The following is a 487,587-nucleotide window of genomic DNA, read 5'->3' on the forward strand; positions in this document are numbered from 1 at the left end:
TTTCTCTCTATATGGTTACTTAATGTCTGCAGGCTCTTCTTTGAGTCTACTCTTGCTTGCATCACCCCTTGCAGAAGTTCCTTCAAGTCTCTGAGACCTAACAGCTGCTTTCTCCTAATTTCTAGTGTAATTTCCCACTGCTTTGTAATTCCTTTTTAGTCATTTCAGTGATAAGTTGGAAGACGGGGATTCCTGGTACAAACAGAGGAGTCTAGATTAGAGAGGCATGAGCGGATATGAGTGATCACTCTTTAGAGATGGTGTTCATAGTCTCACCTCCCAAGTGTTTTCCATTCATTACATAAATATTTGTTTATTGGCAGGGGCTCAATTCACTCTCTTGAACCAAAGTTCCAAGTCTTCACATTGATCTGTCTGCAGCATTTGCCACCATTGACCGCTCTTTCCTATCTGGAACTTTCCGCACCCTTGGCTTCCACAGCACAGTCATCCAAGACTCTGCTTCTTCCTAGTTTGCCTTCTTCCTCTTTGACATTACCTCTAGGTTCTCTTCAAAGGTTCCCTTTCCTCTTCCAGCATGTTAAACAACACAATGTCCCACTGATCTGTCCTTGTCCATCTTCTCACCCCTAGTGACCTCACCCACTCATGTGGGCTCAGTTCTAAATGTTCTCAACTGCATGTGTCTAGTTAGACCAGCTTCCTCTGCTCTCGCAATATGCCTCTCAAACTCAACATGTGCAGAACAGAAGTCATTTTCTCTCCACTCTCACTGCTCTAGCTTTTTCTCTTTCACTCAGCACTTCCCTGCCCCTCATTCAACTTGTAAGCAAGTCCTATCAATTCTACATCCTTAGCATCTCTCTATGACCCTACCTCTCCATCCTGACTACCCTCGCTTCAGTTCCAGCCTGCATCATTTTTTGTCTACTAGTGCAATCTGTCTCCTTACCTCCAGGTCCCCACTCCTATTAGCTGCCTCCACACCTCCTCTAGAATAACCATCCCACAACACAGCACTGTCACATCACTCTCTGACTTTAACTTTTCAACACTTCAATACCTTGAATGCAGGATTAAGCCCCAAATCCTTGTCACCTAAGGCCCTTCATGGTCAGACCCCTGCCCACCTTTGCAGCCCTTGCATGCTATACTCCAACTCTGTAGAAGCATTTGCAGGTGCCCCATGTGCCAAGCTACAGCCTGCTGCTTCCTCTTTGCAGAATGCCTCTCCTTAGTCAGCCTGGAAAATGCCACCCACCTTTAACATCCAGTTCTTTGGGATGCCTCTTCAGGACCCTCTTCCTCCTCTGTGGCTCACTGTACCCCACCCTGTGTTTATCTCCACCACAGGCCCCATAACACTTTACTTCATTTATTTGATCACAAGTCTGTCTTCCCTGCCAGACTATAAATTTCACAACACATAGTAGGCTTTCAGTATATCTTCCATGAGTGAATGTTACACACGTGAACTCCATGAAAGGGGGGTTTTGTTGTTTTGTATTCTGCTATATCCTCAGAGTCTAAAACAGTGCCTGCTGTGTAACAGATATTCATCAAATATTTGTTGAACCCGTGAGTGAATACAAATAAAAATATACACACAAAATGTATACCATATACACATTTTCTAGAGATTGACTCTCCAAGAGTCTATGAATCTATGGAATTTTTCTTCAAAGCAACCCCAAGGAGACATCATTACTCCTTCCCCTCAATGGCCAGATACAAGCCAAGCAACCATCAGCTTCCTCCTGGGCCTTCCAGATGACTCACAGGAGAGCTTTCTTGGGGAGGCGTGGGAGGAGATGATGGTTGACAAAAATAACCACAGACACTTGACGCATCGTCAAGCCTCTGTCTGCGGAATGAACAACAGGGGCAAATCCAAAGCTTCCTCCCAGGTAGGGCAAGGCAGGTACCCATCCTCCCAGCACCAGTGGTTGGCAAACACTTACATGGTTAGAGTCAGACCAACTTAGGGCAAATGAGGTAGAATAGCCACTGCTCCTCAGCAGTCAGCTGCCAGTGTTATACGTGAACTTTCTTTGTCAATTGTGAGCGAAACACAACATGGGAGGACTGATTATTAAACACCATTAAGTTGATAATTCCCTATGAGTGCATTTTTATTTTTTACAAAGGGCTCTCCCATACATTATCTCATTTAATATCACATAAACCAGGAGAGAAGGACAATTTTACAGAGGAAGAAAAACACTCAAAGAGAATCAGTGGCTCACTTAGAGCATGACTCTCAAAGTGGTCCAAGGGCCAGTAACATCAGCATCACCTGCGAACTTGTCAGACCTGCAAACTCTGGGCCCCACTCAGATCTACTGAATCGGAAACTCTGGGTGAGGCCCAGCAGTGTGTTCCAACAAGCCCTCCAGGTGGTTCAAATGCATGCCCAAGTTTGAGAACCACTGACTTGGAGTCAGGCAGGTAGCAAGTGACAGATCCTTGGTGAGAACCAAGGATATCCTTAGGCACTATCCTTCATTGAGCTACTTGCAAGTTAATAGCTAACAGTTTCCTGCTCCTGTTTATTCCATGAAGCCCTGCACCGACGAGCTCCAGCTGTATCTGCAACCTCTCTCCAGTCCACTCTCCCTCCCCCCAGCCTCCTCTGTTCCTTAGACATGTCAAGCTCTTTTCTGCCTCCAAGATCTTTGCACATGTTTCCTGTGTCTGGGATGCTGTCCCTCCTGGCTTGATTCTTCTCACATTAAGTCTCAAGGCAAGCATCCTCTCTTCGGAAAGACCTTCTTAGGGCACCTCCATCACTCTGTCAGATCCCTCTATTTATTTCCGTGATGACATTTGACACCTTCTGAAGTTACCTTGTTTGTTTACTAGAAAGTAAACTGCCTGAGGGCAGCATCGTGTCTTGCTTATCTTCTATCACGTCTGTCTCCAGAGCTCACCACAGTGCTTAGCACATGGTAGACGCTCAACAAACATTTATTGAATAAATAAACCACAGACTAGAGGTAACTCAGAAGAAGGAAAAGGCAAGTTCCTCCATTCCTGGCTCCTGTAAAACAGCCACTCTAGGTATCCTTTGGGAGGTGGGGAGGGGGGTTAACAGTTTCTTTGAATATCAGGGGTACCTGATGAAAACTCACAGGACTTGGTTCCCAAGGATAAGTATATCAATGAATTAAGCTGCAGTTGCCACAGATGGGGAGGGGAGGGAAGGTGGTTCTAGATGGGAAGAGGGGAGCGGTGGGACAGAGGGACGTCTGTGCCTTCCCTAAGATCAGAAAGGGGAGCAGCTCCTTTTTATGTGTGTGTGCTAAAAAAAAAAAAAAAAAAAAAAAAAAAAAACCATATAACATGATAATTGCCCCCTTAACAAATTTTTAAGTGTGCGGTACAGGGTTGTTACTATATGCACATTGTTGTACCTCTAATACTCACTCAACAACAACTCGCCGCTTCCCTCGCCCCCAGCCCCTGGCAACCGCCCTCTACCTTCTGTTTCTATGAGTTTGACTATGTTAGGTACCTCATTTAAGTGGAGTCATATAGTATTTGTCTTTTTGTGACTGGCTTACTTCACTTATCATAACATCCTCAAGGTTCATTCGTGTTGTAGCATGTCTCAGGATTTCTTTCTTTTTTAAAGCTAAATAATATTCAAATGTATACCACACTTTTTTTAGCCATTCATCCACTGGTGGACATTTAGGTTATTTCTACCTCTTGGCTATTGTGAATAATGATACTATGAACATGGGAGTGCAAATCTTTCTTCGGGATCCTATTTTCAATTCTTTTGGATAAATACACTGAAGTGGGATTGCTGGATCATATGGTAGTTCTATTTTTAATTTTTTGAGGAATTTTCATACTGTTTTCCATAGTGGCTGCACCATTTTACATTCTTACCAACAGTGTACAAAGGTTTGGATCTCTCTGCATCCTCACCAACACTTGCTATTTTCTGGAGTTTTTTGATGATGGCCATCCTAACAGGTGTAAGGTAAAATCTCATGGTTTTGATTTGCATTCTCTGATGATTAGTGACACTGAGCATCTTTACATATACTTGTTGGTCATTTGTATTTCTTCTTTGGAAAAAATGTCTATTCAAGTGCTTTGAAAGGACAGCTCTTTTTTGGAGGTAAGTTTTGCAAGAGGTGGAGACCCGTTGGTGTCCCATTTACAGGGAATGCTCTACGTGGGGGAAAGACCCAATTGAGTAGCCTGGGAGCCCCAGACACAACCCTAGTGCTCAGTCTCGATGCAGAGTAAGAGTGGCCTCCTGCCTTCAGAGGAGCAGAGACCACGCAGGCCATGTTAGCTGAAGGAGCAGCTGAGACACCGTGGTGCTTACTCCCACATTCTGGTCCGCGTAAACCCCTGGGTTGCAGATCAGTCTTAAGGGAGGCACTGTCCCGAAGGTGGCTAAACTCCTGTGGCAGTGTATTTTTGTTTAAAATGAGGTAAAATTCACATAATATAAAATTTACCATCTTGGCCTTTTTTTTTTCTTTGAGGAAGATTAGCCCTGAACTAACTGCTGCCAATCCTCCTCTTTCTGCTGAGGAAGGCTGGCCCTGAGCGCACATCCATGCCCATCTTCCTCTACTTTATACCTGGGACACCTACCACAGCATGGCTTGCCAAGCGGTGCCATGTCCGCACCCTGGATCCAAACCGGCGAACCCCAGGCCGCCGAAGCGGAATGTGCGCACTTAGCCACTGCACCACCTGGCCGGCCCCCATCTTGGCCATTTTTAAGTGCACAGTTCAGTGGCATTAAGCACACTCACAATGTTGTGCAACCATCACCACCATCCATCTATACAACTTTTTCATCTTGCAAAACTGAAACTCTATGTCCATTAAACCCTAACTCCCCATTACCCTTTTTCCCTCAGGCCTTGGTAACCACCCTTCTACTTTCTGTCTCTGTGAATTTGACTACTCTAGGTACCTCAGATGAGTGGAATCATACAGTCTTTTTGTGTCTGGCTTATTTCACTTAGCATGTCCTCAAGGTTCATCCATGTTTTAACATGTATCAAAATTTCCTTCTTTTTTAAGGCTGAATAATATTTCATGGTATGTATATACCACATTGTGTTTATCCATTCATCTGTCAATGGACACCTGGGTTTTTTTGGACCTTTTATGAATATTCAGCTATTATGAATAATGCTACTATGAACGTGGGTGTACAAATATCTGTTCGAGTTCCTGCTTCCAGTTCTTTTGGGTGTATACCTAGAAATGGAATTTCTGGGTCATATGGTAATTCTATTTAATGTTTGAGGAACCACCATACTGTTTTCCATAGTGGCTACACCATTTTATTTTATTTTATTTTATTTTATTTTATTTTTTGATTTTTGTTTTTTCCTTTTTCTCCCCAAAGCCCCCCGCTACATAGTTGTATATTCTTCGTTGTGGGTCCTTCTAGTTGTGGCATGTGGGATGCTGCCTCAGCGTGCTTTGATGAGCAGTGCCATGTCCGCGCCCAGGATTCGAACCAACGAAACACTGGACCGCCTGCAGCGGAGCATGCAAACTTAACCACTCAGCCACAGGGCCAGCCCATGGCTACACCATTTTATATTCCCACCAACAATGCACAAGGGTTCCAGTTTCTCCACATCCTGACCAACACTTGTTATTTTCTGGTTTTGTTTTTGAAAGTAGGCATCCTAATGGGCGTGAGGTGGTATCGCATTTTCGTTTTCATTTGTATTTGAAGTGGTGTTCAGCATCTTTTCATTGGCCATTCATATATCTTCTTTGGAGAAATGTCTATTCAAGTCCTTTGCCCATTTTTTAATCTGGTCATTTGTCTTTGTGGCTATCTACTAAACTTTCTGTCTGGCTTTTGATTCTGCCATTTATGAAGTAGCACAGGTCAGGTATTGTGTAAAGCCAGTAACACACACAATCTCATTTTATCCTCACAACATTCTTGAAATGCAGGTACAATTAGTATTCACATTTCATAGAAGAGGCACCAAGGCCCAGAGAGGTTAAACTACTTGCCCGAGGACCAGGTCTGTGTGATTCCAAGCCTTGGCCTGTAACCCTGGAACTCTCACCACTTCTCACCTCTGTGGCAGGTTGATGGGGAGGCTGGGACAGGGCACTCTCATAAGTCACATGGGTCTCTCCCCTGAAGCCCAGCGTGCTGGGAAGAATCCCAGGCTGAGGGTTCAGAGCCTGGGATCTACTAGTCTCAGCCTTGCTCCAACTGGCCAGGAAGCTTCCAGCACAGTCACCCCATTGCACTTGGCCTGTGACAACGTTGAGAGTCAAGGGAGGTTATGGATGGGAAAGCACTCTGAAAAATCACACATATCAGAAAGAAGTGAAGCACTGCTAGGATTCACAAGACTGGTGCATGAATCATGCCTGTGTCTCCTAGCATCTCAGAAGCTGGGACTGTCTCCCGGCCAGTAGCCCACAGAGGGTCTGGGTGGCAGAGGTCTTGCCTTCTGGTGTATCTTTCCTCAAACCCCGCAGGCGCCCAGCAGAGAGGGTGGGGAGCAGTTACAGCCCGGTGCTGGTCTCCTTGTGGGCACTGGCCTCTAGCGCCAGTGGTGTTCAGAAGGCAGAGTTATCTTCTGTTATGTGGCTCTTCTTATATCAATCCATGAAAAAGGCAAGAGGCCAAGTGTGACAGGCAGAGCAGTGGTCTCCCAAAGATGTCCACGTCCTAATCCCCAACCACTGAATATGTTTCCTTACATGGCAAAAGGGACATTGCAGATGTGATTAAAATCTTGAGATGGGGCGATTAACCTGGAATACCTGGGAGGGCCCAATGTAATCACAAGGGTCCTTATAAGGAGGAGGGTCAGAGTGATGCAATTGCTGGAAGGGGGCCTGAGCCAATGGACGTAGACGGCCCCTAGAGGCTGGAAAAGGGAAGGAAAGCGATCCCCCATAGAGCCTCCGCAGGAATGCAGCTCTGCCAAAACCTTGATTTTCCCCGGGAAGACCCATTTCGGATCCATTTCAGAACTGTAAGTTAATAAAACTATGTTCTTTTAACCCACTAAGTTTGTGGTAATTGGTCACAGCAACAATAGGAAATGAATTCTCAACAGAAAATGAACAAAAGATGTGACCAGGCATTTAATGGAAAAGGAAATACATGGGCCGGTAAACAAAGACACAGTCAATGTGGGCAGTTGTCTTGGTCAGCTTCCGGCTGCCTTAACAACATGCCATAGGCTCAGCGGCTTAGAGCAGACATTCCCACTCAAAAAGGGGGAATAGGAAAGAAGGAAGGGCTGATGGGTCCCAAGCAAGTCCAAACCTAGTCTTTGTTACAGCAGCATAAGCTAAGACACCAGTTATTAAGGAAATGCAAATTAAGGCCCCAATAAGATTCTATTTTAATTGGCAAAGTAATTGGAAAAACTTAATAAGCCTATCAATAACAAGCATTGGAGAAGGGAAGAGGATATGGATGTGAGGGGAGGATCTCTCATACAATGCTGAGGGTGGGGCAGTAATTTGGTGGAAAACAACTCAACATTAATCCTAAAGCTAAACCATTCCACTCCTAGAGCCGTTCCAAATGTACAACTAGAATGTACAAGAATAAGAGGGGCTGGGCTGGCCCCGTGGCCGAGTGGTTAAGTTCGCGCGCTCCGCTGCAGGCGGCCCAGTGTTTCGTTAGTTCGAATCCTGGGCGCGGACATGGCACTGCTCATCAGACCACGCTGAGGCATCATCCCACATGCCACAACCAGAAGAACCCACAACAAAGAATACACAACTATGTACCGGGGGACTTTGGGGAGAAAAAGGAAAAAATAAAATCTTTAAAAAAAAAAAAAAAGAATAAGAGGGGCTGGCCCGGTAGCACAATGGTTAAGTTCACAGGCTCCGCCTCAGCAGCCCATGGTTTGCAGGTTCGGCTTCCAGGCACAAACCTACACACTGCTCATCAATCCATGCTGTGGCAGAGTCCCACATACCAAACAGAGGAAGACTGGCACAGATGTTAGTTCAGCAACAATCTTCGTCAAGCAAAAAGAGGAAGATTGGCAACAGATGTTAGCTCAGGGCCAAACTTCCTCACCAAAAAAAAAAAAAAAAAGGAATATTCATAAGAGCACTTTTCCCAGTAGCAAAAAGGCTAGAAACTACTTGAGTACCATCAGTGGGAGAGTGGAAGAAATAAAGTAAGGTCCACAGGACAATGGACTATTACACAGTCAAATGAATGACCTACAGTGACATGCAGCAACAAGGATCATTCCTACCAAGACAATATTAAGTGAAAAAAGTAGCTCCGAAAAAAATTCCACAGAGCAAGATACCCCTTTATAAAGTTAAAAACAACCAAAATAAAAAATAGATGCCCTTTAGGAACAGATATAAAGGCAACACAACTACGTAAAGAATGTGGAAACAGAGGAAATGGGTGGGGCTCGTCTAAAACAAGATTGGGCATGATTTTAAAAGTTAAAATCTGGACAATAGGGACATGCAGATTCACTACACTAATCTCTCCAGCTTTGTGTATGTGTGAAATTTTCCATTATAAAAGAAATTTTAAAATAATATAAAGAGGAAAGCAAGGAATGATGAACACAGGATCCAGGAGGCAGGATGACGAGCTGGTACCCTATGATGAAATGTCGGTTATCGCCAAGGGTCTGGCTCGGCTTTGTTTTGTGTTGGATGGTGAGTTCACTGGCACTTATTACATAACTAACTAAATAACTAAACTAAAGCAAGCCATGCCTGGAGCCATGAAGAAATAAGTGGAGAAGTAGAGGGGAGAAAAGCATGAAGTCAGCCTTGTACACAGTTTTCAGTGGCACTAGGTGGATGGATCCCAGGACACGTCCTCTTGGGGTTCTGTTTGCAAGGAGAGAGCTTGGAGACCTGGAGTTCTCCCCCTGGCTGGCCTCAGAGGCCACTTCTGTCATCTGTGTTCCCGACCATCTGGGAGTATCCTTTCTGGCAAAGGCCTGGGCAAGGGATCCGAGGGCCCTGAGAGTCCTGACTAAGAGCTGGTCTGATGTTTGGGATGCCACACGGGGGATCTACTCATCCTGGCAGACTTTTAGACTAAAATGTAGGGGTTTATATTCATTCCCGGCGTGTGTCATCATTCAGGGATCCTGATGCATTAACCTGGTAAGCAAAGAATGTACCAGGTATTGGAAGAGCTGCTTAAAGAGAAGTAGGCTAATGGGGCACCCTGGAAAGGAGGTGAGTCTTCTTTTGGGAAGAAAACGAACTAAGAGACGGGAACCCCTTTGTTGTTATGCATATGTGTGCACGTGTGTTTTCAGTGTTCCCTCAGGGTCGTTTCTTTCAGTGACACCCTAAATTCCACTGAGTCCAGAAATGGTTCTGTACCCTTCGCAACCTTAATGAAACATCAGGAGAGAAAAACTCATACTCGTTTCCTCCCCAGGCCCAGCTCATGTGGCTGTTTTCAAAGTGTGGTCCCCGGACAGATGGGACTGGCAGGTTCAGGATCCCTGGAAACTCATTAGAAACGCAAAAGCCCCTGATTTATGGAGTCAGAAACCCTGAGGGTAGTGACAGAGAGCTGTGTATCAACAAGCCCTCTAGGGGATGCTGATGTGTGCTCAAGTTTGAGAACCACTGGTTGAAGTACATTTTATCCCATGCCTGGACTCCTTCTGGCTTCACCTCCTTTCCTGACAATATTCCCCAGGTCATCGCTTCCAGGACTTTGTCACCTATTTGCTCTAAGGAAACCCAACACTGGTTAATCTAATCCCTCACTTCTTGGCTCTGATTCTTGAGCTGCTAGGAGCTGCTAAGAGCTGCTGGAGCAAACCTCATGGAAACAGGATGCTGCTCCAAACTCCTTGTCTCCCACCTCAGCAGAAAGCTCTCCACACCGCCCATCCTGCCTCCTCTCCCCTCCCTCTACACCAGCGGCTCCCTCTCCCACTCCCCTCTGCTGCCATCACATCACATCGTTACCTCTCTCCGCAAGCCTGTGCCCTGCCTTTTCCCCTGGCATTTTAGCAGGTAGCTTTCTATGTCATGGAAAAAAGCAAGACCATGAAGCAAGAACTCCTCCAATTTCTCTTCTATCTGCAAACTTATTTGCATCTTTCCTCCTCCTTTGCAAAATCAGTACCAGTGTCTACCTGAGGCTCAGCCCTCCAGCTACGTTCTGGGCCACCTGTCACCCACCCCAGCAGGGACCTCAGGTCACCTGGTCTTCCTCTCCTGCTCAAGTCCTCTCCCCATATTCAAAGACAAATAGCAACTAAAGGACAACATTTTCAAACAAAAGTGTTTAAAATCTATGTTGAGGGGCCGGCCCGGTGGTGCAGTGGTTAAGTTCGCAAGTTCCACTTCTGGGCAGCCCGGGGTTCACTGGTTTGGATCCCAGGTGCGGACATGGCACCGCTTGTCAAGCCATACTGTGATAGGCGTCCCACATATAAAGTAGAGGAAGATGGGCACGGATGTTAGCTCAGGGCCAGTCTTCCTCAGCAAAAAGAGAAGGACTGGCAGTAGTTAGCTCAGGGCTAGTGTTCCTCAAAAAAAAAAAAAAAACTATGTTGAGCATCTATATTCTCCAAAGCCGTGCAGACTTGATTTTGAATTCCACGTCTCCAATTACTATGAAGGAGGCCTTGGCCAAATTCTTTACTTTTTCTAAACATCAATTTTTCTTCTGTAAAAAGGGGTATTGTAACACTTTTTGCATAATTTTTAAGAAAAGGGTTAAATATCATCAATGTAAAACGTATTGTAGCAACAAGAGCTTGACATACTGGATAAAAATATTTACTGTTTGAGCCATATATTAGATGTTTTCATTTAAACATTTATGTAATCTGTACAATCTTTAAATTTCATTAGGGATCTTATACTTCAAATTCTTACCACATGAGCAGAAACGGAAGCGAACATTCAAAGAAAAATCATGGCGAGAATTCCTTAATTCCAGGTTCGATGGTGAGAAAAGCCCAGTGCTTCCCACGTTACAGAAATTACTTGCCTAGAAGAGAATGACAAAAAAAATAAATTCCACGATTCCCTCTTAATAAAACGATCTATCTCCCTTGTAAAAAACAAACAAACAACAACAAACGGCAGTCTTCTCTGCCCGTGCCCCTCGGCCTCTGTCCTATTCACAACCACATTTCTTGAAAGAACAAGCTACATTAGCTCTCGGCTCTCTTACCTGCCTCCCATTTGCTCCTTAACTCCCCGCAAACTGATTTCTGAGGCTCATCAGTAGCTTCCATGTCAACAAGTCCAACTCGCACTTGAGTGCTCTGCTCCGTTCAATCATTTCATTGAGCGCCTGCCGTGGACTGAGTTCCTGGCACGAAGCTGACACATTGGAGGTGGCTATGCGTTTTTTTGATTCAACAAGTATTTTTTGGGCTCCTCCAACGTGCCAGTCACTGTGATGTGTAGGCCCTGGTGGACAAGCTGCCCTTGAGGAGATTATAGGCCATTACAGCAGCATCTGGCACAGGCAGTGATAGACACCTAATGTTAGCAGGTGGGAGGCAAGGGAACCCCAGAAGCCATCCCTGAGGAAATGACACTTGAGTTTAGTCTAAAGGATGAGGAGGGATGCTCCGAGCAGAAGAACAGCATGTGCCAATGAACAGTAGAAACATAGTACAAGAATGCTGTCTTATTCACAGGGTATTATATAGTCACAGAGGAGGACACAAGAGACATTCAGGGAAGGCTTCCTGAGGGAGGTGACACCTAAACTGAGTCTTAAGGGATGACGAGGCATCTGTTAAGGAGGTGAAGGACATCCCAGGACGATAATGTAGTATGTGCAAAGGTACAAAGTATGGCATCTTGGGAGAGGTGTAAGTAACACAGGATGATGGCTGAAGTGTAGGCCAGGAGGACAGTGTAGCACCTGAGGGACATCAATGCCATGTTAAGTAGTTTGGACTGAAAGTGATAGGAATCACTGAAGAGGGGAGAGTTTGTGTGTGCGTGTGTCCCCTTTTAGAATGATCACTCCAATTGCTATATGGAAGATGCATTAGAAGGTGCAAGACTGGAGGTGGGGAGACAAGTTAGAAAGAAGGCTATTGTAACGTAATGATAGGGGTGAAAGATGACAGATTGTCAACAAGGCAGTGGCTGTAGGATGTAATATTTAAACAGTAGGATTGATAGTATAAAGTAATGCTAACAGGCTTTCAAGTCAGACAGACCTAAGTATGAATCCCAGCTCTGCCCCTTACTATCTGCGTGAACTTGGGCAAGTCATTTAACCTCTCTAAGATCCCACTTCCTCACCTGTGAATTCAGGACAATAATAAAACCAACCTCACAGCTGTCGAAAGGATGAAAGAGCATAATATATGCAAGGATACAGCCTGAGACCGAGCACATAGCGCACGTGCACAAATGAGAGCCCCCATCCTTAGCATCCTTAAGTGGACTCGGTTGACCAGATGCAAAAACTGAGGGAGACCAGAGTGCACAATGACTCCAGGGTGTCTGACCTGCTGTTACTAACCGAAAGCAGAGACAGAAGTAGGCATGTTGGGAAGGAGGCCTGGGAGAGGATGCACTCATTTGTTGGGTATGAGGTGCCCACTGTTGGAAGAGTAATCCTCCATGGGTCTTTTCACACGCATCTGTGTGTGCCAAGAATGCAAGACCCTGACCACTTTTTACCTGGGCCCTTCTCAGTGTTGTGTTTGTAGTAAGTAACCTTGAGGCATGAAGTACTGCTTCCCTCCAGCCTTGCTCATTGTTTCTGATATAAGCAGTAGATTCCCAAGGTCGGTGTTCCTCAGCTGTGGTGCAAACCTGCTGCATGTGGAGCATCCATCTGGGCCCATCCTGCTGCCCCTGTGGGACTCAGAGGCTAAGGGAACCAATGCAAATATGCTGATGCTCATGCTACATGCTGTGTGTGCCTGAGTAATAAAGTCCTACGTCTCTGACCCAGGAGTCTCATGTCTTCTGCCAGCATCCATGAATCAGTGACAGGTTAACTTAGTAGCTTATGAGCTGGAAAGACAGACTTGGAATCATTGGTGTGTGTGTGGCGGGTAAAGCCTAGGAAGAGGTCCAGGGCCACACCCTTGGTAACATCAACAAGTAAAGGATGGGGGTAAGGAAAGGAGCTCCCAGAGGACCTCACAAAAGAAACAGAGGAGAGCAGTTCCTTACAAACCAAGGGAGTAGAGCTCCAATCAAAATAGAGCAGGCAACAAGATTGGATGCTGCTTAAAAGTCGAATAAGATGCAGCCTGAAAGTGGCCACCGAATTTAGCAACCGGGTTACTAGCAAGAGACATTTCAATGACATGGTGTGGCCAGAGCCAAACTGGAGTGTGTGAGGAATGAATGGAAGTAAAGAAGGTGTAAAAATCAATATAAAGCATTTCCAAAAAGCTTAGCTGAAAAGAAAAGAGAGAGGTGGGGCATTGGTGACCAGAGGGGATGGGGCAAATGAAACTTTTCTTTCTAAATAGATGGAAGAAGTTTGAGCAGATTATATACTGAGGAGAGCAAGACCAAAAGAGGGGAAAGTAGAAAAAAAAGAGCACGGAGAAGAAGGATAGAATCAGATCTCTGAAGAAGAGGAAAGGGATGACCTTCTGATCCCAGGTGAAGGACTGGCCTGGGCCATCTTCCCCTGAGATGGCCTTTGCCCCAGCCACAGACCCTCAAGCCGGCCAACCTGCCAGCTTGGGCTGTGGTCTGCCACCAGGTGGGTGGAGCCCACTATCCCTAGGGAGGTGCCTGGTAGCCAGCTTGCCTGGTGGTCTTGCTGACCAGACATGAGAGGCACTGAAGTGTTTCCCAGCCTAGGTTCTCTGGAGAAGCCAACAAGTGTGTTCTACACAGAGAGGGTCCCTGTGAGTTTGGAAGGTGTTGCTCTAAGCCCTGAGCAGCCAGCTTGCAGGAAGACTAAGTGTTCTCTGCCGGCAGAGATGGGCATTTGGGAGCGGGGCATGCAAAGGGAAGAGAAGGCCTGCTGGGGAGAGCAGGGCCTCCTCCAGGTACTCTGGGTTGACGGAGAAAATCCCTAGGGGAAGACCTATGATCATTTGCAGAGTAGGAAAATGAGCTGTCCTTTGCGGAACACCTGCACCTGCTTGGAGTTTCTGTGTCCCCCTCATTTTACTCCCCCAGTTCTTGACATAGTGTTCTCATCCCAACATGACAAAGGAAGGAGCTGAGGACTGGCCAGAGGCTCAGCGCTCAGCACCTAGTAGGCTCCAGCTCTCTGTGATTTGGGATCAGGCTCTCCTCCCCTGCAGCCCACATTGTCTTTTCCCCCTAAAGGCACCCAGGGCCTGGGTCGCAGGCGAGCGCACACAAGTGCTGCCCCTCCTGCAGCACTGCAGCTGAGACCAGGGCAGGGACCCCAGCCCACCAGGGTGGTCTGTGCTCTGTGACAGGAAAGGTCCCCCAAGTGCCTTAGCCTTCCCTCTCGTGGGCCCTGGTTGGCTTTCCAAGCAGCATCGGACCCCAGGGGGTCTGGTCCCTTATGGTCAGGGAGGGAGGAGGACCGGTAGGAGTGTGCGTTCGGTCTATGGGCAGGCACACCTCTGCTTTTCTGTACCGAGATTACTCCTCCTGGAACCTTCTCCAGAGGGGTGAGAGTGAGAACTAGAGGAGACAGCAGTTCTCTACCTTGACGTGCAGACCCTTCGAGAGACTGATGGAAGCAATGGACAGACTCTCCATAAAAGGGCACACACACACACACACACACGCAACACACAATCTTGCACATAGTTCCCCGGTTCACGTACCAACCCCCACCACCAGCACCTGCCACCCGGCAGGCCAAGCGTCAAAGGACTGTAATCAGCAGAGAAGCTGGCTATAAATGCAGATTCCAGGCCCCACCGCGGATATTCTCGCTCAGTGGGCCAGGGGCGAGGTCCAGGAGTCTGCGTTTTTAACCAGCGCCTCAGGTGAGGGGCGGATGCTCTGGGGAGCCCACCTGGACAAACCCGACTCTGGGACTGAGAGACCCCCACCCCGCCATGCGGCAAACTTTCCCCATCTGGCCGGGGCATGGGCCGCCACCCTTCACCTCCCGCGGCCCTCACACTCGCGTGCGGTCGTGGAAGCATCTGGGGAACCTGGTGGGGACCGCCAGCGAGGGCCTCTGGGGCCTGCCCACGCCGGTCGCCACCTCGCCACGGCCCCGGGAGGCGCAGCGCGGCGGCCGGCAGGGGGCGCCCAGCAGCCCCGGCCCGGCGCGGGGGGCGGGAAGGAGGAGGGAGGGGACGGCCGCGGAGGAGAGGGAAGAAAGGAGCGAGCGCGCGGCGGCGGCGGCGCGGAGCCCGGGCGCGGGCGCAAGGGCGGGAGCGGGAGCCGAGCCGGGGGCGGGGCGGGGCCGCGGGCGGGCGGGCGGCGAGCGCCGGGGGAGCGCGCCCGGGGAGCGCGGAGGGAGGAGCAAGGGGAGCGCGGGCAGCCGCCCGCCCCCGCCCCCGCGCCGCCCGCCCGCCCGCCCGCGCGCAACAGTTCCCCCAAAGTTCAGCCCGGGAGGCCGGCGCGCGCGGGCGGCCGAGGGGCGGGCAGCCGGCCGGGGACGCGGCGTCGCGGCCCAGCGCGGACGGTGCCGGCGGGCGGCGGCGGCGGCATGGGCACCCGGCAGACCAAGGGCAGCCTGGCGGAGAGAGCCAGCCCCGGCGCGGCGCCCGGCCCCCGCCGCGAACGGCCCGACTTCTGGGCGTCGCTGCTGCTGCGCGCCGGGGACAAGGCGGGGCGCGCGGGCGCCGGCGCGGGGCTGCCCCCCTACCACCGGCGCGTCGGCATGGTCCAGGAGCTGCTGCGGATGGTGCGCCAGGGCCGGCGGGAGGAGGCGGGGACGCTGCTGCAGCACCTGCGCCAGGTGAGCGCGGGGAGGGGGCGCGGGGGGCGCGCCGGACCGGGAGCGCCCCGCCCCTTCTCTAGGAGGCCCGGGAGCGCCGAGGGGCACCGCCCAGGGCCCCCTTTCGCCCGGATGCAGCCAGGTCTGGCAGCAGGTGCCTTGGCGCTCTGGCTGAATTGGAGGGCCTCAGGGCAGGGCGGAGGACGGCTAGCCGGGTGAGGCCCGGGTGAGAGAGACCTGTTGGAATAACGTCCCTGCTCTCTCCCTGGCAGGCAGAGAAGGAGCCTGGTCCCAGGGGTGGTTGGTGGGAGGAGATGGAGGGAGGGATGCTTGGCCTGGGCCAGGGTTCTTTTCTTCCTCTCTACCCGCTGGTAGTCACCCCTGCCAAGGGTCCTCAAGGAATGCGCAGTTGTCAGCCGAACCCAGCTTCCCCAGGGGGAGTCCAAGGACGCAGCCCTAGGGCTAGTAAGATGCCAGTCCCTAGGTCTTTTGCCCCCCGGGAGGCATCCTGGATTGCGGTTCTGGTGGGAGGCAGTGCTTCATCTCCCCTGACTAACTTTGACAGGTGCTCAGCCATGAGCCCCTGGTGAACAGTGGAGAGAGGGAGAGGGGAGCTGGATGTGGTTTCCTGTGTGACTGCCCAGCTGGCAGGAACTTCAGGAGGCTGCCAGCACTCTGCCCTCGGCCTGTCCTGTCCCTGTCCCACTGGTTAGGGACTGACTTTGCAGATCTGGCTGGTCCCCTCTGCTTTAGGGCAGCGCTGGGGCTGGTGCTGTCATCCACCTCTCCGACTTGTTTTCCTTCCTCACTGTCTTTTAAGGGAGGGGGTGGCCTGTTCCGTGTATTTTGTTGACTGGGAGAGAGGCAGGAAGGCAAAAGCTGCCTTGCTGCATTACCACACAGGTTGTCTTGGTCCAGCTTTGGAGGTTGCCAAGGGCAGGCCCCATATTCTTGTTAGATTGACCTCATTAGTGATGGAGTCGCCTGTGGATGGGGGAGGGGGAATCTCAGGTGGCCTGTCTGAAGTTTTTGTATCACTGATGAAAGAGGCTGTGGGAGCACCTTCCTGGGAGGAACTTCCAAAATCTAATCCGACGCACATCCCTCCTGGATTCTGCAGCAACCCCTCCCCCCTTTATATCTGGTGTGCTATTACTCTGGAGCGTGTGTTCCCAAGGTGTGTGCTGCCCAGGGAGACGGAAGCAGACGCTTGAGGACTTGGGAAGCCGTGGGGCTTCTGCTTGCCTTGGCTTTTCCAAGCAACATCCAGAAGGATGCCTGAGATGCCACTGGATGCCCAGGTGGCTTCTCTGACTTGAATCTTCAAAGAAAGGTGACATTACGCACCACCCAACTTTAGCAGTATATATTTGTCTTTCAAAAGTTGGAATCCAGTGTATGGCCTCTGTGGAAACTCTTTTGCTTTCAAACAGAATAATGGATTTTCCAGATCATCATATCCCCTTTGCACACCAGACAGTAAGAAGGTTTCACTGCTGACGTGCTGTTCCCCCAGCACTGGGGTAGGTGCTTCGGGGGATGTGGAAGAATCGAGGGGGCTGGAAGGTGGGGGTCAAGACAAGCCCTCCTTGGAGGGTAAAAGAACAAAGTGAAGCCAGAATTCTTATGGGCCGGTTGGGTGGGGCCTGCAGGAGGAGCTAGACACTTTGGGCTCCTCAATCCCTCTGGGGACGAGTGTGATTCACATCCCAGGGAAGCTGAATTTCTCCCTGGTTTTTGGAGAGTTGATAAGCCCCTAAGGCCCCTGAGACAGGGAGCATTTCCTGAGAAATGTTGGTCTTGTTGCTGTCCTGACTCCCTTCTTAGTAGCAAGACTGGAAGGGCTGATGGGGGCAGGAGGGGTAATCAGACTTTCCCCTTCTCTGTGAAAGCAGCAGAATAGCTTGTCTTCCAGTTTCATGGCGTTTGTCAGGCTCCGTCGATCTCTGGCTGGTGGGTGAGGTCTGTGGGCCTCTCCAGAGCCAGCAATGGGCCTGCCCAAGGGGCTTAGAGAGCTGCCCTGTGTTGCCCGGAACGTGCAGATCAGGGCCCCTGCAGGAGATTGTCATGGGCCCTTGGGCAGTGTGGGAGGAGAGCACGGGGTATCCAAGTGTCCATGAGAAACAGGCAGTGTTCTAGGACCCTGAGGCTTCAGAGGACTGTTGAACTGGATCTGTGCTGTGCACTGAAGTGTCTCCTTCTCCCAAATTGTGTTTTCCTTTCTAGTTTCCTTCTCTAGTCTGGAGGTGGTGATGTTCAGAAAGGGAATGAGCAGTCACTGAGAGACAGGAAAACACCCAGGGCCTCACCAGGGGTCAGACAGGGAAAGCCTCTCCTTCAGAAACACAGTAGGCAAAGAAAGGGGTGTATGCAGAGCCCAGGTGCTAAGTCCTGCTGGGAGGTTATCCGGGACCCATGGTGTGGGCGTCGATGAACAGGAACAGACTGAGAGTAATAGCAGCTAGGAGAGTAACAGACACGCCCATTTGCATGTCAGTTTCTCCTGTGTTTGATAATGTTTGTTTGGCTGCCAGATTTGTATGTGTCCAGAGCCCTGGTTTGGAGGGGACTTGAGATACTCAGTCCCTGTGGTTCTTAACCTCTGTGAGTCCTTGAGCTTTTTATGGTCCTGAAAGAACCCTGGACACTATTCGCAGACAAATGCACCAACATACACAATCTTGCAAGAATTTCAGAGGGTTCACAGACCCCAAGATGAGAATATGCTCCAGTGTGGTGCCGTGCCTCCCCCCTGCTGTGTGACTTGCTACGGGCTCCGGGATATGGAAACAGGGACTCCGGGACCACGTATTTAATTCATGGTGGCTGCTGGTGCCACTTCTTCTGAATGCCGTTCTTTCTCATCTGAGATTTGGGGGGTGGTTTCCCTGATTGGAGCATCTCCAGCCTGTCTGTGCTTGTCACTTGCTAGGGAAGTATCAGGAGGCCTCCTGATGTGAATGATCCTGAGCTGCGGCCAGAGGGGCAGGCAGGATGCCAGGAAGCTGCCTTAAAGGAGCAGAGAGCAGTCCCCTTCCTTTTAGGAGTAGTGTGCAATCATGAGAAGAGCCTGGGCCAACAGTCAGCTCTGGCGGCCTGCCTTCTGGTCCTCAGTCTGCTTTGACCTTGGACCCAGCAGATAACCTCTCCAAGTTGTGTTTCCTCATTTCCCAAAGGGTATCTGGGGTACCGAGCAGAGCAAAGGCTACAAAGTGTGTGAAATTGCGGTTGACTCTGCAATCAAGACACTTTCTCATGGCGGTGATGATAAGAAACAGGAGAAGCTGCCCTACTTTGCGTCTGGCCAGGCTACGGGCAGGGGTACCAAGAGGTATCCTTTCCCAGGCTGGGCCCAGGATTTGGGGATTCTGTCTACCTGGCCAGGGTTCAGTCTGCATCAAAAGCTGACTACAAGTTCAGAAGCAGTCTGGGGCGGTGCTCATGGGAATATAAGAAGCCAGCTGTGGAGAGAAGAGGCCTCCTCTCCCTTTCCCTGGACCCCATTCCTGCAGGCCTCACCCTTGCCCAGATGTCTCTCCCTAAGTCCTGGGGTCAGGTTTGCCATCTTTAAGAAGCCCTGGGGAAGAAGTAACCTTTAGCCATGGAGAGAGAGCGAATGCTGGGCTGTATGGAAGGTGAGGTGTCATCTCCTCTGCCCGGCAGTTTCTCTGAGTCCCCCAAACCCCAGACTGGGTAGTTGGCCAGCTTCATGGAGCACTGGAATAAGGGGTCAGTTTTCCTGGGATATACCAGGCTGAAGCTGCCCGCCTCCCTGCTTTCCTATAAGGAAGGTCTGATCAGGTTGGTTTACTGCCACTCAGTATGGTGCAGCCCTGTTGGCCAGAGCTGTTCAGTGTTAGCCTGCCCAGCCCTACCCAGTGGTGTGGCTTGCGCATGGACTTCTGGTTCAGTCTGCTGCGGCCAGGGTGGCAGGGCTGGCTTTATTCTATACCTGGGAGCAGGAGCCACATCAGCTAATGCAAAAAAGAACCCTCCAGGACCTAGGACGACTTGCTTCCCAAGCGGGGCAAGATAATGGACAAGCACTTGGAGGGTCCCTGGGGACCTGGAGACTGGACAAGTCTTTCCTACCTGGAGACAGAAGGATGAGCAGAATGACCTTTGAAGGTCGCCTTTTTCCTCCAACAACCCGTCTAAGAAAATCTCTTCGGGCGAGCAGGTTGGAAGGCCACCAGACACTGAGCAAGAATTTCCGCCACCCTTGGCCCTGATCTCGTTCGCCCTCCACCTGGAGTGCATTTCCTTATTTCCACGGAATGCTCCTTACCTTTCCAAGGCCACCCTCCTGGCCACGTCAGCCCATGGCTCTGAGATCCAGCTGCCTGTTAGGGCCCGTACACTGGGCGATATTTAATCACCTGTACACAGTTTTTCCTGTGATGTCCATTTCCTTTGTCAGACCAAGTCACATGCTTCCTTAAGGTGGAGACCCCACCACTACTGTTGTCCCTGGCACGATGTTGAACACTCGCAGGCCTGCAACAATCCTTAGTAAGTCAGTGTGCTGTGAAGAGGTGCATCTGCCCCCGCGGCCACAGTGTGTCCTCAGAAGCACTTGAGTCCCCGGCTGCAGCTGTGCATCTGGGGGCTTATTTACCAGGCTTGCTAGGACGCTCGTGAGATCTGGTGAGTTTGCTTTCAGCGTGGTTGGATTCCTGGGAACGATTGTCCCTGGGGCTTGGCTGTTCCTGGCAGCCTGCCAGGTGGTGGTGTTCTTGGAGAGAGGAGTGGCATGGTGCCCGGCCTCTGTGGGCATCGGGGGATCCCATCCGGCAGGTGCAGTCTGGGGCCTCTGCTGAAGCAGCGGGAAGGGAGCGGAGCCTGACAGGAGAGCCTGGTCTCCACATTGCTGATCTGCTGCTTGTGCTGAATCATGTTTGTTCCAGCCACAAAGAGAAACCTTCCTTTTTAAAATCCACCGCTCTCTGACTGGGCTGCATGCAGGTGTTTCCAGTGATGAAGATGCAGAAGGAATCTCATGCCAGGGCCTGCTTCACTGGTTTCCAGGGCCAGGGACACGGCAGCATCTGTATGGCCAGGCGTTATGGCAGGGCATGGGGCTGGGCTGGCTATCCTGACTTCAGGTCTGTTGGGGTAGAGTCCTTCTTGTTGGGACAAATACCCACCTCCTCGGAGATGACCAGAAGCTGCTTTGCTCTCTATCTTCAGCTCCTACTATACCCTGGGCTCCACCAGTGGACCCCCACCTTGGTGTAACCCCCTTGGTGCACTGGTGCACCCCTCTCTCCACTTCCCCCAGTGTCATTTCAATTCCATGTGTGCTTTTCTTGGGCAGAGGCCCTAGATCCTATACTGGGCACAGTGGGTTTTCAAGAAATCCTTATGCTGAATTTTAAACCTCCCCTCGGGCACACTTCCTCCTGGCCACCGCCCCAGGTGTCTCTTTCAGAAGCCAGCAGAGTCTGGCTCTGCTTCTCAGTCCAGCAGAGGAGCAGGTCACCCTTCCAGTAACCCTCAGAGTCAGTACCATCACTTTCCCCATTCTCGGGGCTCTGGTGGCTGCTCTCTGCACCCCCAACACCTCCAGCAGGTGAGAGCCACCTTTGCAGAAGGGTTGTCCAGGTGATCAGGGTCTTTGTCTGCCTTCCCCAGTGTGATGCCCAGGGAGTGGCGTCAATATCTGAGAAGATCGCCTCCCCATAGTGGAGGTCTCAGCCAGCCATCTGCCCCCCTACCAAGAGCCGCACTGTGGGTGACCTATAAGAAAAATGACACTCCTCCTCTGTGCTCCATCTCCTGGCCCCTGCTGGCTGTATCATATCCTTTCTCATTAGGAGAAACTGGAGGGGTGGGAGAGGGGCCCAGTTGTCTAAAACGGCAGACTCAGTGGCTGTATCTTGGCCGTGCTGTCACTTAAAGAGTTGGTTGTTCTCATGATAACAGTGACCTTGACACTCGGAGCAGGGGTGGGGACCCAGCTCTCCTCCCCATCCCCACCCACCCCACCCACTGGCCCTGAGCAGTGCCCACGTGGCTCTCCGGGAGCATTTCCCAGCTTTTTTTTTTTTTTTTTAACTTTTATTAGCTCAAACTCCTGGCTGCTGCAGCCATATGGAGTTCTGCCGACGGCTGCTGCTCAAAGGGATGTGGCATTTTGATGTTTCTAACTTTATCTTAACCAGGATAGACGCAGGAGTCCCGCTGAGGGTGGAGAGTGTCAGAGTGCGTCTGCCTGCAGAGGTGCCTCACTTTGGGCCTGAGGCCCGTGCCCGCCTCCAGAGCTATCCCTACCCCGCTCTATCCTCTATGTCCTTGCCTGTCTTTCTGCCCCTCTGCCTTCTGCTTTCTGCAGCTTCTCTTTGTGTCTGTGTGTTTCTCTCTGTGTCTCTCCCTTCCCTGGGTGAGAAGCAGACTTGTTGTCTCTTGTTACTCTGCCCAACCTTGGTCAGCTTCCCTCTGTACCCCCACCCCACCCCAAGCCTTCACGGCAGGAAGAAGGGGCTCTGGGACCCATGGGAACTGGAAGCAGTTGGTGGTGGTGGAGAGGAGGTGCCGGCTGCTTTTAGCTGTCTGCTGGCGGCCCGGCACCCTGGGTGGGAGGGCCAGCATTGGAGACACCCCTTGCGTCTGTACATTGCTTTCTGCTCCATAAAGCATTTTCCATGTTTATTTTTCTCCTTAAATAGTCTTGTTAGGTCAGCAGGATGTTGCTTGAAGTAAAAAATGGCGGGGTTTTAAAAACATTTATAACAGCAGCGTATAATCATTATAGGAAAACGAGAAAATACAGAGGAGCCAAAATAAGACAGTAGGAATTAATTCATGTGTTTCACCATCTAGGGCCTGTTCTTCTAGGCACTGGGGAGGCACCAGGCAACCAAACAGGGAAAACAGTAGTAATAATTGTCCCCTACCACACAGAGGGATTGCAAGCATCCGAGAGGCCAGCGCCGTGTGAGCGCTCGGCGTGGCCCAGGGTAAGAGCTCTGCCGTGGCGGTGGCTGCCTTCGCTGTGAACCGGGAGGCCTCGGTCTGGTCCCAGCTCAGACCCCAACCTGCCCCCGTCCCTTCTCCGGCCTCAGTTTCCCCATCTGCAAAATTCAGGAATGTGTGGTTGAGATGAGCACTGAGGTTCTCTGTCACCACTCAGGTTCCACCAGGCTCCTCTGGCTTCAGAAAGACACATTCTTTCCTGCGGTGGTCACTTATTCCAGGCCCTGAGCTGGATTCACGTTCGTGCCCTGAAGTCACTCCTCTGTCCCCTGTCAGGGCACAGGGAGAGGGGCTTCCAGAGTGATGCAGACCCCAAGGCCCTGGGGTGGTCCACACTCAGCCTGCACACTGGCTCTCCAGGCTGCGGAGGCCAGTCTGCCGTGCTGACAGCGGTCCTAGCTGACCCCCCTGGTCGAACAGAGGAGGGTGGAAGGCCAAGGCGCACAGCTCTGGGGCAGAAGCCAGAGTGAGGAGCTTGCAGACTTTCTCGTCACTCCAGGCCACAGCACATGAGCAAGGCCAGTGCTGACAGACCCTGTGTTGTCTTGGGAGCCGTGGGCCCTTCACCCAGGGTGTCAGGGAGGAGAACAAGGCCTGTCTCCAGCCTCGGGCGGGCCCTCCTGGGTCCCACTGCCCGTCGGCCTCATCGCAGGCTCTCTCTCCTCCCCCTCGCCCTGTGGAGGCTGCCTGGCCCCTCTCACATCTGCCTCTCCCCACTCCCTCTCCCGAGGCCCACCCCACTTCGTGCCTCTCTCCTGCCCATGGAGACCCAGCCCTCCCAGCTCAGGCAGGGCTTCAGGGGTCTTTATCCTCAAGGCAAAGACCTGCCTTGTGCCTTCTGCTACCTGGCCATGCTAGTGCTTGGTTCTTTCATTCGCAGACACTGATGGGCACCCGCAGGTGGATGGCACGGGTTGGAAAAACTGGGAAAAGTAGAGCCTGCCACCATGTCCATCACTAGAAGGGGTCAGAGGGACAGCCGGTGCTGTAGATGGGTGGTGAGGGATTATAGAGCCAGACAGAGCCAGTCAGATTCTGGCTCTGCCATTGACTCTGGCCACGGATACAGAGTAGCCAGCCTGGGCAGAGAGCCAGAGGAGTGACAGTAGGAGACAACAGTGGGGGGCCATTCACAGGTGCAAGGCACACAGCACACATGCTGGCTGCTATGCAAACTGCTCCTCTCCCACGGGGCTCCCAGGTAGACACAGGTGCTGGGCCTGGGAGCTGCAGGGAGCCAACCCTTCCCACTTCCCAGCTGGGGTTTTGCCTCACTTGCCCTGAGTGGCCCCTACCAGCAGCCCAGGTGCCCAGGCCTGCCCCTCTGCTGTCCATACCAGTTGCCTGCCCTCAGCCCAGGGTTCCCCTGGAGCACACCAGTGCCCTGCAGGGAGTGTCAGCTCTCTCTGTGTCCCCTCCAGGCACTCTGCCCCCACCTCACAGCTGCTCTCCCCGTGGAGCTACCACCCACAGCTGCAGGCTGCGCAAGGAGGCTTGCGGGACACCCCTCTCCCACTGAGGGCCACCAGGCAAGGGGTAGGACCCCAAGGGGAGACCGGAAGCCCTGCCCACTCAAGCACACCACCCACCTGCAGGGAGCCCAGATTGTGGCCTGGGAAGGCAGCAGCCTACGACCCCCAGCCCCTGCTGCCCTTACTTCTGAGCATGCAGTCGCTGCCACCCGGTGCTCTGGCCTCAGCCCGACAAAGAGGGGCAGGATTCCCTCCCATGGTGCTGGGGCCATGAGAGCCTACCGCCCCAGACCTGGACCTGTCTGGCCCAGCACACCTGGCAGCCCCTTGCCACCACACACCCCTCTCCATTGCCTGGCCCTCCCCCTCAGCACCCGCGTCTGCATTGCCTGAGACCTGGCCCACAGAGCCACAGCTGCATATGGTGGAGAGAGCTGTGTGTAGACCATGGCCAGGGTTGGGGAGGAGGGGACAGGAGCTGCAGGTGCCGCTGAGGAGGCGGGGCTCTGGTCAGCTGGGGGGCTGTTCAGGCTCCTGTGGTCCCAGAGGAATCCCAATGGGAAACAAAACCTATCTTTCTGATTTTCACTCTTGGTAAGTGGTCAGACTAGAATTGCTCACCCCGCTGCCCGAGGGGCCTGTCCCCATGGCTCCAGTGCAGGACGGGGACAGGCATTTCTCCCTTCCACTGCTGAATGCCAGGCTGCTTCACCCAACCCGACCTGCCCTGACAAGGACAACACAACTGACAGTGCCTGACTCTGGCCCGCCTGCCCTCAGACACCTGCTTGGGCCAGCCATCCCTGGGGGTGTCCTCCTTTCTTGTACCTGCTGGGCCCGGGTACTGAGTAAGCTCTGGTCTCATGCAGTAAGCCCAGCACAACTGAGGTGTTTGCCAAGACTGGTGTATAATCTCTTAGTTAGGGCTCTCATGCCCTTCTTGTGGGAGGTCACTTCCTCACCAGGCATGTGAGCCAGCAAGAGAGAGCAAGGGCTACTGAGGAGGAAGCATAAGGGGGCGGGGGGGAACTCTGGGCCCACCTGTGCCAGCTGCTGGCCTAGGCTTCAGGCCTTTTTTTTTTTTTAAGGAAGATTAGCCCTGAGCTAACATCTGCTGCCAATCCCCCTCTCTTTGCTGAGGAAGACTGGCCCTGAGCTAACATCTGTGCCCATCTTCCTCTACTTTCTATGTGGGATGCCTACCACAGCATGGCGTGCCAAGTGGTGCCATGTCCACACCTGGGATCTGAACCAGCAAACTCCAGGCCGCCGAAGTAAAATGTGCGAACTTAACCGCTGTGCCCCTGGGCCAGCCCTTGCCTCAGGCTTTTTAATGGGCTGCCTGACCATATGGCATATTGTGGTCTCACTGGCCCACTCCTGGCAGTGGTCCTGGGTCCCAGTCACCAGAGGACAGGCAGGGCTGGGGGTTAAGTGTCCTTAGAGGCCCAAGGGGGCTGGAGCTGCCCCTTCTGCCTCCCAGAGGAGCTGGAGGGAGGGGAAGGGGTTCACATGCTTCCCTCTGGTGAGAAAGCCTGCATCAGAGCTGAGTTCCCCGGATGTGCAGAGGGGCCCAGGGAGGCGCCGTGGTGTGTACAGGTCACACAGGACTGGGACCAGGTCCCCGTCTCCTGAAGCCCTATCCTACCCAGTGATCCCCAGAGAAGCACTGGAAGTGAGGCCTCGATCCGTCCCAGTGAATAACTCGGTGTTTTCTCAGCTTCCTCAGGTTGGGGCAGGTGGCTCGGGTCCCATCCTTAGGGACATGATGGAGGGAGGGCTCTGGGAGTCCACACATGGCAGGGAACTCTGGCTGCCCCTTCCCTGTTGTATGAACTGGCAGGAGCGGGAGGTTGCACAGGCCAGACCTCAGGAGAGGGCAAGAGTGTGGAGCATTGTTCCCCTGAGCACGTTCTCTAAGTGGCACCTTCTCAACAGTTTGTATTTTAAAGTAGGATGTTGAGACAGCAGTAGCTAAGATGAACTAAGGTTGGAGGAAGCAGAGAGCAGGACCGTGACCTGAAGAGAAGGTGGCCCCAGTAAGGCGCTTGTTTCGTGAGCTCACTGACCTCACATCAGAGCCTGGCCGTGCCTCTGCTCCTGGCAGCCTGGGGAAGCCAAGGACTTTGGAGGTGGAGGCCATACAGTGAGTGAGTCCAGGTGACCCAAGGATGCCTTATCACCTCAGTTTCCTTCAGTGAGATGCAGGGTAGCTCCAACCCCATACAGTGCCTTTGTGAGAAGTAGAAGACAATGGCTGTCTGCTTGGCAGGGCCAGAGTCAAGGCTTGGTGAGTTCAGCCTTACCCAGACACCCTGGGCAGTGCACATCCTACACAGCTGTACTTGGCAGTCTTGGTGAAAGTGCACCAAAGATCAGAGTCTTTATAGCTGAGGCCAGTCAGGAGCTTCATGACTTCTCCCACCCATCTCCTTGGGAATGGCCTTCCAAGATCACCTAAGGCAGGGAACAGTGAAATGTCAGCCAGGACATGATTTCTGCCTCTGAGCCAGACGCTTGCCCTCTTCCTCCTGAATCAGGGAGCTAAAGCAATGGGGCATCTTCTTCTAGAAGGTTCTGTGTCAGTACTCCTGCCTCTCAAAGGGTGTCAGACAGAATTGAAGACGTCCTGAGTGAGTCTGGAGTCAAGCCCAGTCGGGAGCACCAGGGCACAGCAGGGGCATCATGGTGTCCTTCCTTGCTGGGATCCCATGGGCTCTGGACCCCCAGGGATCCAGGAATTCCCCTCCAGCTTCCTAGACTGTTTACATTCCTGCCTTTACCAGTTCTGGGGAAAATAAGGTCTAAATGCTTCCCACCCCCTGTAAATAACCTCCACGTCTCCAGACTAAATAATTCCATTCGATTTAATTTTCCTAGGATGTGCTGGTCTTCTGAACTTTTATTGTTATTCTCAAGTGCAGACCTGTGTTTTCACTTTTTTCTGGAGTTGTGGAATAGTGGGGTAAAGGCACTTTTAGGCATGATCTTGCCTGTGGGGTTTCCAGACGGCTCTCGCCCGGAGACCACCAGGAGCACGGAGGGGGCTGGTTCTTGCATATGGCAACTCCGACACAGTGGGTTCCAAGAATCCTCTCTCTCCAGAGATCGCCTGCTGGCTGAGAATCGGCCCAGTCAAGCAGGGCGAGAATAATAGAAATGTTTTTAGTATGATACGTCTCAGAGAGGCTGGTCCATGAGCCAAGACCCAGCAGAAGGCACTCTGAGAGAAATGGGGGCACGAGGGAGCTGGAGGGGTCAGGCCTGAAGAGGAGAGGGGGGTATTGGGATGGAATTAGCAGAACTGTTTTAGAAAACTGCCAAGGGCTGGTCAGGAAACCCAAAGGAGCAAGGGCAGCCGGTTGGGAATGTGAGAGCAGGTGTGGACAAAGCGCCCCCCGCGTGTTCCCTCTGGGATGTGCTCTTGAGTGAAGAGGCCCACGGAGGGAAATCCTGGAGGCAGAATCCAGAGATGCTGGGATGGAAAGCCCTGGACCTTCAGTGGGCCTTTGGCTGCACTTTCACCTCTCCCACCCCCACCTCCAACCTCTCCCTCCCAGGGTCCCCCAAAGCTGTGGACAAACTCAGTGACCTCCCAGAAACCAGGCAACGCCCGCCCCGTCCCCAAGGACCCTGGCCTCACCTCTTCCTTTGCAGCCTTTAAGTCTCACTGGTTCCTTCTTGTTCTGCTGGTTGTGACCCATTCCTTCCGTCTCCGGGGACAGTGAGGCCCTGAGGAGGAGCAGGGCCTTGAGATGGGGAAAATTCCACCTGGTTGGGGTGCCTGCTGGGAAGTCCTCGGAGAGGGCGTCTGTGGCTCCTTTCCTGCGCGAGCTCCTGCTCTCCGCACTGCCCGGAGGATGACATGCAGCTCCATAGTAACAGGCCGTCCGGCTCGCTGATTCTGATTTGAAAGGTCCTGGGGAAATCAGCTGAGCATGGAGGCGCAGGCAAGGCCTTGCCCACGACCGCAGATCCTGGGGGATCTCCTCCTCCTCCTCCCTCTGCACCGCTGCCTTCCTGGAGTTGGAAGTGGCTTGATTCAAGCTGGATTCCTTGTCCAGTGTGACTCATCTCTGCTCGCCCAGAGTCTTGGAGGCTCTCCTGGGCCTTGCCTCTGACCTAGAGATAGAAAGTGGTGAAGACCCTCTGTGTGGTGAGGCTTAATTTTGTGTGTCAACTTGGCTAGACCATAGTACCCAGTTTTTTGTCAACATGAGTCTAGATGTCACTGTAAGGTATTTTTTAGATGAGATTAACATTTAAATCAATGGACTTTGAGTAGAGCCAATGACCCTCCATAATGTGGGTGGGTCTCATCCAATCAGTTGAAGACCTTGAGAGAAAAAATTGGAAGGAGTTCTGCCAGCCTGCCCTACGGATTTCAGACTTGCCAGATCCCACAGTCCTGTGAGCCAATTCCTTAAATCTCTTTCTTCCCCTCCCACCCCCTGCCAAACCCTATCGGCTCTGTTTCTCTGGAGAACCCTGACTAATACACTTGTCCTCCAAGGGCTGGTGGCTGGGAGAGACAGTTAGAAACTTCTGGGGTCCTCCTGTTCCTGCCACTTGCTCACTGTGTGACACAACCCCCCAGTCGTCAGCTTCTCCATCTGAGAAATGGGCTGCTGCCGTGAAGTCTGTCCTCCTTGGAAAGTAGGTTCCTGGGGAGCTGGAAGGAACCTTTCAGTCGCGCCTCCAGCTTTGTAATACCTGCCGCTCCTTTGACAACAGACCAAACCTTCCATTTGAAATGGACAAAATTTACCACAAAGAGGGACAAAGAGGCTTAAATGCCTTCACCAGAAGGCGTAAACGACTGATTCAGATCATTTCCCAAGCAAAGATCAAGAGGGTGCTGGGATCGATGACAAAGTGCTGAGAATTTGTGGAATGTAGGAGCTGGTGGACCTCAGGGACCCTCTGACCCCAGATTTCTGTGGAATCCCAGTCCCACAAGATGCTATGGAAGGGGGTGTGGGGAGGAGCTTGGAAAATAAGTTTGGGAAATAGTGCAGATGCCACCACACTTTCAGAGATAAAGCACAGTAGCTAAAACGTCCAACAGGAGAAAGGAAATGGTTGTTGAATTCCTTGTGTTCCAAACCTCTGTGGTCTAAGGCCATCTTCTGCTGACCTCTTTTGCTTTCCGCCCACTCTTCAGGAAGAATGAACTGGTGCAATCCTCTTGTAGCCGGGGCGTTCAGGGGTGGCTTGCCCGGGCCACACAGTGACTCAGGGTCTAACCCAGCACTGGGACCTGGGGAGTCTCCTGGCCCCACCCTGAGCAGAGTCTGGATGGAGCTGTGACCACGGGGAGCAGACCAAACCCTCCTCAGGCCTGCTACGCCTCCCAGCTGACTTTATATTTTTTTAAAAAGAAAGCATCCTTCTGGCATTTATTTGTTGCTACTGCTGTTTCTTGGATTTTAATTAAATTTACACTTGGCAACGGCCAGGCATCTGTTTCCAGAGGCCTGTTTCATGCAGAGGGTGTCATTTTTAAAGACTTCAAAGTTAAAAGACAGACAACACGCAGCCATGAAGCCCCTTGTCGAGCAAAGCCACCAGCCAGCCTGCTGCATCCTGGAGGGGAAGGCAGGCCACTTGTCACGATTAAGGAGTGCCAGCCTGCTGGGATGCCTCACTTCAAAACCCTGCAGGGGCTGGGTGGCCTTGGAGGAGCAGGAGAGTCACAAGCCGCCCCTGTGGGGACAGCAGCCCTGAGGCCACTCCTTGCCTCTTGCTCCTTGCCCCGTAGCCAGGTGGCCGAGTTGGGCAGGGGGCAGTGGGTGGCCAGTGACTTCTATCAGCAGTTTCTTGACTCTGACCTCTGCAGAGTGGCCCTGACCAGTAGTATCAGGCTGGTGTCAAGTTAGCCCGGTACTCCTGGGCGTCCCCTGGGGTGCCAGCTCCAGGCCTGTGGGGGTGGCGGACGCCGAGCCAGCCTGCCCTCAAGAGGCAATGTCCAAGGCTGCAACCAGGGGCCGAGCAGTCACCCTGGACACCGGCAGGGGGTCTAGGAGGCCTCACTGTCACACAGGGCTCCAGTGCTGTGGGGTGTTTCTTTTAGGGAGAGGGCCATGTGGTGGTGACTTTTATGACTTGTGAGTTAGCTTTGCTGTTGGGTATTTTCCAGGTCTGAGCGGTGTGCCTCTGGCTCCTCACTTCAGTAGCCATCCTCCAGGGCGCCATGCCCCCATCACAGAGTAAGAGTTGCCCCTCCTGCACGTCATCTGCATAATTGTGTCCTTGGGAGGTTTTTGGTGTTCTTGGTGGCATGTCTGTACACACACACCACACATACACAGAGTACTTATGGCTACTTGGGTTTTCTCAGTTACTTTTCAATATATTCAAGTGGAAAATTTAAAGCCTAGTGTTTCCTAAGATTTTAAGTTTAACTTACAAATTTCATTATTCTGCTCATGAATCTAGTAGATTTAAACAATCACATTTAAGGATAGGGGTCTTACGACTTCATTAACTAAATTTCTTTAAATATCAATGATTTTACAAACTTAACATATCTAGTTTTCTTACATTTATAAATACCCATCCTAAAAAACAAGACTTTCCCAAGTTCCTAAACAGTTCTTAAAATTTAACAAATTAAGCTATGAATAGGGTGAATTTTAAGTTCTCTTAAAATTTCAAAAACCGTCACAAACTCAGCCAAAAATCATAAGCCAATTTCAAACTGGACTTCGAAGGCTAATCTGTTGGGTACTCTGATAGACCTCAAACGTTACAGATATGTGTGAAATACCAGACTGATACATTCTTAAGTTTATCTGAGGTCGATTTACTTCAGTAACTCCTGGGTTAATTCAGCCCTTTCTGGGTTAAGGACACTTTGTCTCGAGGACTTTGTCTCAAGGAAGCAGTGCCCTCTTCAGAGCAAATGAGCCCGGGGCATGGTAGCTGGGGCCCAGGCGCCTTCCCCCCCTCCAGTGGGTGGTCTCTCCCGCCCGTGGGCGAGTTACTCAAGTTACTCATTACTCACTCGAGTTACTTGTTCCCTCCCTCTCCAGTACTCAGTCTCCCCCACCCCCAAACTCCTCCTCCCCCGTCCAGGCGGCTTCATCGGCTTCATCGCTGGATTAGATTCTATTTATTGCTTGATTCCTTCAGAGTTCCCTCCCTGTTCTTCCTCTCCTCAGGGCCCCACCTCTTGCAGCTATTAGCGGCATCGTCTTAGATGGTGCACCCCCTCGACACCCTTGGCTCGGGGAGCTTGCATCCAAGGTCATGCTAATGATGAGAATCACAGGGAGCCAGAAGGAAGATTCCTTAGTGTCTACCTTCCTTCATGGTACAGAAATCCTGCCACGGCAGTGCGGAGTGATGAGTATCTCCCCGCTGCTTACATACTTCCAATGACTTTGAGCTCACCACTTGTTTTTTTTATTGTAGTAAAATATACATAACATAAAATTTACCATTTTTAGAGGTACAGTTCAGTGGCATTAAGCACACTCACATTGTTGTGCACCCGTCACCACCATCCATCTACAGAACTCTTCATTTTCCCCACCTGAAACTCTGTCCCCATTAAACTCCCCCTCCCTCCAGCCCCTGGCAGCCACCCTTCTACTTTCCATCTGCATGAACTTGACTCCTCTGGGTACCTCATACCAGTGGAATCATACAGTCTTTATCCTTTTGTATCTGGCTTATTGCACTCAGCATAATGTCCTCAAGGTTCATCCGCATTGTTGCAGGTGTCACAATTCCCTTCACTACTTGTAAAATGACCTTTCTCATGATGAGTTGAGAACCATCTTAGGGCTGGTGGTCCTACAGGAAGCATTTCTGATGAGGCCAGGCCCACCTCTGGAGCAGACAACAGAGTGTGCTGGGGATACCTGCACCCAGAGGGGACTCAGGGCTGGCAGAGACAGCAAGCAGATTTCTGACGATAATGGTCCGTCGTTGCCCACAGCTGTGGCCCTGGCTGGGGTCCCCACCAGCCCAAGGAGGGGAAGGGTCCCGGCCCACACACCCTGAGCTTTTCTCCCTGGTGTATCCTCTGGGGAAAATGCCACCTCTGTTTTTACCTGGTATGTTAGTTTCAAGGGCTGCCATAACAGATGACCACTGACTAGGAGGCTTGGATCCAGAGAAATTTCTTCTCTCTCGGGTCTAGAGGCCAGAAGTCTGAAATCAAGGTGCCGGCAGGGCCGTGCTCCCTCCAGAGGCTCTAGGGGGCATTGCATTCTTTGCCTCTTCCAGCTTCTGGTGGTTGTGGCTGCCTCATTGCTCCAGTCTCTGCCTCCATCTTCATGTCGCTGTCTTCTCTGTGTGTCTCTTATTAGGACACCTATCGTTGGATTTAGGGCCCACCTGGATAATCAGGATGATCTCATTTTGAGATCCTTAAATTAATCACATCTGCAAAGACCCTTTTTCTAAAGGAGGTAATATTTACAGGTCCCGGGGACTAGGATGTGGACGTGTCTTGGGGGCCACCGTTTAGACAGTGCACCCCACACCTGCTTCTCACATCCGGCATGTGTATCTACACCAGGTGTTCCCTCTGTTCCCCGTGGCACTTTTAAGACTCTACCCACCTTCCTCGTAGGCCGGTGTCTTCATTTAGCAAGCAGCTGCCTAGACTCTGCACCAGACCCCTTCACTCTAAGATGTTCTGGCTTCTCTCCCTGGTGGCTTCCTGGGGCTGCATTTCCCTCATAGCACCTGACAGTGCCCTTCCCTCCCCTGGGAATCCCCTGGACAGCAAGCCGGAATGTCACAGGGGCGAGAACAGGAGTCCAGCCCCCCAGCTGAGGCCGGGATTCCAGACTGTGTCCCCTCCCTCAGGAGGAGCTCGCCTGTGGCGTTCTAGAGCCAGAGGAGAAGCAGCAGCCTGTTCCGCTTGCTGCCTGCCCTCTGGACTATAATTAATTTCCTTCTGGTGGACTGTTTGATTGCAACCTCATTAAGTAGCTTTGCACATTCGGGCTCTGCTGGCTTCAATATTGAAGCTGTCTGCCTCTGCCGGTTAATACTCAGAGCTTGCCGCCTCCCTCCTTGCCTCGGCTCTGTTGCAGAAACTGTGGAGTCATGCCTGAAGGAGAGAGACAGGTACAAGCTAATTTCCCGCGGGGCCTTCCTTCTGGGAATGGGTTTAAAACCTCGAGTTTAAAAGAGAAGGGGGTGGCTGTGGTTTAAAATAGCGTGTGCCTGGCAGCCTCTTGTGGCTTCCCCCAGCTTTCCCCTAAAATACCTAAGAAGACACACCAAAACAAAGATGAAAAACACTGAAAACAAAGACAGGTGGACAGTCTAGGGGGAACCTTCTCTCGCCTAAGACAGATGGAGCTGGTCCCCTGCCTCTCAGGAATCCGAGACCTGCCAAAGGAAGGGAGGATGCCCCTTTCTCCCTCAGTCTGAGGACTTCCCCAATTGGAAAGTCAAGCAACTGCCTTTTTCCCACACGTGATCATTTTGGGGTGGAAAGAGCCCTGCTTCCACCCTCTGCCCGCTTCCTCCCACGTGCATTCATAGAAGGCAGCTCAGAAGCCACTGCCAGGAGTCCAGCAGGGCCGACGGCCTTCAACAGGGCCAGGAAGAGTCCTGGGATACAGACACTTTGTAGCTTTCCGTGGATTCCATTGTTGCGAGTATTGGAGACCCAGGCCATAGGGGTGGGTGAAGATGTCCCTTCCCAAGGTCAGAGTCTTGGCCCTGAGCCGGCCTTCAGCAAGCCAGAGCCCTAAGTGATGGACTCAGCTCTTACCCAGGGAGGCAGCCGTGGGACATGGTCAAGACTCCGGTCACCAATTCCAATGCGTGGGTGCCGTTTTCCACACCAACAAGCAATTGGCTGACACCAGCTGGGTATCCTACAGTTCAACTCAGTTCTGATGCTATCCACCTGAAGATGGCCTCAGATCTCACAGCTTAAGGGCTCAGTTCCACGAGACTGCCCCCTCCTCCTTCAGACTCTTATCCCAAGTCCAGGTTGTCACCTGTGCTTCTGATTGACCAGCTATAGGTTGGAGGTTCCCACGACCCCTTGGTATTTCCTAAGTGATGACAGCGACAACTGCGTCGAACCCTTGGGTTCGATTAATTTGCTAGAGTGGCTCACAGAACTCTGAGAAACATTTGCTTACTAGATTCCTGGTTTATTATAAAAGGACATAACTCAGGAACAGCCACACGGAAGAGAAGCAGAGGGCCAAGTGTGGGGAAGGGCTCAGAGCTCCATGCTCTCCGGGCGCAGCCATTCTCTCCACATCTCCACGTGTGCACCAACCTGGAACCTCTCTGAACCCGTACTCTTGGGGTTTTTATGGAGGCTTTGTTTCATAAGTGTGATTGATTAAATCCTGGGCCATTGGTGATTGAACTCAACCCCCAGCCCCCACCCCTCCCCGGAGGTCAGGGGGTGGGACTGAAAGTTGCAGCCCCCTAATAACATGGTTGATTCCCCTGGCAACCAGCTTGCATCCTTAGCTGACCCAGGGGCTTTCCAAAAGTCACCTCATTAACATAACAAAAGACACAGTTGTCGCTGTCATCACTTAGGAAATACCAAGGGCTTAGGAGCTTTTTCCCAGAAACAGGGACATAGACCAAATATATGCTTATTATTATAAATCATAATGTCACACTAGACAGATGATAGGTGTGGGTCTCACTAGATCACACCTCCTTCAAGGGTGAGCAAGTGGGGAAAAACCCTGGGCATAGGATAAGTACTACGGAAGCTGAACTCTGACCTCTGAAAATGATCTACTGCAGGTTCCGGAAGAAATGGACTTTGTGGAAAAAGAACAAAATGCCACAAAAAGAGGCCACACTGAGATGGGAAAAAAAACAACAGGGTGAGAAAGGGAGATTGATGAGGAAAGTAGGAATTGCAAGGATAGGAAGCGCTAGCTGGTTCGGAGTCCTTATTGGAAGCAGCGAATGTGGAGCTGACGCTGCAGAACGTGAGATCGGTGGCAGGAAGGTGGACTTGAGACCCTCTGCAAGGGGAGGAACGTGAAAAAGATAAATTCAGAGGACGCTGAGAGCCACATGGGTTTCCTGATGAAGAGACAGGCTGTATAAAGGTCCGTGTTTGTAGATGAAAAGACCCCAACACTGAAGGTAAATTCAAAGGAAACATCCACACCTGGACACACTGTGACAAAAACTTTTAATAACCACGTGTGACAGGCAGAAAAGAAAAATGGCCAGATGCACATGCCTCTTTCTTCTGACCGTCCTATCTCAGGAACCTGTCTGTGTTTGCCTGCCTGGGTCTCAGGACCTTTTTTTTTTAATTGTTGTAAATGCACATACCATAAAATTTACCATCTTAACTATAATTACAGTTCAGTATCGTTAAGTATATTCACATTGTTGTGTAACCAATCTCCAGAACTCTTTTCATCTTGCAAAATGGAAACCTTGTCCCCGTTAAACAACTCCCCAGGGCTCGGCCTGGTGGTGCAGCAGTTAAGTGCACACGTTCTGCTTTGGCGGCCCGGGGTTCGCCGGTTTGGATCCCGGCTGCGGACATGGCACTGCTTGACAAGCTATGCTGTGGTAGTCGTCCCACATGTAAAGTAGAGGAAGATGGGCACGGATGTGAACTCAGGGCCAGTCTTCCTCAGCAAAAAGAGGAGGATTGGCAGATGTTAGCTCAAAGCTAATCTTCCTAAAAAAAAAAAAACCAACAACTCCCCAGCCTTTCTCCTACCAGCCCCTGGAAACCATCTTTCTATTTTCTGTCTTTATGCATTTAACTACTCTAGGGACCTCAGGTAAGTGGAATCACCTTTTTATGACTGACTTAATTCACTTAGCATAATGTGCTCAAGGTTCATCCATGCTGTAGCGTATGTCAGATTTTATTCCTTTCCTTGGCTGAATCATACTTCGTTGTATGCATATACCACATTTTGTTTATCCGTGCATCCATAGAAGTCAGTGGACCCTGGGCTGTTTCCACGTTTTGGCCATTGTGAATAATGCTGCAATGACCATGGGTGTAGAGATATCTGTTTGGGTCCCTGCTTGCAGATCCTTTGGCTATATACCCAGGAGTGGAATTGCTGGGTCACATGGTAATTTTACTTTTAATTTTTTGAGGAATCACCGTACTGTTTTCCACAGTGACTGCACTGTTTCACATTCCCACCAACAGTGCCCGAGGGTTCCAGTCGCTCCACATCCTCTCCAACACTTGTTATTTTCTGGGCGAGGGATGTGGGGGGACATTGATCTAGGAACTGGATTAACCAGAGAAGTTAAATTAGTTTGTATTAGGAAAGGAAGGGCTGGGTGCTGAGAGGGTTTGCAGGGTGGAGATGAGAAGTTGAGAGACAGTTGGGGTCGTGGGAGAGACCCAGAGAAGGGATTTTAGGAGTGTTGGGGGGTGTCACGAAGGGATGCCCTTTTGATAACTTTGAGAGATTGTCGTAAAGATATTAACTGCTTTTTAGGCTGCTCTATATGTTGAACTAATGGTCCTAGGAAGGGGATAGTGTGCTGGGACTAGAAGAGGCAGCTAGAGGTTATGGCAAGGACAGTCCTATGGACGTCTGGGCAGAAAAGCAGCTGAAGACGAAAAAGCAGCCAGCCTCAGAGCCATCTGCAGCGCTGAATACCAAAGAGCAGCCCAGTGGCGAGTAAGGCGCTGGCGTCTGGAAGGCAGTTTCTCTCCAGCTAGGCTGTGTTCAGCTGCAGCTTCAGCATGAAGGATTTTTCAGATGGGGAGAGAGCTCAGAAAATAACCGCCATGTATGCCTTCCGAGGGAAAACTCGTTTTGGATAACGTTCTCCAGCAGTGCAAGAGCACGACATACAGGTGTGCATCCAGTCGTGAGGAAGGCCTGGGAAGTGGCAGCCAGCATGCCATCTCAGTCCCGGTGACTTGCAAATCTGTGTCCAAACCTGAATGCAGAAACAGTAAGAACAGTAACCTGGATCTAAAAGTCTCCAGTTATACCAACAAAGGCCAAGAAGGGGAGGAGCTGTCAGGCAGACAAGTGTCAAAATTCCCTGATGACCCTTCACCCCAGCCACTGTCTAGGTCCCTGGTTGTCCCCTCAGACTCTCCCTGGGTCCTGGGTCCACAACGCGCCAGCTCACTGGTGCGGGGCCAGCCCCTTGGATCAAAGGTTGCTCCTTCTCCCAGACACCACCCGTGGACACGGGGTGAGCCTCCCTCTCCTGGACTCCTGGGCACCACGACACAAAGGTGCATCTTCACAGGCGGGAAGCCACCCTGAGGGGTCGGGGTAATGAGAGGAGAGAGGCAGCCAGCTGTGTGTCCTGTAGAAGTTCTTCAGGACCCAAAGGGAAGGCCTCTGGCAGACAGCCCTTTCCAGGGGCTCCCCAGCTCTAACCGGGTTCCCTGCCCTCAGGTGCCCTTTCTCCCAGAGTACCCCATTCCTCTAACCCTGTGGTTCTCTCCAAACTTCTTTTGGTATCAGGATCTCTTTATACTCTTTTTTAATCTTTTTTCTTAATTGACACATAATTGCTATAAAACATGGTGTAAGTTTAAGGTGTACAATATATTGATCTGATACATCTGTATTACAGTGTGGCTGCTGACGCAGCATTACCCAGCCCGCCTCGTGCCACGTGACTGTCACGTCTTCTGGTGGTGGGACAATCGAGATCTAGCCTCTTAGCAAGTTTAATGTCGCTGATACAGTCTTGTTGTCCGTCACCACTGCACTGTGTAGTAGATCTCCAGGATTTATTTATCTTCTCTCCTGTTCCCGCACCCTCCAGGCCCTGGTAACCACCATTGCGGTCTGTTTTTTCAAGTTCGGTTCTTTTTAGATTCCACAAACAAGAGATATCATGCAGTATTTCCTTCTGTCTCTGACTTATCTCACGTAGCATAATGCCCTCAAGGTCCATCAATGTTGTTGCAAATGGCAGGATGTCCTTCTTTCTCGTGGCTGAATAGTACTCCTTTGTGTATATATGTACCACATCTTCTTTCTCCACTCATCCATTGACAGACACTTAGGTTGCTTCCATGTCTTGGCTATTCTGAATAATGCTGCAGTGAACGTAGGATTTCAGATTTCTCTTCAATATCCTGTTTTCATTTCCTTTGGATATATACCCAGAAGTGGGATTGCTGGAACGTATGGTAGTTTTATTTTTAACTTTTTGAGGAACGTTTATACTCTTTAAAATTATTGAGGACCTCAAAGAGGTTGTCTTTATGTGGGTTCGTTTTTTTTCTTTTTCTTTTCTTTTCTTTCTTTCCTTTCTTTTTTCTTTTTCTTTTTCTTTCTTCTTCTTTTTTTTTTTTTGGTGAGGAAGATTGGCCCTGAGCAAACATCTGTTGCCAATCTTCCCCTTTTTGCTTAAGGAAGACTGTTGCTGAGCTAACATCTATGCCAATCTTCCTCTGTTTTATGTGGGATGCCACCACAGTGTGGTTTGACAAGCGTAGGGGACTGGAATTGGCCACCCCAAGATATGTCTGTTTGGCATGAGGATTATTTTGGGCTGGTTACTTTTAAACACTACAGACAGGAAAGAAACTCTGAAAAGTAGAATTTACTTGCCCTTTCTTAAGAGACATTTACATTGTAAAGAAACTCTCCATCTGTAAAGATGTCTCCCTCTCTATACCAGGAAGGAGGGATGACCTTATCTCTAGAAACTCTTATCAATGTGGAAGGCAAGGACTCAAGTCTGCATAATAACCTGACTCTTTTTTACTGTACTTGTGTGATAATCTCCCATGATCAACTCTGCCTCCACCCCCAACATCCTCCTTTGCCTTTAGCTGAATATGATATTTAAGGTGGTGGCTTCAGCCATTTTGGCGAGTTGCTCAGGTTGCCTGAGCCTCTCCCTTGTATGCATGTTATAAAGTTTTGTTTAATTTTCTCCTGTTATTCTGTCTCATGTGAATTTAATTCATTCTCCAGCCAGAAGAACCCAGAGTGGGTAGAGGAAATGTCTTCCTCCCCTACACAAGCTAGGTCCACACCTGGAGTTCTGAAACTGTGAACCCTGGGCCACCAAAGTGGAGTGCACAAACATCACCACTATGCCACCAGACTGGCCCCTATGTGGGTTATTTCTAATGAGTGCTATTTACTGCATTAGAAATCAAAACTTTCTGATTTATGAATTCATTCATTTAAAATTAATAAGCTCACATGTGAAAGAAATTTTTATGAAAGTAACTGTATTTTCCAAATGAAAAAAAAATTAGTGAGAAGTGTGGCATTGTTTCACAGTTTTGTGAATCTCTTTCGTGTGTGGCTGGCAAACAGAAGACAGCTGATTCTCGCACCGCTGCCACTGCTGTGTTGGGTCTCTTGCGCTGGGTTATTCTGGTTGAGGTCTATGAAGAAAACGTAGCATCTTACTGATGTGTCACTGGAAAAGAGGGCCTCACAGAGTCCCTGAAAGGGGCATAAGGGCCCCCTTCACACTTTGAGAAATGCTGTTCTCACCTTCCTATGTAAATCTCTACTCACTTTTTTGAAAGCCATACCCCTCCCTCCAGGCCCATCGTCTTTCCTCCTATTGAACAAGTGCCCAAACCTCGTCCTTCAAATCAAGTAACATGGGGGCCCCATTTCTTCAAGATGACATGTGCTGGCCGTTGACCCCCTTTGTCCCCGGCCAGTGACACTAAGCCAAGCTGCCCACAGCGGTGACTCAGGCACACCTGCTGATGTTCCTAGGTGTTCTGATGAGGAACCGTCCACGTGCACACTTCCTAGAGGTGACACCATTTAGACCCATAATGAGGAAGCCATGATTTTCCTCACCGCGTGCTATTTGCAAGGCAGACCAGCCTCTGCAAGGCCAAAGCCGCGCCCGGGGCGGCCCAGGGGAGCCACATGTGGAAGTGGTTCTTCCTCTTCCCTGTGTGTGCAGCAGGCACTGCTCGTCCACCCCCGCTTCGTCTCTCCCTAGGAGCTGGGGCAGAGTGGAGTGTCGGAGGCCCCTGTTGGGCAGTGTCAGTAAGGCTGTCAGTGCAAAGTCGTGACACAGTCGTCCCCAGTAAAGTGGCTGGGAGGCGGGACCATGGCCGGGACACTAAGGAAGCCAGCAGTGGCCCAGTCCTCAGGACGTGTGAAGGTCCTAAAGCAGTACAAGCATTCCGTGGGCCTAGGTGGGGTCCACATAAAGAAAGAAAGCAATAAAATATGCAGCAGGCTTTGTCCGGCCGCCATCTGGTTTTCCTTGTTGCAGCTCCCTGTAGCCCGGAGCTCTGGCACCTTCCGGAGCCCCACCCCAGCTGGAATTCACAGGGAGGGCGGTGGCTGTGATTCAGAGCTACCAGAGCACAGCGAGCGGGCCACGTCTGCCTTCCTGGGAAGAACCTCCTCCCCACCCCCTTGCTTCCTTCCCACCCTCTGCCCCTTCCAAGCAACAGCTAAATGAATCCAGACAACAGCAGCCCGGAGAGATGGAGCCACTGTCCACACGCTGGGCAGGCAGAGTGAGGGTGAGGGCCAGGGGCCCTGGAGGGAGGGGGCCCCCTGGGGAAGGACATTTTGCATCTGCCCAGCCCTGCCCCAGCCTCCTGGGTTAGCAACCAGGGTTTTCTTGGTCCTCCCAGGATGGGATGGCCTCTACTGGCCTGGAAAGGAAAACAGGGCAGAGCTGGTAGGAACACAAGAAACAGAACAATCATCCAGTCCAGGGGCTTCAAGCTTTTCTGTGGCAGCAGAACTACTTTTTTTTCCCTGAAGGGTGGCCAGTAGTGCTGCTCTGCTAAGAGTGGGCCCACAGCCTTGCTGACTCTCTGGCCTCTTTCTTGTCACCATCAGCCCCCAGATCTTGGAACACAGTTTGGTGTCACTACTAGTGTGGTTCACCTGCCCGTTTCACAGATGGGGAAACAGATCCCAAGAGAGAAGTCTCTTGCCCACAGACTTACAGAGAGTTGGGGGTTGGGGAGAGCCTAGAATCCAGTGCCTTCTCCCGGGGGCATTCAGGGACAGGGAGCAGGGACGGCTGTGAGAGGAGACCACCAGGCCTGTGTTGTGGGGCAGGGGTCCACACCCAGGAGAGTGGTACACGGGGGCAAAGTGGAGGAGGGAGGAGCTGGCGTTAAGTCGACATCCCGCAGAGGAGCAGCCCAGCCTGCATGACAGACAAGAAAGGAAGTAAATCCATCTCTGTCCTCCTCCAGTGGCCACAAATCTGGCCTCTGACCTTGGGAGCAACCGCCCCTCCATTGCCACCCCTGAACTCTGCCCTCCGGCCCTTTGACACCTTCGCTTTCTGAGACCCTAGAAGTGAGCCCTTAGCTTCCCCCTTCCTGCATGCCCAGCCCACTCCTGTCCCAGGGAGGGCAGGGCCGTGTTTTTGCACATTACTGGGTGATAGTGTCCTGAGGTCACACCTGTCCCCGTGGCTCCCACACACCCAGCTGGCCATGAGGCCAGAGCAATTAAGCTCATTTCCACACCAAGCTCCCTGTCCTGCCCTGACTCCTGGGTTTTTCCAGAAAGGCTTTCATGGCTTTTGTCTCATTCTCAAATGGGTCTGTGGTCCAAAAAAGGTTAAGAAGCACTGGATAGGGCGGTGGGGATGGCTTCCTGGGGGAGGGGTGCAGAAGACGGGCACTGGGTGCGGGAGGAGCTGGTGACCCTCCTCCCTGCCAGAGGCTTTGCACCTGCTCGCCTACCTGTGATGTAGGGTCACTGCCCCCGTCTAACAGATGAGGAAACTGAGACTCGGGGACATTAGGTAGCTTGCCCAGAACGCAGCCCTGGCTGAGGGATTGAACAAGCCAGGGCAGGAACAGAGGCCCAAGGCAGGGTTGCGCTTGGTTCCACAGAGGCCCTCAGCTCCAGAACACAGCAGCCAGCACTTCAGAAGCTCCCCTCCACGTGCATCCACACCAGACCTTGAGCCCCCGGATCTAGGACCCCAGGAGATTTTTCCAGCAACCGGGCAGCCTGGCGCAGGGCATGGCCGCTTGCCTCTGATGTTCATTCCTGCCGAGTGGAAAACAAAGGCCCTGAGACTGGCCCCTTGGTGTCCTCGATGAAGCTTGAAACCCATCCCTTTCTAACGAGGAGGAGGGAGCAAAGTGCCCCTGACAGTCCCCGCTGGAGTGTGGGCTCAGCGAGGCTCCCCGCAGGGCAGAGGCACAGCGTCCTGGCCCCTCCGGACCCAGTGGGCAAAGACCCTTTCTCTTCTCTGCTTTTAGAAATGTCAGCCACCAAACCACAGGGCAGCATCTGTGCCCTCCAGCCTGCCTCCTCCCCAGCTCACCACCACTGGTAGATAAGGCAAACCAGGTCCCAGGCTGGGTCGTAGGCCCATACCCCCAATTCCTGAAATTCCTTTTTTTTTTTTAACATCTTTATTACATGTGATTTTTCTTCCTTGCAATGTTATTGAGATATAATTGGGATACTGTATAAGTTTAAGGTGTCCAGCACAATGACTTGACTTACACGTATTGCAAAATGATTACCACAATAAGTTTAGTTAACATCCATCGCCTCATGTAAAAAAAATATGTTTTTTCCTTGTGATGAGAACTTCTGGGATATACTCTCTTAGCAACTTTCAAATATACCATACAGCAGTGTTAACTATAGTGAGCAGCTGTACATTCCATTCCTAAAATTCTGACACACAAGTTTAGTTTCTTCATCCGTAAATTGGGAATAATGATGCCCAGCCTACTTGCCTTAGAGGGATTTCTAAGAACTACATGAGGAAGGCCTTTTAAAAAGTTCAGGATATCCCACCGAAATGACGGAGCAAACCCCTGCTTAGGCCTCACCAATCACCCACATGTTTCCTGTCCCCAGGTCACTGGGCCCTGGCAGCTCAGACTGGGAGCCTCCCTTCTCTGGGCTGCGCTGGGGCGGCTCCGCGTGCAGCTCGTGGGCCTGCAGGGCTTAGGGGGAGGGCAGCAAAACTGGGTGGTGCCTGCTCTATCTGCCCACCCTCAGTGGCCCCTTTAGTCCTCAGGGTTGGGTGGGGGCAGTTCCCTGGGATGGGAACATCATCATTGCCTAGTCTGTGCAAGGAATCACCCTAGCACAGCCCCAACCCAAGGCCTACAGAAATTGGGCAGAGGGGTTTGAGAAAAGACGGAAGGTACACCCATGTTCTCTCACAAATAGAGGGTGTGACGCTCAGTCCAGCATTCTAGGGTAGAAGACCAGGGTTCTTGACTTCTCTAAAGCAATTAAGCTCATTTCCAGCTCCCACTGTCTTCCCTGGTAGGACATTCAAGCTTAGCTGTGTTTGGGTGGCCTGCCCTTTTCCTGGGCTTGTGTGAGAATCCTGGGAGCTTACATGGAACGTTTGGAGCAAGGCCTTGGGTCTTAATCTACACTCGTCACTGCTCTTGGCCAAGCCCATGGGGTCCCTTGCTGGTGGGCAGGGGTCTCTGCAGAGGTTCCTGGCTGGGGCTCTCAGTGTGTGGTGCCCCCCAACCCCCTGCCCCTCCACAGGCTTGGGGAACGTCCACCCCAGTCCCGCTCAGAACCCCTTGCCCCCACACTCCCTCTCCTGCCGTTAGGAGGACCCCGCTGGATATCCTTTCTTGGGGAGCCCTGGTGGGATTTTCTTCAGGGTGCCTAGCAGCTTCTCCTTTCAACTCCACAGCTCAGAAACGCCCCCAAGGCAAAGGAACATCAAGGTTGGGTCATCTGCAGAAGGAGCAATAAGCATGTCCTCAGAAGCAGTAGGAAAACAAATAAATATCAATATGTGAGCACAAAATAGGGGAATTTTACTATATACGCTGTTTCCAAATTTTGCCCCAGATGGAGAAGCAGCCACTAGCGCAGCCACCCTTGGCTTCATGCTCAGGGGAACCAGAGAGGCGACAGTTGGAGGACTGTCTTGGGAGAGGTCCATAAACTGGGAAGACTGTCTCCACAGGGGCTTGTCCTGGCCCCCTGGGGGGTGTCCTGTAGATGCTTCCTTGCAGGTTGAGAAGCCTCTTTGAAGGGGGGTCTCCTCCCTTGCCCGGGCTCTGGGGGAGACTGAGCTGCCTCTAGGGGGCTGTTCAGGGCGTACCGGGCGGGACTCAAGCGTAGGGCAGGACCGCCCTGACCTCGGGCATCCTTCACTCTTGCAGGACCTAGGCATGGAGTCGACCTCGCTGGATGATGTTCTGTACCGCTACGCCAGCTTCCGGAACCTGGTGGACCCCATCACGCACGACCTCATCATCAGCCTGGCCCGCTACATCCACTGCCCCAAGCCGGTAGGGCAGCTGTGGTCTAAGCCAGCCAGGTGTTGGGGTGTGAGGTGGGCACCTTTCTGGGCAGAGCACCTCAGTGCCAAAGAAGGGCTGGTTGATGCTGCCCAGGCCCGAGAGGACAGCCCTGATGTGCCCCCCTGTCCTGAGGCCCAGCATCCATGGCAGAGGCTGCATATTGGCACCATCAGGAGAGGTTTTGTTTGGCCCACAGAGCAGATTAAATCTAGATTTACTGCCAATATTTACAAATCAGAACATTTCACACAATCCCTCTACTGAAAAATGGGAAGCTCCAGCAACATGAAGTTCTCATTTCTATAGGGCTGGAGCTGAGTAGCCTCCCCTATTATGTGGGGCTAGGGCCACCGTGTACAGTTGTGTAGGTTGTACCCTGTGTAAAGACATGCAAACACAGAGGTGGCAGGGGTTGGGGGGATGGGAGACAGTTCAAATCCAGCCATCTCTCTGCCCACCAAGCCATGGGCACTGTGCAAGACTGTGTCCACCTAGAGGTGGACTTTTTATCTGCACAAAGATGTCATATAAGTCTAGCAGTGATCCTGCATGGTGCTCTCCAATTTGCCTCAGTCTCCACCACTCCCAGTTGTATTCCTCTTGAGGCTGTGTCATTTTACAACCACTCATTTTACTCATGCCCCCTGCCTGCCTGGCTTTGGGAGCTGAGAAGGAAAAGCCCCTGGGCCCTCCAGGCTCCACAGGCGCTGCTCAGCCCCTTCTGGACAGGAGGATCTGCCCCTCTTCTTGCTGACTCCCGGGTCCAGGCTGGCCCATGGGCCTCGCTGGGCACTAGGCTGGCTTACCCAGAGCTGCCCATGGCGAGGAAGGAGAGGGGCAGGGTGGGGCAGCCCCATACTGCAGCTTTTCTCTCTGTTTTGGTGTCTTTTCTCCAATTCTTCTGTTTCCGGCAGCTTCCAAAGGAAGTAATTCCACTGTGGCAGGGGCAGGAAGCCAGAGTAGACAGAGGAGTGAGGGAAGCCTCTGCTCTCAGAGTAGCATCTAGGATAAGAGTGAGGAGGTGGTTCCCAAGCCCACCACCTGCCTGGCCTGGGTGCAGACTTGAACATGGTCGCCCAGGGGGCTGGCACTTTGCTCTGAGGTGAGCCTCCATCTGGGGCTTCTCTCTGGCTTCTGGGCTGTCTGGTGCCAAGGCTCCGAGGTGGGGGTTCGCTGTGGAGGTCTGGGAGCCAGTCGGGGCAGGTGGGTGGTGGGATGCGGCAGAAAGCAGGGATGCCGGACTCATGTGTGCGACGGTAAGAAGCCAGTGATGAGGGTCGGTGGACTGGGAACCTCAAGGCCTGGGGAAGAGGAGCTGGTGCCAGGAGCCACGGGAAACTGGCCCCACCCTCACCTCTCATTCGGATTCTACCTGGCTCAGGCTGGGCAAGCTGAGACCAGGCCTGTAGGAGGCCCCACAGGTGGCAGACCTCTGCCTCTCCTGGAGCGTGAATTTAGTGCCCACGGGTGAGAGGGGTGATAGAGCGTAGGGCGCTCAAAGCAGCTCAGAGAAGAGAGGTTTTTTATGCCCAATCTAGAGTGGAGGAAGACGAAGTTCGGGTAGTGACGCCATCTGAGAAGGGTTACACCCTGGGCGAGAAGCTCAGGTACGGTTTGGGCCCCGGTGCTGGGCAGGGTGCAGGCCGGTGCTCGGGTGCTGGCTCTGGGCTGTCTGTGCGAGGTGGGGCTCGCAGGGCTGCGGCGGGCTGCGGGAGGGGGACCTGCGTGGGAGCACCTTGAGGCCCGCCTCCTTCCACACAGGAAAGGCCTGCAGGTGGTTAACTGCCTCTGTCGGACCCCAGGAGACAGGACAGGGCCAAGAAGGAGAGGTGGGCCGAGGGGTCCTGCCCTGCCATCTGTCCTTCGCATCTGGGTGGGGACCAGAGGGCCACATGTGGGTTGTCTCGGCTCAGGCTGCTGTAACAGATTACCACGGACCGGGTGGCTTGTAAACAACAGCAGTTGATTTCTCACAGCTCTGGCGGCTCGAAGTCTGAGAGCAGGGTGCCCGCGTGGCTGGGTTCTGGAGAGGGCCCTCCTCCTGGTTTGCAGACAGCTGCCTTCTCGTTGCGGCCTCACGTGGCAGAAAGGAAGCAAGCTAGCTTCCTTCTGGCCACTTCTTACAACCCTCATCACCTCATCTACTCCTAATCACCTCCCAAAGGCCCCACTTCCTGACACCATCACATTGAGATTGGGGTTCAACATATGAATTGAGGGGGGACATTCAGTCCACTGCATGGTGTAACTTCTCTCAGGTCACTTAATTAGCTAAACTTCATTTTCCTCAACTCTAAAGTGGGCTTAACAATACTCTTTTTTGTAGAGCTGTTTTGAGTGTTCAGTGAGATGATTTGCAAGAAGCACTAGTGTGGGCCTGTCCCAGCTGAGTGCCCTGTGCACAGAGCCAAGGTGCAGCCCAGCAGTGAGCACGGGCCACATGCCAAGCAGGGTGCCCACACCTAGCAGGTCAGTCGTGGGACATGGAGGAAAGAAAGACACAGCCCCAGGCCCCAGCCCCTGTGGGCTCAGAGTTTTGGAAAATAATGGGCTAGCCTCTGACACATATTTCCAGAGCCAGCCAGAGTGGGGTCAGCCTGCTGGAGGCCCAGGGGCCTGGCCTGTCCTCTACCCATGCCCGAGGCCATGTGGCAGGAGATGGCCTTTTGAAGGACTCTCTCAGCTGTGGTTAGAGGCCGTGGTGGGAGGTCTTGGCTGTGGGGTCCCCAAGCTGGTGATAGGGGCAGCCCCCACGCCACCCCCACAGCTACCTGAGCTGGGTCAGACCTGGCCAGGACTTCCGCTCTTAGCTCTTTCATCTGAGAATTTGAGACCAGCCCAAGTGTGGGCGGTCATAGACAGAGGTGTCAAGACCATCAGCTATGAGGGGGGGGTCTCCCTCAGCTTAGATGGGATGAAGGAAATGAGCCTTCCTGGTCCACTCTCATGGTGAAGCATCCACAAGACAAATAACCCTTCCCACTGCTATGGGATGGTTATTGGATGACCACCCCAAATGACTCCCGTCTATTCTTTCAATCTACTAAAAACCCTTTCCTGTGTTCCAGCAGGGTGTGAGCTGAGGCCCTAGAAAGGGTGGGTCTGTGCCTGCCCCAAGAAGGAGGGACTGGCACAACCCCATCCTGCCCATGACAGTGTATTGATGAACCTCAAATCTGTATCTGTAGCCTGGCTGCAAGCTCTAAAGTCACCCACCTCTTGGACATTTCCATCCAGGTGTTCCTCAACTCATCACCCCTCCCTAATCCAAAACTCATTCCTCTATTAGCACTGATCACCTGCGCCCCGGCGCCCCCCAGCACATCTATTCCATCCTGTCTACACTCAGGTTCCCCACAAGCAGACGCTAAAACGAGGATGTGCATACAGTGATTGTTGAGGAGGCCTCCCAGGGGAAGCCAGGTGAGGTCAGACGTGGTCCTGCGGAGGTTGGTTGGTCTCCTCCTGGTCCCTTGGGGGACTCTGTATAAGTTTCTCCGCAGGGTTGTCTCCACCCGAGGCAGAGGGGTTGGGCTTGCCAACGACTGACTGGTCAAGATGAAGGAACCCTGCGGGGAGGGAACTCCCAGCACTTCTGCCTCCCTGAGCTTGCCTGAGGGTGGCCGCTGCAAAGCAGGACAGGTGCTGGTTGTCCAGGCAGAAGCACATCACAGAAGAGAGGTGCACAAAATCGGGGACAGGGGATCCAAGGAGATTTGGACGGGGCACCCACGGGACAGTCAGCAAGTCCTGACAATCCTAGCTGCCTGATGTGTCCAGGCCATCTCCATGGCCTCCTAGGTCCGGCCACATCCTCCTCTGCCAGGGCTACTCACTGGACCCCCTCCTGCCTCCCTGCCCTCTATGCTCCGGGAGCAGCCAGAGAGCAACCTGCAAAGGTAAACTGGATCATTTGTGTCCCTTGATGAAAAACCTTCCACGAGGTGTTGAGTTGTAGTTTAACTAAAATCCAAACTCTTCGGGCCGGCCCAGTGGCGCAGCGGTTAAGTACGCACGTTCCACTTTGGCGGCCTCGGGTTCACCAGTTTGGATCCCGTATGTGGACATGGCACCACTTGACAAGCCATGCTGTGGTAGGCATCCCACATATAAAGCAGAGGAAGATGGGCACGGATGTTAGCTCAGGGCCAGTCTTCCTCAGCAAAAAGAGGAGGATTGGCAGCAGATGTTAGCTCAGGGCTAATCTCCCTCAAAAAAAAAAAATCGAAACTCCTTATCTGGCCCTGCCTGAATCTCCCATCTCATCTCATCTCTCCCGCTCTCCACACTGCTCACTCCGCTGCAGCCACAGGGGCATCCTCTCTGTTCCTGGAGCATCCAGATCCTCCCCTACCTTGGGGACTTTGCTGCCACCTCTGACTGCACCTGGCTCCTGTCTGAGCTTCCCTCTCCTTTGAGACTCAGCCGAAGGTCGCCTTTCCGTGGCCTTCTTTGACCAGCCTGCCTCACCTGGGTCTCCCATAAGCCTCTGTCTTGTGCCCTGTTTATTTCTTCATTTCAAGTACTCATCTCTGAAATTATCTCGCTTATTTATTTGTTGGCTAACTTACAGTCTGCTTTCCCCACTAGAATGTAAACCCCAAAGGCACAAAGATGGCGTCTGTCTTGTTCACTGTCACATCCTGCCCCAGGCAGGGGAAGCAGGCGACGCTGTCCATTGTGACTTTTTAAGAGAGCTTAATAAGGGCCTATTTCCAGAGTCATGAGCAGAATTAAGGAAACGAACAGGGGACATTGAGACACCCAAACACTAGCTGCAGCAGGAAGTTGTTACTACAGCAGGGGCCGCGGGCGGAAGCTGTGTTGCTGGAGCCAGGAAGAGACTGCCTCTTCCGGAACTGAGTTGTGTTTTTTATTGCTGCATAACAAATTACCCCCAAATTTAGTGGCTTAAAACAACAGACGTTTATCGTTGTGCGGTCCCTGTAGGTCAGAAATTCTGGAGCAGCTTAGCTAAGTAGTTCCAGCTTAGGGTCTCTCAAGACATTGGCCAAGGCTGCAAGGATCTGAAGGCTTGACAGAGGTTGGCAGGCCCACTTCCAGGATGGCACATTCCATGGTTGTTGGCAGGAGGCCTCAGTTCCTTGCCACGCGGGACTCTCCAAAGGACTCGTATCACGGCAGCTGGCTCATCCCAGAGCAGGCAATCCAAGAGAGAGCAAGGCATAAGCCACAGTATCTTTTATGACCTAGCCTCAGAAGTCACATACCACTACTGCCATATCCTGTTGATCTCCCAGATTAGCCCTGATACAGTGTGGAAGGAGACTACACAAGGGCACAGGTACCAAGTGGCCAGGATCAGTGGGGCCATCTTGGAGGGTGGCTACCCCACAAGCTGAAGCAGGGAAGGAATGAGAATAAACCCCTCGACTTTTCTCTCCTCCTGCCCTCTGATCCCACTCCAGTTGCTCCCATTGGTTGAACCCATCTGGAAGCCAGTGGCAAGAGGGCTGGGTGATACTGTATGTAGAGGTCAGCCTTCCAAAGACAGAGAAGAGCAGAGAATGGACTAGAAGAGAGGGATTAAACAGAAAACCCAGCACAGTCTCAGTATCCAGGGCAGCACCCAGCTCGTAGTAAGCAGGGTAGTCAATACTTGATGAAGGAATGAACGAGGGAAGCCTGTGGGTGCAGAGCAGTGGAGGGCCGTGCTAACTTGGGTCCTGGGGGCAGCATACAAAGGTGTCTGGAGAAGTGAAGATGGCAGGTGGGCGTCGCCATCTGACAGTTGAGAGATGGGGTAGTGTTGTGGGCTGGGGGGCAGCGGTACTGAGACCCCTCCTGGAGGGGCCTGTAGGTCTGCCTCGAGCATCTTCCCTGACAGTGAGAGTCCGTCAGACAGATTCTTCTCCAGGGCCTCCAGTCAGCGGCACTGGGCAGGTCCAGAGAGGCTGCTGCTTGGACCCGCGCTCTGCTCTGCGGTGCCGAGTCACCCCTGACTTGCGCCATGCCTCCCTCCTTCCTTCCTTTTTCTTTTTCCACAGGTGGGAGGAAGAGCTGCAGAGAGTTGATTCCACAAACTGCCTTTGAGCCTCTGGTGTGGGTTAGGACTCTGATGCAGGTAACAGAAGCCCCCTCGGGCTGCCTCAAGCCAGGAAGAGAATTTATCTTCCGGTACTGAGGGGTCTTGTGGGGACCAAAGGCAGCTCAGCTTGAGGCGCTAGAACCACAGATGAAACAAGGTGCAGACATCTCTCCCTCTCTCCTCTCTCCTCCCCACTGCTTCACTCTCCATTCCGTTTTTCCCATGCCACAGGACAGGAAATGGGGCTGCCTGTGGCTCCCCAGTTTACTTGTCAGGGTTCATCCGGGGGAGGAGTGGGGATGTGTCTCCGTCTCAGGTCTGGATTCCCGGGAAAGGGCCAATTGGCTGCACTCTGGCAGTGCCCGTGGGGTCTGGCGCTCAACAGGACTGCTGGGCCACAGCGCTTTGAGAAGAAAGTCCCCAGAGGAGAGGGGCCAGCAGACCATGCAAGCGCTGGGTGCAGGGCACACGTAATGTCCAGTGCCTGTTGTCGAAGCTTCCAGCCAGGCTTGCACAAAGGGCACCTGGCTGCTGTGTGCCTGAGAGGCAGCTGTTTCTCGACGCTGAAACGGCACAGAAGCAACACTGCCTACTCCTTTGCCTCCTTTCCCCACCTTCTCTTCCTACTCCTCCCCTCTGGGCCAGTCCTGCTTAGTCCTGTTTTCCACAGGAGGAATATCTGCAGAGGGCTTCAAAAAGTGACGGAGTTGGGAAAAAATTAGATGGACTTGCTTACGGCTATTCTGGTTGCAAAGGACAGAAACACCTTGAACTAACCTAAGGGAAAGATCTGTCACCAGGAGGGCAGAGCAGAGCACAGGGCGGGATGGCAGGTTAGGAGTGCCAGCCTCGGAGCCCATGGCTGAGGTTTGGATTCTGATTCCTTCTTACGTAAGTTGTGTGGCTTGCTAGTCTATTCAACTTCTTTATGCCTCATTTCCCTCGTCTGTAAAGTGGGGATGACAGTAGGGTCTGTTTCGTAGGATCTTTGTGAGTTACAGGGTGAGTTAGTGCATGCAATGCACAGGCGCGATGCCTACGTACAGGAGATGCACAGTAAATGTGAGCTGTTGTTAACTTAGTCCAGACACGCAGAGGCAGCTCTCACTCCTGGGAGGACGTTAGCTCACGTTTAGTCTCAAGTCAGCTCTGATAGGTGACCATATCTGTTGTCACTGTTTGGCAGGCTCAATCCCACTCCACGGTGGGGAGCAGCAGTGCTGGGTCAGCCCTGCGCCTCTCCCTGCGCACGGCTGCCCCCTTGTGGCCAGCACACTGCTTTGCTGCCTCTTTTCCTCTTTGTTTCTTCCTTTAAGGCCCAGCCACCCAGGCCTGGAAGGTGGAGGGAGAGTCCCTGGCCCTGATTTTGGAAACCCTAGGAAGTGGCTGGAGGAGGAGCCGAAGCTGAGGAGCTCAGCTGTCAGCTTTGGAGCTGGTGCTGTGGGAGACTGGCATCGTTCTGCCCCGAGGGGCTCCCAGGAGTGATGGTGGGCAGACCACCGGATCCCACCCTCTGGTCCTTATCTTTAAGGAATGTCCACCTTGGCAGCACAGGGGAATCACCTGGGGGGGGAGGCTTTTAAAAATCCCTGTGCCCGAGCTTCCCACCCATTGCTGGGGGTGGCCCAGGCAGCAGTGTTTGTTGTTGTTTGGGTTTTTTTAAGATTTTATTTTTTTCCTTTTTCTCCCCAAAGCTCCCCAGTACATAGTTGTATATTCTTCGTTGTAGGTCCTTCTAGTTGTGGCATGTGGGACGCCGCCTCAGCGTGGCCTGACGAGCCGTGCCATATCCACGCCCAGGATTTGAACCAACGAAACACTGGGCCGCCTGCAGCAGAGTGGGCGAACTTAACCACTCGGCCATGGGGCCTGCCCCAGGCAGCAGTGTTTTTTAAAGCTCCCCGTGATTCCAGTGTGCAGGAGTCCCAGTTGGAGAGCGGCCACTCTCCATGGGCCAGTCTCCCTTTGGCCTCCAAAGTTGGCCTTCACCCCAGCCCCCACCGTGACTGCCTCTCGCTGCGCCTGTGCTGGCCAAGCCCTCCTCATTGGAGTCTCACTGACCCCCTTTCCCTTGGTGCCCATGGCTCCGCTCACTCCTGCTTCTCTGACTGTGCCTTCTCCATCCCTTCCTGTCTGGTATGTCCTCCCTCCGCCCCTGTGATGTTGCAGCTGTTCCCGTTGCCTTCCTCCTCAGCTCATTCCCCACTCAGACCAGGGGGTTGAATCAGATGCTGATGAATGTGTCCAGCTCGGACCTGTCTTAGACCCCAGCCCCATAAATCCAATTGCATCTCCCAGCTGGAGATCCCATAGGCCCCTCAAACTTCACATGGCCCCAAATGAGCTGGTCATTCCCCTGTCCTACCTTTTCATTGCCTTCTCCTCTGGAGCCCCTTGCCTTCTGCTCAAGGCAACCCCAAGGTCCCAAGCTCAAAGCCCAAAGCCCTCCTTCTCACCCCCTCCCTGCCCACACCTTCTCATTCTGTGCACTGTAGTCGAGTGTGGGGAGCTGCATCACTTTCAGCCCTTTCCATGGGCCTGACCCTGGGTCACTCTCTCTGCCTCCAGTCCCTCCTTTCTCCATCTCCTAGTCAGAGGGACAGTCCCCAAATGCAAATGTGATCCTGCTCTTCCCCCTCCAGCAACTCCCCTGCAGCCCCCATGATTGGGCCCCTGCCTGGTTCACCACCTGCTTCCCATCAGGTACCCCCACATGACTAGGCGAGCAAGAAACTAAGTCCAGGAATCAGAATATGTCGACTCCAGGTGTTGCAGATGCAATTGCCTGGACTGACAGGTGACATTCACTTCTCTCTAGACAGGCTTAGGCAATAGGAAGATGAGGTTCGTGGAGAACTAGAGACCAGAGGTTTCATCTAAACCGATTCTACTCAGTCCTGGGCCTTCCTGTGTCTCCTGGACCCCTGCTCAGATGCTTCACGTCTTCAGTCACTCACCTTCCCTCTTCCTACCTCCTCTCATCTCCCTCACTCAGTCTCCTACTCTTGCCTTTCCACCAACCCTAGCCCCTGGCCGTCTGAGCCTCAGTTTCCTGCTCTCTAAAGTCGGGGGAAGGAAAGCATTGCTTGCTCTAGGGGGCTGTGGGATTCCGTAAAGTCCTAGCATAATGTTTGCGTGCAGTGATCCAGGTGACAGATAATAGTGACTTGGACCAAAGTGGTAGCCGTGGAGGTGGTGAGAAGTGGTCAGGCCCCAGACTGTCATCTGCCCCCATGCCTGTAACACCCCCCGTACCCTAAGCCCTTGTACAGATTGTTTTCTCCTCACTCAGGGATGCCTCATGTTTCATTTCTCCATCCAAAAACTCACTAACTCATCAGCTCCTAAAAGCCCAGCTCCAGTCAGAGCCTGGGCGGAAGCAATCTTCCCTCTGCCCTGCCGGAGATCCGCCTGTTTGCGCTGCTCTTACAATACTGCACAGTATGTATTTAGTGAGCATGCCTTACTGCGTGCTGTGCTTCCCAAGAGTAACACTTAATCTTCACAACATGCCCTGTGGACCTTGGTACTGTTATCTCTGCACACACAAGGGCTGGAGGCAGAGGAGTCAAGTGACTTGCCCAAGGTCATATAGAAGGTGACATATCAAGGATTTAAATTCACACAGTTTGGTTCCAAGTTCATGCTCTTAACTGCTCAGCATGCTGCTTCTCCACTAGCAGAGTGGTGGTGACGATGAGGATAATAATCGAGCTGGCCTTTACTGAGTGCTCAGTGTGCCAGACACTGCTGAGTGCTGGATGTGGGTGATGGCTGAACCTCATCACGTCTGCGTTGCTATCTGCATGTGGCTTTGCATCTGAGCCCGGCACTTGCTGGCCCTTGGCCTTTGGCACTGGACCATCTGGCGGGAGCACACCCTCTTGGCCACTCACTCGCCCAGGGCTCATGACTGTTGAACTGACTCCCCTTGGGGTGGAGTTGGAGTCTCTCTAGTCACCCTCTGCTGCACCCTTTAGCCCAGTGTATTAGTTTGCTAGGGCTGCGCTAATGAAATCACCACTTAAACAACAGTTTAAGTTTCCTCACGGTTCTGGAGGCTGGGAGTCCAAGATCGAGTGTTGGTTTCTTCTGAAGCCTCTCCTTGGCTTGTAGTTGGCTGTCTTCTGTGTCCTCATGTGGTCTTTCCTGTACATGTCTGTGTCCTAATCTCTCCTCATGAGGACCCATATTGGATTAGGGCCCACCCCAAAGACCTCATTGTACCTGAATTACTCTTCAGAGGCCCTATCTCCAAATAGTCACATCCTGAGGTATTGGGGATTGGGACTTAAAAATTTTGGGGGGACACAATTCAAATGTATCCAGGGTCTCAAACTCAAATGCTGATGGGCCAGACAAGTAACATAGATGAATGAATTGGGCTGGGAAAGACTTTGGCCCCCTCATTCTTTTATTTTCCCACTTTTTTTTTTTTGAGTAAGATTAGCCCTGAGCTAACATCTATTCCCATCTTCCTCTACTTGGTATGTAAGACGCCTGCCACAGCATGGCTTGATGAGCAGTGTGTAGGTCTCTGCCTGGGATCTGAACCAGCGACCCCTGGGCCCCCAAAGCCGAATGCACAAACTCAACCACTGTGCCCCCTGGTTGGCCCCTATTTTCCCACTTTTGACATAGGAAAGAGACATGGTAAAAATATTTCACTGAAGGATAAGAGCAAGAACATCTGTTCATGGCTGAATCCGCAGCTCCTAGAACAAGCGCCTGGTGCCTCGTAGTGCTCAGCAGATACTCACTGAGTGAGGGCATGAGCAGAATGGCCCTGGACAGTGGGGAGTGGCAGGGAGCATGGTGAATTTTGGCTAAGTGGTCAGCTGGCATTCAGCTTCAGTCAATTGTTGTGAGATCGCCTGGAGTCAAATTTTCATATGAACTTCAATTTTTCAATGATAGCAGCTAATTCACAGAAACAAAAACCATGGTGCAGATCAGTTTGCAACCACTGCTGTCTGCTAAGCGTGCCCACCTTGAGCCAGCAAAGCAGGCCTCCCCCAGCTCTGCCTGGGGCACATGCTCTTCCCGCAGAGACAGGAAGCTGGAGGTGGGGGCCTGGGCTCCTCTGCGTGCTCCGGAGACTCAGGGACCTGATGCCTGTGGTTGCCTCTGCAGGAAGGCGACGCGCTGGGCGCCATGGAGAAGCTGTGCCGGCAGCTGACGTACCACCTCAGCCCCCACTCCCAGTGGAGGCGGCACCGGGGGCTGGTAAAGAGGAAGCCACAGGCCTGGTGAGTCGCAGTCTCCTGAGGTGGGTCTGCTCTGGCCTGCCAGCCTCCTTCTGCAAGGGCGGCCCAAAGAAAGTTTATTCCAGGCTGGGCGTGTGGTGCACAGCACCCCCACCCAGGGCAGGGGGTGAAGGAAAGAGCTGGAACCAGAGGGTTGTCTTGGAAGGCTGCCTGAAGGTGAGAAGGAAGGAGAATTCAAGGGCAGGGCAGGCAGCCAGGAGGGCATTCCAGGTGGGCATGAGCCATGGGAGGAGCCCGAGGCAGGGCTGTGGTCTGAGTTGAGAACTGGAGAGTGTGGGCCCATTCAGACAGGCCATGAAGAGTTTCTAATTCCTGGTGTGCTGAATGTGAGCACTCCCCTTGAACCCCCCAGTCCTCCTCTATGTCCCCTAGGGGGACCCACACCCCAGCTATGTCCCTGGCCCATGCTGCAGTGAGGACCCTCAGGGCTGCCTGAAGATTGGGGGGTTGGGGGCAGACGGGACACAGAACCTGTGGGCGGAGACAATACCCTAGGAAGCCAGTGGAGGGAGCCTGGAAGGAGGGCTCTCTGGAGGAGGATGGGCCCCGCCTTTCTTACAAATGCCCAAGGGGCCGAGTGGCTCGTTCTGAAAGGCTGGTGGGGTCTCGATGCTGCTGTGGCTCCTCCTTCCAGGTGCGGCAGGCTGGGGAGAGGAAGGACTGCCCTCCCTCCAGGTGTCAGGAGCAAGCTCTAGTTCCCCTTTCCATTCTGGACATGCTCCCCCCTTCCCCCCCCCCCACCCCGTCCCCCAGCCAGGGAGGAGATAGTCCCTGGGGAGGCTTTCCCAGGTGGAGGAAGACTGTGAGGCTCTCACAGGGCTAGCCAAAGAATGGGGCGCCACTGGGCTGAGGGCAGCAGCCATATATGGGGACAGAGCAGGACAGGCGGGCCGTGGAACCTGGAATTCCCGGAGACTGCATGAGCTAGTTCTTCAGGATTGAAAAGCTGAAGATCTGAGTTCTGCTGGACTCTAGGGCCTCCCTTTCTCTCTCCCCAACACACACACCGGCAGGCACACGCTCAGTCTACCCTTCACTCAGAAGCCTCACCCCCTCAGGTGGCTTCCCATTACACTTGAATGAAATCCAAACAGAGCCCTGTATGATGGGCCCTCAGCACCGCTGGTCTCTCCTCGCCCAGCCACACAGCCTTCCTGCTGGTTCAGACACACCAGCTCTTTCCAGCCTCATAGCCTTTGCACTTGCCCCCCGCTCTGCTGGAACTTTTGCCGTATTTTTCCGACAGCCTACTTTTTCTTCAAGTGTCAACTCAAATGTTATATCCTCAGAGCCGCCTTCCCTGAGCTGCCATGCCCCCACGTTCCTCCCTCACTTCACTCTCTCACTTGTTTGCTATCTCCTCTCTGGTAGAATGAAAACAGGGATCTTGTCCATTTTCGCCACTGTGCCCCCAGTGCTTGGAAGCGCCTGGCACATAGCAGAAGCTTAACAAACACTGTTGAAGGGCTGAATGAGGTAGGGGATATTACTGTTGCCATTTGACTGGCCATGATCACCTAGCTGGTTAAGTGGCGGGGTTGGATTCAAAGCCTAGGTTCAGGCTGTTACCTACCTCACTACCTATTTCCGAGGTATAACAGGTCCGCTTTATTAGTGACTTTGATAAGAATAACAGCCAACACTTAAATCACACTGAACAAGTGCCAGCCAGCGTTCCAGACACTTAGATGTCATGCCTTGAGAGCTTTACCTTCAAACTCCTTGGGCTTGGCCCCCAGCCAGAGGCGAGAGGTGCAAACTGTGGGCAGCCTTCCAGCTTCAGGAGATCCCAAGGATAGGGACTTATCTCGTTTTGCCAAGAGGAAGTCCAAGCTGTGCTCTTCGGGCTGCTGTTAATGTACGCTGCTGGAGCAGGCTGAGGCCCCTCTACTTTCCTCTCTCCTTCCCACGACTGGGGCCTTAAAGCTGGCCTGGGGTACCTGGAAATGGGGAGCTTTGGCCCCAGAGCAAGGAGCAGGGGAAGAAAGAAGAGCATGGGGTGGAGATGGCAGGGAGTGGAAGGGGGTGGACAGCACTCAGCCTCCAGGAGTCAGCAGCTCCCACCAGAATCAGAAGCCCTGCGCCTCCCCTGCCTGCTGTCCCGCGGGCTCTCCGTAGGGACCCCCAGCTGGTGGGGAAGATGGTCTTGAAAGAGGGGCCTCAGAGATTTTGTGCCACTCTTGGGGAAGCAAGAAGCTCAGCCCAAGTGACTGATAATGACAGCAGCAAATAATGATTCCTCACTCACCTATACAAGGCACTGTTCTAAATGCCTTAACTTTCACATAACCACCTTGTGGTACTCAATTAGCTCCATTTTTCAGATAAGTGAGCCACAGAAAGGTTAAGGACTAACTAAAGGTCACGTGAGTAGGAAGAGGAGGAGTTAAGATACAAACCCAGACATTGTGGCCCCATGTACCCTTAGTCACTGCAGAAACACTTGGGTCTTTCCCCTGTGGGTCCTCAGGCTCTGGCCAGCTGGGTCCAGCCAGGCTGAGATGAGGTAATGCCAGGGAACCAGAGGTCTCTGGTTTCTCCCATCCCTGGAGTCACAATGTCACCAGGCCAGGTACACCAGGCCCAAGAAAGTGGGCTCTTGGGCACTCGCAGGAAAGAATTCATGCGACAGCCACAGAATAAAGTACCAAACAGTTTTATTAAGCAAGACTTAGGTAAGGGAAAGGGCCAGGATAGAGAGAGCCTGGGCTGTCTCAAAAAGCAGAGCAGCCTCAAGCTGGGTCAAAGGGGATTCTTTAAGGGGCTCTGGATGAGGGAAGTGGTCACTGCGGCAGGGGATTGGACCTCGGGATGCGTGATCAGTTGGCTGACTGGCTCTGGAGCTGTATGTTCAGTTTGTGGTCCCTCTGCTGAGTGGTTTGCAGCAGGCATGGACGGGCTGGTGACCTGCTCCATGTCACAGGATGTATGGCCAACTATAGGCAGATACTTCCTGTGTATGCAGATTTGTTTAACCTAGGGCCCCCACCTAGCCCACCAAGATGCCTATCTCAGCAAGGCCGAGCAGAGGCCGGCTCTTGGGTGGTGGTCACTGCTGCCTGTGGGGAAAAGGCTTGCTCCACTTGCTTGAACCTTGCTTATCCCTTCTCCATTCAGCCTCAAGGCTATCCTGGCCGGGAGCCCTCCAGACAACACAGTGGACCTGTCAGGCATCCCACTGACCTCCCGAGACCTGGAGCGGGTGACCAGCTACCTGCAGCGCTGTGGGGAGCAGGTGGATAGCGTGGAACTGGGCTTCACAGGCCTAACGGACGACATGGTCTTGCAGCTGCTGCCAGCACTCAGCACACTGCCGCGCCTCACTACACTAGCGCTCAATGGCAACCGGTTGACCCGGGCCCTGCTGCGTGACCTCACTGACACCCTTAAGGACCCCAGCAAATTCCCCAGTGTCACGTGGATCGACCTGGGCAACAATGTGGACATCTTCTCATTGCCCCAGCCCTTCCTCCTCAGCCTGCGCAAGCGGTCCCCGAAGCAGGGCCACCTACCCACCATCCTAGAGCTGGGGGAGGGCCCAGGCTGTGGGGAGGAGGGCCGGGATGGCACAGAGGGCCAAGAGGACCCTGGAGGGGGCTCTCTGGCCCCTGCCAAAGACTATGAGGACAGGGAGACTGTAGGCGCAGCTCAGACATGATACATAAGTGGGGGACCTCACCTGAGAGCCCCTGTGGGGTAGGATGGGTGAAGCAGGCTAGGGGTTCCTACCATGGGGCTCAGGCTACCACTACCACCCAGAATTGGCCTGGGCAGCCCCACCCATGGGAAGCCAGACTGTAGCATCTGGGAAAGGAGGACTGTAGTATTTCTCTTTGGTCCTCTCCATCTCCCTTGTCAACCCCATTATCTGCCTTTTGGCTCCTGAGAGATCATCCCTGGCTCAAGAGGCCCTCAGCCTCCCCAGACTTGTGGGCAGTGTACAGTTTGGAGATGCTGGAAGCTTGAGGAAATGTGAATGCTAAGAGCTTTCCCCCAGAAAAGGTGTAGTTCAGGCCCTACAACCACCCCAGGATTTCCAAATTCTGCATTCCATTTCTTCTATTCAGAGCAGCAAACTTTAGCCAGATGCTAAATCTGCCCCTGCTCCAGGCAGGTTTTCCAACCTTAACCCTAACTCCTGGCTGAAGGTTGGAGTAGGGGACTGGCTGCCAGAGACCCCAGGAGCCTATTCCCCATCAGGACTGAAGGCTATCTACCTCCTCCTTGTGGAGCCCCAAGCCGTTTGCAACCCATTTCCCAGCCTCAGCTTTCATTTGAGGCCCAGCCCTCAACCTGATTCCAGGAGCCTGCCCAAGGGACCAGCCACCCATATACCCTTTAATATCTAGAGCATCCTAGGGTGCCTACACACAGGCACACGCGTAAAGTCCCACACCATCCCCCACAAACACTACCAGGCCTTCACGAGGGTTCCAGTATTGCTATAGTGCAGACCGGAGTGAAACTTGCTTCCCTTTTTAGGACCCTTTTCCCAGAAAAGTTCTTCTCATGGAGTCCCGTAAGTAATCCTTTGTATTCTGAGCACATTTCCAAAAACCTACTATGGTAGACATACAAACCCAGGACCATGGAGATGAAGAGAGCATTTCTCCCAACTCTTGGCAGACCTTGTGCCTCCAAGTGAGACTGCTGGGAGAAAGGGATGTAAACTGGGGGTTCCCAAAGGAGTAAGCAAGTTTTCACCCTTCCTTCCCCTTGCCCAAGGCCTACCAATTACAAAAAACAAAATCCCTTCCAGCCACAGTAAACCCTAGGCCCAAATATCCTAGACTCAAGTACAGACAGCAAGTCCAGGGAGACTGGAAACCAATCTTTCTTGAGGTAGAGAAAATTGGCCTGGGTGCCCAAAGCCAGTGTACCAGACCCCTCGGGCAAACAGCAGATGGCTAGAGAAGGGCACACAGTGTGACAGACCTCTAGTCTCATGCCAGGTAAGTGGGATCCCAACCCAACGAGGCAGCAAAGTGGGGATTAGGTGAAGAGCCACACTATGGGACCTTGGCTGCTACTGCCAGAGGGTTTGGCTGGGCAGGTGTGGCACTTCAGGAAGTAGAGAAAGGCCATGTGAAGGGACAGAGACTGGAATCAAGTATGTGGATGCCTTACATGCTTTGGAATGCCCTCAAAGTCTAAAGGTGTTACAGAGGGAGAACAGCTTAGACTGACCAGAGGGAAGCTGGCAAGTACTAATACTCGGACTGTTAGTATCTGACAGTAGTCAAATTTAACTTTTTCTTCAAATACACGTTTTTAAGAACCAATATCAAAGACCATCCTTTATTACAGTATTAGTTTATAGTAATTGCATGGAAATATTAATTTCAGGAAGAAGTTCCCAGCTTAAGAATTCAGACCCTCACCCAACATAATTTATACAGTATTCAAAAACATAGAAGCTCCTTCTGTGCAAGGGACAATACTAGAAAACTCATGAACTTAACACCAAAAGCGCCTATCGTAGAAAAAGGTTGCTGAATACATTTCTTGGCTCTCCTGTTGATAAGAATGGCCTGATACTCAACACAAGGTGAGCATGTTTCTACAACAAATGCTTTTAGCGTCCAAATGCACGGTGGCCACTGGTCCTTGGGACTTTCAATTCTGCCCCTGCCGCATCATGGCTGACCATCATCAGGGAAAACAGCCTGCAAAGAAACTGAATGTCAATCTCAGTTTCTACTCCCAACAGTCATTCACAGCATAAAAGATATCTTCAGAAAACCGTAGGTTCACCACCACACAATCTGCCGGTAATTCCAGCTATTTTGGGTGATTTCATCATTTGATATCCTTTTCTGTGAATCTATTTTTAACAAAACTAGCTGCTTATTCATGGGGTGGGGGGGATAGGGTCATTGTCCAGATCAAAGCTTACCTTTTTCTGGGGCTGAGCTGCTGCTGCCACTGGCTTTAAAACTCTGCACTGCTAATCACCACTCTTCAGCACTCAAAACCTGGGGGAATGAATTAAGGCACCCCAGACAGACAACAGATGCCAAAGGCGTAAGAGTCAGTTCTGATAACAGCCTCAACCACAAATTTACAAACTTAAGTCCATCCTAACAAGAGTCCTTAAAAACTTTTTGGAGGTGCTTTTTGGTAAACTAAGCCATAAGCGTTCAAGTCCTAACTGGCTTCTTTGGGTATTGTAACCTCCATTCAATCACATTATTTTAAGTATCACAAATCTACAGCTACAATTTTCAAGGACGAGGAAAACTCCCAGCTCAGCACATAGGCAATTTGCTCACGATTATACAGTCATGAGGTAAAAAGCAACTCCTGCATTCGCCTTGCACTCTGTTCCACTGCCACCATGAACCAAAAGCAGTGTCTCTGGCATATTGTCAATAAAGGTCAAGGACTACACTGATACAAGGTATTCGGTTAACCAGACCAAACTGCCAATGTCTAACCTAACAGTGGTTTCACATGATTCAACTCAACAGGTAGGCGTACTCCATCACTAACTTCTGCACAGACCAAAGCTTACCTCATAGCAGGCCATCGCGCCTCACTCCAATACACAGCTGTTGGTGATCAGTGTCAACCCTTCACTAATTTGCAACCTGGGTGAATACAAAAATTAAGGGTCAGTTCAGACCAACTTATTTTTGCGCACCAGCAACTGGTGAGGATTTGTTGACTGCAGTCAGCCAGGAATTGTTATCGTCAGTTATCGCTTCTGACGGCACTTCCTATTAGTGATTTCATCAGAGCAGTCAAGCACCTCACCACTCCCCAGCAGTACCGCTCCAGAGGCCTGGACATTTCTCGGAATTAAACTAAAATCGCCTTAAAAGCAGCCAGGAGACATTTTAACGAAGTTTGTTTCTGAATATAGCTGCGGCTTAAGTACAGTTCTAGGTTTGCAGCAGCCATCCCCAATCTCTATTTGAGATTCCACCCTGTGCAATGAGGTGGTGTATAATGATGTTAAATGCATAAAAACTGCAAGTTTAAATTAGGCAATTTCAGCGCACTTACGGCAACAAAATCGATACAATTAAATTACGTATTAAACCCTACCTAGACTAAGAACTTACCCCAGGGTGCAATGCTGCTCCCATTCATAGTCAGCAGTGGGTCTGCCATCTGAAACACGAAGGAATGATGCGTTTTAGGGCAGATTCTGGCAGTCACGTTCAAGTGAACAGTCGAGATCTCAACAGACTGCGGTCAGACAGGCATGAAAGTCGTCAGCTATCGCATCTGACGGCACTTCCTAATAGCAGTATCATCAGGACAGTCAAGCAAGTCTTCCTCGTGGGCCCAGTACAACCGCCCCCTCGCGCAGCGTCCTGGGTGCGTGCAGGCAGACCCCCACTCACCCAGTTCTCTCGGGGTTGCCCACTCCCCGCGGAAGGCCTGGGGAACAGAGGCCCGGCCTTTCCAGACCTCGGCTCCCGAGAGGGCAGCAGCCCCTCCGAAAACACACGTGGTCCATGAGGCCCGGCGCAGCGCGGCCCTGCGAGACGCTCGACCCCGGCCACGGCGCCGCGAGACGCGCCGTTACAGAGTCGCCCTCGCTCTCCAAGCGAGCTTCCCGAAAACATCTTTCTAGAAACTAGAAAGACTAACTCATTGGCCTCGCCACCAGCCACTAGCGCCCGACACAGACACGCTACCTCTAACACAACCGTAACAGAAAGGTCGCCTCAGCTGCGTCCCAGGCCCTTAAGGGCCTGGAACATTCCATTCCTCATAGAAGGGGGGTGGTTCTGGCAAAGACTCACGGGAACCTCCAGCACATTTAACGGACAGACTCCGCCTCACCACCCAAGGACACCCCCTCCTTTAGAGCCCATGGTCTCTTCCACAGCCCCGGGAATTCTGGGTCACGAGGCGCCTGGCGAGGTCCAGGGCGCCTGCGCGGGCCTTCGGCGTGGCTGCCGGGATGTTGTCCCGCCCCCGCTGCTCAGTCCTGTGGTCTTGAGCAAATTGGTTGGCGTTTGTGAGCTTCCGATTGCTCATCTGGTACGTGGGGATATCGGCACCACGGGAGGTTGTTGTGAGGATCCCATGATATAACACTTGAAACCGTGCAGAGCTTGCCGCGCAGTAAGCATTCATAAATAGCAGCTAGCCCTAATTCTAAGAAGCGTTGCCAGTCTATTCTCTCCCCACCACTATTTCAAGATATCCACGGAGCCTCTCACACCTCTGCCGCGCTTACAGTTCTCCTTCACTCCTCCAGAATGGCCGCTAAGGAGGGAGCAGACGTCTTATCTGGATCCACTTCCGTCCTCCCCTCCCCTTCTCTCCTGATTCCTCAGGACTCCTCCCTCCGTGCCCCTATCTCACCAGGCACGGAAACGTCTCCTCTGCGAATGTTTTCCTTTCAGCATATGAACATGCTCAGATCTTTCCCACTGAAAAAACATTCAATCCATGAGTACACATTTTATAAACGCACATTACACCCAGGGAGACCAATTCATTTTGGCTGGAGAAAACTGGAAAAGGTCTAGTGAGACAACTTTTGAGCTGGTCTTAGAATTTGAAGGATTTTAACGGGGGCGGAGATCTAGTAAGAGGCAAATCAAGGGGTCAGATACATATGAGGTCCATAAGTCTCCGTGAAGAATTTAATGAAAGTGAGAAGGAGAGCATGGAAGGCAGCAGGGGTGTTGGGGAAGAAGTGTCTGGAACGCTTGGGTAAAACCGTGGAGGGCTGGAGATGCCAGCTAGGGCATCCTGGAGGCACTAGGGGAACGTCTTAAGCCTTCAGTGCACAGGGGTAACATATTTCCTGTCTGTCTTAGGAAGGACCCTCTGGCTGCCCTGCAGAGAACAGCTTGGAGCGGTGGGACTGAGCGGGCAGCCCGGAAGGGAGAGAAAGCAACAATGCAGAGCCTGAACTAAGCCGAGGAGCTTTGAGAGACATCTTGGAGGTGGCTTTAAAGGGTGTCTGGAAGCTGTGGGAGAGGGAGGAGAGATGGCTGTGCTTGCTGGTGTCCACCACCATACTTCTGCCATGACAGCGAGCACAGCAACTCGGCCAGCTGCCTGTACCCAGGAAGAGGACAGCCTGAGGCTAGGGGCGGCAGATGAGGGTCTTCTTTGCCCAGATGAGGGCAGTAGGGGCCCAGCCCCAGACTCCGACCTGTGTTCACAGGGACATGCAGCCGGCCCAAGATGTCAACCGGCCCAAGGGCCCAGTATCTTTGCTCAACTATTGTTTCCAGGAGAATTAGTCATGAGAAAATATTTATTTATAGTTGCCACCGAAATTCCCCAGATTCAGCAGGTAGGGCTGGAAAAATTCCCTGGCTCTGTCCTGCCAGCCTGCTGGTGTGTTTGGGCCATCAGTGGGACTCCCGGAGCTGGAGGGGCAGCTGATCTCCCTCCGAGGCACTCTCCTCCCCTGGTTGGGAGGTCAGGGCTGGATTCTTCATGGTACCTGTAAACGGGATGAAGAGCACTGTGGCTTGGCCCTTGGGGTGTGTCTCCAGGAGGCAGGCGCCAGGGAAGCAGGAGGAGGCCACAGCCATGAAAGCACATCACACCTTGTGGACAGCAGGTGAACCTGGAGTCCCCCGCAGTCCCTCTCCCTGCCTCCCTCCCTCCACAGGCGTTTCCTGAACAGTTGCCATGTGCCAGTCAGGGGCCTCCTTCCAGGAGCTTAAAGTCACTGGAGGTGACAGGCTTTTGTGTTAGAAACCAGAACATCTGAGACTTGCTGAAGAGCCAGAGGGAAGTGAGAGTTAGGTGCTCAGGGAGCTCAGAGGAGAGAGGGACCCAGCCTCTAGAGGAGGTGGCGGATTTGGAGCAGGAAGGGCACTTCCAACAGAGACGAGCCAAGGAAAGCAAAGAACAGGAGCACTGTAGAGGGACCGGCTGTCACGTGGAGGGAGGTGTGGGAATGGGGTGGACAAGAGCTTTGGGCCTTGACCTCATGCTGAGGAGTGTGGCCTTCCAGGCATTGGGAGGCGTTGTATAGTGTGGGCCGTGTGTGATTTTTGTCTACCTTAGAGGGACTGGAGTGATAAGCGTGGAGCAGAAAGACTTGTCTGAAGGTCTGGGTACAGGCTGAGCCGCCATGCAGTGGTGCAGAAGTGGGAGAAACGAGGGGCAGGGCAGAGGGGTGAGTGGCTGCCTGGGAGGTCCCGAGGATACTCAGCACCAAGTTGGGGGTGTGGGCAGAGACCCTCAAGGCCTCCTGCCTGGGTGAGAAGGGCATGGGATTACACACATGTTATCTGGTAGGGCAGCCCCATGGCTGTTCCCATTGGGGATGTCCAGTTAGAGGCCCCAGCAGGCAGTGGGGTATGGGGTTGGGGTGTGGAATGCTTGGGGCAAGGTGACTTTCAGAGTCTTGGCATTGAAGTGATGGAGTGGAAGGACTCTGTTGAAGGGAGACACAAAGAGAGGGTAGGCAGGAAACCTATCGGTTTGTGAGGGCCAAGGTCAGAGCCCCGGCAGCATGGGAAACCAGCAGGCTTCAGAGCAGGCCAGAGGAGCCTCCCTACACAGGGGGTCCTAGGTGGTTGTTGTGGGGAGACGTCAGGGCCACAAGCAGAAGCAAGTGGAGTCTGTCGGAAGAGAATGAGAAAGGAGAGGAAGAGAGCGCCAGAGACTTGAGGTGAGACTCCTGAAGGTTCCAGAAAGGGCATGCTGTGGAGAGGGCTAATCCTTGGCACATGCTTCTGGGTGGGACAAGGGAGTCAGTCTTGGTGGGAGGCAGCAGGGTGGAGAGAGGAGGGGCTGTGGCCACACTAGAATGGAGACGATGCAGGCCGTGAGGTGCAGAAAGGCGTAGGAAGTGGCTTCTCCTCCGAGGTGTGGGGGCTGGGGGCTCATGTAGTACAGGGCAAAGGCTGGGCTGGAGGAGGCACTGACAGCCTGGGAAATTTTCTGGGTGACTGACTGCCCGAAAGCAGACCAGGGAAGAGGCAAGGGTGGAAGTAAAAGGAGAGGAGCACCATCTTAAAGGGGGGTGGTCCCTTTAAATGAGTGGAACTGAGGTGTGGCCATGGAGGAGATCCTGCCTGACTCCCCGCAGCTGTGTGGCCAAGCAGACGCACACGCATGTGCACACGCACACTCTCCAGGGCAGGGCTACTCACCAGCGCCGCTTGACCCTGATGGCTCTTCACACACTGTAGGCAGCGTCTGCTCCCATGCAGCCCAGTTCACTTCCTCCACCCTGAGGGCAACAGAGCAGCTCTGAGGCTCCAGGAAGCCAACGGTACAGCCTACTGTGCCCCAGAAGAGGGGCCCAGCCCCCTAGGGGGGTGGACACAGGGACAGCAAGGAGGATGGGGCTTCTCTGCCCTTCTCCACAGGACGCTAGGCCAGCCACCATCCCACCTGAGCCCTGTTCTTGCAGCTACCAGACTGTTGCCCCCTGGGCCAGGCGAATGCTGAGTTGCCCTGGACATCTAGAGAAGAGTTTAGATCAAGTGTGTCTTTGTGTTCCTGGGTTCTGGGGCCCTTTGGTGGCTGCCCCACATGCCTGAGTCTCTCCTCTCCTTGCTCAACTGCCATCTCAGGAAAGTGTGTTTCTGGCTGTGCTTTAGTCACCAGGTTCTCCTCCCATGGAAGAGTTTGTTCTCCGGGGAAGGGCTCTAGCCTCCATGGTCAGCTTGGGGGAGTTGGGAGGGCAGAGCAGACCAGCAAGGGCAAGGCTAGTTTGCTGTAACCTGAGGGTCTCTCGAGCTTCTTGGCCTCCTAACTGTACCCTATTTCAGACCAGACCTGGTAGTAGGGACCACCAGGTAGGGACCTTCACTTTAAGCCAGTGGGACAGGCAGATGGCCAGACAGCCAGAGTGACAGGCAGTGGTAGCCCCAGACCTATGAAGTCCAGCATCCCTGACCTCACCTGCCCAGGGCGGAGTCCCCGGGTGCTCCTAGGCCCTGCCTTTCCCACCAGACCTTGCTCCTGGTAGCCACCCCTGGCTTTCAGGAGAGGAAGGCTGGCCTGTACCAGGCAGACTCTAGGGATCCCTGGGTCAGCAAGGCCCCTAGGCTGCCCTCCCCTGCCTCCGTCACTCACCTGAAGCACCAGCGCTCGTCAGGGCTACCGTCCGGCCTGGTGCCAACGGTCAGCAACACACCTGCTCGCTGCTTCTTCCTCCTGCACCACCAGTAGCCTTTCTCCATCTCCAGGACAGAGATGGCTTTCTGGGGACAAAGGACACATCAGACAGAACAGCCAGGAAGATGCACCACAGCACCTTACAGTATAACCCAAAGTCTGCTAAGCACATAGACTTGAATCTGGCTCCAACATTTGATTAGTGGTACAATGCCTTCAACCCCTCTGACCTCAGTTTCCCGCTTATAGATGGATGGTTGCTGAGAAGTCAGCACGTCACGAGTGCTCAACAGTTACTTGCTATTGCATGGGTATGGGTTCCAGAGTTCCACACCCCGAGGTACAGAACTTCATTTGCTCTACCCCACACACATATGTGCCTGCCCACTGGCACACGAGCAAGTTAGGTGGGGCACAGAAATTTCCAGGGGAGGACATGGAGGCTCAGAGAAAGTAAGGGCCTTGCCCAAGGTCAGCAGTGACTTGGTGACACAGTCCAGCCTCCTGGGCAAGACTCTCCTTGCACCAACTGCCCAGACTCACACCCAGCCCTCCTCCAGTTGAGAAGCAGCTACTGCTTCTACCATAGGCACGTGTCACATCAGCCCCTCTGCTCTCCCAGCTCTCAGACTGGGCCAGCCCCAGGATCGCACATCCTGCCTGCCTCGCCACCAAACTGACCCCATTTAACATACACTCAACACAGAATGGGAGCTGCGTGAGGGCAAGGACTTTGTCTTGCTCTCTGTTATGTATTTAGCACCTACAGCTGAGCCTAGCCCCATAGTAGACACTCAGGAAATACTTACTGATAATGACAATGATGGTTACTAACACACTGAGCCCACTATGGGCTAGGCACTGTCCTAAGAGCTTTAGATCTATGAGCTCATTCGATCCTCACATCAACCCTATGGAGGAAGGAATGGCTGAGGGAGACCTCAGTAAGGGCTGGGACCTGCTTGGGAGGCCCAGCTCAGCCGGGACCTGCACGCTCCTCACTGGGCCCAGAACTTGGGGAAGGAGAGGGGAGCCTCCCTGTGACACCTGCAGCTTCCAGATGCTCCAGCTGTCGGTGGCCACGCTGTTGACGGTCTCGCTCATGAGGGCGATGAGCATGTTGAGCAGCAGGATGTAGGTGAGCAGCACGTAGGCCAGCAGGAGCAGCAGCACCACCCCACGGAAGCGCAGCTGGTCCTGGAAGGCCAGCTCGCCCATGCCAATGGTGAATTTGAAGAGCTCCAAGGAGGCGTCCAGGATGCCCCTGTATGGGGCCGTGCTGCCCTCCTCATCATGCTGTCCCGCCCCGGACTGCACTGCCTCTGTGACATTGGGGCCTGTGGGGACCTGGGGAACCCAGGCCTCCCGGCTGAGGCTCACCAGGGCTGTGGGAGGGAGGAAGGGGAGTCCTCAGCCTGAGGAGGCCTGCAGGTAGCTTTGAGGGTGTACAGGGTGGGCAAGGGGTGGGTGGGGCCAAAGGGGAGCCTTTACCTACAGCGAAGCCGAAAAGGAAGACTAAGTAGACCAGAAGGAAGCGGAGCAGGTCCCGCAGGATGACCTAGAACACACGTGACCAGGAGCCAGGTGGGTGGCTGGGCCACTGGGCATGATGCCAGACCCCTGCCTCGCCCTGAGCATGGTTCCCATGTACACACCCCCCCCACACACAAACATGTGCAGACACAGCCCCTGTGGAGCCACACTGAGCAGACGAGTCTTTAAAAAATCTACGTCAGATCACCTTATTTTCCTGCTTAAAACCCTCCAAGGTCAGAAATTAAACACAGAATTGCCATATGATCCAGCAACTCCATGTCTGGGTATATACCCAAAAGATTGAAAGCAGGGACTCAAAGGGATATTTGTACACCCATGTTCATAGCAGCATTATTCACAGTAGCCAGAAGGTGGAAAAAACCCAAGTGTCCATCAATGGATGAATGGATAAACAAAATGTGGTATATACATACAATGGAATATTATTCAGCCTTGAAAAGGAAGGGAATGCTGAGACATGCTACAACATGGATGAACCTTGAGGACATTATGCTGAGTGAAATGAGCTAGACATAAAGGGACAAACACTGTATGATTCACTTATGTGAGGTATCTAGAGGTGTCAGATTCACAGAGACAGAAAGTAGAACGGTGGGTGCCAGGGGCTAGGGGGAGGAGGATGGGAAGTTAGTGTTGAGTGGGGACAGAATTTCAGTTTGGGAAGATGAAAAAGTTCTGGAGATGGATGGTGGTGATGGTTGCACAACAATGTGAATACACGTGATGTCACTGAACTGTGCACTTAAAAATGGTTAAAATGGTAAATTTTGTTACATATATTTTACCACAAGTTAAAACAAAAAAGAAAGGAAAAATCCTTCAGGGGCCTCAAGACCCCTCCCCATTACCAACAAAGCCCCCGGCCCCTCCCTTCCCCCCAGCTTCCCCTCCCTCACCCTCGCCAGCCTTCTCACTCTGGCCCAAGCACTCCCGGCTTTTTCTGGCTCCTGGCCTTTGCTGTTCCCTTTGCCTCAAATGTTCCCTTTGCCTTCTTCCTTGAGTCTAGGTGGCTGAATCATTCTTTCAGGTGTCAAACGCCACCTCTCCAGAGAGGCCTCCCACACCATCCTATCTAAAGCACCCTCTGCCCCAGTCATTCTCCATCACACTCTCCTATGGATTTCCTCCACAGAATTTAGCAGTCTGTAAGGTTCTCAGTTGTTAGTGTTTTCATTTCCTCCACTTGAATGTCAGCTTCAGGAGAACGAAGACTTGTCTATTTTGTTAGTGAACAAATAGTGTATTCCCAACACTTAGAACAGGGCCTGGCCCATACATAGTGCACACTTCCTAAACATTTGTTGAATAAATAAATGAACGCAGACACATACATATGCCCAGATGTCCCAGGGCACAGGCATACGGATGAGCTTATGTGCATAGTTTCTGCTCCTCTGGTGTGCAAGGATGCACATGCTCCCATGGGGACACTTGCAAACATACACATGTGCATGTGTTTGCTTGCCTGTGCAGAGCACAGATCCCTGAGAGCAGGTGTCTACACACCCATACTCCTGCTTCCATTCAGCAACCATGGGTGCATGGTGCACAGGCAGACGTGCTCATGTTCTCCTCTACCCAGATTAGCTGTGGAGGAAGGCACCTGCCTGCTGAGGCCAAAAGGAGTCCCGCTGGAGTATGGTGTCCAGCCCTGCCCAGTCTGACTGCACGAGGGCCACCCTGTCTCTCACCTTCTGGATCATGACACTGTAGATGCCTGTGTGCTGCAAGCCGCGTGTATAGTAAAGCAGGTTCAGCCAGCCCAGCACCAGCGAGGACACAAGCAGGGGCAGGTACCACTCGACGGCCAGGAAACACAGCACCTGGGACAGCACTGTGAGCAGGGCCTGGACCAGGCTGTGGGGGGCAGGCCAGGGTCAGCTTATAGGCCACTTGGCAAGGCCCCCTAGCCTCCACTGGCCAGTGCTGACCACCACCACCTCTCCCACACAGTCTGATGGATGAGAAGTTCTCTGTTTATGTGGGGCTGGACCCAGTCAGGTCCTGACCTCCATCTTGGGCAGGGTATTTAACTCCTGTGGGCCTCAGTTCCCTTGCCTATAAAATGGGGTGACGGTAGTAACGCCTGACTCATAGAGCGATAATGAGGATTCACTGACACATGACATATAGAGTTCAGGCTCCATTGGTGCATAGCAAGGGCTCAGTAAATGTCACTCTCACCACCATGATCTACAAGGATGGGAGCATGGACAGCCAAGTCTGGACAGCCCCAGACTTCTGAGTCTGGCCTGCACTCTGGCCCTAGGCACCAGGAACTCCCTGGTCCCAGGCCCTCGCCTGCAAAGGCAGCCTGGTGCCCTCTGCCACACCTGCCTCTCCCAGGCTTGAGACGGAGAGGAAGAGAAAGGTCTCACGTACAAGAGAATTTCAAAGTAGCTGTCCATGAATGAGATCCAGATGAACAGACGGCGCCTCCAGAAGTACCACAGCTGCAGGGGAAGGAGGGGGACAGGGGTGGAAAACTTGCTCTCCAGGCAAAACTCGGCCCTGCTGCCTTCAAGAACTAGGCCCCGGCCCCCTGTCACACTCCCTGCCTGCTGGCCTGGCCATGTGGAAGCCTGGCCAGGACCACCTGGGGGACTCAGGCAGCAGCTCTGACTTTTGAGGGGAGCTCATGAATCCTGCTGATAGCTGAGAAAGCTTTGGACCTTGCTTCCAAAAAGTGCAGCCCCCTAGAGACACCCAGACAATGCCAGAGGCCTCCTGTGGATCCAAACGAAGAACTCATGCACTACATGTGGTGACCGGAGAGCTTTTTTCCCTCCCAGGGACCACCCTGTACTCCAGTCAACCTGGATTTGGTGCCCGAGTTCTGCCCACACTGAGAGTCTCAATGTCACAGTGCCCAGCCTAACACATTTTCAACTCAAGAGGCCCTGCTGCAGGGGTGGGACTGAGACCTACCTGCCCCCACCCGTCTGTGCTCCCCAAGTGAGGAATGCCCCAGCCAAGGGACCTGGGGCCGGGGCTTCCAGCTTGATTCCCAGGGAGCGGAGCTGGCACTGGCAAGGAGTCAAAGGAGCCATGTGCTACTCCATGGGTACCCCAGAAAGCACAGCAGGGAGGGTATCCAGCCCCAGAAGGCAAGGCCAGAGCCCACGGCCCTCAACTGCCCTGAGGCTGGAGGGGGTGGGACTGGGTATGGGATTCAGTTTCCCCATAAATGAAGAGATGATGGTTAACTCACTCTAAGGCTCCTTGTAGCAGAATTCTAGGTTTGCTTCTGGGTGGGGTGGGGGGATGAGAGGAGCCCTCACCTGGCCCACGAGGAGGTAGACCCCCCCAAGCAGGATCAGGATGTGGCCCAGGAGCAGCATGGAGTTTCCGGCTGTCACTTTCATGGGGGAGAAGGCCTGCTGAAGAGACACTCGGGTAGGACCTGGGTCGCCTCCCAACAGTTCCCCCTTAGAGACAGAGAGCCGAGGGCCCATTCTAAGCCTGAGCTGTGGAAAGGCCACTCCGAGCAGCAGAGGGAACACGAGCTCCAGGGCAGGATTCCAGTCTATTGAGAGGCATGCTGTGTAGTGGTTGTGAGCGTGGGGTCTGGTGCCTGGCTGCCTGGGTTCAGATCTCATCTCCACCACTTACAGCCTGTGCGACCCTGGATAAGATACTTAACGTCTGTGTGCCTCTCTTCCCTCAACTGTAAACTGGGGATCATAACAGTTCATCACCTCAGAGGGTTTTTGTGAGCATTAATTAAATAAATTAACACATCAATCACTTAGAATACTTTCTCACATATGGTGTGTTCTCAGTAAGTATTAACTATTATTGTTGTTATTACAGTGCTGGCTTCCACACTACCACCAGCTGTGTAAGAGTTGGGCATGTCCCTCAGGCAGTCAAAGTCTCCTGTTACCATTTGCAAGGCGGGGGTGGTAATCCCTGCCCCATCTTCCTCCAGGACGCCTCCCCCAGGATGCGCCCTCTCCCCGGGCTTACCTTCTCCAGGGCAGGCTGGTGGTAGGCAACAGCAGTGAAGATGAACATGTAGATCAAGTAACACAGGAAGTTGAAGAAGAACCTGGGGATAAGCAGGTCCCATTTCGCCTGCAGCAGTTTGTTCAGCGGCTCCAAAACCACCATTCGGTGTCGGTGCTGGGGTAGGATGTGAGAGCCAGGGGGACATTCAACAAGTAGTTATGGGGGTCCTTTCATGCCAGGCTCAATGCAAGTGCTGAAGGGAAAGGACGGGGAGCCCCCAACGGCCCCTCCCCACCCGCCTCCACCCCATGGCTATGGAGTGACCAGGGCCTCTCCCTCCAGTCCAGAGCGGGTGCTGGTCGACAGGCTCTCAGTGGTTGCCACCAGGACCCTGGCATTATCCTCTTGTCGGGTGGGACTGGTGTGTAGAATGAGTGTGGGCCCAGCGGCTGGGGCCACACACCCCCGGCACAGGAACAGGGCAGGTGTTGGCCAGCAGACAACCCAGAACTATGGGTCTTGCAGGGAGTTCTGCCAGGCCCCTATGCATATCCCCACCCTGGCAGGCTCACCGGGCTTCTGCAATGAAAGGCGATGATCTCCAGCACTGAGTTCTCCTCCCAGCTGTCCACAGAGGCCAGGTCATACAGAGACACCCGGACAGGCCCGTAGCACCACTCAGTGAACTTGCGGGAAAGGGGCTGGCATGGCCCCGAGAACTCCCGCTGCAGGATGTGTCTGAAAATCTGCAGGGCGGGCTACATGAGCTTGCTCTGCTTGGCCACCTCCCAGCACTGACTGGAAGGCTGGGACACACTCAGTACCCTGCAGAGCTGCCCAGTGTCTGCAGAGCTGTGGCAGACACGTGCACACGCCCCGTACATGTTGGCCCCTGCATGTATAAACTCTTACATACATCCACACACACTCAGGCACAGTGTAGACATTCCCTCTCATATATGCCCAGACCTGCCGGCCAGCTTGGCTCTCCCTTCCCCACTCATGCTCCGAGGCCTCTTGCCTGGATTCCTCACGTGGCAGAGAGACCCCCAGCCCAGGGGTCCTTAAGGCCCCTTGAGATCAGAGGTTACTAGCTACACATGCATGTGTACTTCAGTGGTCAGAGTCCAGAGCTTTCAAGAGACTAGAAAGGGTCCCTAACTTGAACAGATTAAGAAGCAATTTGGTTCCACAAATGAGGAATTGGGGGACGGCAGGGCCAGATTGGGGACTGGCTTGCATAGGCCACACAGCCATGCCTCTAGACAACAAAGGAGGTTCCCACAGCCCAGGAAACTTGGAGGGCAGGAATAAAATAGTAAGACTTCTATTTATGTTTATTTTTATCTTAACATTTTTAAATCCCTGTGTTCTAAGCATGGGAGCCTGTGTAAACTGCACAGGTTGCACACCCATGAGGCCCCTCTGATAATAAGGATCAAACCAAGTGGGAAGCCATTTGGAAAAAAGTAGAGCCGGATCATGCTTACTCTTTGTACCAAAATAACTTCCAGATAAACCAAACTTTTAGGCATTAAAAATGAAACTGCAGGGGCTGGCCCCGTGGCCGAGTGGTTAAGTTCGCCCACTGTGCTGCAGGCAGCCCAGTGTTTCATTGGTTTGAATCCTGGGCGCAGACATGGCACTGCTCATCAAACCACGCTGAGGCAGCGTCCCACATGCCACAACTAGAAGGACCTACAACGAAGAATATACAACTATGTACTGGGGGGCTTTGGGGAGAAAAAGGAAAAAAATAAAATCTTTAAAAAAAAATGAAACTGCAAAGGTCTGGAAGAAAATATAGATATGGAATATATGTGTGTGTGTATATACATACATACAAATATATAGTTATATATGTATATATATAAGTTTGTAGAAGAAATTATGCAATAGCAAAACCAAGGAACCCTAAAGGAAAAGATAATTACACTTGTATACATAAAAATGTAAAAATTCTATATGGCAAAAAATACCAAAAAAAATGTCTTTTAATGTTGAACTGGGAGAAAATTTTGCAACTGTTCTAGTACACAAAATGCTAATATGTTCATTATAAAGAGCACTTACCAATCAATATGAAGAAAATGTAAGAGCAAATCTAACAGCAAAATAGGCAAAGGATAGGAAAAGACTATCTCCTAATAAAGAAACCCCGTGACTTAAAAGAAACCCCTGTATTTTATAATGTAACATATTAGTTCAGCAGTTCATATATAATTTATCAATAAACACACATATATTAGAGGTGCATGCTGAAAATGTTCTTACCAATTGGAATGTTCAATTGAAAAGTGGGGAGACCACTAATGTAGACCACCACCCCAGGCTCTTTCTGCAGAAATCTCAGGGTGAGTCCTGCTGGTTCCTGGAAGGGGGGGGGGGGCACCTGCTCACCTCGATTTTGCCCTCCTTTGCGGCCAGCTTCAGGGGCGTGAGGCCCTGCAGGTTGGGGATGTCCTCGAGCTGCACAGCAGGGCAGAGGCGGGCCCCAGCGCGGAGGAGCCCGTCGTACATCCGGATCACCAGGGCGCTGTTCTCCTCCGAGTTGTCTGCGATCATCACCAAGGCATGCAGGGCCGTGTTGCCCAGCGAGTCGGCGGCCTGCAGGTTGGCGGGCTGGTGCGGGTTCTCCAGGAGGTAGGTCACGACATCCCACTGCTTGGTGCACGCGGCCAGAGACAGGGGCAGCTCACCTGGGGGCCGATGGGGCAGCTTGGGCCTCAAGCCTCCCAGCTTCCATGGGCCTACTCCTCGTGCCCCTTGGACAGAAGGCCAGGCCTCCTCGAAGCAGGTCAGGCACCCACAGGCGAGAGTGGAACACTTGCTCGGGGTCCCAGGCCCCACCTAGGGCAGCTATGCCTTCGCCTGTGAGCTCTGGTAAAGGCAGCCGTCTCTGGCTCTGACCCAAAGGAGAGGGGACCAAAGCTCCTTACTGTCTAAGGGAGCAGACAGGGGCCAGCTACCAGGGTCCATGTCTCCCCTGCCTCTTTCTCTTTTCTTCAACAGAACCCAGGCCCACTGCCACCTGACATAAACACCCCTTTTTCAGGCCTTGTCTGGTCTAGTCTTGTCACATGCCAGTGCTAGCAGCCATTCCCCAGCCCTGGTCTGGGCTTGGGTGGGTGGTGACCCTCCTTGGCTAGACCAAGGATAAAACACCTCTTAAGACAAACTGCTTTTGCAGGCAGCCTAGTGGTTAGAAGCACAGGCATCAGGGTCAGACAGACCTGGATTTAAGAGCCAGCTCTGCTGTCCCTTAACCATGTGACCTTGGTCAAGGTCTTACCCCCTCAATTCATCCAAGAGAGGCTCCTCACCGAAATAGAAGCAAGTCCCTTGGCTCTTTTTCTGGAAGAAGTGGCCACAGGCCCGGGCATGCACATCTGCCCCATTTTCCACCAGGAGCTTCACACACTGCAGGCTCCTCTTCTCGATGGCAATGTGCAGGGCACTGTGGCCTCGGTAGTACTCATCTGAGCACTGGGCGTTGACCAGGGGCCGGGGATTTCCAGAGTCCTTGTCAATCTGCAGCAGTGGCAGGATGCAGGCGTTGGCCCCGTCTCGAAGGTTCAGCACGGCCTTCATCAGGCACGTCTTCCCCGTAGAGCCCTCTGTGGGAGAAGGGGAGGGGAAAGGGTACTGGGGTGCTCAGGCCTGGAGTGGCTAGGCTGCCTGCCGGGCTATACAGTGAGCCCAGGCTCCAAAGTACCCCTTGGGAGGATAAAGAAAGATTGCCAAACACGACTGGTGGGAGCACAGCTATGCTGCAGGGTAGTAAGGCTCCAGCCAACCAGCATTGAAATACCAACAGGTATGACTACAATTTCTGCCCTAGACATTAAGTTTCCAAGACATAATTCATCATATGTGCAACACTGTCTATATGAGAGCATTTGGAGCAGTATTTGTTAATTCGCTCCATCATTTAATGGCTCTGTGTCCTCAGGCAAGTCACTCGGCCTCTCTTAACCTCAGTTTTCCTCACTGTAAAATGGGACTATTCCGGGGTTATTGTAGGGATCAAATGCTTGGTACAAAGAGGGCCTGGCACACTGTATGTTGAGGCCAAAAACTACAAACAATGTAAATGGCCAAAAGGAATGAGTTAACTAAATTTTGGTAAGTCCACACAATGGAAAACTCTGCAGTGGGTGAAGTGACTGAATTAGAGGTCTAATAGTGAAATGGAAAGTGTCACAAGATGTAGTAAGTGGGGAAAAAAAGCACATTACAAATTAGTACAAATGACATGACCTCATTTACATAAATATATACCTAATGTAAACAGTTTGAAAAGATGTATCCCAAATTATTAACAAGGGTCCAGGATAACAGACTGTTTTTACTGCCAGCTTTATATATTTCATTACTATTCGAATCTTCTAGAATGTACAAATGTTATTTTTCTAACTGGCCCAAACAATTAAGATCTAAATTTAGATTTTGGGCAAAGAGTGCTCTGAGATGAGTAAAGTATATGGTATGTGTATTACATCTCAACAATGCTGTTATTTTAAAAAAAAGAAAAAGAAGAAGAAGAATGCATTGAGGACGCGCACAAGCATCCATCTGGCCGCTGCACTGGGCTGGGGGTGGCAGAGGTGGGCCGGGATCTTGTGGGGTGGCTGGAAGCGGGAGGCATAGGCACTACCGAAAGGGGGCCGAAGGTCTGCTAAGAACACTCCACCCCTTGGCTCTTGGCCACAGTCAAGGCTGCTCAGTGGCCCAGTCTGAGCACAGGCAGCAGGATGCCGCGGCTCTGGCCCACAGGGCCGCCTACCTGTGTACTCTGAGTCCGTGAGGTACTTGCTGGTCCGGCGCAGATATTCTGGTAGCCCAGCCAGGTCCTCGGGGACACCCCGGGAGACCACGCTGAAGAGCCGGTCACGGTCAAAGCGGTTTGGGTCTGGCTGGCTGTAGGGGATGTGGTTAGTAACTGATGGCTGTAGAAGAGCCACAGGCCCCCTGGAAGCCCCCATCCCAGGAAGCCGTTTCAGGGAGTCGTGTGAGCGCCGTGCACCCCCAGGCTCGGGAGCCCTGTGAGAAACTTTCTGAGGGACTCTGCCTTCCCAGAACTGACTGAGGAGACTCCAAGTGCTCAGAGCCCCAGGAGGAGGAGGAGGAGCCTGTCCAGGGTACTAGTCCACAGCATCCCCACAACTCCTGGCATCGAAGATGTGTCTCAGCATCAGGTACTGATCATTGTTAAGTGCCTTGATGATCTCGCAACAGGCTCATGATCTCACAAGGTCTATTTCAGCGCAGGAACTAGCAATGGCTCTTGAGCTGGGGTCCAGGTCAGGATGGGGCTACAGGAGGTGCCCACAGACTGTTAGGGGCGGTATGCAACGCTGGCTTTGATGAAGGAATCAAGAAAAGCCCCTCATTCTCTCAGAAGCCATCTAATAATGGAATATCTGCACCTTCGACCCTCACTTCAGCCCTGGGGTCAAGAGTTACTATTTTCTCCATTAGACAAACAAGGAGATAAAGTAACTTGCTGAAAGTCACACACTGCAGAACTGGGGATCTCATAGGGGCTAACTCCAGACCCTGGCTCCTAACCCTCAAAGAGATTCTAGGCTGGGTAATCAGAGGTTTCTCAGAAACACACGGACCCAGCGCTGAAAGCTATCAGCTGCCGCCGCTCACCAGTTTTACTGAGAAGTCACACTTCCGGGAAAGGCACCAGAAGGGGTCTTGTAGCTCTTCAGAATCTAGCAGGGTGTGGTGATCGGGAAGAGGGGGGGTACGGGATAGCCGCTCCTGGGCATGTTGTTATTCACAAAGGCCAGCTCACCCCTGGGGCAGGGTCCTGGCACCATGACCAGCAGATATGAAGGGACAGACAAATGGGGTGCTATTTGACTCTGAGTACCCTCAGTTCCCAGCTTCACATCTGCCGTGAAACAGGCCAACCAAGTAAGGGTTGGTGACACTCTGATGAGAGGGGAGATTGTAGGGATCAGTCATGTTTGAAGCCGTATCCTCATGACTGCTGGGGCCAGGCACTACTTCCTCAATACCAGGAAGCTGCGTGTCTGCCTGGCCTGGCCAGAAGCACCATCATCCGCCCAGCAGACCACGTGGCCACAACCCAACCGAGAGCTCTGCGGCTGACTAGGGAGCCCTGTGGGCAGTCCAGCCAGGAGAAGTGGTCATTTGGACAAAGCACTTCCTGTTGCAGGGTGGCATCATGCTTCTGGCGTAGGAAAGCCCAACAGAGGCACAGATTGAAGCACTGAAGGGCATTGAGGGGCCCATTCTGCCAGTCAGGCAGGCTACCCAGCTCCCAGAAGCTTCACACACATCCTCTCCTGCCCTGGTCTGAATCTGCCAGCAGTCCTCCAGCACAAACAGTACAGGGGGCTCTGGGCTAGGAGGCCAAGGCTGGCAGCCGTCTCTCAGGTGTGAGGAGGGAGGAAGGGGCTTCCCTGGCAGAGTCCCGCCTGGCTCACAGAGATTCTTCAGCCTCATATGTCAGACCTCACGCTCGGGGATGCCAGGTGCACCCCTACACACACCTGCAGGACCGGATGTCAGACTCACGGTGACAGTGGGATCACAGAGACTGAACTGGTAGAGATCACAGGAAAATTAAAGAGAAGATGACTCCCAGCAGAAGTGCCCCATCCTCAGTCCCCTGAGTCCACATCCCTCGGGAAACAAATTCAGCCCTGGAACAGAAGCCAGGAGCACCCGGGACATTTCCAGATGTCCCTGACTCTCTCCTTGGACTAGATGTGGATCCTGCTACTATCTGCCGCAGAGACCTGTGACAGGGGTGTGGGCTGGGGCACAAACAAGGGGCTTGCAAGGGTCAGTTGAGTACTTGGAGCTGGACCATGTCCCTGTGAAGAAGAACATGAGCTCAGAAAGCAGAAGGCCAAGAATGGGAAGGTTCCAGAAGGAGCAACCCCAGAGAGCAGAGCAGAGTTCAGCCTATCGGGCCCAGGAGCCATCAGAGCCAGACTGAGGACCCCGTAGGCTATGGGGAAGGGGCACTAAGGCTGGGCTGGGCCACTGAGTCTGACCAGGAATGCTCCACTGGAGGCAAGAGGTCCCAGGGCACCACCACCATTTGCTGCCTCACCTGGCACCTGCTCCCTTTCGGTACTTGAGGTTCACTTTGATCTGAGGGGAGAAGTTCCGGTCCTCGCCCTGGAATGGTGACTCCATGGGGGGTGGCCCATCCCCATGGCCCAATTTTCCTTTGTCCACCTTAGCATCCTCTTCTTGGACTTCATCCGATGTCTCAAGCCTGAAATCCAGAGGGCTGGGGGGCGAGGTCATCCTAACGGGTGGAGGCTGCTCTGTTCAGCTCCAAACTCTGTGGAAGCAGAGATGTCAGAGTCTCCTCCTTCCTTCCAGACTCAGGCTGGGATGGGAGGTCTGACTGGGGCCTGCAAAAAGAGAGGTTTAGAAGCTGAGAACAAGTAGACCCACCCACCTTGCAGAGCTCAGCCCAGCAGGAGGGGGAGCGAGAGAAGGGAGCAAGGCAGTGGGTGAGGAGAGGGCAGAAGGCTCCTGGCATGAGGATGACGGCATGCCCTGGAACAGGGAGGAACAGGGATCCAACGAGTCTGCTCTCTGACATTGTCCCACAGGAAGGGCCATGATAGTCCCTGACTTTCCTTTTGGGACTTCCTGATATCTGAGAGGCCACAGCCCCTAGTCCAGGGTAACAAACATTTGTGTTAACAGCACAACCCTTTCTCTACACAGCATCTCGCCCAGCGGCCAATATTCACAACAGATAAAAGTGCAGTTGGGGGCGGGGCTCTCAATCTCTGACCACAGAGGAGTGCACTCTAGGGGAAACTGTTGGAAAACCCCTGGTCTATCAAACTCCTCATTTTGGTGCCAGGGCAACTAAAGCTCAGAAAGGGGAAGCGACTTTCCCAAGGTCACAAGCTACTGGAAGAGCCTGGTCTAAAACCACCACACCTGACCATGATGTTCCTCTTCAGTTCTCAAAATCTTTTGGGGTCCAGCTATATTTTCAGTCTGGCTCATCTCTCAAGGCATCAAATGCCACCTCTCTGTGCCTTAGGGTCTCTAGAGGCTTCAGAATGGGGAGGAAGACCCCTCACTGGCTGCCCAAGGTCCCTCTGACAGGCAGCCCCACCTCAGGCCCTAGGCTGGGCTCTGGGAGCTCAGCTGACAGCACCATCTCACCCTCACGGGAGAACTGAAACCACAGCCCCTGTCACAAGGCAAGGGGTGAGCCCCTGGTGTGTGTGTGTGGGGAAGCCCCTGTGTGCCCCAGTGGGTAGGAGCAGAAAGAAGGAAAAAGAGTCAGAGATGGGTGGGGAGACAGCAGAGTGAGAGAGGAGGGCAGAGAGCAGAGAGGAGCAAGCCAAGGATGGGCAGTGGAAAGGGTGGGATGGGGGAAGGGCCTGGGCCCATCCTGTCCCTTCAGGCTCCCATAGCCCTGGGGACCTGGGTGTGGCATTTTCACAAGAAGCAGGGAAGGCCAGGACCCGCCTCACTGCCTCAGCTTGCAGTTTTGACCCATCTTTCTGCCCACAATGGGGCGTCCTTCCAGGGCCACACACCATTTAGCCCAGCTTATGTCTCCAACCCCCTCCCCACTCATTCTGCCTCCCTAGCTTCCCCGCCAGCCCACCACCCCCAAACCTCAGCAGCAACAGCTGTCTGTCCAGCCCCTAGCCCCCTCCTGGAGCCCCCACCCCCCCTGGCGGGGGAGGAAGAGGTCTGGCAGCCCAGGTAGAGGGAGCCGGAGCCCCACGCAGAGCCGGTCTCAGGGCTGGAGACGCAAGGAGCCCACTCAGGCTTCCCCGCCCCAAGCATGCACTGTCAGGTTCAGGGCCCGGACCCTCAGACGTCCCCGAATTGCCCACCTCCTTACCCGCACAGCTGGAGCAAGGGCGTGACGGGCGCAGCTGCGGGCCGCTGGGTCCCCGGCCTCGGCGGGGCGGCGGGCCCTGCGGGAGGAAGTGAAGCCGGGAGGGCGGCGGACGCTGACAGCACGAGCCCGAGCCGCGGAACCTCCCAGGCTGCTCGGAGCCGCGGCCAGCAGGTCGCGCGCTCTCGGTGTTCCGCACCCTCAGCCCACCCGGCCAGCCGACATGGTGGGGAGCGAGGCTTGGCTCTCCCCTGTCAGGACAGGCTGGCCATCAGGGACTGACTGACCATCTGGACCACTGGCCACACCCTGCTCTCGGGGAGACACGCCCCGCCTCCCCACCCCCACTGTCTAGCCAGGGAGGCCCCAGATGGGAGTGGGGGCAACTCTTGGGTGCTGGGGCCTTGCCTCAAGTGAGAGCTGACGCGGGGTGGGGGATTCTTATCCCAATACACTGACTTCTATCCCACCCCGCAACCTTCCCCACCACAGCCTCCCAGCAGCCATGTGGCTCAGACTGGGAACTGACTGACCCATCACAGGGCAGAGAGCGCTGATATGGACGGCCCCCAGGGAGAGGAGAGGCTCAGTGCAGCACATGCCCCTGGGGATACACCTCGCCCACCCAACCAACAGTTTGAGGGGATTCCCCATCTCCTGGCGCCTCCCCCTCACCCCCTAGTCCCCTAGCTAGGGGCCCTGGCCCTACCAGACTCCCTCTAGTTAAAGACGCTTCCAGCACCAGCCGGTAGGGGGTGACATGGAGGCAGGCATGTACTGCGGATATCAGACGTCCCCGCTCTGCCCTGGTCAGGACTCAACCTGGGGCTGGGGGACACAGTCAGCATCCAAATAGCCCTAGGACTCCTCCCTCTGCCCCACTCCCTCAAATCCAATTCGTTAGCAAACCCTGCCCACTCCCCCTTTAACTTCCCAAACTTGTCTTTATCTCTGCCTGGTCCAAGCCGTTATCATCTCTCCCCTGGGAGATTGCAGCCACCTCCAGACTAGTCTCTCTCCTTCACTCTTGCCCCACCATCACCCTCATAATCTATTCTCCTTATAGCAACTAGAGTGATCTTTCAAAAATGAAAGCCAGATTGCCTCACTCCCTGGCTTAACACCCCCACTCCCAAACAATGGCTTCCCGTGGTGCTTAGAATAAAACGCAATCTCCGTACCAAACTCCTGTGCAGCCTGGGCGCCCTTCGCCATGCCTCCACCATCATCTCTCATTGCAACCCTGTCTTGCACATTAAACTCTAGACCTATGCTGTCCAATATGGTAGTTACTAGCTACGGTGGCTATTTAAATTTAAATCAATTATAATAGAATCAAACACTCAGTTCTACAGTCACATTAGCCACATTTCAAATGCTCAATAGTCACATGTGGTTAGTGGCTACCATATTGGACAGCACAGACGTAAAACTTTTCCATCAGCACACAGAAGTCCATTGGACGGCTCTACACTTTTTGAACACATTTCAGTGTCTTCAATATGCCATGCTCTCTTCTGTTGCCTCCAAGCCATTGCACAAGCTGTTCTATCTGCCAGGAACACCTCACACCCATACTCACCCACACCCGCCTCCACATACACAGCCCTTGCTCTAACCAACTCCTACCCAACCGTCACCTCTCCATTTAAACGTCACTTCCTCTTGGGTAGCCTTTACTAGACCCTGGACTGGGTTGGGGGTCTTCACTATATGTTCCCATGACACTTCATACTTCTCTGATCATAACTCATTATCCATTACTCTTTTTATTTAATTGTCTGGCTTCACTTTGTTTTTAAAAGATTTTATTTTTCCTTTTTCTTCCCAAAGCCCCCCGGTACACAGTTGTATATTTTTAGTTGTGGGTCCTTCTAGTTGTGGCATGTGGGATGCCACCTCAGCATGGCTTGATGAGCAGTGCCGTGTCAACGCCCAGGATCCGAACTGGCGAAATCCTGGGCTGCCCAAGCAGAGTGTGCGAACTTAACCACTCCACCATGGGGCTGGCCCCCCTGGCTTCACTTTTAACAATAAGAAATGCCTACTGAGCACTCACTGTGTGTTACATGCTTTACATGTAACTCTCAGAGCAACCCTATTTCACAGATGAGGAAAATGAGGCTGGGCAAGGTTAGGCACCATGTCCAAGGCCTCATGGCTGAGAGGTGACAAAGCAAGGATTCAAGTCCAGAGCCACACTCTGTCCCACTAAGCTCCCCAAGGAGTGAGATCTTGCTTTTCTTGCTGTATCCCCAGCACCTAGCACAGCACAGAACCCAGTTGGCGCTCAAGAATGCTTTGAATGACTGGGTGGCTAATCATAATCACAATGCAGAGGGCATGACTGTGATGTTGTGAAAAAGTTGAAGAGTTAGTGGAGACCCTTAAGTCCTTCAGAGGTGTCACCATGTCAAGTGACAAGGACAACTGGGCAGACAGCCCTAATTGCAAATGTAGCTTATAAAAAATCATCAGGGACCGGCCCGGTGGTGCAGCGGTTAAGTGCACACGTTCCGCTTTGGTGGCCTGGGGTTCGCCGGTTCAGATCCCAGGTGTGGACATGACACCACTTGGCATGTGGTAGGCATCCCACATATAAAGTAGAGGAAGATGGGCACGGATGTTAGCTCAGGGCCAATCTTCCTCAAAAAAGAAAAAAAAGCTCCTCAGATCTTTAGACATCAGGGAAATGCAAATCCAAAACGACAACGAGATATCACTTCATGTCCACTAAGATGGTGATAATCAAAAAGACAGATAATAATAAATATTGGTAAGGATGTGGAGAAACTGGAACCCTCATAAACTGCTGGTAGATTGTAAAATGGCGCAGCCACTTTGGAAAACAGCCTGGCTGTTCCTCAAAAGATTAAACAGAGAGTTCCTACATGACCCAGCAATTACTCCTTAGGTATGTCCTCAAAAGAAACGGAAACATACGTCTACACAAACACATGTACACAAATGTTTACAGGAGCATTACTCATAATAGCCAAATGGAAAAAACCCAAAGGTCCATCAGCTGATGAATGGATAAATGTCTCTCTAAACAATGGAATATTATTAATTTTTAATATTATTAAAAAGGAACAAAGAACTGCCACATGCTACAATATGGATGAACCTTGAAAAAACTAGGCTAAGTGTAAGAAGCCAGTCACAAAAGACCTCATGTTGCATGATTCCATTTATACGAAATGTCCAGAATAGGTAAATCCATGAAGATAGAAAGGAGGTTAGCGGTTGCCTAGGGCAAAGGGATCTGGGGTGAAACGTGGAACTAAAGGGACTGAGCTTCTTTTTGGGGTGATGAAAATGTTCTAAATTTGATTGTGATGATGGTTACACAACTCTGTAAATATACTAAAGACCATTGAACTATGAACTTTAAATTGGTGAATTATGTCTTAAAAAAAAAAGTCCTCTGTGCAGAGAAGAATGTCTGTGTTTTTAGCAGGACATGCATCAAGCAGAGAAGCAAGGCTTCCTCAATCTCAATGCCATTGGAACCATATTTCAAGAAGCTCCATCCAGTCCAGTCTCCATGGAAGGAAACTCCCCCAAGCAGCCTTTACGCCATTCTTTCCTATGTGTTTCATTTCACATTTAGTAACTTTTTGTAAAGGCATGTTTCTTTTATTTGAATTTATTTTCAGAATCAACTTTAATAAAAACAAGAGAGAGGTCACAACAACATGAAGGAGAGGTATCCTTTGGAGAGGAGAACTGAGGGTCAAGGACGTGAGTGTAACTTCCTCTTCAATGCATATCCTTTGTGCTATTTGAATTTTTTACCATTGGCTTTAAAAAAACAAATATGGCATCCCTTGTCGAGTTAAAAAAAAAATCCCACTCAAATGTGCAAGAATGTCTAAAGCCTGTGGATAACCAATATAAATTCTAAAGAGAGGTGGGAGAGGAGGGGTTCAGAGCCCGGAAGGCGGGAATTGCTCTGGCTTTACAAGGAAGGAAGGGTGGGACTTGGGGAGATCCAGGCGGACACCTAAGGGCCTTGGCCTAGAGCCTTTGCTGCTTCTTGTACCAACTCCAAAACTTCGTCCAGAGCCAGGGCTGGGCCGTGTTTACTGGCCACATAGAGCCTCCCTGAGCAGCCTCGCGTCTGAGCCAGACGAGAAACAGAAATAAGCCAGCTTAGTAGGTTGGATAGGCTGGCTTCCTGGAACAAGGAAGACAGAGGCCAGAGATGAGCAGGTTCATAATGGGGAGGAAAAAAATGCTAGCTGAGGTGGCCCTGGTCTTCAGAGAGGCCAAGGATGCCTCCTAGAGGAGAAGGGGACCAAAGTCCTGCTGGTGTGGTCACGGCTTGCCTGGCGGGAGAATTCCCAAGCTCCTGGACAGTGAGCCGCCCCTTCCCCGACTGCCGCAGAGGCCACTGTGCAGCCAGGCCCGGATGTGCGGCCTCTTTCTCCCAGGACTCAAAATAGCCACAGCCAGGCCCCAGGCCAAATCTGGGAGCCCATCAAAGGCCCGGAGCCTCTGGGGAATTTCCCCAACTTCAGGCTGGAGCAGGGCCCGTTTCCAACAGCCCCTGCTACAGACTAATGGATACCTGATTTTACTACCGAAGAGACTAGGAGAGAGGGATGTTCTGTCATCTAGGAGACCAAAAAAGAGAAGAAAGGTGGGGGAGGCTGACTCGGGATAAAGATGAGTCGGAGAGAAGGAAGCGCTGATCACAGACACACTATCAGGACAGAGAAGAGCGACAGAGACTGAGGCCAAGAGCGACAGAGACTGGGCAGGCCACAACCAGCGACGGGGACCAGGAGAAAGACCAGACGCGGGCAGGGTCGGTCTGGGCCAAGGATGCATCAGACAGCCTGGACCGAGACAGGATGATCCGGGCTGCGCAGGAAGTCGAGCCAAAGAACCCCCGGTGGAGCACCGAGGTGTGAATGCGGACCGGACCAAGACATCCAGCTGGGGCCGCGGAACACTGCCGCCACGCCACGCCACGCCCCTCCGCCCCTCCCCTCCGCCCCCTCCGGACTACCTCCACGCCCTGCCTCGGGGCTGCTCCCACTGTGCCTTTCCTCAGCCCCTGCACCTCTCCTTGGGTCTCCCCGCTACCCGGCTCAGCCGCACCCCCAGCTACCCCACGGCCCCCGCGGATGCGCCTCAGCCACGCCCCCACGCCCGGTTCCGGGGTCCTCGCCCCTTCGCACCGCCCCCGGCCCCCGGCGAGGCCCCGCCCCTTCCCCACGTGAGCGTTTGGCCCGTGGGCGCACACGCTGTGTAGGGGCTGTGAAGGCCAAAGAGCCGCTGTCGCCGCTGGGGCTCCCGGATCAGGGTAGGAGGGCAGTGGGGCCTTTCCTGGGACTTGGGTGCCTTGCTCCTCCTGTCCCACTCCCCTCCACGAGTCACTCAGCAAAACAGTGAGGCTGTCGGGGTCTGTGGCCTCTACCTCCCTTCCAAGGGATGCACCGAAGGCGTGGAAGCACGAGTAGCGCCTCCCTCCGGATGGAGGGCGCTGGGACAAACCTGCAAGCGCGCCCTTCTGCCGTGAGCCAGGCACTTTATGAGCATTTAAAAAAAAAATCTTTACCTCCACCCTGGGAGGTAGATCCTGTTATTTCCACTTCACAGAAGGGGAAACTGAGTCAAAGAGATGAAGTAACTTGCTTGCTCTAGACTACAGCACAGTTCGCAAGTGATGGCAGTGGGATTTGAACCCAGGTAGTTAGCTCTCCTTTTCGTTCCCATCTCTTTTTTTTTTAAGAAGTCAGGTTTATTGTGCTATAATCTACACTCTTTAACATTTTAACTTACTTTGTAATTTTAAAGAATTTACACCCTTTTTAGCCGACAGTTCAAAGAATTTTGACGACTGTATCTAATCGTGTGACCACCACAGCTATCAAGATATAGAGCATTTTCATCACCCCAAAATGTGCTCTGGTGCCCCTTTGCCCTCCTCGCCCCCACTGCCAGCCTCTGCTGACCACTGGTGTGATTTCTGTCCTTGTAGATTTGCCATTTCCAGAATGTCACGTGAGTGGAATCACAATATGTACCCTCCCTGTGTGCCTGGCTTCCTCTGAGGTCCCACATCATCTTGTTCTTGCTGCAGTTCCCCTTGGCAGTGTCTGACCCCTCTCCCAGATCTCTAGACTTTGAGGAAAGTTTGTTCCCACCGCCTGGAGGTAGCACAGGCCTGGAAAGGGAAGGATGGGCTGGGTTTGTGTTTGGAAGGTGTCTCAGTCCCTCCTGGCTGTTCTAATAAAATACCACAGACTGGGTAGCTTATAAACAACAGAAATTTATTTCTCATAGTTCTGGAGGCTGGGAAGTCCAAAATCAAGGCACCAGCCTGGTTGCCTACTGGTGAGTGCCTTCTTGCTCATCTAGTGGAAGGGGCAAGAGATCTCTCTGGAGACTCCTTTATGAGGGCACTAATGTCTTCATAAGGGGTCTACCCTCATGACGTAGGCGCATCACAAAGGCCCCATCTCCTAATACCATCACACCAGGCATTAGAATTTCAACATATGAATTTGGGGGAACACAAACATTCGGACCATAGCAGAGGGGTTGACAAGTTGCCCGAAGAACCAGGGGCAGGAATTCAGAACAAGACTTTAAGAAATTTCAGAAAAGCCACCCACATTTAGACTTTACCCTGAAAGTAATGGAGAATGATTTAGATTTGAGTGTTAGACATTCCCTCAGAGCCCTAGGGTCTCTGGGGCCTGCCTCATTGCCACAAAAGGCTGTCTTGGAAGAGAAAAGTTGTTGGCTGGGTCCCTTCCGGACAGGGGTACCCAAGCTGAACTCTGGCTGAAGGTAGCCCTCAAGTGAGAGAGAGAATGGGAAAACTCATGCATCCAGAGTTTTGTTTGTTTCTCTGCATTGTATCCTTTTGCCCCAGTTCCACTTTTTCTGTTTGTTTTTATGGGTCTCTGTCTTTTATGGTAGAAGCTTTCCTCAAATGTCTGGTACCAAAAACCAGATGCATGGATGGGGCTTCACTGAGCATCCCCCAAGGGCGATGTCATGGTTCCCAAAGTTTAGTATGCAGGTGTCCACGTCGTTCCCCCTGGTCAGCGTGGTCTCATTCGTCCATGGGTCCTCAGGGCACTAAGGTCTCAGCTTCTCCACCAAGTTATTGGCACAAACACTGCTGCCTGTGCCTCTGCTTGGTCCCCTCTCCCACTCTCTTTGTTCTTGTGGGTTTACACCGTTTTTATTCTTTTATGATCATTTTAGGGGGGTTTGTGGAGGAAGCCATTTTTAAACTAGAAGCTCAACCGTAACTGAAATGTTTTGTTTCTTTTTTTAAACAATCTGGAGCCAAAAAAAAAAAAAAAAATGAAGAAGTTGAAGTTGAGACAATGTGCAGACCACCCTTTGGAGGTGTTTCATTACATTAGGGGCATGAACTGGAAGGAGATGTGGGGTCAAGGCAGGGGGGATTGTTTCTTTAAAGATCAGAGACATGAAATAAAAGATTCTGTTTGAATGCTGCTGGAATGATCCAGTAGTAGAGAGAGACTGATAATGCAGGGAAGGAAGCTACCTGCAAGAACAAAGTCCTTGAGAAGGTGAAATGATGGCCCAAGAGGAGGAGTTCATCTCTGTTCATGTAAGAAGGAAGAAAAGAAGGCAAGGCAGGTCCAAGCGTGGACAGATTTCAGGCCAAGGGTGGGAAAATCTGATAGCCTCTGTTTTCTCAAAGAAGTGTGAGGTTAAGGTCACCAGCTGAGAGTAAGGGGGAGGGTGTGGGAAAGTTGAAGAAAGAAAATAGATCATATCACCTCTTAGACAAATGGAGTGGAATTGCCGGGCAGTGTTCAGAACCCCTTTGAGTATTGCCATCACCAATTTAAAGTGAAACCAGTTAACTCGGTTGTGTGATTTTTCCCCCTCAGCACTTGGGTACAGGTAGGGAGAAGGCACGTGTTAGACTCATCCAGGCTTGGGTTTTTGCTAGGCAGCTAAGAAAGAGGAAGAGGGGTGTTTCCAAGGGAGGGAGTATACTGAGAAATCAAACCATCTCTTCCCTCCTCCACGCTGAGGTGCCGTCCCAGAAGTTGGGGATGATCATCAGCTCCCAGGGCCCTGTACACTCCAGGTTAAAGGGGTTCCCAACCTCTCTTGTAAATAAGACAAGTGCCAGTGCACAACACTGCCTGAGCCTGAGAAACGCAGGGAAAGTCTCAGGAAAGGAAAAAGACAGACAGTACTTTCCAAAGGCTGAAGTGGGACATTTTAACCTTGAACTCAGAGAGCCCACCCTGCCAAACGAAGGGGCTCTGCTGCCAACAGATGGGTGGGTGGGGGTGGGCTGGGGCTCTGAATTCCTTTCTGTACCTCTAACCTACAGATGTGCAAAGATGTACAGAGTAGTCTATATCCACCTCTGAACCCACCTGGGTAAAAATTATTTTTAATTCTGACTTTAATTACTGGTTTTATGGATGTATTTCCTCTTTTTCTTTGGTCTTAGCTATTTTTAACACAATAATAAATTTTATAAGTTTTTTATTACCTTTATACATGATCACCTTTTCATCTGTCTCTTGCAGTATCTCCTGAATTTTCTCTTTTTGTTTTATATACTTTGTCCAAAACTTTTTCATGTGGGTCTTTTCGCAGCAAGCTTTCTGAGACCTTGTCTATCCGAGAATACTTTTATCATGCCCTCACATTTAAATGATAGTCTGGCTGCACGTAAAATTCTAAGTTCTAAGATCTTTTCCTTCATTATTTTGAAACACTGCTCCATTGACTTCTTGCATCTAGTATTCCTGTTGAAAAATCTAATATTGATAAGCTTCTTGGGGCCGGCCCAGGGGCGCAGCGGTTAACTGCATACATTCCGCTTTGGTGGCCTGGGATTCGCCAGTTCGGATCCCGGGTGCGGACATGGCACCACTTGGCAAGCCATGCTGTGGCAGGCGTCCCAGGTATAAAATAGAGGAAGATGGGCACAGATGTTAGCTCAGGGCCAGTCTTCCTCAAAAAAAAAAAAAAGAAAGAAAGAAAGAAAGAAAGAAAGAAGGAAAAGAAAAACACAGGCAGTTACTCCTCACCCCATGAAACAACTCCTCAAGTCATGTTTTCATGATTTGCTCTCTAGAGAGGAGCTTTAGGAGTACTCACTCCTAAAAATGTCACTCCTCAATCTGGCTGTTTGGAGGGGGTGATGAGAAGGCAACTGCTGGAAGTCAGTTAGGCCCCACCTGTTTTTCTCAGTGCCTCCCAAACACAAAAGGTCTGGGCGGCCCTGATTTGACTCCAAGGGCACACAGAGCAGAGATCTGAGTCACTGCAGAGGTGGAGGCGGCAGGTACTTTGTGTTCCAAGGCAGTCAAGAGGGAGAAACAAGAGCAGAACTCCACTCCTCCATTCTATTCCCAATTCAAAACAGCACACCCCTCCCCATCACCCCGAGATTTTACACACCTTTCCCTCTCCTGGGGAGGGGCCAGCACTTGTGTTTGATTCTGACCCATCAATGTATTTATCATCCCATACTACAAGTGTCTGTTTACTAGCCTGTTTCCGTTCAGTGACTGAGCTTGTTTGTCTGGGTAGCTTTAGGACTTTGCACAGGGTAAGAAAGACCAATTTATTTCCACAAATATGAGGATTAGAGTAAGGCTTAGAACAACATACTCATTTCCTCAGGAGATGTTTTGGGCCCAAATTCACACAAAGCTGTTTGGGCCCCCCCTTTCCAGAATGGAAGGGGTGCTATTTGCCTGTTTCTGGGCGTACCCCACAGAAAGTCTGTGTCTCTACCTTCTCCCCGTTATATTCCGTGGTTTGGAGTCAGCCAAGAGCCTGTGCAGATGATATATTTACTCTGTGGTACGTCTTTAGGCACAGCCCCCTTATTTCATTATAAATTTTCATGTTAGCAAAACCATTTGAGGCCCTGCTTGTCTGAGCCCACGGGGCAGAGCTTGGAGCCATGCTATGCTGCTCTGGCCTCAGGTCCAAACAGAGCCGAAAGTGAAAGTGAATTATTTTAGGTCGGTGAAGTCAGTCTGCAGGGGAGCAGCCACTTAGAGGAAATTATCAACACATTACTGGAAACCTTTAAGCAGCTTCAACCTGCATTTTTGTGGTTTTGCAGAAAAGAGGAGAAGAGACAGCAGAGATGGCAACAGCTCTGGGAAGGCCGAGGCCCAGACAAGAGAAGATGAAACACGAGCTTGCACACTCTACAAACTCTTCCAGCCCCACCTTGCACCCCTTCAACCTCTGTCTTCTTGTCTCTGGAGGTCTCTTTTTCTGAGCTCCTCTGGTCATGCCCTTGGGCAGCTCAGCGCCTTCTCCCTTCTTAAGGTTATGGCTGGTATTGGGGCGGCAGCCATGTTGTTCTAGTAAACCTTGGCGAGCTGCTTCCAGAAAAAGCTCAGGGGAGGAAGCAGAGGATAGGTTTATCTAAAAGGCCATCAGAGCTTCTGCCCTGAAGTATTGGCTGCAAAAACAGAGCAAGCCACTTCAACTTCTAAAGGAGATTATGCTCAGGCCTGATGCTCAGAAAAACAGCTTTCATGGGGGTTAGAGGCAATGGGAGTCTGCTTTGCAGGGAGCCAAGGGGAAACAGGAGGTGTTGGAGGCTGCCAGCTAATCTGTAAGGTGGGAGGTGGTAGCCTTGGTCTGTTGAAAAGTCTCTGGGCATGGTGGGGAGATGGTATTCTCCCTTGAAAGTGAGGCCTTCTTTGGATAAGCCTGAAAGGCCTTTTTCTCCCCCAAGTGCTGAAGCATCCCCTTGCTGGATACAGCAGTCAGTATTTTCCACTCTGACTCCAGGTGAGCAGAGTGGGAGCATTACCTCCCATTCCAAAATTGGGAGCATTACCTCCATTCCTCAAGGCCAGTGTTTGGGAGGCCTGGGCTACATACTGAAGGAGTCGAGGGGCCAGGCAGCTCTGCCTACTGTTCCCACCAGAGCCATGGTCCCAGAACTTACCCTACCCCCTCGAGCAGCAAGGTCACATCCATCCTCACAGCAGGCTCCAGAGCAAGGCAGATGGATGCCTGGCTCTGCTAAGCTTCACCTTTCTTCAGGCTTCTTTTGATGCCAGCTGTTGACCTGGAGTCTAGAGCCCTGCTCCAGTGCCAGGAGCAGGAGGGAAGAATGCAGCTCCAGGATGACTCAAGGAGCTGGTAAACAACACCTAAGCCTAAGCGTACAAACATACGCCCCACCCTTGTGGATGGAAAACCGTGTGAAAAGATGGGATTGTGTCTTTAGGATCATGGCAAACTGCCTTAAATACCTCATAATTGTGGGGAAATTCCTGAAATTCTAAAATTCAACCACTAAACAAAATTGCAATATCTACAGCCAAGAGTAAAGGTACTTAACAGATAATGAGCTCTAAAAAACCAATAAGACAACTAAACAAAATTTTTAAATTTTAAATAAAATTGAGGATACGAACAAAGAGGCTCAGAGAAGAAAAAAAAAGGTGCTAAACCTCATTCATCAAATAAATGTGAAATTTTAATTATTTATTTATTTGAATATATAATATCTGCCCACTGTGAAAATTCAAGCAGTTCAAAAGATATTATATAGTGAAAAGGATGTATCCTCTCCTACCTCCTTTCTCGGAACCAACCATTGTTAGCAATTTCTTATGTATTCTTCTAGAATTATCCTATGTGTATACAAAATCATTGAAGTATAAATATCCCTCTGTTCAAACAAGTGCTAACACATATACTCACTGCTTTTACATTTAGGTTATTTTGAGTGTATTGCTATTATTAACAATATAGCAGTGAAACCATCTGTTCATGCTTCTTTGTGCATTCACCTCTGTAGGAATATCTGAAAAAGTCCTGGAAGTGAAATTGCTGGGTCAAAGGGTAGGTGCATTTAAAATGTTCATAGCTACTTACCCAGTTGCCTGCCAAAGAGATTTTACCAGTTTGTGCTGACCAACAATGCATGAGGATGTATTTCTCCACTCCACTGGAAATACTGTATTAACAGTCTTGTTTTCATCTTCGTCAATCTGAAAGATTAAAAAAATGCTATTTCCTACATTTAATGGTCATTTTTTTCTTACTATAAGTAAAACTGCACATCTTTTCATGTGTTTAAGAACTATTTTTAAAAAATTGTCTGTGAATTGTCTGCTCCTATCCTTTGCCCATTTTTCTATTGGATTACTAATCTGTTTCTTATGTGATTGTAGAAACTTCTTTTGTATTAAAAAGATTAGCCCTTTATATGTGTTGTAAATATTTTTTCCTAGTTTGTTATTCACCTTTTGACAAAAATGTGAGGAGATGAATTTATAAAGGTGTTGGTCATGGATTTGTTTACCCAGTGTACCATTAATAATATGGATTAAATAAATTATATACAATAGAATGCTACGTAGCTACTTAAATGAAGATTTATATTTATTAACATAAAATAATATCTATGCTTAGTATGTAGAAAAAGCAGGATATAAAACAGAACATTATATGATCCCCCTTTTAAAAAAATCTGTTATCAATAGTTACCTCTAGTTGGTAGAAATTTGGGTAATTTATTCAGGTTACTTACTTTCTCCTTTTTGCCATTCTAGATTATCTGAATTTTTTTATGACGAACATACGTTGTGTTGTTCCTTTAACAAAATGAAAAATATGAATCAAGCCATTTCAATTTGAGAAAAAGAAAAGTAAAAACTCAAACCCAAAACATCAATAAGTACACGGCAAATTTACCAGTTTCATTAACAAAGGACTGAAATTTTCCCCTAAAATGTTGATATTAACTCCTACAGCATTATATTGGTCAGAGCACCCTCACATGTCCTCAATGTTTGTAATATCATAAGTATTTCAAAGTCACGCTATTTTTAAACATTTATTTAACTTATAAAGAAGCATAGGGCTATCATGTAAGTGATAGGAAACAATTATGACTGTGTTTGGTATGCTTCACAAAGTATAGTTATGTGATATAAAAGGAGTTTGTCAAAGTCACTATTGACACGGGAGTTAACATAGGCATTCTATTAATCTGGTTTGTTGATCCCTGGTGGGTAAAGAATAGCTATTATGATCTGGGAGTCATGGGGGTGGCAGTTTCCTCTTCCTGGAACATTCTACCCCCTGGATACATTTACCCTTTAAAACAAAAATGTATGTTATAAATAGCCATCAACAAGACTTACACCTTCATTTATGTCTTTGGCCCAAAAGTCGTAAAGAAAAAGACTGCCAGATTCTTTTTCAGATTCAATATTTCTTTACAAAAGACATCATAAACAAAAAGTAAAATAATAGTCTGACTCTATTGCCATAATTATAACAAATTATTACTTTTTAGAATATATAAAGAGGTCCTATAAATTAATAAATATGGGCAAGGATGTGGACAGGTAATTCACAGTACAAATTAATGTCAAAAGATATAATCTCACAAGTTTAATCAGAGAGATGTAAATTAAAATAAAGTATAATTTTTGCCTTCAAATTATTTAAAATTGAAATGATTGGTAATGTATATTAATGAGGGATTGGAGGAGGGCTAGGTACTCTTACGCAGTATGGGTGGGAATTTATATTGGTATATATTTTTAAAAATTACTGTGGTAAAATATACATAACATAAAATTTACCATTTTAACCATTTTTAAGTATACAGTTCAGTGGAATTAAGTATATTCACATTGTTATGCAACCATCACCACTATAATCACCAGAACTTTTTCACGTCTCAAACTAAAACTCTGTACACATTAAACACTAACTTCCCATCCTCACTCTCCACAGCCCTTGGCCATCACCATTCTACTCTCAGTCCCTATGAATTTGAGTACTCTAGGTACCTCCTATAAGGGGAATCACACAGTATTTGTCTTTTTGTGGCTGGCTTATTTCACTTAGCATGATATCTCCAAGGTTCATCCATGTTGTAGCATGTGTCAGAATTTCCTTCCTTTTTAACGTTGAATAAGATTCCATTGTGTGTGGTACAATTTTTTCAAAGAGCAATTTTGTAGTAATCACAAATTTTAAAATGTCATATTCTTTGATACAGCAATTCCACGTCTAGGTATATCACAAGATATGATGAGGTAAGTTCTTCATTTCCTCCAGATCCTTGCTGAAATGTCATCTTCTACCTGAGGTCTTCCCTAACCAACCTGTGTCCTTTATTCTGCTTTATTTTTTCACTATAGCACTTTTCATTATATAAAATATATACTTACCTATTTGTCTGTCTCCTCTCCACTTTAATATAAGTTCCACTAGGGCAGGGACTTGGTCAGTTTTGTTCATCACTGCATTTCCAATGCTGGAAACACAGAAGACATTTAATAAATATTTGTTGAATGAATAAACAGATGGAAAAATATTCTCATTCAGTGGTTTCCTTTGGGGGTGTGAGGCTAAGTGAGAGGGGATTTTTCACTCTTTACTGGATACTCCTATATATCATTAGATGTATTTTATCAAGAGCTTGTATCACATTTGTATTTTATAAAATCAATCAGATAATTTTTTAAAATCACATGTCCAAATTGACTATTATTTTGTCTGTTAACACCTGCTTGAAGACAAGCCATAGCAAGTACCAACTGATTAAGAACAACTTATGGAAGAAAAATTTAACCTGAAAAACGTTTCACCCACTTCCCTGTGAATTGGGAAAATATTTATGTTTATACTGTTCCATTTTATACTTGTGTTCTATTTCAGCAGTAGAATACCCGGGCCCAGTTTTTGGCCTACCTCCAGTCTATGGCAGCACGTTTCTGTCCTTAAAGAGGCCTGGAACCAAGTGCAATGAGCAGTGCTAGATAATGAGAGAGGGGAGAGGTCATAGCTTCAAGAGTGTTTCTCAAAGTTTGAGGGACGTTCACCGATCGAAAAAGAAAATGAAATAAAAAGTGAAATTGGAAATTAGAAAACACTGGGTTAAACAAAATTAAGCCAGTTCCTTTAAGGCTGAACTTCTCGGAGCCTTTAATATGCTATTGCACACAGCACAACTGCAGGAGGGAGACAGACAATTTTCTGAGCTCTTATGACCCACAGCATCTTTTTCACATTGGTTGTAATGTTTGGAGGACAAAGTTTGGGAAACAGTGATATCAGAAATTTCTGAAGGTAGATGTGTTCAGTAAGAGGAGTCCTGGTAGGTGTTGCGTGGTCAGAGGAGTGGGTGCTAGAATAAATCAGAGGGGTTGGCTGAGACCTACTAGCTGGAGAGTGAACTTCACCACTCAACTTCTGATGACCAAAAAAAAAAAAAAAAAAAAGATGGGAGGATAAGGCTGGTAATGAGGTCAAGAAAGTGTGAAAAAAGTGAAAATCCCAAAGCTCATTTCCCTGTTAATATTGTTTCACCAAGTGCAAGATCCTTTCCCAGAAATCAACATTTGTCTAAAACTTCCATTTAGAGTCAGCTGGGCCTGATCAAAAGGGAGCCATGGCTTGCCCCTTCAGACTATTTGAGGAATAAGCGGAGTATAACTACAATGAACTGCATTGAGGTTCAGAAAGTATCATGAGATGTAGTTTCTAGAGGCCCTGGGGGATCCACAGAGAATGAACCAGAGACTTATGCAAAATAAGTCTACCAAATTTGGGAGCACAGTCTGACTTCAGGGTAGAATTACATTGCTGGCTCTTGGACGGGGGACGCTTGTTGTGAACAATGCTGATGCTATGTCATCAAGAACTTCAGCCCTCCTGGAAGCCTAGGGGGCACAGATTTGAAACCATCTAGAAAGGAGTTGGAATACGTCTCCCTTCTCAACCACCCCTTTACTCTCCTGAAACAACCAATGTTAAACAAGGGCCCATCCTTCTTGGTGCTTACGCACACATACACATTTTTTCTGTAGCATTTTTCACTGTCTTATTAAATATTGTTCCATGCAAGTTCCTATCTCTTTCATTCTGTTTTAACTATTGTATTATCATAATTCAACCACTCTCCCTGGATGGGCAATTAGGTCATTTGCAATTTTATTACAATAAATAGTATTGTAAGCATGTTTTTGCCTTTTTTTTTAAGCACTTCACATGTAATCCTCATAACTACTCTGAGATAGGTATAATTAACCCCAATTTTATAGATGAGGAATCTGAGGTGCTGATAGGATAAATTAGTTGCCCCAGGTTACAAGCCAGTAAGTGGTGGAGCCAGATTTGAACTCAAGCAGTCTTGTCTCCAGAGCCACACTCTGAATCATATTAGACTGCAACATTTTCATACAGAAGGCATATAACCCTTTAAATTGAATAGACTTAATTTTATGTAAAATCCACTGTGTTCTCATTTTTTTCATTTCAGTAAAACTGGAGAAAACTTTATCTTGGAGTGGCATTAAGCTATAGACCAGCACCTGGGACTTACTGCTTTCAGTGTAACAAGCAAGTATTCTTTTAACACCTCTTTGCACACAAGTCCGAGCATTCTTTCAGGAAAGATCACAAATAGATTAACACAAACCCTTCTTTCATCAAATTCCTAAGTTGAAGGGAAACAATGAAGATTACAATTGGGGATGGTTAAGCGGCAGCTTGTTCCAAAAACTCTGGGATCTCAAGGCACACAATGATGTGTAATACAAGTAGTTCTGATAAACACATGGAATTTGCTTTTTGGAGATAGCACAGGTCCAAAATAAAACGAATTTAAAATAAATTTCTGGAAGATTGACCCATGTACACTTTGGACACCAGCCTATTAAGTCACAAAGGTCCCATAAGCAACCCTCTGTGTCATTGTTTCTGAGGTTTATAATGGGTGGGGAGGTCCAGGGAGACAGTTCCTTAAAGGAAGGGCAGGTGAGGTACTCGCACCACGGGCCATAAGAGTTTGTGCGTTTCTTCCTTCCTATGGGCTCTTCAGCACCTGGACCAACACTGCAGTTGACAACTATACTCCTAGCAGTTAGAGGAGAAGCTAACTGGACAATGAACATTAAGTGGAATAGTGGATAGGACTGAGATCTATCTCGGATTCAGATACATGAACAAATCTTTTCAACTCTTCCATCCCTTTCTAGGTCATCCCAAAGCAAAGGTCTACTCCTACTCACATTTCCCCATGGCATTGTTGACCCCTCACCAGCAGTCATGAGAAGTGAGCAGGAACCATAAAGGACTGTTTTACTCAGTGTAGAGTAAGGTTTAAAGGCAAGAGTGATAAACTCACTTCCAAAAATCAGTTGATAGCACAGGTTGTTGAAGACACATTTAGAGAGCATTTTGCTTGCTCGAATTTCAAGTTCTGTGCAGAGTGGAGATTCATGAATATCTTAGGGGATCCCTATAGAAGAGATTCCCAGGGAGAATTAGAGACAGCAATAGCTGCAACCTTTCCTTGCCAAGGGTTTCACCAGACTAGAGACTCGTGAGCCTGTTACGCCAGACAGTGGAGATTTGGGAGAAATGACAATTTTTCAAGTCCTACTGCCCAAACCACCGCTAGTCTTTACTTAGCTCTTCAGTGATGTGCCTTTTTTTTTTTTTTTTTAAAGATTGGCACCTGAGCTAGCAGCTGTTGTCAATCTTTTTCCTCTCTGCTTTTTCTCCCCAAATCCCTCCAGTGCATAGTTGTATATATTTTAGTTGTGGGTCCTTCTAGTTGTGGCATGTGGGACTCGACCTCAGCATGGCCTGATGAGCGGTGCCATGTCCGCGCCCAGGAAGCTGAGCTTGTGAACTTAGCCACAGGGCAGACCCCAAGTGATATGCTCTTATTCTCCAGGTTTATAAATCAAGACTTTTATTAAGTGTAAAGTACAGAAAAGAAGAATCTTCAAAACCCAGCTTTACTAGCAAGAAAATCTTTTTAATTATTTTACTTAATAATCAGCAAAAAGCCTGCTTCTACTTAAAAGCACTGGTTTGAGGACATCCTGAAGGGGAAGGAACATAGAACTTCATGGATTTTATAAGCTGTTCAAGTCAAAGTTGACAGAACACTTACAGTCCTTCTTTTGCCCCTAATGAGAACTAGGTCTTGAGCAAATCAACTCTAAAACGGTGCGACTGGAGAGGATGTCACCCTCCAATCTAACAGTGAAATGTGTTCCCTTAAGTCTAAGGATGGCTTGATTTTGCACTACCACCTCCAAGGGTTTAATATAAGTAGTTACCCTCTCTGGCCCATTTTATTACCACTCCAAGGAACTGAAGCATTAACTCACTAAACAATCCGAAAATTAAGTGCTATCTCCAGGGTCTAACTTACCAAGAAAACCAGAGTTAAGTACTCCAGTTTAATATTTTATGCTCAATTTTAATTGAGCGTATTTCTAGGACAGACACCTAAGAAACTGTTAAGGCAGAGCTCCTGAAATCATATACCACGCCATTCTCAAGCACACCCAGAGCATCAAAAGCTATTTCTAGACATGATGGTTTGCTTTCTACATTCTTAAAATGCACCTCTGGGTGATTAAGATGTTCTTACCCCTAAAGCCGCACTTGTGATCAGACCAGTTTTAGTATCAGAGAAGTTATCTCCCTTCTGTGTGTTTTGTTGTTGTTAATAACAGTTTTATTAAGATATAATTCACATACCATACAATTCACCCAAGGCGTGCAATGCGTTTTAGTACATTCACAGAGTTGTGCAACCATGACCACTATCTAATTCCAGAACATTTTCATCACCCCAAGCAGAAACCCTCTACCCATTAATAGTTAGTCCCCAATTCCACCCCCACCTCCCAGCCCGTGGCAACCACTAGGTTTGCTTTCTGTCTCTATGGATTTGCCTGTTCTGGACATTTCATACAAACAGAACACTACTCAGCAATAAAAAGCAATAAACTCTCATACACTCAACAACTTGAAGCTCTACAGAATTATGCTGAGTGGAAAAAGCCAATGGCAGGTTACGCACTCCGATGATTCCATTTATGTAAAATTCTTGAAAGGTCAGAATTATAAAAATGGAGAACCTATTTGTGATTTCCAAATGTTGAGGACAAGGGGAGGGGGGATGGGCAGTGGACGTGGCTAGAAAAGGGCAACATGAGGGACCGTTTGGTGATGGAAATGTTCTGTATCTTGAGGCATCAAAAGCAATGGTGATATTGTACTATAATTGACTAACATGTTACTACTTCCGCAGCATGCTTTTTGAGAAAACCAGGAGAGCTTTTAACTTCTCCCCCTTACATGCACTCCCCCACACACCATTCCTCTTAATCCCAAAGTGAGAACCACTAGTACTTACTCAAGTTACGCTGCAGGAAACAGAGTGGGGAAGAGAATGAGAATTCAACGCACTGTAAGAATAAATGGTACCTTGTGTCCCCATTCTTACTCAAATTTTTTCTTAGTGTTGGAAACACACTGTCTAGTGTTTACTGGTATGGCAGCATAAGAATTGCTTGGTTTATGTCAGGCTTGACCAAAAATTACAGCAAATTTCAAATTAGAGAATTTCATCCGCTGTGGCAATCTTAGCCTTTTCCTTAGATTAACGTAAAGCTGTTAGTCATTAAGAACCAACTGTTAGGAATCACCCTCATTTGCTGCCTAACACACAAGTCAGCAAAGGGCCTTATACCAGAACACCCTTTTAACTTCTTTCAGGCAATCCTTCTCCCCAGCCAGCCTTCTTTCAAACTTGACCTGGGCTCCACTTGATTCTTGGCTGAGTTCACACAGAGTAGACAATATTACGGGTTTATTTCACTACTTAACATTAAACATTCGCTAGAAAGGAAAGCACAACAGATAATCAACCAATGACTACAATACCTAAAAGTACTTAGAATTCAGCACTTAACCAAAATCTCATTTGGTTTACCCAACTATTTGAGGTGAAGGCAGGCCAGTTTGTTTTCTCTCCATATACTTCCCTATTGAATTAGTTGCTTACACTTCTGCAATGGCGTGCATTATACCAGAATCCTAACTTGTAAATGACCTTGAACAAAGGACAAAGTTTCTACAACTTGGCACATCAAATGTTTACCGAAGGCAAGTAACCTAATTTTGGTCACACTGACATCCTCCCAGTTAACTCCCCTCCTTAACTACCATTTTAACCCATTAGGAGTCCCCACATCACTACATGAAAAAACTTCAACAGACACCAAATATGCTACCATGCAACAAAACCTTTATTAACATTTTGAACAGGTTCAGCTATTACTGAAACTGGTAATTTCTAAACTTAAATTGGGGCTAATGGCTGGAGTGCAGAGTAATGCCATCACTGGACATTACAAAGACAAGACTGAAAAGCTAACAGCCACCCCTGAGACGGAGCACCAGGTGCAGGGTCGACTCTTTCTGGATGTTGTAATCAGAAAGAGTGCGGCCATCTTCCAGCTGCTTGCCTGCAAAGATGAGCCTCTGCTGGTCAGGGGGGATGCCCTCCTTATCCTGGATCTTGGCCTTCACATTCTCGATGGTGTCGCTGGGCTCCACCTCCAGGGTGATGGTCTTGCCGGTCAGGGTCTTCACGAAAATCTGCATACCACCTCTGAGACGCAGAACCAGGTGCAGAGTCGACTCCTTCTGGATGTTGTAGTCAGACAGAGTGCGGCCATCCTCCAGCTGCTTGCCTGCAAAGATGAGCCTCTGCTGGTCGGGGGGGATGCCCTCCTTATCCTGGATCTTGGCCTTGACGTTCTCGATGGTGTCGCTGGGCTCCACCTCCAGGGTGATGGTCTTGCCGGTCAGGGTCTTCACGAAAATCTGCATACCGCCTCTCAGACGCAGCACCAGGTGCAGGGTCGACTCTTTCTGGATGTTGTAATCGGAAAGAGTGCGGCCATCTTCCAGCTGCTTGCCTGCAAAGATGAGCCTCTGCTGGTCGGGGGGGATGCCCTCCTTATCCTGGATCTTGGCCTTCACGTTCTCGATGGTGTCGCTGGGCTCCACCTCCAGGGTGATGGTCTTGCCGGTCAGGGTCTTCACAAAGATCTGCATTTTGACCTACACAATTTAAAAGGTAGACGTTGGCACACCACCTCAGCATATTTATACGTATTACTTTCAAATCTAGTCAATTCCTTAAACAGTGAACTCTATTCTTCCAAAATGCCTTAAACCCCATTAACACCTCTCTCAAACCTCCCTTAATTTTTGCTAGACTCGCCTTAAAGTATTCATCGAACTCAAACGCTTTAGTCCAGGCTTTAACTTAAACGGGCTGGAGGATCAAAAGCACTAAGGTTAATACCTAGAGCTTTCCTAACTGTTCCAGACACTTCACTAAGTGCCCCCGGAACAATCTTTCCAAAACTTAAGGATGGCACATATCAGCGGTGGGGAAAAAACCCGACAAGATGCGGGAGGAAAAAAAACCCGTTGAAACGGAGGCGGGGCGGGACACCTTCTCCACGCTGGGACTCGGCATTCGTAGGTCTCCAGAAGCCACACCAGCCTACCTCTTCTCCGCCTTCCCCCTCTGAGGCAGACACGATGGAATCTCCATCGGTTAAAGGCCCGTTGGTCTCTAACCGCGCGCGCGCCAACCGCCCCCGACACGTCAACAAGGCCCACTCTTCCGGAAAGGCCGGGCCGCGGCGCCGCGTCACCGCGCCTTCCCCTCCCCCCACCCCCTCTCAGAGGCCCACCGAGCGCCAGGAATCCGCCAGCTTCCTCACACACTCAGGCCCCCTCCACCCCTCCCAGGGCCGGGCGGCTACAAGCCAATACCTGGTGACGGACACGAAGAAACTGCTAATCCAAACCACGCCAAATCACCTCAGCAATACCACACCAAAAGGCCACAACGCCAGTCGCCTCTGAACGCTCCGCTTCGGCGGAGCTGAAATTTATGCAACGTCTGTTGCGTCACTCATCACTTCCTACGTAGCCGCAGTGTTCCTACGCCGCTAAAAGTAGTTCGCTCGGCCCCAGCTCCAGCGACGCACTTAGACCGTTCCGTTGAGCCCCAAATTTCTCAGATTCGGAAACAAGGATCCTAACAAATCAGCTCCCCTCTCTTCCAGGCGATCCTTCTCCTTTTTTAGAAAAAGGTAGGAAGATTTATCAGGCGGATGAATTCGAGTTACGAGGACCTTCCTCGAAAGCTCTGGAAACTTCCTTGCGGCGCCGGCGCTGATTGGTGAGGCGTGGGAAGGCGAGGCCGGCGCTGATTGGTGGGGGACGCGGCGGCTCTGTTGTTGCTGGGCTCCCGGCTGGGTGGTTTAGCGCCGACGTTGCTAAGTAACTGAGTGCGCGTGCGCCGCAGAAGCGCGCCTTCGGGGAAGAAGAGGCGCTTCCGGCCGGGGGTGGGGGTGGGGGAGGGGGAACCTTCGCTCCCGCCTGCAAAGACCCAGCCCCAACCTCTCGTTTTCAGGCCTGAGGCAAAGAAGGTGGGGACTCCGCGGCTGCTTTCCCGGGAAGGGTTCCCAGTCCGGGTTGGATGTGCTCAGGAGCGGGGCGGCGCGGCCTGCAGCTCTTCTTCTTGGCGTCTGCTGTGAAGCATAAGCCCCCGTCCCCGGGATCTTTAAAAACGCGCGCCCCTCACACACTGGCGGGTTTTTAGTTTTGCTCTCGGTTAGAGCAGCGTTGTGGAGCTTTAATCACGCTTCTTTACAGTTAGAATGCTTTTGTCCTACTTGATGCTCATAGGGCTCCGAGGAGAGTCGGTAAATTTAGACTCTCCTGGGGACTCCCTGCTGCCCCCTGTCGCGGAGGCGCAGCGCGGCGCCTGTCCGGCCCCACCGGGCTCGGTGCCCGGCCTTAGATCTGGCTCCTGGAAAGACTGCAAATCCCTTCGCCTCCTTGTTGTTTCTCCAGACTGTGGTAGGGGAAGAGAGAAATGTGGATTAGGGAGCTGAAAAGCCTCTTCGAGAGACGGGGAGTTCATGTACTAGAGAGGAACCTATTTTTCTCCCATTGGTGTGTTTGTTGTGCAAGCGACGTTGATGTGTTTGTGTGCTAGCTAGGACCACACAACTGGTTTCCAGCACCCCGGGTGTGGCCACTCGTCCCGCAGGGAGATAACCCAAGGAACGTGAGTAAGGCAGGGTTGTTTGGACCTCGGTGCCTCTCGGCCCTGGTTCTGAGTCATGGAGGTGAGGGTGTAAATAAACATGCAAGTAACGTTTGTCACGTCATACCTTCCTACGTAAGAAGTCGGCTAAAGATCTGCACAGCTTAGCTAGATATCACTTAGAGAAGGTCGTTAGTCATTGAGTTACAACATTTCTAAGCATAACATGAAACTGTGTCGATTAATGTACAATATAGACGGTATATGATGAGTTCACACGTAGACAGCTTTAAGTTCAGCTTACTAAAACTTGGTAAGATCTGCTTAATCAGGAGATAGAAATTAACAGTTTCTTTAAGATAATTTTGGACTTGGAGGTAGTTGGTAAAATGTTCATTCTACAAAGGATAAATTTTCACTTTTGTTAACATAGCAGCTAATCTGAGCTTGTTTCACCAAACAGCTCCTGTGAGTCATACGTGTTGATTGGTAGAATGATCTGGAATGGAGATCTCATGATCGATATGATGACTTCGCTAGGAGTTCTAGCAGTTCCTGGAACTAAGTTAGTCATACAACTTCCTGGTTTAATGTTTTCCCAAAAGTAGGTCATTTGGTAACCTCAACAAAGCAAATGTTTTCAGAAGGAGAGCAAATGCTGTTCTTGTACAGTAAACCAGATGAATTTTTTGTGGTCTGTTTATAAACGAAACTTTTAGTAATAACATTTCTGATAATTATAAAAGGTAATTTGTAAACAAATTAAAGAATAGAACACAAAAATCCCAAAGATCAGGAATTTGGTAATTTAGCACAATACTTGGCAGTGTGCTCAATAAATGTGTGTTCAGTGAAATGCAATTTTGCATTTTGTTCAACTAGAAAAACCCCCACAACTTTGTGACAGGCACTAAAATACGAAGCAGAAAGAGGTGGCACAGTGGTTAAGTGTGCACGTTCCACTGTGGCGGCCTGGGGTTCGCCGGTTTGGATCCCGGGTGTGGACATGGCACCGCTTGACAAACCATGCTGTGGTAGGTGTCCGACATATAAAGTAGAGGAAGATGGGCACGGATGTTAGCTCAGTGTCAGTCTTCCTCAGCAAAAAGAGGAGGATTGGTGGCTGATGTTAGCTCAGGAGCTAATCTTCCTCAAAAAAAAAAAAAAGCAGCAAAAAGAGGGTACTTATTTAGTCTCTATAGGCAAATAGTTTTTGCCTAGGCAGTTCCTTTGAAAGAAGCAAAGAGGAATTGATTCTGAGATTCTAAGTGATTTTACCTGGCTAGATGTCTTTTAATAAAAATCTGTAAGATAACTATGGTTTTCATAATTCGTAATTGTTTTCTTTTTTCTTTTTTTTTTTTTTTTGAGGAAGATTAGCCCTGAGCTAACATCCATGCCCAGCTTCCTTTACTTTATATGTGGGACGCCTACCACAGCATGGCTTGATGAACGGTGCTTAGGTCTGCGCCTGGGATCTGAACAAGGGAACCCCAGGCCACCAAAGCCACGCAAGGGAACTTAACCCCTATGCTACCAGTCCAGCCCCAGTAACTGTTTTCCTGACATTATCAGCTGATGTTTAAAATATGGAGTTAGTCTGTGGTTTGTGATCCTCATTTGGCTGTTTATCTCAGCAGAATTAGGAGACTAACTTCTAATTTATTACCAGCGAGTTAGAAACTTTGATGTTGAATGCCCAAATGAACACAGAGCAAGATTCTGCCTTGTCGGGCCCCGCCTTGGCCGGGTGGTTAAGTTCGAGCACCCTGCTGAGGTGGCCCAGTGTTTTGCAAGTCCGAATCCTGGGCACGGACATAGCACCACTCATCGAGCCATGCTGAGGCGGCATTCCACATGCCACAACTAGATGGACCATAACTAAGAATATACAACTAGGTACTGGGGGGCTTTGGGGAGAAAAAGGAAAAAAATTAAATCTTAAAAAAAATTCTGCCTTCATATTGGACCTCCAAATTACAGAAATCTGTCCATTTAAACATAGCTACTTAAAATATTTTTATTATCAAATATTACATACATATATCAAAGTTGGAGATAGTATAACAAACACCATATGACCACCACACAACTTTATTAAATCTTAACATTTTGGTATTTTACTGCAGCTTTTAAAATTATTTTATTGTAGCAAAAAATACCTAATATAAAATTTACCATCTTACCACTTTTCAGTTCGGTAGTGTTACCTGTATTCACATTGTTGTGTAACAGATCACTAGAGCTTTTCCATCTTGCCAAACTGAAACTCTGTACCCATTGCAGAACCGCTCCCCATTTCTCCCTCCCCCCAGCCCCTGGTAACCACCATTCTACTTTCTGTTTTTATGATTTTGACCACTTTAGATACCTTCTATATGAGGAATCATACATATTTGTCTTTTTGTGACTGGCTTATTTCACTTAGCGTAATGTCTTCAAGGTTTATCTATGCGTGTCACAAAATTTCCTTCTTTTTAAGGCTGACTAATATTACATTGTGTATATACCACATTTCGTGTTATCCATTTATCTGTCTATGGATATTTGGGTTGCTTCCATCTCCTAGCTATTGTGAATAATTCTGCTATGAACATGGTGTACAAATATCTGCCTGAGGCCTACTTTCAAATCTTTTGGGTATATACCCAGAAGTTGAATTGCTGGATCACATGGTAATTCTATTTTTGATTTTTTGAGGAGCCACCATACTGTTTTCCATAGCACCTACACTATTTTATAGCACCTATCAACAATAAAAGCATTCATATATATCCTTGTATACATGTGTGAGGAAATATGCCTAGGAATATGCCTAGGAATAGAATATTGTGAGATGCATCTTAAACTTTACTAAACTTTGCCAAATTGCTCTCCAAGTGATTGCGCTAACTTACACTCCCGTGAGCAATGTAGGAGAATTCCCACAGTCCTGTATCCTCAGCTACACTTAATACTGTCGGACTTTGAAAATTTTGCCAATCTGATGGGAAGATTTGTTATAGAAAACAAGATTTCAAAGTCTCCTTTCGTTTATAAATATGAGCCAATTTGTTTTCAGATGGGATTTGACTATAGGAAGGGAGAAATATTGAGGCAGATCTGACAATTTGGCAGATTTGGCCATGAGGGGTCCATTGGTGTGAGGCTCTGAGGAGCCTCTTGAGAAGAGGCGGTGAAATATGACTTGTAATTGGTAATGGAGGGGTGTGAGGGTATGAGTGAATGTTGGGTTAGCTCCTACAAACAACTTGCCTTTACAATTTTTGGTAATTTGTTTTTAATTTAAAAATTTGGCAATTATGTCAACTTTATCGAAAATTCTTTTAGGAACCTTAAGCAATGTGCTGCAGCGAAAAGAGCATGAGATTTGGAATCAAGTACAACTGTATCAGATTCCCAACTTGGTTTTACACCAACCCTATGACTGTATATATTTTACTTGACATTTTTAGCCTTTAGTTTTCCTATCTGTAAAGAAAAATTGTGGACCAGGTGTCATCCTACCTTGTCAAATTTGTTGAGTCTTTTTTTTTTCCTGCTTTATCTCCCCAAATCCCCTCTGGTACATAGTTGTATATCTTAGTTGCAGGTCTTTCTAGTTGTGGCATGTGGGACGCTGCCTCAATGTGGCCTGACGAGCGGTGCCATGTCCACGCCCAGGATCCGAACCAGCAAAACCCTGGACTGCCGTGGCAGAGCACGCGAACTTAACCGCTTGGCCACAGGGCCATCCCCATGTTGAGTCTTAAATCTAGGTAAATCACTTGGCCCTTAGTAGATGCTAAGCAAATGTCATTTGCTTCCCTTTCTCTTTGCCTTTTTACTTAGTTTCCTTTGCTTTTTACAGAGCTGCCTTTTGAAAAACTGGTATTTTCTTTTTTTCCAATACCTTTCTAGGGAGTTCTCAAATTTAGTCATATGTAATGTTATAATCCAATGTTACTGCCATAAAAAGAAAATTTAGTCAATGAACCAAGACACTGAGGCTTCCTGTATCAATTTCCCAACTTGTTAGAAAATTTTATTAGGTATCCAGAATGGACTAGGCATTAGTGACTATTATTTGTATGGATAAATAAATTAATTTTGTACCATTCCCTTAGACTTTAAGGAGTTATTCTTCATTTCTTTTTCTGATTACCATCAACTACTTCCCAGTTTGTTTTTTAGGGTCATAAACTTACTTTGAGATTTAAATGACATTTTAAACTTTTATTTATTGTGTTTAATATTTGCTGTCAAGGGAAATAACAGAATAGCTAGACAGTTTTAGCCATCTACTTTAGCTGTAGATGGTTTTACAAGTTGATATGTTGTTTTTGTTGGCTGTGTCACATTTGAAAATAGATTAGATTTGTTATGGGAGCTGTCTTGAAAGCAGCCCTTTGCCCCTATTTTGCTGTTGTAGGGGTTGGTTAGTACATCTTCTGATATATAAAGGAATCTTATCTCACATTTGAAATGCAGCAAATATGCATATTAAGTCAGCCTTTATATTAATCAGTTCTCGTTGGTATACAACAGTAGATTGTTTAGTACAGCAGATTTATAATCCATTATCATAATTTTCTCCAAGCAAGTATTCTCAGGTACTGTATGCTCTTGAAATTTGAATCCTGAGCCAAGAGAAAGACACTAGGTCTGCTAATTCATTCATTCACTCAGCAGACATTTGTAGAGCAACTTTTGGATGTGGGAGGCATTGGGATTGCTGACTGGGACAGGACGTGCACCCCACCCAAGAGAGTTGTGGTCCTAGTGCCAATAAGGTGGTTGTTGTGAGGACTGAGAGCTTTTACCTGAAAGAGTTGGTGGAGGATTCAATGAGTTAATTTGTATCAAGAGTTGAGAAGAAAGGCTGGCATTTAGGGAGTGCTTGATAAGTGTTAGGTACTATGTGTTGTCAATCTAGAAAGGCAAAAAGGGCTTAGTGGTTAAAGTACAAAGTACATTTTCTGGGTTGAAATCCTTACTCTACCATTTACTCATTGTGTAACTGTGGGTGAATTACTTAACTTCTCTGGGCCTCAGTTTCTTCATCTCTATGGTAGAGATAGTAACAATACCTAGATTGTAGAGTCTTTGAAGGTTAACTGAACCTGCCTCATAAGGTTGAATTTATAGAGGTAGAGTACTTAGAGCAGTGCCTGGCACATGGGAAGCACTCAGTACGTGTTAGGTGTATAAAAAAGGAGAAGTACATGTAGACTTCTGCGGAGGCCCAGAGGAGGAAGGAGCAGTCTAGTGACTTGGAGGAGGGTGGGAGAGGAACCCAAAGGTTATGACGAAGGTATTCTTTAGAAACCCAGTCATGAGGAGGAGTAGGATTGTCCAGGGAGGAGGGAGGAGGTGCACAATGAGAAGGCATGCTATGTTGAGGAAATGGCAGGTAGCTATGCATGTTTGGGATTTAGGATGGCTGCATATGGGCCTGTGGTTTGGGAGAAGCAGGCAGAGCTCAACTCTCCAGCAACCTCACTACCTCCAGGCATACTGGCCATTCCAGCCTTTCCCCACTTCTGGACCTTTCCACTTGATGTTTTCTTTGCCTAGAACTCTTGTCATGGCCACTTCTGTCTCATGTTTTAGGGAGTATATGTGTCACCTCCCCAGAAAGACAACCTCTGACATCCACCCCTGCTCCCAGACTCAAGCATAGCACCTTGGTTATTTCTTTCATAACAATTTTATGTTTATCCGGTTCATAATTATATTGCTTATGTGGTTGTTTATCTCTTTGTCTCCCCTACTAGAATATAAATTCCATGAGGGTACAGGCCATGTCTCTCAGGTTTATTACCATACCTCATACTTAGCCAGCTAGCATAGAGCCTGGTACATCATCAGCAATTAATAAATATTTGTTGAAAGAATGAATGACTAATGAAGGACCTGCCTTGCTATGCTAAGGACTTTAGATTCTTCCTGTGGGTGATCTGCATGGGAAGGACATGATCATATTTGTGTTGTAGAATGATAACTTGGTGACATCATAGCAGGTGAATAGAAAAGAGATGAGATTAGAGACTAGCACGCCAGAGATGGTGGCAGTTGTTCAAGCAGGATATGACGAGCATCTGTAAGTAGACCAAGTCAACAAAACCCAGCATCCCTAAAGAAAGCAGGAGGAAAGACCCCATCAAATCAAATAAAAACAGAGCATTGTTTATTTGTACTTGGTCATTGTTTCAGAAAAGATCCAAGACTACTGACTTAAATGTATATAACATAATAAAATAAAAGAAAGGTAAGATGGAGAACTTATAGTAAAGGGAAAAGAAAAAAGAGAAAATGAAGTTAGGAGTGAGATTAGTATATAAAATGCTGGCTTTGAAGTCTGTCTTTTTGCCAGAGATGGGCCACAGATTTAGTGTTTTGGTGGGATTCCGCCCCCCCCACCCCAGCCAGTGCAGAGGGAGACACAACCAATTATATAATTAATAAGTCCATGTTATGAAAAAATAGTAGTATGGCCATACAATGGAATACTACTCAGCAATAGGAAGAAATGAACTATTGATACTCATGAATCTCAAAATAAGTGTGCTGAGTGAAAGAAGCCAGACAAAAGGTACAAACTGTGTGATTCCATTCCATATAAAATCCTAGAAAGTGCAAACTAATCTATTGAGAGAAAAAGCAGATCAGTGGTCACATGGGGATGGAGGCAGGAGAAGGAATGAGGTGGGATGGATTGCTAAAGACAGAACAAACTTTGTGGGGCAAGGGAAATATTTATTATCTTGATTTTGGTGATGGTTTCATGGGTATAAGCATATATCCAAACTTACCAATTTATATCTTTAAATATGTGCAACTTATTCTGCATTATTTATACCTCAATGAAGCCATAAAAAAGTTAAATTAGACAAACATCTGGCAAAGTAATCCCTTAACCAGCTCAGGTAAATCCTTGAGGAGCATGAAGATATCTCAGGAAGTAAAAGTAAACTGACTTCAACAATAAAAATATTTTAAAGGATTTTTAAAAGATAAATAGGGGCCAGCCCTGTGGCCGAGTGGTTAAGTTCACGCTCTCCACTGCGGCAGCCCAGGGTTTCACCCGTTTGAATCCTGGGCATGGCCACGCTGAGGCAGTGTCCCAAGTGCCACAATTAGAAGGACCCACAACTAAAAATACTCAACTATGTACCGGGGGGCTTTGGGAGAAAAAGGAAAAAATAAAATCTTTTAAAAAAAAAATTTAGGTTAAAAAAAAAAAGAGGGCCTGGCCCAGTGACTCAGCGCTTAAGTGCGCATGTTCTGCTTGGGTGGTCTGGGTTCGCCGGTTCGCATCTGGGTGACATGGCACCACTTGGCAAGCCATGCTGTGGTAGGCGTCCCACGTATAAAGTAGAGGAAGATGGGCATGGGTGTTAGCTCAGGGCCAGTCTTCCTCAGTGAAAAGAGGAAGATTGACAGCAGTTAGCTCAGGGCTAATCTTCCTCAAAAATAAAAAGATAAATATCAGAGTCTCCTTTTATAAAATATAAAGATCTATTTACCCAGTCTGAGACTTCTTAAATAATGTTAATGTACCAGACATTAATGTCACTCTAATGATCCCCTCTGTTTGAATTTATTTGACCTCAAACAGAAGCAAAAGAATAGATTCCTTAATTACTTTGGAATTAAGTGCTGCCCTCTGAATCCAAACAGATATATTGTCAGAGGATGTATCAGAAGACATTAATAGTAATGAACCTGCGATAACCAAGGGTCACCCTAAGTAATGAATGCCTCAAGCAGGACTCACGTCTTTTCCACGTTTTCCTAATCCTGTCAGACATATAAGATATGCTCCCTTGCTATACTGTATTGAGAGAGAGATCCTCCCAGCTGCAGATTTAATTATCCCTAATGCAAGTTTTCCAGAGACTCTTATCTGTAGGGTATGTATAGCAGATTTACAAAAAATAGCAGCAGTTGAGCCAGCCCTGATGGCCTGTGGTTAAAGTTCGGCATGCCGCTCTTCAGCAGCCTGGGTTTGGTTCCTGGGCATGGAACTGCACCACTCGTCTGTCAGTAGCCATGCTGTGGCAGCAGCTCATGTAGAAGTAGAAAGACTTACAAGTAAAATATACAACTATGTATGGGGGCTTTGGGAAAAATAGAGAGAGAGAGAGGAAGATTTGCAACAGATGTTAGCTCAGAGCTAATCCTCCCCAAATTAGTTAATTAATTATAATAATCAGCAATCAATTTATGCAGTTCTGAAGCAGGAAAACTATGTGTGTGGTGTGTGTGTGTCTCTACCCTAGGGACAGAAAATACTAAAGAGAGGAATATGAGCACACAGAACTGGTTACCATAAGGTGAAAATGATTCTAATTGTGTTGATTGTTATGCCAGGTCCTATGCTTAGCGTTGTATCCCTTAATCTTTCCAACAAAATAACTTCTCAAAGTAAATAATGCGATTATGCCCATTTTATAAATACTTGGAAAAAAATAGATAGGTGGCCTGCAGTCACACAGCTAAGAAATGGCAGAAGTGAGATTTCAACCCAGATTTGCCTGATTCCAAAGCCCAAATACTTAATCCCTCTGCCAGTTGTCTCCAGTGGCTCTTTATGGTTGCTAGAAACAGGCTGAAAATTTAGTGCTAAACTACCTAAGTGGCCAAAGCAAAGAGAGAAACATGATTAGACAATATCACACTGTCCCCAAGATATAGACGAATTGATTGTTCAAGAGAATAGAACTTTTTCTGAGAGAAATGTCTTGTGTAGGTTCTTACAAAGAGTATTCTCTGTGATAAATGGATAAAGCCCTCCACTGCATCCCTCCAGTGGGGAGAATGAGGAATTTTACTACAATAAGCTGAGTGAGTTCCAAGGATCTAATGTAGAGCACGGTGACTATTGTTAACAATACTGTATCGTATACTGGAAAGTTACTGTATTGTATACTGGAAAGTTGCAAAGAGAGTAGATCTTAAATCATCTTAATTTAATCATGATCATCACCTCGTACACCTTAAACTTTTGGGGTTGTACTGCCCTCAAGTCGATTCCAATTCCTAGTGAGCCTGTGTGCAGCAGCGTGGAACCCTGCCCGGTCTGTGCCATTCTCTCACCTTCTGGGGCTCTGTCAGACAATGCTCTGCTGCTATCCACAGGGCTTTCATGGCCAATTTTTGGGAAGTGGCTGGCCAGTTCCTTCTTCCTAGTCTGAGTTATTCTGGAAGTTCTGCTGAAACCTCACCATGGGTGAGACCCTCCTGGTATTTGAAATACCAGTGGCATGGCTTTCAGCATCATGGCAACAAGCAGCGACCACACTATGACAACTGACAGTCAGACGAGTGGTGTAGTTTGCTGACCAGGGAATGAACCCAGGCCGTGGTGATGAGAGCACTGAATCTTAACCAGACCACCAGGGCTGGCTTACCTTAAACGTATACAGTGTTATTTGTCAATTAAATCTCAGCTGGAAAGAAATAAATTTTACTGCAGCTATTTCCTGTGCTGGCCCTTGATATAGACTTGCACCCAGATGTTCTGTAAGGGTCCAACCCAGTTGGTGCAAATCTCAGGTGATATGGCTTGGAACAAGAGAAAAAAATATCTGGACAAATAGATGGGCCACATGCCCTCTGGTCAACCTACCAATAATAATGTGTCTCAAAAGCAGTCTTTGTTAAGGATGGGACAGCAAAGAATTGCTCCAGGAACAAATCCAAATGCTCTTAGATATTCAAGGTTGTCTTCAATTGCACCCCACGCAAATATCTCACCTAAGCAGTCATCTGTGTCCCCAGCACACAGCAGAATTGGACAACTTAGTGCCTGTCCTGAAGTAGCTCATTATCCAGTTAAAATGAAATACCATATGAGAAACCCTATAACAGGACAGCTTGTAAGAAACAATGGTGACATAAAGGATGTGCTCAGCCCCAGCTAGTAGGGATTGGGGAAGGTTTCCCTGGGCAGACCCTTGAGTTGGATTAACCAGGATGCCAAGGTAAGGGTCAGCCCTCCTAGCTCAGACACACAGCTCCAGTGCAGGCTGCTATCTATTTAGATAGCAATGGGCTTTGAGGTCTGGCTGTTTGTTGGGAGATCTCCCTCATCTCGTCGTTGTTGGATTCCCTAGCCATGTAGAAGATAGTTTTTCTGATGCCTCTTCTGCATTCAGGCCTGCCAGCCCCAAGCCAAGCACAGTGCAGTCTAGAGTGCGTATGTTCCATAGCTCGAGAATCCAGGAACTCAAATTACATCACTCATTGCTTGTCACTCCTCTGCTTCCTATTATACTTAGAATAAAATCCACATTCCTTACCGTGGCCTACAGGCCCAGCATGGTCAATGTATGCCTCCCTCTCAACTTCAACCCCCTTCATGTCCCCTTCAGTCACTTTAATCCTGCCATGTCAGCCTTCTTTCCGTCTCCCAGACATGCCCAGCTCATGCTGGTCTCAGGGCTTGTGCTATTCCTTCCGCTTGGACTACTCTTCCTTTTTTCTCATCATTCAAGTTTCAATTCAGGAGTCCCCTCCTCAGAGAGGCCCCTGACCACCCAGTCATACTACACTGCAATATACTTTTATTGTCTTCAGAGCACTTATCAATACCTGAACTTATTCAGTTCATTCATTTCTTTTACTCCCTGTACTTGGAAGCCCCATGAGGTCAGAGGCTCTGTCTTATTTATGGCTGCCCAGAGCAGTACCTGGCTCAGAGTTGGTGCTCAATGAGAATCTGCTGGCTGTCTGATGTACTGCCTCTCAGATCAGCCAACTGTTTCTTCAGCAAATGGGTCAATGTCTGGGCTCCAACAGAGGGCGCTGTGGCACAGGAGAAGGTGTGGTTCCCGACTGTGCCTGGATGAGGCCTCCAATACACAAATGTTCTCCCTCAGACACCAGAGGACCTGATCAGGCACCAGTGACCTTTTTGGTGCAGAGAGTCAGTCCCTTACTCCAAGGAGACACATCTGACTCTGGCTTCAGCAGCTGTGGCCCTTATCTGGCTCATTGGGTGGCCATGTTCTGCTTCCAACCCCTTGGGTATATCTCAGAACAAAAAGAAAAATGAACAAATAAGATGGATGGATGTTTAGGGTGTGATTCAGGAAAGAAGGGTTTAAAGCACTCTGTCCACAGTACTGAAGACATGAAAAGCCTTGGTGACATCGAATGAATTAATGCAGGGTAGAGAAGCAGGAGTCTGTAAAGTCCAAGGAATGTAAAAAGGGAGTCACCTTGGGGAAGAGTTGGGGTTCAGGCCCCAGAATGGCTCCAGAGAAACCCTAGGCACTAAGGGACAAGAAAGTATTCTCGGAGGAATAGGAAACCGTGGCCTGTTTCGAGTTTTTGTTTTTTGTTTTAATAACAAAACCAATGCTCACTGTTAGACCTCTGTTGAAGTGAGGGATGAAAACAGAAACAGTTATGGCACAATAAACTGTACCTATCAGCCCCTCAACAAGCTAGAATAAGAAAAAAAAATTTATTAACTTGCCCAAATGAAGAAACATACCATATTTATGGATTGAAGTACTCAATGTTGTTAAGATGGCACTTCTCCCAAACTGATCTATAGATTCAATGCAGTCACTAGCAAAATCCCAGCAGGCTTTTTAAAAATAAGATTTGACAAGTTGATCTTAAAATTTATGTGGAAACAGAAAGGACCTAGAATAGCCAAACCTATTCTTTGGGAAAAAATGAACAAAGTTGGAGTACGTACAGGATTTCAAACTTACTGTAAGGACGCAATAATCAAGACAGTGTGGTGCTGGCATAAAGATAGACATATCGATCAATGTAACAGAATAGAGTCCAGAAATAGATCTTCCTATTTATTCACAACTGACTTTCACCAAAGCCACCAAGGGAATTCAATGGGGAAAGGATAGTCTTGAATGAATGGTGCTGGAGCAATTAGATATGTATATGCTAAATAAATAAAGAGAAAATAAACTTAGATATTTGCTTCACATGATACACAAAAATTAACTCAGGATGGATCATAGACCTAAATGTGATGAAAAATCATAAATCTTCTAAAAGAAAATAAAAATAAATAATTATGACTCTGGCTTAGGTAAAGAATTTTTTTTTTTGAGGAAGGTTAGCCCTGAGCTAACTACTGCCATCCTCCTCTTTTTGCTGAAGAAGACTGGCCCTGAGCTAATATCCGTGCCCATCTTCCTCTACTTTATATGTGGGACGCCTACCACAGCATGGCCTTTTGCCAGGTGGTGCCATGTCCGCACCCGGATCCGAACCAGTGAACCCCGTGCCACTGAGAAGTGGAACATGCGAACTTAACTGCTGTGCCACCGGGCCAGCCCCAAGACTTCTTAATTATGATACCACAGATGTAATCCATAAAAGAAAATATTGATAAATTGGAATTAATTAAAATCAAAATGCCCAAAACCTCATATAGAAATATGATGGATAACATTTTTGCAAATAGAACTCTAAAATCATTAGATACTTTAATACTGTTCTCCCTAGGAAATCTTCAGGGTTTGTGGCCAGTTTGGATGGAGTTTTTATTAAAATGGATAAGCACTAGCGAAATATTTCTATGACTTTAGATAGCTGTAGCTATATGTACCAACTTAGAGAGCTTGCCTGGGTTTTTTCAGAAGCCTCTTGATCATTTCTCTTGTCTTGATTCTCTCATTCATTCCATAAATTTATTAAGTGCTTACTATGTCCCAGGCACAGGTCAAGGCCCTGAGGTCATAATGCTAACAAGACAGTCAGAGTTCCTGGTTCACAGAGCTTGCTTTCTAGTGGGGAGCAGACAAAAGAACAAAACCTTCTTTAATATGTTAGGTAGTGATGAGTGCTATGGAGAAAAGTAAAGCCAGGGTTACAGAGATGTGCTGCAGCTATTTTAGATTGCATGATGCCCTCTCTGAAACGGGGATTGAGCAAACACCTGCTTAAAGTTAAGGAACCTGTCAAGCAAATAAGGGGTATGGGGTGGGGGACAGATTCCTGCAAAAACACAGCGGAAGAATCCTTGCTTAGTTCAAGCAATGTGAAGGAAGGTGTGACTGGAGCACCGAGAGAGAGGAAGTAGTGAGAGGTGAGCTGGGGGGTGGGGAGAAGTGCCGATTATGTGTGGATTGGTATAGGCCATGGTAAAGAGTTTGGATTTTATTCTAATTTTGATGGGAAGCCCCCTTGTCTTGTTTACTGTTGCAGCCCCAGGGCCATGAACAGTACCTAGCACATAGATATCATTTTTTTCCAAATTGATCTATACATTTAATGCATCTTCAATCAAAACTGTAACAGGATTTTATGGGGGACTTGAAAAGGAAATCTAAAATTTAAATGGAAGTACAAAGGGCCAACAACAGTCAAGACATTCCTGAAGAATCAAGATAGCAAGCCTTTATTACATTATAAAATTGTAATAATTAAGACAATGTGGTTGGCTCAGGATTAATGAAACAGACTAGGGAGCTCAGAGAAAGAGCCATGCATGTATAAAAATCTAATATACAAAGAGTGGGGAAAGGAACGACTGTGGTGCTGGGACAATCAGAAAAAATGAAGAGAGATCCCTATTCTGCACCATACCCAAAACTAAATTCTGGGTGGATTCAGGTCTTAAATGTGAAAGGGAAAACTTTATATTTTTTAGAAGCAAACATAGGCAAATATCTTTATGACGAAGGGAAAGAGGTTTGGTAAATCTTTCATAAATTTAGCTACATTAAAATTAGGGACTTTTTTTCATCAATATACCCAATAAAGACAGTGAAAAGGCGGCCATAAACTTGGAGAAGATACTTGCAACACATAATTCACAAGGATCAGTATCTAGAATGGGGCTGTCCAACAAAGCATTCTGCAACAATGGAAATAGTCTATGTTTGCAATATCCAATAGCCACTAGCCACACATAGCTACTGAGCACTTGAAATATGGCTAGTGAGACTGAAAAACTGAATTTTAAATTGTATTTAATTTTAATTATAGTCACATAATACTAGTGGCTACCATATTGGATAGCAGAGATCTAGAATTGTTACCAGCGCTTTGGGTTCTTATTGTTCCCTAGGATGGAAATCAAGAGAGACAACAGACAAGAGTAGAAAAATAAAAGTTGATTAGCTTGTGCACAGGAGAGGCTCAAGGGTGCAGGCGCGGAAAGGAAAGGGGCAGGTGACCAGCTCATTAGGGAGTGGGATTGTGGAGCTTTTATTAGGCAACGGCTGGGGAGGAGGGCCTTGTCATGGCATGTAGAGGTGGGGTTGTGCTTGCGTCTGCACTGTTGTTCAACATGCCACCACATGCGTTGCATGTATCATTAGCATGCTAGCTGTCTACCCCGGGTGTGATTTTTAGTATGGTAATGAGGCTAGGGTCACCTTCAGTGGACTCCTGGGTGCTAGGGCGCATGTCTAAGCCCAGGAGAGTCCAGAGGCTGTGGAATGTGGATCTTGGTAGTCTCTATCTGATTGTCCTGGCTTGCGGATTGGTTAGGGGTCTTATATTGTTAGGCCAGGGGCCTTGCAGATGGCCCTGTCTCATTAGGCTGGTCTCAGAATACATAAAGAACATGAAAGAAGAAGTAGGATGGAATAAACATAAAAAATTGCTCAACCAGATTAGTAATCAGGAATATACAAATTAGAACCACAATGAGATACCATTTCACAACCTCCAGATGTGCAAAAAGTAAAGTCAGATAATATTGATATCGAACCTGCAGTGAGTTCGCTCACCCATTGTGCAGCAAGCCAATCTCTGACACCGGGTGTAGTGGAAGAAAGTAGGAATTTTATTATTGCACAGCACTGAGCAAGGAGAGAGGGCAGCTAACACTGAAATCCCAAACTCCCCAAAAAGCTGAAAGGAAGGTTTTTATTTGGGGTTCTAGGTAGGGGAGGGGGTGCATATGGCCTTGCTGGTCGGAGCTTTTCCACTATCCTGTGTTTGGCCTTGCAGAAAGGAGGGAGCCCGTGACCTTGCTGTTCAGCAGCTTTCCCACCAGCCTGTAGCTCCTTTGTGAGGAGGAAGCGGAGGAGATAACGAATCCAGATGCTTGTCCTTGGCTGTGTCTGTCTCCATGGAGGATAGTGGATTTTGGAGCCAGGAAGCCAGGAAGTAAGCAGGGAATATGTGTTTTGGTTTTAACCCCATATATGCTGGGTTTAATGTAGGGAAACTGATATCAGGGCTAGTATCAATATCAATTGTTGGATAAGATGTGGAGCAACAGGAACTCTTATCCACTGTGATGAGAATATAAATTGTTACAACCCCTTTGGAAAACAAAATCAAACATATGAATATCCTAGAGCCAGCAATCTCACTTCAATTATTATAGAGGAAAAATTGTCCTAGACCTGGCAAGTGGGGTAATGTAATTTGCAACCTCCTCTGGGAAGTCAGTAGCATTGCTAATAAAATATTTAAGCAATTTTATGATAGATTGTAATCAAATTAAGATCTCTCCTGAGAAACTAGATACCCAACTAAGTTGACTGTCAGCTGTCAGTCAAGAGTATAAAGATCTTTAATTAGACATTTCTTTTGTATACAATCTAACAATGATTACTGTGATGTTGTGATTTATGGAAAGAAATTGGTTGTAGTCCCCATTCCTATCACAGAGCTCCTAAAAGCCTTGGAATTTTTTAAGTGATCACAATGATAAAGATATCTTTTGTTATTCATAACAAGCTCCTTTCAACCACCCCAGAGTTTATGTTAATAAGGTGACTTTTGGAAAGTCCCTAAATTTGGGGGCTGATTGCCATGGGAACCAAGCATATTATTAGAAGCTTGGAAATTTCAACCCTACTCCCCCACCTCCAGGGAGGGGAGAGGGGCTAGAGGTTGAATTAATCATCAATGGCCAGTGATTTCATCAATTATGCCTACGTAATGAAGCCTTCATAAAAATCCCTAAAGTACAGGGTTCAGAGAGCCTTTGGTTGGTGAACATGTGGAAGTGGGAGAGTGGTGTGCTGAGAGGGCATGGAAGCTCTGCGCCCCTTCCCACATACTTTGCCCTATGCATCTCTTTCATCTGGCTGTTCCTGAGTTATATCCTGTGTAATAAACCAGTAATCTAGTAGATAAACTGTTTTCCTGAGTTCTGTGAGCCAATCTAACAAATTAATCAAACCCTAGGAGTGGTTCGTGGGAACCTCCCATTTATAGCTATAGCCAGTTGGTCAGAAGCACAGGTGACAACTTGGACTTGCAGTTGGCATCTGAATTGTGTGTGTGTGTGGGGGGGGCACAGTCTTGTGGGACTGAACCTTTAACCTCTGAGATCTGATGTTAACTCCAGGAAGATGGTATCAGAATTGAGTTAAATTGACACCCAACTGATGTCAGAGAATTGCTCAATATGGTATAGGGGATCAGAATTGGCCACCCCGAAATTTGTCTCTTTGGCTTATTTTTAAGAACAAAAGACTCTGAAAGAAATTTTGAGTCCTCCCCCACCAAACTGCCTAAAAAAAATTTAAAATAAAAGGCCTGTCCCCAGGACAGGCCATCATCAAAGATAACTCTGGGAGAGTCCTTGCTAAACCCACTCTTATCAAAGTTCTGTTTACCAAACATTTGCTTTTCCATATCCATGTAAATTGCCTCCTTCCGCTTTGAAGCCCCAGACCACTACCCCCAACACTCTCCTTTGTCTTTAGCTGAATGATATTTAAGGTGGCAGCTTCAGCCATTCTGGTGAGTTACCCAGTTTTCCTGGGTGTCTCCCATGTATACATACTATAAAGCTTTGTCTGATTTTCTCCTGTTCTGTCTCATGTCAATTTAATTCGTAGGCCAGCCAAAATGACCTAGAGTGGGTAGAGGAATTGTCTTCCTCCCCTACAATGGAAATCCCCCTCCTCCCCACATCTGGTGTCAGAAGTAAAGGTTGAGAATAGAGGAGAAACATGAAATAATTTTTTCCTTTAAATTACCTAGTCATTTTGATGCAGGGTCAGCAAGCCAAGGAGTCGAAAGAAGGATTTCTTGGACTCTCAAGTTCTGGTAGTAGTGCTCCTTTATTCAGAGAATAGTGTGGGGACAGGACCCATGGGCAGTGAAAGGCTGCAGGCATGGGGACAGGACCCGTGGGCAGTGAAGAGCTGCAGTGTTGGGGGTTAGGGCTAAATTTATAAGGCATGGGTACGTGACTTATTTTTACTAGACAAAGGGAAAATGATGTAAAATGTCATTAAATGGTATTAGTGCGGGTGGGGTCTGGTTATTGTGTGGCCGTATAACTTTAGATATGAATCCGGTTGTGTAGATCGGCATGTAGGCCAGGACGCCTTGGGCTTCTCTCCCTGGGGGAGCCTTGATCTGCATCAATTTTTCCTCCTTTAAGCATTTCTATTGTCGACTGAAGTAGAGTCTAGGTGATATTAGTGAACAAGTTTATTCGGTAATCAGCAAAAGGAGTTCAAAGCCTGTGAAAACAGTCCGACAGAGCGCTCTGATGGAACTGCTCTGAGGTGTGTGAGGTTAAGTGCAGATGATATCTTTCAAAAACAGTGTATGTGCAGGGAAGAGGACAAGAAAAAAACCTTACAACTACACTTAAAAAAGAGAGAGAGAGTACATCTGGGCTTTTCTCTAGGTGACACATTGAAGGTAACGTAAACAAGAATTCCTTGGTTGTGCATCAAACAAGTTCCGAGATGCTGACGTCCTCTGTGTTCTCTATGTGTGGAGGGGGCAAGGACCAGGGTCCCTCATTATTCCTTCAATCTCTAAGAAGTGCAGCTGGGAAACGGGAGAGCGAGGTGCCCTCTGTCTCTGCTGCTGTGGATCTGTCCAGCTGCCGTCCTCGGTCGTGAGGTGTGGGGCTGCAAGGACGCTTGACACAGGCTGAAGATGGCCTGCGCGGCTGCTCCACAGGGCAGCGTGGATTCTATTGTACTGACTTAAAGCCTGTGCAGTTTGCTTGTTAGATTCGCCTGTTAGACCAGGGAGAGGGGTCCCTAAGATCTGTCCTCAATACCAAGAGAGAAATCTTTGATTTGGTCTGTCAGAGGCCTTTGTTCTTACAGCAAGACTACAATAAACCTTGGCACATGCTCGTGATTAAATTATCTGAAAAGATTTTTAAGAACTTTCTGTCCTAGAGAATTCCTTGCACATGTGCACCAGGAGATATGAACAGGAACTTTCTTTCTTTTTTTTTTTTTAAAGATTTTTATTTTTTTCCCCAAAGCCTCCCGGTGCATAGTTGTATATTCTTAGTTGTGGGTCCTTCTAGTTGTGGCATGTGGGACACCGCCTCAGCGTGGCTGGATGAGTGGTGCCATGTCCGAGCCCAGGATTCGAACTGATGAAACACTGGGCTGCCTGCAGCAGAGTGCTCGAACTTAACCACTCGGCCACGGGACTGGCCCTGAACAGGAACTTTCATATCAGCATTGTTCATAATAGCAAAAACTAAATATATATATATCTGTCAACAGTGAAATGGAGGGCCAGCTGTGGCCTAGTGGTTAAGTTCAGCATGCTCTGCTTTGGCAGCCTGGGTTTGCAGGTTCAGATCCTGGGCACAGACCTGCACTACTTGTAAGCCATGTTGTGGTGGTGACTCACGTATAACATAGAGGAAGATTGGCACAGATGTTAGCTCAGGGCTAATCTTCCTCAAGCCAAAAAAAAAGAGGAAGATTGGCAATAGATGTTAGCATAGGGCCAGTCTTCCTCAGGGGAAAAAAAACAGTGATATGAACATTGTGGAAGGTTCATACAATGCAATACTATTCAACAATGACTACACATCATCTCCAACTATACACATCAACATGGATGGATGAATCACAAAAGAATAGTCTCAAAAGAATTCAAACAGTATTATTTCATTTATATAGAGTTCAAAGGAGACAAGACTAAATAACATATTGTGTGTATAATAAATATATGACAAAGATTAGCACAAATGTCAGGATGGTGGTTACCTCTTGGGGGCGAGGGAAGGAGATGTCAGGGAACAGCAGAGAAATTGATAAAGCTCCATTCCTTAACTGAGGTGGATGTTCTTTTTATTATTATTTGAAGTCTATGTATACATTATGTTCATTAGTTAGTACAATAATAAAGAGTTAAAAAATTGCTCTTGCTGCTGTGCAGGAGTCGACTGGGAGGAGGGGAAGTGGAAGCAGAGAGCTCAGCTGGGAGGCATTTGCAGTAGCTCGGAGTCCAGTGAGTGCAGTGGACGTGGAAAGAAGTTTAGGGCAACCAAAGTCATTCCCTTTCGCTTTGGCACGAGCTCTACCACCTGCTAGCTGTGTGAGTGTGAGTGAGTTACTTATACTCACCCTCCATTTCCTCATCAGAAAAATGTGGATAATAATAGTGCCTGCGTTGTGAGGATTATTAGACAAGGTATGCAAAGTGCTATAGCAGTCACTTTGTACTTAATGAGCACTCAGGTGGTACTTAGTAAGCACTGGTATTTAGTCAGCACTCAGGACCACCACATAGAGCTGCTCTGGAAGAAGGGATCTTTTTCTAACTCACTCAGAAGCATCAGTCATCTTGCCAAGTCCTGTTCCTGCTAGCTTGTGTCTGCCCAGAGGAGATTTCTTTTTTTTTCCTTTCTTCCTTCCTTTTTCTTTTTTGGTGAGGAAGATTGACCCAGAGCTAATGTCTGTTGCCAATCTTCCTCTTTTTGGCTTGAGGAAGATTGTCCCTGAGCTAACATCTGCACCAGTCTTCCTCTATTCTGTATGTGGGACACCACCACAGCATGGCTTGATGAGTGATGTGTGTGTCCATGCCCAGCATCTGAAACCACAAACCCCAGGCCACAGAGCAGAGCATGCGAACTTAACCACTATGCCACCGGGCCAGCCCCAGGCTTCTTTTTATAATCAGCCCAAAAGTTAGGGGTGCCCCTGCAAATGCTCAGAACACAGAATTTATCGCTAGCATGTTAGTAGGAGAGACGTAGATATTGAGGTAAATAGCAGCAGAGAAAGAAATTAGGCCTGTCCCATGAGCTGAGAAATTTGGGTGCTCCTCCCATGGTTGAGAGAGGACAGCATGGCCAGCCCTCCCTAACCTCTGTCAAATGCCTTTCCCACTGCAGGTAGCTGGAGTTTCTGCAGGCCTTTCACGCCTGAGGGTACAAAACTGTGCCCTTAATGCCGTTATCTCTGTGGCTGTTCCTACCTGGTCTATACAGCACAGGGCCTCCTGCCCCCTCGTGGCCAGTGTGGATTCTGCACACTCCTAGGAGCTAAGCGACACAGAATTCTGTTGGGTGCGGAGCAGCATCAGGTACTATTAATCTCAAGCACAGACAAATCATACCTGAAAAGCACGTTTACATAGGAGGGCACTGTTATTTACTCTTTTATGCTTCTATATTTCTAACAATTCTGTCCCAAATCATGGGAATTTATGCTTTAGAAAAGAGCAAATTGAACACACTATACTATTTTCAGATTCCTTTTTCTTAAAATCCTGTACAGATTTGTCAGGGGTTTTTTTTTGTTTCCCTTTAGAGTTGAGTGTTGCATCTGTTCTCCTTCTGTGAGCACACCACATACTAGATCTGTTTCTCCACATCCTGAGTCACCAGAGACCTCATCATGTTGGTTCAAGCTAGAACCAAAATGCCCACTTAAAAATTTTTTTAAATTATGGTAAAATATACGTAACATAAAATGTACCGTTTTAACCTTTTTTTTTTTTTTTTGAGGAAGATTAGTCCTGAGCTAACATCTGCCGCCAATCCTGCTCTTTTTGCTGAGGAAGACTGGCCCTGAGCTAACATCCGTGCCCATCTTCCTCTACTTTATATGTGGGATGCCTGCCACAGCATCGCCTGTCAAGCAGTGCCATGTCTGTACCCGGGATCTGAACCAGTGAACCCCGGGCCGCTGAAGTGGAACATGTGCACTTAACTGCTGTGCCACCAGGCTGGCCACCATTGTAACCTTTTTTTTTTTTTAAAGATTTTATTTTTTTTTTCCTTTTTCTCCCCAAAGCCCCCCGGTACATAGTTGTATATTCTTAGTTGTGGGTCCTTCTAGTTGTGGGTCCTTCTAGTTGTGGCATGTGGGATGCCGCCTCAGCATGGCCTGATGAGCAGTGCCATGTCCGAGCCCAGGATTTGAACCGGTGAAACCCTGGGCCGCCACAGCAGAGCACATGAACTTAACCATTCAGCCATAGGGGCGGCCCCTTAACCCTTTTTTACGTGTACTGTTCAGTGGAATTAAGTACATTCACATTGTTGTGTAACCATCACCACCACTATCCATCTCTAGAACTTTTTTCATCTTCCTCAACTGAAACTCAGCACCCATTAAATGATAACTCTCCATTTCTTAGCAGCCACCATTCTACTTTCTGTCTTTATGATTTTGATTTCTCTAGGTACAAAAATTCCCCCTTTTTTTCTTTTTTTTGAGGAAGATTAGCCCTAAGCTAACATCTGCTGCCAATCCACCTCATTTTTGCTGGGGAAAACTGGCCCTGAGCTAACATCCATGACCATCCTCTTCCACTCTACACGTGGGACGCCTATCACAGCATGGCGTGCCAAGCAGTGCCTTGTCCGCACCCGGCATCCGAACCCGTGAACCCTGGGCCGCTGAAGTGGAACGTGGGAACCTAATCGCTGCACCACCGGGCCGGCCCCCAAAATTCCCACTTTTGATTTTCACAGGCGGGCTTTTGTATCGTAAGTCTGCTGTCATATTATATATCCATGATGTACAAATTATGAGGAGTTCTTCACTTTATATTTTTACTTTTGTTTTAAAATCTAGGAAGAATTTTTTTTAAAGATTTTATTTTTCCTTTTTCTCCCCAAATCCCCCAGGTACATAGTTGTATATTCTTCGTTGTGGGTCCTTCTAGTTGTGGCATGTGGGAGGCCGGCTCAGCATGGCTTGATGAGCGGTGCCATGTCCACGCCCAGGACCCAAACCGGCAAAACCCTGGGCCGCCGATGTGGAGCGCGAGAACTTAACCACTTGGCCATGGGGTCGGCCCCTAGGAAGAATTTTTTATTGTGGTATAATATACATAAAAATTTTCCATTTTAACCCTTTTTAAGTGTATAATTCAGTGACTTCAGTACATTCACAATGTTGTGCAACCATCCCCACTATGCATTTCCAGAACTTTTTCATCATCCCAGACAGAAACTTTATACCCATTAAACAATAAGTCCCCATCTTCCCCTCCCCTCTCCCCTGGTAACCTCTATCCTACTTTCTGTCTCTATGAATTTGAATCCAGGAAGAATTTAATGTCACTTCTAGCAGGGAAAGTTGCTCATATTAGTTTGGCTACAGGAGTATATACGTTTCCCATTGTCTACATATGACATTTTAGTTCAGAAAACAGCATATATTAAATAGAAGTTATAATTTATCAACTCTTAACAAAACCTACCCAAACTCATGGAAGTTACTAAAAGAGTACAATAGCCAGAGATGATGAAAATACTTTCCAATGAAGGGCCTAAGAAAGCAATAAGATTCTATGATGAGTCTTTGAGTTCATTCTGCTTCTGTGGTTGTATTTTCTTTTTCATTTCTAATGTATAAATGTGTATTTTGTTTTCTCTTTTTTCTTTATCAGGCTTGAAACCTAGATCAGGTGTTTATCTTGTTGACACCCATACAGGAGTAATAAAAAGAAGATACACCCATATATATACACTGGCAAAATCCCTGAGGTCCATGGGTCAAGGGAGAAGCATACAAGTTTTCACACTGAAGGAAGAGGCTATTTGCCAAAAGGAAAGCAAATAAAACCAGCATTAGAATTCTCATTTGCTACACTGAAAACTAGAAGACAGTGGAACGATATCTACAAACTGAAGAGAGAAACTGCAGCTAACAGCCAAGAATCCTGTTCGCAGACAGAATGTTAATTCATCTTTTGGGGCAAAAGAAAGACAATTTTAGACACTCAAGTGCTCAATACATTGACCATGGATCCTAGCTGAGGAAAGTACTTAAATTTCTCCAATCAGCTGATAATTATATTAGAAAAGAGATCTCAATATTGGGCAGATGAAGAGTACAGTACCTCTTGTGAACAATTAATTCTGTAATACATATATCAACGGATAATTTATTCATTCAACAATTTGAGGGCCATGCTCAGCAGCAACTCTTGGAGCTGATAGTATGTTATAATATTAATGAGATAAGAAATACACGATGTAAATGTTTAGTAAGGAGTTGTCAAATGCAAGATACACTTTAGAGCAGCTGGGCAGGAAGAGCCAATGGGAAAATGAGGAAGTAAAATTACAATTTCTAAAATTTTCCTCTGGGTGAAGGGGTGGGGGTGTGAGTGGGTAAAATGTTTTGAGAAACATATTTCTTGATCAATTTTGAAATGTTACTAGAGGAATACAGGTTTCATCATAACTATTAGGTATGAAAACGGAAACACCAGCATCATGGAGACAAATGTTAGAACTGCCAAATTAACAGGAGGGCAAAAAAGGAATGAAGAGAAACTTTTCCAAGCCAATTCAAAGAAAAAGAATCAACAAGATAAGATATAAAATAAACAGAAATAAATGGATAGAATAAAGCGCAAAGATTCTAGTTCAATAATAATTGCATAAGAACTCAATTCTCCTATTTAAAAAAACAAAGACAACAGATTGAGTTTTTAAAAATCTCCCTATTGGGGCCGGCCCCGTGGCCGAGTGGTTAAGTTCTCGTGCTCCGCTGCAGTGGCCCAGGATCTCGCCGGTTCAAATCCTGGGCGCAGACATGGCACCAGTCATCAGGCCATGTTGAGGAGGAGTCCCACATGCCACAACTAGGAGGACTCAGAACTGAAAATACACAACTATGTACCGGGGGGGATTTGGGGAGATAAAGCAGGAAAAAAAAAAAGGATTGGCAACAGTTGTTAGCTCAGGTGCCAATCTTTAAAAAAAAAAAATCTACGTATTAATTATTTGCATTGGAAAGTGTTAAAGAAGAGTTGAAAACAAAGGAATGGGTAGATATAGATTGTATAAATACAAACAAAAAGAAAGCAGGAACGGGATATTATCATCAGATAAAATTGAAATCAAGGCCACATACATGAAAAAGTACAAAAAGGTTATTATTTAATAGAAACACATAATATTGTACATGTATGTATAATGTAAAAGAGTATACATTTTTCATACTTGTAATTAAAATTCATAACTATACATAATCTATAAAGACAACCTAAGAATCATAGATGTTTATGCACCAAATATGGCCAAATACATAAATAACATTGATTTTCAGAATTTAACTAATTAGGCAAAAATAAAGCAAATCAAGGACCAGCCCCATGGCCGAGTGGTTAAGTTTGTGTGCTCCGCTTTGGCAGCCCAGGGTTTCGCCGGTTCGGATCCTGGGTGCTGACATGGCACCACTCATCAGGCCATGTTGGGGTAGCGTGCCACGTGCCACAACTAGAAGGACCCACAACTAAAATATACAACTATGTACTGGGGGGATTTGGGGAGAAAATGAGAAAAAAAGATTGACAACCGTTGTTAGCTCAGGTGCCAATCTTTAAAAAAAAATGTGAAAAAAAAAAGCAAATCATAGAGGAATTATATAACAGTTTATACACAAAGAGAACTTCCTAATCTACAGAGAATATATACTGTTTATGTCCATGGAAATCAATTCTATACCCGGCCTTAAAAGAAATGATAATAAATTCCCAAAAAACCTAGAGGTTCTAGAATTCAGAAACTTTAACTATAGTCCAATATAACTAGAAATTAATCACAAAAAAGAGTTTTTAAAATTTTGCTTGGAAATTAAGAAACAGTCTCTCAGATCTAAGAGGAAATAAATATTATTAGGACAAACAAGTGAATTTAGCAAGGTCATTGGACACAAGGTCAATAACAAAAAAACAATGGTTTTCTATTAGCAGCAATTAGAAAATGAAATTTTAAAATACCATTTATAATAACAGCAAAGTATTTAGGAATAAATTTAACAAAAGATGTATTAAATTTATTATAAAACATTGTTGAGAAAAATTAAATAAGACCATATATGGAGGGATATATTTATGGATTGGAAGACAATATTGTTAAGTCAGTTTTCTCCATCTTGATCTACAGATTCAGTGTAACTCCAACTCCAAAATCCCAGTGGGCTTTTTTTGGGGGGGGGGGTGTAAAAGTACCAACCCCACCCCCCTCCCAAAAACACCTTGGTAAAATTACTACCTTGTACACTAGGTCTCTCACTTTTGGAGCACTGAGCTGCCAAATATAAAAAATGTGAATTCTCGGAGCCCACCATGTTTTGAGGAAGCCCAAGCCATATGGAGAGGCTATGAGTCAGCACTCCATGTGACAGCCCAACTGATCTCCCAACCATCAGCCAGCATCCACTGCTAGCCATGTGAGTGAAGCCATCTGTGATGTCCAGCCTCAGTGAAATTGCATGAGAGACTCAAGCAAGAACTGTCCTGCCAACTCCTTCCCAAATTGCTGTCCTACAAGATCTTGAGAAAAATAAAATGGTCGTTTAAAAAAACTCATAGCAGCCTTAGTGTAATAGCCCTAAACTGGAAACACTAACTGTCCTTCAACAATAGAAAGAATAAATCAAATGTGGTATATTCATATATTGGAATACTACATAACAATGAAAATGAATGAACCATGGATACGTGCAACAACATTGGTGAAATTCACAGACATAACAATGAGTAAAAGAAATACACAAGAGTATATGCTGTGTGAATACATTTATATGGATTTCAAAATCATGGTAATGAAGTAAGACTAGTGGTTATCCTTGGGGAGGATTGACTGGGAGGAGTGACAAAGGACCTTTCTAAGATGCTGGAAATCTATATTTTGATCTGGGTGATGGTTACGAAGGTGTGCATATAAGTAAAAACACTTCAGTGTATGTAAGGTTTAGCCCAATTTAAAAATGAAAAACATGAACTAGGATTTTATTTTAAAGACCTTATACCATTAAGTTGGCTTGAGGTGGAGAAAACAATTGAATAAAATTTGTGCCTACCTAAAACTCAAAAAAGGCGATAAAAAGGTGTGTGCCTGGAATAGTCTGACTCTAGGAATGAAGTTGACTTGATTCAATCAAGGAGTGACTAGAATGATATGAAAACTATTAGTTGGTCTAACTTTCAGGAGAGTGTTAGTGAAAGGATGAAAATTAAAGGAACGAAGTTAGGAATATTAAATTGGAGGAATTGAGGGATTTTCACAGGAGAACGGTTGATAGCAAAGAGTATCAAGAAGGCTTTTTTTTGTAGAAACTAACAACTGATTCTATGCTTTATACGGAAATGCACAGGACTTAGAAGAGTCGAGACAATATTGAAGAACAACAAATGTGGAGGACTTACGCTGATTCCAAGACTAAGTAAGTAAGCTAAATAATTAAGACAGAGTGGTCTTGGTATAGGGATAAGCAAGTAGATCAATGGAACGGAATACAGGATTGAGACATAGACCACTGGATATCTATATGAAAAAAACAAAACCTGGTCTCCACCTCACACCATATGCAAAAATTAATTTGAGATGTGATCACAGACTTAAGTATAAGAGCTAAAACTGTAAAGCTTCTAGAAGAAAAGATAGGAGAAAATCCTCATGACCTTTGGGGCAGGCAAAGACTTTTTAAAATGTGACACAAAAAACATTAACCATAAAATAAAAAATGTACAAGTTGAACTTTCTCAGTGGAAAATAGTCCATCAAAATAACTTTCCACTCATCAAAGGTATTACAGTGAAAAGGAAAGCCATGACTGGGAGATATTCTATATATTTAGATATACAGATATCTATATATATTTAGATATATTCAAAGTGTATATTCTGGCAAAGAACTCATATACAGACATGAAAGAATGCCTATCCACCAAACAACCCAAGATATAAAGTAGCCTGACTCTCAGAGGACTGACTTCACAAAAGAAGATATCCAAGTAGTCAATAGGCACTTGAAAAGGTGCTCAACATCACTACACGTCAAGGACATGAAAAAAATACCACAAGGCGATGTCACTGCACACCCACCAGAAAGGCTAAATTTAAAAAGCCTGACAATACCAAGTGTTGTGAGGGTGTGGAGCAACTGTGACTCTCACACATTGCTCCTGGAGTATGAAATGGTAAAGCCACTTTGGAAAACTGTTTAGCAGTTCTTATAAAAACATACTGTTGATCTATGACCCAGCAATTCCACTCCTATGTATATACTGAAGTGAGTTCACAAAAAGACTTGGATACAGGGGCTGGCCCGGTGGCACAGCAGTTAAGTTCACATGTTCCGCTTCTCGCTGGCCTGGGGTTTGCTGGTTCGGATCCTGGGTGCGGACACGGTACTGCTTGGCAAGCCATGCTGTGGTAGGCGTCCCACATATAAAATAGAGGAAGATGGGGGGCTGGCCCCGTGGCCGAGTGGTTAAGTTCGCGTGCTCCGCTGCAGGCGGCCCGGTGTTTCGTTGGTTCGAATCCTGGGCGCGGACATGGCACTGCTCATCAGACCACGCTGAGGCAGCGTCCCACATGCCACAACTAGAAGAACCCACAACGAAGAATATACAACTATGTACCGGGGGGCTTTGGGGAGAAAAAGGAAATAATAAGAAAATCTTTAAAAAAAAAAAAAATAGAGGAAGATGGGCATGGATGTTAGCTCAGGGCCAGTCTTCCTCAGCAAAAAGAGGAGGATTGGCAGTAGTTAGCTCAGGGCTAGTCTTCCTCAAAAAAACCCCCAAAAAACAAAAACTTGTATACAAATGTAAATAGGAGCTTTATTCATAATTGCCCCCAAATTGGAAACAATCCAAATGTCCATCAACAGAACTTTGATGTATTCATAAACCAAATATTACACAGCAAAAAAAAAAATTGACATACAAAACAACATGGATGATTCTCAAAAACATTATGCTGAGGTAAAGATGTCAGACATAAGAGTATGTGCTTTTTTGTTTTTTAAAGATTGGCACTTTAGCTAACATCTGTTGCCAATCTTCTTTTCTTCCTTCTTTTCCCCAAAGAACATAGTTGTATATTCTAGTTGTAGGTCCTTCTGATTGTGCTGTGAGCTGCCGCCTCAGCGTGGCCTGATGAGCAGTGCTACGTCTGCGCCCAGGATCCCACCCAGTGAAACCCAGGGCCGCCAAGGCAGAATGTGCGAACTTAACCACTCAGCCGTGGGGCCAGCCCCCAGGCTGTTTTTAAATGACTTCAACAGTAGGTGAAACTAACCTATGGTGATAGAAGTCAAAACAGTGGGCCTCTCTGTTTTCTTTTACCTGAGAGAAACTGTCTGGAGTGCTGGAAAGTTTCTGTGTTTGAACTGGTGGTGGTTCCATAAGCTGTACATTTAAGATATGTGCATTCTGCGGTATGTAAACTACGCTTCCAGTAAAGAAGGTGCCAACAACTGAAACTACAGATCATCTGGAAAATTTTAAGAGAATACTTCATATGAAAACTGTAATGGATACAGCTAAAGCTACATTCAGAGGAAAACTTACAGTCATTAATATTTTGATTTTCACCAAAAAATACTAAAAATAAAGGAACTATGTACGTAATTCAGTAAACTATTAAACTAACGATAAAATAAACAAAAAAAACAATGAACGGGAAAGTTCAAATTAAGGAACTAGAAAACAAAAAAGAAAATTAGTAAAAGAAAATGTTATTTCTTTGAAGATATGGACAAAATAGAGCAATGAATAGGTTTAGAAAATGTCTGGGTTCAATCAGTGGTTCTTGTGATTTTTGTCTTTAAACTTTGGTGCTGTGTTCAACAAAACCATAATAATGGAGTTTGGCGTGGGATTCATTCATTTATTAAATTAAAAAATTCTGTGGACCATTGATATCCCCAAGACACTTCTATAAATCTGGCAGGAAAGAGCAAGTTTAAGAACTAGGATTTCGGGCGCTATTCGTCCAGCAGATAGCAGGTGTCTGCCCACTTCCACAAATTAGCTTATTTCAGGGGCACCATGGCTCCTGCAAGGTAGGTACTGTCCTCATCTTGGAGAGGAGGTTGCCTCAGGCTGTCCGCTCGCACGCGGCTGTGAACGCGGGGCTGACCCAGGACTCCCCAGGTCAGGAAGGTAGGTGGAACCCTCGGATTCCGAAGGGACGGAGGCGCTTGGGCAGGTGCAAGGGTTCTGGCTGTCGGCAGCGGAGGCCTGCGGGATGCAGCCGGGCAGGTGCAGGCCCCGAGGCGGGCGAGCGAGCCGGGTCTCGGCGAAGGTGTGACAGCCCAGGGCCGGGCGGCCGGGCGCAGCGCCCCCTGGGCAGGCAGGCAGGTTGGCGGGCGGGGGCGCGCGCGGGGCCGACCGGGGGCGCGCAGGGCGGCGGGGACGCGCGGGCAGCGAGGCCTGCGCGCCCGGCTGCGGGAGCCATGCGGCGGGCCAGGAGCAGCGCGGCGGCCAAGCCACGCGGGCAGAAGCGGCCTGGGGCCTCTGCGGCCCCCGCAGCCATAGCCTCGGCCGCAGCCGCCAGCCGCGCACGGCGCCCCGCGGGCCAGGCCGGGGGCGGGAGCCGGGCGGCGGCGAGGCAGTCGTCGGCGAAGCGGCGGCCGAGGCAGTCGTCGCCACGGGCCCAGGAGGCGAGCCCCGGGGAGCCGCCGCCGGAGCTAGCACCGCTGCCGCCGCCGCCGCCGCCCCCCGCGACCCCGACGTCCTCGGCGGACCTGGGCGAGCAGCGGGAGCGCTGGGAGACGTTCCAGAAGCGGCAGAGGCTCACCTTCGAGGGCGCCGCCAAGCTGCTGTTGGACACCTTGTGAGTGTGGCCGGGCCGGGCGCGCAGCAGCCGGCGCCCCGCGGACGCCCCCGGCGCGGAGTCGGGCTCGCTGGCCCGGCCGCCGGCGCCTCTGTCGGCTGGCGGGTTCGGGGCGCAATCCAGGCTGTGCGTCGTTCCGGCGCCGTGGCCCGCGCCGAGCCTCCGTGGCCCCGGGCTCGCCCTAGTGCTCCCGGCTGCGGGGCTTGGCTCCGTGAGGGTGTGCGGCCCCGGCCTGGAGAGGGGGCTTCGCCCTGAGGAGGCTGGGGGCGCCGCGTCCTGGGACACAAAGGGGCCTTCCCGGCACAGCCATACTGCTTGGGACGCTGTTCTTTGTCTCGGCGCGCCAAGGGTGCGGGGGCCTTTCCAGTGAACAGAAGAGAAATCCCACGACTTTCCTCATATCCGAGTCGCTTTTGGTGTTTGCGCACGTGTTCTGGAGAGAGGGTGGAGGGTTTGAGAAAAGCGTCAGTGTTTTGAACCCACTGGGAGGCGAGGTCCCGTTATTCCAGGCGCTCCCTGTGCGGGAGCGGGAGCGGGAGCGGGGCGGGGGCCTCGTCCCGGAGAAGCGCGCGGGGACGCCTGGGATCCGGGGCCGCGGCGCGGACGCCTAGGGAGGGAGGCCTGGCGGCCCCGCAGCCTTGTTACCGCAGGACTGGAACCTCCGGATGGCTAGGGAAGGAGTTCCGGGGGTCCGGGATGTTAGAAACGAGCTGTTAAACTCTGCAGGGGCTGCCTTGTTCTCTCCAGATGTGATATAGTATCTAGATCCCTGCCCTACAGAACAGGTGCTACAGGGAGATATTTTAACACCCTCATCATATATCTTAGGGTCACTTATTTTATGAATTACAAAGAGCGGTTAAAAATCCTAGAAAAAACAAGAACAGCCTAATAATTGCATAATAACGTGAGGATTACTTCTTTTCTTGAACAAACATATTTCTTTGTCCTTGTTCCAGAAGAAATTCTCTTAGGATGAGTCTTCTCAGAGGTGCAATATTTGGTTTTCCGTGTTCTTCACTGTTTGACTTATCGTCTTGGAGTATAGGCTGAACATGATTTTTTAAGTCACCATCAAACATTTTGGAGCTTTATGATGAGCCGGCTACCCCTAAATATAGGGGATATAAAGATTCTCAGAAATATAAAATTCAAATTTTAAGTAAATTTTAATTTAAAACAACTTAATGATATGTAATTAACAAGACAAGGAATAACAAGTGTTAGAGAGGGTGTGGAGAAAAGGGAACACTCCTACACTGCTCGTGGGAATGCAAACTGGTGCAGCCACTATGGAAAACAGTACGGAGATTCCTCCAAAAATTAATACAACTACCATATGATCGAGATATTCCACTTATGGCTTTTATCCAAAGGACAGGAAAACACTAATTCGAAAAGATATGTGCACCCCTATGTGCGTTGCAGCACTATTCACAATAGCCAAGATTTGGAAGCAACCTAAGTGCCCAGCAATGGACAGATGGATAAAGATGTAGTATATATACACTACGGAATACTACCCAGCCATAAAAAAGATGAAATCTTGCCATTTGTGACAACATGGATGGACCTTGAGGGTCTTATGCTAAGTGAAATAAATCAGAGAAAGTCAAATACCATATGATTTCACTCATTAGTGGAACATAAAAACAACAAACAAACAAACACATAGATAGAGAGATTAAATTGGTGGTTACCAGAAGGGAAGTGGGGAGGAGGAGGGCAAAAGGAGTAAAAGGGCGCATATGCATGGTGACAGATGGTAATTAGTCTTTGGGTGGTAAACATGATATAGTTTAACAGAAATGGAAGCATAATGATGTACTCCTGAAATTTATATAATGTTATATGCCAACGTTACCTCAATAAAAAAAATAAAAGCAATACCTGCTTTAAAAAAAATTTTCTTTTCGCCTATCAGATTGGTATGAGTATGTGCATTTATTAAAAAACCAAAACTCACTAAATTAACTTATATGCAAAAAAATGTATAACTGCACCGTTTTATTAAAATTATTATTGTATGGAAAAAAGTCTGGAGGAACATATAGCAAACAGTTAATTGTGGATCCCTCTGGGTATTAGGATTATAGGAGACTTTCATTTTTAACATTATCAAATATTGTAATGTTTGAATTTTTTACAATAAGCATCATTTATGCATGCAGAAAAAATTTTAAATACATCAAATTAACTGATTCAACTTGTAAAGAAACATGAAAAAGCATACAATCTTAATAACCAAATAAATGCAAATTAAAACTGCAACGAGCGGTTTTTCCTGTAATTGTTGCTTGAGAAGGTAGAGTGAAAGGTTTTCTCATTCATTGCTGGTGAGAGTGTTCACCTCTTTTGGAAAGCAATTTGATGATATTTATCAAATCTTAATAATGTTTACTTAAGGACATCGCTTATATATAAACTTTAAAAGGATTAAAAGTGTATGTAATGTGTATGGATAGCTGTGTAAAAATTCGTGTATGTGAAGTATACTGGAGGTGAATATAGCAAAATTATAAGAGCCTTTGTTAACTTTCTCAGAAGGCTTTTCTGAACCGCCAGACTCAGTCAGGTCCCCTTGTCTTATTTTCCTTCTTTTTTCATAGCAGCCTGTACTTCCTTTATCACAATCATTTAAATGTTATTTGGGTAATTTATTTGATGGCTGCTTAAGTTTGGTAAGGCCAGGAACCATGTCTAGTGTATCTTGTTTACTGCTTTCTCCCTGGTGCCTGGCTCGTAAAAATTCTTAGTAAGTATTAAGATATAAATAATACTTGAGTAGTGGGATTAGGACCCCCCCCCCCAATTTCCCAAAATTTGGAATGCTTTCTTTTGCAGTTTAACAAAATATAAGAAATGGAAAAAGAGCTCATAGACAAGGCAGTGAATCCTTTCTTTTATAAAATTGACCGTAACCTCCTCAAAAGCAGAGATGCATGTGGTTGTCATGTGGAGAAGACTTTTGTCCCCGTCTTGCTTCTTTCTTTCAGCAAGAGGGAGAAAGAGGGAGCTATGCAATAAAGTCCTGCCTGACTATTCAGAGATCTTTATCTTTCTGATTTTTTGTTTCGTTTAGTGAATACCAGGGCCTGGTGAAACACACCGGAGGCTGCCACTGTGGAGCAGTCCGCTTTGAAGTTTGGGCCTCGGCAGACTTGCACATTTTTGACTGCAAGTGAGTGTTTTCTCTTCCCAAATGAGCTCTAACTTTAAAGAGTTAGAATGCAGTGCTTCAAAATCATCTGGGGAGTTGGGGTATAGATGAAACAATATTGGCCATGAGCTGATACTTGTCGGAGTCAAGTGATGGTACATAAGGATTCATTATTTTGTTCTTTCTCCTTTTGTATGTACTTGAAGTTTTCAATAATAAAAATTTTTACAAAGATGAGGGAGGCTAAAAATAACTGAGTCTGCCGTGTGTGTGTGTGTGTTTGTGAGTGAGAGAGAGGGCACTAGCTCCTATAGCACCGCCCCAGGTGACACAGAGCAGAGTCCTCCGGCTTGTGCCTGGCAGAATCACCCCTCAGACTAATTCTTCTTGTGGATGGAGGAGGTGGTTAGCTGAAGGTGGGTCATACTGGGCCCTGAATGAAAGGCCTTGGGCAGAGTCTTCCTAGGAATCCGTTTGGAGGGAACTGGAGGGTAAATGAGTAGGGCTGTGGACTCCTGGAAGCTCACCGTGCTCCATGCCCTCTGGCTCTGTTCTAGATGAGGCAGATGGTTCTGCTTTGTCTGTGGAGGGCCTGCTTTTTGGCACCTTCCGAGGCATTGTGATGGAACAAGGATGACAGGCTCTGACTTCTGGACCAATAACATATTAATTATTAAATATAACTAATTATTCAACAGTACCCAGTCCTTTTTGCCCTTAGGTGGTGTGGTACCTGAATTATATATGAATAATAAATACTCAAATGGGGGAACTGACCAGGCTACTAACAGTGGAGCACAGAGTGGAGAAGCAGCACCGTGGAATATTTTGTTAGAGGATTCTGGACTGAATTAGAATTTTTTAAAAGGTGGACTAAAAGAAGGGACTTAGATTTAATTCTAAAGATGGTAATTCTGAGGACCTGTTTTCCATGGAGCTAGGCTTTTGTGATGTACAGATGAGGAAAGAGGGAAACCTAAGCTTCCTCCTCCATTTTTGGTGTGGATATTGCAGAGGCGTGAGATCGTAGCTGTGCCTGGTATTTGTTTTCTAAGTGTCTCAAATCCAACAGTTCCCTTCACTGTAATAAACTGGGGGGTGGCAGCAGACACGTGGCTCTGATGGCCCTAGTTTTCTGAGGGGTGGCTCGCCGTGACTGCTGGCTGTGCGACCTGCAGGCCCTTCTGCACATGCAGAGCAGAGGCCCCAGGTGGCCAGTGCGTCTGTTTGAGCCTCCCCTTCTCTGGATGCTGCTGAAAGGGGCTTTACCTCTGGGGTCAGTCGGCTCTTAGGACATGTCAGGTTGGGCCCCTTGGGCACTCAGGGTGCAGACGGTTGTTCACAATTTGGGACTTGCTCTGTCTTTCTGTAGCTGCAGTATTTGCAAGAAGAAGCAGAATAGACACTTCATTGTTCCGGCTTCTCGCTTCAAGCTCCTGAAGGTTAGTGCTGAGAGCAGGGTTGAGGAGCCCCCCGTGGACGCTCCTGGAGAATTTGAGGGGGCAAGGAGCACATTAGGGCCTTTCAGGGGACTTTAATTTCTGTTTTCACCCAGGTTTCATGCTTATTTTTAAAAGGTTCTGTTATATTTCCCCTTTATATTTTGGATGCATATTTGATATTACTGTGAAAATATTTTCGTGTATAGAGAATCCAAAAATAAGATCACCCAAATCCTATCAACCAAAGGTAACCTCTGTTATATTTTGGTGTACTATATCCTTGTGCATTATTTTCTACATAGATAAATGCATCTAAACATATTGCAAATGTTTTCATCGAAGTAGGGTTTTACCTTTTTGTCTGTTTTATAACCAACTTTTACCATTTCCCAATGAAAAATATATGATTTAAAAATTTTAACTTGTTATTTTGGGAAATTTTCTGTGCTTGGCACAAGATTTGAAAGGTACAAAGGTGTGTGTGTGTATATACATATTACTGGAAAGTCTTCCCTCCACTGTCTGTCAGCCGCCTAGTCTCTTCCTCCCCCAACCATTTCCTAGTTTAGTGTTATTAGTAATGATGCTATTGCTTTATACTATTGTTCCTGTATTTGCAGCATGTTTTCTTATATGAATGTATCATAATCAGTTGTCTATATTTGAACTTCTAGGTTGAATGCCATTTTTTTTCCGATTCCAAACACTATGGTGAACCTCCCTGTGTATACACCTTTGACAGTTTAGAAATTGTTTCTTCAGGATCAATTCTCTTAGAAATAAAATCTCTGGTCAAAGAATGCAAACTTTAAAAAAAAGGCTCTTGCCACGCTATTGCTAATGTGAGGTGGGATGGGCCTTCAATTCCATCCTTTGTTCCTGTTGCCCCCATTGTGGTCTGACAGACCTCTCTGTGCTTTGGAGTCATGATCTGTTTCCATGTCTGTCTCCTTTACTAGATCATGAGGGTCTCCAGGTACCACCTGTTGTCACGTCTGACCAGCTCCTGGCCTCATAGGCTTGGCGTTGAGTAGGCACTCAGTGAGTGTCTGGGAGGAAAGACTAACGGAGTGAATGAATGCATGAGTCCTGGTCTTTCCTAGTTAGTGAGATTTAATCTCAGACGCTTTGGGCCAATTTGTCCCTTTTTCTTTGTCTGCCCCTTGATCCTTCGTGTGGGTGTCTGGTCAGGGAGGTGGGACAGATGAGCAGCATACTGTCCCTTGTCTTTCCGGTAAGCCGGAAGAGCGCCACTGTGCTCTCCTTGGATGCCTGCTGGAGGCTGTGGCCCCAGTTCAGCTTTGCCTCTGAGCACCTGTGACAGACGTTTCCTGAAGACACCACCAGGTTCAACCATGGGCTCTTAGGTCTCGGAAGTGCTACTTTTTCCCTTTATTTTTTTCCTCTTTGAGCCTGCTTATCACTGCATTTTCCTGGTGCTCTATAGTACCATTTTCTTTTACCCCAGCCTGTTGAGGGAGCAATTTTCTGTTTGTTTTTTTAAATTAAGTGCAAAACTTCTTCATTCATTCAACAGATATTTATGGGGCACCTACTGTGTACTAAGCACTATTCCACTGAAACCCAGCAGTTAACATGACAGACAAGGCCCTTGGAGCTTACATTCTGTAGAGAGGGAGACAAATAAATAAGAAAAAACTCGATAGTGCTATTTAGAGAGTTAAACAGAGCAATATGATAGAAAACAGCTGGGGAGCTGGTTTTGGTCGGTGAGGGAAGGTCCCTCTGGTGTTTAGATGAGGAAGATGTAGGTGGGGAGGGGTGCAGTCAGGAAGAGTGTCCCCGGCAAAGGGCATGCACTGTGCAAAGGGGCACACGCTTGGTGTGTCAGAGGAGCTGCACGGTGGCTGTGCTGGCTGGAAGGTGGCCAGGGGCTGGAGGTGAAAGAGTGGCCCAAGACAGAGTTTGAGAGATGGCAGGGCCAGACAAAGAGACAGATGTTATTCTTTGTGTAGTGTGAAGCCCGTGGAGGGTTTTAAGCAGGATAGTGACAAGACCCACTTCAGAAGTATTTTAAAAGCTCCTTTTGGCTGCTGTGTGGAGAAAATGGATGGTAAGGAGGTAAGTGTGGAGACAGGTTGTTGGGTGGGCCAGGTGAGAGATGATGGGAGCTTGGATTACTAGGATGGTAGTCATGGAGATGGAAAGAAAATAGATACTAGGAGATATGTTTTGAATAGATAATTGTACACGTTTAAGAGAAGTGGTTTTCAAACTTAGGTGTGTGCACAATCACATGGAGGACATGCTAAACCAGAATGTTGGGGGGCCGGCCCTGTGGCACAGTGGTTAAAGTTGCGCTTTGGCGCCTGTTTTCGCAGGTCGGGATCCTGGGTACGGGCCTCCTCCACTCATCAGCCGTGCTATGGAGGCATCCCACATAGAGAGTGGATGAAGATTGGCACAGATGTTAACTCAGGGCTGATCTTCCTCAAGCAAAAAAAGAGGAGGATTGGCAACAGATGTTAGCTCAGGGCAAATATCCCTCACCAAAAACCCCCCAAACAAACCAAAAAACAACCCCAGGGGCCAGCCCTGTGGTACAGCGGTTAAGTTTGCACACTCTGCTTCGGCAGCCTGGGGTTTGCTGGTTCAGATCCCAGGCACAGACCTACGCACCACTTGGCAAGCCATGCTGTGGCAGGTGTCCCACATATAAAATAGAGGAAGATGGGCACAGATGATAGCTCAGGGCCAATCTTCCTCAGCAAAAAGAGGAGGATTGGCAGTGGATGTTAGCTCAGGGCTAATCTTCCTAAAAAAAAGAAAAACGCAGAATGCTGGGCCCCTCCCTTGATTCTGTAGGTCAGCGGCGGGGGCCTGAGAATTTGTATGTGTTACACGTTCTCAGGTGATGCTTATGCTGCTGGTCTGGGGACAACATTTTGGGAGCTACTATTTTAGAGGAAGGGCAAACAGAACTCTAAAGGATTGGGTGTGAAGATGGGAAATGAGAGAGGAGTGAAAGTTACATCCACAGTGTTGGGCCTGAGCAGCTAGTTGAATAGAGATGCCAGATTCTGGGGGACAAGCAGGTGTGGAGGGGTGCTGGAATCAAGAATTCTTTTTTGAAAAAGTTCACTGAAAGATCTCTTTTGAACATTCATGTAGAGATAGGAAGTGGGCAGTTGGATATACAGGTCTGGAGTTGTGGAGAGAAATCAGCTGGAACTATCAGTTTGGGAGTTGTTGGCATGTGGATGCTGTTTAGACCCATGAGACTGGGTGAATCTACTGGGTGGATGGTGTAGCCAAAGAGGGCAGAGGGGCAAGGACAGAGCCCTAGGGCTCGCCAGCATTTATAGAGAGTTGAACAGAGGGGAAGAGAAGCAAGCAGAGGGAGGGCCAGCGGGGAAGGAGGAAAAACAGCAGGAGAGCGTGGTATCCTCAGAGACAGATGTTTCAAAATGGAAGGACTGGTACTGAGAGGTCAAGTTAAGAAGAACCAGTTAAGAATCCAGTGGTCAAGAGAAATGACCATTAGATTTGTGAATATGGTGATCATTGGTGATTTCTGACTAGGCAAGAAGACAGGAGAAATGACCAGAGAGGTTGGCTGATAGGCCCCAGGAAGCAGGTGTTTTCACTCCCTGACATCCATGGGGCATGCTCTCTTGCCATGGATCAGGGAAGGCTTGAGTCTGAGTTGTTCTGTGTGACTTGACCTAAGAGAAGCCGTGAGCTGTCATGCACCCAACTGACATGTCTCCGGGCAGTTTAGATGGATCCCTGCCCTTGAGAAGCCTCTAATCTCTTGTGGGAAATTGGACTTGTCCTCAAAATCCTGAGAGCTGTACAAGAGGGCTTCTCCCCATTGAGACTTTTGAAAGATTTATTTTTTAGGGGCCGGCCCGGTGGCACAGTGGTTAAGTGCACACATTCTGCCTTGGTGGCCTGGGGTTCACCAGTTTGGATCCCGGGTGCAGACATGGCACCGCTTGGCATGCCATGCTGTGGTAGGCATCCCACGTATAAAGTAGAGGAAGATGGGCACGGATGTTAGCTCAGGGCCAGTCTTCCTCAGCAAAAAGAGGAGGATTGGCAGCAGTTAGCTCAGGGCTAATCGTCCTCAAAAAACAAAAAAAAAGATTTATTTTTTAAATGACAAAGAAAATCTCTGTAGAAAGAACAGCTGTTTGTCTGTTTTCCTTCAGGGAGCTGAGAGCATAACCACATACACGTTCAACACGCACAAAGCGCAGCACACCTTCTGTAAGAGATGTGGCGTTCAGAGCTTTTACACTCCCCGCTCAAACCCCGGAGGGTTCGGTAAGTGAAGGGATGAGCTACAAGCTCAGGAGGGATGTGGAGAGGCCCTGTGGCAGCTCTGGGTTAAGATGCTGGTTGGAAAGATGGGCACTGGTGCATCTGGCTTGCCTTCTGGTGGCTCGGCCCTTTCACCTGCGTGTTTTAGAACGGGCTCTTCAGCAGAGCTCTTTTCAGATGACGGAATGTAAGACTGGCCGTGGTCGTTCAGAGACCAGCCAGATCTGGTTCTCATTTGCTGGGGCTGCCAGAGCTATATGTTGCTGGGGCTGACATTGAGGCATTGATAGAGAGAGGAGGGGAGGGGCCCTGAGCCTGTGGGGTGGGGGAGGGAATTCGAACAACAGTGGTGGTTAAGGGGGTGAAGGAGGCAAGAGTGAGGAGCATTGATAATGCCATTTAAGAAAAATTGGATTTTTTCAAAACACAAACAACACCCAAGCCCTGCTTCAGATTCTACTTGGATCTGGGGGGGAGAAAACTGTTAGACAGTTCCTCAGAATGACACCAATTGTAGTGTGAACTGAGTGGAAAGGAGTGGTTGAGGGTATTCCTGAGGGATCTTGTCCCTGTATAAATGCAGCCTCCAGCACTGCGTTGGGGCGGCTGTGACTGACCATCTTGTGCCTTGTGGGGGGGAGGGCCGGACATGACCCTCGCCCTCCACGTCTCATTTCTTTAGCAGCTCCTGTTTGTTCCTCATCTGTCATGTGGAGAGTCCTTCCTGCCTACCTCGAGGATCAGGAAAGGCTTTTGGAAAGTATAAAATCTTGTACAGATGGGGGAAGTATTTAAGGCTTAGGAAATTATCTGTCCAAACCCTGGAAAAGGCCTGTGAATTCATCAGGCTGTCACATGGAGATCGCTCTAGGCTTGAGTCTGTCTACTCTTTTGTACTCTCAGCTTAGTTCTGAATGATGTGCAGCCTCTGCCATCGCTGGTTCGAGAAGTCTGATCCCCCTCTGAGGTGAGGACAGCAAGCGAGGAGGATGACAGTGTAAGCCATGGTGTGTCACTCAGAGAGCCTGGTATGCAGTGCCTACAGGTGTAGCTTTGTCCGAGAGGCAGTACAGTGTCTGGTCTCACTCATACTCGGGACCCCCCTTTCTCTGTGCCACTTCCCTCTAGGAATCGCCCCACACTGCCTGGATGAGGGCACTGTGCGGAGTGTGGTCATTGAGGAGTTCAATGGCAGCGACTGGGAGAAGGCCATGAAGGAGCACAAGACCATCAAGAACATGTCTAAGGAGTGAGCTCCTGCTTCTCTCTGAAAAGGAGGGACGATTCGGGCCGGCATCTTGGCTGTCGACGCTGCACCTCGGGGGTGCTCACGAGTGTGGCTGACCCAGGCTGTTGGTTCCGTTGGCCGGTGGCCGTCTCCATCTCCGCAGTTTGCTCCAGCTACCGGTTTCTTTAGGCAGCTCTTTGTCCTTCCTCAGCCCAGATTTTGATGTAGGCTAGTTGACGTCCTCCTTTCTCTTCCCAACTTTTGTGTGATCTTTTAGAAAGATAAATATTTTTAACATTAAAGAAGTTACTATGGTTTTATCATTTTCTTTGCACATTGGTTTTGCTTCTGAGGCCATTTAATAGCAGGTATTTACTGAGGACTGATAAGATGCTTGTCACCAAATTGGGAGGGGGAGATAAGACAAATGAACAGTTATTAAAAATGGAAGATTATGAATGATCACAAGCCACGTGAGTTGTAGAGATAATATGAGCTTTAGGAGTTCAGAGGGGAGGGGGCTGGTCATGGAAGACTTGGGGAGGGTATGATTGGGGTCTCTTTTTTAAGGTAAATCAGTGTCTGATTTTTTTTTAAATTGTGGTAAAATACACATTACATAAAATTTACCATCTTAACCAGCTTTGAGGGTACAGTTCAGCTGTGATAAGCATGTTCACGTTGTTGTGCACCCAATTTCCAGAACTCTTAATCTTGCAAAACTGAACCTCTCTACCCGTTACACAACAACTTTGAGTCTATATTTTTAAAGGAAGTAAGATTTAGGAAGGTGGAAGAAGTAACTGTGAACAGAGGCGTGGACACATGGTAAAGCCAGACTGAGCTGGAGGCTTGTGATGGGAAGAAGTACTAGAAGAGATCAGAGAAATGTGTGAAGCTGGACCGTGGACGGTCTTGGATATTAGGCTGAGGAATTTGCCCTTTATTTTACAGGCATTGGGAAGCCCTGAACAGCTTTGAACAGGATGAATAATGCCTGGCCTGTTATGCAGTCTTTTGACTGGTTTCCCCTCCCCCTTCCCCCCCTTGCTTCACGTTGCTGCATATTACAGTCAGATTAACTGTCCTAAAACATTCCTTTCATTACCAAATACTGTGTGTACCTAATGGCAAATGCTTAATAAACATTAGCTTTTTGTTTCAGGGAAATTAATCATGAAATGATTTGTAAGGTAGATTACTCAAGGAAAAAGAACAGAGAGGGGAAGTACAGATGTACTGGTGCTCTGTGTGGCCGACACCTCTTCGGAGTTGAGGGACTGTCCGCTGACAGCCATGTTCAGACTTTAAAGTTGGAAAGAGCTGGTGGTAAATTATACAGGTAAAACATCAGTATATTCTGATAGAGCCAATGTCCCCTCTGATCTACTACTCCTACTGCAATATTATATTAAAAAAACACAGTTTTGCATATCTTTTAAAAACATAAATGGCATCATACGGTACCTTTTGTTCTTCAAGTTGCATTTTTGTTTAAGAACATCTTGATCTTTTTGTATCAATGTACATATCTTCATTATTAACTGTTACATAGAATTGCATAGTATGGGTATAGTTTATTTAACCATTCTTTTTTTTCCGTGGAAATTAGGATTTCCAGTTTTTGCTTAACAATGGGTATTGACAGTGAACATCCTTGCTTCTTTATACACGTGTATTATTTGAGGATATAGAAGTGGAATTGCTGGGTTGAAGATATGTGTATTTTAAATATTAGAAATTCTAAGTTGCCCTTAGGAAGTATATACAGTTTGTCTGTAAACGTCCATTTTCCCTGTATACAGCAGAGTGCCCTCACCAACCCTTGATATTATCAATATTTTTAATTGTGACCAATCTGTTGGGCAAAAATTTTCATCTTTTAAGTTTTCATTTTCCTGATGACCTGAGATTGAGCATCTTTTTATGTTTTGGGGACCTTTTCATTTCCTCTTCTGTCAGTTGCTTGATCATGTCCTTTGCCCATTTTTCTTTGGGGCTCTTTTTTCATCTACCTATTAAAAACATTAGTAAATAAATGTTTCAGTTACTATTATTAAAAATTAACTTTTGGAGCTCTTTATATTCAGGATGTAAATCCTGTTATAAATTTTGCCAGTGTCCTTTTTCAATCTGTCATTTGCTCTTTGTTTAATAGGATTTTAGATTTGGATGAGTTCAACTTTATCAGTCTTTTTTTTCTTTTCTTTATGGTGTTCTGACTTTTGTGTTTCCTGGCTTTGTTGTGATTTATGTCTTGTTTGAGATTACCTTCCTTATCAAGCTTATAAGCATATTTACCTATATTTTCTTCTACTTTCGTGGTTCTTTTCTTTTTACATATAGCTCTTTAATCTATCTGGATTTTTCTTCTGAGTGGTTTTAGTTTTTATTTTTGTCAGTGGTAGGAGGGAGGGGTTAGCTCTCCACCCCCACAATGGATAATCATTGGATTGACAATTCTATTGACCAATCCATCCATTCCTTAGGGATTTAAAATGCCAATTTGACTAAATGAGGTGGTTTCTGGATACTTCATTTGCTCTTTTAATCTATGTTTCTGTAGTTCTACAAATATCAACTGTTTTAAATCCCTGAAGCTTTATGATGTGCTTAAAAAATCTCTTAGGGTAAATCCCCCTCATTATTCTTTTTTGTTCATTTGGTTCTTGATTGAGAGTGTATTGAATTTATAAATTCATTGGAGAAGAATAGGCTTCTTCACAGTACTCGGTTTGATCATCTAGGAAAGTGGTACGTCTCGCTGATTGGTTTGTTCTTTTATGCTCTTCAGTCCAGTTTCATGCTGTTCTCCATGTAGAAACAGTATAAATGGCACATTATGCATTAGGTTTATTCCTGCCTACGTTATATTTTTTTGTCATTCTTGTGAATGGGCTCCCTTCCTACACTTTGCAATTGGTTATTGCTAAAGGAGAGAAATGCTGTTGTGCTTGGTATGTTAAATTTTTATCGGGCCACTTGTTGAATTTCTGGTGACTTTCAAAGCTAGCCCATTGAAAGTATCCCTCAGCACTGAGGTCACTAGCAGAAATTGGAACAGTTAATGGGCTCCTGAGTGGGAAATGTCCTAGTTTGGTCTCCTTACTCATCCTCTTAGAAGTTGGTGTTTTCCCACATGCTTGGGGCTCAGAGATAGCAAGGGTTTGACACCAGCCAGGAGGAGCTCTGGCGAAGTGACTAGGAATGTCAGATGCCATCAGCAGCAGCCCAGCACCCGTGGAGTGAGCCCTCCATGGGGGAGCAAACCAGCTGGAGTCTGTCTGCACTGTGCCCCTTGCCCTTCTGGTCTCGGCCAGGAAGCTGCCTCTCACACGATATTCCTGCACATGCACTGTTGAGGAATTTTAGCAGGTATTTGTTACAACTTTGTTTTGTCTTCTGAATTCATAAAGGAAGGAAACAGTTCTAAAGACTGCAATAACTTCCCACAGCCAGATTGAACTAGCCACAGTTAGTGGAAATCCAAGTGCTGGGACTCTTTCAGGATTCTTTCCTTCCTGAGATCAGCCTTCTCTTTAAAGCTCGAAGTACAAGGGCCAGGGCTTGCTTCTATGACTGATAAGAAACTCAAGGATGATCTCTTCTTCCTCCATCACCCTTCTCGGGCAGGAAGAGGAGAGCAGCCTTGGTGACAGGACACGGCAGTTGTTCAGTTTCAGGCTAACACACAGATCTGAGAGGGCACACTTTTGCTGTTTTTCCTGGGGTTTCCTTCCAAACAGCAGTGCTGCCACCATGTGATTACCCACATGGGCTTGACCCAAATCAGTGGAGGAAGTAACACTGGCAATTCTGAGCTCATGGGCCCTGATTAACTCTTTATAGATAACTAGAATTCTTTCCCTTATGACCTCACCTGTCCCATTCTTCCTCTGTCTTTCCCCTGAGGTGCACTTAATTAGAGTACATGTCATTCAGCTTTTAATTACTCTTGGCTTCACTTCCGTGTGGATTTTCCTTATACCAGCATGGGACAGGAGCCACTCTGGCAGAAGAAGCAGAGTGAGGGTGGTGCGTGCAGGATTCAGCCTCGACCAAGACCGTAACACTCTGATCGAGCTGGAACTGTGTTTTGTTCCCCAGTCTCTTGTCCCAAGAGCAGAAACATTGTGTAGTTCTACTGGTTCTTCCATTCCCGTCTGTCTCTCCACAAGGTTTGACTGCTTCGCTTCTCATAGAATTCACTGACTTCACACGTTCTCTTGCACCGGCTAATCTTGATGCTTTTGTTAACCAAAATGAGCAGCTTTAGGAGGCAAAGATAAGTTTCAAAGAAAAGTGAGGCTTGGGGCTGGCCTGGTGGCGCAGCGGTTAAGTGCGCACGTTCTGCTTCTGCGGCCCGGGGTTCACCAGTTTGGATCCCGGGTGCAGACACGGCACCGCTTGGCACAACATGCTGTGGTAGGCGTCCCACATCTAAACTAGAGGAAGATGGGCAAAGATGTTGGCTCAGGGCCAGTCTTCCTCAGCAAAAAGAGGAGGATTGGCAGCAGTTAGCTCAGGGCTGATCTTCCTCAAAAAAAAAGGAAAAGAAAAGAAAAGTGAGGCTTTAGTGAAAGGTTTACAAAGTGGGGAAATACACCTCCACCCGCAAGTTGATAGGTGAGCCCCCTCGGTCTTTGGGTGGCTGTTTTTTAAGGCAAAAAGTGCAGAGTTTGCAAGGCTAAGGCTGAGTCCAGTTCTGATTGGTCATCCTTCCTAGCTAATGGTGTATCTTTTTCCCCGGGGCTTTTATGTGTCCTGACTGCAGGGAAAGGCCACTGGATTGTTCTTTGGCCATCTGGTGACAGTCAAGGTTAATATATAACTTTTTATTTCTGCCCTTAGTTCAGCCTTGAGGTAGTCATGGGAACCATCACATTGACTCTGGTTGTGTGCTTATGTTTTTCTTTTATTATTTTGTCCTCTTGATCATAGGTTTGCCAGGGCAACACCTTTGATCAGTTCAGGGAGTATTTAGGTCCTCCATTGCCCAAGTGCCCCCGTAGCTGCTTGGGTTCCGTGTAGTCCCATGTGGGAGGCATCCGAGAGCAGCACCGGCTGAATGTAGGTGGTGGTTTGATGCAGTATCCTGTGGGTTGCCGGTGACGGGGTGGCATCCAGATACTGCGGCACGATGTTTAGTCAGGCGAAGGGGGAACTGTCAGCAAGCTGCTCTTCTCAGCAGTCCTCCTGTTCTGCAAAAGAAGCTTAGAAACTTTGGTTACTTTGTTTCCCATGTCAGCCTTGTGGGTATGAGGCATGGTTTCACCCTAATCCAGGGAAATTTTTAACTCCTTTGTTCTTGGTTTCAATCCCACTGTCTTGTGATCATTTTTCAATCTTGGGGACTGGGGATGAAGACATTTTTAGCCACTTCCTGCTGTGAAAGGGCAAACATCAGGGTCAGAGGAATGAAATTGTTTTGCCTTTATTTTAAAATATTTTGGGTACCTGGTCAGGGGAACGAGGAATGTTTTGCCTAATATTTTAGCACCCTAATCAATGGCTTTGGAAGTCCATACGTTATAATTACATAGATGACCACACATGTTAGCAAAATAGCCTGAATTTTAGAATCCCCTTTGTAATGGACCTCAATGCTTAGGGTATCCAGGAGAAGAGGCCTGTAAACCAATCAAGGTTAGGACCTGGAAACTCAAGTGAAATCAATGAAACAAAAAGAAAAACAAAGTTAATGGTTGGAGCAAATTATAAATTAGTTCTTGAGCCCAGGGGACAGCCAGTCAAGAAGATTTTTAAATGTCAGGGTCGAATCATCTTTTACAGTTTTAAATGTCTCTGATAGTGTCATTGGGTGTTCAGGTTAACTTTTTTGAGTGGCTTATACAGCAGCAGGAATGAAGATTGTCTAAACGTAGGCCATTGTGGTGATCTTTCTTAAGTTTATACCAAGCTGTTCAGTATTAGCTTGTAGGGCCTCAGGAAAAAAGGGTGGTTTCAGTTTTCAATGATTCCAAATGAAAAGGATGGAAAAAAAGTGAAAACATTAGTTGGAGATCTGTACCAGATATTTGAGGAAAACAGAAGAATTCAGGGTCCAGTTCAGTTTACAGGTGGAAAATAAAAACTCAAAGATAATTAACAGAACTAGAATCTATTATCCACAAATGTGTATAGTTTTTACTGAAACAGTTTTTCTCTATAATCACTCTCATTTTTACCAAAGATAGCTAAGTTAAGACTCATTGGTTTATAAAACAAGTCTAGTTTTAATAAGATTGGCCAAATTATTTACATAAGTACAGCAAGAATAGCAATTGATCATATGGGCTCTTTTCAATCTGCTTTGCTGGAACTTTTTATAAGGAATCTCAGATTGAACTTTAAAAGCCTCTCGAGGCAAGGAAAACCAAGTGAGGGACTTGTCATCAGACTCCACCTGTAATACCTGTATATTTGGGTGAATTCCTCTCTTTTCCAGGTTCCCAAAATATCCTCAGGTTCTTGTACCTGCCAGAGAAATGACCTTCTTTACTCACCTGGTAAGATTGTTGTGAATCCTGTAAGCAAAGTACCAGGCCAATATTTCCAAGTGTCTTTATTTGTTCCATAAAGTCAATCCTTGTTCCTCAAAGCTGTTTGGTCATATCTGAGTTTGTGCATGTTTTTCTCAAATATGACAGTCCAGTCAAAGCCTTGGTAATATAATTGGTGTTTCCAATTGTGTCCTGCTATAAGGAGAACAGGTTCTTAGTGAATTTATGCAGACAACTATATTGCCATGAAAATAAGGATACTGACTTATCAAAAGTTTCCAAACTTTGGAGTGATCAGGTAGGGAGAAAAAAGTAAATACTTCAATTTTGCTTACAAATTGCTATAAGTCATAGTTATCTTAAGAGAAAAGTGTTTTTTAGTCTAGAAAAACAAAACATCAGGGCATTTGCCTCAGTTCATGTAATCCCATGTACTTTCTTTCTGTTTGAATCCAGTTTTCCCATTAGTTTTCTTAATTTTGCCTGATGATTGAGGATGATAGGAACCAAGAAGTTAAAAGAAGTTTAAAAGTTTAAAAGTCCAAGAAGTTTAAAAGGTTTTTATTAAGGTTCGTATGATTTGCCCAGTGATGTGAGTGCCTCAGTCACCAGAGACTGGACGGTGGACCCCAAGTGGGAAATACATTTTCTAATAATTTCTCTGCCATTGTGAGATTATCAGCTTTGTGGCAAGGGAGGGCATTAACCCATCTGGAAAACATATGTACAATAACAGGAACATAATAATAACCCATCCTAAGTGGCATTTGAATGAAATCCAGCTATAGGTGCTCAAAGGACCCACATGGAGTTCTGAGGCCTCTGGGGACAGAAATAGTTTTTTTAATGCACATGGTAGGTGAAGTAATGTAAAAACAGGAAAACAATGGGGTTTTCCAGGGAACTGGGAAGAACTAAGTAGCTGTCTTGGGTTTCCCATAGCTGTGACTTTTTGTTTAATTTACAGCCACTGTTCACTCATCTGAATTTCTTGGAGGCAGGAGCAGACTGTTGTCGTATTACAAGGATATCAGGATGGCAAAAGTCTGGCAATGAGGGATCAATCTGTCTTTTTTTCCCCAAGAGAAACAGAATGGACTTCATTCACATGTGTTATTGTTGCTGCCTTTGCATGAAAATCAGCTAAGGATGCTTTCCTGATACTCAGTGTGAACTTCAATTTTGTTGACCAACAACATTTTATACAAGGACATATTAGATTTCCAGGAATTTTGTATAATTTCTGTAACTCATATATTTATAAAGACATAACAAGATATAATTTAACTTACCAAATAAGTGTAGTTAGTTTAATAGTTTCCTCTTTATAGCAAGACAGAGCAAGTTCTTTGAGAAATACCAGGGCCCATTGGAAACTCCCAAAGTTCATTTTTAAGTCAAAAGAAAGATTTTACCCAGGCTTTGAACCCTGTGGGAAGTCTGTTAAAAATATCAAAAGGGGGGCCAGCCCAGTGGTGCAGTGGTTAAGTATGCACATTCTGCTTTGGCGGCCCAGGGTTCACCAGTTCGGATCCCGGGTGTGGACATGGCACCACTTGGCAAACCATGCTGTGGCAGGCGTCTCACGTATAAAGTGGAGGAAGATGGGCACGGATGTTAGCTCAGGGCCAGTCTTCCTCAGCAAAAAGAGGAGGATTGACAGCAGGAGATGTTAGCTCAGGACTGATCTTCCTCAAAAAAAAAAAAGTATGAAAAGGTTCTAAAACTTGATCAAAAAGGATCACAGACTTTTAGGAAACAATACTTAATTACCCATTTCACCAAAGTGACAATGAGATTTTAAAGGTAAACACAGGATGTTACATAGTTCTGACTAGCTTTTCTAAGTAATTGAAGACTTGATAAAGACAAAACACAGAATCTTTGTTTTCTAGGCAGATTACATTAAAGGTAAAGAAACTGTTTATGATTTCTTGCTAAGAGCACACCAATAATCTGAGAAGATTTTGTCCTTTAATAGGAAAACCAAACTTTATAATTTTGTACCACTGTACTTTTGATATTACAATTTATTTTTAAATAAATTTATTTTAATCTAAGCCAGCTTGACCATATACAGAGCTCTTTCCTCAAGGTTTTACTTCCACAAACCTTTTGTCACTCACTTTTTACATTTAGGATTTGTCTTGTATCTTTTTTTTTTCTTCTCTAGTGCTTGAGGACAAATTTTTCTTTTTTAACAAAACAAACAAAAATATTTCCATTCTTTATACCTTCTTACTGAAAACATATATCCTATTGTCTACTTTTTATATACAGTTACTGTCTCAATTTTAAAACTTACAAAGTTTATCTAGAAAAGAAATAATTCAAGGCAGTTGTTACAGAATAATTACAGATTTTACTCTTAGAGGATAGCGTAATTGCCTCTGCATCACATTAAATGAATATAAACTCCTACATAATATAATTAAAATAAATTATACGTTTTCTGGAAATCACAGTATGAGATTCACTTCTGTCTATAACTTCATCCTGACATTGCTCTGCCAAACTGGGAATGACAGAACAGGCAGAGGCAACAACATCCCCACATTGTTGCTGAAGAGGGTTGTTCTAGGTTGAGTGAGCAGAGCAAAGGTTTGAAAGATGGAGCAGCTTCTAAGTTGATGGCAGAGCTACAAATATCTGGGAAGCCACCACCAGGATTTTTAGCTCTTGCAAGTAGTCGTAAGAGATAGGGGAATTTCTTTTAAACAAAGAGTGTTGCGGGGCTGGCCCCGTGGCCAAGTGGTTAAGCTCGCGCGCTCCGCTGCAGGCGGCCCAGTGTTTCGTTGGTTCGAATCCTGGGTGCGGACATGACACTGCTCATCAAACCACGCTGAGGCAGCGTCCCACATGCCACAACTAGAAGAACCCACAACGAAGAATATACAACTATGTACCGGGGGGCTTTGGGGAGGAAAAGGAAAAAAATAAAATCTTTAAAAAAAAATAAAAGGGTGTTGCTTGGCTGTAAATCTGAAAAGACAAGGCAACAGAGCTTGAGCCTATCAGAAAGTGATTACAGCCTGGTCTTGAGGAGTTATCATTGTGTGTACAGAACAGAAAGGGTGGTTGTTCTTGTATTGGTTTCTCCATCTGGCTGCACACACCCTTCTGTAGCTCAATTTACTGTGGTATAAGAGCAGTGGCCTTTAAACACGTTGGATCATTCCATAGCAAGAAATATACTGTATATTATGGTCCAGCCTATACCTATATATATATAAAATCATTATAAGTAAACAAATAAAAATTTAATAAACTGACCTGTATTTTTTAATTTAAATGTGTTGATAATTTTTCAATGGTCTGTGACCATAGTTTGAAAAATAAGAAGTTACAGTAAATCCTTCCATAGTAGGAGAAAGCTCCCAGGAGAGTTCCGTTGTTTCTTATCTTTCAAAGGGGCGCCTGCTACTTTGGCTGTGTTCTCTCAGCATCAGTGCACCCAGTTTGCATAGAGTTGATTTACCAACTAGTGTCTAAGTGTTGTGACATTTTCTCTTTGATTCCTTTGGTATTTTCAGCTCTTTTTCCAACTCTCTCTCTCTCTCTTTTTTTTTTTTTTTTTTTAACTATTTGTAATCTGTTTTCTAGTGAAAACTAGGAAGCAGGCAGTTGTGAACTGTCTATCATATATTAGCATCCTGTAGTAGATTAGCAAACCCATAAACACACTTTATAATTTCTAGAAGCATATTTCTCTTTAGAGAAAACTTTTCATTGTGGCACAAAATATGTCTATTGGTAGACCAAATATTGTTTGTCTCTGTAAAAATAAAAAATTAGAAAGCCAAAACTAGACAAACTTAATGTTTAGCAATCAGTGTCTCAGTATACCATCCTAACCAGAAAAGATTTAGATATTTAATGAATATCCATTATTTAGTTTAACTTAGTGTAAGCTTTTATCTTATATACGTGTATTTAAACATTTTTTTATAACAGTTATGTTTGGATCAGACATTAAATAGTTAACCATCATCCCAAGTCATTTTCCCTGCTTGACAGATTTCACAACAGAAACAGCGTGAGCCCATCTGACCAGTAAACCCAGGTGTAAAAAGTTGTATGTTTCCGTTATATTTAATATTGATAATTTTGAAGACATACCTCTTTCTGTTTTTCTTCCTTTTTCTTTTTTTTTGCTAAGGAAGATTAACCCTGAGCTGAGATCCATGCCAATCTTCCTCCATTTTATATATGAGTTGCTACCACAGCATGTCTGATAAGTGGTGTAGGTCTGTGTCTAGGGTCTAAACCCGTGAACCCAGGCTGCTGAAGTGGAGCACGCTGAACTTAACCACTACGCCATGGGGCTGGCCCCATCCCTGTTTTTATTAAATCAGCAAACTTAAGCTTTTAATTCCAAAGATCATTTTTATATCATGTTAGCTTGAAAGGCATCCAGGCTAGTTTTAATTACATTTAGAAATAATTTATATAAGCACTTACTTCAAGCCAATTAAATAGAGCTCCTTTAGAAATTTTACCATCCAGAGGTAGACAAATACATACAGAGACTTCCATACATAAGCATATACATACAGATAGACACAAACGGAGATCTTGAAAATTTTAGCCGTGTCTCAGGCACAAAACTTAAAAGAACAGTTGGAATCAAATTGCTCCCTGGCAGACGGACCTGCTCAGGTGGCCAAAGATTTTTACTAGAAATTCTTTTCTTTTTGCTGTAAGAATCCTTTTTAGAGCTGTTTCAAAGTTGTTTTGTCTTTTAGAAGCTTCTGCATATTACCCAAAGAATGCATTCCATTGCTTCTGAGAGGTTTTGAATCCTCTCTTTTAAGGGTGACCCTTAAAGTGGACTTATCTGAAACAGGCTCCCTAGAATGGCCATTATAATTTTAAATTATCTCAAAAGTTTACCCATTTTCACTTGTTTAATTTTAGATCAGGAACGTTGGGGGAGTTGAAGCAGGGGAGCTCCGACAGATCGGCGTAGAGGGGGCGAGGAGGTGGTGGTAGAGAAGACGTGGGGAAGAGATGGGAAGGAGGAGAAATGGGCGGGTCTTCAGATTTCTTTGATTCTGCCGGGTCATCACCGGAGTTTGAAGCTTCTAATTGCTTGTCTCTCCTCTACTTTAGAATGCTGCTCTCTCAGAGAAGCAATGAGTCTCCATTTCCCCTTTTTTGGTAGCCTCTAGGTACCAATTAAAATAGGCTTCCTATTTTTGAGAGGTGTGGTATCCCCCTTTTTCCAGTCGAGCACACAAATAAACCAATTTGGGAATATCAAAGGGCCCATTGTGACCAAGCAATTTTAGATCATCTCTAGTAATTTCGACCCAGGTGACAAGGAACTTGCACATATTTGGTCCATAATTTTTGTCCATAAAGGCCACAGGAGTGGTGGCAGGTGACTGGCCATTTGCTGTTTTTCTAGAGCAAATGGGGCCCATCCTGAATGGAGAAACCTCCTTGTGTTGGAGAAACCTCCCTGTAAACAGCTGCTGCTGGACCTTAGCAGGTATTCCCCGCGTTAGAAATTGAGGGAACCCCCCCTTAAAGAGCCTCTAGACCTCTCCCAAAGCGTGTGAGATCAGGGATGTGGGGGAGCCTTGCCTTGATCATCCTCCTGAGGCGGTTGGAGATGCGGAGGAGCAGTCAGCGGGCTCCCAGCTGTGCCGGCGTGCTGTGTCCAGTCGACGCCCAGGAGGAGGTCAGGCGGCCGCATCACATCCCAACCTCGTCACCAGAAATCTTAGCTGAAATGAGCAGCTTTAGGAGGCGAAGATAAGTTTCAAAGAAAAGTGAGGCTTTATTTAAAGGCTTGCAAACCAGGGAATTACACCTTAACCTGCAAACTGAAAGCTGAGCCCCACTCTGTCTTTGGGTGGCTGGGTTTTTTTAAAGATTTTATTTTTTTTCCTTTTCCTCCCCAAAGCTCCCTGGTACATAGTTGTGTATTTTTAGTTGCGGATCCTTCTAGTTGTGGCATGTGGGATGCCACCTCAGCATGGCCTGATGAGCAGTGCCATGTCCAAGCCCAGGATTCGAACCTGCAAAACCCTGGGCTGCCACAGCAGAGCATGTGAACTTAACCACTCGGCCACGGGGCAGCCCCTGGCCTCCTTCGTATCTTTTTCTTTTATCAGTTTTTCACCACGGAGCGAGACGAGCCTACTGGTCTCCAGGGTAAGGTGTGCATCATTCAGGAACTCCTCAAGATGATCCATTGATAGGTGGGAAGAAAATGTTTGAATTTGTATTTTATCCTTTTAAGCTTTGTTTGTGTATGTTTTATAATGCATATGTTAGCACTTACAACATATATATTATTGAAAAATCAAAGTCAGGAGATGATAGCTCTGGGCTGTTGATTCTCTCTGTTTTCCCTCAGATCAGTGCTACTCATCAAACCTTCTGCAAAAATGCAAAATATCTGCATTCTTGTGATTGTTTCTGTTTCCTGAGGGTAGGTGCACACTCGTGGGATTGCAGGGTCAAGGGATATGTGCATTTTAAAGATTCTTGACACACTGATTTCCAGAATTTCCTACCATCTTAGGTTTCCTCCAGCAGTATATATGTCCATCCCCTCACCTACAGAACACTGGGAATTATTATTTATACAAATCTTTGCAAAGTACGTAAGTGAACATGGTGTTTTCTTTGAATTTGTGTTTCTTTAATTCGTAGTGTGATTTGTTTTTTCACATTTTTGTGTTTGCGTGTGTGTGTGTGTGAGAAATACATATCCGTGTTCTCTGCAGTCTTCGTTTTCCTCCATTCTGAGGGCCTCTGAAAACCTCTCTCGCTCTAAGTCCAATCACCACCTTCAGTGAAAAACATATTTTCAGTTTGCTTTAGCGTCCATGCCCTGGCTACTAAGTGGAATAGTTTTTCCTGTTTATTGGCCGTTTGGACTTCCTCTTTTGTGAATTTTTCATCCTTAATCCACTTTCGGGGGGATGTTTTCGAATCATTTTTTTTTGTGGACTCTTTTTTTTGTTTGCTGAAAAAGATTCACCCTGAGCTGACCTCTGTGCCAATCTTCCTCTATTTTGTATGTGGGCCCACAGCATGGCCACCACTGAGTGTAGGTGTGTGCCCGGGATCTGAACCGGGGCCTCCGAAGCGGAGCGCGCTGAACTTAACCATCGGCCACAACGCCAGCCCATCAATTTTTATGTAACAGGGATATTAACACATCTGTAATACATGTTACAATAATTTTTTTGTGAAATATTTATCTTTTCCTTTACAGCTTAGAGATTTCAGCCTGGCTGGCTTGGTAAGGTCTGCCCCACTCCAAGGTTTCTTTGCATTTAGTCTCCCAAATTTCTTCAATGGTATTTTAATTGTTTTGATTTTTACATGTAAATCTAAAATTCATCTAGAATATATTTTTGTATTTGGTATAAGGTGGGAAGTCTTTGTTTTCTTCCAAATGCCTGACCACCCATCCTGAAACGGTTTATTAAAAGATTTGTCCACTGAATTAAAATGCCATCTTTATTGTATAGTAGTTCTCATATATTTTGGATCTGTTTATGGATTTTCTTTTCTGTTCAACATCTTTTTACTTCTGTGCCTTTATCTTACTGTTCCGATTGCAGTGGCTTTATGTTATAACATGGAAAGGCAGGGCTCGGGTCTCTATCGTTTTTAATATTTATATTTTGGCTATTCTTGGACATTTCCTTTTCTAATACATTTTTAAAATAATTTTATCCAGGTCCAAATATAAGCCATCGAGATTCTGAATGCAACTACATATTAACTTTGTAAGAATAGGAATTAATATACATAAATATAACATGTAAATATATAAGTTTATAAACTGGAACTTGTATATACTCTATGTATTTGATATTCAATTTACTAACTTTGTAAGGATTTTTGTATTAAATCTGTCTGTCAAGGAATGTGGTACAGCTCTCTATTTATGCAGGTCTTATATCCTGCATTAAATTTTTTTTAACTTTTACAAATTGTATATTTAAAAGAAAAACAATGAGTACTAAAACTGGGTTAAAATACAAATAATATTTGTACTCTATGGTACTGACTTTGTTTTTACTAGGCTCGCAGGTCACATGGGTACCACCAGGTTCAGGGAGTGATTTTGAGTTTATTGTGTGTGTATCTTTATTGTCAACCTAGGGCATTTTAACGTTTTCACACCATTTCTTGAATTGAGATATAATTCACACACCATAAAATTCACCCTTTTAACTCGTAGAATTTGGTGGTTTTTGGTATATTTGCAAGGTCGTCCAATCTTCAGCACTATCAATTCCAGAACATTTGCATCACTCCAAAAAGAAGCCCCACATTCATTAGCACTCACTTGCTTTGCCCCAACCCCCAACCCCTAGAAACCACTAACCTACTTTCTGTCTCTATGGATTTGCCTATTCTGGGCATTTCATATAAATGCAATCTTACAATATGTGGCCTTTTGTGCCTTGGCTTATTTCATTTAGCATAATGTTTTCAAAGTTCATCCTCTTTGTAGCATGTGTCAGGACCTCATTTCTTTTTATGGCTGAATAATAAGCAAAATGCCATATTTTATTTATCTTTTCATAAGTTGATGGACATTGGGATGTTTCCACTTTCTGGCTGTTATGAATAATGCTGCTGAGTACACTTGTTCACCAGTTTCTGTGTGGACATATCTTTAGTTCTCTTGGGTATGTACCTGGGAGTGGAATTGCTGGGTCATATGGCCAATCTTTAGATTACTGAGGAACAGTGACACGTTTCCCACACAGCCGCACACTTTGACAGTCCCACCAGTGATGTATGAGGGTTCCAATTTCTTCGTATGCTCACTGACACTTGTTTTCTGCGTCTGTTTGCTTGAGTTGTAGCCATCGTAATCGCTGTGAAGTAGTATCTCATTGTTGCTCTGATTTTCATTTCTGTATTGACCACTGATGTTCTTGTGCTTGTTGACCATTTGCATTATCTTCTTGGAGAAATGTGTGTTCAAGTCTTTTGCCTATCTTTTAATTAAGCCGTCTTTTTGCTGTTGAGCGTAAGAATTCTTTATATATTCTGCATACTAGACCCTTATTGGATATATGATTTGCAAATACTTTTCCCCCTTTCACTTATTTATTTATTTATTCTTGCTGGGAAAGGTTCACCCTGAGCTGGCATCTGTTGCCAATCTTCCTCTCTATTTTTTCGTCCTCCCCAATGCCCCACTACCTCGTTGTATATTCTAGTGTACGTCCTTCTAGTTCCTCTATGTGAGCCATGGCCGCAGCATGGCTACTGACAGCCAAGTGCTGTGGTTCAGCACCCAGGATCCGAATCCAGGCCAATGAAGTGGAGTGTGCCGAAATTTAACCATGAGGCCATCAGGGCTGGCTCTTCCCTTTCACTTTCTGGATAGTGTCCTTTGATGCACAAAGGCTTCTATTTTTTTCTTTTGTTGCTTGTGCTTGTGATGTCATATTAAAGAAACCATTGCCTAATCCAAAGTAACAAAGATTTACATCTGTGTTTCCATCTAAGAGTAATATAGTTTTAGCTCTCACAATTTAGGTCTTTGTGGTAATTTTTGAAATCAGGATGTGTGAGTCTTCCAACTTTGTTCTTTTTTAAGATTGTTTTGGCTTCTGAGTTTCTTGCAATTAATTCCACATGAATTTTATGATCAGCTTGTCAGTTTCTACAAAGAAGATGGTGGGAATTTTAATAGTGATTGTAAAATTTAGATAGATTTTATATCTTTTTTTATTATTTTATTTAGGTCATAATGGCTTAATTGTGAAATTTCAAGTGTGCATTATTATTTATCAGTTTCTATATAGACTGCATCATGCTCACCACCAATAGGCTAATTTTTATCCATCACCCTTTACCCTTTTTGCCCACCCCTCAACCCTCTTTCCATCTGGTAACCACTAATCTGCTCTTTGTCCATGTGTTTGTTTATCTTCCACATATGAGTAAAATCATGTGGTGTTTGTCTTTCCCTGTCTGGCTTATTTCACTTAACATAATACCCTCAAGGTCCATCCATGTTGTTGCAAATGGGACAATTTGTCTTTTTTATGGCTGAGTAGTATTCCATCGTGTATATATATATACACCATATCTTCTTTATCCATTTGTCAGTCAGTGGGCACTTGGGTTGCTTCTTCGTCTTGGCTATAGTGAATAATGCTGCAGTGAACATAGGGGTGCCTGAGTCTCTTTGAATCATTGATTTCAAGTTCTTTGGATAGATACCTGTAGTGGGATAGCTGGGTCGTATGGTATTTCTATTTTTAATTTTTTGATAAATCTCCATACTGTTTTCTGCAGTGGCTTCACCAGTTTGCATTCCCACCAGCAGTGTATGAGGGTTCCCTTTTCTCCACATCCTCTCCAACATTTGTTGGGTTTTTTTGGTTTTTGGTTTTTTTTTTTAAGATTAGCCCTGAGCTAACTGCTGCCAATCTTCCTCCCTTTGCTGAGGAAGACCAGCCCCAAGCCAACATCCATGCCCATCTTCATCTACTTTATATGTGGGACACCTACCACAGCATGGCGTGACAAGCAGTGCCATGTCCGCACCTGGGATCCAAACCCATGAACCCCGGGCTGCCAAAGTGGACCATGCACACTTAACTGCTGCACCACTGGGCCAGCCCCACGTTTGTTGTTTTTTGTCTTGGTAGTTATAACCATTCTAACAGGTGCAGGGTGACATCTCATTGTAGTTTTGATTTGCATTTCCCTAATGATTAGCGATGTTGAACATCTTTTCATGTGCCTGTTGGCCATCTGTATATCTTCTCTGGAAAAATGTCTGTTCGTATCCTCTACCCATTTTTTGATTGGGCTGTTTGTTTTTTTGTTGTTGAGTTGCATGAGTTCTTTATATATGGAGATTAACCCCTTGTCAGATATATGATTTGCAAATATTTTCTCCTAGTTGGTGGGTTGTCTTTTCGTTTTGTTCCTGGTTTCCTTTGCCTTGCAGAAGCCCTTTGGTCTGATGAAGTCACATTTATTTATTTTTTCTTTTGTTTCCTTTGTCCAAATACACATGGTATTCGTAAATATCCTTCTAAGATCGATGTCAAAGAGTGTACTGCCTGTATTTTCTAACAGGGTTTTATGGTTTCACGTCTTACCTTCAAGTCTTTAATCCATTTTGAATTAATTTTTCAGTATGGTTAAAGATAATGGTGTACTTTCATTCTTTTGCATGTGGCTGTCCAGTTTTCCCAACACCATTTATTGGAGAGACTTTCCTTTCTCCATTGTATGTTCTTAGCTCCGTTGTTGAAGATTATCTGTCTGTAAATGTGCAGTTTTACTTTTGGGCTTTCAGTTCTGTTCCATTGATCTGTGTGTGTCTGTTTTTGTACCAGTACCATGCTGTTTTGATTCCTGTAGCTTTGTAGTATATTTTGAAGTCAGGGATTGTGATGCCTCCAGCTTTTTTCTTTTTTTCTCAGGATTGCTTTGGCTATTCAGAGTCTTTTCTTGTTCTACATAAATTTTAGGAGTCTTTGTTCTATTTCCTTGAAGAATGTCATTGGAATTCTGATTGGGATTGCATTGAATCTGTAGATTGCTTTAGGTAGTATGGACATTTTAACTGTTTATTCTTCCAATCCATGAGCATGGAATATCTTTTCATTTCTTTATGTCTTCTTCGATTTCTTTCAATAATGTCTTAGAGTTTTCATTGTATAGGGCTTTCACCTCCTTGTTTAAATTTATTCCTGGATATTTTATTATTTTTGTTGCAATTGCAAGTGGGATTGTATTCTTGAGCTCTCTTTCTATTAGTTTGTTATTAGAGTATAGAAATGCAACTGATTTTTCTAAGTTGACTTTGTTCCCTGCAAATTTGCTGTAGTTGTTGATTATTTCTAATAGTTTTCTTATGGATTCTTTAGGGTTTTCTATATATAGAATCATGTTGTCTGCAAACAGTGACAGTTTCACTTCTTCTTTGCCAATTTGGATACCTTTTATTTCTTTTTCTTGCCTAATTGCCCTGGCCAAAACCTCCAGTACCATGTTGAATAAGAGTGGTGGTAGTGGGCACCCTTGTCTTGTTCCTGTTCTCCGAAGGATGGCTTTCAGTTTTTCCCCATTGAGTAAGATGTTGGCTGTGGGTTTGTCATATATGGCCTTTATTATGCTGAGCTATTTTCCTTCTATACCCATTTTATTGAGGTTTTTTTTGGTCATAAATGGATGTTAGCTCTTGTCAAATGCTTTCTCTGCATCTAATATTGAGATGATCATGTGATCTTTATTCCTCATTTTGTTAATGTGGTATATCACATTGATTGATTTGTGGATGTTGAACCATCCCTGCATCCCTGGAATAAATCCCCCTTTACATGGTGTGTGATCTTTTTTTTTTTTTTTTTTAATGTTATGATAGATTACAACCTTGTGAGATTTCAGTTGTACATTATTGTTAGTCATGTTGTGGGTACACCTCTTCCCCCTTTGTGCCCTCCCCCCACCCCCCCTTTTCCCTGGTAACCACCGATCAGATCTCCTTGTCAATATGTTAACTTCCACCTATGAGTGGAGTCATATAGAGTTCGTCTTTCTCTGACTGGCTTATTTCACTTAACATAATACCCTTGAGGTCCATCCACGTTGCTGCGAATGGGCCAATTTTGTCTTTTTTTATGGCTGAGTATTATTCCATTGTGTATATATACCATATCTTCTTTATCCAATCATCAGTTTCTGGGCATGTAGGTTGGTTCCACGTCTTGGCTATTGTAAATAATGCTGCGATGAACATAGGGGTGCAAGGGACTCTTGGGATTTGTGATTTCAGGTTCTTAGGATAGATACCCAGTAATGGGATGGCTGGGTCATAGGGTATTTCTATTCTTAACTTTTTGAGAAATCTCCATACTGTTTTCCATAGTGGCTGTACCAGTTGTATTCCCACCAACAGTGTATGAGGGTTCCTTTTTCTCCACAACCTCTCCAACATTTGTCGCTCTTGGTTTTGGATGTTTTTGCCAATCTAACGGGTGTAAGGTGATATCTTAGTGTAGTTTTGATTCACATTTCCCTGATGATTAGCGATGATGAGCATCTTTTCATGTGTCTATTGGCCATATTTATATCTTCTTTTGAGAAATGTCTGTTCATGTCCTCTGCCCATTTTTTGATCGGGTTGTTTGTTTTTTTGTTGTTAAGCCGTGTGAGTTCTTTGTATATTGTGGAGATTAACCCTTTGTCGGATAAGTGGCTTGTAAATATTTTTTCCCAATTAGTGGGCTGTTTTTTTGTTTCAATCCTGTTTTCCCTTTCCTTGAAGAAGCTCTTTAGTCTGATGAAGTCCCATTTGTTTATTCTTTCTATTGTTTCCCTCAATTGAGGAGTTATAGTGTCCGAAAAGATTCTTTTGAAACTGATGTCAAAGAGTGTACTGCCTATATTAAAAATATGGAATGCTTCATGAATTTGTGTGTCATCCTTGCGCAGGGGCCATGCTAATCTTCTCTATATCGTTCCAATTTTAGTATATGTGCTGCCGAAGTGAGCATGGTGTGTGATCTTTTTGATGTATTGCTCTATTCGGTTTGCCAATATTTTGTTGAGGATTTTTATATCTATGTTCATCAGCAATATTGGCCTGTAATTTTCCTTCTTTGTGTTGTCCTTGTCTGGCTTTGGGATTAGGGTGATTTTGGCCTCAGAGAATGAGTTAGGAAGCATTCTGTCTGCTTCAATTTTTTGGAATAGTTTGAGAAGGATAGGTAGAATTTGAATCAATTTGAATTTGAGTAGAATTCTCCAGAGAAGCCATCTCCTGGACTTTTATTTTTTGTGAGGTTTTTGATTACTGTTTCAATCTCTTTACTTGTGGTTGGTCTATTCAGATTCTTTATTTCTTCTTGATTCTGTTTTGGTAGGTTGTATGAGTCTAAGAATGTATCCATTTCTTCTAGGTTATCCAATTTGTTGGCATATAGTTTTTCATAGTATTCTCTTACAATCCTTTGTATTTCTGTGGTATCTGTTGTAATTTCTCCTTTCATTTGTAATTTTATTTATTTGAACATTTTCTCTTTTTTTCTTAGTGAGCCTTGGTAAGGGTTTGTCAGTTTTGTTTATCTTCTCAAAGAACCAGCTCTTAATTTCATTGATCCTCTCTACTGTTTTTTTTTTGGTTTCTATTTCATTTATGTCTGCTCTAATTTTTATTTTTTTAAATTTTATTTATTTATTTTTTTGAGGAAGATTAGCCCTGAGCTAACTACTGCCAATCCTCCTCTTTTTGCTGAGGAAGACTGGCCCTGAGCTAACATTCATGCCCATCTTCCTCTACTTTATATGTGGGACACCTACCACAGCATGGCGTGTGAAATGGTGCCATGTCTGCACCTGGGATCCGAACCAGTGAACCCCGGGCTGCTGAAGTGGAATGTGCACACTTAACTGCTGCGCCACGAGGCTGGCCCCTCTAATTTTTATTATTTCCCTCCTTCTCCTGACTTTGGACTTTGTTTGTTCTTCTTTTTCGGTTTCGGTTGGGTGTAGTTTAAGACTACTTATTTGAGGTTTTTCTTGTTTGTTGAGGTGGGCCTGTATCGCTATGGATTTCCCTCCTAGGACTGCTTTTGCTGCATCCCATAAGAGTTGGTACTTTCATTTTCATTGTATTCAGACATTTTTTGATTTCTCCTTTGATTTCTTCATTGATCCATTGGTTGTTCAGTGGGATGTTGTTTAGGCTCCACATATTTGTGACTTTCCCAGCTTTTTTCTTGTAGTTAATTTCTAGTTTCATAGCATTATGGTTGGAAAAGATGCTTGACATACTTTAATCTTCTTAAATTTATTGTGTATTGCCTTGTTTTCCAGTATATGAGAATGTTCCATGTGCACTTGAGAAGAACGTGTGTTCTGCTGTTTTTGGATGGAATGTTCTATGTATATATCTACTAAGTCCATCTGGTTTAGTTTTTCATTTAATTCCACTATTTCCTTGTTGACTTTCTGTCCGGATGATCTGTCCATTGATTTAAGTGGGGTGTTGAAGTCCCCTACTATTATTGTGTTGCTGTTAATTTCTCCCTTTAGGTCTGTTAGTAGTTACTTTATATACTTTGGTGCTCTTGTGTTTGGTGCATATAGATTCATAAGTGTATGTCCTCTTGGTGAAATGTCCCTTTTATCATTATATACTGCTCCTCTTTGTCTCTCACTGCCTTTTGTATCTTGAAGTCTGCGTTGTGTGATATAAGTGTGGCGACACCTGCTCTCTTTTGTTTGCTATTTGCATAGAGTATCGTCTTCCATCCCTTTACTCTGACCCTGTTTTTGTCTTTAGAGCTAAGATATATTTCCTGGAGGCAGCATATTATTGGCTCTTATTTTTTTTAAAGATTGGGACCTGAGCTAACATCTGTTGCTAATTGTCTCTCTCTTTTTTAAATTCTTCTTCCCCAACCCCCCCCCCCCCAAGTACACAGTTATATATTCTAGTTGTGAGTGCCTCTGGTTGTGTTAAAAAATATGGAATGCTTCACAAATTTGCGTGTCATCCTTGTGGAGGGACCATGCTAATTTTCCCTGTATTGTTCCAATCTTAGTATGTGTGCTGCTGAAGTGAGCACGGTCTTGTTTTTTAATCCTTCTAGCCACTCTTGTCTTTTGATTGGAGAATTCAATCCATTTACATTTAAAGTAATTATTGATATATGAAGACTTAATCCTGCCTTTGTATCTCCTGTTTTCTGGTTGTTCTATATTTCCCTTGTTTCTCATCCTGTGTATTTCTGACAGCCATGTCAGTTTGGTGAGTTTCTTTTATGGTTTTCTTAGTCATCTCTCATTTATCATTTGTGTCTCTGTTCTGATTTTTTTGTTTAGTGGCTACCTGGAGGTTTGTATAAAAAATCTCATAGATGAGATAGTCCTTTATCTGGTAACCTCTTATCTTCTTATCCTAAGCAGGTTCCATCCTTTTCCTCTTCCTTGTCTAAGTTACTGTTGTCCCAACTTATTCCATTTTGTGCTGTGAGTTTGTGATTAAAGTGAAGTGTTTATAGTTATTTTTGATGCTTTCCTTCCTTTTATGTTTAATGTTATAATTGTTTGCTAACCTCTTCTGATAGAGACCTGTAATTTTCTGATTTTGTCTGTCTTTTTATCTCTTTGCTCAAGGCTTTGTAAACCTTTTCCTTTTTGTTTCAGTTATGAGAGCCTTCTTGATCATTTCTTATAACAGGTGTCTTGTGCTGATGAAGTCTTTCAGCTTTTGTTTATCTGGGAAAGTTCTTATTTCTGCATTGTATCTGAAGGATAGTTTCACTGGATAGAGTATTTGTGGCTGAAAGTATTTGTCTTTCAGTATTTCAAATATATCATTCCACTCTATCCTAGGCTGTAAGGTTTCTGCTGAGAAATCTGCTGAAAGCCTGATAGGGGTTCCTTTGTAGGTTATTTTCTTATGCCTTGCTGCCCTTAATAGTTTTTCTTTGTCATTTACTTTTGTCAGTTTTACTAATATACGTCTTGGAGAGAGTCTTTTTGCATTGATGTAATTAGGAGTTCTATTGGCTTCATTTACTCATAATTCCATTCTTTCCCCAGGTTTGGGAAGTTCTCAACTATTGTTTCTTTGAACAAGCTCTCTACTCCTTTCTCCTTCTCCTATCCCTCTTGAACACCTATAATCCTTATGTTGCATTTCCTAATTGAGTCGATATTTCTTCATTTCTTTTTGGCCTTTGTTCTCTCTCTTCCTCCACCTGAAACATTTCTGTTTTTCTGTCCTCTACATTACTAATTCTGTCCTCCATAATGTCAGCTCTGTTTTTTAAGGATCCTTGATTCTTTTTTTATCTCATTCATTGTGTTCTTCATCTCCAGCATTTGTTTTTTTATTAGAGTTTAGATCTCTTTTGTGAAGAATTCCTTCTGCTCATTAATTTTGTAGATTGTAGATTTCTGTGACTGCAGGATTGGTTTCTTGACACTTGTCATTCTCCTTATGCTCTGGAGTGTTAATGTATTTCTTCATGGTGTTTGATGGAGTGGACCCTTACCGGTGCAAAGGGGTTGTATCTGGTTGCAGATTCCACCTACCACCACTGGCAGGAGGTATGTTTTCTGAACCTGCCATATCTGTTGGAAGTTGTACCTATAGGGCTGTCTGTGTTTGCCCGCTGGCCACTGCTGCTTCACACACACAGGCGCAGGTGCTCTGGTGCAGATTTGCTGCCCTAGTCGACCGGCCAAGCTGGTGTGCTGGGTTGCGGGGAAGAGGCAAGCACTTTTTTTGCACATGTAATGCTGAATGCTCTGCACTCACTGGTGGCCTGCCTGGGCTGCTTGACTTGGTGGGGGCACCCACGTGGCCTCTGAGCCACCTTGGTATAGGGTGATCCCATGGGCTGGGAAGCAACTCTGAGAGTGAAAGTGTTCCCAGGGAAGGCTGCCTCTTCCCCCATCTCCACTCAGAGTTGCATGCTGGCCACTGCGTGAGCTCCCAGGCTCTAGATCGCTGCCACTGAGGAGGCAGAGGAGATCCGCTTACCTCCTTTCACTGCTTCCCAAGAATCCAGTGGCCCTACCTTCAGGCCTATGTCTGCATGGATCTCTCAGATGTCCTGTTGTGCTGTGTGGATATCTTCTGTTGGTTAATGAATGTCCTTTTCATTGTATCTTAGAGGGGAGAGACTAAGGGAACAGCTCACTCTGCCATGATGCTGACCCCAGCCAGATCTTATGTCTTCTGTGTTAAACTTACTGCTAGGTATTTTATAGTTCTTGATGTTGATGAAAATGGGTTTTTTGGGGGCTGACCTCGTGGCATAGCAGTTAAGTTCGCATGCTGTGCTTCAGCAGCCGGGGCTTCACCGGCTCATATCCCAGATGTGGACCTGTGCACTATTTATCAAGTCATGCTGTGGCAGGCGTCCCACATAAAAAGTAGATGAAGATGGGCACAGATGTTAGCTCAGGGCTAATCTTCCAAAAAAAAAAAACAAGAAAATGAGATTTTTTTCCATTTTCATTTGTGTCACATTATTACCAGTTAAAGAAATTCTATTGATTTTTGTAAAGATATCTATTATCCAACTGCCTTACCAAATTCCCTCGTTTATTATAGGAGATTTTACTGACATCTTTTTGGCTCTAAACATAGCTGTCTCTTCCAATACTTAGACCAATTATTTTATTGTTGTCTCTTACTTCATTAGCTTCACCCTTCAGAGTTACCTGGATAATTACGATAGCTTGCATTCCTACCTTGTCCACTTAGTTTTAGACTGCTAGACTTTTGTAAATAGTCTTTATTATATTTAAGTTGTACCCTTTTCTCCTATTTTCCTTAAAACTGTTATTAGGAATAGTGACTGAATTTTATCTTTCAGCACCTATAAATAAAAGGATATGGTTTTTCTTCTTAATTGTTGATGTAATGAATTACATTGATGGGTTTCCCACCGTGGAACCATTCTTGCATTCCTGGAATGATACCCTGCTTGGTAATGGACTGGTAATTCTTTTGCTGCACTGCTGGATTCAATTTGCTAATGTTTTCTTTTACGTATTTCCATCTATATTCACAAATACAATTTTCAGTATTTTCTTTTTTGTGCTATATCATGTTTTGTTGCTATGTCTATGAATTGGAGTACTTTTCTATTTTATACTCTAAATAACATTGGAATTATCTTTAAATAGTGGTAAAATCATCTACACTAGGAACCTTTTAAAAATGTATTAGAATTGCCTTTCTCATTTCTTATGTGTTTACTGTGTCTCTTTTTCTTTTCAAGTAAATTTTAGTCATGTAAAATCCCATTAATAAGGTGCTCTGCCATTGGATATAATCTGGTTGTCACTGGCACCAGTTCCCTGCCTAGTCCTTAGTCTTACATGTGGGTGGACCAAAGCTCCTGTTGGGGTGTAGGGGTGGCAGGGGATTTGGAGTGACCACATGGTTGGGACTTGCTCAGTCTAATGAGAACATTTTTTGCGTTGCAAGGATTCAACAGAAGGAGCAGTGTGAAGCTTTTCAGTGGAAGGAGACAGCCATCCTTCAGTCTGTCCTGGGGTCCAACCCCTATACAGAGCTGGCTCATCTCCCTTTCCTTCCACCCCTGCCTAACTTTATGCCCATCCCCGCCTTGCAGTTGGTCTTGAGCATCTTGCTGCACAGGTTTCCCTCCTTCCCTACGAGACATGGCCAAGAAAGCAAAACAGCTGCTTGCCTAGGAACCCTGATGGGGCAGCACCACCTTCAGGTCTTGGATGCATGACCTTGATGCCAAGTCCTTGGAAGATTAAAAAATACTGGTTTTCATTAATCTTGCAGTGATACAATCCTGCATTTTATGTGATGGAAATGTTTGAACCCTATTTATGACATTTTGGTAGAGTTTGGCAGTAGTCAAAATTTACTAGGCAGTCATCCATTTCCTTTAGATTTTCAGTTTTGTTGTCATGGACTTGCATATCATCTCATAATTTTTCTAGTCTTTTCCATTTTTGTGGCTATAATATCCATTCTGTTCCCAATAATGGCATTTTTGTTTTCTCTTTTTCTGAATTGGACTTGCCAGGTGTTGGCTTACTTGATTTTTCAAAGAATGCTTGTTATCCTTTCCACTATTTTTTGTTTCATTTATTTTTATCTTTCATCTGTATTAAATCCCTCTTCCTACTTTCTCTTGGTTTATATTATTGATTTTCTTAAATTGAATCATGTAGTTCACTTATTTTTAATCTTTTTTTTAAATAAAAGTATTTAAGACTATAAATTACCTGAATACAGGTCTCATGTAAAGTGTAATTTTTATTACTTTCTTGATAATTTGAAATTTCCTCTTTGATCGGGGGGCCATTGATCTGGAGATTTCTTAGTAGTTTTTTTGTTGTTGTCATTTTTAATTTTATTGAATGTTATTTGATTATAATCAAAGAATGTGGCCTGCAACATCTACTTTGGGGAATTTATTAAAGATTTCCCAGTGGCTGATAAATAATTGATTTTTGTAAATGTTCTATCACAATAAGGAGTGAATGTTGACTTTAAGATTCTTATATTATTCAAATGCTGTGTCTTTGCTTTTGCCAACTTGATTTGTCAAAATTCTGAAAGAATGCTGAAGCCTTCCATTATCATTGTACTTTTTATAAAGAACTTGAATTTCTGAGAGTTTGTTTCGTGTATCTGGCTGCTGTGATATTTGGTGCCTCTCTTCTCAGAGTGAACCTGTTATCATACAAAACCTCCCCCACTGTACAGGGTTTATGCTTTTGACGCCAGGAGGTATGCTCTTCCTTTCCTTGTCCTTGCCTTTGCCTGGTAGATAGTATATGGGTCATCCATATTTTTAACTTTTTCTTTGTCACTTTAGATGTCGTTAGATTTTGTTTTCTTAACTCAATTTGTTAAGTCTCTGTTTTGATAGCCCATCCATTATTTTTTGAAATAACTGATACCTGATTTTATGCTTTTCGTATCATTTCTATTATATTTATTCCATTTTATACTTTGTTTCCTCTTTTCTTTTTTTCTTACTTCTGCAGACTTTTAACGTTCTCTTCATTTCCTGTTCTCCTCTTAGTTAATTTGGATTCTACGTCTTTCCTTGCTGCAGGTGGTTAAACTTCCGGTCCTGACAATCGAGACGAGCCCTGTATTTGTCTACGACTTGTTGCCTCTACTGGGATCGTTACCTTCTGAGCCTGCCCTCGAATCCAGAGGAGATGTTTACAATACTCTTATCTCCTTCCCCCATTTGAAATTTAGGAATTTTGCCAGCATGCTTGTGTATCTTTTTAAAAAATCAAAGCCGGCTTGGATATGGTGGGCCCTTCTGATGCGCTGGCTCAAGTCTCTTTCAAATTATGGAAGTTCTTTATTATTCCCCATCTGTGAGTTTTTCTCCTTCTAGAATGCCCATTATTCACGTTAGATCTTCTAGATGTATTTTTCAAGTTCCTTTTCCCCCATGATTACCATTTCTCGCTTTTTTTTCTTCTTTGTTCAGAGATGTATCTTCTGCCTGATATTCCAGATTGCTAATGTGGCCACTGCTCAGAAACATCCTTTTTAGTCTGGGCCAGGGCCTCAGCTTTCGTTACGGTTTTTGATGACATCTCTTCCATTTACTGCTCCTTCAGTGAGGGCTGCCAACCCCAGAGAGTGGCATTCTGCTCCCTCTGAGACTTGTGGGGGAAGGTTCCCCCTTTGGTACTGTCTGGTCTCTCTTGGTCCTGAGCGGTGGCAAAGCAGCAAGTGGTGGGCGACCCAGCAGTTTCTGCTCCTTTGGGCTGGGGGTTAGAACTGGCAAACCAGCAGCCCTCTCTGAAGCCATGGTGAGGGCCTTTTTCAGGTCTCTGACACCTCAGGGAGTAGGAACAGCAGTCCCTCCACAACCAGCTGGCCTCCTAGGACTCTGGGTGTGGATACAGCCCTTCCCCAGGGAATTCTTAGTTAATTGAGACCTTGTGTGTGTGTGTGGTTTTCTTTTCTTTTTTTTTTCTGACTGCTCAAGAAACCATGAACTTCTGATCTTTGCGCCAGGCTTCAGGGCTGCGATGTAGTTTTTCAGGTTGTTAATTACACAAGGCCATGGCTACGGGGCCTAGAGAGGGCAAGCTGTGTTTTCCTTTCCCTTGCCATGCTGTTTGTGCTCTGGTGAGAGAGTGTGTCTGCCTGGAGGAGGGGCTGCCTTCTGATAATTTGCACAAAAAGGCTTTCTTCTTGCCCAGTCAAGTGTCCTCAGGGCCGCATTCCACATGTAACTCATGTAACTCACACACAGGCACTACTACAGGGGCTTAGCAGCGGCCATGCCAGCCTCTAGGGGCATCCTCCTCCCTGTGCCACTGTCCTTGCTCTCTCCAGGCACTGCGGAGAACCCAGATCTGTTCTGAGTCTGCGGCCTCAGGTGCACCCAGCAGTGCTCCCAGGGCTGCTGTGCTGCTCCCAGGAGGGTGCTGGGATGGAGAGGCAGGTAAGGGGAGCTTGCCCTCCAGCGACGTGGACCAGAATCAAGCACTAGGCATCCGGTAAATAAAAATGTTTATTTTGAACTTTCCTCTTGGGCTTTTATTTATTTTTAAAAAATAGTTGGCATGTACAGGAAAACAAAAGAAGCAGAAAATAAGTCTCAAATCCCACCACACTGAAGCTTCTATATTGGTAATTATACACATCTTTCTCACCTCTAAGATTTAAAAATATTTTTGAATAGGTAATATATACACATGGTATAAAATTCAAAAGGGACAAAAGGTATCCATTCCCCTCCTCCCACCCAATTTCCTTTTTCAGAGACAAGCACTGTCAGCAGAGATACCCTATTTGTTTATACACATTTGGATGTGTGGACATATATGGTTTTCCCATCCCAAATGGTTGCATTCTCTAACACCGTTTTACATCTGGCTTTTTTTCACTTAACAATATACCTTGGAGACCTTTCCAAGTCCGTGTATTGCCTTATTATTTTTGAGAGTTTCATGGCATTATATTTTAATGGTGTACCCACAATTTATTTAACCAATCCTTAATGGATAGAAATTTGGACTGGTTCAGTATTTTACTAATATAAAGTGTTTCAATGTCTATCCCTTACACACCTCTTTTGGCACGTGGAGTAAATCTATATGTGAGTTACTGCAAGTGGACATGCTGGATCAGAGGGTATGTGACTTTACTAGAAACTGCCAAGTTGCCCTCCAGAGGTTGTACCATTACTTGTCTGCCAGCAGTGTATAAATAGCAAGCTTTTCTTTAATGAATCATTTCTTTACATAATTGAGATTATACTGGCTATACACAATTTTTTTAACTTCACATTGTATTGAAAATATTATATCACATCAAAACTATTCATAAACAACAAAAAGTCCTTTAAAATTATAAATGTTCATTGTAGAAAGATGACCTCACTAATTAGTATTTACTTTTTGGATATATATCCTTTGATATATCCTTTGATTTATATTCTTTTGTGTGTATTTATACACATGCAGACATACATATTTATGTGTATGTATGTTTAATAAAATGAGATTGTACCATTCCTAACCTGCTTTTTAAAATTTAATATATCATGAACATTTTTCCTCATTACTAAATATTGTATCACTGGATTTTTCTAATTTTGCTATTATAAATAATGCTGTGATGATATCTGTGTATATAATTTTGATTTTTTAAAAATTTCCTTAGGTCACATAGTATATGTATTTTAAGCTCTTAATATGTATTAAGCATTGCTGTCCAGAAAAGCTGGGTCAGTGTCTGTCTTCTTAGCAGTGGGACAGGGTCAGCCTGTCCCACCACACTCCAACCAGTGTTGGTGGCTTATTTCTTGTCACACCTTCATATGAAGGCTATTAGGAGCTACTGACAAATTTTAAGTAGACAGATAGTATAACCAAATTTGCATTTCCCATTCCAGCTTCAGGGCCTAATAGCTCTGTCAGTCTCATGTGGTCCCTAGGAGGCATTCAAGATAATGGTGACCCTCAGCAAAGTGGAGCAAGTTTGGGTGGAGAGACCCAAAAAGCAGGTTTGTTACCTGTTGCTATGGAGATAGCAATTCAGGACAGGCAGAGAGAATACTTACTGGACAATGATCACAAGATCTTCTCAGTGTCAGGACTTTGACTTAATGCTAGTCCTTCTTTCTGCTCAGCACCCTCTTATTCTTTAGCTCCCATAACATCATCTTTCTTGAGCACTTACTGTGAGCCAGACCCTTTCCTGTGCTCCTTGCATCATCTCCTCTGAGGGTGGTACCATTATTGTCCCCTCATATTGCAGATGAAAGAATTGAGACAGAGAAAGATAAACACCTAGCCTGTGGTTACGTTGTAGGTAATTCTGGCCTCACACCCAGGGTCATCAGTCTGCAGGGCCTGTGCTCTTCACCACTGAGCTTTCCTGCCTTGGTCCACTTCCCTGGACCATTAGCTGGACTCTGGGAGTAGCTTCCAAGCCAGACCTCTCAGAGCACTTTTATTTGTAGCACAATTTTGAGACATTAGGTTCTTGAGTGTTGAGAAAGAAAGTTCCAGATTTCTTTTCCTACCTCCTGCTTCTCCCAAAAGCCTGAGAGCTGAGATATTTGGTTGTAAGCTCCTTCAGGGGAGGCCCACAGCATAATAGTCTCTGAGGGAAATGCTGGGCACAGTGTCGGGACCTTAACGCCTGTGACGTTAAATAAAGCAAGTTGTCCCTAGATTCAAATTGTCTACACAGGCCACAAAGATAAATCAAAGGATCACGGTTGGACGCATTCAATACAGACTGTTCTTGTGTGTGTGTCTGTGTTAGTGAGCCTGCTTTGGAAACAGTGTAAACATCCTGCATTGTAGCGTCTGTGAAGTGATATCAGAGCACTTCTACTTTCACTTGGAATAACAACAGGCTCTGTGTTTGACATCCATTGTGTCGTTATGTAAATCGTTTTTCACAAGAACTTGAGAAGCTAGCAGGCTAGCTATTATTATCCTTGGGTTTGTTTGTTTTTGGTTGTTGTGGGTTTTTTCCCAGAGGAAGAAGCTGACGTTTGGACAGCCCATGGGCCTGCATGGCCTCCCTTTTATTAGAGGCTGACTAGGGCAGATGAGCAGAGCTCTGGAAGGCCACCCTAGCTGGGCTCTCCTCTGGCTCGGGGAGAGAGCCAGCTGCAGACCAGGCCCCCAGCTTCCCCGTCTTCTTTCTCCCTCTGTTCCCTGGGTTCGAAGACTCTTCAGGGCTTCAGAGGAATTGGAGTGAGTTGATCCTCATGTACCGGGAGAAGAGCACGTAGAGTCGGCGGAACCACAGGAGCTGGCTGCGGTGGCAGGACATGGCTCTCTAGAAGAATCAGAGGACCAGTTATGGAACACGGGCACCGGAGCTGTTTCTGTTATTTTCAGTTCTGCCTTCCTCACCTTAAATCCTTCCTCCCACTAACGCACCTCCGGCTGTAGCCTGATCTGGCTTTCTCCTAGAACCAGTGAACCCGTCTGGCCTGGCCTCCACTCACTGCCTCCTCTCTCCCGACTCCTGCTTGCCCCGCTGTGATGACAGCAGCTGGTGCTAATGGCAGCTACAGCGCTCAGTCTCACATTATCCCGATTTTAACAACCCTGTGAGTTAAGTACTACTATTATTGTTTTTTTTAATAGATGAAGAAACTCATCAATCTCCAATAGCTAGTAGGTAGTGAAGCTGAGATTGGACCCCAAAACCATCTGATTGACTCTGGAGCCTACATTCTTAATCACTTTGCTCCATTATCTCACATACATAATGCATACTGGGATGTTTTACGGGAATCAAGCTAGACTACTATGCTCTGACTCCTGAATTAGGAAAACCGGGAAGATACAATCACTATTAGAAGAAGGCATGGGTTCTCCTTGCCATTTAGTGGGGAAAATGTTTATCATCTTGTTATTCAGACCTGGTGTAGTTCAGTTTTTAAATAGAATAGATCATAGCAACTGATCTAGCTAGACAGAACATATATCAACTGTTCTGCCTGTTTTTCTCTAAGTACCATAATTAAACTGCCTCTCTAAGCTAATATCATTGCAAATCTTTATGTGAAGAACTCATTTTATATTCCTTGTTTGAACACCCATGGCTTTGGAGATATAAATACACCTATAATAACCACAAGTATTAAATGATAAATTATCAGGATAGGATATATTCAGGCAAAATATTATATAGCATTGTTTCAATACAACAGGAAATACGACTAAATTTTTAAAATAAAAAGTATTTTCAGAGACAAAATGGATGTGTGAACTCACAGAACAGTGCTAAAATTTTAATAAAACATAGTAAAAATAAAATCTTTATTTTAGAAAAACTTTGAGAGAAGAGAGGAACTTTGCAGTCCAAACACACTTGACTTGTCTCCTTGTAATAGTTACCAAGTTATATGAGTTTCCCACATCATGCTGCCCAGGTGGCCTGTTTATTTAGATCCCCTAATCTTTCAGTGACTTTTCAGCACCCATTCAATAAGATGGACACTTAGAATAATTATATACTTATGTCACAACTTTGGCGTTTTACAAACTTTATTTTTCTATTTTTGTTCAAATTTTCCAAGAGAATACCACAGAATTTCAAAATTGTTTCTACTTTCTCTCCCCTTTTGGAGCATTTTCACTGCATGTCTTTCAAAACTATGATTTTACTGGTTATACAGTACTACATCATTCACCTGCTGAATATTAGTTCCTTTTTTGGCCACTATAAATTATATTAATGAGCATTCTTGTACATAAATCCTTGGACACATCTTTATTCATTTCCTTAGGATAAAATTCTAGAAATAACAATTACTGGCTCAGCACATTTGTATGGTGATAGATGGTAATTAGTCTTTGGCTGGTGAACATGATATAGTCTACAAAGAATTCGAAATATAATGCCTCACACCTGAAATTTATATAATGTTATAAACCAATGCTACCTCAATATAAAAAAAATTACTGAAAGTATAAATTTATTGAATTATACAAGTAAAACTTATTTTATAAACAATTTTAAAAATTAAAAGAAAAAGTTAAACTCACCTAAAATCTCACCACCCAGAGGTAATCAAAATTCATATTTTTGCATGTTTTTTGACTTTTCCATGTGTATGTGTGAAAAAAATATATCACACTATATATATTGTTCTGTAACTTGTTTGCTTTTACTTAATGTATCAAGAATATCAAAAGGTAAGTCCAATGTCTGAGAAGACTTCTGACATTTATTACTGTTGCTTCCCTGAAGGAGTGTAGCAGTTGACACACCTGTTTCATTTAATGGTCCAACAATGGGTTTTATCATTTGACCTTTTACACTTTGCTAGCAAAAATGTTATTACTTTTTATTTATCTTTTATGTTTAATTGTGGTGAAGAAAGATTATACAAAATTTACCATCTTATACATTTTTAAGACTACAGTTGTATAGTCTTCTCCATGTTCACATTGTTGTGTAAAAGCTCTCTAGAACTTTTTCATCTTGCAAAAATAAATCTGTATACTCATTGAACAACTCTCCAGTACCCCCTCCCCGAGCCCTTGGCAACCACCATTCTATCTTCTCTTTCTATGATCTTGACTACCCTAGATATCTCATATAAGTAGAATCATACAGTTTTTGTCCTTTTGTGACTGGCTTATTTCACTCAGCAAAATGTCCTCAAGGTTCATCCATGTTGTAGCATGTGACAGGATTTGCTCCTTTTTTAAGGCTGAATAATATTCCATTGTGTGTGTAGACCGTATCTTCTTGCTCCACTCATCTGTCAAGGACACTTGGGCTGCTTCTGCCTCTTGGCTGTTGTGCCTAGTGCTGCAGCGAACATGGCTGTGCAAACATCCCTTCCAGTCCCTGCCGTCAGTCCTTTTGGGTCTACACCCAGACACGGGGTTGCTGGGCCATATGGTGATTCTACTTACTGTTTATTTTCTTATTCTCAACATAATTCAGGTATTCTGACCTGGTCAAGAAGAGGCAGTAAATTCATGCTACCTGTTCCAAACACATAGCAATGATACAGAAAAATGCTAAGAGGATACAAAAAAGACAAGGATGGGTCAAAACTAAGACCAACAGCAGCACAAACCTAAAGAATGAAACGCAGGTGTGAGAGTGGCTCAGGCAGAGGGCTCGCTGGCTGAAGGCCCAGGAGCACCATGACGGCTGGGAGTTCTGCTCTGAAGGGGACTCACTAGAGGGACTCTGCTGGACAGGGGACCCAGGCCTGCTGCTTAGAGCCAGCCCCAGGGCCTCCCTCGTCTGTGAAAAGAGGCTGGGAGAAAAACGTCCATTATGCAGCTCATTGCCGCCCTTCTCTCCATCATGGACTTAAATCAACTGGGGGTTGCACCTGGAGATGAACTGGATCCATTCTCCTCAACTGCCTTCTCCTTAACTCAGTGGTTCTCAGAATCACCTGTCCCATCCACAGCTAAGAGCCTTTTGCTAGGAGGGCTCAGTGGGCCTAACTTCCTCAGTAGGCAAACAGTAGTGTACCTGATGGGCTCTTTGCAGAGGCTCAGGCTGAGAGCACTGCTCCATGTATAACAGTAAAAAACTGGTAAATCAAAATGTCCAACGGTAAGGGATTTGCGGTATATTTTATGGTCCATCCATACAATGGAATATAGGCAGCCATTACAATTTGAATATGCAATGACATAGGAGAAAAATGGTCATAATGTTGTTAAGGCAGGTTTTAAATAGTAGGCATGGGATATATTCATGTGTGATCCCATTTAATATACATATATGTAAAATACTCTTTATAAGAGGATATAGCTTTATATATATATATACTAACAATGATTACCTTTGAGTGGTGGGATTGATGGTAATTTTGATTTTTATTTTCTTCTTGATGCTTTTATGTATTTCCAGATTTTTCTACAACGAGCATGTATTTACTTTTTCTCTTTTTAGCATGTATTATTTTTATAACCAGAAAAAAAGGTGAAAGTTCTTGAAAAATCTGTGACTCCCAAGGTCTGGCTGCAGTGCTAACTCTCACGGGCAGAAGGTGAACCACACTGTTCGCTGTGGAAGGGCTTTGGTTGGTGGTTTGAAGGAGCCAGGGGGTCTGGGGCACAGATCTGGAATTGGGGGTCCAGGAATTCAGAATCCTCACCTTGGCCTGTGCCACTTCCTTGCTAGTGAGCACGAAGAGGACATCCCGGGTATGAAGCAGAGAAAAGGGCAGGTCCAGAAGGGAGATATACTTGCGCAGCACATTCACAGACTGGAGCGTGAGCACAGAGCACCCTGGGGGGGGAAGGGAGATGGGAGAAGTGAAGAGTCTTGCTTTTTCCCCTGAGCACTCTACCTCTCCCCTGGGGTGCAGGGCAGGGCAGTGGCTGTGGAGGTGCCCAGCAACACCGTGGCACCAGGGCTGCTCTTTGCCCATCATTCTCACATACAGGAAGAGTGAAAGGGTCATAGGACTCCTGGCTGGCTGGCCTCTACTGGCTACATGCCCTAGCTAGAAAAGGGTGGGATCTGGCTGCCTCAAGGCCAAAGGGAAGGTGATGGAGACCGGAATTCCTGTGTTGGCAGGCCAGAGACCTGGTTCCTGCTCTGTCACTGAAGAACTGACAGACGGGAAAGTCCTTTAACTTCTCTGAGCCTCAGTTTTCTCATCTGTAAAATAAATGGTGTTGGTAAGTGTGGGCCTGCCTGTCTCACAGGGTTGATATAAGAATCAAATAAACTGTTGTCCTGTTCGCAGCGGCCCGGTGGTGTGGTGGTTAAGTTTGAGAGCTCTGCTTCGGTTGCCTGGAGTTTGCAGGTTCGGATCCCAGGTGTGGACCTAGCACTGCTCATCAAGCCATGCTGTGGTGGCATCTCACATAAAATACAGGAAGACTGGCACAGATGTTAGCTTAGTGACAATCTTCCTCAAGCAAAAAGAGGAAGATTGGCAACAGATGTTAGCTCAGGGCCAATCTTCCTCACCCAAAACAAAAAAATCCAACTATAGTCATGTTCTAAAGATCTCACAACTTGGTAAGCCCACTCAGAAAAGGCACAAGCTACTTAGTTTTCATTCATTTAATCTTCATGTCACTCCTGAGAGGGAGCAGACCAGAAACTGGCTCAGAAAAGTTAACCATCAGGGTCATGCAATAAATGGCCAAGTGCGGTTTGGAAGAGTTTCTAACTCAAGCAGATTACCCCATCAAGCACCCATCAGTCATTTACAACCTGGCTAATTAATTGGGGGTTGGAATGTGATTTTGGATGGATGGACTGAAAGAATACCAGAGGTGGAAGAGAGCTGGCCTATGAGAAAGCTAGACAGGTGACTTGGTCACAGGGTGCCCAAATATTTAGCTAAACGTTATTTCTGGGTGTGTCTGTGAGAGTGTTTTCAGATGAGATTAGCATTTGAACTGGTGGACTCGGTAAAGCAGATGGCCTTCCCCAAGGTGAGCGGGCGTCATCCAGTCCATTGAGGGCCTGAATGGAACCAAAGGTGGAGGAAGGGGTAATTCATTCCTTTCCGTCTGACTGCATGAGCTGGGACAGCGGTCTTCTGCCCTCAGACTGAGATTTACACATTAGCTCCCCTGGTTCTCAAGCCTTTGGACTCAGACTGAATTATGCCACCAGCTTTCCTGGGTCTCCAGCTTGCAGATGGCAGATCATGAGACTTATCAGCCTCCATAATTGTATGAGCCAATTCCTTATATATAAGGATCCTATATTATCGGATCTATCTATCCTATCTGTCTATCAATCTATCATCTATCTACATACATCTCCTCTCGCTTCTGGTTCTCTGGAGAACCCTGACTAACACACCCAGCCTCTCCTCACACTCAGAGGCTGCCTGGCTGGCAGGGCACTTCCCAACAGATACAGCCTGATGAGACCTGAGCTGAGTCAGGAAGAGTGTGGGCTGGCCTCCCTGCCAACCTCTGCTTCACCTAGGGCAGCTCTCTGTATATTTATAAATTTCATCCTAATAAGTTTCTTAGAGGGATAGTATCTAGTGGTCTTTTGCAAAAGGGACTGACCTTACCTTTAGGTAACCTCCCTTCTGAGTGCAGGGTCCTGGAGGAGGAAAGGACAAGAGTGAGGGTGAAGATTCCTTTGTAGCTAATAGGAAGGGTCTTCAGAGTAAGGCCTGCTGCACCCTGCGGTCCCTCCAGGTAGGTTTCTAGGTCGTTTCTTTTGCATAAATTGCCATATAGGTTTCTGGGATTCCATACCTCTGGCTATAGCTGAAGGGACCAGGGTGGGCACCTTACCTAAGGACAGCCAATCTGGAGGATGGTCAATGGCTTATGAAGTGCCCTGGCCTAAACTTGCACATTAGAAATGAAGGTAACTACAGTGGACTCTTCAAAATTTTTCCCTTGAAACTGTAATGTGGGTATAGTGGGAGAAAATTTTGTAATATTAATTGATATTTCTTCCCTGATAGTTCCTTTCTCCTTTTTGGCCTCCCCGCTCACTCCTTTGGACAGTGAAGGCCATTCTGTGCTCACTGCATTAAAAGGAGGGTGAGGCAGGTCCAGCAGCACCAATCTCCAAATCTCTTGCCCGCTTTGTTGTTTTGAAAGCTAAGGGATGGAGAAGGATGGACCTATCCCACCCTGACACACAGACACACATACTCAAATGAAAAGAGATTCTTGAGAGCAGGATTGAAAAAGGGAAGCTGACAGAGAAGTGAAAAACTTCCGGACCTGACTCCCTGGTAGAGCCCTGAGAAGCAGAAAAACCTGAAGGTTTCTGGGATCCTGAGGTCAGAGGCAACTTGTCTTGTACTCTGGGTAGAGTCCTGGGCATATTCTGAGTTTGAGGTGTCAGGATCTCCAAGGAAAGAGTTGGGAAGGCAGGATCTAAGTTAAGGAGGGGGATGCGCCCTGGAGACACACTCCTGGAAATCACACTTAAAGCACTAGAGCCACGAGGAGTCTGCACGAGGGAGCCCAGGGTTGGGGAGGGAGCCCTGGGAAAGGAGCACTGAAGGGCCTTCTGGTGGAGGGAAGCCAGGAAGAGACTGAGAAGAGGCCAGAGAGGCCAGAGGAGGGAGGACAAGCTGGTGTGTGGCATTTCAGTGAGTGACAGGCAGGGTCAAATGCTATGGAAAGGTCAAGACAGATGAGGACTGAAATAAACCTAGGGAATTTAGCAGCCAGAAGGTGACTGTGGAGAAAACCATTTTAGAAGATTGGTGGAGAGCAGAAGGCAGGCACGGAGGGAAGGAAGGGCGGAAGTAGAGGGGAATTGCGGCCCTCTGAGAGGGGCTTGAAACCTCTGTGCACAAGAGGAACGTCATCCCCCAGGAGTGTGGGTGTGGGCGGAGAGGGAAGGCTGTAAGGTCATTTTCAAAGGAGCATGGACAGTAAGTTGAATAGGTCTTGGGCATGTCAGATCATCTCAAGCACAGTGACCCTCGCTGGTACCCAGAAGTATTGAAAGCCTGTGGCACTCCAGCCTCTTCTGAGGAAAATGGCCCCAGGCAGTTCTGTCTACATAAAGCTGTCCCTTGGGGTTCTCTACCTGGAATGAACCTTCCCCACGTCCCCACTTCAGTGGTGGGACCAGGGAGGGGGCCCAGCCACATCAGCCTCAAGTGCCCCTCCACCCTGCCTGTCGAGTTATCCTTGGTGTGTTTGATCTTTTCTCTGGTGCAGTGTAAATGCTGGTGAAAAACAATAAGGCTCAGTGTGCAGCCAGAATGAGGTGGGCCACTGTTCCAGTTCTCCATGGGGCCTGCTGTCCACCCCCATGTTGGAAGCCTAAGGCCTCAGAGTAACCACGTGGTTGGAAAGACCACACTTGGGCTACCTCATTTTTCCCATGTATCTTCGGAAAAAATTGTGTCTCTGAGTGTAACTGGGAGATGTGTCTTTCCTGCACCTAATGCAACTGGCAACAGGTCTCCGCTAGGTGTGGCCTCTGGCTGGGACAGAACGTGAACAGTCTATAGGAGGGGACAGCATTCTTGCCTCCCCTCATTCCTCAGTCAAGGAAATAAGAAAAGCTTTCTGGAAAGAGCTCATGGGTAATAATTTCTAGCCTCTTCCTAGGTGATGCACAATTTACGGACAAAGCTAGAGAGTCCTAATACTGGATTGGTCTTCACATTGTAGCAGACAGACTAATGAATGGAGACCCAGGATTCCTGGAGTCCAGTTCTGCCTCTGCCATTGTTCAGCCTGGTACTGCTGGGCAAACCACTTCACTGCCTTAGTAAAATGAGGTGGTTAAAGGGCTGGCCCAGTGGCATAGTGGTTGGGTTCGTGCATTCTGCTTTGGCAGCCTGGGGTTCACAGGTTGGGATCCCAGGCATAGACCTAGCTCCACTCATCAAGCTACACTATGGCATTGCCCCACATAAAATGGAGGAAGATTGGCATAGATATTACCTCAGCAACAATCTTCTTCACCAAAAAAAAAAAAAAAAAAAAAAATGTGGTTGGACTTCACGAAAGGTGAGGTCATTTCCAACTTCACATATTTCCCTGCTACAGTCTGAGAATGTTGGCATGTTTAGAAGAAGGTTACAAAATAAGTCCTTCACTTCAAGTTGCCCCTTTCCCTCCTCAGTAGGTAGGCCAGGTCCACCACACCAGTGCCCATGGTGCCTAGAAGAAGCATTTCTCTGGAGGACAGGAAACATGGTGTATATTTGTATGACCCCGAGTAAGTCCTTCAACATCTTTGAGGTTCAATTTTTTCTTTTGGCTAAGGAAGATTCATGCTGAGCTAACATCCGTGCCAATCTTCCTCTATTTTTTTTCAGCATGTGGGCTGCCAGCACAGCATGGCTACTAACAGAGTGGTGTAGGTCCGTGCCCAGGAACTGAACCCAGGCCACCAAAGCGGAGCGTGCTGAACTTAATCACTAGGCTACTGGGGCTGGCCCAGTTTTTTTTTTTTTTTTACTGCTAGAATGCAAATACAGATCGGTAAAATAGGATGACTATGAAGAACAAATGAGATTTCATATTATATATGTATATCCTCCTTCTCCAAAGAAATATTTGAGATAGTGTATAAAACATACAATGGAAGATAAACAAATGAGAATAAGAGGAGGAAAAAAAAGATGAAGCCAGAAGGCACAACAATTCGCAGAACTCAATCCATAGGGGCTCATACATTTGCTTTAAGGGGTTGCAAACTTGGCCCTAAAGCTTTCTGTGGGCCGGCCCCGTGGCCAAGTGGTTAAGTTCGCGCACTCCACTTCTGCAGCCCAGGGTTCTGCTGGTTCAGATCCTGGGCGTGGACATGGCACCGCTCATTAGGCCATGTTGGGGTGGTGTCTCGCATACCACAACTAGAAGGACCCACAACTAAAAAAATATACAGCTATGTACTGGGGGGATTTGGGGAGAAAAAGCAGGGGGAAAAAAAGCTTTCTGTGGACAAAGCAAAGAGAGAAATAAAATTAGTTACCCCATTTGTGATATCCCTGGGGTAAAAAAGTCAGCTGTTTAGGAGATGAAACAATAATAATAAGACTTGAGAGAAATTTCTCACGTGGAGGACGTGGTGAGCTGTAGTGAGCAATATGGCCAACGCTGGCTCTCTAATATAATTCAGAAGTAAGCTGCACGGGGCTCAGATGATGCGTGGGAACTTGCTTTAGAGACCGTTCCCCTGAGCAAATGAACTATGCCCCTCCCACCTCCATCAGCCAGAGAATCGTACCTCACGGCCGCATACACAGCGACATGATTGCTGTGACCACTCACTCCCACTGCGTCAAAAGTCACCACCTGGAGAGAAACACAGGTTTTCACTTATGCCTGTCCCAATGTTTTTCCTACTGCCTTGACTTGCAGGGAGCTAGCCCCATTCCCTGGGGAAGGAAAGTAGAAGCAGAACCCTTTCCAAATTCTGAGTGTATCTGAACTGACTTCAGAGCAGATCCACTGTGTGTAGCTATTGGTTTGGCCAATTGTGTGGAGAATGTTCCATGGGTTTTACAGTTTACAGTACTCTTGCTCTTGGCCAGTGGAGCAGAGTGGAATTCAGCCATGAGAGAAACCTGGGTTCAGAATATCTTTGTTTCTTATCTGCCTAGTGATTTATTAGCACATTTAGTTCTCCTGGCTGGCTTGTGTGTGAACTTTGTTCATGTAGATGCTGCCTGCTTTATTTGGTCTCTTTTCCTTGTGCCATACTGAGGGCACAAAAGCTTTGAGGGACAATGTCCACCATGCCCTGTTCATGGAGTTCAGTTCACAGAAGAAGCATATTTACTCACAGACTGCCTCTGTCTCCATTTCCACAGATACATCATCTGTTTATCAACTACAAGCTTAGTCTAGGTTCCAACATTTCATTTCTGCGCAAATAGATTTAAAAAACCGCAAAGAACAGATTGAAGAATAATAATAAAAGGATAACTTGAATAATAAAAGAAATACAAGAAAGAAAACAAGGACTTAGAAAAAGGAATAGAAGTAGTTGGTTAGGGGTGTGGGAAAGAGGGAAGCTGTCCCTACGGAAAGAAGGTGACCGTGCAGCATGGATGAAGGGACCGGAACTGGGACTGCAATAGGCTGGGAAGGGATTCATCATTGGTCTTTCTATTTTAAACCAGAAAATGTTGACTTCATGTATAGAAAACTCTGCTACAATAAGAGCAGCTAACATTTATTGAGCACAGGCTGGGGGGTGGGCTATAGATTAAAAGAAAATTTAAAGTCCTGTCAACTGATCCTGATTCAAACAAGCTGTAAAAATAAAAACAAAATAAAAATACATTTATGACATGAGACTCTTGGAAATGTAAAACACTGATATTAATGAATTATTAATTTTTAGGCATTACAGTTATGTTAATAAAAGGCCCAAATTCTTTTAGAAATGCATACTAAAATATTTAAATATGAAATATGATGCTGAGAATTTGCTTCAAAATAATACAGGAGGTGAATAGGTGTGTAAATGAAAATAATATTGACTATGAATTCATTGTTGAGGCTGAGTGATAGGAACAGGGAGGTTCATTAAACTATTCTCTCTACTTGTGCATGCTCGAAAATTCTCCATAATGAAAACTTTAAAAAAAAGAGTTAAAGCCTTATAAAAAAGCTACTCATATAATGGTGGATACATGGTATCATATATTTGTCAAAATCGATAGAATGTACAACATCAAGAGTGAACCCTAATGTAAACTACGGACTTTGGATGATGATGTTGTATTGATGCTGGTTCAGTGATTGTAAAAAACTGTGGGACACGTGAGCATGTAGGTACTTGCTGCTCAATTTTGCTGTGAACCTAACTGCTCTAAAAAATAGTCTTTTAAAAAAGTTAATCATATAACTCAAGTACTCGGTTCTGATGCCATTCTTCTATGCAACACAGTGGGGGAGACCTGAGTCTACTCTCATCTCTGTCACTAGTTAACCCTGGCCCCTTGGTCAAGTCACAGAGTTGACCACTGGAAGTTATTTCAACTTGTAATGCCTGGTTTCATCTGTGAGATCTGAAATGTAACACCTGCCCTACTTTCCTCATTGGGTTGAGGTGAGGATAACTAAAACCACATGTAAGAACCATATAACAGGAAAGGCGAGAGTGTCTCAACTCCAAGTCTGCTGCCATCAGACAGAGCGTGAGGTCGGGGCCAGGTAGCCATCGCAGGCATGCTGGAGGGCATTCCTTTGCTTAGGGGATTTGGGACCACATGGAGCTGGGCTCAATCACTTTTGAAATTCTCTAAGGTCTTTGTTTTCTTTGTTTCTTCCTTATCCTACATTTTATAATCTCCCTCTTTCTTTCTGTTGCAAGGAGGGCTGAGCTAAATTGTATTTGTACAAATTTTTACATGACAACAATGGCACCTGTAGTTCTTTACAGAATGCCATCCACTTTCTTTTCCCCCCTAAATTGCAGAAATCTTTGTTCAAATGAAATCCTACCCAGACCCAATAAACAAGAGATTAACAGTGGGGCTGTTCTGGTTTCTCTAAGACAATGGTTCTCAACTGGGGCCAGTTTTACCCCAGAACATTTGGCAATGTCTGGAGATATTTTTATTGTGGGGACTGAGGGGGGTTGCTACTGGATAGAGGTGGGTTATCTAGGGGGTAAAGGCCAGGGATGCTGCTAAACATCCTACAATGCAAAGACAGCCCCCACAACAAAGAATTATCTGGGCCCAAATGTCACTAGTGTCCTTACGGAGCAGGGACTGGGTGTGTTTGGCTCCCTGTTGTATCCCCACTTCACAACAGAGAGTGACAATTACATAGCAGGTGCTCAATAAATATTAGTTGAACGAAAGACTGAGGTAGGGCTTGGGCCCAGGACTTAGTCTGCTTGATATCCAAAGAAACTACCAAACCCCTAGGCTGCTTTCTGTAGGGGGCAGCATTATACTTTTCAAAGCACTGCCCTGTCAGTCATCCCAGTGGTTCTTGCAACGCCCCTGCAGTGGGCAGGACAAACAGCTCAGCAAGCATACGGTGGAGCTGGGACAGGAGAGAACCCAGTTTCCTTCCATCACACTGTGCTAATGGCTGCAGAGCCAGCTTTGGCTTTGGACAAAGGAGGGAGAGGTTGGTATCATCTCAGCACAGCCCAGGGGAGAAAATTCCTTCCTGTGGCTTAGCTCCATGCTCCTCACTTCTGTCTTTGCTTCCCTGTTGGGGCTTCCCCTTCTCTAATTGTCCAGTGGATCCTTCTGGTTGGGATGAGGCACCTGGGGCCCTCCCAAGATTCATGCATTCAGCTTGGTACAGGATACTGCTACCAAGTGACTTCTCACCTGCCTAGTATTAATGCCTCATCCCTGGCCCTGCAGGGACTATGGGACTGTGTGAAAGGGCATTTCACTGCGTCATGGGAGGTGAGTGGAAACCCGTGCTTAGCTTGATTATGGCCTCTTGATTATCACACTGGCTATGGTATAGGCATGGCTTTATACTTCTATTATTGCACGAAGTGCAGGCCAGGAAACTTATTCCCAACCACACTGTGATAAGCGTTTCTTTGTTAAAAGCAAGGTGTGTTAAAGAGCTGTTTTAAAACGATTTCCTTATTTACAGAAATTAAATCAATTCAAGATTATCCTGACAATAAAAATCCCCTCAGTCACTTGACTGAATGTGAGCAGCTCAGACAATGGGAAAGAGAGCTCCAGGTGGGGAGATGGCAGTTAATAGTTGGGGCAGTTTGGGGACGAGCACTGTCTGGGGCCTGTTCTAGTTCTTGGGGATGGAAAGATGTCATGGTGCAGTCCTTGCCTTCATGGACCTTACAGTCTAGATTGCAAGACCATGGTCTGTACTTTAAAGGATAAACAGCCACACTTGTCACAGGCACAGGACACACAATAAATACTGTAGGAATCTCAAAGAAGGCTGAAGAAGTCACGTAAGGCTTTCTGGAGAAGGCAGTCTTGAGATGGGCCTGGACCACAAATCACTTTTCTGGGACACAAACTTGGGAGACTCTTCTGAGAACAAGAATGGCACGCAGAGCTGTCTGTACCCTAAAGCTCCTCCTCCCTGGATGCTGAGATTGGGGCCAGCTGCAATGTGGTCTAAAAGAGAAACCTGGCCCCTCAGTAAGGACCAATCCTGTTCACCGATGTGCTGTACTTAAGTAAGGGTTAGATCACAGACGGCCAAGGTCAGAAATATGGGAGTCTATCCTACAAGCAGAAGTTACTGGGAAAACCAGCATTCTAAGCAGAGGAGAGAAAATATTTGGGGACTGGTCCTGGGGAAGCCACTGCCAGGGAAACGTGTTCCCAAGGGGTACTGCAGCACACTCCCCAGCCCACTGTTTGACTTCAGGCTGGCCCTGAAGACCAGCTCTGTCTACCGATCTGGGCTGTGGAGCCCTGAGAGGTTTGTTAGTGTGAGCTAGGTGGGACGGGCAAGAGAATCCAGGCAAGCCCCGTCAGCAGGGCTGGCACTTGACCCCTAAGCCAAAGCATGGTCCAAACCCTCCACTTTCACACGCACACGTTCTGGGAAGGTAAAGCTGGGAAGTGTGAGCCCACAGGCTGTTGGTGAGCATCTTTCCAGCCAGGACAAGAATCAAGCCAGCGCACAGAGTGAGATGGAGAAGTGTCCCGGCAGGGCCAGGGGCCCAACTCCGCCTTTATGTAACTCCGAGAGAGCTGATCAGGTGCCCCTTCTGGCCTGTGCGGACCAAGTTTCAGTTGTATTTCTGTCATTAGAAAATGAAGACGGCCCAACTAATATATCAGGGAAAACCTGCTCTTAAGAAGGGTCTAATAAATCAATTCACTCAGTGAATTCATCATTGATAAAAGCCTAATATGTTTCTCTTCAAGCAGGATTCATCTTTTAATGAGGATTAATAAAAACTGAAACCAAAAGATTGGGGTTGTAAATGGTAGAATTTTACGTTATTAGCCCATGAAGGATTATTATTATTATTTTGGAGGGGGACAGACAGCCCTCTCGGGAGCCTTCAACCCACCCACTGGCAAGGATCCCAGTAGAATTGAGACGGGTGTTCACAGACCTGTCCACCTCTGCAAGTAAACGTGAATCTCTGTTAGGGCTCTTCACCTGACGAAACTTTTCTCCCTGTTGCGGATGTGAATTTATCCTCACAACCCCTTACCAGGTTGATGCCATTCTCTTCTATGTGCCAGAGGAGGACGCTGGCCACACGCTGTGTGTCCCACTGCACACCTGGGTCATCTGGGAAATCCCTGGAAGGAAAAAGCACCACTTGAACATCTTTTCTAATCAGGTGCAAACTTCTCCCTAAGTTCTGGTAGGTGTGTGCCAGTCTTGTGATAGAAGTTGTACTGGGGGGCGCACTCTTAAGTATCCAGATTTCAGTGAAAGAGATAAGATTTAGAAATATGACACAACTAGAAGTCAATGCACGACTCCACGTAACACACTTTTGGAGTTTTGTGCTCGTTGCTGAGGGGAAGAAACAGACATCAATGAGACAAGGTGCTGTCACAAGCTGGGGAGACATATATGTTAACAACGAACTTGGACACAGGGCAGAACAATACATACCTTTACAAGAATAATAGTAATAGAGCTTTAATACAAAGCACAAAAGTATGTTATTTCACTTAACCTCATGAACATCTGCTGAAGGAGCCTTTACAGATGAAGTTAAGTAGCCTGCTTGCAAGGTTGTTAGAGCTGGATTTGAACCTAGGTTTTCTGACTGCAAAGCCAAACTGTTTTAGCACATGCCCTGACAACGTGCCTCCTCCAATGCAGCTGCATCGAATCACCAATCTCAGGAGCGGAGGCCTCTGAAGATTAATCTCGCCTTGTCTGTGTCTCCACTTGGCCACGTCACAGATCTGTCTCCTCCTTTGTCTCTGTTGTGCATGGAGCTACGGCTTCACCTGACATGAGATCAAGGCCTGAATTCGACCTTAATTTGAAGATATTATTCATAGTCTTATAAATAGATATCCATCTCTCTTTGGCTCAGGTCCTTTGGCAACGTCTGCAGTGCTACTGAGAGGACACAGGCTCTTTTTGCTCCCCACCAGGCAGGCCGCCATAACCTCTCTATGGGGAAAGGCCATTAACTGATCCTCTTAGGACTTTGGTCAAAGGAGAGCCACTGAACGTTTCTCAGCAGGAAAAGGACAGGAGCCCCAGCCCCAAATAATGTAGTTATTTCCACTGCTTCATTGGCTACCTCAACCAACCCCGCAGGGTGCTTTCTGTAGAGGGCAGCTTTATACTTTTCAAAGCACTGTCCTGCTAGCCATTCCAGGTGGTTCTCATAGTGCTCCTGCAGTGAGCAGGACAGACAGCTCAGCTAGTGGATAGGGGGAATGGGTAGGGTGAAAGGAAGAAAGTAGGGACCAATTCAAAGCCCAGACTTGTTCCCTGGGAATGGAGTTGTATATGGTTCCCAAGTGGAATATGACCTGCTGAGCTCAGACTGCTGAAGGAGAAAAGGATACAGGCATCAGGGAAAATACCTTGGAGGGAAAACAGCTACATACATGCTCCTGACTGGGAGGTCCATATAAATGTATCAAGGCATCATTTTGGAAACAGAATACACCAATAATATTCACATGGATGGAGTAGCAGTCTAAGAGAAGGAGTAGACGGTAGTTGGCTAAGCCTACTTAATTCTCCGTTCTGAGGTGCTGAAAGATGAATCCCAGGTGGGAAAGCTCATTAATGCCTTCCATTCATCTTCTGAGAACTGGAATCTGCTATTCTAAGGCACTTCACTTAGAGTGAGCTGTTACTCCACACCCTATACTCTGGCTCTACCCTCTGACCATGCATAAGGAACCCAATCATCTGGGGGGGATTTTGGAATGTAAATATCCCCTCTGTAACCTGAGACATCTGAGATGGCAGCACTGCTTCTGTGATCAGTCCAAACTCCTCCTGGTCAAGCATTCAAGACTTTCCCCCAATCTATCTCCTATTTTGATCTACTTCATTTCTCTTATTTGAATGAGCAGATAAGATAACACACATGAGAAAGCACTTATAAAACTATAAAGGGACATGTAAATTGCAAAGTAGTGGCTGTTATTGATGTATCACTCTAATTTAGGTCCCTTCAAAAAAAGAAAGAAGGAAAAATGAAACCCCCCATCTTTCTTCCTTGCTCTGGAGTCCCTTGCAGAGCTCTTTGTTGACTGCTTACATCAGTGGTCAGTGGTTTCAAAATGGGGTGTAGGCACCCCAGGAGATGTGTAAGACAATCCACTGAGGTAAAGCGAGAAATCACTAGAATTTCTATTTATGTGTTTTTCTATCTGTTCAAATTTCTATTCTGTACCTCTTTTATAAGGCATCATACACGAACAGAGTTTAACATGTATACAATTTAAGTAAATAAGCGCACAAATATTAGAAGTGCATACTCAAATTTGTTTCTTTTTTCCAGGGATTGTGATAAAAAATGTTTGGAGATCACTGGTCTAATCTACTCACCCTACATTTTACTTTATTTTTTCCTGGATATTTAAAAACAACTTTATTGAGGTACAATTTATATAATATAAAATCCACTCATTTTAAATGTACAATTTAGTGGTTTTTAGTAAATGTATGGAATTTCTCCGTTTTATTTTACTAGTGTTTTGCATATATTTAACTCTTGATTCTCCAACCTATTGTAAGTTCCCTGATGGCCAGATGTTATGTTAGGCATTTAACAGTCAGTGTCCAGCAAGGAAAACGGAAACCACCAGCTACTTCAGAAGGAATTTAATACAGGGAATTGTTTACCCAATTGATGGGAAGAGCTGATAGGCCAAACAGGAAACAATGAAATAACCCAGAGATTGGCAACAGCAAAAAGTCACTACTATGTGTAGGATGGGACACCAGAGCCAATGGATGAGAGTGATAGTGGGAACTAGCCCTGCAGAATCTGGAGTCATGGAAAACATTCAGATGCTGATGGAGGTGCTGCCTGAGGTGGAGGGAAGGGGGAAATACACTGGTTTTTCACTCCTTCTACCTTCCAGTCTTCCATCATTGCCACCTATTGGTCAAATCTACCAAGAAGCTAACTGGCAAGGAAGCCTGGAAGGTGTAGTTACCGAGCAAAGGCATAAGATGTCTGGCAATGTCTTGCTCATAGCAGATGCCCAATAGACATTTGCTTTCAATTGCTGCTCAGTTCTGGCTCTAAACCTTCAAAGGACAGCAACAGCCGGGCCACCTGCCTCTCAGTGTCTATGGAGTCCAGTTTTCCAGCCTTATGTGAATGCAGTGGTCCACTAGTTGCTCAAGTACAGAGGGCAGCAGGGGGCACCATAGGGAGGACATGGAGACCACTGCTAGGCAAGTAGTTTCAAGGCTCAGGGAAGGGCGATGTGGCAAGAGTTAACAGCCAGCTCTATCCAGAAGCTCAAGGATGGAGAACTGCACATGATTAAAGTGGTCCAGTGTCATCAAGACGCAATGTGATGTGAGAGAGAGATCATCAGGTAGGATGACAGAACACCAGAATTCTAGTTCCCTACTCACCATGTGACATGGGCAGAGGCTGCATCATCAATAAACCTGGGATAATCCCGGGATGTACCTGATGACCTCTTGAGAGCCTTTCCAGCTCCGAAATCTAGGATTTCATGACATAAGCAATTTCCAAGTGAGTTTAAACAATAATCATGGTGGTAGTTTTTAGGAAAGAATACAGGTCTTAGACGATAAATGGCATCAGGGTGGTCAAAACCAGGCCCCTGGGATGCTGTTCTCTTTACTTTCCCAGAGCTCAGTCAAGACCCCAATATTTATTGACATCCTGTTTATATTTCAGTATTTGTCCATTACTGTGTACCTTGCACTTAGAATTGTATCTAGCAAATAGTAAGCACTCATTACATATTGTTTTTCCCTTATTATTTTGGAATATTTTCCTCACTACTTCCCAACAGAGGGATTATGCATCATTCTTAGGAATAATTGAGAATTATTTTATTATTATTTTGCTTGAGGAAGATTACCCCTGAGCTAACATTTGTGCCAGTCTTCCTCTACTTTCTATGTGGGTCACTGCCACAGCATGGCTGATGAGTGGTGTTGGTCCACACCCAGGATCTGAACCCACAAAACCAGGCTGCCAAAGCAGAGTGCACTGAACTGAACGACTACACCATGGGGCCAGCTCCGAGAATAATTTTAGCCTAGTGTCATTCAGTAGCTAATGAAGGGCTGAGCAGACATAGATGTCTTGTGCCAACTAAGTCTGTCTGTGATGGAACTCTAACATGACCAGTGTTCCAAAGAGAGATGAGGACAGTGAAGTCAGGAAAACAGAGCCTTCTGCTCTGATGTCCTTGGAATCCTCCCTTCATGTGGAATGCCTGCCTTTGGCCTCTGGCCTCTGATAACTTGGGATTCTTCCCTGCTCTTCTTTCTACTTGCCAAATCTAACACAACCTTAGGGACTTGCTTCAGTGCTGCCTCCTCCATGAAGCCTTCTGGAAGGAGTTTGAGGCCAACTGCACAGTTTAGAGGGTACAGTCCCCAACACTGCCCTCATTTCTGACACCAACTACAAGTTCAGGGGTGCCCAAAACCACTCTCATTTTTTTTTTTATTAAGGTTATGATAGTTAACAACCTTGTGAAATTACAGTTGTACATCATTATTAGTCATGTTGTAGGTACACCACTTCACCCCTAGTGCCCTCCCCCCACCCCCCTTTCCCCTGGCAACCACCGATCAGTTCTCTTTGTCCATATGTTAACTACCACCTATGAGTGGAGTCATACAGAGTTCATCTTTCTCTGTCTGGCTTATTTCACTCAACATAATACCCTCAAGGTCCATCCATGGTGTTGTGAATGGGACAACTTTGTCCTTTTTTATGGCTGAGTTGTATTCCATTGTATATATATACCATATCTTCTTTATCCAATCATCAGTTGCTGGGCACTTAGGTTGGTTCCATGACTTGGCTATTGTGAATAATGCTGCGATGAACATAGGGGTGCATGGGACTTTTGGAATTGCTGATTTCAGGTTCTTAGGATAGATACCCAGTAGTGGGATGGCTGGGTCATAAGGTATTTCTATTCATAACTTTTTGAGGAATCTCCATACTGTTTTCCATAGTGGCTGTACCAGGTTGCATTCCCACCAACAGTGTATGAGGGTTCCTTTTTCTCCACAGCCTCTCCAACATTTGTCACTCTTGGTTTTGGATATTTTTGCCATTCTAACAGGTGTAAGCTGATATCTTAGTGTAGTTTTGACTTGCATTTCCCTGATGATTAGTGATGATGAGCATCTTTTCATGTGTCTATTGGCCATCGGTATATCTTCTTTGGAGAAATGTCTGTTCATGTCCCCTGCCCATTTTGTAATTGGGTTGTTTGATTTTTTATTGTTGAGTTGTGTGAGTTCTTTGTATATTATGGAGATTAACCCTTTGTCAGATAAATAACTTGTAAATATTTTTTCCCTATTAGTGGGCTGTTTTTTTGTTTCAATCCTGTTTTCCTTTGCCTTGAAGAAGCTCTTTAGTCTGATGAAGTCCCATTTGTTTATTCTTTCTACTGTTTCCCTCATGTGAGGGGTTATGGTGTCCGAAAAGATTCTTTTGAAGCTGATGCCAAAGAGTGTACTGCCGATATTCTCTTCTAGAAGTCTTATTGTTTCAGGCCTAATCTTTAGGTCTTTGATCAATTTTGAGTTTATTTTAGTAAATGGTGAAAAAGAATGGTTGATTTTCATTCTTTTACATGTGGCTGTCCAGTTTTCCCAGCACCATTTGTTGAAGAGACTTTCTTTCCTCCATTGTAGGCCCTCAGCTCCTTTGTCAAAGATTAGCTGTCCATAGATGTGTGGTTTTATTTCTGGGCTTTCAATTCTGTTCCATTGATCTGTGCATCTGTTTTTGTACCAGTACCATGCTGTTTTGATTACTGTAGCTTTGTAGTATGTTTTGAAGTCAGGGATTGTGATGCCTCCAGCTTTGTTCTTCTTTCTAAGGATTGCTTTAGCAATTCGGGTCTTTTGTTGCCCCATATGAATTGTAGGATTCTTTGTTCAATTTCTGCAAAGAATGTCCTTGGGATTCTGATTGGGATAGCGTTGAATCTGTAGATTGCTTTAGGTAGTATGGACATTTTAACTACGTTTATTCTTCCAATCCATGTACATGGAATGTCTTTCCATCTCTTTATGTCGTCGTCGATTTCTTTCAAGAAGGTCTTGTAGTTTTCGTCGTATAGATCTTTCACTTCCTTGGTTAAACTTATCCCAAGGTATTTTATTCTTTTTGTTGCGATCGTGAATGGGATTGAGTTCTTGAGATCTTTTTCTGTTAGTTCATTGTTAGCATATAGAAATGTTACTGATTTATGTATGTTGATTTTATACCCTGCAACTTTGCTGTAGTTGTTGATTGTTTCTAATAGTTTTTCTATGGATTCTTTGGGGTTTTCTATATATAAGATCATGTCATCTGCAAACAGCGAGAGTTTTACTTCTTTTTTGCCTATTTGGATTCCTTTTATTTCTTTTTCCTGCCGAATTGCTCTGGCCAACACCTCCAGTACTATGTTGAATAAGAGTGGTGAAAGTGGGCACCCTTGTCTTGTTCCTGTTCTGTGAGGGATGGGTTTCAGTTTTTGTCCGTTGAGTATGATGTTGGCTGTGGGTTTGTCATATATGGCCTTTATTATGTTGAGGTACTTTCCTTCTATACCTATTTTATTGAGGGTTTTTATCATAAATGGATGTTAGATCTTGTTGAATGCTTTCTCTGCATCTATTGAGATGATCATGTGGTTTTTGTTTCTCATTTTGTTAACATAGTGAATCACGTTGATTGATTTGCAGATGTTGAACCATCCCTGTGTCCCTGGTATAAATCCCACTTGATCATGGTGAATAACCTTTTTGATGTATTGCTGTATTCGGTTTGCCAGAATTTTGTTGAGGATTTTTGCATCTATGTTCATCAGTGATATTGGCCTGTAGTTTTCCTTCTTTGTGTTGTCCTTGTCAGGTTTGGGGATCAGGGTGATGTTGGCTTCATAGAATGTATTAGGGAATGCTTCATCTTCCTCTATTTTCTGGAATAGTTTGAGAAGGGTAGGTATTAAATCTTCTTTGAATGTTTGGTAGAATTCTCCAGAGAAGCCGTCTGGTCCTGGACTCTTATTTTTGGGGAGGTTTTTGATTACTGTTTCTATTTCTTTACTTGTGATTGGTCTATTCAGATTCTTTATTTCTTCCTGATTTAGTTTGGGTAGGTTGTATGAGTCTAGGAATTTATCCATTTCTTCTAGGTTGTTCATTTTGTTGGCATATAGTTTTTCATAGTATTCTCTTATGATCCTTTGTATTTCTACGGTATCTGTTGTGATTTCTCCTCTCTCATTTCTAATTTTATTTATTTGAGACTTCTCTCTTTTTTTTTTAGTGAGTCTGGCTAAGGCTTTGTCGATTTTGTTAATTTTTTCGAAGAACCAACTGTTTGTTTCATTGATCCTTTCTACTGTCTTTTTTGTTTCAATATCATTTATTTCTGATCTAATTTTTATTATTTCCCTCCTTCTACTGACTTTGGGCTTTGTTTGTTCTTCTTTTTCTAATTCCATTAGGTGTCGTTTGAGGTTGTTTATGTAAGATTTTTCTTGCTTATTGAGGTCAGCCTGTATTGCAATGAATTTCCCTCTTAGGACTGCCTATGCTGTGTCCCAAACAATTTGGTATGGAGTGTTTTCATTTTCATTTGTCTCCAGATAATATTTGATTTCTTCTTTAATTTCTTCAATAATCCACTGTTTGTTCAGTAGCATGTTGTTTAGTCTCCACATTTTTGGCCCTTTCCCAGCTTTATTCTTGTAGTTGATTTCTAGTTTCACAGCATTATGATCAGAAAAGATGCTTGATATTATTTCAACCCTCTTGAACTTATTGATACTTGCTTTGTTTCCCAAGATATGGTCTATCCTTGAGAATGTTCCATGCGCGCTTGAGAAGAATGTGTAACCTGCTGTTTTTGGATGAAGTGTCCTACATATATCTATTAGGTCCATCTGATCTAATTTTTCATTTAATTCTATAATTTCCTTGTTGATTTTCTGTCTGGATGATGTGTCCATTGGTGTTAATGGGGTCTTGAGGTCCCCTACTATTATTGTATTGCTGTTGATGTCTCCTTTTGGTTTTGTTAATAGTTTCTTTACGAATTTTGGTGCTCCTGTGTTAGGTGCGTATATATTTATAAGTGTTATTTCATCTTGGTGGAGCATCCCTTTTATCATTATATACTGCCCCTCTTTGTCTTTCTTTATCTGTTTTGCTTTGAAGTTACTTTGTCTGATATAAGTATGGCAACACCTGCTTTCTTTTGTTCATTATTAGCTTGGAGTATTGTCTTCCATCCCTTCACTTTGAGTCTGTGTTTGTCTTTGGGGCTGAGGTGTGTTTCCTGGAGGCAGCATATTGTTGGATCTTGTTCTTTGATCCATCCTGCCACTCTGTGCCTTTTGATTGGAGAGTTCAATCCATTCACATTTAGAGTGATTATTGAAACGTGGGGGCCTACTGTTGCCATTTTATCACTTGTTTTCCGGTTCTTTTGTATTTTGTCCTGATGGAGAGCTGTTACTTTGTGTTATTGTCCTTCTGCTTATCTCCTTTGTTCTGGATTTTCTAACTCCTTTCCTCTTTTTGATTTTTCAGGCATGAGGTTCTTCCTGAGCATTTCTTGAAGAGGAGGTTTTCTGACAATGAACTCCCTTAACTTTTGTTTATCTGGGAAAGTTTTTATATCTCCATCGTATCTGAAGGATATTTTTGCTGGGTAGAGTATTCTTGGCTGCAGGTTTTTGTCCTTCAGAGTTTTGAATATTTCATTCCAATCTCTTCTAGCCTGTAAGGTCTCTCCTGAGAAATCTGCTGATAGCCTTATGGGGTTTCCTTTGTAAGTTATTTTCTTCTGCCTGGCTGCCCTTAGTATTTTCTCTTTGTCGTTGACTTTTGCTAGTTTCACTACTATATGCCTTGGGGTTGGTCTTCTTGCATTAATAAAGTTTGGAGATCTATTGTCTTCTGTCACATGAAGTTCCATCTCTCTTCCCAAGTCTGGAAAGTTCTCAGCTATTATTTCTTTGAACAGGCCTTCTGCCCCCTTCTCCTTCTCTTCTCCCTCTGTTATACCTATAATCCTTATGTTGCATCTCCTAATTGAGTCAGATAATTCTCGGAGAGTTTCTTCATTTATTTTTAGTCTTAGTTCTCTCCCCTCCTCTGTCTGCAGCATTTCTATATTCCTATCCTCCAAATTGCTAATTCTGTCCTCCATATTATCGACCCTACTGTTCAGAGAGTCCAGATTTTTCTTAATCTCCTCCATTGTGTTCTTCATCTTCAGTATTTCTAATTGGTTCTTCTTTATAGTGTCAAGCTCTTTTGTGACATAGCTCCTGAACTCATTGAGTTGTCTATCGGAATTCTCTTTTAACTCGTTGAGTTTTTTAATAATGGCAGTTTTGAAATCATCGTCGTTTAGGTTATAGATTTCATTGTCTTTGGGATTGTTTTCTGGGTGCTTATCATTTTCCTTCTGTTCTGGAGATTTAATATGTTTTTTCATACTGCTTGATGGTGTGGATTTGTGCCTCCGCATAGAGATAGAGTTTAGTCGCTGCTTCCACTTGTTGCGACTGGTGTGTGTGTGTGGGGGGGCAGCTGTTTAGACTGCACCAACCAGGAACCCTGTCAGCTGTTACTGACTGGACCTGGACCCCTCCTCATAGTCACAGTGGTCCTGTGGGGTCCCTCATCGGTTGTGGGAGCTATCGCAAGGGGGCCTCAGGCTGCCAGTGCCTACTGTTGCAGCCCACCTAGATGCACTCCCTCCTTGTGGTCTGCAGCGGTGTTATGGGCTTTCCCAGCAGCCGGGAGCAGGATCACCTATAATCGCAGCTCTGTCCCTGACAGAGCCCACAAGATCACACTTGTCCACTATAGGTCCCAGAAGAGCTATGGGTATCTTCTGGAGTCTGTTGTTAACTCATCTAGCTGTGCTACTTTTGCCCCAGGGCCTTCCTGCCTTGCGATTGCCAGTCAGGACCTCTCCACTAGTGCTGTGTAGAGGCTTTTGCTGAGGCTGCTGTAGGAACCTGGAGTTCCCCCCTGGGCTACGTAGCCATTTCACTGGAGCTCCACTCTGCCCCACACCACTCTCACGGGATCTCTGGGAGCCCCTTGCCTCGTCTGGGACACAGCCAGAGTCTGTGGGCCTGGCAGTGGCTGGTAAGCTGCTGCCTTGTGGGGAATTCTGCTCTAGGGAGCTTCCTGGTGTTCCGAATGCTGGGTGGGACCTCCCTGCCAATGGTGAGCAGAGGCCCTCCCTGCCAGGGGAGTGCGGGACCCTGGAGCATCCCCCCGGGCCGCAGAGCCGGGTGCTGGAGCTCCACCCAGTCCCCAAGCACGTCCACGGGAAGTCCAGGCACCCCTGCACTGACCCGTGCAGGGCCGTAGACTGTGGGCCCAGCCGCAGCTGGCAGTCTGGTGCCGTGCCGGGGAATCCACCCGCCAGGAGCTTCCCTTTGTACTGGTTTCTGGGCAGGGCCTCCCTGCTAATGGCGAGCAGAGGCTTTCTCTGCAGGGGAGGGGGGTGCGGGACCCTGGAGCTTCCCCCTGGGCCACAGAACCGGGCACTGGAGCTCCACCCAGTCCCCAGGCATGTCCACGGGAAGTCCGGGCACCCCCTGCACTGACCCGTGCAGGGCCGGAGACTGTGTGCCCAGCAGCAGCTGGCGATCTGGAGCCGTGCCGGGGAATCTGCTCGCCAGGAGCTTCCCTTTGTTCTGGATTCTGGGCGGGGCCTCCCAGCTAATGGCGAGCAGAGGCTTTCCCTGCCGGGGGGTGGGTGCATGAACCCAGAGCCTCCCCCCGGGCCACAGAGCCGGGTGCTGGAGCTCCAACCCTGTCCCCAAGCATGTCCACGGGAAGTTTGGGCGCCCCCTGCACTGAAGACCGTGGGTCCAGCAGCAGCTGGCAGTCTGGTGCCGTGCCAGGGAATCCGCTCGCTGGGAGCTTTCTTTTGTTCTGGTTTCCAGGTGGGGCCTCCCTGCTAATGGCAAGCGGAGGCCTTCCCTGCCGGTGGGAGCAGGACCCTGGGGATTTCCCCTGGGCTTAGGTGTAATTGCGGGGGGCTTGGGTAGGGCTGTTGTCACCTGTTTCCTCTGTCGCTCCACTGGTGAGTGCACACTCCTGCCCTTGGTGTGTGGTGATGCTATGGGGGAGTCCACTGGAAGAGAGCCTCTTGCAGGAACTAGGCTGTCCAGGGGTCAGGGGTCGGGGGTCAGGGGTCGGAGAGTTTTCACCTATTTCTACCTCCTCCTGGGGGGAAGTGCGTCCGCCTTCCGATGTATAGCAGCATGAGTCTCTTAGGCGTCTTGAGATGCTATCTGGATAGACTTTGTTAATCGGTAAATGTCCAATTAGTTGTAGTTTCGACGGGGGACAGACAAAGAAGACCACTCACTCTGCCATCTTGGTCCCCCACTCTCAGTTTTGATAATTTGCTAGGACTCACAGAACTCACTGAAAGCTATTATATGCACAGTTACAGTTTTTTATAGGGAAAGGACAGAGGTTAAAATCAGCCAAAGGAAGAGATGCACAGGGCAGAGTCCAGGAGGCTTCTAAAAGCAGAGGCTCTATTGTCTGCACCCTATGGAGTCAGGACACATTAATCTCCTGGCACTGATGTGTGACAATACGTATGGAGTATTGCCACCAGGGAAGCTCACCTGAACTTTGGTGTTCAGAGTTTTTATTGGGGCTCCATTACATACACATGATTGATTGACTGACTGATTGTCCATGTGGTTGATCTCAGCCTCCAGGTGGACTGATACTGCATGGCTCAAAGCTCCTATCCTAAGATCTGATGTGCCCCCGCCCCCCTCAAAACACAAAGATGACTGCTATCAGGTATGACACAGATTACCTCCCAGAAGCCTAGGGCAAAGACCAGATCTCTCTTTAGCCAAGGCCAAATTCTGTGCTATGAACCTTCCTTGTATTTAGGAACCTTACTGAACTTTTCTAACAACTAGGGCCTGGACCACCCTACTTTGCACCTAATTAGATATAGTATTCTATTACTTTCTATTGTTTTGTATGTCTCCCTACCTAAAATCAAAATATGAGAATAGACCTGTGTCTCACTCTTCTATTTCTCATGTGGTACTTTGTACAATTCAAGTCAAAGAACAATTTATTTAAATAAATAACAACAATAAATAACCGAGCTTCCGCCATGTACAAGGCACTGTATTAAGGAGCTTAATAAGCACTAGCTGGTTGATAGAAGTAATCTCTGTTTGGCTGAGCCACAGGCAGCTATACTAGCCTTTGTGGGTTGGAACATACAAATATGAGCTTTGGAAGATAGCAACTTTATAAAACACACGAGGGGCAACAAATGCATGAATTGTGTAGGAGAGAAGGGCATCCCAATGGGACAACCCCCACCCCCAAGTCAGGAAAATATAAAATTTGACATTAGGAAACTTTAAACAGATAAACGTAGAAAAGTGACTCCTTTCAGATCAACTGAGTTGTCCTTTGCCTAAAGTTCAAGACCAATCAACTCAAGGTTTGGGTCTAAGTAATAACTTTTGCAGAGTTCCTTTCTTCTCTGATAGATTAACAATTCCACCTTAGGCAAACATGCTGGCAGAATGTAAACAGGAGTGTTGCGAGTCAGCCATTGGACCCTTCCTTAAGAGACAGTTGGTGAACAACCTTTGCTCCATTTTTCTTAGTCCTGTCCCTCTTCTTGCTGGCTAGAGTTTGTACATGACAACTAGAATCAAAGTAGCCATCTCGGTCCATGAAGCAATCTTAGTATGAAAGCCAGACACAACAGAGTAACACAAATGGAGGAGCCCCGGCCTTGAGGACTTGTGAGTGGAGCCATCACATCAGCCCCAGACAGTGCGCATCGTCCTGTCACAGTTATTATTGGTTTTCTGTCATTTGCTGCATAACCAAATCCTGATTTACATACGCCATAATTTTGAAAGCCTCCATTTTATTATTTGAGTTGCTTCCAATTTTGGTTACTGTAATAAAGTTGTAATCAACATCCTTATACATAACTCTTTGTGTGCATTTCTCAATAGTTCCTTGGAATAAAATCATAGAAATGTAATTTCTGAGTCAAAGGTCAAGTGGAGAGAACATGTGTAGGTCTCTCCCTTAAGAATTGCGTTATGAACAGTAGATGGAAAGTGTGTTAACTCACAAGGAGTACAGCATCAAGGAAATTTTTTTAAAAAAGAGAGAGAGATACAGAAACTGAAATATAACAATGTGCACCTGAAATTTACACAATGTCATAAACCAATATGACCTCAATTAAAAAAAAAAAGGAGAGAGATTTGTGCATTTTATAGGCTGAAAGGAAAGACTAATAAGTATAACTCACATCATGAGCTCTGTTCTGGGGCTGTCCCAGTGGGGGAACGGTTAAGTTCGCATGCTCTGCTTCAGAAGCCAGGGGTTCCGATCCTGGGTGTGGATCTACGCACCACTTATCAAGCCATGCTGTGGCAGGCATCCCACATATAAAGTAGAAGAAGATGGGCATGGATGTTAGCTCAGGGCCAATCTTCCTCAGCAAAAAGAGGAGGATTGGTGGCAGATGTTAGCTAAGGGCTAATCTTCCTCAAAAAAAAAAAAAAAGAGCTTTGTTCTTCCTAAGAATCTCAGGTGCTTTTATACCTGCTTTCTTATCCTTATGAGCTCCCTGAAAAGTCCAGTTCATTTCCTTCCTTTTACAGTAGGAGAGACCTGGTTAGAAGAAAATTATTGAGTTACATGTGGAGTTTACAGGCAGTAAGGGGGCTGGCTGACTGGGAATATTACAGAATATATGTATTATCAAGACTCCAATTTCATCTTGTTAACCAACCCTTCTCCTTGGAAATCACATGGATGTAATTCAAAGCCAATATGAAAAGAGAAGTCAGGTCTCAAAGAGTAGTCAAGCTTTCCATTTAAAGAACACCCATACTCACCCTCCCTATCTGACGCAAATGCGAACCGTGCCAAATGTGAACCGTGCGATGGATTTGCTTCAGCCATAGATCAATATCTAAAGCAGTTCCTTTGCTGCTGTTTCTTTCTCCAAATTCAGATCTGTACAGGCCTACAGGGAATGGTAATAAAGTTATTGAACTTAGAGTTCCTAGAAACTTCCTTTAATTATTAGCAAGGTCCTTCATAGCTTTTATTGCAGTTTTAATGAGAGTATGGAAATCTCTCAGATGCTGATGTGCCTGGGTAAGTTTGCTAAGAGGTAAAGCCCAGTAACTCTTTCTGGCTGAAACACATGGATATGGTGGACTGAAACCAAGTTTCTGGCCAGGTTTTGCCCAAGTAAAGCAGAAGTGACAACTCTTGAAGAACTGAGGACGAGGAGACCAGGGATTGTGTCACGCAGAGGCTGAATCGTCCTTACTTTCTGGCCACCGATCCTTTCAGAGTTCCAGTCTATAGAGCCCTCTCAGCTCAGAAATGATCAAACTAAAGCCCTGAAACACCTGACAAGTCACACCTTATCCCGAGACTTTCTAATTTAGAGACCTGCAGTCTTTCCGCTCCTCCGCTCAGGACATCTCAAATCAATCAGCTGGCGTTTCCTGATAAGAAGCTAGCAATGGAGAACTGAGAATAAAAGTAAACTTCCAAAGACAGTCCCAAAGGAAGTCTGAGGACTATTTAAAACATTAAAAAGCATAAATCAGTAGCATTTCTATACACTAACAATGAACCAACAGAAAAAGAACTCAAGAACTCAATCCCATTCACAATCGCAATGAAAAGAATAAAATACCTTGGGATAAATTTAACCAAGGAAGTGAAAGATTTATACAATGAAAACTACAAGACTTTCTTGAAAGAAATTGATGACGACATAAAGAGATGGAAAGACATTCCATGCACATGGATTGGAAGAATAAACGTAGTTAAAATGTCCATACTACCTAAAGCAATCTACAGATTCAATGCTATCCCAATCAGAATCCCAAGGACATTCTTTACAGAAATTGAACAAAGAATCCTACAATTCATATGGGGCAACAAAAGACCCCAAATTGCTAAAGCAATGCTGAGTAAGAAAAACAAAGCTGGAGGCATCACAATCCCCGATTTCAAAACATACTACAAAGCTACAGTAATCAAAACAGCATGGTACTGGTACAAAAACAGGTCCACAGATCAATGGAACAGAATTGAAAGCCCAGAGATAAAACCACACATCTATGGACAGCTAATCTTTGACAAAGGAGCTGAGGGCCTATAATGGAGAAAAGAAAGTCTCTTCAACAAATGGTGCTGGGAAAACTGGACAGCCACATGTAAAAGAATGAAAATCGACCATTCTTTTTCACCATTCACAAAAATAAACTCAAAATTGATCAAAGACTTAAAGATTAGGCCTGAAACAATAAGACTTCTAGAAGAGAATATAGGCAGTACACTCTTTGACATCAGTTTCAAAAGAATCTTTTCGGACACTATAACTCCTCAGATGAGGGAAACAATAGAAAGAATAAACAAATGGGACTTTATCAGACTAAAGAGTTTCTTCAAAGCAAGGGAAAACAGGATTGAAACAAAAAAACAGCCCACTAATTGGGAAAAAATATTTACAAGCTACTTATCTGACAAAGAATTAATATCCATAATATACAAAGAACTCTCACAGCTTAACAACAAAAAAACAAACAACTGGATCAAAAAATGGGCAGAGGACATCAACAGACATTTCTCTAAAGAAGATATAAGTATGGCCAATAGACACATGAAAAGATGTTCATCATCGCTAATCATCAGGGAAATGTGAATCAAAACTACACTAAGATATCACCTTACACCCGTTAGATTGGCAAAAACATCCAAAACCAAGAGCGACAAATGTTGGAGAGGTTGTGGAGAAAAAGGAACCCTCATACATTGTTGGTGGGAATGCAAACTAGTGCAGCCACTATGGAAAACAGTATGGAGATTTCTCAAAAAGTTAAAAATAGAAATACCCTATGACCCACCTATCCCACTACTGGGTATCTATCCTAAGAACCTGAAATCAGAAATCCCAAGAATCCCATGCACCCCTATGTTCATTGCAGCATTATTTACAATAGCCAAGACGTGGAACCAACCTACATGCCCAGTAACTGACAACTGGATAAAGAAGATATGGTATATATACACAATGGAATACTACTCAGCCATAAAAAAGGACCAAATTGTTCCATTCGCATCAACATGGATGGACCTTGAGGGTATTATGTTAAGCGAAATAAGCCAGACAGAGAAAGACGAACTCTATATGACCCCACTTATAGGTGGAAGTTAACATATAGACATGGAGAACCGATCGGTGGTTACCAGGGAAAAGGGGGGGTGGGGGGAGGGCACAAAGGGTGAAGTGGTGTACCCACAACATTACTAACAATAATGTACAACTGAAATCTCATAAGGTCGTAATCTATCATAATCTTAATAAAAAAAAAAGTAAGCCTTATTGTAAACCAGAGTTAGAATATATGCATTAGTGTTGTTACAAACATTAAAACAATTTAAAAAAAAACATTAAAAAGGTCTATTAAAGATTGTTTAAGGAAAACAGGTATTTTACAAAGGAAGAAATGCAAACCGCCAACATATATAATTCTTATTCTTGAAAGAATCAAAGAAATGCAAAATTAAAGCACGACGTCTATGTGGAGAGGCCACAGGGAAAGGCATGCTGTTCATACCGTCGGTGTGAGGTTAAACTGCTACATCTCAATGAGAAGGCAGTTTGGCTGTATGCGATTATTCGTGTCCTTTGACCTTATCTTTCTAGAAATTTACTCTAAGGTAATAATCAGAGAAGCCTAAAAGTCAAAGTCAGCTCAGGCAGATGTCACTTTCACTGCAATTACAAGGGACAGAGGCCCGCAGTTCTGCTGTTCTGCCACCAGGGAGCAGTTTCTCTAGCTGTGGCTTATGAAAAATGCTAAAGATAACACAGAGTTTTGGGGCATGTTCAAAGTAAAAGCAGAGAAAGCATAGATACACCCAAGGTAAGGAATGTTAATGCAAAACAGAAAAAAACCTTCAAGTTACTCAACTTTAATTTTGCTTCTGACTTCTCAAAGAATGAGATTTGTATGAAAGAGGAATAGAGATATATTTAGAGGAACTGAATTTTGAAAACAAAATACGTCTGTGAGAGAACTTCTAAATAAAGAGCTCTGAATGTGTTCAAGTCTCCAGATAGCCAAGCCTAGGTTTCCCAGAAAACAGAGCCTAAGACGAAGACCTAAGCACCCGTACTTTACTGGCAGGTGTGAGCCCTGGGAGCAGGAGTGAGCGACAGAGGGACGGAGAGTCAACACAAGGATGCTTTATCGACTTGGCTCCACTTATGGGCACTGGCCGAGTGAGTCTACGGGATGGTCTGAAAAGTTGTATGAAAAGCATCTTAGAACTCTTAGTCCATCGGTCCCAGAGGAGAAAGAGGGAAGTATTTATCTCCATGAGGTATTAACTCTCCAATACTTTAGGGCTGAGCACACTTGGGAGACTGCACTTCTTGCTTTCTGCTCTAGAGCAATGGCAGAGAAACCCTAGACCAGAAAGCAAGAGGTGCAGAGTGGGCCTGAGGAGAGGAGCTGTCAGACCGCAGCAGCGTGACTCGGCTGCACAGCCATGGCTGGAAGGAGGGATCTGGAGTGGTGCCCGACACCCACAACCCAAGGCAGGGCTCTGAGAGAATGAAATCATTGCACGTTTAACCTGTCCAGACTAAGTACACACGAGGTGCCAAGTGAGGGGCTAAGGTTTAGGGACACAAACAGAAATACAAGTCATGGTCCCTTCCCTCAGGAAGCTTAAGGCCTGGTTGGGGTGAGGTTTGGGCTGTTGTGGGATGAGAAGGAATTCGCTGGGGAAAGGAGAGAGGGGCAGGGTAGGAATGCCAGGCTGGGGCGGCAGCATGGCACGGCCATGGCACTGCCGTCAGGCAGTTGTTGAAGCACGTGAAGCACTTCATGGATGTGATGGCACTGCATTTGGCTCTGAAGACCTCTGAGGAGAATGAGATTCGTATTTTAGAGGCTATCGAGCACAACAGAGGAAGCAGACTCTCGCCAATCTTTCAGTACGGTAACTCCAAGGCCTCACAATCCCTTCCCTGCGGCGCATGTAGCAAACACAGTGTTAATACTGCTGGAAAATACCCCAAACTTAGCCCTGCCCTGGACCTTCGTGTTCAGTAAACAAGCTGGGCCTCTCAGCCTGTGAGGGTTCATAAAAATAACGTTTGTTTTCCTACTGGCTGAATAGCCTCAAACTCTGACCTTTTCTACACATTCTAATGACTCACCCTGGCCGGCACTCTTTAGAACCATGTCAGGAGAGTCATGGAAATGCTTTGTGAAAAACCTTCTGTGGGGTGTCCGTCCCTTCAGTCACAAGGCCCTGGCAAGGAAAGCCCCCCTTCCTCACCCCACGCCGGGAAAGCCCAAGGGCCCGGGTCTTCCCTCCTCCAGACCTAGCCTGCAGGCAGAGGCTGGCTACACAGAGTCTGCTGCTGGAACTCCACCAGGGTTGGGTAATAGCTTATCTCTCTGAAAACCGAGTCCCACTTTTGCACACTGCACTCTGAACTTTAATACAGACAGAGACGGCTCGCACACCCTTATTTGGTCTTGTGGCTTGTACGGCCCGAGCTGGAAGGTTCAGCCCGCCCCTCCCCCCCCACCTCCAGCACATTTCTAAACTCGATTACTTCCTTTGTCATCCAAAGCAGGCAAAGGTCATTTGAGTTCAGCCTAATATTGAGGCCAGCCGAGAGCATGGAAGATTACCTGGGACTTGTGCAATCCCAGCGGGCCTCAGACGGCTAACACCGCTGCCCAACAGGCCACTCCCGGAGGTCTCACGGTCTTGAGGCTGAGCTGCAATGTGGCTGCTGAAGTGCAGTAGAAACCACAAGAGTGCAAAGGAAGCGGATCTAAGCCGAAGAAAGGCTGGCGATGCGACATGCTAAAGCAGGGCCAGGCAGCTTCTGGGGGGGGGTCTCTGGTTCATCAATAACTAGCCTCAGATAAACAGAGAGGAAAAGAAACACAGGAGAAAAATCAGAAGAAGAAAGGAAAAGACAGAAAAAGAAAAAGGACTGAAAAAAGAGGTATATAAAAATAGATGCATTTTTATTCAGGATCTGCTCTGCTAAGGGCCCCATCCTCAAGCAGTTTGGGAGCCTGGACAAAGACCAGTGGAGGCAGGAGACCCTTGTCCACAAAAGGCTTAAAGCCCCAACCCTAACACAAAAATGGACTTTTCCTTTCTCACGGGACAAAAAAGAGACTTGCCAATCCTGACTGTGAAGTGTCATATTGAAATAAGTTACGCCCGTGCCCATGCTCACCTTTCTCTGAAAGATGCATTTCCTATTACTCCAAAAACACAGTATGTAAAGCTTGTGAACTTCTGTGAGAAATCTTTTTCCAGATTTGCCAATTTGCTGTCTAACGTGGCTACTGGAAAACAGAAAAGAACTTGTTTACTGACCTCACTTCAAAGAGGTCTAGAGCTCTGCTCCCCCAGCCCCGCAAACAGCAGGGTGGTGGGAACGGGTTTGCAAGTATTCTTGAGACATATGAAGACACAGAAAGAATCCCCTAACCATTAGGCTGTGTGCTATTATTTTGAATAGAGAAGAAAGGGGCAGTAGCATAATCTTATGACTGGTCTAAATCTTCCGGTGCCTGAAATTTCTGCTTCACTGCTTTTCTTAAAAGAACCAAAATTAGGCTTACCTCAGAGAGGGGGTTCACCCCTGTTTTTGGCAAGCACTTGAAAACTGCCATGTCAAGAAACAAGACATGACAGAAAACCAGAAAGCAGGGGCCTTGAATCCTTCTGGGCCACCCAGGGCTTTGCTCACAATGAGCACCCACCGGAATCCTGAAGAAGGTGACCAGGGAACTCTGGGAAAGCTTTAAAGTGGAAATGGTACTTTACTATTTAGGTTCCACTGAGCTACAAGCACTGTGAGATAATATAACGGAGGCAAGTGGGCAGAAGGATCAGACAAGCGTTCAAATAAGAAAATCCATGACAAAAATGTACTATAAGAAAAGTCAAATAAATTGCTATGGGGGTTCAGAGAAGGAAAATATAAGGTTCTATGGTGTGGATTAAAAACAGCCTCATGAAGGCAGAGGCATCTGTGCTGGATTAGGGTGACTAGGCCTCCTGACAGGGAGCCAGACTTCCAGCTAGAGGAAAACGGCCTGAGCTAAGGTGTGCAGGGGTGAATCACAGCTGTGATCGGAGAAGAGGAAGTTCAGTTTAGCTAGGGTATAGCAGAGCTGTCACTTTATGGAAGACTCTGATACAGTGAGTAGGGAGGGAGAGGTTTCCACAGGGGATTGGCCAGATCAGGAATGCTTTAGGACATTAACCTGGAAACAGTCTGAGGAATAAATTGAGGGAGTCGAGGATGGTTAGGCAGCTACAGGATTGCAGTCCAAAGGAAGGGCCATGGGAATGGAAGAGCAAGGAGCCAACAGCTTTTACTGAAGGAGACTCTGCCAGATTTAGCAGCTAATTGGATGGTACAAACAAGGAAGAAAATGTCATCAATGATGACTCCAGTATGAAACATGAGGGACTCCCATTTTAGAAACACTGCAGCTCTTTAAAGTCAAATGCTGTCACTTTACTTAGTGATCACTTGGTATAACAATCTGAGATGCTGGAATGGGCACTGAAATCAGTGTACTCAGTTACAAAGAACTTATCCAAATGATGCTTACTTTTTTTGGTTTGTTTTAAGATCATCAAAATTAAAATAGCACATTAAAAAAAAATTCTCATAATGAAGTTGTGGCCACGGAGAAACTATCTAAGGATTGCCTCAAGAGTGCAAGAACCCTAGTTTGAAAACGCTTGAGTAGGCACAGGGCAGGACAGACAGGACGAAGATGAGACAGTGCAGTAAAACGGAAGTTGGGACAGAGGTCAAAGGAGAGAGCAGAACAGTCAACAGGAACAACGTTGCCGAGAGGTTGAGGAAGAGGAGTCCTGAGAAAAGGCCGTTGGATTTTCCCCTTTGAGAAACCATTCGTGGCCTCTGAAAGCAGTGTTAGTGAAGTAGGGTAGACAGAAGTTAAATTACAAAAATAGAAGTCAGTGGGTGGTGAGAAAGTGGCACCAATAAGTGATTTCAAGAAGTTTGAGAGTGATAAGAAAGTGCGACAGCCTAAAGGAATGGCAGTTTGGGGAAGAGTGTTTTACAATTTTGAGGATGTGTGAAGATTGAGGCAAAGAAGTCAGTAGAGTAGAGCTGATAAAGAATAAAGCCACCTGAGAGGGCAAAACAACAGAGACAGGACAAAAGGACAGACATATGGGTGATTTGTGGCTGTAAAAGAGGGACACACCAAGTAGGGAGCAAGGGCTACTGGTTTCATCTGGGTTCACTGTTCATACTTCATCAGGGTACTGTGAGGATTAAATGAGATAACACTTGGAAAACACTTAGAATAAAGTTTAGCCTGTGCTAAGTGTCCAATAAATGTTTGTTACTGAGCTGATTCTTGATTGGCAGGTAATTCAGTGTTGAGGAATGAAATGGGCCCAAAGAAGTGGTCAGTCGACTGGAGACCATCCCGTGTGATTAGATCACAAAGGTGAAGGTGAAGAGAGCCAGGCTGTGACGGGCCTTGAATACTCAGCTAGAGTGACTGCACTATTGGCAGGCACAACAGGGGCCTTAAAAGGCTCTGGAGGACTCGGCCTGTGTTTTAGGAAGGCACACTCTGAGGCAGGCTAAATGAGAGAAAAGTCTCTACAGAGGTCTAGATAGGAGGTGATGAGGGCCTGAATTGAGATGGTGGGAATAAAAAGATGGAGATAAATATGAGACATGATGTTAGACTGTACACGATGGAACGTCTGAGTAGAGGAGGAAAGCTGAGAGGACCCGAGGTTCCCGCCACAGCATCTTCGGGGAGGATGGCTGTGCCAGCAGCACAGATGTGAGAACCAAGGCTGCCCAGAAGAGGGGTGAAGAGAGGACTTTGAAAAAGATCTACAAAGAAAGGGCTAGTAAGGGGAGGAGCCAGCAAGGAGACTGAGGAGGCAGTGGGATGTCGCCTGTCCGACTTGCTCTGGATAGTACACAAACATTTACCGAACACCGCCAGCGCGCCAAGGACCAGGCTAGGTGCTGGGAACTGAGCTAGATGAGTACAGGGCCTGACAGTTTATAAAAGCAGCTTCCATGAGCAATGTCCTGGTGGCCATCCAAGTTCACGATGAGGCCCATGCAGAATGTATTCCCTCCCTAGGAAGAATTCTAGCAGCTATGAGGAGGGCAGGACAGAGCCCATGGTGAATTTAATGGCTGGCCCGAGAGCAACTCAACTACTGAGGATCTCTGAAGTGTCAAGAATGACCTGTACAGGCATCCTGACACAACCCTGACAGAGCAGGAGGTGAACTATGAGATTAAGCTTTAAGCTAGATCAACAGATTCTGATGGAATTGAAGTGGGATCCCTATACTAATTCAACAGTATTAATAATCACTAACTCTGCAATACTTCAATAAGAGCTTTTGTATAATCGGTGATTTAAAATTTTTACAAAATCTTTTCCCTATTCAATTGCTGAATACAGATTAATATCTCTTCTAAGAGTGGTAAGTCTTGAATGAGAGATTTTGCTCCTCACAGATATCTTTTGAAGCAGGCATTATTTACGATTCCTTGCTGCTGGCCCATGATAGAGCTGAGTCCTATGACCGGCTTGGACAACTTGCTCAGCTTCCTGCAAAGTGCAAACATCAGGATATCTGCAGAAGCTGCATTTTGCATTGACCCTTTCACCAACTTAATGAGCACTCTGGATTCCCTTAATAAGAGTAGTTCTTACTAAGAGTGGTAGTTTGAGGAAGAATACCTTCCTCCTAAATGGTACTGCTGATTCATGAACCAGAGAATGTAAGAGTTAGAAGGGACTTTAGCAACCATCTAGGTAAGCCCATTAGCTTGAGAAAGCACCAGTGTAGGATTCTTTTTTGAAATCAGTGCTGACTTAATATGCTTTGGAGGTAAAATTGTTGGTTCCATTTTCAAGGAATGGGTATTTAGGCTACATAGAAATAGATATTTTTCTTAATAGTATCAACTATCTGGTGAAACAAAACCTAGACCGATTATCACCTCCATTCAGCATTCCATGGTGCCACCTCTTTCCCAAAACTTGGGCTTTCTAAAGTTGTAAAGAACAACAATATGAATTCTTTCTATCTCCTTCTTGCACTCTCTGAGACCCTGGTAATTGGCGGCATGGAGGAGTCTAAGTCAAGGGACCCTCGGTCACTCCCCACACACCCAGAACAAGGGAGGCCTTTCAGGAGACAGTGAGCAGGCAAGGCTGAGGGAAATTTGGGGTATGTGACATTTTCTGGTAACACCTACCTGCAGGCGGTCAGATGGCTTCTGAAGGGCAAATTCTTTTTGAAAAGCAGTGGTGTTCAGATCAGGCCAGTCAACTACTATGACGAGTTACAGTCCTGGCCCACTGATCAACCCCATCTCAGCAGCGCCCCCATGGACACGTGTCCTTCCCTCCTTCCATTCTCTGGGCAATATCAGAATTCCTGAGGATGAGTGTCCAAAGGTTTTCATTGCTCTAGTTCACCTGTGGCTTGCTCACTTACCATACAGAAGAGGTAACAAGGGGCACCACCACGAGGGTAGCCGAGCACCAGCTCTTTCTTCTGCACTAGACCTGGGCCTTCTTTCCCTCTTGTATTGAAAATTCTATCATGGATCCCTTCTTTCTTCCCCCTTCTCCTCCAGCCAATTTTTAAAAAACTCACCAATATCACTATCCAAATCCTTCTACAATTAATATTTCTTAGACATAGGCAAAGAACGAGGCATTAAATACTGCAGCAGAAAATATATGCATCTACCAGGCTAGGGATTTACAAGGAAAATATACAATAAAGAATTCAAATCACTTCAAGATCATTCCCAACTGGGTTGATTCTATTTGGTGTGGTTACTTGAAAGTATAAACAAGGACACATTTGCAGTGCTGGCCAGGACAGAGTCTTAGTTACTATAAACATTCTTTCTGGCATTGTAGATAGCAATATACATGTTCTCAGAGATGGGATGGTATTCATTTATTAACAGCCTCTGGTACCTAGGCTCTGAAATAGAAAAGCAGTTGATGTTCTTTCAGAGCAATTAAAAAATACTTAGACATTTCTTAGGCAAGGTGGAATGCTCCTAGAATTAGCATCTAAAATGTGTCAAAATTTAGCTTGTAGGGGCCGGTCCTGCGGCCGAGTGGTTAAGTTCGCACATTCTGCTTTGGCGGCTCAGAGTTTTGCTGGTTTGAATCCTGGGCACAGACATGGCACCGCTCATCAGGCCATGCTGAGGCGGCGTCCCACATGCCACAACTAGAAGGACCTACAACTACAATATACAACTATGTACTGGGTAGCTTATGGGGAGAAGAACAAGAAAAAAATTTAGCTTGTAAAAATGAGTTCAAAATGAACTACTGTTTTGCAGCAATGTTTTCCAACTGCACTCCACAAATCCCTAAAAGTCTGTGGCTAAATTGTCAGGGGTCCAAGAGTTATTAGCAAAATGTATTTGTACTTAGATAACAATCCAAAAAATTTTATGATTATTTCATTGACAAGAAAGTGGATACATTTATGTGATTTTAGTGCTTGTATTCACACGTGTGAGAACACATGAACAGAAAATTAAATTAGGAAGAAAAAAAAAGATTCATACATCTCTCAAGGTGAACAAACTCTGCTCCACAGTATTGTGGGTTGAAAACCCGCCCATGTACTCTAGGCTGTAAAGACTATTCTATCTGTGGCAACTCTCTCCTTCCCGGGCCTTATAGGACCATTAGTTCCTCGTGTGCGGGGTTAACATGGACCCAGGCAGGCACAATTTGGTGAGACCCAACCCAGGAGCAGGTGGGGCCTAGAATTACCAATGTGAAGGCATATTTTAGACTCAGTATCCAAAGGGCTCGTGCTGAATCTTAAGCATCTGTGTACACATCAAGCTCCAGTGTCTCCCTCAACAACTCCTGTGGTTTTCTAGGTCCATGTGCTGGGCTCTGCCTTGATTTGCTTGTCTGTTTTTCTACTGAGAGTGGAGCAGCCCACTCATCAGGACCTCACCAGGGTCTAGTGAGATCACATGTTGCTGCCTACTGACTTGTCCCAGTTTCCTGTCCTAGATGCTGGCTGTGGTCTAGCTCAAAACAAGAAGGTCAACTCAGAATCACCACAGGGCCACTTGCCTGACTTTGACCATCTCCATTAGCTAGAAACACTTGCTGCAGTGTCTCACCTACCACATTGGGCCTCCTTGTAAATAGATATCAGTTCAGTTCAAACCTGCATTCACCCCATCATCAGGCTCCTATAATCTGATGGCTGACTTGTTGGCCTGTGCTGCTGAGGTCCCTGCACCTCTGGTAGACATATCTGTCGGATATGACAATCTAGAGGGGAGAGAGGTGCAATGGAGACCAAATTTAGGCGTACCTCCTAGGAATAAATTAATAAAATTTATAGAAAATCCTCCTTTGGGAAGAGTAGTAAAATAAAACAGAAATGTAAATGAAAATTTAAAAGTTAGAGATATATGAGAACGTGTCAAAAGATAATGCTGAGCTTGAGATTGTCCTAAATGGGTTTCATTGGTCTCTTAGACAAAAGATTTCTTTATTATATGCATCCATCTGGAAGGCACAGTCCTTTGATGCTAACAAGCCTAATCTTACGACTTACAGGGAGGCCCTAAACACTGACAGAAATAGCATTTAAAACGTGTCAAGGGGCTGGCCCAGGGCATAATGGTTCAATTCATGTGCTCTGCTTTGGCGGCCCAGGGTTCGCAGGTTTGGATCCTGGGCACAGACCTACACACTGCTCATCAAGCCATGCTATGGCACCATACCACATAAAAATTAGAGGAAGACTGACATAGATGTTAGCTCAGCAACACTCTTCCTCAAGCAAAAAGGGGAAGGGGCTGGCCTGGTGGCGCAGTGGTTAAGTTCGCACATTCCGCTTCTCAGCAGCCTGGGGTTCGCCGGTTTGGATCCCGGGTGTGGACATGGCACTGCTTGGCATGCCATGCTGTGGTAGGTGTCCCACACATAAAGCAGAGGAAGATGGGCACGGATGTTAGCTCAGAGCCAGGCTTCCTCAGCAAAAAGAGGAGGACTGGCAGTAGTTAGCTCAGGGCTAATCTTGCTCAAAAAAAAAAAGGGGAAGGTTGGTAACAGATGTTATCTCAGGGCCAATCTTCCTCACCAAAAAAGAATAATAATAATTAAATAAACAAAGCTTAAAAAATAAAACAAAACGTGTCAAAATCTAGCTGGTAAAAACAAGTTTAAAGTGAACTGTTGGGGCCGGCCCAGTGGCGCAGCAGTGAAGTTTGCACATTCCGCTTCTCGGCGGCCTGGGGTTCCCCGGTTCAGATCCTGGGTGCGGACATGGCACCGCTTGGCAAAAGCCATGCTGTGGTAGGCATCCCACGTATAAAGTAGAGGAAGATGGGCATGGATGTTAGCTCAGGGCCAGTCTTCCTCAGCAAAAAGAGGAGGATTGGCAGTACTTAGCTCAGGGCTAATCTTCCCCCCTAAAAAAGAAAAAAAGTGAACTGTTGCTCTGCGGCAAGGTTTTCCAGCTGAGGTCTTCAAGAGGACTCTAGCTTTCCTCTTTTCTTGGCCTCACGTCTGAACTGCTTGTCCTGACCCATTTCTTACACCATGTTCTAACCTCCTCACATCTGGCCTCATTCTTGATCTCCCATTTCTGGCCTTGCCCTGACTTTCATACTTGACTCCTGACTCTCTCTTTCTGGCAATAACCTTGGTTCTCAACTGAGGAGGACTTGGGTTCTTTATTTGTGACAGGCTGCTTTGGAACACTTTAGGTAAACACTTTTCCTGATTAAGCCCAGCCTAGAAGCCCTGATGACCTAGGGCTTTGATCCATGCCCAGTGAGTACCAAGGTCATTGATGGAGGCCATCACTCTGCTACTGAGAATATGAGCCTCTTCACTAGCGGGGGAACCTAGAGACACTGCCGTCACCCAGAAACCCTGGTCACGGTTCTGACACCTTTGTCCCAACAAGTTTCCAATGGCTCAGTTTAGCAGTATGGTAAGGGGGTAAATTCAGACCTTCAAAAAATATTTTTTTCCCCTTTAGGCAGAGTGACATTTTTGGTGCCCAGTCTGACAGGGATGGTGGAAAGATGAGGCTTTTAGTGGAGGTGATGTATATACTTAGTCACTAAATCCACACATCTGGGAGCCCTTCTGGCCTCCCCTCTGCCTTATCTTGGACAGCCAGTTGGTCACCAAGTCCCAGAAATGCCACCTCTGCAACAGCACAAGAAAGCATCTCTTTTTCTCTGTCTCCTCTGCCACTGCTGTATCTCTGACTGTCATATTTTTCACCTGCTTATGCTAACTGGTCCCAAATCTGGACCCCTTCCTCCAGGCTGCTCTCTATAATGTTGTCAGAGAGAGCTTTCTAAAATGCAAATCAGACTAAGTCATTGCCCAGTTTAATATATTTCAAAGCTTATTATAGTTTTAAGGACTTTTTGAAATTTCTTAACCTTAACCTAACACATAATCTTTGAGATCTGCATCTACCTAGCTACCACACTTCATCTTCTATCACATTCCCTCAGGCATGTCGTACTCCATCTATCTGGAAGAACACACTGTGTATGGAATGAATGTGGCTAATTCCTAATTGTCCTTCAAGACTCAGATCACAGGTGTCCTGCCTACGGAATCTTTCCTGACTCTTGCATCAGAGTCCATGGCACCCTTTGGGGGCTAGCCTTTGGATCAGCCCTTCTGTGCTGCCCTCACATCATTAGTTGGTTTGTTGGCCTTCTCTATCAGACTGTAAGCACCCTGAGGGCAAGAAGTTGACTTTCATTTTGTATTCCTAGGACCTAGCATTTGAAATATAGGATATGTTCAAAAAGTGAATGCTAAATGAAGGCTAAATTAATAAACAAATTTCAGAATTAATAAACAAACAAACTGAAACCCAAGAGCCTCTCATGAGCTCTTGAGACCTCATTTCCTCCAGACTTCCATGTGAATCTTGACTGGACTAGTGTTTTGTAAGTAGCCCCACTCACAAGTACAGAACGTGCATCAAACACCTAGAACATAGGCTTAGGGAGAGTACAGAAAATGTGAAAAGGACTTGAGATAAAACCTGTGGCATTTAAGGACCAGGAAGATGAAACAGAGTGGCTGAAGATGACTGACACAAAGTGGTCAGGGAAGTAAGGGGGTAGGCAGACAGTTAGGTCTGAATACTGTTAGTGAAGCCAAAAGTAGTTTCCAGAGGTGGGCGGAGTGATCAACATTCACCAAAGCTGCTGAGAGGGCAAATAAGATTGGGACTGAAAAGTACCCCAGGGGCTGGCCTGGTGGCATAGCAGTTAAGTTTGCATGCTCTGCTTCGGCAGCCTAGGGTTTGCTGGTTCGGATCCCGGGCGCAGACTTACACACTACCTATCAAGCCATGTTGTAGCAGGTGTCCGACACATAAAGTAGAGGAAGATGGGTATGGATGTTAGATCAGGGCCAATCTTCCTCAGCAAAAAGAGGAGGATTGGTGGCAGATGTTAGCTCAGGGCTAATCTTCCTAAAAAAAAAAAAGTATCCCACTGATTTCACAATTAGGAAATCACCAGTGACACTGACAATGAGGAGTTTCAATGACAGAAGGAACAGGGATGATGGTGAACCGGATTTTACTGCATTGGGAAATGAATAAAAGATGAGGATGTGCAGATGGTGAGTATAACTAACACTTGATTATGAAGGAAGAGAGAGAAGTAGGGCAGTAATGGGATGGGGGAGAGTGCAGTGGAGTTTTTTTTGTTTATTTGTTTGAATGATGAGAGAATCTCGAACAAACAGATATGGAAAGAAGCCAAAACAATGAAATAAGAACAGATAGAGGCAAATGAAAATTTCCACTAAAGCATGTTATGGGTAACAAATTATGTGGCATAGGTCAGGATTACTGACGAAATGTCAGTAATGAGGCTGTCAATAACATGTCTAGGTGCAGTCTCGGCAGCTAGTTCTAGGCAAAAGATTGTTGGTAAGTATCTTCTCTAAATTCTGGAATTTGTTTCATAGGTAAGGTAATGGAGTAAGCAGCAATTTGATATTCATAACCTGTTTCAGCCTAGGGATAAAAGACAGGAGGAGAAAAGCTGACTCACAGTAGGGAAGCAGTGAAATCGACTTTCACAAATGAGATGAGAGGGAACGGCATTTGGGGTTAGAGTTGCCAACACTGGATGCCAGCTAAAATTTGAATTACAGATAAACAATGAATAATATTTCACTATAATTTGTCCCATGTGATATTTGGGACATATTTACATTAAAAAACTATGTTTATCTAAAATTGAAATTTAACTGGGCCTCTTGTACTTTACCTGGCAAGCCTGTGTAGGGTACGTATCTTTCTGCAGGCAATTATTCTATTTATTGAATCACAAAATGTTAATTGTGAAAAAACCCTTAGACCCTTATTTTATTAAGAGAAGAACATGGATCAGAGCATGGGTATGCCTGCCTACTGTCACCTTGCTAGTTAGGAGGTGGAGCTGGGGTCAGATGATACAGCCCCCCAGGCTGTCACAGAAGAGAAATTCCCAATTCTATTTCTAAATCTAGCTCCAGGAGACATCATGAAATTCTCTAAAATGTGTTATAATCAAACTATTTTTCATATACTTTATTTAAAAGGAATATGATATATATTCTATGACTTCTTCAGGAGCTATTGAAGAAAAGGTGTGCTGTTAAATTGAGCAATCACATAACATATCCCAATTACAAAAAGGTTGAGAAATAAGTTTCCACCGGATGGCAGTCCAAGGGAGAGGTTATGTCTACTTTTTTTTTGGTGAGGAAGATTGGCCCTGGACTGACATCTGCACCAATCTTCCTCTATTTTGTATGTGGGATGCTGCCACAGCATGGCTTGATGAGTGGTGTGTAGGTCCATACGTGGGATCCGAACCTACAAACCCCAGGCTGCCGAAGTGGAGTGTGCAAACTTAACCACGCCACCAGATTGGCCCCGTATGTCTACTTGTTTTTATTGGTAATAGCTAGCATGTTTGCAGGTGGGTGACTGATAATCATCTAATGAAACAATGCCACAAAAATTCATTTCAGCTCTGTCCAATAATTTGAAAGTAACTGTGGGATCAGAGGATCAGTCCAGGAGAACAACACAGGCAGAATGATGAACACTATAGTAGGGATTAAATATGTTGTTGTGGGAAGATGGAGAGTGATGGCAAGGCTGGCATCTGCTTATAATTTTTTTCCACATATTGCTATTACTTTATTATTTATTTTTATTGAAGTATAATTGGCATACACGATTATAATCTTAAGAGTATAGGGGCCGGCCCTGTGGCCAAGTGGTTGGGTTCATGCCCTCCACTTTGGCAGCCCAGGGTTTCGCTGGTTTGGATCCTGGGTGCGGACATGGCATGGCTCATCAGGCCACGCTGGGGCAGCGTCCCATATGTCACAACTGGAAGGACCCACAACTAAAAATGTACAACTATGTACCGGGGGGCTTTGGGGAGAAAAAGGAAAAAAAAAAAATAGTGCTGAGGAAGACTGTCAGGACACGGATTCAGCTCTGTGACTTTGTAAAGACTCATGAATGAAATGCAAGATTATGAAGATAATCTTGGTTGAGTACTTTAGAGATGCAGTGACTCATTTTGAAAACAAATTCTTGGCTTACTCGGCCTAACCAGATAGCTCAGGGGCCTGGATGAGCAAAGTAAATGCTGTGGCAATGCTCAGAACACCCCTCCCCTCCATAGCCCACTCTCACCTGATCTCAACTCCCTAGATTTTATCTCCTAGCTCTGCCCCTCCAGCTCTTCCTGACTCCTTGGAGCACTAGGAGCTTGGATTCCTGCCTGTTTCTTGCTCTGTGAGTGCCTCTGGCGCAGGCATCAGAAAGCCTGACTTCTGCTCCTAAAGAATGCTATACCAGCCCTACCTGGAGGCTGAGGGATTAAAAATGCCCACATTGTCATCTAACGCTCCCTTGTTGTAGCTACACTCTACAGGTACTTCTTCAGGTGGCTTACTAGGAGTAGTGAGAGACATTTTGATTCTTCTTCAGTTCAGCCAGAACCAATGAAAGATGTGTCTCTATGCCTTACCTTATAGATGAAAGCCTTTCCTCGGAAAAATCGTGATTTCCAAAGTTAAGGAAGACACTGGACTGGAGAGTGAGAAGGAGAAGGGGATGACAGAGAAGAAGTAAGTCTGCACCATTGCTTTGTGAAAAAAGAACTTCACTCTCACCTGTTAGGCAGGAGGACGCTGAGATGGGGTGAGGACCCCTATCCAAGAAGACACATCTAAAGACCAAGAATCAAGAACTGCTAGTTGCTTCTGTGGTCTTATAAGAAGTAATTGAGGTCAGAGCTAAGGCTATATTGTCTTGTACACTGAGTAGGGGGATGGCATACTTTGGGCTACATACAGGGGTTTCCCCCAAGAACGCCAAACGACTAGAGATTCCAATAACTTCATCTTCACTCTCACAGTCCTTTCTGTCCTTGCTTTCCTATCAGAGAGCTTGCCCCTATGCCTGTACTCCTAAGTAAAAAAGCAAATAATCCCACCCTCCCGGCCTACCTGACCCAAGCTTGTCCACTTAATTCTCTCATGCAGGAATTTGGAGTTGCAACTCAGGGACTCCAGCTCGGAGGCTCTCAAACATTATTGTACCTTAGAAGCACCTGGGGAGTGTGTAAGAAATGCAGATTCCTCATCCCTCACCCCATTAGATTGAAGAGGATTACAGTAGAGTTTAGGTCCCTGTGTTTTAACAAATACCCCAGGTAAATGGCTTGCAAGAGAGAGAAAGCTTCATTTCACACCACTGTCTCACACTATGCCTGGACTGCCACTCTCCCAGTATCCACACCATGTGGTGTGGGGCCTCTGATACTTTTGGGTTTTCTGTCCGTGCTCTTCTGCTGCTTCTCCGCCAGCCTAGCTTTTACTGCTTCATGACTCAGCTCAGGTCATATAGAACAGTCATCATCTTCAGGAAGACCTGCCCCAAATCCCAGGTTAGGCAAAGTCTCTCTCCTTTGAGATCTTTCTCTGCACTTCCCCTCGTGCTCTAGGGCTGCTCTTACCACGGCATGATGAAAATATATGCCTTCCTCTCCTCACTAGCCCGGGAGCTCCTTGAGGGGTGAGTCTGTTTTGGTTACCAATCTGGCGCCTGCTCTCGGCACAGGGCTGCTGTAGAGTTGGGCAAAGCAGAACCTGTGTCCACCAGTAGAGCCTGGGACACCTTCTTGACTACAGCTAGTCTTGCACAAGCCTTCTAGTGACCCAGGTTGCACCCCCTGGGTGGCTCTCACTGAAGATACTGAGTCTGAACTTGGTGGTCAGAGAAAGACTAACATGCAAATTAGAAACCACAAATTCAGGTTCATTCCTAAGACCGAAAGGCCAAAGAACTACTGCCACATGACTAGTTCCAAAAATAGTTCAAAGATCTAGGACATTCATGAACTTAGTTCCTACCACCCTCTTAAAAAAAAAAAGAAAGAAAGAAAAGAAGAAAGGAAGGGACTAATATTCATTGAATGGCTAGACTTGCCGGTCACTACACGAGGCACTTTCAGTTCTTGATTTAGTTAACCTAACAGAACCATGAGGGAGTACCACCCCCGATTTGTAGTTACAAAGCCATGAATTCCAACACATAGCAGTTAGTTGCCCAACACTCCTTGGCACAATAAATGAAGTAATGGAAGATCTTCAGGTCTTATCCTGGAGATGAACAATGTCATGTAGAACAGCACTGAGAGTTTTCTGGAAAGAGACATACAGCCAGACTCTAAGTAAACCACCTGGAGACTCTTTATCTGGTGTATTTTCCAGATATGCCTAATCACTTCTCTTCAGGACAAGAAGAGCCCGCTCTGAGTGAAGGGTCCTCCAGTTCCCATTCCTCAGGGTGTGTACCGAGGAGAAGGTGCCCAAGGTGGGATGATTCCAACAGGACTGTCAGGACTTTTGTTCTTCCTAAAGTGTAGGGTCTGTGATTTTCTTCAGGGGAGAAATCCTGAGATCCCAAGCCCAGAAAATCTCCTTTACTTGCTTGGCTTGTTGAGCCCCGGATGTTTCTAAGAATGTTTTCTTTATTCTTGATCCTGTTTAGCTCATGGGGACTAAAACACAACTGTGGGCAGTCTAGAACACCTGCAAAGTCACCTCATTAACATCTGAGGGATCCTCCAGCCCTAAATCACATCCAAATCACCTCATGCCCAGAGGAACTTGCTCACTACATGCCCTTCTGCATCACCCCTGGCCCATTTATGAATATGATCTAATTAGCACCCTTAAGGTAACCCTTAGTAGTCTTACCACACACCCCTAAGGTAAGGCTGTTCCCTTTATTCCTAGGTGTTCTCCAAAATTCCCTCTCTCTTACCTCATAATGACACAGTGTCACTTCCCCTCTCATACGGGAAAGAATAAAAATACCACGACTGTGCAGCCAGTTGGCTGATTCCTTATAAAGGCCCTTATCTTCTTAAAAGGACTATCTCAGAAGTATTATATAAATTCATCTGAAACAATATAAAACTGTATTTGTTTGTTCACATTGTCATGTGAAAGCGACTAAACAGATTTTCAACAATCTTGGAAAGCGTGCTTAGGATGACTGTTTTGACTTAAAATGGAGGTTATGTGGCATAACCAAAATTCCTTTTGAGAGCATTCCAGTGAGATGTCTCAAACAGATCGGAAGTTATCTTTCAGAACAGCTGATCTGCCTTGGATATTAAGACAGTGGGCAGAAAAATGAAGAGTGGTTCTAAATAGGAGCCCTAAGATGAACATCCCCAGAAGTAGAAGCCACAGTGCACGAACTAATATAGAATTGAAAAGGTTCTTACTCTATGTGTTTGTTACTCCAGAGTGAGCAGCAGCGGGCACTGATTTATTTAATGATGGTTAATCATTCTTCTAGCAAGGCCAGGACACACTTTTATTAGTTAAACAAATTATGATACAGGTATCCCATGGAATAGGATGCAATATTAAAAAAAGAACTATATTTGTGTTTGTAGGTCAATAAAAATTTGTAAAATACTGAAGGTATAGAAGTTTACACATCGAATATTTAACAATGGATTTCTCTGAGAGAAGAAGATGGAGGAAGAATGCAGATAGACATTCATTTTTTCATTTGATATATTTTTGTACTGTTTGTTTTTACAATGAGCATATACTACTATCATTTTAATAACAGCTTTATTGAGATATAATTCACATACTATACAATTCACTCAAAGTATAGAATTCAATGTTTTGGGTTTTTTTTTTTTAGGACATTCACAGAGTTGTGCAACCATCACTGCTATCAATTTTAGAACATTTTCATCACCTCAAAAATAAACCCGATTATGAAGTTACTCCCCATTTCCCTCTGCTCCAAGCCCCTGGCAACCACTAACCTACTTTTTGTCTCTATGGATTTGCCCATTCTAGATATTTCAGATAAATGGAATCATACAATACGTGGCTTTTTGTATCTGGTTTCTTTCATTTAGCATAACGTTTTCTAGGTTCATCCATGCTGTAGCATGCGTTAGTGCTTCGTTCCTTTTTGTGGTTGACTAATATTCCACTGCATGGATATACCACATTTTGTTTATACATTCACCAGCTGATGGACATTTGGGTTGTTTCTACCTTTTGGCTATTGTGAATAGTGCTGCTATGAATGTTCATGTGCACGTTTTTGTTTGAATATCTGTTTTCAGTTCTTTTAGTCATTTATGTTGGAGTAGAATTGCTGAGTAATGGCAATTCTATGTTTAGTTTTTTTTTTTGATGAGGAAGATTTGCTCTGAGCTAATATCTGTTGCCAATCTTCCTCTTTTTGCTTGAGGAAGATTTTCCCTGAGGTAACAGCTGTGCCAATCTTCCTCTATTTCGTATGTGGGTCGCTGCTGACAAGTGGCTGCCAATGAGTGGTGTAGGTCCACACCTGGTGTAGGAACCAAACCCAGGGTGCCAAAGTAGAGCCTGCCCAACTTAACCATTAGGCCACAGGGCCAGCCCCCTGTGCTTAGTTTTTTGAGGAACTTCAAAACTGTTTTCCACAGTGACTGCACCATTTTGCATTACCACCAGCAGTGTCTAAGGGTTCCAATTTCTCTGTACCCTTGCCTACACTTGGCATTTCCCTCTTTATTTTATTTTTAAAAATATGGTAAACCTAGTGGGTATAAAGTAGTATCTCACAGTGGTTTTGATTCCATTCCTGTACTGATTAATGATGTTGAACATCTTTTCCTGAGCTTATTGGCCATTTGTAGATCTTCTTTTTTTTTTTTTTAAAGATTTTATTTTTTCCTTTTTTCTCCCCAAAGCCCCCCAGTACATAGTTGTATATTCTTCGTTGTGGGTCCTTCTAGTTGTGGCATGTGGGACGCTGCCTCAGCGTGGTTTGATGAACAGTGCCATGTCTGCGCCCAGGATTCGAACCAACGAAACACTGGGCCGCCTGCAGTGGAGCGCGCGAACTTACCCACTCGGCCACGGGGCCAGCCCCTGTAGATCTTCCTTAGAGAAATGTCTACTCAAACTTTTGCCCATCTTTGAATTGGGTTCTTTGTCTTTTTGTTGTTGAGTGTATGAGTTCTTTATATATTATTTTATATGCAATACTATATATAATATGTAGTTTATAATATATTACATATATCTATATCTATCTATATCTATATATATCTGGATATTAATCCCTTATCAGATTTATGATTTGCAAATATTTTCTCCCATTCTGTGAGTTGTCTTTTCACTCTGTGGATAGTGTTTTTTGATGCACAATGGTTTTTAATTTTGATGAAGTCCAATGAGTCTATTTTTTCCTTTGTTGCTTCTATGTGCTTTTGGTGTCACATCTAAGAAGGCTTTGCTGACCCCAAGCTCATGAAGATTTACTCCTAGATTTTCTTTTAAGAGTTTTATAGTTTTAGCTCTTATATTTAGGTCTTTTTGAGATAATTTTTGTGTATATTGTGAGGAAGGGGTCCAACTTTGTTCTTTTGCATGTGGATATCCAGTTGTCCCAGTACCATTTGTTGAAAAGAGTATTCTTTCCCCATTGAATTGCCTTGGCACCACTGTTGAAAATCATTTGACTATGTATGTGAGGGTAGTGTGTGTTATTTAAAAAAAAAAGAAAAAGAAAAAGAACCCCCCTCACCCCCAAAATAAAGCCTATAAATTCTTCCACTGCAGAAACTGGCTACTTAAGCTGTAGCTCAGCCTTGAGGAACTAGGTCTATCTAACCATGACAGTTTTACCAAACTAGCAGATGAAGCACCACATCATCTTAAACTGCAACACACACAGGCAGCCGCAATGGTTCTTATCCCAAGGGCTCTCTGGAACATCCCACAAATGACTAACAATTATTTCTTGGAACTTGGTGCTATGGAGAAATAATCTGAAAGACTGACCCAGTAACCTTCCTTCTGGACACTAACATTATTTGTCTATAAGACTTGCATTTTAGGGAAATAATTGCCACATATCCAAAGTTTTTGGTTCCTAGTACAATTTTTGTAGATGCTATAGACTGAATATTTGCGTCCTCTCAAAATTCATATGTTGCAACCTATTCCCTCAATGTGATGGTATTCGGAGGTGGGGCCTTTGGGAGGTGATTAGGGTGTGAGGGAAGAACCCCCATGAATGGGATTAGCGCCCTCGTAAAAGAGACCCCAGAGAGTTCCCTTGCCCTTCTCATGTGAGGACACAGCAAGGAGATAGCTATCTAGGAACCAGTAAGCGGGCCCTCACCAGACGCCAAATCTGCCAACACCTTGATCTTGGATTTTTCAGCCTCTGGTACTGTGAGAAATAAATTTCTCTTGTTTATAAGCCACCCAGTTTGTGGTATTTTTGTGATAGCAGCCCAAATGGACTATGACAGAAGAGGTAAGGGTGAGCTGGCTACACTTATTTTGGTTAATAAAAGGTCTACTTTTGAGTTTCTTTACATCCCTATTCAGCTTTCTGATGAGAGGGCTCCATATTCTACTGTGGGTGTCATAAAATTTAAAAGTGCTTAATAAAATGGAAAGCAGTTAAAACTATCAGATATATTGTTGGGTTAAGCACATGAATCTCCATTTATAGAAGATCAATCATATCTAAACATGTCCTGCTCTATTCCTGAGGAAGATTTAGGAGCTTAGGTAAAGTCACCATCTCATTCAATCATTTTATATATAAGAAAAAAGAAGCCCAGAGAAGGGAAATTATTTGCTAAAGAACACACAGCTGGTTTGTAGCAGAGCTACAACCCGAACCTACATTTCATGACTCCTGGACCAGAGCTCTTTCCATGATACTGTACTTTCCTCATTTTCTTTTCCATGCTCTTGATTTCCTCATATTCATCCTTTTTTCAATTGCCAGTAGTAATCTGTCTAAAATGGAAATATGGACTTATAGTGCTAATGACATTTTCACTTCACTCTCCTCCCTCAAACTCCACTGCAAACAACAACAAAAGAAATAAAAGTTATAAACCATCAACTTTGATGAAGCAAGAACACCACCATATCAGAAAACCGCAAAATATGAAACATACCTGCTTAATACTGTGAAATCTGCCCCAGAAAGAAGGGGCATGCAGTTGGCCAGCAAATTCTGTACCTTGTCCTTTCAACAGGATCTGAAAGTCCCTCAGAATCAAGCCTCACCATCCTCGGAAGCATCTAGAGAGCTTTTTTTTTTTTTTTTTTAAGATTTTATTTTTTCCTTTTTCTCCCCAAAGCCCCCCGGTACATAGTTGTGTATTCTTCGTTGTGGGTTCCTCTAGTTGTGGCATGTGGGACGCTGCCTCAGCGTGGTCTGACGAGCAGTGCCATGTCCGCGCCCAGGATTCGAACCGACGAAACACTGGGCCGCCTGCAGCAGAGCGCGCGAACTTAACCACTCGGCCACGGGGCCAGCCCCCATCTAGAGAGCTTTGATTAGCACCATGAAAACTGGAGATAACATAGTCAAGGAGAAACATACTTTGAAGGAAAATCATGTTGATAAGTTATTTCTAGTGCTTAAATTAAGCCTCCTTGCCCCAGAAGACTACCAAGAAGTGAAAAAGAGGATATACCAAAAATATAGGTGCTTCCATGGTAAAGGAAACACAAGACTTGATAAGTTACTGTTGAAGACAACAAGATTCAGCAGAAGCTTCAGATGGTCCCCGCTCAGTACCCGCCCCTTCCTCTGCTCCTCTAAAATTGCTCTTCAGTAGGTAGCTGTTTCCACTCAAACATGTGAAATAACCCAAAAAGAACCACAAGGACATCCCTCTATACATGTCAACCGCTAAAACAAAAGAAAGAAGGAAAGAGAAAAGAATATAAGCAAAAAGCAGATGAAAAGCCTATATAATTTCAAAATATCTTCTAGGGTCTCAAAGAATTATCAACAGGTTGATATTTAAAAAAAAAAAAAGAGGAAGAAGGGCTTAAGGAAGAGATTTAAGGGTTTCAAGAAAAGATTTTTTTTTTGAGGAAGATTAGCCCTGAGCTAAGTACTGCCAATCCTCCTCTTTTTGCTGAGGAAGACTGGCCCTGAGCTAACTTCCACGCCCATCTTCCTCTACTTTATATGTGGGACGCCTACCACAGCATGGCTTTTGCCAAGTGGTGCCATGTCTGCACCCGGGATCTGAACGGGCAAACCCCGGGCCGCCGAGAAGTGGAACATGCACACTTAACCGCTAAGCCACCGGGCTGGCCCCAGATTTTTTTTTTTAAGATTGGCATCCGAGCTAACAACTGTTGCCAATCCTTTTTTTTTTTCGCTTTTTCTCTCCAAATCCACCCCCAGTACATAGTTGTATATTTTACTTGTGGGTCCTTCCAGCTGTGGCATATGGGATGCCACCTCAGCATGGCCTAATGAGCGGTGCCATGTCTGTGCCCAGGATCCAAACTGGTGAAACCCTGCATCGCGGAAGCAGAGCAAGTGAACTTAACCACTCGGCCACAGGGCTGGTGCCTCAAGAAGAGATTTTTGTGAAACAGAAATGCAAGTTGGTGTAGCTTGGCAAATAGCCAAAGAAAAAATAAAGATACAACTATTCAAAATAAAGTGAGAGATGATGGAAATGTTCAAAAAATCTCAAAATTGAAAAGAACATTGTTATAGTATAGGTCATCGACAAGATGATAGTTATGCAAGACAAAGAAGATCCAACATACAGATAATTAGTGTTTCTGAAGAAAAGGAGAAAGCAAACGGAACAGAAAGATAAAATGGAATCTACAGATTGAAAGACCTACCATGTCCTAGGAAAAATTGATTTAGCACAATCAACACCAAAGCATAACACAGTGAAGTTCTGGAACTTCAAGGATAAAGAAAATCACTTGGTATCCAGGCAGAAAAAAATTTCTACAAGAGGAGAAAAATCAGGTTGGTATCAGACATTTCCACAACAACATTTATTACCAGAAGACAGTGAAGCAATGTCTACAGAGGAAAAAGAAGTATAACCCGATAATTTTGTAACCACTCAAGATGTCCATTAAATATAAAGATAACAAATAGATATTCTTTTTTTTGTATTGTTTTTGTTTTTTTTTTTGAGGAGGATTAGCCCTGAGCTAACTGCTGCCAATCCTCCTCTTTTTGCTGAGGAAGACCAGCCCTCAGCTAACATCTGTGTCCATCTTCCTCTACTTTATATGTGGGATGCCTACCACAGCATGGCGTGCCAAGCGGTGCCATGTCTGCACCCAGGATCCAAACTGGTGAACCCTGGGCCCCTGAAGCGGCACGTGTGCACTTAACCGCTGCGCCACCGGGCCCTTCCCAAGATATTCTTAAACATATAAAAATATAGCATCTATGCACAGCTCTTCGAAAACACATTGCTTGATGAATTCCTGTCAAATCAGGAATCAATCAGAACAACGATTTAAGGATTGGACAAACCATGGTAAAACAGACCGATTGGACTGTGGCTAACTAAACACAGGGTTAAGATTAAACAACTGTGGGAATCATGGTTTTTGAAAAGACTGTGTCATAAACCTTGACAAAGTAAAAGTAACAAAATAATGGGAATTTGGGGAGGACGGTTTCTGGGAAAACGTCTCATATACTCACTTCCTTCAGGCAGTTAGTAGAAGTAGCTAATTTGAAACATGGGTTAAAAACACAACTACTATCACGACCATCACCACCAAAACCTCACTAACTGCAATCTCGAAATATTTCACTACCTTTTCTTCTTAATTTTGGACAGATATTTTCAGGAATTAATCCACTGTAATTGAATTAGATGGAAACACTTATCTGAAGTTTCTGTCAAGTTAAAGTTCGTTAGTTTCACTTCCATTTCTTTTCGAGTAAAATTCAATTTTATTTTATCAAAACCATAGCATCTATGAAATTATTTCCACTTTTCTAAAATTATACTTAACGTATTCATAATCTTTCTGTCTGCAGATATGTATAGAGAGAAGGCTAGGGGCCGGCCCCATGGCTGAGTGGTTGGGTTCGCACACTCTGCTTCGGTGGCCAAGGGTTTTGCTGGTTTGAATCCTGGGTGTGGACATGGACCGCTCATCAGGCCACACTGGGGCAGCATCCCGCAGGCCACAGCTGGAAGGACCCACGACTAAAATATACAACTATGCTGGGGGGTTTGGAGAGAAAAAAAAAGAAAGCTAGCACTGAGTATTGATAATGGTTATTTCCAAGTGAGAGCATCTGGATGATTTTTACAAATATGTATTATTAAATAAATTCTTAAAAATACATATGTAGGGGCTGGCTCTGTGGCCGAGTGGTTAAGTTCTTGCACTCCGCTGCAGCGGCCCAGGGTTCGGATCCTGGGCGCGGACATGGCACTGCTTGTCAGGCCATGTTGAGGCAGCGTCCCGCATCCCACAACTAAGATATACAACTATGTACAGGGAGGGTTTGGGGAGATAAAGCAGAAAAAACAGAAAAGATTGGCAACAGTTGTTAGCCCAGGTGCCAATCTTTAAAAAAAAACGGAAAAAATATACATATGTACACAAATCTGACCACTTGCACCTTTGTTCAATGTCTCTTCATTTTTAAAAAACAAATATAGTTGAAAACTTATGTCCACACCAAAACCTGCACGTATATATTTACAGCAGCTTAATTCATAATTGTCAAAATTCAGAAGCAATCAAGATGTCCTTCAGCAGGTGAATGGATAAATAAACTGTGGTATATGCAGACAATGGAATATTATTCAGTGCTAAAAAGAAATGAGTTATCAAGCCATGAAAAGGCATGGAGGAACCCTAAATGCATATTACTCAGTGAAAGAAGCCAATCTGAAAAGGCTACATATTGTATGATTCCAACTACATGACATTCTGGAAAAGGCGAAACTATGGATACAGTAAAAAGATCAGGGGTTTGGGGGTAGGAGGAGGAATGAACAGGTGGAGCACAGAAGAATTTTAGGGCAGTGAAAACACTGTACGATATTATAATGATGAATACATGTCATTACACATTTGTCCAAACCCACAGAATGTACAACACCAAGAGGAAACCCTATGTAAACTATGGATTTTGGGCGATTATGATGTGTCAATGTAGGTTTATCAGTTGTAACAAATGTCCCACTCTGGTGGAGGATGTAGATAATGGGGGAGGCTGTGCATGTGTAGGGGCACGAGTTATAGAGGAAATCTTTGTACCTTCCTCTCAATTTTGCTGTGAGCCTGAAACTGCTCTAAAAAAATAAAATCGTCAAAAAATAATTTAAAAATATAATGTTGAGGGGCTGGCCCGTGGCCAAGTGGTTAAGTTCGTGCGCTCTGCTGCAGGTGGCCCAGTGTTTCGTTGGTTTGAATCCTGGGTGCAGACATGGCACTGCTCATCAAACCACGCTGAGGCAGCGTCCTACATGCCACAACTAGAAGGACCCACAACGAAGAATACACAACTATGTACCTGGGGGTGCTTTGGGGAGAAAAAGGAAAAATTAAAAAATCTTAAAAAAAAAAAAATAATGTTGAAAAACATTAGAAATAAATATTTTTAAAAAATCTAGGAAAACTTTTGTTTTACAACTAATGCATGCTCATTATCAAAACTATGGAAAATACTCAATATTATGTTATGAACATCTTCTTGGGTTATTAAACATGCATAAAAAACTTTGAATTGTGGTTTAATGTTCTGGACCATGTTTATTTAATTAAACGCTTACTGCTACATTTAGGTTGCTACCAATTTTTTGCTATTGTAAATAGTGCTGTAATTAATATCACAACACACAGTCACCTTTTTTTTTTTTTTGAGGAAGATTAGCCCTGAGCTAACATCTGCTGCCAATCCTCCTCTTTTTGCTGAGGAAGACTGGCCCTGAGCTAACATCTGTGCCCATCTTCCTCTATTTTATGTGGGATGCCTGCCACAGCACGGCTTGACAAGCAGTGTGTAGGCCTGCACCTGGGATTTGAACCAGCGAACCCGAGGCCACAGAAGCACAACGTGAGAACTTAACTGCTGCACCACCGGGCCGGCCCCTACACAGTCACCTTGAATCCTATTTTTGTGGTATTTGCAATTTCTTTCCAAGGAGTAGCATTAGCTACAAATGCATGCTTTGTTAAGGCCACCCCTCCCCAGTCCCACATTACTTCTTTTGCACTGACTGCCCCAGTCATATTCCTTAAAGGCCCAGCTTCCCTTCAGTTCTCAGAATAATCTGCCTTTGCAGCAGTACTGAAGCAGCTTTCAGTTTGCACACAATAGCTCCATATCAGCTAGGTCCACTTTGGTCTCCTTGCCCGGTTTCTTTTCTAGGAAACATTCTTGTCCTTTGTGCCTTTTGGGAGGACGGGAGCCCTGACTTACTCCTGCCAGCTGGGACTGGAACTGTGCCCTTGAGCCTCAGCCCAGTCACTGCTTTGTGTATTGGAGAAAAGGACTGCGGGAAGCTGTATTTTCATCTCTTACAGTGAGCGGACGCTTGGTCAGATGCACTTTGGCAGCCAGCATACAGTCTTTCTTGGTTTTTGTAGGGGGACTGCTCTACTGGGTCTCAAAAGGAGAGGGAGTTGAATTACCAACATGACCCCGACAGTCCCAGACTCTCCTTTGTGGCTTCTCTTTCACTGTATGATTTGCATTTATTGGAAAACACAAAGACTTCCAAGAACGGCTAGTAAGCCAGGCTCATTTATGTTTCCTAGTATGTACTAGATTCTGTTTCTTGTTCAGCTAAAATTAGTCTGTAAAAGTCTTGGGCTTGTTAACATCAAACTGATGTTAAGACAAGCACTGGGAGAAATGAGATTTTTATTATGCTGAAACCTTAGGACAACAGAGCCAAATCTATAGAACGGTAAAATAAAGAGATGTAGAAAAATCCTTCCAAACCAAAGTACTCAGAGCTTTTCAGAAGGTTAAAAATAATGATGCAAGTCAGGAATCTGGACTGTTTCCTGTAACTAAAGAAAGTGAAAACAATTTCACTTAAGTCTCAGAAATTGGTTTGCTAATCACCATTTCTGGGTAAATGAAGAAAAAGTGAGGAAAGGGGGTTGGGATGCATAGGCATCATTCAGTTCTTCAAGACCACACATTTAAATGCTGGCCACGGGAAGAAAGCTTATGGTACAAGTGAAGTCATTCATTTATTCAGCAAACATGTGTGAGCAACTACTATGTATCAAGGGTTATGATAGAGGTTGGTGACACAGGAATAAGAGATACAGAGGGGCTTACGGCCTAGAGCAAAAAATCAGTGTGTATGCTTGGATACAACAGGACAATGAGAGTTAACAAAAGTGCCTAAGAAAACTGGGCAAATCAGGGATGGTGCTGCGGAGTCTAAGGCGATCCTTGAGCTGAGGTTTGAAGGATGAATATAGGAGCTTGCTGGAGGCACAAGGTGAGGGGCATTGGGAAATGAGAAAGCATGACAGAGGGAGGGACTAGCACATGCAAAGGCGTGGACACATAAGAAAGCATGGTGCATTTGAGGCCCAGTTTAAACATGAGACCAAAGGTGCAGAGGAGGCACAGATTGGGGTACTGGGTAGCCAGCCCTACCTATTTTTGTTATGGTAATAGACGTGATGTGTGTATAAGAAGGTGCTGGATGATGAGGCTGAGAAGGGGGATAGACAGGCTGCAAATAGCTTTGAGACCTTGCAAGTTTTGCCAAACAATAGGTCATTGGGTCCCAAAGCACTTCAACGGGCATGGGTTAAAATTGGGGGGATGTTTCGTCTTACTCCATCATAATCAGGCCTCTCTTGAATTCCCATCATTTCCAGACAGAGTACTTCAGAGCAGTGTATCTGATCCTCTTCCTACTCATCCTCCAGAATGAGGCCCATAAGAAGAACACGCTGTTTATAAAAAAGGCTTAAAAGCATTATTATCTTTTCAAGGAACTTTATATTTTGAATTTATCAAATCAAATATTATCAAAATGTACACAGAATTACTTCTAATTTACTTCTAACTTATTTGCATGGATAGAAGCTGAGTAGAGAGGTAAGAATGTTTTATTAGATGTGTGGGGTAGTCTTTTAAAAAATACATATAATTTAAAAAGTAATATAGGCTTGCTAAAAAAAAAAATCCACCTGTACAAAATTCTGTGGAATTAAAAAGTGAAAGTGTCCCTCTTCCCTGTCCCAATTAAGTAGTAGCTACTATTAGAGTCTGGTATGTATCCTTTTAGAAATTACCTCTGATACAGAAATGTGTGTGCTTTTCGTTTTGTTTTGAAATATCAATGAAGTAACTCTGTGGACTCATCCTAATACATTAAGAAGCACAAAAGCAACAAATGAACTAAATTGTTAAGTGAACAATTTAGTTCACTTGCTGTAGGTTGCATTTTGCAATGGCAGACAATTCCCAAGTATTCGGAGAGGGTCTCTATTCTTCCCTCTAGGCCCGAACTTTAGCATGTGCACAGTGAAACAGCTTTCCACACGTGCAGCAGCAATGACTGTCATGCCAACATTTACTATTCAGTTCCTGTACCTTTAGCTGTTTTTCTTTTTCTTCAGCTTCTAGCACAGTGCCTTGCCCACTCCAGGTATTGCATAGGTGTCTGTTAAAATGCATTTTAATATCATATGACCATTAAATTAGCAGAATCCATAGATATTAAGGAATTGGGTAAAGTTATCAAAAGTATCCATTGCAGCTGTCTAATGACTGAGATTTTGCCTTCCTTCCTTTTTTTTTCTTTTGTGAGGAAGACTGGCCCTGAGCTAATATCTGTTGTCAATCTACTTTCTTTGTTTTTCTCCCCAAAGCCCCCCAGTACAGAGTTGTATATCCTAGTTGTAGGTGCCTTCTTTTCTTGAGAACTGAATTTTTTCCCTCTTCAAGGGATTAGATAAGGGGTTTACTGGGGTGAGCTCCTCTGGCTAAATGTTTCCCCGGAATCGTGCAATGAACTTCAGAACAATAGGAAGAAAGAACTGCCCAAACACAACGTCAACTAAATGTGCTCTTATACACCACTTTGGTTTTTCAAATACAGTAACAAAGCGGTGACCTACTTTCCTGCAGAGAGTCAGGAATCAATTCCATCTTCCTTTCTGGTTGGAATCCTAGCACTGCTCTTTATTAAACGCGTGGCCTCAGAGCATTCTTTTAATCTCTCTGACCTTCAGTTTCTTCATGTGAAACAAACAAAGAAAGGATAATAAAACATATCTTGTACAGTTAGTCTAAGAATTAAAAGGGACGACCTTTGTGGAAGCACATGTCAGGAATGAAGTGTGCACAGAACACAGTGGTTGAAGCGTAAGCTTGGGACCAGGTCGCCCCGGTTCAAGCGCCAGCTCTACCACCTATCAGCTGGATGAGCTCAGGCGGATTACTCAACCTCTCAGATGCCTCAGTTTCTCATCTACAACTTGGGAAAAATAACTGGATTATTTTGAGGATTAAATAAGATCATGAGGTTTTTGGCACTGACAATAACGGTTTAATACATATTTACCATTATTATTATTATGAGTGTAGGTAAATGACTTTCTTTTCTCTTTCTCCCCTTCATTTTTCTCTTTGATTCATCTAAAAAACCTAAAGTAAGATTCCACAGCTCTGCCTTTTCTGGGTTATGAAATGACAGGCTGAAAGACTAAAGTTTGCATGTTACTAGGGACTGAATTGTGTCCTCTCAAAATTCGTGTATTGAAGCCCTAACCCCCAATGTGACTGTATTTAGAGACAGAGTCTTTAGAAATTAATTAAAGTTAAGTGAGGTCATAAGGGTGAGGCCCTAGTCCCACGGCACTGGTGGTCTTACAAGAAGAGGAAGAGAGAAATTTATCTTTCTCTCTCCCCTCCATGTGAACATACAGCAAGATGGCTGTCTGCAAGCCAAGACGCAAAGCTTCTCCAGAAATTGACCCTGCTGGACCTTGATATGAGACTTCCAGACTCTAGAACTGTCAGAAAATCAATTTCTATTGTTTAAGCCACCCAATCTATGGTATTTTGCTATGGCACACCCAAGCAGACTAAGACACATGGTTTCCTTGAATTTTCAAACCAGCTTCTTATTTATTTTTAACAAGTTTACTATACTTCTACTGTAGCCTTTCCCAAGTAGGGGATGTTGCTGAAGCTACATGATCTTCAGGACATATAAAAAATGTAATAAATTAAGACATGGGGCTGGCTGGGTGGCGCAGTGGTTAAGTGCACACGTTCCGCTTCTTGGTGGCCCGGGGTTCGTCAGTTCAGATCCCGGGTGTGGACATGGCACCGCTTGGCACGCCATGCTGTGGTAGGCGTCTCACGTATAAAGTAGAGGAAGTTGGGCACGGATGTTAGCTCAGGGCCAGTCTTCCTCAGCAAAAAGAGGAGGATTGGCAATAGCTCAGGGCTAATCTTCCTCAAAAAAAAAAATTTTTTTTTAATTAATTAATTGAGACAGATGATGAGGGTAAAGATTTTGATAACCAAGTTGAGACCTTTGGTTTGATTACAGTTTTCACAACACAGATCTGGCACTGAAAAAAACATCTTGCATTGTTGGGCCAAAGCAGACACTGCCCTTTGGCAGGAGTCTGTGTGCAAATGGGGTGCCTGAGCAGAAGCCTATTAACGTTATTATTAATAGGACATCACAACATATACCCACAAAGTAAAAGGGAAGTAGGTTAACTTTGAAAACAAATGAGCAAATGATTTCTTTCACGAATTGACTCAAAACCACATACCTTCCACAGTTTACAGAGGAGAAGTTTAGGAACAGAGATTAAGTAACTTGTCTAGGTGACACAGTTAACAACGTGATAAAGCTGGGGTTTCAGTCCTGCCAGTCTAGTTCTAGATTTGTGCTCTTTAAAGCATTACAAAATCTACTGGCTTAGATAGAGAAGAAATTCCCCCAGCATGATCCCAACAGTTTTCCCTGAGCCAGGTAAAACTGAGCATAAATTGAAATTTTTTCCTTTCTCTTTGTAGCGCACCAAAACAAAGAGGAGCTCCCCAAAATCTAACACAATGAATGTCAATTTCCAACAACAATGTCTAACATGATAAAGAATATCTTTCATAACCAGCAGCCAATACAGTTAATGATGACACTAGACGTGTTCTCAAACAAATCATTAATACAGATAAAGTTGCCTGCTCTGGGGCTGGCCCCGTGGCCGAGTGGTTAAGTTTGCATGCTCCGCTGCAGGCGGCCCAGTGTTTCGTTGGTTCGAATCCTGGGTGCGGACATGGCACTGCTCATCAGACCATGCTGAGGCAGCGTCCCACATGCCACAACTAGAAGGACCCACAACGAAGAATATACAACTATGTACTGGGGGGCTTTGGGGAGAAAAAGGAAAAAATAAAATCTTTAAAAAAAAAAAAGTTGCCTGCTCTTACCACAATTATTTAACACAGTTTAAAGAATTTCACCCAACATAATAAGAAGAGGAATATAAATAAGAGGCATACAGTGAAAAATGGAAGATATATTAGAATTATTTGCAGATAATTTACCTATAAAACTTAAAATCAAGCAAAATACTGTTAGGCTTTTTAAAGAAGTTTCGTAAGTGGATAATATAAAAGAAATACACATTAAAATCAATAAATCTTCTACATACCAGCAGTAGTCTTAGAAAATATATCATAAAAACTTACTCATAATAATAAAAAAATTAAAATGAATCAAAATAACCTTAGCAAGAACTTTTTTAGAACCTAGACGAAGAAAACTATAAGAAGTCCTGTCCTATGTCACAGTATTTCATCATCTAGGAATCTACTTAAGGAAAGAGTCAAAACTTCAAAGATTTATGACATTTTCAACTATGTAAATATTAGAAATATTAAATATTCAGTAGTAAAAGAATGTTAAATAAGTTATAGTATATCCTTATGATCAAATCTTTATAACCATTAAAGACTTTTAAGGACTATTTAATGATATGGGAAAAATGTTAAAAATACTCTCTAGTGAAAAAAAGGACAAAAAATTTTTTTTACCATCTGATGATAAATTTGCTTAATATTGGTGTTCTTCTATGGGCAGGCAATTCTCATTTGCTTAAGCATCTCACTGCCACTCCTCAGTTTACATGACACCAAACTTATAATTCTCCTCACTGTTTGTGGTTTTCCCTTCTTCCCATCCCTCACCCCCTAATCTCTTATCATCCCAGCTGATCTACAGGCAATTTCATTTGCTCCAATGGCTTTAATCCTCCTACATACTAAGGATGCCAAATCTGTTATTTTCCCATTACCCAATTCTCCTCCTTTGCAAACAGTGCTAGTGTTGGGGATCAGAATTTGCCACCCCAAAATGTGCCTCTTTGATTAAGACAAGAGACTTTGAAAGAATCTTTGAAAGAATCTTTGAACTCGCCCCTAACTTCCTAAAAGAATTTAAGATAGAAGGCCTGTCCCCAGGACAGGCCATCACCATAGATAACTCTGAGCTCAGTAGAGTGGTAGCCTGGGAGGGTCCTTGCTAAGCCTATTCTCATCAAAGCTCTGTTTACCAAACATTTGCTTTTCCATGTCCATGTAAATTGCCTTCCTCCCCTTTGAAGTCCCAAACCACTACCCCCAACACCCTCCTTTGTCTTTAGCTGAAGATGGTATCTAAGGTGGTGGCTTTAGCCATCCTGGTGAGTTACTCAGCTTTCCTGGGTTTCTCCCATGTATACACGTTATAAAGCTTTGTTTGATTTTCTCCTGCTATTCTGTCGCATGTCAATTTAATTCTTCGACCAACCAGAAGGACCTAGAAGGTAGAGGAATTGTCTTCCTCCCCTACACTAGCTAATCTTTATCTACCTAGATATCTATGCTTATGTCTATTATCCCAAATTTTCTCTGTTCCCTGAAATTATGCCATTTCAACCTCTTAAATAGGATTCAAATTCATCCCATCATCTTCATCTTAGATGCTGTACTCTAAATTAAGACATTCTCCTTTTACCAGGACCAATGCAATAAACTAACTGGTCTATAGTCTTAATTTCTTCAATCCATTCTATCATCAGAATCATTGGAGTGTTCATTCTAAAGTGCAAAACTGATCATCTGTCTCCACTATTCACAGTGTATGTTTCTGCGTGATGTCATGAAGCTTCAAACACGAAGAGATGCATGTTCTGCCAAGGCTATTTTATTCACAGCTCACCTAAACTACCCCACTCCCCTTTCCATTGGAATTGGGGAGGGGAAAGCAGCTAACAAAGCAGATGTTGAAATGAAAAAGGAAACGCAGGGAGAGTGACTCAGCTCATGGACAATGCATGGAGATAATTTAAGCTTAACAACCCACTGGATTTTTCTCACCCAAGTGGTCTTAGGGCCATTAATAGCTTCTTCCCACCCCCAGGTTCTGCTGTGGATCTTCTAAAGGTGCTAGGCAGTTTTCCAGATGCTACCCATAGAACCTATTCTGTCTTTCTGGTCTGTTTTCCTTTCTTTACCTCTGCTTAACCTATCTTTTGTTCTTTGCTATAATTTGACACTTGAAATACATCTCCTTGCTCTGCATCCTAAGAAGTTTGATACCTAGGCCCCAGCCTAGGCCAATCCTGGAGGCCTTCACTAACCTAACTGAACAAAAAATACAAGCCTATGTGGGGTATGAAGCATACAAGCTTTGCAAGACAGCCAGACAAAATAAGCATTCTTCCCGACCTATAGCCATTCCCAGCACTCTTCTGCTGAAAATACTAGATATTAGCTTTCCCAGTAACTAGTAGCTACTACAGTGGTTGGTAAGGTGGTAGAGGCTGTGGTGGAGGTGAGCCACGCAAGGCAGGAGACCTGAGAGAAGGTCTGCTGGGGACTTCTGGTTTTAATCCGTAAGATAAAGTGACGTGCAGAAGAAAAATACTCCCCTTACTGGCAGGACACAAGTGTATCTGCACACGACATCTGGAACTGTTGAGAAATCACCTTGTCATCTTGAGGCGAAGCATATTGACATGGCGAAGAAGCAGTTGCATAGAAAGATGGAAAGGACTTGAGTTTTTGATGATGTTATTGAGCCCCCCTGGAACCATCTTGATTCTGGATGACTTTATACGTGAGAGGACAAATCTCACTGTTCACGCCACCTAGGTGGATCTCAGCATATCCAGCACTCATTTGTAATTTTTTTTCTTTTTTGCAGAGAAAGATTCACCTTGAGCTAAAATCAGTGCCAATCTTCCTCTTTTTTTTCTTCTCTCTCCCCAAAGCCCCAGTGCATGGTTGTATATCCTAGTTGTAAGTCCTTCTAGTTCTTCTATGTGAGCCACCACCATAGCATGACACCTGATAGACAGGTGGTGTGGTTCTGCAGCCAGGAAATGAACCTGGGCCACTGCAGCAGTGAGAGCACTGAACTTCAACCACTAGACCATCACGGCTGGCTCTCATTTGCAATTTATTAGACTCACCCATGTCTTGCTATACCAGTAACTCCCTTCCTTCATCTAATAATGCACTTGTTCTAATCTTCTAAAGTAAAAAAGAAACAAAAACCAACTGAGACTAAGTTTGCTGGAATGATGTAGAAAATAAGAATAAATAAGTGGTGGGTGAGGCAGTGTGTACCTTCTTTGTGTAGAGACATGGCAACCTCTACCTTGGCAGCTCTTCCCTGGTCCTTAGCTGTGGACCTTGGATCTAGATAACAGAAACCACTTAGTAGACCAGTGAGCTGCATGTTTGTCACAGACTTCCCTTGTATGCCCCAGAATATAAGGTCCACTGTTTAAGTAAAGTTACCAGTTCATCTTAGAAATTGGTTAGTGTTTACCCAATTGTAGGAAAACTGTCCAAACGGGCCTCAGCTCCTGGACAGTGTCTGAAAATTAAGATATAACTACATATAGACTATAGTAAAGATATAATTTCTTTCTCTAGTACTCCTGTCCTGTAAAAATAGCAGATCAAGTTTTGGTTTTGGAATTACTACTTTGGCTTTTCTATATACATATCTAGGGCGATCAGTTCTTTTCTTCTCTGCCTATACTTGAAGGAACTGGTATCTTCATGATGTTTTAAGTTGTATCATTTCATTCTTGCATATTACTCGATAATAGAAAAGGAAAACCTCAAGAAAGGAAGCAAGCACAAACTAAACTAAAATAAATCCCAAAAGCTATGTTGCTGGTAAGGAGTAGATTTTTAAGCCCCAAAGCTCATAACCCTCACAAACTTCAGTCGCTGTTAATATAGATCTCGGATTTTTAAAAAATCCAATACGCAGGTCAGTAACAATAGAAGAAAACATATTTTATATGCCAGAAAACAGTAGGAAAAAAGGCATGTGGTATGGTAATTGAAATTTTTTTATTACAAAAATTTTTAGACAAACAGAAAAGTTAAAAGAATAGAATTAACACTCTTGGACCTTTCACCGAGATTCAAATTATTAACATTTTGCCATTTTAGCTTGATCTATATAGGTATGTATTTTTTCTCAATCATTTTCAAGTAAATTTCCCACATCATGATCACATTTAGCCTTGGTTTTCAACATCTGCTTTTCTGAGTATGTTAAACAAAAATCTTTTTCAATCTGTTTTATGAAATCCTTAAAAAGATTATAGAAGAAAATAATTATGTTCATATTGTTAGAAAGCAAGACTTTCAGTGTAAGAGAAAAAGAGATTGAATTGTAAAAAATCAAAGACATTAAACAAAATCCTTGAAATATTAACTCTGAATTGTAATCATTAGTATCTCGATATTTTTTCCTTAAAAAAAATACATATATACTAGCTCTGTCCACTATAAAGGTCAAGTAACAACGAGACAAAATAACACTGCAGCAATGAACACTCCTAGAACCCTGGTTATGGTCTCCACACATCACAGCCTAAGAGAAACCAAGGCTCCTTTGAGGAACAGCTGATTCTAGGATTGGGGCAGGACAGTATACAGGATGGTGCTGGAAAATCCATTTGTCCTTGACAACAAGGGAATCCTAAAAGACTAAAGAGGTCATATCAAAAGGACATATGAAGCAACACGAAGAGGCTCAATGGCCAAAGATGGGACAATTGGAGTATCAAAGAAAATAAGGACTGAAATGGAAACACCGAACACATTAAACACATAAGTTCTAATGAAATAAAAAATGTGCCCTCCTCCATCCAAGAAACAAACAAACAATTGATTACCACCAGAGGTATGTACGCATCAACTCCTTATTCTGAAAACGGCAATTAAAGTGAAAGAATTGGGGGCCGGCCCAGTGGCGCAGTGATTAAGTGTGCACATTCCGCTTTGGCAGCCCGGGGTTCACCAGTTTGGATCCCAGGTGCAGACATGGCATGGCTTAGCAAGCCATGCTGTAGTAGGCGTCCCACACATAAAGTGGAGGAAGATGGGCATGGATGTTAGCTCAGGGCCAGTCTTCCTCGGCAAAAAAAAAAAAAAAAGGGAAAGAATTGAGCATTTATTCTTTTTGGATCAAATTTTATATCAGGTAACTGAACAGTCCCAGTTGATAGGGAAAGTTCTGCTTTACAGAATTACAGCTAACACATTTAGAATACACGAGACATTTAGAAATGCACCACTTTACAGCTTCTAGTTAATTAATGATTCAGGCAATCATGAAAACATTACATGAAATGTTGATGTGGGTCTTTAAAATGAAAAGAGCAGCCATTGCCATGTGAACTCACTGATCAATTGTAAAATTACTATAAGTGAGACAATCAGATAGTATGTGTCTCCTGGAATGATGTAATATGAAGTATATAGTACAGCTTATGCAGTATTCTTTTCCCCGAAAGTTACAGTTAATTTCCAGTTTGCAAGAAATATGGACAATAGAATGACAACTTAGATAATACCACGATGAAGCAGACAGACAAATCCAGAATGCAGGACATTCTATATGATCTCAGTTTTTTCAATAATCAATAACATGGTGGGGGTGGGGGGAAGGGACAGTTCAATGCAGAATATAAACCAACTATAACATGTGAACCTTGTGTAGATCCTGATTTGAACAAACCATCTGTAAAAAGATATTTTTGAGCTCCTTGAGAAATTTCGATATTGATATGGACTGGCTGTTGGAGGACATCAAGGAATTGCTGTTACTATTAATTTTGTTAGATGTGATGATAAAGGCATTGTGGCTATATGCAAAAAATGTCCCTCTTCTTTTTTTTTGGTGGGGGTTGAGATTAGCCCTGGGCTAACATCCACTGCCAATCCTCCTATTTTTTGCTGAGGAAGATTGGCCCTGAGCTAACATCCATGCTCATCTTCCTCTACTTTATATGTGGGACGCCTACCACAGCATGGCTTTCCAACTGGTGCCATGTCTGCACCTGGGATCTGAACTGGCAAACCCCGGGCTGCCGAAGCAGAACATGCGTACTTAACCACTGCACCACTGCACAGTATGGCTTGATAAGTGGTGTGTAGGTCTGCACCTGGGATCCGAACCAGTGAACCCCAGGTGGCTGAAGCACAGTGTGTGAACTTAACTGCTGTGCCACCAGGCCGGCCCCTCAAAAATGTTTTTTTAAAACAGTGTTATTTAAAAACAAATGTGAGGGGCCGGCTCCGTGGCCGAGTGGTTAAGTTCACACGCTCCGCTGTGGCGGCCCAGGGTTCGGATCCTGGGCACGGACATGGCACTGCTGGTCAGGCCACGTTGAGACGGCGTCCCACATCCCACAACTAGAAGGACATGCAACTAAGATATAAAACTGTGTACAGTGGGGGTTTGGGGAGATAAAGCAGAAAAAAAAAAATATTGGCAACAGTTGTTAGCCCAGGTGCCAATTCTTAAAAAAAAAAAAAAGGAAGATTGGCAACAGTTGTTAGCCCAGGTGCCAATCTTTAAAAAAACAAAAAAAACAAATGTGAAACTATTTTAAGTTGATTTCTCAAAATAAGATGTTCTTATCTACTCACATTAGTGTTTTGTGTCATTTAAGTGTACCGCTGCATGTTTACTGCCAATGAATTTCTACGTTGTTATAAGATAAATTACCTGTTGTCAATAATCCTTACACTGGAGGGTGGAATCCCCAAAACATCACAGCTCTGCAAAAGTTCTTTCTTACGAATCTCCCCTTGATTGTAGTAATTTCCTGAGGATAACAAATATATAGCGGTAGATTTCTTTAACAATAGAGATCTATCTATTCACTCATTCTTATCTCATCTTGTTTCCTAAAGGGTTTGAGCTACCTGAAAAATTCGTGGTTATGATAAAAAGTTGATGAAAATGTAACACTGAGGTTACTATCAGATAAGAAGATTGCCAGCAGCACAGTTACCAGAATCACCACTTAATTCTTCCCCATCTCTGTATCTGTCAGTCAGTCTGCATTTCAGTCACATGCTGCAGACAGCATGGTATGTCGCCCAGAGCACTGGGTTTGGAGTTAAGCAGATTTAAGGATTGACCCTTGTATAACAGCTCAGAACAAGTTGGGTATCTGGGCACACTATTAGCTTGGGCCCTTTTATATTGATAGTCCTCAAATATTTGTTAAACATTTACTTAAAGAGGCTGCTACTCCTGACTATTACAGGAAAATGTGCAGGCATCATATAGGAAAATATTCTCCTTTGGAGTTTAGCAATCGGCTATCTCAGCATGACCTGGGGGATCTCGATTGTATCAGCATTCCGAATAGCTTAGGTATTCTTTATTTTTCCAATACGCATACTATACCTCCTAAGAATAGTTCTGGTAAGTATACCTCTGTATCCTTATAAATAAGATAGAGTGAAGTCTTGGTACCATTTAAATTGCACTCATCATAAGCAAGTGTCTAGCTAATGCACCCCTTAATTCAACTTTCCAGTAGATAATTGCATGTGTGATTTGTGCCAGGTACTTAACTATCCTGAACTCCAGTTTCTCCAACGGTAAAGTGGGGATAGCCGTCATCTCATAAGGCTTTCCTGAGGGTTCCATGAGCTAATAGATATGAAAGCACCCAGTTGAGCACTCAGCATTTCTCTTTCCTTGACTTCTTTATCTTGACATTCTCCCTCCTCTTCTTCCTTTTGTCCTGAATTACAATTCATCTTCATTGTCCAGATAAAATGGCATTTCCTCTGGGAAGCCTTCTCCTATTTTCCCTGGCAAGTATTCACTTCCAGCATTCTGCTTAATAAGTATGAACTTTTCTTCATGATCAGATTATTAATTTCTAAATGTCATTGACCTTGAAAGTCATGGTCTTATTCAACTTTGTGTCATCCTGGTGCCCAGTACACTGCATGCACTCATGAAGGGTGGAAAAAGAGGCTCGCTTCCTGTTTCAGATAACTAACTCAGAGAAAAACTCTCACGTGAAACCTTTCAACTTTGGCAGGGGTACTAGTTCGGAACTGTTTGAACCCAGACAGGAGACAGTCATTACACTGTATTCAACAAAGGGACTAACTGTAAAAAGACTCCAGATAACAGATTTAATTTTGCATTGTCCTCATCACAACTTTTTGAGTTATCTTCTTTTTTCAAAGTCAGATAGAAACTGTAGTCGATTTTGTGATGGACATCATATTTTAGGTTCCTCTCAAATCCATACATGTACTATCTCCCACTTTGTTCCAAAGATACTTGATCTTTGGTGATAAAGACTCTACTGTACACTAGTGATACAATTCTTAAGTTCACAGGGTATCAACGTCATGACTATGGTTGTCAGAAACTGCTTAGAATTGAGGCTAATGTGTTTATGGAGCCAGCTTTATTGCTTTGTGTGATTAAGGAATTTGAAATAAGTTAGGGAGTCAAAGGCAGAGACAATTTTAAATATTTTTACTAAGTTTGGTGAATATGTAGCCACCTCAACAGAATAAATGACTGAGATTCTTCAGCAGCTCTTAACTGACACACTCTAGAATGGTGTCAAAGTAGGGTGGGCACACCCTGGGATATACAAGATAATCTGTGGCTGGCCTGGTGGCGTGGTGGTTAAGTTCATGTACTCTGCTTTGGCGGCCTGGGGTTTGCAGGTTTGGATCTTGGGCGTGGACCTACACACCACTTGTCAAGCCATGCTGTGGTGGGGTGTCACATACAAAATAGAGGAGGACTGGCACAGATTGGCTCAGGGACAATCTTCCTCAAGCAAAAAGAGGAAGATTGGCAACAGATGTTGGCTCAGGGCCAATCTTCCTCACTCCCCCGCCCCCCAAAAAAAACAAAAAGAAAAGAAAGAAAAACACAAGATAATCTATTGGGGTGGAAGAAAAGCCTTAGAATTTTCCCTCTTAATCTTTTTATCTAGTCCTTTATAAAAGTCAACTTTTATGAATGTTTTATAATGGTTAGTTGATAATAGTTCAGTGGTCCATGTACTTAATACAATTACAAATAAAGATACATATAACAGGAGTATATGCTCAAAATTTTTTACCAACAGGAAAATGTGACCAAAAAAAGTTTAGAGATCTTTATTCTAGAAAACAGAAAATGAGATTACTGTAGATTTATTTTTATAGAACTACAGTATGTGTGTGTATAAAAGCTCATGCATAATTGTATGCTTAATGAAGTCTTCCATCTTCTGATAACTTACACTTCTCAGTAATAACTAGCAATCACAATGACATTTAATAGAAATTAAAGCCACTTTGTAAAGGCCCAAATTTGTACACCACAATGTTTAAAGGTAGAAATTTTACTTTACTTAAAAAATTTTTTAATTTATTTATTCTAAATAGATAAAAGATTTACACGGTTAAAAATCTTGGGCCGGCCTGGTGGCGCAGTGGTTAAGTGTGCACATTCTGCTTCAGTGGCCCAGGGTTTGCCGGTTCAGATCCTGGGTGCGGACATGGCATGGTTTGGCAGGCCATGCTGTGGCAGGAGTCCCACATATAAAGTAGAGGAAGATGGGCATGGATGTTAGCTCAGGGCCAGTCTTCCTCAGCAAAAAGAGGAGGATTGGCAGCAGATGTTAGCTCAGGGCTAATCTTCCTCAAAAAAACCCACAAAAATCAAAAGGACCAAAGCCATTTATAGCAAAAAAAAAAAAAAAAAAGCCTCTCTCCCACTCCGTTACCCAGTTCCCCATCTTGAAAGTTTTAATTTGTCAGAATGAGAAGTAGATTGGGAATCAAGGCATCATGGTGCTAATACCTAGCCTTTTATGAACTTCATGCAGCTGAAGAAATTCCTTAAGTTCCTGGGTTTCAGGAATGACAGCAAGGTTTTTCCTTGAACATGACCAAGCTAATTCTAAAATGTACTTGGAAGAATAAAAGGTTAACATTTTCCCCAACTATAAAATGGGGGAGTTTAGGTTCTGTACCAGTTAGGGTATATCCAGGAAAACAGAAACCATATCAAATATTTACATCAATAAGAATTTATGCAAAGAATCTGATACATAACTGATGGAGGATTTGAGGGCCAAACGGGGAACAGTGAAGAGATCCAGAGATTGGCAACAGCAAGAAGTAACTACCAATTCCAAGTTGGAGAGAGAAAAGAAGCAAGCAGCGTTACTGGAGAAGATAAAAGGAAGCTGAATCAAGAAAGCTGGACACTCTTTCATTAGAATGTGTCCAGAGAACCCAGTTGGAGAAATCATGACTTAAAATGAAGCCAGAATTAAAAAAATGGGTAAAAGGACTTGAATAGACATTTCTCCAAAGACAGACAGATGGCCAATAAGCACATGAAAAGATGCTAAATATCATTAGTCATTAGGGAAATGCAAGACAAAACCACAATGAGATGTCATTTCACACCTCCTAGGATGGCTATAGTAAAAAACAAAAAACAAACAAATGGAAAATTACAAGTGTAGGGCAAGGATGTGGAGAAACTGGAACCCTTGTACCTTACTGCTAGGAACGTAAAATGGTGCAGCTGCTGTGGAAAACAGTTTGGTGATTCCTCAAAAATTAAACATAGAGTTACCATATAACTCAGCAATTCTCTCCTAGGTGTATACTCAAAAGAACCGAAAACAGGGATTCAAATGGATACTTGTATGCCCATGTTCATAGCAGCATAATTCACAGTAGCCAAAAAACAGAAACAATCCAAGCATCCAAAAATAGACTGGTGGATGAACAAAACGTGGTATATACAATGCGGGTATTATTCAGCTTTAAAAAGGAATGAAGTTCTGGTACATGCTACAACATAGATGAACTGTGAAAACATTATATTAATTAAAATATGAAACATAAATGGACAATTATTGTATGACTTCATTTATATGAAGTACCTAGAATAGTCAAATTTATAGACAGAATGTATAGCAGTGGATCCCAGGGGCTGGGAGGACGAATGAATAGGGAGTTATTGCCTAATAGGTGGGATTTCTGCATGGGATGATGAAAAAAGTTCTGGAAATAGATAATGGTGATGGTTACATAACATTGTGAATGTACTTAAGGCCACTCACTGAATTGAATACTTAAAAACGGTTAAAATGTAAATTTCATCTTATGCCTATTTTATCACAATAAAAAATATAAAAAAGAAATTAGATTTGCATTGAATAAGTATCTTTCACTTATGAGTTATTACTGTAAAACAGAAATTATATCTTTAAAATTGGTAAAACAATTTTGTAAAAGATCATTAAAATAAACAATTCTTAAAAAATACTGAGCATGTACCTATGCAGCCAAGATCCAGGAAGACTGCCATGGAGCCGGCCCCATGGCAGAGTGGTCAGGTTTGCATGCTCTGCTTCAGCAGCCTGGGGTTTGCTGGTTCAGATCTTGGGTGTGGACCTAGCACCGCTCATCAAGTCATGCTTTGGTGGCATCCCACATAGAAGAACTAGAATGACCTGCAACTAGGATATACAACTATGTACTGGGGCTTTGGGAAGAAAAAAAAATAGAGGAAGATTGGCAACAGATGTTCACTCAGGGCCAATCTTCCTCACCAGAAAAAAAAAAGAAAAGAAAAGAAAAGAAAAAGAAACACTGCCATATGCTATTATCAACCAATATATCCATACTTGTAAGACCTGTATTTTTTTCATTATTCCCAAAAGGAGCACATTAATACTGACCTTTACTAATGGAAACACTACTTTCCATTAGTTTCTCTGATCTGTGACTTACAGGTGGTCATTAACAAGGCCAAACATATGGGTAACTGTCTTTTTCTGAAATGACAGACATATTTGTATCAGATGGAATGAGAAGTATGCACTGCATGAGAACAGTGTCCAAGTCATTGCAATGAGCAGTTCCAACAAGTATTTCCAATACGAAGCTCTGTAAAATGCATTATATTTTGTTGATTATTCCCATTCTATACTTCATCAGGTTAGTCCTACCACGTTTTCTTTCTTTTTCACACTTGCATCTTTCCTTTTCACTAGTCACAGTCTTTGTCACTGGGGAACTTCTCTTTGGTTTCTGACATGATCTCCTCCCTAAGATTTATTAGCATTTCTTGCGTGGTTTCTCATAGTTTAAGAAAGTCCTTTATTTTTACTCTTAAAACTCTAACTCATTAAATAAACAAAAGCTCTGAAAAGCATGTAACATTCTTCAATTAAGTCAATACTCAGCAAGACAAAAAACTTTCTTTTTTAGGGGGAGAAAGATTGGCCTTGAGCTAAGATCTGTTGCCAATCTTCCTCTTTCTGCTCGAGGAAGACTGTCACTGAACTATCATCTGTGCCAATTTTCCTCTATTTTGTGTGTGGGACACTACCACAGCATGGCTTGAAGAGTAGTATGTGTAGGTCCACGCTGGGATCCGAACCCGTGAACCCCAAGCCATTGAAGCAGAGCATGTGATCTTACCCACTACACTACCTGGGCAGCCCCAAGACAAATATTTTTACAAACACTTATACATCATGTTAGGTTCAAAATAGGGGTGTGTATAAAGTTACCTGGCATATAAATTCTAAGCTTAATTATAAAAAAAGTAAGTAAATACATACTTAGAAATACACAAAACTCTTACAAATAGTTAACTTGCCAGTGAACACATCAGCATCAATATTTATAAATAGGCATTGTTTTCAGTTAGTCCATGGATGCCTATGTACTCTTTGGTTGGCACGATCATATGGAAATCCTATCAACCTAAACCTTAGAGAAAAGTACCTAAGTATTTATATATATATTTACAAAATAGCACCAGAGATATGTAACCTTTGAGTCATGTTCTAAAGCTTCTATAACTCCCTTAAAGAAACATAATTCACATTTTTAAATGTTACTAATTTAGTCCATTCTTACTAGGATGCAGTCAATACAGTCAATACATAAGATATTTTTTTAGGGGCTGGCCCAGCGACGCAGCAGTTAAGTTCGCACGTTCTACTTCGGCAGCCCAGGGTTTGCCAGTTCAGATCCTGGTTTCGGGCATGGCACCAGTACTTGGCAAGCCATGCTATGGTAGGCGTCCCACATATAAAGTAGAGGAAGATGGGCACGGATGTTAGCTCAGGGCCAGTCTTCCTCAGCAAAAAGAGGAGGATTGGCAGCAGATGTTAGCTCAGAGCTAATCTTCCTCAAAAAGAAAAAAAAAAGGTATTTTTTTAGAAATCTCAAATGTATTAACCAGAAAGAATAGTGTTAGACAGATGAGACTAATAATTTTGAGCTGGATTTAAACTTGTGTGTCAATAAGGAAAACTTTGAAGAATTATTCATGATTAAAGAGCAATATTAAAAATAACCTGATTAAGTTCTGTTTTAGGAAATACGGTGAATCAGATGTCTGCAGAAACCCTCTTAGCATAGAATACCTGAACATGTGAAACGTACGGCTGAACTAGCAGGAAAGCAAGGGCTCTCTTTGGAGGTCTGAGACAATATGTAAGCATGAATCCAGACAGGTAGGGTGGAGCTGAAGCCAGGGCGCCTTGAGAGTGTCTGCCTATGCCTGCCAGCCTAAAGTCAGGGCAGGAGGAGATAAAGCTCGGGCACAAATAAGGAGACCTCCACACAAACAGAGGACCTTCAAAAGGCAATAACTACAGTAGGTAGGTACAGTAGGTAGGAAAAAAGCACCCTAAACAGAGAAGTTGGGCTACATCTCTGCCTCAGACTGGGTTCTAGTGAAAGGAAAATAAAAATGTCACTTCCTAAGAATTGTTAACTACACATTCACCTTCGCTTGGTGTGGCGCGTCGTATTTTCCAAAAACAGCTTCAGCAATATTTCTAGTTCCACATGTAGTTCTAGAACCTTGATCCTTCCTAGAAAGAGGTGGAGTCCATTTCTCTCCTTGAACCTGCATGTAACTTGTGCCTGCCTTGACAAACAGAATGCAGTGAAAGCGATACTGTGTGATTTCCAAGGCTAGTCCATAGAAGGCAACGTGGCTAACCCTAGCACAGGCTTTCTCTCAGGATATTTGCCCAGGAACCCAGCACTAGGCTGTGAGGCAGCCCAAGCTACATGGATTTAACATTTGCGGCTGTTCTGGTTGACATTTCTAGCTAAGTCCGGTGATTCCAGTCCCCAGGCTTAGGGTTCTCCAGCTGAGGTATAGACAACCTGTGTCGTGGGGCATAGACAACTGTGCTGTGTGAAACCATAAGAGGATAAAGTATTATTATTGTTTTAAGACACTATGTTTTGAGAGAATTTGTTACACAGCACTAGACAACTAATGCACTTGGGCTTGGACCCTTAATTTGCACTACCCCTGTGGCTTGAAAAATCTCAAATCTCAAATTTTAGTTTAGAGCTATCTGTGATGGGTAGTGCCCTTTGCTGCTTGGCTGAAGCAAAAGTAAATCATTAAAATACTGCAAATATGGTTCCAAGAAACATGTGCTTACAAAAAACCCCACAAAATACACAGGGAAACAAGTCACATAAAATGAGTTACTCAAAGAGCAGAATCAGACACACAGACTACAGAAACTGTAATTATCAGAACAGATCTAAGAGTTTAATATATTTAAACAAATAAAAAAGAATATCAACTATGAGAAAGTAACAAGAGACTATAATATTTGCAAAAAGAACCTCTTACTATGAGAAACAGATTAAAGGATAATATTACTAACCATCTCAACACACATAAGACTTTTGTTATGAAGATATTAAGACATTAAAGAAGGCCAATATAAATGAGGAGACACCATAAAATCATAGATGGAAAAACTATATATTGTAAATATGTCAATTTTACCTGTATTGATTAATAAAGTCAGTGAAATTCCAATAAAAATGCCAGCAAGCTTTTTCCTTAACTATTTCTGAATGTATTTGCTCTTCCAAAGCTCAAAAACAGCAAACACACCCTGAAGAACAACAAATCAGAGGGCTGGCCACACCAGATACTAGTGCTATAAAACCCGTAGTAATTAAGACAGCATGATAGCTGGCACAGGCTCATCAAACTGACTGAAAGAAGAGTGTATAGGTGAGAAATACACGGAAGTCTGATATGTGAGAGGTGGCAGCGCAGTCTGGAGGGGAAAGGAGGGGCTGAATTGGTTTTCCTGACTCCAATCTTTCCCTCCAAATGATTCTCCTTATTGCCACTAGAATGAGCTTTCTAAAACACAGAACTGGTTGTGTTAATTCTCCACCAAATGTACTCAATAATACCCTCCTATCTACGATAGCTTTCTCTCATATGATACTAACAGGTATTTCAGTGGTTACATAAATTGGAGAAGTGCTGGACTAAACAAAGTTAAATAGGATTTTTTACTGTAAGACTTCCCAAAGATATTGATATTCTAATAAAGACTGTGAACCTCTAAATGGGAGATAGCATATCTGGCTAATATCCCCAAACTTGTCAGGCCAAGGCATTTTTTTAAAATATCAGCTTGATGAACTAGTGGTTCTTGGAACATACCCTGGGGATCAAAATAGGTATTTCCTTAATTAACTGACTTAGCATACAAGGCAATCTGGGAGGCAGATTGGGTGTAATTGTTGAGAAAGGGCAGAGCCACAGGGACCTGGCTTCTCTACATTCTAGCTGGTCACTTTGGTCAAGTTACTTAACTTCTTTGTGATTCAGTTTCCATATTTGTAAAATGGCAATAGCAAATTATATATTTAAGTTATATATTTAATAGTGCCTATCATGGGATTGCTGAAAGGATTAAATAAGCCACCAATAACAAAATATATATATTTTTTCATGCTTCTCCCTGCCCCTTAAAACTGGAGATGTAGTTAGAATGAATTATTCATAAAGTCCAAGACTTACTGACGCTTTAACTAATGTCTAGAATGACTTGCTCCACTTCCTATATTCCTACTCCTATTTTTTTTATCCGTATGTCATTTTACTCACTTGCAAATATATCTGTAGGATGAATTACTAGACATGAAACTGTTAGGTCAAAGGATATGTGCATTTTTTTACCAACTGCTATTTTTAAAGCCCAGCTCAAAAGAAAATCTCTTTGGAGAAGTTTCCTTAATCCGAACCCCCAAAAAGAGAATTCACGCTTTTCTCCATTTTGTGTACATAGTACTTCCTCCACTACACAATTACAGCTTTCATTATATTATATTACCAATTATTAGCTTCCCGTTTTTCATGTTAGAATGTGAAGTCAGGAGTGTGGGGAATATTTAATACATATATTTTTGATTGAGTTGGGGATTTTAAAAGTAACTTTAAGAATTACAAGAGAGAACAATTTAAGCAGCAAGTTGGATTCAGAAGAAATAATGAAACACAACAATAAAGGTACTGAGTGTTTAATATGCGACAAGGGCATGCTTTATATTTTTTATTTGAAAACAATTTTGATTTCTGATCGCAACCTACTGAAAAATAAGGAAAAACTTATTAAAGAATTTACTGCACCTATGATACTTTGCAAATAAAATCCAGGTTTCTCTTGCAGATCTTGAAACAAACTTGCTTATAATCTGACTCCCACAGTTGTAGTATAAAATATAGGTAAAATAAAAAGCAAACAAAAAAAACACAAGGCTATTACTAGCATCTGTTTACAATTAATATCCTTAATAGGGAAGACTGAGAAGTGCTTAGATCCAAATTTGCAATATATATGAAAAATGGTTTAAGATGAGTGGCAACAAAGGATTTTAAAGGAAAAAAATAATATTAAATCAAGAAATGTCACTAAAATCATTAATCAATGCTAGAGATAGTGCTTTATTAAGACAGATACTCTGTCAGCGAGTGTAAATTGGTATGTTTTTGGGAACTGCAATATGCATGCAAAGCTTTAAACGAGCCGATTTTAGAAATCAGTCCTAATGACATAATATGAAATACATAGATGTTCACTGTTATTTGCAATAGAGATAAACTGGAAAAAAGCCACTAAATATACATAAAGGATGATGAACTAAATTAAGGTTTATCTCTATGAAATCACTTAAAAGGCTATATATTAAATTCTTATTAACATGGGCAAATGTTTAAATTAGAAGTTTCACAAGTACACAGTCCTTACCTTGCTCGTTTTTATTGTTTTTGTATTTTTTAGCTAAGGAAGATCCCCCCTGAATTAACATCTGTTGCCAATCTTCCTCTATTTTGTACGTGAGCCACTGTCACAGCATGGGTACTGATGGATCAGTGGTGTAGGTCCGGGCCAGAGAACCAGGCCTGGGCCACTGAAGCAGAGTGTGTTGACCTTAACCACTAGGAGACCGGGCTGGCCCCCGTTTTTAATGTTTAATCCTCAGGGCATAGAATAAGGCCTACCATATATACTTTCTTAATTAAGTCTTTTTTATTAAGACTTTTTTAAAAGCAGTTTTATATTGACAGCAAAATTGAGGGAAAGGTACAGAGATTTCTCATATACTTCCTGCGCCCATACATGCACAGCCTTCCCCATTATCAACATCCCCCACCAGAATGGTATGTTTGTTACACTTGATGAACCAACATTGACACCCAAACCTACATAACAACTCAAAAGCTATAGGTGACATTAGGATTCACTCTTAGTGTTATACATGCTATGGGTTTGGACAAATGTATAATGACATGTATTCATCATTATAATACGATAGAATATTTTCACTGCCCTAAAAATCCTGTGTTCCACCTATTCATTCCTCTCCCACCCCCTTCCCCTGATCTTTTTACTATTTCCACAGTTGTGCCTTTTCCAGAATGTCGTATAGCTGGAACCATACAGTGTGCAGCCTTTCAGAATGGCTTCTTCCACTTAGTAATATGTATTTAAAGTTCCTCTATGCCTTTTCATGGCTTGATAGCTCATTTTTTTAGCATTTAATAATATTCCATTAGCTAGATATACCACAATTTATCCATTCACCTACTGAATTGCTTGCTTCCAAGTTTCGTCAATTATGCAGAAAACTGCTGTAAACAGGTGTGCGCAGGTTTTTATGTGCATATAAGTTTTCAACTCCTTTGGGTAATTACCAAGGAATGTGATGGCTGGATGTATGGTAGGAGTATGTCTAGTTTTTTAAGAAACTGCCAAACTGCCTGCCTTTCAAAGTGGCTGTGTCATTTTGTATTCCCACTACCAATGAGAGTTTCTGTTGCTCCGTATCCTCACCAGGATTTGGTGTTGTCACTGTTCCGGATTTGGGTCATTCTAATAGGTGTGCAGTGCACATAAATTTTAAATAAATATTTGCTAAATAAATGAAAAAAATAATGTTAAGTGAAAAAAATAATGTTAAGTGAAAAAAATTGTACAAAATGTGATTTCTGTGAAAAATCTGTATAGAAAAAGAAGTGGAACGACACAACCAAATGGGAAAAGAGGTCATGGGCATTTGTAAAAACAGCTTTATTGAAGTATAATTTTACATACCATAGAATTCTCCCCTTGTATAAGTACAGTTTAATTACTTCATTTATACAGTTGTGCAATTATTAACATTATACAGTATCACGGTCAATTTTTGTTTTCTCATCTTATCTTCTCTGGGAGGACTTATTCTTTGAAAGGCCCCTTCACTGAAAGCTGGGCGGAGTTGAACTCTAAAACTACCTATAATCACTTTTTAGTCTAATGATCTGAGTCTGTCTTGATGCACAAAATGGATTTCAAAAGCAGCAGGAAGGTCCTTTCCTATCGTTAGAAGTAAAACTTTAAGGGTTGAGCAGGCACGATACAGCACAGATTCTGTTTGGTGGACCATGGTAAGATCATTATTCTTGGTCCTTCTCCAAATACAAAGGTCCCACAGAATAATGAGTCCAGCCGCAGTTTCCAACGGAAATCCAGACCAAATGTGAGCAGCTCGCTTGTGCTCCTCAATGCTGCTAGCAGAGAGTAGAGGAGGCAGAGTGCGGACGTCCCCAGCCCTCCCCGGGAGCTGCCGCTACTGTCCTCAGGCTAGGACCACCGAAATTCCGTGAAGCGCCCAGAGAAGGCACCTTCCGGGTAGCGCTCACTTAGCCGCCTACGTCAGAGAACAGTCCGGGAAGAAGTCGACTTAGGTTAGCACCTACATCCCCTCACAGCCCCAGCTCCCAACGCCCCGCCTACCGCCTCCTACCTGCAGAGAAGCAGAGAAGGGACACCCGGTGTCTCAGGCGGGCCAAGCCTAGCACGGTGGGAGCAAAGAACATGGCTTCATCGTCTGGGTGCGCGATCACCAGGAGGCTCCGGCTTCCGCCTCCCAGCAGGCCAGCCTGCTCCTGACTCTTCATTCGTTCCGAGGAGTCCCAAACCCACAGGAAGCCCCAAGCTAAGACCGCCGCCGCCAAACACAAAAGACCCACCACTTCCATGGTCGGCAACTGGCACTGCGCCTGCGCAATAGGGAAGGCTGCCGCTGAGCCTGGCTCCGGCGGGAAAACGGCACTCGCGGAAATTGCGTTCCGAGTTTAAGCTCGTCCTTGTGACCTGCTCCAATGGCTTGAGGGGGTTCCTGTTGGGGTTTACACTGACGCCTCCCGACACTTCTCTGTCGAGTTCTGTCCACTTTATGCAGCATTTACGAAGTCTTGTGCCTCGGTGCCATCCAGCTTTTTTTGCCCTGGTCTTTTCTTACAGTACAGTGGGTTTAGAAGGCAGTGTTTCACAATAAACTCCCACGTCTTGTAGTATTACGAGTTCCCTGCTCTCTCCGGTTCACCATTTTGTAACTCACTTCTTAAAACCCGGGACTTTCTCGTAATTTTATAGTTATACAGCCCCTTATCTATATGATACACCTACTTGGTTTTCCTTCTCATTTTGGGATGTGGAGTGGCGGGTTCGCTAAAGGAAAAGCATGCAGTTACGAGAAACCGTCCAGTCATTTTCCTAGAAGAGCAAGGCTGAGAGTGCACTTCGTAGTCGCGAGGGCCACAGGCTCCTCTGACAAGTGACTTTAGACTAAGGACCTACATCAGGGACAAACCGGCTTCGCCCGGCATGTCAGTGACGTCTTGGTGCGAATTACAGACGGAGCCCCGGGAAATAGCTTGGGTGGGTCGACGTGCACCCCTCCGGCGCCCAGCACGTGGGGACCCGGCTGCCCTCCCCGAAGCCCGGGTCCCGCGGCATGGCCTTGCGTCCTTCCCTTTCCCACGCCCGGGGGAAGGCCACAAGCGCGCGGGGGCCGGCCGGCTCGCGGCGGGCGCCGCGCCCGGGTGCGCGATGGCAGCGCGCCGGGTCCGGCCGGGCACGGCGCCGCCCCGGCCCGTCTCCGGTGGAGGGGACCGCCGCCAGGCCGAGGGCAGACGTGAGGGGACCAGGCGCGAGGCCACCCAGGAAACTCGGCCGAGGTAGGAGCCACGCTCGGCCAGCGGAGGGAGTCGGTCTCCCAACTCTCCGGAAGGAGGAGGAGCCGGCGCCGGAGCCGCCTTAGCCGCGGCCGCCGGGGCTGGGGGAGGGAGAGGGGTTGAGTCAAGATGGCGGCCAAGGTGGCGAAGCAGCAGCGGCGGCGGCGGCGGCGGCTGGAGTGAGCGCCCAGCTCGCCGCGCCGAGCGAGGTCCCGGGGTAGGGACGCGCGCCGGGGCCGCGTCCTGCTCCTCAGGCCCGGGGCGCGCCGGCTACCACGCCCCGCCTGCTCCTGGTGAGTAGGCCCCGGCGCCCGCTGCCCCGGCCTCCCGGGCCCGGGTCGCCCGGGGGCTTCCGAGGGCTCTCAGGGTGCCGGCCGCGGGGGCAGCTTCTCGGCCGGGCGAGAGGCGTCGCGGGCCCGGCACGTCGGGACCCGCCCCAGCCGCCCGGCCTCTTCTCCTCGGCCGCCCAGCGCGAGTCGGGCGCGGCGGGGAGCTGGGCTAGGCGAGCGGAGGAGGCTTATGGAGTTTGGAGGAAGAATGGGCTGCGGCCGGGCCGGGCCGGGCCGGCGGAGAGGGGCTCGGTAGAGAGGGGGCGTGCGGCGCCGGAGGGCCGACTGAGGGCGGCGGGGAGGGCCCGGGGACCCCGGGTGCGGCCGGCACAGGTGGCGGGCCTGGCTCAGTCTGAGGCGGAGTTGGTGGCCGTCTTGGGAGTGTGGACGGGGTTAGGGAGGGTGACAGTGATGGACAAGTGCGTGAAGAGCAAACTAGTTCACCTTTCTAACCAGACCGCTTCGGGGTGTAATGGCGAAGGGCGAGTGGTGGCGGAGATGGTCAAGATCGGAACCCGATTCCTTCTGTTATTATTGGTGTTTTAATGAGCGAAGTCGATGAATTCTCTTTTTTGGGGGAAGAGGGGTTTGAGAAGCTGTAATTAAGAAATCAGTCTTAATGGAGAGGAGACGGAATTCTTCGAATTAACTGGATTAGGTACAGTCGTGCGGATGGGAATAAGTGATATTTTTGAAAAATGTTGCTTAGGAGGTGTCAGTTTTCTTTTACCAATGTGGCATGCCACAGTGCCACTTCAACAGAGTTAACCTTGAAGAGTAGTGGTATGGGTAATTCTAATCTTTGGGATTAGTATATTCACCTGCATCAGATTTGCTTCCCTAGTTAGATCCTAATTGTATTAAAATTTACGTTCCTTGTGTGCACTCTGGTGAGGCAGTGATGGGAGGCGGAACGTTGTGTAAAGAGCAACAGGCCCGGCATTTTAAAATGCCTACAAATATTCATTCATTCGTTCAACATATCTTGATCGGTAGCTGCTGCTGGTGAGTCACATGTGATTGTCTCTTGGATAATTGGAGAGTTGATGGCATTATTTAATTTTTAATATTTTTTTTGGAAAATGTTTTAATGTATCCATGGAGATATTTATTGGATAAATCAACTTGCCTGGGCTGAGGAGCAGACCGATTTTAGAATCTTGTTTAGATATGGGTAAAAATTACAGAAGGAATAACAAGTTGTTGGAGAAAGAAATATTGTATTTTCTCATTGTTAAAATCCAGCGGAAGTTTATTTAGTTATTTTAATATTTATAGTACACAGTTGCTTTGCCTTGCTTTAAGCACACCTGTTAGTGGAAATCAAGGTTAATACACACTTACATATAAATAATATGCACATAACATGCATACAAACGTAAGGATGTGATTACTTGCAATACCAAAATACTCTTTCCTTTTACGAAAGCTTTGCCATATGTTGAACTACTCCCCCAGAGAAAATATGATACAGAGTCCTGATTCTTTCTTTAACTTTGTGACATTTTGGAACATGCTCAACCTTTCTGTGCTTCAGTTTCCTCCTCTGTGATAGTAGGAAAACATCTGCTCTCCTAGGATTAGCTGTTGTGAACCTAAGAGAGTTGAGTTATGAAATTGCCTTAAACAGATCCAAAGGGTTATAATTCTGTGAGGTAGTAACTGCTCCCTCTGCACTCCTGAAGTGCTTTATCTGCACATTTCTCATGGCGTTTACACTTTCTACCTTGTATTTAGGTATTGATATACCTGTTTTATCTCCTCTTGAGGGCAGGATAAGCCTTTCTCTGACTTTATGTTTAAGGCATCGTGTAGGATTTTATTTTCTATGTAGGATATTGACACTGCAGATGTTTGTTGAACGAATAAACACTGTATTCTAATCAGAAAAACGTATTCACATTACAGCTTATCAGAATACACTGTTATCTGCTGTGACAAATCCATATAGCTGTGATTCTCTCCATGGCCTCTGAGGAATATATATTTTTAACTGGATATCTTGTTGGATTTAATCATATAATAAAACTTAAGTATTTGGCCTCACGTAATTTTTTAAAACACAAATGCTCAAAATTGACTTATGTTTCTTTGCATTTAATTGAGCGAAAGTTCTAATGCTGGGCAAATTGAGATTAGTCAAGGTCTTTTTGGCTTTTTTTTTTTAATTTGTGAAGTGGTGAGATTTTCTTGCCATAGCTATCTGCAGTAGAAAGCAAAGGCCTTTGAATAGTCCACAGATTGATGTAGGTAAATGTCAGGCTATTTGTTACTCAGTTTCTTGTGCATTTGTTTTGTTATTCAGTTTTAATTGTATTTTGTGATCTTACTTGCAATTTCAAATTCTTAGTGATGCCTGGGAATGATAGAGAGCTCCCATATTTAGTTACTTCCAACTGTTCTTTTACTTCAGCTATTAGATGTTACTAGAATACAGTTGATCAGAATTATAATATATGGACTTATTTGTTGATTAGCGATTTGTGTGTAGTTCATTCACTTGTTCAACTGGTGTGAAGTGCTTTTTATGTTCAGGGCACATCGCTCAATGCAGTAAAGGTGTAAAGTTGAGCAGATCAGTTACGTGCACAAATAACTGAGTATATAGGTTGCCTGATATTTTGCCCTTTTCAGGTTTGAGGATGCAAACAGGACATTTAGATGGTTAAGAAAACTTTCTTTTTCTATTAAGACTTCTTAGGAATATTGAAAAGCTATGAAAAGCTTCTGTCATGTAGCAATAACTGTATGTAAAGCATCTGTTTTCTATTTTGGTGTTCTTGTGGTGGTGGTTTTCCTTGAACATTTTTACTGTTCTTTACGATTTTTTCCGCCCCAGAAGCTTGTGTGGTCAAAATCTTACTTGGGTAGTCTTCAGATACAACATGCTTGTTTTTGTGTGTGTCCTCTTTGCATCTGAAAGCGAGACCATAGAAAGCCAGCTGAACGTTCCTGTTGAGTTCTTCAGTTTGGTTCTTCCATGTGTGCTGGTGTTATTTTTACTTAAAAGTGATCTCAGAAACAAATCTAAATTGGTTAAAATGCCAATAATTTATAGAAATATAGAATGTGAAGTCATATAGATTATCTAGTCCTACTTGTTCTACTGGTGAATAAACCGAGGGTCAGAGAAGTGAAGTGATCTGCCTGAATTGTTGGAGTTGGGCAGTAGCAGAATCTAATCTGCTGACCTCCAGTGTAGTTCTAATTCCATCACACCATATCATCCATGGGATGATCCAGTGAGATGATTGACAGTTACTTGAAACAAAATTTGGGGTGGATGAGGAATGAGAGATCGCTTATTCAGCTTAGGTATTGAATTCAAGGTACTTCTTAACTTTAAGTTCCTGCAATGAAAATGTAGTTTGAAAAAAATTGGTATTGACTTACATCACTAATATGATGATCACTGGGAATTATTTAGTTTGCTTAATTTTTTTTTTTAAGATTTTATTTTTTCCTTTTTGTCCCCAAAGCCCCACCGGTACATAGTTGTATTTTTTTAGTCGTGGGTCCTTCTAGTTGTGGCACATGGGATGCCACCTCAGCGTGGCCTGACTAGCGGTGCCATGTCCGCGGCCAGGATTTGAACTGGTCAAACCCTGGGCCGCCGAAGCAGAGTGCGCAAGCTTAACCACTCGGCCACGGGGCCAGCCCCTAGTTTGCTTAATTTTTAATTGGCTATGATGAATATCTTCTTAAACAAAAATGTCATTGAAGTTATCTGGACCTAGTGACATTTCATGAGATTTAAGCATTACAGTGATGGAAATTTTGTTATGCTAATGATTAGGTACCTCTGAGACCCAAACAGATAGGTTAAATTGTTTTATAGATTAGCTATTGTTGGCTTCACTTACTCGCAAACTTTTGAATTTTTTTATGTATGAAAGACTTCAATTGTTATATAAAAGCTTAGATAAATAGCATGAACATGAACTGTATTCTTAATGCTATGTTGAAAAACACATGTAGAATATTAGTTTGCTATAGGTACTCATGCCATAAAATTTATTTGAAAGGAAAAAACATATTATTCTTTTTAAACTGATATCCTTACGTGAATACTGAAGCATGACATATTTCTTTATGTCATTTGGGCTCGTAATTAATAGGCCTGTTCTGTGTTGTGTTGAGAAGGTTTGTTTTTTTCTTATACTATACTCTTTTCTGGAATCCTATTTCCCTACCTTACTCTTCCACATCTAAATTCTGCCTGTTTTTTGAGGGTTTGATCACATATCTCTTCATCCAGGAAGTTTCTGTCCTGTTCTCTCTTCTCCAAAGATGTATATTTCTCATTCTAGAAATTCTTAATGCTTAACTTATGCCTCTATTATAACATCATAGTTATTTATGTATATGTCCATTTAATCCCCACGAGACTATAAGCTCATTGTGTGTATGTCTGTATCTCATTTGTTTTTTAATCCTTCCCCTACCCCCGCTCCCAGAATGACGCTCCGCCCCTAGGAAGTGTGTAGTAGAAATTTGTTGAAGGCGTGTGAAAAAGAGCCTAGCCACTAGGGCTATTTGATACGGTTGTTGTAGAAGCTGACACACATGTGGAAACTGGATGATGAATACTTTTTTGGAATTAAAAAAAGGTAAAATTTCGCCGCTGTCAGTGAGATAAAATGTCTACAATCAGTGAATTATCAAAGCATTTCTTTAAAAAAAGTTTCTGTCAGTTTACTGGGATTTTTGGGAGAAAGAGATAGTAAACGTGGGATTGGTTCATTTCAGACTATTTGTATTTCCAGGTAATATTAGAATAAGAATGTATTAATTTATATATGCAGGGAATTTGGGAGTAGTTTCAGTGCTAGGAAAAAATTGTGAATGAAGAATATGAAATCGTTGGTTTGTAGGATTATTATAGAATCCCTTTAAGGGATCCCTTTGAAAGAATAGCACTGGTAAGTTTTATATCAAAAATTAAATCTTTGGGGCCGGCCCTGTGGCCTAGTGGTTAAGTTCGCAGGCTCCGCTGAGGCGGCCCAGGGTTTCGCCGGTTCAAATCCAGGGCACAGACATGGCACCGCTCATCAAGCCATGCTGAGGCAGCATCCCACATACCACAACTAGAAGGACCCGCAACTAAAAATACACAACTATGTACTGGGGGGCTTTGGGGAGAAAAAGGAAAAATAAAAAAATCTTTAAAAAAATTAAATCTTTAAGTAGATTAGTCAAGAGCAAAGGAAAAGTCAACATTATCAAATTATTTTTACTTTTTTCCCCTCTCACAGTGTCTACTTGAGGAATAAAACTTAGGCTATTGTTCTTTTTTTCTTTGTTGTACATGAATAAACTGATAATCAAACCAGAATAAATTAAGGTTACATTTTTCTGTGAAAATCTGACTCTTAGCTTTGTTATCAGGATAACCTTTATGGTTACAGATTGCCTCTCCCCTTATACGTTTATTTAACTGACAGACTCCTTTCTTGACATTTTTGTTGTCATTCACAGTTCAGGGTCATAGTAATCTGCTTTAGGCAGTTCATTGCCCTTGGCAATAGCATATAGATTTGTATGGTTTTGAAATATTTGTTTTAAGTAGTAATCATCATGTCTTTGAACTCCTGTTCAAAGATGTTTAACTTTGTATTAATTTTGAATAAGTTCTTTTAATTCAGTTTTGAATTGCAATGACTTTCAGGTATTTGGAATGAAACCAGAACTTGTGCTTTCTAGGAGTTACAGCCTAAAATATACACAGTGCATATATATCCGCTGTAGGGAGTATATAGTCCCTTAACTTTGTATGTATGTGTATGTGTATGTAGGGGAGGGAAGAGGTGTGGAGGGAAAGGAGGAGGGAACTGAGCAGAGCTGAAAGGAGGGGAGGAATGGAAGGAGAAGGTACTCTCTATTGACACAAAAGCATTTTAATGAATGAAGGAGGATATGTTATTTAAAAATCTTTAGTTGTCTTTCATTTATTATAAGTGATACATTATTTTACAGAAGTATGATACAGAAGTATATAAAGACATTAGAAGTACTGCTTCTTAGATGAAATCTGCTGTTGCATATTCTTTCAGATTTTTTTCTGTAGTGTAATTTTCTGTATTATGGGATCATAAGATACTGTTCTTTTGTATGTTACTGTTCCATGTTGGTATATTTAGAGCTACTGAGTATTCCACATATGAAAAGGCCATAATTTGTTTAATAAATTTATGGCCACTAGTGTTTTGTTTTGACAGAAAAACAAAGCCATAATGAATTATCTGTGTGCTTATTTGTATACTTGTGCAAGCAGCCTTGTAGGATAGATTCCTGAAGTGGGTGCTGTTATACGAATAGGGTAGATTTGGATAGATATTGACACAAGTGTGTGGTTATGCCCCAAATCTTGGCCAGCTCTGGATATTACAAATTAAAACATTTTGACAATTTAAGAAGTGAAAAAGAAGTCATTCTAATTGGCCTTTTTCAGTCACTGTTGAGGTTGAAAATTTTTTAATGAGGGAATTTATTTCTTTTATAAATTTTCTGCTTTCATTCTTTGGTTATTTCTTTTCTTTTCTTTTCTTTTCTTTTTTTTTTTTTGAGGAAGTTTAGCCCTGCTGCCAGTCCTCCTATTTTTGCTGAGGAAGAGTGGTCCTGAGCTGACATCTGTGGCAATCTTCCTCTATTTTATATGTGGTATGCCTGCCTCAGCATGGCTTGATATGCAGTGCCTAGGTCCATGCCCAGGATCTGAACCGGCAAACCCCAGGCTGCCGAAGCAGAGTGTGCGAACTTAACCCCTGTGCCACAGAGCTGGCCCCTGTTCTTTGGTTATTTTTGATGGGGTTATTGGTCTTTTTCAGATTGATCTGAAGAGCTCTTTACATAGTAAGGTATTCACTTTTTCCATGTGTATGCGAACCCCTCACCCCACCTGCCATCCTCCCTGCTATTCTTTTGTGGTATTATGTAGTCGGATATATCCAACCTACGTTGCTGGCTGTATGACCTTGGGCACGTTACTTAACCTCCCTAAGCCTTAATTTCCTTGTTTGTAGAATGGAGATAATGTAAATAACCGATTACCATAGTGGCTGACACATAGTAAGTAAATAATAAATGTTAGCTGTCTTCAATATTAGTCTATACATGGCTTCTGAGTTTCATGCTCTACTTAGACCTTCCTTACTCTAAAATTTAAAATATTCACCCATCTATTAAACTGAAAAAGAAAAGTGAGGAATATTACGTACAGTATGCTACTGCTTGTTTTAAAGAAGGGAAGATAATGTATACATATTTGCTTGTATATCAGGATATTTCTGAAATGAAACCCAAGAAACTGGTAACGTTGGTTGTTGTAGGAAGAACTGAGTGACTGAGGCACATGAGGAAGAGAAAGACTTTTGATTGTATAGCTTTTTGTATTTTTAAAACAAAGAAGTCCCCAGATTTTAATTGAATACACGTTTATGGTTTCTTTTTTATTTTCTTTCTTTTCCTTTTCTTTTCTTTTAACTTCTAATTTTTTTGATCCATCTGGAATTTATTTTGGTATAGGAAGTGAGCTAGAAATATATTTTGGGGGATATACATGTGCATGTTTTTCCCCCAAATAGTTTGCCAGTTGTGTGGCAAAGCCATCCTTTGCTTCGCTGATTGGATTTGCAACTTTTATCATTTACTAAATGTATTTGGAGCTGTTTCTAATGTATTTATTATATTCTTTTGATATCTTGTTGTAATATGCTTTAAATTACTATTGTTTTATAATTTCACTACTGGTAGGGTTAGTCACCTGTTCAGTTACCTTGTTCTTTTCAGACTTTGGCAATTCTGGTCTATGTATTCTTCCAGGTGAACTTTAGAATCATTCTATGAAGTTCAAAAAGAAATCTTGCTCAGATTCTTATGGGGAATATTGAATATTGATTGGGAATATTGAATTTATAGGTTAATTTTGGGAAAATTGACACCTTTATGTACTTCCTGTCCTTTTATTCAAATAGACTCTTAGGTTCTTCTGTAGGTTTTCTTCAAATAAGTTCTGCACATTTCTTATTTCTTTTGTTTAACATGTGCCTTAGGGAATCAAACAGGGAGTTTATATTCTAGTAAGAGAAGACAGAGTATAATCAAGGAAAACAACTAATCCATTTCAGATTGTGATTAATCTATAAAGGAACCAAACAGAGTGATGTGATCTAGAGTAACTGGTAGGAACCTACTTCGTAGGGTTGTTGGGAAAGACCTTTCTGAAAAGATGGCATTTAAACTGAGACCCTCAGTTTGAGGAGGAGTCAGCCACGTGAATGAGCCAGGAAGAGCATTCCAGGCAGAGAGTAAAGGAGGACAAAGGCCTGAGGCAAGGAAGGGCTTGGCGCAGGCTGAAGGAACTGGAAGGAAGCTCCTGTTGCTGGGGCCTCCTGAGCTATTGGGAGGGGAAGCAGGCCAGATCAGGTTGGACCTTTTGGGTCATAGTAAGTAGCTGGGATTTTATTTGAGGTGCATGGTAGCCCCTGGGGAGTCTTAAGCAGAAGATTGACATGGTCTGATTGATGCTTTAAAAAGAACATTTGGCTTTTTGAATGGAGAAAGTATTGAAGAGGGAAGTCAAGTTAGGAGTTTCTTGCAACTAGGGATGAGGATGAAGGTAGTTGAGATGGAGAAGCATGGGAGCCTTTTTGGGTGAGGTGGAGGGGCTGGAAGGAAGAAGAGGCCCTGCTCTTGGAATGGGTGTTATTGAGAGCTAAGCACTGTTGGGTGCTCAGGAGGCCCTGCGAACAAAACAGAGGTGGTCGCGGCTCTCACAGGTGTCCGGTGGTTTTGTTTATTTTTTATTTAGCATTCAATAAATTTTCAGTCGTTTGCTTTTTTCCTTCTTTATTTTGGTGTAGCCCTTAGAAATGGAGTCTGTTCATTAGCCTTGTTTTATTTTGGCTTCATACCCTTTAGCAGCCTCTGTTAGTGGGTCAAAGGCGAGGCAGCAGAACATGATCCTTAAGATATCTGTGTCTCAGTTAAAAAAATTACCTTGGGGAAGTTACTTAGTGTCTCTAAATAAAGCTTTAATTAGGGATAATAATGGAATGAGTGTTGTTTTTTTTTTTTTAATAGACAACTGGAGTGAGTGTTTTAGGTGAGCTCATGTCCTCCAAGCTCCTAGTATATGACAAAAGCTCAATAAATGCAAACTTTTTATTATTCTCCTTAGGTATTGTCATGTCTGTTAATTCTGGCCAAGCATCTAAAGTTAAAATTATTCTGATGTCAATGCTGTTCTTTTTTGTGTTAGTGGAGGAGAGAATTGGCCAATAGTTGTCCATTTTGGCTTTGAAATATATTCATTCTTATAGTTGAAGGAGTAACTATTGCTCAATCCAGAGAATTAGTTCAATACAGTGCAGCTACACCACAGAGCTCTCAGTTGCACTGTATGCTACTGCTGTCTTGGGAAACTTCTCCTGTCTCACTTTATGTAGGCATAAAGCAGCATAATTTTTTTGTTTTTTTGTTTTTTTCATCAAGAATTGTTTATTGAATGCCTATATTCTTAATCAAATAATTATGCCCTTATTGATGTCTTTCCTTCAATATCATACTTTATTGAGGATGGGATAGTTTAACCTAAAAGGCCTTTTTCTTCAGCTCCCATTCATATGTTTTCTAAGTGAGATGTCATAATGTCAAAAGAGGTGTTTTACACATTTAATACCTTGTTAATGGCATTCCCCCAGAGTAGCTGCTTTTTTTTTTTTTTTTTTTTTTGATGAGGAAGATTGGCCCTGAGCAAAACATCTGTGCCAGTTTTCCTCTATTTTGTATGTGGGATGCTGCCACAGCGTGGCTTGATGAGTGATGTGCAGGTCTGCATTGGGGATCCGAACTGGCAAACCTGGGTTGCTGAAGCAGAAGGCATGAACTTACCCACTGCATCGCTGGGCTGGCCCCTCCTTTTTTTTTTTTTAAAGGGAAGAACAGGAGATGTTTTATTGCAATTTAGCACCATTCTGATCTCTTACAAATTACAGAATTCACTTTGATGATTTCTGGTTTCTCTCTCTCTCCTCTCGGGAAGGCTGGACTCTGAGGTAGGCTCAGGAGATCCTCTTTCTTTAAATCATCACCAGTCTGGAGAGTCTTAGGTGGTTGGGATACCCCAGGGGCGTGGTCCTTCTTAGCCTCTCCCTGCCTAAAGTACTTTTGGAATTGGACTAGAGTTGGGCTGCTTTATGAGAATTAGTGTGACCTGATTTTCCTCAGTTAGTAACCAACATTTTGGCATCTGCCATGTCATGGAGGCCATTCCTTTATCTATCCCATACTTTTTTTTTTTGAGGAAGATTAGCCCTGAGCTAACATCTGCTGCCAATCCTCCTCTTTTTGCTGAGGAAGACTGGCCCTGAGCTAATATCCATGCCCATCTTCCTCTACTTTATATGTGGGACGCCTACCACAGCATGGCATGCCAAGTGGTGCCATGCCTGCACTGGGATCTGACCCGGCGAACCCTGGGCTGCCAAAGCAGAACGTGTGAACTTAACCACTGTGCCACCGGGCTGGCCCTTGAATTGTGTATTTTGTAGGGTCCTTCTTCTGCTTTGGTAAAGTGTGGGCTTCTCCTCTGTTGTGACCCTTGGTGGATTCATTCTTGGTCATTTGAGGAGGCATCTGCAGTATAGTATATTTTTATGTACTATATATGCGCCACAGTAAAGTATATTTTTAGCTTTTGTTCCAAGGTATCTTAGGCCACCTTGAAAACCTGTCCAAGTACATTTTGGTTATGCGGAGCTTGTAGGCCAAAAGCCAGGAGATCTTGGTGAGAGGGGATTGGATTTTTTTTTCTGATGATTGTATTTGGAATTTTGTTATTGCAAGATAAGTTTCCTGTTGAGTAAATTTGTATGTATGTTTATTACTTCAATATGGGAAGATTCAAAAAAGAATTTAAGTAGACCAGTTTCATTTTACTGTGTTTTATTGCTTGTTTGCAAAATATGGGAGGCTTGCTCTGGGTTTATCTGTAAAATTCAGATAAAATGTGCCCTTGTTAATTAGAACGGTGATGTCTAGTTTTAGTACATATAATATTCCCATCCTAAAATATGATTACATATGTTTATGATATAAGTGAATTGCACATAAAACCTTGGGTAGGTTTCTTAAACCTTTTGCAGAATTTTTACGTTTCGTGAGTCAAGCATGTAACTAACCCTGAGTTACTGAGTTTGGGTACTAAGGACTGAACTTAAAATTTGAAATTGAAGGTATTCTCTTCCCCTTCAGCCTTAACTTCAAACCGGATTCTTTTATTTCAGTTGTTTTCAGACTGTAAAGTGTTTCTGTGGCAGTGTCTTGGTGAGTCCGGACTGGAGTGAGGGTGGAAGGCAGGACTAGGGGGAGAGGAGACTGAAAAGATAGATTCTAGGTTCCCCACTCTCACTGAATCAGAATGTTTCTCTTTTGTCTATTTTATGCATTTGGCTTTCATGTAAGATGTTTGAGGAAAGAGTGCTGGTTAAAAAACAAAAAGTTCACTGTTGCCATATGTCTCATGGCTGGATTTTGAGGAAGGAGGTCGTGTTGGTCTCCAAGCTGCAGTTCTTGTGACCAGATGTAGGCTTCTTTGACCCGTAAATTTGGATGCTAGTACGGGCTAATCTCTGATTTTCCCGATGTTTTATTGCCACCTGTGTTGGGCTCATAGTACCTGACTTTATTTTATTTTTGAGATATTCAAGTTAAACTTCACTGAAATCACATGACAAAACTAGGACATGATGAAAGATTACTGACAGAAGGGAAACATGGACAAATCACTTGACTCATATTTGAGTGACATTGAATGCAAGTGTTGAACTCAGGACTCACCATTGCTGAAAATTAAAAAAAAAAAAAAAGGAAACCACAACACCGTACTACATGGCTTTCTCATGTAGGCCACTGTTAGAAAAAAATTTGGATGACCTTGAGCTAAGCTCTTTCCTTTTGCTTCTCCATTCCATTTATAGCTTTATTTACTTAGGATATCTGAGTTGAGAAGAGAGCTCAGAGATAGATCATGTAAGCATTTGTTTAGGGGTACAGATCAGAGTTCGAAAACTTTTATGAAATATTTGTAAACATTCACATAGTAAAATACAGCAGTAGAAAGAATGAAGAAGCTCTTTATGGACTCATGAGAATGATTGTCAAGATATATTGTTACATAATAAAAATAAGATATAGAACAGTATGTATCTACTATGCTACTATTTATGTAGGGGGTAAAGTGTGTGTGTGTGGGTGTGTGTGCAGGTTATTTCTAAAGGATACTCTAGAAACTAGTAACTTCTGTTGCCTTCTGGGAGGCAACTGGGTAGCAGCTGGAGGACAAGGGTGAGAAGGAGACTCTTCTGTTTGTAGTCTATGATACTTTTTAAAACTCTTAAATCGTACCAACAATACCTGTCTCCCAAAACAAAACAAAACAAACACCACCACCAACAAAACTCCCACATGTTGGCTTTTCGCCTTCTGCCTGGAGCAAGTATAGGTGTATAGGAGGCTGCCCACGTGGTTTTAATGTGCGGTCCTACTGAGCATCTCAGCTCCTCAGAGTATTAGTTCACTGCTTGCCGAGAAAGCATCAAAGCATCACAGAAAACACTAGCTTCTCTCCTTTTTGCCACTGACAGTTTTGTGATGTTGGAGAAGTTATTGGATTTCTCTGTGCTTCAGAGTCCAGATCTGTAAAATCACTGTTAGTTGGGTAATCTCAAAACCTCTCAATTCTTAGATTTTCTGACTTGCATGACGTGGGCCTTGGGAGGGAGCAGGCAGGAAACAGTCTGGGGAGACAGCTGGTTCTGTCTTCTGACTCTTCCCTTGACCTACAAAAGGAAAAGTGAAATGAGTAGTAAGGATGGTATGTATGTTTATTTAAAATATTTCCGTGTTACATAGTACCACATAAAATTTTAAAAGTTTTTTCTCTGTTTCATTTTAAGATGAAATTGAATGATAATTCTCTAGAAAACTTTATTTTCTAAGCCTAGCTGGGTAAAGAGTTTATTGACTAAAATGGGGAAATTGGATCAAGTTGGCACACTGAACTTTTTTGAATTTTCTGTCTTCCCAAATCCCTTAAAATGATAGAAACAAAGACAACTAAAACTTTACTAAGACATAAAATCTTAAATGTTTGGGGATTGTACACACACAAACACACAGTTGTCCCTCGGTGTTGGGGGTGAGGCTTGGTTCCAGGACCCCCAGTGAATACCAAAATCCCCCGATGCTCAAGTCCCTTTGTAAAATGGCATAGTATTTGTATACATGTAACCTGTGCACATAGTCCTGTATACTTTAAATCATCTCTAGATTACTTACAATACCTAATACAATGTAAATGCTATGTAAATAGTTGCTATACTGTATTGTTTAGGGAATAATGACAAGAAAAAAAAGTGTGTACATGTTCAGTACAGATGCAGCCATCATAGGCCTTTCCATCTGTGGTTCGTTGAATCTGTGGCTGCAGAACCTGTGGACACAGGGGGCTTACTGTACTATAATTTTTATCTTAATTATGTATATAAGTAATTCCTATCCTAAAAAATATGTACAGATGTGTGTGTGTGTGTGTGTGTGTGTGTGTGTGTATAATCTTATGGGAATTTTACGTATTTTTATATGTAATTAAGATAGGAATTATATATGTTCTACACATATTTTTTCCATCATATATATAATATTCCCCATTATATATACATAAAATATTCCCATCTTAATTATACATATATTTTATTTCCCATCCTAAAACATAAACATATATAATCATGTTTTAGGATGAGAATACTCAATAGTATAAAGGTATCTGTTGTTCTCCCTTTAGTCAGTCTGTGAATTCATTTGTATGTTCTCATCCAGAGTTTTTTATGGAGCCTAACCAAGCTGGCTCTGAAATTTATGTGAAAGAGAAAACCTGCTGGAATAGCTCTGAAGCCTTTCAAAGTAGCAGCAACTAAGCACAGTGAGGGGAAGCTTGCCCTACTAGATATAAAGTCTCATAATGTTTGTAATAACTTAAAAAGTGTGGCATCCCCCTAGGAAAAGACAAGCAATCAAATTAGTGAGTCTAGAATCCTGGATATGTGGAGATATACTTTATAATAAAGGTGACTTTTCTTTTTCTTTTGTTGTTTTTTGCTGAGGAAGATTTACCCTGAGCTAACATTTGTTGCCAATCTTCCCCTTTTTGCTCGAGGAAGATTGTCCCTGAACTGACATCTGTGCCACTTCTCCTCTACTTTGCATGTGGGATGCTGCCACAGCGTGGCCTGACAAGTGATGTGTAGGGCTGTGCCTGGGATCTGAACCCGTGAACTCTGGGCTGCCAAAGCGGAGTGTACGGACTTGACCACTACACATTGGGCCAGCCTCCCTCTCTCTCTTTCTCTTTCTTTTTTAAATATTTTAAAAAATTGAGCTAACATTGGTTTATAACATTATATAAGTTTTTCTTTATGAACTATTTCAGGCCCATAGAAACTTGCAGATAGTAGTATAACAAATGTCCGTGTACCTACCATCTGTGTTTCAGAAAACTTAGTATTATATCATACTTGCTTCAGTTTTTCTTTTAAGAAATAAAGTATTAAAGATTGTACCCCTCCCCTAGATCATTTTCCTTCCTTCCTTAGATGTAACTACATATTATCCTAAAGTAGACGTATATCTTATGTATGTTTATGCTTTTATTTGTTTATTTATTTTTTTTTTTGAGGAAGATTAGCCCTGAGCTAACTGCTGCCAATCTTCCTCTTTTTGCTGAGGAAGACTGGCCCTGAGCTAACATCCATGCCCATCTTCCTCTACTTTATACGTGGGATGCCTACCACAGCATGGCTTTTGCCAAGCGGTGCTGTGTCCGCACCCAGGATCTGAACCGGCCAACCCCGGGCTGCTGAGAAGCTGAACGTGCAAACGTAACTGCTGTGCCACTGGGCCAGCGCCTGTTTATGCTTTTATTATGTGTATATATAAATAATATATAGTGTTATTTTCTGTATTTCTACCATATGTTAGCATTATTTTGTAAATTGCTCTCACTCAACTTTACTTTTTTTGAGGTTTATATGTTTTGAAACATATAGCTGGAGTTTATTCATTACAACTGCTGTATGATATTGTATCATATGAAAATACCACATTATGGAATTTAGGTTGTCTTCAAATTTGTCTATTGCATTGCTGTGATAAATATCCTTTTGTATGTAAGTATGTGAGTTTTTCTAGGGCATATACTGAAATTTCTGGGTTGTAATGAGGATGGCATTTCCGATCACTGTTGGGAGGAAGACATGTACAATAAGGGTTTTGTTGGGATAATTAACTATTAGTTAGTAAAGAAAATAAAACTAGACCCCTAGTTTACCATGTTTTAGAAAAAAATTTTAGGTGATTAAGGAGCTAAATGTGGAAAATAAATAAAACTAAGAAGTTAAGAGGAGAATGTAGAAGAATATTTTTTTAATTTAGAGTAGAGAAAGTAAAGATTAAACAAGTTATGAATTCTGGAAGAAAATGTCACATAAAGGTGGAAAAGGGATTAATGTTCAGAATGCACAAGAGCTTTTCATTTTCCAGACATACATGAGCAAAACCCCCCATGATCTCCTCTTGCCCGTTCTCAGGCCTTGCCTTCTTCCACTTTCTCCCTCACTCTCTTTAAGCCTCCTTGCTTTGCTTTAGGGCTTCTGTAGTTTCTCTCTATGGAGTGTTCTTGTCTCTTCAAGGCTGCCTAGCTCTTTTTTCTCATCTTTCAAGCTTTGGCACAAAAGTCATCTTAGAATAAAATTTATTACCCAAGCTGGGACAGTCCTGAGAAGGAAATCGACCGTAATTAATAATTACACTGGGACAATAACTGTAAATTGGTCTGTTTCAGGAAATCAGGGTGTATGGTCATCCCAGCTAAGATTGGCTTTCTTACGATCATCCCATCGGAACTGTCTCCCTTCCCCCTCTTCTCCCATCCTGTTTTATTTATAGCACTTTGTCATACTGTTTCCTGATTATTTGTTTATTGTCTATGTCACCTCCCAATAAGATGGCATATCTTGGTCACCATTTTATGCCAATGTTTAGAACAGTATTGGTACATAGTGGTGTACTTCTCAATAAATATTTGTTGGGAATACGACATTTCTGCCTTTGTTCTTAAAATCTTGTGACGATATGACACACGTGAAAAATGAGATAATAGTGGTATGCACAAATCATACTTTTATAAAATAAAATATTCTCATTTATATAGACTTTCTGTGGCATACTGTACATAAAATTTCCCATTAGCTAAACTTTTTTAATAACAATTTTCTTAGCTCTTGTACTGGATATTAAGGACACTTCCCTAAGAAACATTCTCAGGCATTCATCTTTGAGTATCTCTGTATTGAACAACCAAATGAATTCCTAGAAGTGGAATTGCTATGGTAGAGGATATGGGTATTTGTAATATTCTGTGTTGGTCATTTGGAAAATATTAATTCATTGAGTTATGCAGATATTTCAAATATTGGCACATTTCATTATGTAATATCAAAAACTCACCTGTCATTATCATCACCAATCTCGCTGGAAATGCGTTTAAATGTAGGGAAGCTGTTAAGCTCCTCATGGCAGATACAAGTTTTCCCCAAATTCTGATTTTCACAGATATTGACACTTGTTTTCCTTGAAGTGATAGGCTCACTTTTTTCTTCCTTGAGAGCTTTCCCATCCCCATTCCCTTCCTAGGCTATCATTTTGGGGCAGAATCATTTAATAAAGACAATATTTCCTCCACACAAATCCTTACCTTATAAATACTCATGAATCCTTTTAACAACTGACTTTTTCACCGCCCAAAAATTTACAACCACAGATTTTATTTTTGTAAAATATAATATTTGTGTCTCAGACATTTATTGAGCAGTTCCTATGTGCCAGGTACCATGCTTAAATTTTATATACATGTTTTTACGTTATATAGCTAGTGATATTATTTGTGATATATTCAAGAGCCTTTTTTAAGTTAAAGGAAAAGACCCATTAATGTTTTTCAAACCTCAGTAACTTCTTAGAATACAGGAGAGAAAGCTTTTACTGGTAATTGTGGTTTTATTTGTGTAGCTATAGTTATAATTTATTGGAAGTACACCTGATGCTTTAGTTCTTATCAGTGCTCTTTTCCTATTCTGTTTAGGTGGTTTCCTAGAAACATGATTGTTTGTTGGACTTGATCTCACAGCCTGGTGAGGACTTCTTTACTGATAATGTCAAGTTCAGGTTATCCTCCCAACCAAGGAGCATTCAGCACAGAACAAAGTCGTTATCCTCCTCACTCTGTTCAGTACACCTTTCCAAGCACCCGTCACCAGCAGGTAAGGAACAAATGCCATGCAAATTGCATGTGTAGTATTTTGTGTTTTTCTTTACTTTTCCTATTTAATATATTTGTTGGTCAGAAGCCAAATGTAATTGTTTTATATATATATATATATATATATATATATTTTTTTTTTTTTTAATTTTATATATATGTGTGTAACTATATATATATTTTTTGGCTTGAGGAAGATTAGCCCTGAGCTAAAATCTGTGGCAGTCTTCCTCTACTTTATATGTGGGTCGTCCCCACAGCATGGCTGATAAGTGGAGTGGGTTTGCTCCTGGGATCTGAACCTGTGAACCCAGGCTGCCAAAGCACAGCATGCTGAACTTACTTACTAGTTTTTACTACTATGTTTTTAATGGGAAGAACCATTCTCTAAGGTGGTGAACCAAAGCTTGGGGATTAATTCTCTCTTCATACTATGGCTTTATGCTAGACTTCGGGGGTGACCTTGTCTCTGCTTTTGATTGTAGTAGTTGTTGATAGAAAAGTATCAGTTGCAGAGAGTTTCTAGGTTCAGACCACTGTTTATGCTCCAAGTTCTGGCTGAGTATTGAAATGGCCAGGTAACTTGGTCTCTCTTGAGTGATGGCCAGGATAGGGCCTCTACCTTCTTGAGAGATTTGATGGCAGGAAGATGAGTTTGTATGATTGATTCACCTTACAAAAAATAAAATATAAGGTTAAGTTATCAGCTCAGAGAGGGACAGGGGTTTAAGAAATTTGAAGAAAAGGGGCAGGCCCGGTGGCGCAGTGGTTAAGTTCTCATGTTCTGCTTCTTGGTGGCCCGGGGTTCACTGGTTCGGATCCCAGGTGTGGACGTGGCATCGCTTGGCAAAAGCCATGCTGTAGTGGGTGTCCCACCTATAAAGCAGAGGAAGATGGACATGGATGTTAGCTCAGGGCCAGTCTTCCTCAGCAAAAAGAGGAGGATTGGTAGCAGTTAGCTCAGGGCTAATCTTCCTCAAAAAAAAAAAATTTGAAGAAAAAATGGAGGAAAGGGATGAAGTGGTTATCTCAGAGAAAAAGAAAGCAAATTTACCAGCAAAATATAGTTGAGTACTCCTGGATACTACTAAGGACTCCTTTGAAATGTGGTCGTGATTACTGAGTGAGAAAGGACATCCTTACCTTGTTCCTGTTTAGGGAAACATTTAATCTTTTGCCGTTGAGTATAATACTAGTTGCATGTTTTGTAGATGCTCTTTTTCAGTTGAAGAAGTTTCTGTTGCTAGGTTGAGAATTTTTATCATACTTGGGTGTTGAATTTTGGTTGCATATCCTCCCTGCCTCAGTGCCGTTCATCTGATTACTAATTTCCTAGATTGTTGTTGCTGCTGCTTTTTTTAAATCATCTTTGAGGTTTAGTTTATATAATAAAATTTTATTATGTGTGTACATTTTGACAGATTCATATATGCATAAAACCCCACCAAAATGAAGATATAGAGCATTTCTGTCACCCCAGAAAGTTCCTTTGTACTCCATCCAGGTCAATTCTTCTCTTCCACTCTCCACAAACTTGAGCTCCCAAGAAACCACTGATCTGCTTTCTGTCATAATAGATTTATCTTGAGTTTCAAATGAACTCTTTTATCTATGACTTCTTTTGCTTCCCATAATATTTTTAAGATTTATCTACATTCTGGTACGTATCAGTAGTTAATTTCTTTTTATTGCTGGGTGTATATATACCACAATTTGTTTATCTAGTCACCTATTCCAGTTTTTGGTTATTACAAATACAATTATTTAGAAAACGTGTATCTATGTGTTTGTTTTATCTAGATTATATAAAAAAGTATTGCCTTATTTTCTTAACAGTATCCTTTGGAGAGCATATGTTTTTAATTTTTATCAAGTCTAGTTTATTAATTTTTGTCTTTTACATTTCTTCCTTTTTGTTCATATTTAAGAAGCTTTTGCCAAACTCAAGATCACTAAGATTTTCTCCTATGTTTTTTTCCTATATGTTTTGTAATTTTAGGTTTTACATTTAAGTCTATGACCTATTTTGAATTAAATTTTGTTTATGATATGAGGTAAGGGTTGAGATCATTGTTTTGCATGTGGCTATTCAATTGTTCTAGAAACCATTTGTTGAAAAGGTTATTCTTTTCCCCCTGAATTTGGTACTTTGGTACTTTCACTGAAAATCAATTGACCATATATCTGCTAATGTATTTCTGTTCTCTCTCTAATGTTCCATTGATATGTTTTGTCTGTCTTTACCTCACATCTGTGTGACTTTCTTTGTAAACAAACGTTTAATCATTTAATAAAGCACTTCACAGTGTCTTGATTATTATAGCTTTGAAATAAGTTGAAATTAAGTAGTGTGATTCCTTCCTGACTTGTTGTTTGAATACTCTAGATCCTTAGTATTTCTATATACATATGTTTTAGGGTCAGCTTGTCAGTTTCTACAAAAAAGTTTGCTGGGATTTTGATTGGGATTGTCTTGAATTTAGAGATTAATTTGGGAGAGAATTGAGATCTTAACAACTTTGAATCTTCCCATCCATGAACCTGGTATGTCTCTCTGTTTATTTAGGACTTCATTAATTTTTCTCAGTAACGTTTTATAGTTTTTGGTGTACAGGTCATGTACATCTTTTGTTATATTTGTTCCTAAATATTTCTTACTTTTTTTTTTTTTAAAGATCTTATTTTTTCCTTTTTCTCCCCAAAGCCCCCCGGTACATAGTTGTATATTCTTCGTTGTAGTCCTTCTAGTTGTGGCATGTGGGACGCTGCCTCAGCGTGGCTTGATGAGCAGTGCCATGTCCACGCCCAGGATTCGAACCAACGAAACACTGGTCCGCCTGCAGTGGAGCACGCGAACTTAACCACTCGGTCACAGGGCCAGCACCTATTTCTTACTTTTGATGCTATTGAAATAGTATTGCTTTTTGAATGTTCAGTTTTCAGTTGTTCATTGCTACTATGGATATTGATCTTGTATCCTACAACCTTACTTATTACTACTAGTTGCTTTTTTATGGGTTCCACAGGATTTTTTATGTAGTTGATTGTATAATCTGAGAATAAAGACAGTTTTATTTCTGCCTTTCCAAACTGGATGGCTTTTCTCCTTCTTCCTCATTGTACTGGCTAGAATCACGAGTACAGTATTGAATAGAAGGGGTGGGAGTGGACATTTTTCCCTTGTTTCTGATCATAAGAGGAAAGCATTTGGTCTTTCACCATTAAGAATATTGTTATCTTGGGAAATGTTCCCTCCTTCTGTATTTTCTTAAAGAGTTTGTGTAGGATTGATATTTTTTCTTCCTTAGGTGTTTGATAGAATTTATCAGTGGAGCATCTGGGTCTGGAATTTTCTTTGTGGGAAGAATGTAAATTATGAACTCAATTTTTTTTTTTTTTTTAGGAAGATTAGCCCTGAGCTAACTGCTGCCAATCCTTCTCTTTTTGCTGAGGAAGACTGGCCCTGAGCTAACATCCATGTCCATCTTCCTCTACTTTATATATGGGATGCCTGCCACAGCATGGCTTTTGCCAGGTGGTGCCATGTCCGCACCTGGGATCCAAACCGGTGAACCTGGGGCCGCTGAGAAGCGGAATGTGCAAACTTAACCGCTCCACCACTGGGCTGGCCCCCCCTGTTTTTCTTTTTAAGATTGGCACCTGAGCTAACAACTGTTGCCAATCTTCCTTTTTTTTTTTCCTGCCTTTTCTTCCCAAATCCCCTCAGTACATAGTTGTATATTTTAGTTGTGGGTCCTTCTAGTTGTGGCATGTGGGACGCTGCCTCAGCATAGCCTAATGAGTGTTGCCATGTCCGCGCCCAGGATCCAAACCAGTGAAACCCTGAGCTGCTGAAGCGGAGTGCACAAACTTAACCGCTTGGCCACGGGCAGGCTCCCTCACTTTCTTTAATAGTTATAATTCAGATTCTTTATTTTTTCTTGAGTCATTTTCGGTAAATTTTGTTGTTCAAGATATTAAATTTATTGACATAAATTGTCATATATTCCCTTATCATTTCAGTGTCTTTGAGATCTGTTGTGATGGCATGTCTCATGTTGATAAGTGAGTTTTCCCCCCCTTTTTTCTTTATTAATGTACCTAGAGGTTTATCAATTTAATAGATTCTTTTTTTGAAGAACTAGCTTTGGTTTCATCCATTTTCACTATTTTTTTCTATTCCCCTTATTTCTGCTCCATATTACTTTCTTCCTTCTTTTATTGCCCACATATACAGTCATCTGTTGGTGTTTACAGGGGTTTGGTCAAGCACCCCTGTGGATACCAAACTCCTCAGATGGTCAAGCCCCTTATATAAAATGGTATAGTATTTGCATATAACCTATGCACATCCTCCTGTATACTTTAAATCCTCTCTAGATTACTTATAATATCTTAAACAGTGTAAATGCTGTGTAAAAAGTTGTTATACTCTTGTTTAGGGAATAATGATAAGGAAAAAAAAAGCCTGTACATGTTCAGGATAGACACCAGCATTGTAGGCCTTTCGATCTGCAGTTGATTGAACCTGCAGATGCAGATTCTTCCATGGATATGGAGGGCTGACTGTACAGGCATACCTTGTTTTATTGTGCTTCGCGTTTTTCTTTTAAGATTGGCACCTGAGCTAACTGTTGCCAGTCTTATTTATTTATTTTTTCCTGCTTTCTCTCCACAAATCCCCCCAGTACATAGTACTTAGCTGTATATTTTAGTTGTGGGTCCTTCTAGTTGTGGCATGTGGGACGCCGCCTCAATGTGGCCTGATGAACAGTGCCATGTCTGTGCCCGGGATCTGAATCTGCGAAACCCTGGGCTGCCAAAGCAGAGTGCGCAGACCTAACCGCTCGGCCCCGGGGCCGGCCCCTATTGTGCTTCACTTTATTGTGCTTTGCAGATACTGCGTTTTTTACAAGATCTGCCTGCAGCAAAAAGATTATGACTTGCTGAAGGGTCAAATGATGGTTAGCTTTTTTTAGTGATAAAGTATTTTTTAATTAAGGTATGTATCTTTTTCTTTTAGACATAATGCTATTGCACACTTAATAGATTATAGTACAGTGTAAACATAACTGTGTGTGTGTGTGAGGAAGATTTGCCCTGAGCTAACATCCATTGCCAACCCTCCTCTCTTTGTGCTTGAGGAAGATTAGCCATGAGCTGACATCTCTGGCAATCCTCCTCTACTTTTTTGGAGTGTGGGATGCCTCCATAGCACGGCTGATGAGTGGAGTAGGTTCGCACGGGGATCCGAACCTGCAAACCCGTGCCACCGAAGCAGAGCTCACAGGCCTTGAAGCACTCGGCCACGGGGGCTGGCCCATAAACATAACTTTTATATGCACTGGGGAACCAAAAACTTCGTGTGCCTTGCTTTATTGTGACATTTGCTTTATTGCAGTGGTTGAGAATCAAACTCGCAGTATCTCTGAGCTATGTCTGTATACAGTTTCTGACGCCTTTCACTCCTTTGTATATATTCAGATTTCCTTTTGATACCATTTACTTTTTTCCTGAAGGATGTCATTTCTCTTAGTGCAGAACCTTTGGTAGTGAACTCTCTCAGCTTTTATTTACCTGAAAAAGTTTGTTTCAACTTCATTTTTGAAAAATACTTTCATTGGATACAGAATTCTAGGTTGACGATTATTTTCTTTTAGCACTTTAAAAGACGCCATTTATTGTGTTCTGGCGTGTATGGTTTCTGACTAGAAGTCTTTGGTCATTCTTATCTTTGTTTGTTTGTATATGTGTCTCCCCCCCCCCCATGGTTACTTTCTGTGATTTTTCTCTTTATTACTGGTTTCCAGAAATTTGATTGTCATGTGCCTTTGTTGTGCTTTTTGAATGTTTATGTTATTGTTTGTGGTATTCAGTGAGCTTCCTGCTCCTGTGGATTTTTAATTTTCATAAAATTTGGGCAATCTTTGGCCACTCTTTTTTTTTTTTTTTTTTTAAGATTTTATTTTTTCCTTTTTCTCCCCAAAGCCCCCCGGTACATAGTTGTGTATTCTTCGTTGTGGGTTCTTCTAGTTGTGGCATGTGGGACGCTGCCTCAGCGTGGTCTGATGAGCAGTGCCATGTCCGCGCCCAGGATTCGAACTAACGAAACACTGGGCCACCTGCAGCGGAGCGCGCGAACTTAACCACTCGGCCATGGGGCCAGCCCCAGGCCACTCTTTTTTCAGCTATCTTTTTCTGTCTCCTCTACTCCTAGTTGCCTTCTGAGACAACAGTTACTCATATTTCATATTATCCTAGAGGTCACCGGACCTCTATTCATTTTATTCTGTTTTTTATCCATTTGTTTCATTTTGCTATGACTTCATGTTCAGTGATCTTTTCTTCTCTAGTTTCCAACCTATTGTTAATTTCATCCAGTGAAATTTTCATTGCAGACATTGGAGTTTTCATTTTTGATTGGAATATGAACATTGCAAATTTTATACTTTTTAATGCTGGCTTTCGTTGTATTCCTTTCAAGAAAGTTGGATTCCTTCTGTTAGATGGTTAAGTTACTTTTGAAGTTTAGTTTTAAATGTTTTTTCTTTTTTTAGATTGGCACCTGAGCTAACCTCTGTTGCCAAGCCTTTTTTTTTTCTTTCTTCTTGGCAAAGCCCCCTGGTACATAGTTGTATATTCTAGCTGGGAGTGCCTCTGGTTGTGCTATGTAGGATGCTGCCTTAGCATGGCCTGACAGGCGGTGCCATGTCTGTGCCCAGGATCCGAACCAGTGAAACCCTGGGTCACTGAAGCAGAGTGTACAAACTTAACCTCTTGGCTATGGGGTCGGCCCCTAGTTTTAAATTCTTGTAGGGCAGATCTCGAGTAGTCTTTATTTTAGGTCTAATTTATCCTCCACTTTGAAACTTCTCTCTTTTAGGGTATCTATGAATGTCCCTTGTATTCAGTGAGGTTTCTTCCCTCTGGCTAGAGGAAGTTTGATTGAGTCTGCATCTGTGTGAGCTCTGGGAATTGTTTGTTTTATAGTTCCTCCTGATTGTTCTTTCATCAGAAGTTGTTCTTAGCCCAACCGTAGCCCAAGACTTGGCTGTGCTTCCCTATGCGTTGACAGATTAGATTCAGCCAAAGACTTATGGGAACCCAAATTCAGGTTTCAGGAAATCTTTCTCTCTGGAAGTCTGTGGAAATTCTGTCTGTCTGTCTTTCTCAAACTAGCATGGTTGCTGCTTCAGTGAACAAGATTGTGGGGCACCGTTTGGATTCCCTTCCCAGGGATGCAGTTTGGAAATTGCCTCCAGGCAGAAAGCGTGGGGTATGGTGAGACTCATCCTATTTGTGTCATTATTCTCAGAGATCAAGTCCTGTGCAGCCTCTTGTCCAATGTCTGAAAATAGTTCCTACATGTTGTCCAACTTTTTAGCTGTTTGCTATGGGAATGTAATTGTGGACAGTGTTACCTGCTCATAGCTGGAAGCTGAGTGCACTGTTGTTTCTTGTATTTCACTCCTTGCTCTTAATTTGTCTTGCTGGGTGCATACATGCTTTAGAAATTCTTTCAGAGAGAGTCTCTGGTTGGTAAATTTTCTGAGTGCTTGAATTCTAAAAAGTTTGAAGTCCTAAAACTTACATGATGGTTTGGTTATTAAATTTACAGGTTCAAGGTGTTTTCCTCTGAACTGGGGATGTTCTTTGTTTCCTTCTGTTCAGTGTTGCTGAGAGAAGTCTGCTTTTATTATGATCATTGTTACTTTGTAGGAGACCTATCTTTTATTTCTTATGACTTGTAGTAAAGTTTTCTCTTTATCCTTGGTTTTCTAAACTTTTCTTCTGTCCAGTGTGGATTAATTTTTAAAATACAGCCAACTTTTCTCCTAGGCCCTTTTTCATCTGAGGACTTGGTCTTTTCCAGCTTCTGAGAGATCCTGTTCTATTATTTCTTAGACTATTGTTTCTCACCTGTGGATTTTAGAACTTTTACTCTAGCTACCATTTTTAACTTTTCTCCTACAGTTTCTATATTTGTGTGCTTTACTCTGTTCTGAGAGAATCCCTCAGTTTTCTCTTAGCTTTCATTTGCCCTTCACCTGTGTCTGTTCTACTCTTGTTTAATTTCAATGATCAACTCTTTAATTTCTTTAATTGCTATTTGATTCTTTTTGAGTCCTTTTTTGCTTAATCTTTTTTTGATTTCTTTGGATGTAAATTCTTTATTTTTTGAGTTTTGGTGCTCTTTTTAAAATTTTTAAGTGTTTTTGTCTTTCCTTCAATGTTTTTTCTTGGTTATATTTTCAACTTTGTAGCTGTTATTTTTTCTTACACTATGTATGAATTATGTTTCACTGTTATCTCATTATAGTGAAAGGCTCTGGACCTCTTATCTACCCCATGTTTTGGTCTGGACAGCTCAATTTTATCTGTTTTTGGTTGACATATAATTCATATAACATACATTTTTACCTTTTTCTCTTTTTTTTGCTGGGAAAGTTTTGCCCTTAGCTAATGCCTGTTGCTAATCTTCCTCTTTTTTTTCATTTTCCTCCCCAAAGCCCCAGTACATACTTGTATATTCTAGTTGTAAGTCCTTCTAGTTCTTCTGTGTGAGCGTCTGCTACAGCATGGCTACTGACAGATGAGTGGTGGGGTTCCGTGCCTGGGAACCAAACCTGGGCTGCCAGAGTGGAGTGTGCTGAACTTTAACCACTAGGCCATCAGGGCTGGCTCAAATTTTACCATTTTAAACTGTATAATATAGTGGGTTTTAGTATATTCATTCTGTTGGGCAACTATTACCATTATCTAATTCCAGAACTTTTCCATCACCCAAAATGAAACTCTATATCTAATAGTTGTTAATCCCAGTTCCCCTCTTCCCTCCATCCCCTGGGAACTACTACTCTTACTTTCTGTCTCTATTGATTTACCTCTTACAGACATTACATATCAATGGAATCATATAATATGTGGCCTTTTATGTCTGTTTTTTTGTTTTTACTTAGCATTATGTTTTCTAAGTTTATCTATGTTGTAGCATGGATTAGTACTTCATTACTTTTTAAGGCTGAATCATATTCTATTGTATAGATATACCACATTTTATTTATCCATTAATGAGTCAGGAGACATTTGGATTCTTTCTACCTTTTGGCTATTGTGAATAACTCAGTTTTGAAAACTTGTGTATAAATTTTTGTGTGTAGACATATGTTTTAATTACCTTGTATATATATACCTAGGAGTGGAGTTCTGGGTTATTTGGTAATTCTGTGTTTGACTATTTCTTTATGATTGTTAGCATTAATAGCTTTATTTTGTAAAGAAGCTTTTGCCTTTTCAACAAAAAGATGACAAAAGAAAAGTAGGAAAATAAACATGAAAACACCCACCAAGAATGATGGAAAACTTTAACCCTTAACTAGCAGGTTGATTCTCTGGACTTTTTTTTTTTTTTTAAGATTTTATTTTTTTCCTTTTTCTCCCCAAAGCCCCCTGGTACATAGTTGTATATTCTTTGTTGTGGGTTCTTCTAGTTGTGGCATGTGGGACACCGCCCCAGTGTGGTTTGATGAGCAGTGTCATGTCCGCACCCAGGATTCAAACCAACGAAACACTGGGCCACCTGCAGTAGAGTGCACGAACTTAACCACTCGGCCACAGGGCCAGCCCCAGGACTTCTGTTTTTTTCATTTGTAAACATGCATGGATTTAACTTGATGGCTTCTGTGACCCTTCCACTTTACTCATTTTGAATTTAAGATTAGAATACTTTTTAGGATTTCTTGTTGAACACAGTTTGAGATCTTACTACATGGAAAATATAGATTGGGAGTTATTGTAATACATTATTAGAAGAATGAATCAAAGTAGTTTGACCATGAAGTTTTATTTTGACTTGTTTTGAATGATATACAGTTAAAATGTGGATTGTTTGGGGTTTTAGACTTAGATCAGTGAATGACTGGAATCATCATTGCTGTTACTTTGCATACTTAGTGGCTCGTGACTGCCTTTGTGCATTTACATGGTTTGATTCTGTGATGCTTTTCACTTTTTGGTTAATAATTAATTTACAATTATTTTAATTCTAGGACTTTGCAGTCCCTGATTATCGTTCTTCTCATCTTGAAGTCAGTCAGGCATCACAGCTTTTGCAGCAGCAGCAGCAACAACAGCTTCGCAGACGACCTTCCTTGCTTTCAGAATTTCACCCAGGTTCTGACAGGTAATGAGGTTTCTTTTATGTTTCCATCTAGGACTGAACTTGTCAAGTATATGTATACTCTTTTTTTTTTAATCCATTCATCAATTGATGGATATTTGAGTTGTTTTCACTGTTGACTATTATGAATAATGCTGCTATGTACATTTGTGTACAAATTTTTGTGTGGCCATTTATTTTTCTTTCTCTTGGTAATATACCTAGGAATAGAATTGCTGGATCATATGGTAGTTCTCTGTTTGCTGTTTGAGAAACTACCAGACTTTTTCCAAAGTGGCCACACCGTCCTACTGGTATTCGTTTTTAAAAGGCAAATACATTATCGGGCTGGCCCCGTGGCTGAGTGGTTAAGTTCGCGCGCTTCGCTGCAGGCGACCCAGTGTTTCGTCAGTTCGAATCCTGGGCGCGGACATGGCACTGCTCATCAAACCATGCTGAGGCGGCATCCCGCATGCCACAACTAAAAGGACCCACAACTAAGAATATACAACTATGGACTGGGGGACTTTGGGGAGAAAAAGGAAAAAATAAAATGTTTAAAAAAAAAAAAGGCAAATACATTAATTTAAAATGCAAATTTAGTGCTTAGCTCCACCAGGACTCCCACTATAAAACAGTATATTTTCAATAAAGATTTTCATAGTTCATTTAAATTTTTTTGGAATTTTAAATGTTAAATATATATTTACTTATTTATGCATGAGTAATTTTGTTCCCCGAAAAAGGATTGGCAAACTGAAATGGGAAATAGTCTGATTTCTGGATGGAAAGAGAACTTTCCATACTCAGTGTTTTTCTTAACTGTCCTGTGCCCTGGCTGCCTTAGGCTCTTCTCCAGCACTGGGTGTACTTCACTTTCTAGCTTTGGTAAATCTCACAGGCAGAGTGGCTGGAGGTAAAATGTAATGCTTGGAATTTAGCTTTTGTAGGTTGTGTCCTCAACAATGGTACCCAGTTGAGGGGACAACTGAGGGCTGAAATCCAGCTTGGGCATTTTGCCAGGCCCTGTGCACCAGAGGGTTGCATCTTCTTATAGAAATTTCACACAAACTCTTCGTACAGGCCAGCAGTGGCCCTGGTTCTAAGTGTTGTATTGAGGGGCTTGGCCTTAAACCTAATGCCGGATGCTTGTTTTCGATAGATTGCCTCTGGCTGCCCTATGGAGGACGAATGTGAGGTGGATAGAGTAAAAGCAGAGAGAACATGTAACAGACCTGTAAGAGAAAGAGAGAATATGGGCGTAAGACAGGGCAATGCAATCAAGATTGAGAGGAGGCAGATTTGAGTAAGTTAGGAGATAAGGCTGCCAAGACCTGGCAGTTGGCAAAGGTGAGGGAGGAGACCTGGATGAATCCCAGCTTTCTAGCTTGTTGGATGACAGTTAGTTTCATCAACTGTGATAGAGATTAAGGATAGAGCAGCAAGGATAAGACAACTTGAGTTTGGTACGAATTAAGTTTGAGGGACCTGCGAAACATCCAGGTGGAGTTGTCTCTATCATGCTTGGGGGAGGGTCTGGGTTTAGGAAACAGATTGGTATATGCAATCTGGGAAGTGTGGAAATTGCAAACAGCAATAGTTTAAAGATAAATCTGGAGGATCCCCAAAGATTGAGAGACAGAAGCTTCTGAAGGAGAGAGAAAGAGAAAGAAAAATGATTAAAACAGTAGTCTTCGAACTTGTTACTTGCATATTCCTCAAAAGAATTTTGAAAAGCTGTATTCTACCTAGTATAAGTTGAAATCTAAAATTTTTCATAATAAGTTTAAAAGATGGATATAATTTATGTTGAAAGTATTGACATTTTAGAACAAAACTGCTGTAGTATACTTTTAAAGCTATCTGATGGAATCTAAATACCATAGTGATTTAATACCATGATCCTCTTAAAATGATATTGTATATGAGCAAACTTGTCTTTAATAGAGCTTCTTTTTTTATTCCTTTTTTTCCTGGAACTCATATATTCGTTCTTCTGTTTTCACAAAATTTATCCTACTATGATAGGTTTTTATTATTTAAAGTCTTTTATTGATCAACCTATCGTACTTCAGTGACAAAAATATGTAAAAGTATCTGTCTATAAGGTGCTCTATTAAAAAAAACTTCTGGATTGAAATATCATTATAATGATTATTATAAGATTGATCAAAACAACAATCACTTAAGAAAATGAGAAACAAATTTATTAAATGTAAGTAAAATTTCATGGAAATGCATCCATGCATTAATGACACAGATGAGGCTGTTTTAAAAATATGACTTATTGATAGAAGAAAGGAAGCACATACTCTTCTTATTTTTTATTCTGATGAAAGTACTGAGAAACTTTGTTCACAAAAGTAATTTCTTATGATGTCTTATGATGTCCCAGTCTCTAGTAACCTCTAATCTACTTTTTGTCTCTATGAATTTGCCTTATTCTAGATATTTCATGTAAGTGGAATCATCACCAAATCACATGCTTATTGTCTAAGATAAAAATATCAGTTAACAACTTAAGTTCTTCAATTTTGTTGAAGGCAAATATTTGGGAACTGTTAGTTTGCAAAAGGGTTTATTTCTTTGACGTTCTAGAGGTGTTTACACTCTGAGGGACAGTGCTCCAGTGTAAGAGCCAGGAAGGGTGAGACGAGAGGGTGCAGCTGTGAAAGAGAGGTAGGGAGAGGAGAACCGCAGGTTTGTTATCTGGTAGGTCAATTTAAGTAAAGAATATATGTGGAAGTTCAGGGTCTCTGGAAGTTGATTGTTTCAAGATTATCTATGCTGGTATCCCCTGTGGAAAAATCATTGTATATGCCAGCAAAAGACTTAGAATATGGCAGCAGAGAATATAGTGTCCTGGAAACCAAGAGGTGGTAGAGTTTCAAGAAGAAAGGAGAAAGTGAAGTATAAAATGTAGCAGATACGTCAGCATATGTCTAAAAATATTCTTTTGTTTTCAATATCAGGAGGTCATTGCTGACTTTAGCAAGTAGGGAGCTATTGGAATAAAATGAAATGGTGAGGAATTGAGTCAGAGTCGAGTGAGCTGAGTGAATGGAAAAAGAGTAACTGGTGAAAAAGAATATAAATCACCCTTTCAAGTACTACTGTAGTAGTAATTTTCTAATAAAAATTTTTTTGTCAGAATTTGAGATCTCTTTTTATTTCCTAGGCTAGTCTTTATTAATAATGATTCTAAGAATTAAATTGTATGTTGATTTTTTTTATTGTGGTAAAATATACTTAACATAAAATTTACCTTTTAACTATTTTTAAGTGTTCCAATTCAGTGGCATTAAGTACATTCACAATGTTGTACAACCATCACCACTATTTCCAGAACTTTTTCATTATGCCAAAGAGAAACTCTGTACCCATTTACCAATAATTCCCCATTCTCCTTTTCTTCCAGTCTCTAGTAACCTCTAAGCTACTTTTTGTCTCTGTGAATTTCCCTATTCTAGATATTTCATGTAAGTGGAATCATACAATAATTGTCCTTTTGCATCTGGCTTATTTCATTTAGCATTATGTTTTCAAGGTTTGTTCATATTGTAGCGTGTGTGAGAACTTGATTCCTTTTTGTGGCTGAGTAATAGTCTAGTGGACATATATAACACATTTTGTTTATCTGTTCATGTGTCAATGGGCATGGGTTTCCACATTTTTTGGCTATTGTGAATAATGCTACTTTGAACATTGGTATACAAGTATCTGTTTGAGTTTCTGTTTTCAATGCTTTCAGGTATATACCTCAGTAGAATTACTGGGTCATATTGTAATTCTATGTTTAATCTTTTGAGGAACTGCCAATCATTTTCCACAGTGGCTGCGCAATTTTACATTCCCACCAACAGTGCAGGAGGTTCCAGTTTTTCCACATCTTTGTAAATACTTATTTTCCTTTTTTTAAAAAAAAAGAAATAATTTAAGCCTCCTTACTGGGTGTGAAGTGGTATCTCATTGTGGTTTTGATTTGCATTCCCATAATGCTGAATGATGTTGAGCATCTTTTCATGTGCTTCTTGGCCATTTGTATATCTTCTTTGGAGAAATGTCTGTTCAAATCCTTTGCCCAGTTGTTTGTCTTTTTATTGTTGAGTTGTAGGAGTTCTTTATATATTCTGGATATTAAACCCTTATCAAATACATGATTTGCAAATATTTTCTGCCTTTCTGTGGGTTGTGAAAAGACAGTTTGATATAGTGTCCTTTGATGTACAAAAGTTTTTAATTTCGAAGAAGTCCGATTTATTTTTTCCCTTGTTGCCTGGGCTTTTGGTGTAATATCTAAGAAATCATCACCAAATCCAATATTAGGAAGATTTCTCCCTATGTTTTTCTCTAGGAGTTTTAAATTTTGGGTCTTATGTTTAAGTCTTGAATCCATTTTGAGTTAATTTTTTCATGTGGTGTCAGATATCTGAGTCCAGCTTCATTCTTTTGCATGTGGATATCTAGTTTCCCCAGCACCATGTTTTTTTTCTTTTGTTTTCTTGCTGAGGAAACGGCAAACATCCTGAGCTAACATCCGCTGCCAATCTTCCTCTTTTTGTGTATGAGCTGCCACCACAGCATGGCCACTGACAGATGAGTAGTGTAGGTCCATGCCTGGGAAATGAACCTTGGCTGCTCAAGCAGATGCACCAAACTTAACCACTAGGCCACTGGGGCTCGCCCTCCCCAGCACCATTTGTTAAAGAGGTGGTTCTTTCCTCATTGAATGGTCTTGGTACTCTTGTTGAAAGTCAACTGACCACAGATGTGAGAGTTTATTTCTGGGCTCTCAATTCTATACCATTGGTCTGTATGTCTCCTTATGGCAGTACCACACTCTTAATTACTGTAGCTTTGTAGTAAGTTTTGAAATTGTGAAGTGTGAGTTCTCCAACTTGGAATTTCTTTTCCAAGATTGTTTTGGCTATTCAGGGTCCCTTGAGAGTGCATATGAATTTTATGATGGGTTTTTCTATTTCTCCAAAAACTGCCATTGGAATTTTGATAGAGGTTTCATTGAATCTGTAGATAGCTTTGCGTTGTGTTGTTATCTTAACAACATTAAGTCTTTCAGTACATGAACATGGGATGTCTTACTATTTAAGTTTTTCTTAATTTCTTCCAGCAATATTTTATGGTTTTCAGTGTGTAAGTCTTGAGCCTGCTTGGTCAAATTTATTCCTATTTTATTCTTTTGGATGCTATTATAAATGGAATTGTTTTCTTAATTTCATTTTAGGATTGTTCATTGCTAATGTATAGAAATACAGCTGATCTTTGCATGTTGATTATGTATCCTGTAACTTTGCTCTATTCCTTTATTATCTCTAACATTTTTTTATAAATTCTTTAGAGTGTTCTAAATATGAGTTCATGTCACCTACGAATAGAAATACTTTACTTTTTCCTTTTCAATTTGGCTGTCTTTTGTTTCCTTTTCTTGCTCAATGCTTTGACAAGAACTCCCAATACTTTATTGAATTTAAATGGCAAAAGCAGGCATCCATGTCTTGTTACTGAAGCTTCCTACTCCGTTACTTTTCATGACATCATTGTGAATTTTAAGAAGATAATGGGATTTTATGCCTTGAATGAGATTTTAAGTTTTTGAAGTTTAATAATTTTATAGACCTTGGTTTATTTCATCGTCTATCCTAAAAATGAAACCCAATGATTATCTTTTCAATGAAATGTTGTTCTGTAAGACATTTGCTTAAAGCTTGGCCATAAAGTAAAATGTCGCTCCTGTAAATTCTTTGGTAGAAAATGAAAAGTCAAATTACTGAACATCCATATGTAGTCTTCTGTAGAGTACATCATGTAAGGAAGTCAAAGACAGATTCCTGACCTTCAAGACACTTGTCTCTTGGGGGAAACTAGACAGAATAAATGTTTTGGGTTTTTTTGTGAGGAAGATGGACCCTGAGCTAACTTCTATGGCCAATCTTCCTCTTTTTGCTTGAGGAAGGTTGTCGCCAACATCTGTGCCAATCTTCCTCTGTTTTATGTGGGATGCTGCCACAGCGTGGCTTGATGAGCGGTGCTAGGTCCACCCCAAGATCTGAACCTGAGAACCCTAAGCCACCAGAGTGGAGCGCATGAACTTAACCACTATGCTGCTGGGCTGGCTCCTAGAATATTTGTTTTAAGGGTCAAGATTTATGGCTTCAAAACAATGTTGCATTTCCAACTCAAGAGACTTGTCTTTAAGTCTTAATAATACCTCACAACTCAAGTCATTTATCTTTCCACATAGCAATTGCTGGGAGATTTGTCTTTTTTTGCTTGTTTTTATGATTGGTTGAAAATGGTGGCTCTTCTGGTCTAGATTATACTAAATTCAGTTATTATGGCATAGGCTTAAAAATATTATTTTATGGATATTCTTCAGCAACTTTAAATTTTCTGCAAATTGGAATCTTTTGTTAGATCTTTCACTTCTTTATCACCACCACTCCCACCTCCCCAGAAGAAACTTTTTCTGTTAGAATTAGAAGTTTAATAGTACTTTATAGTGCAATATCTATTCTTCTAGAGTAGGGGGAGAGGGATTCACTTTGAAAATAAGCATAACTTTCTCATTTATTTTGAAGTCCTCCCAGGGATGGTAATAGGAAGTTGTACATCAGTTAAAAAATTTCAAGTGTTTATTTTCTGTGTTTGTATTAGGCCTCAAGAAAGGAGAACTGGATATGAACAGTTTCACCCAGGCCCATCCCCAGTGGATCATGATTCACTGGAATCCAAGAGACCACGTCTGGAGCAGGTTTCTGATTCCCATTTCCAGCGTGTCAGTGCTGCGGTCTTACCTTTAGTGCACACACTGCCAGAAGGGTTGAGGACTTCTGCAGATGCTAAGAAGGTAAATATTTGTTCTCTTACCCTGTAGAGATGTTGGTCTGTAATGTTTATTTAGCCATATTCAGGCACAGAGCCTAAAAGAAAGCCCAGTTACACCAGTCTCTAAAGGTTAGTGCTGTGGGAAAGTAAAAATTTTGTTAAACAAAACTGAAAACCACAGACTTAGTGCTCCAGACTTTTAAAGTGAGTACTTTTGACTTTTTAGTAAATGAAAACAACGTGAAGACTGCTGTAAAGAAAAATTACTATCGAATAACTCTCAAGCATTTTGTAATGGCTTGCTGGGCTTAAAAAATGTGCTCAGAGGTACTCAAGATTACCACAGTTTTGTTAAATTTAAATCAAATTTTAAATAACCCCTTTAAATTCAGTTGCAATTTATTAACTTGGTACATGGGAGAAAACATATTTTAGGTAAGGTTTAACTGAGCTTATAATTTTTATAAAGAAAAAAATTTTTTCTAATTTATGTATAAAACATTCTTTAGAAAATTTGTGAATACTGAGGAAAAAAGTTACCTGTAATTCTAGATCTTGGAGATAAGTACTTGTAAGAGCTAGCTTTATTTTGTGACATGTCAAAGAATGTGTATTGTAAATTTATGAGAAGGTTCCATTAAGATCAGACTTTTTTCCTCTTGTGTTTATGGTTATTTGCCTTTCTTTTATGAAGTGCATGTTCGTGTAGTATGTCCTCAATTCCTTGCTGAGTTTATCTTTTTTAACTATTTTGCTTGTTGTTAAATCTGCAGATTAGAAAGTACCTGCCACTTAGTAGGTACTGAATAAATATTTGTTTTAGAAAGAATAAACTAATTCTTTAAAACTCTTAAGAGACAAGTGTTAACCCTTTTACTATCATATGTTAATATCCCTGCCCCCTCCTTTGTCATCAAATCTCTTTCCCTTGAAGTTTATTTACCTTTTTGGCTAATGGCCCTTTCCACTCTGATATCAGATAAATAAGTACCCAGGTATTCCTTTGAGTTTTTATGTGGTGAAAAGTGATTTAAAAGATGGTGAATATGAATGCAATTTATTTTCAAATAATTCAGCCAAAAAACAAAGCCAGGTGTACATAGTAGATATATTTATATCTATCTATATATATAGATATAGATATATTTTTATATAGATACTTATATATATAGATGTATTATTTATCTATATAATATATTTATATCTATGTATAGAGAGAGAAAGCAAATGTAGCCAACTGTTAACAACTAGTGAATCTAGATGAAGGATTAATGAGTATCCAGCATATTATTCTTTCAACTTTTATGTAAATTTGAAAAATTTCAAAATAATAAGTTGGGTGGAGAAAAGCTCTTTGTGATAAGCTGGAAATGAGCTAAACTTGTGGGAGTTTTGAGACCCGCCTCACCATGTGAAATATCTGTACTATTAGTTTATGGGTTTATCGGAAATATTTTGCAGCATTGAAAAAAAAGGAAGAAAGAGAGAAAAAAATATAGTGAATAAAGATCTCCATCCAAGGCTGAAAAATTACCCCAAATGTAATTTATATAACTATAGAATTTTTTAGCAAAGAGGGATCTTAAAAGCTCATTCATTAAAATGTGACATGTTGCATCATAGTATAACCTATTTCTATTGTATAGTAGAGAAAACAGATGTTAGGAAAAATTAGGTGACCTAGGTAACACCACTTTGACACTTTGTCCTGCTTTTTCTTTCCTGAGTTGTAAACCATTACTTTTTTTTTTACAAGTAGAGATTTTGAAAGAGCATTTGTTAGTCTTTTTTCTTTTTTTAAATGTTTTTAAACCCAGGTATATCATTTATAGAAGAATTAGATAAGCTTGAAGGAAAAAGTTACTTATAGTCATTAGTTAGGAATCATTCTTAACTTTTTGATATTTCATCTTTCTTATTTGGGTGAGTATATTAATGTGCTCTCTTTGTACCTTGTGTGTAACTTTATTTTTGCTTAAATATACATGAACTTATTTTTGTGTCAATAAATTTACAACTGTATTTTTAGTGATTGCTTAGTATTCTATATATGGATACAAAGTAATTTATTTAATTGTCATACATGTAGGTTACCTGTTTGTTCATTAGAACAATGACTTATGTTCTTCTGGCTGTTTCTTTTGGTGTACATTCTTATTTATTTCCTTAAGGTAAATTTCTATTAGTGTAATTAATTACACACCAGAGTTAGCTTATTATTATTATTTTTTTAAAGATTTTATTTTTTCCTTTTTCTCCCCAAAGCCCCCTGGTACATAGTTGTATATTCTTCGTTGTGGGTCCTTCTAGTTTTGGCATGTGGGACGCTGCCTCAGCGTGGTTTGATGAGCACTGCCATGTCCGCACCCAGGATTCGAACCGATGAAACACTGGGTGACCTGCAGCGGAGCACGCAAATGTAACCACTCGGCCACGGGGCCAGCCCCCAGAGTTAGCTTATTTTTAAGGCTTTCATGAGTATTTCCAGATTGCCCTGCAAAAGGGTAGGACCAGTTCTTATTCCTGACAACCGTATGTAAGGGTGCCCAGTTCTTTTGTACCCTTGCTGATATCACATATTTATTGTTTTTTAAAAAATTCATTGTTAATTTGATAAATTATTAATTTCCAAAACAAAAGATTGTGTTTTTTTATTTTGATCCACCAATCTTTTTTTAATTTTTTTAGTTTTCTTTCTTTTTCTTTTTTTGAGGAAGATTAGCCCTGAGCTAACTACTGCCAATCCTCCTCTTTTCACTGAGGGAGCCTAGCCCTGAGCTAACATCATGCCCATCTTCCTCTACTTTATATGTGGGACGCCTACCACAGCGTGGCGTGCTAAGCGATGCCATGTCCGCACCCGGGATCCGAACCAGTGAACCCTGGGCTGACGAAGCGGAATGTGCAAACTTAACCGCTGCACCACTGGGCTGACCCCTCTTTTCTTTTTTTTGAATGTCTTTTACTGTTGGCTTTCCCAAGTTCAAGATAATGTAAATATGTTTTTTCTGTTTGTCTGAAGCTCCTTGTTGATTTGCTAATAAATGTCATATAAATATTTGCTTTGATTTGGCTTTTATTGTGATATAAGTTGTGAGGTAGGAATCTAATTCTTTTCCCCCTAAATAGCTATCAGGATGTTCCAACATAAGATTATAAGCTTCATAAAGGTGAGCTTCATATATGTTTTGTGGTTTTGTTCACCACTCTGCCTAGTGCCTGTCATTTAGTGGGCACTGAAGGAATTTGTTTTTTTTAAATATTTAACTAGAAAGGAAGTCACTGTAAATTTTGATATGTAATAGTAGTTCTTAGGACATGCATCAGATCATCTGAGGAGCATTTTCAAAATCTGATAAATCAAAATATAATCTGTTTTGCTATTATACATATTCTGTAACATGTTTAGCTCATGTGCATATGCTAGGAGAATGACATTAATATAGCATGGAAATCCTGGTGGTTCATCAGTGATTTTTCCTTGCATGTTAATGTTTCCAAGCTCTCAGGATCAAGCTGTCTCATAATTACAGAAATAGCCTTCGTTATGTATATAGACCTTAAGAAGATTTGGAAATTCTGCATTTAGTCTTAATTTAGTGCAAATAGTAGTTGGCTTAGTGAATTCAAGAACTGCTCTACTTTTCACAGTGTTAAGCTAACTAGTGAAGATCTGAATGTTGAAAAGAAAGTGTGAAGATATTTTCTCCTGTATTTTTTATTTTTAAAGGTTGATAAAGAAGGTTACGCCTTGAATCTGATTTTTTATTTTGATGAAACATACTGTTTTCTATTGAAAGCAAATGACCTCAAGGATTTACATCTTAACAAAGGAATCATGAACTACAGGGTTTAAGGCTGCCAAAGATTGACTGTAGGCTGAATGCAAATGATACTGGAGCTTTCACTATATTATTACCTCTACTAGAGTTGTTATTAATTTTGTTAATGCTCTGCTTGCAAAGTTGTACATATTTTAAGAAATAACCATAATTCTTTTTTCCTCAGAAGTCTTATATTTAGCATGTACTGTTAGAGAATATGAGACTTTTCAGGAATATACATATTATGTTTTAGCTGAAATCTGTTCCAAGGTGTTTTGGAACAACTTATCCAGGTATAATTATGTGTGTTCTCGGTTAGAACTACTGATTTTTCACAGTTACTTAATCATTATTTAATATACTTAGGGCTCTATAGTCTCCTATGAACTATGCTCATTCTATGCTCTTAGAGCCTAAAGAAAACTAATACTTTAATCTAAAATTCATCTGCTTTACAGTACTGCTTATATCTTCACCTTTGGTAATTAATAGCCTGTGCGTGTTTGTGTGTGTGTGTGTGATAGGGTGGTAGATTTTGGGTGGAGAGGCTTTCATTTTCCTCCTATTCTCTGCTGATTTGGAGGTGGAGTGGGATGATGTATTTGGCTAAAGAGATGTTATGTATGCTGTAGTGTGGGCAGACTTGGTTGCCCTTTATGAGGGTAGTCCTAGGTGATAGTAGGAACAAAAGTTCCTATGTCATTTCTCTGACTTCAGTACTTCAGGATTCGCCCTTGGAAAGCCTGAAAACTTTCTGATAGGATCTCTTGGCCATATCATAACTGTTAAGTTGGATGGGCACACAGATTTTATCCAGAGTTTACACTGTTGACCAGCCTACATGTTCAGACTTTTTGAAGAGACATTGTAAGGAAATGGCTGAGAAATTGGTATATTCCTTTCTCGTGATTGCATTATTATTTCCCCAGAAATTCTCTGTAGTCTCAGTAATGTTACACTAAAGGCTGATCAGCCTTAGCCACCTCATTCTGTATCCCTTTTAGGATCTTCAAAATAGTGAATGTCTTAATTATAAAAACAGTATAAACATCAGTAGGGTTTGCATGTGTGTCTGTGTGTGTGTATAGAAAATTGCTAATATAGGACTACTATATGGAGAAAAAGCACACTTGGCTCTGCTATGTTTTAAAATTGACTTTTCCAGTTGAGAGAATCTTGACTCTAACGTTGGCTATCAGTGAAGAATACATTTTTCTGGATTTTATTCTCTAAAGGATCCAGCATTTGGTGGCAAACATGAAGCTCCATCCTCCCCAATCTCTGGGCAGCCATGTGGAGATGATCAAAATGCTTCACCTTCAAAACTTTCAAAGGAAGAGTTAATACAGAGTATGGATCGTGTAGATCGAGAAATTGCGAAAGTAGAACAGCAGATCTTTAAACTGAAAAAGAAACAAGTAAGTGTTTGATTTTACTGCTTAATATAATCTAAGAATGTGTATTTGTCTCTCTAAAGAAGGTAATGTTGAGTTTTCCATATATATATATATATATATATATATATACATATACATACATATTATTTATTTTTTTTTGAGGAAGATTAACCCTGAGCTAACATCGACCACCAATCCTCCTCTTTTTGCTGAGGAAGATTGGCCCTGAGCTAACATCTGTGCCCATCTTCCTCTATTTTATATGTGGGACGCCTGCCACAGCATGACTTGCTAAATCTGTCTAGGTTCGTGCTGGGGATCTGAATCGGCGAACCCCAGGTCCGTGAAGCAGAGCATGCGAACTTAACCACTATGCCACCGAGCTGTCCCCAGAATTTTCCATATTTTTGAACCTTAATTAGAAGGAATCATGCCTTGTATATTCTGTGACTTGCTTTTATTTATTTATTTTTTGCTATTTTCTTGGTTTCATCCATTCATTTCCTCTACTGCACCGTTGATGTGATTATAGATAGCAAAACTTGTTTGTCCATTTTATTTTTTATCTTATTGGATGGGTTACTTCTGGTTTGTTGCTATTCCATCCAGTAGTGCTGTGTTTTTGGTTCACATATAAGCAGGTTTTCTAGGGCATGTGCCCAGAAATGGCATTGCTTGGCCTGAGAGTATACACATCTTTGAGTGTACTAGATGATACCGAGTTTGCCAAAATGGCAGTACCATTTTACATTCTCACTGGCAGTATGTACAGGTTCCAGTTTGTGCATATCCTTGCCTTCACTTGATAATTTTTTTCAGCTTTAGTTATTTTTTTTTTAAAGATTTTATTTTTCCTTTTTCTCCCAAAGCCCCACGGTACAAAGTTGTGTATTTTTATTTGTGGATCCTTCTAGTTGTGGCATGTGGGATGCTGCCTCAGCATGGCTTGACAAGTGGCGCCATGTCTGTGCCCAGGATTTGAACCAGTGAAACCCTGGGCCGCTGAAGCAGAGTACGAGAACTTAACTACTCAGCCACCGGGCTGGCCACCTCACTGTGGTTTTTTTTTTTTTTTTTTTTTTTTAAAGATTTTTTTTTATTTTTTCCTTTTTCTCCCCAAAGCCCCCCCGGTACATAGTTGTATATTCTTCGTTGTGGGTCCTTCTAGTTGTATGTGGGACGCTGCCTCAGCGTGGTTTGATGAGCAGTGTCATGTCCGCGCCCAGGACTCGAACCAACGAAACACTGGGCCGCCTGCAGCGGAGCGCGCGAACCCAACCACTCGGCCACGGGGCCAGCCCCCACCTCACTGTGGTTTTAATGTGCATTTCTCTCATTAGGAATGAGACACAGCTTATTTTCATTTGTTTATGGGTTATTTGTGTACCTTATGTGGATTCTTATTTTATCATTTTCTTGTTTTTAGTATTTCCTAAAGTCTCTTGTCAGTTACGTGTATAGTGGATGTCTCCTATTGGTGGTTTGTCATTTTGCTTTTTTAGGGGGAGGATTTTTTTTATTGGGATAAAATTTCTGTACCATAATATTCACCCTTTTAAATTGGCTTTTAGTGTATTCATAAAGTTGTGCAACTGTCACCACTATATAATTTCAGAACGTTTTTGTTACTTTATAAAGAAACCCCAGATATCTATAAACAGTTACTCTCTATTTCCTCCTCCCGCCCAGCCCCTGGCAGCCACTAATCTATTCTCTGTCTATATGGATTTGCCTATTCTGGACATTTCAGATAAATAGAATCATATAACGTGACCTTTTGTGTCTGGCTTCTGCTTCTTTCATTTAGCATGTTTTCGAGATTCATCCATGTTGTATCTTGTATCAGCACTTCATTTCTTTTTATGGCCGAATAGAATTCCATTGCGTGGGTATTCTGTGTTTTGTTATTCCATTCGTTAGTTGATGGATATTTGGGTTGTGTTGACTTTTTCTCTGTTATGAATAATGTTGCTGTGACATTCATGTACTGGTTTTTGTGTGGACATATGTTTTCAGTTCTCTTGGACATACTTAGGAGTGGAATTACTGGGGCATATGGTAAATCTCCATTTAAATTTTTGAGGAACTGCCAAATTGTTTTCCAAAGTGGCTGCGCCATTTTACATTCCCACCAGCAGTGTATGAGGGAGGGTTCCACTTTCTCTACTTCCTTGTCAACATTTGTTATTTCCTTTTTTTTAATAGCCATCCTAGTAAATGTGAAGCAGTATCTCATTGTGTTTCGATTTACATTTCCTTAAGGACTAATGATAAGCATCTTTTCATGTGTTTGTTGGCCATTTGTATATTTTCTTTGGAGAGATGTTGATTCAGATTCTTTGCCCAGTTTTTAGTTGGTTATTTGTCTTTTTATTGTTGATTTGTAAGAGTCCTTATGTATTCTGGGTACTCAGATGCATGATTTGCAGATATTTCCTCTCATTCTATGGATTTTTTCACTTTCTTGATAGTATGCTTTGATGTACAAAAGAGTTTTTTTCTCTTATTCAGATACTTATTGAGCAGCTAGGGAGATATAAAAGTGATTAAAATATGGTCAAAGAGGTGAGTCAAATGCAGAAGTAATAGAAAGCAAAGTATAAGGTTGAGTGAACCACAGCTGTCAAACAAAAATGCTTTAGAAAATCAAGAGTGAGACTGCTTCCAGTCTGGAAGGGGGTGTGGGTGTGTGGCAACTCAGGAAAGGGGCCTGAGATGAAAATAGAAGACTTCAGTCTGGATTGCTGGTGATACTCAGTGTGGACTATATTTGTCTCTCCTGTTCCTCTCTTCCCGTCTTTGGGCTTAATTTACCAGTGTGCTTTTTCTAGACTTGCCTGCATTTTTGCTTTAATGTCTTCTACAGAACTAGGTCCTATCTGTGTTTTAGGAATTTTTTCCTGTTTTTTGAAGGATTTTGACCTGTTGATCTTGGTGTTGATTGTTTTGAGTCTTTTCCATTTTGGTTTGACTTATGTGCTTTTTTGGCTGGAGTCTAATGTAGATTTCTTTACTGGAGCTTTTTCTTCAGTTTTTTCATCATCTTCATCAGCAAGTTTTACTTTTTTCTGTGGAACCTCATTACGGCTTCCAGGGACATGTTACCTTTTGGATATACTTAGGAGTTTCACATCGTCCTTTTCGTCTTCTGACTCTGCATCTTCTTCCACAGCTACTAAGTGCTGTCTATCAATATGTACAGGCCCTGAACCACATTTAGGCCACAGGTAGTGTTATTTCAAAGTCCTGGAGGGAAACCATTGGCTGTTCAGATGTTTTCAAAGTGGCAGTGTTACTTTAATTGGACTGCCTTCATAATTCATTGCCTCGGCTTCAACAATGCAATTCATCCTTTCTACCAGCCCTTGAACTGTCTGTTCTTAAAGATGACATGCTCATTTTCATCATTACCACTTTAAAGTGATAATCTTTGTTGACCTTTAGTTCGCAGCTGAAAAGATAGTACTGGGGCCTCAGGGGCCTCATGTCCATTTGCACTGAATCTTCTCTGGAGTGGTGTCTGGCTCTTAGGTGGGAGAGAAGGCAGATGGAGATAAACGACTTTTGTAGTAGAAAACAGCTATGCAGGACTGAATCTTACCAGGGCCAAAAGTTTTTAATTGTGATTAAGTCCAGTTTATTTTTTTATTTTTATTTTTTTAAATGTTTTATTTTTTTCCTTTTCTCTCCCCAAAGCCCCCAGTACATAGTTGTATATTCTTCGTTGTGGGTCCTTCTAGTTGTGGCATGTGGGACGCTGCCTCAGCGTGGTTTGATGAGCAGTGCCATGTCCTTGCCCAGGATTCGAACCAACGAAACACTGGGCCGCCTGCAGCGGAGCGCGCGAACGTAACCACTCGGCCACGGGGCCAGCCCCTCCAGTTTATTTTTACTTTCATCACCTTGCTTTTGGCGTCGTATCTAAGAAACCATTGCATAATCCAAGGTCACAAAGATCTATACCTGTGTTTTCTTCCATGAATTTTATAGTCACAGTTCCTACATTTAGGTCTTTGAGCCTAATAGTGTTTTTTGGTGAAGAGTATTTCTTTAGACTTTATATAAGACTATACTGATGTCATTAGAATACTTTATTATATTGTCTTTTTAAAAGGTACATTTTTGCTTCTCACATTATTCTTAATCCACCAGAAATTGATTTTTTTGTGTCTGCCTCAACAAAGGGGTCAACATTCATTTTTTCCTGTATGGATAATTAATTGAAAAGTTCATCCTTTCCCAGCTATTCTACAACTGTACCTCTATTATAATTCAGGTTTGTGTCTATATTGTTTTCTGGGCTTTGTGTTCTTATTTATTGACCTCTTTTTGTTTTTATTTTTGTTTTTTTAAAAGATTGGCACCTGAGCTAACAACTGTTGCCAATCTTCTTTTTTTTTTTCCTGCTTTTTCTCCCCAAATCCCCCAAGTACGTAGTTGTATATTTTAGTTGTGGGTCCTTCTAGTTGTGATATGTTCTCTTTTTGGTTTTGATGCAGAAAAACAATAGATATTCTCCTACTTACTAGAGCTTTATAATAATTCTTTTTTTTCCAGCAAGGAAAGCCCCAATTCTACAAGCATGTTTTAGCTATTTAAAGTTTTTTACCATCTCATGTAACTTTTAGAATCACATTTTCTGGTTCTCTAAAACATCTTTCTGGAATTTTCATTGGAATCATAATAGAATATAGAGATCAATTTGGGGGAAATGATATTTTTATGATACTGAGTCTTCTAATCCATGAATAGGGTGTATCTGTCCATTTATTTAGGAGGTCTTTCATGTTTTGTTACTTTCTGTTCATAAATATTTTATATGGCTGTGTTAGATTCAAGTCTTGGTACCTTATAATTTTGATGCTATTGTTAATAATATTTTTTTAAATTATATTTTTCTAACTGTTGCATTTGATTATTATTTATTTTTAATATATGGACCAGCAACCACCCTAGATTATCCTTTTATTGCTAGTAAATTATTTATAGATTCTTTTAGTCTTTCTCTGTAGGTAAAGGTCATATCAACAGTAAAAAAAAGAAAAAAGTTTTATTTCTTCCTTTCCAGTTCTTAAACCTTTTCCTTTTCTATTGCCATCTGGTTAAGACTGCAATACACATTGAAAGTTATTATTTTGTTCTTTTCTGCTGTTAAAGGAATGCCTTTTACTTTTTCCAACAATTATGTCCGTTTCTGTAGACATTTTTCATCAGGTTGGGAAATTCCCTTCTATTCTAGTGTGCTAGGAGTTTGAATCATGAAGAGATGTTGAATTTTATCAAATGCTTTTTCTGCATAAGTTTGCTGATCATATAATTTTTCTCCTTTAATATATTAATGCAATGAAGTACAATAATCATTTTTCTAGTGTTAAATCACCTGTGGATTTCTGGGTTTAACCTAACTAAGTCAATCTGATGTGTTATCTATATTTTATAAGTTGCTGGACTTGCTTTAACAATATTTATTTTGGGATTTTTGTGTCTTCTTATTTGTGAGAGAGATTAGCTTGTAATTTTCTTTTTTTGTACTCCTCTTGTCTAGTTTGGTAACAGGTCATACTAATGTTATAGCATTTCTAAACTCTGAAATAGTTTGAGTAAGATTGTAATTATTTGTTCCTTGTGTGTGTGATAGAACTTGGTAAAACCAGCTGGGTCTAGTGGGTATTTGTGTGTGTGTGTGTGTGTGAACAGATTTTTAAAATTAGTGATTCAACTTTTTCTCTTTTTAATTCAGTTCTATTTCTTCTAGAGATGATTTTTTATTGTTGTTGTTGAGGAAGATAAGACCTGAGCTAACATCCACCACCAATCCTCCTCTTTTTGCTGAGGAAGATTGGCCCTGAGCTAACATCCGTGCCCATCCTCCTCTACTTTATATGTGGGACGCCTGCCACAGCGTGGCTTGACAAGCCATGCGTAGGTCCGCACCCAGGATCCGAACTGGCAAACCCCAGGCCACTGAAGTGCAACGTGTGAACTTAACTGCTGCACCAGTGGGCCAGCCCCTAGAGATATATTTTTTTTAATCTTTTTCTTATTTTTTGATTTTATTGAGGTCATAGTAATTTATTACATTGTGAAATTTCAGTTGTACATTATTGTTTGTCAGTCATCATATAAATGTGCCCCATCACCCCTTGTGCCCACCCCCGCACCCGCTTCCTCTCTGTGAACTACTGAACTGTTCTCTTTGTTCATGTCTTAGCTTATAGAGATAATTTGTTTTTCTTTCTGCTTTTTCTTCCCAATTCCCCCCAGTACATAGTTGTATATTTTAGTTGTGGGTCCTTCTAGTTGTAGAATGTGGGATGCTGCCTGAGCATGGCCTGATGAGCAGTGCCGTGTCCATGCCCAGGATTTGAACCAGAGAAAACCTGGGCCGCTGAAGCTGAGTGCATGAAGTTAACTACTTGGCCGTGGGGCTGGCCCCTAATTGTATCTTTTATGTGATAAGTTTCTGTTTCTTATTTCCTTTCTTTGGTTATATTGTATTCTTTTATAACTTCTTAACACATTAATTTTTTAGTTCTTTTTTTCCCTCTGTATTATTGTCTGCACTACTTTAGCTTCATTGTGATACTTTTTATTATCCACTGTAGTTTCTCTTTTGACCTCTGTATCAATTAGAAGTGTTTTTAAATTTCTAGGTATGTAAATTTTTTCTTGACTATTTTTAGTTATTTGATTTCTAACTTTATTGTGGCCAGAGAGTATGGTTTCTAATACCCAGTCTTTTGAAATTTTTGGTTATTGAATTTTGGCCTAGCATGATGATCAGGTTTCATAAAAATACTCTGGTCATAGTTGAGACGAATGTATATTCTTTAAAAAATTATCTGTCTTGTCTCATTTTTCTTTTTGCAGGGGAAGATTCACCCTAAGCTAACGTCTGTTCCCAGTCTTCCTCCTTTTTTACCCCCCAAAACCCCAGTACATAATTGTGTATAGTTGTGAATTCTACCAGTTCTTCTATGTGAGCCGCCGCCACAGCGTGGCTACTGACAGACAAGTGGTGTGGTTCCGTGCCCAGGAACCAAACCTGGGCCATCAAAGTGAAGCGTGCTGAACTTTAACCACTAGGTCATCAGGGCTGGCTCTGTCTTGTCTCATTTTTGTCTGAAACTTACCAAATCACCACTATGATTTTGGATTTGTCTCTCCTGGTATTTCTCAGTTTTTCAAAAAATTGAGATATAATTGACATACAATGTTATATTAGCTTCAGGCTTACAACATATTGATTAGATATTTGTATATGTTGTGAAGTGATCACTACTATACATAGTTACAGAATTTGTTTTCCTTGTAAGGAGAATTTTTAAAAAATTTTTATTTGTTTTTTAAAGATTGGCACCTGAGCTATCATCTGTTGCCAGTATTCTTTTTTTTTCTTCTTCTTCCCAAAGCCCCCCAGTACATAGTTGTATATTCTGGTTGTGGGTTCTTCTGGTTGTGCTATGTGGGATGCTGCGTCAGCATGGCCTGATGAGCAGTGCCATGTCCACATCCAGGTTCCAAACTGGCGAAACCCCAGGCTGCCAAGTGGAGCGTGCGAACTTAACCACTTGGCCACAGGTCTGGCCCCCAAGGAGAACTTTTAAAGTCTACTCTCTTAGTTACTTTCAAATATACAGCAGAGTATTATTAACTATAGTCACCATGTTATAGATTACATTACAGTGACTTACTTATTTTATAATTGGAATGGTTGTACCTTTTGACTCCTTTCACCTCCCCTTCCCCCCGCCTCTGGCAACCACCAAGCTGTTTTCTGCATCTATGAGCTTTGTGTTGTTGTTTTTTAGGTTCCACGTATAAGTGAGATCACATGGTATTTGTCTTTTTCCATCATACTCATTTCTCTTAGCATAATGCCTCAAGGTCCATCCATGTTGCAAACAGCAACATTTCGGTTTTTTTATGGCTGAATAATACTCCATTGTGTATATACACCACTTTTTTTTTTTTTTTTTAAGATTTTATCTTTTTCCTTTTTCTCCTGAAAGCCCCCCGGTACATAGTTGTGTATTCTTCGTTGTGGGTCCTTCTAGTTGTGGCATGTGGGACGCCGCTTCAGTGTGGTTTGATGAGCAGTGCCATGTCTGTGCCCAGGATTCGAACCAACGAAACACTGGGCTGCCTGCAGCGGAGCACGCGAACTTAACCAGTTGGCCATGGGGCCAGCCCCTACACCACATTTTTTTATCCATTCATCTGTTGGTGAACACTTAGATTGTTTCCATATCTTGGCTATTATAAATAATGCTACAGTGAATATGGGGGGGGGGTACATATATCTTTTTGAGTTAGTGTTTTCATTTTCTTTGGATAAATACCCACAAGTGGAATTCCTGGATCATATGGTAGTTCTATTTTTAATTTTTTGAGGAACCATAATACTGTTTTCCGTAGTGGCTGTACCAGTTTATATTCCTACCAACAATGCACGAGAGTTCTCTTTTCTCCTTATCCTCTCCAACATTTCTTGTTTCTTGTCTTTTTCATTTTAGCCATTCTAACAGGTTGAGGTGATACCTTGGTGTGGTTCTGATTTGTGTTTCCCTGATGATTAGTGATGTTGAACATCTTTTCATGTACCTTTTGGCCATCTGTGTATCTTCTTTGGAAAAATGTCTATTCAGTTCCTCTGCTCATTTTTTAATCAGATTGTTTTTTCTTTTGCTGTTGAGTTGTGTGAGCTCTTTATATATTTAGGATGTTAACCCCTTGTCAGATATGTGATTTGCATATATTTTCTCCCAATTCTCAATTTTTATCCTATGTATTTTGAGGCTCTTATTTTAGGTTATACAAGTTTATAATTCTTAGTTTTCTGGTCAATGAAACCTTCTAGTATAAGGTAATGACATTCTATCTCTTATAATTCTTTTTACCATTAGGTCTCTTTTGCCTGATAGTGATGTAATTAGATCAGCATTCTTTTGGTTGATATTTGTTAGTTTATCTTTTTCCTTTCTTTTATTTTCTGTGCTTTTATGTTTAAGGTGTATCTCTTATATAGGTGTATAGCTGGGTTTTTTTCTTATTATAATTCAATCTGACAACCTGTCTTACCACAGGATAATGTAGTTGTTTTAAACTGACTATGATGATTGGTAGTATCCCAATTATTTTTAACTATTTTGTTTTATGCTTTCTGTTTGTCTTTCTGATGCTGATGTTGGTGTTCTTGTTTGTTTTTTCCAATCCTTATTTTAGATTGATGATTTGTCTTATTCCATTTTCTTTTTCCCCCCAGCTTGGATTTTATACAATATTTCTTTGTTTATAGTAGTTCCCCCAGAAATTTTTTTTTTTTCCTTTTTCTCCCCAAAGCCCACCGGTACATAGTTGTATATTCTTCGTTGTGGGTCCTTCCAGTTGTGGCATGTGGGACGCTGCCTCAGCGTGGTTTGATGAGCGGTGCCATGTCCTTGCCCAGGATTCGAACCAACGAAACACTGGGCCGCCTGCAGCAGAGCGCGCGAACTTAACCACTCGGCCATGGGGCCAGCCCCTCCCCCAGAAATTTTAACAGCCTATTTAACTTGAAGCCTAAAACTAATTAATAGCTTAACTATCTTCTTGCGTAATATGAGGGCAAAGAACTTTGTGATTTCTTTCTCTTTCATCCCAACTTTTATGCTATTGTTATCATATATTTTAGTTCTTTCTTGCTTTTTTTAAATTGCCTAAAACATTATTATTGTATATAGTCAGTGTTCATTTAGGTTTACCTACGTTTGTCATCTTACTTGTTTATCATTCCTTCTTACAATGTAGATCTTCCATTTGGGGGTGCATGCTTTTTCTTGAAGAACCACTTTTTAGAATTTAGTCAGAATCTGTTAGTTGGCAAATTCAGTATTTGTTTTGTTTTCATGACTTAAATGTTGCCTTTTATTTATGCCTGTTCATTGATGGATATTTTTGCTTGGTAAATGTTTTTTTCTCTGTTTTTCAGTACAGTGCTAATGGCTTTCATTGCTAAGACATACCAGTCCTTAGTCTAATTTTTGTACTTTTGTGGATAAAATTTCTTAATTTTCTCTCTGACTGCTTTCAATATCTTTTTCTTTGGGTCCTGTTGCTTTTATTGACTTATTTAGGATTGGGGTTTTTTTTAAATTTCTTTCTTTCTTTCTTTTTTTGACTCTACCCAGCTTGAGATTCATTGGGCTTCCTGAATGTGGTAGAGTTTTTCATCAGCTCTAGAAAATTCTAAGCCATTATCTTTTTTACAAAACCCTTTCTTACAGTTTCTGTATCTCCTTCTGAAATTCCCATTAGGTGTAACATCACTCTTGTTTTCCATGTCTTTTAATTGCTTCCCCCCCCCCCCCCCATTTTTACTTCTTTTGGCTACATTGTGGGCAGTTTCGTCATTTCTGTCCTTTAGTTTTCATTTCTCTTTTTGGTTATATCTAACCTGTCAAATATATCTTCAATTTCAATAATTATATTTTTATTGCTGGAATTTCTTTTTGGCTTATTTTTTTAATGACTAAGCAGATTTAAAACTATTTCTTGCTTTTTGTTTTCTTTTTAATATGTTGAACCCTCTTTTATTTATTGGGCCATGTTAAATTTATAATAATATGCCTGACAATTCTTTTAAGTCTTAGTGGGTCTGATTCCGCTAGGTTGATGTTGGTCTGGTCTGGTGTTTTCTTTAGTTTCTTTTGTTGTAAAATGGTAATAATATTATTAGTAATCACACTAAGTTATGTAGTTGTTTTATGAGTTGGGATAATGACTGTATTATACAATATGTGGCACATAGTAAGTGCTCAATAACACATAACCCATTATAGTAATTGAAAATAATGGAACATATCATGATCATGAGATGTACGGGACCTCCAGTATTTATTGAGGAATATAAAAGACAGCTTGAGTAAATAAAGAAATATACTGTATTTGGACAGAAACACAGTATTAATAATGTCATGTGCTAATCCTAAGTTAATTCATATGTTTTATACCATCTCACTAAAAATTCCAGCTAAATTATTTATTTAATTATTTGCTAAATTATTGTAAAGTTAATCTAAGAGAACAAATAAGTGAGGAAAGTTTGCATTTTTTAATTTTGTTTTTAGCCTTTTTGTTTTAATGGCTTTGTTCCAGGGCTACTTAGGTGCTAAGAACAAAATGTGATTTCCTGAAGCTTATTTATTCCTTTCTCTACAACTACTTCATAGAGATTCTAAAAGAAGGCTCTCTGAGCAAAGGAAAGAAAGGGCATGGTTGAAGAACTCATTCCCATAAAAATGAACTCACGACTCTAAATATCTGTCTTTTGCTTATACAGATAGCAGACTGTAAGAGTACTTTCAATTCCCAAGTAGAAGTGGTCACTGAACATCTCTCCTCGAGGATTTTTTTTTTAAAAGATTTAATTTTTTCCTTTTTCTCCCCAAAGCTTCCTGGTACATAGTTGTTTATTTTTGGATATGGGTCCTTCTACTTGTGGCATGTGGGATGCCACCTCAGCATGGCCTGACGAGCAGTGCCATGTCTGTGCCCAGGATCCGAACCAGCAAAACCCTGGGCCGCCAAAGCAGAGCTTAAGCAGAACTTAAGCACTCGGCCACAGGGCCGGCCCCCTTTCCTGGAGGATTTTTATGCTTTCATTTGGGTGTGGTATGATTTATATGACTAGGAGCCTTGACTGTTAGTTATATTAGTAGTATAGACAATTTTTCCTTTGGGCCTTTAGTAGACTTAACATCTTGCCCTAATATCTTTTTTATTATATTAGGCAGCGAACTTATACTATATTCATGTTGCTGTTTGTTGAGCATTTACTCGCTATCAGGCACTGGCTTAGGTGCTGAAGAGAAAAAAGCAGTGAACCAAGCAAAGTCTCTGCTTTACTTCGTTAATAATTGTACCTAGTATTTATTGGACATTTATGGTAATCCTCTCACAAAGCTATGTGATAGGTGCTATTAATATTCCTGCTTTACATGTGAGTGGTTTATATGCTCGTTCAAGATGGAGGTAAGGACCTAGAAAGGGTCCTAGGATTGTACCACTTGTGAATGGTGCCCCTAAGGCTGAAGCCCAGGCAGAGTAATACAGATAGCTTTCTGCTTTATAATTGCACACCCTAGCAGTCCGTATTCTTGTGGTTTTGCCAGTGCCTCTCGACTACAAAATATAAAGGTTAGCAGGGGAGGGGAGAAGCGGGGGGAGGGTGAGGAGAGCTTGATGCTGTGCTGAGTTAAAGATTAAACCTTAAACACTTCTACCATACTCTCTCCACCAGACATTAACACATACTGTGTATCTATAACATATAAAAGTGTTTTGCCAGTGCCACAAAAGGTCATTATGATACAGATATATGGGATGCCTTCATACGTTTCGTTTCTCTTATTATTTTGCTTTGAATTTATCAGAATTAAAATATAAAAGGATTTATCTATCTAGTGATGATTTATGTTGTTTAGTTACTAGTCAAAATAAATCTGATTGGATTTATTAGAGCCGTTGTGTCCATTAGACCCTAGGAGATTAAATGATTACTCTATAGAATCAGCAAAGCATTACTCAGTAGCATGTGTTACCTCTGCTGATTAACTCCTGGTGGGGGTGACATGCAGCAGATGCCTGACTCTTCCTCTTTGCATCTCTTAGCAACAGCTTGAAGAAGAAGCGGCTAAACCCCCTGAGCCCGAGAAGCCTGTGTCCCCTCCTCCTGTGGAGCAGAAACACCGCAGTATTGTCCAGATTATTTATGATGAGAATCGGGTAAGCTCATGCTGTCTCTGATGGCACACACCTTTAAAACCACTTGATTGTGCCGTTTCCAGTTATCAGTGTGTTCTGTGGTGATGTTAATTGTATTAAAACCTGATTTCTGTTATAAATTTTAATTTTCTTAAACTTTAATTGACTGAAGTTGGTGTTTTTTCCTAATAGATTGAAGAAAAGTTGACAGTTGTGTCTTAAATTATTTAATACTTCATTGACATCTTATATTGTATAAATATTATTCAATGAGAGAGAATATTATTTAATGAGAGCCAATAAAAATAATTTTATTGGCTGAGTCTCTCTCCCGTTATATAAATACTGGCAATCAAGTTTGTAGCACATAATACAAAACAGCCATTCGGTAGTTTTTCACTTTATAGGGACATTTAATGCCAAATACTGACACCATTCTAGTAGAGATGGATCATTGGATGTGGAAATGACTTACATTATCAGCTTCAGAATTGATAGTTGGGCTGTGCTTTGAATCTTAGTTATAAAGTCTGAAACCATTGACCTTTAGGTAGACTTTACTTGTTTAAGTTTATTAAAACAGTTTCTTGTTTCATACTCACAATTAAAAGTGTCCATGGGTTTATGAAAGCCAGGCCTCAATTCTGTGAATAATTTTGTGATGTCAAAGTTAGTTTTTGGCTGAAATCAAGCCCAAGAACTAGCAGTTAAAGGGAAACTGATTTCATCTTAATATAAAGAAAACTTTCCAACAGAGCTGCTTAACATTCGGCTTCTAGAAGTCCCCAGTCCCAAGAAAGAATAATATACTTTTAGTACTGTGGGAGAGAACAGGCTTGTTAGCTAAAGACAGAACTTTGGATTGGTGTTTCAATTTATTTGCCTTGTAGTGAGTGGAGTCATCAGAATCAGTATATCTTACACAGGCAGCCTGTAACTTTTATAATAGCCCAGATCCTAAAGGAAATTCTTCTTATGAAAAGCAACTGTGAATTAGTCATTAAATAAACATTTATAGAAATGATCTTAGACTCAGATATACATGTATGTGTGTATGTGTTTAGATAACTGAAAAGCATCAGATATATGATACGATAATGGTAATTGTCATGGGCAGGTAAAAGTGTGAGCAATTAATATTATTTTCTTGGCTGGGTTCAATATTAGTCCAGTTAATTGAATGGATAGAACAATCTACATGAAGATCTGTCTAATGAGGGTGAAGAGCAGTAAGTGGTGAGGACTGGCTCATGGCATGCCTAGAGGGGCAGTGACTCCAGGGTCATGCAGGGATGTGGTCCAGAGTCCACAGGTGCTCCCTTGTTTAAGAGAAGCCAGGAACATGGAACTTTATGTGAAATCTCCTGCTTTTTAAAAATACTCTGTAGAACAATAAAACACTTACGTGGGCCAGTTGGCTTCATGGCCAGTTTATGACCTCAGGGATAAAGTAAATAGGGGTTAGAGCTGGTAACAGTGGAAAATAATCTTGTAAAATAACACGTTGACTTCTTTCTTAGTACAAGTTAATTTTCAAATAAATTGAATTTAATGATATTTATTAATTGATTAAATGTCTTAATTAGCCTTGTCTTACAGGCCTAATAAACAGTTCCAATATTAGTGAACTCTGTAATTGCCTGACGAGGTTGTGATGACTGAAAACTATTGAACAAGATCTGATAGAGGATTTGCTTTGTGCTTAATTTTTATATATATATATATATATTTTCATTAATTAGTATAATAAATGTTTATTGCTGCCCATCAATAAAACTTAAAACTCCTTTCAGACCTCTCCTTTTCGTTGTAGTGTTTACATAAGCAGTTTGCTGTGTTGTGCATTCTGTGAAGAACAGAACAGCCACCAAACCTGAAATCTGTCTTAATACTAGACTTACAGTGAAGATTACTGTAAACTCACAGTAACTGTGGAAATCAGCTTTTACAAAATATGTTCTTTTTGTGTACCTTGGTACTGATCATCTGCTGTGGTTGTACTTGTGCAGTCATAAAATTATAGCAGAAGTTCCTGGATGTGAAGTGGTGATAGCACAGCTGGGCTAGACATAGGCTTTCTCACTACTAATTCTCTGATGCTTTTTCTGCCTTACCATGCTGCCTTCAGTAAGACCTTCACTGTCTCTTTAGTTTTCTGTAATGAATGACCTTATCTATTTTGACACCATAGGCAAGGAGAAATGGGAATGATAAGAGTCCATCTCCCTCTTGTTTGGCAACGGTCTACACTGATTGGGAATTAAGCCAAATATGGTTTAAGAGATAGGGGCTATTGTCTTGTATAGGGCATCTTTGTTTTATTTAGAAAGTTAGTGGGAGGAAGAAAACTACCCAAAAGTGGCTGTTAATTTTAAAGTAGCTTCCTGGGAGAAAAATTGCCTTGCATCATATTTAAACTTCAGACTAAGTAAGATACATTTAGTCTTTAAATAGATCTTCTGGCCTATTTCTAACAGTTCATTTTGCTATTGCCCTTCCCACTTGTAGGTTCCAAAAATATTTGTAAATGCTCTCACTTCAGAATTATCATACATACAGAAAAGGGAGTGTAGTTTTCAAAAACATCTTGTTTGTATTTTGATTGAATTATTTGCAGGTTAATGTGACCAGAAGAAAGAAAGGGATTGACAGTGCAGAGTATACTTAGTTCCAGCAGCCTCTACTTTCCTTGGCCAATGTCCTAGGAATTAGCTATTTCTCTCTCTTTGCCACTCTGTAGATTGAGTTACAATGAATAGCATCAGTCCTACCTTCTAACTATTGGTCTGGTTAATTGCTTCTTTCTCCTTTAGCAGTAGCCCTCATCTCTCACATAGATACTGAGTTTCCTTTCTTCAGTGTTTTTTCTTTCTAACCCATCCTTCATATTTGAGTCCCTTTATGTGATTCTCCAAATAAAACCTTTTGATGATTTCCCACTTTCTATAGAGTATCCTACGCTTTTTATGCTTACATCCTTACCTGCCTGGCTGTTGACCTGATACTCTTTTCTTAGTGTCATCCTACCAGAACAGGTTTTGAATATTCCCCTGAAGTTCTTAGTACCTCTGCATCATGATGTTGCCCCTGTCTTCAGGCATTCTACTGTCTTCTTTCTTGTCTGTTGAGCGCACTTGTGCTTCATGACCCAGCTCAAGTATCATTTCCTTGTGAAGCCTTTCAAGATCCCTTATCTTCCTACATTGGGAAGCGCTATCTTATTCATTGTTTTCTTACTGTCTAGCAGATAGAACATACTCAACATATGTTTGAGGAATTAATGAATTCTATCTATAGAGTTAGAATAAAAATTATAATACGGAGGGGGCCGGCTCCATGGCCGAGTGGTTAAGTTTGCGCGCTCTGCTGCGGCGGCCCAGGGTTCGGATCCTGGGCGCAGACATGGCACTGCTCGTCAGGCCGCGTTGAGACGGCGTCCCACATCCCACAGCTAGAAGGGCCTGCAACTAAGATATACAACTGTGTACTGGGGGGGTTTGGGGAGATAAAGCAGAAAAAAAAAAAAAGATTGGCAACAGTTGTTAGCCCAGGTGCCAATCCTTAAAAAAAAAAAAAAGGAGAAAATTGGCAACAGTTGTTAGCCTAGGTGCCAATCTTTAAAAAAAAAAATTATAATATGGAAATGTGAAGGTTTTTAATTAAAATTTTTTCTGCCAAACTATTGATAGGTTAATCTGTTCTTAGCAATTAAGCAAACATGAAGTCGAATATTGAATAAAACTTTGCAAAACTTAAATCTTAAGATGTCTGCAAACATCTTAAATATCATCGTTTAAAATTAACCCTGAAAAGGTTAGTGTCTTTATATAATAGAATACTAGTAAATATTTGCCATGATATAATTTTACTTCTTTGTCTCTCAGTGTTATTTGTGTACAATTTCACTTAGCCTTCCTGTTCTTGGTAGACTCTAATATAGAATGCCTTGAGGAAGCAAATTTAAAAACTCTTCAGTCTAGAGAGTTAGTTGCAGGTACTAGATATTTCCAAATTTATCATCTGTGATGGTGTTGTAGACATCCCTCGGTATCTGCAGAGGATTGGTTCCAGGACCCCCTGGTGGATATCAGAATCCACAATGCTGAAGTCTCATATAAAATGGCATAGTATTTGCATAATCTACACACACCCTCTCATATACTTTAAGTCATCTCTAGATTACTTGTAATACCTAATTCAAGGTAAATGCTATGTAAAAAGTTGTTATACTCTATTGTTTAGGGAATAATGACAAGAGGAAAAAGTCTGTAGATGTTCAGTACAGATACAACTATTGTAGACCTTTTGATCTGCAGTTGGTTGACTTCACAGACGCGGCACCCACGGATGTGGAGAGCTGATTATAAATGTATGTTATTTAAGCTACAGCTGTGTGTCGATTAACAACAGGGATGTGTTCTGAGAAATGCATTTCTGGGTGATTTTGTCATTGTGCAAACATCGTAGAGTGTACTTACACAAACAGATGGTATAGCCTACTACACACCTAGGCTGTATGGTACTAATCTCAAGGGACCACCATTGTATATGCAGTCCATTGCTGAGTGAAAGTCATGCGGTGCATGGCTGTATGCCTAAAGCTAGTAAATTTGAATTTTGTGATAATTACATTTTGCCTTCTTGAGATTAATAGTTACTTTAGAACACTTGTTCTCAGCTGGAGACTTTTTTGATTGTCCTAACTTGGGGGAGGGGTGGAGTGCTACTGTTATCTTGTGACCAGAGGCTAGGGATACTACTAAATATCCTACAATGCATAGGACAGCCCCCACAACAAAGAGATATCTGGCCCAAGATGTTAATAGTACCAATGTTGACAAATTTTGCCTTAAAACTTTCAACTGAAATAGGATTAGCTATGCAAATTTAATGGATTTTTGTAGTTTTGTATTTGGCGTTTTTATGTTTATTTCTAATCTGAATGTTTTAAGCTTCTTGGAGTTTAGAAAGTATAGTACGCTATTTTGTGCTTACTATGGTAGTTAAACATAGTTCTTTTCATATAATACATGTTGAATAAATATTTGACTGATGGATTGTGATTGATAAATTGCATGAAAAGGAGAATGTTTATTTTTTAAGGGAATGTCTCTCTTTACACTTGGGGAATACTGGTTGATATCCGTTCCTCTTTGTATGTCATATAAGAAGCCGTGGAGAGTTTCCTAGCCACAAATGCATTGAGATACGAGTCTCTGCAGCAGGCAGTGTGCCACTGTTACTAATAAGAATGATTGGGAACAAGACAGAGATTTGAGAACCACTGACACATTTGCTAGTCATATAATTCCAGTTTAGACATCTTTAGTATCGAAGTTTGCTGTATTTCATTTGTCTATTAAAGGAAGATTTCTGTTCAATAGGACTTTGATCTAGATTATTTTACTTTTGAAAATGGAATGTAAAAAATATATAATTCAGCATTTACTACTGAACACTTTTGAATAATTCTAACTAGTTGTTTCTTCTGTTGTTTGATTATTGCTAAGATTTTCTTAACTAGAAAAATAACTAGAAAAGAAGCTCATCATAAGCTTTTCTTCAAAGAGATCAATTTGGCCTGTTAGACAGTAAAGATTGGCAGCTTTATGGTATTCTGTTTTTTAACTTTTATCAAGGACATCACAAGTTGAAGTATTTAGAATGTTTGAGGGATTCATTTCTAACAGTGGATCTCTGCTCCTCTCCTTAGAATATGTTGTTTAATGTCTGTTTGCTTTTAAGAACTTATCAATTCTTTAGGTATTGCTTTCAATACAAATGTTAAGCTTTGACTGAATTTGGTGAGGAAGCTATGAAAATAAAATTAGAAAGTATTTCAGCCTGTCATATGAAAGGAGAATATTTGGAAATAAGGATAAATTCAACTACACATTAGTCTTTAGGTAAATATTATTCAATTGATTTTGCACTTAGGTGATGTAATTCTTAATTATACAATTTAATGTCTTTATCTGTAGAAAAAAGCAGAAGAAGCTCATAAAATATTTGAAGGTCTTGGCCCAAAAGTTGAACTGGTAAGTAAGAAATTTCTTTTTTCATTTCTAGTGCTTTTTTTGTAGTAGTTTTTCTTGGGGTAAGAGGGAATCCAATCTCTTTACTTTGGGATGAGGGGATGTAGCTGGGCAGTAAGTTTGTGATAGTTTAAAATAATGGTGCACGAATGTGGTTACCTTTGCACAAGCATTATCCCGAGCTGGTTTTTGCCTGAGCAGCCATGTAGTCACTCCAGGTAGAAGGAGGAAGGAGTAAGAACAGAAATAGAAAGTTCTTTGAATCACACTGTTAGAATGATGATAATGCTTAATCTTCCTTGGCCTTTGAAATTAAAAATCTATCAATGAATGTATTTATTATGAGATACAATGGATCTATGAGCTTTCTTACAGGACTGGCATTATTAAGAAATGGGGTAAACAAGATTATTCAGGGAACCCAAAAGTCTGGAGTTTTTGGTAGGGCACATATTGTGTAGAGACATTAGTACTTTACCTAGGCTTACATTAAAATATAAATTGTTTCTTTGTCTCTTCATAGACATATATACAACATTTTATATATAAATATTTGATTTATTTTATAGCCACTCTATAACCAGCCATCAGATACCAAGGTGTACCATGAGAACATCAAGACGTAAGTATTTATCATCTTTAGAGTTCTTCAGTTAAAGACTGTATATTCTGTAAAGAGATCATTTTTATTTTATTTGCTGACATATTATTATAATATAGTGTAGGTGTGTTTTAGATTTGTGTAATTTGCTGTCGTTTTACTATATGTTATCTTCCTCTGGCTTCTTGGGGGTTGGGGTAACAGCTTTGAGTTTCCGAGGCCAAAAAATGAAATAAATTATTGCATAAAACTAGCTGGTTTTATAATCTGCTAGTAAAAAAGGTGGATACTTAACATTGAAATGGCTTACCTTGAGGCTTGAATTTTTTGCCTCCTGTTTTGTCTTTTTTTCAGTGGAGTACCTGCAAGGCGCATGATGAAGTAAGATAATGAAGCTTTTTCATTTAAGACTAGTGATGACACCGTCCCCCACCAAGCCACATCTGCCATTGCAAAGTAGAAGTGCCACGGATCATTTTATCATTATTCAAAATCCTATTCTAGGGAAATCCCTTCCATGACTCTTGCTAATGACGGTATTTGTAGACCCTTCTGCCATTTAATGTCCTGGTGCCTTGTAAGCGCTCAGTCACCTCACGTGGGTGAGGAGACTGCTCCAGAATGTAGTTTGCTTAGCCTTGCTCATCCTAGATATGAGGCCTTTATGGATGCAGATTCTGGAACAAGAAAATAAGTGAAAAGAAAACCTAGTTTCTTGATCTCATTGAAGTAAGAGAGGAAACTAGATAGGTATCTTTTTTAAGAAAAACATTATCGTACTTTAAGAGAATTTTAGGTGAATTATTCTTAGTTTGTAATAAAAATGTGATATTTTTACTCTATGTTTTATTAAGTATAGTGAGAACATTATAATTATTTACTAGTATAGTTATTAATGAACACATTGCTGTTTATATATATAATCTTTTTTTCTTTTTAAAAGATTTCTTAATGAGAGTATGTGCAATAGTTTACTACTTTGCAGAACTGGTGGCAAATATAATTTGCATGGTAGTATGCATGAAAAAATTGAAATCTGAATAATTTTAACTTTTGTTAAGTGGTTCGTAATAAAAATCATATACTTAGAACTTTTCTGTGAGATGCTACTATGGTCTTGACAACCTTTAGAAGTAGGTTAGGCAAAACTCATATAAAATATGCTTTGTTTTGGAACTGTTTAGCTGTTTTAACACCTTTTAAAAGGAGAGTAGCAGATAAAATGTAGTTGGATACTTTTAATGATTTTTTTTCCCCGCAAACCTTCAGTTTTGTGTTCTTTTTTCCCTCAGTATTAGCTGGAGAGCAGCTCTGTCTGATTTATTTCATGTTATCTACATTGCCCACTACAATGCTTATTAGCACACTGACCTGAGATGGGTTACTGACTGGCTGATTTCTTCATTTAAATTCTTAGGAAATATTTTAAATTATATTTATTGATTGTCATTTGCTTTTGAGTATGACATAATTATAATGAGAGCAAACTGAATATATCGTAACGCTTCTACTGTCCGTCACCTTGTGAAATATCCTTTACTCAGCTGCATGCATCCATATGAATTGTTCAGTAGCTATTCTTTCATCACCGTCATTTGCTTTGTATGAAATAGCAAATGTACCTTTTAATAATTCTTTTCATCTCTTGGCTACTTTTTCATATAGCCAGCTCCTGATTGTCCATGCTTATTTGAGTGGAGCCAGTGTCACTGTTAGTCCTGAGTGGCAGATAATCCAAAAAATTACTTCTACTTGCCTTGGCTTTGTATTTATGTTTGAATAATCAGCTTGAAATCCTTTCTGGAAGTAGGTGGGGTATAAATATTTATATTTGAACCTGCATGTCGTTGTTTTTGAAGGTCATAATGCTTCAAATTTAAAAAGTGAAACTGTTACATTAAGATATAAGAGAAGTTTTCTTGTCTTGTCACATTGCCCTCCATTACTTCTTAGAGTGGATGTGTCATTTCTGTGACTGAAGAAAATCTTCTGTTTAAAGCAGAAGTCACCTCTCTCTATGCTGGTATACCTTCTCATAGAAGGGAGGTCAGTGCCATACCGGAGGAGGGAGGTAGCTTTAAAGGCTTTTCCTTGTCTTCTACCTCCTCTCCGCCAAAAGTGTACAAAGATGTTTATGTCACCAGAATTCTTAAGAAGAATCAGTAAGTCTGTAATTATAACTTGAAAATAATATTTGCCTTATAATGTCATGTAACAATTGAAAATGAACTATTTATATAAAATCTTGCTATAGAGCGGGAAGAAGATTAGACAGTTCTAATTATTGTAAAAGTCTTATTTTGCAGGGCGAAAAAATTAAGATTAACTTTGATTACATCATATATTCTTAAGCAATCTTTGCTTGTTTTTCAGTGTCTATAAAAAAAAGTGAATGCATTATTAAATTGTGCTTTTTCTTAATGTCATACAACCATATTTTTCTCTTCTAGAAACCAGGTGATGAGGAAAAAACTCATTTTATTTTTTAAAAGAAGAAATCATGCAAGAAAACAAAGGGTGAGGTCCTATCCTTGTTAACTGAAATTTGTACAACTTTCCCATTTATGCTCATTTAGACATTTGCTTTCCCATTATTAATGAGAGTGGTTCTTGATTATTTTTGAGAAAAGGTACTGATTTAGAAAGTAACTATAGATGTGACTTAAATATAAATCTAATTCTAGTGACATTTTGATACCATAATTCATCTTTAATATCATTATCAAATTGATTTCTTTGGTTACCTATTATAACATTTTCATCTAGCCAAAATAAAGAAAATGGTGAGTAATTATAAACATATGAAAGAGAAATAGGATGATCTACATTAGTCCCTTAACCCTCAAACAAATGTGGGTAAGTTGTGGTTACGTTGATTAGACGTTACTGTTCTTTCAAATTCAAATAGTTCTTCATATTTATTATATGACTTGTGGTCCAAAAGTTTTGTGGTTATAATCTTCATGGAAATTAAGCTGCAGAAAATATAATATCAGTACTCTTACTTTCACAATATGTTCATACTAATGTTAGACTATCGGTTCATTTAAATTCAGTTGTTTAGTAAATAAATGATGTTCTTTAATTCACATCAAAGTGAACTTTGTATTATATTTAGTGACCTGACAGTTTAATGAACTGTAAAGCTCAAGAGAGGCAGCAGCTTTTATTTGGTGTATAACGTGTAGTGTTCTAATTTGCCAGTCTAGACCTTCAGATGCTATCTTAAATTACTGGTCTTGAATTTTTTATTTTTGTCAAGAACGTACAAATATTAAATAAGAAATTAGCTAAAGCTTTTCTTCTATCCAGTAATTTTGTTGTTATTGTGGTCATCGCTAAGTTTGCTATCTGGTGATATCAACACAGAAACACAGATTTTGTTTTTGTACTTGACAGATTATTTCGTTATAAAGTTTATATGTTCACTGATTTGTTTAATAAATATTTATTGGCTCTTTACTCTGTCCCACGTATTATTCTACAAAAGTGAGCAGGATAGCCGTATGATGTTAGCCTTTAGGAAACCTATGGTTAACTGGGGGCAGACAGGTCAGCAGGCAATTACAGTATTGTGATCATATTGTGGTAAAGGACATACAGATGACTGGGAGAGCATGCAAGAGGGGCAGCTAGCACAGATATGAATCATGAAGGGAAAGTTGCATAGGAAAACCAGGACTCTAGAAACTTAGACAAGCAGAGGGAGCAGCTTAAGTGAAGGTCTGGGAGGTAGAGGGAGTGTGGCAGGTTCAGAGACGACTTGGGCTTAGACTGAGCTGGGAGTGTGGTAAGAATGAGGCTGCTGAAGTAGGCAGGACTAGATTGTCCACAGTCCTGGAGATCACCTAGGAGACTTTGGATTAGATCCTGAGGGCATCTTTTAGTGTTTGAAATGAGGAAGTAAAATGTTCAGGTTTGTATTTTAAGAATTTGCATCTGGCTACACCATTAAGAATGCAGGGGAGACATTTAGGAGGCTATTCCTTTAATCTAGATGAGGGGTGAAGTTGGCCTGGCCTGAGGACGTAGCAGTAGAGGTGGAGAAAAGGTGAAGGATGCAAAAGACACGGGAGTTGAAAAGAATGATTGGGAAATGGAGGTGGGGAGGTGGTATGGAGTGGGAGGAAGATATATTCTCTTCTCTAATGCCACTTTTTTGAGATGACCAATAGCAGTTTCTCCTGAGTCCTTCCACACTGGTTTCTATCCATGTGTTGTCAGACACATAGACAGTTCTATGCCTATAATAGAGGGTGGTTCTTTCTTTTCTTCTCTATTTAAAAAATGAGATCATACATTACTCATTTCTCTAAAAGCATTAATACTTGGTTTTGTGTAGTTCACTGGATTTTTTTTATCATGAAGTACAACCAATTTCTGCCTTTCCCAGACTGTCAAAAATGTTTATTATATAGCATTATTTATAATAACAAAAAATTGCAAGTAACTGAAACCTCCAACAATAGAGGAATGGTTAAAAGTGTGAGTGTTTTCTCTGACAGATTGGAAGGATAACAACAAAATGTTAGTATGGTTGCCTTTGGGTAATTGGGATTCAACTATTTACATATTTAATTTTCAAATTTTTTTGACAGTGAAGACATATATTATTACAAAAAAAATAATAAAAGCTGGTCAGCTACTAGTAGTAGCTCCTCAATTAGTTTATTAATTTGTATAGTCTTAACATTAACTAAAACATCCAGCCAAAGTGTGCCCTATATGTCGATGTTTGATAGGAAACAGAGCTCCCCTTCTCTCTCCTCTTTCAGATCAAGGACAACTTTTCATTCACAATTGTCATAGGCCAAATGTACTTCTGATTTAGGCTTAAGAAGTAGTATTTACTTTAAAGTATTAGGTTTGTCAGAATCACAGAGTTTAGTTTAATTATTATTTTGCTACGGGTATTTAATAGGAGCAAAAAATCTGCCAACGTTATGATCAGCTCATGGAGGCATGGGAGAAAAAAGTGGACAGAATAGAAAATAATCCTCGGAGGAAAGCTAAGGAAAGCAAAACAAGGGAGTACTATGAAAAGCAGTTTCCAGAAATTCGAAAACAAAGAGAACAGCAAGAAAGGTTTCAGCGGTAAGTAGTTTGATGGTTATGCTGTGCTCGTTTGAATCACACTGTTGGTCTTTTACAGTATTTATTGTTACCTGAATCTGATCATTAAGAAAGCTCATAAAGAACTTTTATTTTGAATATAAAACTTCATTATCAACTAGCAAAGATTATGTCTTGGTGAATTTAATATTAATTTTTTATATTTAAAAATGCTGTTGAATCTAAATGTAAGTGAATATTTTGAAATTAATTCTTCAGTTCTTGAAAATACCCATTCCTTTGGAAATGACAGTTAATAAGACTAGACTTGCATATCTCGTAGTCCTTCATTATGTACCAACATAATCAAACAGTATTCAGTTGATTGGTAATTAAATTCTTCAATACTGGTAAATAGTTTCTGATTTGTTTTTACTTTTAGAGAATAAGTATTTGCAAATGTAAAATCTTTAGTTTTCTCCTTTCTCTCGTGTAAGAGTCATGTAAGCCACTTTAATCACAATTAAGTTTTTGTAAGGAATGATGGTTGTGTTTCTTTCCATCTTTTTTTTTTTTTTTAAAGATTTTATTTTTCCTTTTTCTCCCCAAAGCCCCCTGGTACATAGTTGTATATTCTTCACTGTGGGTCCTTCTAGTTGTGGCATGTGGGATGCCACTTCAGCATGGTTTGATGAGCAGTGCCATGTCCGCGCCCAGGATTCAAACCAACGAAACACTGGGCCGCCTGCAGCGGAGTGCACGAACTTAACCAATCGGCCATGGGGCCAGCCCATGTTTCTTTCCATCTTTTAAAGAATGTTTGGGGGCCAGCCTGGTTGCGTAGTGGTTAGGTTTGCACACTCTGCTTTGGCAGCCCAGGGTTCACAGGTTTGGATCCCGGGCATGGAGGTAGCACCACTTGTCAAGCCACACTGTGGGGGCATCCCACATAAAATAGAGGAAGATTGGCAACAGATGTTAGCGCAGGGCCAATCTTCCTCAAAAAAAAAAAAAAAGTGCTTTTCTAAGTCTGCTGTTCTGTTCTCTGAAAGGCAGACAAAAGACTGCTATTTGAAGTGGAAATGGCACCAATAACTGTGGTTCCCAGAAGTTTCCCATAAATAGTCATACTATTTGAACTTGGATATGTAACTTTTAAATCTTAATCTCAGCATTTAAATTGTTATTAATTTTATAGATGACTCAAGCATATTACTTAAAAATAGTTAATAGCATTTTAGAGTTCTTTGAATTCTAGTTGGTTAGAAAAGTCCCATTCAGAAAAGTAATCTGTATAAATTTAATTGACCTGTCTTCTTTGTACGCCTTTAAACATATTTATAACTTCTCCCTCGTATTTAGAGTTGGGCAGAGGGGAGCTGGTCTTTCAGCCACCATTGCTAGGAGTGAACATGAGATTTCTGAAATTATTGATGGGCTCTCTGAGCAGGAGGTAAGAAAATGAATTGATTTAATTCAAGTTAATTCATTAATTATTCAGGCCTTTTAGCCTCTTACCCCAGGAACTGAGAGTGTGTTTGTATATAAATGAGGGAAAATTTATCGAATTTGGACAGTTGCAAAGACTGTGGTCAACAATTGAAAGTTTCAAACAAGGCAATCAGATGATCATATTATCATTTTACAAAGATAGTTTTGGCAGCAAGGAAGCCTGGAAAGAGTTGAGGAGGCTGTTACATGAGAAAAGGACCTGAGTCAGGGCAACAGTGGTAGGAATATATAGGAGGGGATAGGGGTTAGGAGAGATTAGGTGGACTGGGTAGGACAAGGTGGGTGAATTGAATGTGGGAGTGAGAAGGAAGAGAAATGGAAAATGACTCTCTGGTTTCTAGGTTAGAGGACTGAGCTGGTGGTGCTATTTCCTAAAATAGCAAAGGAGCATGTATTTTGCAGATGTTTGTATGTTCGGTTGTGGACCTGAGGTGCTGGTGGGATCTCTAAAGGGTGCTCTCTAGCTAAGTGAGCCTGGAAGAGAGAGGATGTGATGTTAATAAATCAGTGTTGAGTAAGAGTAAATTTCAGTCCCTAACACTGAGTCTTCTTAGCTGTGTTCAAACTTCTCTTAAGATCTGTCCTAAAAGCCATGTACTGTCTATTGAGTTTTGCTTGTTTTGGCTTTAACATGGCATTTTTAAAACCTCACCTCTAAATTCTGAAGGTCGTACTTATTTGAATGTAGTGGTCCTTTTAAGTAATGATCAAAGACAGTTATTGCATTGCTATATATTTCAAAATTTGTAGCCATAACCCCTGCAATGATGACTAAATCTATGTTAAATTTCTGTGCTTGTTTTTTGACTGATTCCATTAAGGAACATCTGTAAACATCCCAAACTAGTATCAATTTAGGTGATTTCAAGCTAATGTGTCTGCCCCAAACTGTACTTTGGTATTGAAACTGTTTGAGAGTACCCCATAAAATAGGCTTTGACTATAAGGCAATATCCACTTCTGTGATGAATAGTTTTAGGAAAAAACCTAGCCTTGTATTAGGGTCAATACTTGTAATTCTGGTAGAAGTTTTTTCATGGAAGTTTGTGCTAGTAAACTTACTAAATTAAACTTTGTGGAAAATAAATTGTCTAGATGTAATAAAGTTTTAGTTGAAATTCTGTGGATAATAGTCTTAAATTTTCAATGGAAAGATTAAGTAGGATTAGCAAAATGTATTTAATAGTTAAGTGAGTTTAGTTAATTTAAAATCAATGGCCTTAAGATTTTGGTGCCTGTTGCTTATTTTTCTATTCCTTGTTCTCTAACATGACATTACGATATCTTCTCCAAAATGATGTTAAGACTTCTTAAAATGAGACTGTTAATATAATTAAATGCTTCATAAGGTCATTGCTTTAATAAACTTGACATTACTTTATGTCCGTTAGATCTGAAATTCTATTATCTGAAGATCAACTTGGATTAAGTAAAGAACTCTTCTCAAATTGTAGTAGTGGATTATAAAAAATAATATGTATACACTCTGCGTCTATAATTCATTCAATGAATGTTTATTAGATATATGAGTAATTACTATATGTTAGATGTTATGGTATGCACTACTATTGTCATTAAACCACATAGGTGTTTTTTTAATGTATATTAAGACAGCTGGTCTGTGGTCCTCTTTAAATTTTATTCTATGTAAATTGCTTTTTTTTTGCCCCCAGAATAATGAGAAACAAATGCGGCAGCTCTCTGTGATCCCGCCTATGATGTTTGATGCAGAACAAAGACGGGTCAAGTTCATTAACATGAATGGGCTTATGGAGGACCCTATGAAGGTTTATAAAGAGAGGCAGTTTATGAATGTTTGGACTGACCATGAGAAGGAGATCTTTAAGGACAAGTAATTTAAGTTTTTTTCTCTAATGGAAGCTTACATAAGTTAGTGAGAAGTATTTGGTCTTTACTTGTAAATTGAACTGTTTCCCCAAAAACTTGGCCCCCTTTTAGCATTTGAGTGGATACTGTGGAAAGTAGAGAATATAGGTTTGATATGATGTTCCCATATGTTTATAGGTAGGACTATGGTAACAGGTAAGAACTGAGGTTATGGAGTCATGTTAAGAGTGGTACCCAAACTTGGGTGGTGTCTGAATCACCTAAGGGTGCTTTTTAATTTTTTTTTTCTTTTTTTTTTCCTCTGGGAAAGATTCACCCTGGGCTAACAGCTATCACCAATCTTCCTCTTTTTTTTTCCCCTTCCCCAAAGCCCCAGTACCTAGTTGTATGTTCTGGTTATAAATCCTTCTAGTTCCTCTATGTGAGCCACTGCCACAGCATGGCTACTGACAGATGAGTGATATGGTTCTGTGATGGGAACCAAACCTCGGTTGCCTAAGTGGTGAAAGTGTTGAACTTTAACCACTTGGCCATCTGTGCTGGCTCTAAGGGTACTTTTTAAAAGTACACATTTCTGAGCTCTACCCATAGACTAATCCAGGCAGTTCCTGGTAGATGGTGCCCAGGAATCGGTACCCTTTAAAAGACTCCAGTTATTCTGCAGTTGTTCCTCAGGTTGTCAGTAGGACTCACGGGGAATTAGTCTGTACCATAACATTTTTGTTCCAGAGGTTTTTTTCTCCCTCTTTTTAAGTTGTTAAAATGTTATGTGTATGTGTGTGTGTTATTGTTTTTTTTTTACTTAGGTTTATCCAGCATCCTAAAAACTTTGGACTAATTGCATCCTACTTGGAAAGGAAGGTAAGAAATGGTTTACATTGAGAATGTTTATAAGTTTGTGATGGCTGCTACTTTGAAAGTTTTGTGCTCTAATACACAGAGGTAGTTAAGTAGTTTTTTTTGCAATGGGCTTCACAGAAAAGATTCTCATGTGACTGGTGTAGTGCTATTTACAATTATGTGATACCAAGTCCTAAGCACAGAATACAGACTATTTTCATGGTTAATCAAAAATGACCTGATACTATAGTTCCCTAAAAAGACATAGATTACAATACTTTTTGAACCTTATTACATTTCTAATTAAAATATCAGAGTCCTGATTTCCTCTGAATTCTTTTCACAGTGGATTGGATGTAATGTTTTTGAGCAAAATATTTAAAGAAACTCTGAATATTTACATATATGCTGTAAGAAGGGGAATTTAGTTATTGGTTAATAAGAAAGTGTTTGAATGTTTCTGATAATTCCTGGTATCTTTTACATACTTTGGATTAAGCCAACTGTAATTGTTCATTAAAATAGTAGGTATAATGTATATATTTTTAGAGTCTAGATATGCCTTAATGTGCTGGCCATGTTTGTTTCCTTCAGTTTATACTTTGAGAATACCAGAGATTTTCCTTGAAAGTGTTCCTTGATTTCTTAAAAATTTTATTTCATTGTATGCTCAGAAATAATTTCTTTTCCTTATAGAGTGTTCCTGATTGTGTTTTATACTACTACTTAACTAAGAAAAACGAGAATTATAAAGCCCTAGTAAGAAGGAATTATGGAAAACGCAGAGGAAGAAACCAGGTGTGTTTCATTATTGCATGAAAGATGTGTCAGGCTTGGTGGAAGTATGAAGATGAAAAATGTTATAACAGAAGCCTTGTCCTTAATAATACGTACTTTGAGGATAGATGTTTCTATTAAATTAATTAGGATGTTATGAACATATTATGATTATTTTGAAGTTTATATATTTAATGTGTTATATCTTTTATTTTAAATGTATTTTAATTGTCTGGTATGATAAAATTAATGAGAAAAGTTCTGTACTTTGACGTTATCTAAATCGTGCATGTCAATGTTAACAATAATAATGTAACTAGATATGAGACTCTTTTAACACTTTATTTATTCTGCCATCTTTACCAGTCGTTTTGTCTGAGGAGGGTAGAGTAAGGGAGAGAAATATACAATGGTAACAGAGTGGAGGATTATTTACTGAAATACCTGGGACTTGATTTTGTTACAGAGTAACTTCATTTCTAGAGTTTAGATAGTTTGTCTTAAAAAGCACTTAACCTAAAAAGATAGTTTTTAATACTTACAGTATATGTTTTCACAGTTGCAATTCAGTACTTTAAAAACTGTTTCCTCCAAAATAACTAATCAGTAGCTGTCACAGCTGGTGTATGCTTTACCAGTGAGGCTGCTGGGATAATGGGATTGCCCGTTGCTCTTCACACCCAGATACAACTCACATTATGGAATTGCCAGCATGACCTCAGACAGCTGCTGACTGTTTATTTGCATTCCTAAATCTCTTCTGGTTTCCCTATAACAGCCATCATTTCTTCCCTTGGTCACTCTGGTTACCAGATACAGGTTACTTGACACTCTCTCATTATTTCGTAATTTCATCATTAGTTCTGTCATTATTTGTAGCCATAACCTTTTTGTGTTTTCTGGGTCGTTGTTTCCTAGAGAACACTACCACCTCACAAGATGTGAATACATATTCTTCAGAAACAGTATTTCTTGGTTAAAAAAAAGTATAGAGCATGTTTTCATGAGTCAGCTGTGTAAAATGCTGCTAGAGGTTGAGTAAACTGAGGTGACCTTGACTTGCATTTTCAGTGGATTGGTGAGGGGCCAGAAATAAGATTATAGTGAGTTGAAGAGGGTATTATAGAAAGTGAGGAGATGGCAGTAGTACAAGTGTATGCTTGTTTGTGAGATTTGCTTTTAAAGGGGAACACAGAAATGGGTGGTAGGGCTGATGAGGATGAGAAGGGCAGAAAAGAGCATGCTTGTACAATGATGGGACTGATACTTTAGAGGCAAAGAGGTGGATGACTGTAGAGCTCCATAAAGACTTACTAACTGAATGGGAGAAACTTGAATGTCAGCAGTGAGGCAGGAAGCACTGTTCAACTAAAGGTACCAGGGCTTTTCCCTACTTCCCACGGAGAAAGTGGAATCAAGGTCCTCTAGCTAGAGATGCTAGAGCCCATCTACATTTTACACAAGTTTCAGCTACAAAATTTTTTTTTTCTCCCCAAACCCCCACAGTACATAGTTGTATATTTTAGTTGTGGGTCCTTCTAGTTGTGGCATGTGGGACGCCACCTCAGCATGGCTTGATGAGTGGTGCTGGGTCCGCTCCCAGGATCTTAACTGGCAAAACCCTGGGCTGCTGAAGCGGAGCGCGCTAGCTCGCGAGCTTATCCACTGGGCCATGGGGCTGGCCCTCAGCTGCAAATTTTAACAAAAGCTTTGTTCCTAATTACAAACTAGTATTTATAACTTTAATTTTATTTTTAGAAATTGTGTATGTTACTTGTTAAATTTTTCAATCCAAGATAATGCAAGGGGATAATTTAATATTTATTTTTCCTTACCTTTGCTGGATTAGCAGTCTGTTGCTTGTGATTATAGAGGAGAAAGCTCTGGCAGGAAGTTTTGTGTGACAGGGGAGTGTCTGTGTTACTCTGAAACGTTTGTTTTTTGTCCTAAAGTTATCTAGGACACGATTGCACTCCCCTCCCTGGCACACTGGTCCTTGTTAAATTCCAACACATTGCTGTTTTCTTCTGCACATTCTTGTTCCGTGTGGTTGCACACTTATCACATTCCAGAATGCATTTGCGGAACTGAGATCTTCCGTATGTACCCTCACTTCAACCTGAATCTTAGGAGGCTTGCCCCCAGGTAGGCTCAGTTTTGGTTTGATTTGCCTTTCCGACAGTCTCGTCCTGCCACGTTAGGTTTTTTTTTTTCCTTAATTGAGTCCATAATAGTTTACAACATTGTGAAATTTCAGTTGTACGTTATTATTTGTCAATCACCATGTAAGTGTGCCCCATCACTCTTTGTGCCCAGCCCTCACCCCCCTTCTCCTTGGTAACCACCAAACTCTTCTCTTTGTCTGTGGGTTTATCTTCCACATATGAGTGAAATCCTCAGTGTTTGTCTTTGTCAGGCTTATTTCACTTAACATAATACCCTTAGGGTCCATCCATGTTATTGCAAATGGGACAATTTTGTCTTTTTTTATGGCTGAGTAATACTCTGTTGTGTATATATATATAATACACACTACGTCTTCCTTATCCAATCATCAGTCCGTGAGCATTTGGGTTGCTTCCACTTCTTGGCTGTGGTGAATAATGCTGCAGTGAACAAAGAGGAGCGTAAGTCTCTTTGAATCATTGATTTCAAGTTCTTTGGATAAATACCCAGTAGTGGGATAGCTGGGTCCTATGGTATTGCTATTTTTAATTTTTTGAGAAATCTCCATGCTGTTTTCTGTAGTGGCCGCACTGGCTTGCATTCCCACCAGCAGTATAATAGTGTTCCCTTTTCTCCACATCCTCTCCAGCGTTTGTTTTTGGTCTTGTTAATTATAGCCATTCTGACAGGTAGTAAGATGATATCTCATTGTAGTTTTGATTTGCATTTCCCTGATGATTAGTGATGTTGAACATCTTTTCATGTGCCTTTTGGCCATCTGTATATCTTCTTTGGAAAATGTCTGTTCATATCCTCTGCCCATTTTTTGATTAGGGTATTTGTTTTTTTGTTGTTGAGTTGTATGAGTTCTTTATGTATTTTGGAGATTAACCCCTTGTCGGATATATGATTTGCAAATATTTTCTCCCAGTTGGTGGGTTGTCTTTTTGTTTTGTTCCTGGTTTCCTTTGCCTTGCAGAAGCTCTTTAGTTTGATGAAGTCCCATTTGTTTATTTTTTCTTTTGTTTCCCTTGCCCGAGTAGACCTGGTATTTGACAAGATTCTTGTAAGATCAATGTCAGAGTGTACTACTGCCTATATATTCTTCTAGGAGTTTTAGGATTTCACGTCTTGCCTTCAAGTCTTTGATCCATTTTGAGTTAATTTTTGTGTATGGCGAAAGATAATGGTGTACTTTCATTCTTTTGCATGTGGCTCTCCAGTTTTCCCAACACTATTTATTGGAGAGACTTTCCTTTCTCCATTGTATGTTCTTAGCTCCTTTGTCAAAGATGAGCTGTCCTTAGATGTGTGGTTTTATTTCTGAGCTTTCAATTCTGTTCCATTGATCTGTGTACCTGTTTTTGTACCAGTACCATGCTGTTTTGATTACTGTAGCTTTGTAATATATTTTGAAGTAAGGGATTCTGATGCCTCCAGATTTGCTCTTTTTTCTGAAGATTTCCATGGCTATTTGGGTCTTTTGTTGTTCCGTATAAATTTTAGGATTCTTTGTTCTATTTTCATGAAGAATGTCATTAGGATTCTGACTGGGATTGTGTTGAATCTTTAGATTACTTTAGGTAATACAGACATTTTAACTATGTTTATTCTTCCAATCCATATGCATGAAGTATCTTGCCTTTTCTTTATGTCTTCAGTTTCTTTCAATAATATCTTAGTTTTCCTTGTATAGGTCTTTTACTCCTTGATTAAATTTATGCATAGATATTTTATTCTTTTTGTTGCGACTGTAAATGGAATTGTATTCTTGAGCTTTCTTTCTGTTAGTTCGTTATTAGTGTATGGAAATGCAACTAATTTTTGTTGGTTGATTTTGTACCCTGCAACTTTGCTATAGTTGTTGATTATTTCTAATAGTTTTTTGGTGGATTCTTCAGGATTTTCTATATATGGAATCATGCCGTCCACAAACAACACGAGTTTCACTTCTTCCTTTCAAATTTGTATCCCTTTTGTTTCTTTTTCTTGTCTAATTGCTCTGGCCAAAATCTGCAGTACTACAGTGAATAGGAATGGTGAGAGTGGGCACCCTTGTTCTTGTTGTTGGAGGCATGGCTTTCAGTTTTGTCTCATTGAGTATGATGTTGGCTGTGGGTTAGTCATAAAAGGCCTTTATTATGTTGAGGTACTTTCTTTCTTTGCTCATTTTATTGGGAGGGCTCTCTTATATAGAATTGAATGACATTAGAGCTGATACCAAATGAAAGGAGAAGCCATTGGACTTTTGAAGCAGAAGAGTGATATCAGATTTTAGTTGTGATAGGATCATTCTGGCTGGTCTATTGAAACTAGGCTGTAAGGAAGGCAAAGGAAGAAGCAGGCCAGCCAGGTAAAAGGCTATTTTAATAATCCTAGTGGTTTGGACAAGGCTGTTGTAGGAGGGTGGGGGAGAGGACTGGTCAATTTGTGGATATGTTTTTGAAGATAAAGTCAAGAGGTTTTGTTGATGGATTGATTATGAGTGATGCGAGAAGGACCGTTATCAAAGATAACCCAGGTTTTGGCTTGTGGAGTTGCCATTTCCTGCAATAGGCATGACTATGAACTAGGAGCAAATTTGGGGGTCAGAATTGAAATATGCTGCATTTCAAATACCTGTTAAACATCCAAGTGGAGATGTAAAGTAGGCAGTTAGATATATGTCTGGAGTTGAGGAAAAAGATTTGTGTTGGATTTAGAATTTGCCGCATAGGACAAAGTTCAGAAAGACTTTTTTTAAAAAAAGAACCTAGTTACAAATTGAGAATTTTAAAATCAGTGTGTCTTGATTTTACCCTGGCGGATATAGAGATCCAACTAATTTGAAAATCACTTTAGTGTTCTATTATCTAATCAAATTTGAATCAGTAGGAATTACCTCAGGTAATCCCACAGCTATTAGGGTAAATTTATTTCAAGACTCTGTTGAGTTCTGCTGAAGTCTATGCTTGATCCTTTCAGTTTTTTTTGATTGCTTCTCCTATTCCCCACTCCCAATGTTTTACCCATAGGAAGTAATTTTGATTCAGCAGGTGAATATATACTATGCTGTTGATTGAAAGATTGCAAATTTGTGAGGTTTGAGTTTTAACCGGCTGTTGCCGATTGGGAACCTTGGATATTATTTACTCTGAGAATGATTTTTAAACTTAGAATCATAGGAAAATGAGACTGCAGATCTTATTTTTGTTAGAGTTGTGCTCAGAGATTATTGTTGGCAAAAGTTTTAACTCTTCTCTCAAAATCCTGCTAGGTACTGCTCAAACCACTTTTATAGTTTAACTTACTAGCATCCTATGACAAGAGTGAGTGTGGTTCCTTATAAATTTTATTGGAAATAGTGAATACATATCAAAGATTGGAAGCTCAAAGCCAGTCTTCAGTGTTTATTTGAGATCTAGAATTATAAATAACATGCCGAGTAGTAATTTGATTCTATGTGTAACATTTTTGTTAGGAGTAAAAAGTTCCTTTTATTCTCCCTGGTATACTCCCATCTAATTAATCTGTCACCATGCAGATAGAATTGCTGTGGTACCTGCTAGTGACCTACAATAATGCAAGTCACTGTTTAGAAACCACATTCTTCATTTCCAAATAGTTGATTACTTTCCACAAGAATTTGTACTCTTCCTTCATGCTGACAACATCTTGCCAGCATGTTCTTATTCCCCAAAGCTATTCAGAAAGCGTATGGTTTTGTAATTTTTGACGTTGGAAGAGTTTCTGATTAAACTGTTAGCTAGACACTAGTTAGAAAGAATTTTCTAGACAGGTGAAAAATTGAATATAATAGAGCTTTAGAACACAAAACGCTCTCTGCCCGTTTGTATCTGTGTTATCCTGGACGTGTCCCTCCCTTGGTGAGCCTTGGTTTCCACATTTGTGAGAGTGGGAGCAGTTATACTTATCTTGCAGGGTTAACATGAGAAGTAGTTACGTGTGTGAAGTCCTGGAGTGTAGCATCAAGCACATATGGCATGCCCAATAAATGGTAGCAGCTATTACCTTCATTTCCTTTATTATGGTGTTTTTGGGTGATTGACAGCTTTCATTCTGTAGGATGGTAGTCTCAAATTCAGTTGGTTTAAAGGCATTGGTTATCAATGTATTTTGATAAGCTAGGCATAAGATATTTTCTATTTACTGCCTAAAGTACTTTTTAAAAACATTTAGTGGCTGAAGTAGTATTTCATTCTTTCTGCTTCTTGTACATTTTTAGTTAGCTGTAGCTCCTTGTTCTTTTTTTTTTTAAAGATTTTATTTTTCCGTTTTCTTCCAAAGCCCCCCGGTACGTAGTTGTGTATTTTTAGTTATGGGTCCTTCTAGTTGTGGCATGTAGGATGCTGCCTCAGCATGGCTTGAGAAGCAGTGCCATGTCTGCGCCCAGGATTCAAACCGGCGAAACCCTGGGCTGCCGAAGCAGAGTACGTGAACTTAACCACTCGGCCACAGGGCCTACCCCGTGCTGCTTGTTCTTAAATTTAGTCATTTTATTTCTTGGCAACTTCATTGTGTGCTTGGTGGGAATTCATTTATTTATCTGTTTTCCAAAGACTTGAGCAGTTTAACAAATTTAAATAGAATGTGTAAATGTGTGTTAGATATTCCGTTAGGTATAGTGGTAATACATCTCAGCATAGACTGTTATTGGATCTTGCTATAGAGAACGCTGCTGAAATTGTCTCTTTTCTTCATTTATCATTATGAAATACACGTAACTTTCACTTTTTTCATGAAATTTTTTGTTTTTTTTAATAATGTGCTCTTGCATTCATAGTGAATAGCTTGTTTGATAGAAATGTTTCGTGTTATGAGAACCTCTCTAACAGAATGAAATTTTTTTTTATTGACTATCAAATGTTAGGCTTAAGGAGGGAGAAACCTGAAGAAGAAGCTATTGGGAATGCCTGTGTCTACTAGGGGACCTTTTGAAGAGTTTCCTTTTGAAACTATGACCTTCTACTCCAGCCAGCCCACTAATAGGGTTCTGGGGGATGTAACCTATAGCCTCCATCCTAGACCATGGGGATTGGCACTTCTCTTTGCGGATTGCCTGAAGCAAAAGGAATTCCAACCACTCTAGTTGTTAAAACTAGAGGTTATTCCTTACTCTCTTTAATGTCAGTGGAGGTCGTTACAATAGATCTTGATGTGTATCCCCCAATAGTGCTGGCTGTGCTCTTTGACCTCCCTAGCGTTCCTCTCCATTCACTGCTGCCCAGTCAGCATGAGTGCCTCCTGGATAGCGTGTGAGAGGTTCTGCTCTGGAGGTGTCACACACTTCTACAGACTCTACCCAGCAACTCCATCAGTTTTTTTGGATCACTTCCACACCCTCTGCAGAACTGGGAGCTGTGCTTCAGAAGGGATCTTGCCCCTTTCTTCCCATTGACTGATTGAAGCAGGTGCTACAGTTGTTTCTCAGTCCCCAGCACTATGGAAGGTGGGGGTAAAGTCAGCTGTTGGCTAGATTTTAGGCAGCAGGGAATGTGTGGAATCGCTTACTTTCTTCAAAACCCTGGTTAATATTAGAAGCAGAAAAGTATTAGGGAAATAAGGTTATATGTATTGTCCATATCTAAGGGAATAGTGAACCTTTTTACTTACCTTCTGCTGAGTTGACACCTACCCATCATTTCCTAGGGCTATAAACCATTTTTGTGGTTTATAGCAATCCACTTGCTAGGCAAAGGGCAGAGTTTGTCATTGGTATGCCATCTTGTTGGTTCAGAATGATAGATGGATGCTACATTTGTTGTGGGGGTTGGGGTGAAGCTATTAACATTTGAAGCAGGTCTTGTGACCACTATGGTGTGCTAGAGAGTCAGTTAGAGATTAATAAAATAAACATTCCCAGTTGTAAAGCAGATCTAGTCATGGTTGGAAAGTATACATTTGAAAACCTTCCTGATTTCTTATTTTCTCTAGTAGTAGTAAATATCCAGAAGAAAAGGAAACTTTCCTTAATAATGTGGAACTTCTTTTAGAGAGTCCAATAAGACGTTTACTATCTTAAGAAAAAAAGCCAGATTTTAGTTTTGGTGAGTAGGTAAAAGACTTTGAGATGCTATTAAGAATTAAGGAAAATTTTACTTTGAATAAATGAGTCCTTCATGTTGTCTGGTGAAAGGAACACGTAAGAGGACAGGTAGAGTTATGTTAAGGCAAGATGGACATTAACCTGGATCAGAATGAAAGATTGAGGTGGGAGGGCAAAAGCTTTTCAAATAACCAGAATAAAGAAATTTGGTTTTTGCTATATCCAACACATGGTCCAGATGTTCTCTTAGGAATGGGGGATACTTGGATGATTAAGATTGGGTCCTTGTCCTTGATGAGATTATAATACAGTGAGCCAGACAGATGCTGATAACCAGATACTACACCACCCTGTGATAAGTGCTGCAAGCAGATGGAGATGTGCAGATGGAAAGGTAGGGAGACAGCGCCTGGAGCTTCTCTACGGAAATCAAGAAAAGCCTCACAGGACATAGACCATTTTGCACTGAATCACAGAGGCTGTGTAGGAGCTTACTAGGCAAGGAAGGATAGAAACAGTGTTCCAGGCAAAGGCATGAAAATGCTAGGTGTGTTTAGGTGAGTCGAGCAGCACCTTCTAGTTGGGTCCTTCTAATTGTGGCACATGGGATGCCGCCTCAGCATGGCCTGATGAGCGATGCCACGTCCGCGCCCAGGATCCAAACCAGCGAAACGCTGGGCCGCCAAAGCTGAGCACGTGAACTTAACCACTTGGCCACGGGGCCGGCCCCTCTCTTCCAGTCTTTATTCGTATACCTACTTAGAATTACATAGTTGTAATTACAGCTTAGAAGTATTTTAATGTTTTGCTTCTTTTCATTTTATTTTTAGTATTTTTCCAAATTGCTTCACTCTTGATAATGACCATAGCTATCTACTATTCCATTAAATAAATGGTCCACCAAGAGTAAAAGTGTAAAGATATTTCTTGTAGTATTATACATTATGATGAAAAAATTGGGAACATATTAAGTATCTAATGCTAGAAGGATGGTTTGGTGAATTGTAGATTATCAAATTTTAAGGTAGAATTGAAATGCTTGAGTGACAGATTAGATGTGGGAATTACAAAAAAGAGAGAACTGACCTCCAATTGCAGATTTCTAACTGGAGTATTAACATTTTCACCTCTTTGATGGGTCTGAACACTATGAGCATTTGTATGTGTTTGTGTGTGTGACCTTTTAAGCAATATATATAGAATACATTAAAGAGCATTAGATTAATTTTTAATACATTACATTATACATTATTAATAAGTTAATTATTTAATTTTTTTGCCTAGATATTTATTATAATTCATCGTCACAATTTAAAGAACTATTTCTTTTACGTTTGAATTTTACTAATGATGGTTCATTCTAGCAGCAAATTGCCCGACCCTCACAAGAAGAAAAAGTGGAAGAAAAAGAAGAAGATAAAGTGGAAAAAACAGAAAAAAAAGAAGAGGAAAAGAAAGATGAAGAAGAAAAAGATGAAAAAGAGGACTCTAAGTGAGTTAAATAGTTAAATGTTATAGTTAGTTTTAAATAATGAAATTGAATTTATTGAAGGTATAAAATTTTAGATAAAAGAATCAGTGGGAGGTGTACTTTGACCATCTAATAGCTATTTGATGTAATTAAGGAATGGAATATTCCAGTAACTATAACGTTTGGCTTAATGGACTTATTTGCCAGACATGAGATACTGTTTTTCAGAAGGGGTAGGCTACGATAATATACACTCATCCCTGAGATATATTGAATATAATTTAATCTTTGATTTGGAAGATACCGCAGGATATTTTTTTGAACCTCAGATAGTGTACATTCATGTAAAAATGCTGATAAATGGTTTTCATTTATATAATACCTTATATTCCAGCTTTATTGATTTTTCGTTATGAAAATAGAGTTCCTGGTTTATTTGTGGTTATTGCTATTATATTGGTTATAAAAGTAATTTTTGTTCATTATAGAAAATCAGGAAAAGAAAGCAAAATATAAAGAAAATTAACCTGTGATTCTGCCACTCAGAGGCAGCTACTGTTGATGCCTTTGTGTACATATTGTGGCAGGCTGGTGTAGGGGGCTTAGCAGCTAGGTTGGTTGTTTTTCCCCTAAGGATTAGCTTTATCGAGGCATAATTTACATAGAAGAAAATTTACCAATTTTAAGCATATATGTTGATCTATTACAACAGGAGTGTGCAGTGGTATAGCCATTGCTACGGTTGTGATGTAGAACATTTCTATGACCTCAAAAAGTTCCCATAACCTCCTTTGCAGTAATTTCTTTCACCCCATTCCCACTCTCTGGCAACTGCTAATCTGTTTTGCCTTTTCTAGAATTTCCTATAAATGGAATTGTATAGTATGTAATATTCTGTGCTTGGCTTCTTTTACTTAGTGTAATGCCTTTGAGATCCGTACAGGTTGTTGCATGTATCAGTAGTTTATTCCTTTTTGATACTTATTGTTTTACTTCTATAATCCTCTTGGAAAGACTGAAGGTTTATCTAGTTTGATGGCAACTGAGGCAGCCCAGATCACTTGATATGGTTTTTAAAGAGTTGGATACTCATGCCAGTCTAATTTTGTATTTTAGGAAGATATCTGTTTAAATTTTTAATTTTTTAGTTCAGTTTAAAGCATTTATATTCCCATCTGCTCAGTGGTTCTGCTCATGGAACTGCCGTATCTTGATTTTACTTTTTTCTTAAAATCTTTAATTTATTTAACAAGCATTTGTTTATTACCGATGTGAGCTGGGTGTTATGGAGGATGCAAAAATGCATGAGATATGTGCTCTTCCAGGTAGTTTATGATCCGGCAGAAAGGAGCCTGGAAGAAATGAGCAGAGTGATCGAGAACAGTTTGAGGTTTACTTCTTTCTGGATAGTTTAGAGGACTGTATGCAGGAGCCAGTGGTTAATGTGGATAGAATAGAGGCAAGAGCATGAATGGACATGCTGCTTGGAGAAAGGGCAGATAATGGTTTCTTTAGACTAGAACTTAGAGGGCCAGAAGAAAAGTGGAAGGTGGACTGAGGTTAGATTATATAAAGCCTTAATGAAAGCTAACATGTAGACATCATTCAGGAGGCTGTATGGGTCTGTTTGGAATAGGTGGGGAATAAATGGAATGTTTTATTGCCAAAGAGGTTCTACTAGAATATTGATCCACTGGCAGTATCCTGTATCGAGATATAAGAGTCAAGGAGGCTGCTATAAAAGACTGGGATTGGAGTACTAAGGCGCTGAATAAATACAGTGGTAGTAGAAGTAGAGATGGTAGAAGTAGTCGGAGAAATATTACCGAGATGAAATAACCAAAACTTGGCATTAGATCACATATAGGAAATGAATAAAAAAGGGAAGAGCTAAAGATGATGTCAAATTTGTAATCCTGAGTAATTATGAACATGGTGATACTGTTAACAAGAAATTAGAGAATGAGGTCGAGCAAGAAGCAGGGTAGTGAGGATGAGCATATTTTGGGATATGTTGAGTTGTATAGATGGGAAATCCAAGTGGTAATTTCAGCTGGTAATTGGGAAGACAAGTTTGGATCTTAGGAGATTTAGGAGATGGGGTACACGTCTAAAGACATAGATTGGGGAGTGGGCCCCATGGCCAAGTGGTTAAGTTAATCTGCTCCGCTTCGGCTGCCTAGGGTTAGTGGGTTCAGATCCTGGGCACGGACCTAGCACTGCTCATCAGGCCATGCTGAGGCGGCGTCCCACATAGAGGAACTAGAAGAATCTATAACTAGGATATGCAACTATGTACTGGGGGGCTTTGGGGAGGGAAAAAAGAGGAAGATTGGCAACAGATGTTAGCTCAGGGCCAATCTTTAAAAAAAAAAAAAAAGACAAGATATAGATTGGGAGTCTTTCCTGTAGAATTGATGTGAATGGGTAACCTCACAGAGCTTTAAGGCCAGAGTAAGCCTTGGGAAATCCCTATATTAAAGGATTGAGAGGAAAAAGGCAATCCCCAGAAGGAGAACCCGAATAGCAGTAGGTATATTAAGGAAATGTGAAGTCCTAAAAGCTTAGTTGAGATGGATATGAAAAGAATTGTCACAGTGTCAGTTGTAGCAGAAAGAGTAATGTGATGCAAATTGAGAAAAGGTCATTTGATTTTGCAGTTTGTAAGTCATTGGTGACTTTTGGCAAAACGTCTTTAATAGGAGGCTGTAGTAGTAGTCAGATTGGTAAGGGGATAAAGAAGTGAAGGAAGAGAGATACATGGTAACTTAAGGGTAATTTATAACTGAAAGGGAAAGAATTATTCTTGAAGCATTTTTTAACTTTGGAAAAAAAAACTATAACTTGATAAGCCACAACAGGTCTTTACTTGAAGTAGATAAAATTTGAAAAAAAATCAACACCTTGAATTATGCAAGAATAGTTGAGTCTTTGAGTATTGCTATCTATCCATTCATTTGCAAAAATGTACATTAAGCACCTTATTTTTAAATATTACAACTCTGGGAGATAAGTAGTACAGAGAATAGTCTTCCAGATAACATGTGGTACTATTGCTGTTAATAGTAATGACCATTTATTGATAGTTTTCCCTAAGTGCTTGAGACTATGATAAGTACTTTATAGCGTGGAGGTTTAGCCTTAATGATAGCAAATGCGTATGATACTTGATATGTTCCAGACACTGTTCTGAACATTTTACATAAGTTAACTCTTTTGTCCTCGCGACGGCCCTATGACATACACTATTATTATCCTCACTTTCCAGATGAGAAAAACTGAGGTAGAGGTGAGAGAGCTTGTCCAAGGTCATCACTTGGCTAGTAAATCACAGAGCTCTGGTATGAACCCAGACAGCCTGGCTCCAGAGGCCGTTCTGCTAACCACTAGGCAATACTGCCCTGTTTGCACATTATTAATACTGGAGGTGATTGAGAATATTGAGCCTGGTTTAATAAAACAATGTTGTAGGTGATTACTACAGAAAGGGCATCTGTCATGGACAGCATCTGTTTCAGCTTCTTTGTTTTACAGAGGAGAAAACTTATGTGGGAGCAAAGGCAAGAAATCCAGGACTCCTGCCTTTTGGTGTACCCCTCTGCCTCTGGATTGCTGGTCTAGGGGCTTTCCTGCTGCCATTCAGTGCTTTCTCATAGAGTGTTCTTGTAAATCTCCAAGTCAGGGGATTTGAAATGTGTTTAAATTTGAAGTCCATTAACGAATAAAACAGGCCTTTGTGACATATGTTAATTTCAGCCAGTCAAATCCTCTTTAAAATCGGAGCATGACAGAATTTTTCATAAAGTTTGTTTTAAGTAACTGAGAGATTGGGCAGTTTTGTTCAACTTCTATTTAAAGAATTTTCAAAGCTATAATCTTTTTTGATATGTGTATGCTTTTAAATCACACGAAATTTTCATTTGCTTTTGTTCTCAGAGAAAATACCAAGGAAAGGGACAAGACAGAAAGTACAGCAGAGGAAACTGAGGAGAGAGAACAGGCCACACCCCGGGGGCGAAAAACTGCCAATAGTCAGGGCCGCCGGAAGGGCCGGATCACCAGGTCTATGACAAATGAAGCAGCGGCTGCCAGTGCTGCAGCTGCAGCGGCCACTGAGGAGCCCCCACCACCTCTGCCACCGCCACCAGAACCCAGTGAGTGGATGTGATTGGAGTGGACAGGCCATCATTTTGTTTGGGATTCCGTTTCAGTGCTAGGGTGGGGCAGGAGGGACCTCTGATACTGACAACCTAGAAATAATCTGAAAGTCTGGTCTTTAAAATTTTTAAACTTTAATTTCAAAATCTTTGGAAAAAGAACATCAGCCCCAGTCTTGTGCTAATACAGCTGTTTTTCTTTTTACTTAGTTGTAATCCTAGTGTGTGTGCCACTTTGTTTTCTGATGTTTTAACTTGGCATGTATCAGGAATATTTTCTCGTTTCTAATTTTTACTTTTTGATAACTGTGAAATGTTGGTATTGTGTTCCCTGAGGCATAATTTCTTGAACCATTCCCTATAGCTGAATGATTAGGCTATCCCTTCCCCCGCTTTTAAACGAATATGGATAGCAGTGTAATAAAAAAAAGAATCTTTATTCACATAGCATTTTCTTTCTGTTAAATTATTTTTCATAGGAATAAATTCTTAGACAAGGGAATATCGGGTCTAGGTGTCCAAGCATTTTTCTCTCACTAAGTATTGTCTCATTCGTTTATAAAGGGATTATGTCAATGATGAGTACCACCATTGGTGGTTCAGTGGTACCAAGTTTGCCATAACATGAACTATGAAAGAAAGTGCAAGCTCTGGGAATGGCAAGAATGATGTGAGGGAAATAGCTAGACAAGTAGATGGGGGGCAGATGATGATGGACCTTGTTTGAACTATATCCTACTTTACTTAACAGAGTGAGGAGCTTATGAAGATTTTTAAATAGAGGAGTGCTAACATTAGATTGGTGTTTTAGAAAGATAATTTTGGTGATAGTTGTGGAGGACAAGTTAGAGAGAGTAAGGGCTGGAGGCAGTTAGAAGGGCATCTTTAAGCAAGCAGTGGCCCACGCAAGGAGAGAATGGATTCAGAAGATTAGAATTGACTCATGTCATTGGATGTAAGTGGTAAATGGGAAGAAGGATTAAAAAATTAGTTGACAGATTCAAAAAGTAGTCTGAGGATCTTGTTAATAATTTGAGTGACTGGGTGGATGGCAGTGCTATTAGTTAAGAAAAGGAATATAGCAGGAGCTCATTTCAGGCCTTATAGTCTCAATTTCCTTTCTAAAGTAAAAGAGAAAGTGTTCAGTTCGTGATCCATCTGTGTTTACTAGATGTCGGGCATTGAAGATGAACATAAGGGCCTCCAGGAGCTAGGAGGATATGGAGCTGTAGAGAACAGGAGAGAACTGTGCCTGGCGGGAAGAGGGAGGGTGGTTTCTTCCTTTGACACTTCAGGAGAGGAGGGATGGAGATCTGGTAAGTGGAAGGTACCAAGGTGCTTAGAAAATAGACTAACAGTGTTCAAACGTGATGTGGCTGGAACTTGACAGAAAGACCATAACACTGAGAAGTGTTAAATTTTCCCCTCTAGTTTATCGGGGAGAGTCTGATACCATCCTATTGTTGTAATTTCTTTCATCTAATGCTTTAGACAGACTTTATGTCAGAGAAATAGGTTAGAGTTATTAAATGGGTTGGTGCCGTATAAACTGCGAATGAAGGATTTAACCTAATTTTTCTGTGCCTTGTTGGGTTCTCTCTCTCTCTTTCAGTTTCTACAGAGCCTGTAGAAACCTCTCGATGGACAGAAGAAGAAATGGAAGTTGCTAAAAAAGGTAATTGATAGTAGTTCAGGTTTTTTTGTTTTTGTTTTCTTTCTTTTTTAAGGTTGTTAGTGATGAGTGAAATGGAATTAAATTTCTTTTAATTGAAAGAAAAGAAAGTTCTTCAACAATGGTAAATAGAATTTAGAGGTAAACTTAAGAGTTCTTTTTGATGTGGTACCCAATAAGGTACCCCTGTGTTCCTTGTTTAGGAAGTCGTCTTTCCATGGTTTTAAGATTCTCTCCACAGTTTTATTTTGAATGTCATTTTACTAGAAGTAGGCGATTTTCACTTTTCCAGAATAGTTATGATTAAATGTTAGTAAAATTCTTTTGGAAGGTATTTCGATATAAAAAGCCCATATTTCTATTACTTAAAAGTTGCATTTAATAGAATGGTAAATACTTTCTCAGTTTGCATTTGGTAAGGTATTTGATTATAAACTATTAAGAAATCGCACTGCAATTCAAAGGAGAGAACATGAACTTTGTAGCCAGATAGTCAAAGATTTGAGTCCTGTCTGTCTCAATGGCCTTGATCTTACTCTGGAACATTATGAATTTTATATTTTTCTGTTGTTGCTTGTTAATATAGTATAATTTGAAATTGAACTAAAATTTCTAATAGGATAAATAATTGGTTTATAAATAAAAAATAATTTATTTTTTAAATAAAATAATTTTGAGAAGGATTAACTAATGGTTTTGGGAATTAAGTATTTATCTTGTAGTTCTAAAGAGAAATTATTGTAAATAGCTTGACATTTTAGTGACACATTTCAGATTTATTTTCTGTTTAGCTGATAATGAGTGATACATTTAAGAACCATATACACCAGTTTTACCAAAAATGTAGCAGTTGAAAGTGTTTAGCCTTCAAAATATTTTTATTTCAGGTTTATTTGCCATGATTAGCAAATTTGTGATTTGTCATAATTACATGTATAACTTTTTAAAAGATTCACATTTATTCTCATCTGATCATCAAGTAGATATTAGCTATATCATAAAGTGATCTTTTTCAGGTAAGTATACCTACATATTAGTATTTAGTCACCGCTCTTTTCATCTCTTGTTCATATATCACACAGGATTTGGAAGTAATCTTCCGATTACCATTATTAAGGAAGCTAGTTCTATTAACCTTGAAAAACATGTTTTCCCGTCGTTAAATTTGTACTAGAAATTCCTTCTTGAATACACCTGTATCTAAATTATATCTCTGTATAGCTCTATGTATATATGCATTTATATACCCATATTCCTTGCACATATGTGTATGTGTGTAGATGTGTGCATACATGTATTATTTGATTAAAGAAGTGTCAGATTGCATAGGTTTCTGTGATGCATTGCATTACAACAGATTTTTTTTTAAACTGGTTAATTTTTTTCAAGGCGTTCCTTGATTGTGAATGAACTCAAGACATGCTGATTATAAATGGAGTCTTTATATATTTTTGCTTTGTGTTAATCATTTATATTTGATTACCTTATTAACTTTATATTGATATACTGTTTTCAAAGATTTAGAAGGACTTAGTCATTCAGTTTACAAGTGTTTGAGCTGTTGCTATGTGTCCAACCATTGTCCTAGCCCTCTGGGAGATTCTTAACAAGGATAAGGTTGAGCCCTTCCATTAATGAGCATGTTTTAAATTTGGGTGGAAAAATAGAGCTCTCAGTGAGTTTTGTGGCAATACATATTGCAATAAGTATTGCAGTATATCAAGCAATAATTGAAAGCACACTTTTAGTGTTAGTAATTGTGAATTCAGTGATTCAGTTGATTTTATTATTTCTCTTGTTTGCTTTATCAGGTGGCTGTTCAGTTAATGTTTGGTCTGTTTTTAAAATATAGGTCTAGTAGAACATGGTCGTAACTGGGCAGCAATTGCCAAGATGGTGGGAACTAAAAGTGAAGCTCAGTGTAAAAACTTCTATTTTAACTATAAAAGACGACACAATCTTGACAACCTCTTGCAGCAGCATAAACAGAAAGTGAGTATATTAGGGGTGGTGAATCTTTTACTTACTGTTTCTTTAGTTTTTTTTTTGAGGTTCAAAGATTGGTTTTGAGAGAAACTTTTTTGTATCTTATATTTTTATTTATTGTATTTACCTATAAAGGATATGCTAGTTTCTTGGTACAACTTGACTATTTCTCTATTTACTGCCCAAGGAATAAAATTTCTGTTAGTAGAAATGGGAATTCAGTACATTCGAATTACTGTAGACTAAATTTGAAAAATATAAGCATTTTAAAGTTAGAATTGAAAGATTTAGTTGTAGTTCTCTTAACAGTGTTGAATGAGTTGATCTGGCATATTAGAAAACATTTTCTCAGCAAGAAAGATTCCATGAGATAAATACTAAAAACCAGAAAGTATAAGATTATTGAAAATTCCTTAACCAGGAGATTCCAATATTCTCAAAGTCCAGAGAGCTCTTTGATGGTTCTGTGAGGTCAAAACTATTTTCATAGAAATATTAAGATGTTATTTACTTTTTTCTACTGTATTGGCATTTGCATCAATGATGTCACAAAACAATTGTAGTGAGTGAGAATGCTGGTGCCTTAGCATGAATGGTGGCAGGGTACCACTGTGCTAAGTACTCAATGAATTCTTCATCTCCAAGCATTTGCATTAAAAAAAAATACCAGTTTCACTTAAACTCTTAAGTCTTTGATGAAGCAATAGAAATTAGCTTTCCTAGGGGCTGGCCCTGTGGCCAAGTGGTTAAGTTCATGCGCTCTGCTTCGGCACCCCAGGGTTTCGCCTTTTTGGTTCCTCGGTGTGGACCTAGTACCACTCATCAAGCCATGCTGAGGCCGCATCCCATATACCACAAGTAGAAGGACCCACAACTAAAAATATACAACTACGTACCAGGGGGCTTTGGGGAGAAGAAGGAAAAATAAAATCTTTAAAAAAAAAAATTAGCTTTCCTATATCTTGACCCTTGAGTACATGTCTGTGATAAATGGGAAGTGTGCATAAAGCCCTTCTGCTCTATACCAATGTACGACGCTTCTCTCAAGGAAAAGTACTTTTGCAGTTGTTGGAGTTCCAAAGCTTAACCAGCCTCCCCTTTTTCATGGAATATCTTTTTTAATTGGAAGGATGACAGACAGACAAACTGGTTTTTCAGATTTGGATATTTGGCAGACATTTTCTTGAAAATGAACGAGCCTGTCCTTTGAAGAAAACAACCAATAGTATTGTTACTACTTTGAAATTTTGAGCTTTCAAGCAAAAATTAGAATTTTGAAAAATGTGTATTCCTTATCATGAGCTTAGCATCTTCTCAATACTCAAAAGACTTTTTTGATGAGATCAGTGGTAATAATAACTAATGTGCTAATTTGATGTATTATATAATGAAATATATCCAAATTTTAAAAATCTGTATAGCTCAGTATTTTTCAGATGACAAATTCATGATGTCACAATGGATATCAAGATGGATAAAATATTCAGGAAGTGTTTTTTAATATGTTTTTTAAATAATAAAGTGTAAGATAGACGAATGGATTTTAATAGAGTACAAGAAATTTATTGATAGGGTTTCAGATTTCCCATTGCAACTAACCTTTAAGAAATGGCTATTTGCTGAGTTTTGGTATCAAAGAATAATATCCACAGTCATCTGAAAAGACTGTTAAAATATACTTCTCTTTTCCAACTACATGTCTCTGTGAGACCACATTTTTTCCGTATACTTCAACCAGTACAGTATTATCTCCATAGATTAGATTACATGTAGAAGCATGCTATTTAGAAGTGTGCTGTTTTTGTCTTTTTTTTTAAAGATTGGCACCTGAGCTAACATCTGTTGCCAATATTTTTTTTTCCTTCTTCTCTCGAAAGTCCCCCAGTACATAGTTGGATATTCTAGTTGTAGATCCTTCTAGTTGTGCTATGTGGGACACTGCCTAAGCATGGCTTGATGAGTGGTGGTAGGTCTGTTCCCAGGATCCGAACTGGTGAAATCCTGGGCCACCAAAGCAGACCGTGTGAACTTAACCACTAGGCCACGAGGCCGGCCCCAGAGGTGTGTGCTATTTTTTATCAAGGCAGACATTAAAGAGATTTACAAAAACATAAAACAGTGCTATTTCACTGTTATTTTTTTGTTTTGGAAAGTAGTTATTTTTTATTAAAAAATATGTTCTTTTGTTGATATCTAATGGGTTTATTGTTATTTTAAATGAATTAATAATTAAAATGATACAGTAATTTTCTGATACAGTAAATATCTATCTCTCTATATAAAACTCATGAACAAAAGCTCTTTAGGTTCTTGCATACTTTTTAATAGTGTTGTAACTAAGAAAAACTAAGGAAAAGAAGAAGAATATTGGTAATTTTTAGCAGTTGGGGTAGTAATAATTTATTTTCCTCTCTATGAGAAATCTTCCTGGGAGAGACTGCCGGCTGAAATTTGGTGAAATATAGGCTCTAAGAGGCATTGAACAGAGATGTGCCTTTCGATGAGTTTAGTGAAAGCGATCCATCCACATGCAAGGGCCAGTGAGTGGTAACCTAGAGATAACTGCATTTTAACCAGAACAGTTGCCAAACACGCAGCTTTCTTGTTTAGTATGTGTGTGCGTATCAGTGTTCTGTGTTATTTCAGATATGAAAAGGTTTGTTTCTTTCCTTTTAGTTATTTAAATCATAATTAGTATTTTTTACTCCTTTAGACTTCAAGAAAGCCTCGTGAAGAGCGAGATGTGTCTCAATGTGAAAGTGTAGCTTCCACTGTTTCTGCTCAGGAGGATGAAGATATTGAAGCTTCCAATGAAGAAGAAAATCCAGAAGACAGTGAAGGTATCTCCATATCTTAAATTTAATTGTGACTTCTGCTAGCCCAAATATGTAATTTTTAGCTTATTTGACTAGGAGTTGCTTCATTAAAGAAATAGTTTATCGGTATTTTCATGGCATAGAGACTTTAAACTTGAATGCAATGTGTTTATTCAATCAGTCAATAAATGTTTGTCCATGTCACACCTGAGGCAGTCCAGTTGCCACAACCACAAGATCTTGACGATGGCAGTCTCACTTTAGGCACTAAGTGCCAGCATCAATTATATGTCTATATTGCTGCTACATTTATTTGTTCATTTGGTATCATCAATTACATTTGCCACTTTGTTTTATTTCATTGAGTTTGATTTATTTCAGTTTTTACAAAGGCTTACATATGTCATATTTACATTTTCATGTAAAAAGAATTAATGACCCTACAGGACCTGGTGAGGAAAACAGGTCAACCCAAGGAACTTAAGAAAAAAAAATAAAATCCTTTTTGTCACTTGAACAGATTAATGACAGCTTCCTAAAAAAGTAAATATTTTCTTGAGTTTTTGCTAAAGAAAAAAAAGGTACCTAATTTATTTATTTATTTATTTATTTTATAATTAAATTTTTTCTTTTTTTTTTTTTTATTTTTATTTTATTTTTTCCTTTTTCTCCCCAAAGCCCCCCGGTACATAGTTGTGTATTCTTCGTTGTGGGTTCCTCTAGTTGTGGCATGTGGGACGCTGCCTCTGTGTGGTCTGATGAGCAGTGCCATGTCCGCTCCCAGGATTCAAACCGACGAAACACTGGGCCGCCTGCAGCGGAGCGCGCGAACTTAACCACCCGGCCACGGGGCCAGCCCCCCTAATTTATTTTAATTTACCTTACTATTAAAGTTTCTGTGGATTTCTTTTGTAAATTTACTGCACGTGAAGTGGGGATTTTCACAATGATTTTAGTAGCTCTTTATGTATTATATCTTAAATATGTTCATGTTTTCTATATTCAGATATTTTTTTCATCTCCTTTGCTTTTTGTTTTATCTTTAAATTACCAGAGTTTAAACTTTGTATGTAATTAGAGCTGTTTTCATTTTCCTATGTAGGCGCTTGTATTTTAAGCTTAGGAAGTTCTACACCTTCTAGGAGTTTTAGAAATATTAGATTTTGTTTGATTTTTTTCTATAAGTTGTTATTGGCTTTTAAACTTGAAATTTGACTTGAAATGTGTTTTGGCTTTCAACAGTAGGTAAACTTTTTTCTGTGAGCTTTTGTGAAAAATGAGAGTAAAGAGAACATGGGGGCAAACTCCCCCTGGGTAATATGAGAGTGCTGCAAACAGCTGAAGGCAGGAGTGCCTATTGATGGTACTTCTAGATAAGTCATCAGAGTTTAAATTTTAGTAGGTTTGCGGCTGGTAGCTTGGGTTATAGATGTACGTGAAGCCTGTGTTCTGTATGAGTCTGCTTGGGCTGCCATAAGAGAATATCACAGACGGGGCGGCTTAAATAACAGAAATTTATTTTCTCACAGTTCTGGAGGCTGGAAGTCCAAGATCAAGGTGCTTGACAGGGTTGGTTTCTGATGAACTTCTCTTTCTGGCTTGCAGATGGTCACCTTATCTTTTTTTTTTTTTGAGGAAGATTAGCCCTGAGCTAACTGCTGCCAATCCTCCTCTTTTCGCTGCGGAAGACTGGCCCTGAGCTAACATCCGTGCCCATCTTCCTCTCCTTTATATATGGGATGCCTACCATAGCATGGCTTTTGCCAAGCAGTGCCATGTCCGCACCCGGGATCCGAACTGGCGAACCCTGGGCTGCCAAAGCAGAACGTGTGCACTTAACTCCTGTGCCACCAGGCCAGCCCCTCACCTTCTCATTTTTGCCCTCACATGGCCTTCCCTCTGTGTACATGTGTTCCTGGTGTCTCTTTCTCTTATTATAAGGACACCAATCCTATTGGATTAGGGCCCCATCTTTATGATCTCATTTAACCTTGATTACCTTCTGAAAGGCACTCTCTTCAAGTACTGTCACATTAGGGATTAGGGCTTCAACATACAAATTTTGGGGAGGACACAATTCAGTCCATAACAAAGCCCGAGCCTAACTATCATAAATATGTTTATTTTAGAATAGAGAATCCTCTCTGTCCCCAGGCTAACAGTGTCAAAACCAAACACCAAACCTGGCTTTGTCCCTTGGTTTTCTTCTTGTTAACTTTGTCTTATTGTGAAGCTTTTTTCAAATAAGCTTATAAATAAGGTTATTAAGGTAGAATGAGGTATTAAAGTAATGTTTCTGTCTGATCAAGTGTAGGGTGGCATTGTCACATCATGCCCATTCATACGTATGCTTGTGTTGTGTCTAGAATAGTTTCCTATTAATAGGAAATGAACTTGCCATTAGGGATCTCCATTTCCTTTTGACTCAACTTCATTTGGAGAGTGTCAAAGAAAAAGAAAGTAATCTAGTTTACATGACCTGTGATTTCATGCTGATTACTAAGTTTAAGGAGACACTCAAGAATCCCTGTTTATTGTGTGGCAAGGCTCTTACCCGTGGGAGAATGAAGACACCTGCTGAAGTCCCTGTGCCTTCTGTCCTAAAAGACACATCTGACTGTGTGAATATCTTTCACAGTTAGGAGACTTAAATCAGAAAGACTGAAACTTCACCAAAATTTGGATTTATTCTTGTTCTCTTGTTCTAAATCATTCTTTTAGACTTTTTTTTTTCCTGCTTTATCTCCCCAAATCACCCCGTACATAGTTGTATATCTTAGTTGCAGGTGCTTCTAGTTGTGGCATGTGGGACACCGCCTCAGCGCGGCCTGAGGAGCGGTGCCATGTCCGCGCCCAGGATCCGAACTGGCGAAACCCTGGGCTGCCGCAGCGGAGCACACAAACTTAACCACTCAGCCACAGGGCCGGCCCCCTAAATAATTTTTTGAGGTGGTTTTTTTTTTTTAGGGAAAAGAAAAAAAGGCACTCATGGTTTGGCTGGTGCTTGGTGAAGCATTATGCCTTGGAAATATTCCTACTCTTTTGTGGCTTGGAGGAAGAAAATAGTTGAAAAGGTACATTTATCAAATGATATCTGCTGCTGGATAATCACTAACATGTCTTCCAGTGTTTTGGAGATAAATGACTTAATTGGCCCTTGGATTGGGGGTTTTCCATCATTGTATGAATAGAAATGAAAATGGAGTCAGTCTTTTTGTTAGTCTTTCAACATTTTGGTAGCATCTTTCACTAACAGCAATTGCTACCATATATTAAGACCTTACTATATGTGAGGTACTGTTCTGAGTCTTTGTCTTTTGTTTTGATTTTGTTTTTATTTTTGAGACTTGAACTCTCATCTGAACTCCCAGGCTTATATATCTAACTGCATGCTCAGCATTTCCATTTGGATGCCTAAGAGCCATCGCAGACTTAACATCCAAAGTAAACTTTGGTTTCCCCACCACTGGGACCTACTTTTCCCTTCAGTCATTCCCTGGGTCAGTAAATGATACTTTTGTAACTCTCTCTCGTACCCAACATGTGATCCATGAGCAATTGTTGTCGACTTTCTTTGGATGCACTATTTAGAATCTTGTCTCATCTCCCTACCTCCATTGCTGCTACACTGGTTCTGAGCCACTGTCGTCTCCATTGCAGTTCTCCATTGCAGAAAAGCCAACCACTTTTCTGTTTGCTCACTCTATTCCTTTTTGTTGTTGTTAATTGAGATATAATTATATTAGTTTCAGATAAACAACATAATATTTGTATGTTTTGCAAAATGATAATTTTGCATGCTAAGTCTACTTAACATCCTTCACCCCATATATAGTTATAATTCTTGTGATGAGAATTTTTAAGATCTACTCTTTTAGCAACTTTGAATTATACAATACAGTATTTTTAACCATAGTCATCCTGCTATACGTTACATCCCCAGGACTTATTTATTTTATAACTGGATTGTTGTATCTTTTGACCAACTTCACCCATTTGGCCCACTTCCTACCTCCTGCCTCTGGCAACCACCAATCTGTTCTCTGTATCTGTGTGTTTGTTTTTTTGTTGTTATTGTTTTAGATTCCACATCTAAGTGAAATCATATAATATTTGTCCTTCTCTGTCTGACTTATTTCACTTAGCATAATGTCCCCAAAGTCCATCCATGTTGTTGCAAATGGCAAGATTTTCTTCTTTTTCAAGACTGAATAGTACTTCATTTTCATATATGTATTCATTTTTTATACACACACACACACATACCTACCACAGTTTCTTTATCCATTCATCCATCAGTGGACACTTCAGTTGCTTCCATGTCTTGGCTATTGTAAATAGCAGCCAAGTGAACGGCTACAGTGAATATGGGGGTGCAGATATCTTTTCCAGTTAGTGTTTTTGTTTCCTTTGGATAAATACCCAGAAGTTTCCTTCAGATAAATACCCAGAAGTCGAATTGCTGGATCATATGGTAGTTCTATTTCTAATTTTTGAGGAAACTCCATACTGTTTTCCATAATGGATGCGCCAGTTTACATTCCCACCATTAGTGCACAAGGGTTCCCTTTTCTCTACATTCTTGCAGACACTTGTTATTTCTTGTCTTTCTGATAGTGGCCATTCTAACAGGTGTGAGGTGATTCCTCACTCTGTTCTAACCACTCTGTCCTCTTTGCTGTTTCCAAGCAAAGCAACTCCACTGCAGGGCTTTTGCACTTCCCAGTCCCTCTGCCTAGGATGCTCTTTGCCAAGATGTGCCTGTGGCTCATTCTCTTGTTTCCTCCAGGCCTCTGCTGAAATGTCACCTTACCTGTACAGTAACCTCTTACCCACGGGTTACCCAGTTTTGTTATTTATTTGCTGCACTTATTACCACCTGATATATCATGTATTTATTGTTCATTGTGTGTTTCACACTAGAATGTCAGCTCCATTCGAACGTAGGTTTTTCATTATGTCACCAGTACCTCAAACAACTGCCCTCACAGTAGGCATTTGGTACATATTTGCATGAATGAAAGAATGAATTTGTAGAGTTTTGAAATATTAGGTCATGCATTAAAAATATTTTTTCCCATATGGTCATTTAAGTTTTTATTTTATTGTTTCCTATGTAAATGATATGTTTATACCTTCAGAGTTTCCTATTTTGCGTAAGATATTTCTGCATACCTCCTGAGGGTTATACATATCTTAAATTATCTTCTAAAAGTTTTGATAATCTTTATTCCATTTGAAATCATTTTTCTGTATAGTGTAAGACAGGATCCACATTTTCCTTCCAGACAAAGAGCCAACTTTGAGATAGCTAGTTTATTAAATAAATCATCCTTTACCCAATGACTTAAAATATCACCTTTTATATATATTAATTTACCATGTACTTTAGGATCTACTCCTAGACAGTGTCTTCTGTACCACTCACTGATTTTGTCTATCAATGTGGCAGTTCCAAACATGTAATACATTGGCTTTACAGTAACTTGAAATATCTGGAGAGGCAAATCTCTCTCACTCTAGTACTTTTCATTATTCTTTTGGATTTTTTCAGGGACTTATTCTTACATGTAAACTATAAATTGGTTTATCTCATTTAGGAAATTTTTCTTATAAACCATAGGGATTCTCATTGGAGGTATATATATTAATCTTAGGGAGATTTAAATTTTCACATCGTCTCATAGTCTATTTTAGGAAAATAATCTAAAAACTTAATGCTACAGTGAACATCTCTGTATGCTATTTGTATCAGTGCCAAATTGGAAGTAGCCCAAGGATCCGATAATAGAAGAAAAATGAAGTAAATTTAAGACGTCTTCACAACCATTCAATCACTTTACACTTCAACAAATGTTTGAGTCTGCAGTGTACCAGGCACAGTGCTTGTCACTAGGACTTAAATGATAGGGAGATGTATGCTTCCTGCCCTTATGCTGTTCACAGCCTAGTGGAAGCAACAGCTAATTGTGAATAAATGTAAAGTTGTAACTGTAACCAGTACACGTGCTGTAAGAGCCAAGGTAGCAAAATTTAACTTAGTTAAGGAAATGAAAGAGGGCTTTTTTAAGCATGTGGTATTTGATCTAATATCCAAGGAAAAGTAGGTGAAAGAGCCTTTCAGTAAGAGTGAATGGCATGTATGAAGTCTGTGGTAGAAGACGATGGGGCATTCACAAAACTGAAAGAAAGCTGGTGATAATGGAATACAGAGAGAATACAGGGTGCAAGATAAAGCTGGAAGGGCTGGCAGAGGTCCACCAGCTTGGGCCTTGTAACAAGGCCGTACTCGGAATTTTGGAACTTTATCCTAAGAGTAATGAGGTTCCTTGAAATGGGTTAAGAGGGAGGGAGAGAGCATGAGTGAGTTTGGTAAGATTTGACTTTTAAAAAGCTCACTCTGGAATTGTTGTAGAGAATGGTCTGAGGTAAAATATGAGAAGAGTCGTTCTGGGACTAGAGTGCCAGGTGTGAAGTTGAACAGAAGTGGATGGATTCAAGGGATATTTTTAGAGAGAAAAATCTATGAGACTTGTCTACATAAGATATGGGGATAAATGAGAGGAGTGTTTAAAAGATGCCTCTCAGGTTTCTGGTTTGTTTAATTGGATAGTAAACAGTAGGAAAGAACTTGATTTGGGAGTGTTGAGAACAAGTCCAGTGTTATACATACTGAATTTGTGATTCCTCTGAGATATCTAGGTAAAGATATCAAAGCATTAAAAGTATATTTATAAAATGATACAAACATTATAGGGCAAGACCAGTGTTATAACATCACAATAAAAATCTGCATAATGTCATTCTGGAGCTTTTCTGTCCCATCTGGTAGCCACTAGACACATGTGGCTATTGAGCTTTTGAACTGTGACTAGTCTAAATTGAGATGTGCTGAAAATGTGAAATATAATCACATTTTGAAGACTTGGTGCCAAAAAAGGTAAAAGGTCTTATTACCAGTTTTCTATATTGATTACATGTTAAAATGATAATATTTTGGACACATTAGGTTAAATTAAATGTATTATTAAAATTAATTTTACCTATCTCTGTTTACCTTTTTTAATATGGCCAACAGAAAAATTAAAATTACAGATGTAACTTGTGTTATGTTCCTATTGGACGGTGCTGTTCTAGAGTGTTAGCTCTCCTGGGTGAAAAGAAAAGCACAGAAACAGGCTGGTGGAAATAAACCAGAATGTTACCATTTATGGGAATGGTTTTTGTTTAGTTTTGTTTTTCCATCTTTCTTCATTTTTCAAATTTCATATAAATTATTTTTAGACATTAAAAGCTTTTATGCTTTCAATTGCAGAAGGCCAAGATATTTTGGTCTTTTCTTTCATACTCTGTAAAAAACTTTAGCTTTCCCAATGGCTGTAATACTTCAATGAGGTCGTCAAAGGAGTATAGTTCATCCTAAACAACTACTTTCAAGCATGGCTTCTGTCACCACCTGAATCTGAAATGTTCATTATCAGATTTTTATGCTGTATCATTATCTTCAAGGTGCTGAAAATAGTTCTGATACAGAAAGTGCTCCTTCTCCTTCACCAGTTGAAGCTGTCAAGCCCAGCGAAGATAGCACTGAAAATGCAACTTCTCGAGGAAACACTGAACCTGTGGCTGAGCTCGAGTCCACCACTGACACTGCACCCAGTACATCTCCCTCCTCAGCAGTTCCAAGTACACAAGCAGCTGAAAATGCAAGTGTGGAGACCCAGGTGAATGACAGTGGCACTGTTGAGACAGCGGAGCCAATGGATGTCGAACGTCAGGAGTGCGGTGCTGCAGTGACTTCTGTTCTTGATCTCCCCCCAACTACCAAGGCAGACTCCGTAGACATTGAAGTGAGGGTCCCAGAAAACAGTCCAGCTGAAGTTGAAGGTGACACCAAAGAAGGAGACCTGGAGAGAGCCAGTGAGAAGACAGAGCCTGGAGATGAAGATTTGGTGGTGGCTCAGCAAATAAATACCCAAAGGCCTGAGCCCCAGTCAGACAATGATTCCAGTGCCACCTGCAGTGCTGATGAAGATGTGGATGGAGAGCCAGAGAGGCAGAGGTGAGACTTGTTCCTTAAATATTATTCGCTCCTTACTCTCGCGGTTGCTGACTCAGTCATAGAGTGGTGCTGGCTGCAGAGATTACTCCTGTGTAAATATTGGAAAGTTAAAGATTGTCTGTATGCTTTTAATATTGGCTTATGATGCTGTTCATCTGTTAAATAACCAGGAGCAATTGTGTGATCATTATTTTTTAATGAAAAAGATTATAATTTTGTCTCTATCAGTTGTTACATACATTCTATATGATAGCAAAAAAGGAGATTACAGCTAACAAAGTTGTGGACTAAACCACAGATAACTGCTGTTCCTGGTGATGGAAGCAATATGATGTGATGATGAAGGTGGAGGCAAGAGGCCTTGGTTCTAGCTCTGTTTGTTCTAAGACCAAACGGCCCCATAGCAATGCCTACTGTACCTGGGTATTAGACGCAAGAAAATGCTAAGAGTAGAAACACGTTAAGTGTTCTGAAAGTATTTTAGAAAGCATAATTTAAATACAGGTTGATAGTAATTATAATCATCACTGTTTTATATCAGTTAAAATTTTAGATTATTCATCGTTGTAATTTAAAATACTAGGTATAATACAAATTAATTTATAAGTACTTTTAGTCATTAAATTAATAATATAAAATGTATTATATCTTTATGGTTTCTATAAACATTGCAGTAAAAAGATATATATTTTACAGGGATAGATACTGTTTTATTTAATATGTTTAATTTCCTGGATGTTTCCTTTTCTTTGAAAGAAATGGAATCACCTAGAATCACAGTAGAATGTTAGATTGGTGCAAATTCTAGAAGTGAATTAGACCAAAACATCATTAATCAGAAACCTAATTCAACCCTGTCCTGTTCCCCACCCCCCACCCTCCACCACCCTTTTTAATAAGAAAGAGGCAAATAAGCTACTCAGCAGACTGCTGAATTCTGTTCAGGCCTCAGCTTTCATGGTGTGTCCTGGTGTCACTGTGCTTTCAGTACATATCCAGTATGTTTTGTATCTTACATACTGTAGAATGAGATTTGATACTAGACTAATAATATCGAACATTACAGTGATGATATCTCCAAAGAGATTTGTATATAATAGATACTAGAATTTTTATCAACAAGAATTGAAATAAAATAGAGGTCCTACTTAACCATTGGTTTTCCAGAAAATTCAACCATTTAGCACTCTTTTTCCCTCATCTCACAATAATCTAGATTTTAGTTGTCTCAGACTTTTACTGGAGTAAGCATAAGTGGATTCAAGCTGTGTAGTTCCTTTTTAAGCATTCCTTAATGAAACATCTCATCTAAAATAAGGATTTTCTATATCTTGCACTGTTAGTTTTGGTAACTATATTTATAAATTAAGGAAAAATTAAGATGGCAGTAATCTTAAAAAGGGAGCATCCTAAGAGATGAGCGTGACAGTAGTCTTAAAATTCAGAAATTCCTTGTAAATATATGGTGGTCTCTGAATGACACTCTAAAGTCTACATCACTTCCAAACTATCAAAATAATGCTTTCAATTTTCTACATCTTTAATATCAGCATGTTGTTGCTATGTGAGAATGCTAGTTCTTTTTTTTTTTTTTGAGGAAGATCAGCCCTGAGCTAACATCTGCCACCAATCCTCCTCTTTTTGCTGAGGAAGACTGGCCCTGAGCTAACATCTGTGCCCATCTTCCTCTACTTTATATGTGGCATGCCTGCCACAGCATGGCTTGATGAGCAGTGCCATGTTCGCACCTGGGATCCAAACCGGCAAACCCCAGGCTGCTGAAGCAGAATGTGCGAACTTAACTGCTGCTCCACCTGGCTGGCCCCAGAATGCTAGTTCTGTGTTGCCATTTCTTTCCGTTTTTCATGAGAAACCAGGAATCTGGAATTTTGGGTGAAATTCTCAGTTTTAAAACAGTGGTGATTTATTCAAATGTTTAAAAATATACTTTGTGATCCTAGTGAAACATCCTATAACAATATATTGGTAACTAGTTTGTAACCTATGTTGCTGGTGAATTAGGACCTACCATTTTACAATGGCATTTGCCGAGACTATTTTGTTGGTTAAATGTTGATGATTAAATTGAGATAAATTTTGACCCATAAATCAGTATTAGTTTTCTTTACCTGGGAAATCAGCACTGTAGATAACCCTTTTCCTTACTGTTCAAATATCTTATAAGGTTAATGTGATGTGTGTGTGTGTGTGTGTGTATGTGTATGTATGTACGTATTAACTTAGAAGGAATTATGGTGATTGTATGTTTAAAGTCTTAAATAAGAATATATTAATTTATTTTTTATTGACAATTGCAGAATGTTTCCTATGGACTCAAAGCCTTCATTGTTAAACCCCACTGGATCTATACTCGTTTCATCCCCACTAAAACCAAATCCACTGGACCTGCCACAGCTTCAGCATCGAGCTGCTGTTATCCCACCAATGGTAAGTTTACAACGTGAGTAAGAAAAGTAAAGTTGAAAAACAGACTTTAGAGACACCTCTTCTTTAAAGAGTACTTGATTTTTTAAAAGATTGTGGTAAAAAACACATAGAATTTGCCATCTCAAGTGTTTTTAAGTGTACGGTTCAGTAGTGTTAAGTATATTCATGTTGTTGTGAAACAGATCTGCAGAACTTTTTCATCTTGCAGTACTGAAACTCTATACACATTAAACTATAATTCCCCTTTTCCTCCTCCTCCCAGCCCCTGGTACCCACCACTCTGCTTTCTCTTTCTATGATTTTGGCTATTTTTGATACCTCATGTAAGTGGAATCATACAGTGCTTATCTTTTTGTGACTGGCTTATTTCACTCAATATGATGTCCTGCAGGTTAATTCATGTTTGTAGCACAGGTCAGAATATCCTTCCTTTTTCAGATTGATATGTATGTATGTATTTATTGTATGTATCCCATTGTATGTATTTACCACATTTTGTTTATCCATTCATCTGTCAGAGGTATTGGGTTTTTTTTTAAATGGATTCATTGTAATGGTTGATTGAAATGGTTGTTTCCAATTAAGAAAAGAAAAACTCAGGGCCGGCCCTGTAGCCGAGTGGTTAAGTCTGCGCGCTCTGCTTCAGTGGCCCAGGGTTTTGCCAGTTTGAATCCCGGGCACGGACATGGCACCGCTTATCAGGCCATGCTGAGGTGGCGTCCCACATGCCACAACTAGAAGGACCCACAACTAAAAATACACAGCTATGTACGACGGGGCTTTGGGGAGAAAAACAGAAAAATAAAATCTTAAAAACAAAAATCAAAATGTGTCTTCTTTAAAAAAAAGAACAACACCCAAAAGAAATATAATGCCCTATCCATAAATATTAGTAAGTTCTGTTTTTGTTTTGTTTGTTTTGCCATAAGACAGTAGTAGAATAAATAATTACTAGGTTTTGTATATTTAGAATGAATTATAGAGATTATAGCTAACTTCAGTATACAATTCAAAATCTAGTTTTATTTACATTTTACCTTAAATCTTCCAAATCTCTAAAAGTCCGACTCCCTTTTGATACTGAATTACAGTCTTGAGTATTTCTCTTTTACTTAGTTATGTTCTAGCTCTTGCTTTATTTCAGAGGGTAAAAATTTGTTTTCTATCTCACGTGATAAATGGTAAAAGTTAAAGGTGTTCTTATGATAGGCTCACAAAAAAATCATTAAACATTTGTTCATTAATTTATTCAAATGAACATTTATTGAATATCTGCTCCATTCAAGACAACATTTTTAATGCTGTATGGAATATTTATACATCACAATCTCTGACTTAAAAATACTTAGAGATTGGACCTTATAATAAGACAGAAAAAGTCATAATAAAAATTAAAATGAATTAAAATGCAGTTAGGTTTAAAAATACACTGCAAGTGTTTCAGAGGAAGGAAAGCTTTCTTCTTGATGAGACAATTAAATAGGACTCCACATAGGAAATAATATTTTGACTGGACCAAAACAGCATCTGGCTTTACAGCAAAAGGAGGAAAAGCCGTGTTTACATATAAGCCAAAGCACAAAGCCAAGAAAATTATGGTGTGTGTGTTGAAATCAGTGAAAAAGCCTACTTATAGTAGTGGAAAACACTAGGGAAGTCTTGAGGTAATAGATTCTAAACAAGTCAGATCTCTGCTCTTCCCACAGCTGCTGTTGTATTGATAAGTAGTGGAACGGACTGTGTTAGGAGCTGTTTATTTGGTATTGCACAGAGCAGCTTGGGTTCTTTCCTTCTTGAAGCGGGAGAGAGAAAATAAACAAAGAAATAAACGTAATTGCAAATTGTGATAAGTGCTGTACTGTGAATGAAATGAACAGGCTGCAGTGAGAACATGGGGAGGGAGTCACAGTATTTTATTGGATGGTCAAGGATGGCCTGTCTGAAAAAGTAACATTTAATCTCTGTCCTGAAGAGAGTTGATATGTTAATAAATTGGTTGTGGGAGAGGAGGAGATTGATTAGTCAAGAATGACTGCCAGGCTTCTGCCTTAGGCTGCTGAGGTTCCATTTTCTAAGACAGAGATTGCTGAAGGAGAAGCATTGAGTTTACAAACGGAAAAATTCAGTTTTGAATATAAATTTTTAGGTGCTTTGAGATATCCAAGTTGAGTTGTTAGGTAGGTAATTTTATGAGTGTGGAACTTGGAGAAAATGTCTTAGAAATAGAAATTTATGAATCGTTAACATGTAAATGACATTTAAATCCACAGAAGTGGATGTGATTACCTGGTGAAGGAACAGAGAGAGGAGGGGTAGGACCCCAGGCTGAGGCACCAGGAGTTTGACCGTCATAAGTTAGAAGCAGACAGAAGTATTTTAATTGCTGATTTTGATTTCTTTTCTTACAACTTTTGTGATTTATATTGTGTTCAGTTCTGAAAGTAACTGTTCAGCATTTTGAGCATTATACTTAAAGATTACTTTGATTTAAAAAAGGATAAAATCAAACCAGCCCTGATGGTCTAGTGGTTAAAGTTTGGTTCTCTCAGCACTTCAGCGGCCCAGGTTTGCTTCTCAGTCACAGAACTACACCAGCCATCTGTCAGTTGCCATGCTGTGGTGGCGGCTCCCAGAAGAACTAGAAGGACTTAGAATTAGGATATTACAACCATACAGTGGGGCTTTGGGGAGAGAAAAGAAGAAAGGAAGATTGGCAATAGATGTTAGCTCAGGGTAAATCCTTCCCTGCAAAAAAAGATGAAATCACCTCAACCAGTAATATTGCAGAAATAAGCATTACTTGCAACAAATGGTAATTATTATAATGTTGGTCATTGGTATATGTAGATTTCTTTTTCTTCCTGTAGGTTTCCTGCACCCCATGTAATATACCAATTGGAACCGCAGTGAGTGGCTATGCTCTCTACCAGCGACATATTAAAGCAATGCATGAGTCAGCGCTCCTGGAAGAACAGCGGCAGAGGCAAGAACAGATAGAGTTGGAATGTAGAAGTTCTACAAGTCCATGTGGCACCTCCAAGAGTCCAAACAGAGAGTGGGAAGGTAAGTAGAGCTATCATCACAAAGAAACAAAGAACTTTTTTGAAGGCAAACAAAGCTGTACTCAAAAGTAGTGTCCTTTGTGGTTTGTCAGCATATCAGTTTATTTATTACGCTTGTCCCCAACAGATAAGATTTCCTTAAGTTGACCTCAGTTAAATTAAGAAATGTTCGTATTATTGACTACTAAAGGATGTCAATAACATTTTTAATAGAGTTCTTGTTAATGTGAATTTTCTGATATTCATCTTTGTGCTGGAAGACTGTAAAAGCCATGCCTTATGCTCCATTCATTTGAGTTTTCAGAGTAAGTGAGAACTCTTATCCTGTCCTCCAAGCGAATCACCTATAACTGGATAATATTCTAATTCTCTGTTAAGGTGGCTGACAACTTTGTGTAGTGTATAGTGCCAGTCAGACCCTGACTCAGCCATCACCTCAGCATTTACCAGTTGTGTGGCCATGGACAAGTTTCTTAACCTTTCTGAGCTTTAGTTTTCCCATCTGTAAAGTGCAAATTATCTCTGTATTTATCTGTATCTCCACCTTGCTGAGATTAGAACCCATAAGAAAGAATGAACGTTCAGTATTGTTTTATAACATGTGGCTCAGCATTATTTTATATATAATATAATATCTAATATATTAATACATCCTGATTTAGGATATTAGTATATACGGAGTATAATAGATAGCATGAAGGTACTGTTATCATTGTTATGTCACTGTTATTTCAAGTGACAGATTTGAGTTGTGCGTGTTCTTTTTAGTTGGTGCATGAAATACTTCAGTTTCTTTTAAAAAAAAGAAGGGGAGTGATTTCTAAATTTTAGTAAATTCTTCTGCCATGGTTAGAAAATGGCACGTGTTCTGGTTGATAGTTAATTTATGGACTATGTGCTGCGATATGCTTAGAATATAAGAATATTAAAGTCTTCTGTGATTACGGTTTAGATTTTTGAATGATTCCAAAGACTCTTTGTAATACCTTATGTAGATAAGTAAGAGCTCTTCCTAGAATACCATGGATTTCAAGGGCTATTTAATATAAAACAGGAACTGTGGTACTTAACTGATCCTGCTGACTCTCCACACCAGTGACACCAGTAATGAGTTGTTAGTTACATGACACTGAACTTCTTATGTCAGAGTTTTAAATATATGATTGTTAGTGTTTTAAGTATAAATCTTATTCTAGTGAAAATGTGAACCAGAATGATAATACTCACCAATGCTGAGTGCAAATAGGCGCTAAATGAATATTTCTTGAATGAAGGTATAAGTGATAACTTTTGGGCTTTTGTATATTGCATCTAGAGACTCCTTAATCCCTGACTCAGCAATGGACACAATGTCTGCTTAGTAATTATATGTTGAAGGAATAAATTAAATGAACTACAGAGTATACATGGGCTTGGCAGAAGTGCTTGTCTTTTGAGCATTCTTGTTATGAGAAAATCTGTCATGAGAATGATAAATTATAGAATAATTTAAAAGTCTATTGATCTATTCCTGACAAAATAATTCAGAATGAATTTTGTGAGGAAGAATTAAAACCTAGCAAAAATGACATTCAAATGATATTTGCTGAACTCATCCTAAAGCTTAACATTATTCAGTTAGTGGTATCTGGATCATTCTAATATGTATATCATATAGTTATTTTAGGCCCTCAATATCTTTTCTTCATCTGCTTTACAAAATGAGTTGTATTTGGGAGCTGGAGAGACTGAACCAGGCCAGAGGCCCAAATTCTGAGACTCCAAACTGAAGTGCATTTCTCTGTGGTCAGTCACATTAATCCATGTTGTTTAGATCTGAGTGGTATCCTAATTTTTTAATGATAATGCAGTCTTCTTAAAACCAAACTGTAATTATATTTTTGATTAATATGAGACCAAGGTGTTTATTAATATGATACCAATTTGGTTCAAGGTGAGTCTCTATGAACTGGGACGGTTGATTACATTTTATCCCGAGTTAGCTTTTGTTTTAGCCAATCTACCTAGTATGTTCATCCAGTAATTGGTTAACAAGTGGCTGAAATCTCTCCTGAATTTATAGCTGTGAAAGGATTATCTCCCTAACATTTATATATTTGCAGTTAAGTTGCTTATATGTAGAATGTTTGATACAAATGTTTTCAGTGCAGTGTCATAGAATCATTTATAAAAGACTGTTAAATATAGTGGGAATGCGGGTTTACATATAAACCATCACCAAACTGGTATGGTCCACGTGAATTAGAACCATGGTTTTGACTTTTCCCTTCATGGTTTCATTTAGAAAGTAACAAGCAGCATGTGTTATCCAGCTGTTTGATTCTATTCGTTTTCTCTTATGTCAGTGGTACAAATAATTATGGTAGATGTGCCCTTTTAAAGTGACTTAGAGCCTGGGGGCTGGCCCCGTGGCCGAGTGGTTAAGCTCTCGTGCTCCACTTTTGGCAGCCCAGGGTTTCGCTGGTTCGGATCCTGGGCGCAGACATGGCACAGCTCATCAAGCCGTGCTGAGGCGGCATCCCACATGCCCCAAATAGAAGGACCCACAACTAAGAATACACAACTGTGTACCGGGGGGCTTTGGAGAAAATGGAAAAGTAAAAAAAATCTTTAAAATAAAGTGGCTTAAAGCCTTTCCATCTGTAGAAAAGCTTGAAAAAAAACTTAGAGAAGAATTGTTTTCACTGTCCAGTAACATTTACACAAGTTGACCCCTACTTTAGTTTGAAGCCTTTTCCTACAGTAAAGGGACTCAAACTTAAACATGTGGAGATGGACTAAGAGTTGAATGTCTAACGCAGGTTCAACAGAACTGTTCAATCAAAATAAGAGTGCTTCTGTGCAACTCAATCTACTTTTTTATTTTGGTGTTTATTTCTTTGTTTATTTTTTCAGCTCTGAGTACATGATTGAAATAGCTGTATTTAGAACAACTTAAATTTCTGTCTTTTCATTTTAACACTACTATGACAAAGGGAGCTTTTCCACGTACTTATAAACTTACTAGAAATGGTAAAACAATCAGATACTGAATTTATAATACACTATCATGATAAATTCTCTAGAAAGGAAGAAGTGATTTTCTTTTAAAGTTGATTTTTTTCATAAATTTGCAGTGTTAGGACACTTAATTTAATTCATTATACTAATATGTCAAAGAAAGAAAGAGTACCCATCATCTTGATGGATACCCCAGAGGTATATAAAATCAACCCCCTGTGCTTCAGGGAGACATTAGTGCACTGTGGTTTAGAGCTCAGCATCAGGAATTACACTGCTTTTGAAAAACCCCTGGTAGTGTGACCTTGGTTGGGCAATTAAGTGTGATTCTTCTGGGTCCAGATTCCTTATCTATAAAATGGTGTTAATAATCTCATTGGTCATGAGGGTAAATGAGATAATTTATGTAGTTCACAGAGCTCTGAACATAGTACATGGTGTATATTATCTGATATTACTATAATTATTTCTGTTTTTTAAAATATCCTAGTAAACCAAAGAACTTTTTATGCCTTGTGCTAATGAATCTCTGTTTGAAACCAATTACAGACCTTCCACTTAATAAATTTTCCCTTTGGATAGGAACTATCCAGATGCCCACTATTACTTACTATAGTGCAGTGAGGGAAAAAGGAACCAAAAGAAAGTTTTAATGATCTGAGGGGAGAAGACAAGTTATTATTCACAGGATAAAATTATCCACCTACAAAGCCTAAAAGAATAAACTGAAAAGTTATTAGAGCTAAAAGAAAAGTTCATTAAGTTTCTCAAGAAAAAATTTATATACAGAAATCCACATCTTTCGTATATATCTGCAATAATCAGTTATATATGTAAATCCACATATATATGAAAAAGATGATTTTCTTATCAATAAAATATAAAATATGTATGAATAATTTTTGACAAGAAATGTCTAAGTCTTATATGAAAAAAATCTAAGTTCCCCAATTAGAAAACTCATTATTGGGCTGGCCTGCTGGCATAGTGGTTAAGTTCGTGCATTCTGCTTCAGTGGCCTGGGATTTGCAGGTTTGGATCCTGGGCATAGACCTACACACCGCTCAACAAGCCATGCTGTGGCAGCATCCCACATACAAAACAGAGGAAGATTGGCACAGATGTTCGCTCAGCAACAGTCTTCCTCAGCAAAAAGAGGAAAATTGGCAACAGATGTCAGTTTAGGGCCAGTCTTCCTCACACACAGACACACACACAAAATAAATAAATAAAACAATAGAAAAATATACAACTACCAACATGAAAAAGAAAAGAAAACTCATTATTATAAAATGTCAAGTCTCCAGTGTTCATAAATTTAATGCAAGTCCAATGAAAATTCCAGTGATACTTTGGGGAGGAAGTACTCAAAATGATTTTAAATTTGGATTTATCTAGAAGAATAAGTGGATCAGACTAGGTAAGCAAAAGAATAATAAAATGAATGGGAATTTTTTCCGGCAGACATTAAAATGCCACAAATCTAAACGGTTCAGGTTATGGATGATTTTCACTTTCTTGAGATTTTCCAAAATTACAATATGTCAATTTTATTTTAAAAAGGAAAAAATTTTATATATTTTTTATGTCTAAATATGACCGCTTATCTGATATTCCCTTTAAATGCTTAAAGTTTTTTTATATTTTATGTGGAGGTGAATTATGTGGAATAATTTTCATTAGCATTATTGCAGTAAAATTCATAGTTTTATAAGCTCTTGTAGATTTTTTGGAGTAGTTCAATCTGCATCTTTTGAAAGTCTTCTTCTATTTCTTAATCACATTTATTTCTCTGAATATTTAGCAGTGGGCTGCAACAGGCTAATTTTAAGAGTTGAAATCCTCAGAGATCTGACCTCTAATTTAGGCCAGACTTCAATTCACAGAAAGGCTGAATAATCTGATGGTTACTGGTGTGATCTTTATTGCATATGAAACACTTGATTCTCCTAATGAGAGGAAGGAGAATTCTTTGTCCTTTAAAGGGAAAAAATCGCGATTGAATTTTTGAGGATTTTATTAGGTCATAGTGATGGTGTGTACACCAGAAGATTTAGACTTACAGTGTTTCTCACTCTGTCTGGGTGGACTGCCTCCCGCCCCAAGGAATTTTAGACCTTGATATTAGTATCTAGTCGGATCTGCCCCTGGATGATGTGGGCTTGGTCCTTTCACACTTACTATTTTAATTTGGGGTTCTTCCCTTATTTTGATAACTTTAACTTTCATAGGAAAATCAGTCGCCTATATGCCTTATGCTGAGGTCAAACGTGCTCTAGAACAGGAAGCGCAGATGCACAATACTGCAGCAAGGTCAGCATCACCGTGTAGGCTCTCTCCAAGAGAAGTCAGTAAAGCCGCTCCACAGCCTGATATGAGTGCAGCCCGCTATAGTGTCCCGCCAGGTAAATATTGTTCCTCTGTGCAGTGGCTGCTGGCCATCTACCTACAGATGTTAGACATGGGTGGTTTAATCTCATGAAAAAGCTACTCTTCCAGGACATGTCCTTGCTATTTCAACATTCCTTTCTTGTTTCTCTGCATTCCATCCTCAGTTGTATTCAGTTCAGATTCCCTGGGCCACTGGGAAATATGTGTTCACAGGTGTATGCTGTGGCATTGACTGACTTTTCTTTTAAGAGTACATGTACTTTGTAAAAATCTTGAGATTCTGCCTCACCTCTAGAAATTCAAGTGTCTGTGAGAGCCAGAATCAGTAAATGTTTCTCAAATTATGCAAGATGCAAAGAGGACATGTAAGTGGTTGTCCATCATGTCTGTATATTCTTTAGTTGTGATATTGGCTATTCCTAAGAAGCACGCTTTTTTCTCACCTCTGTTGTGAGGTCCAAAGAGTGATGGAGGGAGAAAAAAAATTATTAAAGATTGACATTTGCGTATGCTAAGCAGAAATAGTTTGAACTGAACATCAGCTTGAAACCTCTGGTTTGACAGGGAGTTGAATATTTAAACCTCACAAGTATCATTTGTGACCTGAACATGTATACAGGTTTATTTCAAGTGAAAGAGAAATTTAAAATAGAAATGTTCATCCTTGGCTTCATCTTGCACTTATAATTTGTGATTTAAAAATTCAGGAATGACTGAGATAGGTAGAATGTTGCAAACTAGGAAATTGACGATTTTAAATCATTTTTTCTTCTTTTAAAAGTCCTTCAGCCTGCTCCACATCAAGTGATAACTAATCTCCCTGAAGGGGTTCGGCTTCCGACAACTCGACCCACTAGGCCACCTCCTCCTCTCATCCCATCATCCAAAACCACAGTGGCTTCAGAAAAACCGTCTTTTATACTGGGAGGCTCCATCTCACAGGTACAATGGCTTCCCTTCGCGGTAGATTTCCTGTGGAATATTGCTTTGGTAAAAATTTTCCCTCCTTCTCATAATAATTTGTCAGAGTCCTAACAAATAAAAATCTGTGTATGTATGAAGAGAAAATGACCAGAAGGTGCAGCATCACTGTCCTCCATGCCACACGCAGGAAGTTTGTGATTGAGTGGCCACGGCACGCTGTCTGATTTAACTTACGGAGGACGCGTATGTGCCCTGAAGTTCAGCGTGGTGTAAATGTAACTGGAATGTTTTCAAATACTAGGCTGTTTGGTGACTAACTGTTGTAAAGGCTGTAAATATTAAATTGTAGATAATTGGTAAGCCTTAGTTTATTCTGATTTGGCTGTTATCTCTCTTTTTTTTTTTTCCAGGTGCATTACCTTTTTTTTCCCTCACTATGATCTGATCTTACCAGTTTAGTTTTGTCTAATGTGCACAATCAGTGTCCACACCCCTGTCAGGTTATGGAACATTTCTGTCACTTTAGGAAGTTTTCTCATGCCCCTTCCCAGGCAGGCTCCTCTTCATTGCCTGAAGCAATGACTGTTCTGCTTTCTGTTGGCATAGTTTTGCCCTTTCTAGAACTTCATGTAAGTGGAATCATACAATGGTGCGCTCTTCTGTGTCTGTCTTCTTTAACTTTAGCATAATGGTTTTAGGGATTCTTCCAAGTTTCTGTGTATCAGTAGTTTCTTTGTTTTCCTTTCTTTCTTCTTCTTCTTCTTCTTCTTCTTTTTTTCTTTTTGGTGAAGATTGGCCCTGAACTAACATCTATGCCAATATTCCTGTATTTTGTGTGTGAGACGCCACCATAGCCTGACTTAATGAGCAATGTGTAGGTCCGTGCCCGGGATCTGAACTGGTGAACCCCAGGCCGCTTAAGCGGAGCCCGTGAATTTAACCACTATGCCACTGGACCAGCCCCAGTTTCTTCCTTTTTATTGCTGAATAATACTCCATTGTATGAACATACCAGTTTATCCATTTTCTTGTTGATAGAAACCTGAGCTGCTTCTAGTTTTTTGGCTACTATGAATAAAGCTGATATGAACATTCTTGTACTGGGCTCTTTGTAGACATGTGTTTTCATTTCTCTTATATAATTCCCTGAGAGTGGAATTACTAAGTATATATATATTTTACTTTATAATTTTCCAGAGTGGTTCTACAATTTACATTGCTGCCAGCAACGTATGAGCCTTCAGGTTGCTCCATTTGCTCTTGTCAGTCTTTTTTATTTTAGTAATACTAGTGGGTGTGTAATATTTTATTGTGGTTTTATCTTGCCTTTCCCTGACAGCAAATGATGTTGAGCCCTTTTTCATATACTTATTGACCATTTGTACATCTGATTGTGAAGTGACTGTTTAGGTCTTATTATCCATTTTTATTGGGTCTTTTTATTATTAGATTGTAGTTCTTTATATATTATGAATGAGAGTTCTCTGTTAGATATGGTTTTTTTTTAACTTTTTATTAAGATTATGATAGTTTATAACCTTGTGAAATGTCAGTTGTACGTTATTGTTAGTCATGTTGTAGGTACACCTCTTCACCCTTTGTCTCCTCTCCCTACCCCTCCTTTCCCCTGGTAACCACCAATCAATTCTCTTTGTATCTATGTTTAACTTCCACCTATGAGTGGAGTCATACAGAGTTCGTCTTTCTCTGTCTGGCTTACTTCACTTAACATAATACCCTCAAGATCCATCCATGTTGTTGTGAATGGGACGATTTTGTCTTTTTTTATGGCTGAGTAGTATTCCATTGTATATATATACCATATCTTCTTTATCCAGTCATCTGTTGATGGGCACTTAGGTTGGTTCCACGTCTTGGCTATTGTAAATAATGCTGCAGTGAACATAGGGGTGCACGGGACTTTTGGAATTGCTGATTTCAAGCTCTTTGGATAGATACCCAGTAGTGAGATGGCTGGGTCATAAGATATTTCTATTTTTAATTTTTTGATAAATCTCCATACTGTTTTCCGTAGTAGCTGCACCAGTTTGCATTCCCATCAGCAGTGTATAAGGGTTCCTTTTTCTCCACAAACTCTCCAACATTCGTCACTTTTTGTTTTGGTTATTTTTGCCATTCTAACAGGTGTAAGGTGATATCTTAGTGTAGTTTTGATTTGCATTTCCCTGATGATTAGTGATGGTGGGCATCTTTTCATGTGTCTATTGGCCGTCCGTATATCTTCTTTGGTCTGTTAGATATGTTTATTAAAATATTTTCTCTATTTTTGGCTTGTGTGTTTTGTTACTGCTAAATTTTGATAAGCAGTTTTAAATTTTGATAAAGTCCACATGTATAATTTTTTTTTTCTCTTTTTCTCTAAGAAGTCTTTGCCTGCTCCAAGGCTGTGGAGATATTCTCCTAGGTTTTCTTCTGAAAGCTTTATCGTTTTGGCTTTTACATTTAGGTCTATGATCCATGTCAAATTAATTTTTGTGTACAGTGTGAGGTCAGGATGGGCATTCATTTATCCATTTGGGTAATTGATAGTTCCGGTAACATTTGTTGAAAAGTCTTTCTCCCATTTGATTGCTTTAGTGCGTTTGTCAAAAACGATTTCACTATATATTTGGGTCTATTTCTGGATTCTCTATTCTGTTCCATTGATCTATTTGCCCATCCTTTTATCAGCACCACGGTTTTGATTGCTGCAGCTTTATGGTAAGTCTTGAAATCATGTAGTATAAGTCCTATAGTGCTTTTATTTTTCAAGATTGTTTTCAATCTTCTATATCTTTTGCATTTCCATATAAACACTCTGCTGGGATTTTGTTCAGGATTGCGTTAAATCTGTAGATTAATTTGGGATAGGAATGACAATCTTAAAAATATTGCATCTTCTAATCCATGAACATGTTTATCTTTCCATTTATTTAGGTCTTTAATTTCTCTCAGCAGTGTTTTGTAGTTTTCACTGTAGAGATTTTGTTAGGTTTATTTTCAATTAATTGGATTAGTTTAATGTAGTTTTTATAAATGATATTATTTTTTAAAATTTCATTTTGCAATTCTTGCTGGTATATAGAAAAACAGTTGATTTTTGTATCTTGACCTTATCTCCTGCTATATTCACTTATTGCTGCTGGTAGGGTTTTTTATTTTGTTTTGGGGTAGATTTCTTAGGATTTTCTCTGTGTGCACGTCATCTGCAAATTAAGACAGTTTCACTTCTTTCTTTCCAAACCTTATGCCTTTTATTTTTCTTATTTTATTGAACTGGCTAGGGTGGAACTTTTAGTACGATGTTTAATAGAAGTGGTGAAGATGATATGCTCTCTTTGTTGCCCATCTTAGGAGAGAGGCATTCAGTATTTCATTGGTAGGTATGTTAACTATAGACTTTTCATAGGTGCCCTTCATCAGATTGAAGATAGTTCCTTATATTCTTAGTTTGCTGAGAGTTTTTATTTTTTTCCTCCAGTTCTTGTATTTTTCAACTTCAGAATTTTTTTTTGAATTTTCTTTTTATTGAGGTTATGACAGTCTACAACATTGTGAAATTTCAGTTGTACATTATTATTTGTCAGTCACCCTATAAATGTGCCCCTTTACCCTTAGGTCCACCCTCCAACCTTCCTCCCCCTGGTAAACTGTTGCCTTTGTCCATGTGTTTGTTTATCTTCCACATATGAGTGAAATCACATAGTGTTTGTCTTTCTCTGACTTATTTCACGTAACAGAATACCCTCAAGGTCCATCCTTGTTGTTGCAAATGGGACAATTTTGTCTTTTTTTTTTATGACTGAGTCCGTTGTATATATATGTATATACTACATCTTCTTTACCCAGTCATCAGTCAGTGGGCACTTGGGTTGCTTCCATGTCTTGCCTATTGTGAATAATGCTGCAGTGAACATAGGGGTGCATAAGTCTCTTTGAATCATTGATTTCAAGTTCTTTGGATAAATACCCAGTAGTGGGATAGCTGGGTCATGTGATATTTCTATTTCTAATTTTTTGAGAAATCTCCGTACTGTTTTCCATAGTGACTGCACCAATTTGCATTCCCACCAGCAGTGTATGAGAGTTCCCTTTTCTCCACAACCTCTCCAACATTTGTTATTTTTTATTTTGGTGATTAAAGCTATTTTAACGAGTGTAAGTTGATATCTTACTGTAGTTTTGATTTGCATTTCCCTAATGATTAGTGATCTTGAACATCTTTTCATGTGCCTGTTGCCCATCTGTATATCTTCTTTGGAGAAATGTCTGTTCATATCCTCTGCCAATTTTTTGATTGGGTTGTTTGTGTTTTTGTTGTTGAGTTGTATGTGTTCTATATATATTATGGAGATTAACCCCTAGTTGGATATATGATTTGCAAATATTTTCTCCCAATTGGTAGGTTGTCTTTTTGTTTTGATCCTGATTTCCCTTGCCTTGCTGAAGCTCTTTAGTCTGATGAACTCCCACTACTTTATTTTTTCTTTTGTTCAATTTCAGAATTTTTTATATGGTTCTTTTTAATGATTTCTTTCTCTTTGTTGATTTTCTCTATATGGTGAGATGTCATTTTCAAACTTTAATTCTTCAGACATGGTTCCCTATAGTTTTTTGAACGTATTTATAATAGCTGATTTAAAGTCTTTGTTGCAAGTCTAAAGCCCAGGGACAGTTTTTATTCACTGCTCTTTTTCTTCCTGCATGGGTCATACTTTCTTGTTTCTTTTCATGTCTTGTAATTTTTGGTTGAAAAATAGACATTTTGCATAATTTAATGTGGCCACTCTGGAAATCAGATTCTCCCCTCTCCCTAGGCTTTGTTGTTGTTTGTTTTTGTTGTTGTTTATTAGTTTAGTGACTTTTCTGAACTAATTCTGTAAAGTCTGTAGTCTTGTGTCATGTGTAACCAGTGAAATCTCTGTTTGGTCAACTTAATGGTCAGCTAATGATTGGATAGAGATTTTAATAGTTACAATTAATAAGTTTCCCAGTCTTTACTGAGGGGCTCTCTGTGTGTTGGGCATACCTTCAACATTCAGTCAGGCAACTGACAACTCTCCTGTAGTTTTTACTTCCTTTGCTTTAATGGAGCCTTGAGGTCAGCCAGAGGTGAGAACTTACGGCCTTCTCATGTCTTTCCTAGGCAAACGTACAGTCTTGCACATGCACATGGCCTTTTGGATTCTTAGGAATATGTTGGCACTTTCCAAACCCCCTATGAATATCTCATTTCTTAGCTTTTTCTTTTAAGCTTTTTGGTTAGCCCATTGTTTGCCCTAGCTGTTATCTACTGCCTTAGGCAGTAGAGAAGTTAACCAGTTGACTCTCAGTGTTTCTGACAAGCATGCATCTCCTTCTCCACCACACTCAGGTCTAATAAAGACAGCTTTGCAAATGGGTCTCCCAGGCAACCACTGGACAAGCCACATAATGATAGTTATCTGGGAATAAGGCTTTTAAGGCACTGAACCCTGTTCTTTCTCCTCTCCCGGCTTCTAGGCTATTGATTTTCACCATGATTGAGGGCTGTTGATTTTCAAGGCTGCCACAGAGCTTTGGGTTGTGGGGGAGTATGTGGGAGTCACAGAAGAGCAAGTTCACATGCCACAAAGCTCATTGTTCTTACCTATATTCCACTATTTTTCTTGAATAAATGCTTCCAGATGTACGTAAGCTTTTGGTTAATTCCAGAGTGCTTAAAAGGTTGATTCCTATAATTTTTGCTTGTTTTCTGGTTGCCTCTATGGAGGAGAGTTTTTGGAAGTCCCTACTGTGCCATTTTCACTGATATCACTATCCCATAGCATTTTTAAGAGGAATAATATTGTTAATAATAATAGCTTACATTCTCAGTATACTGTTAAGTGCTTTATTTATGTAATTTGTTACTAATAAATATTATCTACATGAAATTATGGTAATTTCAGAAGACGTTTCTTGCTCCCTTTAAAAATTTTTTGTAATTTAAGCACTCTTTGACAAGGATTTTCTTGCTTTAAAAATACCTGTTCTTAATTTGGGGCAGTAGGGGTGTAAATTTTTATAAACAGAAATGTGAACATTAAATTTATAGTTGACCTTGTGGAAAGACAGTGTTATTTTGTCTTTTAAAATTATTTTTAGGGGACACCTGGCACTTATTTGACTTCTCATAATCAGGCTTCCTACACTCAAGAAACAGCTAAGCCTTCAGTGGGCTCTATCTCTCTTGGACTGCCACGGCAACAGGAGTCTGCCAAATCAGGTCAGTGAGTAAATACTCCTAATGTTCCTGCGTTTGTAACACCATTGACAGTAATACAGCACTTGATCTCTTCGTGTTTCTCTTGCTTTGGTCCATAGCCACTGTGCCCTACATCAAGCAGGAAGAATTCTCTCCCCGAAGCCAAAACTCACAGCCTGAGGGTTTATTGGTCAGGGCACAACATGAAGGAGTGGTCAGAGGTAAACTATGATGTTTGGCAGAAATATTAAAATTTTGTCCCTAATAAATTTATTAAAGGAAGTCATTAAATATTTTAAAGATGGGTTATGTTAAAGAGTTTAAAGTCTAAATTTTTCTTTCCATACAAAAATGATTTTAAAACTTTGAAATTTCATATTTCAGCAATCCCTTTTAATAATTGCAATATTATTTTAAAAGTACATTTCAGTAAAACTAAAACTATTCTTTTTGTGCTGCTGTTTCCTCCGCTTTTTGCCCCTCACTCAAGTAGGGGCTGATTTTATTTGTTGTTTTTTGCAGAGGTAGGGAGTGTAATTTGCTAATGATGTTTTTATTCAGGTACCACAGGAGCCATTCAAGAAGGAAGTATAACTCGGGGCACTCCAACCAGCAAAATTTCTGTGGAGAGCATCCCATCCCTGCGTGGGTCCATCACTCAGGTTAGTTATGATCATTCCTAGTGTACTGAACAATGCCTAAGGAGCAAACTCGAAGTCAAATCTCAAGATCTTTGGCTCTTCCTGACCACAAGCTATAATATCTGTACTGTGGTTCATTTGAAAAGATCAGTTATTTGCAAATTGGCAGAAGAAACAAGTTCTAATTGATGCAGCTCTCCCTGTCTTCCTGGCAAAGCTTTTACTATGTGTTCAGCTTAAATAGAAATTGAAAAGCACATCCTTATAAATTACTTGCTTGCTTTTGTTGCCCCTTGTGAAAATGAACGTCTGCAGTCTCAGTATGTAATCTGCCTTGCTAGACTCTAACGCTAAGCTAGGCTGGGAAACATGGATGACATTGACAAAAGCACCAAAAGTCAAATATCTTCTTCCAATTTTAGGCTAAATAAATTGCCAATTTTGATTAAAAAAAGGTCTTCCTTTTTCTCAGCTAGATGTTAATTTTAGTTTGAAGTGTAAAACAGTCCTTAGTCTCTTTATTAATGTACATCTGGAAAAGGAAAGTCCTCTTTTGGGAGATAATTGTGAACAGAATCCTGTGCTTTTACGTGTTGTACCTGTCACAAGTTTTCTGTTCTCTTTTTCTTTCTTGTCTTTTGTTCTTATTCGCTAGGACAGTGGTTAAAGTGTGGTCCCCAGACCAGCAGCATCAGTGTCACCTGGGAAGTTGTAGACATGTAAATGCTCACGCCCCACCCCAGATTTACTGAAGTCTCAGCTGTGTGGGTGGGGCCCAACGATCTCTTTTTCCAGCCCTCCAGTGATTCTGCTGCATGCTTGTTTGAGACTCATGCCCTAGGACCTTGCTGACCAAGTGTAGTCTCTGCCCCGGACTATCAGCATCACCTGGGAGCTTGTTAGAGTAATGCAGAAATTTCACTCCCCACTCCAGACCTATTGAATCAGAATCTCCATTTTAATAAGATTCCTCAGTGATTCTTCCCTAAGGCATGGTTTATAGAGTATATGGCCTATAGTGATCTAGAAAGTAACATACTAACTTTTCAGACTGCTCCTTCCACATTTGACTGAAGTATACGTTCCCCCGAAATTAGTTTTCAGAATAAGCAAACACTTTAATATAAACAGAAGAAAAATAAATGGCCTATGTGTATTATTTTTTTCTTCTTCATTTTCACTCTAGTATCCAAACTGTAGGTAGGAAGACAGCATGAACTGGATCAAATGAGGCTAGGCTGTATCTGTTTATTTTCAAATCAGTCTGTGCATGTGATATGAGCACATCTGAACTGGATGTTATGGATTTCCAGATGTTTACTACCAAGCTCACGTACAGCTGGATGAATAAATGTATTGCTGTCATCACTTCTTCCTGCTGTGAGCATTTGGTTTCAGATTGTCCTCACGAGAGTTTTGGGGACACTAAATGTGTGAGTGGGCTAGGTTTGGGCCTCCTACTCCCGTTTCAACCCAAGCGGCTCAATTTTCAAAGTATCCTACATATTAGGTTCCATGAATGATTTCCCTTGAAGGAAGTGTTTACTGCTTAAAGGAAGAATAAAAAGAACCATGACCATAAGCAATCCAGAAGAGGACTAATGATGGCAAAAATTCAGATGATGTGACCTAAACTAAATTCATGTCACAAAATGGAGGCGTCTGAGTTTTTCTTCCCTTCCTGTTCTTGATGACCAGGGGTCTAACTGAGCAGACAGTTTGGTACTTGAAAGTTCTTTTTTCTCTTATCACAATATGAGAGAAAGTTGTGGTACTCTAAATTTAAAGCTTAAGTTATTGTCTTATTTTTATTAGAGATTTTATAAAAGCTTTCTTACATTTTTGTGATTTGGGGCCTTAAGACAAATTTTTTTTTCTAAGAGTTAAGTGCCTTCATAGAGGTTTGACTTCAAGGTGGGGAAAAAAGCTGATTCAACTCATAAGCCTTTCAGCAGTTTAAGAAGTTTTATATGGCAGGGTTCAAGGATGAAGGTACAGTATTTTTTTATGTTTGTGAAAACTTGATGTCTGATTTCCTCTCGTGTGCTTGTCCTTTCTTCTCTGAAGCTATGGATTGATCTGACTCTCAGTGTAGTAGTTAAATTTTGTGAGTGCCTTGCGTTTTCTCTAAACTCAAGTGACTCTTTTGGTGCTTGTGTTTGATTTGATGGCAGGGTACCCCAGCTCTCTCCCAGGCTGGCATACCAACTGAGGCTTTGGTGAAGGGATCTATTTCTAGAATGCCCATTGAAGAGAACAGTCCTGAGAAAGGCAGAGAGGAAGCTGCATCCAAAGGCCATGTTATTTATGAAGGCAAAAGTGGACACATCTTATCATATGATAGTAAGTATTGTGTTTATACACTGAAGCTGATACTGTAATGTGTGATTGAAAGCATGAGCTCTGGTTCCCCACGTACTTTCTTTGGGGAAGTTCCTTCCCTGAACCCAGGTTTCTTCTCTGTGAAAGAGATTGATAATAGTAGTACCTTCTCATGAAACTTTTGTGAAAAATTAACTAAAGCAGTCAATGAAAAGTGATTAACAGTGCAGAGCCCATAGTAAGTCTCATTAAGTGGTAATGAATTTCATCAACTATGGTCAGTTGATTTAGCCTAGGAAAAGAATCTTGGTTTAACTTTAATAGAATCACTTTTTTAAAATTTTTATTTTATTGAGGTCATAATAGTTTATAGCATAGTGAAGTTTCAGTTGTACATTATTCGTCAGTCACCATATATGTGCCCCTTTACCCCTCATGCCCACCCTGAAACCCCCTTCCCCTTTGGTAACCACTAATCTGTTATCTTTGTCCATGTATTTGTTTATAGTCCACGTATGAGTGAAAACATACAGTGTTTGTCTTTCTCTGTCTGGCTTATTTCACTTAACATAATACCCTAAGGTCCATCCATGTTGCAAATGGGACAGTTTTGTCTTTTTTATGGCTGAGTAGTATTCCATTGTATATGTATACCGCATCTTCTTTATCCATTCATCAGTTGATGGACACTTGGGTTACTTCCACTTCTTGGGTATAGTGAATAATGCTGCAGTGAACATAGGAGTGCATAAGTTTCTATGAATCGTTGATTTCAAGCTCTTTGGATAAATACCCAGTAGTGGGATAGCTGGGTCAAATGATATTTCTATTTTTAATTTTTTGAGAAATCTCCATACTGTTTTCCACAGTGGTTGCACCAGCTTACATTCCCACCAGCAGAGTATGAGGGTTCCCTTTTCTTCACAACCTCTCCAACATTTGTTGGTTTTTGTCTTGGTGATTATAGACGTTCTAATAGGTGAAAGGTGATTGTAATTTTGTAATTTTGATTTGCATTTCTCTAATGATTAGTGATGTTGAACATCTTTTCACATGCCTTGGCCATCTGTATATCTTCTTTGGAAAAATATCTGTTCATTTCTTCAGCCTATTTTTTGATTGGGTTGTTTGATTTTATGTTTTGAGTTGTATGAGTTCTTTATATATTTTGGAGATTAACCCCTTGTCAGATATATGATTTACAAATATTTTCTCCCTGTTCATGGGTTGTCTTTTCGTTCTGTTCCCGGGTTCCTTTGCCTTGCAGAAGCTCTTTAGTCTGATGATGTCTCATTTGTTTATTTTTTCTTTTGTTTCCCTTGCCCAAGTAGACCTGGTATTAACAAGATCCTTCTAAGATCAATGTCAAAGAGTGTACAGCCTGTATTTTCTTCTAGTAGTTTTATGGTTTCATGTCTTACCTTCAAGTCTTTAATCCATTTTGAGTTAATTTTTGTGTATGGCGAAACATAATGGTCTACTGTCATTCTTTTGCACGTGCCTGTCCAGTTTTCCCAACACCATTTATTGGAGAGACTTTCCTTTCTTCATTGTATGTTCTTAGCTCCTCTGTTGAAGATTAGCTCTCTGTAGATGTGCAGTTTTATTTCTGGGCTTTCAGTTCTGTTTCATTGATCTGTGTGCCTGTTTTTGTACCAGAACCATGCTATTTTGATTACTATAGCTTTGTAGTATATTTTCAAGTCAAGGATTGTGATGCCTCCAGCTTTGTTCTTTTTCCTCAGGGTTGCTTTAACTATTGGATTTTGTTGCCCCATATGAATTGTAGGATTCTTTGTTCTGTTTCCGTGAAGAATGTCATTGGGATTCTGATTGGGATTGCATTGAATCTGTAGATTGCTTTAGGTAGTATGGACATTTTAAGTATGTTTATTCTTCCAATCCATGTGCATGAAATATCTTTCCATTTCTTTATGTCATCATTGATTTCTTTCAATAATATCTTATAGTTTTCATTGTATAGGTCTTTCACCTCCTTGGTTAAATTTATTCATAGATATTTTATTCTTTTTGTTGTGACTGTAAATGGGATTGTATTATTGAGTTTTCTTTCTGTTAGTTCATTATTAGAGTATAGAAATGCAACTGATTTTTGTACCCTGCAACTTTGCTGTAGTTGTTTATTATTTCTAATAGTTTTCCAATGGATTAATAGAATCAATTTTATTTTAAACAGATTCCTATTTTGTGAGTTAAGAATTAGGGAGTAGATAATAGTCTGATAATCCTGGAAAGAATATTGAATTTAAATTCTCCTTAAATATAGCTATTTTAATGTCTGTATGTATGTAAACATTTTCTTTAGATGTATTGTGAAGTTATGTTTTCCTAGTAATATTATTTTATAAAAATGACTTAGTTATGCGGTAAAAGCCAAGTAATGGACTGAATTTGAGTTCTCATTTGCAACTGTTTTTGTGATCTGAATAGTCAGTGATCATGCTTTTATCTTTCTCTTCAAATACATAGAAATGAAGTATGTGATCACACAATGTCTTATGCAAAATACATGTATCTTTATTTCCTTCTTCCTTTCTTGTTTTAATGTTTCTGGAGTATATTGATTTACATTTTGTTTCTGGGGGAAGTAATTAATGCACATTGCCTAAGCCAGAAATCTAGATGTCATCCTTGATTCTTCCTTCTCTTTCCACATCTAATCAGTCAGTCCCTAAGTTTCTATTCTCTTTATTAAAGTCTCTGGAATCCATCTGTTTCTTTGTATTCCTCACTGCCACCATCGTCTTTCACCTGGATAACTTGTCTCTCTGCCTAACTCATCTTCCTGCTTTCAGTCTTAACCCATATTCAAAACTGTACATCATGTCACTTCCTGCTTGACTCTCAGTTGCTTTTAAGATCATTGTAAGCCCCTTACCTTGGTTTAATTACCCCTCTGTGATCTGCTTCCAGTTTGTGTCTTCAGAATGTTCCCTTCCCACTTTTCCCTTAGCCCCCTTGCATTTACTACCCGCTACAGTCGTCCTCTCTGCTCCACTCTACACATTGGCCATTTACTGAGCTCAAATTCTTTTACTGTGCCAAACTTTGTCTTGCCTTGTGGTCTTTGTGCTCACTGTTCCCTTGGCCTGTACCGCCCCTTCCTCCCTTTACCTTTGACTTAAGCATCTCTGTTTATCCGTCAGTTCTCAGCTTAAACATTACTTCTTATAAATAGCCTTACCTGAAGCTTTGTTAGGTTTCCCTTTTAGCATTCTCATAGCACATTTTACTTCTTTTTTCATAGTACTTATTGCACTCTGTAGTAATTGCCTATTAATTTATCTGTATCTGTCTCTATTGAGCAAGTTTCATGAGCGGAGGGACTTAATTTGTCAACCTTATCTGCAAGCCCAGCTTATGCCTGACACTCAATAAATATGTTTGAATGCATGAAAACATTTTTATAAATATCTACACAGATGTTTATTATAGGTTAAGACTACTTTTTATATTATTATTTTTATAAGATAGACTTTGAAATTAAGATAACTTATTTATTGTACAACAGGCTTTGGGCTCTGAGCAATTTTTGTTTCTTTATTCTGTAGATATTAAGAATGCCCGAGAAGGGACGAGGAGTCCAAGAACAGCTCATGAAATCAGTCTAAAAAGAAGCTATGAATCAGTGGAAGGAAATATAAAGCAAGGGTTGTCAATGAGGGAGTCTCCTGTGTCAGCACCGTTGGAAGGTAAGATGTTTCCACAACATTATTTAGATACATTTAATTTTGTATAGTAAATTTGCATTGTTGAATTAGGTTATGTTCAGTCTCTGTTGTTTCTACATGAAATTTATATCTAAATGAAACATATAAACAGAATGTATCAGTGTATTATTAATATATAATACATAAAATATATATAATTAATATATTAATATAAAACGTTAATGTAGGTTTAAGTTTACATTCATATCTATGTATAAGTCATGTGGTACACGACAGTGGAGAGAAGTAAAAATTAAACATAATTGATCATATTGTAGGTAACTCTTAGAAGCTCATATAATTTGTCGATTTTTCTTGTTTAAGTGAGTTTAAAAATGTAAAATTCTTTCTGAGAACTTTGTTTTTATTGTGAAACAGACAAAGTGATGTAATAGGTAGAGCAAAGACATGTAGATTAATCCCACCTGCATCCTTTCCTTTGCATTTGTCTGTGCCTGTTTATTCCTCTGTAAATTAAAGAGTATACCTTCCTTTGTGTGAGGATTAGTGACAAGTATCCAACTTTGTTCTGATCAGGCACTCAGTAAATAACAGTTTTATTTTGTTATGACTCATTTTATTTAAATCTTAACTTGCCTCAACTGTTTAATTTTAATCTAGATGAAATACTAAAAACAGGGTAGGACTCCTCAATCTTAGAAGTCCTATGTAATTTTCTAAGAGCTGGATTTTCCCTGTATTAAAAAAAAAGTGTCACTTCACTTTAGGGTAAATGTGTGTGGTGTTATTTCCAATTGTTGATTCAGATTTATTAGCAGTATGACGTGAAATTTCTAAAGAGGTAGTTACGACTCTTTCATTTTGATTTGCGTGTCCCATTTAATATATTTTGTCTATTTTTGAGGTATCCGTCTTTCATGTTTTCCCTTTCTCACAGATATATTTTGAAGCTAAACAGTGATTTCCAGTCCCTCTGTATTCTCTCTTACCTTGGTAAAGAAGCATTGGGATTTAGATTGAGCTTTGAAAGTGGCTCTCTTTTCTTTTTGACCTATAATGGGTGTCTTCTTTGGCCATTTTCTATTTAGGAAAAAGTTTAAAAAGGAATGAGTGATGTCATGTTGGGTACTCCCAACTTTTATTTTTTCCGTGATTTCCTTCTGAGTAGTTCATAATTTAAAATATCCTTTCCTCTACAGAGCTTTTATCAAAAATATATACTCTTTGGGGCCACCCTGGTGGTACAGTGATTAACTTTGCACGTTCTGCTTTGGCAGCGCAGGGTTCACTGGTTTGGATCCCAGGTGCAGACCCATGTACGACTTAGTAAGCTATGCTGTGGCAGGCATCCCACATATAAAGTGGAGGAAGATGGGCACAAATGTTAGCTCAGGACCAATATTCCTCAGCAAAAAGAGGAGGATTGGCAGCAGATGTTAGCTCAGGGCTAATCTTCTTCATCAAAAAAATTACTCTTAGCGACAGTGTGAAGTACATGTGAATTGACATACACATTATGTTTAATACTTGAATTACTTTCTTGTTTGAAAGGGCTGATATGCCGAGCATTACCCAGGGGGAGCCCTCATTCTGACCTCAAAGAAAGGACTGTGCTGTCTGGTTCCATAATGCAGGGTAAAAGTTTTGTTCATTTTGGTTTTATTCATGACTGTCTCACTGGCAAAGTCGTTTGACATTAATTTGCAGTGCATGAAACCTGCTTTTCAAGATATTTTCCCTTTTGAACAAGACATTTAAGTCTTGATTATAACTGTTCTGTCTCTGCGCTACATAGTTTATTTGAAGATGATAGTTGCCTAATCTTTGAAGATAGAGACATCTTCATTATGTAAAAATCATTCTGTGATGGTGATAAATGATGTATTAAATCTTAACCCTAAAGAAGAAATAACTGATGAATATTTATTTACGGATCTGTTCTAAACAGAGAATTGAGTAGACACTGCAAGATGGCAAGGCATTAATTTTTTAAATTGCAGTAGAATATATGTAACAAAATTTACCATTTTAACAATTTTTAAGTGTATAGTTCAGTGCCATTGTTATGCAATCATCAGAATTCTCTTAATAAGTATGTTCCTTGAATTCTCTTTTGAAGGCACACCAAGAGCAACAACTGAAAGCTTTGAAGATGGCCTTAAATATCCCAAACAGATTAAAAGGGAGAGTCCTCCTATACGAGCATTTGAAGGTGCAATTACCAAAGGAAAACCATATGATGGCATTACCACCATCAAGGAAATGGGGCGTTCCATTCATGAGATTCCACGGCAAGATATTTTAACTCAGGAAAGCCGAAAAACTCCAGAAGTGGTCCAGAGCACGAGGCCGATAATTGAGGGTTCCATCTCCCAGGTAACTAGACTGTAGTTCTTTTTGTCAGCCATTCCACTTTAGGCTGTGATATTTATGGAGCATTTTAAAAAGTGAGACTTAATAATTGTTGGTAGTTCTTATGCTGTGAGACCTATTGGAAGTAAACGTGAAAGTTTTATATATGCTTTATCATTAGTTTTTCTTGTGTCCTTAGTGTGAAGTATATAATGTGGGAGAGTATGCAACTCAGGATTGGTGGGCTTGTGATTGAGGCATCCACACAGACAATAAGACTACCACGGCGAACTATAGTTGCCATGAGCCAAACATAGACCTGAGATAGAAAAATATTTGGATGCCTTCGGCTGCTGTAATGTTTGTTTCTTTCCCTTTAGGGTACACCAATAAAGTTTGACAGCAACTCAGGTCAATCTGCTATCAAACACAATGTCAAATCCTTAATTACGGGGCCTAGCAAACTGCCCCGTGGAATGCCTCCACTGGAAATCGTGCCAGAGAACATAAAAGTGGTAGAACGGGGAAAATATGAGGATGTGAAAGCAGGCGAGCCAGTGCGTCCCCGGCATACATCGGTGGTAAGCTCTGGCCCCTCCGTTCTTAGGTCAACACTTCATGAAGCTCCCAAAGCACAGCTGAGCCCAGGGATTTATGATGACACTAGTGCACGGCGGACACCTGTGAGTTATCAGAACACCATGTCCAGAGGCTCACCTATGATGAACAGAACTTCTGATGGTATGTTACTCTTGTATCCTTGTCTGATCATTTTTATTGCGCTTTTTCACCTCTAGCAAATAGTAAATGTTGAAGTGTTAGCTTTAGATTGTCACAAGATCTATAGGTTGTGCTTGATACTAGGGCTGTGGAAGGCTACCGTATTAAAAGTACAGGCATACCTTGTTTAATTGCGCTACGCTTTATTGCACTTCACAGATACTGTTTTTGTTTTTGTTTTTTTTTTGAGGAAGATTAGCCCTGAGCTAACTACTGCTAGTCCTCCTCTTTTTTTGCTGAGGAAGCCTGCCGCTGAGCTAACATCCGCGCCCATCTTCCTCTACTTTATATGTGGGACGCCTACCACAGCATGGCGTTCCAAGCGATGCCATGTCCACACCCAGGATCTGAACCAGCGAACCCCGGGCCGCCGAGAAGCGGAACGTGTGAACTTAACTGCTGTGCCACCTGGCTGGTACCCCTGTATTTTTTACAAGACCCTCCACCAGCAAAAAGATTATGACTCACTGAAGGATCAGATGATGGTTAGCATTTTTTAGGGAAAAAGTATTTTTTAATTAAGGTATATACATTGTTTTTTTAGACATAATGCTATTGCACAATTAGTAAACTACAGTACAGTCTTTTTTATGCATTGGGAAACCAAAACATTCTCGTGACTTGCTTTATTGCAGTGGTCTGGAACTAAACCCGCAGTACCTCTGAGGAATGCCTGTAGGCATAATTATAGGTAAAATACCTAGTATTTTAATCAAGTGCAGAGTATGATGGAGTCCAGAAATGCTCTAGAATAAATATTTTCAGAGTGTTTTTTCAGCTAGTTCTATAAGGTTTTAGAAGTCAGTTTTGACAGTCCTTCAGCAGCAGTCCGTTGTGGTAGTTGAAAGTTTAGGCTCTGGAGCAAGACTGCTTAGGCTTGAATTAAGGTTTTTCTTATTACACGAGCTTGGGCAAGTTACTGAACTTTTCTCTGCCTTAGTTTCCTCATCCCTAAAATGGTCAGGTAATAGTAAGCCATACCTCAATGGATTGTTGTGAAGATAAAATGAGGTAATATGTTTAAGGGATTTTAAAAGAAAAAAATAGTGCCTGGTATTTTGAAGGACTCAATAAATGTGAACTATTACTCTTGTCATTATCATCAGAACCCCACACCTCCTTGGGGTTTATGCTGCTGGCAGGTACATCAGTAAGGTAAGAAGCGTTGATTTTTACCATGTTGTCCCTGAAACAATCTGAGGCCCTTAGAAATGCATCCACTTATCATTTTAAATTTCATTGCGGTATATATTTATTGAGGGCTTGTGTCTGCAAGGTCCTGGGCTGGACACAGCAAGAGCTGTAAAGGTGAAGAGTGTGTTAGACAGTGGGAGAGGAGTAGCACAGAGGAAAGAGAAAAGGGAAGTGCCTGCTTCTGAGTAGAGTGGTGAATTAAAACCTTTTGGCTCTTGAAGAAGAATTGCCCTGCAGAGGGAAAAGGCATGCCATATTTAAGCAGGTCGGGGCTTGGAAGGGGATGTAACAAACCAGTGTGATGGTGGTTTTGACAGTCAGATTTGTATGATCATGGCAAAGTTGATATTATAAAATTGTTAATAATTAGATGGTGGTGATGGTTGCACAACATTGGGAGTGTATTAATGCCCCTGAATTGTACCCTTTAAAATGGTAAATTTTATGTTATATGTTGTTTACCACCGTTATTACAACAGTTGAGCCTGATGGCCCATAAGTATTTGGATATGATAGGCATTGGTGGGATAATCTAACCTTTCTGAATAACATGGTTTAGAAAAGAAGAGGCTGCAGTAGGGAAGAGATCGATGTTGGTGAGGTAAAGAGAAAGTCTTTGTGGAAGTACAGAGCAGGAAAAAATAGTATAACTTAATGACCGATGGGCAGTAAGGAGGCTGCTTAGTAATGCAGGCTCAAAGAGAGGAAGGTGAGATTCGGTACGTGTGGGATCAAAAGAATTTAGAATGTTAAAGTCATACAGAAAAAAATCATTTATAATGGATTTAAAGAGGAGTGTTGAACTTCATTATTAATCTTAACATTAGGTGGTAAAATGCTGGCACTATGATCCAAAAGTTGGTAATCTCCAAATCTCAAAAGCTTCTCCTAGTTGTTCACTTTGGCATATTTTGCAAGACTGAATGTTAAAAGTTTTAGTGGAAAGGCAAGATCAAAATATTATATGAATATAGTCTGTATTTGAGTGATTGAGAAATGGATAAATAGTATCATACTAAGCAAGTTTTCTTAAGAATTTGTGGTGTTGGCTCTTTTTTTTCTAGTTACGATTTCTTCTAGCAAGTCTACCAATCATGAAAGAAAATCGACACTAACCCCGACCCAGAGGGAAAGCATACCAGCAAAGTCTCCAGTACCTGGGGTGGACCCTGTAGTCAGCCACAGCCCTTTTGATCCCCATCACAGGGGCAGCACTGCAGGAGAGGTTTATCGGAGCCACCTTCCCACACATTTGGATCCAGCCATGCCGTTTCACAGGGCTCTGGATCCTGGTAAGCACAGTGTGTATTGATAATTTATGGCAAAGAAATAATATACCTGTATGATTTTTTAAACTTTCTATTTATTAAAGTACAATATGCACATATCATTAGTGTACAGCTCAGTGAATTTTCACAAACTGTACACCCATGTGTTACCAGCCCCCAAATCAGGAAACAAAATATTACCAGCACCCTTTAAAGAATTAAAAATAATAGGTATGTGAAAAGCCCTCTTAGTGTTTGGCATTTGGTTAAGCCGATTGAAAAAGTGGGTTAATGTGACAATTATTTTTAAATGACACAGGCATACCTTAAACGTTTTAATGTACAACATAGACGTTCATTTGTCAGTGTTCCGATATAAGGCCAAGGTCCACTGATTAAGCCTTACCATTGTCTTTCTTATATACATGATTCTCACATTTCCCGATTTCGTTTTTTAAGTGAAGCTAGAATTTAAAATCACTTCAAAGGAATCTAAATACAGAATCCTTCTGGATTTTTCCCAGTCTTTTAAAATTGTCTGGCCCATACCTGATTCAACTTCTATATCGAGTCTCCAAAACAGTCAACTTTGTTTCCAAAGAAACCACTCTTTTCATTTTTCTCTCATCGATTTACAGATTATTTGATGAAGTTACATAATTATTATTCTTCTCTCTTTTTTTTTAAAGATTGGCACCTGAGCTAACAACTGTTGCCAATCTTTTTTTTTTCCTTCTCCCCAAAGCCCCCCAGTACATAGTTGTCTATTCTAGTTGTGAGTGCCTCTGGTTGTGCTATGTGGGACACCACCTCAGCATGGCCTGACCAGCAGTGCCATTGTACGCCCGGGATCTGAACGGATGAAACCCCAGGCCACCAAAGCGCAGCGTGCGAACTTAACCATTCGGCCACAGGGCCGGCCCCTGAAGTTACATAATTATAGTAGCAAGTATAGCTGGAAAGAACTTTTGAACAGACACCGCTTCCTGTGGGTAAACATAATTCTGGTAGGTTCAGAGCGTGCAGGTTTTTGAGAGAGCAGTCTGTACTGGGCACAGTGATGCTGCCTGCCAGGGGTGCAGGGCAGCTTGCTCTGCAGAGGGAAAGGAGTCCTGTCAGCAGGTCAGTGGAGAGTCGCTGCTGGGCTGTCATGACCCACCTGCTGTGCCAGTTCCACCCAGGTCCTGTTCCCTGCTCCTCTTGCCTGCTGAGCCTCACTCAAATGTGTATTTTCTGCTCATCCCTCTTTATCATAAACTGCTTGCTCATTACAACCTTCAAGTTGAAATTGGGACACAGAACACTTGTATTTCACCTTGGTCCTTAGGGAAGCGATTTTCATTACCAGTGTGCCAAGATTTCTAAGGGTTATTTACATTTCATAGTAGCAAGTTATGTGTGGAAAATATTTTATCTGAAAGCTCTATCAGTGCCATCAAATTGTTTGAGGACATTAAGTTTCAGAGGAGTCCACACCTAGTTCTTCAGGGACTGTCTCCGAAAACTGATGCAGAAGTTCCCACAGAGTCAGCTGACAGACTTACGTGGCTGGGAGTTCTAGATGAAGGTGAAGCAAACATTCCAGAAAACTTATCATTTGTTTTTTTAGGGAGAACATATATATATATATATATATATATATATATATATAAAATAGTTCACTCAAGTTCTCAGACAAAATTGGGTGTTTATACTTTCATTTAGTGTTTCTCATAGTCCTTCATTTCTTAGCACTTTCATTTGCTTGTCATTTTTGAGCTGGAGCTGGATTGTAAATGTTTTGAGGAGAGAGATGACATCTTCTACTCTTTTTTTTGCTGAGGAAGATTTGCCCTGAACTATCATCCACTGCCAATCTTCCTCTTTTTGTATGTGAGTCACTGCCACAGCATGGCCACTAACAGACAAGTGGTGTAGACTCATTCCCAGGTACTGATCCTGGGCCTCCAAAGCAGCGTGTGCTGAACTTAACCACTAGGCCACCAGGGCTGGCCCTTATCTTGTACTTTTTACTATACCTACCCCTTCCTAACATCCTGTGTCATGCTCTAGGGTTGCCAAACTATAGCCTGGGGGCCAAATTTTGTTAGTGCCTGTTTGTGTAAATAAAGTTTTATTAGAACACAGCCACGCCCATTTGTCTATATTTTGTCTATGGCTGCTTTCATGCCGCACTGGCAGAGTTGAGTAGGGTTGACTGAGACCACATGGTCCACAAAGCCTAAAATATTTACCATCTGGCTCTTTACAGAAAAAGTTTCCTAATCTCTGCTCTAAATACATGCACTAATTAAATGCTTATAGACTAATCTTTTTCACTCCCAGGAAAGGAAAGTTACTGTTTGTCACAAAGTGTTTTCACATATATTTCCATTTGGTCCTATTGGATGATCAGTACTACAAAAATAATTTTATTTTCAAACACAGCTCTTGGAGACTTCAGGTGAAAATATAATAAAGTTACATGGCAAAGACTGAAAATGAAACTACTTGAAAATTTTTTTAGCTACTGTTCTAATGGTACAAAGGTTAATACTCATGTTTTGTCTAGTTTCTCCTTTCCCTTTTCCATTACATTTAACATTAGAATGTTGATATTCATAATTGCTGACATATCAAGGTGTAGAATGAATCCACCTTAATCCCTGTACCGCCCCCACGCCAATGCTAAATAAAAATTGCGTGTGCAATTAGCTCAACAGGTGGTTTTTCTTACTCTTTCTGTGGGTGATGTTTAGCAAATGAATTTCATCCAGACTAAACTCAGTGCCTTTCTCTCATTCTCTCAATCAGCAGCTGCTGCCTACCTGTTTCAGAGACAACTTTCACCAACCCCAGGTTACCCAAGTCAATATCAGCTTTATGCAATGGAGAACACAAGACAGACAATCCTAAATGACTACATTACCTCACAGCAGATGCAAGTGAACTTGCGCCCAGATGTGGCCAGAGGACTGTCTCCACGAGAGCAGCAGTTGGGTCTCCCATACCCAGCAACAAGGGGTATGTGTTTTTGCAGTTCAGATTTCATGTAATTTATTATGTGTACCCAGAGTTTCCTACATACTCAATAACTATTTGTTGAATGAATGATGGAAAGAAAACCATATCCTTTAGCCCTTGAAGGCAAACAAAATAATGTATCAAGATGGAGTGTTTTGGTGAACACTGAAATAACTAAACCAAGACAGTGTACTAGGTATTTGAAATCATTGTTTTACCAGTTTGCTGTCTCTCTTTAACCTATCCATGCGTTTAGGTTACTGGTAGGAGGCAGAGTATTTCCTGTCCTTCTCTAGATTTAAAGACAGTCTTACAAAGTAATGATCTTAAACATTTTTATTTATACTATATACGAAGTATCATTGGGTTATAGAGATAAAATAGCGAGCCATGTATGGTTCTGTATCTTTAGAGCAACATTTAAATTTAATGTACTTTTATTGTATTTGTCTTTTGAGCAGGAATCATTGACCTGACCAATATGCCTCCAGCAATTTTAGTGCCTCACCCAGGGGGAACAAGCACTCCTCCCATGGACAGAATCACTTATATTCCTGGGACACAGATTGCTTTCCCGCCCAGGCCGTACAACGCTGCTTCTGTGTCTCCAGGTGAGAGTTTACAGTGACACACTTCTCTGATGTGAGCAGCATGCTTAAGTGTTGACAGCGTAGCCTTTGAAGGTATTCTGGGCACTTGTTCTTCTTTGCTCTGCTGTTTTTCATGTAATATTTAGTGATAGTTCCTATATGCCATCTATCTAGATATTCTAAAATATCCTAAAAGCTTGTGTTATGTTCCGGTTGTCATCCAAGACTCTTAATAAAATAAACTCCCTACATCTCAAATTTGGAACTTATTGAAAAATTTTCAGTCGCTTAAGATAAATCTAAAAATGGTTTGCTGTAGCTGACAGGTTGATAATTTTGTCTTTAAGTTGCAGATTCATGTGTTTTACAGGACATTCAACACACCTTGTAGCCGCCGCAAGTGCTGAAAGAGAACGTGAACGGGAGCGGGAGAAGGAGCGGGAGCGGATTGCTGCCGCTTCCTCAGACCTCTACCTTCGGCCAGGTGGGTGGGATGGCTTTCTTCATTCTATAGACATTTCTTGGTAATCCAGTATGATGGGACATTGTGCTTATTGTTGTGGGGGATGACAATGTGATCTTACAAACAAGAACTATAAGACAGAAAGTAATTACATGCCTTATGTGAAGTACAGGTAAAAATGCTATACAAGTTGAAATGGTGCAAACACACATTTTAAACAGGTAAATGAAGTTTTCATGATGAAGGTACCATTTTGATTTGGCACCAGTGGTTGGCTACACTTGGGCCCGAAGATACAGCTGGGTGCAGAGCTCGTTAAAGCTGAAAGTAGGGGCCGTCCCAGTGGTGCAGCGGTTAAGTGTACACGTTCTGATTTGGCGGCCTGGGGTTCGCCAGTTCGGATCCCGGGTATGGACATGGCATGGCTGGACAAGCTGTGCTGTGGTAGGCGTCCCACATATAAAGTAGAGGAAGATGGGCATGGATGTTAGCTCAGGGCCAGTCTTCCTCAGCAAAAAGAGGAGGATTGGCAGCAGTTAGCTCAGGGCTAATCTTCCTCAACAACAACAAAAAAAGGTGAAAGCAGCCCAAGCAAAGGCTCATAGACATGGAGACATATGTGTTATTATGCTGGAGTTTAAAAGAAGAATGGAAAATATGTTTAGAAGATTGTATGGCATTTTTAATTACAAGTGAAGTGCTGCCGTTCAGTGCAGGAGGCAGGTGACATCATCAGAGGGGCATTTACACAAGAGTGGCATGAGATGGATTAGAACCCTGAAGGTGGGTATGGCCTGGTGCCCAGAGGACAGTAAGACCGTGTCAATAGATCATACGTGTTCTAATGACTCCTGAGATAGCTTGACACTGGGAATGGCCAGAAGGGAACTGCTTGGAAGAATATTGGTAAAGTGAATCAGAAGGACTTAACAATAACTAGATATGGGGAATGAGGAAGAGATGAAAAACAAGATTGGTCTGCAGTTATGATAGAGTAGGATTAGTGAAAGCAAAGAGATAATGATTTTTATTTTGGACGTACTTAATCCAATATGTCTTTGGAACATTTGTTCTTATCCATGGTATACTTGTCTTTTTATATTCTTTTTTTTAAAAGATTGGCATTTGAGCTAACAACTGTTGCAAATCTTCTTCTTTTCTTTTTTTTCTTTCTGCTTTTTCTCCCCAAATCCCCCCAGTACATAGCTATATATTTTAGTGGTGGGTCCTTCTAGTTGTGGCATGTGGGATGCCGCCTCAGCATGGCCTGATGAGCCCTGCCATGTCCATGCCCAGGATCGGAACTGGCGAAACCCTGGGCTGCTGAAGCCAAGTGTGCGAACTTAACCACTCGGCCACAGGGCCGGCCTTCTTTATATTCTGTTAATGTCAGTGAACTCAAACCTTTTACCATTTCCATACTGTCAGATATACAGATCTGGGACTTAGAAGAAAAGATTGTGCTTGGAGATGGTGACTCAGGACTCATCTGTAAGAGTTGAAACTTGGCTTGAATGAGATTTCCAAGGGGCAAGCATGTGAAGAGAGGAGTAGGTCAGTCCTTAGATGTGACTGGGAAGGATGTTGTAGATGGAGGCAAAGGGAACCAGAGACCTGGTCACAGAGGTAGGTGCAGAACCGAAGGGCCTGGTATGACAAGGTTGTCACCTTCACATGGTCATAGGAGACAGACATAGAAAAGGAGCCCAAAAGCTAGTCATCATATTTGACCTAGAAATACCGTTCTTGAAGATTTCTCTTAAACAATTAAATGGTTGCAAAGCCTAAAGACATTTAGATGTAACCTCTTGTCTATATATAATAATAAATCACTAAGTCACCATAGGAAATGCTTTAGTGAATTGTAAGGTAGCACCATAATATTGATTATATGTCAGTTGTATAAAACCATGGAAATTGGTTTAATTAAAGAAAGCTGGGGGCTGGTTCCATGGCCGAGTGGTTAAGTTTGTGTGCTCTGACTCAGCGTCCCATGGTTTTGCCGGTTCAGATCCTGGGCACGGACCTAGCACCATTCATCAGGCCATGCCGAGCTGGTGTCCCACATGACACAAACAGAAGGATCTACAACTATGTACTGGAGGGCTTTGGAGAGAAGGAGGGGGAAAAAAAATGGAGGAAGATGGGAACAGATGTTAACTCAGGGCCAGTCTTCCTCAAAAACTAAATAAATAAATAAAAAATGAAAGTTGAGTGCAAATGATACATAACTTTGGTAGGAACTATATTTTAAAAATGCTTTTGATCCTACTGATAAATAACATGCAGATTTAAGACAATTAAATATGATTTTTCTCCATCAGACATTTAAAAGGTTGATAAATATTCTGTGTTCGAGTGTTTAAAGAAACACTGCGTCTCATACACACACAGTAGCAGTGTAAATAGGGATAACCTTTTTGGAGATATAATAATTGAAATAGCAATTTCACTTCTAGGAATATCCCCCATAGAAACACTCATAGAAGCTGATGTATGATCAAAAGGGAGAGAACTGCTGAAAAGGCTGCCCTAGTCAGTACCTGCTGTGAGAAGAGGGGTGTATGCTGAAACTGCTGCCTCCTTGAGGGCAAGGTCAAGTTAGAAAGTCCGAGTGAGGGCATAGAACCAGAAGAGGAAGAAAGTGATTAGAGAGGAAACGTGAGAATTTGAGATCTTCCAAGTGAAGTCATTTTGACCAAGTTCAAGTTGTGGCTTTGTTATGGGAGAGCTATGGTTAATAAAAATATCTCAAACATTGAAGAAGTGTAGTTAGTGGAGCTGCACTTTTGGGGAGAGCATTGTGAATGATGTCACGACAAAGAGAGCTTGCTGAGAAACAGTTGCCTGTGGAGGGCGGTAAAGGAGGAGAGCAGGAAGAACTGGCTGCATGAAACGGCCTCAGACCCTGGTGTAGCAGGAGTATGTTATTTGCATTATGATACTTAGAAGGTTGTGCTCAATTTGGTTTTGGAAATGATAAACACACCAGAGTTTGAGGAAAAGTTTGAAAGATGAACTTATCTGATCTGTGTTAGTACTTCATGGTTGATGTTTTGTTCCTCTCTGGAATCAAGATAGAAACTTATCACAAAAATGGAAATGACAGAAAATATAGCTGATGTTTTTGTTTCAAGTTACTAGTGTGGTTTTATTGCATTTTTATTGAGAAACTCTTATAGAATGTATTTCTAGAAAGACCAGGAAGTGGGATATCAAGGTTTATAACAGTCCCTAAATGTTGCTGTCTGCAGCTGCTTCCTTACGGCTTGTCTTTTTTTTTTGGTCCCCACAGGCTCAGAACAGCCCGGCCGGCCAGGCAGTCATGGATATGTTCGCTCCCCGTCCCCTTCAGTCAGAGCTCAGGAGACCATGTTGCAGCAAAGACCCAGCGTTTTCCAGGGAACCAACGGAACCAGTGTAATCACACCTTTGGATCCAAGTGCTCAGCTACGAATCATGTAAGTCTGTTGTATACATTTTGACAAAAAAAATACCAGCCTCTTGCATATACTCTTTTAAATTTGTGACTGCAATACTTTTAGTAAAGATTTTCTACCTGCTCAGCACTTTTTGTTGTTGCAGTTTTTTCTTCTGTCTCCCTACCACACCCCCCAATAAAGCGTCTCCCCTTCACAGAGTTGTGGTTTGGTTTTATTTACAGGCCACTGCCTGCTGGGGGCCCTTCTATAAGCCAAGGCCTGCCAGCCTCCCGTTACAACACTGCTGCGGATGCCCTGGCTGCTCTTGTGGATGCCGCAGCTTCTGCCCCCCAGATGGATGTTTCCAAAACAAAAGAGAGTAAGCATGAAGCTGCCAGGTTAGAAGAAAATTTGAGAAGCAGGTCAGCAGCAGTTAGTGAACAGCAGCAGCTAGAGCAGAAAACCCTGGAGGTGGAGAAGAGATCTGTTCAGTGTCTGTACACTTCTTCAGCCTTTCCAAGTGGCAAGCCCCAGCCTCATTCTTCAGTAGTTTATTCTGAGGCTGGGAAAGATAAAGGGCCTCCTCCAAAATCCAGATATGAGGAAGAGCTAAGGACCCGAGGGAAGACTACCATTACTGCAGCTAACTTCATAGACGTGATCATCACCCGGCAAATTGCCTCGGACAAGGATGCAAGGGAACGTGGCTCTCAAAGTTCAGACTCTTCTAGTAGCTGTATGTATCTCAATCTGAGTTTTGCAATGTGATATCTGAGTAAAGAATTACTTTATTCTTTAGGTAAAGCAGAACATTGTATAAAGAAAATCTTAATCTTCATAGTAAATGTAATAGAAAGGTTTTGTCGGTTAGTAGTGCAAAAATGTCTCTTCTACTATTTTTGTCATTATTTAAATATCAGAGTTTCTTAAATATACCAGGTTATTTTCCCTGAGAAACCCATGCTGTTTGTAGAGTTAAAGTTGGAAAGTAGATAGAGGGTAGAGCTTACTGACATTTTCAGGCGTCTGAAGGTGACAGATGTATCATCAGGCTCTGTGCTCCTGAAACCGAATTTCTCACGAAGTGTTTTCCAGTATGTGGTTCAGTATTTGGGCCAGTACCCCAAAGCCTCTTATATCCTTTTTCTAAGATAGAGATTTTTAAAAAGTGAGACACCTTATTTATTGGTAATTGTATTTATGTTGCACCTTCCTTGCAAGTTGGATTTTGATCAAATCTGGTTAGTCACTTGGACATTTACCCTGTATATCTGTAAGAATTCACAAATCTACAGTAAAAATGCTAGAAAAGTTACTTTAAATTTACTTTTAACTATTGCCTGAATTCTTTATAGAATTCCTGAAGGAGTAAGCAGGTATTTAAGCAAGTATCCACTAATACTTGAAGTAATTTAATCATATGTAGTCATCTCTCTGTTGTTTCCATTAATGAAATGGAGTAGAGCTGGAGATAATGAAAAAATGATTTCTTGTGCACCTGCACACAGTGTGCAATTCTTTTACCTCCATGCTTAATCATAATTTGTTTGGGTAAATATCTACCCCATTGCTGAGGTTTTTAGAGAGAAAGGGGCGGCTTGGTAGTCAGTTATGTAGACAAAAGACTTTAGCCTGGGATTATGAAAATATGCAAAACAGATATGATACATGCAGAAAATTGCTAGCTGAAGATCTGTAGTTGTACGACAAGGCCCTCTGGAGGGAAGTCACCAGCACACATGGTGAGCCAGCTTGTGGCTTAGTGGATGCTTCAGCACAGGGTTCCCTAGTCACCGGATGACACTTCTCAGTTTGCATCAGAACCAAACCTCGTTCTAGGAGTTTGACTTTCAGAAGGTCTGAAAATAGAAAGTCTGGCTTCTTTTCCCACTGTTCCTATTTCTGAGTATGGTTATCTTTTTCTTTTTTTTTTAATCACTGGGTAAATTACCTGCATGGAATCAACAGGCTCTTTGAGGTTATTTAGTGTGGTTTTCAGTTTTTCTTTTCAGAGCCTCCTTCCCCTTGAAGGTGAAACACAGTGCCTTCCCCTTACCCTTAAGGCTTCAAGAGCAGTGTGAACACAGTTTAGCATCAGACTTTCTATTGACCGTATATTGGATGTGGTAAGCAGATTTAGGATGTTGGATACATAAACAGAGATGAGTACCAGTGGGTATCAAAGTTGCAAAGTAGTATAAATTACTTTGAATATAATGATTTATTTTAGTTCCCCAAAGATAATTTTTATCCTGGTTGTCAGGTTTCTGTTCTGAGCATACTGGAACCCAGGTAACTGCAACTTCCATGACCTGATGGCGGGGTAGGAGGAAATGGCCATTCAGTTGAGTACTGGAGGAACAGGTGGTGGCCTGCTAGCAGAGTTCATTCCCACCTGCTATACCTGTGTCCATGACCCATCAACTGATCACACTCAGGTCTCTGGCAGTTTTCTGATTCTTCAGTGCAGCCTGTAAATGCAAAGAGCGCTCTAAAGTTAGAAAGTTCCTGAGCGAGAGGTGATATCTGCCTCTCCCCCTTAGTTCTGAGGCCATGGCAGGACTGTGAAAAGCTACCTACTGCATAGACCCTGTTGTCTTGGGAACTGCATCTTAGAGGGGGCCCTTCTCTAATGTGGGCATCCTCCCTTTCTCCCAACGGAGTGAATTTGCTTCCCTTCAGACATTCCTTACCATTTCTGTTTATTTGTACAATGTATCATGTTGCTAAAAAATTGTTTAGAGTAATTTTTGTCAGTACTCCAATGATTTGAGAAAATCATTATATAATGTTACTTAATCTGTAGCTTTAAAATCATCATGGTAATGAAGCAGCTTTGTAGCCTCAAAGTTTTTCTAAGAAGTGACTGTCCCACAGAACTGAAGTTATTGGAAACAATGAACTGTTGAGGATCTACGCTCTCATTTGTTTAATCTCTTCTGATGAATGTTTCCTGGTGATTTTCTTTTCCAGCTGCCAGAAGGATGTCACAAATCTGTTCTCTATTCTGCCTCACCTAAAGGTCTTAGAGCCCACAAAATTTGAGAAAATCCTGTACCCTACTGAGATTAGGAACACCGAGGAAGCACTTATGGACCTTTGATACCAGTCTTTTGGGCTTGTTTTTTGTCATTAACCTGGGGTGCCACTGAACATTCTGAGAATAAAAAATGAAAATATGCAAATAGGTTTGAAGAACTTGGACTTTTGAAACTTTTCACAGGATTAGTTTTAAAAGATTCTTTTCTTTTTTTGAAGTATCTTCTCACCGTTATGAAACACCTAGCGATGCTATTGAGGTGATAAGCCCTGCGAGCTCACCTGCACTGCCCCAGGAGAGACTGCAGGCCTGTCAGCCAGAGGTGGTGAAGGCAAACCAAACAGAAAGTATGTCTTTTTTAGCCACCAGATTACGTTTTCATATTTGCATTTATCATTTGCTTCTAATTATCTGTTCAGACCATGTTAAGAAATCTTTTGTTAGTGTTGTTTTAGAGTAACATCTAAAATTGCACTAATGCAAAATGATTTTTAAGCTTTTATTAATTACTCTTTTGTTTATATTTTAATGATATAGAAAATAGTTGATATAAATTTTGTTTGCCTACTTACGTTTTCACATTTTATTCTGTGCTATTCCTGTGAATTCTGTATTAGTATGAAGAAAAATAAGTATTTTTTCTTCCAAAGTAAGATGTGAATTCTGGTTAGAGATATGTACCACATCCCTTTCATGTGTTCCTCTGAGTTGTGTTTAATCTTTGAAAATGAGTGAAAGGCGAGGGCACCCCCGGAGTGAGACGTCTGTCTGTCCTCTATTAGATGAAGCCACCAGACAGTATGAAGGACCATTACATCACTATCGACCACAGCAGGAATCACCGTCTCCACAGCAGCAGCTGCCCCCTTCTTCACAGGCTGAGGGGGTGGGCCAAGTGCCCAGGACCCATCGACTGATCACACTTGCTGATCACATCTGTGTAAGTTTTTCATTTTTCTTATTAATTTTTCTTCTTTTGATCATGCAGAAGGCACATTTCACATAGAATCACAATAAAGGGGCCGGCCTGGTGGCGTACTCGTTAAGTTCACACGCTCTGCACCAGAGGCACAGGGTTCACCAGTTTGGATCCTGGGCGTGGACCTGTGCACTGCTTATTAAGCCATGCTGTGGCAGGCATCCCACATATAAAGTAGAGGAAGATAGGCACCAATCTTAGCTCAGGGCCGATCTTCCTCAGCAAAAAAAAGAGAAGGATTGGTGGCGAATGTTAGCTCAGGGCTAATCTTCCTCAAAAAAAAAAAACAAAAACAGGAATCACAATAAAGATGTCTCAACTTTTTTATACATTTTTTGCAAGTATTTAATGGGTTTAACCACTTCTTTCTTTTCTCATTCACAGCAAATTATCACACAAGATTTTGCTAGAAATCAAGTTTCCTCGCAGCCTCCCCAGCAGCCTCCCACTTCTACATTCCAAAATTCACCATCTGCTTTGGTGTCTACACCTGTGAGGACTAAAACATCAAATCGTTACAGCCCAGAATCCCAGTCTCAGTCTGTCCACCATCAAAGACCAGGTTCAAGGGTCTCTCCAGAAAACCTTGTAGACAAATCCAGGGGAAGGTATGGCGTTTATTTCAAACCATATGTAAATTTCACAACAGTAAAACAATTTGAATATACCTATAAGATAGGAGATTCATTTCTTATACCTAAAGTTTATGTACCTTCATTTCCTAGAAAGTGTAAATGAAAGTTTTTCCTCTGTATATTATTCTTGGAGTGTCCACAGTCTGGGCAACAGGTACTATACACTTTTGAAAGTGTATTCAAAAGTTGAATGCTATATCTGCTTGTGGGTTTGCTAAGACAGTTATGAAGAATGTGTAGTTTGGTGGTAGTATAGGGACACTTTGAGTAGTCCTTCAGAATCATAAAAATGTTTTTCTCTCTCAGTGGTTTCTGTTGGGTCAGCAATAACATATGTTTAGGAACCTGGCATTAAATAATGAAAATGAGGCCAACATAGACACCATGAGAGGAAACATTTTACCCTGTAGGGCAGGGCCATCTGGTAACGAGCTTTTCTTCTTTATCTTCTTATCCAATATTCTGTGGTTAGAGTTTTAGAAAATGGAGGCAAGGTTTTTGGTTCAGCGTGGTAGACTAAGCATTGGCACATGTTAAATTATAGTATAGCAGGGGGCCAGCCTTGTGGTGCAGCAGTTAAGTTCACATGTTCTGCTTTGGCGGCCTGGGGTTTCCCGGTTCGGATCCCAGGTGCAGACCTGCACACTGCTTGTCAAGCCATGCTGTGGCAGGCGTCCCACAGATAAAGTAGAGGAAGATGGGCACGGATGTTAGCTCAGGGCCAGTCTCCCTCAGCAAAAAGAGGAGAATTGGTAGCAGATGTTAGCTCAGGGCTAATCTTCCTCAAAAAATAAATAAAAAATTTAAAAATTACAGTAAAGCAGCATGAACATTCATAAAATTCATAAAAATGCTGAGAACAAGACTGGGATATCAGCAGGTCAAAGATGCTGGCAAATATCTGGAAGACACAGTGGAGGGATGAACCAAAGTAGTGGAAGCCATAATTCAGAGAATGATAAAGAAATTTGTAGCAGAGGTGGTTCTCCAGCCTGCCCAACAACCCCTCAAAGTTTGGAAAGAACATAAAGGAGTAAGAATAATGTATTTTAAAAGCTGAATGGTCTTCATTTACAAAAACAAAAAAACTTTATGGTAGGATTTTTTAAACATACAGAGAACAGTATAATGTTTCTGTGTATCCATTGCCCAGCTTTGGTAATCATCAGCATAGGGCCAATTCATTTTTTGAAACACTTGCCCTACCCTCAAACTGGATTATTTTGAAGCAAATCTCGGACATAATCATTTCAAGAAGCTGGATTATCTTAAGGATAAGACGAAAACACATTTACTCTCTTTTAACCAAAGAAGGAAAAGAAATTCAGTTATCAGAGAAGAACAGGAAACTATACCAGAGTATTCATTCCAGATGCAAAGCACTATGTTGCAGATTTTGAGCAATTGATGGCATTTATGAAAAGAAAATTTGACTTTTTCACTTGTAATTTCTATATCACTACACCTGTGCGTTTGAATGAGGAATTCATTTCTTTCATTGGTTTTATAGTTTAAAATGTTCACACAATCCATATGTGGTGAAACACTGTTAATTGATTTTTCAATCATTAAGCGAAACACAGAGGAGTTTTTCTGGAGTGCTGTAAATCACATAAAAATGGCTGAATATGCTATGTAAAGTTAAAATAGACAAACTAAAGATGGAAATAAGATGGGCAGGAGCAGGCCCCATGGCCAAGTGTTTAAGTTCTCGTGCTCTGCTTTGGTGGCTCAGGGTTTTGCAGGTTCGGATCCTGGGTGGACGTGGCACTGCTCATCAGGCCATGCTTAGGCGGCATCCCACATACCACAACTAGAAGGACCCACAACTAAAATGTACAGCTATGTACTGGGGGGATTTGGGGAGGAAAAGCAGAAAAAAAAGAAGATTGGCGACAGTTGTTAGCTCAGGTGCCAATCTTTAAAAAAAAAAAAAGAAAAAGAAAAAATGGGCAACAACATAGAGAAAGTAGTCAAGTTCATCTTTCATGGAAGGGAGTTGATAGATACTGTTTCAAGTTTGATAAATCAAGAAAGGTATAAGCTTATTTAGAGTTTTAGAGGTGACCACCAAAGAACTAAAAGAAAGATGGTCAAAAATGGCCACTAAGAGTTGGATGGCATTGAGAAAGGAAATAACAAATTGTATATATATAATAATGTATTGGTACATGTACATATGTATATATAATTATATATTTAAATATATATATAACAGTAATAAAAGCAAACATTAATGGTCACAGGTGGCTCTTAATATGTATAATCACTAAACCAAAAACTTTCTTGGTCTAAACAGTGTCTCAGTTATCCTTACCAACATGGTATCCAGAGGAAAAACATTAAATTGCAGAGAACTGCTCAGCCCTAAAATAGTAGAACTAGACCTTTTCTTGACTCACCTGACACACTCCTTAGGTTTCAGTTTAGTACTCAAGTCCTTTATTTTCTGACCAAATAGGGAAAGACCTGGTAAGTCAAGGCTCAAAATCAGCAGTAAAACCCTTGAGGGCTCACCAGAGTAGCTGGCCAAGGGTAGGATGGGGTCTGATGCTGAAGCACACAATGGCCTCCCGATGGAGCCTCAGCTGCGGCCTGTCCTGTGGCGCTATTTGTGACGCAACTCCCAAATCCGCTGGGCATGCATGGATGAAGCAGCAGAAACAGACTTTTTTTGGTAACTAGGTATACAGTGAATACCTGAGGCAACTTTCTCAATGATAGACATTGCCAACTTTTGTGCCTTCTCCTGAAGGAAGTAATGAGTTAACCGGTTTCTGTTTAGAATAGCCATAGGTGAGCCCTAGGAGCACAATCTAATATTTCATGTGTTACAATATTAGGCCTGGAAAATCCCCAGAGAGGAGTCATGTGTCTTCAGAGCCCTACGAGCCCATCTCCCCACCGCAGGTTCCAGTTGGGCATGAGAAACAGGACAGCATGCTGCTTCTGTCTCAGAGAGGAGCGGAGCCTGCAGAGCAGAGGTGAGGAGTGGGTGCCCTTCCTAGCTGACAGCTCCCAGTTATGAGTGTGTGTGTTGTTTTTCTTATATCAGTGCCTTTTTTCTCTTTTGGATTATATGTCAGGATAGGACTCTCAGAGGATCATTTAGTCTCTGTTTTCATAGTGATCTAATGCTAGTGGATTTTCATGAAAAAATTATAATATTTAAATAGATTATACAAGACAATTGTTCATTATTCCTCTTGAAATTACATCCTTCTAGACCTTTTTTAAAGACCTTTTTTCTCTGTGTGGTCACACATTGCTCCTGTCCCTATGAGTGCTCATCATATGCCAAGCACTGAGGACTATATGTGGAAGGAAAGTAACAGTGAGCACCTGTGCTGAGCTGCTTTACATATTTTTCTTACTTGTTTCTAATCCTAACCCAACTCTGTGCATAATTAGATTTTTATTCCCATTTAGATTAGACACCTTTGATTTGGCATCTGGTCCCCTTCCATCAGAGTGATTTCTCTAAAACTTACGTTAGAGTCAAGCACTGTCATTAGCATGGCGTTTGAGTTCCTTTATCACCAGGTTCATGCTGCTTATCTCATTTCCTGCCACTTCACCCTTATCCTTCATTTTCTGTCCAGATCACATTGTTTATTGTTCCCTGAGTTCCTCTCAGTTCATACGTATGTTGTTTTCTTGGTGTGGAACACCCTCCCATGATGCTCTGAGATGTGAATACATGATTTGCCCACGGTCAAATAAAAAGGGAGAGTCCAGCTTTAAACCAAGATCTGTCTCACTCCACATTGTTAGTGCATTTCTTACAATGTGTTGTAAGTTATTTACTTATTGTATATATTTATAGGCAACCAAATAGATGTTGGTACCTTTCAATCAAATAGGAAGAAAATCCAGTTTTGGAAAGGGAATGATATCAAATGTAACTATACATTACACGTTTTCCCCTAAGTCTGTGATTCTTTTGAGGACAGGGATCACAATTTATTCATTTTTCTGTTTGTTACCTTATTTATCTTACTTGGCTTATAGTAGGTGTTCTCATGTTTGAATGACGAATAAATGAATCCACATGATGAGATTATCAGTAGCCTTCTCTGTTCTCCATTTCATCTCCAGCTCTAGGTAGATCCTTGGTGGTCTTGAGGAAACTTTTTAAAAAATGTGTTAGTATAGGTAGCTGCCAATGAAATATGAAACCCTTTACGTGAAACTCATTTCATCTGGTAGGAGGCTTGAAATAAGTTTAACAAATAGGCAGTTTTATTTCTATACTGTAGCTGTTTTGTTCAAGTCCAACTGTCGATTGCTTTGGTGTGAGCTCTTGCTATCTTATAGGCAAATGTACTATTAGTTATAATTTTCTTGAACTTAAATGTAATTCTGCTTGTAGTTCCCAGTTTATGTGATAGCCATAAATATATCAGTGTTTGTGCTGTTAAGCAGACAGCATCATAATAAGCTGTTTCTGAGTTTTCCTGTTAATATCCATTGGCTGCTTATTCTTTGTTAAGAATCTCTGTTTTAGATTATCCCCCTTCCAGTCCTTATTTTATGGTTTCATCTTTGAGTGTTCTTTGACTATGTCCTCAAATATGACATAGTAACTGGCTTATGATCACATATTGCTCCTTACAGTTATAACCACAAACACAAGTTTGGGGAGGTGGTAGTGTTCCCAAATACCCTATCACCGTTGTTATAATTGATAGAAAAGTCCCCAAGGTTAGGAGTACGTGATGATAACAGACATAACTGTGTTCCTAACAGGAATGATTCCCGCTCACCAGGGGGTATAAGCTACTTGCCTTCATTCTTCACCAAGCTTGAAAACACGTCACCCATGGTTAAATCAAAGAAGCAGGAGATTTTTCGTAAGTTGAACTCCTCTGGTGGAGGTGACTCTGATATGGGTAAGTGGGATTTCTTTCATGAACCCCAAATAAAATGTGCATTAATAATGATATCTCCAATGTTGCCTCTCGTGTAATCATTGAGTTTGAAGGCTCTTATAGGCATCTGTCTAACGACATCTGATCCTAAATTTCCTTCTCATGTCTGCCAGAACGTGATTTCCTATTAGTGAGCAAGAACTTGCTACCTCCTGAAGCTGTCCACTTTCTCTTTGAACAAATGCTAAGTCTAGGAAACTTTCTTCTTATGTGGGGCTAGATTAGCTCTCCTAGTTTTTTACCCACTGGTCTTCATTTTATCCATTTGGGCTGTCTCCACATGACTTCTCTTCAGGGATTTGAAGACAGGTCATTTGAGTCTTATCTCTATAAACATCCCCAGTTTCATCAGTTTTTCATCATATGGCCTGGTGCCGAGTATTCTTACCATCTGTTGCTGTCCACTAAAAACATTTTATTTAGCTTAGCCTTTCAGTACGTCCTGAGTAGTGTGGTATGATCTATCCTAAATTTCTCATTATTAAGGGAGCCTAAGGGTATATTAGGGTTCTTTGGCAACCTAACACTCTTAAGTTATAGTGCACTTAGTATCAATATAAATATCAAGGTCTTTTTTGATGTGCGGCTGTTGGTCCATCCCTTTCCCTTGCTGTACTTTTGTATTACTAGTGCCGTGTATAGGATGAGGCAGTCTGTGCTTCCACCATTCCAACTACTTTTTCTATCCTGCCAGTGTCTTTCTGGATCTGTTTGGTCATCCAGCATTCACCTGCAAATCTGATAAACCCACCATCTAAAAATATAATGACATCAATAATAATGGTAGCAAACAGTTAAATATATAGCACTTACTATGCGTTAGGCACAACAGCCTTACATGCTACCTATTATAATTATCTCCATTTTTTGGATGAGGAAACTGAGACTCAGGTTTTTAATAACTGGTGCAAGTTACATAATTAGTAAGTAATGGGCTGTGGTTCAAACTCAGGCATTCCAACTCCAGAGCCCATGCTTCTAATGATGTACTAACTATATTCTAACAGTTCTGTACCTATGGCATCATTACCCAGATTGCTGGTAAATATCCAGTAGGATAAAGCTCTGTGGCATCCAAACCTTTCTTCTGGGTTGATATGCATGTGCATTAATTGGAACCTTCTCACATTATTATTCAGCACACTCACTGAGACCATCACCCTGTCCTTACTTAGCCATCTTTTCCTCGAGTATATCCGGTGGTACAGAGACTTTGTTGGATGCCTTGCAGAAATCTAGGCAGACACAGTACTATATTTCTGTGATCTACAATCTACTAATCTCTTGGCCCTTTCAAAAGAAAGGAAATTGTGGGTTAGGAACTATAAACAGCCAGGTGGATGTGTGTGGATCTGTCACACTTTGTGATTAATAAAGGTTAAACGTCAAAGAGAAAAAAGGATGAGCCCACTGTCAATTATTGTTTGTGGACTTATGCTAGCTCTTAATTACTAGATTCTCTTTAAGTGGTAACAGACCATCTAAAAGATATTTTAGAATGTTGACCAGAATTGCTGTCAGGCTTACAGATATTCTTTCTTCTTTTTTAAAATAGTATCATTACATTTTTCTGTCTCCAGTCTTCAGTGGTTTCATCTGTTATTTACAGCTTCTCAAATGTTACCAACAAAAATGTAGTGCTCTCATGTTCAGATTCTTTCAGAACCTAGAAATGGATGTGTCAGAGCATGGAGACAGAGGTTTTAGAGCAGCCAGTTGTTTCACCTTTGTGTGGTTTACACTCATCCTCTCTAGTCTCTGCTTTGCCATTTTAGTGGGAAAAAAATTCTTGACAGGTAAATGCCACATATGAATTGAAGAAGCCTACTTTATAGTTTTCTTCTTTTTTCTAATGTTTTCCATTATCCTCAGGCAGCAGCTCTCTCATTCATTAAATCACAATCATTTATTGAGCAGGGTACTATGTTGCTTGCTTTTAGAGTGACAGATGGTCTCTACTCTCTGAAAATGTATAATGAAATACGTACCTAACTTTAATAGAAGATAAAATTTATTAACGTCTTAAGGCAGGTACTAACAAAATTGCTTTAGTCTGGGATTTGTTTTGATTGCAAGAACTCTTTGATTGTGGAAGGGGACAATTAAGGAATTAAGTAATAAGTGGGCTCATGGGACCTGAGGGCACATTCAGTGCTCACGGGGAAGTAGAACTGAGAAATCAAAGCCATCGGCCACCAGGACAGCTTCACTTCAACTCATGTCTCTCAATTCAGTGTTCCCACCAAGGACATCAGTGACTTTATTCTTCAAAGACTTTAACACTTGAAAACTTTATTTGTTCTCTCTGCAGCTGTTGACACTAGTTGAACCACTTTGCTCTTCCAGAAATATTTGCCTCTCTTGGCTTTCAGATACTACTTTCTCCTCTTTTTTTTTTCTTTACTTCTTTGGCCATTTCTTATCCTTAAGGCACGGTCTTGCTTTGCCTGGCCCTTGAATGTTGGTTTTCCCAGTTTTCTCCTCATGCACTATAATCTCTGAGTCATTTCATCCACTCTGGGGGTTTAAACTGTGAAAATTCCCACTTATATCTGGAGTTCAACTTTTCTACTAACATCTGCTTTGGTATCTTTGCAGACCTCATTTCTTCTTGAATATCTTACTAGCCCCTTAAATGTCTAAAATTCAATTAACATTCTGCCCCTTCACACAGAAAAATCTGTTCCTCCTCCTTCCCTACCACGTTTACCTTTATGTGGCTCCACTAATTATCTTCTTGGCAAATCTTCTCTCCCTCATTCTTCACCTCCTGGTGGTGCTGCCTCCTCCTGTGAAGTCTGCTTCCTAAACAGCTCTCAAATATCTATCTTCTTTTCCCCTCATTTCTGAGTAATTATCATGTTCTTTCAGTTTGCCCATCTGTTTTAAACCAGAGGTCCTTCAACTTCAATATCCATCCATCTCCAGGAATGCTTGTTAAATATATGAATCACAGGGCCCCAGGAATCTAGGAAATTGGTACTTTTACTAAGCTGCCCAGTGAATCAGATTTGATGGCCTTAGAAAGTACCACACTGAACGATAAGCTTCATAGGTAGAGGAAGGAGTGCACTGTAAGGACAGTATCTTGGTATTATCCTTGGTTGAACTATATGAAATTGTGTGTGTGTCTGACCATTTTTGATCAAAGAGGTGATTTTATTATGATTCACCCAAATAATTGCTCAATAAATATTTGTAAAATGAATGAATCTTATTCCATGAACTTTTTGATAACTACAAGGCTGTATTTATCATTTTGTGTTATTTCAGGTTCAGTTTATTTATCATAAATGTTACCTGACCCATACGTAAGGAGACTGTCAACCGCAGTCACTGTTTTATAGTTTTTCCTGGAGATTTTTCTCCTTTTCCTCTTGCCAGTTTAAAGTTCCCCTGATCAAGAAAGTTGGCTTCTAGGCACATGTACTCCCCATCTTCACAGATGGCTCTCACCCCTAGGTAAAAGTCCATTCTTCTGCAGTCTCATCCCAAACCCCGCGTTCTCCACATTCTCTGGGACATCATTTGTCCACCCACTTACTTCCTATGTTCTTTCTCTTTCAAATTCTCAGCATCAAGTTGGAAGCTGTGATGAAAATACCATTTCTGTTCCCAAATTCCTTCTATTTCTGGCCCAGTCCTTTATAGGTAGTTGCCAGATTGTCTCAGCTATTGTCATTCAAACCATGCAAATTACAAATTGCACAATTAGCAGGAATGAAAAAATCAACAGACAGAATCTTTGTCTCATCTGGGAATGTAAGAAGTTTCCAGTCAACCATGTTAGGGAAAGACTTGGTCATTTTCATCCTACACATTGAGGTGTCTTTCCCCTGGATCTCGTCTCCCTAGCAAGCCTGGATTCCTGTTCTGAGAGCAGTTTTTTCTCCAGCAATGCAAAGTTTCGTTCCCACCTTGGGCTTATATTACACCTGTTCTGATTTTCCTACCTCACCCAATTTTTTATGTCCTCATTTCCTTTTTTAAAAACATAATTATTTCTTTTACTTTATCTTCATTTAACAAGTGAAAAATAAGGTTCCCATCATGGAAAATGGTTAATTTTATTGTAGAATTATTTTTGAGGCTTTATCTCTTTGCTGTATATGATTATCACATCTCAATTAACTTGAATGTCTGTTTACAGCAGCTGCTCAGCCAGGAACTGAGATCTTTAATTTGCCAGCAGTCACTACCTCAGGTAAGATTCAAATATATTATTTGTCATTATGAAATTGGTATGGTAGCAGTCCAACCAATTGTATTAAGTATGGACTGCATAGCAGGGGACTGCTCCAGTATGCAAAAATGAATAATAGTGCCTAATTTACTCAGAGAGGAGATAGTCAAGAGCAATAAAAAGTGAACTGAGGTTCAATAAATACTTGTTGAAAAGATGAAGAATGTAGAAACTGGGGAACTGAAACGAGAAGAAAACGGTTGAGTAACTTTAACACAAGTGGGGAACTGATTCATTTAGCAAAGAAAAATAAAGTTCCTAGAATTATTATTTTGATTTAGATGGCCATGGGTTTTCAGGCAACTTGGCAGGTGCTGTGTGGACGCAATGGTCTGAAGGACTGTAGGCAGTCTGTTCCCTTCTGTTTCCTGATCTGCCTCTCAGAAATAAGCAGAAATGTTATGGTTGTCTCTTTTAGGCTCAGTTAGCTCTAGAGGTCATTCTTTTGCTGATCCTGCCAGTAATCTCGGTCTAGAAGACATTATCAGGAAGGCCCTCATGGGAAGCTTTGATGACAAAGTTGAGGATCACGGAGTTGTCCTGTCCCAAACAGTGGGAGTAGTGCCTGGTGGTGCCAACACTTCGGTTGTGACCAGTGGTGAGACACGGAGAGAGGAGGGGGACCCATCACCTCATTCAGGTAAAGTTTTCATTTTAGTGCTCTTCTGCTGCCTTTCCCAAGAAAAAGCCAATTTACTTCCCAAGTTCTAATGTGTCACTCACAGATTTCATTTATGTGCTCAGAGTCACCTCTGAGGGTTTCAGTTACTTTAAAAAAAAAAAAATTTTTTTTTACTTGCTTAGATGTTTTAGTAACATGAACAGAAATTAAAAAGGATGAAAATTTTTACCCAGAATGTCAGCCTTCAGCATATTAGCAGCTAAGTCCTTAGCTGTATGCATACATTGTAACTGTAATACAAGTGCAATTCTGCTTTTGAATAAAAGTGACTTTCTGTTGTAATAAAATTGATTATACTGAGCCTTCAGTATAAAAGAATTTTAAGCCATAGAAAGAGTAAGGAAAAAAAAACCTTCAGATCAAATCATCCAGAAAGCTAGTGTCGTTTGATAATCATCATTCCAGACATGACAGATATTAGAATGAGCTCATTTTATACATGCTGTTAAAGCCTTGCTGCACACAAAAAACCATGATTTAAGCTTTTAATGTTTAACTATAACCTTTTTTCTTAATCTTTTGCAAACTCTTATGCTTAAAAAATTACCTGAAAGTCAGCAGTATTTCAGGTTTAGTTTAGGTTTATTTTCCTCCGCTATTGTCAAGTAAAAGGTCTCACTAAAGTTAAGAAAAAGATTAATTAGATGTTTTTATTTATTTTTACATATATATTAATTTTAGGACAATATGAATTCTCTTCCTGCTCTGAAAGATGAGCATTTGTTTTCAAATGAGCAGAGAGCTCTTACCTTCTGGTTTTTATTGCTTTTAAGTGTGTTTGTGTGTATTTTAAGGTTATAATATTGGTGACTTTTACACAATTAGAATTATCCTGGTTGTATAATCTTTTTATTATGGCATTTCTTTTTGGTAAGGTTTTCACATTCCATTTTCTCACAAAGGGTGCTACATTTCAAGATCTTTCATGCTCAAGAATGTCTTTTTGTTGCCTTTATATTTGAATGACAGGTTATAATATTCTTAACACATACTTTTCTCAAAACACCCTGTAGACAACTATTACAACTTTTTCTGGCATTCACTGTTGTATAATAAGGCCAGATGTTGCCTCCGTTTTGACAGGTGACAATTTATCTGCCTTAAGAATCCTTTTTTCCTCAATTTCAGTAAATTAACCGTTAAGTATGTGTTAGTATTCATCATTCTGTATCAGATTTTCCTGATCACACAGGGCATTTGCATCTGCAGGTTGATCTCTACACTTAGCAAAATGTCCTATTAAATGTTCCTCTTAGTTATTTTCTGTTTCTTTTGTTGGGTTCTCCATTTCAGAAACACAATTATCTTTTTGCTACACAGTCTTTCTCCTCCATATGTTACCTTCTAATTATGTTAGTCATCTTGATCTTTGTTTCTTATACTGGATCTTAGATTTTTCCTTTGTCCTAATAATTCCCTTTTCCTTATGTCTATTCTGATCCTTGCTTAATGTTATTTCCTAAGCCTTTTCATCATTCTTTTTGGTTATCTCTTCCGTCACTTACTTTTGTAGACTGGCTTCCTTTATTTTGAAGTTTTCTTTCAGTATATAAAGCACCTTTTCCACTTGTTGTTTCTATTATATTCTCTTCCTTATCATCAAGGACTTGCACTTCTCTTTCCAGATAGTTCAAGGGGTAGAAGTTGCTTTATGCCCCTTTTTTTTGGTACCCTGAAGGATTTGGGGCAGGGTGATTTTGTTCTGCTGGGGCTGAGGAAAACGTTTGCTGGTGACCCGACTCTGATCTCTTTTGAGATGTTTTTAATGTTTTGTTCTAGAGCCCACTCAAGGGCATTCCTCGTTGGTGAGGTCACCAACTAAACCGAGCCTGGAAAAACAGAAAGGGCCACCAAAATTTGGCAAGCTTCTGCTGAGGCCCAGTAGAGCTATCAAGGGGCTTCTGCTCTACACTCTCTTCCTCTGACTTACTGTTTCCTTGGGGTGGTGTATTAACTACTCTGTTTGCCTCTCTCTCAGTCAGTGGTGGAGGAGGTAGGTAGTGAGGACTTAAGATTTTTGTCAACCTGCTTTAATTTCCTTAGCAGTTTCTATGCTCCGAGGCCAGAAAAGAAACGATGTTCCAGAAATTTTAGTTCCTTGGCTACATGTTTTAAGTTTATGGAGTGAGAACACACCCTTTTTGTTTTAGTTGCTACAAGAAAATTCTGGCTTTCTTTTTTTTTTTTTTTTTTTAAGATTTTATTTTTTCCTTTTTCTCCCCAAAGCCCCCCAGTACATAGTTGTGTATTCTTCGTTGTGGGTTCTTCTAGCTGTGGCATGTGGGACGCTGCCTCAGCGTGGTCTGATGAGCAGTGCCATGTCCTCGCCCAGGATTCGAACCAACGAAACACTGGGCCGCCTAGCAGCGGAGCGCGCGAACTTAACCACTCGGCCACGGGGCCAGCCCCTCTGGCTTTCTTTTAATTATATTTTTACTTCATTCGATACTAAGATCTGGATTCTTCATGCTACCATTCTGCTTTTTTCACTCAGCATCATATAATCATCATCATTTTGATATGTCTTTAAGTTGAGAACATTATTATATATCAGTATTAATTTATTTCACTTTTAGGAGTTTGCAAACCAAAGCTGATCAGCAAGTCAAACAGCAGGAAATCTAAATCTCCTATCCCTGGGCAAGGCTACTTAGGAACTGAACGGCCCTCTTCAGTCTCCTCTGTCCATTCAGAAGGGGATTACCACAGGCAGACGCCAGGCTGGGCCTGGGAAGATCGGCCCTCTTCAACAGGTGAGGAACCTACTGCTAGAAAATGAGTCTTAAAGCAATTTATGTCAATGCCTTGGTTAGTACTTCTTCTAAAATCAGAAACTTTGTTTTTTGAAAGCTATATTTCTATTACTTTATCATTGATAGATTCCACTTTCCAGAATAGAAATTGCGTGCATAAAATCTTAAAAATATTAAGAATGCAAGGTCTGATTACTATGAACAAAAGAAAAGCTATGAAAAAATCTCTTACCCATTTCCCTCATTTCTCTATTATGCTGGTAGCCAACATCTGCTTTGTTTGCAAAGCAAGTTAAGTTCTTTCATGAACTACCTGATGTAAAGTGCCACTCCCAAGATAGCCTCCTGTTCAGCCTTTCATACAGATATTCTTAGAGAAGGTTCTTGGGGAAATAATAACAAATCTAAGTCAGAAATGGGAAGAATAGTTTAAAAAGCCATTATCTCTCTGTAGGCTACACTATGTATAAATTGATGAAAAATAATACTCTAAGATATTTATTAATGGTTTCTATTTTGTGCCTGTTTGTAAGCTTTTTTCCCCCCCAGTTAATAACCTTGATAATGGTAGTCTTGAAAAGGAACAGACTTTTTTTTTTTTTAATCAAACTGGGATATTTGCTGTGGATTTAAGGGTTTCAGAGAATTATAAACTGTCCTTTTCTTACAGGTTAAATACACATATATGTCACTGAGAAAAATCTGAAATGTGCCCTCCCCCTTAAGATATATATAAATTTCATATGGATATTATATCAGCATAATTTAAGGCTTTTGCTTTATAAAATTCTCACACCACGTGCAAAAATGGTTGTGTACTAATTTGAAAACTTCTAGCCTAGCCCAGTGATCGTTTGTGCTCACATCTCTTAGGGAAGGAATATTAAACCATTCATGAAATTAATTACTTGATGAAATATTTTCTGTTTCGAGAATTTAAGCTGTAGGAGGCTTTCTGGGGACAATGAAACAATCTAGAAACTGGCAGAAGGTAGCAGTGCTATCGTCAGGGTTATGTATTCCTCTTCGAAGTCTTGTACATTGTAAATCTGCCCCTCGCCCTGTGACATCCCTGGGCACCTGTCATCCTCCTCATGCTCTGAGAATCGTGCCCCTACATTTGTCTTTAAGGACCAGTAAGCTCTTGGTGTAATCAGACTCAGCCAGAGCTAAACAGCCAGTAGTTCTACTTGGATCCCCCACGGAAACACCTAGTTCTAGACTTAACTAAAAACCCAGCCCAAAGCTTTCACTTCTGGGCTCAGCAGCCTTCATCTCATTGTGCTTACTGCTGTCAATCATCCTTTCTAGACTGACTGCTGTTATTTATCACTGGCTCCAATCTAAGTGGTGGAACCTTGGCCCTTCCATGTTGTTTCACTTTGCTCTTAGTGTAACAAGACCATTTTACTAGAATAATCCTGTCCTCCTCCATCCTATGAAAGTTGGATGAAACAGCAACTATGCTGTTAAGAATGAAAACCTAATTTTTCTTTTGTCAGGCTCAACCCAGTTTCCTTATAACCCTCTGACTATGCGGATGCTCAGCAGCACGCCACCAACACCGATCGCGTGTGCGCCCTCTTCTGTGAGCCAGCCAGCTCCTCACCAACAGAACAGGATCTGGGAGCGAGAGCCTGCCCCGCTGCTCTCAGCACAGTACGAGACGCTGTCGGATAGCGATGACTGAACTGCTCAGAGAAGGAATCTTGGCGGGGCCAGGGTGTGGGGGGGGATCTCTAGTTTTTGGTGATTTTATTTTTAATTGCAGGTCAAAAACCTGCCCTCCTATGACTTGTGCCCAGAGACTTTTCAGGAGAGCCTGGACCATGGATGATGAAGAAATGATGGAAATTTATTTGGAGAGTCAAATGGGGGGGAACTGCCTTTGATACAGGCAGTTCAGCAAATTATAATAATAGTGGAGGGTTGAAATGTAGAGTTTTTAAAAAGTGGACAATTCCTGTTCTTACATCTGTTTGTAAAAAAAAAAACAAAAAACATAATGTCTTTAAATCACTCTTCTGTAAATAGATTATCTTTTTGCAGTGTTTCCCCATGCTGTAGTATCTGGTGTACTTATATTCAAATCAGCGCATCAACTTTGGGGGTAATTTTTAAAAATCTTTTTCATCTATCTTTTTAACCCTTGCCTTCTAAACAACCTCATACAGCCCAGTTACAAAACGTTGGCTGTCACGGGCATTGTACTTTTATCCAATTTTGTCTCTTCTAAATTCAGATTCCCAGTGATGTTTAAAATCTTGTGGAAATATTTAGATTTTTTAACACAGACCCTGTCATAAAATCTGTACATTAACATATTACGGTCAAAAGGTAGGAGACACAAAATTCTGCCATTTTGTAAATTTCCAATGCAGGCTTTAATTTTTTTTTTTTTAATTAGTAGCACTGAAAAAATATTACTGCATGGGTATGTTATAGTTCAGGTTTTAAAGTTTTAAAGGCTTATTTGAGCATACCTCACTGTTATGCACACTGGTAATTTGACCATGCCCCGAAGTATTCTTTTTCCTCCTGCATTTGATGCAGCCCAACAAAGCTTTTGTTTTGAAATAAATTTGACTACCCTGTCCATAGCTACAGTAGATTATTTGTGATGAAGGCTCTTGGCGTCTCAGATCTCAAAGGAAAAACTTACACTTTTCTTCAGTTTGATACATATTATTGATTGAGTTAGAAGATGATGATCCGTGTAGAATCTAGTCCTTCAGATTTGCTTTGTGCTGCATATCCTGAACTCTCATGGTGACCACATGGTCCTTTCCCCTTCCCTGCGTGCTAGTGATTTACTCACTTTGATTCCTTGTGGGCAAGAGTTTACTGCTGAATGTTTTCATTTCACTGAATCTCAAGGAGCAAATAATTTAAAAGACGGAATTTTAAACTAATTATGGTACTAGAGGGTCAGTTTAAACTTTCATTAATAATTGCTTGTTGAATTTTTAGATTTTTTTTATACAACTTAAGCATAGATAGCATTGAAGCATCCTTCGTATAGATACTAAGCATACAGATAACGGTTTCGGGAGAATGCCACTGATGATTAGAAACAGGAGAAATAGAGATCTCTCAGGATGATAAAAATTACCGCTTTGCAGACTTTAAGTAGACCTAAACTTTTTAACAAAAGTACTCAAGCCTCTAAAGAAAGCAGGTCTCTGATAACCACTGACTGAGTGCCTCTTTTGTAATGAGTATTTCATATGCGTGATTGAGACCCTCACATCATCCTGTGGCAGTGGTATCTAATCTTTATTTTATAGATGAGGACACAAGCTCAGTAGTTTGCCCATCAAGTTAAATAAGCGACAAAGATAGGCCATAAACCCATGTTTGTCTGAAGTTAAAGCCTTCACTCCTATTACTATCCCACTCTTGTAGACTTGAGGTCCTCAAAATAAACTTTAGATCAGGTTTAGCAATCTGATTTCTACTACTTGGAAAGTTGGTATCACTTTATTATAAATTTATGTACATATACATAAAATTTTAATGTGAATGAAAACTAAATGTTCTACTTAACATTTTTCTGCTGAAATTTTTTTTAGGTACTGGTAATATTTTAGACTTCGTTGATAATTTATGTTGCCAACTGACCCAAAAGAGATTGATGGTATTTTTCTATGACCCCGAGGCTCTTGAACTATTTCAACTCAGAAGAGTTCCTGAGAACACTCAGATCAGAGCCTAACTTGTCGTTTCTGTAGTTCCAATTGAGGACCCCAAAGTGAGCAGCTATTAACCACTCACCCTATCCTCATCACCATGCATGTTTGTTTTACTACATTTACCATCACCTGGAGAAGAGATTTCAGAATGGGAGATAAAATCCAATATCATTTCTTAGTTAAGAACAACGACAGGACAGAATTTTTGTATGGCTTACCTATGGAGCAAACCGTCTTGGGAGGGGGTGGAGGGCCACCTTAGCATGACTGATGGCAAGCACAGCGCTTTGAGAGACTGATGATTTGCAGAAGTGAACTGTAAACAAAGGCGTAGCACTCTGCAGGCTGCGATCTCAGCGTTCTGAAGCTACACATCCTTACGCATGATTTTTTAGCACCCCAAACTAAATTAAGGTCTTCCTAATACTATTCATAGAAGTATGATTAGAAGTTTCATAATGCTTTTACTTTGGTATGCTGAGTGATTTTATTTTTAAAATATTTATGCCCTGAAAACCCCAGTGAACAGTTCAAAAGTTTAAAGTACACTATTTTTAACAATTCACTTTTGAATTCAGACCAGTCAGTAAAAGAGTCAGTCTTCCTCCTGCTTTGCTTTGCTACCTTTTTACAACAGTGCAATGAACTGTAATGAAAAACATGAAGAGAGACTGCCTCTCACACCCACATGCAGAGACGGTTTCTCTGAAAACTACAATTTTTCCAGCACCAGGACCATGAGCTGAATCATTGTAGAGGGTCAAAAATTCTTAAATAAAACCTGGAATGAAAATCTAACTTTTAGTAAGCCCTGCAATTGTGAAAAGGTAAAAATGTTCTTAATGCAGAAGGTGAGTAGTTGATGCTAATTTTTTTTTCATTACCAATAAATTAAGACTGGGTTACACTGAAATTCAATCTGATTTATATTATAGTTCATCTTTCTGAGTTAGACTTGATTAAAAGAATTAGCTGGGTGGTAAATAATAGATGAGCTTAGACAAAGTGGGAAGAAATTTACCCTGCAAAATATAAAATTCTGCTTTTAGTCTAATCTCTGAGGATTTGGACCTGACGGTTTCTAGTATTTTTAACGCTTTAGCAAATTATTTTTTATAAGACACTCAAAGATTACGGAATACATACAATATTGTTGTAGAGTCTCTAGTTTATTATGAAAGGATTCTTCCAGTAAGTACACAGGAACCAAAAGTATCAGTTTATCATTCCTGCTCATATCCCCACCCCCACAGGCATGCCAACAATAACAGTGTTCCTTCGTGGTACCTAGAAAAATTGCCTTTCCCCTAGGCAAACAGCTCTCTGCAAGACTCCTAAGGTGAAAACATCCATGTGTATCTTGTATTTCTATACTTTATATACTGTGAAGCAGTGTGATAAAGCTCTTTCAACACAGCAGCCTACTCATTTAAGGTCACCTGACCAAATATGTTCTCCCACGGCTGAGAGAGAATCTCATTTGTTCCCTACTCTACAAATGAGGATACACACTCAAAAAGCCAGGACTAGGATCCAGGTTAGTGATGATTCTACTGTACCAGCAGTGCATATTAGAATGCCCTGGGTTGCAAAGGAATCAGAGTGCTCAGACAGCACTGACAAGGGGATATATTATTCCTTTCCTCCCCTTTTTTCACAGTTGTATAGAATCAGATAATATAAAACATACAGTTCACTTTTATTTATAATCAAATGGGTGCTATACTTTTCAAATGCCTAATTCCCACTTTAAAACTTTATGCTGGATGCTGGTGGCAAACCAAGATAATTACTTTTCCTCCTTTATGCATTCAGTCCCACACTGGGCTTCATGAAATAGATTATAAGAAAAATAACTCACCATAATCCCCCTTTGCCATGAGACAGGTAGCTCTGGTCTGCCAGATATTGATAAAATAAGAGAAGAGAGGGCAGCAAATCAATGGACCAAAATCTTATGGGAGAGATGCCTGGCTGAATTATCACCGCCCACCCAGAGGAAAACTGGCCCATCCTAATCTGTAGTTACATTTAGACCAGCACGGCCAGCACAAATGTTACAACTGAAACCATCACTTGACATCCATCTTTAGAAGTCATGTATCAGTTGGGAATGAAAGCTTTAAAAACACAAAAACAAAAGTGGCAGTGTTTATATACAACTTGTCCTTCACAAGGCTAAGTTGAGGAAACTTGAATATCAAGGACAAAGTATTTAGGCCATTGATTTGGGTGCTACTGAGACTGGAATAGCTGTTACTGCAAATTCTCTACAACAAAAAGGGATGTAGAGCTTGATAAAATTAAGCCAAATGACTACTTTTTCTTGACAGCTCAGCCAACTCTTCCCTGATGTGCTGTACAGAAACCTCATCTCTTTTCAGCTCTGCTCGCTTCAGGGCTTCCTGGTAGATCTCTTTTGCTTGTGCATATCGTTCTAAAACAACCCGGAGAGAAGGGAGAATAAGACGAAAATGTATGTTTTCAAAGTGATTCTGAAAGAGATTCTAAAGAGAAAGCACTAGTATTGGTACAGGTCTATTGTGTGCTTATTAAGGGACAGGCTGGTGCTGCCTCATTTCCTCCCCATTTGACAGGCTGGCTGAGAGAGGCTGTAAGCTGACCCAGGTGTAGAGCTCTGACCCAGTGAGTGCTGTGAAAGGGACTAACTGTGCCTTTTCCACTATAGCCCCACAGCCCTTACTCTATCAGCCAAGGACTTCACTGATGGTGGTATGTTTAAGAAAGACCTGTCATTCCAGGTTTCTGAAAATTGTAGGTGAGGCCCTAAACGGCATGGCATAGTATGTCTATCAAACTGATAATTCCCTGTCTTACCAGCTTCACGACTACACTGTGAGGAACAAATTAAGTGGTACGTGTGAAAACATTTAGAAATGAGTAAAGCACTACAGAAATAAGGTACTATCATTGCAAAGTTTTCTCTACCTTGATGTGGTTCAACAGACTAACGCAGGACTATAGAAGTTATATGAATTGGGCACAATGGTACTTCAACCAAACGTGCATTTGTTTTTGTATTATTCAGCCAGCCTTTGAATTCTGGAGCTTCCCCACTGCCCCTTGCCCCCGCTAAAGCAAGTCAGTCGAGCTTCATGGCTCCCTACCTCTGTGCATCAGAACTGCAGCCAGATTACTGAGCAGCATGTGTAGCTCAGGATGCTCTATCTGTCTCGCCAGATCTGAGGCCCTCTGAACATAAACACAGGCCTCATCAAAGCGGCCCTGTGCATCCAGGGTGGTAGCCAGGTCACTCATCAGCACAATGGTCTATACAAAAGAAAAAACAGACAGCTTTTTCTTTAAAAACACCTACAAGGATTTAACGTTAATTTGCAGTTTGACAAACTGAATAAATATACTTCAGATTTCATCTTTCCTAGCATTCCACAAAAAGTAAGGGATATCAGCCTTTAACAAATTATGTGCATTTATCATTCACATTGTACAGTGGACAGCATTAGTTTGACCCTCTGGAAACTGATACAAATTACAAAGTAGAGAACAGGATGAATATTACTTATTAATCTAATTATCAAATTAGAAGCACCAAATGAAAAATAGCCAAAAGCAGCTACAATATCCCATTTAAGGTTCAGCAATCTTGAGAAGCCAGGCTCCAGAGCCTGATTGTATTATAATGTCATTCCTGTTGGTGACCCTGAGACTCATCAAGAAGAAATATATCATTGATTTTAGCAAGATTCACATTAATAGTTTTTAAAATTTTGGTACGAAGAGAGGCAGGCCTTACCTCCTCCTCCACTGAAGCCATGCTTTAAGCCCCAGTTCTAGTACTTGGGGATTTCAATTCCACATTTGTCTTCCTATTCCTCAATTGTATTTCAGTAAGGGGACTCAATAATAAGTCCTAAATCCCTTTCTTGAAGATAATTCATAGCCCAATAACTTGTTCTGCCCATCTACCCCAGCCCTGGGACATGTTTAGTTACAACAATTTTTCTGGACATTTTATTTATTTACTTATTTTGGTGAGGAAGTTTAGCCCTGAGCTAATATCTGTTGCCAATCTTCTTATTTTTGCTTGAGAAAGGTTATCCCTGAGCTAACATCTGTGCCAATCTTCCTCTATTTTGTATATGGGATGCCACCACAGCATGGCTGGATAAGTGGTGTGTAGTTCCAAGCCGAGGATCTGAACCTGCAAACCCCAGGCCCCTGAAGTGGAGCATGCAAACTTAACCACTACATCACCAGGCTGGCCCCCAGTTACAATTTTTGTGTCTTATGTTTGGGTACCAAGCACTCACAGACACAGTAATCCACTTCTTACCTCTAACAACTTAAATTCATAGACACAAAGAGATGATTTCAATTCAATTCAATGTGTTTACTGTTCTAATAGAAAGGTTTGCATAGTGTGCTTAAATTCTGTGTTAGTGGTTTTTAATTTTTTTAATGCAGTCCCTTCTCCTTTTCCCAACCTTCCCCTGGCATTTTACCTGTGGGGCAAGGGAGGCAAGGATCTTCATGTATTAACCTGATCCTCATAAGACTCAGTATTCTGAAATACTGCGTTGTGTACTCAAGGCCTGGAAGCATGAGTGCCTGGTTAGACATGCCTTTTAGGAAGGTTGCTCTGCTGTGTAAACCAATACTCGTGCAAAACATTCTGGGCAGACCCAGGAAATGATCAGCAGTCTCAAATCCATTTTGAAACAAGTAGTCGTGGGAGGGGGAGTGGGGGTAAGAAAATGAATAGACTAGGGCATGAGGTGATACTCCTAGGACCATCTGCTAATTATCTGTTCCCAATGAGGACGGCATTTCACACGCATAAGAAACCTTTGTTTTACAGTCCTTCTCTCTGTTTTCCTCCCTTACCTGTGGGTGTCTTTCTCCTAATATTTCTTCAGAAATCTGCAAAGCTTTTTCATACATCCTTTGTGCCTGTGACGGCTGCTTGGAGAACAGAAGGTAGTGAGCATAGGCGTCTAAGCACATGCCAAGGAGGAGGCGAGTATTGGCTTTCTCGTCCACTAAGAAGGAAATAAGAGGATTGCTGGGAATAACAACAAGTACAATATCGAAAATGAGGCAGAGAACTGGCCAACCTACCCTCATCATTTTTCTTGTTACCAAGATGCACAAATACTTTAATAGTACAGGTCCCACTGAATGGTTCGTGTTACTTAAGAAGTGCTCCTAACCTTACACTTTGTTACACAAAGGTGACAATTTAGGTGGATTAACATCTAATTGGTTCCTGGACCCAATTCCAACGTGTGTATGGAGGCTTCCCCACACCAGCAGGCAATGCTTAGACACGAGCTGGGTCCAAGAATTCGACTAAATTCTGACACTATCTACCTGTCAGATTCCGCAGGTTAAGGGTTCAGTCCTACAAGACTGCAACCACCTCCCGCCATACATCAGTCTCAAGCTCAGGTTGTTACCCATGCTTCTGACTGACTGGCTACAGATTGGAGGTTCCCACGACCCTCCTCCTGGGACTTCAGATGCCAGTCACAAGTCAAGGTTACTTCAGACTGGGTATAAATCAGAGGTTCCCAAGATCCCCTCCTTGCGTTCGATTAATTTGCTACAGCGGCTCACAGGACTCAGAGAAACAAGTTACTTATTGTATTACCAGTTTATTATAAAAGGATATAACTCAGGAACAGCCAAACGGAAGAGATGCAGAGGGCAAGGTATGTGGGAAGGGGCACGGAGCTTGCATGTGCTCTCTGAGGGCACCACTGTCCCTCCATGTGTTCACCAACCCAGAAGCTTTCTGAACCCTGTCCTTTTGGGGTTTTATGGGGGCTTCATTACATAGGAGTGATTGATTAAATCATTGCCTTTGGTAGTTGATTCAACCTCCAGCCCCTCTCTCCTCCCCAGAGGTCAGGGGGTGTGGCTGAAAGTTCCAACTTTCTGATCACATGGTTGCCTCCACTGGCAACCAGCCCCCATCCTTAGCTGCTTTCCAAAAGTCATGTCATTAACATAACAAAAGACACCTTTGTCACTCTCAACACTTAGGAAATTCTAAGGGTTTGCGGAACTGTAAGCTAGGAACTGGAGGAAGACCAAATATATATGAGAAATGTATATCTGGATATTTCTTATAAACCATAATACTGTAACATCCAATTTGAAACTAATAATATTTAGCAGAAACAGCTGAAGATAAACTCAAAGAAGGACGAGTTAACAACAACAAAGAAAGTCTAGGACCAATGAAAAAGTTTTAAGGTGCAAAAAAAAAACAATGCTATAAGAAACCAGAGAACACTCAGAATCATTTAAAGAACAGTTAATCCACTTTCTGAATAATCATAATAAAGGTTCAGTGATATAGCACCTCTTGCACATGTTAAAAAATTGACTACACAATGTCTCAAAAAGGATAAAATTAAAACACCTAATGCCACATAAAAAGAATTAAGAGAACACAGATCTACAGAACAGTAACTGATAGCAACTTGCAAAAGTAAAGTCTTGGAGGGGCTGGCCCCGTGGCCGAGTGGTTAAGTTCCCGTGCTCTGCTGCAGGCGTCCCAGTGTTTCGTTGGTTCGAATCCTGGGCGCGGACATGGCACTGCTCGTCAGACCACGCTGAGGCAGCGTCCCACATACCACAACTAGAAGAACCCACAACGAGAAATATACAACTATGTACTGGGGGGCTTTGGGGAGAAAAAGGAAAAAATAAAATCTTTTAAAAAAAAAAAAAGTAAAGTCTTAGAGAGACGATACAAATATGATAATGAATGAGCTAGATTACAAGGAAATTCTGCAAACAGCTCAGCTGACAGTCAATGTTTACATAAACGACTTAAAAAAGAGGTTACTTCAGATAATCTTATGTAGTAACAAAACTATCAGACACCCAACTCAAGACGTTCAGTTGGATTTATTTACCAGCAAAGCTACCATTCCTATCAAACAGTTCTCCTTCCACATCTTCAAAGTTTCAGAAAACTTATAAATGGCACACAGAATTTAAAGAAGACTATGCTACCAAATAACAGCAGGACCGATTACTGAAGAGAGGGTTTAAATGAAACAGTGTGGCTGTGGTGGATGAAAATGACTGTCGGAATAATATCAGAGGGTAAGACAAAACAATGAAACTTTGCTTCAAAAAGAAATCCAAAGTTATTTACTTTGGCTTAGTTATATATAGAAGGTAAACGATAATCATCTTCCTAAAATCGAATTAGGAGTAGTTTTAAACAGATCACCTTACAAATTTATTTTCAAAAAATATAAATGAAAATTATATTTATGAATATAACCAATATAAAAAGCAGAACATAAGATGGCACCAACTAAATACCACATGCAAATATACCATATTTCTCTATTAAAAGGAAATACTAAAACAAAAAAATAAATCTAGGAGCACTCTTTTTAAAAAGCTAAGCAATAACATAAAATCAAGCAGCAGTGGGGCCTGCCCGGTGGCACAGTGGTTTAGTTCACATGCTCCACTTTGGTGGCTCAGGGTTTATGGGTCCAGATCCCAGGCATGGACCTAAACACCACTCATCAAGCCACACTGTGGTGGCGTCCCACATACAAAATAGACAAAGATTGGCACAGATGTTGGTTCAGGGCCAGTCTTCCTCACACACACACAAAAAAACAAGCAGCAGTTTAATATTAACGGTATTGTGAGATAATATAATGGAGAAAGGTTTAGTTAAAATGAGAAGAATGAGACAAATCTCTGTGCTATCTTCCAGTACAAACAAAAAGTCCAAGAAGATAAGCAATTTGTAACTGTGAGAAGATTTAGAATACCATACAGATGCTAAAATTCATGTTCTTTAAGAACATTTAAAGACAAAGAAAAGTGCTTACCATACACCAAAAATACCACAAAACATAATGTATAGTTATTCCAATTTTGGAAACTCTATGCTTCACAAATGACTGCTGAATCCTATTTCTCGGATTTGTATTAATTCTCTTTAAATATTTTTATTTTTTAAATATGCTGTTTTTACATTTTTCATTTAGAAAACATGTTCAGTACTATAACTCAAATAGACAAGAATAAAGTAACAAGTAATTCTAGTGGAAAATTACCGCTCGTGTCAGTAATGGAAATTGACTAAAATAGAAGAAAAGACAATAAAGCTTTATAGAAAGAATAACTAAGGAGGTAAAATTTCAGCTGTAATTTTTTTTTATTGTTAAGAAGAAAACATGTTTTAAATTCATAGCACATTCTGGCTATAATAACATGAAAAACAGAAATACTTTTAAAAAAATATACTTCTCTAAAAATAGGACCAAAGGAAAAATAAAAAGACTCCATAATAAAACTGTCATGCTGTCAAGTTAAGAGAAAACTTCACAGCTTTAATAAAGTACCAAAAAAGAGTTCCTTTTCTAGGTAATAACATTTAAAACATGGTTTCTTGAAACAGTAATATAAAAACTGCTAGAAATTAGACAAGAACAAACCAGACAGCCTAATAACAGCTGAGAAATAAATTGGGATTGTTTATACAGAGCTCCCCCCCAAAGGATTATTTGAATGGGCGGGGGAGGAGCATATTTCTTCAAACTTTAATTATAAATAGTTCTGTTTCACAAATTATGCCTAATCAGAGCAAAAGATGAGCTACCTAAAATCAGCCCATGAAATGAATGAGCTTCATTACAGAAATTTTTACTTAAAATATTAGCAAATGGAATTCTCCAATGCACTAAGAAGATGCCCAAGCAGCATTTATTCTAAGAATACAGGAACGGCTCAGTGTACTTAACGTATCAGTCTATCAAATTAGGCTTGCATAAATGCAGACTAAAAGGAATTTGATAAGGTACTATAAAAGCAGGAATAGGGATGCTCCATTAATAAGAAAAAGAGCATCTCTAAATTAGGAAAACTTGAGCACAGGCATCCAGCTCCCCTACCACCACCAACAGAAATCTAGGAAAGTCCACGGTATAAGAAGGAGGGAAGTAGAATCTGAACTAAGGCTTTTGTTTCTAGTAACATGACTGATAATCTGAAAATCCTTTTGCTTCGAATGTTAGAAAAATCATAACAAGTATCCTTTCACATGCATAGCTGAGCTCCCAAGAGAGGGAAATCCCAAGGGCCAGAAATTAAGAGTAAGCTAAAACCCAAAGTGGAAAGCCTATGAGTTGATAAAGCAAAAGCCCAGTTTTTTGTTGGTTTTGTGGGGGGCCTGAGTGTCTCTGTAATCCAGAATTGAGTTCTTCAACTTGTCCAAAACAAAGAACTACATCTGAAGCCCCTTGCATAAAACCAAGATGGTCATCATAGGCTACATGTGCTCCGGCCCCAACCCCCTCTCCCCACCACAGAGACCCCCAGGACGTTTGAATGGCTAAGCCTGGGATCTAGATGGGAAAAATGACTACCATGGAAATTTGTAACCATAGGCCTGTGCCACACGCAGTTTGATGTGTAAATTTATACCATCCATTTAGGTGTGGACCTGAGTGCCTGGAAGAAACAAAACCATTCTGGTGTCTCATTTTACAGCTATAAAGCCCTGCTGAAGATGAATTTATAATCCAAAATTAGTAAGCATGAAAATTCATCATAAATGAGAATCAGCAGACAACAAAAAAGGAGGCCTCACCGTCAAGAATTTTAGATAATTGAATAATCACAAAGTACACTAAGTTTAAGATAATTACTTACATATCAAGGATGCTCCACCTCAAAGCTCTGCACTTGTTCCTCCTTTGCCTGTGATTTCCTTCCCCTAGAAGACTGCCACTTGGCTTATTCCCCCCATTCTTCAGGTTTCTTATTAATTAGGCCTTTCCTGACCCCTCTATAAAACGGCATACTGCCCCAATATAGTCCCTATATACATATTCCCTCATATATGTATTTACATAGCACTTAATCATCTTTGGATATATTATCGATTTACTAGATAGTGTTTATTATGTTTTCCTCCACTAGAAATTTAGCTCCATGAGGCGGTGACTGTTTTATTTATAGCTGTATCTCAGTGCCTAGTAATGTGTCTGGCACGTAACAGGCATTTACTAAGTATATCTTGACAGACTGGTTGAATGAATGAACAAACAGAATTAAAAACATAAAAGTACTGAACTGAACATGGAAAAGATATAAGGAAACTAAAAATTAATTTTGAGTCTAGAATTAAACAACACTGGCACTCCATGAACCTATAAAATTCAATATACAGATGTCACTACAGTCAGTGAGAAAAAGATAGACTAATAAACAATCCTGAGCTAAAGCCTGTCCATGAAGGGGGAAAAACTTACATCTCTACCTCACACCATATTGAAAAACAAATTGTAGGTGAATTAAGGACTAAATGGAAAAAAGCCAAATATTTAGAAGAGACTATCTTTCTAACCTTAGAAGAGTGAAGGATTTTATTAAACAAGACACAAAAAGCACAAACTATATGGGAAAATACCAAAAGAGTCTATTACATTTAAATTTTAATCTCTGCATGTCAAATGCCCTAAAGTGAAGAGACAGGGCTACCAAGAGATATGTAACCTACAAAATATAAGATGCTCAAATACATAAAGAATTCTTACAAATCATTAAGAAAAAGAAAACGCTTAGAAAAATTAAGCAAATGATATAAACAAAATTTTCAGAGCAGGAAATCTGAATGGCCAATGAATACACGAAAAGATGTTGTATATCTCACTAAAAATCAGAAAAATACATTGAAGCCACAAAGAAATTCCATTTCATACCCACCAGATCATCAAAAAATTTTAAGTCCAACAATAACAATAACAAACATATACTTTTCACTTTGTTAGTGAAAATCTACGGTGGTAAAGCCACACTGATGAGCACTTTCGTAATATCTAGTATATGCACCCCAGCAATTCCACTCCTAGGTACATACCCCAGGGAATGTGTTACATGTGTGCACAGAGACAGATCCAAGAATGTTCAAAGAGGTATTATTTTCCAAAGCAAAACATGTAGAACCTCCATAACCATCAAGAGGAGAATTGTTGTATATTCACACAATGAAATACTATACCACAGTCCCCAGTTGCAGTGAATGAACCCATCATGGCCACCTCTAGCCTGGATCACTCCTTGTGAGGATGGAAAAAAGGCTCCACCTCACTCCTCATTCCCCTACCCCAGTGGATTAAGAAGTAGTCACCCCTTCTGGACAGATCTAACATAGGAGACATGCGGTTTGGCAAGCAAACAGGGCCTCTGTTCTAGGAAAACTGATGCTTTAAGTATCAACATGGAATCTTAACAATATAATGTTGAGCGAAAAAAACAAATTGCAGAAATAATTGTATAATATGATACCATTCATACAAAGTTTAAAAACATATTAACCTCATTTTATATATTTTTTTATTTTTTTTAAAGATTGGCACCTGAGCTAACATCTGTTGTCAATCCTCCTTTTTTTCCTCCTTCTTCTTCTTCTTTCCCCCCAAGCCCCCAAGTACACAGTTGTATGTTCTAGTTGTGAGTGCCTCTGGTTGTGCTATATTGTTTATTGATATATATAAGTGCAATAAACAGGCATAAGAATGATAAAGACCAAAACCAAATTCAGGATAGTAGTTACACCAAGCAGGAGTACATGGGGGTTTAAACTTACGAAAAAGAATCCTGAAGCACATACGGCAAAATACTTAGATTTGATAAGCTAAGGGGAAGATATTTGTTAAAGTCTCTACAGTTTATTTTTGCTTGAAATCTTTTTAAAAAACTACATCAGAAGAAAAGCACAGAACTGACTTTTCCAAATGATAATTCAGTATTGTGGAATACACACTGGAGAAATTTCCAAAATATAAGCAAGAAAACCAAGGGAGAAGAGGATAAATCTAAGGATGGAGGGAAGAGAGGGCAACATACAGGTAAATGACATTTCTGAATAAAACACCACAGCAAGAAGAACTGTAGCAATAATCAAAGATGTAATATAGAATCTCGAGAACTGGATCTTAAACATGAAGGTTCACAGAATAGGTAAAAGTCATAGAGAGACTAATCCCCTAAGCTTACGCTAATAATAACTTCTGAGTCCTACAAAGGAACCAGGCAGGGGGAAACAGGCTATCTGCAAAAGAAGCCATATAAATTGGCTTCAGAATGCTCTGCAAGAAATCCCACCAGATCACAGAGAAAAAACAAGTGGGGAGAGGGAAAGGTAGAAGAATGTTAAATTGTACTCATCTCATCTTACAGAAGAAACTGAAAACAGAAATTTTTTTTTCTTTGAGTCAAATATGTCATGAAGAAGTTTTTAGGTTACCCCTAATAAAACAGAAAACCATAGCCTTCCTTGCAAAATATAAATGGAGGTTTAGTGAGGAAAGAGTCCCTATAAGAAGGACCTGAGACCAGAAGTAACAAAAATGGAAAGCATTTTTTAAAATGCAAAAATTAAACCAAATATCACTTTTGATACTAATTTTAAATAGGTTTTAAGATTCTCTATCATAAGACAATGATACTCAGATTAGGTTTAAAAAAAATCCAAACATAGCCTTCTACAAAAGACACAGTGAAAACAAAGTGACTCAGAAAAAGTTTAAGAATAACATACACTAAACAATGGAAAACTAAAATTTCTAACAAATACCTTAAGCAGGACAAAAAAAGACTAATTTTTCCAAGAAGGGATAACTTACAATGAAGATATATATCTAGGACTGTTTAAATAGCATAGAAATATAGAGGAAAAAAAAATTTTGTCTAGAACAACTGGACAAAATCAACAAGGATACAGAAGACTTGAACACTATAAACCAACTAAAGCTAACAGACATCTATAGCATACTCCACCCGACAATAAAGGAATGAACACATCTTCTTCTCAAATGCACATGCAACGTTCTCCAGGATAAATCATACACCAGGCCATAAAACAAGTCTCAATAAATTCAAAAGCACTGAAATCATACAAAGCATGTCAACAACAGAAAGAAATTTGGGAAATTTACAAATATATGAAAATTAATCAACACACTCTGAAATATCCAAAGGGTCAAAGAAGAAATTACAAGAATTAGAAAATACTTTAAGACAAATGAAAAGAAAACACAACATACCAGAATTTATAGGATGCAGCTAAAGCAGTAGAAGGAAATTTTTGGTTGGAAATGCCTGTATTAGAAAAGGAAGATCTTAAATCAATAATCTAATCTTCCACCTAAGAAACTAGAAAAAGTGCAAACTAAACACAAAGCAAGCAGGAGAGAGATAATAAAAATTAGAGTGGAAATAAATAAAATAGAAAAACAACAGAGAAAATAACCCCAAAAGTTGGCTCTTTGAAAAGATCAACAAAATTGACAAAAACAAAGAAGAAACTATGAATGAAATAGTCAGGAAGGTTCTTTATAAATTGAGAGTGGTAAACATAACACAGAGGAGCTAAAACATTTAACAAATTAGGTTAATAAATTTATCACATTCCAGCAAACTCTTACATAGTACTTAATGAGTACTAGTCACAGTCCTAGAGCATTTACTTCTCATAACAACTCTATAAGGGAGGTTCTACTATTATTCTTATTTTATTGATGAGTAAACCGAGGACAGAGAAGTTAAGTAACTTATCTATAGTCACACTGCTAATAAGTGGAAGAGCCAGAATTCGAACTCAGGCACTTCATGTATTCATGAAACCAAATGTGCCATCAAAAACACTTCAACTTGCAGAAATGTTTTGATTATTTAAAATATGGAAACTGGACCCAGCCCGGTGGCGTAGTGGTAAAGTTTGCGTGCTCCGCTTCAGTGGTCCAGGGTTCACCAGTTCGGATCCTGGGCACAGACCTACACACTGATCATCAACTTATGCTGTGGCGGCATCCCACATAGAAGAACTAGAAGGACTTACAACTAGGATATACAACTATGCACTAGTGCTTTGGGGAGATAAAAGAAGAAAGGAAGAAGACCGGCAACAGATGTTAGCTCAGGGCCAATCTTGCTCACCAAAAAAATAAAAACATATATACATGAAAATGAACGAAACTTTCAGCTCATGGAAAGGAGGAAAGAATCAATGGACAAAAATCTCTTAAAGAGGAAATAAATCCATAAAATTAAGAACTGAGAAAGGACTATCATCTCAGATACATAAGAAAATACTGCAAATTGTGCTTTAAAAATATGATTTCATAAGAAAGTTTCTTTTAGGAACTCCAAAATTCTTTCACCCATGCATTCACTTATTCAACAGATATCTATTAACGCTGTGTTCTTGGCACTGTCCTAGGTACTGAAATCAAATCAAGAAAATGGAAATAACTTAAATATATGAGTAATCAAGGAAGAAGGAAAAAAGTTGCCAGACAATCAACTCTAAAGGAGATCTGGCCCCCGTGGTTTCATAGATTCTACAACTTTCAAGAAACAGATCAAGGAGTAGATTCCCATGTAACATCCCATACCTATTCAGAACAGAAAATACAGAAAGAATCCCAATTCATTTTATCATATTAATACAATCCTGCAATGACGAGCATAAGAAATAAACTATGGATCTCACATGAGAAAATAAACGCAGGGGACCAGCCCCGTGGCCAAGTGGTTAAGTTCAGCACTCCGCTTCGGCAGCCCAGGGTTTTGCTGGTTTGGATCCTGGCAGGGGCATGACAGAGTTCAATAGCCCACACTGAGGCAGTGTCCCACATGCCACAACTAAAAAATATACAACTATGTACTGGGGGGATTTGGGGAGAAAAGCAGAAGAAAAAAGAAAATAAAAGAAAGGCAAAAGTTCTAAGTAAAATATCAGCATTAAATACTATCCAGCAATATACTGAACCAGTTATTAGCAAGCCTGGTTTGCTCTAGATATGTAATAAATCTATTCATATAGTTTGGCACTAAATTAAGTATAAGACAAAGCTGTCCATCACCTCTATTATTTAATGTTATTCTGAGGTTAAAGCCAATGAACTAAATTTAATAATATACAGAAGTGTAATTATCTGACAGGAAACATTATTTCCCAAGCATAATATATATTTATAATCATAATATAATTATATATAAATATAATTATATATCTGGAAATAGTGTGAATATCAACTGATAAACAAATAGTTTAGTAAAGTGTCCACTTAGAATCAAATTTAACAAAACAGCTGTCACATCTATGTGAAAAAAATCTGTAAGCAAGAGCCATTTCATGCTCCTCAATCTTGGGAGCCTCAATAATGGGAAGACTCAATATTGCAAAGATAGTGAGTGACTTCTCTTGCCAGCAGAGCTGCTATCTGCCCCAGTATCCACTCTTTTCCCACATGTTTCAAGCTCTCTGTCTCATCCTCTGTTAGGAGTGGATCCTGATCGGTTTTAGCTAATCATGGTAATCCCATTTCTCTTGCTAAGGACTGGGTTAGAAATGCCATGTAACCCAATTCCAGCCAATGAGAAGTAAGGATAAATCCACTTGAAGGCGTCTAGGAAAGATTACCTTGATTCTAAGAGAAACATCAAAGAAGTCTCCTTTTCCTCTGGACACTGCCATTTCTGGACGAAATTCCTGGGACCTGGTTTAGTCACTTTTCAACCACTAGGGGAGCATGAAGACAAAGCCAACACACTGAGAATGATAGTGAGGAGGAATGGAAAGAACCTTACTTCAGGATTTCAACGAGCCTTTTATCATCTAACTCAACAGCCTGCCCCCCTTCACCAAACTGCCAGTTACACAAGATACTAAGTGTCCTTACAGTTAATCTAGTTGAAATTTTCTGCTATTTGCAGTAAAATGCTAACTTACTCAGATGGCAATCTCCCAAAACTAATTTATAAATATAATGCAAACCTAATATTCAGTCTCAAAGCACTTTGGGGACTTGACAAAATGATCTAAAATTCACACGAAAAATATCTAAAATTCATGTGAAAAATGAAAACTAAAACGGGAAGAAATTTTGCAAAAGAAGCACGTGAGATATGTATTACCATATAAATCAAATATATAATAACATATAATTCAAATAATGTATAGTCATACAAGCCATCAGATGAATACATTAGAATGGAAAACTCCAAAAGAAATCCAAGCATATACTAACCATAATAATTACATAATGATGACAGAATACTATCTCTAAGAAAGTAACTACTGGGCTGGCCCCGTGGCCGAGTGGTTGAGTTCGCGCGCTCCGCTGCAGGCGGCCCAGTGTTTCGTCAGTTCGAATCCTGGGCACGGATATGGCACTGCTCATTGAGCCACGCTGAGGCGGCGTCCCACACGCCACAACTAGAAGGACCCACAACTAATAATATACAACTATGTACTGGGGGGCTTTGGGGAGAAAAAGGAAAAAAATAAAATCTTAAAAAAAAAAGTAACTACCAACTTCATAAATATTTATCTGATTTCAAAGTTGAAAAAATATCTTTCTGAGCATTAAGCTCCAGAAGAGCAGGGACTTTTGCCTCACTTGCTCTATTCAAATCCTAGAACAATACATGGCATTGAATACCTACTCAATTAATATTTATTAAAAATTAGTAAAAATAGGGGCCAGCCCCATGGCCGAGTGGTTAAGTTTGTGGGCTCCACTTCGGGGGCCCAGCGTTTCATTGGTTCGGATCCTGGGCGTGGATATGGCACCACTGGTCAGGCCACGCTGAGGCAGTATCCCACATGCCACAACTAGAAGGACCCACAACTAAAATATACACCTATATACTAGGGGGATTTGGGAAGAAAAAGCACACATACGCAAAATAAATTAATAAACATAAAGATAACTGAATTCAAATCTAATTCCAAAAAGATTAAAGACTCATGCAAATCATACTTTGTGATTCACTTATATAAATTTTAAAAAGAAACGTGCAAAAACTAAACAATATCTTTGTAAGAGATAGAGAGGTAAAACTAAAGAAAAGCAAATGAACGATAAAAATTCAGGAGCGTAGTGTCTCTGGGGCAGGAATGGGACTGGGGCCAGGCACACAAGGGCTTCAAAGGTACTGTAATGTTGGGTCACTGCCTGTTCTCTTCATTCTTTAAACTACACAAATGTTAGTTTCACATTTCTTTTTAATTAAAAAAAAACCAACTCCTCTGAACTCTCCAAATACAAGGGAAAAGAAAAAAGCCAACAGGATAGAGCTAATATTCTTACAAAAAAGCACCAACAGATTATCAGTCTCACTGCTTATCAAAGAAATGCTAGTTAATGCATCAATGCCAAATCATCAACCTGACAAAGTTATAAAAATTAGTGAGTTTTGGGGAGAAGTGGCACACTGCCTTATCACAGTAACAAAAACTAATAAACACTAACACTTTTTGAGTACGTACTACGTATTAGGCATTGTTCTAAGTGCTTTACATATATTAACTCATTCAATCCTCCTAACAGTATTACTCTTAATCCCATTCGAGGATCAAAAGCACACAGAGATTACTAATCAACCGAAGTCACAAAGCAAATAAATTAGCAGAACCAGAAAATGTAAATTAATACAGTACTTTTAAGGGCAATTTTGCAATATTCCTCAACAACCTTAAAATGTACTACTTTTGAGCTGGAATTTCAATGCTCAGAATCTATCCCAAAGAAGCAGATCTGGACACCACTTTATGTCCAACAACAGAAGATTGGACTATTATGCAGATACACCATTTTGGATTGAACATATGCATTTATCTCCACTCCCTCCCAAAACACCATTAAAATCAAGGTTAAAGAATGGAAAAGATATAAAGCTACAAGGAAAAGAAAAGTAGAGAAGAATCAAGGGAGACAACAGAGATCAAAAAATTGTGGGACATGAAAAGCAGAGAAAAAAGTGGTCTATGCCAGTGATAACCAAGCCAACTGGTACCCTAGAACCCCAGAAAAGCTTAGGAATTAAAGCAAGCAAGTACAATGGTTATGAGAACAATTTGTCATATACACAAAAAACAAGCAACAAAAAACTCTAGTTAATTACTGACTTCAGAGAAAACAAAAGGTTGTACACAAAAGAAAATGTAATTATGTAATCATGTTACTTGCCTCAGCAGCTAATACTATTTATACATGATAATGTAGGCACAACCAAAAAGTGTGCTAAATCTTCACTTTTCTGTAAGTCAATAGATTCTAAAAATAATAAATCAAGAAACAACAACTTTATATGTTATTTAGAAACACAAAGAAAATAGAAGAAATTGATTAAGAGTTGAAAATAACTCTAGGAAGAGGTATGGCAAGGACTTGCTTTTTTAAAGCAAGTCTTACAATAGTCCTTGACTTTTTATACTATTAGGTAATATCAGAAAATAATTTTCAAAAGAAAAATAAAAATTTCTTGCAAAAAATTATAGAATATTCAGAAAGACACAAATAAAACCTAAATCTCTGGGGCCTGCCCCGTGGCTGAGTGGCTGAGTTTGCACACTCCCCTTCAGTGGCCCAGGGTTTCACCGGTTTGGATCCTGGGCGCGGACATGGCACTGCTCACCAGGCCATTCTGAGCCGGCATCCCATATGCCACAACTAGAAGGACCCACAACTAAAATATACAACTATGTACCAGGGGGCTTTGGGGAGAAAAAGGAAAAATAAAATCTTTATAAAGAAAAAAAACCCAAAAAAACCTAAATCTACCAACCAGAGATAACCACTATCTCTATTTTGGTATCATTCAGCCCTTGTTCTATGTCTGTGTTTAATTTACATATTTTAGAAAATTAGGCTCCTCCTTACTGTTTTGAAATCTGCTATTTCACTTTATCTTTCATGGGCATTTCCTCAGTAACTACATATATATCTACAATATGAGGAACAAAATGAGTACCCTAGACCAAGTTTTCACATGATGCCAAGCAATATACTCTTGGGATAGTTAGTCATGTCAATAAAAAGTAGATAAATTTGATAATGGATTTGCTTTGTTCAAAGCTGAGTGGGAATGTATTTCTTCAGAAAAAATAAGATTAAGAATAATGTAGCAAATTTTCTTTATTGTATAACTAGTAAAATGTAAAAGTAATGTTTATAATAGAAATACTTTGCTCTCTCCAACAAGAAAATCTTTGCCAGGAAAAAAAAGAAGTGTTTTCACAATATAGTACTAAAAAAAAAGAAATCAGGTTACAAAGTAGTCTATACAGTATGATCCCTAATTTGTTTCATAAAATGTAAACAGCACAGGGGGAAACAAGTCTGGAAAGACATACACCAAAGCATAAACAGCTCTTTCCCGGTAGCATGATTAAGGATGATCTTTATTTTCTTCTTAATGCTTTTCTAAATTTTCTTCAATGCGCTGGTACTACTTTTGGAATCAGAAAAGACAGCTTTATACTCTCAAGAAACTGTCCAAAGTCAATGCTATAAATGAAAGATAGCAAGGGTGTGGACAGTTCAAAAGTGACTTATTTGATAGTTAGACTTGTTTTTACATCTTCTGTGAACTTCCTCCACGCGTTTTCACACTGCACTGAAACTTTATTTACTTGGTGTTTGTTGGGTCTTTTGTTCTTTCACTCAACAATTATAAGACTCTATTACGTGCCAGGCGCTGCTCTAGGTATCGAGGGCTTAGCAGTGAACAAAACAGATGAAGTCTATCCCTCTTTGATAGGGAAGATAAATACTAAAAACATTTAAACAAAAATATATTTTTAGTGGCATACAAACACAAGCACACAACACACACACACAAACCTACTTTCAAGTGTGATGAAGAAAAGCAAAGAAGGATAAAGGGGTAGAGAGACACTAAGGTGGGAAGACACAATTGTTTTAGGCAGGGTAGGTCTCCTGAGCAGAGAACTGAATGAAGACAGCTAGCTAGGTAAAGATAGGGGAGAACAGGCTAGGTGGAGGGAACAGCGAGTAAAAAGGCCTTGAGACAGCCACGAGCTTGGAATGTACAAGAATAGTGAGAAAAAGAGCAGTGTAGTAAAAGTGGAATGAGCAAGTGGAAGAGCAGTAGTAGGTGATGCAGAAGAGCTACGTGGGGGTCAGATCATGTAGGGCCTTACAGGGCTGTACAAGGATTCTGAATTTATTCTAAAGGGGATGCAAAGGCACTCAGTTCTTAAAGGATCACTCTGCCTACTGTATGGATAACAGATTGTGTGAGGGAATGAAGGGAAGCAGGAAAACCTGTGAGGAGATTATTACAGGTGTCCAGGCAAGAAACAATGATGGCCTGGACCAAAGTGGTAGGGCAAGAGGATGAGATGTGGTCTGACACGGATATATAGGGGTTTTTTTAATTGAAAGCAGTTCAAAGAATTGAGTAACTCTTTTTTTTTTTCTTAAAGGTATGCTTTTTTTTGGTGACAGCTAACATCTGTTGCCAATCTTCCTCAATTTTTTTTTCTACCCAAAGCCCCAGTACATAGTTGTATATCCTAGGTGTGAGTCCTTCTAGTTCTTCTATGTGGGATGCCACCACAGCATGGCTTGATGAGTGGCGCGCAGGTCCACATCCGGGATGCAAATCGGCGAACCCCAGGCCACCAAAGCAGAGCACACAAACTTACAGACTCAGCCATGGGGCCAGCCCAGACATGGATATATTTTGATGGTTGAGCCAATATAACTTGCTGATGAATTACATAAAGGGAATGAGACAGAAATTTTAGATGATTCTTAGGTTCTTGGCCAAAGCAACAGGGTGAATGAATGGTAGTGACATTTACTAAACTGAGGCTGACTGCAGGAGAAACAAGTTTGTGAGTGGCAGAAATCAAGAGAAACCATTTCAGACATGTTCAGTGTGAGAGCACTGTTAGACAGTCAGGTCAAGATGGCAGGTAGACAATCTTACCTATGACTCTGCAGTTCACATGCAAGTTGGGCATGAAGATGTATAACTGACATTTAAAGGTATAGGACTAAATGTTACCTCTTAGGGTGTGAGGGCAGAGAGAAAAGAGGATGGCCAGAGACAACCCTGAGGTCCACTAACTTTAGAGGTGGCAAAGGGAAAGGCAAGTGACCAGTGAGGTGTCACAGAAGCCAAGTGAATAAAGTGTTTCCAGTAGGAGACAGTGATCACCTGGATCAGATCTGCTAAGAAGTATAGTAAGTAAGATAAGGATTGAGAACTGATGACCTTGACAATGGATGTAGAGTGATGCAGGAAAATAACTGGTTTATGTTCAAGAGGGAACTAGAAGACAACTGCGTACGGACAACTCTTTCAAGGCATATTTACTGCTTTAGGGACAAGAGAATTGACCACTGTATCTCTAGCATCTTGCTAGCTCTTGGCATAGAGTAAGTGTGAAATAAGTGTTACTGAATTAATGTCAAATCTGAAAATTCCCAATACTTCAAATCATATTGAGAAACTCGAATGGGTGAGAGCTAGAGAGCTTCCTGCCCACCTCATTCTGTTCCCAGCATAATTCTTTAGGCTCTTGATTTTAGGAAGACCCTCCACAATGAGGATGAACAGCAAAATCATAAGCTTCTCTTTCTCTTTCATAACTTGGTGTGTATCTGAGACAAAAAGGTAATTAATTAGCATTGTGACTGGCAGCTGAACCAAGAAATGAGAGAAAGATCTCCAATTTCTGCTCCCCAATTTTCCAGAGGTTATATATAATAAAAGTCAACAGGTAAATTATAAACATGTCACCAAGGGGTTAAAAAAAAACAGTGGTCAAGTCATTTAAACAAAATATCTTAATCCAAATCCTCTGCTGAGACCTTAAAAACAGACATTATTTTACAAAATGGGGAATTCTACCCCTCCTCCCCCTCGCCTCAATTCAGACACCTTTCCCTTCATCACAGCATAATAGTGAAGCCTTTGCAGCAAAAAGGCAATCTCCAGAAAACAGTCAGCTTTCCCTACCTGACAAAATGTCTTCTGCTAATTCCTTTTCTCTTTCAATTTTTTCCTCTAGAGTTGAAATGCAGAATTCATAGCCAGCAAGAGCAAATTCCTGTCTGTAAAGCAAAGATTAGTAATTGACCGTTCACCATTTCACAAACTCCTCTTCTACCCTCATTTTCCTAGCTTGGGTTTGAGCATTATCAATAAAGGAAGTGTAACATGGGAAGAGAATTTTGTTTCAAGTCTCTAAGGGGTGTCAATCTGCCACTTCTCAATAGGTTTTTTTTTTAGTCACCCATTTAATGTAACTTAAGACATAAAAAGCTAGGAATGCTGCCATAGTTTTGTTTTTAAAGATTTTTATTTTTTCCTTTTTCTCCCCAAAGCCCCCCCTGGTACATAGTTGTATATTTTACTTGTGGGTCCTTTTAGTTGCGGCATGTGGGATGCCGCCTCAGCATGGCTTGATGAGCGGTGCCATGTCCACGCCTAGGATCTGAACCAGTGAAACCCTGGGCCACCAAAGCAGAGCATGCAAACTTAATCACTCGGCCATGTGGCCAGCCCCTGCCACAGTTTTAGTAACTGACATAACCAGCAGTTTTCATCATCTCCCACTAAGTTTCAAGTGAGTCAGTTTCTCCGTTTATGAAAAGTCTTACACCTGCTCAAAGTAAAACTAGTATGAACAGAGGCTAAGGCCACCCAGCACTAGGATTCTAACTACTGACCTCATACAATTTCTGGAGAGGTTTACTAACTTTATACTTCTTCCAAGCTGCAGGTCTTTGATAAAAGTTTCTTTTACAGAAATGGAACTTCTAGCTATGGCACTAGAAGGCATTTAGCCCTACTCTAGCCCTGGACTCAGTCAAGTGTAGAGGACACCCAAGCAGCAGGCAGACTGACTCTGGATAGAACAAGTTGTCAACTGCTGGTTTCTATAAAGAGATGCGCAGAAACATGACAGAAATACCTTCTCCATCCAGAAGCTCAGCCCTGGTTCTTGCTCTTCCATTTTGACTCTAGTTCCTTACCAGAAGCAGCACTACAAAGCTTACCCCTTCTCTTAGTGCTTTGGCAGGGGAGAAGAAATGACCCAGAAGAACACAAGCTTCCCCAGACCAAAACCTTGGCAGGAGGGATCCTATCCAGCCACAGAGCAAGGGGAGGCTGCCCACAAGATGCTCCCAGTCAGAGAAAAATGTCTATAAACAACTCCATTCCTACCTAGTATCAGCCTTTCTAAGCCTCAAGATCTGGCCACAGATTTTCTGGTCTCATGCTTCTCTTAACAAAACAAAATGAAAAAACACTTTTGAGGAGCGAATAGAGTAACTTACAGGCTAATTATTAGTGGCTATTACACAAGCTTTCACCTCTACAAGACCATGAATTTGTCTTTCTCTCCAGTGTTATTAGCTATGAGCCTCTTCTTACTCTAGAAGTTCATACTACATCAACATCTAGTCCTGTTTGTTACTCCTCCAAGGGAGACTGATCACAGCTGCAATGCTCCCAACACAGCCAACCTCAAAGCTCCTCAAAAGACGTGAAGTCAGGGGCCAGCCTTGTGGCCAAAGTTTCACGTGTTTCACTTCAGCGGCCAGGGTTCACAGGTTTGGATCCCGGGTGCGGACCTACTCTACTCAGCCATGCTGTGGAGGTGTCCCACATACAGAGTGGAGGAAGACTGGCACAGATGTTAGCTCAGGGCTAATCTTCCTCAAGCCAAAAAAAGAGAGGAGGATTGGCAACCGATGTTAGCTCAGGGCAAATCTTCCTCTCACACACAAAAAAGACTTGAAGTCAAAGGCCCTCAGAAGTTCTAGCCTCTGGTGTCCAAACAAACGCAGGGAGACTAAGCAGGTCCTGCTGAGAATGAAAGGAGCTAGTGACTAGGGAATAGGGACCAGTGCCAGAGCCCTTGGCCTAAACGAGCACTCTTTCTATAGCACTAGGCTTTATATCATTCCAAACCTCTGGTATCCAACTTCTACAGCAACTAAAAACCTAAAGAAAAGCTAGTCTTAGGTCTTCCCTTAAATTTACCCAAAAACATAACTCTAGAGGAGTTGTCTGCTTACATCCTAGCTATTTCTTCTTTGAACTCCACCTAGAGAGAATGAAAGGCACGAGGCCTCACTTACCAGTACTCCTGACATTGGGCACACAATCGAATTGTTTTCTAAAGCTTTTCTTGTGTAGCTGACAAGATGTTTTCTTCTTTATACAAATTTAGACTCATCTAACACTTTTAAATTAGCACCAACTTCCTGTCCTACTTATCCAAAGGTCTCTCCTTTACTCCTAGATATTTCCCCTTCCTAAAAACCTAGCTACCTGATCTCTACATGCCTTAAAAAAAAGAGCCCACTGAACTAACCACTTACACTCCCACAGCAATTCTCTCATCGTTCAACTTTATACCTAACTTCCTGCTTTGTTGATACTTAATCAGCAAAATGGTTTCTTCAAAGTATATTATCCCTGGCAGCTTTTACATTGCCCCCTCCTCTTCAAGGAAGAGCTACACTAAAGTTCTGCCTATAACTTCCTTTCCCAGTTCAAGAAGGAATAGAAAACTTGATTAGCTTTGCCACAGTGCACCAGAGGTGTGAGGGCTACCTGCCCCGCTCAGGAGGCTAATGGAAACAGCAGGGCAAAACTGGAAAGGACTAAGATTTCAGAGATGAGAGACCGAACACTTTGAGAGTGACACCCAATTTTCTGGCGACTCAGATGATTAACAGGTAAATGAAAATCATATGACATCCCAGGGGCAAAGGTTTCTGCCCACAGCCCTACCGACCAGCTGCTGCCACACCTAGATTCTGACTATACTTACCTGTTCTGAGCAGCATAGATACTGGCCAGCTTTAAAGAGATTTCAATTATTGCATTGTCTTCCTGTTGGGGAAAAGAAAAATGAAGGAAATTCATGACAAGTAAAATTCCCTCCCTCACAGAATATTTCAGATCAACGTCTAGACTGACTTTGGCCTGAAAATCTTTATCCCTTACCATAGTCTTTATCCTTTTGGAGGAATTAGACAACTTTGAATTCCTCTGCTACCATGCTTTTGCATGAATGAAAGACTGACAGTTTTTATACAGATCCTGGGGGGAAAACCCACCTTTTTTGGCCAAAGTACACATTGGGAGCTAGGTGGAGTTTTCAGGAAGCAAGACTATTGTGAAAACTGCTTCATCAAGGGCCCAATCCTATGCAACGTCCTTACCTGTTGCGTGCCCCCTCCAAGCAGGTAACTCATTGTTGCCTTAAAAAGTTTTTCCGCCTAAAAGCATAGGGCAAAGATTTTTCTTTTACTTGGATCCCAATAGAGACATAACTCTGGATTCTAAGTACTAGTCTGATGCATCATTCCTTGTAAAACACAACATACACACACTCACATACACACAGCAAGGTGTCCTTGTAATGGGAAAAGACTAAAATACCGGGACCCCACATCCTCTGGGCACTTTGCAAACTATCCTGTGATGAGTAGAAACCAACTTCAAAAATTAACTTTTCATCCAAACCCAATATGGCAGAGACTGCAAAGTATTCCCTAATATTCACTCTTCTCTTCATCTTTTAAGTTAGAGAATCTCCTCAATTTTTAATAGGTCAGCCTCCTTTGAAGTTTGGTGTGGTCATATGATGAAGCTTTGGCCAAGAGATGCAAGCAGAAGAAAGCGTGAACAATTTTTAAATTTTATTTTATACGAAAGCTTCTTGCTCTCCATCTTCTCTTTTTTCCTTCCTGCAAGCTGGAGGTGAGCCAGTTTACCTATGCAGATGAGGACATATCTTAGAAGGAACCTGGGCTTCTGGACCATTTCAAGGAGCAGAGATATCTACCCATCTTCAGTGTTTAGCCCCCTCCAGATTAATGCATTAAAGAGAAATATACCGCCTTCTTGTTTGAATCACCCTATGTTGGAGTCTCTTTGTTACTGCAGCTTAGCCTGTACCCTTATTAATAGAGTTTCCTTGAGAGTAGTCTTTCATAAATTCAAGATATTACAAAGTAATTTACTTACTTACATCTTCAAGCTGACCCCGTATATATGCTAAGTTGGCCATCTGAAAGCAAATTACAAATTGTTTTTCAGTTTAGAGCACAGTGTTCCCACTTATTTCAAAACCTTTAAGCTAAAGACTCCCTTCTGCTTTCAACCTCTAAATAAAAAAAAACAGTTCAGGGCCTGGCCCAGTGGCACAGCAGTTAAGTTCACACGTTCTGCTTCGGTGGCCTGGGGTTCCCCGGTTCAGATCCCAGGTGCGGACATGGCACCATATGGTAAAGCCATGCTGTGGTAGGTGTCCCACATATAAAGTGAAGGAAGATGGGCATGGATGTTAGCTCAGGGCCAGTCTTCCTCAGAAAAAAGAGGAGGATTGGCAGCAGTTAGCTCAGGGCTAATCTTCCTCAAAAAAAAAAAAAAGAAAAAGGTTCAGAGAGGAGCCTGGCCAGTGGCATAGTGGTTAAGTTTGTGCACTCTACTTTGGCGGCCCAGAGTTTGCCAGTTTGGATCCAGGGTGCGGACCCACACACCACTTATCAAGCCATGCTGTGGCAGGCGTCCCACGTATAAAGTAGAGGAAGACGGGCATGGTTGCTAGCTCAAGGCCAATCTTCCTCAGCAAAAAGAGGAGGATTGGCAGCGGATGTTAGCTCAGGGCTAATCTTCCTAAAAAAAAAAGGTTCACAGAGAAAAGTATGTCACTAATCTGCTAGAAGCAAAGTACAGCAATGGCGTAAGAGCAAATAACTGCATATACTCTGATGATGACAAACCAAATCTAAATCCACTCATCAATGAAGAAACAAATATCATCAAATTTGATCTGGGATTGAGACTTCTCATAAGTGACACCCCAAGGGTAATAAAAATTGAAATCAAAAGAAACCTAATAAAAATAAAAAACCAAAGAGCTTTAGGACATCCTGAAGGTGAGGAATATAAATCAGGAGAGCTAACAACCCTTCTCTTGTATCCACCCTTCATCATCACGGGCTCAGATTGGTTAGGAGAGTTACCAAATCATAAGTGTAAGTGATGGCCTTCTTGTTTTCACTCTCATAGGCAAGACGAAGAGCGTCATGCAAAATTAACTCAGCCTCTTCTGGCTCATCTTTCATGATGCTCAACTGAAAAAAAAACAAAGAAAATAAAAGGAAATGAAATGTAAAGAAAGCAGACGCATGTACTACGAGACAGAAATGGATAAGGCAATACATCCCAATATATACAAGGAAGCTATTCATTCATTCATTTAAATATTTATTGAATTCCTACTATGCACCAGGCGTTACGTCTATCACAGTGACACTGGAGGTCAGCCTTTGTTGCAGCTATGTGTGGCTATATGACGAAATTTTGGCCAACAGATGCAGGCAGCAGGAATGTGAGCAATCTTTGTATCATACTTTATAAGAAAGCTGCTTGCCCTACACCCTCTTTCTCTCTTCCTGCAGGATGGAAATGATCTTGTAGAACAAATAAGCTTAATTACTACTAATGATAAGAGCTATGAAGAAAAGCAATGGAAAGGAACAATAAGGGGCCTCCTCTAAATGGGAGTCAGAGAAACCTTCCAAGGAAGTGACAGTTAAACTGAGGTAGGAAGGATGAGACAGAGTCAGCCGAATAAGAATGCATGGGGAGAAACGACCCAAACAGAGAGTAGGGAATGAGTGAAGGCCCTACACGTTGAAGAGAATGGTTTTTCAAGAACCATTCAAGAAATGAAAGGAAAGAGATGTGAAGGGAGGATGTGAGCCAGAGTATTATTGCCAAACAAGTGAGCAAGGTAGGGTGCTGTAGATCATACAGAGCCTTGCAGGCCATGCCAAAGAGTTTGGATTTTATCATAAATGCAGTGGGAAGTCATTCAAAATATCTGGGCAAGAAGGTGATATGATCTGACTTACATTTAAAAATATCAATCTGGCTGCTACATGGAGAATGGATTGTAGGGGGGCAACAGAGCAGGCAAGACTACTAGATAGCAGGCTGCAGCAACGTAGCTAGTGTGACAGCAGCAGAGACAGAGAAAAGGGGGTAAATTTGAGAAACATTTTGGATTTGGTGGTAACAGAATTGCTGCTGGACTGTAAGTGAATCAGGAGGTGATGGTAAAGTATCAAACGTTTTAGGAATGACTATGAGGTTTCCAGGCTGAAAAATTGGGTAGATGGAAGTCAAGAGAAGACGGTGAAGGAACGTGTTCCAGAGGCATTTAAGATCAAGAGTTTAGTTTTGGGCAGGTCAAGCCTGAGACGTAGGAGGGGCCTGCAAGTGAAGACGGCATGTCAGTAGCACACTGCGGTATGGGAATATAAATTTGGACGTTGCTGGTTGGCATCCAGGCAGTACTTAGCACAATGGAAGAGATGCGATAACCTGGGGAGAAGAGAAAACAGAAAAGATTGTGGAGAAAAGGAAGAGTTTAAAAAGAAGAGAACCAAACCGCACATAACCAACACTAAACTGCAATTTCAGGGCGCTACATGTGTGTAAAATTTTCTATGCCAGTCCTTTCAGCTTGACTGGTTCACTGACAGAAACAACTACAAAACATTTCCGCAAATTTTCTTTGGATAAAAGGGCGATGCCCGTGCTGCCATCTCCAGCTCCCCTCGAGACTGCAGCAGTTCCACTGCAGGCGTTCGAGTCTGACCAGCCTAGATGGCTCCCAACCCCCGCCCCCACGACCCACCTAATACCGGGGAGTCTACCCTCGGGGCCTCCACTGAGTCCTCGGGGAACCGGAGAGGACTGCGCAGCCACAGGCCGCCGGGCCCCGCGCACACGGGCCGCCTCACCTTGGCTCGCTTCAGCAGCTGGATGATCTCGGCCTCGGCCTCGTCCGCCGCGTCCCCGGCGGCGGCCCCGCCCGCTGCCGGCCGCTCCTCCGCCGCGGGCCTCGAGAACCAAGAGAGGGCTGCGGGAGGGGGCCCTGAGGTCACCGCGCGGCCCGCGCCCCGACCCCCGCCAGGCCGGCCCCGCCCGGCCCGCGCCTCTCACCTGCCAGCAGCGGCAGCAGGCCCGGGCCCCGGCCGCGCGGCGCGACGCGGGAGGGCGGCACTTCCACCTCAGGCAGCCGGCCTCCTGCCGGCCCCGGGAGCGGGCGCGCCGGGCAGCCCCGGCACCGCCGCCCCGCGGCCCGCAGGACGCCTCGGCCCAGGCTCTGGATGAGGAGCCGGTACATGCTCGCGCCGTGTCCTCTGCGCACTGCAGGCGCGACCGCACCGTGGGACGCCCCGCCCCCGACGCCGAGCGCCCGCCGGATTGGTAGGGCCGGGACGTACCAGGAGGAGTCGTCTTTGCCGCCCGCGTGCGCGGTGACGCACGCCGACGTCACTGCGCCTCGCTCCACCCCCGGCCGGCGGCGGGAATGCCTCGGGGGTCTGTCGCAGCGTCGCGCCCGCTTCTCCGTCTGAGGAGGCTGAGGCGTGTGGCGCCATGGCTGGCGCCTTGCCGGCGGTCACGCTGCCGTCTGTGGTGGCGGAGCTTCTGAGCGAGATGGCCGCGGCGGTGCGGGAGGGGGCGCGAAGTACGGGCCGGGGCGCGGGCGTGGCTGCGTCGTGGGCCGTTTGCCTGGGGCGGGGGCGGGAGGCACGGGCCTCGCCCGCGGGGCGCTACCCTCGCCCTGGCCGTCACGTGCTGTTTTCCCTTGTGGTTCTATCTCCAAACCTCCTGGTCGCAAGAAAAAGAAAGGAGAAGAAGAGGTGAAAGTGTTTAGCGTCCAGCGCAGTAGCCCCTGCGGCCGCTCGTCAGGAGCGCGCCGGCCGGGGCGCCGGGGGCCCGCAGGGGCTCACGACTCGCAGAGGTCCAGTTTGGAATTAGTAAACTTGCCTATAGTCCTTATCTCTCAAAATCTTACGTTAATTTTAAAATTAGTCCTCTCATAACGTTTTGTTCAGCAAATAAGTATTTTAGGGCCAAATGCACCGGCGGGCTGCAGCAAACCCGGATGCTGGGGAGGCACCTGGAGCTTTTCTCTGAGCGGCAGAGGGCGCTGAGCGGCCCGCCGGGCGGCCCCGGGGTCGGCGGCGAGCTGGGTGCGGGCGGCGCGGCCGCTGAGGGGCCGCCTGACGACGCGGGCTGGGCCGCGGAACTGCCCCCGGGGGGCTTTTGTTCTAAAGCCGCTGCGCTTTGAAAGGGTTTATCTTGACTTAACTGTTTTTGGAGGATTGAGAGAAGTAAGCCAACTTTTGTTTTTCTAAGTTCAGACTAACACAGTGTGTATGCTTGAAAGAGCAGGCCAGCCAGGTGGGCAAACGTGTTCTGACCCCAGGAAGGGTGGGGAAGAAGCCAGCCCGTTGTCGGCTCGAACAGTGGTTGACAGAAGGGGCTCTGTCCGAGTGGGTTAGTCCGGACCCTGTGACGGCCTCCGAGGGGCCCAGTAAGTGCCCCTGGAGCTCATGGCGCGCCCAGAGGGGCCACTGCCGTTGATCCATGTTTATTGTCAGCAGAACCGTTTTCTGCTATTTTAAAATCTTTGTCCTAGGTAGTCATACACGCTTCCTGACCCCTCTCCTTCAATGGCCGTGTTTTCAGAGCAAGATTCTGCGTTTCCACTCGGATGATGTAAAATCTAGTCACAGCTGAGCTGTGTAGGAAGCTATGATTACGTTTCCTTTCCTGCATAGCTTTTGGTTTTCCCTGGAATTACCAACTTTGGTGGTTGCGTTTGCTTGCTTGTTTAGTGTTCTACCTATTGATCCCTAATTCGGCCTCAGACTCTTTACCACTGTCCTCAGTCTCTCCCCGAGATGCTCAGCTGAGTGCTGTCAAGTTCCTTCTCCCCAGAAGTCTCTCGTGGGGCCTCCGACTCCCCCTGACGGTGGCCTGGCCGTCCCTGGCTGTCTCCTCACATCCGCCTGCCCCGTTACTGTCCTGGGGATTTCCTTTGCCCGTGTTGAACTTTAGTATATCCTACAATTTGCTTTTTCTCGGCTTACTGTCTTATTTTATAGAGCGCGTGCTCTACTGCATCCTGAAAAAGAGTGCATGAGATGTACTTTTTGAGGCTTTGTATGTTTCAAAAGGTTCTGTTTCTATCCTCACACTTAGTTGATAGTTTGGCTAGGTATTGAATTATATGTTGGAAATAATATTTCTTCGGACACCTGAAAGCATTATTGCAGTACCTTCTACTTTCTTAAACCTACTTTAAAGGAGTCTTATTTTAGCCCCCCTGCTTCATCCCCACCTCCAGAGCGATCTGGTGCCACCAGTTGCTGAGGAATTGTTTTGGGGTGGAGGAGTGGATTCTGGAGTGTAAATCAGGTTATTGCCTAGCTCTCCTCATTGCTGGCTTAGGATTCAGTTTTCTTGGGTCTTGTAAATTATTTTCCAACATATTTTGGCGGTTGTTTCTCCCTGTCCTCCTCATCCTTTGGAGTTTATGCTTTTTAAAAAAGCCTTCTATTATAGTTTAGTGGAATATTGGGAAGGGGTAAAATTAGATTCATAGGCTCAACTCACCACCTTTCACAAAAATCTTTTTGGTTATAGTCTTTTAAGATTTTTATGTCTGTGGTCACTGGTTTAACATCATTAACTTTCTTTCCATTTCCTGTTTTACAGTTCCTGATGAGCATCTGTTATCGTAAGTACATCTCCTGTCGTACTTTTTTTTTTATTGAGTTACTGATAGATTACAGTCTTGTGAAATTTCAGTCGTACATTGTTGTCCGTCAGTCATGTTGTAGGTGCACCCCTTCACCCTTTATGCCCACCCCCCATCCCCCCTTTCCCCTGGTAGCCACTAATCTGTTCTCTTTGTCCACATGTTTAAATTCCTCACATGAGTGGAGTCATACAGAGATCGTCCTTCTCTATCTGGTTTATTTCACTTAACATAATTCCCTCAAGGTCCATCCATGTTGTTGCAAATGGGACAATTTGGTTCTTTTTTATGGCTGAGTAGTATTCCCTTGTATATATGTACCACATCTTCTTTATCCAGCCATCTGTTGATGGGCACTTAGGTTGCTTCCACGTCTTGGCTGTTGTAAATAACGCTGCAGTGAACATTGGGGTGCATAGGACTTTTGGGATTGCTGACTTCAAGCTCTTTGGATGAATACCCAGTAGTGGAATAGCTGGTTCGTATGGTAGTTCTATTTTTAACTTTTTGAGGAATCTCCATACTGTTTTCCATAGTGGCTGCACCAGTTTGCATTCCCACCAGCAGTGTATGAGGGTTCCTTTTTCTCCACAACCTCTCCAACATTTGTTACTATTAGTTTTAGTTATTTTTGTCCTTCTAATGGGTGTAAGGTGATATCTTAGTGTAGTTTTGATTTGCATTTCCCTGATGATCAGCGATGATGAAAATCTTTTCATGTGCCTATTGGCCATCCGTGTATCTTCTTTGGAGAAATGTCTGTTCATGTCTTCTGCCCATTTTTAGATCGGGTTGTTTGATTTTTTGTTGTTGAGTTGTGTGAGTTCTTTATATATTATGGATATTAAGCCTTTGTCGGATGGATGACTTGCAAATATCTTTTCCCAGTTAGTGGGTTGTTTTTTTGTTTCAATCCTGTTTTCCCTTGCCTTGAAGAAGCTCTTTAGTCTGATGAAGTCCCATTTGTTTATTCTTTCTATTGTTTCTGTTCTCTGAGAAGACATGGTGTCCGAAAAGATCCTTTTAATACTGATGTCAAAGAGTGTACTGCTTACACTTTCTTCTAGAAGCCTTATGGTTTCAGGTCTCAGCTTTAGGTCTTTGATCCATTTTGAGATTATTTTGGTGAATGGTGAAAAAGAATGGTCAATTTTCATTCTTTTACATGTGGCTTTCCAGTTTTCCCAGCACCATTTGTTGAAAAGACTTTCTTTTCTCCATTGTAGGCCCTCAACTCCTTGGTCAAAGATTAGCTGTCCATAGATGTGTGGTTTTATTCCTGTGCTTTCAATTCTGTTCCATTGATCTGTGCACCTGGTTTTTGTATCAGTACCATGCTGTTTTGATTACTGTAGCTTTGTAGTATGTTTTGAAGTCAGGGATTGTGATGCCTCCAGCTGTGTTCTGTTTTCTCAGGATTGCTTTAGCAATTCAGGGTCTTTTGTTGCCCCATAAGAATTTTAGGATTCTTTGTTCAATTTCTGTAAAGAATGTCATTGGGATTCTGATTGGGATTGCATTGAATCTGTAGATTGCTTTAGGTAGTATGGGAGCGTTATTTCTTCTTGATGAAGTAGCCCTTTGATCATTATATATTGGCCCTCTATGTCTCTCTTTACCTGCCTTATCTTGAAGTCTGTTTTGTCTGATGTAATTATTGCGACATCTGCTTTCTTTTGTTTGCTGTTAGCTTGGAGTACTGTCTTCCACCCCTTCACTCTGAGCCTGTGTTTGTCCTTGGAGTCGAGTTGTGTTTCCTGGAGGCAACAAATTGTTGGATCTTGTTCTTTAATCCATTTTGCCACTCTGTGTCTTTTTATTGGAGAGTTCAGTCAGTTTACATTGAGGGTGATTATTGACGCGTGAGGGCTTAATGCTGGCATTCTGATGCTCATTTTCCAGTTTTCCTGTGTTTCCTTTGTTTCTCGTCCTCTGTGTTTTAGCCTACCCATTGACTTCTGCAATTTCTTATGCTGGGTTTCTTAGATTTTTCCTTATTTATGTTTTGTGTCTCTGTTCTGTTTTTTAGTTCAGTGGCTACCCTGAAGTTTCAGAATCTCGTGTATAACATAGTCCGTTTTCTGGTGGTCTGTTACTTACTTAGCCTAGACCGTTTCAGTCCCTTTCCTCCTCCCCTCCTAAATTATTATTTTCATCTCTTATTCCAACTTGTGTTGTGAGTTTGTGGTTAGAGTGCTAAGATTGTCTTTGCTTTGGTGGTTTTCTTCCCTTTATCCTAATGCTATAGTTGAATGTTTGCTATCCTATTCAGATTCTATCTGTCTCCCTACTCTGTGTTTTGTGACCGCTTTCTCCCTTTTTTCTTTTTTCAGATATAAGAGCCTTCTTGAGGATTTCTTGTAGTGGAGGTCTTGTGGCTACGAAGTCCCTTAGCTTTTGTTTGTCTGGAAAAGATTTAATTTCTCCCTCATATCTGAAGGATGTTTTTGCTGGATAGAGTATTCTTGGCTGAAGATTTTTATCCTTTAAAGTTTTCAATATGTCACTCCAATCTCTCCTAGCTTGTAAGGTTTCTGTAGAGAAATCCACTGAAAGTCTGATGGGGGTTCCTTTGTAGGTTATTTTCTTCTGCCTTGCTGCCCTGAGTCGTCTTTCTTTGTCATTCATTTTTGCCATTTTTACTTCTATATGCCTTGCAGTAGGTCTTTTTACATTGACAAATCTAGGAGATCTGAAAGCTTCCTCCACACACATTTCTCTCTGAATCCCTAGATTTGGGAAGTTCTCTTCTATTATTTCATTGAGCACACTTTCTGCTCCATTTTCCTTTTCCACACCCTCAGGAATTCCAATTATTCTTAAGTTGCATTTTCTCATTGAGTCAGCTATTTCTCAGAGATTTTCTTTGGTTTTTTTAATTCTTAGTTCTCTTCCTCAGTCTGGAGGCATTCAGTCTGTCTATCTTCAGTTATGCTAATTTACTCCTCTATTGTGCCTACAGGGGCATTCAGGGAATCCATATTCTCTTTTATCTGATCCATTGTATTTTTCATCTCTAGTATTTCTGAGTGATTCTTCTTTATAGTTTCAATCTCTTTTATGAAGTAACTCCAGAACTCATTGACTTGTTTCTCTATATTCCCCTTTACCTCATTGAGTATTTTGATGATAACTATTTTGAATTCATCTTCACTTAGTTTATCTATTTCCAAGTCCTCAGGACATACTTTTGTGTTTTTATTGTTTTCCTTGTGGACTGGAGCTTTTATAAATTGCTGGATGGTAGAGGAGCAGTTTTTGCACATGATGTGATTATTTGGTTGCGGTTACAGCCTGTCACCACTAGATGGGGGTCGAGAGCCACACGTTCTGAGCCCTCCACCTTCAGCTGGGATGGTGGCGCGCAGTGCAGGTTGGGGGAGGAGGGGCACTTTCTCTTGTGCGCCCGACCTGCATTTGGATCAGCTCTTGCTCTCTGGTCTCCCAGGTCCCTGGCTTGATGGGGTCCCCCCATGTGAAAGCTTTCCCTGTTAGAGGGTTTCTGCTGCACAGGCAGTGGGAGTCCTGGACGATTCCACGGATGTGTGGCCCCTCCCCTGCTGCTTCCGTCCCTTGGCAGTGATCCCAGTCTCTAGGAGGGTGAACGAAGTTCTCTCTTACCCCGTTCCAGCTCCTCCGACAGCGGCTCCAACCTCTCTACCCTCCATCGTTTGGCTGCTGCAGGTCTCTGACAGTTTCTGTTATTAGGATTTTTTTTTTTTCGGTTGGAAAGCAGTTGCTCTTTTTGGTTGTAATTTGGACGGAAGAGAGTCCTGGGTGAGCTCACCCCGCCATGTTGCTGACGTCACTCCGTCCTTGTTTTTTTTTAACCATTAACGTATTTTAAAAGCTAAATCCTTTCAACATCAACTCTTGAATTTTTTTTCTTTTTGAGAAAGATCGGCCCTGAGCTAACATCCACTGCCAATCCTCTTTTTGCTGAGGAAGATTGGCCCTGAGCTAACATCTGTGCCCATCTTCCTCCATTTTATATGTGGGACACTTGCCACTGCATGGCTTGACAACCAATGCTAGGTCTGTGCCTGGGATCCGAACTGGTGAACCCCACGCTGCCAAAGCGGAGCTCACGAACATAACCACTATGCCACAGGGCTGGCCCCTCAACTCTTGATGTTTAAAAATATTCTTACTAAACTAGGAACAATATTTTCTCGACGTGATTGTTAAACATCTGTCTCAAATGAATAGCCAACACCATATTTGCCAGCACAAGGCACTCCCGTGTTGTCCTATGCCACTTTTGTTTAACGTTGTTCTAGAAGTTGTAGCTGTTACACTAACACATGAAAAAGAAATCAGCATACCTATCTTCAAGGAAAGACAATTATCATTATTTGTAGATGATATAACTACTTTTTAAAAACCAAGAGAGGGGCTGGCCCAGTGGCACAGTGGTTGAATGCGCACATTCCGCTTCTTGGTGGCCTGGGGTTTGCCGGTTCAGATCCCAGGTGCAGACATGGCACCGCTTGGCAAGGCATGCTGTAGTAGGCATCACACATATAAAGTAGAGGAAGATGGGCACAGATGTTAGCTCAGGGCCAGTCTTCCTCAGCAAAAAGAGGAGGATTGGCAGCAGTTAGTTCAGGGCTAATCTTCCTTTAAAATTTTTTTTAAAAATTAAAGCCAAGAGAATACAATTTTTTTAAAAAATACAGAACTTCAAAATTGTTTTCTTTCATACACAAAGTTAAAAAATATAATTACTTTCTCAATAGCAATAAAAAAGTGAAAGCTACCTAGGAATAAGTGACATTTAATTGCATATATACCCTTATATTTACAAGTCCAAGAGGATATACACCAACCTCTATCAGTGATTATCTCAGGGAAGGAAAGAGCTGAAATTTAGAAAAGCGTTTTAACCTTTTCTCTATTAAGTTTTTTACAAATATTATACATTATTAGAAAAAAGTAGCTACTTATAAAACAAAGAAAATAGGCAAATAATAAAAGAATGCAAACAAACCTGGAAACAATCTAATTATTCAAATTAGGTTTGTAAACTCTAATCCCAAAATAGAGTTTGGGGGAAGTAAAAATAATTCATCTTTACAGTGGAATTCTTTGTAACCATTAAAAGTGATATAGAAAAATACTGCATTCAAGAGACATTTATAATGTGTTACAAAATGTACAGGGAAGGTTGAAAAGATTCTTTTTAGATCCATTTTTAAAGTTAACTGTGATTATCTCTGATTGATAAAGTTACCACCACATTTTATCTCTCTGTTTCTTTTTTGTCCATAGATGATCTTCATATGCTTAATGTAAAAAAAATTTTTAAACTCTCCCCATTTCAGTAGTTTCTCATATAAAGAAACTAGTTTTTTGGAAAATGAAGAAGCTGAACATTTTAATTTTGAAGTCTTAGTGGTTCTGTCTTCTTATTTTGTATAAAAATCATCTGGGTTCTTTACAACATTAACTTTTCAGTTTTAGTTCATTTTATTTTCTAGTTTATAAAAATAACCTATATTCGGGGAAAAAAAGTTCTTAGAAAATAAAACATAAAAAGCATAAACAATCATACCACCCAGTGATAATCACTGTTACATTTCAGTTTATTGCCTTTTTAAAAAATTAAACATTTTGAGATAATTGTAGATTTTCTTAAGAAAAAAATTTTTACATGATCGAGAGTTTCTAAATATACAATTTTGTGCCCAGCCTTTCTCACCTAATGTAAGAATTTTCCCACAAATCAAGTTTTTTCCTGATAAGTCATTTAACAACTGGATAGCCTTTATTATTAATCCAAAAAGTACAAATTTAACACTCATCAGATGGTCAAACATGAAAAAGTCAGATAATACTGTGTTGGTAAGGACGTGGAGAAAATAGAACTCCCATCAGCACTGATGGGAGTGCTGTTTCCACAGTGGAAAGCTGTTGGCGACACCTGTTAAAACTGAAAAATGTGCATATCCTAAGACCCGGCAATTCTACTTTTACTTAACATAAGCAGGAAGAATTCTCATATGTTCGCCAAGGGACATGTGCAGGGATAATTGAATATTATTTATAATAGTATAAAATGGTAACAATCAGAATGCCCATCAACAGGGTGTGTAAAAAGTAAAATGTAGTATGTACTTACAATGGAACATTATTCAAAAATTGAATTTAGGGGCCGGTCGGGTGACATAGCGGTTAAGTTCGCATGTTCATCTTCGGCAGCCTGGGGTCCACTGGTTCGGATCCTGGGTGTGGACATGGCACTGCTTGGCAAGCCATGCTGTGGTAGGCATCCCACATATAAAGTAGAGGAAGATGGGCATGGATGTTAGCTCAGGGCCAGTCTTCCTCAGCAAAAAGGAGGATTGGCAGCAGTTAGCTCAGGGCTAATCTTCCTCAAAAAAAAAAAATTTAAAGAAAATATATTAGCAGCATCATTTTCAAAAGCACATTAAATGGAAAAGAACAAGTTGCAAAAAAAGCTTGCAATATACCTTTTATGTTTTAAAACTTATAAAACAATGCATTTTGTATATGCATGTGCATGTATATGTGTGTGTGTATGCACACACACATATACTATGCGTAATAAAATATGAAAACATGAACAGGAAGGAAACCAACAAATGCACCTGATTGCCTCAGGGATGAAGGGAAATTGGGAAGGATAGGAAGCACTGCAAAGTATACAGAGGGCTTCTTTATCTGTAAACAACATGTTAACGTTTATTCTGGGGGGTTGATTACATGAGTTTTGCTATATTTTTTTCCAAGTTAAAGTGAGTTAATTTTTTTTAAATACTGTTATCCTTCAGGTCAAGTTACTGAGGTGACTTTGAGAGTCAGGCAATCTAATCTGAAGCCTTCCTGTTTCCCAGGCTGAAGTTTGTCTTTGGCTCATCAGCCATCCAAGCCTTGGACCTAGTTGATCGGCAGTCCATCACCTTAATCTCATCACCCAGCGGGAGGCGTGTTTACCAGGTAGAGATCTAGATGTGGGGATACCCCTTGGGACAAAATGTTTTCATGAATCTCTATTAGAAGTTGGTAACCAGCTTTAAGTATTTCCTGAACTGTTGAAAAGCATTTGACCCAATTTGGTAAAATTAGTGTATTAGTAATAAAAATAAGATAAATATGACCTATTAACTCTACCTAGTAGCAGTGTGTACTACCAACAATGATGTGGAGAGGCTCTTTTCTCAGGTCTAATGGAATATAATTGACTTTTGCATTCCCATTGTTTGAGAATAGAGGCGCTTCCCCCACCCCCCAAAAAAACGTGTTGAGATCTTCACCTTGTTCATTATCTCTTGCTTACAAGCAAAAGCCAAAATGCATTTTGAGGCCCTTGTACATGCTTGGATTCATCTATCAAAAATGATCTTTCAAAACTGTTGTCAGGAAGTATTTATTAAGGGTCAAATTGTGCTGAATGCAGGCAGTCTACTTGGACCTCAGTTTTGCCCTCTAAAGCGTAAGATAGGTAGATTTGTAGAGTAACAACCTCTTATCAGACTCTGAATTACTTTCATGTGTTATTGATAATTCTCACCAAAAGCCCAGCAAGGTATTTATTTTGCAGGAAACTGAGACGCAGAAAAGTAAATTAACAGTCACGTCTGGCAACTAGGATTTGTAACTGCTATCCCACACTGCCTGTCTATATAAGCAGTGGGCCAGACTCCAACCCATCCCCATCTTCCACCCCCCGTTTAGCTATATGAGACAATGGTAAGTGCAGGTGGGATTGAGGGAAGGGAATATTGTGAATGAAATAAAAATATTGGCAGTGGTCTGCAAAACTTTGTTTCTGGCTTGGAACGGGTAAAAAAGAAGTCATCTGCTCTTGTAAATAATCCAGGCCTTGCTGAAGGCCAGAAAAGAGGAAATTTTTCAGTGTTTGGATTCTGGTTTGTTTACAATGAATTCAGAGCTGAAACCACATCAATTAATTCTTAGTGAGTGAATGGCTTAAAGCCTGCTTCGGCAAATAGGTGCCTTTGCTTAGTGAATTAACTTGCTATTCCACATTGTAGCATAACTTAACTGACCTGGCAAAATCTTCATGCATTTCTTCATTAAGGAAATGGGGTAATTAGTATTGAATGCTGCAGTGAAAACTTTTGTTCTATATTTACTTAAAAGAGACTGCCTATTAGAATTTTCTCATGGTGAATTTATCAGTTAATAATCAGAGTTATTAAATGATGTTCTTTGTACCTGAGGAGGTGTTTCCATTTTCTTTTTTCCTAAACGAGAAGGGCCCTTGAGTTTTTCCCATGTCTTTTAGTTTAAGATTTTTTTGTCTCAGTTCAAATGTTAGCATAACACTTGACTTGTGCAAGCAGACTTCTAACTGTCCTCTAGTTCTGTGATCTAGTTATTAGTTAAACTCTTAAAGATTTTGCTTGAAATATTTTAATTATTGACTTTTTGTTCCTCCCACGCTTACTGTGACTTGTTTAGTTTTCGTCATTCACATCCTGTATTATGTTACATTGCTTTATTTGTCATAAAAATGGTAACTTCCTAGAATTGTGGCTGTTAGCTTGGACTTTGAAGTAAATGAGGCTTAGAAATCTTATATACACCCTCACATTAACTCCGAAATTTCAAAGGCTTACAAAGACAAAGTTTTATATCTCATTCATGCTGCATATCCATTAAGAGTCAACTGTAGCCGTGCTTCAAAACATCTTCACTCAGGGATCCCAGTTAGTGGAGCAGCCCCTATCTGGATCATTGTGGATCTCATAGCAGAGAGAAAAGAGGTCATGGTATGTACCAATTTTTAATGTTTCTGCTTGCTCACATTTCACTGGCCAAAGCAGGTCACATAGCCAGACTGTATTTAATAGGGCAGGAGTGTATAATCTTCTTTCAGAGAGAGGCATCAGGCATAGGGAACAATAAATAATACAGCTGACCACTGTGATAGATCCTAAGAGGCTTGGAGCAGTCATAAAATAAAACTACTTGTCGGGGGCCGGCCCGGTGGCACAGCAGTTAAGTGTGCACATTCCGCTTTTAGCGGCCCGGGGTTCGTCAGTTCAGATCCGGGGTGCAGACATGGCACTGCTTGGCAATCCATGCTGTGGCAGGCGTCCCACATATAAAGTGGAGGAAGATGGGCACAGATGTTAGCTCAGGGCCAGTCTTCCTCAGCAAAAAGAGGGAGTTTGGCAGCAGATGATAGCTCAGGGCTAATCTCCAGCCGCCCCCCCCCCCCCCAAAATGTGCTTGTGAATGGATGACCATCTAGGTGGGTCACCCTCCTTAGAACCTAACGGAAACCATAGCAGACTTCTTTCACGTGAGGTTCATACAAGTCCCGTCATGGGTCTGAGTATCCTCTTTTCTGTATGTTTCTTTTTTTGAAAGCTCTCTCCTTCTGGAAATAAACATCTCGGACTATGAGTTGGAGGACTGGGGGCAGTTCCTGTAAGAGGAGGTCATTTTTCCATTGAAGGGTGAAGGAATTGAAGTAGATGATCCCTAAGGTCAATTTCCAGTCTAAACATTTCTAACTCAGATTTTTTGCCTGATTATTGGGTTCATTAGTTGTCCACTGTTAGACAAGGAATAAAAATTCAAAATTTATTCTCTCTTTACAGTATTTACTGCCTGTGGTGGCTGAACATTATACTTTTGTCTTAGCCAGGCTTTGAAAGGTTCAAGCCAGGGAAGCTCTGTAGAATTTCCCCCCTTCCCTAAGTCACCAGGCGTTTATTCAGTTTATTCAGTTCTGATGATTTGGGGACCCCATGATAAGAAGGAACCAGTAGACCATTCAGGTCAGTGTAGAATTCCTACACTGCTTAACTTTAAATCTAGAGAGAAGAGATACAAGAGATAACTAAAGGAAGAATAAATCTAAAGTTTTATTCATTGGTAATAGTTTGGAGACCCAAGAATTGTTCATGTCACTGCTGGATGTTGGTGGGTTTTCTTCCAGGATTGAGTGGAAAACAGTCTGATTTAATGCTCTCCCTTCAGTTTAAGTTTTCCAGACAGACTAGGGGAATTCTTCCACTGACACTCAACAGTCTAGGTGATATGTTTAAAACATTTCAGCACCTCGAGATTGGAATTATGTAAGATGTGATTTTTTCATACCTAATTTGTAACTGGGGCTGCAATTTTTAGTGGATACAGTAGGCATCTTCTTACCCAATCATTGGACATTTCTGGTAATCTAGCACCCCGCAAGGAATTCTACTGACTTTGTCAAAAAACCATAGTGACGTGGCTGCATCACATAAATCAGTGGACATTTGACAAACAGAAGCCCTACGGCAAATTCCTAAGTGACAATTCATTGTAAAAAACCCATGGGATGTTTCACCTTCCCTTGGATACTAATTTTACACTTCCAGTTTGGAAGTTAACTCTAGGAATGAAGCCCTCACCGTTTTTATTTTTGGCTGCTTAGTGGTAGAGAGACTGAAGTGATTCCTCCAACAGTTTGTCCAATCATACTACAGACACATCATAATTTCCCTATATGTCTCCTTTTTGTCCCTTGACTGCCAACAAAGCTGTTTGTTCTTGGACTGGGTCTCTTACTAATCCCTCACGTATCTATGTCCTCCTTCCATCCTGCTAGATGCATAGGCAGATCTGGGCTTGCCTCTTTCTGAGACCTCCATCCGGAGCAGCTGAGTCATGCCTTTTGCAAGACTGTTGGCTTTATTCTCCCTGCTCAAATGCTTTTTTTTTTTTTTTAAGTAGTAACTCATTGATTTATATACATTTTCTTATTAAAATTCACAGCAGGCTGTTTGCCAAAATTTGGAGGCCGAGGTAAGCTAATAAGCAGCTGAGCCAGGAATCCAAGCCGTGCCTGATTCCAGAGACACAGATATTAATGATGATGGCTCTCCATCTCCTGAGACATCAAATGCTTTTTGAAAGCCTTCTCACTTTCTTCTGAAGACCTATCAGTCTGTCTCACTGCTTACCCTTTTCCTGTTTTCATACTCTCTTGAGGTGTGTGGTGGAAGCTTTACACATATGCTGTGAAATACCAAAGGTTAAGAAACCACAATAAAGTGTAGGTGAGGGAAGCTTTCCCTCTTTATAGTTAACCCTTGGAGTAGGCCCTCTCAGTCACTAGGCAAAGGAACAAAGTAGTTTGTCTGGATGATTTACTTAGCCTGAATCTCTTCAGTTTCATTGTATGACGTCCTCAAGTGCAGAAAACTGAGAAGGAGGGAAGAGTCTGCTCACGGGGAAGTTAAGTTTCCACTTTTGTGTAAAACATTACTGTAGTTCTTCCCAGTGCAATTTGCAGAGTAACTCTGAATCACCAGATAGATAAATTCAAGAGAAGGAAGCAGTTTTCCAGCACACCTTTTGAAGTGTGATGCCATCTGTCCTTTTTGTTCTAGGTACTTGGAAGTTCTGGTAAAACATACACATGTTTGGCTTCTTGTCATTACTGTTCATGTCCTGCATTTGCCTTCTCAGTGCTACGGAAGAGTGACAGCCTACTGGTAAGGATGTGGAAGGCTCTTTCCACTGCAGTCAAATTAAGAGAAATTATTAGCCCTTTCTGCACAGTTTGAGTTGTACAAAATGGGAATTTTACTACGTGTTGAAACAAATCATGTTATTTTCCTTGACTTTAGTTAGTCATCTCTTTTGGGTTTACCCCTCCAAAATGCAGAGTCATTTTTAGATCTACATCAGTTTCCCAATGTTTTATTTAAAAGGTCACAGATGAAGCTTTGGGGAGGGCAATAAGGTGATCCTGAAAGTTGGCACTTGGGGAATTAGATGGCCCAATAAAATATGAACTAAATTGAATGTTGGCAACTTTTGCATATCCCCAGCTCCAGTCATGAGGTGTTTCTTCCCTGCCTGTATTACAGGCTGGCCCTTAGCCACACTTGACTTTCCATGAGGTAGGAGAGCACATTGATGCCTTTGCCAATTTTACAGTAGTCCAGAGCATCAAGTAGGAACAAGACATACTCACACAACTCCTTATTCCAAAGGAGAAAGCACTACCCACCAGAGAGCAGGTAGCTATTTTTTAAGTCTTACCAAAGAAGAAAATTACAGCATCCATTCCATTCTTCCCCTTTCTTTTACGCTAACTTTGTAAACATCTTGGGAACTGGGTGGCAAGTTGGGTGTCTCATTGTACAGGAGGCCACATTCATAGCTCATTTGCCATAAGTTTATTTCACCTGTAGAATGACAAGATTAAACCAGGGCCCTTTTAATATCTAAAGCTGTGTGTTGTGTGATATAATGTTCAAAATAGATCATCTCTCCAGAGGTGTGTACAGGCTGATATATGTGAGAGTTCTGCCACCCCACCCCCCAGGAGTATAACACAGTGGTTAAGGGAGTAGACTGTAGCTCTGAGCACAGGGCTAAAGTGGAGATAAGACCTGTCTTGATGGGGTAGCTGTCAGATTTAATGAGATAATCTATGAGAAGCACTTAGCAACACAGCAACTCAAGAATGTTGACCATTGCTATGAACATCTTTCTGAAGGCAGGAAGAAAGAAATGTAACTTAGGGCTAAAATGGGGAGCCCGTCTTGGTTTTCAATGTGGGTTATATACCCTGTACCTAAACTGGGTATATACCCTGTGGGGTTATATACCCTGTACCTAAGCTGGACCTAAACTATTTCCTAAAACAACAGGCAGTAAAACTTCCTTTGTCCCCTCTGACTTCCAGAAAGAATACGTCTGTCTCATCTTATCTGCAGTTTTTAGGCAATGAGTTAAAGGCCCATAATCTGTGTGCCCCACTCCTTTTCCTACTAAATGTGATGGTAGTGAGAGATCTTGGTTAGCCTGGCCCTGCTGATTTCTAATCTGTTTGTGTGTTTTGTATTCCAGTGCAAGCATCTCTTGGCAGTTTATCTTAGTCAGGTTATGAGGACCTGTCAGCAGCTGAGTGTCTCTGACAAGCAATTGACTGACATATTATTGACAGAGAAAAAAGAAGAAGCATAAAAGGTACAGATTGAGCATCATTATCTTTGAAAATAGAAGTCCTGGTAAGAAATGCATTTAACCTATTGTGGTTCACGTGGAAGAGAGGTGAAGTAGACCTTCCAGAGACTTCTTGTTACTGTCCCTTTTCCCTCCTGGACTGCAGAAGGGACTGTGGGTTGGAACCCAGGATGTGTGTATAGTCTGAAGCCTTTGCAAGTCTCCTCATGATAAATCTAAACCAAACCTGAGCCCCTTGGGTGAAAAACTTCCTAAATGGAATCAAGCATTTTAGACTCAAAGCCTAATATCGTGTCCACAGTTAGTCAGATTCTTAAGTACCTGAAGTACTAGTAATTTTGAGGAGGTTGGAAAGGTAGATGAAACTGAGTAAGATGAAGTTTAGATGAAGAAGCATTAGTTCCTTTTCTTAGGTCCAGAAAATTATTCTGCAGCAATAAAAGATCAGAGCAGAAATGTGGTCAAACAACAGCAAGTATAGAAAGACTTAGGGCTTCTGGTTTCAGCGACCTGCAGGTGTCTGTTGGTGTTGGTGCCTATTTCAGATATCTGTGGTCAAGGAGGCTTTGTTGCTGCAAAGTTAGTGTCTAGAACAAAGGTAGTGCTGGTTTTGCTCTGCATGCATTTCTGAGCTTTATAACAAGCCAAGTGAAGGAAAGGACTAAAAAGCATGTCCTGAGGGAAGCTAAAGATTCTACTAGGAATTACCAGTCTGAAGAAAGAAGGGCAAAAGAGATACCAAGTAGAGTCTTAGAAGGGAGAGAAATGGCAGTTGTTTGGAGCAAAGGAGCAGTGATGTATGGAAATGAGACTTTTCAGCACAGAACAAGAACTTCTTATTAGGTAAAGCTGTCCACAGCCAGAATAGGATTCTAGAAGGACAGAAGTTCTCTGTTTCTGAAGGGGTGCATAAACCTGCAGTGTCCTTGCGGGGATATTGCAGAAGGAATTGAAGCAGTGAACAAACAACAGATAGTTTATTTTTACCCCCTAGGAAACTCAAACCCTGTGCCCCTGAAACATGAGGTGCTGGTGAATGGGTGCTAAGTGACTGAGTGTCAAAAGGTCAGATAATGCAGTGTTCTGTGGTTGGCAGAGCCTTTTGTTACATTGAAGTGGCAAATAAAATCTGTCAAGACTTTTCTACTCCTTGGGAAACTTGGGCTGCGTATAAACATTTCTTTAAGCAGTCTTCAGGATAAAGAATAGAAAGTAGAGGCCAGCCCAGTGGTGTAGTGATTAAGTTCACTCGCTCTGCTTTGGTGGCCTAGGGTTCACCGGTTCAGATCCCAGGTCCAGACCTACACATCACTCATCAAGCCATGCTGTGGCAGCATCCCACATACAAAGAATAGAGGAAGATTGGCACAGATGTTAGCTCAGGGCCAATCTTCCTCAACAACAACAAAAAGAATAGAAGGTAAATGCAGCTCTGTATGACAAACCAATGCAGCACCCCCAGCTTGTTGGGGGTTTTTTTAAGTTTTATTTTTATTTCACTTAATATACATACACAGTTATATAATTTTACTTAGTAAAATTTTCACACTTTCGGTTCCAGCAACTTGACCAAACTTGAACGTGGGCGAGAAGTAAAATTCACTAGCTAGCTCTAGAAGGGCGGCACAGAATCTGGTAGAGGAGGGATCCCATTTCTCCGTTTTCTTTCTCTAGGGTAGTTTGTTGTATATGAAAAAGAATATTATCAAAATTTTTATCTGATGATATTCTACTTCAGGACTTATGAGATTCTCCTAAGTTATTTCCCTAAATAAACACAGCAGTTTCTTGATTGAAGAATTAAATACTTTTAGTTTTCCTGGTCACCTTCCTAGAAACAAGTATATATTGTTAGTATGTCCAACTGTTATTTTTCCATTGACTCTAAGTTAAAAAATATTTGTATTATAATAGTTCACAGTGTTTCATAGTAAAATAGTTTCAGTCATTGTCTACCATAAAAGAGGCAGACTTCTAAAAAAAAGCACACAAAACAGTCTTTTGCAATCCATTCAAGCTGTGAGCATCATCCACATAGTAAGAACAGCCATACAGAACCATAAATACATTTGTCAACCCTTGGAGCCTACTAATAACATGTACATATTAGCTAGATGTGTGGTAACTCCAGAAAGTGCTCAAAAGAGGCAACCCACATGTTTGTGAGGTGTCGCTGTCTTTCACAATGAGAATCATCCAGTCATGTCCTGTCCCTTCATTTATTGTGAATTTGTGCCTTCTCCTTGAAGAGGCCAGAGCCTAGGTCATAGGCCCACATTGAGAGCAGGCTGCGTCCCCGCCTGCCCATTCCCACTCTTGAGAACATCTGTCTGGCAGAGAACATACCTAGAGATGATTTTGTGAAAAGTATAGCGGAAGTCTCGGTTCCGGTAGGCATAGACAATGGGATTGACAACTGAGTTGGCATGTGACAGGAGAATGGCTGTGTTTATTGCCCACTTGGGCTTATTCTTAGCCTGAGCTGGCTGAAAAAGAGTGACACAGTTGATGGCATGTAGTGGTAGCCAGCACAGAGCAAAAATCCCAACCACCATGGCCAGGGACTTGGCTGCATGGATCTCCCGCTGGAGGATGGTCCTCGAGTGGTCCATCAGCTCAGTGCGCTGAAGCTGCCTGCAGGCCACCATGAAGATCTTCATGTAGATCACCAGCATTATGAGCAGTGGAGGCAAGACACAGCCAAAGAAATTGAAATACACCATGTAGCTCATGGGGACCACATTCTCAAAAAGACACTTCACACGGCAGCAGCTTTCATTTGTGGTTCCATCCCAGGGTTCTGTGCAGTTGTTAGTGGCACTGTCTTTACTGTTCCACCCCAGGAATGGGGTCAGTCCAATGCCAAAGGCAAGGACCCAGAGGACAGCAATGACTCCTCTCGCTCGGGTCCCAGTGACCAAACTCTTATACCTGTTCAAAAGAACATCATGTGTTATCATCAGTTTACAGTAGTCTGCAACCAAGGTCCGAGACTGCGCCTCTGCTTTTGTTCCATGGCCTTTACCCCTAACAACACTGAAGGTTCACCCTCAGAGGGCACCATGACCTTTTACCCCCAACATTAAAGACATGCACACAGATATGAACAGCCTTGCTCTAAAAGCTCAATAAGATTTTTGTTCTTATTAACTCACCTCTGTTTAGTGACAAATCATAGTTAATGAGGACAAGTGGAGAAGTCTTAAAGGGTGGTTTCTAATTACCCAGATACTGACCTTTGAGACTAGATCTATAAAGCACTGTTCCAGGTGGTTGAGATACACCAGTGAACAGAACACGCAAGATCCCTGCTTTTAAGGGATTTACATTCTAGTAGGGGAAGACAGATAATAATACACAACAAACATGAGTCAGTAAATTATATGATACGTTAGAAGGAGATATGTGCAGTGTGAAAAAAGAAAAGGCAGAGTAAGGAAGATCAGGACTGGCAGGGACTGTAGTTTGAAAGAGGTCAGTCAAGAGAGGCTTCATTGATAGGGTGACACTTGAACGAAAACCTGAGGAAGTGAGGACTGGAGCTCTATGGACTTAGGCGGCACTACATGGTGGCTCTGGGCAAGAATCCTTCAGGTCGCCACAAATATGTGAGAGGTTTGTCTCAGCCTATGGGAAGAATCATCCCTGAAGACCTCTAAACTGCTGGAGAACAAGAGTCCTGACAACATCCCTGTCTTTGCTAGCAGCAAAGTTGATAAAAATTAGGAAAAAACTTTAGCAAATATTAAACAAATTTTTTTTAGTAATTTTAAACCATTAAATCGTATTTAAAATCACTAAAAATGATAATATACATTTTAGACATTTTGCTATAAACTAGTCCATATATGGTTTATAGCAAAGCTATAAACTTTGCTCTTAATAACTTGTCCATAATATGTATTCAATGTAATGTGTTGAGTAAATGAAATAAAATCTTTCCTTAACCTCTGGGAGGAAAATTGGGAAATAATTTGATACACATTATCTTAAGACTTGTCTATGGAAAATGTCCAATTTCCTTTGCCTGCAGGATAAAGCCCATACTTCTCAGCATGCCCACAGAGCCCTCCAGGCCTCAGCCCCATATGGCTCCCTCCTCGCTCATGGTGCTCTCAACATTGGACAGAACACCTGTTCCTGTTTCAAGGATCACCTGCTTTTCCTGATCACCTCTTAGGCAGAGCTGGCCACTCCCATTCTGCCCTCATACACACACCTGTCACAGAGCTTGTTGATCTGTTACGTGTGTTTTCCCCTCAACTAGAATGTCAGCCTCTTAAAGACTGGGACCTTGTTCCTTTGTGTTGGTATCCCCAGGACGTAGCACAGTGCCTGGCACATAGTAGGTTTTACAATATAGCCATTATGAATACATTCCTCATTTGTTATCTTATTATTAAACGCTTTAAATCAAAATTCTACTTACTAGGAATACATGAAGCTGTGGCCTGGACAGACAAGAAGAACTAGTAGTTTGCTGAGAAAGTTAACTGAGATCTTGCCTTATAATTGACAATGATCCCTGATCTTTTCTGCTCCCTATGAAAGCCGCTCTCAGTAATAGGCAGTTCAGTTGTGGGGCCTTTACTACAGATGACCTGCTGGGCTCAGTTGCTCACTGAGTTTTTCTTGGCCAATAAATCTGTCAATTTCCAGGCCCTTTCTTCCTCCCTCCTCATTCAGGAATGTAAAGCCATTCCTTAAAAAAATGCTATTCCTGGCCATTGCCTCACTGGAGAATCACAGGACTTTAGATCCATGAGGCAACCTACTCATCAGGCCTGCCCTTATTCCTTTGTTTTTCACAGGAGTCAACTGTATTGAATTGAGTACAATTGAATACAGGTCAGCCCTGGGCGATAAATTATATTTGGAGTGAGGAAATTCTCTTGTAATGGTCTGGGGTGGATGGGTGAGGTGGTTTTGGCCAGTGAAATAAAAGGAAGTCTGCTAGGGTACTTCAGGAAAGATTTTACTCCTTGAGAAAAGGAGAGAGACCCATGAGGAGAGCTGTCCTCATGTCCATCCCTTTCTGCTTATGCTCTTATGGGAGGCTATGATGCCTAGAGCTGCTGCAGCCATCTTGTGACCATGAGTGATAAGCCTGAAGACAAACTGAATGGCAAAGCAGAAGGAAGGAAATAGCGCACAAGTCCTTGATAACATCTTTGAACCACTACACCAGCCCTGGAACCATCATGGCTCCATATTCTAGTTCAAGAAATAGTTAAATGTCTTGATTGCTTAAGCCACAGTTACCTATAGCCAAAAGCATCCTCATACAAACCAGAAGGGACTTTCATCTCTTTTAGTCCAACCTCTTTTATTTTACAAATGAGGAAACAAATACAAAGTCTTTGAGTAACAAAGGCAATAGAAGAACCAAAGACCAAAGCTAAGTCTAGACCCTCAGGCCTGTGTTCCTTGCGCCACATTATGCTGCTTCTGATTTTACTTGACTTTTTTTTTTTAAGTAATATCAGACATGGAGTACTCTGTACACGGAGGCATCACAGCAGGTGGCTTCCCACTAGAGTTCAAAACAACAGCTGGAAACCACCCACAGCTGAACCTCTCAAAACTGCTAGCTCCTGCACATGTAAAAAACTACTTTCATGCTCAATTGTCTTGGATAAGGAAAAGCAACTGATTCCATCAGGGGAGCAGCTAGTGACAGCTTTTTATGTGAACCCCCATCATTGTTTCTTCCCTGTTGGTTCATTATTTCATTCAGAGTTCTTCCTTTGTACCATGCACTCTGCTAGGTACTAGAAACATAACCACAGCCCTCATGGGTTGTAAAGCTAATGGAAGAGACAGAAAATAAATAAGTAAAGACACAAATGTGTAATTACACATCAAAATGAGTTTAGCCAAACCAAAATGAATAGTATGCAGATAAAAGAAAAATAGGAAGACCTCAGGGAAGGCCTCTTAAGTAGAGCTAAAGGTTGAGGAGGAGTAAAAATCTGAAAAGTAGAAGAGCATTCCAGGCAGAGAACAGAATGTAAGGCTTTCAGACACGAAAGGATTTTACTTTCCTAAAGAAGCAAAAGGAAATGTGAACGAACCTAAAATGAGGCAGGGGCTAGCTCGCAGGCCCTGGGAAGGAATCTGGATTTTGATATTCAAAGTGCAATGTGGGGGGCTGCCCTGACGGCATACTGGTTAAGTTCGTGTGCTCTGCTTTGGTGGCCCAGGCTTCGCAGGTTCAGATCCCGGGCGCACACTGCTCATCAAACCATGCTGTGCGGGCTGCCCCTGTGGCCGAGCTGTTAAGTTCACGCACTCCAATTCGGCAGCCCAGGGTTTCACAGGTTCGGATCCTGGGCACGGACATGGCACCACTCATCAAGCCATGCTGAGGTAGCATCCCACATGCCACAACTAGAAGGACCCACAACTATGTACCCAGGGGGCTTTGGGGAGAAAAGGAAAAATTTTTTTAATCTTTAAAAAAAAAAAAGCCATGCTGTGGCAGCATGCCACATACAAAACAGAGGAAGATTAGCATAACTGTTAGCTCAGGGCCAACCTTCCTCACCAAAAAAAAAAATAAAGAAAGAAAGCTACGGGAAGATATTGAAGGCTTTTAATGACACCGATTTATGTTTTAAAAAGTAGTATGGATACTGAATTTTAGTGGAGCAAGAAGAAAAGCAGATCAGTTAGGAAACTGTTTTGGTAGTTAATTCAAGAGAAAACGCTGACTTGGATCAGGATGATAGCGAAGGTTACACAGATAGATATATATTTTGGAGGTAGAGCCAATAGGTCTTGAAGATGAATTGGATGTAAAAAAATGAAGAACCAAGGATGATTCCTAGGGTTTTTCCCTGGGAATTAATTAATATTTGAAATAGTATTAAAGGGAACAGTGGGTTGCAAGGTGATTAAGATCAAGAGAATGGTGGATGTTAGTATGCTGATAAAAATGAATGGTAGAGAGAAGATGCAGAAAAAAGGCAAGATTATTAAAGAAGCTAAGAATCCAAGGAGGTTAGAGGATGTGGAGTCCAGGGCTCGTGTGGAGGGACAGTTCTTCACTGTGACAGAAGGAAGAAGGAGAACGGGGCCAGTGCAGGGAAGACGAGGGTTGGATGGTGAGAAGATATGGGCAGCGTCCCCTTTGAGAGCTGCTGTCACCTCAGACAAGCATGAAGAAAGTCATCACCTGAGGGAGAGGAGAAGGCTAGGATGCTGGAGTTGTCTCAGAGAGGAGAAAAGGGACCTTGCTGGGAAAATGTAGTGGGATGGCCTTTGTGGTTTTGAGGGTGATGTGGCTTTTGTTGACAAGGTGCAGGCTGAACCATGGGAGTGGAGGCCGAGAAAGACTGAGGAGAAGAAAGAACTGAGACCAGGGTGTGGAACACTCAAGCTGGCAGGTGGTGCAGCTGGTGAGAAATGGCAGCAGTAGGAGAAATGGCAGCAATGAAGGGGAGGGGCAGTGTCAGGTCTTCTGCAGGAGGCAAGGGGCAACTGCTCTGGGAAGAAGAGTGGAGAGACCCAAGAGAAAGAACTCTAGCCCCAGTCCCCACCTGAGGTCCGGAGTGTGAGCAGCAATTAGGGAAGCAGTTTCGGGGGTAGGTCTCAGTCAAGGCCAGGTAGTGAAGGGAATGTTCAGAGAAGAGGTTGAGAACATAGGGATCTGGTGATGTCCCAGAGAGCACAGTGCTTGGGAAGGCAGGGTGTGATTTTGGGTCCAATTAGCCAGGGGATATATAGAGCATTATGGGGTTGAAAACTATAGTCATGTGCCATATAACATTTTGGTGAACGATGGGCCACATATACAACAGTGGTCCCATTAAGAATTAGTACCTATTCTATATCTGGTTTGTGTAAGTATACTCTATGGTGTTCACACAACGATGAAAGTGCCTAATGACAATGATTTCTCAGAACATATCCTCATTGTCAAGCAATGCATGACTGTAATTGAATTATTTTCTTAGGACCTAAAACTACTTGGCTTAAGCTGAAATGTCCAACCCACGTCTCCATTTTCATCTTTAATATGTCAACGGCACTTGACACTTTAAAATAAAGGGGAAAAAGTTCACCATCCATTTCTTTGTCTAAAACAAGTTCTCCTTCCTAATTTCCTCTTGACTGGCAGACAGTTTCCCATTCTAGCAACCTTTGAATCACATGACCAAACAAGTTTTGGAGACACAGGCCTGCAGACCCCCTTCCCCAGCTCTACAAAACACATCAGTAACACAGAGCCTCCACTGCCTAAGCACCTACTCTGAGAGGCACTAAGCTACATAGCTTACACATCTCGCTCAAACCATGCCGCATGAAGTCAGGCTGCTGTCTCCAGTTTACAGATGTGAAAACTGAGACTCAGAAAGGTTAAATTATTTGCCCGCTGCCCCTCAGTTGCAGTCAGGACACAAACCAAATCTAATCTGACTGCAGTTTTGCCAAAAGCAGTCATGTTTTCCTGCTCAGGAACCTACAGCTCTTCTCATAAATCCAAGCTCCCCACTCTGCCTGGTCACCCAGCCATGGGTCAGCTATTTCACTTTCTTCCCCAGACACATCTGCCCTTGCCAAAGCTGTTTGCCGGTTCCATGGAGCCCCCTTTCTGGGGCCAGCCATGTGGGAATCAGAGACTCGAAGAAAGAGGCCTTTACTTCCCCCTCTTGGTAGGCAGTCCTTAAAAGGAAGTAAAGAGCTTTCTTCATTCTCTTGGAGGACACAGCGAGGCCCACAGGAGAAGCGTGACCACCAAAGACAGAAGCACTTTTAGCACTGGAGCTCCAGCTTGATAATGGCACAACAGTCGGTATCCATGAGAGCCATGCCTGCACCCTTGCACAGGGTGGAAGACTGCAATGCTGTAGAAAGCAGACAACTGTCCCTGCACTGAGCAGGATCGTGGAAGGGATGACCCCTGGGGTCTCTGGCATCTCAGGAAGGCTCTGGTAACCTCCTGCCGTGTCCTCTCATCTCCCACTTCCAGCTGTGCCTCTGTCCATTCCCTGAACACCTGTCTCTCTCCCTGGCCTCACCCTTTGCTTGTGGACTCCATGCCTTGCTCCCTGTGCACCAGTGGCTCTCAAAACATCGTGTGTGTGTGTCCCCAAAACATTCCTGAAAGGAAGGGACCATGTCCTTTCCTACATCTGCCCCATGCCAGTCACTCACTACTCTGCTGTGGAGGGCGTCGAGCACAGCAGTGAGGTCAAGGAAGCCGGACATCTGCCCCAAGTGTAGGAGAAGTAAACGAAAGGCAATGTAGAAATGAATAAAGAAAATGTAGGCAGCTTTATTACTGTAAACAAGCAGGAACAATTCCAGCCCACACAAAAGGAGTGTTCTGGGAAAGTCCACACTCTGGGAAGTGGCTTTGCCCTGTTCCTGTGCACAGAGCTGGTGTGTGATTCACCCATTCTCCATATAAGGGACTCATTAGCTAAGGAGGTTAATAGAATAAGTCACATGGAGGGAATCGACAAAAGGGAACAGTGTGGACACTGAGGTTACGTAATGAAAGAGGGAATCGCCAAGTGCTGCATAACAAGTGCTGGCCTATTTCTGGGGCAGGGTTTCCTCCTCCTCTGGCTCTGCAGCCCTTGGCTCAGTCCAGGCTGCCTTCTCAGCCTTAGAAATCAGAATTCCCAGCTTTCAAGGTGCTCTCAGTTCAGCAGATCCCCAAGGGCAGCTGCTTCCTGGGCAGTGACATTGAGCCTGGCCAAGCCAGCCAGTGGCTGGATAAAGTGAGCTCTGGCATCAGAATAATGGGAGTAATAGTGGCTGCAGAACCCCCCTCCATACTGTTGCTGGGGCTTTTAACACAGATACAATGTTTACAAAGCACTTCATAAATGCCAGTTATGAAGTAAGTGCACATGGAGTGCTGTCACTGCTTCTTAAAATTGTTTATTGCTTGTTTAGGGACATTTTTCGTTATATTCTGTCGAGCTCACAAGTTTCATTCCTGTGTAATACAAACATTTCTGCTTGGACCACCCAGACAGCAGTTCAGCAAGGCTAGAGGCTGCCACAGTGAATATTAAAAATGCACCAAGAAAGTCTAGTGGAAATCCTGGCAAAACTTTATTTAGAGCAAGGCTGATAGGTGCTAAGACAATGCAGATGAAAAAGGAGTTCTGAGCCAGGGGGCTGTCATTAAGTTGGGCACAGAGGGCAGCGTGGCCTGCCACAGCCAAAACCAGCAGGCTGGTATGCGGCTTTCTGAGGAAGGAGGCCCAGGTATGGGCACTGGTTTTTTTCTTTTTCTCCTTGTTCCTGGGGACCCAAAGGGGCTCCTGCTGCACAGCAGTCAAACTGTGGCTTTTTTCCTTTCCTGCTGAAGACTGTAATGCTACTCCCACTATTCCAGCTCCTTTTGCTTGAGCAAAGTCATAGATGAACCAAAGCAGTGTCTGTATTGTAGCAAGATCTTTCCCCTATTTATCTATCACATGTAGTTCACATTACAGAAATTTGCATGGAAGCAGACCGGGTTGTACTGAAGTACACCACTGTGCTCCCATGGTACCCCATGATCCCCACAGCACCTCTCCCACCTGCCTCCCACATAACCACATTTTCTGTCTCCTTCCACTCAACCACACACTCCTTAGTGGCAGAGGCTGTCCTGTTCACTGTTGTATCAAAAACACTGGGCCTAGCAAGCAAATGCTAAATAAAAGCCTGAATTTATAAGAAGGGAACAGAACTCTGGCTTCTTAATCACATACACACCTTTAACACTCACTTGGTAGCTCTAAACAAAACAGGGCATGGAGTACGTGACTGTGTCTTGAGTTTCAGCTTATAGTTCACAAGAGACTATTGTATAAGAGAGAAATTTTATGCTGAATAGTTGCTTCCCATTTTTCAGATTCCTCATGGAACCAAACAGGGTTTTTAAAAAGTTGTCATGGACAGAAGAAGAAACAGAAAATTGAACAATAGCATAGAGTAGATAATTAAAGTAATAGAATACATAACCAAAAACAATGAAAATTTAAGATCTAGATGACTTCACCAATGAATTCTATCAAACATTTAAGGAACAAAAACCCATTCTTACACAAAAAGAGTAGATGCTGTTTGGTTCTATTTATATGCAGTTAAGGTTTGGGAGTGGGAAGGTCTCTGATTTACCATTCGTGGTAAATGTATTGAGGGCAATCTACCTTATCTCCACAGTCTGACATGGTCATAGCTCTAGCCTGTGGGCAGTCAGGAAAGGAGAGTGCCTGCCCACCCACTGGATAACAAGCTGTGGTCACCAGAGCTTATCTTCAAGCTAAGTTCTTCTGAGGAGGCCAGGACCCTCAGCTACTCTGGCTCCTGAGGGGTTCTCATCTATTGCAGCAAGTTCAGACATGTCTGAATCCCAGCGGTGGACCTGGCTGAGGCCTGAGCTGAGCCCCCTGCCACATGTAAAGGCGGTTGGAAGAGATGCCATTTGTGCTTCACAGTCACCCAAAAACAATGGATGAGGAATGCAGCTGGCAGAAAAAAGTTGGCAGCACTCCCCACCAGCTTACGGCAAGAGGAGGCAGTCTGGAGTGGTCTGATAGTGATTCACCCCATTGAGATTGAGGGTCAGGGCCAAGACTGGGGCTCCCAGAGTTCACCTCTGAGGCTGTTTTTTAGTGAGTCTCATATGTTGGTCTCATATGTTGGCGAGGATTGGGAGACAGCCCAAGGTTGCTGGGTTCCAGACTCTGATCTCCTTCACGTGAAATAAGAGCTCCCGAGAGAAAGGACCACTGCCTGAAACTGGACCAGAGAAGAAAAAGATACGTTGTCCTCTCCTCCAAAAAGTACCCTCCCATGGCTGTGTGAAAACACATTGCCTCAGATATAACTTGATTGTCAAAGCATCAGCCTCAGGGCTGGCCTGGTGGTGTAGTGGTTAAGTTCATGTGCTCTACTTTGGCAGCCCAGGGTTTGCAGCCATGCTGCGGCAGTATCCCACATACAAAAAGTAGAGGAAGATTGGCACAGATGTTAGCTCAGTGACAATCTTCCTCAAGCAAAAAGAGCTAACAGATGTTAGCTCAAGGCTACTCTTCCTCACTAAAAAAAAAAAAAAAAGCGTCAGCCTCCATATACAAAAACAGCCAGTTAGAAGAAGGCATCAGGAGGCACATATTGGTATGTCCCATTACTGGTGATGTTAACTTTGATCACTTGGTTATAATGTCTGCCAGGTTTCTCCACTATATCTGTTTTTCACTTTGTAATTAGTAGGTATCTTGTGGTAGATACTTTGAGACTTTGTAAATATCTTGTTCCTCATCAAACTTTCACCAGTGAGTTTTAGCACCTATTGATGATTCTTGCCTGAACCAGTTATTAGTATGATAGTTGCCAAATGATTTGTTTAACTCAGTCATTCCTACTCATTAATTAGATGGTATGCTACTGTAAGCAAGAGTTCTTCCCCCATTATTAAAAAAAAAATCTTCTGGTCTGTTCATTGCAAGGGCCTAGAAGAAATGCTCCAGTAGCAATGAGCACACTTACCCAAATCTTGGTTTCTAAATACTGTTCTCCACTGAAAGGAAACAGGGCTCCTTGGAGAAATGGCTGATTCCAAAGCTTGAAAACACAGTGTGAGCCTGAAAAACCTCTCTGTGCTAGAAAGTAAGGAAGTGCTCAAAAAATTCACGGGAACAGTCAAACAGAAGTGAACCTGAATGGGCTCCCATTGGCCAAATTTGAGCATCAAAAATGGATAATGGGAATGGATAATAATACGTTGAATGAAAATAAAATTCTATAAATCTATACTGATATTAAAAAAAAAATTTAAGGAAGAGCAGGGGAAAGGTAAACCTCCTTTTTTTTGAGGAAGATTAGCCCTGAGCTAACATCTACTGCCAATCCTCCTCTTTTTGCTGAGGAAGACTGGCCCTGAGCTAACACCGTGCCCATCTTCCTCTATATATGGGACGCCTGCCACAGCATGGCTTGACAAGCAGTGCGTAGGTCTGCACCCGGGATCCGAACCGGCAAACCCCAGGCCACCGAAGTGGAACATGCAAACTTAACTGCTGTGCCACCGGGCCAGCCCATAAACCTCTTCTTTACTGAAGAGTGCCAACAGATAAAGGTGGAAGGAATGAGAAAAAGGAAAATTACCATTTTATGTGGTCATAACTGATTCAGGCAAGAAACATCAATGAGCAAAACATACCCTTACAGTGATGAGTCCTGGCAGACACAGCCATAGCCAAGTAGTCAGAGTTAACATACCAACAATGAGATAGATTCATATTGCATGCCTTCTTATGTGATGGACTGAAATGCACAAAATGTCATGTAGACGGTTTTCCCACCAAAAATGTTTAACCTGAATCTAATCATAAGGAAACAACCAAACCCAAATTAAAGGACATCCTATAAAACAACCTGGACTCCTCAAAAATGTTAACGTCTTGAAAGGGGGGAAAAAAAGACTGAGGAACTGTTCCAGATTAAAGGAAACTAAAGGGACAAGCCAGGTCTAGTGGTTAAGATTCAGTGCTCTCACTGCCGCAGCCTGGGTTCGTGTCCCTATCAGGGAACCACACCATCCATCTGTCTGTCATACCATGGCGCTGCGTGTTGCTGTGATGCCACCAATATTTCAAATACCAGCAGGGTCACCCATGGTGGACAGGTCTCAGCAGAGCTTCCAGACTAAGACAGACTAGGAAGAAGGACCTGGCCACCCACTTCAAAAAAACTGGCCATGAAAACCCTATGGATAGCAGCAGAGCATTGTCTGATGTAGTGCTTGCTGGTAGGTGAGAGGATGATGCAGAAAGACAGGGCAGGGGTCCACTCTGCTGTGTTCAGGGTCTCTAGGAGTCAGAGTCAACTTGATGGCACTAACAACAAAAAGGAACATGTTCAATGCATGCATGACCTTCTACAGGAACCTGAATAAAATATATATATATATATATATATATATATAAAGAAAATGATTTGGATAATTGGGGACATCTGGCTATAGTCTGTGCTGTATCAGTATTAAAATTCCTGAGTATAATTGTGTGTGTGTATGAGACAGAAAGAAAATGCAGCAAAATATGAACAATTTGTACATTTAAATGAAGAGTATATGGGGATACTTATATTCGTTTTGCAACTTTAGAAAATTCCTGTTATGTGAAGAATGGGCAAGCAAGAATGCAGAACGGCCAGATAGGTGACTGGTATCCTGGAATAGGGCAGAAGTAAAGACGGGACCAAAGAGAAGCAACTAGAGGGAAGGTTTAAGAAATGCAACTGACAAGCTGTTCTCTAATGTCTTTCAATACAGCTTTATAGTTCTTTACATTTAAAAAAAGCAGATTTGGCAGTGGTATTGAAATCAGCATTGGAAATTAAGATGTCATATACAGAAAGACGCTTTGGGAAGTTTGTGGGTGGTAGGACTGGAGCAAAACATCTATTAAGAATCCCAGAAGTGGGGCTGGCCCAGTGGCGCAGCGGTTAAGTTCACACGTTCCACTTCTTGGCAGCCTGGGGTTCGCTGGTTCAGATCCTGGGTGCGGACATGGCACCACCTGGCAAGCCATGCTATGGTGGGTGTCCCACGTATAGGGTGGAGGATGGGCATGGGTGTTGGCTCAGGGCCAGTCTTCCTTGGCAAAAAGAGGAGGACTGGCAGTAGTTAGCTCAGGGCTAATCTTCCTCAGAAAAAAAAAAAAAGAATCCCAGAAGGAAAGAATAGAGAAAATGGAGACAAGGAAATTATCAAGAAAAATTTTTTTCCCTGAAGAAGATTTGCCTTGAGCTATCATCTGCTGCCAGTCTTCCTCTTTTTTTTTTTTTTTTTTTTCGTATGTGAGCCACTACCACAGCATGGCCACTGACAAATGAGTGGTGTGTAGGTCTGCACCCGGGAACCAAACCCAGGCCACCAAAGCAGAGCACCCCGAACTTAACCACTAGGCCACCAGGGCTGGCCCAGGAAAATATTCTTTTTTAAAATTTCAGAGCTGAAGATAGACTTGTCTTCAGATTGGAAAGGTTCACCTAGAAGTGCCATTCCGAATGAAGGAGAAAAGCTGAAAGTCAATATTTAAACCCACCCTTACGAAATTTCAGAACACCAAGAAAAGCAAATGATTCCAAGGCTTCCAGAGAGGAAATACAAGTTACAAATAAAATTCACATAGACGTCAGACTTCTTGAGCAACACTGAGTGTTAGGGCAGTGCGTTCAAACTTCTGAACGGTATCCAGTCAAACTACTCGTGTGAGAAGTAACATTTTTGGCAAAGAACTCAGAAAGTTTATCTCCCATGTCCTGAAAAAGTTACCTAAAGATGTATATACAAACAAACAGATATAGAATCCTAGAGAGAGGAAAGAAAACATCGAATGCAAGAAATGGTTGAACAATTCCAAGAGTACGATGAAGGAAGTCACAACACGACAGTCATGCTGCACATTCAGAAGGCGTGTAGGACGTTCAGCAATGAGGATGATGAAGAAGCTGGATCATCATCAGGATGAGGGAAGCCACAGTCTTCCTTTAACTTTCTTTTAATTTTGAGATGGGAAATTCATGATCCAAACATGAAGCAGACTAAAATGTGGCATAATTTTGGGCCACAGGATAGCAACTAAGAATAGAATCCACCTGACCTGGTCATAAGAACTGTCTCCTTGAGAAGCATGGGTTTCATGGCAGGAGTGCATTTCCTACTCTAATCATACGACTCCCTTCTGGGGTGAATAAGAAATATACAGGTGAAACATTATAAATGCTGTTTATTGGTTTCCAGTTTTCAGAAACTCTACAAAGTTCATGAAACTATTATAATTACAGAATAAAATAGAAATGGTATTAACCCAGTAATGCTGTAATATAAGTTTGTTCAATACATAATTTGAGTAGGAAAAAACACAAGAAACAGTGGTTGCCTCTGATAGGCAAAGTGAGAAACTAGAGATCAGAGATGGGTGACTTATTTTCCACGGTTTACCCTTTTATACGGTTTCAATTCCTTTTTTTTCTTTTTTTTGTTGAGGCCAAAGCGCGCCGAACTTAACCACTAGGCCACAGGGCCAGCCCCCTCAATTTCTTTACAACAGCAAGAATTATCTTTTTGAAATAAAACCTCTATTAGTTAGGCAGTGTGCTAAAAGTAACGCTACTTTTGGTAGCAGGAGGTGAGAGTCGTGCGAGGGATGGTGGCAACATACTTTTTCTCACTTAGGAAAAAAAAAATAGAGGCTGAAATATGATCCACAGAAAAAAGTCAAAATATAACAAAAATTGGAGTAGGGTAGGGAAGAGGGCTTGTGTGAGCTCTAGTCCTCCTGTTACATGGTAGAGTCAACAGATTGTTGGTGGCAGCACAAACCAGGTGTTGCCAGTGAGGGTGGAGTGACCCTTAGAAGAAATGCCAACAAAAACGGTCTAGGAGGGCTGCCCCGGTGAGGGGTAAGAGAGGGGAGACTTTTGCTTTCTCTTTTGTACCCTTCTGTACTTTTGAATGTTTACTTCTGTGCACACTAGGTGATTTCTAACTCAAAAAAAAAAAAAAAAAAGGAAAAAACCTCCTTCATAGACTTACTAGTGCCTTGAAAACAAAACTCTAACTCCTCAGCAAGCCTCCAAGCCCTCCTTGATATGCCTGTTCTCGAGAGCCCCCACACACACCTAAGGCTGTGAAGCCTGGACTGCAGGAGCTCTTCCCCTGAAAATGCTCTTCCCTCCCATTCATCCCACACACAAAACTCCAGCATCAGCCATCTAGAAATAGCACTCCTCCCCTCTCTCAGCACAGACTGAGTTAGAAGGCCATCCTGGAGCCGTGACGGTCTGTTCTCAACTTTAATTCTTTCAAAGTAGGTACACCTGCTACTTGCCATTAAGTTCCTGCTGCCAATGGCAGTGTCTCCAGCCTGTTAGCCTCAGCGATAAGAGCACAACCTGTTAATGCCCTTAAGGGAGAATAACCATGTCTGAGCCCCATTCCTGAAGGGCAGTCATGAATTTGAAGCATTAGGAAAAAAGAGGCGGGAGGAGATCCTCTACAGGTCCTTGCAGCTGTTAGTCAAATTCTGTGACATTTCATGCACAGTGGCCAAGGTACAGCTTTCTCCATCCTCACTTAGCCATATTACTATTTAGCTATAGTCTTCCTTGTCCCATGTAATATTTAAAAGATCCCAATCACAATTTGCTAGTGTCCTCATTCACTACCAGAAGGGACCACTCATCAGGGGGTGTTTTTGGACGACCACAGTGCTTGCAGCCTTTCCCTTTGGTTGTTCACATGCTGGTTAAGGGCTCCTGGGAAGACAGGCTTACCCAGTCCTGGCTTCTGTGTGACCCTGAGCTAATCATAACTCTCCGAGCCTTGGCTCCCTCATCTATGAAGTGGGGAAGGTAATAGTATCTGCCCCATAAGGTCTAATAAAGATTAAATGAGATTAGGCCTGTAAGGTGCCCAGCATACAAAAAAGGCTTCAGAAGAGTGGCTGCTGCTCACAGTATTAAAAATTCTGGGGGCTGGTCCCATGGCCTAATGGTTAAATTCAGCACGCTCTGCTTCAGCGGCCCAGATTTGCAGGTTTGGATCCTGGGGGCAGACCTACACCACTCATCAGCCATGCTGTCATGGTGACCCACATGTAGAGGAAGATTGGCACAAATGTTAGCTCAGGGCTAATCTTCCTCAGAAAAGAAAAAGAAAAAAAAAAAACCTGATATCTGGAGTAGCTGAGGACATAATTCCTTGTTCTTGTCCCTGCAGCATAGACCCATGCTGTGACCACAAGCTTACAAATCAAAAGAATGAGATACCGAGACTGGTTTCCACAGAGTTACCGGTCCTGCCAGTGCCCAGCAGGGAAGGCCCCACAAGGCTGGAGACCCCATTCACGCATTCATAGAGAAAGAAGCACAGATCATCTGTCATGTGAAAATGTTAACTTCTGTCCCTTTACACACACTCCTTCTCCAGATGATCAGGTAACCTACCTGTGCTTTTCAGAATTCTCTGGAAACGCTACTGAGACATAAAGCCAGGCACTATTTCTCTGCCATTGCTGCTCTAGGGCAGACTTGCCACCCCTCCAGGCACACAGAGCAGTACAGGCTGCAGCCTGATCTGCAGAGGAGCTCCTGGTCACTTGGAGCTCCCACTGCCCTCTGGGGGCAGCTCCAGGTCACAGTCCCAGAGCAGGCCCAAGGTAGCTAGGCAGATCCCGCTTCCCTCACACTTTAGGGGGAGCCCTGTGCTCCCATCTACGACCCTGAGGGCTCACGGGCTCTACTTCCATCTCCTCCCTGACCTTCGGCTCCTGGGATGACCAGCCATCTGGTTGGCATCTACCCCCAGTGAGGGGAGGACCTCCAAGTACCCTCTGGATTGGATTACCATGGTTCCAATCTGGTTCTGAGACAGTTCTTGAGGGCCTCACTGACTAGAGCAGACGAGACCTCAGCCTCAGCCTGGGCACATGTGTGCCCACTGGGGAACTTACCTGCCCAGGAACAAGCCCCCAGCCAGGTTGGAGGTCCCCATTAGTGCTTATAGACATGGACTCGGACAGGAGCCCACTGCAGCACCTGCTGCTCCTTTACAGTCATTGCTCCAGGCTGGGAGGTGAAGTTGAGAGGAGTGTATGCTAACGACAGAGGGTAAATAACAGCAGAGTAGCACCCAAGTCTCTCCTCCAGTCCTGAGAGCCTTGTTCCCTTATGTAAGTAAGAGGATGCCCCCAGGACTGTACCTGAGAGCCAGGAGCCAGGACCTGCAGGCTTTGCCTCAAGGGTCTGCAGCCACTGTCCTCAGGCCAGCCCTTGCCTGCAGCACCTGCCAGCTTTCTGGGTGACTCTCCACCAGATTCTCCTTCAGGCCTGTGAGATGTCCTTTCAGAAGATGGTTTCCCCCTCTTTTCTTCATTAAAACTTACTGGACCATCTTTTTTCTGACATCATTTCACCAGAAAGCTCTGCCCATTACTGGGATCTGCCATCTTGGACCCTCCTGCCTCACGTCTTTTTTTGCATAGTCCCCCCACACTATCCCAGCTTCCCCCTGGACATGACACACCCTAACACACACTCTTCACTCAGTCACCCATTTATTCATCCAAAATGTGGGTCCCTACCCCATGCTAGGCATCAGGCTCAGTCCTGGGTCCTGGAATATAAGGCCAAGCCCCTCCCCTGAAAGAGCTCATGTCTGGGTAGAAACAGACTATAACAAAGTAAAGACATAATTTAATGATAGAGTCAGTGATAAAGCAATGCAGTGGCTGAGAGAAGCCTCTTCAGATGGGGGAAGTGAGGAAAGGCAGTGCAAAGCCCGCGCTTGGGGAAAGAACTTGGGCCAGCGTGGTGAGGGAGGTAGGGAGGGGTGCAAGATGGGGTGGGCAGAAGATACATCATGCAGGGCCCTGAGGCCAGAGTGGGACATTTGCATTTTACTCTAGGTGCCACTGCACAGCTTTAAGCAGGGGAATGATGTGATCTGACTTAAGGTTTCAAATCATTCCCCCTGGCAGCTGTGTGGAGATGGTTATACGGGAATAGGAGATGAGGTGGGGACTCCATGGTGGCCCAGCAGGAGCTGGTCGAGAGCTGCTGAGAGGACATGTGTGATGAGATCCAAGAAGTGGCCATTAGATTCAACCAAAAGGGGGGCATTGCAGGGGTGACCTGACAAGGAGCAATTCAGTGGCACCATGGTGACAATGGGAGGGGAGGCAGTGAGACTGGATAACTTGGAGATGTTTACTGGGAGACAAGGAGAGTTGATTTAAGCATATCCATATATTAATGTTGGTTTCCTGAGGCTACTCTAACAAAGTGCCTCAAACTTGGTGGCTTAAAATATTTATTCTCTCATAGTTGTGCAGGCTAGAAGCCTGAAATCAAGGTGTCAACGGGGTCGCACTCCCTCCAGAGGCTCTAGGGGAGAATCTGTTCGCTGCTGCTTCCAGCTTCTGGTGGCTGCCCCAACATCCCTTGGCTGTGGCCGCATCACTCCAGGCTCTGTCTCCATCTTCACATGGCCTCCCCTTTTCTTTCTGCATGTCTGTTTTATGAGGATGTGATTGCATTTCGGGGCTACCAGATAATCCAGGATAATATCCCGGATTAAGATCCTTCTCTCAAAATCCATATAAGGTAATATTCATTCTTTTCCCATACAAGGTAATATTCACAGGGTCTGGGGATTAGAACATGGACATCTTTTTGGGGGCCACCATTCAACCCACTACAATGGGAATGATCTGGAAGAGAAAGATAACACTAATGCAAAAGAAAGGAGAACCCAAGGAGGGGAGTCCTGGGGAAGGCTGGAGGGGTAGGACCCAGAGCTGAAAATCTGGGTGAATTTTATTGTATGAGAATTGTAGCTCAATTGAAAGACAAGGAAAAAAAGTTTCAAAAAACCACTTAGAATCCCCTGCCAACTCCCACCCTACAGTTCAGTCAGCTAAAAGGAGTTAAGTGGAGGCCACATTTTCACCCAAAGCACAAAGTCTTGCTAAGAAGTCTTCAGTACCTACCTCACAGACTAGACGTGAGGCACCACGAAAAAGCCTCCATGTGGCAAAGGGGGCAGGGAGGGTGACAGGGTCAGGGCCCATGGACAGGCCAGACAGACACACCCCCTTCCATTCTGTTGACCGATCCCGCCAACCAAACACTCCCTAGAAAACACCCTCCTCCAGCTCCACGGTGAACACAGCTGGCCTTTGGTCTCCTGGAGACTCCACACCACAACGCCGTGGAAACTGAGTCCAGAAGCAGGGGCGGGAAGGTCCCCAGACACAGGTGACTCACATAGGTCCCCCCTCAGCTAGGGGTGTCGCATGAAGGGGCACAGGATTACATTAGGGAAGAGGAAGTGCTCCTGCTGGAAACAGCCTGAGGGTGAAGTGAGAGCCAGGGAGCAGCTGTGGGCAGACACACCCCTGCCCACTGCCACAAATATCCCCACCTCTGACAGCTGGGGAACCTGCATACCCTGCTCTGCTGTGTGTACCTGCCCTTCATCACTGCCCACTCCTGATGGCAGCACTCTGCCAGGGCCAACATCAGGAACTGTGGAGGTGAACTAGAGGAAGTGGACTTTTCTTCTTTTGTGGACCTCACTCACTCTGAAGGCCAAGGGCAGTACCTGATGTGAGTGGACACTCCTTCTTTTCAAGTCCGGCCAAAGTTGTCATTTTTATGCCTAGCATCACCTCAGGGCTCCCCTTTCCTCCTGCACTGTAATCTTCCCCACATTAGTAAACATCTTGGCAACTGGGTGGCAGGTGGGGGCTGCGGCCTCTGTGGCCTCGTGCTGTGCTGACAGCTGACCACACGGGCCTCACACTCAGAGCCTTGGGGCACAAATGCCTTCCAAGACTGCCGCACCAGTGAACTGGATGGAACCAAGGGCAAGTCCAAGAACTGTTTTTGCCCAGGTAGGAGGCGTGCCTGGGCTTCTGGCCCTCATTCCCTGAATCTCACCCTCATTATTGCTTGCCTTTAGAGGGGAGACCCCTCCTCCCAAACAGGGCACTGCCAATTTTACTCCAACCTGGAGTTCCAGGACCCCATGAGGGCCTCAGAGCTGGCCCCCAGCCTATGCCATTAAAGTGAAGGGGGACCTCAAGTCTCCCTGACTCCAGGAGAGTTCTCAAACTTTGGTGGGACCAGAAGTCCCTGGTTAAAGATACTGATGCTGGAATCCCACACACAACCCATCCCAGAGATTCTGATTCAGTAGGGTGGGGCCCCGTAATCTGCATTATAGCCTGCTCACAGGGAGCCGTATTCCTCAGAAGCAGGAAGTGCTGAATATCGAGGGAGAAGGGGTGCCTCAGGCAGCAGCCCCCAGGAGGGCTGAGGAACCTGCAGACTGATACACCTCTCCAGCCCCAAGAGTGTAGAGGTTGGTGCCAGGGCAGGTCAGATGCCTGTACGTTCCCAGGATGGGGAGATGGGGCTGCTTGCACACACCTCTTCCAGACCGCTGAACTCTTGTGGGCAAGCCAGGAGGGCAGAGCTGGGACAGACTTTGTGGTGACTCTCCACTGAGTGTTCTCCCCTCCCTGCTCCTCCATCTCTCCCTCCGGCCCTTAGCAAATGCAAAGAAGTTAGAGGCCTGTGATTCACATTTCTTTCCCCTTAATACACCCACACCCATTTTTTTCAAGACCCCACCCAGCACAAACCAGGACAAGAACTAACAAATTTAAACTTTTATGGAACTTCCTGCTCCATGGGGCACAGAGGATTCTCCCAGTAACTCCTGTTGAGCTGGGCTCTCTTTGGAACTCTGCTAAGGGAAAGCCAAGGGGCTTCTGTTAGATGGGCCACTCAGGCTGGGGGCTTGTGACTGCCTGCTGGATGCAAACAGTCCAAAAGGCCATCAAGTAACAAACATAGGACCAAAAGTCAGGAAAGGGACCTCTAAGAGAGAAAAGAGAAGAGTGTGCCATGCCACCCCAAGCCTCAGAAATCCCTGGGCTCTGTCACACCTGATGGGATGCATGAGGCCTCCTGGTCAGATGCCAAGGGCAGCAGTGTGTAGAAAGGCCTAGACATGCAGATCAGGCCCACAGCCCTGCCAAGCAGAAGATTCCTGTTCCTGTTAGGAACCCAGGACACAACCCACAGGGACCAGGCTCAACATGCCTACCTGTTGAAAAGGCTCTGAGAGCGTTCTCCCAGTCAATTCCCTCAAACACATGTCCCTTACAACCACCCATTTACCGCAGGAAGACCTGCTTCCAGAAATGGCAGTGCGTTTTCTGCCCACATCCCAGACACTGATGCCACACACAGCCCTGAAAGACGGTCTGATGGAGCAGTGGGAACAGGGTGCCAGCTCTGAGTGCAGGTCCTGGCTCCAATGCTCCTTCCAGAGGCACCATCCTAAGCAAGATGCTGATCTCCCTGGGCCACCACCCCTCATCTACAAGACACGGGTAACAGTACCTACCCTCTGGAGTTACTGCAAGGATTAAAGGACATAAATTTAAAATAAACTGCCTCACAGAGTTGGCACTCAATAAATTAATTCCTTCCCTGCTTTCCTGCTTCTGTGTCTCAATTTCCCTGTTCTCAGCTCCAAACCCAAAGAGATCTCAAGCTCACCCAACTCAGAAATGCCAAAGGGGACCAAGTACCAAAGAGAGTAAATATTTTCAATAAGCCCTAAGGTTCCTTGATACTCCTGTGCTCAGGCTCTCAAGTGGGGCTCCACTCCCTTACTGGCTGCCTCCATCCCTTGAATCCTACATTTTCTCAGTGTGGGAGAAAGAACCCCTAAGTTCTCCAGTATTCTGAAATCCTGGTGGCACTTTCCCAGCCTGCTGGGACAGGGCAGCGGAGCATAAACAAGTTACACAACGGCATGAAGCTCCGCGGCTGCTCCTCTTGGCGAACAGAGAAGCACTTTAACTTTTTAAAAGTATATGGAGGTGATTTGAGTCACCATTAAGACTGCAGGGACCGTAGTGTTCCCCAAAGTTAATTGGTACCTCCCCCCTGGATCCGCCCAGCCCTCAGTTTGTGGCAGTAGGGTCATGACTTATGACAATGCGAAGTCCCAGCGTCCAAAGTTGCCCTGGAACCCCCCGGCCTCCCAGACCCCCAACACTCTCGGCCGCGTCTGCCCGCTGCTCTGGACCCCGGGCCTCGCTCTGGGTCGGCCGCGGGTGAGGGGTGGAAGGAACAGTTTTGCCGCGGAAGAGGAGATGCGATCACCAAACCTCCTGCGCCCGGGCCGCCACCGCCCGCCGGGGTGGCGCTTTCCCGGAGTATCCACAGCGGGCGGGAGCCCAGCGACCGCCCTCCCCGGCACCCCTAGAGTTGTCCCCACGCAGGTCCCCTTAAAGAGATCATCCGGGGGAACAGAGGCCTCCAGAGTCCAGCCCCGGGGCACCGAGAGGATATGACAGCCCGGGCGCACGTGTCTCTGGGGATGGCCGGTGTCCTCCAGGCTGGGAATCCGAGCTCAGAGCGCCCCGCGCGCCTCAGCCTGGCCCGTCTGGGGTCTCCGAAGGCAGGAACCTGGCCTGGAGCGTGCGGTCGTCTACGGGGCTGCGACGGGGCCCTGGGGTAGGGGACGCTGCCCGCCTCACCTGAGCGGGACGCGGATGGCCAGGTACCTGTCTACGGCCACGGCCAAGAGGCTGAAGATGGAACTCTGCGTGAGCACGAGCACGAAGCAGGCGAGGAAGAGGCAGCTGTGGAAGTCAGTGCAGAAGCCCAGGCTGATGGTGATGGCAAAGGGGATGGCGAACAGCCCCACGGCCACGTCGGCCACCGCCAGGGACACCAGGAAGTAGTTGGTGGGCGTCTGCAGCGCGCTCGATTTGCCCACCGCGGCGCACACCAGCACGTTGCCCGCCACCGACAGCGCGGCGATGGCCAGCTCTAGCGCCACGTACAGCGCGTCCTGCACCTCCAGCGGCATGGCCGGGCCCAGCCAGCCCCGGGCGTCGCCTACCCGGGCCGCACTGGGCGCGGGGCAGCCGCGCGAGCCCCGCCGGGCATGGCCGGAGGGCCCGAACCGCGCGACCGTCCGCCGCTTCTAACCAGCCAGGCTCTTTCGCCCCGGACCCCGACTCAGGGGGCGGAGCCGCAGGGCGGTGGCGACGCCCATTGGCCGGCGCGCCCGCCCGTCCCGGACCCGGCGGAGCACCGCCTTCTCCAGAGCCGAGGTCCGCGCCCCGGCTGGGCCACCCGGGCCTCCGCCGCGCGGGGCGGGGCGCGGGGCTCGGACCCCGAGGCGTCCTGTGGTGACGATATCTGTCTAAGTCAAGTTCCCGAACTTTCCCTGATGCTCCCACTCGGTGGGTGTGTGCCGAGCGGCGGCTCTCTTTCACCCAGGGCGGCGCGGCACGCGCGGAGCCCAGGATTGCGAGTGGACTCTGCGCCCGCCGGTCCTCGCGAGCCCACCGCGAGAGGACCCCCCTCCAAGCCACTCCACCGCCGGACGGGGCGAGCTGAGGACTTGAAGCCTTTGGGGGCTCCCCACCCGAACCCCGCGGACCCTACTGGACAGCCAGGGCTCGCCTTGCAAATTGGGCGGGATGCCGCAGGGAGGGGACGGAGCGGCCCGAACTCGCAGGCGCCTCGGGGCACAAGTTCCCACCTGACCTGTCCCTTCGGCCGCGGCGCCGACGGCAAGGATCGCTCTGGGCGCTGCAGTTCTGCGCCACCCCACCCCTGCACCTGGCGCCGGCCCCCCCAGCCTCCCCCGCTCATCTGCCCTCTCGGCCACTGCCCAGGCGGCGCCAGCTCTGCCTTCTCCTACCTGTGACGTGCTCCACGTTCTTCACTTCCTCGTCCACCTTCCTGAAATGCCAGTGTTCCTCAGGCCCTCTCTTTATCCTTCACGCCCACTCTGGCTAAGTTCTGGCCCCCAAGGCCTCACACGTGGCCCTTACACCCTTAACTCCCAAACCTCCCCCCTGCAGCCCTAAGTGCCTCATGAGTGCCAGACCTGAGCATCCCGCTGCCGGTGTTGGACTATGCCAGGAGAGCCTGGGGCCCCCAAATCCAGCAAGTCCAAAATCAAGCTCATCTTCAATTCTGCCCTAAACCTGTGCCCTCTCCTCCATCTGGGACTCAGTCACTGACTTTACCACCCACCCCCCTTCCCCCCAGGAAGTGTGCTGACACGCTCCTCCTCCACCCTTCCCGACATACAAATCGGTAGTGCCTCGGCTTCTGCTTCCAGAGCTTGATTTCTCTCCACCCAGAAGTCATGCCCCAGGTGGGTCCCCCTTCACAGCCTGCTCCCATCACGCCTCCCTCATATCTTCTCTGGGTCCTCACTCACTGCTCCATCAAGTTTCTATAGTCCTCACCAACACCATCATTCTAGAACATGCCTGGCCCTGCCATTCCTCCACCCAAAATCCTTCTAGCAGTCATCAGACAAGGTAGTTAAGAAGATTGTCAGGCAACAGGAAAAGATGCTTGTAAAATAAGATTAAGCTAAAAATAAAACATGGAGGTGACTGCTGAAGAGTAGAGGATTTCTTTTTGGGGTGCTGAAAATATTTTAAATATGGTGATGGTTGCACAGCTCTGTGAATATACTAAAAAATATTGAATTATACACTTTAATAAGTGGGTTGCATGGTAAATGAATTATAAATCAACATAGCTGTGATAACAACAACAAAACCCCTCAGCCTCCAGCAGGCAGCAACAAATTCTCCAAAAACACTCACAGTAGAAGTCCTGGCTGGGTGAGATTATTATAGAGGATTTTCCCTCTATTTTCCATGTGGTTTTGTTACTTCTACAATGAAAATACTTGATTTCATGTTAAAATAGTGGTGAGCAAACGAATTCCATGCCCTAGCTATCTGAGTTCTGATATCACCTCCTCCCCCACCCATGTCCCCATAGCTCTTGACACAAACTCCTGTTACTACATAGATGGACACCCACCAGCAGAGCCTCCCTCCTCTCCATCCTCTCCCAACCCCCACCTAGCACAGTGCTCTTTCACCCACACAACCACCCTCCCCTCTCCACCACATTTACGTGAAACTAATTGAGTTATCATGACTCCATCAACCCCTAGTTTGGAACTCACACTGGGATTTGAACTGAACTCACAGACAGGGTCCATGGGGGTGGCAGTAATGGCAACAGGCAATTATTGTTGAGGAAACACAAGGAGAAAGGGTGGAGTCTGGAGTGAATCATGAGGTTTAGTCTTGAATGCAACTGAGCTACAGTGAACAGAGCCCAGGTCTCAGCAGCAGAGAACCCAGGTTTGATTCCCAGCTCTGAGGTTGACCTTAGACAAGTTAATCTCTCTAAGCCACAATTTCTTATGCAAAAGATGCAATGACAATACCTACCTCACAGGGGTCAGGGTAAAAAAAGGGCAGGAGGAACCATCTGCCGTGTGACCACCTGTAGGATTCCTTGACAACTATTGCAGTAATGGGAGCATTTGAATAAATTAGGCATAGAGCCCTAGAAATCTGAGTGGATCTGTAATTGGTGAAAGTGGAAGGGCACATTTTGTGAACCAATTGAGCCTCTGTAGACCCCTTCCAGATGACTGACACCCATCCTCCCATCTCCCACTCCTTTCCATCATGCCTCAGCTGCCAGAGCAGAATCCAGGTGGCATCCAGATGGTACTAGAGTAGGTGCAGCACTCAGAAATGTCATCAAAGACCCAGACTGTCTCTGTCTTTTGGCTCTGCCATCTTTCACCTTAGGCTTATTGCCTCATGGTCACAAAAATACTGCCAGAGCTGCAAGTATCATTTGCTTATGCAATCATACTACAGCAGAAGGGAGCTAGTCTCCTTATTGTTTTCATGGGGCAAAGTCTGGATCACATGCTACTCTAAACTGATCATGAGCATGGGGAAGTGGAATTATCATACCAAGCTTAAACCAAACATGGTTTCCTCTGTGGGGCAGAGAAAGAGGCCCAGCTGCTCCAAATATGTTGTCATCTAAATATTCTTGGAGTTCTGTAAACCGAACAGGAAAGGAGGACAATGCACATTGTCCTTGACTGTCTATGACTGTCAGAGGGGATTTTCAACTTATAACCTGAGCGTCCTAGGCCTCACAGGCTTGTACGTAAGGATGGGGGCACATGAGGAATAACAGCCTATATTTCATTGGTTCTTATTTTCCCCTGACCTAGTTACTCACAAATCCCTCAAACATTTCTGGGAGTCCGCAGAGGGTATCTTAGTATTCTTGGAATTTCTACTTTCCTCTGATGTCTAAGACTTTATCACTCGTTCTGGAACTGGCTCCATTTTTCCTTAGAATGAATGCAGTCTCAGGAGGCTCCTCAGCTTCTGGTCAGTGAACTGTCAGGTAGGTCTCACCAAGTCTCCAGCTGTAGGTCTGCAACCCAGAGATGGACACAGGAGGAGGCTACAAGTCAGACCAGACTCCTGCCCATTTGCACACACGCTGCATCTCCCAACACTGGTGGATTTCAAGTTCTTGGACTAAAAGACTTTGT

General features: G+C 42.6%; 9 protein-coding genes, 2 long non-coding RNA genes, 5 other non-coding genes and 1 pseudogene across 76 annotated transcripts; 5 read left to right on the forward strand and 12 right to left on the reverse strand.

Moving 5' to 3' along the window:
- Window positions 1-15,328: 15,328 nt before the first annotated feature.
- On the forward strand, window positions 15,329-61,026 carry LRRC75A (leucine rich repeat containing 75A). 2 transcript variants are annotated; one of them, XM_070563524.1, is made up of 4 exons: window positions 15,329-15,805; window positions 44,288-44,416; window positions 55,611-55,726; window positions 58,862-61,026. In XM_070563524.1, exons 1-4 carry the CDS (start codon window positions 15,554-15,556, stop codon window positions 59,400-59,402), a joined length of 1,038 nt encoding a protein of 345 aa, XP_070419625.1. In that variant the 5' UTR covers window positions 15,329-15,553; the 3' UTR covers window positions 59,403-61,026. The 2 variants fall into 2 exon arrangements, with proteins under 2 accessions (XP_070419625.1, XP_070419624.1); XM_070563523.1 differs by lacking the exon at window positions 44,288-44,416 and having other exon boundaries at window positions 15,407-15,805.
- A 450-nt stretch (window positions 61,027-61,476) lies between these two features.
- On the reverse strand, window positions 61,477-61,549 carry LOC139074211 (small nucleolar RNA SNORD65). The gene has a single exon (XR_011523749.1). It is a non-coding gene; the product is annotated as a small nucleolar RNA SNORD65 (small nucleolar RNA).
- An 866-nt stretch (window positions 61,550-62,415) lies between these two features.
- Window positions 62,416-62,486, reverse strand: LOC139074260 (small nucleolar RNA SNORD49). The gene has a single exon (XR_011523796.1). It is a non-coding gene; the product is annotated as a small nucleolar RNA SNORD49 (small nucleolar RNA).
- A 456-nt stretch (window positions 62,487-62,942) lies between these two features.
- LOC139074262 (small nucleolar RNA SNORD49) lies at window positions 62,943-63,013 on the reverse strand. The gene has a single exon (XR_011523798.1). It is a non-coding gene; the product is annotated as a small nucleolar RNA SNORD49 (small nucleolar RNA).
- A 1,945-nt stretch (window positions 63,014-64,958) lies between these two features.
- Window positions 64,959-82,911, reverse strand: TRPV2 (transient receptor potential cation channel subfamily V member 2). Of its 4 annotated transcripts, none has more exons than XM_070563510.1 (15): window positions 82,194-82,911; window positions 80,415-80,724; window positions 78,102-78,235; window positions 76,639-76,932; window positions 75,716-76,014; window positions 73,888-74,061; window positions 73,334-73,489; window positions 72,646-72,744; window positions 71,747-71,817; window positions 71,056-71,221; window positions 69,299-69,365; window positions 68,855-69,192; window positions 67,766-67,893; window positions 66,835-66,914; window positions 64,959-65,168 (listed from the first exon to the last, which is right to left on the reverse strand). In XM_070563510.1, exons 2-15 carry the CDS (start codon window positions 80,612-80,614, stop codon window positions 65,074-65,076), a joined length of 2,301 nt encoding a protein of 766 aa, XP_070419611.1. In that variant the 5' UTR covers window positions 80,615-80,724; window positions 82,194-82,911; the 3' UTR covers window positions 64,959-65,073. The 4 variants fall into 4 exon arrangements, with proteins under 4 accessions (XP_070419611.1, XP_070419613.1, XP_070419614.1 ...); XM_070563512.1 differs by having other exon boundaries at window positions 72,646-72,741; window positions 82,194-82,890; XM_070563513.1 differs by lacking the exon at window positions 82,194-82,911 and adding an exon at window positions 81,274-81,563 and having other exon boundaries at window positions 72,646-72,741.
- A 10,746-nt stretch (window positions 82,912-93,657) lies between these two features.
- On the reverse strand, window positions 93,658-97,444 carry LOC103540159 (uncharacterized). The gene is made up of 4 exons (XR_542210.2): window positions 96,915-97,444; window positions 96,392-96,477; window positions 94,735-94,798; window positions 93,658-94,192 (listed from the first exon to the last, which is right to left on the reverse strand). It is a non-coding gene; the product is annotated as an uncharacterized lncRNA (long non-coding RNA).
- Window positions 97,445-102,257: 4,813 nt separating this feature from the next.
- UBB (ubiquitin B) lies at window positions 102,258-105,219 on the reverse strand. 3 transcript variants are annotated; one of them, XM_070563530.1, is made up of 2 exons: window positions 103,827-105,219; window positions 102,258-103,100 (listed from the first exon to the last, which is right to left on the reverse strand). In XM_070563530.1, exon 2 carries the CDS (start codon window positions 103,092-103,094, stop codon window positions 102,405-102,407), a length of 690 nt encoding a protein of 229 aa, XP_070419631.1. In that variant the 5' UTR covers window positions 103,095-103,100; window positions 103,827-105,219; the 3' UTR covers window positions 102,258-102,404. The 3 variants fall into 3 exon arrangements, with proteins under 3 accessions (XP_070419631.1, XP_070419632.1, XP_070419630.1); XM_070563531.1 differs by lacking the exon at window positions 103,827-105,219 and adding an exon at window positions 103,556-103,806; XM_070563529.1 differs by lacking the exon at window positions 103,827-105,219 and adding an exon at window positions 103,501-103,672.
- Window positions 104,349-129,099, forward strand: LOC139074161 (uncharacterized). Its single transcript, XR_011523683.1, has 3 exons — window positions 104,349-104,488; window positions 125,165-125,355; window positions 127,675-129,099. It is a non-coding gene; the product is annotated as an uncharacterized lncRNA (long non-coding RNA).
- A 5,336-nt stretch (window positions 129,100-134,435) lies between these two features.
- Window positions 134,436-145,305, forward strand: CENPV (centromere protein V). 3 transcript variants are annotated; one of them, XR_011523681.1, is made up of 6 exons: window positions 134,436-134,865; window positions 137,948-138,046; window positions 139,398-139,467; window positions 143,643-143,757; window positions 144,437-144,761; window positions 144,883-145,305. XR_011523681.1 is itself a non-coding variant. In XM_070563526.1 (5 exons), the coding sequence occupies exons 1-5, from the start codon at window positions 134,486-134,488 to the stop codon at window positions 145,005-145,007; spliced, it is 789 nt and encodes a 262-aa protein (XP_070419627.1). In that variant the 5' UTR covers window positions 134,436-134,485; the 3' UTR covers window positions 145,008-145,305. The 3 variants fall into 3 exon arrangements, 2 of the variants coding, with proteins under 2 accessions (XP_070419627.1, XP_070419628.1); XM_070563526.1 differs by lacking the exon at window positions 144,437-144,761; XM_070563527.1 differs by lacking the exon at window positions 144,883-145,305 and having other exon boundaries at window positions 144,440-144,761.
- A 19,584-nt stretch (window positions 145,306-164,889) lies between these two features.
- LOC139074237 (U6 spliceosomal RNA) lies at window positions 164,890-164,996 on the reverse strand. Its single transcript, XR_011523773.1, has one exon. It is a non-coding gene; the product is annotated as a U6 spliceosomal RNA (small nuclear RNA).
- A 1,969-nt stretch (window positions 164,997-166,965) lies between these two features.
- On the reverse strand, window positions 166,966-167,072 carry LOC139074241 (U6 spliceosomal RNA). The gene has a single exon (XR_011523777.1). It is a non-coding gene; the product is annotated as a U6 spliceosomal RNA (small nuclear RNA).
- A 6,414-nt stretch (window positions 167,073-173,486) lies between these two features.
- Window positions 173,487-257,932, reverse strand: PIGL (phosphatidylinositol glycan anchor biosynthesis class L). Its single transcript, XM_070563528.1, has 7 exons — window positions 257,557-257,932; window positions 245,141-245,240; window positions 190,553-190,643; window positions 185,642-185,709; window positions 181,995-182,026; window positions 180,102-180,235; window positions 173,487-176,293 (listed from the first exon to the last, which is right to left on the reverse strand). The coding sequence occupies exons 1-7, from the start codon at window positions 257,789-257,791 to the stop codon at window positions 176,195-176,197; spliced, it is 759 nt and encodes a 252-aa protein (XP_070419629.1). The 5' UTR covers window positions 257,792-257,932; the 3' UTR covers window positions 173,487-176,194.
- A 380-nt stretch (window positions 257,933-258,312) lies between these two features.
- Window positions 258,313-414,121, forward strand: NCOR1 (nuclear receptor corepressor 1). 44 transcript variants are annotated; one of them, XM_070563459.1, is made up of 48 exons: window positions 258,617-258,772; window positions 276,296-276,473; window positions 286,522-286,655; window positions 293,304-293,496; window positions 298,534-298,716; window positions 311,347-311,460; window positions 317,421-317,477; window positions 318,044-318,096; window positions 318,430-318,456; window positions 320,526-320,592; window positions 322,997-323,169; window positions 324,490-324,580; window positions 326,313-326,491; window positions 327,294-327,348; window positions 328,024-328,125; window positions 337,681-337,808; window positions 341,724-341,941; window positions 343,557-343,619; window positions 345,469-345,608; window positions 348,316-348,442; window positions 355,928-356,480; window positions 358,799-358,928; window positions 361,796-361,991; window positions 367,222-367,395; window positions 368,163-368,323; window positions 374,432-374,552; window positions 374,651-374,752; window positions 375,093-375,193; window positions 377,347-377,515; window positions 381,067-381,207; window positions 382,738-382,821; window positions 383,306-383,562; window positions 383,919-384,279; window positions 386,577-386,804; window positions 389,574-389,783; window positions 390,245-390,394; window positions 390,744-390,857; window positions 394,132-394,297; window positions 394,501-394,994; window positions 397,517-397,645; window positions 398,081-398,238; window positions 398,662-398,885; window positions 401,756-401,896; window positions 403,662-403,804; window positions 407,994-408,047; window positions 408,505-408,726; window positions 411,345-411,521; window positions 413,024-414,121. In XM_070563459.1, exons 2-48 carry the CDS (start codon window positions 276,366-276,368, stop codon window positions 413,209-413,211), a joined length of 7,560 nt encoding a protein of 2,519 aa, XP_070419560.1. In that variant the 5' UTR covers window positions 258,617-258,772; window positions 276,296-276,365; the 3' UTR covers window positions 413,212-414,121. The 44 variants fall into 44 exon arrangements, with proteins under 44 accessions (XP_070419568.1, XP_070419570.1, XP_070419560.1 ...); XM_070563462.1 differs by having other exon boundaries at window positions 258,620-258,772; window positions 337,684-337,808; XM_070563458.1 differs by having other exon boundaries at window positions 258,658-259,062.
- On the reverse strand, window positions 301,506-302,018 carry LOC139073982 (nucleophosmin pseudogene; annotated as a pseudogene).
- A 2,242-nt stretch (window positions 414,122-416,363) lies between the features above and the next one.
- TTC19 (tetratricopeptide repeat domain 19) lies at window positions 416,364-444,298 on the reverse strand. 3 transcript variants are annotated; one of them, XM_070563520.1, is made up of 10 exons: window positions 444,050-444,267; window positions 443,848-443,966; window positions 442,060-442,170; window positions 441,063-441,101; window positions 440,251-440,307; window positions 439,857-439,918; window positions 437,027-437,121; window positions 420,080-420,234; window positions 418,342-418,504; window positions 416,364-417,650 (listed from the first exon to the last, which is right to left on the reverse strand). In XM_070563520.1, exons 1-10 carry the CDS (start codon window positions 444,231-444,233, stop codon window positions 417,517-417,519), a joined length of 1,119 nt encoding a protein of 372 aa, XP_070419621.1. In that variant the 5' UTR covers window positions 444,234-444,267; the 3' UTR covers window positions 416,364-417,516. The 3 variants fall into 3 exon arrangements, with proteins under 3 accessions (XP_070419621.1, XP_070419622.1, XP_070419623.1); XM_070563521.1 differs by lacking the exon at window positions 437,027-437,121 and having other exon boundaries at window positions 420,080-420,257; window positions 444,050-444,298; XM_070563522.1 differs by lacking the exon at window positions 443,848-443,966 and having other exon boundaries at window positions 444,050-444,069.
- Window positions 444,299-444,318: 20 nt separating this feature from the next.
- On the forward strand, window positions 444,319-475,450 carry ZSWIM7 (zinc finger SWIM-type containing 7). Of its 7 annotated transcripts, XR_011523682.1 has the most exons (7): window positions 444,319-444,578; window positions 446,618-446,639; window positions 453,518-453,620; window positions 458,033-458,137; window positions 459,504-459,623; window positions 468,327-468,556; window positions 470,793-471,577. XR_011523682.1 is itself a non-coding variant. In XM_070563538.1 (6 exons), exons 1-5 carry the CDS (start codon window positions 444,488-444,490, stop codon window positions 459,618-459,620), a joined length of 438 nt encoding a protein of 145 aa, XP_070419639.1. In that variant the 5' UTR covers window positions 444,319-444,487; the 3' UTR covers window positions 459,621-459,623; window positions 474,588-475,450. The 7 variants fall into 7 exon arrangements, 6 of the variants coding, with proteins under 6 accessions (XP_070419639.1, XP_070419638.1, XP_070419636.1 ...); XM_070563538.1 differs by lacking the exons at window positions 468,327-468,556; window positions 470,793-471,577 and adding an exon at window positions 474,588-475,450; XM_070563537.1 differs by lacking the exon at window positions 468,327-468,556 and having other exon boundaries at window positions 470,793-472,438.
- Window positions 461,069-484,305, reverse strand: ADORA2B (adenosine A2b receptor). Of its 2 annotated transcripts, none has more exons than XM_008534589.2 (2): window positions 483,731-484,305; window positions 461,069-462,551 (listed from the first exon to the last, which is right to left on the reverse strand). In XM_008534589.2, the coding sequence occupies exons 1-2, from the start codon at window positions 484,036-484,038 to the stop codon at window positions 461,885-461,887; spliced, it is 975 nt and encodes a 324-aa protein (XP_008532811.1). In that variant the 5' UTR covers window positions 484,039-484,305; the 3' UTR covers window positions 461,069-461,884. The 2 variants fall into 2 exon arrangements, with proteins under 2 accessions (XP_008532811.1, XP_008532810.1); XM_008534588.2 differs by having other exon boundaries at window positions 483,704-484,225.
- Between the last annotated feature and the right edge of the window lie 3,282 nt (window positions 484,306-487,587).

This window comes from Equus przewalskii, chromosome 10, assembly GCF_037783145.1.
Source record: "Equus przewalskii isolate Varuska chromosome 10, EquPr2, whole genome shotgun sequence".
Taxonomy (NCBI): Eukaryota; Metazoa; Chordata; class Mammalia; order Perissodactyla; family Equidae; genus Equus; species Equus przewalskii.

Bases quoted from the DNA above. Each gene is read 5' to 3' on its own strand.
- NCOR1 (XM_070563459.1), top strand. From the start codon at position 276,366: ATGTCAAGTTCAGGTTATCCTCCCAACCAAGGAGCATTCAGCACAGAA. The intron at 356,481-358,798 runs GTGAGACTTGTT...TGACAATTGCAG, and splicing joins GGAGAGCCAGAGAGGCAGAG to AATGTTTCCTATGGACTCAA. The intron at 398,239-398,661 runs GTAAGTTTTTCA...TCTCATTCACAG, and splicing joins CACTTGCTGATCACATCTGT to CAAATTATCACACAAGATTT.
- TTC19 (XM_070563520.1), bottom strand. From the start codon at position 444,233: ATGTACCGGCTCCTCATCCAGAGCCTGGGCCGAGGCGTCCTGCGGGCC. The intron at 441,102-442,059 runs GTAACTCTCCTA...ATTTGCTTTCAG, and splicing joins TCACTTACACTTATGATTTG to ATGGCCAACTTAGCATATAT. The intron at 417,651-418,341 runs GTAGGGAGCCAT...GGGTTGTTTTAG, and splicing joins TGCAGTTCTGATGCACAGAG to AACGATATGCACAAGCAAAA.
- CENPV (XM_070563526.1), top strand. From the start codon at position 134,486: ATGCGGCGGGCCAGGAGCAGCGCGGCGGCCAAGCCACGCGGGCAGAAG. The intron at 138,047-139,397 runs GTGAGTGTTTTC...GTCTTTCTGTAG, and splicing joins TTGCACATTTTTGACTGCAA to CTGCAGTATTTGCAAGAAGA. The intron at 139,468-143,642 runs GTTAGTGCTGAG...GTTTTCCTTCAG, and splicing joins CTCGCTTCAAGCTCCTGAAG to GGAGCTGAGAGCATAACCAC.
- ZSWIM7 (XM_070563538.1), top strand. From the start codon at position 444,488: ATGGCTGGCGCCTTGCCGGCGGTCACGCTGCCGTCTGTGGTGGCGGAG. The intron at 446,640-453,517 runs GTAAGTACATCT...CCTGTTTCCCAG, and splicing joins CCTGATGAGCATCTGTTATC to GCTGAAGTTTGTCTTTGGCT. The intron at 453,621-458,032 runs GTAGAGATCTAG...TTTTTGTTCTAG, and splicing joins GCGGGAGGCGTGTTTACCAG to GTACTTGGAAGTTCTGGTAA.
- PIGL (XM_070563528.1), bottom strand. From the start codon at position 257,791: ATGGAAGTGGTGGGTCTTTTGTGTTTGGCGGCGGCGGTCTTAGCTTGG. The intron at 180,236-181,994 runs GTAAGGTCAGTC...TTCCCCCCCCAG, and splicing joins AGAAGGGAGGTTACCTAAAG to GGTGCTCTGTGCTCACGCTC. The intron at 176,294-180,101 runs GTGAGGATTCTG...TGATTCTTCTAG, and splicing joins AGGAAGTGGCACAGGCCAAG to AGAGCCATGTCCTGCCACCG.
- LRRC75A (XM_070563524.1), top strand. From the start codon at position 15,554: ATGGGCACCCGGCAGACCAAGGGCAGCCTGGCGGAGAGAGCCAGCCCC. The intron at 15,806-44,287 runs GTGAGCGCGGGG...TCACTCTTGCAG, and splicing joins TGCTGCAGCACCTGCGCCAG to GACCTAGGCATGGAGTCGAC. The intron at 55,727-58,861 runs GTGAGTCGCAGT...TTCTCCATTCAG, and splicing joins AAGAGGAAGCCACAGGCCTG to CCTCAAGGCTATCCTGGCCG.
- ADORA2B (XM_008534588.2), bottom strand. From the start codon at position 484,038: ATGCCGCTGGAGGTGCAGGACGCGCTGTACGTGGCGCTAGAGCTGGCC. The intron at 462,552-483,703 runs GTGAGGCGGGCA...TCTTTTGAACAG, and splicing joins GCCATCCGCGTCCCGCTCAG to GTATAAGAGTTTGGTCACTG.
- TRPV2 (XM_070563510.1), bottom strand. From the start codon at position 80,614: ATGACCTCGCCCCCCAGCCCTCTGGATTTCAGGCTTGAGACATCGGAT. The intron at 69,193-69,298 runs GTAAAGGCTCCC...TCCCTCCCACAG, and splicing joins CCTTTTCGGCTTCGCTGTAG to CCCTGGTGAGCCTCAGCCGG. The intron at 65,169-66,834 runs GTGAGTAGCCCT...TCCCGTTTACAG, and splicing joins ATCAGGGTCAAGCGGCGCTG to GTACCATGAAGAATCCAGCC.
- UBB (XM_070563529.1), bottom strand. From the start codon at position 103,524: ATGCCGAGTCCCAGCGTGGAGAAG. The intron at 103,101-103,500 runs GTGTCCCGCCCC...TAAATTGTGTAG, and splicing joins CGAGTCCCAGCGTGGAGAAG to GTCAAAATGCAGATCTTTGT.